General features: G+C 41.4%; 15 protein-coding genes across 20 annotated transcripts; 9 read left to right on the top strand and 6 right to left on the bottom strand.

Moving 5' to 3' along the window:
• The first annotated feature begins 212 nt into the window (after positions 1 to 212).
• LOC117261980 (Fanconi anemia core complex-associated protein 24-like) lies at positions 213 to 9,013 on the top strand. Its single transcript, XM_078168310.1, has 4 exons — positions 213 to 302; positions 7,644 to 7,829; positions 7,927 to 8,082; positions 8,470 to 9,013. The coding sequence occupies exons 1-4, from the start codon at positions 213 to 215 to the stop codon at positions 8,719 to 8,721; spliced, it is 684 nt and encodes a 227-aa protein (XP_078024436.1). The 3' UTR covers positions 8,722 to 9,013.
• Positions 9,014 to 9,225: 212 nt separating this feature from the next.
• Positions 9,226 to 13,970, bottom strand: LOC117262790 (E3 ubiquitin-protein ligase TRIM21-like). Its single transcript, XM_033635916.2, has 2 exons — positions 13,844 to 13,970; positions 9,226 to 11,595 (listed from the first exon to the last, which is right to left on the bottom strand). The coding sequence occupies exon 2, from the start codon at positions 11,584 to 11,586 to the stop codon at positions 10,165 to 10,167; it is 1,422 nt and encodes a 473-aa protein (XP_033491807.2). The 5' UTR covers positions 11,587 to 11,595; positions 13,844 to 13,970; the 3' UTR covers positions 9,226 to 10,164.
• A 3,284-nt stretch (positions 13,971 to 17,254) lies between these two features.
• LOC117262585 (E3 ubiquitin-protein ligase TRIM21-like) lies at positions 17,255 to 43,848 on the bottom strand. Of its 5 annotated transcripts, none has more exons than XM_078167646.1 (2): positions 43,646 to 43,848; positions 17,255 to 19,444 (listed from the first exon to the last, which is right to left on the bottom strand). In XM_078167646.1, the coding sequence occupies exon 2, from the start codon at positions 19,440 to 19,442 to the stop codon at positions 17,796 to 17,798; it is 1,647 nt and encodes a 548-aa protein (XP_078023772.1). In that variant the 5' UTR covers positions 19,443 to 19,444; positions 43,646 to 43,848; the 3' UTR covers positions 17,255 to 17,795. The 5 variants fall into 5 exon arrangements, with proteins under 5 accessions (XP_078023772.1, XP_078023771.1, XP_033491490.2 ...); XM_078167645.1 differs by having other exon boundaries at positions 17,255 to 19,451; XM_033635599.2 differs by lacking the exon at positions 43,646 to 43,848 and adding an exon at positions 19,669 to 19,829 and having other exon boundaries at positions 17,255 to 19,451.
• Positions 21,846 to 29,139, bottom strand: LOC117262655 (E3 ubiquitin-protein ligase TRIM21-like). The gene is made up of 2 exons (XM_033635712.2): positions 28,788 to 29,139; positions 21,846 to 25,104 (listed from the first exon to the last, which is right to left on the bottom strand). Exon 2 carries the CDS (start codon positions 25,093 to 25,095, stop codon positions 23,635 to 23,637), a length of 1,461 nt encoding a protein of 486 aa, XP_033491603.2. The 5' UTR covers positions 25,096 to 25,104; positions 28,788 to 29,139; the 3' UTR covers positions 21,846 to 23,634.
• Positions 29,837 to 33,442, bottom strand: LOC117261979 (uncharacterized). Its single transcript, XM_078167643.1, has 2 exons — positions 33,337 to 33,442; positions 29,837 to 33,126 (listed from the first exon to the last, which is right to left on the bottom strand). The coding sequence occupies exon 2, from the start codon at positions 33,091 to 33,093 to the stop codon at positions 32,410 to 32,412; it is 684 nt and encodes a 227-aa protein (XP_078023769.1). The 5' UTR covers positions 33,094 to 33,126; positions 33,337 to 33,442; the 3' UTR covers positions 29,837 to 32,409.
• A 1,107-nt stretch (positions 43,849 to 44,955) lies between the features above and the next one.
• On the top strand, positions 44,956 to 88,243 carry slc7a10b (solute carrier family 7 member 10b). Its single transcript, XM_033635985.2, has 11 exons — positions 44,956 to 45,470; positions 56,751 to 56,955; positions 58,625 to 58,776; positions 64,662 to 64,787; positions 64,873 to 65,026; positions 66,145 to 66,268; positions 68,348 to 68,451; positions 68,540 to 68,636; positions 81,356 to 81,505; positions 81,990 to 82,167; positions 84,259 to 88,243. Exons 1-11 carry the CDS (start codon positions 45,317 to 45,319, stop codon positions 84,387 to 84,389), a joined length of 1,575 nt encoding a protein of 524 aa, XP_033491876.1. The 5' UTR covers positions 44,956 to 45,316; the 3' UTR covers positions 84,390 to 88,243.
• Positions 71,579 to 74,188, top strand: LOC117262833 (nuclear factor 7, brain-like). Its single transcript, XM_033635986.2, has one exon. It carries the CDS (start codon positions 71,925 to 71,927, stop codon positions 73,320 to 73,322), a length of 1,398 nt encoding a protein of 465 aa, XP_033491877.2. The 5' UTR covers positions 71,579 to 71,924; the 3' UTR covers positions 73,323 to 74,188.
• LOC144463437 (nuclear factor 7, ovary-like) lies at positions 75,618 to 77,860 on the top strand. Its single transcript, XM_078167648.1, has one exon. The coding sequence runs from the start codon at positions 75,844 to 75,846 to the stop codon at positions 77,236 to 77,238; it is 1,395 nt and encodes a 464-aa protein (XP_078023774.1). The 5' UTR covers positions 75,618 to 75,843; the 3' UTR covers positions 77,239 to 77,860.
• On the top strand, positions 77,933 to 80,203 carry LOC144463438 (nuclear factor 7, brain-like). The gene has a single exon (XM_078167649.1). It carries the CDS (start codon positions 78,797 to 78,799, stop codon positions 80,186 to 80,188), a length of 1,392 nt encoding a protein of 463 aa, XP_078023775.1. The 5' UTR covers positions 77,933 to 78,796; the 3' UTR covers positions 80,189 to 80,203.
• A 5,958-nt stretch (positions 88,244 to 94,201) lies between the features above and the next one.
• Positions 94,202 to 112,542, top strand: dus2 (dihydrouridine synthase 2). The gene is made up of 16 exons (XM_033635579.2): positions 94,202 to 94,303; positions 95,759 to 95,895; positions 95,984 to 96,029; positions 97,505 to 97,596; positions 97,693 to 97,736; positions 99,342 to 99,402; positions 99,486 to 99,533; positions 100,535 to 100,600; positions 100,995 to 101,065; positions 101,306 to 101,392; positions 102,052 to 102,220; positions 103,970 to 104,091; positions 104,216 to 104,356; positions 105,613 to 105,700; positions 107,891 to 107,964; positions 108,090 to 112,542. Exons 2-16 carry the CDS (start codon positions 95,773 to 95,775, stop codon positions 108,355 to 108,357), a joined length of 1,500 nt encoding a protein of 499 aa, XP_033491470.1. The 5' UTR covers positions 94,202 to 94,303; positions 95,759 to 95,772; the 3' UTR covers positions 108,358 to 112,542.
• Positions 112,543 to 112,805: 263 nt separating this feature from the next.
• LOC117261590 (nuclear factor of activated T-cells, cytoplasmic 3-like) lies at positions 112,806 to 141,927 on the top strand. The gene is made up of 10 exons (XM_033633959.2): positions 112,806 to 113,190; positions 120,990 to 121,665; positions 122,252 to 122,650; positions 124,047 to 124,209; positions 127,425 to 127,624; positions 129,914 to 130,086; positions 130,392 to 130,532; positions 130,635 to 130,690; positions 137,443 to 138,199; positions 141,195 to 141,927. Exons 1-10 carry the CDS (start codon positions 113,118 to 113,120, stop codon positions 141,329 to 141,331), a joined length of 2,775 nt encoding a protein of 924 aa, XP_033489850.2. The 5' UTR covers positions 112,806 to 113,117; the 3' UTR covers positions 141,332 to 141,927.
• Positions 141,928 to 143,236: 1,309 nt separating this feature from the next.
• On the bottom strand, positions 143,237 to 146,047 carry pdcd2l (programmed cell death 2-like). Of its 2 annotated transcripts, none has more exons than XM_033634640.2 (2): positions 145,557 to 146,047; positions 143,237 to 144,474 (listed from the first exon to the last, which is right to left on the bottom strand). In XM_033634640.2, exons 1-2 carry the CDS (start codon positions 146,029 to 146,031, stop codon positions 143,870 to 143,872), a joined length of 1,080 nt encoding a protein of 359 aa, XP_033490531.1. In that variant the 5' UTR covers positions 146,032 to 146,047; the 3' UTR covers positions 143,237 to 143,869. The 2 variants fall into 2 exon arrangements, with proteins under 2 accessions (XP_033490531.1, XP_033490530.1); XM_033634639.2 differs by having other exon boundaries at positions 143,237 to 144,477.
• Positions 146,048 to 146,520: 473 nt separating this feature from the next.
• LOC117262907 (E3 ubiquitin-protein ligase AMFR-like) lies at positions 146,521 to 160,435 on the top strand. The gene is made up of 13 exons (XM_033636094.2): positions 146,521 to 147,180; positions 147,959 to 148,051; positions 148,427 to 148,591; positions 149,846 to 149,998; positions 150,658 to 150,698; positions 150,790 to 150,922; positions 153,107 to 153,240; positions 153,531 to 153,641; positions 154,165 to 154,364; positions 155,206 to 155,309; positions 155,409 to 155,546; positions 156,049 to 156,290; positions 158,941 to 160,435. Exons 1-13 carry the CDS (start codon positions 146,926 to 146,928, stop codon positions 159,089 to 159,091), a joined length of 1,920 nt encoding a protein of 639 aa, XP_033491985.2. The 5' UTR covers positions 146,521 to 146,925; the 3' UTR covers positions 159,092 to 160,435.
• Positions 160,436 to 200,652: 40,217 nt separating this feature from the next.
• immp2l (inner mitochondrial membrane peptidase subunit 2) lies at positions 200,653 to 458,281 on the bottom strand. The gene is made up of 6 exons (XM_033635297.2): positions 458,233 to 458,281; positions 432,818 to 432,955; positions 420,642 to 420,745; positions 232,521 to 232,586; positions 212,796 to 212,898; positions 200,653 to 201,965 (listed from the first exon to the last, which is right to left on the bottom strand). Exons 2-6 carry the CDS (start codon positions 432,950 to 432,952, stop codon positions 201,840 to 201,842), a joined length of 534 nt encoding a protein of 177 aa, XP_033491188.2. The 5' UTR covers positions 432,953 to 432,955; positions 458,233 to 458,281; the 3' UTR covers positions 200,653 to 201,839.
• On the top strand, positions 235,505 to 270,000 carry LOC117262377 (leucine-rich repeat neuronal protein 3). The gene is made up of 2 exons (XM_033635298.2): positions 235,505 to 235,953; positions 267,036 to 270,000. The coding sequence occupies exon 2, from the start codon at positions 267,400 to 267,402 to the stop codon at positions 269,500 to 269,502; it is 2,103 nt and encodes a 700-aa protein (XP_033491189.2). The 5' UTR covers positions 235,505 to 235,953; positions 267,036 to 267,399; the 3' UTR covers positions 269,503 to 270,000.
• Positions 458,282 to 479,289: the final 21,008 nt, after the last annotated feature.

Here is a 479,289-nt window from a genome sequence, read left to right on the forward strand (position 1 = left end):
GTTCATCAAATGCAGATGCTTTGTTCTGGCCCTCGGCATCTGATACAGACCCCAAAGGTCCCCTTTAGTGTCTTTATGGGATGCACCGGGCATTAAACTAACTCCATTGTAAAACCAAAAGTCAATTTTATGACCACTTAGGTATGGGCACATAAATACGCCAAGGGGTTTCTATCAGGCGTGACAAAGCATCAGCATTTGACAACCTGGGAATGAACACAGGTTGGCCAAGCAAGGAGTCACAGGTGGACCCAACAAAAGGAACACTACTGCACCTCTTCAGTGGGCTGCATACCCTGGAGGTAAACCCAGAAGCTAGAAACATTTTTGGCGCATGTGCCAGACGAGCAATTCTCATTGGAATAAATAGGTGCCAACTTGGTAGCCTGGAAATCCAGACCCAAATCTAGAAAGATTTAGGCTCTGGCTATGAGTAATGCAAATGGCCCAACTTGAGGGGCGGCACCAAGTATGCATTTGAAAATATCACTGCACGCAATTGGATAACACTACGACCAATCAGAACAATACACGGGGTGACGTATCCAGAGCGCCACCAGCAGAGCTAACTGGTAGATTAGACTCTTGCCGTATCCGGTTGGCAAAACAGCAAAAACGTCCTTCTTGCAAAGGAAAGATTCGAGCGCCGTCTTCTGTTCCTCTTTTAGAGAAAAAGCCAAGTCTAACTCGTTCATTGTAGCGGCCAGAGCCGTTTCAAACAACTGGTGTTCATCCGTAGCCATCTTGCAATGTTTACTGACGGACTTCATCGTCGCTGCGCTGTCGTCATCGGTTTAGCTCGCCTCTGGCCCGCCTATATCAGATACACGGATGTGACTGGTGCAGCTAAGCTCCAAGGGCATGGGTAATGAGCTTCATTACTGATTGCCAGAGTGACTCGCTGAGCAAATTCAAATTGTGCTCTCGCGAGAACTCTGGATTTCCAGGGTGCCAACTCGGGGTCTGGTGTCCAGATCTAAGAATATCCATGAAGGGGATTTGTTCTCTAAGTAGGGGCTTTCTTAGCTAATAAAAAACACAACAATTCTTAGTTTCAGCTGACTATACACTAATTAAAACATAGTCAGGAATATTGTATCATCATTTCTGCCAATGGATACACACTGCTGCTTTACAACAGAGGGAAGTTTGTCTTCAGATATTGCAATGTTGTATAATGTGCATGAATTATATAACACTTAAGTAGCAGATTTTGTAAATGGGACAATAACAGGTGACGTATTACAGAAAAAACAAAACAAATGCAGATGCTTTCTTACATTTTGAGGTATTGCAACTTTTACCTAAGTAAGACTTCTTCCAGCTCTGATGGATTTACCAGTTAAGCAAAAGACGCTAATTGGAAGAGACGTTAAAAAGCAAAGCAGGAAACAGGGGAAGCACAACTCTCTTGTAGAGGGTGAAATGTCTTTAAACCTGTCCAGCGTCCTCCGCTGGTGTATTAAAGCCTCAGACAGACTCTCATTGTCTGAAGGGTTCAGCTCGGTTCAAGCTGCCTCTTCCTGCCAGGATGCTTTACTGGCTGTTAAAAAGTCTCAGGCGAAAGTATAGAAGCAGTATAAACAAATGCTAAATGTAGGTGGCATTTCCTGTAAAGACCCTGTCCCCCTTTGGCCCTGCAGTCCAGTTGGATCTCTGATGAGCTGAGTGTGACTCAAAATGTTGCTGAGCTCTTAAAAAGTGACGTCTCTTTGTTACTGTTGATCGGTGGATTCCTGTCAAACCACAGATGTTTGGAGTTGAGCCAGAGAGACTCTGGAAATAATACCCAGAAGACACACCGTAAAGTCTCCAAGGAGAGAAAATAAATTAACATTGTTGGTTTGGGGGCAAAATTGCAAACAAAAAAGAGCGTAAGAGTAAGAGCGTCATTCAGTTTGTTTACCCAAAACTGAGAGCCTTGCCTTTTTCTTTAAATTAAGTGTTTATATAAGGAACAAAGACCATGATTGTCTCTCCTTGTCTATCTCAGTTTCACATCTGCTACCCCCCAAAACCCTTTGTAGAGCGACTATCCAAAAAGCAAAAATATAGTCGCCAAGAGGCTAAGTAGGGGAAAAAACTTGCCGGACGCGCTGGCATGTCAATAAATCTTCCATCCAAAGATGTTGCGTTTTACATATTTATTGCTGATAAAAACAAACAGTGAAACAACTTCCCAAAGTCTAAAAACAATTCCTTTTGCTAGTGTTGAGCGATCAAAAGCATCAAAGCAGGCAGCAAAAGTGAGACTTCCCCCCTCACCCTCTCAGTTCATTCATAAGAACCGCCCGGTGAAGAACAGCTGATTTTACTACTACCGCTGCTGACGTACCACCAACACCATGTGACACATCCTTGTAAGTGACCAAATATGGCATGCAAAGAAACTTAATACAAAATACTACAATAACAATAGCTGGCACCTACACCCTTTTTTCATTTCCTTTTGACTCACTCTTTAGAAGGGACCACAAGGAGAAGATGAAGCTCCAAGACGCCTCATCAAAGACAAGTTCCCCACCCTGAGCCTCATCTCAATGGGTTCTTCATCATGATCTTCTGGCTTCATGATCTCTATTCATGATTAATTGTACAAAATGCAAGTAAGTCAAGACCAGACCTGAGGGGCCTGTTTGGACGGTGCAAATTGAGAAGCTCAGTTATGTACTCTGGTGCCAGATCACTGAGAGCCTTGTCGGTAATTAAAACTACTTTAAAATGGATTCTAAAAGAGACTCAGAGCCAATGCAAGGAGGCCAAAATAGGTGTGATGTGTGAGGATCGTTTTGCTTTGGTCAAAAGTTGTTGCTGACTAAGTCATGTCCTTTTAAATGTATCATACTGCTGTAGCACCAGCTGAAGGCAAAATGTCAACAAATCTGCAGGATCGGCTGGAGCTGATATGAGTATGCAGCACCTAAATTTGGTTACAACTGTCCAAAGAATTACAGCAGAATATCGCACCATATTACACAACATCGGCCAAATTTGGTTTCGGTTGGAGAGATTTTTTAAAAGTAAACTGACCATTTTTTAAAAAACTTTTACTTACTTTTCCAACATGGCAACTTTTCTGGCATATCCCTCACAGTTTATCTAACTATGGTACTAGCTGACGGGCCTGAAGGGATTTTAATGGGCATCAGCTCGGATTTGATGTGACGTGAGAAGTTGCTTACTAAGCATTTATTCCTACAGTAATCTCCACTTCGGTCTTTCCGTGTGTATACACACATTATATGTACTGACACGCCACATACACACACTTCCTGAATCAGCTCATTTTTCAGTCCAGTGAACACACAAAACTATGCATGCATATACTTATATACGAGACTTACAAAAAGCACATACACAAAACAGCTGGTAGAACAATCATGGCTCTCTGGAGGCTAAAGCAGACCAGACCAGTGCACCAAACCTCCACACCATAATGTTAATCGTGTATTATAAGGTCAGAACTTGGTTTTAGGGTTATGGTTATAATAAATGTCCTTATAAACATTGTACTTTGAGAGATGAGGTTATAGAGAGAGTGAGACTGGCCGGAGAGAAGAAAAACAGAGAGGCAGCAACAGTTAGAAAATAAGTGACAGGAAGACCACAGGAGACATTGGTAATTATTTCGTGAGACAACAAAACATTAAACATGTAAAATAATAAATGAAATCTGTATTTTAGAGCTTAGTTTGAAAACAGATGAAATAATCTTGCTACTGTTGGAACCTGACGGACGTTGCACACCCAGGTCATGTGAGATTATTATGTCACACATGCGTCACTTAGCTGTCAGTTTACAGACGACAATGTACAGGAAGACACCAGTTTGTCTGTGAACTGAGAGGAATGCAACATTTTCAGGGGGAACAAAGACAATGCCTCGAACACATCCCACTCGCCCAAAAGTATTTAAACACATCTGATGCATCCTTTTTCTCTTCACATCCCACCCACCAAATCCCCTCTCGTCTCTTACATCTTTTTTTCTGCTCTTTTCTGCCTACAGGAACCAGTGGGGTCTCGATCCAAAACCAAGTCCACGAAGAGACAGCTCCCACACTCAGGGCGCATTCACACCAGGATAGTCCGGGGGACTCGCTTCGATTGGGCGGGGAATGCCGAAAAATTTCACACCTTCATTTGGTTCGGTTCACCTTCACACTGTACTTTTTAAAGCAGACCAAACCACCTGGACAACGTCACGCAGTTACAACAGCTGCTTGTTTGGGGGCGGTATTGCCCGAAACGAGCACTGACCAGGAAGAAAAAAAGCACGAGGAATGAAGAAAACCTGGCTCATCGATTGGCCAGGACTGAAAATGGAAATCCATTGTGGGTAGCCACAAGCAACTGCGATATATAGTCCTCTGACCATGTATCAATAAGCGCCTGCACCTTCTCACTACTCCACGTCTGCTCACGAGACATTTTCCAACTTTTTCTTTTTTTTTTTTTTTTTACCTCTGCTTCTCGCGGTTCATGCTGTTGGCTTTGTTTTTTTTTTCTACCCAAAATGCACTGCGCCCTACGTCACTTCCTATCTTTGGTTCACTTCCTCTCTTTGGTTCACTGGATAGTCCCTTTGCATTTCCAACTGTAAGCGAACCGCACCAGGGTTCACTTGCAAATGAACCGAGACCCAGAGTTTTCAAGCAGGCCAGGGTTCGCTCGTTTTGGAGTTTGAATGAGCGTTCACACCACTCCAAATGAACTGAACTATCCGTCGAACCGGACCAGGTTTCGTTTAAAGCGGACCAAATAACACCAGTGTGACTGCATCCTCACTCCCGGGATCCCTCCTGCATTCCTGCCTTCGACCAACACATCCATCATCACACTCAAGATGATGGATGATTGAGATCTTCCATCCCTTCATCCCTCATCCCTTCTTTCCTCACTCTTCATCCCTTGATCCTCATCCTGCCATCCCTAACCGTTCATCCATTCGTCCCTCGACCCGTCATCCCTCGACCCTTATCCCTTCTTCCGTCATCCCCAACCCTTTCCCTTATTCCTCTACCCTCATCCCTTCATCGTACATCCTATCATCCCTCAATCCTTATCCTTTCATTCTCTCAGCCCTCAATCCATCATCTGCAATAAACCATCCAAAATCTTTATCTCATCAGTGTGATCTTTGTTAGTGAAAGATATCCCTCTTTCACGGATCACTGAAAACTGATACTTCTCCTGGTGTTATTTTGACACCAGTATTTTCACAGTGTTCAGTGTTGGTGCAGAGAGAGGTGAAGCTGTCTTCTCATTAACGCTGTATCAGAGATTTGTTGTTATGAGTCAGTGCTTTGCTTTGAGACAGTAGTGAAGCAGCAGATTTAATTAGTACACAGGTTCAGATATAGGCTACAGTATGCTCTGCCTCAGTAGGGGAATCACATGAATCAGATCTGTGTCTGAACTTAGTGTTAAATTAGCAAATATTTCTAGGGTTTGTTTGATGCTTTCTTGGGTGGGTTTACCTCAGCCAACAATTCAGTGTGTCCCGGTGAGCTTCAAATTCCCCATAAGACTTTGTAAGCTGGTGTGGAGTGTTGATGGGTCAAAAAATCACCTGAGACCACTTGAATTGTCCTGACACAGCAAACCCTCCATGTGAAAGCATCTCAAACTATTTGCTACCAACATGTGACCCTTGTCTGATTGACATACTGTATACACATCAGGGCTAGTCCCTATACATACGTGGGACTGTCTCCGTGGCCACTGACGGGCTCACACTGGGTTTGACCTTAGGTTTGGCTTTCTTAACAACCTTCGGCTTCTTGCTGATGAGTTCGGGTTTCTTCAGGATTGTTTTGTATTTCGTTGCTACCTTAACGCTCCTGGTGGACCTCCTTGCTACAAAAATGCAAACCATTTAACGCATAGTAGAAAACAAATATCTTGTAGAACATGTCTTCAGACTTTGTGAATAAGTCATGTGAACAGAACAACAGGAAGAACCATTTTGCAAAAAACTTGCAAAAATCTTATTAAGGAATACTTCAACCCCTAAAACAGCCATTTGTATTTTAGCAAAATGTTTCACTCCTCCTTTAACATTGTTGGAAAGTTCTTCACTCACCACTAAAAGAGGAGTTGCAGCGAGCAGCACAAACCAGCTTTAAAACCTGAGACTGCATTAATGTATTAATGAGTGCATTAATGTAAATGCTGCTGAGCTGATGTTTTTGGCTGTGGATGTTCACATAGATAAATTCATAGTAACATGATTATTGCTTGCTGCCCTACACTTTAGTTACATGTTTGTAGTTGGCCAGACTAAGGTTTATAACTATCATTTATGGAGTACCTCATCTCTACTTACCGACCACTTCATTAGGTACACCTTGCCAGTACCAGGTTGGACCCCCTTTGCCTTCAGAACTGCCTTAATTCTTGGTGTCATGGATTCAACAAGGTGCTGGAAACATTCCTCAGAGATTTTGGTCCATATTGACATGATGACATCACACAGTGGCTGCACATCCATGATGAGAATCTCCCGTTCCACCACATCTCAAAGGTGCTCTATTGGACTGAGATCTGGTGACTGTGGAGGCCATTGGAGTACAGTGAACTCATTGTCATGTTTGAGATGATGTGAGCTTTGTGACATGGTGCGTTATCCTGCTGGAAGTAGCCATCAGAAGATGGGTACACTGTGGTCATAAAGGGATGGACACGGTCAGCAACAATACTCAGGTAGGCTGTGGTGTTTAAACCATGCTCAGTTGGTACTAAGAAAATCTCCCCCACACCATTACACCACCGGCAGCAGCCTGAACCATTGATACAAGGCAGGATGGATCCATGCTTTCATGTTGTTTACACCAAATTCTGACCCTACCATCTGAATGTGGCAGCAGAAATCCAGACTCATCAGACCAGGCAATGTTTTTCCAATCTTCTATTGTCCAGTTTTGGTGAGCCTGTGTGAAGTGTAGCCTCAGTTTCCTGTTGTTAGCTGACAGGAGTGGCACCTGGTGTGGTCTTCTGCTGCTGTAGCCCATCTGCTTCAAGGTTGGACATGTTGTTGCTTCAGAGATGGTCTTCTGCAGACCTTGGTTGGAACCAGTGCTTATTTGACTTCCTGTTGCCTTTCTATCATCTTGAACCAGTCTGGCCATTCTCCTCTGACCTCTGGCATCAACAAGGCATTTTGGCTCACTGGATATTTTCTCTTTTTGGGTCCATCCTCTGTAAACCCTACAGATGGTTGTGTGTGAAAATCCCAGTAAATACTCAGACCAGCCCGTCTGGCACCAACAACCATGCCACGTTCAAAGTCACTTAAATCACCTTTCTTCCACATTCTTATGCTCCGTTTGAACTTCAGTAGGTTGTCTCAACTATGTCTACATGCCTAAATGCATTGAGTTGCTGCCGTGTGATTGGCTGATTAGTTATTTGCGTTATGGAGAAGTTGAACAGGTGTACCTAATAAAGTGGCAGGTAAGTATTTCTTCAGTTGCACAATGCACTTTACATTATTTCATGTGTGCCTTATGTGCCCCGCAGTATATGATGTCTTTTATGTTTCTGTGCTCACTAAGAAAGGGTTATAAGTCTGTCAGATGCAAAATGCGTCCTGTTGCATAAGATTAAATAATGACATGCACTTGTCTTTGCTTAAAGAGTAGGAACTTCACAGCCTTGATATAAAGAATAAACAAGGTGCTGCAGGTGGAGGTGTGAAAATCCTCTTTGAGAATGAGCTCGGCGTGGCAGATTTCCACCTGCCCAACAAAAGCTGCATCCTCTACGTGTCTGAGTGTGACATCATAGCAGGAAACAGCTACAAGAGGAAACTGGTTCGCTACAGAAATGTGAGTTGAACAAATGAGACAATATACAAACCAGTTCTGCTAAAAGTTTTCCTGTGTTGTTCTGCCTGACATGAACTGTGTCCCTCCTGTTTTAAAGACCAGCAGCAGTTTCCAGGAGTTGGTGCTGGTGGAGAACACCAGACTCAGTGAGCAGTATTTCTCTGCTGTGCAGAAGTTTGTGGTGTTCGACCTCGGCTTGACTCTGCTGCCGGTCAGCGGGCAGACTGAGGCCTCGCAGCTCATCGCTCAGATCGTGAGTAACGAAGACAAAACAATAAACCTGTAATTCATGTGATGTCGTGATGCCAGTCCACGTGTGCCATGGGATTTTGTGATAACGACACATTATTATTGCAATAGTCAACTGGGCCTATACAAAAAGTTATGAATGCATTTTTATTGTATGTTGCACACACCCATTTCCTAATAAAGAGGCAAACTTTAATTTGTCTGGTTGTGCCCTCCAGTGGAACCATCCAGTAACACTCTTAGTATATAGGCAAGTGAATACTTTATATATGATGCAGCCAGTCAACTACGTGAACGTGTGGCTAAAAAGTAACAATATCTCCATCTCAAAAGGCAGAAAGCTCTTGTAGCACTACGCCTTGTTGTCTGATGCTGAGTTTTCAACCTCCAGGTTCACAGGGAGGGCAGAGAGAACCCCTTCAGGAGGAGGAGTTCGTCTCAGCTGTTGGACCCGCTGGTCCTGGCGCTGGTGCAGCATGTCCCCGGGGTCGGCAGGGTCAAAGCTATGGCCCTGCTGCAGCAATTCTCCAGCATCCAGCAGCTCTGCAACACCGCCCCCGCCGAGATGGTGCCCATCGTGGGTCAGGCTGCAGCTCAGCAAATCCACAGCTTCTTCCACAAACCCACCGCTGCCGGAACCTGACGGCTCGACTTCTGGGTCATTATTTAGACAGGAAGGTTTGGATTTAATGGTGATGCAGCAGCTCTTTGGCTCACATCATTAACTCTTCTGTACAAACTTTAAAATCAATATTTATTTACTGTTGTCTGACTGAGATATCTCAGTCTGGACCAAAGTGGAGGACCGACAGACAGACATTGCCGTTCACAGATTTGCTCTCTGGCTTTGCTGCTCAGTGTGACAAATTCTGTTTTGTTTTGTTTTGTTTTTTGCACTCTGCACTTTTGCATCCACAATAAACAAGTATCAGTCATTTGTAGCATCAGTTGTCCTTTTTTTACCTCTTAAATTCTTTCCTTAGTTTATCAGTAATTACGTTCATGCTTTAGTTTATGAGAAACCTCTCATTGTGCACCAAAAAAAAAAAAAAGAAATTCATCAGTTTTGTTTCTGACTTTCAAAATCAAAAGGTATTGCAGCTTGATCATAGTGATTTAGATGTCAAAGAATTACACATATACTGTATCTTTTTCATTTGTTTTATTCTGGAAAAATAGAAAATATATTTTTTTTCTCACCCACTGCTTCCCCGTGTGTAGTTACCCCTTTACCCCTGCTCGTACCCGTGGATGTATATATATAAATATTTTCCCGTTACACAGCTTTTTGCAGGTTAACCCAAACTGACATCCCTGATGTGAAAGAAAACCCCAACAATGAATACACCATATGTCACCATTAAATTAGAGCTGTATTCAATAGAAAATCTTGGTCGTCTGAAATTCTGCGTACTCTTCAATCAATTGATTGGTTGATCAGGAAAAAGATAAGTACGTTATCTCTTGGTTAACTAAATTGGCCACAGTGCACTCTACCTGGTAGATGAGTCCATCAAAGTGTTTTTTTCCTGTCACAGAGCTCAACATCAACACTCGCCCAGGGCAAGTAAACTTTGTGTACAGGCGAGTGGAATGCCACAGGACTGCTGAGAAAAATATGACATACTGGATACTACAGAAGTTAACTCTGGGGTTAATGATGTCATACAAACATTACTAAGGAGACTTACTATTTTTAGTCCAGTACGGTAGCCATCCTGCCACGCCAACAAGGGCTCCGGTGTGATTGCATCCCTTTCAGTAGCTTTATAATCCAGCCTTGAACTGGGTAAAATGCTGCACCTGTCATTGTCACCAGCCATCCAGCCACAGTGAAGAAGGAGCAGGAGAAAAACCATGAAGACCAACCATTCTGTGATGGTGCCTAACAACAACTGCCATTTCCAGCTGAGAAAGGAAACACACAGCATTAATTAAGTAACAACAGCGACTGTTCAACCAAAGAGACTTTGATCAGCAAAGAGCATATCGACCAACTGACCAGAACTTCACAGCCCTACAACAAAAATAGATTTATTACAAATGAAAGTGGATCTTTCTGTAGAAAATGAAATGGTTGTACTACTCAGTGATGGACAGCAGAGATGATCAGAGGGGCAGAGTTTTTACCACCATAATTAAGACTGGGGCGGAGGAATGGGTAGAGTTTCTCACTGAAGGAGCAGCCAGTAAAGGAGTAGATAAGAGCTGCAGAATCAACATCATAAAAGGAAACTAGACCCTCCTCATAATCCACAAACACTCCCACCTTCTTAGGCCGAGACTTCAGAGAGAGACTGACATCAGGGCCAGCACAAGCACAGTACTCATTTTCATTCCTCAAAGATATTGTCCAGTAACCTTTCTGAGGGCTCACTGTGATGTATCCTTTCCTTTTGATCGACTCTCTGGCCACTCCTAAAGTCCACTCAGTCTTCCCTTCAACCTGAACCTCAAAATAAAATCTTCCTGAAATGAAACTCTGCTTTGCTAGGACATTAACACAAGAATCAAATCTCTCTGGGTTGTCTGGGAGATTCACCTGTATATCACCATCATATACTTGTTTTTTATCATTAGACAGGACAAGAAAGGGATTTGCTGTATCAGGATCAAGTGTCACATCAACTGCATACTGCTGGACCCTCTTCAGCTCAGCTCCAGCAAGCAACTGATTCACAGCTCTCCTCAAAGTTCCCTTATATGAAGGTGGACAGACATTGATTTCTGTCCAGTCCTTGTGAGCGTTCAGGGACAAGAAGCTTTGGAGGAAGTGGAGGTGGTCATAAGAGTGTGAGGGCTGCTTCATTTCAGCACTTCTCTTCTTCAGTTCAGATATTTCCTGTTTCAACTCTTTGATGAAGCCTTCAGCCTGTTTCTCTGTCTTTGTATGCTTCCCTATGATCGTGTCCATGAGCTCGGCCTGGCTTTTCTCAACAGACTCCTTCAGAGCGGTGAAGACCTGAACACCATCTGCTATCTCACTGCCAGCGTCCTTCCAGCTGAGCTCCACTGAGCGTTTGATCTCCTTAATCTTGAGTCGTCTCTTCTGGATCATCTGCTGAATTTCCACCTCTGTCTTCCCCAGCACAACCTTTTTATGCACATATTCTTTCAGAGGAACAACACCATGTCTTTCCTTATCTAAAACCATCCTGAGCATGCAGACACTCATAAAACACACCACATAGAACAGGCACAACACCAAGGCCTTCAGTTTGGTTCCTGAGTAGACTTCACGGGGAACTTCTCCTGGTTTCTGTTGAGCTGACTGTCTGAACTGAGCAGCCATCTCAGAGATGAACGTGTTGATGTGCAGCTGAGGTCTGGTGTTAAAAACCCTTTTACAGTTAGGACACTGACTTGGGATGTTAATATCCCAGTGTTCAGTGATGCAGGATTTGCAGAAGTTGTGTCCACATGGTATGGTGACTGGATCAGTGAACACATCCAGACAGATGGAGCACAGGAACTGATGTTCAGTCAGCAGACAGCTGGCAGCAGCCATGTCTACACTCTGAGGACAAAAAGTGTGAGAAAACAAAACTGTAATCACGTATAATTTGATTACTTGCTTTGAAAAGGCTAAACATTTTTATGGGCAATACAAGAAACTGTCGTGAAATCTTTGCGTTTTGCTCTATAACATAAAAAACAGTTGGACACTTTGGACTACATGCTCAGTCAGACCTAAATAGAGTCCACTAGGAAAATAAGGTCTGTGACAAACACAAGCTTAAGACACTTTCACATTTTGTTCTACAACATAAAAACCATCAGTAAATATCCCACATTTTAACTTTGAAGCTTTTATGCATCTTAAAAAAGGCCATTGCTAACAAGTGGCTAAATGAGACTACAAAATGTCATCACACCGAACATGGCTTTAAGGTCTCGTTATGGTGATGACATCAGTTCATGCGATCATAGTGTAGGTTGTTTATAGCCTTACATTGGCTTTTCACCTCTGGCGACTGCATTAAAGGGATAGTGCACCCAAAAATGAAAATTCAGCCATTATCTACTCACCCTCATGCCGAGGGAGGCTCAGGTGAAGTTTTAGAGTCCTCACATCCCTTGCAGAGATCCCAGGGGAGAGGGGGTAGCAACACAACTCCACCTAATGGAGGCTGACGGCACCCCAGATTCAAACGTCCAAAAACACATAATTGAAACCACAAAATATCTCCATACTGCTCGTCCGTAGTGATCCAAGTGTCCTGAAGCCCCAACATAAAAAGTTGTTTGGAAAAATGTCATTTGAACTCTGTTTTTAGCCTCATTGTAGCCTGTAGCTCTGACTGCCTCTCTGGGCACCACGCTCACGTGTGTGCGCTTGCGCAAGACCGTGAGACATGGGCACCGCCTTCATGTGTGTTCACGTGCTTTCACTGGTCTCCCACGCAAGCGCACACACATGACTGCGGTGCCCAGAGAGGCAGTCAGAGCTACAGGCTACAATGAGGCTAAAAACAGAGTTCAAATGACATTTTTCTAAACAACTTTTTATGTCGGGGCTTCAGGACACTTGGATCACTACAGACGAGCAGTATGGAGATATTTTGTGGTTTCAATTATGTGTTTTTGGACGTTTGGATCTGGGGCACCGTCAGCCTGCATTCGGTGGAGTTGTGTTGCTACCCCCTCTCCCCTTGGATCTCCGCATGTGTTGTGAGGACCCTAAAACTTCACCTGAGCCTCCCTCAGCATATGGGTGAGTAGATAATGGCTGAATTTTCATTTTTGGGTGCACTATCCCTTTAATGCTTCAATAATCATGAAAGTGGTGTTTATTTGTGATTATCTCGCCAAACAAAATGTTTTGTTTGCCACTGACCTTAATTGCTGCAATAATCCAAAATCTGAAAAATCTCATAGGCTTTTAGACAAGGGATCCAGGGATACTAACTTCTGTGTGGGCCTGCAGGAAAACGTCATCCCTGTGGCACTCTATTGTGATAAGAATTTTTTTTACAGTTTGTATTATTTTCAATTATTACAATCAATGGATGCAAATCATGATATGATGCATTTTCACAGCCAATATAGACCTATTAATGTATCATTGCTGTTCTAAAGTGCTCTTTGTCAGAGCATAGGCTGATATAAAGTGAGAGTATAAATATCATATACTACAGTCTATGGGTCAGAGCCAGTCAGGATGAGTTAGACCATTTAGATCCATGACAATGAAACACCTGATTGTACAGACATTGATAAACAGGACTACATTACAGCTGAGGCAGATACCGCAGTAGTGTTAGCATTAGATGACAGAGAGATCACTGCATGCCCCGACAGCTTCAGTGTCAGATGAGGGAGAGCCAGGTGTGCCTCAACAGTTTGACAGCAGCTGCGACACTTTATATTTTGTAATGGTAAAAACCTTCCAAAGTTACTCAATACAATAATCTTTGTGAGGTGGGGCTGGGGGGTGCATCAAATCTGAATTTTAATTTACAAGGAAGAAACAGGAGGACAAAGGTTAGTAGATTAGCTTTAGCTGAAGCTAGCTGTGACTGCTTTCTGTCTAACTTGAACTAACCAGAGTTCAGTCACTGTGGTTTGGTTTTTACCTCTGTTTTGGTGTTCATGGCAGAATTTACAATTTGTTTTTATCAAAATGACACATTTCTATGTCAGATATTCTTCATATGGTAAAACAGATGTAAAAAAAAAAATAAGTAAATCAGATTCTGGTTTTAACTAAATGTTGTCCAAGTATCCCTTCAGTGCATCTTGTCTCTGTAGGACAGTGAACTCACCAGTATTTGTTGTTGGGAAAAACCTGTTGGATTAAGCTGAGAGAGAACCAGAGAGATTTGTCTTGAGTGCTGCTCTGCTGTCCTTCAGACTTTAAGTTTCATTTCAGGAAACGTGACGGTGCAGCTCTCCTCTTTCACTGTTGCTCCACCTCTCAGTGGAGCTCTGTGGGGGAGGTTTTATTGTCTCTGGCACTGGGAAGAAATTATGAAGAATATCAAAAGCACACAGATTATTGTCCAACAACAAAATAAAGTCTTCCCTTACAAGTCAGACATTTTAAAGATTACAAAACGCAAACAACAACAACAACAGCAACAAAGAGCAATGCTTCCCTCTTTGATGTAGTGGTAGGAAAGTAAAAAGCCTCTAGAAACAGAGATCTTGAAGTCTGTCATTCCTTCTGATTGGACCACAGCAGTAGATTAATGTGCCTCTCTGTGATGCTCCTCTTTTAAAAGTAGTTAAAGTTCAATACTTTACAATAGAAGTCTTCTTCAGCTGTAAAGTGTCTGATTTAGATGGAGTTTAAAACTGTAAAAAACAAACAAAAGTAGTCAGTCACATCATACAGACTACTTGTGCCAATCAGATTTAGATTTCGTAGTTCCCCTGTATTGGCATAATCTGCTTCAGCATCAGACTGTGTATTTATTAACAGCATGTCCTCATGTGGCCACAGGCTGCAGTTTGTTATACACTCCACTAGAGGGCGTCCTCAGATTTCACTTATTCTCTACACAGTAGGCGCAGTGGTTAAGTGTTGATATCAGCTGTTCAGACACAACTCAGACATTAAAGTTGGGGTAGGCAGTTTTAATTCCCCTTACCACAAAAATCCAGTGATTACCTTTCAGCATATCGAGAGAAAATAAGACTTCTGCTCCTCCTCTTGGCTCTGTTTTTAGGCTTTAGAAAATCTAGCCTTTGACGGGAGACTCAATCACAGGTCTTTTCAGAGAAATGGTGTTAGTAATACTGGCTGTTCTACAAATGGAAATGCATGTGCACGTCCCTTTGGCGAACCTGATTCAGTGGTGGAGAATACTGCAAAGAAAGTTGCTAATCCAGCATTGGCAACAACTGCCTACACTGCAATGCAACTCAGAAAAGGAAGACGGACTTAACAAGAACAGAGTCTGACAATAAACAAAATAAAATGTGTTAATATCTGTGAAGCATTTCAGAGATGAAGAGAAAATGTTGCTAATAGTTTAGCCTTCTGCTAACTGGAGCCAAAAGCTCACAGCTGCAGCTTCAAGTTCACATTTATGTAGCTAACATTAGCTAAGGCCTCAAATCACAGTGTTTCCTGACACCCTCCCACTGCAGACTGCTTCGCCAGAAGGAGAGTGGGCAGCAGCTCTGGAGACGGCACTTAAGTCAGGGGCCGCAGCAACCTGAATCCAGCCAGCCCAAATCCCAGCTCCACAGGACCTGACAACCCAAACTCGCCGCCAGATCAGCAAGCTTTCTGTTGCTGCTGTGACACAGGTTAGATTGGGTGCAGCCACTGGCCACGAGCCCACTGTGACATCTGGCACTGGTGGGTTGCTGTGATTAAATTCATTCCGCTACAGCCGCCAACTGAAGGTCTGTAGTTTTCTGATGACTGACCAGTCTTGAATCCAGGTAATGCAGTTATTAGAGTAAATTAGATAACATCAATCAGTGTGGTAAAATATGTGTGTTGTAGCAGTAAATAGAAAATGTGACACATCAAGGAAAATATTTTCAGAGCTATAAAAGTGTACTCAGTAAAATGCAGATCATCGTCAGTGAGCCGCCCAAGCTGATGGCAGCAACTCTAATTTCAGCAGATGCGCTGCAGCACATTTCAGGGACCTAAAATACACCCCTTGTCTATTTTTGATGGAGCCACAACATATTCCGCAGAGCAGATATTTCCTGTTAACAGGTGCTGTATGTGAAATATAAATACAATATGAAAATGAAGATTGAATGTATTTTTATTCATTAAAACACTGCCACAAATCTTTGATCCATGGATTCATAAGTGGACTTAGAACAGTATTAAAGGGATAGTGCACCCAAAAATGAAAATTCAGCCATTATCTATTCACCCATATGCCGACGGAGGCTCAGGTGAAGTTTTAGAGTCCTCACATCCCTTGTGGAGATCAGCGGGGGGAGCGGCTAGCACACCTAATGGCAGACGGCACCCCAGACTAACGTCTAAGAACACATAATTGAATCCACAAAGTATCTCCATACTGCTCATCTGTAGTGATCCAAGTGTGCTGCAGCCCCGACATAAAAAGTTGTTTCTAAAAACGTCATATGAACTCTGTTTTTAGCCTCACTGTAGCCTGTAGCTCTGACTGCTTCTCTGTGCTCCGTGCTCACGTGTGCGCGCTCAGGGTGATTGGTGATGCACGGTCTCTGAAGAGCAGCAGTCTTGTCAGTACTGATGTTCAGTAGTGCAGGCATCGCCAATTCCCAGTCTGAGCAGCAAAGACTTTCCTCATCCATTGGTATTGCTTTACATTTGAAACAACTACACCACCAGGTTTCCAGTGCTCGACTCCGGTAGTCTGCGGCTGGCTGAGGCTCATGAGCTGCGGCGGCTGTTTCGTCCAGTAGCCTGAGTTCCGTCCGTATACTCGGGCTCAAACAAATACGGCTCAACAAAGAAATGCTGTTCCTCCTCAATTTCAAAGTCTTCAGACATGTTGGGCTGTCCTTTGCTAAAATACTGTGGTGCAAATTATCTTTTAGCTCTGTGGTTACCGTTGTCTCCCCGTGCGGTGCACGTGTCACATGATGTAAACACAGGTGAGCAAAGCTCATGCTTTCGTTGGTCTCGCGCAAGCGCGCACACATGAGCGCGGAGCACAGAGAAGCAGTCAGAGCTACAGGCTACAAGGAGGCTAAAAACAGAGTTCATATGATGTTTTTCGAAACAACTTTTTATGTCCGGGCTTCAGGACACTGGGATCACTACAGATGAGCAGTATGGAGATACTTTGTGGATTCAATTTTGTGTTCTTGGACGTTAGTCTGGGGCGCCATCAGCCATTAGGTGTGCTAGCTGCTCCCCCCGCCGATCTCCGCAAGGGATCAGTCAATCAATTTTATTTATAAAGCCCAATATCACAAATCACAATTTGCCTCACAGGGCTTTACAGCATACAACATCCCTCTGTCCTTATGACCCTCGCAGCGGATAAGGAAAAACTCCCCCAAAAAAACCCCTTTAACGGGTAAAAAAAACGGTAGAATGGATGTGAGGACACTAAAACTTCACCAGGGCCTCCGTCGGCATATGGGTGAGTAGATAATGGCTGAACTTTCATTTTTGGATGCACTATCCCTTTAACTATGTCTGTAAGCTACAGAACAACAAAGTAGAAAATAACAATTGACACAATCAATACAGACAATAAAAAGAGACCATTTAACTTCATATTTAATTATGGGAGAAACACAAATCCATCCATCCATCCATCCATCCATCCATCCATCCAGACGTTCGAGCTCCTCACCCTATCTCTAAGGCTGAGCCACCCCACACAAACAAATGCAAATATCAAGGAAAAAATGACCAAATCAAAAATCCCAACACTCCCAGTGTGGTATGACTTGGTTTGTAGCAATATACCAGTTTTAAAGTATACCGTGATATAAAAGTCAACGGTTATCATACCATGTTCATTTGCTTATCTACGACATTGAAAACAAACAAACAAACAAACAAACAAACACACCACTAGACGTTGAATCTCACCTTATTTAAGTTATTTACAGCCCCTACCAGTCAGTAAGGAGCAACCACTATAAATCACTGAAACTCTTGAACATACATACAAATGTGCACACAAAATCTGAGGCTGATTGGTCCAGTAGTTTGCGAGATTAGCTGTGGACACACAGAAACACACACACCCTCAATCACTATACAATTACTGCTTAAAAGAAAGCTTATCTAGAAAATTACTCAGTGTGACTGAGAGGAGAGATGATCAGAGGGGCAGAGTTTTTACCATCATCATTAGGATATGGAGTGAAGAATGGGAAGAGTTTCTCAGTGAAGGAGCAGCCACTAAAGGAGTAGATAAGAGCTGCTGCATCAACGTCATAAAAGGAAACCAGACCCTCCTCATAATCCACAAACACCCCCACCTTCTCAGGCCGAGACTTCAGAGACAGACTGGCATCAGGGCCAGCGAGAGCATAGTACTCCTTTCCATCCCACAAACATATCGTCCAGTAACCATCCTGAGGAGTCAGTGGGATATCTCCTTTCCTGTTGATCGACTCTTTGGCCACTCCTAATACCCAGTAGGTCTTGCCTTTAACCTGAACCTCGAAGTAAAATCTTCCTGATGAGAAACTCTGCTTTGCTAAGACACAGACACAATTATCAAATCTCTCTGGATTGTTTGGGAGATTCTTCATTTCATCACCATGTTTAACTTGTTTTCCATCATCAGACAGGATGAGGTTGGGATGTGCTGTGTCAGGATCAAGTGTCACATCCACTGCAAACTGCTGGATCCTCTTCAGCTTGGCCTTAGCCAGCAGCTTATTCTTCTCTTTACTGAGTGTCTCCTCCAGCTGATTCACAGCTCTCCTCACAGTCCCCTCATATGAAGGTGGACAGATGTTAAATTCTGTCAGATCCTTAGCAGGTGGAGCAGCATTCAGGGATGTGAAGCTTTGGAGGAAGTGGAGGTGGTCTTCAGACTGTAACAGCTGCTCCACCTCAGTGCTCCTCTTCTTCAGCTCAGATATTTCCTGTTCCAGCTCTTTGATGAAGCCTTCAGCCTGTTTCTCTGTCTTTCTCTGCTTCTCTTTGATCGTGTCGATGAGTTCGGCCTGGCTTCTCTCAACAGACTCCTTCAGAGCGGTGAAGACCTGAACACCATCTGCTATCTCTCTGTCTGCACCTCTCTGACTGAGCTTCACTGAGCGTTTGATCTCCTCAATCTTCAGTTGTGTCTTCTGGATCATCTGCTGAATTTCGGCCTCTGTCTTCCCCAGCTCGAGTTTCTTTCCTTCACATTCTTCTTTCAGAGGAACAACATCATGTTTTTTGTGATCCAAAACAGTGCAGAGCATGCACACACACATGTGGTCATCCTTACAGAACAGCTCCAGCTGTTTATCATGCTCTCTACACATCCTGTCTTCCAGGTTCTCCACAGGGTCGATCAGCTGATGTCTTTTAAGGCCTGACATTGTCCGATGAGGCTCCAGGTGAGTCTCACAGTAGGAGACCAGACAAACCAGGCAGGACTTCAGCGCCTTCAGTTTGGTTCCAGTGCAGACGTCACAGGGAACTTCTCCTGGTTTGAAAACTTGTTGCTCTGAGCTGCTGCTGCTGGCTTTCTGTTGAGCTGACTGTCTGAACTGAGCAGCCATCTCAGAGATCAAAGTGTTGAGCTGCAGCTCAGGTTTTCGGTAGAAAAGCTTTTTACAGTTGGGACACTGATAGGGGATATTAATATCCCAGTGTTTAGTGATGCAGGTTTTACAGAAGTTGTGTCCACATGGTATGGTGACTGGGTCAGTGAACACATCCAGACAGACGGAGCACAGGAACTGATCTTCAGTCAGCAGACAGCTGGCAGCAGCCATGTCTACACTCTGAGGACAAAAGTAAAAGTGTGATAAAGCAAGACAGCAAAAACAAAGTTGCTAGGTTAACTGAAATATCAGGAAGTAATGTAAAATTATTTCATCATTAGTTCATTATTAGTTCTTTGAAAGCACAAAAACAATAGAACTTCCTGTCTGGGTCGAGCTGAAGTTTTGTGTTAATGTTGTTTGTTACAACACAGTAAATATTATCAGCTGTACTCACCGGTGTTTGGTAGAGATTGCGTTGTTGAGAGACCCTGGATTAAATGTGTCTTGTCTGGACTGCAGGTCTGCTGTCACTCAGATGAATGTTTAGTGTCATTTTAGGAATGTGTTATCTGAATACTTCCAGTGTTGCTCCTCCTCCTTCGGCTTTGCAGGTGAGTTTTTGTTACCTTTCAGGTTTGACTTCATTAGTGACATAGTTTTAGCACAAGCCTCCTTTTTTAAGTTTGATGTTTATTTTTTTTATATTGGAGTCAGTAGCATGCTCTAAACCAGGGGTGTCAAACAAACAGCCCGTGGGCCCACTAAAGGGTCCAATCTGGCCCACTAGATGACACCTGAGATTGATGCACTAATGAAGGCTGAGAGGTGTCAGGTTTAAACAGTGAGGAGATACTTAATGTAAAATGCTGCCTCAGAAGCTTTTCACCAGAACACAGCTCTCTGAAATATCACTGAGTTCTTCCTGCGGTTAGATTTAAACATACTGAACATTGTGCGAAATATTGTCAACCAGCAGCACCAGTACAAAAGAATCTGTTCAAGACTACCAGACGTGAGTGAATTACATTTAAAGTCAATGTAAAGATAAGATTAGATACGAATTCCTACCGGGTGGCCCGATGGACCCAATGGATGCAAATTAAGCGGGCAGCGCAATTTCATGTCATACGCTTATTCATTAGAGTTGAAAAATCTGAACTTCAGCAACCGATTTGCACTGTGATAGCCAATCAGCAATGAAGTCCTCTGGGAACGTATGATGCTGAGGACGTACCGATGGAAATTCATTCAGCGATTCTGCGATTCAGCAATTTCACAAGTTATTTGCGCAGATAAAGTGAGTCAACACACAAACTATTCTAGTGTTCACGCAACACGAAAATTCACATCACGTTTGGTCACATTGTGTTGGCATCGATACAGGCAATAGATGGCACCAGAGGGCGGAGTCAAAAGTTTCACACAACAACAAACAAGGTGACGGTGGAGGAGGTCATGATAATGCACCTTTAAACTGAGGCAGCGTTGTCGACGGTGGTGGTCTGTGGGGTCATTAAATATATTCTGACATGTGGATTCTCTCCACTAAATTATCAATTTGTTCTGTTCCCCCATTTCTAAGATTTCTTTGTCGTCTCCTATGGTCGTATCTCGCTTGAACTACACAACACTGCCTCCACGATCTCTCCACGATCTGTCTCCATGACAGAAGGCTCCATCTAGCTCCGTCTTTAACGTTGAGCATAAATGAGCCCTTAGTCCCATCTCTAGTCTTTACAGTTAGTAAGCAAGTCAACAACTGAAATGAGTCTGACACCCCTGATCTAAACAACAAAACAAAAGAGCTCAACCTGACATAGAAGAACGTACTGTATCTTGTTGGGAATAGAATGATTTTATGTGTTTTACTATAAGTTGTGTTTCACTATATAAGTTTTAGATGTGTGAACAATGAGAATACTGAGATGATTTCAGCTGATCTGAATGTGTTTGCTTTGCAGAAGTGGAGAAGTACAGGAGAGGAAGAGACATGAAGTCTGAGGAGCACATATCGCAATGCTTAGATAATTAGTTTCATATATGGTAAAAAGAATAGAAAGTGATGAACAGATAGTAAGGTACAGCACGTGTAGGGAGTTGTGTTGTTCTCTTGTCTTTCAAAACAGGAACCACGCCCCCACCGCCAGCGGGATGGAGTCAGATTAACACGAGGCAGGGGCGTGGTGTGGTGAAGGAGGAAGTGGAACTGCCAATGAGAAGAGGACAACGCCTTGCGTGCACAATGACACTCTGTTACGCTCAAATATACTGGGTCAGGGGAAGGACAGGAGGTCAGACTTCGTGAACTGACACACCTTTGTTGTTCGTCAGGGACGTGAAGTTGAGACCCAGAGCTCTGTAATTTTATTCTTTTACTGCTTAATAAACTACATTAACTGAGACCGAATATCTTCTCCTATTGCTTCATTAAAGAACACGCAGGACTGAGCTCACACATAGCACATTAGAGAGTAGGATGACTCTTAGTCCAACAATCTGTAGATCAGTGGATTAAAACACTCCCTTCACAGTCTCTCTTTAAACCCACAATAATCTCAACATCAGGTCAATGTCAAACTTTAGTTTTCACATCACATGTAACCCATGGAATGAGTGGCACAAAGACACAAATAGTATTTATGTGAAGCTTTATTTATATATTGCTTTTTAAAACACCCAGACATAAACAGAATGAATCAGTCATAAATCAAATAAAAATAAAATACAATATAGAGCACAGCACATTGACAGACAGAAAAAAATGAAAACAAAAACACAGCACATGAGGAAGCTCTATAGAACGGCTTAAAACAGTCCAAAGACTGGACTGGAGAGGATTGTTCCAGAGGGTTGGGTCTAAAACTGCAAATACAGGAACAACTGGTTTTGCAGCTGGAGCAGGGGATGGTTAAAAGATCTGCCCATCGCAGTGGTCCAGAAGTAGAGTTACTCAGTGGGGTTCCTGTATCTTTAGGGTTGTGGTTCTTATTGATTACAGGTTTTGTACAGAAAGCTGCAGTCAATTAACCTGTTGTTTGGGCCCCGATCATACAGACAGTGTTTTGCAGGTTGAAAAACACACTGACTCTACCCTTCCTGTGTGATCAATCTAAACTTTATTTATTCATTTATTTTCACAGTAATTGCTAGCTAGTAACTAAAATGTTGAGGCAGAGGGTACTTGCTGTAGCTCTGGTTGAGGGTGGGAGGCTATCAGCAAATAGTTTGTTTGGCACAGGGAAATGGAGATCTGTGGGGGTAGATAAAAAACAGGGTGGCTAACGGGGAGTACCACCAGTTGGTCCAGGAGCTTGACCTCCATGATGGATGTTTCAAGTACCGCACTTCGGAAGCTCTAGCGAAAGTTCAGTCAGGAAGACAATACTTTTCATGCTCAAGCTCTACGTTCTTTCTCACCCTGCCATTCACTCCTTGCATGCATGCTCACTTACTATCTCTGGGTGTCATTGTCTGGGTCTGTCAGTTGAGTCATCAGCTGATTCACAATCAACCAACAGCACAGCGACACACCTTCTCTGTCAGCCTATCATCTTGATGGCCGAAGCTATCATACAAGGTGCCCTCAGTTTTTAACACGCTCACACACCAATGGAACAGCCATCAGGAGCAATTTGGGGTTCAGTATCTTGCTCCAGGATACTCTGACACACAGCCGGGGACTAAACCGCTGTTTTTCTGATTAGTGGACGACCCGCTCTACCTTCTGAGCCAAGACCCTAAAAAGTTAGTGCTCCAGAGAAATCCAATATTCCCCTTAATACCTCCACAGTGTCTGATGAGGTGGACATGATAACCCTTAATACACATAACTTTATTCATCCCTACAACAGGAAATACTTTTTCCCTAACCTGATATGAAGTGTATGCTGCACATGTGAGCATTTTTGATGATGGCCTCCGTCCAGTCCTTTGGTCTTATCACATTTAACTATAGTTGTCTTTGTTTTCGTTGCCGGGCAGTGGCGGCTGGTTTTGAGCCATGACTCCTTCTATTCTGGCTCCCAATAACACAACAAGACTACATTTTTAGACTCCTATGTAGCCTACAGCCCGACTCGTGTTTTTCCTCCAGCTAATAAAATGACGCCTTTGTGACATCGGCCCGAAAAGGGTCTTTATGGACAGTATATACACCCGCCAAAGTGGTTAGAAAGAGTGACTCTGTTACACTGACCATTTCTACCTGCATTTGTTAGGTAATAATGTCAAGCCCTGGTTGAAGTAGTGAATGACAATGTAAAATATTAAAGAAAAACATTTACAGGAAAAAAGGAAAAAAACCCACATTGATCAGAATCTACAATAAAAGCAATGGATACACTTTATGTCAACAATAAATTAACATTAATTATATGGAATGATAGTGAATCTTGCTGAGGAAAAAATCTTTATGGTTGTTCTACTCAGTGTCATTGACAGGAGAGATGATCACAGGGGCAGAGTTCTTACCATCACTGGAAGCACCAGGACTGAAGAATGGATAAAGTTTCTCAGTGAAGCAGCAGCCGGTAAATGAGTAGATAAGAGCTGTAGCATCTACGTCATAAAAGGAAACCACACCCTCCTCATAGTCCACAAACACCCCCACCTTCTCAGGCCGAGACTTCAGAGAGAGATGGACATCAGGGTCAGCACGAGCTTTATACTCATTTACATTTCTTAAAGATATCGTCCAGTAACCTTTCTGAGGAATCTGTATGATTTTTCCCTTCCTCTTGATCGACTCTCTGGCCACTCCTAAATCCCAGTCAGTCTTTCCTTTAACCTGAACCTCAAAATAAAATCTCCCTGAAGAGAAACTCTGCTCTGCTAAGACACAAAAACAAATATCAAATCTCTCAGGATTGTTTGGGACATCTGTCCATTCATCATCATCATGTACTTGTTTTCCATCAACAGAAACAATGAGCCAGCTTTGTGCTGTATCAGGATCTAGTGTCACATCCACTGCATACTGCTGGACCCTCTTCAGCTCGGCAAAAAGCAGGTTAGTCATCTCCTCATTAAGTATCTCCTCCAGCTGATTCACAGCTCTCCTCACTGTCCCCTCAAATGAAGGTGGATGGTCACTGACTTCTGTCCAGTCCGTGGTGGGTGGAGTAATGTTAAGGGGAAGGGAGCTTTGGATGAGGTGGAGGTGGGCTTCAGAGTGTGAGAGCTGCTCCAACTCAGCGCTTCTCTTCTTCAGCTCAGAGATTTCCTGTTCCAGCTCTTTAATGAAGCCTTCAGCCTGTTCCTCTGTCTTTTTCTGCTTCTCTTTGATCGTGTTGATGAGCTTGTTCAGGCTTCTCTCAACAGACTCCTTCAGAGCGGTGAAGACCTGAACACCATCTGCTATCTCTCTGTCTGCACCTTCCTTACTGAGCTCTACTGAGCGTTTGATCTCCTCAATCTTCAGTTGTCTCGTCTGGATCATCTGCTGAGTTTCTGCCTTTGTCTTCTCCAGCTCTGCCTTCTTTCCTTCATATTCTTCTTTCAGAAGAACAACAACATATTTCTTGTGGTCTAAAACCATCCAGAGCACCAAGACAAACATCAGACACACCAGGAAGAACACCAAGGCCTTCAGTTTGGTTCCTGAGTAGACTTCACACGGAACTTCTTTTGGTTTCTGTTGAGCTGACTGTCTGTACCGAGCAGCCATCTCGGAAAACAAAGTGTTGACATGCAGCTCAGGTCTTGTGTTGAAAGCCTTATTACAATTCGGACACTGACTTGGGACCTTAATATCCCAGTGTTCAGTGATGCAGGTTTTACAGAAGTTGTGTCCACATGGTATGGTGACTGGATCAGTGAACACTTCCAGACAGATGGAGCACAGGAACTGATCTTCAGTCAGCAGACAGCTGGCAGCAGCCATGTCTACACTCTGAGGACAAAAAGTGTGAAAAAAACAAAACTGTAATCACATATCATTTGATTACTTGGTTTAAAAAAAAGGCGAAACATTTATAATTCAAATTTAATATTTCTTCATTTCTTACCATTTAATGTGATACATTTAGCCAGTATTTTTGCTTTGTAATTTGTCTTATTGAAACATCTGAGAGAGTAGAGCAAAACAATAATCCCCTTCTCCGTCCAAATACCTTTAGTGTCAGAGAGTCAACTTGAACAAAGAGGAGGAAGAGGAGGCACACACGGCCACAGCCCCCATGGCCACAGATGGACAAGACTTTCCTAGGATGTCTACATCTATGACCCCTGTCATCTTACTCCACCCTAATGCACAAATTTATTTGAATGGATGTCTTACAGCCAATCACAGTGTTCCACAACATCTAAAGTGGACTGCAGTAGAGCTAGGGCTGTGACGGTATGTATTTTTTCTCACAGCGGTGACAGAGAAACCCTGAAGCTGGCATTTCAGCACGTGCATTTAAAATAAACATTAATTCAAAAAACGAGAGTCCGTTTTAGTCGTTTTAGAAGAGGTCTGATACATGAACTACAGTGTGTTTACGTCCTGCGCGGAGGGATACACCGGTGAGCAACAGCTGCAGCTGGCTCTGGGACAGGTATGCTAGGTCACTCTGTAAAAGCAAACAAAGACACGACACGGACGATATTACTCACTCGACTGAAAGCTGTCCATCAGCTCCTGCAGGCCTGGGCGTTTTTTCCAGTTTAACTTAGTGATTGCTGCAAAGTTTTCACTCCTTGTGATGCACTCTCTGTGGCGGTTTATCTCCTGATGATATATCTCCCCAACGATGGTAGCACCGAATCCCATTCTGTGCAGCAAAATGATTCCACCTCCGTAGGAATATGTTAGCTAGCCCCGCAGCTATACCACCAGTCCTGCCCTGACCTCCGTCTCCCCTCAGCCCGTTGCTGCTCCACCGCTCCGAAGGATTCAGCCTCTCTTCTCGCCCGCTCAGCATCCAACACCTGGGAGTTCCTCATCTGTGTAATCCGGCTCAAACAGGTATGGCACTGGGTCTGTGTCCGCTACAAGAAACTCCTCAAAATCGCGTTGAAAGTCGTTGACTGCAGCTACTACAGTCTGGAGTAGGGCCGTAACGGTACATGTATTTGTGTCAAACCGTTCGGTACACGACTTTCAGTTCGGCACGACCCTGTACTGAATTATTGGGCGCAGGATATTATATTATTTTATTTTATTTTGTTTTATTTTAATTCCATTTTTGCGAGCCGAACCATTTAAAATATCTAGTTCCCCGACGGACATAATCGAGTGACGGACCAAGTCCCGTAAATCTCCGCTTTCACTTTGTGCAGCGCATTCTCGCATTTTGACAACATGGCAAGTGAGCCTGATGAACCTGAAGACCCACCCGCAAACCTTAAGTCCTCTGTTCGGGAACACTTTGGTTTCAGGGTAAAATACGAAGATGGAAATAAACAAGTTGACAAGACAAAAGCAGTGTGCCGACACTGCAGAACAGTGGTCGGGTATGTACTTGGAAACACGTCTAACATGCTAACGCATCTAAAGCGACACCACCCGAGTTTGAACGTTAACCGGCATAACTAGAAAAAGCAATCTGGTGCAAACTACGATATCGTTGTCGTTTAAAAAGAAAGAGCGTTTCCCTGACCATCGCGCTAAAGAAATAACCAACGCCATTGGAGCTGAGTAAAACTGTTTAAGCTGCACTTTAGATATAAGCATGTTTTGTTTACTGCACTTTAACAAAGTGGGAAAGCCAAGTAAGTTCCTAGTAAAACTGAATCTGAGCAGGCTTTAAAGCTGACCAGCTGCACTATACTTTTTATTTTAATTGAGTAAAACTGTTAAAGCAGAAATTTATATTTATATTTTTCACTTTTAGAATTCTATTTTCATTCAAACTGTGAAAAAGCAGGATTTTATATATATTTGTTTCATTCAAAAATTGTGTAAAAAGAGTTAACTGCTGTGGTGGTATGTTTTAATAAGGTTACCAATAAGTAAAAGATATTTAATAGTTGTCTATTTTTTTCATTACTGTACCGAAAAAAAACGACCCGTGACTTGTGTACTGAGGTACGTACCGAACCGAAATTTTTGTGTACCATTACACCCCTAGTCTGGAGATATCGCTAGGTTAAATAAACAGCTGAGTTTTGTTTACAAGCTACGTCTGTGCCTGCTCACCGGTGTATCCCTCCGCGGATCACAGCGCAGGACGTACTGACCCCAATGCTAACCGCTGAGACCCAGCCACTGGATGTACAGACACAAAAAGGATATCCATCATGTTGTCTCAATATGAAAATGATAGCAAAAGGGCATAACTCCTAAATTGTATTCTTTTAACATTTGGCTTGGGAACCAGATCCGCCACCATGATGAATCAGCTTTTTATTTTTTATTTTTTTTGTACGGTGATGACCTCTTCACCGCGGTAGGCATCACGTGACCGCGGTATTGCGGTGATGCGGTTTTTGTCACAGCCCTAAGTAGAGCCACACCCCATTTTGACAAACATGGCCATCAGTGAGGCAAGGAGACCCATTTTAATCTATTAGGGGCCGTACACATGCTGCGTTTTTTTGCCCCGCTTAAATTCATTATTTTTAATGTAAATGCGTGGCAAACACCAGAGCGACACCAGAGCAGTGCACACCTGAAGCCAAATTTGGTAATGTTACCTTTGTAAAATGTTGCTGTTGCTGAGGAAAGCTCTGCTAACCGCTAGGCTAATTTATACAATGTAAAATGCCATAGGTTTGTGCTAAAAACATTAGCATGTTGTATTTGTGGGGAAACTGTGTCCAGATAAAGACAAGTGTTCGTCTGTGAATGCTGCGAGTTATAGTGAAGCTGATTTGTGTACTTTTATTTGAGATTGTCGCTATAAAGCCAACTAGTGTTCTGGAGGTGTAACTGCAGAGTGACACATCATACAAGCATACATGTAACCACGGTAACACATATGCACATCAGTGAGGGTATTTTTCCTGTTTAAAAAGCTGTTAAAACTGCCACCATTACATTAATCTCTGTGTACTGTCTGTTCACTGAATGCATTAAAAAGTGTGACAGTGATCCCACAGTATCAAGCCCTGAATCATTACTGTACAAGACACCTTCTTCTCTTCCTGTCTCTGTTAGATATTATTCAGAACATGTGATTGTTTTGCAGTCTAATAATAGCCTCCTAATAATGCTCACAGTCAGTTATTACTCTATGAGCTCTTTGTGAAACCAGACAACATGAATATAAAAACTTTAGAGGCATCAAAGTGCTGCTGCATAAACTTCACTGAGTCACCAGAATTTGATTTTTCCTGATGATGCAGGATGACAAACACCAGAACTGTCCAATCAGCATGTTACCTGTCAGTCGTTATTATTTCATGTTTACTCATCTTGGTTCGTTTTAAGTGTGAACAGGAACAGAACCAAAACTAAAATACAACAGTGGATCATGTGATCCCTCTGCTGCGGACCAGATGAACTTAACTACAGGTGTGCGAGCAGCCTGGTCTCGGTAGGTTTTTGCAGACATAACTTATCATGACTTTTTTCTTTGTTATTGGTTCTGACATGAACTAAATCATGACCAAATGTTTAGGGAGTGCATTTTGTCTCAGTGTACTCACCTGTGTGTGTTTGTTGTTGTGGAGAAAAAACAGCTGGATTCAGTTGAATGTTTCTGTAGAGAGAAATACAGACATTCGTCGACTGCAGCGCTGCTTTCACTCAGTTTCAGTTTCGTTTCATGTGACGTTGCAGCTCTGCTCTTCACTGTAGCTCCTCCTCCTCCTCCCAGTGCACAAGAAGAAAACGTTTCACACTCCAATCAACGTGTGTTATAGTGAATAAAGTTTCACTGATCGCTGTTGTTTTAAACAGCCCACCTTTCTAAACTCAACAAAACGTCACATGATGCTGTCAAGATGTGGTTTACAATCCTGTGAGGAGCAAGAGATTGAGTTGGGTTGCACACCTGCTGCTCCTGTCACTGATGGTACTCTTGTGCGCATGTGCGTCACTGGTAGCAGGTAATTATTATCACCTGCGCACCTGTTTATCAGTTAACAGAGAGGAGACTCTTATTATGTGTTGACAGCTGCCCCTTGTGTCCAGCTCAGCTACAATACAACAGAGCATCTCATTAGATAGGCCTCTTTCTTTCTTTCTTTCTTTCTAAATAAATAAATAAATAAATAGATAACTAAATAAAAGGAATATGTTAGATAAATACAATGACATTCTCTACAACTGTCATTTCAGATACCCACATCGTCATCTTAGATAGTCAGAATAAACATCGTAGATATCTGCAATTGCATTCTTACTGGGAATAATTCCACTTTTAGATATCTACAATCCAGTTGTTCTAGTCATGGTTTAATTTTAGATATTAAAAAAATCCAGATATCCATAATGCAATTATGAATATCCAAAATATTATTTTTAATTTTGAGTAGTATAAATGTCATTTTGGATATCCACAATTAGCATTATGACAGGAAAATGCAAATGCACATATCTACAATTAAAATCATGACTAGTAACAATTGGATTATAAAATGTTCACTCCGACTATCTAAATCACATTGTGGATATCTGAAATGACAATAAATAAATAAATAAAATAATAATAAGGAGGATGATGGTGATGATCATAGAATAATAATGATAATAGTTATTATTATAATAAACTTTATTCATAGAGCACCTTTAATACAAGAAATGCAGCATACAAGTGTTTTACAATAAGGGCAGTATGAGCACTGAGTGCTTCACATGAAAACAGACATAATGGACATAAAACAGACAAACCAGGCATCTCAATATAAAAGGACATTTAAAACAGTTTAAAACATGGATGAACTGATTAATAAAATCATAGAGTTGTAAAACTATAGTTCATAAATGATTTTAAAAGAGTTGCAGCAGCGTGAAACATAAATTTAGTTCAGTTTAGTTTATTTGGTTTATAAGAGGACAGCGTGCAATGACATTAATCATTTAAGAGAAATCAAAAACATAGTTACACCAGATTAAGCAAAACAGTAATTTCCATCCGTAGTCCTAAACATAACAAGTAGACACAATAAATAGGAATAAAATTCAAGATGCAGTGCAGACTGCAGTTAATCCATGTGCCTGACATAACAGAAGCAGCTGCATAGAACAAAATACGTGCATGCATGATTAAAAAAATGTCAAAGTGTAGATATTTGAAAATGTAGTTTGTAGAAATTTAGTTTAAGTTTATGAACTCCTGTATTCATGTCGTTAGTTTCATTATCAGACTGTTGATCATGGGATTATGAGGCAGTGGGCCCCTGGGCAGAGATATGCAAAAGGCCCCACCATGTCTCCAACACAGGAGCATGGCACACAGACTTTATGGTTGTTTAGCCTCTTTCTTTGTTGTTTTTGTCTCTTTAGCCCCGTTTCCACCAAACACTTTCACTATAGTACCTTTGGAACCAACAGTAACCCTAAAGACCTAGACCCTTGCATTTCCACTGCAAACAGTGCTCTTAAATGTGTCGCTCACTGCTCCGTCCAGCACTCACTGTATTTCCTCATTACCGGTGACACAGTCTGCACCTCGTGCACAGGAATGACTCTCCGCCATGCTTTTTTTTTTCTCTGAGTGAGGATTAGAATACAGTATGTGCAGTTCACATAAACTGGCAAAAAATGATTTATATAAATGCTCATTACTAAAAGTGTGTGTCATATAAAAACTAAAGTGATGGTCAAAGCTGTCACGGTGAAATTTAAGGTGTGCTGATGGATTCACGTCATCAACTCATGCATTGAGTAACATTACAAGTAAACATTCCACCTTAAAAGTTGCCGGCAGTCGGCCCAGTGAATGAAGTTATTTTTTCTCAGACTCCAGCTGCTGTGAGAGGCAGCAAAACATCCTTTCATTTTACAGTTACAGTTTACTAATAAAACTCTCCACAGTATGAACAGTGGTTACGTGAGCTTCAAAACCAGCCACAACTCAGCCCTGAGCAGAGTCACTGTCCTCTACTGACCAATCAGACTGCAGTGTTCACAGCTCCACCTTTTAGTACCACATCTGTGTGCTAGGTACCCCAACAGAGGGGGGACCAAACACGGGGACGGTACAGAACGGTTCCATTGGTACCATCCACAGCTTTTCACTGTGGAAACAGAAAAAAAGCGTACTGAACTAAACTGAGCCGTACTGCTTAGTGGAAACGAGGCTTTTATAGTCATTATGATTCTTTACGTCTCTTTGTGGTCATTTTTGTGGGTGGACATTTTGTTTTACCTTTTGGGGTTGTCTTGCCCTTTTTTATTTTGTGTCTTTTTGCAGTTCCTTTGCATCTCTTTGTGGTCTTTTTGTGTCTCCTGGTAGGCCTGTTCAGTGACCTATCCGTGCTGGTGATAGTTATTTATGAAGGGCATGTGTCAAGCTGCAGTTTGTTATGAACTAGACCAGAGGGCTGGTGTAAATTTATCAAGTGGTAACCTACACAGCTGAAAAATGAAGCTGATGCAGAAGCAGAAAACTGCAGTTCCTCTAATGGCCACTTGAGGTTGACTCCAGAAGTGAGTCGATCCCCATAGACCCCCATGTTAAAATGCCCAACTTTACAGCAGAAATAAACATGTTTACAGCCTGGTACAAAAAACAGTTTTGGTCTCTATAGCTAATTTCAACATTCCTGAAACTGTACAGGAGGTGAATTTTTTATATAACTGACCCATTTACATTTTATTAAGGTTTAAAGTGGATGTTAAAATGGTTGTTCTATTCAGTGATGGACAGCAGAGATGATCAGAGGGGCAGCGTTTTTACCACCATAATTAAGACTGGGACGGAGGAATGGGTAGAGATGCTCACCGAAGGAGCAACTAGTAAAGGAGTAGATGAGAGTTGCAGAATAAACGTCATAAAAGGAGACCAGACCCTCCTCATAATCCACAAATACCCCCACCTTCTTAGGCCGAGATTTCAGAGAGAGACTGACATCAGGGCCAGCTTGAGCTTTATACTCATTTTCATTCCTCAAAGATATCGTCCAGTAACCTTTCTGAGGGCTCACTGTGATGTATCCTTTCCTTTTGATCGACTCTTTGGCCACTCCTAAAGTCCACTCAGTCTTCCCTTCAACCTGAACCTCGAAGTAAAATCTTCCTGACGAGAAACTCTGCTTTGCTAAAACATTAACACAAGAATCAAATCTCTTTGGGTTGTCTGGGAGAGTCACCTGTACACCACCATCATGTACTTGTTTTTTTATCATCAGACAGGATGAGGTTGGGATGTGCTGTGTCAGGGTCAAGTGTCACATTCACGGCATACTGCTGGACCCTCTTCAGCTCGGATCCAACAAGCAACTGATTCAGAGCTCTCCTCACAGTCCCCTCATATGATGGTGGACAGACATTGACTTCTGTCCAGTCTTTCACTGGTAGAGCAGTGCCCAGGGACAGAGGGTTTTGGAGGAGAAAGTGGTTCTCAGACTTTAAGAGCTGCTGCTGCACCTTAGCGCTTCTCTTCCGCAGCTCAAAGACTTCCTGTTCCAGCTCTTCGATGAAGCCTTCAGCCTGTTCCTCTGTCTTTCTCTGCTTCTCTTTGATTGTGTCCATGAGCTCGGCCTGGCTTCTCTCAACAGACTCCTTCAGAGCGGTGAAGACCTGAACACCATCTGCTGTCTCTCTGTCTGCATCTTCTTTACTGAGCTCCACTGAGTGTTTGATCTCCTCAATCTTCAGTTGTCTACTCTGGATCATCTGCTGAATTTCCACCTCTTGTTCTTTCAGACGACTAACTATCTTGTAGTCTACAACCAGCACAAGTATTAAACACATCAGAAACACCAAGCAGAAGATCAGAGCCTTCAGTGCGGGTCCTAAATTGATGTGAAGAGGAGCTTCTCCTTCTTGTTTTAACTGGGCAGCCATCTCAGAGATGAAACTTTTGACTTGAAGTGTGGACTAAAAAACAAGACAATTACAACATTCTTGATTAGTCATAAAGACATCATGTGATGTTAACTGGAACATCAGGAAGCCACTTTGAATCATTTATTTTGCCATTCCATTTAAAAGCATGACATAAAAACAATAAAACATCCTGTCTGAGTCGAGCTTAAGTTTTTTGTTGATGTTGGTTAAAACACAATAAATATTTTCGACTGTACTCACCGGTGTTTGCAGAGATTCAGCTGTGTTCTTATGAAAAGCCTTATTAAGTCAACTTTTCTTTCAGAGAAGCAGAGAATCTTGTCTCAGTGTTGCTCTGCCTCCTTCTGCTCTGTGAGGTTTTGTTGCTTTTCAGGTTTAACCTGATGAGTGACGTTCTTTTGCACAAGGTGAATCTAGTCTGGAGCAACACATTGAGTACTTTTAATGGCACAGTGTGGTTACTTGAATCTTTTTTTTAAACTTATTTCTATTGTCATTATACTGGAGAGGCTTTAACAGTCAAACAACAAAACAAGAGGTCAATTTAACACATGCACGTACTGCATCTGTTGATCGGTGGGCTAAAATACTCCTTGTCATATCTCTCTTCAAACCCACAACAATCTCAAAATTAATTCACTGTTAAACTTTATTTACCTTTTCACATCACATGTAACCCATTACTCTTTGGAGCCCTTGTAGCTTTCATGTTTTTGTTATTGACTTAAAAACTGACCCAGATTTCATACAGAAGACTGAAATGAATAAACTTGTTTAAATGCAGCCATCTGCTGTCAGACACACTTAAAATGTACAAAAACTGAAATGGCTTTAAAGAAAATTGAAATATATACAGCAGAGGGCTTCAGTTTCTGCCTCAAAAACAAAATTTAACCAAAGAAAACTCTCCTGTAAACCTTAAACTGCAGAATGTAAGACATATGATTTTTCCGAACATGCTCCATTGATTTTAAGATCCTTTTATTGGTTTGAAAAGCTCTTAATGGTCTTAGTCCTACCTATTTGTCAGATTTGCTTTTATTGTATGAACCCTCTAGAACCCTCAGGTCTTCTGTTAGAGGCCTTTTAACCATCCCCAATGTTAGAACAAAAACCCATGTTGAGGCTGCTGTCTACATTAAAACAGAGTGAACATGAAATAAACAATGAATCACCTCATTATTCATTCATTAATTCATTTTCTGTAACCGCTTATCCTGTGAGGGGTCATGGGGGGGCTGGAGCCTATCCCAGCTGACATTGGGTGAGAGGCAGGGTTCACCCTGGACAGGTCACCAGACTATCACAGGGCTGACACATAGAGACAGACAACCATTCACACTCACATTCACACCTACGGACAATTTAGAGTCACCAATTAACCTGCATGTGTTTGGACTGTGGGAGGAAGCTGGAGCACCTGGAGGAAACCCACGCTGACACGGGGAGAACATGCTAACTCTGCACAGAAGGGCTCCCCCACCCTGGGTTCGAACCAGGAACCCTCAAAATACTAACACATGAACATCAGTAGAGTCCAAATTGACACACCCAGAGAAAAAATGGTTAAATAATTTTTATTAAATCAGAGTCTTTAAATGTGCACATATTTGCCAGATGTCTCCAAAATTAACTACTGCAGTGCTGTCCATCATGCAGTCCTCCACGTTATCCACAGGAATTAACAAGAAACTAAAGGTAGACCCAAAGTATACCTGCTGCAGTAACAGTGGACTCACTTAACACTGCCATCTTGTGGCCAAAATTAGAAACAGTAGTTGTAACTCTTGCAGCCTCCATCAGACCTATTGAACATATCTCTTACCTAACAAAAACAATTCTTACACTTAAAGGTTCAGTGTGTAAAATTAAGGGGGGATTTGGTGACCTATTGTGGTAAGAACTGCAGATTGCAACCAGCTGAAAGTGCTTTTTGTTTAGCAGGTTTTAATTGAGAGCTAAATTTTCCACAGAGGTCTCTTCCTCTCCTGAATAAACAGACCAGGTGATTTAATCTGGTAAAAACACTGAATGAAGTGATTATGATATGATTTAATAGTCTTGAAGGCAGGTAATGCAGTTATACTTCAATTAGACTACAATGGATAATACAGATCAATGTGGTAAAATTGGTGTGTTATAAGTACTAAATAACATTGTGATGCATCAAAGAAATATTGACAAAAAATAGAAATTATCTGGAAAAAAAAACAATGTATCCACTTTACATCCCCAGTATATATACATTTATCACGTTAAATGTTAATGAATCTGTCAAAGGGTTGTTCTACTCAGTGTGACTGACAGGAGAGATGATCATCGGGGCATAGTTTTTATTCATAAATGGGAACGATTTGAAGACAAAATTACAAGGACTGAAGAATGGGTAGAGTTTCTCAGTGAAGCAGCAGCCAGTAAAGGAGTAGATGAGAGCTGCAGAATTAACGTCATAAAAGGAGACCAGACCCTCCTCATAATCCACAAACACTCCCACCTTCTCAGGCTGAGACTTCAGAGAGAGACTGACATCAGGGCCAGCTTGAGCGTAGTACTGAATCTCATTCAACAAAGATATCGTCCAGTAACCTTTCTGAGGACTCAGCATGATTTCTCCCTTCCTCTTGATCGACTCTCTGGCCACTCCTAAATCCCAGTCAGTCTTTCTTTTAACCTGAACCTCAAAGTAAAATCTTCCTGAGGAGAAACTCTGCTTTGCTAGGACATTAAAACAAGTATCAAATCTCTTAGGATTTTTTGGGGGACTCTTCAACACATCACCATGTTTAACTTGTTTCCCATCCTCAGACAAGATGAGATCTGGATGTGCTGTATCAGGATCAAGTGTCACATCCACTGCATACTGCTGGATCCTCTTCAGCTCAGCTTTAAACAGGTCTGTTATCACTTCATGAAGTGTCTCCTCCAGCTGATTCAGAGCTCTCCTCACTGTCCCCTTAAATGTAGTTGGTCGAACATTGACATCTGTCCAGTTCTTGGTGGGTGGAGCAGTGTTCCGGAGCGTGTAGCTTTGGAGGAAGTGGAGGTGGTCTTCAGAGTGTGAGAGCTGCTCCACCTCAGCGCTTCTCTTCTTCAGCTCAGAGATTTCCTGTTCCAGCTCTTTAATGAAGCCTTCAGCCTGTTTCTCTGTCTTTCTCTGCTTCTCTTTGATCGTGTCCATGAGCTCGGCCTGGCTTCTCTCAACAGACTCCTTCAGAGCGGTGAAGACCTGAACACCATCTGCTATCTCTCTGTCTGCATCTTCTTTACTGAGCTCCACTGAGTGTTTGATCTCCTCAATCTTCAGTTGTCTATTCTGGATCATCTGCTGAGTTTCAGCCTCTGTCTTCCCCAGCTCAGCCTTCTTTCCTTCATATTCTTCCTTCAGAGGAACAACATCATGTTTCTTGTGGGCTGAAACAGTGCAGAGCATGCAGACACACAACTGGTCGGTCTTACAGAACAGCTCCAGCTGTTTATTGTGCTTCGTACACATCCTGCCTTCCAGGTTCTCCAAAGGGTCAATGAGCTGATGTGTTTTCAGGCCTGACATCGTCAGATGAGGCTCCAGGTGAGTCTCACAGGGAACTTCTGGTTTGGAAACTTGTTGCTCTGAGCTGCTGCTGCTGGCTTTCTGTTGAGCTGACTGTCTGAACTGAGCAGCCATCTCAGAGATCAAAGTGTTGACCTGCAGCTCAGGTTTTGTGTTGAAAAGCTTTTTACAGTTGGGACACTGACACTGGACATTAATATCCCAGTGTTCTGTGATGCAGGTTTTACAGAAGTTGTGTCCACATGGTATGGTGACTGGATCAGTGAACACATCCAGACAAATGGAGCACAGAAACTGATCTTCAGTCAGCAGACAGCTGGCAGCAGCCATATCGACACTCTGAGGACAAAAAGTGTGAGAAAACAAAAATGTGATTACATATCTTTTGATCAATGGTTTCATAAAATTAAACTAAGATCAGTGGAGTGTATTCATTCTGTTGTTAAATTGCACCTGAGGGCCAAACTTACTGAGAAAATGGTGCAACACAAATATGAGCTGTGGCTGTCTATGAGTTTGCGGCTGCAATCTGCATGAGTTCAGCCCGTGATTGACTAAGACAGCTCATTATGTGGTCAAGGACTATGCTGTCTGTGAAAGACAGAGACCTCAGAAATGGAGTTCAGCAGTGGTATTTCTACGAGATCACCAGGCTCAGATTAATCATGTTAACATGAGGATTTTCATTCCAAAACACGTACTTTGGCAGTCAAGGCAAAATTTACTATTTCTCAAAATATTACTCAAAGTAGGACTAACACCTTGTAGATGTCTGCATTTGCAAAGCAGTCAAGTTGCACTTGCAGTTTACATCCATATCTGTGAAAACAAGGATGCTTCACTCACATCTTCAGCGCGGCAGCACAGAAGATCTACACAATCAGCACAGTTTCAAGATTAGAGTCAACAGTTCGGTGTCTGACCAAATGTCTCCCCTTCTGTTCCTGAGATAAGACGTTGAGTAATGGCCAGAAAAGAGTTATGATGTCACAGTGAAGTTGACCTTTGACCTTTTGGATATAAAATGTCATCACTTCATTGTTTTATCCTGTTAGACATTTGTGTGAAATATTGTCATATTTAGCGCATGAATTCTTGAGTTATGGCCAATGATGTTTTGTGAGGTCATAGTGACCTTGACCTTTGACCTTCAACCACCATATTCTAATCAGTTCATTTGACTTTGTGCCAAATTTGAGGAAATTCTCTCATAGCCTTCTTGAGATACTGTATCGCGTTCAAGAGAATGTGACAGATGCAAGGTCACAATGACCTTTGACTTTTGACCATAAAAATGTAATCAGTCAATCGCTGCAGTTAAAGGATTACAGAACAACAGCAATATGAGTTTTTTTGTCCTGTTGAATTTAAAATGTGAATCTACAAAGTAATCAGCATCTCAAGCTGTTAGATAGATGTAGTGGAGTAAAAAGTATGATATTTCCCTATTAAAAAGTAGTACGCCTCCAAAAACATAAATCTTAAAGTCTGGCAATCTGATTTTTTGTACTTTTGTATTTCAATAAATGTACTTTGTTAATTCCTGTCCCTGCCAATCTGTTCTGACTGACCATTTCAGTTTCTATCTGTTTCACACACTACAGTCTGTGATCCATCATAGTAAGTAACCCCTCTGCACTTCCCTTCTGCTCTTCAAAGTGTTGAGCACCTTTTCTCTGTCTCAAACGTTTCTCATGGATTATATCAGAAGGAGGAAAATAAGCAGCAGCAGTAGATTAACATGTGTCTCTGTGATTCTCCTTTTTAAGGGTAGCTAAAGTTCAATACTTTCCAACAAAAGTCTTCTTAAGTTAAAATTAAGTTTCTGATTTTAGAATAACCTCAAAAACTATAAAACACACACTAAAAAACTTGTCAATCACATCAGACTGAGCACCAGTCAGATTTAGATTTCGTAGTTCTCCTGTATTTGTGTAATCTGCTTCACCATCAGACTGATTTATTCAGAGCATGTCCTCATGTAGCCACAGGCTGCAGTTTGTTATGAACTCCACTAGAGGGCGACCTCAGATCTCACTTATTCTTGACACACTGGGAGCACTGGTTTTGTGCTCATATCAGCTGAACACAACACAACAACAACAACTCAAACCTGATCTGGTCATTAGAAACACCATCAGATATTTTTCAGCTTTGATATACAAAAGAAAAAACTTCATCAGACACAATTAACACTTAATTTTGCATTTGTTTATTTACAATGAGAAAAGAAAATGACTTTCGTCTGATTCATAAACTGCTCTTCAGTCATTTGAGCAACACTTCTTATACAGTCTATGATTATATGTCTATTGAACATGATTATGTCTTTTATTCATGATTACATTATTTTCTGATCATTTAATATTGTTGAAGGCAGATAATGTAGTTATTAGTATAAATCAGACTTCATTGGATAATATGTATTAATGTGGTAAAATTGGTGTGTTATAGTATCAAGTTACAACGTAGTACATCAAAGAAATATTAACAGATATGTAGGTAACATCTGAGAAAAAAAAGCATCCACCCTACATCCCGAGTATATATATATATATATATATATATATACACTCACTGGCCGCTTTATTAGGTACACCTTCTAGTACTGGGTTGGACCCCTTTTGCCTTCAGAACTGCCTTAATTCTTGGTGTCACAGATTCATCAAGGTGCTGGAAACATTCCTCAGAGACTTTGGTCCATATTGACATGATGACATCACACAGCTGCTGCAGATTTGTCGGCTGCACGTCCATGATGAGAATCTCCCGTTCCACCACATCCCAAAGGTGCTCTATTGGACTGAGATCTGGTGACTGTGGAGGCCATTGGAGTACAGTGAACTCATTGTCATGTTTGAGATGATGTGAGCTTTGTGACATGGTGTGTTATCCTGCTGGAAGTAGCCATCAGAAGATGGGTACACTGTGGTCATAAAGGGATGGACACGGTCAGCAACAATACAGCAGCAATGGCAGCAGAAATCCAGACTCATCAGACCAGGCAACGTTTTTCCAATCTTCTGTATAAAGTGGAGGAAGAATTTACATTTGTGACATTAAATGTTAGTGAATCTGTCTGTTGAAAATCAAATGGTTGTTCTACTCAGTGTGACTGACAGGAGAGATGATCATTGGGGCAGTGTTTTTATCCATATACTGGAAGAATGATCGGTAGATGACATAAGAAGGACAGAAAAGTGGGTAGAGTTTCTCAGTGAAGGAACAGCCAGTAAAAGCATGGATGAGAGCTGCAGAATCAACGTCATAAAAGGAGGCCACACCCTCCTCATAATCCACAAACACTCCCACCTTTTCAGGCTGAGACTTCAGAGAGAGAGTGACTTTAAAATCATCATCCTCAGCACAGTACACATTTTCAGTCCTCTTAGAAATCGTCCAGTAACCATTCTGTGATAACAGTGTGATCTCTCCCTTTCTGTTGACTGACTCTCTGGCCACTCCTAAAGTCCAGTGAATCTTCCCTTTAACCTGAACCTCATAGTAAAATCTTCCTGAGGAGAAACTCTGCTCTGCTAACACAGCAAAAAAAGAATCAAATCTCTCTGGATTGTCTGGGAGATCCTTCTTTATATAACCATGTTTAACTTGTTTTCCATCATCAGAAATGATGAGCCAGCCATGTGCTGTATCAGGATCAAGTGTCACATCCACTGCATACTGCTGGATCCTCTTCAGCTCAGCCTTAAACAGGTTCGTTATCTCTTCATTAAGTGTCTCCTCCAGCTGATTCACAGCTCTCCTCACTGTCCCCTTAAATGTAGTTGGACAGACATTGACTTCTGTCCAGTCCTTGGTGGGTGGAGCAGTGTTCAAGGACAAGAAGCTTCGGAGGAAGTGAAGGTGGTCTTCAGAGTGTGAGAGCTGCTCCACCTCAGCGCTTCTCTTCTTCAGCTCAGAGATTTCCTGTTCCAGTTCTTTAATGAAGCCTTCAGCCTGTTTCTCTGTCTTTCTCTGCTTCTCTTTGATCGTGTCCATGAGCTCGGCCTGGCTTCTCTCAACAGACTCCTTCAGAGCAGTGAAGACCTGAACACCATCTGCTATCTCTCTGTCTGCACCTCTCTGACTGAGATTCACTGAGCGTTTGATCTCCTCAATCTTCAGTTGTCTCTTCTGGATCATCTGCTGAATTTCGGATTCCAGCTCGAGTTTCTTTCCTTCATATCCTTCCTTCAGAGGAACAACATCATGTGTCTTGTGATCCAAAACAGTGCAGAGCATGCAGATGCACATGCGGTCATCCTTACAGAACATTTCCAGAAGTTTATCATGCTCTCTACACATCCTGTCTTCCAGGTTCTCCACAGGGTCGATCAGCTTATGTTTTTTCAGCCGTGACATTTTCAGATGAGGCTCCAGGTGAGTCTCACAGTAGGAGACCAGACACACCAGGCAGGACTTCAGTGCCCTCAGTTTGGTTCCAGTGCAGATGTCACAGAGACCTTCTGCTGGTTTGGAAACTTGTTGCTCTGAGCTGCTGCTGCTGGCTTTCTGTTGAGCTGACTGTCTGAACTGAGCAGCCATCTCAGAGATGAAAGCGTTGACATGAAGCTCTGGTCTTGTGTTGAAAAGCTTTTTACAGTTAGGACACTGACACGGGGCATTAACGTTCCAGTGTTCAGTAATGCAGGTTTTACAGAAGTTGTGTCCACATGGTATGGTGACTGGATCAGTGAACACATCCAGACAGATGGAGCACAGGAACTGATGTTCAGTCAGCAGACAGCTGGCAGCAGCCATATCGACACTCTGAGGACAAAAAGTGTGAGAAAACAAAACTATAATCACATATCTTTTTATTATTTACCTTTTTAAAAAGGCATAACATTTTAAGTGAAGTTAAGGCATTTATTACTACTTAATGTGATGTATTTAGCCAGTATTTGTCTTAACATCTTATCAGTGTTGTCTTCCTCAGAAAACTGTGGAAAACGTCCACACTCGGGACAACATGTTTGGCTCTCTAGTTAGCATGCTGCTCTTGCTCTTCCTTCTCTTCGCTGTGTTTATTGGCAGTGTAGGTGTTATGCCAATTAAAGCAATGAAAGCAAGTTGGCTTCTTTAATCTTATTATTAATAATAAATAATACCGTAAAAATTCAATTAAAAAATGCCCAGGCTCTTTTATTAGCCTGGTGTAGCTACACATTTTGACAAATGAAGGCCTGTCTAAATTAGAGGCCTGGTCCGGTTGCCAAGCAGTTCATTTTTATAGAAGCTGTTTGGATGTAACCAGATTGTTGACACTTAGCAGTTTAGATCGCACATACAAATATAAATGTTGAAACTTTGTCAATACGGAGATGCTACACATAGTTCAATCGGTTGATTTAATCTTATTAAAACCATGAGCACCAGAGAAGACCATAATTCATTCAGATTTACAGGCACAAAAAACTCCCTTCCTCTGAAGCTGTCATAAAGTCAGAATATGTGTCCATTCCTTGATAACCCATTAATTTATTTATATTTCTTTAGTCCACAAGGGTCCATCAATTAAAGGAATCATGTTTTTCATAAAATAATCCAAGTTATGAATATTATTTTATCAGGAGAAAGTGGTGTTGTATCGGGTATGTATGCCAGGTACGTATGCCAGGTGCCGTAAAACAAGTGTCATCACATAACACATACTTATGTGAAAGCCTAATCTTTATACAAGTAATATTCATACTGATTCAGATAAACAAATTATTTTGTAGTATTTCCCATCTTTGCTGAGCAACAGTTTTGTGTAAAAGGAATTAGAGGCCTGTCCCATATAGACACCTGTCCCAAATAAAGGCCTGTTGAGTTCAGTGCAAATAATAGCCCAGACTGCTAATAGAAGTTTTACGGTAATATTAATTTCCATATTCCCACACATCTATCAGCCCAATATATATCGTGCATCCCATTATGAAACAATAATAAACTCATGGGATGTCTTCAGGATTGTGGTGATAACATCCCAGGCTGCTTGTTGTTAATATCAGAATTTAAATCTGCAAATTCATCACTAAATTCAATTTCAAACCCCCCAAAACAAAATGTGATCCCTCCGTTACTGTTGCATCACACATTAAATAATAATACTCTTAGCTTGCTGCTTATAGTATTGTGATTATAGTGAACATATAGAGTCAGATTATCAGATGGACAAAGAGGAGGAAGAGGAGGTACAGAGAGCTTCAGAGAGCAGACAGTCAGACACATATGCAGAAGAAAAGATGGAGGCTGCTGCTCTGGACTGCAGGAAATTATATATAAAATGATTTCCCTCCACAACCGCCACGGCCACCGATGGACCTCAATTATCTCAGGATCTCAGGTTTTGACTTCATACCAGTTGTTGAAAGTAAATATGATCAGCTGTATTGATCCACAAAGACAAACAAAACTAGGCACAACCGCCCTCTCCCTCTCCCTCTGTCTGTCTCTCCCTCTTTTCCCTCTGGATTTCTGTCCATCTCATCATATTTTTTATCATTTCAACTCAGCTCCTCACAACTGACACACAAATGGGCCTTAATGTTCAATAATGAGCCATTTAGTACAATAACATGAACATTTAACTGTGTAAACTGTGATATAGCTGTACATAGATGTGCAACCCCACCCTGACTGATCCAAACTGTTAAACTGATTATAATTTAAGGATTCATACTGTAAACCTTACTTTGGCACTGTTTATATAACCTTTTATATTTAAGGCACTCTTCCCACTTAAGTTCACGCTATTGGCACAGCTGCACAGTAATTACCCTCGGTATAAGCAACGTTTTGTCTGATTTTATCTTAAAACATCAGTTTTATGCCTTCATGAGCTGTACAGGATGAAATCTGTTATACTGTGTATACTGGGCAATCTAACGGGAATCTCAGCTGGGCCGTTAGCTTTTAGCACGACACGTTTATCTGGTATTGTTGTTTTTAATTCTGTGTTTATATGAGCGAGGATTCACTTGATCGATTGTGTCTGTAGGTCAGTGAACTCACCAGTGTGCGTTGTTGAGAAAACCCTCTGGGTTCAGTTGAATGTTTCTTTGGAGAGATATAAAGAGACTTGTCTCGGCTGCAGCTCTGCTTTAGCTCAGAGGAACTTTAAGTTTCATTTCAGGAAATATGACGATGCAGCCCACTGCTGCTCCGCCTCTCAGTGCAGCTCTGAGCTCTGTGAGGGAGCTTTATTGTCTTTTACAGAAAAATCGTTCACATCGTTGAAATGACGAGTGAGTTTTAATTTTTTGTTTCTTCTTCCTGTTTCTACAGTGAAAGTATATGAATTGTAGTTCCAACTCATTGTTAATGAATATGTATATATATATATATTTGGCACCTTATTTTTCTGTTGTTTTTTAATATTTTAATATTTTTTATCTTTTTACATATTTTGCACCTCTCTGTCTGTTTTCCATTTTTTTAATATCTTAGTCTTAGTCTATATCTAAAAATATCTTAGTTTTCTAGGTTTTTAAAAATAAATAAATAAATAAATATTTTGCACCTTACTGTTATCAAATTTTTTTATATATCTTGCGCTTCATTGTCATCTATTTTTTTAATATTTTGCACCTTACTGTTATCTAGGGTTTTTTTTAAAAAAATTTATTTAGCACCTTACTTTTCTCGAGTTGTTCTTTAATATCTTAATATTTAGAACCTTACTGTTTTCTAGTTGTTGTTTTTTATTTATTTATTTATTTTTTACATATTTTGCACCTCTCTGTCTGTTTTTTATATCTTGCGACTTAGTGTTATCTATTTTTTATTTTAAATGTTATGCACCTTACTGTTGTTTAGGTGTTTTTTTTTTTATATTTTTGCATTTACTGTTATCTAGTTTTTAAAAAATATTTTGCACTTACTGTTATTTAGGGTTTTTTTTATATATATATATATATTGCACTTACTGTTATTTAGGTTTTTTTATATTTTGCACTTCACTGTTATGTGTTTCTAAAATATGTTTTGCACCTTAGTGTTATCTATTTTTTTTATATTTTGCACCTCGCTGTCATCTAGTTTTTAAATATATTTTTCACCTTACTGATACCTTGTTTTGCACCTTACTGTTACCTAGTTCTTTTAAATATTTTTTTTTTTATTATTTTACACTTTACTATTATCTATTTTTTCATATTTTGCACCTGTTAACTTTTTTCAAAAAATGTTTTTCACTTAACTATTATCTATATTTCAATATTTTTGCACCGTGCTATTCTCTATTTTTTGCAAATACAAATACAATTATTGTAGTATTATTTATAGTTTGTATTATTTATGTTTCTCATAAATTTGTGGTATCATTCGGACTTTGTTTGTTTGTTTGTTTGTTTGTTTGTTTTTCCACCACTGCTTTTGAGTTCCGCAGAAGAGTGTTTTCTCTGACTTCATCTAAAGGACTCTTCAAGGAGCTGAAACAGAAACACTCCACCTGGAGGAGGTAGCCTGACAGCAGCATCACGGTTCCTCCCGGTGTCCCTGAACGCCTCATGGTGAGTCCAGGGTATTTAACATTCTACCCTGGACAGCGGCAGGTTGTTGCGCAAGCGCAGCCCATTCAGTCTGCATGAATACGGAGCGAGGAGAGGACAGGAGCACTGGGAGTACTGGGACTGGGAGGACACAGTGGACTGGACGGACCGGACCGGACCCGGGCAGGCGGACATGGATGGACAGAACGGCAGCAGCAGCATCTGCTCCCGGCCGCACGGCACCGTGACGGACGGCAAGAAGAAGAAGGAGAAGAAGAAGAAAATCCCCGACAGAGTGACTCTGAAGAAGGAGATCGGGCTGCTGAGCGCCTGCACCATCATCATAGGTGAGGCAGGAAAACAAGAGAGCTGCTGCCACTTGGGATCAGCTCTGCTCTTTATTTTATCACTGCACAACTTTACAAAAACTACTCAGAGCCGTCTGACTGTGTTTCTGCAGGGCTGATACTTTACAAACAACTGTTAGAATAAAGCTGAAATCCTCTGTGGCCCCTGGACTGATGGGGCAGATCATAGTTTGGTAGCACTGGTCATAAGAAAATGAGGGACTCCATGTTTGTTTGCATGTGTGTTCACATCAAACTGAGTTGTAAGTGCTTACGTGGCTGAAATATATGAAGTGCAGGAACAGGCTGCTGGTCAGGCAGATGGACATTGTGTGCTGGAGCAGAAGGGACAGCAGGGAGCTTTAAACACACCTAAGCACAGTAAATACAGGAGCATCATCCAGGCTGGTTGGAGATGGGGATGGAGGTGGAGGTGGAGGGCCTGCAGGGAGTCAGGCTGCATGCAGAGGGCCGGCTGTTTCAGCATGAGCACTGGCTGCACCACTCTGCTCTGATGATCACTGCTAGTATGAATATTACCAGCTGGCCCTGCAGGAGGGTGATGCAGATATGTCAGCAGTGAGTCGGCTGTCTGGCGCTCAGCCACAAAACTCACTGTTTTACTCCAGATTTTTATAAATATGACTTAAAATACACAAACCAGGACTTCCATGTGTTCATGATGATAAAATCCTTCACAACAAAGGTCAGATGCTGGTTGAAAGCAAACTGGAGCTCAACCACTCTGAATGTGCTCAAACCTTTAAGGGGTGTGAGTGTAAGCGTTTTGGTGTACTGTGGTGTGTGTATTGTAGTGTGTGGATTGTGATTTATGTATTTTAATTCAATGTTTATAGTGCACTGTGGTTGTTAATGTATGATGTTTTAAAGTGTGTACTCTTAACAACATTTTAGGTCTACGTGTAAAAGCCCAGTGAGGGACAAGAGTTGAAAAGTAGCAACAGCTGTAAACTCTCTGTGCAACACATCAGTCCCGTACTCTGTACTGGATATTGGAACTATGTTTAATTGCATCATCCCTATAAAAAACAACAACAACAAAAAAACATTTAAGGTGAAAATTGTGAAGATTAAAAATTCAGATTTTGCTCAGGGCACCCAGAGGCTCCAGGTTCACTGGCCTTGTCGTAATAAAAACATGAAATGAAATGGAATAGAATAAAATAAACTTAAATAATATAAAATAAATTAAATTAAATTAAATTAAATTAATAAAATAAAATAAAATAAAAAATATAATAATAATAAAATATGATTTGAATGATTTTTATTTGTGTCATGCACACTTACATCTACAATGACATAGTAACAAAATAAAGTACATGTTATTTAACTACTCAGTCCAGAAACAGAATTCTCTGCCTGGCAAAAAAAAAAAATCAGCCACTAAAAAAGGTTCCCTTTCTGCAACAAAACTCACATTTTTCAGGATCGTCCAAGCAAAAGAAATCAACATAGACAGAAGTCATCAATTTTCACCTAAATGACACACCAAACAAGTTCTGTCCTCCTCTGTGGTGGTGTTAAACCCTCCAGTCTCTGATACTAATGATAACGTTCCTGAGTGCAACTGTGCACACAGGGATCTTATGCTTCACGTAAGGTTCCACACTGTAGTTATTCTTTATGAGACAATAAGTTCTATGATCTACATGATAAATTGTTCAAATTAAACAATGATTTTAACTCACTAACGCTCACTAACCCAGTGAAATATTTTTTTAGTGAGTCTCTGATCCGGCATCTTCACCAGTCTTCGGAGGTTCCCATCCCATATCTCAACTAATGGCCATACTGAAGTAAATGTATGGACACCCAGGGAGGATCGAATCGCTTTTTAATGCACCGTGTTACAACTTGTATGTTCTCAAAACCCCAAACACCAGAAGCATAGTCAACACCCAGTGCACACAGTGTGGAAGATCCACTCATTTTTGCCCTACAGAGCCCCCCGATAGTGTCTCACAAGGCCCTGGACTCCCAGTGGCCACTAAAGCCAAAGATACACGGTGTGTTAGTTAGTCAAATAGCTGATCAGCCAATAACATGGCAGCAATGAATCTAGGCATGTAGCCATGGTCAAGACGACCTGCTGAAGTTCGAACAGAGCATCAGAATGGGGAAGAAAGGTGATTTAAGTGACTTTGAACATGGCATGGTTGTTGGTGCCAGACGGGCTGGTCTGAGTGTTTACTGGGATTTTCACACACAACCATCTCTAGGGTTTACAGAGGATGGTCCCAAAAAGAGAAAATATCCAGTGAGCCAAAATGCCTTGTTGATGCCAGAGGTCAGAGGAGAATGGCCAGACTGGTTCAAGATGATAGAAAGGCAACAGGAAGTCAAATAAGCACTGGTTCCAACCAAGGTCTGCAGAAAACCATCTCTGAACCAACAACATGTCCAACCTTGAAGCAGATGGGCTACAGCAGCAGAAGACCACACCAGGTGCCACTCCTGTCAGCTAACAACAGGAAACTGAGGCTACAATTCACACAGGCTCACCAAAACTGGACAATAGAAGATTGGAAAAACGCTGCCTGGTCTGATGAGTCTGGATTTCTGCTGCCACATTCAGATGGTAGGGTCAGAATTTGGTGTAAACAACATGAAAGCATGGATCCATCCTGCCTTGTATCAACGGTTCAGGCTGCTGCTGCTGGTGTAATGGTGTGGGGGAGATTTTCTTAGTACCAACTGAGCATGGTTTAAACACCACAGCCTACCTGAGTATTGTTGCTGACCGTGTCCATCCCTTTATGACCACAGTGTACCCATCTTCTGATGGCTACTTCCAGCAGGATAACGCACCATGTCACAAAGCTCACATCATCTCAAACATGACAATGAGTTCACTGTACTCCAATGGCCTCCACAGTCACCAGATCTCAGTCCAATAGAGCACCTTTGAGATGTGGTGGAACGGGAGATTCTCATCATGGATGTGCAGCTGACAAATCTGCAGCAACTGTGTGATGTCATCATGTCAATATGGACCAAAGTCTCTGAGGAATGTTTCCAGCAATGTTTCTTTTTACTTTTGTTCCAAGCGGACGATATTCACCTCTGTTTTCCTCGCTGACAGATTATTTTCATGCCAACAGTTGCAGCAGAGTCTTCAGCAGAAAGCTGTGGGATGATCAGAGTGTTGTCAGTGAGAGCAGTGTTGTAAGTGGAGTTATTTGATTATGACATAATTGGATTTGCTGCACAGAAAGTTTTTTCATTCGATCTGATGGATATCTTGAGAGAGGGCTGAGATGGAGCTGCTGTACACACTGTGAATTTACTAGTTGTTTATAGACACAAAATTATTATTATTTTTTGATACCATGAGACGACGCGAGGATTCAGGGTGGAGCTGATGTGATGTATGGAAACAGCAACCGTAACTGTGAAGGCATCTAGCAGCGAGGACTGCAGATTGCAACCAGCTGAAACTTCCCCTGGTTAGGACTCCATCAGTTGTCATTGTTCAGGAGGTTTTTAACTGGAGCCGAATTACCCACAGAGGTCGCTTCCTCTCCAAAACAAACAGACCTGGTGATTTAAACCAGTAAAAACACTGAATAAAGCAGTTTCAGGTTATAAATCTGTGTTTTTCCAGTGGTGTTTGGCATGTCGCAGACAGGCCGCCAGCCAAGCATCTGCTAATATGTGCTCGCCTTTTTTCCTTAATTGCTTAAGATCCAGATGTTTAGAAGATTTTACTGGGAGCCAAATTATCTGCAGAGGTCTCTTCCTCTCCAAAACAATTGGACTGTGTGATTAAAACCAGCGAAAACATGAATGGCCCTATCTAGAGCCAGTGTTTAGTTCATCTATTCTCGACTACTGTAGAAATACGGTGGTGCAACATGGCGATCTCCATAGACAAGGACTTATGTAGATATAAACGACTCATTCTAAGGTAACAAAAGCACAACAATTCTTATTTTTAGGTGATTATACATTAAAGAAAACACATTTGTTAGATTGTATTCCATTTTTGCAAAGATATCCCCCTGAATTCAACACACTGGGCCTTTATGTTTGATTGGCCCGGACATCTGTGTCATTGACAGGTGCTGATGTATTAACCTGTTGGTAAATGACAGATGGTCTTTTATGTAACTGTTCAACACTTAAGTTCATATGAAGACTCCTCCAAAACAGTCTCAGCTGTGCATTGAGCTTAAAGGATAAGTATGACTTCCTGTCTATGTCTGTGACTGTTACACTATCATATCTGATCTCAGACAATAGTAAAAATAGTAGTAAGAAGTGGTAAAATAATTGGTGTAAAACAGAAATAGATACAAATATAAAGATGGGAATTTAAATATCAACAGAAAAAAACAACAGCAAAGAAAAGAAAACTAAAAAGACAACAGAAAAAAAACTTTGTACATTGAATATTGTTGTTTACATGGATAAATATGGATGTGACTATCAGGTAGCATCAGGCATGATCTTTAGTTTACCTGAGTAGCCTACGCCACAACCGGATTACAGGTGGAAAAGAATTTGCCCCTAGATCCTCTAAATGTGTATTTTATCTTCTCTAACTGTATAAATTGCATGAAATGTTTTAATATTATAAATGACTTCAGCCATTAAAATCACATTAATTGTCTGTCAATCAACAAATTGATTAATGAAGTAATTGTTTCAGCTGTTTAATCTATAACTGAGCATCGTATTTTATAAACTCAACATGTTTTGTAGAGAAGAATCTTAATTTGTACAGTAACTAGTAACTAAGACAGATAAATGTAGTGAAGTCAGTACAATTTGTACTGAAGCACATTACTTGGATGCACATAGTTACTTTCAACCTTTGTAACTAAAGCTGTAATATCTGTAAAAACACAAACACATATAGTTTGTTTTTAACAAACAAACAAACAGGAAGAAATGCTGCATCTGCTGGGGACTATTTTCAGTGGTGGATTCAGCCACATTTGGTGCTTTAGTGTAGTGGTGCCCAACTGGTGGGTCGCGGTCCAAAAGTGGGATGCAGGTCCATTCTGAATGGACCGCAAGTGACGTGTGTCAAGATTGTAAAAATACACTTTATTTTTGAAGTACAGTGAATTTACAGCACAGAACTTTTATTTTGAAGTGCAGTTTCCTGCTGTAGATTGTGTGAATAACAGACAGCTGCTTAACAGAGACAGTAAACTAGTTCCACGACATGGTGAAATGCACGTATGACGCTGAGTATATTAAACTGTGTGGACCTTGAGCTAATGACTAAGGAGAAATCTGGACCCCGAGGCTGGACCAGTTGGGAACCACTGGTCCACTGAGTATTTGTGGCTGCAGGATGGTGTATGTGGGACTGAGTCAAAATAGCGCGTGTGTTCAATGTAATGAACGATGTCACCCAGCGACACAGTGTGGCTCACTGAGGCTCAAAGTCCAGACTGATGGAAGTTGATCCAAATCTGGGATCTGTGAGTTTAGCCTCATAAACTGAATGTTGGATGGACAGAGGATAAACTGGATACTGGCTTCCTAGATGGTCGTGAGGATGTAGGAAGTGAAAGCTGTCTCTAATCCATTTAACAATTTTGTTTTCAGGGCCGAGTTGTTCAAAAGTAATCTGATTGAATTTCAGCTGCAGAGGGGGAAAAAAAAGCGTTTTAAAAACAGATCAGATCATGTAATCCAGTCCTAATTTTGATCTACATTAATCCTTCAGTTTGTGTTGTTCAAAACTTTTTTTTGTAGGATTGGGATACACTTGATCCAGAAAATCTGATCTCAATGGAAGGCTGGATTTAGGGTGGATTCCAGGAACAAAATGTGATAAAACTTTCAAATTGTTAAAATATATATACATTTATGTATATCGTGCAAAAAAAAGGATGTTGTCCCCATAAAAATAAATCCTGAAAATAGCTGTCAAAATAAAACAAAAATTAGTTAGTAATTAGTTATAATCTCGAAGATCTTTCTTGTTCTCTTTGGCGGCACCTATGGCGATGAGTGGTAAGTGCAGTGTATTTGTTGGCAAACTGCCTGTATAGTGATCTGATATGTAGATTTAGAGCGCTGGTTATCTGGATTTGGTAATGTTGAAAAGTTTGTATGTGGATCAATTTGATTCGATGCAATTTTGCTTTAAAAAAAAAAAGAACTCACTGATCCTGGACAGCAAAACATGGGACTTCCAAATCCAGATGATTTTGATCCAGATTCAAGTTTTTTGACATCTGGGCCCTGATGTGTAGTGATCATAAGAGACTGACAGGGCTGCTGGTGTAACTGTTGGGGTGGGTTATCCTCCAAATGCAGAGTTGGCTGATCGATCTCAAGAGCAAAGTGTTGTTTGATGAGACACTGAACCTCAAATTGGTCCCGATGGTCAGATGAGCGCCTTCCATGGTAGTTAGCTGAGATTGGTGTGTCACTGAGTGTGTGAATGAGAGGAAAAATGTAAAGCAGCAGGGGGACAGATGGCTGCAGGATCCTACTTAAAGGGACAGTTCACCCCATAATCAAAAACACATATTTTTCCTCTTACCTACAGTGCTGTTTATCTGTCTAGATAGTTTTGGTGTGAGTACCCGCGTGTTAGAGATATCAGCCGTAGAGATGGCTGCATTCTCTCCAATGTAATGGAACTAGATGGCACTCAGCTTGTTGTGCTCAAAGCACCAAAAAATACATTTGAAAAACTCAACAACAATGTCTCTTTCCAGAAATCTTGACCCGATTACTCTAGATAAGGCACAGACCTTGTTGTGAGCAAGCAACAACCTCCAAGGCTGACAAATGAAGCCAACACCAAAGTGCCACTGTAGTTCCTCTAATGGCCACATGAGGCTGACTCCAGTAGCAAGTCGATCCCCAAAGACTCTCATGTAAACATGTTTACAGCCTGATACAAATAACAGTTTTGGTCTCTATGGCTAATCTCAACATTTATGACAACTGTACGGAGGATGTGTTTTTATATAACTCACCTGTTTACGTTTTATTAAGGCTTAAAGTTACACATAATTACAGGCAGGGCTGTTTTAACTGACTGTGAGGCATCACTACAGCTCCACCCTCTCCTCCAAATACGGTCATTTGTGGCTCCAAAAACAACAAGATGGCAACAGCCAAAATGCCAACTTGAAGCTTCTCATCAAAAGTCCACAAAACAGTGGGTGATGTCACCGCAGCTAGCTAATATGCTTTTTCTTCTTTTGCACTATGAATGAATTGTATTTCATGTCTTCATCTGCTGGTGGGCCATCACAATAAGAGTAAGAGTATGATGTTAATTCCACTACAGAAGAGACTTGATGATCACTAAATTTAGAAATGTTGGTTTCAGTTATCGGTCGAATGAGTTGTTATGTACGCATGTTGTAAATCCAATATCATGCATCCCCTCAGTCTATGGTTGTGACTACAGCCGCCAACCGTACCACCGTGCAGATGGAAGCGTGCATCTCAGGCCCCCAGGAAGTGTGCAGGGCTTTGAAGCCAATTTTCGTAGTGACCAAACAGTGTAATTACCACGTCATGTGATGCCCTTCAGCCCAGAAAGACTTTTTCCGTAGACTTACATGAGGAACAAAAAGATGTCTGCAAATGAGTGGATACATTTTTTTAGCTTCAGAATCCCTGCAAAATGACTATCGAGATTTAATCCATTCAGTTCCGATGACAATTTAGGCATTTTATCCTCCATTCAAGTTAACCGATCCCTAAACCGCAAGTAGCTGGCTCAGTTGGTGGAAGTCTCGCGTGCGCCTCCTCTATGCACCACACAATGCGGAAGCAGTGCTGATCTTTTGGGTAATTTTATATGGGGCAGTTGAACCATTTTGGCTTCATGTGCCACTTTATAGAAATAAACAAGGCCCTGCCTCCAATGATGTATCCAGGTCTCTTTATCCATCCATGGTGCATCTACTGCTAGCTCACTAAGGGCCCCCCTTAGCCCTACCCCTACATTTGTGCATTCCCGTGAGGGGTAGTGGTGTCCCAATTCCTTTTTGTGTGTCGGGGTAGGGGGCACAACAAGGGGTAGTGGGTATGAAACTAGCCCTTCTGAGCGAGGGATTTCAGATGCTGACTTGCCAGCGAGGGGTAGACGTCGCCATGGCTACCACCGAGCAAGAGATGTGGGAAAAAGTTCATACATAGCCAACGTTACCCTCGTCAGGTTGCTTGTTAGCTAGCTAGCTAGCTAGCTCACACTATCTGGCGTCTGTCATCTGTCCTGTTCTGCAAAATTGTCGGATTTTTCACATTACGATAGCACGCCAGCTAGTATAAATATGCTGCCTCGTAATGTTAGCTGGTTAGCTAGCTATCTAGCTAGCAAAAGTCCCCTGTCGTCTGTCGTTCATCAAACGAATCATGATGAATAATGCAAACGCGATCAGTAGGATTAACTCAGATGGAGACTCCATTGTAGATGCCGGTTGGAAATGTAGATGGCTCGCAGCTTCCTGTTTAAAATAGTTAGGTATGCGTGAACGTAACCGACGCAGTGACGTAGTGAGTGGTGTCCCAATTCCTAGGGAAAGATTTCAACCCCTACCCCTCGTTGATTCATTTTGAGGGCCAAGGGGTAGTGGACAAGGGGGGGTATTGGGATTGGGCCTTAGTACCAGTGAGCTAGCTAACGTTACAGCTCAGCCGAGGAGGACACCAGTAATGTTCACATCTCTTACAGTCGGCATGAACCTCTCTTCCATGAGTAGATGCACGCTTCCTTCTGTGCAGTGATACAGTTGGTGGGTGTAGCTCGGTAAAACGAAAATAGCTCCTACATGAAATTACTCACGACAACGTCTGTGGATTATCTCGAGTAACAAGGTCATGATTTCTGGAAAGAGACATTGCTGTTGGGTTTTTCAAATATTTTTTTTTTGGTGTTTTGAGCACCACAGGCTGAGTGCCATCTCGTTCAATTATCCTGGAGAGAAGGCAGACATCTCTACAGCTGACTTCGACAACTCACACTAAAACAATCTAGATTTATAAATAGCACTACAGGTAAGAGGAGATATATGTATTTTTGATTTGGGGTGAACTGTCCCTTTAAAGGCTTTTTAGCACTTGCACGTCACAGTGACCCTTATGAGGTCTGACCCTGGTTTTTAGCCCAGGTTTTGGCTAACTGGACCTGAGCTCCCTCTCGGCCAAGCCGTTGTTTCTTGCTCAAGGCGGACATTTTTGTCAAAATCCTTCTCCAGAACAAGAGAAAGGTCCTGTGTGCAGAATGCTGAAGCACCTTTCCATTCAGAGTGAGTGAACAAGCTGGCTGCTCGACACACTGAACCAGGCTCAGCATCAAGAGTCATTTTGTACCTCTAGATTAAACTGAGCTGCAGTTTTTGTCGACATTCATCTCCACAGCATCAGTCTGTGTTTTTCCTTCCTGTGTGTCACTTTAAGGAAGCTGCAGGATTGGAGGGATGCAGAAGGTGAGTCGGTCACTTCCCACCTCTGCAGCCTGGAGTGGATAATTTATGTCTGGTTATGTAATGGATGTCTGTGCCACTTGGCTGCCTTCTGCCGTGCTACTGGTAGCGCTGTAGTCTGAATGTGTCGGATCTGCTGGTACTCTACACTGCATACTGAGGCTCTGGGCAGGAGGGATTGTCCCAGCCTGAGTGATGGCCTTTACCTCCTTCTCTAACTCACTCTGTTATAGAGCTCTTTGTGTTTTAATACCCTCTGTATAAACTCAGAGGGGGACAGTTTGGATCGTGTGACTGAGGTTGCTCAAGAGTCTCAACAGGGTCACTGGTGTTTTTAAGGTGCAGCAGCGGAAATGTTGGAGATGTGCTGTGCGGACATGCATATGTAAACATGTTCCCCATATATGTGAAAATATTTGCAGTGAATGTGCAAATTTAAGTTCATGGGCTGGATTAATGTTTATTTATCTACTTAAGCATTTTCTACATTTTCATCCCCATCTCTGTCATGTTGCATATTTATGCCAGAAAATTACACACAGAGGTGAGGCAAAGTCTGTGTTTAGCAAGTCAGAGGTAGTCGTCAAGTTTTGAAGTAGTTTTGCACCATTTAGGCTCATTTATACTCCCTTTATGTATGAACATTGTAGCATCTGTTTCAAATGTAAACATCACTGCCCTCATACTTTCATGCGTCCTCTATGATGGCATAGATACAGCCGATTTTAACCATAGAGTGCAGAGTCACAAGTTTCAAACTTCTTTTCAAAATCCTTTTCACTCCTTTCCACCACTATTTCATTTCTTTGTCATTTCCTGCAGTCATATCTCGCTAGCACTACGCTTCACTGCCTCTATAATCTCAGGTGGCACTGCTCCATGTCATCTGTATCTGTGAACCTTCAGAAAACATGCACAATTTAAGCAACAGTATCAAGCTAAGATGCTGTTAATGAGGAAGTACTTGTTTGAGGACATTGGGACTTGATCGTTTTATTATGACGGCATTTCATACAGGCCAATTTGGTGTGACGGACTGTTCCTACAGACTACAGTTGCAGCGATATATATTGGCTTCAAGGTATACTGTGATATAAAAGCGTACGCCTATCATACTATGTACATTTGCTTATCTACGATATTGAAAAAGAATGCAAGTGGACGGAGAATCTCCCCTTTATTTTAGTTATTTTCAAAGGGGAGACTTTTTGCACATACTTCCATTAACAAAATGGTTTCAAGTTTCAGTTATAGTAAGAAAACGTTTTTTTCAACCAACAATAACCTTTTTGTTTTCATTCTATTTTCAGTCATTCTAAGTTCTGTAATACCGTGACACCATGGATCTATGATATTTTCTGAGATGGCTATCGTATTGTGAAAATCTTATACCGTTGCACCTTACTACAGACAAAAGGGACATTCCTAGCTTGAAGTGTGGAGCAAGGAAAATTCATACGGAGTTACGCTGCTTTTTATACATTTTATGATTTGCAATTTTGTTTTTGCACAACAATTTTCAGGCATTGAAATGAGCAATTTTATACTTTGTTACACACTTGTGACTACTAAGAATAAATCCACTGTCTTTGTGTAAGGACAGATTTTTTTTCCAAAACTACTTAGTGTTCAAAGACAATGCTTAGTTTCTTTAATACTTGTCAGGTCCTACTGATCCCAAATAGCTGGGAGAAATTAAAAATGCATACCAAACAAAAGCTCTGGTTTCAGGATGGTCTTTTTCTTTCTATGTACATCGAGAGCAACAAAAAAATGAGTCAAATTCCTTGTATGTGCACACACCTGGCTCACAAAGCTGATTGATTCTTCCTCCTCTCCTCAGGGAACATCATCGGCTCCGGGATCTTCATCTCTCCAAAGGGAGTCCTGGAGCACTCGGGCTCAGTGGGTCTGGCATTGGTGGTTTGGGTACTGGGAGGCTGCATCGCTGCCTTGGGCTCCCTCTGCTACGCTGAACTGGGCGTCACCATCCCCAAATCTGGAGGAGACTACTCTTATGTCACGGAGATATTCGGTGGTCTGATGGGGTGAGTGAAGATACTCTGCTGCAGTGTAAAGTGGGGCGGTGTAGAGGACATAGAGTGTGTCAGTTTGGACGCTACTCAGGTCATTCACCCTGTTTTCTGTCTGCTCGATGAATGACGTTAACTCTCAGTTAGTAACCGTGCATTGTCGGAACATTTGAGTGCACTACAGAAGATAAAGTGTGACACTTTTCACCAGACATTTGTTGAAGACTTTGTTATACCGAACACACTATGTAGTGAAATGTAAAGTAGATGGTAATCGCGATCAGAGACAGTTCATGTAAATTGCCCACTGGTGTGCTTTTTATGACTTTGAAAATTGTTACATATACTGAAATTTTGTTTAACTTCAAAGTCCAGGAAGAACTGCTTTTTATGCCTCCACACCAGCGATAGTTGAGGCTGGAGGCTATTGCTGTTTTTGGGTTGTCGGTGCGTCTGTGGGTCCGTACTTCTGTCCCATCCTTGTGAACACCTTGAGGGAATTTCTTCAAATTTGGCACAAATGCCCATGTGAACGATGAACTGATTAGTTTTTGGTGGTCATAGTTCAAAGGGTCAAGGTCACTGTGACCTTGCCTGTCTTATTCTCATTAACGAGATATCTCAAGAAAACCCCAAGGGATGTTCTTTAAATTTATCAAACATTCACTTGGACTCAAGGATGAACTGATTGAATTTTGGTGGTCAAAGGTCAAGGTCACTGTCACCTTGCTTCTGTCTCATTCTCGTGAAGGCAATACCTCAAGAACAGCTTGAGGGAATTTCTAAAATTTGGCACAAAAGTCCATTTGGAATAAACTGATTAGAATTTTGTGTGTCAGAGGTCAAAGGTCAAGGTCAGTGTGACCTCACAAATTATGTTTTTGGCCATAACTCAAGAATTCATATGCTAATTAAGACAAAACTTCACACAAATGTCTAACAGGATAAAAATAATGAAGTGATGACATTCTGTATCCAAAAGGTCAAAGGTCAGCTTCACTGTGACATCACAATGTTCGGCATAAAACACTTTCCTGGCTGTTATTCAAGGTCATATCCCAGGAACAGAAGGGGAAATATTTGGTCAGATACTGAATTGGTGACTCTAATCTTGGGTGTCCACCTTGAAACTGTGCTGATTGTATAGATCTTCTGTGCTGCTGGGTGGAAGATGTTTTCACAGACATGAATATAAACTGTAACTGCAACTTCACTGGTCCGTGAAGGCATAAAACCTACTGGGGTAGCTTTTTGCCCATGGACCAATAACGTTTTTCTTATGCTGTATTAAGGCATCATAATTTATTTGGTGATTATATCTCACAATATGAATCTGAATCTTTCAAGTTATTAAATAAATGCAGTGCAGTAAAATAGAAATACTCAAGTGAAGTATAAGTACCTCAAAACTGTACTAGAACAAATGTATTTAGTTACTTTCTACCACTGCTTTTATACTACCCTCGGACAAAGCAATTCTAGCTACCTGGGTAAAAGTGGAAAACCCTTTAAAAGTATTTAAGAGAAGCAAATAACATCATAATGCTCCACTGAAAACAGGACACTACTATAAATATTATCACTTATAATCGTCGTAAATGTAACGTGTATTCATGTTTAATGCTGAATTATACAGCGTGCCGTACTTGGACACACCAGTCACTGAAGTCTTTCTCTTATTCAGGTTTCTGCTGTTGTGGAGCGCCGTCCTCATCATGTATCCGACCACGCTGGCCGTCATCGCCCTCACATTCTCCAGCTACGTCCTGCAGCCCGTCTTCCCAAATTGTGTTCCTCCATACATGGCAACACGGATGCTGTCCGCCACCTGTCTCTGTAAGTGACATCTGTACCATCTGCACTGTATTACCTATTTCTCATTTTAATGTTTTTCAGAAAGATATTTCAGTGCAGGGCGGCACAGTGGTGGAGTGGTTAGCATTGTTGCCCCACAGCAACGGGGTTCCTGGATGGGGGGGAGTTTGCATGTTCTCCCCGTGTCAGCGTGGGTTTTCTCTGGGTACTCCAGCTTCCTCCCACAGTCCAAAGACATGCAGGTTAATTGGTGACTCTAAATTGTCCGTAGGTGTGAATGTGAGTGTGAGTGGTTGTCTGTCTCTAGAGCCCCTTTTACACTGCCAGATTTTCCGTGAATGTTGGGCCGTTTTGCTGGCAAGCTGCGAGCATTTAGACACACAGAGCCGGATTGGCGAGTTGATCTGAGGCGCCCAGTTTTCTGCCTCGTAGGGTACACATATATGCGGAACCTTTTTAGTTTAAAAAGACTGAGGCGGCCTTCCGCAACAGGAAACAGCTGATAGCAGGAATTAGTGAGCAGCTAGTAGCAAGAGGGAAACACAAACCTGACAGACACTGTAAAGATGAGCAACTGGGGAGACAAGGAATTGCGCGCCCTCCTTGTCCTCGCAAACGAAGAGGCCATTAACCGTCAGATGACGGGGACGGTGAAGAACGGGCCGACTTATGAGAGAATCGCCGAAGGACTGACCAGCTGCGGCTTCCCTCCCACGTCACTGTTTACGTCACACACTGAGCTACACGTTTTGTTACTTGCTCACGCCCCCCATTGCCCTGAAAAAGGTGCATTCTGTATAAACAAAAGTGGGCAGGCGGCATTTTGCTGCACTCCCCGATTTTGTTTTTATACTGCCAATGTTGAAAAAAGACTGATTGGGCTTTCCTGCAAATTTGCACAATTCCTACTACAAGATCCACTATATAGTTTTTCTGTGGAAAAAAAGGTCAAGGTTGCAGGAGCGTTTATTGGTTCATGTGATGCAGTGCATTCTGGTAGTTGTGGGTTTTCTACCTCTTGAGAAAAAGTGAATGCCACAGCCTTCTTCTGTTTTCTCTGGTCATGTAGCACCAATGTCACAAGTATTGTATTTGCGTCTTCCTTCTAGAAAAACAGCCCAGCAGTGTAATGCTTCTTTAAATATAAATGCAATAATAGTATAAATAAGAAATAAAACAGGACTGTTAATGAGGAGACACTCATTCATCTTTCCTCTCTAATGCCGATCATAATCCAGCTCATCAATAAACTACGGGTCCATTCCTTTGTGTGTCAGAGGGGAAATGTCTCTTATGTAACTCCTTGCTGAAGGCTTTTAAAAACCTTTTTTAATGGCTGCAGTAAAAAATGCACAGCATCCCCCGAGGAGCGAGGAGGGGAGGGCTAGAAGATGGGATGAGGGAGAATGTTTGGTTTCTGTAGTTTGGAAAATAAAAGCTGGTTTTAGCTCATGAAGAAATCCAGAAACTGACAGGCCTGCTGTGTCTGCTTAGAGTTGGATGATAGCTGTTTGGGTTTAATGATCAATTAATGACCTTAGTAGGGCTGACCATGACTAAGAATTTTCTTATAGGCGTATAGACCAATAGTCATCATTTAGGGTCATTAGTCAACTAGTCACCTGCATGTTTACAATATTAATTCAATTATTAAATGATATATTTTGGTGGTTTGAGTTGAAGGTGTGAGAAAGAATAGTATCAGTAACATTGTTAACACTGTGCTACATTACAGAGAAATACAAAACCGTACTAATGAACCTTCATTAATATAGGCCTATATTTTATCTACAAGTGCACGTCACACACTGAGCGAGCCGCCTGTTAATGACGCTGTGGGCTAATGGGCATGTAGCTACTTCCATGTTTCAGATGATACGTCATGTTTGTAGTCGACCAATGAAGATGAGTTTACATATCACCTTGGGTTCGTCCTTCATCTTCTCAAAATGATCCCACACTTTGGATTTCCTGCCCGACATGTTATTAACTAGCCTGTGGAATAACCGCAGGTACCAGCCCTGGAAATTAGGGGCCGTACACATGCTGCGTCTTTAACCGCCTGGAATACATGAGGTCGGGCTCTGGGTGCTACTCTTGTGCCTTTATTGTGCCAGCTTTCAGGAGCACATTGGCGGTGGCAGGTTGCATATGTGGTTGTTAGGCAAAATGAACAAGCACCGTATAGCCTATTTACCTGAAATCCTGAGTTTAGAGCTGATCTTCTTCCAGGTGCTGTTTTTAAGTGTGTAGGCCTATCGTCTGTGGGACAGATGTAAAGCTCTGGGTAGCCCTGCACTAACATGATCAACTTTTACGTATTTATCAGACTGAATATTTACAGAAGAAGGGAAAGATATCTGTCGGCTGTGATTGGTTTGACTCAGGTCTAAGTGTCGACCGTGGCCACTTCCTGTGTCTGACCTTTCAAAGGTTTATTTTGACAAGTTGCAGCTCCCTTTTTTTTTGCGACTAAGCGACCAGAGAAATCTATCCAACTAATGACCTTTCTGGTCGACTAGCGTTTGGTCAACCATTAGAGGGCAGCCCTAGACCTCAGAAAGGTGTGACAGTCAGTGTTTCAGACTGCGGCTGCAACTAATGATAATTTTCATTTTAAATGAATCTGCTCTTTACTGTTGCGAATAAATGTTTTGTCGATAGAATGTGTGGAAATAGTAAAACATGCCTTGTGTAGTTTCTCAGAGCCCAGGATGATGTCTTCAGTGGTATGTTTTATTGGACCAACAGTCCAAAAATCCCAAACTACTCTTCTCATTATCATGCATGACAATGAAAAGCACCAGTCTCTTACATTTAAAGACACACTATGCAGGATTTCCCTTAAAAAACAATATATAGACTCACACTAAAGTAATCCCTGTCAATCATTATCGGCTCTGTATCTGCAGAAAACCTGCCCTCTGCCTGTATTTTCCTTTTTTATTTCTTATTTGGGTTTGTTCAGGATGCTTTTGGCTGTCAGCCTTTAGGTAGAGGTGTGTAGCCCCCAGCCAATAGCAGCGCGAGGTCGTGACTACTGTATAAAAACATAGTGACCAGGGGTCCATTTATAAAACAATACATAGGATCTATATTAAAAATGTATGGATGGATGAAAGCCAAAATTGGGGTGCACCAAAAAGTCTTAGACAATTTCTACAATCAGGCTCCACCTCACCATCTGCGTCACTAATTTCCTGTCTCCAAATGTTTGTAAGTGTAGGTCAAAGTGTCTCCATCAAGTCTGTTTTTGTAGATCACAGCTTTTGCGTGGAAAGTGACGTACGCCTCTTTCAGGCTTTGTTATGTGCTGACACAGTGTCTGTAAATGAGACCCCAGGATACACCGCTGTCTTCGCCAGTCTCTGTTCTGTGGATTTGAGCTGCAGGTCTGTGTGTCTGTTTGATAGAGGGCCACACATGTACACACAGAGCAGATAAGCAGGGTACAGGGTACAAAGTCTAGCAATGCAGCAGCTTCCTGCAGGTTGTGCAGAGGTGTTTATTTGTGCTTTAGAACTTAACCGCCGTGAAACAATCAAAAAATTTTTTTTTACATTTCTCATTCTCTTTTTTGTTCTGGTTAATGCTGCTCCATCTCCATTCACTCTCTAGTTCACTTTACCATCGCTGCTTTCTCACGGTGCATGCCCCACGGTGTGCGACTGCATGCAACCAGGAATTTGCTTCCATTCATTGCGTATTGGAAGCCCCTGATTTTCTGCACAAAGCACGCTGGGATACCTGCGATGCGGACCAAGGTAGTGGCGTGACGAGAGGGTGGGGCAATTTGAAAAATACAGACGGTGCTCACATCAAGACAGCCAATTCAGCTGCAGCCAGAAGCGACCAGCAGTGCAGGGCAGACGCGATTTTAGGCGAATAGGTTGCGGGGCTTCACCGTAAAGTTTCATTGGGCTGAGGAGGAGTGGCTAAGTCTGATATTGTGTTTACAAACAGTAAGCAATAAATCCTGCATAGCGTGCCTTTAAGAAGCATGACACCAGCAAATGCTTTTGCTTAAGAATAAAGAGCCCAGTCTTCAGAAGAACCACAAGAAAGTGTTCAACGCTGCTTTTCCTGTTGGGATAGTGACACAAAAAGCAGTTGTTTCTTACCGAGACATCGCTGTTTTTCCAGCCAAGACTCTGCCCCCAAAACTGGATATTTAAAGCCCAAACGTGATCTTTAACCCACCATAACTTAACCACAGTGTTTGCAAAACATAAACTTTCAACGCATCCACTACATAACGTGCAATCTGTAGTCTGCAGAAATGTACAATGACATCATTTTTCTCTGGCAACTGAGTTTACTAAAACCATTATTTGATGATCAGAATTGTTACCAACTAATTTTCAGTTCATTGACTCATCAGTTAATTGACAAATTGTTGCAGCTCCATTTCAGACACTATTCAATGATCCAACAAGCGCCTGACATATGCTGGTGCTTTGTACAAGATGTACAGTAGGATTTGAACAGATAGCAAAGGGCTCAAAGGTGACAGACTCTTCGTTGCATGTTAATATTTAGTGGAAGCTTTTAATATAAAAAGGAAAAAGTAGATGATTGCATTACCATCAGCAAAACCTGAAGTAACTGCAGATGTCGAGAGCATCCCGCTGAGTTTTAGGGGACGTGAAAGCAGCAGAGAGCTTCTTCACTCCTCAAAAATTTAAATGTTCCCATCAAAAATTGATCGTGTAAAAAAAAAGAAATGCTGCATGAGGACTTTAAGGACTGCCAGTGCGAGAAGTGGCAGGACAGGCCAAGCAGACTTCATTCAGGACCTCCGTGTTGCACAGCCCTGAGCTGACTTCACATTTGTGGACCTGTCAGTGCTGCCTAATTGCTTGGTGTCTTGCCTGAGAGTACCTGCACTGAACACCATTAATCCACACGGCCTCTTTGTCTTATCAATGAGTAAATAACGTCTGGCCTGAAATCCCGTCTGTGGGGTGAAACGGCGGGGCTTCAGCGTGTGATTCCTCGCCTCTGACGCCATCATTCACACTTGTTTTTGGAGCTGGATGCTGAAACGTGAGCTCTGCCCGGCCTCCTCGGAGTGGTGGGGGGCCACGTTTTGTTTGCTCTTCGCAACGGAAGTGGTTTGTTTTGTGGGGCTGACAGCTCGTCTTTGTGCCGGGAAGCGAGGCCACCATGAGAGAGAGCGGGGCAAAGCCGGTGACAATGATGGACGAGGTGAAACAATCATGCCCTCCCTCGCTCGCCCGTTTCCCACATTGCTGCCTCCCATGGCAACTGGCTGCTGCCGCCCACCGCCGGCAAGAGCACCAGCACCGCTTCGCCAGTGTGGTGACTGTACTGCTGCTGATGTATTTAAAGGAGCACTCTTCCAACTGTAGCGTGTCAAAGTCAATTTTCTTGTCCAGGCCAAGTTTTGGGTTGCTCTGCATGAACTTTGCAAGTATGATGACATAACCTTCATGATGTCATACTATTGTGATGTCATCAGGGTTACCTCAGCTTGCGCTTGGAGACAAACATAGTAATAAATAAACACAAATTTATAACAGAAAGCTCCAAACTGGAGGCATGGAGGTTGGAAGATGTTGGCGTTTACCGGAATCTAATGAGAAGGTGATGCTGAGTGGCATTATGGGAAATGTAGGATCTATGTAAAAGTGAATATCTTGCAAAATGCGAGAGCTTGAGGAATAGATACAGCCAGTATTTATGGCAACGCCCCAAAATTTCCCATCCTTTTACACAGAGGGAGAAAACCATGCTGAAGGGTTGCTGTGTGGCTTTCTGAATGTCAAATAAACTTAAAAATCCAGAATTAAACAATATGTTTTGAACCCGGGCCCAATCCAGACTGAAATAACTCAACGACTTTTTGATGGACTGTATTGGCTGTGTTCCTGTTCTCTGCTCAGTGCTGCTGACCTGGGTGAACTGCTCCAGTGTTCGTATGGCCACCAGGATCCAGGACGTCTTCACGGTGGGGAAGCTGATGGCCCTGGGCCTCATTATCGTGGTCGGCCTGGTCCAGATCTGCAATGGTAACATCCTCAGTGTTCAGGCTCAAGCTCCACTGTTCCTTGAAGTGAATAAAGAAACCACTCATATGTGTGATTTATGTTGCAGGGAACTACGAGGCGCTGACTCCCCAGGTGGCCTTCTCCCTCGACAGGACGCCGTCGGTGGGTCAGATCGCTCTGGCCTTCCTGCAGGCCTCCTTCGCCTTCAGTGGATGGAACTTCCTCAACTACGTCACGGAGGAAGTGGTTGAACCCAGACGGTGAATATTTAAGCTTCTCATCATCATCCAGTGCTGCAAATGTCCAGCTTTCATCTCAGCTTGTTTCTTTGTTTGCTTGTTCAGATTGTTGGCGACATTTTGGGCTTTTTCAGTGCCAGTTAAATCTAATTTTAAAGGAATAGTTTGACATGGTGGAAAATATGTTCAGTTGCTTATACCACTCTGATATCTGTTCATTAGTTAAATATTAATTTGGCACCAGCAGCTGGTTAACTTAGCTTTGCAAAAAGACTGGAAACAGAGCAACAGAGCTAGTCTGGTTCCTCCCATCAGCACCTCTGAAGCGCTCAGATTAACATGCTATATTGTGTTTCTTTGATTGGTACAAAAACAAAAGTATAAAATCATAATTTGACATTTTACGAGGCATTGTGTACAGGACTGTTTCCTGGCTTGTTTTAAAATGAATAGTCTTTTTTTACACCACATTCTTTGAGCAGATTAAACAAACTAATCACTGTCAAACTATTTTCTTTATATCTGTCTTTAGTTGTTACATCTACACTTTCTGCTGAGTGATGTTTTATGTTGTTAGAGCTCATAATTCTCAGTTTGGTACCAGATTTAAACTCAAATTATTTTGTTATAATTAACAAGCATCAAAATATGATAGTAGTAATCATGTGGTGCTGTGTTAGCACAACATAATCACTGAATGCCCATAATACTAAGCTTCGAATCTGAGACACCATCACTCTATTTTAGCAAATTTCCCTTGCCCCCTCAATTTTATTGAAAAAACGCCTTAAAACATTATTAAATGCATCTCAATTTTTCAGAGGATGAAACCCTGGAGTATTAACAATTCTTGTGTATTAACTCATTTGCATTTTCACCCCGGTGTACTTTTCACATTTATAACCAAGAGTTACAAAAGAGAACCAGGTGTACTGCTCATGACTTCCTGCAGCAGGAAATGTAATTAGTAATCAGAGAGATTTGTGTCAGCTGGTATTTTCCGCCCACACCGGCTGTGTGCTGCTGACACTTTCTCCTTTTTATGATTGTGTTAATCCAACTTTCATGCATGTTTGATTGCTTTATTTTTTTTTTGGTTTTGACTGTATCATCTGTGCATGGTGTGTGACCTTGGTCAGGAATCTACCTCGTGCCATCTACATCTCCATACCATTGGTGACCTTTGTGTACACGCTCACCAACATCGCCTACTTCTCCTCCATGTCGCCCGAAGAGCTGCTGTCATCCAATGCCGTGGCTGTAGTGAGTAACGTGGCTGAATGATGATCAGTGGCAACATGGTCACAATCATGATTTATCTTTGATGAATTTAGGTCAAAATGCAAAGTGAGCGAACAGAAGAAAATCTAAATCAAATCGATGTTAGGAGTGACCACCCTTTGCCTTCAAAGCAGCATCAATTCTTCTAGGTACACTTGCACAAAGTCAGGGATTTTGTAGGATCACATTCAGGTGTATGATTAACCAATTATACCAAACAGTTGCTAATGATCATCAGTTTCATATGTAGGTTGAAACACAGTCGTTCACTGAAACAGAAACAGCTGTGTAAGAGGCTTAAAACTGGGTGAAGAACAGCCAAACCCTGCTACCAAGGTGAGGTTGCGGAAGGCAGTTTCATGTCACAGGTGATACACCATGACACGACTGAGCACAGCAAGAAGACACAGGGAAGTTATACTGCATCAGCAGGGTCTCTCCCAGGCAAAGATTTCAAAGCAGACTGGGGTTTCAATGTGTGCTGTTCAAGCTCTTTTGAAGAAGCAGAAAGAAATGGGTACACGCAGTGGACAGCTAAAGAAACTTAGTGCAGCAGATTCTAAATCGGAAGATGTCCAGCAGTGCCATCAGCTCAGAACCAGCAGAAACCAAAACTCATCTACTGTCTGGAGAAGTCTGGCCAGAAGTGGTCTTCATGGAACAGCAATGTGCACATCTTCGCCAGGGAGGAAAGATGGTTTGAAAGAGGAGTAAGAGAAGCCATCTACGTCAAGCTGGAACGACCATCGTTAAACAGAGGGGGTGGCTTACGACACTACTTATCCCCCACCTACAATGCAGTCTTGGGATCCCTCCCCAGATGACTTCACACCCATTCACCCCTGGTCCCACCTGACCCTGACGACTCACATGGTGGCCAGGTGGGTCAACGACTAACACTGTGACCTTAACGACTCTGAAACTAAGAGCTCACGTGACCCCTACAACTCTGCAAGGGTTCCCACCCACACAGGGTTTATAGCCTGCAACTTCGTATGAGTCATTTAGAACTGAAGAAGCTTCTTGGATGAGAGGCGAAACGTCTTCAAGAAACGCAAGCAAGTCCAGTTGTCTACGATATTAGCACTTACGGTCTTCATGGAAGAATTGCTGCCAAAAAGTCATACCTCTGATGTGGAAACAAGGCCAAGCAACTCAACTATACATGAAAACACAGGAACTGGGGTGCAGAAAAATGGCAGCAGGTACTCTGGACTGATGAGTCAAAATTTGAAATATTTGTAGCAGAGGGCAGTTTGTTTGCCGAAGGCTGGAGAGAAGTACAATAATGAGTGTCTGCAGGCAACAGTGAAGCATAGTGGAGGTTCGTTGCAAGTTTGGGGCTACATTTCTGCAAATGGAGGATTAATTTGGTCAGGAGTAACGGTGTCCTGAATGCTGAGAAATAGAGGCAGATACTTATCCATCAGGCAGTACCGTCAGGGAGGCGTCTGATTTGCCCCACATTTATTCTGCAGCAGGACATAAACCCCAAACATACAGCCAATGTCATTAGGAACTATCTTCAGCGTAAAGAAGAACAAGGAGTCCTGTAAGTGATGGTCAACCACCACAGAGCCCTGATCTCAATGCCATCCTTTCTGGGATGACATGAAGAGACAGAAGGATTTGAGGCAGCCTACAGCCACAGAAGGTCTGTGGTTAGGTCTCCAAGATGTTTGGAACAACCTACCTGCCGAGTTCCTTCAGAAACCGAGTGCAAGTATACAGAGAAGAACTGATGCTGTTTCAAAGGCAAAGGGTGGTCACACCAAATATTGATTTGATGTAGATTTTTTCTCTGTTCGCTCACTTTGCTTTTTCTAAATTGATAAAAATAAACAATTACATTTTATATTTTTGAAAGTTTTCTTACTTTGCAGCATTTTCTCAGAGTTCAGTGTCTTGACACTTCATAGCCGTCCCTCAACACCAGTGTGGCTAAAAGCATGCAGTTTTAAAACTAGACACTCAACAGGAGAGAAAAACACGACCCGTCATGTTGCGATGTTAATCAGTCCTGTACACATCAGTGATTCTGCCTGTCATTCTGCCGTTCAGACATTCGGAGAGAAGCTGCTGGGAATGTTCTCCGTCATCATGCCGATCTCCGTGGCTCTGTCCACCTTCGGGGGAATCAACGGCTACCTGTTCACCTCCTCCAGGTGAGGCCTGCTGGTCCGCCTGCTCCTTTATGCTCCTACACTGCTTTGACATGGCTGCTGATTGGCCTCCTGATGTTTGTCCCTGCAGGTTGTGTTTCTCCGGAGCCAGAGAGGGTCACCTGCCCAGCCTGCTGGCCATGATTCATTATAAGAACTGCACACCCATCCCTGCCCTGCTGGTCTGCGTACGTACAACCTCACATCAATAATACACTGATCTCAGCTGTTTTGCTTCTGCTAGATGACGCATCTGTCTATTAACACTTTTTTTTTTATCTTGTCTCTCTTGTTCATGTACATAATGGTTGATTTGACTGTCACAAAGATATTTAAAAAAACGTACTAATAGAAATTTGGAGGACAGACTTGCTATTGGTGAAGAAAAAGTTGGTTTCATTTCCTCCTGACACCCTGCGTCCTCATATGAGTACATCACATTTTGGGTTTACTTGACCTTATACTTCATACTCAGGGGTGGAAGTAACGAATTACAAATACTGTAATTAAGTAGATTTTTTTGGGTACTTGTACTTTTATGAGTATTTTTTTCAAGTGTGTAATTTTACTCATACTTGAGTACAATTTACACCATGTAATCTATTTTGCTACTTTTAAAATCATAAGTCGCTACTGAGTATGCCCACAATTTGAATTAATATTCAAACCTTTCATCTGCATCTTTGTAGCCAATAAGGATGTCCGATCGCCACCGCGCCAATTAATCTATGACAGTCATTTAATACTCACAGGCCTACATTCAGCAGGCCTATATTTTGTGCTAGAGTGACGCTATGTTATATGAAATATTAACCATGAAAATTAACCATGTCATGTTAGCTTGTCGGTAAGGGGCGGTAAATAGTGCGCCAAATTCAGGCTAACGTTTAGCATGGACAACAGGGCACAAGCAAGGGGTCCCTTGTTCTCTTACTTCAAGATACCTGAAGGAAAATGTTTTCGTATGATAAGCGTTACCCCTTTACAGACACATCCACTTTACTCTAATCCCTTGCAGTTTTGTGCAAAACCCACGCGGTTATTTTGCGGTATTTATGTAATTTCGCTTATTCTATTTTATTATTCCTGCATATTGGGGTCCTTAAACAGTATTACAGTTGGATAAATTGGGGCTGACTGGAAAGCTGTGACTCTTGTGGAGTCAGTGAGCCCCATGTATTCATGTGTGTGACATGTGTTTACACTCTTGCCTCATAATAGGCATATCATTGCAGTAATTTCACTGTATAAGGTGAGCTGTTTTTGATATTTTATACAGGTGAATCGAATCGAATGCCTGCTATTGACGACGCAATAAAACATCAATCGGATAAAAGTAATTAATACTCTGAGTAGTTTCTGAGAAGAGTACTTTGTACTTTTACTTAAAGGGACAATAAGCGAAATCGTTTCACTGCTAGGTTTGCTGTTGTGCACTGCCTGTAGAGCAAAACAAAGTGTGTCATGAGCCACTCCTCCCTCTACCTCTGCTCTCCAACACCCCCCCCCCCACTCGCCTCGTCTGTGCCGGCGAGTACCGCAGCACCTCCACGGACTATCACATCCAGACGGTCCCGGTGTTTCTTCCACAGGCTCCGCTTCACTCATATACCTTCATATACCTGCTGCTTCTTCCCACATTAACCTGAATAACAAACCAGGACTCGGTGCTCCGGTTGGATCCAAACGGAGAGCCGCTAGCTGGGAAGCTAGCGGAGGCTAACTGGCTGTGTTAGCAGCTGAGTGAAGTGGAGCCTGAGGAGGAAGCACTGGTTAGCCCCCACTTTCACTGCAGGCAGATTCATTCACCACAGGGGCGAGGAAATAAAACCTGAACAGCCAGCTTAGTTTAGCAGTTAGCAATGTCTTTCACTCACTCTCGGTCTCTGCTGTGTTTAGCTTTATTTTAACTAGAATATTTAGATTCACATGAACGCGCAGCCGGACCGGCTTGTAAACAAGGGGCTGGAGATCAACACAGAGAGAGGGTGTGTGAGGTCATGCTATACTCCAGATGAAATTACACCTCTAGTTCTTCACATAGCAATTTTTTAATTCCTTCAATCTAGAAATGATGAATTTCGCTTATTGCGCCTTTAAGTATTTTTTAAACACCAGTACTTTTACTTGTAATTGAGCACAATTTAAGCAATATAACAGTACTTGTACTTGAGTACAAATATTCAGTACTCTTTCCACCTCTGTTCATACTACTGAGACCTGTTGTCCTCGTCCATGGACACTTTTTTGTGCCATCTAGTGGCAGTAAGACCACAATACACTAATCCATGTAAAAGATGGCAGCCATCTCTGCCAAGTCAGTCTGCAGCCGATCCCAACACAAAAGTGGACAAGGTCCAAAACCTGATCACATTTTATGGTTGAAACTTGTTTATTTATGATTAATAATGTTTGTAGTTTAATATGGCAACACATGTGAACAATTTTAGCAACAGTAACAAGCTAAGACACTGTTAATTTGGAAGTACTCGTTTGAAGACATTGGGACTTAATAACTGTTGACAGTGTTTTGTTTTTTATAGTTATATTGTCCTTCTGATCGTAAATAGCTAGGAGACATTAAAAATGCATTTTTCTTTGGTACTTTTGTGATATACACACATGCAGTGATGATTTCTGGGTAATATGTTTGTTGGTCTTATCCAATGTCAAGTCTGTGATTATTTGACGAGACGATAAGATTATACGGTTGCGAATTCAAGCACATAACCAGTAACTAGTGTTCACTAGGGCCCGTTCTAACGACCTCACTCCGCTGCGAGGACTCCTCTGTATGTTTGAATGGTCTGTGATGCTTTTAGGTCGTAGAGAGTCCTCTTTACAGATAGATTTTATTTAGTGTGAAGGGTTTGTTTTGTACATGGAGAACAAAACGCTGTACAGTGGTTATTGTTGTCATGGTCACAATTATTAACTTAGTTGTACCGGGTGTATATGGGGCCTGAGGTTTGGATTCATGATGTTCTTGGAGATGAAAATCTCAGGATTTCTTAGTTTGAAGAAAAAAGTGATTTTAGTTTGCATGCTGAGATTATTTGGTAGAATTTAATTTTGAATAATTTATTGTGTGAATGCAGTACATACATACAAAGACAGAAGTAGTGTACAGTACCTAATGAAGTTCCGCCCATCAGATGACTCACTTGAGAAAAACCAGGAAACAGGAAGGTATTCTGCCTCACTGAAACAGACACACACACACACACACACACACACACTGAAAGACGGACGATAAGATTTACCTTCAAACCAAAACAACCACTTCACTGAGAGAGGTCAGCTACAGGAGGGAATACTGGGAATACTGGAATATGACCACTTCAACCAGCTGCTGACTGCACACACTGAACCAGAGTTTTACAAGAAAACAAAGACTCAAAGTGAAAGTAACTTTCAGGGAACAGGGAGTGGCTGAGCTGTCTGCCTGTTGTGTGTCAGCTTCACTCAGAGACTAAATGGCTTCAAGATTAGAGGAAGATTTCTGCTGTTCTGTCTGTCAGGACATCTTTAAAGATCCTGTCATCCTGTCATGTAGCCACAGCTTCTGTACAGACTGTCTGCAGAGCTGGTGGAGAGAGAAACCAACACGGGAGTGTCCAGTTTGTAAGAGAAGACATTCACAGGAAAGACTACCTCCTAACTTGGTGTTAAAGAACCTTTGTGAGAGTTTCTTACAGGAGAGAGATCAGAGAGCTTCAGAGGCTCTCTGCAGTCTGCACTCTGAGAAACTCAAACTCTTCTGTCTGGACCATCAGCAGCCGGTGTGTCTCGTCTGCAGAGATTCAGATAAACACACCAACCACAGATTCAAACCCATCGATGAAGCTGCACGACAACACAAGGAGGAACTTCAGGAAACTCTGGAGCCCTTAAAGAAGAAGTTAAAGGATTTTGAACAGGTTAAAGTGAAGTTTGATCAAACAGCAGAACACATTCAGGTCCAGGCCCGACGCACAGAGAGGCAGATTAAGAAGCAGTTTAAGAAGCTTCACCAGTTTCTTGAGGAGGAAGAGGAGGCCAGGATGGCTGCACTGAGGGAGGAAGAGGAGCAGAAGAGTCAGATGATGAAGGAGAAGATGGAGGCTCTGAGCAGAGAGATAGCAGCTCTTTCAGACACAGTCAGAGCCACAGAGGACGAGCTGAGAGCTGAAGACGTCTCATTCCTGCTCAACTACAAGGCTGCAGTGGACAGAGTCCAGCAGCGCCCCCTGCTGGATGATCCACAGCTGCCCTCAGGAGCTCTGATAGACGAGGCCAAACACCTGGGCAACCTGACCTTCAACATCTGGAACAAGATGAAGGACGTGGTCTCCTACACTCCTGTGATTCTGGACCCAAACACTGCTCATCCAAGAGTTGTGTTGTCTGAAGATCTGACCAGTGTGAGACAAGGACAGAAACAGCAGCTTCCTGATAATCCAGAGAGGTTTGATGGTCACTACTGGTCTGTCCTGGGCTCTGAGGGCTTTAACTCAGGGACTCACAGCTGGGATGTCGAGGTTGGAGACAGTAAATTTTGGTCACTGGGTGTGTTAGCAGAGTCTGTCCAGAGGAAGGAACCCATACAGTCTGGATTATGGAGAATATGGTTCTGTGTAGGTGAATACAGAGCATTCTCCCCACCAGATCCAGTCACCGATCCCCTAGTGCAGAAGAAGCTCCAGAGGATCAGAGTGAATCTGGACTTTACGAGACAAAAGCTGTCGTTCTATGATCCTGATACTAACACACACATACACACCTTCACACACACTTTCACTGAGAGGATGTTTCCATTCATTGACAGTGTGGGTAAAGTCCCACTGAAGATTTTACCAGTGAAGGTCTCTGTGACTGTAGAACAACAGAAATAGATGGTGATGATGATGATGATGATGATGATGGACATGAATCAGTTCATGTTTATTTCAAGACAAACTGAATTTCCTTCACTGACACTTGGAGGAACATGTGACTTTGTTGTCTTGGTGATGTTGGTTGTCATGGTGATGAGGATGACATCTACTGTATAAAATCTAGCAACAATCAGTATCTTTTAAAATAATTTATTTAAGATTGTGTTTGTTCATGTCATTTTTTATGCCTCTGAACGATCCAATCAGAACGTTTATTGAGTTTCTAAAATACAATATCCTATCTGCTTTCTTTAAGCAAGATGGCTGCTGGGCACCAGGTGTATGCTGGGGTCTAAATGCAGTCTAAACTAATACGATTTCAATAAACAAGGCAAGTTACAAACAGATACTGTACCAGAAATTGTTGTAGTAATGAGCCTGTGAGTGTCAAGAACCGGTCTGGGGGTGGTGAAAGCTGCCTTTGGTACGGTGGGGACAAGGTGGCCGTGCTGAAGCGTTAACAAAACTTGAAGAGTAACACGGCTTTTAAAGGGGTTTACCAGAGATCAGCCAAGTCCCAAACTGATCAGATCTTTGAGCTCAACTTTCAAATGCTCCTTCAGGAGATACTGGCTGGAAAGGACTTTTTCATGTCGACTGATGAAGCAAACCAACCCTGAAGTCATTACAGCACAAGCAGGCTCACTGTCTGCAGGTGGGAGACTGAGGAGAGTCTGCCTATAAGCATAGTCCATCCTTTGTCTGTCCCTTGTACTTTGGAACATTAATGGTCGGACTAGTTTGAACTGTAAACTCAGAATGTGATTGCTGTAGACTTTAAACCCTGACATAATTTAAGTAATTAAAAGACATTTATCAAATGATGATCAGACTGATGTTCCAGGCTACTCCTGGTGTGGTAACAACAGAGAGTCACATGTAAGGCAAGGCAAGTTTATTTCAATCAGGAGAGACACGTTTTTATAGTAAAAGATATTACTAACATGTGCACATAAGAATGCAAAATGTGGAAATATCTTTGGCAATTAGACCCAGTAGAGATGGTTTGATTTAAGGAGGGTAATGAATCCATAGTCGAATAGGGAACCCCCCGGGGTCTAGACGCTGGTGGTGGTAGAAGTGGTGAAGATGCCATGAGAGGAAGATGGAGAAATGATGATCATCTGGATGAGTAGAAGAGTGAGCCTTTGTTGAGCTTGACCTGGACTCTGGATACGATGGCTGGAGGTGACCAGGGTGGAGGCGGGTGCGACAGTTCTGCCTAAAATGATGGCTGACAGCAGAGAAGAGAGAGCAGATTTAAAATTTTTCATTGGCTGAGAGATATCGTGGCAAAGTGTGATTGGATAACTAGAAGAGTGAACACCCATAGTCAGGTGATTAGAGGAAGCAGTGGGAGTGGGATGGAGAGAGTTATGAATGAATAAGCACAAGAAAGGTCTTCCTGATCGAACTTACACTGAGCTTAATTTCTATAGCACATTCCAGCAACAAAGCGATTCACAGTGCTCCACATAAAACATCAAAATCACCAAAACAAGGTGCAAAAAAAAAACACATTATAAAAGGACATTGATTAGAGAACTGGAGAATAGAAAATACAAAGTTAAAATCTACTAAGACAGGTATAAAATACAAGAATAGAAGTTACAGTTAAGTTAAAATCAATAAAAGTGTGAATAATAAAACATTACAGTGCACTGCAAGAAATGAATCCCACATTTTCTCTGCTGATATTCACAGGTCACATTTTGTGTCCTGTGTCCATCTGTAGTGCTATGACTCCCCCACAGGGGTCACTGAAGGTCATCTGGTCCTAAAACTGCACTTTTATTGGTGAAAGTCAACATGCATGTAATGTCATATTTCAATATTACTTTCAATTTATTTAAAGTGGCACTCAGTGATGACTTTGGAGGTTTTTGTTTTGCTCATGGAGAACAAAACGCTGTACAGTGGTTATTGGTGTCATGGTCACAGTTCTTGTCTCTGTTGTACCAGGTGTATATGGGGCCTGAGGTTCAGATTCATGATGTTCTTGGAGATGAAAAACTTTGCTCTTGAAGAAAAAAGTTATTTTAGTTTGCATGCTGAGATTATTTGATAGAATTTAATTTAGGATCATTCCTTGTGTGAATGCAGTACATACAGACAAAGACAAGTAGCGTACAGTACCTAATGAAGCTCCGCCCATCAGATGACTCACCTGAGACAAATCAGGCAACAGGTTGTGCCTCACTGAAACAGACACACACACACACACACACACACACACACACACTGAGAGACGGACGATAGGATTTACCTTCAGACCAAAACAACCACTTCACTGAGAGGGGTCAGCTACAGGAGGGAATACTGGGAATACTGGAATATGACCACTTCAACCAGCTGCTGACTGCACACACTGAACCAGAGTTTTACAAGAAAACAAAGACTCAAAGTGAAAGTAACTTTCAGGGAACAGGGAGTGACTGAGCTGTCTGCCTGCTGTGTGTCAGCTTCACTCAGAGACTAAATGGCTTCAAGATTAGAGGAAGATTTCTGCTGTTCTGTCTGTCAGGACATCTTTAAAGATCCTGTCATGCTGTCATGTAGCCACAGCTTCTGTAAAGACTGTCTGCAGAGCTGGTGGAGAGAGAAACAAACACGGGAGTGTCCAGTTTGTAAGAGAAGACATTCAAAGGAAATACTACCTCCTAACTTTGCTTTACAGAACCTTTGTGAGAGTTTCTTACAGGAGAGAGATCAGAGAGCTTCAGAGGCTCTCTGCAGTCTGCACTCTGAGAAACTCAAACTCTTCTGTCTGAACCATCAGCAGCCGGTGTGTGTCGTCTGCAGAGATTCAGATAAACACACCAACCACAGATTCAAACCCATCGATGAAGCTGCACGACAACACAGGAAGGAACTTCAGGAAACTCTGGAGCCCTTAAAGAAGAAGTTAAAGGATTTTGAACAGGTTAAAGTGAAGTGTGATCAAACAGCAGAACACATTCAGGTCCAGGCCCGACGCACAGAGAGGCAGATTAAGGAGCAGTTTAAGAAGCTTCACCAGTTTCTAGAGGAGGAAGAGGAGGCCAGGATGGCTGCACTGAGGGAGGAAGAGGAGCAGAAGAGTCAGATGATGAAGGAGAAGATGGAGGCTCTGAGCAGAGAGATAGCAGCTCTTTCAGACACAGTCAGAGCCACAGAGGACGAGCTGAGAGCTGAAGACGTCTCATTCCTGCTCAACTACAAGGCTGCAGTGGACAGAGTCCAGCAGCGCCCCCTGCTGGATGATCCACAGCTGCCCTCAGGAGCTCTGATAGACGAGGCCAAACACCTGGGCAACCTGACCTTCAACATCTGGAACAAGATGAAGGACGTGGTCTCCTACACTCCTGTGATTCTGGACCCAAACACTGCTCATCCAGGACTCATCCTGTCTGAAGATCTGACCAGTGTGAGACAAGGAGAGAGACAACAGCTTCCTGATAATCCAGAGAGGTTTGATGGTTACTACTGGTCTGTCCTGAGCTCCAAGGGCTTTAACTCAGGGACTCACAGCTGGGATGTCGAGGTTGGAGACAGTAAATTTTGGTCACTGGGTGTGTTAGCAGAGTCTGTCCAGAGGAAGGGATACACACAGTCTGGATTATGGACAATATGGTTCTATCATGGTGAATACAGAGCGTCCTCCCCGCCAGATCAACGAGCTCTCCCACTGAAGAAGAAGCTCCAGAGGATCAGAGTGAATCTGGACTTTACGAGACAAAAACTGTCGTTCTATGATCTTGATACTAACACACACATACACACCTTCACACACACTTTCACTGAGAGGCTGTTTCCATTCATTGTCAGTGTGAGTAAAGTCCCTCTGAAGATTTTACCAGTGAAGGTCTCTGTGACTGTAGAACAACAGAAATAGATGGTGATGATGATGATGATGATGATGGACATGAATCAGTTCATGTTTATTTCAAGACAAACTGAATTTCCTTCACTGACACTTGGAGGAACATGTGACTGTGTTGTCCTGATGATGTTGGTTGTCATGGTGATGAGGATGACATCTACTGTATAAAATGGTGCTCTGGCCTAAACAAAAGGAGGATATAGATGAAGTTGGAGACCTGGTCTCGCTGTAGAGCTTTAGTTCTGACTGTAAAACAAAGACACTTTAGTCTAAATTTGAATGTGATATTTGCGTGATGATATAATTTATGTTCCACACTACTGTTGACAAGTTTGTAATCACCTGCCACTAAAGCTTGATGTGGTCCAGTCAGATGAGTGCAAGGACTCAGGGGCGTAAATATAGACAGTGCAGGCAGGACGGTTGCACTGGGGCCCATGGGCTGAGGGGGCCCATGGAGAGTGTGGGACCTCCAAGAATATGTGGAGGCAGAAAATGAGCCCTTGCAAGTAATTCAGATTGCCACCTTAGAAATAAGCCTGTAATCAAAGAACTCACATTAATTTGTAGAATGGTGCCATTTATTATATATGCCAGGCAAACTCAATCCATCATGGTTTCCTTTTCTTTTTTTTGTTTTTCTTTCTTGATAGAATAGTCAGTAGCAATGTATACCAACATATGTTATAGAATATCTTCAACAGAAACTGTCAATAAAGAATTAAAAAAACTTTTCTTTGGTACTTTTGTATTATACACATATGCAGTAATGATTTCTGGGTAATAAGATTATACAGTATACGGCGAATTCAGGCACATAACCAGTAACTAGTGTTCACTAGGGCCCGTTGTAATGACCTCACTCCACTGCGAGGACTCCTCTGTATGTTTGAATGGTCTGTGATGCTTTTAGGTCGTAGAGAGTCCTCTTTACAGATAGATTTTATTTAGTGTGAAGGGTTTGTTTTGTACATGGAGAGCAAAACACTGTACAGTGGTTATTGTTGTCATGGTCACAGTTCTTGTCTCTGTTGTACCGGGTGTAAATGGGGCCTGAGGTTCAGACTCATGATGTTCTTGGAGATGAAAAACTTTGTTCTTGAAGAAAAAAGTGATTTCAAATTACATGCTGAGATTATTTGATAGAATTTAATTTAGGATCATTCCTTGTGTGAATGCAGTACATACAGACAAAGACAGAAGTAGTGTACAGTACCTAATGAAGCTCCGCCCATCAGATGACTCACCTGAGACAAATCAGGAAACAGGTTGTGCCTCACTGACACAGAGACACACACACACACACACACACACACACACACACACACACACTGAGAGACGGACGATAGGATTTACCTTCAGACCAAAACAACCACTTCCACTGAGAGAGGTCAGCTACAGGAGGGAATACTGGGAATACTGGAATATGACCACTTCAACCAGCTGCTGACTGCACACACTGAACCAGAGTTTTACAAGAAAACAAAGACTCAAGGTGAAAGTAACTTTCAGGGAACAGGGAGTGACTGAGCTGTCTGCCTGCTGTGTGTCAGCTTCACTCAGAGACTAAATGGCTTCAAGATTAGAGGAAGATTTCTGCTGTTCTGTCTGTCAGGACATCTTTAAAGATCCTGTCATGCTGTCATGTAGCCACAGCTTCTGTAAAGACTGTCTGCAGAGCTGGTGGAGAGAGAAACAAACACGGGAGTGTCCAGTTTGTAAGAGAAGACATTCAAAGGAAAAACTACCTCCTAACTTTGCTTTACAGAACCTTTGTGAGAGTTTCTTACAGGAGAGAGATCAGAGAGCTTCAGAGGCTCTCTGCAGTCTGCACTCTGAGAAACTCAAACTCTTCTGTCTGGACCATCAGCAGCCGGTGTGTGTCGTCTGCAGAGATTCAGATAAACACACCAACCACAGATTCAAACCCATCGATGAAGCTGCTCCACAACACAGGAAGGAACTTCAGGAAACTCTGGAGCCCTTAAAGAAGAAGTTAAAGGATTTTGAACAGGTTAAAGTGAAGTTTGATCAAACAGCAGAACACATTCAGGTCCAGGCCCGACGCACAGAGAGGCAGATTAAGGAGCAGTTTAAGAAGCTTCACCAGTTTCTAGAGGAGGAAGAGGAGGCCAGGATGGCTGCACTGAGGGAGGAAGAGGAGCAGAAGAGTCAGATGATGAAGGAGAAGATGGAGGCTCTGAGCAGAGAGATAGCAGCTCTTTCAGACACAGTCAGAGCCACAGAGGACGAGCTGAGAGCTGAAGACGTCTCATTCCTGCTCAACTACAAGGCTGCAGTGGACAGAGTCCAGCAGCGCCCCCTGCTGGATGATCCACAGCTGCCCTCAGGAGCTCTGATAGACGAGGCCAAACACCTGGGCAACCTGACCTTCAACATCTGGAACAAGATGAGGAACGTGGTCTCCTACACTCCTGTGATTCTGGACCCAAACACTGCTGGTACAAGACTCATCCTGTCTGAAGATCTGACCAGTGTGAGACAAGGAGAGAGACAACAGCTTCCTGATAATCCAGAGAGGTTTGATGGTCACTACTGGTCTGTCCTGGGCTCTGAGGGCTTTAACTCAGGGACTCACAGCTGGGATGTCGAGGTTGGAGACAGTACATACTGGTCACTGGGTGTGTTAGCAGAGTCTGTCCAGAGGAAGGGACCCATACAGTCTGAAGTATGGAGAATATGGTTCTCTGTAGGTGAATACTCAGCGTTCTTCCCATCAGATCCACCCACTGATCTCCAAGTGCAGAAGAAGTTGAAGAGGATCAGAGTGATTTTGGACCAGGAGAGAGGAAAGCTGTCGTTCTCTGATCCTGATAGGAACACACGCATACACACCTTCACACACCCTTTCACTGAGAGGCTGTTTCCATACTTCAACACTATGGATAAACTGAAGATTTTACCAGTGAAGATCTCTGTGACTGTAGAACAAAAGAAATAGAGGATGATGATGAACATTAATCAAGATGTCTTTGTCATGACAAGTTGACATTAAATTTGTTTGGGATGTCCTTATAATGACAACTTGACATTAATCACAGTGACATTACCAGAAGATGTCTTTGTCATAACAACTTGACATTAACAAGAAATTCACCTCTTTTTGTGTTTATGACAAGTTGACATAGTGATTACTATTGTTATGTCAAAGACATCTTCTGGTAATGTCATCCTGGTTAATGTCAAGTTGTCATTATAAGGACATCCCAAACAAATTTAATGTCAACTTGTCATGACAAAGACAACTTCTGGTAATGTCACTTTGATTAATGTCAAGTTGTCATAATCAAGACAACCCAAACAATGTCAACTTGTCATTACAAAAACCAAATGACACTTAATGACAGCAGTCATAAACGTTTATGACATGTACATAATGTTCATGACAAGTTCATGACAGTGTCATGTCATAGTTATGACAGTGTCATGTCACTCTCATGTAGATACCTTCAAGTAAAGCGTTACCAGTTTTCAGCAGCAGTGTATGTTGTTATTACCTCCGCCAAGGAGGTTATGTTTTCGCCAGCGTTTGTCTGTTTGTTTGCACAATAACTCAAAAAGTTATAAACAGATTTTGATGAAATTTTCAGGAAAGGTTGATAATGGGACAAGGAACAGATGATAATTTTGGTGGTGATCGGTTGAAGTGAAGTGGATAAAATAATAAAATGTCGGGAAATCCAAGCTGCTTGGTGGAGGTCTGCGCTCTCCGAGTGCTTTTCTAGTTTAAAAATGTTCCTTTTCCCCAAATATGCTTTAGTGTTTAACCTGTCATGTATTAAATATCCCACATTTCCTCTGCTGATATTCACGCGCCACATTTTGTGAGTGTGTCCTGTGTCCATCTGTAGTGCTATGATTCCCCCACAGGGGTCACTAAAGGTCATCTGGTCCTAAAACTGCACTTTTATTGTTGAAATTCAACATGCATGTAATCCCATATTTCAGTTATTTTCAATTTATTTTAAGTGGCACTCAGTGGTGACTTTGGAGGTTTTCCAGGTACAGCAAACTGGTAAGAAACCACAGGGTACACCTAGAACAGATTGGTGCAGATCCGTTCCCCTTTAGTATTCATTACATCATCCGGCCTTGCTGTGTTTTTCAGTGTGCCGCCACCATCGTCATCCTCTGCATCGGAGAGACACACAACCTGATCAACTACGTCTCCTTCATCAACTATCTGTCGTACGGCGTCACCATCGCAGGCCTGCTGTACTACCGCTGGAAGAAACCCAACCTGTACCGACCAATCAAGGTACCAGCACTCTTTATCCCATGTAACTAAGTACATTTACTCTAGTACTGTGCGAAAGTTACAAATCTGAGGTACTCATGTCACTTTCTACTTCTACCCGACTCCATCTCAGAGGGTAATATTGTACTTTTACTGCACTACATTCATCTGCTTCAGTTACTGGTTAGTTTACAAGTTGAAATTATGCACAAAGCATATGAAGAGTTGATAATACAAATAAAATATATACAAATAATCACCAGTCATCCATAATTTCGTGATTATATTTACATACTTTTCCTCAAATAATATTTTCAATGCAGGACTCTGACTTGAGTATTTTTACAGTGTGGTATTAATACTTTTACTTAAGTAACAGACCTGACTACTACTACCACCCCTGCTTTTATCTCACCATGTCACCACCACATGCACCTCATTACCATTATAGATTATTATAAATCCATGAATGATTGTAAACATAAACCTTGTGTGTTTCCTTCAGGTGAACCTGCTGGTTCCTGTGTGCTACCTGATGTTCTGGGCGCTGCTGCTGGGTTTCAGTCTTTACTCAGAGCCGGTGGTTTGCGGCGTGGGTTTAGTCATCATGCTCACCGGGGTACCTGTCTACTTCCTGGGCGTCCACTGGAAAGAAAAACCAAAGTGCATCTACAACTTCATCGGTGAGTTCCTTAAAGGAGGTCTGATTGGAGGTTTGGACTCTGTGATAGCCAGTGGTGGAAAGTAACTGAGTACATTTAGTCAAAGTACTGTACTTAAAGGGGAACACCACCTAAATTAAGAATTTTAATGTTATTTCCATGGCCTGGGAAAGTTAAATCAATATATGTGAACATGAGATCCTCTCTCTCAAAGCCAGAAACCAGAGAAGGAGATCTCTAACTTGTGATGTCACAAGTGTAAAGCCTGGAGCTGCTCCATCAACATTTAATGGGTGCCTGATTTTGTGGACTCACAGAATGTTGAGGGTTTTTTTTATACCCAAATGAGCTTTATTCTATTGAAGTGCTCTCGGTTCTGAAACAGAAAATGTACCCATATACTCAGAACACTCTCCTGCATGCTCTCAGTGTCATCTAGATCAGTGGTTCCTAACTGGTCCACCCCTGGGGTCCAGATCCCTCCTTAGTCATTAGTTCAAGGTCCACACAGTTTAATACATTCTGCATCATACTTGCTTTTTGTTATGTTGTTGAGCTAGTTTGCTTTCACTGTTAAGTGGCTGTCCAGCAGTCAGTCACTCAACAGCAGGAAATGGCACTTCAAAATAAAAGCTCTGTGCTGGAAATTCACTGTACTCTAATATGAAGTGTGTTTCTTACAAATTTGAGAATGGGCCTGTCACCCACTTTTGGAACACGACCCACCAGTTGGGAACCACTGCGCTAGAATATAGCAATAGATAGAATATAGCAACTGCAGACTTTATACCCTATGACATCACAAACTGAAGTTTTACCGCTCTGGTTTTTGGATTTGGGAGAGAGTGGCTCACTTTCACTGATACTTCTGCACTGTTTTAGACCAGAGGATAACATGTATACATTTTTAAAATCACCGTAGTTCCCCTTTAGGTATAATTTACTTGTATGTTACTTGAGTATTTCAATTTGATGGTACTTTATATGTCTACTCTTCTACATTATGGAGGCAAATATTGGCCGATAAATATATGTAAATATAGACCTATATTAATGCAGGTTCATTCGTACGTTTTTGTATTTCTCTGTAATGTAGCACAGTGTTAACAATGTTACTGATACTATTCTTTCTCACACCTTCAACTCAAACCATTGTGTTGCCCTGCCCAAAACATGTAATTTAATAATTAAATTGATATCATAAAAATGCGGGCAACTAGTCGACTAATGGCCCTAAATGATGACTATTGGTCGACTAGTACAAGGTATCTACATAAAGATGACATGACACTGTCATAACTATGACATGACACGGTCATGAACCTGTCATGAATATTATGTACACGTCATAAATGTTTATGACTGCTGTCATTGTCATTCGGTTTGTAATGACAAGTTGACATTGTTTGGGTTGTCCTGATTATGACAACTTGACATTAACCAGGATGACATTACCAGAAGATGTCTTTGTCATAACAACTTTATTACATTAACATGATATGCACCTCTTTTTGTGTTTATGACAAGTTGACATAATGATTGATACAAAGACATTTCCTGGTAATGTCATCCTGGTTAATGTCAAGTTGTCATAATAAGGACATCCCAAACAAATTTAATGTCAACTTGTCATGACAAAGACAACTTCTGGTAATGTCACTTTTATTAATGTCAAGTTGTCATAATCAAGACAACCCAAACAATGTCAACTTGTCATTACAAAAACCAAATGACACTTAATGACAGCAGTCATAAACGTTTATGACATGTACATAATGTTTATGACAAGTTCATGACTGTGTCATGTCATAGTTATGACAGTGTCATGTCACCCTTATGTTGATACCTTAAAGTAAATTGTTACTGAAAATCCTTAGTCAGTGGCAGCCCTAATTTTAAGATACCTTAAGGACCACAAGCTGAGTGCCATTTAGTTCTAGATATTGGAGAAAAGGCAGACATCTCTACAGCCGATATCTCCAACTCTCAAAAAACATGTGTTTTTTATTTTGGGATGAACTGTCCCTTTAAATAAAAGATATGAGTACTTCCTCCACCACTGGTTGTAGCTAATACATAATAATAATATATCTAACTCTTGTTTTCCTGCAGAGAGGGCGACATACGTGGGCCAGAGGTTGTGTTTCGTGGTCTTTCCTCAGATCGACCCCATTGAGACCCCCAACCCTTCAGAATGGACTGACCGCTCATCAGGCAGGAGCAGTTTGTCTGCCAATTCTTAAAACTTTTTTGTCCCTGAATATATGAAGATCTTTTGTTTTTGCCTCCTTGTTTTTATTCCGTCACTGTGTAAGTCCGGACACTTCTTCCAGGTTTGGGAACTTCCCGTCTGACCTTTGACCCTCTGAGACTCTGGTTTCCCTGCAGTCGAGTGGAAACACCCGCTCTTCTGCGCGGGCTTCTTGCACTTTTTATTTTCCTCTCTTTTCTACTAAGTCGTCAAGTTACAACAACCTAATGCCAACAGTGTCACGCTGTTGAAAATGACTTTTATTCCCCTTTTGGACCCATTTGTTCCTTTTTTTTCTGTAACATGACAGAACTCTGAGCGACTGGCGGCTCTTTCTTCTGAATGTTGCTGCTGTTATATCGTGCCTTAAGGCCTTTTCACACCAAGTCCCAAACAAATCATCAGTATTCTGAAAACAGTAAAACAAAATAATCTCAGAGAAGATCTGAAACTGAGTGAAACCTCAAACTACAACACGACAGCCTTCATGTATTGTTGTTGTTTATTCTTTTCAACTGCTGCGTAACTGTTTTTAGTGTCACAATTCCCACCTGATATACATATATCTGTGATTTCACTGGTCTCATATCCTGTTCCACTGGAAGAAGAGGTTGAGAGAATATTTTAGGCACTTAATCAGTAGAGATGATTCATCATAACATCGTCCTTAAAGGTAGCCGAAGAGAAAACCAGAACTTCGGGTCGCAGAGCGTCGTTCCTGTGGGCTACAGTAACACTAAACCCCTGCGCTTGCCTGAGAAGGACTAAATGCACAAACTCGCTATTTTTTAAATATTCCACAGAGAGAGACTCTCACTGCAGCCTGTTCTATTTTGTTCTAAAAATGTGGTTCCTGGTTCCTTTGTTTCAAAGCCAATAGGTTTTTTGAATGAGTTTTTGGTTAGATGCCTGAATTAAGGTCTGTATTTAACACAAGCTGGAGAGACTTTCAAGTTTTGTTCCACGACATAAAATACATCAGTAAATACCCCACAATGTTGAAGCTTCTATGTAAGTTAAAAAAGGAGGTTGATCATCGTCATGTCGACCATGGCTTTACAGCCATTATTATTGTGGTGGGGCCGTTAAGTCATGTGACTGTGGCGCGGTTTGTTTATAGCCTAATGCTAGCTTTTTACCTCCTGCAATTGCATTTAGGCTTTGAAAATCATAAAAGTGGCCTCAATTTGTCTTGCTGGACAAAATGTGCCAGTATCATAACCTTCTGTTTACCACAGAGCTTATTTGCTGTCAGTGTGTCCCATTCTTGTGAATGAGATATTTTAAGAACACCTGAGGGAATTTCTACAACTTTAGCACAAACATCCACTTGGATTCAACGATGAACAGATGACATTTTAGTGTCACAGGTTAAAGATTAAGGTCACTGTGACCTAGTTTGTGTCACTCTTGTGAAAGCAATATCTCAAAAACACCTGTAGGGATTTTTTTTTTTAAATTTGGCACAAATGTCCACTTGAACTCAAGGATGAAGTGATTACATTTTCATGGTCAAAAGTCAAAGGTCACTGTGACCTTGCGTTTGTCTCATTCTCATGAACGAGATATCTCAAGAAGGCCTTGCAGGAATTTTCTCAAATTTAACACAAACGTCCACTTGGACTCAACAATGAACTGAGTTTGGTGGTCGAAGGTCAAAGATCAAGGTCACTGTGACCCAGTTTGTGTCATTCTTGTGAATGCAGTATCTCAAAAACACATTGAGGGAGTTTTTTTTCTTTCTTTTTTTTACTTTGGCACAAACATCCCATTGAACTCAAGGATGAACTGGATAAAATTTGGTGGTCACTGGTCAAGGTCTGTGTGACCCCATTGGTCACATTCTCGTGAATGAACAATCACAAGAACACCTTCAGGGAATTTCTTTGAATTTGGCACAAACGTCCACTTGAACTCAAGGACAAACTGATTAGAACTTGGTGGCTGATAGAATACAATAATAAAGTGATGACATTTTATATCCAAAAGGTCAAAGGTCATCTACACTGTGACGTCATAATGTTCCTCAAAGCACTTTCATGACCATTAGTCAACGTCATATCTCAGGAACAGAAGGGGAGACATTTGGTCAGATACTGAATTGGTGACACTAATCTCGGGTGTCCACCTTGAAATTGTGTGTCTGTGCCACCGGGATGAAGATGTGTGTGAAACATCCATGTGTCTTTGTGGAAACATCCATGTTTGAAACACAGCCAACTGTCCTGGCTTCATTTGAGTCAGATGTAAACTGAACTTAGCTGGAGTCATTCAACCACGAGGCAGTAACTGTAGTTTTTAAAAAATGTATTTTCATGGAAATGTCAGACTTGGTGTGAAAAGACCTTTAATGGAAAAAATGTATATTCAGATGTTTATTAACTGATTCACTATATTAGATTTTAATATATTTTGTGAGTGCCTTTTGCTTTGTGTATTGAATTTGTTTATTTGAGAAGCACTTTGGTCTTCCACCGTCTGTCTCTTTGTCGTTCAGTCTGAACTCCTCTCATTTGTAAAACCGGATGGCGCTGGATTCATTTTGCACAAAGCACCATCACATCCCTGAGACTAAGGGCAAGCTCGAGTTTATTAATCTATCGTTAACATAGTAGTTGTGTTCACCTTACCCGCTGCTGCACTCACATCAGTCCACATGATTTACTGTAGCAATATTCACAAATCTCTGCAGCAAAGTCAGATTTTAAAATGTTGTGGCAGCTTCCATTATGTTAATTGAGTCATGATAATGAAACGTGACTGAAACAGTATTGACCCTTTTTACAAATATAATTCATCCTGTTCCACCTCTTCTTGGTAGGGAATTAATCACTGTGCTCAGGTTGGCTCTGTAAACAGCACAAAGCCAACTTTCAGTAACTCCTGACTCTGTGTGCTCACTTCTTATGTGATGATTTAATACGACACATAACAATGTGAAGTGATATATCTTTCTGTTTTTTGTTGTCAGACAAAAAAACTGTGATCTATCCTAAATTTAGCCAGTTAGCATCTTTAGACTCTCGATTAAATCATTATTTTCTGACTGAGCAGTTTTTTTACACATAAAAACAGAGAGCTGTTTGTTGTTTCAAACACCATAATGCAAAATATTATAATCAAAAGCAGAGTTTATTTTTGCACAAATATTCAAGCAGATAAAGCGGAAGTATTTTGGCAATATGTGTAAAAAGTGAAACAAGCTGTGTCCCAGTGCCACAAACAGTACTGTGTGCCACATGCACCATATACTAATCCCCATACACTGTTTTGCAGTCAGTATTCAAGAAACCATGCATGTTATATTAATAGTAATTCAGAGGTAGAAGAAGTACTCAGACATATTACTTAAAGGAATAGTTTGTTGTTGTTTTTTTAGCTATCTAAAAATATCAATATCAGTTTACCTGTGCACTATCTTGAGAGTATTTTCACTTCATAATCTTTCAATCAGCCAGCCCTTTCTTCCCAACACATTCTCACTCTGACCTCGTCACATATTGACGTTTGGTCGTAGACTTTCCACGTCCACATACGATGTGCAAGGCACCCTGGGTTTGTTGGTTGTTGACGTTCTGGGACACCGTGTCAAGTTCAGCCTGTTACATGTCTTCTTTCAAGATACACTTCCGTTTGTCAGTACAACATTACCAATTGACGATTTTTTCCTTCAACAGTTATTGCACATGGTTACGTTTAACCAACACACATAGTTGGGTTAAGGCAACAAAAGCATGTGGTTAGGTTTAGGAAAAAAGAACAGGGTTTGGCTTCAGAATCTTGTGGGACACGAACACCGCCTCTCTCAGGTGAAAGTCAGTGTTTGTTGGACCCATCCACCTCCCCTCCCACCCACCCCTCTTGCACTTTGGCCACCTTAACTTTTGTCCTTGTCCTACCACACTTCCCCCTGACACTGGCGGGTGCTGTGAAACTACAACAGCAACTGGCCGCATATCATGCAGACGTTAAAGGATGCCTTTTTACATTGGTTTCTTATGCAGCAAGCCACTGCCCAAGCGCCAGATTTCAACGACTTCGGAGTGAGACCAGACAGGGAAGCCGTTTACAGCCTCAGTTCCTGTCAAAGCCGCCAGACTCCATTGACAAAAACAGTAATTTTAGCTTGCTAAATATGTGAGCTGCTGTTCTACCACTGTCTCAGTCAGTTAGTTTGGTTGTGTTATTATGTGACTTTGGTGAATCTGAACTAAATGCCAAAGTTATACAATAACACAAACTAACAAACTAATGGAGGCAGCAGTAGAACAGCAGCTTCCATGTTTAGTGAGCTAAAATCACTGTCTGGTGGCTCTGACAGGAACTGAAGCCATCAACAGCTCCCCTGTCGGAAAGGGCTGTCTGACGCAAAGGTTAAGCAGTCAAGATAGTCTCAATGTAGCATACACTTAAACTGATGCTGATTGTTTTAGGTGGGACTTTTTTTTTAAATGGCTAAAATATGTTTCGCTGCTGACCCCATCGACAGCAGTGGATTGCTTAGCTTCTGTGTCAAACTCCCTTCTGCTTCTCCAAACTGAGGACATGCCGACTGACATCTACTGTATGTAATACACTGTCTGTGGATAAGTACCTCATACAACACTACTTCAAAAAATCTGAACTATCCCTTTAAGTAAAGCTACATAAATATCAGCATCAATATATACTCAAAGCACCAAAACTAAAAGTACTTATTATGCGTACTGTCCCATTTCACAATGATATGTATTATATATATATATATATATATATATATATATATATATATATATATATATATATATATATATATATATTATAATTATTAATAGTCATGACTTTAATGTTGTGGCTGGTAAGAGGGGAGCTCATTTTAATGACTTTACACTGTATGTAAATTAATTTGCAGCTGTGGTTAGTACCTTCATTTCCTTTGTGCATTGCATTTTGAGACAGTAGCAAACATCAACAGCGCACTAAAAACAAACATTTCTCAGTGTGCACTCTGATCATTCTAAGTACCCCTAATCTCTGTAGTACAGAACTGGGACACAGCTTTATTAATTCAATTCTGTGTGTTTAACTGTTTATATTTTACTGTGTATTCCTTCTGTATGTTTCACCTGCTTCTGTTTGAATGTAGATACCAGCTGACTCTGATAATATTTCTGTATTGTTATATTTAGTTTCAGTATTGAATTTACAGTAGACGTCCCTTTCCAACAGCTGCCATTTACTTACAGAGGAATTCCACTAATCTTTACAGATGATTTTAAGTATTGGGTTTTAACAAAGAAATAAGTTTGATGCATTCATGGGGCTCAAAAAATGTGTTTAAAACTATACAGAACAACTGTCTGTTGTCAGGGGTCGGTTGCACAAAACACCTTAAGTTAAGTTTTTCCTTAAAATCCATGTCAGGGCTTTCTTAAAATAAAATCAGTAGCACAAAACACATCTTTTCCTTCAGGTTTCCTTAAACTGTTCACTTAAGTATGTACGGTTTTCTTCTTATCTTGGTCTTATACTTAAGGAATCCCTTAAAGTTAGTGAAACCATTGCACAAAAGACTGTAGGTGTCACAAGTTTAAGCACAAGCAAACAAATGGTTGTCATGGAAACTGTAGTATTTTTTTCCAATGCAGCAAATGCCTTAACATTTTTAGTTAACTAAGGAAACCTTCTAAGGGAATCTGTGCAATACCCTTAAGTAAGTTCCTCAGTTTAGGAAAAATTAAGTCTTAAGTGTCACACTTGAGGAGAAAGGTGTTTTGTGCAACTGGCCCCAGAGACCTCTGCCAAACTCCATTCAGAAAAGTTACAGTTTAAGAGTTGCTTGCTTGTCGATTAGAAAACAGAACTGATGGAATTAATGTTTTTAAAAATCTTTTTGGCTCTGTTGTTTTTTCGGCACCCTTTTGATTTGTTAATTGCGATTCAATGTTAATCAAATCTTTGATGAGAAATGAAATCTGCAGCCTTTGACCAAGCATGCACTGTCCTATAGTTATCAGCAAAGCTCACAGAGTGGCTTCCCCAGTGGCTCATATTCTCACTCAGTCCTGTATTTGCTATTTGAGGATGTCTGCTCTCTCAGATAGCAGCAACGGACATCTTAAATGGCCTTATGCAAACTCATCTAACTTCACAGACTACAAAGAGGGATTTATTCTGTTGGTAAATAACATGTAAAAAGGTGAAATCCAGGAGAACCACAGCACAGGATGTGAGGCAGCTGTTGTCTTCACATACAGACACTTTTACACTGTAAATTATTTGTAAAGCATCAAGTGTTTACAATGGGGTCATTACACGGAGTGTTAACTTGGATGTACTTTAGAGCACTTTTTGTAAAAATGAGTAAAATAACTATAGCGGCACAATAAATGGAGAATGAACATGTGTACTGTTTTACTACATACAAATTTGACTGACTTGTACTTGCACTTGATTTTTTTCTTCCCGTGCTACTTTATATTTGTACTCCATTACATTTGTCTTACGCACAAAGAGCTTATAAAAGTTGATGTCTTATTTTAAATAAAACTCCCCAGTAGAGCTGTGAGACGATCAAACTTGACTATCAAAAGCAGGGGTGTCAAACATACGGCCCAGGGGCCAGAACTGGCCCGCCAAAGGGTCCAGTCTGGCCCACTGGATGACTTTGTGTTCCTCATAGTGATGTACTGGTGAAGGCTGAGAGGTGTCAGGCTTAAACAGTGAGGAGGTACTTCCTGTAAAATGCAGCCTCAGAAGCTTTTCACCAGAACACAGCTCTCTGAAACAACACTAAATACTTCCTGTGGTCAGATTTAATCATACTGAACATTGTGGAAAATATCATCAACCAGCAGCTTCAGTGCAAAAGAGTCTGTGTCAGACTATCAGACGCAAGTGAATTACATTTAAAGTCAATGTGATTGATTTCGTGTCATATGCTTATTCACAAGAGTTGAAAAATCTGAACTTCACTGACCTATTTGTGCTGCGATAACCAATCAGCAATGAGATCCTCCAGGGACATATGACATCGAGGATGTACCGGCAGAAGTTCAGTCATCGATTCAGCACTTTCACACACAAATGATGCGAGTTATTCGCACATATAAAGTGAGTCAGCACAAAATATTCTAGCGCATCATGTTGGCAAAGGGAAACCTTTGAGGGGGATGTTACATAAAGGTCATTATGTAATGGTTTTACTGGTCCGGCCCACTTGAGATCAGCGTGTGCTGATCTAAAATGAGTCTGACACCCCTGATCTACAGGATGTAAAAGTCATCTTACTATATAATGACTCCATGTGGGTGTGTGTGTGTGTCTGTTCCACGTTTTTCTCCTCACTGACTTGGTCAATCCATGTGAAATTTGGCACAGTGGTAGAGGGTCATGGGAGGATGTGAATGAAGCAATATTACATCAGTTGGCCAAAGGGGGGCGCTATAGCAACCGACTGAAATGTCAAACTTTGAATGGGCATATCTCATGCCCCGTATGTCGTAGAGACATGAAACTTTGCACAGAGATGCCTCTCCTCATGAGGAACACATTTGCCTCAGAACCCATAACTTCTGCTTATATAGATTTTCCACCATTATGAATTTTTTGAAAAACACTTCAAATGGATCTCTTCCCAGGAAGTTTGAGCGATCTGCATGAAACTGGGTGAACATAATCTAGGGACCAATATCTAAAGTTCCCTCTTGGCAAAAGTTGGAAAACTTACTAAAACTGAGCTTCTATAAGGCAATGAATATTGCGGAGGGCGTGGCTCATCACATAAAGGTGTATAACATCTCAAGGGTTTCACCTGTCACCACGCAACTTTGTAGGCATATGACCACACATAATCTGAGGGGACCCCTCCATTATTGACCCCATCAAACAAAATGGGGGCGCTAGAGAGCTAATTTCTTATCTAGGCCTAACCGCCATATCGATTTTTACTAAACTTGGTAGATATGTAGAACAGGACGCCTCAAGGTGACTGGAGAATTTTGTTTTTTTTTTATTTAAGATATTTTTTGGGGCATTTTTGCCTTTAATCGATTGGACAGCTTAAGTGTGAAGGGGGAGAGAGAGAGGGGGAATGACATGCAGCAAAGGGCCACAGGCTGGAGTTGAACCCGGGCCGCTGCGGCAACAGCCCTGTACATGGAGCGTCCGCTCTATCTACTAAGCCACCGACGCCCCAGTGACTGGAGAAATTTAACTCTAAAATATGCTGATGGAGGCTCAGGTGAAGTTTTAGAGTCCTCATATCACTTGCGGAGATCCAAGGGGAGAGGAGGTAGCGACACAACTCCACCTAATGGAGGCTGACGGCGCCCCAGATTCAAACGTCCAAAAACCCATAATTGAAACCACAAAATATCTCCACGCAACTGCACACAAGTGAGCTCACTGTACAGAGAGGCAGTTAGAGCTACAGGCTACAATGAGGCTAAAAACAGAGTTCAAATGACGTTTTTCCAAACAACTTTTTATGTCGGGGCTTCAGGACACTTGGATCATTACGGACGAGCAGTACGAGATATTTTGTTTGAATCTCAGGCACCATAAGCCTCCATTAGGTAGAGTTGTGCTGCTACCCCCTCTCTCCTTGGATCTCCGCAAGTGTTGTGAGGAGTCTAAAACTTCACCTGAGCCTCCATCGGCATATGGGTGAGTAGATAATGGCTGAATTTTCATATTTGGGTCCACTATCCCTTTTACTTATTACACCTACCCTTTTAACGTTCATTGTTTTTGCCAACTCATACACACAAATTTTACAGAGCAAAAAGAAACTGACTGAAGCTAAGTATATTTACAGTATAAAGGCCTATTGTCTGACCAAATATCCCAAACACACATTTCATGTACACTCTGGTGTTCATACTTCAGTTTTATATTTGTTAATCATCTTATGTTTTAATATTTTTTTAATCTATGATGTGTATCACACACTTTCATTTCTGTTTCTAACCCATTCTGTAAATTTACGTACTGAATCTTTGTTTCACATTTGTTCTGGAATTTACATTTGATGTCACATATTTGTGAGTTCCAAAACGATTTCCCTCTTGGTGATATTTTCTTTTCTTTTTTTTTTCTTTAGAAGAGAAACATTGTCTTATATGTTAATTAGTACATTCTGAATATATAATATATATCCCATTTATGAGTAACACAGGTTCTATTGTAAGTGTATCTATATGGTTCTTTATTAAGTGGCATAAACCTGTGGGCATGGCCTCAACCACGGATCTAAATTATCTCTAAGTCACAGAAGAAACTTTCACAGCTTAATAAATGTCCTGTACTATCAAATACATGAGTTACAAGTTTGTATGTAGTATTTTTTTAATTTAAATTTAACAAAACAATAACATATTACGCAATACATCAGAGCTGTTTCACACGTACAAAAAACAAAAAGTCAAAGAATAAATAAATTTACAAAATACATTTCCAAGATCTCAGATAAACCTTTAGATTAAATAAAAATTAAATAATAAATATCAAAATAAGTAAATAATAATAACGCATCACTAATTCAATATCGTTATGTCAACACATAAATGTATTTAACAATCTCTATAATCATTCATTTCATTAAATGTCAGGGAGTTCATAGTTATCTAAAAATTGTGTATTCTTTCTATTCTTAACCAGTGCTAGGGATTTATGAAGTGAATTAAATTCAACCAAAAAATGAGGAAAGGTTGGTTTAGAGGCTGAAAATGTTTGCTTATGAATACAAAACTTCCCCAATAAAATTAAAAATGAGTTTGTATGTAGTGCCGATCTATATAAGCAGGATCTACTACGTCACGATGACGTACAAGTCCAAACAGGAAGTTTAAACAGCACGCTTCATTCTTAGCCCACATGATCACACGTTACAGCTGCTGTCGTCAGTGTTACACATCGTAAATGCCGGTGAGTTTATTTAATGTAAAATATAACAGTATACAGAGAACCATTTGTATTAACACAAGCGCAGAAACCACATTAAAGCCTATTTTATGTGACGTTGTGTTGAAACCGTGTGCTAATGCAGCAGCTAGAATGTTAGCACTAGCATAGCTCTCATGGATGCGTTCCACCAGACTCCATTCAGGAAAGTCTCAGTTTAAAGGTTACTCGTTTTCCGGTTAGTTCACAGACCTGATAGAGATAAGGTTATATCTTTTTACAAATCATTATCACTCTGTTGTTATTTTGGCATACTTTTGATTCAGCAATTGCAATTGAATTAAAATAAACTCTTAATTGATTTGGCTCTTCCCGCTGGAGAAAGCCAGATTTCGACTATTGCGAAAATTAGGCCCATCTTGACCCGAAAAGATGCAGAAAAATTGGTCTACGCTTTTGTTACCTTTCGGCTGGATGACTGTAACGTTAACTCCCTATTATCAGGTAGCTCTAATAAGTCTTTAAAAACTCTCCAGCTAATTCTCTGCACTGGCTCCCTGTAAAATTCAAAGTTTAAAATCCTACTGTTAACTTATAAAGCTCTAAATGGTCAGGCTCCGTCATATCTTAGAGAGCTCATAGTGCCATATTATCCCACCAGAACACTGCGCTCTGAGAACGCAGGGTTACTCGTGGTGCCTAAAGTCTCCAAAAGTAGATCAGGAGCCAGAGCCTTCAGCTATCAGGCTCCTCTCCTGTGGAATCATCTTCCTGTTACGGTCCGGGAGGCAGACACCGTCTCCACATTTAAGACTAGACTTAAGACTTTCCTCTTTGATAAAGCTTATAGTTAGGGCTGGCTCAGGCTTGCCTTGTACCAGCCCCTAGTTAGGCTGACTTAGGCCTAGTATGTTGATCTGTTCCATACAACATCTATTGCACGTCTGTCCGTCCTGGAAGAGGGATCCCTCCTCAGTTGCTCTTCCTGAGGTTTCTACCATTTTTTTCCCCATTAAAGGTTTTTTTTGGGGAGTTTTTCCTTATCCGCTGTGAGGGTCCAAAGGACAGAGGGATGTCGTATGCTGTAAAGCCCTGTGAGGCAAATTGTGATTTCCCATATTGGGCTTTATAAATAAAATTGAAAATCGAATTGAATTAATTTGCCGACCTGTAGGAGTAGCTAGCACCTATTAAAAGTTAATATTATGTAATATACGTGTGGCATTGTGTGCTAATTGTTTGCCGAATTAAAGATTAAATGACACATATCTAGGTTTTACCGTTAGAGTCTCCCGTTGTCGTGTGTTTTATGTGCAGTTTGCCTCGAACTGAAACCGCATTAAATCAACTGGTTTCTAACTTGAGTTATAAACAAGGCTTATCGCGGCTAAATGAACCAAAGCAGTTGATAATTTGTAACTCAGTGATCACAGATAGAAGTGTCTGAGTGACTGTTGTCTCCTCTGTGTTGTTTGCAAGACGACTGAGCTGCCATGATGGCAGGAGGCCGGCTGAGCTTCAGTAAAATCACCGCCCTGGCTCCGATGGTCCGGGTGGGGACTCTGCCCATGAGGCTGCTGGCTCTGGACTACGGAGCTGATGTGGTTTACTGCGAGGTGAGGATGGAGGCTTTGGCAGGGAAATAAATCAGTATATGTTTATATGGGTGTTAATGTTTTGGTAACTCTGTTCTGTCTGTTTCAGGAGTTGATCGACATCAAAATGGCCCAGTGTCAGAGGGTGGTGAACGGTGAGAGTCTCCTTTATACCACAGTCTGATACCTGATCATCCACACTGACTGACACAAGACAGCTTTAGAAAAGTATTAGCATCAAGACATATTTAAAGTACCAAAAGTAAACGCAAGAAGCAAATCAGTCCATCACATGGCAGCAACTCAATGTATTCAGGCATGTAGACATGGTCAAGACAACTTGCTGAAGTTCAAATGGAGCATCAGAATGGGAAAGACAGGTGATTTTGTTGTTGGTGCCAGACGTGCAACACATCTCTAAGGTTTACAGAGGATGGTCCCAAAAACAGCCAAAATGCCTTGTTGATGCCAGAGGTCAGAGGAGAATGGCCAGACTGGTTCAAGATGATTGAGAGGCAACAGGAAGTCAAATAAGCACTGGTTCCAACCAAGGTCTGCAGAAGACCATCTCTGAAGCAACAACACCTTGTCCAACCTTGAAGCAGATGGGCTACAGCAGCAGAAGACCACACCAGGTGCCACTCCTGTCAGTTAACAACAGGAAACTGAGGCTACAATTCACACAGGCTCACCAAAACTGGACAATAGAAGATTGGAAAAACGTTGCCTGGTCTGATGAGTCTGGATGTCTGCTGCCACATTCAGATGGTAGGGTCAGAATTTGGTGTAAACAACATGAAAGCATGAATCCATTGTGCCTTGTATCAACGGTTCAGGCTGCTGCTGGTGGTGTAATGGTGTGGGGGAGATTTTCTTAGTACCAACTGAGCATGGTTTAAACACCACAGCCTACCTGAGTATTGTTGCTGACCGTGTCCATCCCTTTATGACCACAGTGTACCCATCTTCTGATGGCTACTTCCAGCAGGATAACGCACCATGTCACAAAGCTCACATCATCTCAAACATGACAATGAGTTCACTGTACTCCAATGGCCTCCACAGTCACCAGACCTCAGTCCAATAGAGCACCTTTGAGATGTGGTGGAACGGGAGATTCTCATCGTGGATGTGCAGCCGACAAATCTGCAGCAACTGTGTGATGTCATCATGTCAATATGAACCAAAATCTCTGAGGAATGTTTCCAGCACCTTGTTGAATCTATGACACCAAGAATTAAAAAAGGGTCCAACCCGGTACTGGAAAGGTGTACCTAATAAAGTGGCCAATGGGTGTATATCAATATACAAACATACACAAGACAAATTAACATTAAAATAAACAAATTAAATTCATGTAAAAAATGCAGAGACAAATAAAAAAGTTTCTTCTGCAGCTAGTAATCAGCAATGTCCAACTTCATCCCACCACATAGTCGACATAAAGCGAAGCAGCAGAGGACCAAAGCAATCATCTCCAAATTCAACTGTATTTTAACCCCCCTTGCTTTTTCTTTTTTTTTGCATTTTATAGTAGCATTATTGGAGGTAACCTGAGAACAACCACTGTTTCACTGTAACTGTTGTGCATGTGACAAACACTCGAAACATATCTTTTTGTGTTCTTCAGAGGTGCTGGAGACGGTGGATTTTGTCGCCCCAGATGATCGAGTGATGTTCAGGACCTGTGAGAGGGAGAAGGACAGAGTTGTCTTCCAGATGGTGAGACAGAAAGCAGAAATATTAACTGTCAGTTTGCAGCAGATTCACAGTCAGAGTTTTTTGTCTTCTTCTTTTGTCTTCTTCTTTTGTTTGTAGGGGACTGCTGACCCGGACAGAGCGCTGACAGTGGCCCGGCTCGTGTGAGTCCACAGCTCCTTCTCTGAACCTCAAACTGTTTTAATTCACAAGTTAAAGCTTCAAACACAACTTCAACATAGTGGCAGCTGTTGCTCCATCTCAGTTTAAAACATGCACAGAACAAAATGTGGAGTAATTTGCAATCAGGGAAATTCCCTGGAGGGTGATCCACACATTCATTTATTTGTGGCAGCTTCCATTAATAAAACATCTGCCGCCATGTTTTTATTTTCCCTTGTGGGAGCTGGACCGTTTCAGTAGGAGCGCTGCTGTAATAAATATACCATTTGGTTACCTATTGCTCCCCATCCTCTAAGCTCAGAGCGTACACTGGGCACAGATGGAGCAGCTGAATATCAGTTTGCAGCCTTCTCCCTCCTTTTTTGTCTACAAATACATCAAATTGTTGGGAGTCTGTGTCCCACCTCCATGCTACACGCTACATGCTACATGCTAATATGTCTAATATATTGTATGCTCTTTATCGTGAACTGTTTTTGCAGTTGGTATTCAAGAAATCGGTGCACTTAAGTGTTGTGTACAAAATAAAGTAGCTACAGCTGAATTCAACTTAAAGGTCCAGTGTGTAAGATTTAGGGGGCTTTAGTGGCACCTAGTGGTGAGGATCCCAGATTGCAACCAGCTGAAACTTCTCCTGCTTAGAATGGCTTCAGTGTTCATTGTTCAGGAGGTTTTTACTGGAAGCCAAATTATCCACTGGAGTCTCTTCCTCACCAGAACAAACAGACCAGGCGATTTAGGTCCCGTTTATATGATAACGATTTCAACTGAAAACGGTAAACTTTAGTTGCGTTTTGGCCGATCGTTAACACGACAGCGGCGTTTTGGGTGCCTGAAAATGCAACGTTTTGAAAACGGGTTCCAGAGTGCAATTTTTTGGAAACGGCACCATCTCTGTTGTCATGTAAACTTGCAATATGCAGTTCCTCTGAAAACGGAGACTTTTCGCACATGCGCATTACGGTTCCAGTTACTAGGCATGTGCGAGAAAGTCAACCATCACAACAACAATGGTGGACGCCCGAGCTCTGCTTGTGCTGCTCACCCTATTGAATTTATCAACGCTTCCCCATCATAGTGTAGATTTAATGTAGCAACTCCACCTTGTCGTCCATCCAGACAAACGTTCATGCGGTTGCCATTTTGTTTGTTTATACATCGGCACTCTGTAGAAAGAAGGGTAAGCGTCACACCGTCAATTACCGGTCTGGCATGTATACTACAGCATTTTTGGTCATTTTTGCGGATCCGTGTGCACATCGATTGTTATCAAAACGTTGTCGTCTAAACGCGAAACTTTTTTGAAAGTGAAAATGAGAAACGATTCTGTTTTCAGTGGATTGTTTTCGTGTAAACATGGCCTTAATCCAGTAAAAACACTGAATAAAGTAGTTTCACATTACGATATGAATATGAATATGTACTCACTTAGAAAAAAAAACACTAGAGTCTAGAGTCAAATACAGTAAAACCCCAGAGATACAAATTTTAAAAGAGGAGAAATATGACAAAAATGCACTCTTTAAAATACACTGAATAATCTGAAGTAGTGGATTTTGTTGACCCTGGCCTGTTTTGTCCTGCAGGGAGAAGGATGTGGCCGCTATCGATGTGAATATGGGCTGTCCAAAAGAATACTCCACTAAGGTGAGTGGCCTCTCAGTAACCAACCTTTGACCTCTGACCTCTTGCTGACCTCTGACCTCTTGCTGACCTCTGACCTCTTGCAGGGCGGGATGGGAGCTGCTCTTCTGTCAGATCCCGACAAGATTGAGGCGGTGAGTTCTTCAGCTGGACAACATGTCTCTGACAAACTGTATGTCTCTTAGCTTTAACGTCATTCAGCTGAGTGGACGGATGAACCTGCTCTGACACTGTCTGAGGGAGTGTAAATAAAACAATATACAAACAGTAAAGATCCCCAATATGTGCAAAAAACAGCTGTACACAGTGCCAGAAATGTAAACAGATTTTTAATTATCTGAAGAAAACTTTAAAGGGATAGTGCACCCAAAAATGAAAATTCAGCCATTATCTACTCACCCTCATGCCGAGGGAGGCTCAGGTGAAGTTTTAGAGTCCTCACAACACTTGCAGAGATCCAAGGGGAGAGGGGGTAGCAACACAACTCCACCTAATGGAGGCTGACGGCGCCCCAGTTTCAAACGTGCAAAAACACATAATTGAAACCACAAAATATCTCCATACTGCTCGTCCGTAGTGATCCAAGTGTCCTGAAGCCCCGACATAAAAAGTTGTTTGGAAAAACGTCATTTGAACTCTGTTTTTAGCCTCATTGTAGCCTGTAGCTCTGACTGCCTCTCTGTGCACCGCGCTCATGTGTGCGCACTTGCGCGCAAGACCAGCGAAAGCCAGTGAACACACATGAACGCGGTGCCCATGTCTCACAGTCTCACGCAAGTGCGCACACGCGAACGCGGTCCACAGAGAGGCAGTTAGAGCTACAGACTACAATGAGGCTTGTTGTTTTTCCAAACAACTTTTTATGTCGGGGCTTCAGGACACTTGGATCACTACGGACGAGCAGTATGGAGACAATTTGTGGATTCAATTATGTGTTTTTGGATGTTTGAATCTGGGGAGCCATCAGCCTCCATTAGGTGGAGTTGTGTTGCTACGCCCTCTCCCCTTGGATCTCCGCAAGGGATGTGAGGACTCTAAAACTTCACCTGAGCCTCCATCGGCATATGGGTGAGTAGATAATGGCTGAATATTCATTTTTGGGTGCACTATCCCTTTAATTATCTTTTGTCTGTAGATCCTCAAGAAGCTCGTCACAGGAGTTTCCATACCGGTCACGTGTAAAATCCGAATCCTTCCATCGGTAAGATGTGAAAATTTTATTATTATCAATTTATGATTATTTTCTGTTTCTGTTTTTTTCCCTTTGGTTTCCTAAATCAGATACTTTGAATATTTCTGTTCTGTTATATTGATGCTTTTCTTCTTTTCTTCAATTATATTTCTGTTAACAGAGATAAAAACAGTTTAATTCAGATAGCACACGTATTATTAATGTTTCAAACAAAGCAGAATGAAACAATTCACATTTCTGTTTAAGCCCCATCTACACATATACAAATGTTTTTGTAAACGAATATTTTCCCATAACTGTTGGTTATGTTTCTTGTTTTTTTACTATAACCTATCAGCTGTTTAAATTGTGGAAGTCTTGAAGTGCCCCCTGTAACATGTTTTGTGTAATTCACTGGTTCCAGTTGGAGGAGACGGTCAGTCTGGTCGAGAGGATCGAGAAGACGGGCGTCGCTGCTATTGCTGTTCACGGCAGGTAAACTGGTTGGAGATGATGTGATAACCACATTTGATGTATTTTAAATATTAGCTTCATATCGTTATGTGACATTTGGAATGAATGTACATACGTAGTTTTATGTATTTTTGTAACTGATGTGGCTCTTCATGCTCTCATGTTGTTCTTGTTCCTAGTTGGCCTGAGTGTTGCCTGCTTCTTTAATGTCGTACGATGTGTTCACTTGCAACACGTCCGTGTTTCTCTGCTGTTGTCCAGGTTCAAGGAGGAGCGTCCCCGTCACCCCATCCACTGTGATTACATTCAGGCTGTTGCTCAGGCTGTTTCCATCCCTGTTATTGCCAAGTAAGCCTCAACACATACTCATCCTTTTGTTGTAAGAGATAAAAACTGGTTCCAGTTTATTAAAAAATGCAAAAACCTCAACATGCAGAGACTTGAAAATAGTTTGGGACAGATAATCCAACACAGTAAAGAATTTATCATGTATTGTTTGTCTTGTCTTCATCTGGTTTTATTCCTGCAGGGACTGTTGTGAAGAGCCAACTAGATGACTATGACATGTCTATCAGGCCTGGGGGAGAGATCCCTCCTGTGTTGTTGTGGATGTTTTTTCCCCCCATTTTGCCATTAATGTTTTTTTTTCTTTAATGCAAACTGAAAAATCAAAGAGTAGTGTTTGTTTTGCGCAGGTTGCAAAGTCTTCTGAGGCATATTAGTGATTTTGGGGATGAAAACTGGAATCTGTAAAGTAAATAAAGCTGTCAGACAAATGTAGTGCAGTAAAAAGTACAACATTTACCTCTGAGATGGAGTGGAGTGAAAAGTACCTTGACTTTATACTTAAGTACAGTATTTGGGGAAATGCACTTAGTTACATTCCACAACTGTTTTATGATTTCAGGTCTCAGCAGCTTTGTTTCCTTGACACACTGAAATACAGATAGAAAATCTTGTTTGTTATTAAGTCATTAAATCCGTCATGTGTCCCGTCTGTCCTGCAGCGGAGGTTCTCTGGATCTGGTGAAGACTCACTCTGACATCGAGGAGTTCAGGAAGGCGACGGGCGCCTCGTCGGTCATGTTGGCTCGTGCCGCCATGTGGAACGCTTCAGTGTTCAGGAGTAAGGGACTACTTCCTGTGGAGACGGTCATGGAGGAGTACCTCAAATATGTGAGTTTCTGTATTGACAGAGATATTTTAGGATATACTCAGATATATTCCTCTGTGTCGACGACATCCATGGCCAGAGGCATTATTTTTTTCAGTTGTCGATCTGTCCATTTGTCCCATTCTTGTGAACACGATATCTCAAGAATGCTTTGAGGGAATTTTTCCAAATTTGGCACAAACGTCCACTTGGACTCAGTAGCCCCTTTTACACTGCCAGATTTTCGGTGAATGTTGGGCCGTTTTGCTGGCAAGCTGCGAGCGTTTAGACACACAGAGCCGGATTGGCGAGTTGATCCGACGTGCCCAATTTTCCGCCTCGTAGGGTACACATATTGGCGGAACCTTTTTGGTTTAAAAAGAACGAGGCACTCTTCGCCACGGGAGGGGCTGTTGATGACTTGTGGGAGGAGCTGTTGATGACGCCACACGTGTGAGCCACTGGCAGTGGACTAACAGGAAACAGCTGATAGCAGGAATGAGCAGCTAGTACTAGTAGCAAGAGGGAAACACAAACCTGACAGATGAGCAACTGGGGAGACAAGGAATTGCGCGCCCTCCTTGTCCTCGCAGTGAAGAACGGGCCGACTTACGAGAGAATCGCTGAAGGACTGACCAGCCACGGCTTCCCTCCCACGTCACTGTTTACGTCACACGCTGAGCTACACGTTTTGTTACTTGCTCACGCCCCCCATTGTCCCGAAAAAGGTGCATTCAGTATAACAAAAGTAGGCAGGCGGCATTTTGCTGCACTCCCCGATTTTGTTTTTATACTGCCAATGCTGAAAAAAGACTGATTGGGCTTTCCTGCTAATTTGCACAATTCCTATTTAAAAAGGGCTAGTGATGAACTGATTAGAATTTGGTGGTTGAAAGTCAAAGGTCAAGGTCACTGTGACCTCACAAAACATATTTTTTGCCAATAACATGAAATAGAACAGAGAACATAATAGAACACCTATGGTTGGTAAGATGGCGGCGCACATAGATGCAGTGGTTCAATGCTTTCCCTTTTAGGAGCCTCACATGGCTGTTTATGTGCTTAACATGTTACTCGTTCCGACGACATGCTGCTGGGCAAACAACTTCTACAACCAACATGATCTAGTAAAGACAGGATTACAGAGCGAGCAGTGTGTTACAGCTGCGTTCTTCCACTCTCACAAGATACTGACAGACATAGCCAGGACCCGAGGCTCAGGAATTCTTACACTAATTATGAATTTCACACAAATGTCTGATAGGATAAAATGATGAATTGATGAAATTCTGTATCCAAAGGTCAACTTCAGTGTGACATCATAACGTTTTCTAGCCATTATTCAAAGTTTTATCTCAGGAAGAGAAAAGGGGGGAGACATTTGGTCAGATACTGAACTGGTGACACTAATCTTGGGTGTCCACCTTCAAACATGCTGATTGTATAGATCCTCTGTGCTGCTGGGGGAAGATGAGCGTGAAGCATCAATGATTTCACAGACATGGATGTAAACTGTAACGGTATCTCGACTGATCCGTGGAGGCGTATAACCACGAGGCAGTAATTCCAGTTTGTTGCTGTGCAGATATTTTAGCTGAAGTACCAGGACAATAACAGTTGAAAATATTTCTGTAGTTATTTTTTGGTTGGAAGTTCCCATTTGAAACCTCTGACTTCCCTTCTACATTGTCCACTTCTCTGAAAAACCAGTGGAGAAACTGGGACACAGACCAACTATACATACTTGTTACTGGTTGTCTTGTGTTTCACAGGCGATCCGGTACGACAATCATGTCTTCAACACAAAGTACTGTCTGTGCCAGATGCTGAGAGATAAGGTGGAGTCTCCTCAGGGGAAGCAGTTGCATGCGTCTCAGACCAACGCAGAAATCAGGTACAGGACTTTTTCCTCTTTAATTTTAAACTCCTGCCTGTTATAAACCAGAGGTGACATGGCTGCCTGCTGGTGTCTGATGTCAGGTATCACTGATGTAACGTGACGTGGTGTTGTGTTGCAGCGAGGTGTACGGGCTGCAGGAGTTTTACCAGCAGACTGAGGAGCAGCTGCAGGCCAGGAGGGATGCCCCGCAGAGCAGCAGCCAGCCGGACCGACTTGTGATGGACGGAGACGTCGCCACCATGGCCGTCAAGTTTGAGCGGTCAGTTATTGTAGTCAACACGCTCCTTTAAAATAAAAGTAATTTAAAAAATAGGCCTCCGTTGAACATCTTGATATATGTAAGGTCTATGAAACTAAATGTATAAAACTAAAAGTGCTCTATGATAAAACTACACAAAACACAAGGAGAGTGAAATAATCAAAACTTCTAAAAATGTCACCAAAGTAAGAGATAAAATAAGGAAGACCAAAACTAAAATCAAGATAATTAATCAAAAATAAAAAAGATAGTAATAAAATGTACAGCTCAGATGAACTCAGGATATGTTTCCAACAGAAGGATGTTTTTAGGAGAGACTTAACCAAAGTCAGCGACTCAGAGAGACTTATATCCTCGGGCACCCCCCGGTGGCAAAAGCTCTGTCCCCTTTAGTCTTCAGTCTGGACTCTGAGACAAGCAGAAGACCTCTGCCCGAGGATGTCATGCCAGGCAGAGGTTCATAAGGGACTAACAGGTCTGAAATGTAATCTGGAGTCATGAAGAGCCTTTAAAATAATCAGTAAGATTTTAAAATCAATTCCAAAACAAACAGGGAGCCAATGTTAAGAGGCTAAAACTGGTGTGGTTTGATTGTGACAGGAATAAAGACTTGCTATAATCAGGAATCAACATTTTCTGTATCTGTAAAAGTTAAAACATATCTTATTTTAGTTTGTTTCTGAGGTGATAAAAACATGATTGAACAAGCTCAGTGTTCAAAACATAATTACTATGGAACATGATTTCTTGCATCAGCCTTTATGTGCTGCGACCAGTAGATGGCAGTATTTGTTTGGTGATATGCTGTGTGACCCAGTTACAAGGATTTCTGTTTTATTATAACTGAGCTGAAGAAAATTTAACATCATTTTTACATCACATAGACAGTCCTGTAGAGAACACAGCATGCTGAGTTCAGCTGTGGAGACTGTCTCATGTATGAATTCTGCTAATTAAACATATTTGTCATTCTCCTTTACACATCCAGCTCACGTAATATCAAGTCTTTCTTTGTTATATAGGCAACAGTAACAGTGGAGCAGTCATTCTCAGGCTCCTTGGAATAAAATATAATGCTGTGATAGTGTGATAAAATGCACATTTACATTTAGTATGTATATATCATGCTATTTTCACATTCATCTGAAAGTACAACTGAAGCTAGCAGGACTTCACAATATGTGATGAACATGTCACCCAGTGAATATTTGTGAAGGGTATTTTTCATTTTCTGATCTTTGTATGTGTGCTTTCAGGAGAGAGTATCCTCCTCAGATCACTCCCAAGATGTTCCTGCTGGAGTGGAGCCGCAAGGAGAAGCTGGAGCAGCCGCAGTATGAGACGGTGAGAAACTCAGAGTCATGAAAATCTGCTCTGAAACTGACACCGGTGTTTTACTAGAGCTGATACTGGGCTCTGCAGTCTGATAGAAGTTACTTTGGTTTGTAGATCTGATTGATTACTGCTCTGGTTGTCTGAAGCAAGAATTTAAAGGTGTACTCTGCAGGATTGTCAGACACTGTTTGTAAATGTGTTGCCAGCAAAAGTGAAAGTAAAAGCCAGCCCCAGGTTCACTCTTGTTTTGCATTCCACCTCGCTATATTTGCATTTTATCAGTACTGTGTCTCTTGGATGCCTGCCGGTTACGGCCTGGCACCAGATCACTACCTTAATATAAAGCTCGACCTCACCTGAGCACTGTGGGGGTACACGCCCATAAACGTCCCAAACGCAGAAAATAAGAAGAAACTAATAAAATCCAGGCAGAGGGCGGAGTCTCTGCAGATAAATACACCTCCACACACTGAGAGTGATTGTGAGGGATTACTGCTGTTTGAGTTATAACATTGTTTGTCAGGAAAATCTTGCATATTATATGGCGTTGTTGTGTTGCTCCAGTGTGTGATTTTAGACAGTATGCTGACATCACGGAACCAACAGAGGCATGACGGACGTGATATTTAAAGGGATAGTGCGCCCAAAAATGAAAATTCAGCCATTATCTACTCACCCATATGCTGATGGAGGCTCTGGTGAAGTTTTAGAGTCCTCTCAACACTTGCGGAGATCCGAGGGGGGAGTGGGTAGCAACACAACTCCACCTAATGGAGGCTGAAGGCGCCCCAGATTAAAACATCCAAAAACACATAATTGAAACCACAAAATATCTCCATACTGCTCGTCCGTAGTGATCCAAGTGTCCTGAAGCTCCGACATAAAAAATTGTTTGGAAAAACGTCATTTGAACTCTGTTTTTAGCCTCATTGTAGCCTGTTGCTCTGACTGCCTCTCTGTGCACTGTGCTCACGTCTGGTGAAGTTTTAGACTCTAAAACTTCACCAGAGCCTCCCTCGGCATGAGGGTGAGTAGATAATGGCTGAATTTTCATTTTTGGGTGCACTATCCCTTTAACACAACAGCATCAGCCTCTAGTGTGACATATACCATACATGTTGGCAGCGCTTTATAAACAACAACAATGGCATAACAATGATTTATGGTCCCTGTTATATGGCGGCTGGTCTTGTCCTCTGCGTGGAGAGTAAGGAGCTCCGTGAGTTAGCTGCTAACTGCTTCTTGCTGCTTTTTAAATCTCCTGGTGCTGGGTCGCACACATAACACATCGTCAAAATGTCACACCCATCCCATCCATGGTCCCTTCCTGCTGACTGTCCCTTTTAGACAGACATTGATTTGGTGCTGTTACTACCTCCGCTACCAGCTTAAAGGCAATACAGTGCTGCCCCCCCCCAATTCCACGATTGTACCTTTTATACAGAACATTGAGGCGGAATAACGGCCCAAAATTCCTGCCTTGAACAGGCAGTGTAAAAGGTGCTAAAGTCTGCCACGATATGATTTTGATCAGTAAATCAGTAAATCAGTAAATATCAGTAAATAATTGTCTTTTTCTCAGCTGCTTGACATTGTCTGCCTGGCGCTAAGCCGCTAGCATTGTTTGAATGTTTAGGAAATAGGTGTGCTTGGACAGGAATGATGACACAAATGTGCCGGGGGAATTTCAAAATAAGGGCGTATCTTAAAGATGACTATGAATTGTTTTTTTTTTTTTTTTTTTTCACTTTGTGTAGGTAATATTAAATTGTTAAATCGCAGTGTCGATTCAGATCGATCGTTCGTTACTCCCCTGGTACTATGAAACATGTTTGATATTTATGATTAATAATCAGAGAGACTCCGATCAAGTTGGTAACATTAGGATTATGTCTGTAAACTCACATGACAGGATCATTTGGACATGTTTTCTGTTCAGACCAGCCTCCAATTAAAAACAGGTTTGTCTGGAGAAGCGAGTCAGACCCAAAATCTGATCGATCCTCCAGTGTGGGGCCAGCGTTAGAGAACAACCTGGGTCTGTTTCAGTAAAGACAAAGACTTTACCTGATGGCATATTACAGTGGGACCACACGAGTTATATCTGGAAAGAAAAATGTCCCTTCAGGCTCTGCAGAGATCTGCAGTTTGACACACTGCCATCAGAGCTGTTGTGAACAGTGTGTGCTGTGTTTTCAGGTGCAGCGCTCTCGGGATCGAGCCTTTCAGTCGACTGTGACTGTAGCAGAGAAGAAATACAGATCTTCACTGTGGTCAGTACACAAACACACACACACACACATACACTCACAGAAACAACATGATATTACTGCAGAGTAACAGTGTTGTTAACCTGGGCTCAGAGGCCTCTCATGTTAAATTCTCTTGTCGTTTTCAGGGAGAAGTCGAAGAAATTTGCCGAACAAGCAGCCGCCATCGTCTGCCTGCGAGCTCTTGGAATACCAGAGGGTCGCATTAGTGAGGAAGACTCCGGCCTGGTCTGCAAGAGGAAGAGGGAGAGGAAGATGAATGGCACCACAGTGGAGGAAGGGAGCAAGAAGCGACATCTGGTGGATGGTATCCAACAGGAAACAGACAACTCAAAGACTGCTGCAGTGGCCAACGGTGACCATCACAAACCGGACACGCCTCCAGAACAACTGTAGAGTTCATGAACAGTTAAAAACAGGAGGACGAGAAGCTTCTGTGACCACTGACGGACGTTTGGGTGAACTGGAAAAAAAAATCAAGGGATTTTAAAAAGCAACTTTATTTGTTTATTTCTCTGCACCAAAAAGCTCCTCAGTTCATTTTTGACCTGCGTCGTCTTCGGTCCATACGTTTATGATAATCCTAAAAAATGAACTTTAGGTTTTTTTTGCTCTCAAACTCAAACAGCAGCTGCTGGACTGAATTTTCCATCCTTTAAGTGATCTTGTCCTCTGCCCACAGTGTAAGGAGCTCCTTGACATCATCGTTCTCTTAAATTGCGGACATATTCAGCCACTGTAATTCTTTGTCTGAGTTAGCTGCTAACTGCTACCACCTACTTTTAAGGGGCTGTACACATGCCACACATTTCCACCTGGAAAATGCGGAGTCAGGCACTGGGTGCTACTCTTGTGCCTACTCTTTCAGGGCTCAGAGGCAAGGTTTGTCTGACGTTGCTAAGCGACCATAACAAGCACCGTATCATAGGCTACTTACCTGAAATCCAGAGTGCTGAGCTGATCTTCTTCCAGGAGCTGTTTGTGTGTAGACAAATGTGAAGCTCTGGCAGCTTTGCACTAACATGATCAACTTCTCTGTATTTATCACGGACTGAAGAGAAAGATATCTGTCGGCTGTGATTGGTTGGTCCTCGTCACATGACATGCAGTGTGCACTGCTGCGTTCCAAAAGTTAAACTCTGTTTATCTCAGGGTGCACCACTGAAAAATAGCCACCATGGAACGTGTGTGCCACATGTCATGTGTCATGTGATGCTTAGCTCTAGTGTTTGAGCGCGCCTGCCGCACATCTACATTGAAAACAGTGAATTTGATGGCGCAAAAAACACGGCATGTATACGGCCCCTATTTCCCGCTCGTTGCACGTATAACATGTCAATAAAACATCACACCTGTGCCACCCATGATCCAGTCCTGCCGGCTGCCCCTTTTATACAGACATTGTTACGGGGCTGTTAATACATCAGCTGCTGGCTTACAGGCGAGACAACTCTGTCCCCCCATTCTGTGATCATACATTTTATACAGAATGGTGAGGCGGAATAATGGTGTTATGTTCCAGTTTGAACAGGCTGTGTGAAAGGGGCTCCTGTGACTCCTGTGACATGTTGACCAGTGTTACAAAGAATTTCTTCCTGCCTAAAACATAGGAACACGCCTGGTCTCAGAAAAATGTAATTATTATCACAATGTGTTTTCAGCGTGAATGTCTCAAAATAATGAGAAGCTTTTGAGACAGTTTCACATGAATGACTCGCAGGATCTAATATTTTTTCATCACATTGGCAGAAATGTTCAAACTGGGATCTGCCCAGTGCATATTACAGTCTTCCACTTGGTCTGATGGGAGAGACTCGGCATTTTAAGAATAAAAGCATTGTTGTTTTTTATCGCTGGTAACTGAGATGTGGATTTGCAGCCAGCAGGAGGCAGAGCTGAACCTTCACCCTTTCAGATATTTCAGAAATTAATTTTAGCCTTGGTGCCTTAAAAGAAGAACTTTTATTTTTAAATCCTGATTCTGGATGGACCTTAAACTCATCATGTGTTTCTTGATTTCATCCTTTAGTCTCTGCTGTACACGACTGATATCGTCTTAAGTTTAACTGGATTTGTCGTCAGTACGGTTCACTGAAGTAGAAAATATGGTGCCATAAATTTCAGTTTGTACCCACCTCTGGGTCTTATCTGTAAAAGCGTTCACTTGAAAAACCCTCCACCTCCTGCAGACACTGTTGGTTTCATGCTGTGTTATAATATCTGATAGTGTAGCTGCAGTCTGATGGAGTTAACGTCTTAACTCAGTATATTAAAACCACATGTAAGAGACAAACTGTTGCATTCAGGTGACGTGTTCCTTCATTCTGATGAACAAAACCAGCCTGAGCACAGCGATAAAATGATTACATGACAGGTATTTTAATAATAATTATTAATTAATATTAATTTTAATTTAATGCAGCCTTTGATCTGATGCAGTGGTGGAATATAATTAAGTACATTTTAAGTGCTGTACTTAAGTATACATTTGAGGTACTTGTACTTTATTTATTTTCTTTGCATGCCATATTATACTTGCCCACTAGAGGGAAATATTGTGCTTCATTACATTAATGTGACAGCTTTAATTTCTTTATAAATTATGATGTTACATACAAAACATCCAAAGAGTGTCTAAAATATTAATTAAAATACAAGTACAGCTGAAACAGTTAGTGCATTAATCAATTAGTTGACAGAAAAATGCTTTTCTTCTTCTTCTTCTTCTTCTTCTTCTTCGTAGTAGTAGTAGTAGTAGTAGTAGTAGTAGTAGTAGTAATCTAATAAAGTCATATACAATAGTGTCAGTCACAGTGGACATTTTATACTTTAAATACTTTAACTACATTTTATTAATTATAGTTACATACCTGTATGGAAGTAACATTTTAATGCAGTACTTTTATTTGTAACGGAGTATTTCTACAGTGTAGTATGAGTACTTTTACCCCAGTGAAGGATCCCAACCCTTCGTCCACCATCAGTCTTCCAATTAAAAAGTCTTCAAGTCCTGAACTGAACCTGAGAGACGGAGACACCCAGCTACTGACGTCATCACCGAGCTTGCTAATGGTGCTTTCAAGGACACTGGGAGATTTGATAATGGTTATGTATTTGAGCGCGCAGAAAACGACACAGGCTGTTAACGGGTATCAGATGCTTATATTCAATGTGTTTTTAAAGACCTTTTAAAAATGTTTCTTTTAACCAAATTGAAAGCAGATTTTTGAACAAATCTTGTTTTTTTTATTGAAGCATTGGAGGGAAGTATAGAGGTAAATAGACCAAGTGTATATATATGTGGTGCTGTGCAGAGGTATGTTTTATAATAATAATAATAATAAGAAGAAGAATATGGCTATTTGAGTGGCGTAGGTTAATCTACATTTTGCCCACAGGAAAATGCAAATATACAGTACAAAGACGTATTCATTGGGAGGTTTAAAGAAATGCTGAACTACAATATTCCAGTCATTGGTAGCAGTGTTGTAATTCTGCCTGTGTGGACATTTGTCATTTGTCCATCACTTTACTCAAAACTAAAAGGGAAAAAAGTTAAATGCCTGAGGAAAGTAATGTCTTTGTCACTATTATAGACCAAAAAGGGGGAAAAGGCAGAAAGTTTGCAGAAATGTGGACTTTGATGCAGAAGAGCTGGCCTCATTATGACAAAGCTACATAAATGAAATTACATAAAATATTTGTGGCATTTCAGATGGCACAAATCTAAATTTGGGACTATTAAATGACTTTTAAGGCCTAATATTTATAAAATTGGATTGAAGACACCTGGTAACAAAGCTGTACTGCAATGCTGTGACACTGAAACACAACTCATCAAGAAAACAATAAATGAATAAGTACAAAAACAGAAATAAATCTACCAGTTTCACTACCCATATCATGAAAACGTGAATTATCAAGAATTTAAAAATAGGACATTTGGGAGAGGAATTGAGAAATTGAAAATATTCGAAGAAAGCTTGGTTATAACATATATTAGGAATTTAAGTTTGACACTTCAAGTTCTTTATTCTTATCATACGCACAAGAATAACAGAAACAGTTGATGGTGATGAAGATCTTAGGGACTGTTCTTTACTTATCAGAGGAGGAGGTGGCTGGGGTGTGACTTCTGACAACTTGCCATAAATCAGTTATTACATTTTTAGAATGTATCCTTTGATATTTGAAAGTTAAAAGTTGAAGATGAAATTGTGGAGTTGAAACCACCCTCCCTGCGGATTTTCACTCTTGTCGTTCACGCTGGTTAGTTTGTGCAAACGGTTTATTTTTGGCCAAATATTAAATGTGACAAAGAATAAAGTGGTTTTGATAGAATATCACTATTTTAAGCTCTGACCTGGTATGTGTTTTTTGTCTGATGGATGCATTTGAAAATTAGAAAATCTAACAATAATTCGTGTTTTTACAGTTTTCTGATGATGATAAAATTGTAATTTTGGCAATTTTTAAAGTAAACATTGGTGGTAAAATACATAAAAATATAACCATTTGAATTAGTATGCCCCTCCCCTGTGCCAAAACAAATAATAAATAAATAACATATATATATATATATTTTTACCATACCTCCCTCTTTTTTGCACCACCCCCTTCCCCCCTAATAAGTAACGAACAGTCCCTTAAGTCTCCCTCCAACACTGCTCATTACACTTGTACAAGAATGTTAAGGTAAAGTGACAGTACATGCTCCGTGTCTGTTTTAAGGCCCAAATACACAAATTGCTGATTCATAATTCATAAACAATAGCAGTTTTTCTAAACTGTGTTCCTGGGTGGTTTCTACAGTTTCCAAACTCCGCTGTGAGTGTGTAGTTTACGGGGAGCCCATGAACGCAGCGCAGGGATCAACCTGCAGGAGAGTAAAACTCGCTGCAGCCGAACAGAAACACGAACACAACAAGTTTCCGCCATAATGGGACTTTCTGTCTTTACTACAGAGTGCAGAAGCGTTTTTACTGATCGTGTTGATGTCGGTTAACAACTTTTAGTCGACGTGTTTGTTGGCGCCGCAGTTTGAAACGGAGTTCTGCTTTTGGTCGGATGGAAGTGAGTGAGACAGGTCAGTTTTAAAAGACAGACAGGTCGGTTTAACGGCGGTTTAAGAGGACATTCAGCGTGTCTCCGGTTCAATGTCCACGGTAAACTGCGCCGAGGAGCTGGACTTCAGACTGATCTTTGAGGAGGACGGCAGACAAACGGCAGGTAACGTGTCATTTTGGCGACGTTAGTTAGCAATTTGTCAATTGAATGAAGCTAACGAGCACTAGCGGCAGTTACACCGGAAGTTAAGCGCTGCGGCCTTCAAAATAAAACACTCGACATGTCAAGAGCAGGAAACAAATTAGATCTACCAGTGGTGGAGGAACTATTCAAATCATTTACGTCATTAAAATATTAATACCACACTAAAAAAAACCTCTGTTACAAATAAACGTCCAGCATCGTAAATAATTAAGTAATGTTAAGTTAAAGTATTAAAGTAATAAAGTATTAACACAGCCAATGAAAGTCCAGCACTAAAAAGGTTAAATAATGTTTAATAGTTTGCAAGTATAAGTATTAAATGCCCTAATACGGCCCTCTGACTGTTATAGGGCTGCAACTGATGATTGTGTTCGATACTGATCAATCTGTAGATTGTTATCTTGATTAATTGAGAAACTTGGTTTTACTAACATAAAAAAAATAGTGACAAAGGTCTGTTACAACATCCTTGAGCCTAAAATGACTCCATCAAATGGTTTGTTTTGTTTTGATAATTGATGAATTGGTTTTGGTAATTTTTTAAGAAAAAAAAGTAAAAACTCTCTGAATCCAGCTTCTTGTATTTTCTTGTCTCTTTACTCCTATGTGAACGTAAACTAAACATCTCTGGGTCGTGCATAAAACAAGACACTTGAGGCCGTCGTCTTGGGCTTTGGGAAATGCTGATCAACATTTTTCACCATTGTCTGACATTTCATAAACCAACCAAACAACCAACCGATTAATTGAGAAAAGAATCCACATAGTCAACAATGAAAATAAACATTATTTGCAGTCCTTTGATTGTTTGGTCTTGAGAAAGGACGTCACAATGACCCAGAGCCCAAAATGACACCTTTATTCACAGCTTTTTTTTTGTCCAACCAACAGGCCAAAATTAAAACTGTGAAGTGTTTCTTTTTCTTTTACATGAAAAATGACTTAAATCCTCAAAGTGGTTGTCAATTAATTATCTGTCAATCAACCAATTGATTAATGGTAAGTCGTTGGAGCTGTACTTGTATGAACTGCTGGGGAGTAAAATTTCATGACTTCTATGTGTTATGTGTTTGGAAAAATCTTAATTTATAAAGTAACTAAAGCTGTCCAATAAATGTAGTGCAGTAAAAAACTCAGTATTTCTGTCTGAAGGGTAGTGGAATTAGTGTATGAAGTAGGAGGAAATGGAAATACTCAAGTAAAGTACAAGTACCTCCATTCAACTTATAACCTAATTTTACAGAGCACAAGTACTGAGACAACAAAATGCACTTTAGCGTCTAATCAGAGGGGCAGAAAACAGAAAACGTGACGATTAATACACAGAATAAATAGTAATGTATAGAATAAATAGTAAGGGTATATAAATATCGAAAATATAAACCGTAAGTAGGCAAAATATATTGTGCAGATCAGTACAGTTATGACAATAGTGAGAATGTGTGCAGAATAAACAGCTGTAAGCATGTTATTAGTAAGTGTTTACAGATCAGATGCATACAGTATAGACAGTGGTATAAATATAAATACACTACAGGTTAGATATACACAGTGTGGACAGTGGTATAAATATATATATGGGTATGTGAGTGCATTTATAGTGCAGCTAACTGTACAGTAGTGTAGCAGTGATGATCCAGCAGCCAGAGGCAGAGACAGTGCACCATCACATTTACACTTAAATAGAGGCATAGAGTAGGAATTAAAGAAGCAATTATAATGGCAGCAAGTCGTGTCGATCTACAAATGTAAGTATGTAGAAAATATTTAAAAGTTTACATTTTGTGAGTCACTAAGATGATATTGTTTACCTTCTTCTATAGTTAGAAATTACCAGTTATATTTAAAATTCCTAATTAATGGCATCAAACTGTTGTAGTTTCATAAACTATGAATATTTAGTTTATATATCAGGTGTATTTTTTTATGTGTCTGTGTGCCGGATTAGGACTGTAATTAATGTGATTAATTTTCTTCTGACTGACAATTTGATGAATCAGCTCATAGTTTCAGCTCCGTGCTGCATTATTTCCATAAAATCTGTTAAATAACACACTCACTTTTTGCTCCACATTGATCCCTGTAGTATGTTGTTGTTGGACACGCAGGATTTTACTTTGAAAGTTGTAACAGGAAGTTGTGTTGTCAGACTTTAGTGGATGTGACACATCCAGCTGTCTGCTGTTAAATTTAGGCGACTTTTTAAATGTAGACCAGAAGGTGCAGAAATCTGCCTCGTTTGAATCCACTGAAAGCTACAGAGACTCTTAACTGTGTATTGATCAGTGTTATTGATCAGTCTGCTTTAGTTTAATGTATTGATCAGAAGGCTGGTGGACAATTTGCTGTTATTATGTGGGATCAGCTAATCATATGCTGTCTGAACTCACAAAGGCAGTCACATTTAGGACTTAAGCTTTTATGTTTTAGGCAATTATATATTGTGATACAATGATATGAAGAATAACTTATTATTAATACTCACTATGGGTAGTTTTAAGTCTTTTAATGGCATGTTCTTGAGTAATTTGTATTTTACGCATACAAGAGAAATAGAGGAATATCACTTATAGAATAGGGGCAGGGCTGCTGCTAATGATAATTTATTTTTTGCAGATTATGTTTCCAGTTGATTGACAAATAATTTAATATACAAATGTCAGAGAATAGTGATAAGTTCACAGTCTCCCATCGCCCAGGGTGACATCTCCAAATGTGCTATTTTTCTCCAGCTGTCAGACCCAAACTTACAAATTCCCATCTGAGAAGTTGGAAATGATTTGTCGATAAATCAATTTGTTGGTCAATAATCGATTAATCATTTAGGTTATTTATCAGCAACAAACAACAAGAGTAAGTATTGGATACATTAAAATATTGACCTGACGATGAGGCTAGATGAAAAGTCAGCAGATCACAAACGTTATTACAGTTCATCCTGAGGGGTACATGAATGTCTGAACTAAATTTGATTTTGATCAGTAGCCTAATAGTTGTAGAGATAATGTGGTCTCGACCAAAATGGCTAAAAATGGCAAAAATTCTGACTTTCAGCTTTTTTATTCAGTAAAAATAGCTGCTTTTCTTTGCTTCTGTAGTTGAAATCAGCGTCTTTTCAGCATTTAAAAAGACTTACGTGATGAATATGTATAAATACGATAACAAAACAGGAGTTATTGTTTTGGTCCCCCCAACACCACAGACAGCATGGTCAACCACTGAGGACCACTCACGTCATACGTTTATACCCATGCCAGGAATCTTGGTGTCATTTTTGACTCTGCTCTCAAATTTGACAAACAAATCAACTCTGTGCTGAAAGGCTGTTATTTCCAACTACGAAACATTGCAAAACACAATCCATCATCTCTTACAATGACATGAAAACTGTCATTTCTTCAAGGCTGGACTATTGCAACTCTCTGTACCGGGGTGTCGGCCAGTGATCTTTGTCTCTCCTGCAGCGGGTGCAGAACGCTGCAGTGAGACTTCTCACTGGTAGCAGACAAAGAGACAGCATTACACCAATGCTAGCATCCCTGCACTGGCTACCTATTAAATACAGCATTGATTTTAAGATTCTTTTATTTGTTTTTAAAGCCATACATGGGCTGGGACACCAGTATATTGCTGAACTTGATCTGTCTGTAAATATGTTGCTCTGAGGGGCTGAATGACATGAAATCTGTTGGTCGTGCTCCAAAGCACCTACAACCCTACAACCCAGACATGAGTTAGCGTTTTAGCACCCCCAGATCCCTTTTCACCTTTTTTTCTACTGCATAAAATACATCAGTAAATAACCCTCTTGTGAATTTTGAAGCCTTTACATGTCTTAAAAAAGATGGTTGCCAACAAGTGGCTAAATGAGACTACAGAATGTCATCATGCTGAACGTGGCTTTACAGGCTTGTTGTGGTGTATTTGTTTATAACCTAATGTTAGCTTTTCAGTTCTGGTGATTGTATTCATGCTACAAAAATAAATTGGTGTTTATTTGTGAAGATTATTTTGCTGAACAAAACATGTATCATAAACTTTGTTTGCCTCAGAGATTATGTATGCAGTAATCTGAAATCCAAATGAAAACGTCATCCCTGCGGCACTCTATTGATAAAGTCTTAATAACATTGGACTAATTGAATCTGTATCAGCACTAAGAAGTGTGTTTGAAGCATCGTGCAACTGTCTTTTTAGTTTGTGGTGGTTAAATGCCTCATAACAGTATTTTACCCTGTTTGATAAACTGCTGAGTTTAGTGTCAGTGTGGTGATGAAGAACCTCTCTTTATGTCTAAACTTGAAGGCCATTTATCAACATTTTCTGACATTTTATAGCCAAAAAAATAATGAATAATTAATCCTGATAGTAATCATCAGATTAAACAGTAATGAAAATAAGGTTTGTTTTAGCCATGGATGAAGAACACAGACAGAAAACACTGATTTTAGGCTTTCTTTGTGCCGGTTTTGTCCACATGAAGCAGAGGTAAGATAAATATTTTGGCTGTTTAATGGAACCGTCAAATTGGGGTGCAACCAATGATTACTTTCATTATCCCTTTATCTGCCCATTAATGTTCTGATTTATGGGTTTGCTGATAAATTGCAATTAAACAGTGAAGCAATTTCCCAGAGCCCAAAGGTGACGTTTTTAAATAGTTTGTTTTATCTGACCAACAGTCCAAAAATCCAAAGCTGTTCAGTTTATTATCATTTATTATAAACTGAACACACTAAGAAACATCAAACCAGCAAATGTTTGGCTTTTTTGCTAAAAAAAATACTTTTATTTGATGATCAAAATAGTTGCCAGTTAATTTTCTATTGATCAACAAATCGAATAATCGACTAATCATTGCAGCTCTGCCTAAAATCCCTCCCAAATCCTGTGACATCAACCAGAAAATGAAAAAGATGGACTGCTGCAGCTGAAGAAATACTGAGGGAATCTGTAGGTGATGAAATAAAGACCCTTGTTATGAAGTTATGAAGAAAAAAAACATTTGGTAGATTGATTGATGGATGGATTAATTGGAGGATTGATGGATGGTAGATACAGCATAGTATCATGATATTTTTGTGTGGCAATATCGTATTGTCATACAGTGCCAAATATCTTTTTTTTTTATTATGTTAATTATTAAAATTACAACACAAATTCATTAATCGATTGTTTTTTTTTCAGTCCACAACCTACATTTTACTGCTGCTGTAAAAAATGGCTGAAGTGAGATGAACAGACTGAAAACTTTTTCTTATAAAATTCAACAGATTTTGACAACGTTTTCCTTTGGGGACAGAATTTACAATTTGAAAAGAAAAGGTAATTAAATTGCAATATATCACAATATATTTTATCGCAATATTCAGCATATCGCAACATATTTAAAATCGCAATTATATTGTATAGTGACTCAAGTATCGTGATAATATCGTATCGTGGATCCTCTGATGATTCCCACCGTTGATGAATGGATAGATAGCTGGATAGATGATGGGTGGATGATGGATGGTTGGATCAGTTGGTGGTTGTGTTTCAGGCTCTGTACAGACAGACATTGTGCTGCCCCGCCTGTCTGTCAGCAGGTTTTACTTCCTGGTTTTCTAACTGCTCCGTGGCACCCACCTGGCTGCGGGCATCATACCCCCCCTCTCTCTTTCTGCCCCTGTTGTTGCATCACGTCACAGTTATCTCTCCCCGGCACCCAGAGGGTTATTTGCAGAGAAGTGGAGCTATCTGTTGAAGCAGATCACAGTTGCCACTTTGACGCCTTCTTTGCATGTAGCCTGAGAGTGTTTGTTAGTGCGAGAAAGAGTGGTATTAATAGTAGGGTTGTGGTGAGGAGTGTGTGCAGCTGTGTGAATGAATTTACTGAAGTGTTGAACATAGTAAGTCCAGTGCCTGAACTATTGGCTGCAGCCGTGGTGTCACCGTACAGCTCACAGTATAAGTGCAGACCACTACAGTTTTAAATTACGTCGATAACAGGTGGAGTTAAGAGAATAAACATGGGAAGGAGTCTGCAACTAACATTATCATTATCAGTCAAGCTACAACTAAAGATTTTTGTCATTATTAACAGTCCAAGTTTAAAGATATTTAATGCACAGTGATATAAAACAAATAAAAGCAGTGAATTCACACATTTAAGAACCCAAACATATTAAGCATTTTGCTGATAATATCAAGTTATATTCTGTCAATATACTAATGAGAATAACACGTAATTTCTGTGCAAAATTTATTAACTTGATAATAAAAGTGCACAAACGCTGCAATTTTCATAGTCATCACACAATATAACTGCAGCATAAGAAGAAGAAGGTATAGTTTATTGATCCCCGAGGGAAAATTCACACATGCACATATATATGCATTAAATGAAAAAGATGTCAGTGCCAGGGCGCTGCCTTGGACAGGTCCCCTGAACAGTTGGGGGTTTGGTGCCTTGCTCAAGGGCACCTTGGCAGTGCCCAGGAGGCTGACTTGCACCTCTCCACCTACTAGTCCATGTTCCATATTTGAGCTGAGTCTAAGTTGGTAAAGTGGGTCGGCCATTAATCACAAGGTTGGTGGTTGGATCCCTGAGCTCTTCCCATCCGCCAAATGTTTGGCATCACAAGTTACCAGAGCCTGATGTGGTGCCTTAAAATGGCTTATATTTATTTAAAAACCCGAATAAATTCACTAACAGTGATGGGAAACAAAGAAAAGCACCAAGACCTTTTTTCAAGTCATTGTTTAATTTTCTACCTGTCTACAAGTTTTATACAAAAGAACCAAATTATTGAGACAGATCAGAAGGCAGAAACTGATGCAGCAGACGTTGGCCATATTTAACTAACTCTGTGAAAGACTATGAAGTCATTTGGTATCTTAAGTAGAGTTTGTTCACTGGTCCATCATTCCTATATTCTGACTTTTTCATAGCTTAATTTACCCTCATATTATGTAGTGCAATACTGCTTGGGCCGCCACATGTCCCACTTATTTCAGTAAAATGTTTCTAATTCAAGAGAAGTTTTTGAGATTTCATCTTTTTCTCTCTCTAAAAAATATCAACTTTTATCAATTTTTAATGTGAACATAAACCATACTTGTGTATTCATGTATGAATATGTGCATCTCACTCATGATTTGCTGAGCCTTTTCCAGAACTTTTTTAAGTCTTCCTCAAACATTCACTCATACTCCACAAGACACTCTGAGGATCTTTATTTTCCATATTGTCTGACTTCTCTTAATCAATATTCACTGAAATACAGAGGACCATCTCTTTGGAACAACTTTCTTCCATCTCTACAATCATCTACATAATCATTATTCAAAAAGCATCTGAGAAGGACTCTAACTTGCAAAGATTCTCAACAGTTTATTGATTTATTTGTAATTTGTTCATGTTTGTTGTTGTAAATTGCACATCAAAAAAATCATAAGCCATTTTTGTCTTCTGTCCTCTCCTGCACAGTGTTTTAACTTTTAATTTCTTTTTCCTGTATTTTCTATACATGTATGTGCAGATAGTCTAAACTAAACAATTGCCACACATTAGATATCTTGAATTTGCTGTGTGAAACCCTGCAATGTTGATTCAACAGTTTATGACCCTGCTGGTTGTATCCAAATGATGGATAAGTATTAAATGTCAGTTGCAGAACTGAGGCCGCTGTGACATGGCAGTAAAAAACAGCCGTGTTTGCAATGCAAATGATAACGTCTGATTTACATGTTGGGTCATCTCTTCCATCTCTCAGGTCCAGATCTCAATGTGAGGACGCCTCCCACCTCCACTCAGGCTCTGGCTGAGCAGCTCATCAACCAGGAGCTGCAAAGTCATCCTGCATGTTTCCCCTATCAGTATGTTGACTACCAACCCCAGGGGCACCAGTACCAGGCCCAGGGGAACCCCAGAACCTTTGACTGCCCGAGTATCCAGATCACCTCCATTGCTCCGAACAATCATGTGGAGCTGGGCAGTAGCCAGGAAGCTTTGGCGGTGGGCGGGGCAGAGGGGGGTTACCCTGAGCTGTCCTGGTCCAGAGGCCAACTCTACCTGCCTCTGGACCCCTGCTACCGGGACCCAGCGCTCTGCCCAAGCCCCTGCAGCAGCCTGTCCTCCAGGAGCTGGATATCTGACCTCTCCTCCTGCGAATCCTTCTCCCACATCTACGACGATGTAGACGGGGAGCTTCGCGATGCTGCCCGCCTCGCCCTGGGGTCCCCTCAGGGGTCACCTCTGGGGTCCCCAGGCTGTGGGGGAGGGGCCTTTGGCGTGGAGCTATGGCAACAACAATACCAACATCCCTCAGCCTTTAGTCCAGCGCTGTCTCCCCATCAGTCACCTCGCCAGTCACCCCGCCAGTCACCCTGCCCCTCCCCTCGCACCAGTGTCACAGAGGACAACTGGCTGAACCGCCGGCCCACCTCCAGGTACATGTCATCAGGGTTCACAGATGTCTCATTAGTAACATTATTTGTTTATTTAGAGAGTCTCATTGGGATCAAGATTTGTTTTTCAAGACCCTGTGGACCTTTTTCTCCCTGGGTTTTGCCTCTCAGGCTACCCACTGACATCATTGTGTTTGAACCTACGCCCATATGCACCCAGCATACAAAAACAACACACACAAAGCCAGACAGCCAACAAAAAGCTTTAAAATCTGATTAAATGAATCTAGTTTGAGGACACTGCAGCCTGAAAACCACTTCTACCATGCTTGGTGTGTACTGAATAGTTATTGGGTGATGTTTTTGTTGTTGTTGATACGACAGCAGAGCTTTAAAGAGTAATATCATGAGACAGTTATTCCTTCTCGTCAGTAAGGAAGTCTAGAGGGTTTTTTTTAAATTTGCCATTAGTTTAGACAAACAAACAGCTTTTTTAAATTTAAGACAAGAAACCTAGTTTCTTTTGTGTGTGTGTGTGTGTGTGGGGGGGGGGGGGGGGGGTCAAATGTATGAATCTTGATTCAACCCTGACACAATCCTTCAAATCCTGACCACACTTCTTTCTCAGGCCGTCATCCAGACCAACGTCCCCGTGCGGGAAGAGACGCCACTCCAGCGCTGACCCCCGCGCCCGCTCGCCCTCCCCTCACCACTCCCCCAGCCCCACGCCAGGTGCCTCTCCACGGGGCAGCGTTACAGATGAAACCTGGGTGGGAAGCCCCGCCACTGCCCTGGGGCCCCTCCTGATGTCTGGATACCAGGAGCTGGACGTCCCCTCCAAGACCAGGAGGACTTCGGGGACCCAGCTTGGCCTCCTGGCCGGTCAAGGAGACCCCGGGTTGGAGCAATTTTTGGATTCTCCTGGGGAGGAGGGACGTGAACAGGACGGTCTGGCTGATCTCTTCCTTCAGGTGCCCTCCCACTTCAGCTGGAACAAACCCAAACCTGGGAACCCTCCTCTGTTCAGGTGGGCACTATGATAATACAGGTGTTGCTACTTTTAAACGTGTTAGTTCTCTGAACATTAGGCAGCATTCCTTTGTGTACTTTTATCTTGTTTTTAATGAAGTAAACGCTTAAATGAGTCAGATAAGGAGGTTGACACCACTCTCATATCCACTGGTTAAGAGTTGGGCTACAGCCAGCAGTTGGTTAACTTAGCTTAGCACAAAGACCGGAAACGGGGAAACAGCTAGCCTGGCTCTGTCCGAAGTGGGCTTGTGCTGATTGGTGATAGGATCATATATATCTGTGATTGAAGGGATGATTGGCAAATACTTTTTCTTACGTCGATATTTAGATGATTTTTTTTGCGCCCTACTGTGCATTTAGAGATGTTTCTGGTGGAGCAGCATGTCGTCCTGCTGAGCTCCGTTAAAAAACATGAGTGACGGGTAAATTTTAATTACTCAATTACAAACCATTTTTTCATCTTGTTTCCATGGATCTGACACTCTTTTTTGCCTGCGCACCAAATTTTGTTCTGCGTCCGTAAGAGTATTTAACGCTATGGATTGTGATGTTAAAATTAAGATAATAATGTTAAACAGAACGTGGTGCTGTGATATTCTTGCACCAAGCACAGAAACACAGGCATTTAAAAGGGAGCCATTGTTTTAATATAGTAGATATTGCTAGTGAATAGATTGCTTTAATGTTTAGATATTTTCAATCAAATGTTCACACCCTTTTTTCCTTACACACATAATTTTAACTTCAATGTAACTCCCTCCTATTCCTGCCACGCCTTGGCGAGTCAACTGCCTATCAGTAATAGTGAGTAACCACGATTATAGGACATGAAAATAGAAACACTTGCCCAACCCATAGTCCAAAGTCACAGGTAACAAAATCCCCCTACCAGCACTTCTAAACCTCACTGAATAACAGATTTTATCTCGTTTGCTTAATTCGTATAAAAACAGAAGTGAAACGACAATTTACAGTTTTACTTCAGTTATGTGATGACTATTTCTTAGCTGCACTTGTTGCCTGGCAACTGCTTCCAGTCAAGAAAAAGTCCGGCAAATGATCTGCCGTGTTAATTAGTGAGTTTTACAGGTATTGGTAGCTGCATGTTTGATCTTTGGACAAAGTCTGGCTCTTTATGTTAAGCTAACAGGCTTTTACTGTACAGACATTAGATTGATCAAAGTCAAGCATATTTCCCACAGTGTCTTGCTTTCAACTTCCTCTGACTCGGATAATGTCTCATTTCCTATTTCAATCCTCAAAGTTTAGTAAATGGAAGCTTTTTTGGGATCCCTTGAACTCCCTTCAGAGATCCACCACTTAGAGGGATAGTGTAAGCTCTGGTGTCATGCAGTGATTGATCAGTGTGTGTCTGTTGTCTCTGCCTTCAGGACCTCGTCGCCCCCTCCTCTGGACTGGCCTCTGCCTAACCAGTTTGACCAGTGTGAGCTAAAAGTGGAGGTCCAGCCCAGGTCCTACCACAGGGCGCATTACGAGACGGAGGGCAGCAGAGGGTCCATTAAGGCAGCTACCACAGGACATCCTATCATCAACGTAAGTCCTTATTTCTTCTTCACACTTAATTTGTGCATGATTTAAAAGGATGTTTTGATCCTGCAAAAAGTTGCTTATGTAACTTACAAATAAATTCCATTTAATTCTGACTTCTGTGGTCAGGTCTCTGAGGGAGAGGTCTAAATATCAACGGAGCTTCCTGGGAAAATGATGGTAAACTCACAGGTCATTATTTGGGAAACACGTGACTTGTGACGTAAACGCAAACATTAAAGTGCAAGACATGATGTCAAGAAATGTTCTGATGGAGGCATTCATGGCAGCAGGACCATTAAAGGTCACATTTCAAGATATTGAATGCTTACACAAAGAATAAGCAATCCCTTAACCAAACCTTAAAGGGACAGTTCACCCCAAAATAATAAAAAAAAACAACAATTTTTTTTGTCTTACTGTGTAGGGCTGTTTATCAGTCTAGATAGCTTTGTTAGTATTGGAGATATCGGCTGTAGAGATGTCTGCCTTCTCTCCAGTATAACAGAACTAGATGACACTCAGTTTGTGGTGCTCAAAGAGCCAGAAAATACATTTGAAAAACTCAACAGCAATGTCTCTTTGCAGAAATCATGACCCAGTGACTCCAGATAATCCACAGACCTTGTTGTGAGCAGTCTGATGTAGAAACAATTTTCTTTCTACCGAACTACACTGGCCAACTGTATCAAGACGTAGAAGGAAGCGTGCATCTCCTACTAGCTCACCTAGCACCACTGAGCTAGCTAACGTTACAGCTTAGCCAAGAAAGACGTCAGTTATGTTTGCAAGACACATCCATGAGTAGATGCATGCTTCCTTCTGTGCGGTGATACGGTTTCTGGGTGTAGTTTGGTGCAAAGAAAATAGCTCCTACATGAAACAGCTCCCAATAACCACTGCGGATTATGTTGAGTAACTGGGTCATGCTTTCTGGAAAGAGACATTGCTGTTGAGTTTTTTAAATGCCTAGTGCCATCAAGTTTCATTATACTGGAGAGAAGGCAGACATCTCTACGGCTGGTATCAATTGATCGTTTTAAATTAATCATCAAGAAAATCTGCCAAACAGTCTCTGGTCCCAGCTCCTGCAATAGAAGGGTTTTCTACTTTCCTCTGTTTTATATTACTGTGAACTGAGTGTGTTTTTGGGTTTAGACAACCATTTACTGATCCACCAGTGGTGTATCAGAGAGCAGCTGAGGTTGTGTTTTGCTGGTGGATCCTGGCAGGCAGGCCGAGGCAAGTAAATCTCCATCAAGGCCTCGTATGTAACGGACACCAGCAGGGCTATTCTGGGTGTCACATTCTCAGGCTGCTGCCGAAGCCAGATGAGCTTCCTGCTGCAACATGTGTAAAAACTCACAGTAAGAGCTGCTGGGTCACACAGGAAACAGAAAATCATGCTCAAACCTTATTTTACACAGTGATAAAAAAAAAAAATCCTAGTGTAAGAATCAATTTTTCACACATTTTTATATTTATTTCTTTGTTTTGTGTCTTTTATTATTTATTTTTGTATGTTTAATTTATTTACTTTTCAATTTTAAAAACTTTCAAAAGCTACTTTAGTTTATTTTTAATTTTTATTTCATTTATTTACTTTTATTTGGTTCTTATTATTTATTATACAACAATATTTCTTGGTCTCAGCCATTTGCACTTCCAAGTCTGAGGCCATGGTTCTCTGCAGAAAAACGTTGGATTGTCCCCTCTGGGTTGGGAGAGAGTTACTGCCTCAAGTGAAGGAGTTGCAGTATCTCAGGGTCTTGTTCATGAGTGAGGGTAAAATGGAGTGTGAGATGGATCTGCGGTTTGGTGCGGTGTCTGCATCTATATGCTGCGCTGCACCGTCTAGGTGAAGAGGGAGCTGAGCTGGAAGGCGAATCTTTCGATTTACTGGTCCATCTACGTCCCAACTCTCACCTGTGGTCATGAGCTCTGGGTACTGACCTACAGAATGAGATTGCGGATACAAGCGGCTGAAATGAGTTTCCTCCGTGCGGTGGCTGGGCTCAGCCTGATAGGGTGATAGGGTGAGGAGCACAGACATCCAGAGGGAGCTCAGAGTAGAGCTGCTGCTTCTTTGCATCCAAAGGGGTCAGTTGAGGTGGTTTGGGCATCTAATAAGGATCCTCCTGGGTGCCTCCCAGGTGTTCTGGACACGTCCCACTGGTAGGAGGCCCCGGGGCAGACTCAGAACAAGCTGGAGAGATTACACATCTCATCTGGCCTAGGAACACCTCAGGGTCCCCCAAGAGGAGCTGGAAAGCGTTGCTGAGGAGAGGGGTGCTTTGCTTGGCCTGCTGCCCCCATGGCCCCAGATAAGCAGATGAAAATAAATGGATGGATTTATTGGTCTTATAAATTAGCTGGGGAGCTTTTTAAATAGGAAACGCAAATACATATTCTTTACATTTCTTGATGTAAATAAATCTTTGCCTATTAAGGATGCAGGCAACCCTGAGACAATAAGTCGTCTTTTTTATTTGTAGTTATTGCGTCATCATGAAACTAGTCAGAGGCAAAAGCACAAATCAACAGTGGTGTCAAAAATAAAAGTTCTGCCTTGTAATTATAGCATCACATGAGGCTAACCAGCATGGACTATTTAAAAGTACAGTGAGACATATTAGGAAATAGCTTATTTTCTTTCTTGTTTGTAAGGATTAATTACATGTGTGTGGTCAGTATGAAGCTGTTGTCAGGATGTGGTTAGCTTAGCCTTGCATAAAGATTGGAAACGGGACACAGCTAGTTTGTAAAAATAAAAACACCTAACACCTGTCAAGCTCATGAATTAACACTTTAAATCTCATTTGTTGAATTCATACAAAAACAATTAAATAGATCCAGCAAATCACTCCCTGTGAAACAACTAACATTTGTTTTTACATTTCTGTGTTCTGCTTCCAGTTTTAACGTTCAGACATGCTACCCACATTCTAGCTCTAGCTCCATACTTAGCACAGACATGACAATGATATTGAATCACGAATCAGGCCAGAATATGCTGCCAAACTTGCATCCACTTCACTCTGAGTTCAGTCAGAATTGGGCATCTGACATTTGAATTGTGTCACTCTTTCTGTAACTTTTTACACATGTGGACAGAATATGAACATACTCCATCCTTAGGTCTTAACAAGTCTAAGTGACATGACCGTTGAGTAGTTTAGGAGCTGTTCATCAAATGTGTATCGTTGTATTTTTGTCTTCAGTTGATTGGATACAGCGATCAGCCGCTCAGCCTGCAGCTGTTCATCGGCACCGCGGACGACCGCTACCTTCGCCCTCATTCCTTCTACCAGGTCCATCGAGTGACGGGGAAGACGGTTACCACCACCTGCCAGGAGAAAATTATTGGTGGCACAAAAGTCCTGGAGATCCCTCTTCTTCCAGAAAACAGCATGTCTGCCAGGTAACGGGGAAAAGCATAAGAACTAGATTTAGTGTCAGAGTTGACTTTTAAGACATTGAAATCTCTGATGTCTATTTCTGTCAGTGTTCTCCAACTCAAATAATGGTTTTAGTAACAGTAGCAGTATTAACAGAAGTAGCAGTAGTTGAGGTAGTGGCAAGAACAGAACTGAGCTTTTCTGACCGAAGCAGCTTTGAGCACATTTCAAAATTGCTCTTTATTGCCAAATCCTTGAAAAGAAAAGTTGTTTTAACAGTTGTTAGAGGAGATTAAACACAGTAACACTTTTTGAAAAGTTTTTAAGAATTACTGATTCTTAAAAGAAAGGGTCCACATAATGTTGAACTTTTCATTTAAATGCTACTGCTGTCTTTGCTCATGTTTGTTGCCTTGAGCCTTCAGAGCTGCTTCACATGCTTTAACTTGCCTGACAGGGACTTTGATAATGGGCAGGAAATTGTTGATGTTATTGATAATATTCAGTTGTGGGGTACCACAGGGCTTGATTCTTGGGCCAATCTGGTTTTCATCATAAATACTACCACAGACATCTTTTTTCATCTTTTTTTTCTACCTCAACAATATTTCCAGGCTGACTGAATAGTTTTCAGATTAAATTTATTTATATTTTCGATTGTTGTCATTCCACTTTGCTAAGGAATTAAAATAAACCCTGAGAAGCAGCCGTGAAGGTTAAAGGGCTAATGCTAAATGACATAAGTTGTAATTGTAGGGTAGTAGTGTCAGCAGCAGCAGTTGTAGTTGTAATCTCAATAAGGTTTTTGTGGTAGAAGTAACAGCAGTAGCAGCAGTAGTACTAATACAATCAGAATCTGATAGTAGTCCATTAGCGGTAGCATTAGTAATGTTGGTATTAGAACTAACAATACATAGTAGTGGTAATATTTTTAGATTTAGTTTCTGCAGAGTTCACGCCTATCCTTAAAAAGACTCAAGAATTCATTGAGTTCATTAATCTAAAATAAAGCTTTAATTGGTTTATTGGTTAAAATGTCTTAAATTTAAATTTAAATTTAAGTTTCAAAAAAAAAAGTTATGGGGTTTCTTATTAATCTTTTTTTCTGATGTTACTTTGTAAAATGTCAAAGTAATTTGTAACATCTTTCGTAACATTTTTTCGTAACATTCTTTTCCCATAGACCCCCATGTTAAAATGCCCAACGTTACAGCAAAAATTAACATCTTTCGTAACATCGTTTTTTTAAAAATAATTTACTACTCTACTCACTAAACCAATGGGTACCCCAAAGATGGGATTTTCCAAGCAGCGGATAAATTGTCTGGACGTAGAAGTTTAGTGAAAATCTATTTTAACACGTCACCTTAGGTTCTGGGAAATTTTACAGCATTTTTCACTATTTCCTGACATTTTAATGACAAAATGATTAATTGAGAAAATATCGGGGAGACTAATTGACAATGAAAATAAACATTAGTTGCAGCAAAGTGGCAACCCCCTTGGGCTGAAAAGTGATGCCAACACAGACGTTCCAAAAACTGCAGTTCTTTGAGCAGCCGCTTGAGGCCAGATCCAGAATCCAGTCAGTCCGCATAGACCCCCATGTTAAAATGCTCAACGTTACAGCAAAAATTAACAAGTTTACATGCTGGTACAAAAACAGTTTCTACAGCTAATTTCCCTCTTCGTGACAAATGTATGGGGGAACTCACCTGTTTACATTTTATGAAGAATTAAAGTCACGCATAATTAAGGGCAGGCCACTTTGAATGACAGGCTGTCTCGCTCCTCCACAACTCCAGCCTCTCACCCAAATATGGTCACTTCTGGCCCCAAAAAACCAACATGGCTATGATCAAAATGCCGGACTTAAGTCTTCAGAATGGGATTTAACAAACCGATAGTTGTTGTCATGGTAGCTATGTCCATTATTTTTTACAGTCTACGGTTGAAGCCATCTACCAAAAACTGGACGTTTTAACATACAGGCCAAGCTGACAACTGATGAGATTATTCCAGCCACCGTGAGACTGCTTATCTCCGCCGGTTCTGCGGTTCTTCCATGCAGCTTGTTTTTCCTGTTTGTTTTGTTTCATCGCTTGCACCATACATTTGCATTATCGCCCTTCGCAGTCAGCAGGAATGTGAGTCACCTCTGTATCCTTGTACACGTCAGTGCAGTACAAGATACAAACAAAAGATGGGCTCACTCATATAAACCTTCCTCTGCAACCCTGCTGGTGGTTTAACACTCTATATGACACCTTGAAAGTAGTAGATAAAGCATGATGTCTTTTTTTTCCCCACAGCATTGACTGTGCCGGCATTCTGAAGCTGCGAAACGCTGACATCGAGCTGAAGAAAGGAGAGATGGATATCGGGAGGAAGAACACGAGGGTGCGAGTTGTGTTCAGGGTCGCCGTCCCTCAGCCAGATGGTCGGATGCTGTGGCTGCAGACGACTTCTAATCCTGTAGAGTGTTGTGAGTTACCTGTAATAATAATATTACATTTAACAAAGAGCAAGAGACAGAAAGGTTTTCTTTTTTAATTCGAAACCAGATTCTAATCGAATAAGCAGAGGAGGAAATTCAGGGGATGTGAGGTTTTGCTTCATGCTTGTGCAAACTTTAGGCAAGCACAGATCATAATCAGTGAGGGGTTTTTTGTTTTTTTTTACAGCTGAGTTAACGTTTCTTCTGTCTCAGAGAATATGCTTCTGCTGTCATGTAACGAAGAAACCACAGATGCATTTAAATACCAAAACAAAAACTGTGTTGTTTTTTAGCCCAGCGCTCCGGCCAGGAGCTTCCTCAGGTGGAGAGCTTCAGTCCAGCCAGCTGTTCTGTGGACGGAGGAGAGAAGCTGCTCATCACTGGATCCAACATCAACTCACAGTCCAGGGTTGTTTTCATGGAGAAAGGGCCTGGTGAGATCAGTTCACTTCCATTCACTGCACATTAAATATGTTTACATGTGATTTTATTAAACGTCCTGCTGCCTGAATGACACAAGTGTTGTATCTCTTCAGATGGAAGATCACTGTGGGAAATTGACGGCAGAGTTGTGCCTGATAAAAGCAGTGGAGTAAGTGGAAAAAGTATTTTTAAAAACTCCATTAAAATGTGTTTAACACTTGAAGATACCAGTTTTTATTTTTTTGCATTTGACAATATCAACCAATTATCATTTAGTCATCACATGGAAATTATACAAAGTACAGCTTCTGTGAAATGCGATCCCATCAGCTGCTTTAACTTATGCACTGTGATCTTTTGCGTCTTCTGACAATGTTGGCTGCTGCTTCATAATTGGCCTTGTTTCCGGATGGTTCAGATAACCCATGGTTTGTGGTTATGGAATGATTATATGTCCACACATCCCCACCTCAACATGACAATCTGAAAAACCAAAATAAAATACTTAAAAAAAACAAACAAAAAACAAGACGATCCGCACGGTCGCTGTTCCTGAACACAGCAGTGCAGATTTCCACAGCAGGACCAGCCGACACACCAGTCCATATTCACCGTAAAACACACACCTCCTCTCCTGCTCTCACCACAGTCCTCTGCTCTGTCTGATCACAGCATAGCAAAAGAATCACTGGGTTGAGTGGTGCTGTCCGGGCTTTTAGCCAAGTTCCGGTGAATTAAACGATATTCAGTTCCTGTTGGAAACTGATGCAACACGAAGGAAGCCCAGTTTATTTCCAACGCCTGTTCAGTGGCTAGCAGGAAGCTAGTTCAGCTTGTGTCCATTCCTCTCCATCTTTTCCTAGATGTTTACTGATGTTAATAATTGAAAACATCAACCTGGCTAGCTAACTGGAAGTCAGCCAAAGGAAAGTTTACAGACTGTAGAGTTGATTTCCTCATCCTGATGTTGACCTGCAGCCACACGCCACCACTGTCCAAATCCAACCACAAAAAGCACCACCAGCACCTGCAAAAACAGACATAAGAGCCTAAATTTAGCATCAATTTGGCAGAGCTGACAGAGAGGCATGTGTGAGCGTCTGACTGAGAGTCGAAATGTCAAGAATAAAGTCCAAATGTTAAGAGTAAAGTTGAAACACTGACTCAAGAATAAAGATGAAATGTCAAGAATAAAGTCAGCTCCTTTGGTCAGATCTGGTCTGATCAGATTGTGTCTTGTGGTACAACATGTCCTCTCTATATTGCACACGTGTAGTTTGCACAAATGTAGCCATCTCTCCAAGGTTTGTGCGGTTTTCTCTTTCTGAACGAACACATCTGAAGTGCAATTTCAAAAAGGCATTTTTTGTAGAGGCAGCCATCTGCACTCAGCTGGCAGTTTAATTGTTCTCCTCCTGATTCATTTTTACTATTGGCTGGCACTGACACTGGAAGTTCGATTTTATTCTCAACATTTCAGCTTTATAAATTTATTCTTGTAATGCAAAATTAGAAAAAATAATTCTTCCTCTTCTTATTTTTTTCCTTATCTATGGCACTGATAATCTTCTGTAGTTCACATATAACATTAATATGATAATTAAGAAAAAAAAAAAAAAAAGTTTTTTTTGTGATTCCTGTGACAGAATTGTGATGTGGGGGATACATGACATATGAAGATAATAAAGTATCAAATTTGTCAGACATGAAATATATAACTCTAAAATGTAAAAGATAAATTTAAAAACATCATCATACATTTCTGTGGTTTAACAGGGAAGACAGGTTATGAGCAACACTTGTTCCCAGTCCTCTGGCTGCAGCATTTGTTACCAGACTGGGAGTAAATATAATTTGGCAAAAAAAAAATCTGAAATAATTACAGAACTGAAAAGGATTTTTTCCCCATAAATACTTTGACTTTAGTGCACTCTGTGCTTGTTTCGTCATCCCTCCCGATCTGTCCCACAGCAACAGGATACTGATGTTACAGTTACGTGTTCAACCAGCCAGCTAACATGTGAAAAACAAAAACCCAGAGTCTTTCTCCAGAGGAGGCAGGGGAAATAACAGTTACCATCATGTGTGTTTGTTCACAACATCCAAGTGTATGATCTAATTAAAGCCGTACCGTTATTTTGGTCGTGATACCACAGAGAGAAATATTTCCCTCAGGAGATGGTGGAGACCAAACAGCTTTAAGTTGAGATAGAGAGGTAAACTTATAACTGTTACACCTGGAGCGACATCAGGGAGAGTCACATAGTGTTTCCTAAGCCAGCTACATCACAGACACAAAACAGCTGTCAAGACTGGACACCTGTCAGTGGGTACGTTTACATGCACACTAATATACCCTATATGCTGAATATGACAGTGTTCTGAATTCGATTTGGGTCATGTAAACGTTTGGATTTTCTGAATTACTCTGACTGTAGTCCGTGCCACCTCTCCAATTTTTCCTTAAATTCTTAGATGTACTTGTGAGACCTCCACCTCCTCCTGTCCTCCTGCAGTTGTCACCATGGAGCGCTTGGCTTGAGCAATGTGTTTTTTGGTTCCATTTTTGTGCCAGACATTATTTCCTTTTAATTTTAGTTACTGTATGTTCCACTGCTGACACGGCATTTATAGCATCACAAATATTTTTCCGTTGCTGGGTTTTTGATTTTCCTATAACGCCAGCTCTAACTCTCCGGGAAAAAAAAATCACATGTTTACTTTTAAGTTGATTTAACAGGATGCTGATGTCACTTCTGCAGAAGTTCTGCTTCCTCTTACAGCCTTTTTTGGTGGCATCTTTAAAATTGTTGGGCATGTGCAAGAGTGTTTGCACAGCACCTGCCCTTTTAGATGTTCAGTGGGTGTTACTTATGCTTAAAAACAATCAGCCACATGCCTCTAATTTAGAATCCAGTCGGTTTCATCATCCACCACATCTGGGTAAGGGCAGATTTAGATGGTTAAGAACATTCGACATCATCAGCTCAACCAAAACAGGCAAAGGATATTTAAGTTTTCCATAGTAGCTATCGGCAGCTATCCCCAGTTTCCAAAGAGTATCAGTGTAAGTTCTTTGCAGTTACTATTTCCAGTAGTGGCAATGGCGGACAGTGGAACAACTGAAGTGGGAAACAAAAAGCAGTGATTGGTTGAAAGAAATACAAGCAGCCGGGGCGTTTTTTTTTCTCCAATCTTAAAGTGAGAGTCAGCCCAGCCAGACCTTTCTTTTCTTGAGAAAGGTCTGGTGAGCGAGACTACTTTTCTGATAAAGATTTGATGTTTTTTTTTTTTTTTTTTAAATTTTTACTTCAGGTCTCTCATACAACATTTAATAACTGGTATGTAACACACTATAATGTGGTTGTAAGGAGCTTTAAACACACTTGAATTGTTTATTAATGTGCAGTATTGGTCAGAAATGACTAACTTCTCCTATGAAGTCATTCATTATTAGGTCATACAGCAGCATACATTAATGGAATTACTTGTAATGGAGTATTCTTACACACCGTAAAACTTCATTTAATAGTCCGGGCTCTTATATCACTGAAATCTTTGGGCGTCGGTGGCTTAGTGGTAGAGCAGGCGCCCCATGTACAAAGCTGTTGCCGCAGCGACCCGGGTTCGACTCCAGCCCATGGCCCTTTGCTGCATGTCACTCCCTCTCTCTCCCCCCCTTTCACACTTGTCTGTCCTATCCATTAAAGGCTGAAAATGCCCCAAAAAATATCTTAAAAAACCCCAAACAAAAACAAACAAAAAAAAAAAAAACCACTGAAATCAACAGGCCTATATTTTAGACAGGCCTTTAACTCCTTTCACACAAAACTGTTGCTCAGCAAAGATGGGAAATAAAATCAAAAGTATTTATTTGAACCAGTATTAATATTACTTGTTTAAAATTTCATTCAGTTATTCATTCATTTCATTTGATCTAGTGCTGACAGACGGCACTCAGCATACTGACACAACACCACTTTCTCCTGTTAAACAATACTCACAACTTGAATTAATTTTATTGAAAAGCCCTTTTGATTATTTTGATCTGAGGATAATTATGGACCAAAGGAATATGAATAACTAACTGGGTAATTGAGGAATGGACACATGATTTGAGGTAGCCAGCAATCTTTTTTTTTTTCATCCAAAGAGCTTCTTTTAAAGAAATGAACTGCTTGGCAACGAGACCAGGCGTCTAGTTGAGACAGGTGTTAATTTGTCAAAATGTGTGGCCAAACCAGGCTAGTAAAAGGGACTTGGCTTTTGACTGAAGTTTCACAGTAGTTGTATTGGTACTTTTATAAGTAAAGGATGTGGATAGTTTTTTCACTGCTGCCACCAGGATGAAAAATGTTGCTCCAGGTCTACTCGATGTTTAATTAGGCAACTGTTTGCTCACATGTTTGCCCCAACAACAAGGGAACGACAGGTGTTGCGTCTTTATCAAATTATTGTGGAGTTCTTTTGCCCTCAAGTGGCCAAAAATTAATTATTGCAGCTTTAATGCAGCTTTGTTTACTTACACTTGTACTGTGTGTTATGTGTTATGTAATGAGCCAAGGGAGTCGAGGAGGCTCGCAGTGCACTCTGGATCAAACTTTCCCATTTTAAAGGGTCAACCTTGCAGAAATTCACTCTAGTTTTTGGTGCATTTAAACATCACTTAAGATGGTGACGAGGATTCCATTGAGAGGAAGTACAGAGAGGAAGTCAGTGAGAGCTTTTTGAAACCACAAAGAGTCTGGGTGTGTGGAGAGGAGGATGATTCAGGAGTCACCATGACATCATTGATTATAGTTCATTGGTAAAGGGTTTCCTTGGAAGAGAGTGAGACTCTTTGATTCTTTTTGTTTCATTTCCTTCAAAGTAATGGAAAAAGCTTTAATGTTACATTTTGTCCATGAATGTCTTGTTCTCCTTTTGTAATTGAGCAGATGTTGCAACACCACAAATTACACTTTTGTTTGTTTGTATGTTGAAATCAACACTTCTGGCTTCCTCAGAAACATTTTGCTGATGCATCTTCATTGTTGCATAGAATTGCAGTGGGGTGAGGGGTGTAGCCTGCTTTGGGTATCCGGTATGAATTTGTCATCAGCTTAAAAAGAGCATTGGTATTTAAAGTGTGTAGGATTTAGGGGGAGATATTGGCGAAAATGCAATATAATATACTACAATGTTTTCTTTAGTGTTTAATCACCTGGAAAATAAGAATTGTCGTGTTTTTGGTAACCTTAGCATGAGCTGCTTATATCAACATAGGGAGCGGGTCCTCATCTACAGAGATCGGCACGTTAATTTTTTGTTTATTTAACCCATATTTAACCAGGTATGTCTCTTTTCAGGGAAGACCTGGCCAAGACAGCAGCATACAAAAAAAGTTACAGCCAAACAACGCAGTTCATGTAGTTGTAACTCTTTTTGAAGGTTATTCCAAGTGAGAGGAGCAGAGCACATAACAGCTTTCTTTCCCAGCTCAGTCCGTGCACGAGGAACAGACAACAAAACTAAGTCTTGAGATCTCAGACAGCAGCTACAGTCAGATCTCTGTTCAGTCAAAGTACAAATGTACGAAGGAAGTTTACCAAGTATGGCTTCATAAATGAACAAATACCAAGACTGAGCCTACGATAGGTCAAAGATGGCCAACAAGCCCTGGAATAAAGTGCACAGTGCTGAGTGAGAGGTTTACAATTTGTAACAAATCCCAGTGCACTATGATATGAAATATCTAATGTGCAAACAATGTGCAGATGCTTTCATGTTCAACACATCACCATAATCCAGAACCAGTGAAAACATAGCAGCAACCAGTCTTTTTCTGGCCTCAAACAAGAAGCATGACTTGTTTCTGAAGTAAAACCCAAACTTCAGCCTCAGCTTTTTAAAAAGATTACCAAACTGAGGTTGATAACTGCCATGTTTCTACAGTAGCCCAGAATAGACTAACCAAACACGGACTCTAGATATGGCTATTCACTCAGCGAGCAGCATTTTATTCAGTGCTTTTACCGGTTTAGTCACCTCGTTTGTTTGTTTTGGAGAGGAAGAGACCTCTGTAGAGAATTTGGCTCCCGGTAAAAAACTCGTACCTTACCAAAACAGTATGCGCATTATGCAGTACACTGATGTATGTATTGTCTAGTTTATTTATTTTGAGATTTATTTAATAGTCACATTTATTTCATAGGCATATTTATTTATTTACTTAATACTGACTTAGATGGCATTCAATATTCCAGAAGTGCTGCAGTGTGTCTGTAACATGGTCTGCTAGGTTCTGCTTTTTTGCTTTGTTTTCTGTAGTATTTAATCTAGTGCAATCAGGACCACTTTAGTCAAAGAAAACTTAATTTCAATTTGCAGTATTATACTTGGCGATATGGCTCTGTTCTGGAGCCTCTCTGCCTTTCCAAGGCCTACGCAGAAACCTGAGGCGGAGAGCGCACTTCCCTGCCCTTCCATGCGCCTACATGGAAAGCCTAAGGCAGAGAGAGCAGTACAAAGACCCCGGGAACAGAGCAGCATCAATGACAAACAAATGCCATTGATAAGTCAGACACAGCTTGAAAAGGAGGAGCTGCGGTGGAGGTGGGTTGCAAAGCAGCTTGCAGAGGAAGCAGCAACAGTAGGCAGGCCAGAGCAGTTTAAATAGAGCGCCCTGAATGAGATTCAACAATTGGTTGCATAGAAAGGAATCATGTGATCTACCAGCTGACTCCCTTCCATCAGTTGATTGGGCTGTTTGAGATCAGCTGATGTAGCTGGGATGTAAGCTGAACTTGACATCGTGCCCTTCCTGAACTAATGCTGTGCTCATTAAGAAAAATCCTCTGAGGCATGTTGTGATTTGTGATATTTGGCTTTATAAATGAAATTAAATTGACTTCTGCATGCTCCTGTGTTTCTGTGTTTCAGTCCAGCATCGTGGTGGAGGTTCCTCCCTACGATAAGAAGACGACAGATCCAGTCCAAGTCCAGTTCTACGTCTCAAACGGGAAGAGAAAAAGAAGTCTAACACAGACCTTCACCTACCTGCCTGGAGTCAGACGTCACCTCCCTGCGGCTATAGTCAAACAGGAGCCCTGGGAGGCAGGACACATCTCCCACAATCCACCTGGCTTCCATCAGCTGCCCTCCCGTGACCGAGTGCTCGGCCCCGACATGGTTTACTACGATTCCTGCGACATCCCAGTGCATTGTGGTCCTCCTTCCCAGAGCGCGCCTCATCTTCATCACCCCCCTCCCTCGTCTGTCCCCCTTCAGACCTCCTTAATGTTTCCTCACTCCTCCTCCTTCCCTCCTCCGGCCTCCTCCTCCTCCTCCTCAGTCCCCCCTCAGACCTTGATTCCTCTTCAGACCTTCACCCTCCCTCCTCAGATCTCCTCCCTCCCTCCCCACTCTTCCTCAATCCCTCCTCAAATCTCCGCGCTGCCTCCCCAGGCCTCCTCGCTGCCCCTTCAGACCTACTCCATCCCCCCTCCCACCTCCTCCAGTGGACCTCAGAGGGAACACTCCCCATCTCTGACCACCAGAAGAGCCTTTGTGACCCCTGCTGACCCCCAGAAGGACTCTCTGCTCTCAAGGCCAGGAGAGACGCCGAGCATCAAGCAGGAGCCAGAGGACCAGCAGAATCTGGGATCCTTGGGCCTCCAGGAGATCACGTTGGATGACGGTATGAAGTATTCATTAACTAACAATCACTATATGCTTGAGAAGTGGCTCTGAAAAGTTTGTAGCCTGCTAGCAACCACCACCGATGATAACAGAAAGATGACACGCAGCCAGACGCTGATATCTGTAGCAAGCTTACGTAATATAAAGCTAATTTAAAACTGGTATTAATGGCAGAGTCTCTCGTTGTCTAAGTTAATCAAACAAACACACTGTAGGACAGTGAACAGGAAGCTACTGTGTGTGATAATTTTCCAATCAGATTTAAATGCACCATCTGCAAATGTAATACCCACAGCACATTTACGGTAAATTAAAAACAATGTATGACCATAATTTGCTTGATTTTATTTCAAGACCTTTTAAGTGACATTTAGAGAGCAGGACTTTTACCTCGACATCTAAAAAAATAAAAGTTTTCCACTAAATTTTACTTAGATTTGATGCTTAGTTGTAAACCTAACACACCCTGAACGCCATGTGAGATGGTTTTGTTCATCCATCTGTGACAAACTTTTACTAACACACATATAAAGAGAAATCAGACTTGTGACCTCTGTTCCTGAGCTTCAGATTCAGATCTCATATAATTCAAATGTTCCCTGTGTGTTCGCTGTTACTTTCTGCTGTGCAGCTGTGTGAGGTGTGTGTATGTGTCCGTCTGTCCACACTGGCTCTGTGATGTTGGTTATTTATATGTTGGGGCCCCTGTGTGTGTGTGAATACTGTGTTTCTCTCTGATCTGGGTTAATAATAGCTGTGTCTGCCTGTTGCTGCTCTGAATGATGCAGATGGGGGTTAAATTTGTTGCTGCGCCGCAGTTGGCGGATAGCAGCTGTCGTCAGCCACCCCCCCCCCCACCCCCCCACCACCACCACCACCCACCACCCACCCACCCTTCCCGCCTTTCAGCTTGACTTTGACCCCGGCAGCCTGATCTGATGCTGCTGGACAAATGGCATCACACACTGAGGCTGCTCAGATTGAAACACCTGTAAAACCACAGTAATGGTTATCACTGCTTGTGCTCGATAGTATGTCCGGATGCTTGATGCTGGAGGGGAGGGGAGCGGAGGCAGGACAGTGGCAGCTTCTGTAGAGGTTTATGTGGTGAGGGAGTTTGAATTGAATCTGAATGTATTTTCAGTCTGGATCCGTGCATGCAGATGAAGTTTTATGTAACGTGCAGCATGTTGTTGTGTTGGTTTTGCTTCATGAGCGTCAGGTTTCACAGCAGTGCTATGTATAGACTGAACGGAGCAGAGATGGAGCCATTTGCTGCCGTACAAACACACTCAGCAGAGCAGCTTTATTGCTGCTACTAGTAATAATACACTCACTCATTTCTCACCTGCACTGAGAGCCCGGCCTGCACAGCATGGCTCACAAACCAAAGTGCTGCTTTATGGTGTTGAATCGGTTTGTAGTAATTAGTGGATGAGTTAGTAATTACAAGAACGTGTTGCTAAAGTTAGTTTATCTCTTTTACACACAAACCTCTCGAGGTAAATTTAAAGCGTCATCACAGCTCGTCTGTAGTGAAGGACTACAGTAAATGAATGTTTAAAGCTACAGCTGCTCCCTCCTGTGGCTGAGCTGCAGAACAAACCCCAGTTTTCTTTCCATGCATCAGTTCACAGCATGTTGTTTAATATAATTTCTGATGGTGATCTGAGCAAAAAACATCTTTCATATTATTTTCTGTGGAATATGTGTGTTTACGACACGTGAGGATGAAACATGAACATCTAAATGATTTGTGGAGTAAAACACTCAAGTGAACAGTTGCTTATCAGTTACTTTGTTTTTTCCTAATTAAACATTCATTTTGTAAAATGTCAAGTGCTTCGCAAAGTTCCAGAATCCAAAATGATGACTTTTAAAGTGTTTGTTTAGTTTGACCAACATTAGTAAAACAATTTTTCCAGTATTTTCCCAACCATAAATTCTCATTTAAATGGTTTTTTAAACGCCTCCACACTGGTGAGAGTCGTGTCCGTCCGTCTGTCCCATTCCCATGAACGCAATATCTCAAGAACACCTGGAGGGAATTTGGCACAAACGTCCACATGAACTCAAGAATTAATTGATTAGATTTTGGTGGTCGAAGGTCAAAGGTCACTGTGACCTCACAAAACATGAAGGAACATCTGGATGTTTTTGGCCATAACTTCATTTAATTAATTTTAATTTAATTTATTTTTTTAACTTACTGAAACTTAAAGAATTCCTACACTAATTATGACAAAATTTCACACAGATGTGTAATAGGATGAAATGATGACATCAAAGGTCAACTTCACTGTGACATCATAATGTTTTTTCTTGCCATGATTCAGTGTTACATCTAGGAAGAGGAGACATTTGGTCAGATACTGAATTGGTGATAATAATCTTTGGTGTCCATCTTGAAACTGTGCTGATTGTATAGATCTTCTGTGTTTACGGGTTTAAGATGTGTGTGAAGCATCAATGTTTTCACAGACATGGATGTAAACTGTAACTGCAACATGAAAGGTTTGTGGAGGCATACAACTGCAAGGCAAGATATGCCACGGTGGTGCAGTGGTTAGCATCATCGTCTCACAACAAGAGGGGGGAGCCCCTCTGTGCAGTTTGCACCAGGTGCTCCAGCTTCCTCCCACAGTCCAAACACATGCAGGGTAACTGGTGACTCTAAATTGTCCGTAGGTGTGAATGTGAGTGTGAGTGGTTGTCTGTCTCTATGTGTCAGCCCTGTGATAGTCTGGTGACCTGTCCATATCTGGTCTGTTTGTTTTGGAGAGCTGAAGACCTCTGTGGAAAACTCAGCTCCTGATAAGAACATCCTGAAAAACAAACACTGAGGGAATACTAACCAGAAGAAGTTTTAGCTCCCTAACCCTGACACACTGTTCCTTTTAAAAAAATGTTAACAGATGTTGTACAAACTTGAAAAAAATCTTAACTGCTAAAGGTTATAAATAATTGTGTCTCTGTCTTTTCTGTTTTTGTAGTGAATGAGATCATCGACAGAGACATCGGCAGTCTGAGCAGTAGTGCCCAGCCCAACCAGTTTGACCAGTACCACCAGTATGACTGGGAGCACAAGTCCAGTGATGCTGCCTTACCGTTCTGCGGAGGCCCTCAGTAGTTGCACTGCTCCCTCAGGAGGTGACTGCAGCGCTTCTTTCTTTTGGGACAAAAACAAACCGACGGTCACGTTAGCACAAAGTGCACCAAGCTGACCTTCAAGTGCCTGAAAACCACTCAGCAGCCTCTGACGAGTCGGCGTGCTCGTCTCATCAGGGTACCACATCAGATTACTGTTTCCTCGTCTGTCTCAGGAATTTTAGTGCGGAGCCGGCTCGTACCTCGCTGACACACCAAAGATGTTTTTAGCTTCCCACAACCGAACTGTAGAATACGACAACAAAAGGGCTGTAATTCAACTTTTACATAATCAGAACAATCAGTGATGTCATCGCAGAAGCTGAAGAAAATCCTGTCATTATTTATTGGCTCATTAATTACGAAATCTATTTTTGATACTCTGGATCTGATCCAGTAAAAATAAGTCCTTCAGCTGATCATTTACATTTTTATAGCTTGGTTTTACTCTCTGTACGGTTTACATTTCCTTCTCTGAATAACGTTAATGCTGTTCAACCTGAACTGTTTTGGTGTGAAGCTTAAGACACTGAATTATAGAGATGTATCATAAGGTTGAAGTAAAAAGAAAAGAAAATACTGGCTGCTCTGTGTTTTGATAAATGTGATGAGTGTGGGTTTTAAAACACTTTATTCTGGGTCTCGATGCAGGATTTTAGAACCACAGTCTCCTCGTGTTCAGTACAGAAGCCGAGGACGGCGCGCTTACAATTATGTTTTTATATCTTCTTTTATCTCAAGATCACAGGGTAATTATTTTGTTAGAGAAAACAAAGTCGTGTCCTCTTATTAGGATACTTTAAATGTTTATCAGAGATCAGAAGTGTCCTGCCAGCATGCATAGATGCCGTCTAGACGACTGACAATGTCAGATCAAAGAGCACACATTATTATAATCAGTTATGAATCCTCCCTGAGCAAACTGGTGCAGTTTCTTTCAAAAACATGGGAGAAAAAGGGGAATGAGCAGCTTGGTAAGAAATATCCCACAAATTGAAAAAAAAATAATAGATTTAGAAAATTATTTTTAAAAAGCCAGGGAAAAAAAGCTGGGTAAAAAAAAAATATTTTTATAATTATCATTATTATATTTTTTTTAATTATGTTACAGAATTATTATAATTTAAGCTCTTTTCTGGGTCATATCCTTGTTTTTTAATTTTTGTTTTTTTCCTTAAACAAATTTTCTTGTTTTTGTTTATCTTTTCACTAATTTTTTTTTTTTTATGATTTTTTGGGGGGGGGGCAGGATGGACAGGACAGCCAAGTGTGAAAGGGGGGAGATAGAGGGGGGATGACATGCAGCAAAGGGCCACAGGCTGGACTCGAATCCGGGCCGCCGACACCCCATCTTTTCACTAATTTCTTGCTCATTTTTGGGGTCACTTCTTCTTGTATTGCTTATTGCTCTCTTCCCATGTTTTTGAAAGAAACCACAACAGTTTGGGGTCGGTTTCAAAGGGTTAATCACGATCACAATTTTTGCTTTCCACAGTTAAATGAACATTAACGACTGAGATACTGACGCTTCCTGAATTGCCAGCCTCCACTTTTGAAGAGCTGTGGATGTATTTAGGATTTATGAGAACAAATCATATGTGCATGATACTTGTGTGTGTGCTGCACAGCAACACAACTAACTTGTTCATCCACCTGAATCTGCAGTATGACGAATACATGAAGGCCAAGAGGAATAACGACACTAACGTTACCTCACTGAATCCCTGTCTTTGCCCAGCGTCACCTCAGACATCAGTGACAGCGACTTAATAATCAATATGATCATTATAAAGGTGGTGTTTGATTGTGGCCACAATCCTGCAGCGCTGCAGTGATTTTTAAGGCTGAAATCAAGTTTGATCCAATGACAAATGACACTTATTTTCAAGTCCTCCATATTTATTTTGTCATCTTCAGAGAATACAAGTCATTTTCTCATGAAAAGTGATCAGGATCTCGAGAAATAGACATAATTTAACCAGATATCTTCTGTAAACCAGCTTTGTTATCACAACAGAACAGCAGTGATGACCGCACATTTCCAACCTATCATGCAGCAGCACATTTAAGGCACTAGTGACTCTTGGTTCTCAGAGCAATAACATTTCATTACAGCGAGGTCAGAGGTCACAGCAGGTGATATCAGCTAGCTGCAGTAACAATATTAAAGGGTAAATCCACACTAAATCAGACAGGGGAAATGCAGCTGCTGCACAGCTCTACACAAGTTTTAAAGCCATGCTATAAACATTCAGTATGTGTTCGCCTTATAACTGCACCTCAGCTCTGTGTGGTGGCAAGAAGATGCCAATGTTCTATTTTACGTTAACTGTTGGGGCCTCTGACACACCATCAGCAGCTCTTTTTGATTTAAGTGTTTTCTTGCAGCAGGAAACACAGCAGCATCTGGCTGCAGACCACACAATCCAGTTGAAATCCTGTTTAAACTCATCTGTTCATTTTTTTAATACTTGTCTGATTTGATGAATGAATCACAGCAACTCATCTTGAACCTGTTCCGTCATTTAAAAAGCAGCTGGTCTGGGTCTGCCTGAACCAAGCAGAACTCCTCCACAGCTGATCCTGATCCTGCCGTCCAGCAGCTGTTTGTGCACGTATAAACCAGCACCGTCCCAAACTCCAGCTCTGCCTCAGCGCTGCCGCCCTCCCTCCGCAGCAGACTGACCAGAGCCGGCATCAGCTGCAGCTCAAACGTCCTGGATCCCCCACAGGAGCCGCACGCCGACACCACCTGTGCCATGTTGGCCGGCGGCTCAGTGATGAAGAGTGGTTTCCCGCTGCGGCAGTACCGCAGGATCTGCTGAGGACAGAGCGAGATCTTCTTCATGAACCTGGAGAAGACAGCATCTCCGTGTCTGGCACGTGTCTTCTCGTACTTCTCCTCCCCGCCGCCGCCCTCACTGTCCTCCAGCTCTCCTACAGCCACGCCCTCTCTCCTCTCATACTCCCTCAGCAGCTGCTGAGCGTGCCGCAGGTCGTCTTCCTCTCCACCAAGATCTGATTCCTCCTCCACACTGATGAAGAATGAGCGGAGGACAGGAACATCCTCCTGTGTCTCCCCAAGATTTAGATCCTGAAGCCGACTGCTGACGTCAATCTCACCGGCTGCTGCGCAAAAATATAAAGTAAAGTTTAAATTAAGAAAAGTTTCTCTGAAAGCTCTTAAAAATGAGTTTCTCTTCGGTTTTAGAAAAAAGCACGTATTAAACTCAGCTGGGTCCACGGGAGTGAAAAATCTTCAGCTGCACTTTCAGATATTTTAGAAACAGTGACATCTTGTGTTAATTAACAGTGCTTTCCATTAGGGCTGCACAGAATGCAAAAAATCATATCGCTATTATTTCTGACATATGATTTCAATTTGAGTAGCAATTTTATTAGGATACTTTTTGCATTTTATTTTCACTGAAAAAACAAAAATGATGATGCTGTAATATTTGCTGGGGGCTGTACCTGGAGATAGAGTTGTCTCAGTGTTTGTGTGAGCAGATCGACAATCAGTGTGTAAATGTGTAATCTGTAAATCTATAAATAGCAAAAAAATAAAAAAAATAAAAAAATCTGTAAACTCAAATAAAGTTTGCAAATATACAACAGATATGCAAATACACAAATAAATTCCACATACCTGTTAATACATTTAATTAGTTTACAAATAAATGAAAAACACTTCCTAACATTTAAAACATTTGATCAGATATTTGTGAATTCGTTTTTTATTTGTGAATCTCAATTTTATGCCTGCAGATTTGCATTTTTCGCAGTTTTTACAATTTCATTTCTGAAATTTGTTTGTGTATTTGTAGGTTTGATTTAAACAGACTGAACGCTGATTTACACAGATTGTATTTCTCCTCACAAAAAATAATACTGAGACAAATCTATCTCTGCAGCAGGTTAAAGAAAGTAATCGTTAGTTGCGGCCCTTAAATGTGGTGAAGTAAAAAGTACCGTATTTCCCTCTGAATAGTGGAGTAGAATAAAGTGGCAGAGAATGGAAATACTCAAGAGAGTACAAGTACATCAAAATTGTACTTAAGTGCAATACTTGCACATATGTGTTTACTAAAAATAATTATAATAACATTTATTGTGTTTCCCAGATGTAGGAAAACAATAACAATTGTTTGTAGCTGCTTGCTGACATTGTAATTTAATTTAGGTATATTTATATTGTTCAGCCCTACCGTGTGCTTCAGGAGCTGCTGCCTCCTCTTGAACCTGGCTGATCTTCTTCACACCTCCTCCCCATCCATCCTCCTCCTCCTCCATCCCCCAGTCATCAGCGGCGTCACACCAGTCAGTGGCCGACAGAGGAGCCTCCTGAGCCGGGACAGGCCGGCTGGCTGTCGCCGCCTCCTCCAGACACTGAGAGCGGAGCACCTTCCAACTGTCTGACCTGCCGCTGCACTCGGCACCTGGGCACGCGAACAGGTGGAGGTTTCTGTGGTAGGGTGAAGCCTCCAGGGGGCAGTACACCTGAACCACGTGTAATAACGGGGCTCCGCAGCGACTGCAGCGGGGAGACTGCCGGGAGATGACCGGGGACCAGTCCGGGTGACCCCCGACTTTGTTGGTCAGATAAGAGGACCGGTGTCTCTTAGAGTCGAGCTCCCCATCACACAGACCGATCAGAGTTACCTCCTGAGTGGCTGAAGACATCTCTCACATGTTGAAAACACCGACCGGAAGTGAATGTTGGGGTCTGGGGTCCGTCATCAAAACATTGCCGCCGGCCAGGTGGCAGTTTGAGTCATTAAATACATCGGTGTGAATAAAATTGAAGCAAGCAGTAAAATAGCAACTTCACATTTAATTATACACGCAATAAGACGGTAAAATGTGAATTTTATTCGTTAAATTCGTGACATCTAGACTGAGAAGAGTTCCTACCGGAACTTGAAATTCCGGTTAGTTAAAGTAACGGACAAAACAGCGATGTGATATCCGTTTATTAAGATTGTATTCACGAAATATAACAATTAAAATGTAATGCATCGATATTCATTACACTATTCAGCATTATATAAGAATAAACCTGCGTATAAATGCTCAAATATAATTAAAACATCTATTTTAAAAGCTTTCATTTTGTTTTCAGATTTATTTCGAAAAACAACGGAAACGGAAGTGTTCTGTTTTGTTGCTTCCGGTATTTAAATTTGAGTTGGTTGAGCTGGTCCGGTTTGACTGAGAGGCGCAATGCTAGCAGGACTAGCACTGTTTAACGTTTTTTAAAGCCACTCCAAAAGCCAAAAAGCATATGAAATGTTAAGATAGTCCCAACCGCGTTAAAAAACGAATAAAACTGCTCGTTAAATTCAAAATATATCTTGCTTACCAACTAACTAAAATGAGCTAACGTCTATGGATGCTAGGCTAGCTGGCTAACAAGCTAGCTAACGTTACTTCTCAAAGTAACGTTAGCGTTGAATGTCCACAGCTGAGTGAATGGAAACGAGGTCACAGCAGAATGTGAGAGCTGTGAATGAAGCGTGTTTGTCGTGTTATGTAACAGTATAAATCTCCGTGACCAGTGTTAGCTCGGCCACCATCATGCCTTTCTTGTTCCTGGAGCGGTTCCCCTGGCCCAGTTTACAGACGTACACGGCGCTGAGTGCTGCCCTGCTCGGGACCGTCCTGACCGTCTGCTCCCTCGAGTCCAGCCCGGAGAAGACCCACAGCCAGCCGGTCCACAGCTCCAGGGTCAGCCGCTACATCAGGGATGGTGTGCAGTACCTGAGTGCAGGGTATGGAGATGTGGCTGCAGATGTTCTGGTGCACCTGCTGACTGACAGTGTCTCTGTTTGGGTGAGTGCATTCACTAACAAGCAGAGTTTAGTCAATTACATTCACTCAAGTAGGTTTTTTACTTGATTATTCAGATTTTATGCAACTTAATACTCACTAATAAGATATTTAAATGGGACATCCTCCGTGGTCATCACTGAGCTAATGAGTTGTAATCCTTATTTTATTTGAACAACTTGTCATTTATTTTCCAGAACAGGCTACTCTGTGATGCCAAGGAGATGAGGAGCAAAACTTTTCTCATGTATAGACAAAAAATGTCTGTTGATATATTGTGTAAACTAAAATTACAAATTATTGTGTCATAAAGATCAGCCACAATGTGGAACCGTATGTGAAGTTAAATTTAAATGAATGACAAAGATCTCTATGTTCCCAGTTACACTCAGGAGCATTACCTTTAGCCTTAGTGACCAGTAGGTTTATTGCTGTTTCAGAGCAGGACAGACTACGAAGACATAAGGGATGTACTTTTCAGTAAAATGACCTCTTTAAATGTTGATTTCTTTGGGTTGGATGAGCATGAAATACTTGAATTATGTTATAGGAGGGGAACTTTTTTGTTATTTGTTTGCTGAGCCAGGAATAGAAGGCAAAGTATGTATCTGACCATAAAAATGCATCATCATAAAGCTGAAAACAGGACTGCAGCTCATTTTTTTCCCCTGATGGTATGCCCTCTTGCTTCTAATTATTTTAACCTGTTTCAGGTTTGATCATGTCATCGCTCTGAGCTCTCTTCAAGAGGTGACATATTATTCTGTCTTTATGTGTGCAGGTGATGGTCAACACAGCCTGCTGTGTCCTGCTGCTGATCGCTAAACTCATCCAGTGTGTCGTGTTCGGGCCGCTCCGCGTCAGTGAAAAACAGGTCAGTGCTTCTGTTTGTGCTGTTTGCTGTTAACTGCACATTAATATTACATTCAGCTCCAGATTTTTGTTGGATGACCTGGTCTGTGATTTGGCTTTGAAAGGGAGAAGCTGCTCAGTTTTGAGCTTGTAAATTAACCCAGATAGAAACTCTAAAGTCTGGTGAAATAGTAATCTGTAAGCAAAGAAATTAAAATGGAAATAAAAAGAAAATATCAACTAAATCTGTAAACAGTGCCTCCCAATTCATCTAAATTAAGTAAATATATGGTCAAATCCAAATAAAGGTTGCTGTAAAAAAAAAAGAGAGAGAGAGAAGTATTCAGAATGGGTCTTTTTTTAAAATCACAAACCTGCGTTTTGTTTTCTCCTGCAGCACTTGAAGGACAAGTTCTGGAACTTCGTCTTCTACAAGTTCATCTTTGTATTCGGCGTCCTGAACGTCCAGACGGTGGAGGAGGTGGTGATGTGGTGGCTCTGGTTTGCCATCCTGGTCTTCCTCCATCTCCTGGTTCAGCTCTGCAAGGACCGCTTTGAATATGTAATGCTCACTAAATCATACATGTCTCTTTCTCATGATCACAGTGTTTGTAATTTTAAATGATTGTCATGTAAAACATATTGAAAAAAAAAATCAAAATGTGCAGTTTTGTCAAGATTGTGATGTTCACACAGGAAGAAATAGAAGTCTCCATCAGAAACATGTCACCTTATTGATTTATGTACTTTACAAAGAAGAAGAACTACTTTATTAATTCCCTTGGATAAATTTAGTTGTTTCAATTTGTTGTAGTTTTACAAGTTTTTATATACCATATATATTCTATTGGTGGAGATAGCAGCTGTTTTCAAACTCTGTTTGACCATAAAGGTTGTAGTTCAAAAATATTACAAGCAGCGAGCCCCTGTAGCATCTCCTAAAATCTTCAGTGGTCAGTGATTAACCTGTTAATTAGAGTTGATTATGAGTCACTGCAGAGAAAACAAGGTACAGATGATATAGTTGTTCTTGGAGCCTTATCAGTTTTGGAGATAAAACTGTAAAGTTTGTCCTCACGGTGGCGCCAGAGGAAAGGTCATGACAAAATGAATTTTCGAAAGGAGGATAAATTTAAAGCTCAACAGTCAGTAAATCAAAAGTGCTCCTTCTGTTGGTGTGCAAATGGAAAATCTGTACCATGAATTAGTGAACCAAACTACAGTTATGATTTAAGCAGTGTTTAAGAGTGTTTGGTGGGTTTGCTGTAAGCATAGAAACAGATTTTTTTAAAGTCTTGTCACTGAGCCCAGTTGGTGTTGAGAGAACTAAATCAGTCGCTGTCCTGAAGAGTAAAGACAGCAGAATAGCATATAGGAGAGAAACAGAAATGCTAACACATCATATACAACTCAAACATAAGGTAAATTATGAATAAAAATTTAAAATCATAAAAATATTTAGGACTTAGCTCCTGAATTAATCTGCGCTCATGTCACCTTTTCCTCACAGAGTTTAGTCGTGTTTACACTGCTGAACTTTGTGCTTTTAACTTATGATTAATGTATATAAAATGTAGTTTGATTAACAAATTCATTAATGAAGTAGAACTGAACTAAAAAAAGAAAATATATTTTTCCAAATTAATGTAAACTGATTGTTAATATAGTCAGCAATAAATTGTGACAGTTACTTCGCAGTTAAGTTGTATAACACCAAAACAAACTGACTAACATGGTCGTCCATTAGTTAATCTTTCTGTGTGTGTGTGTGTGTGTGTGTGTGTGTGTGTGTGTGTGTGTGTGTGTGTGTGTCCAGCTGTCCTTCTCTCCGACCACTCACCTGTCCAGCCATGCGCGGGTGCTGCTGCTGTTGGTGGTGCTGCTGTTGTGCTGCGGTGGTCTGGCGACTCTCTGCAGCCGCCTGGCTCGTAGTCAAGGACACCACAACGCCGCGTTCATGGCTGCTGAGGTGAGAAACTCCCTGACACACCTTCGTCACAGGATATCTGCAGGTTTCCCCAAAACAAGCTGAGAATGTTTCACAGCAAATGAACCTGAATTTAAGACATTTGATGGAGGATGTTTCTTAAACCAGTCTGCAGATTTCTTAAATGAATTCAGGACATTCTGTATCCAGTTTTCTTTAACTTTTAATTTCCTGTCGGGCTTTTTTTCTTATGGTTTTCATTTTTGGATATTGGTGATAACTAGCATTAGGAGCAATATTTTTATTTTTTTAAATATATTTTTATTGTTATTTTAATTTTTAAAATTTCTGCTATTTTATTTTTTATTTCTCATTGTGTGTGTTTGTATATTGTCATTTATGTCTTTTTAAAATGTACTAAAGAAAGTGTAAAAATAAATGAATAAATTGATAAACTTTTATCAGATGCGTTCAATGAGAAGGCTTTATTTATTTATTTATTTATTTATTTTTTAACTCTTACATCTATAACATTCCAGGCTGCATTAGAGGATCTTAATTTAATTTCATTTAATCTGGACATTTGATTTTCATATATCTCATAGATTTACTTTTCATTTGTATACATAGTCTGATAGTTTTCAGTTGTTGCATTAATTTTGATGAATAAAGTTTAAGCTGACCTTTTGTCTGTGTTCCAGTGTATGTTGGTGACTGTCAGGACGACACACGTCATGTTTCGGTAAGTGAAATAAAGATTTTCACACTTCCTGTTTGCTCATCAGACTGTTTGTTTCATCTGATGTGCCTGATGTTGTTTTCCATACCTGCAGGTACTCCCTCCACCCGTGGGACGTGAACCAGGACAGCAGCAGGGAGAATAAGTCCTCCTACGTTTACTACACAGACCTGCTGATGGAGCTGCTGCTGCTGGGCCTCGACCTGCTGCATCACATCCACATGCTGGTCGGTGCGAGGGAACTTTATTTAAATCTTATTTTCTCATTATTCAGCTGGATGAGTTTTATCGTCAGGTCGGGTTCAGTTTTCTGTTCTGATCTTCTTTAGTGTGTTGTTACTTTAGGGGTGTATCTCATCTTTTATGTCAGACAGGCGAAGTTAACGGTTTTAATTTTTGGTCAGTCACACTCCCATGTTTTTAAAGGTTAACATTACACATTAGTCTGGTAGACAATCCCCCAATTACCAATAATGTCATCATTGATTATTCAGTTTTCTTTTTTTTTTTTTTAGTCTATTTCAGTTGTTTCTGACATAGATCTGAAGCACTGATGTACTGTTGTAGTTTATTATTTTAAGTAATATGAACTACTGAGGACAAAGTCCCTAAATACATGAAGAGAAGTGGTTCAGTCACAAGTTGTGTGTTTATCTGACAGTATTGTAAAATGTGTGAGCAGCAAAGTCACAGTGACTGCAGCAGAGAGCAGATAATTCTTTTTGTTTTTGCTTTTTTTTTTTTAAAACACTTCATTTGTAATTTTCCGAATATCCTATAAAACAATCATATTCTCTGTTTTACAAATAGCCATAGCAAAAACAATCCCAATAAGAGACAAAAACAAAGACAGACCAAACCGAAAATCAACCTGACAAACTTATCAAAGACAACTGACAGACAAAAAAAAAAAAAAAAAAACAACAACAAGTGCACCTAGTATTCCTTATTACAGGGTTCCACTTCCAAACCAGGTAAATTGTTCACATAAGTTATTAGAGGGTCCCAGGTTTTGTGGAATCTGTGGATGGAACCGTTGAGGGTACATCTGATCTTTTCCAGCTTTACATTCTGCATAACGTCCCTAATCCAGTGGTGGCGTGATGGAGGAGCAACAGCCTTCCATTTAAATAAAATCAAGCGTCTAGCTAACAAGGAGGAGAAGGCAATGACCCTCTGTAAATGAGCGGGGGGAACAGATCCCGTCGGTTCAGAAAACCAACCGAAAACAGCAACCAAGGGAGAAGGTGAAATGTTATAACCATATGCATTAGAGATGACTTCAAAAAAGGATGACCAGAAAGGGACAAGTTTCGGACAAGACCAGAACATATGATAGGAGGTAGCCAGGGTCTGTTTAGAGAGCAGATATTTCTAAAGGTGTCATTCTTATTCGCCAATAATGCTGCATATTTTTAAACATTTTTTCCACATTAGTAAAGCTGCTGCTGCCTCTCTTTTTTTTAAGTGCCAAATTATTTGGTAGTTTACAAAAATATAAGAAATGTAAAATGTATAAATGTACACATTTATTTTTTCTTATATTATATTTATATATACAAAATAACAGCAGCAATAAATAATATAAATAAGGTAAAATGTTTTTTTTAATTTAGTTAGATATAGACAGATAAATACTTATTTTTAATATATATTTTTTGATTATTTAATAAAATAAATTGACCCAGTTGATCACCTTCTTAATCAAGTCTCTATCCACACTATGACTCACTGCATAGAGACTGTGTCTCATGCAACAACACTTCAAACCAATGAGAAAAACTCCGAACTCAAACCGTTAAATGAGACTTAAACTACCTGTGAAATTAAAACATGAAGTCTTCTGGAAGGTCTCAGAGAGTTTCCAGCAGCAAGGCAGAGACTCAAACTAAGTCCTCAGATTTAAATGTACAAATATGGCAGAACTGAAAATAGTTCCAGACAGAAAACTGTTGAAATAAAAGTGAATTTATGTCGCCACAGAGCAGGTTTGGTTTTGGGTCTTATGGTAACAGTAACAGTGTCAGCAGTGTGCGGGTAACGATGCTTCACTGAGTTAATTAAGTTTTTTAATTAACCAACCAATTACAAAACTGAATTTAAGGGTCCGGTGTAGGAAATAGGGCATCTATTGGCAGAAATGGTATGCAATATTCATGACTGTGTTTTTATTAGTGAATACTCACCTGAAAATAAGAATCGTTATTAGAATGAACTGTTTATATCTACATATGGAGCAGGTCATGGTCTGGGGTGTGCAACATGTTGGAAAAGATTAGGTTGGTTGCAAATCTGCAAACCTCACAGCTGAAAATCACTGAACCCTGCACACTGGACCTTGAACATTTTGTTAACCAGAGTAATCTCTATCTGTCTCTGTCATGTGAATTCCTTCTCTGTGTCTCTCTCAGCTCTTCAGTAACATCTGGCTGTCCATGGCGAGTCTGGTGATCTTCATGCAGCTTCGTTTCCTCGTTCAGGAGGTTCAGAAGAGAATCCGCCGCCACCAGAACTACCTGCGAGTCCTCCGCAACATGGAGACCCAGTCAGTACTGCAGCGGTGTCACAGCATCAGACTATCAATGTGTCAGAGAATCACAGTCAGATTATTAGTGCTGGAGATGCATCGATCCAGCTGCTCACTCTGTACAGATTCTCATACTTCAGTTCAATACCAGTGCTCTCTTTTTCCCAAAATTTAAAATCCGTGAATGTGCTGTTGGAAAGAGGCCAGAGAATGCTACAGACATTGACAAAAAAAGAACCTGTATGTATGTGATTTTAAATCTGTCTATCATGTAAAAGAAGCACACTGTATGTTTCATTGTTTTCCAGGTTTCCTGTGGCGTCTGCAGATGAACTGGCAGCCAATAACGATGACTGTGCGATCTGCTGGGATGTGATGAGTTCAGCTCGGAAGCTTCCCTGCGGTCACCTCTTCCACAGGTCAGTACGAGCAGCAGTGGAGGAAGTACTCCAATCTTTTACTTTAGTTAATTTAGCAATAACACCATGTAGGTGTGTCTAGGTTGCACCTTAAGGTGTGTGTAAAATCACAAGTAGAAGTTCTGCATTCAAAACTTAACTAAAAGTGTTTGCTTGAAAATATATACTTAAGTATATCATTAATATATAAATACTGCAGGGTAGCTTGTGATTTCCCCGTGGGATTAATGTTTTCAAAAATATTGGTTTATCGATTCATATCAATTCTGAATAAGGGATGCGTACATCTAAATGTGCTACAGGGAAACATTATGATGACAAGTTTAAATAATGGAAAAAAATAAATGTACCTATGAGACATTATAGTAATGAGATACAGTAAATAACTGTTGAACATAATGATGAGATATAATGAAGGAAAATAATATTTATTTTCGTTCATGAATCACTGAGACGTGACATTTACTGACAGGTGAACGTTTTAATAAACACTGTTTAACGCTGAGTGTTCGTGTGTCCTCAGCTCGTGTCTGCGCTCCTGGCTCGAACAGGACACATCATGTCCGACATGCCGGATGTCTCTGAACATCGGTGAAGGAGCAGGAGGAGGACGTGTGGAGAGGGAAACCAGGGAGGCTGCCGCTGCTGACAACGTGGCTGCTGTTCCTGGAGCCGACGCTCGGCCGCACCTCAACCAGCTCAACCACTTCTTCCACTTCGATGGTGAGACAGTGAACGACACATCTAGTGACTTTTATCAGTTCCTCTTCTCGTCCATTGTCTTTTATATGGTCTGTAGTCAGACTAACAGCTCTGTGATGTTCTTAGAAAACAAAATTGTTAGATTGGTGAAAACAAATGCTCAACTTCCAGTATGACAGCATGTTAAAGGGATAGTTCAGTCCTCCACTAATTGAATCTATGACAGTAAAGGGAAATATTTGTACGGTAAATATGAAACTGAAGCCAGCAGATGATTAGCTTGGCATAAAGACTGATGGCAGTGGGAAACAGCTAGGGCAGCATGGCTCTGTCCCAAGTTAAAAAATAAACATACAACACTTGCAAAGCTCAGTAATGTATCCATATCTCATGTGTTTATTTTTCTGCGCACAAACAGAAATGCAAAAAATAACGTGGTTCTTACAGAGAGTTTCGTGTACACTGACATCTCTAACTTACAGATATGTGTGGCATTGATCTTCTCATCTAACGCTGAGCCAGAAAATGTTTTTGATGTCACTCAAAAGATAGTGAGTATCTGACTATCACTATCCTCATTCATATTTTAAGAGGCTACAAATTATATTTAGCCAGAAAATAAACCTTAAAAGCTGCAAATCAGAACAGAAGTACAGAGAGTTGTTGCATAGAGATGACACACCGTCTCATCTAGTTGCATTGGTGTGAAGTGGACATCCATATTTGAATCATTGTCGACTGTGATGACACATGAGTCTGGACAGACATGGATGGAAACTGTAAATGCAGCTTGGAGGAGGAACACAACCACGAGGCAGTAAGTTTAGTTTTTCTCTGACCTTTGACCTTGCTGTGTTCCCAGGTTCTCGCATTGCCAGCTGGTTGCCCAGTTTCTCAGTGGAAGTTATGGCCACCACCAACTTTCTGGGCATTGCCCCGGCCAACCCGTCGCAGATCAACACCATGGTGAGTTCACAGAGGACATGCTGGCATCTTGAGAATCTAATCTCTCCTGCTGAGAGTGGAACAGGTTACTGAGGTCAGGTGTGTCTGTCTGTGTCTCAGGCTCAGCAGATCCAGGAGATGTTTCCTCAGGTTCCTCTCCAGCTGATCCTGCAGGACCTTGAGATCACTCGATCCCTCGAGGTCACCACCGACAACATCCTGGAGGGACGAGTCCAGACCGCCGCTGACCCGCCACTGGTCAGTCTCACAGTCAAAGTCTCATTGAGTTCTTTATTCATCATATACGTAACAGCTACACTGCTCATTAATATATATGAAAAAGAAAAAGATCATGCACATGAAAACAAAATTAAATTCTAAACATAAAATAGTGCCAGTGAAAATAAAGGATAACACATAAACTAATTAAAATATGAAATAAAGTAAATTTGATTGTAATTGCAAAAATATTAAACTGTATCGTACGATGGCCCTGAGAGCTCAGTGCAAATTAAGAAACCACAAATCTATACAGAAACGTGCTGCAAGTAACATGTATTCGTTTATTTCTAAACGCTTTGCAGGTTTCCTTACATCGATGTTTTCTTAATTTGCAGTGGTTTGAGCTCTCAGGGCCACCGTAGCATTTACCTTGAAAAATCTTAAATAGTACAGCAGGGTGTTTAATTTTTAATATCGTACGTAAACCAGCCGCGTTTCCGCAAACAAACATGTTTGAAACAGTTTCCTCTCTCGTCAGGTCTTTGAGCAGCAGGTCATACAGGTGACTCCTCCACCTGAGGACGAGGCTGCAGCCAGCAGCGAGTCAGAGCAGGGCGGCGGTAATGAGACGGAGGAGGAAGATGAGGAGGAGAAGCAGATTTCTGTGGAGGAGAAGATGGATGATGATGATGACGTGGAGGTTCGGTTTTCTTCATCGGCGGAGCAGCGACAGAAGCTTCTGCTGCAGAGGAGGGAGGAGCTGCTGCAGCGAGCGCGCAGGTACCGAAGAGTCACCTTTACTGCTCCCTGAACATGAGAGGGGAGTGACTTCAACTTTCATAGTACTTCTGCACAGTATCTTGAATACAGATTTAAGTATTGGGACTTAAAAAACATTTCATCTTTTTTGATGAACATAATTTGCCTCGGACACAAAAAGAAATTCTAGCAAGGACTGATGATTTGTTAACGTAGTTTTAAACCTCTGAGGTGAATATGCTTCTGTCGCTCAGTCGGCTTTGAGGGTTAACATAGCGCTCCTCTCTGCACCAACAGCTCCTCTCGATTGCCATTTAGGAGTTTTCCAAGTTTTGTAACTTCGTCTCAGCTGCTAATTATCTCCAACACTGATGAATCTCTGAGCTGTGGCTTCATTAGTGAATCCACAGCGGTGACATTTTGTGTTTTAGCCCATTTACTACAAATCACCTGCAATTTGCATGCTGGGAGTTTTTTTTTTATATCAGGAGCAGTTGTTAGGTTTCTCTCCTTCCTAGCAGGCAGCTGTTGGCTTCAGTTCGTTGTTAAAATCCACTCACAGAGACTCTGCAGATAGATAATCCATCACAGTGAACATCCTGCTCAGTTCGATCTGACCATAGTTTTATGTTTGCAGGCAGTGTCATTAAATCTCACCTCAAAATCCATTTTTATAGATCTGCCTTCCTGCTTTTACCTTTTATTTCTTCTTATTTTATTCACTCTGTCGTCCCCTTTTTACGGTCTTACTTCTCTATTTGTCATAATATTATGTCAGTATATATTACATGTATATTAGTTTTATTTTCTTATGGACATTTTTATGGTTATCCATAAACCAACAATGTGTTTTATTTTCTTTACCCTCACCTGCCAAATTAAATTGTTATATTTTTATTACTATTACATGGTAAGAGTAAAATGGAGCGGATTGTTTTGCCTCGACACACAAAACTTTAATTCAGACGCCAAACATTGCCGTTAAAATCAAACCCAAATGACAGAGTGATGGTGGACGTAGGGCAAATTAAATCTGGATTTTTATGTTACTGAAAAGCAAACTGCCTGCCTGCTAAATCTTAAGTGATGGATTTTAAAGTTGTTCCATCTTTAAATATTTTTTAAAAACAATCTGTGCTTACAAGTAATTCAGCAGAAGATAGTAATCTCTGACAAAAAATAAAACTGAGATGATGGTCACTGTGTCTGGTAACGAATCAAGGAAGTTTCTAAATAAAGTTAATTTTCAGCTCAATATTTGAGCTTTGAAAATCATGAAACTTTATTCTATCAATCTATTATAGTTATTACATAGATTTATAGATTAATTAAATTGAAAAATATATCAGTAAGAACCAAAATGTGAAACCAGCTGCTGCCTGTGCATTAGGAAACTGTCAAATCTAAATTTCTGTTTAATGATTGGTCAGAACATACTGTAAAATCTGAAACAGCTTTATATTAGAAACTATTTTTAAATCATATTTTAGTAAGAAGCCTTTTCCTACATGCTCCTTTTTTAATTTGCTGTTGATACAAAATCCAGTGGTTCCCAACTGGTGGGTCGCGGTACAGAGCTTTTATTTTTATTTTGAATTGCTGTTTCCTGCTGTAGAGTGAGTGATTAACAAGTGACAGCCACTTAACAGAGACAGCAAACTAGCTCAACGACATGGTCAAACCCAAATGTGATGCTTAGTGTATCAAACTGAGTGGACCTTTAACCAATGACTGGACCCCGTGGCTGGACCAGTTGGAAACCACTGCATTAATCCATCAGTGCAACAGAGTCATGTTACACTCGCCACTCCTCTCAAATCAGTTTCTCTTCAGCAGTTAATCTAACTCCAGTCTGTTCAACGTTGCTGTTATTTTGATCAGTGTCAACACTTCCTGCACAGATGTTTCACATTAAAAGCCTTTCAGTGCCTCAAAGGCAACGACTGCATCCAAATGTTCGGACTTCACCACACTTGCGTCTCAGTACATACGACTGAAGTCCGCGAGGGCTCAGTCTGCAAGTCCAGAGGGTGGACATTTGGATTCAGCCAATAAAAGCTACCTTTCCTGGTCAGCTTTTAATTTAAAATGTCAGCCCTTACAGGATGTTGCGATAATAACAAATTCGACCAATCCCCCATGAATTCTGCGCGACTTTGAAATTTTGTCCAATCACTGCAACTCATCAGCAAATTTGACCAATCACGGTCGTTTCCCACATGTTTCACCATAATTTCCCCCGCATAACGTCCTCAGACTCACTGTCTTGTTTTTGGTTGCGACGACGCAGACGTGCGACACGAACCTCTCACATTTACCAACAAAAATTACTGCTAAAGACTGTTCAAGGCAATTCACTTATGTTCTACACGCAGAGGAGCAGCTGTAAATCAGGCTGCAACAATCTCAATGTGAAACCCTGGAGGCACTGAAATCTGTGCAGGACGTGTTAAGCTGTATTGGTGGTAGCTTCACAATGATCAGCAAAAAAGAGTAGAACAGACTGAATGAGAAGTATCTCTGATCGAAAGAGGGAGTGGTGAATATAAAATGACAAGCCACTTATTATTTAAAAATCTAAATTATGTGCAATTTTAAGTCAAAAGGTAAATACATGTAAATATAAAGCAGCTGATGGTCCTTTACCTGTAAACTTTACTTTCATCTGCAGGGACTATCTGACCAGGAACACCAGCTCCAACAACCCTGACTCCTCCCTTGTCAGCAATGCTTTGACCTCTGACCCCGTCACCCTGAGACGAGAAACATTAGCATCAGCAGCAGAACGGCGTCTGCAGAGACAGTCTGACTCCGCCCTCTGAGCCCAGACAGGAAATGAGGTAGTTTAACTGGTGAGGAAGTTTTTTATCGTCTGTGACTGCGTTTTTATACCTGAACTACAAGGAACTTTCATCAACTGGTGCGAGGACCCTACTGAAATGCAACGAATTATCATGTATGCAAATTAATCACATTTTTGAGGGACTAAAGATGCTCGAAAACTATACAGAAACAGCCAGTCGACTCACTGATGGTCTTTTTTGCTTATGTAACTCGTGTACAAGCATCAGTATTAAACTGAGACTGTTTCATAACCAGTTAAAAACCCCTTGTGCCTGATTCCCCCTCTGCTGATGCTAAGAGGTGATTACACTTTTATTAAATGACAACTTAGAATCCTCCAGGCTCTGTTTCCACAGCAAAAGCTGCATGTTTAATGAGCGAGGCTGCTGTTCAGACCATCCTCCAGTAAAGAAATTGATCTCTGAAGACAGGAAGCTGCACAGATTGGATCAGATCAGCATTAACTTCAAATCTGAGATTTTGAGATAAACTCCAAGTTCAATAACAACATCCTGCTTTATTTCCCTCTAAATTAATCTCTCTGCGTCCTCTAAGGTGGATCCATCCTAATATCCTAATGTTTCAAATCTGGACAGACTGATAACAATGTTATTGATCAGCTGATGTTCAACTTTCAACAAGGTTTTTTCAAAATTCCCTACAGGTGTTTGTGTTGATGTAAATGATGTTTAAAAGAAAAGTGCTGGGACTGATAGAAAATGTATTTTTGTGTTCTAAAATGTTACGCTGTTTAACTGTGTTTTGTTTTGTCACAGCAAAAATGTTCATGTTTTTTTTGTCATTTTCTTTAAAACAAAAAAAAAGACAAAACATGTTAAATTGTAAAAATATACAAGAGTCTTTTACACAGTTTCACATCACATACTGGAAATTAATATTCTCAATTAACAACAATGACAGTATTTGTTTATTTAAGAGGTTGACTTTTCCTTTAATCTTATTATTTAATTGTTAATTATATTTAATGCCTGGTTTTAAAACAACAAGTAGTATTTGATCATTTCAGATGACTCACGATGAATTAAGTGTAGAATTTGTCTTTCAATGGGGTATGTTAGTTTTAACATTTGAAATTGTATTATTTATTTTGTTAGAATAACTCTGCATGAAGATTTTGTGTCTTCTCAAATGTTCATACTGGTTGTAATGATCTGCACTTTGTTCCTGTTTACAGATTGTATATATACTTTTGCATTTTGTACAAGTATTTAAAATGAAAAAAGAAAAAAAGTTGCACTGTTTTACAGCTTGACTGTATGAGCTCATACCAATAAATTTGTATTCAAAGACAATAAAAAAAACTGCCTCCTCTTCTTTTAGGTGATTTTTAACATCTGTCATACAGTGACTATTATGTTATATTAAATGGGTTAGAGGGTTTTGGGACAGTTTCACGACATACTACTATACTATGACTTTTTTGCATTTTTTCAACATACTATACTATAACTTTTTTTTTGCAATTTTATGACCTACTATACTATGACTGTTTTTGGGTTTTTAATGACATACTATGCTATGACTTTTTTTTCATTTTTTCGACATACTATACTATGACCTTTTTTTGCATTTTTACAACATACTATATTACGACTTTTTTTTTGCATTTTACAACATACTATACTATGACTTTTTTTGCATTTTTACGACATACTATACTATGACTTTTTTTTGCATTTTTACGACATACAATGACTATTTTTTTGCATTTTTGCAACATACTATTCTATGACTTTTTTTGCATTTTTGCAACATACTATTCTATGACCTTTTTTTGCATTTTTACAACATACTATTCTATGACTTTTTTTTGCATTTTTACAACATACTATTCTATGACTTTTTTTTGCATTTTTTCGACATACTATGCTTTGACTTTGTTTTTGTATTTTACGACATACTATACTATGACCTTTTTTTGCATTTTTACGACATACAATACAATGACTATTTTTTTGCATTTTTACGACATACTATTCTATGACTTTTTTTTTGCATTTTTACAACATACTATACTTTGACCTTTTTTTTTTTTTTGCATTTTTAGGATATACTATACTCTGACTTCTTTTGCATTTTTACGACATACTATACTATGACTTTTTTTTTTGCATTTTTACGACATACAATACAATGACTATTTTTTTGCATTTTTGCAACATACTATTCTATGACTTTTTTTTGCATTTTTTCGACATACTATACTTTGACTTTGTTTTTGTATTTTACGACATACTATACTATGACTTTTTTTTTTTTCATTTTTACAACATACTATACTTTGACTTTTTTTGCATTTTTACGACATACTATACTATGACTTCTTTTTTGCATTTTTACGACATACAATACAATGACTATTTTTTTTGCATTTTTGCAACATACTATACTATGGGTTTTTTTTTTTTGCATTTTTTTGATATACTATACTCTGCCTTTTTTCTGCAAATTTACGACAAACCATACTATGACTTCTTTTTTGCATTTTTACGACATACTATACTTTGACTTTTTTTTACGACATACTGTACTATGACTTTTTGTTTTTTTGCAAATTTACAACATACTATAGTGACTTATCTTTTGCAATTTTACGACACTACACTATGACTTTATTTTTCCAATTTTATATTATAGTATACTATGACCTTCTTTGCAATTTTACAACATACTATATTAAATTTAATTGGCCGATTATAGCCATTAGAGAATAATCGTCAATCAGCCAAAAGTTGGCCGATTGACGCCGATGTTAACACTTATATTTTCATATTTTCATCACTAATAAAATGCAGGGAATATGATGTTTTACTTAGAAATGATGTTCTTGTGTTACTTCTTGCACTATAACCTACCTCTGTTAAATTGGCAATAATAAGAACTCTGAACATACATGTGAATGTCTTAATTCATATAGACTTTACATGATTATTTTATTTCCCAGAGGTTTACTGCCTTTTTGCACATCATATTTTTGATTTATTTTGTGCTCAAATTGTTCATATTCTGCTTGTTCCACACAATTTCTGATAATAAAAGTATTTGAAAATAGTAAAATGTTCTTCCTTCAATTCATATCTTTGTAACGAGTGTTTGAACTATATTTAAGTAATCAAAAGCAGGTATTTCTGGGTTTTTTAAATTGAAAAACATAAAAATTTAATCGGCCGGTATATCGGTTATCGGATTTTTTTATTCCATAATATCGGAATTGGCATCGGCCCCAAAAAATCCATATCGGTCGGGCCCTATACTATAGTATGACTTGTTTTTTACGACATACTACACTATGACTCTTCTTTGCATCTTATGACATGCTATACTATGACTTTTCTTTGCATTTTTTCGACAGACTATACTATGACTTTTTTTTTATTATCTAGACATAATACTATGACTTCTTTTTTAAAAATTCAGAGTATAGTATATTGTAATAAAATGTTTAGTATAGTATGTCATTAAGTGGAAAAAAAGTCATAGTTTGTAGTAAAAATTCACAGTATAGCATGTCAAAAACATGTCTTAAACAAACGTCATACAAAAACATGTCGTAAAACAAGTCATGGTATACTAAGTCGTAAAAATGTAAAAAGAAAAGTCATGAGACTAGACTTTTTATGGTATTTTCTGACACACTCAAGCATGACCATTTCAATGACAGTTTTAAGAAAATTTTAAGACACACTAAATAATGATTTCTCTTTAACGGCATTCAGTACTTAGTATTTTCTTTATTTCAAATTTCATGGCATACTATACTTTAACTTTTTTTTCACAAAATCTTTTTTTACATGCTACACTAGGATTTTATATGGCACTGTCATGAAAACTTTACTAAGACTTTTTAAATTCTTTTTGACAAACTATATCTTTTTTATGACATTTTTTAACTACATACGTCATCATGGCGTAAAATCTTTTAAGACATTATAGTATGACTTTTTATGGCTTTTTCATTGCATATTATACAATAACTTTTGTTACACCTTTTCTTTGGCATTCACTGTAACTTTTTGTTTTACGAACATTTCTTATATATACTATACTATGATTTATTTTTACTTTTTTGATTATTACATATTATACCGTGATTTTTTTTTAATGAAAATTTTATGACGTACTATACTATGACTTTTAAATACTTTTTTTTGTGATGTACTTAATTAGGGTTTTTAATGACATTTTTATGATACCCCGATTAATTTTCCAGAATAAACTCCAGCTGTGTGAACCAGCAGTTAATTAGCTGCAGCACTGATGACACTCTGAGTGGTGACCCCATTACTGGACCCACAGCAGAGGTTTGAAACTCTCCTCTACTGTCTGACCTGGAGCCCATACGCCAACACCCCACCCCTGGACACATCCTGCTCTGTCAGTTTGTAACATGAAGATTTATATCAGGCTAAAGGAGGGCTTACCTTAACTGTGTCCCTGGAAATATGTCCCATATTCAGCACGTCTCCCTGTGAGGCTGAGGAGGAGGAAAAACTCATTAAGACACAAACTATTAAACGTACTGCATATATGGACTTCAGGTAGATCTTTGTGAAGTTTTGTAGGTCATAACTTAACATCCCCAATGATGATCGTTAGATGTCATAATATAAAAAAATCATCTTTAGATTTTGTCCTTTTAATACTGTACTTCCAGTGGTGGGAGATAAGTACGTACATTTACTAAAGTATAGGTATTTGTACCTTACTAAGTTATTTCCTGTTTCTTCTACTTTATATTTCTACTTCACTACAACTTAGGAGATGTTTACTTTTACTCCACTAGGTTTCTTTTACCTACTTGTAACTTTACAGATTCAAATTAATTACTACAAAATATAACCAACATGGATCCTGTGAAGGCCGCGCTTACAGCCATACAATAAAAGGTTCAACAATAAATTCAGCTGAACCAGAAGTCAACCTGATTGAGATCATTCTTTTTCTTTCTTTACTTTTCTAAAGGGTTTGTTAACCAGCAGAGTAAAAAGTACCAATAGCACTGTGTAAAATGACTCCATTACTTAACATATATTTTTTAATTGTCACAGGGTTTTTTTCCAGATGTTTTACTCAAAGTGATCATATTGTTGATGATGAAGATAATGAGGGTGTTTGTTGTGATGCCCTGTAACTCCTGCAGCTCTACTCTCTTCACATAAAAACAATAAAAATATATTTCAGCCTTTAATGAGTCATCTTTGACATTTTTGTAGTTGCGTGATTTCCCCTTCTCCTTTTCATAAAGTTAACTAAAGTTTCATGTCACTTTTTTCCCCCGTCATTATGAAGTTGAATGCATGTCCTCCAGCCAGCAGGGGGCAGTCACACTTCACTGTTGTCCTCAGCTCATCATGTTTTCTGTTGAAACTTGCGGCTGAAATCATGATATTTATCTGCACGCAGATTTTTCACTGTCTGTCACACAGAGGCCTCTTTCAGATTACCATCGCTACAGGCAACTCAACATTATAATTTCTAATTACTGTCATTATTACAGACGCTTCAGGCGGAAAAAAAGTCTTTATCTTGTTCATGTGTGGTTCTCACATGGTCATAAACCACAGAGAAAGTCGAGGCTTCTATTCTGACTAACAGCGTGATTAATGGAACAGTGAATTAAGTCTTCAGAGGCTCCTGATGATGAAATGTTTGGTACAATAATGTTCCTTATATCAAAGATTTATCATCATGTAACACATTTAACAGACAGAAGCCATAGCTTTGTATATGTAACAGTGTAATCCTGGTTTCACATTAATGCATGAGTATTAATATTCTAATAACAGTATAACAGTCAAAGGGGGCATTTTCATACTTCTAAAACATTTTCCTGATTATATTTGCATACTTTTACTGGAGTAACATTTTCACTGCAGGACTTCTACTTGGAGCGGAGCATCTACAGAGTGGTATGAGTGCTTTTTCTTAAATAAAGGAGCCGAATACTTCCACTGCTGCTTATTTGGTACTTACAATTACATACATATACATTGGTTATTTTTGTATAACAAAGTAAAAAGGTAACAACATTGGTATTTTTTAGAAAAGTCTTTGGTAAAGGTTTGTCTATATGAGGAAGCTGTCTGTCTGTTTTCTCAATTTCAGTTGCACTTACACCAGTGTTTCCAGTTTTATTCACGTCTGTGTTCTAAAGGTTTTAATGAAGGGGCTTTATTTGTATATCATTCATACTACATTCATACTTCATTCATCATTTTTTTATTGGCTACTGACTGTATTTTCTGATTTATGGAGTGATAAAATGACATATCCAAACTTGGCTTTATTCAATGTTCAGATTGTTATTCTGGAAAGTTTTACAAAAAGTGCAAATTTAAATAAATAATGCCTCGTTTGCATATTTAAACATTAAGTGTCAGAAAACCTTTAATACACACAAAAATAAAAAATAATTGTCTCATGCAATCAACTGGCAAAGTTTCATAAGTCCCTTTTACACTGCCAGATTTTCCGTGAATGTTGGGCCGGTTTGCCGGCAAGCTGCGAGCATTTAGACACACAGAGCCGGATTGACGAGTTGATCCGAGGTGCCCAATTTTCCGCCTCGTAGGGTAGACATATTGGTGGAACCCTTTTAGTTTAAACATACCACGGGAGGGACTGTTGATGACTTGTGGGAGGAGCTGTTGATTACACCGCACACGTGACCCACTGGCGGTGGATAAACAGGAAACAGCTGATGGCAGGAATTAGCAGCTAGTGCAAGAGGGAAACACAAACCTGACAGACACTGTAAAGATGAGCAACTGGGGAGACAAGGAATTGCGCGCCCTCCTTGTCCTCGCAAATGAAGAGGCCATTAACCGTCAGATGATGGGGACGGTGAAGAACGGGCCGACTTACGAGAGAATCGCCGAAGGACTGACCAGCGGCGGCTTCCCTCCCACGTCACTGTTTACGTCACACACTGAGCTACATGTTTTGTTACTTGCTCACGCCCCCCATTGCCCTGAAAAAGGTGCATCAACAGTAGGTAAGCGGCGTTTTGCCGCACTCCCCGATTTTGTTTTTATACTGCCAATGCTGAAAGAAGACTGATTGGGCTTTCCTGCAAATTTGCACAATTCCTGTTTAAAAAGGGCTGTAGTGATATCTGTTAGAATTTAGGATTTTACCCTAGTAGGGTTTTTTTCTCTAAAATTTTTACAATACATATCTTTAAAGGCTGTTTATTTATTTATTTTTTTTTTTTTTTGAGCAAAAAACAATTCAGTAGCACTGACATAGACCAACATTTACAGCTTTATTCCTGTCTATATTCTGAAGGTTTTTAAATAGGGGTTTAATCATACATTATTCATAGCCGAAATTACAGCACATTTTATTCCTAAAAACATGCCAAAATTTTTAGTTGTTTTTTTAAATAGCTACCGACTGTATTTTCTAATTTATGGAGTGTAAAAACTTTTGGCTCTAATTTGACAACAAAGTGAAACAAGAATTTTGAACCTGATTTTATTCTAGTTCAGATTTTTGTTCTGGAAATGTATGAAAATTAGTGCATATTTAATTATAAAATGTCTCACTGCACATTTAAAACATAATTTCAGAAAACTTGTGATACAAAAAGATGTCTTTCATGGTGATATCTGTTAGTTAAAATGTTTACCTGTAGTTAACATCATTGTATGATGGTGTCAGTGTTTCAGGTCGTGGAAGACTTCAGGTTTGAGTTTTCCCATGCTCACCTACTTATGATGCTGAGTGGAACTTTACTGACCAGCGAGTCCAGATCTCTGCAGAGTTTATCAGACTCCAGGTAGTCAGCTTCAGAGGTAGAAAGGCCCCGATAAAGTGGAGACTCCTTGATCTGTGTTACTCAGAGAGATTAGAGGTTCAGTCATGTTGTCTTTGCCCTGGACTCAGTTGTTTCAGATGTGAAACGGTCCATATAAAACTCAGTTTGCTCTGTCGCCTCTCAGTCTGGGATTCTTGACTCACGCAGCAGCTTTTTAGGATTCAGCCTGACGCTGGGCAGCAAGGTTCAAAGTAAAGGCCTGCAAGTGTTTGAAGGGAATTAAATAAACTGAAGACATTTAGACAGAAAGTATTCTCTAAAGCAGTGCAGATGCACATTTGTGGAAGGATTTACTTTGAATAAATTTGCAATGTATTTCACACAGACTGTTTGTTTGCAGCAGTGAAAAATGGCCCAGTTCTTGGCATACTGTGTCTGAAAGTGGTTTCATAAAGTAAACTTTATCTTTAAGCTTAAATTAAATGTCTCAAAAGCTGAAAATATGCAGAAGCCTGCAGTGTAACTTCTGTGTTTCAGAGTTTGTGCTGCATTGAAAACTGTTTTAAAAGCAGCTTTTAAGTTTTAATGCACAGAATTCATCTCCACAGTGTCAAATGGTCAAAAGTCAAACTTTTAATGTTCTGCAGTCTTGCTGTGGTGTACTGCTCTACAGCTGACCTGTTGTTGTGTCTCGATATTGTCACTTATATTAACAACACTTACAGTTTACAGGGGAATATCTAGCAGGACAGAGAGATGATGGACTCATATATAGGAGTACTGTGTAAGATTTAGGGGGATTTGGTGGGATCCTGCAGTGAGGATTGCACACAGGTGAAACTTCCCTTGGTGTGAATTCCTTCAGTGTTTATTGTTCAGGAGGTTTTTAGTGGGAGCTGAATTTTCTACAGAGGTCTCTTCCTCCCTTAAACACACGGATAAAGCAATTAAAACCACTAAAACACTAAATAAACCAGTGTCACGTTAGAAATCTGTGTTTCTCCAATGCTGTTTGGCATGTCAAAGGCAGGCCTCTAGCTTAGCGCCTGCTGATAATGTAAGATTCAGACGTTCAGGAAGTTTTCAGCAGGAGCCGAATAATCCACAGAGGCCTCTTCCTCTCCAGAACAAACATACCCAGTGATTTGAACAGTTAAAAACATTCATAAAGAAATTTCACATTACAAATCAGTGTTTTTCCGACGCTGCATATGACAGATGGGCTTGTAACTACAGTGGCCAACACGAAAATGCGAATGTTCTGTCTGTCCTGACGAGCTCCATAAACAAGGATATATACATATATTCATTGATTATCACTAAAGAAACACACTTATTATACTCAACCAATAAAAGTCCCCACATCCTACTCTACTGAGTGCAGATGGCTGTATGCTTGATGTGATGCACCTGTTAGGGTGGGTGTGGCTCAAGCAGCTGAGGGGGAAGTGGGTGATGCAGAAGGGGGGAGGCATGTCAGATAATTTTTTTTATCTTATTTATTTTACAGCAGATTTTAAAAGAAATATGCCTTGTGGTCATGGGTGGGTTTGGAAGGCATGTTTTTTTTTTGTTTGTTTTTTTTTTAATTGCCAAAATTACAGGATTTATCACAGCCAGAAACTGTAAAAACAGAAATTATTGTTGGATTTTTACATTTCTGACGGTCCTTGGACACATCATGTTCGATGAACTCTTCCATCAGAAAAAAAACAACAACATCTGAGCTTAGAATAGTGATATTTTATCAAAATCAAAATCACTTAATTCTCCACCTCATTTAAAATTTGGCCAAAAATAAACCATGTGCACAAACTAACCAACATACACGACAAGAGTGAAAATCTAAGGGGCTTTTTTTCAACTCCAGGATTTCATCTTCAACTTTTAACTTTCAAACATCAAAGGGTACGTTTTAAAAATCTAATTACTAATTCATGGTAGAGCGAGGGTCATGCATTTTCTGCTAGTCCCTCCCAAGGAAAAATCTTCTAGGGAGGTGTAAATAAATAAATAAGTGAGGTCACAAACCAGCCAGATAATTATGATTAAAGAACAGCCCCTTACTGGAGCTGGATATCAACAGTGACAAAAAAGTACTTAAATATATTTCTATAAAAAGTATAAGCTGTAATACTACAGTGTAGAAATACTCTGTTACAAGTAAAAGTACAGAAGTATCAGCATCAAAATAAAGTAAAGTAAAAGTACTGATTACACATTAAGGCCCATTTTAGAAGAATATATATATATCATATCAGCAGCTGGTAAAGGTGGAGCTAATTTGAATTACTTTAAACTCCATTGGGTATTGTAGTTGATTTGAATTTTGTATTAAAAATCAGAATCTGCAAAGTAACTAAAGCTGTAAATTACACGTAGTGAAGTACAATATTTGTGGTAGAGTAGAAGTATTAAGTTGTATGAAATGGAAATACTCAAGTAAAGTACCTCAGAACTGTACTTGTAAGAACAGAACTTGAGTAAATATACTCAGCTACTCTCCATCACTGGTAGCAGGTTAGCTGTGCAGCATAGGTTTCCATGGTGATCTACCTGGTTACCATGGTAATCTGCCGTGATTACCATACCACAGCTGGATATCCCACTAATTTCTCTCTCATGGTTCAGACTGTAGAAGTGAAGGAGAAGCAGCCATGTTGGAAAAGTGACAACAAACAAAAGACATGTTTTCTTTCCTGACGTTATAATTCAGGGTTTTATTGCACAAACACTTCAGCACGACTTTCTGAGAGAAACTTTTTTTTTTCTTCTACAGAGTCTAGACTTCCTGTCTAACATGTCTGGTACACATTACATCAGCTTATGAAATTAAAACATCTCTGCAGTCCATGAAGGGCAGGATGATGCAGATCCTTCACCTTCCTTTAAAAAGACTGTATGATGAAACCATTGATCATCTCTTTACTGTAGAGAGTCAGATCAAAACACCGAGATCAAAACATTTTGGAGAAGAAGCTGGAGAGAGTGGAGCTACAAGATGAGACCAAAGACGAACAGAATGAAAGATTAAAGAAAAGAAATAATAATAATCAATAATTTAATATCAGCTGACTCATGTAGAGGAACGCTGTACCACTGATAGGTACTACTGAGAGGAGTGAAAATAGTAATATTTTCAGTAGTAATACTGCCATGCCTCAGTAGTTATAGCAGCAGTACTGAGAGTAGTGGTAGTATTTTAGTGGTAACTGTAGGCCTGAGTGTTAGAGTAGTAGTATTTTAAGTAGTATTTTCAGCAATAATACTAGTGTAGGCCTCCGTAGTAGTAGTAGTAGTAATTTTTCTTGTAGTAATACTAGTGTGGGCCTCAGTAGTAGTAGTGGTAGTAGTAGTAGTAGTTTTTCTAGTGACAGTACAAAGGTAGTAGAATTTTCAGTAGTAATACTACTGTAGGCCTCAGTAGATATATTAATGAGGGTAGGAGCATATTCAGTCATCGTCCACTAGTAATACTAGTGTAGACCACAGTAGCAAGCGTTAGGGATGTCCTGGTATCGGCACTCATCACGTTATTTTTACAAAATCGGAATCGGTAATAAAAGATCAGAGGAATCACAACAGCAAAAATGGCCAGGTTTTTCATCTATGTTGTTCATTGTTGCCTCCGCTACCCAGGAGTGTCCTGGGTTCGCCTAACTGAGTGCAGCTAATGAGCAATAAACGGACAGGAGTTGAGAGGTCCAGCGGCCACCGCTTCTCTCTTTATTCTGAGCAACACAGCTACACCTAACGGCGGAACCTCGCCTACCACAGCCCTACGGCAACTCTGGAGGGACAATTTGTTTACAATTCAGAATTTGTTTACATTTTGTGCTGCTGAAGCTTTTTGGATACTATTTAAATAAAAAACAAACCTTATGGGACAACTTGGATGAATTCTTTTTTTTTCTTTCTTAATGCTTTACAAAGTATTGGATCGGACTCGGTTTCAAAATAAAGGACTCGGTATCAGATCGGATGCAAAAAAAATGTGATTGGGACATCCCTAGAAATCTTAGTAAAGGTAGTAGTATCTTTATTAGTAATACTACCGTGCCTCAGTAGGCCTCAGTAGTAAAAGTAGTATTAGTATATTCAGTAGTAATACTACCATAGGCCTCATCAGTAATAAAAGTAGTATTTCCAGCAGTATTACCAGTGTAGGCCACAGTTGTAGTAGTAGTAGTAGTATTTCCAGTAGTAATGATAGTGTACGTCTTAGTAATAGTAGTAGTAGTATTTCCAGGCCTCAGTAGTAGAAGTAGTAGTTGTAGTATTTCCTGTAGTAATACGAGGGTAGGCCTCAGTAATAGTAGTATTTCCAGCAGTATTACTAGTGTCGGCCTCAGTAGTAGAAGTAGTAGTTGTAGTATTTCCTGTAGTAATACTAGGGTAGGCCTCAGTAATAGTAGTATTTCCAACAGTATTACTAGTGTAGGCCTCAGTTGTAGTAGTAGTAGTAGTATTTCCAGTAGTAATGATAGTGTACATCTTAGTAATAGTAGTAGTAGTATTTCCAGCAGTATTACTAGTGTAGGCCTCAGTAGTAGAAGTAGTAGTTGTAGTATTTCCTGTAGTAATACTAATGTAGGCCTCAGTAATAGTAGTATTTCCAGCAGTATTACCAGTGTAGGCCTCAGTTGTAGTAGTAGTAGTAGTATTTCCAGTAGTAATGATAGTGTACGTCTTAGTAATAGTAGTAGTAGTATTTCCAGCAGTATTACTAGTGTAGGCCTCAGTAGTAGAAGTAGTAGTTGTAGTATTTCCTGTAGTAATACTAGGGTAGGCCTCAGTAATAGTAGTATTTCCAGCAGTATTACTAGTGTAGGCCTCAGTTGTAGTAGTAGTAGTAGTATTTCCAGTAGTAATGATAGTGTACATCTTAGTAATAGTAGTAGTAGTATTTCCAGCAGTATTACTAGTGTAGGCCTCAGTAGTAGAAGTAGTAGTTGTAGTATTTCCTGTAGTAATACTAGGGTAGGCCTCAGTAATAGTAGTATTTCCAGCAGTATTACTAGTGTAGGCCTCAGTTGTAGTAGTAGTAGTAGTATTTCCAGTAGTAATGATAGTGTACATCTTAGTAATAGTAGTAGTAGTATTTCCAGCAGTATTACTAGTGTAGACCTCAGTAGTAGAAGTAGTAGTTGTAGTATTTCCTGTAGTAATACTAATGTAGGCCTCAGTAATAGTAGTATTTCCAGCAGTATTACTAGTGTAGGCCTCAGTAGTAGAAGTAGTAGTTGTAGTATTTCCTGTAGTAATACTAATGTAGGCCTCAGTAATAGTAGTATTTCCAGCAGTATTACTAGTGTAGGCCTCAGTAGTAGAAGTAGTAGTTGTAGTATTTCCTGTAGTAATACTAATGTAGGCCTCAGTAATAGTAGTATTTTCAGCAGTATTACTAGTGTAGGCCTCAGCAGTAGAAGTAGTAGTTGTAGTATTTCCTGTAGTAATACTAATGTAGGCCTCAGTAATAGTAGTATTTTCAGCAGTATTACTAGTGTAGGCCTCAGTTGTAGTAGTAGTAGTAGTATTTCCAGTAGTAATGATAGTGTACATCTTAGTAATAGTAGTAGTAGTATTTCCAGCAGTATTACTAGTGTAGACCTCAGTAGTAGAAGTAGTAGTTGTAGTATTTCCTGTAGTAATACTAATGTAGGCCTCAGTAATAGTAGTATTTCCAGCAGTATTACTAGTGTAGACCTCAGTAGTAGAAGTAGTAGTTGTAGTATTTCCTGTAGTAATACTAATGTAGGCCTCAGTAATAGTAGTATTTCCAGCAGTATTACTAGTGTAGGCCTCAGTAGTAGAAGTAGTAGTTGTAGTATTTCCTGTAGTAATACTAATGTAGGCCTCAGTAATAGTAGTATTTCCAGCAGTATTACTAGTGTAGGCCTCAGTAGTAGAAGTAGTAGTTGTAGTATTTCCTGTAGTAATACTAATGTAGGCCTCAGTAATAGTAGTATTTTCAGCAGTATTACTAGTGTAGGCCTCAGCAGTAGAAGTAGTAGTTGTAGTATTTCCTGTAGTAATACTAATGTAGGCCTCAGTAATAGTAGTATTTTCAGCAGTATTACTAGTGTAGGCCTCAGTTGTAGTAGTAATAGTAGTATTTCCAGTAGTAATGATAGTGTACGTCTTAGTAATAGTAGTTGTAGTATTTCCAGCAGTATTACTAGTGTAGGCCTCAGTAGTAGAAGTAGTAGTTGTAGTATTTCCTGTAGTAATACTAATGTAGGCCTCAGTAATAGTAGTATTTCCAGCAGTATTACTAGTGTAGGCCTCAGTTGTAGTAGTAGTAGTAGTATTTCCAGTAGTAATGATAGTGTATGTCTTAGTAATAGTAGTTGTAGTATTTCCAGCAGTATTACTAGTGTAGACCTCAGTAGTAGAAGTAGTAGTTGTAGTATTTCCTGTAGTAATACTAGGGTAGGCCTCAGTAATAGTAGTATTTCCAGTAGTAATACTAGTATACGCCTCAGTAGTAATAGAAGCAGTCTAGAGAATAGTGGTAGTAATAATTTCAGTAGTTACAGTAATGAAGGTATACGTATTTTAAGTAGTAATACTACTGAGTAGTCCTCAGTAGTAGTAATAGTAGTATATTCAGTGGGAATACAACTAGCCTTGGTAGTGATAACAGTAGTGAAAGTAGTTTTAGTCATAGTCAGCCACAATAGACTTAAGTAGTAGTAGTATATTTAATAGTAATATTTCTATAGGCTTTAGTAGTGATAATGGTAACAGATGTAGTAGTAGTAGTAGTAGTAGCGGTGAAAGTAGTATTTTAACATTTACAGTACCTCAGTAATAAATGTAATAGTCCTACCATAGACCCCAGTTGTAGTACTGTTAGTAGTGGTATCCTGTTTCAGCTGTGATAGTAGTAGTAGTGGTAATATTTTCAGTAGTACATCCTACTGTAGGCATCCGTAGTAATTGTAGTGAAAAAAGTAGTAGTATCGGTAGTAGTCGTAGTACTTTAAGTTGTGATAATTTCAATACTGCACTCCTCTTCAGTTGTGACTCAGCGTTACAGCAACTAACAACAGAAACCATTAAAACTTCACAGAACAGTCGGTGACAATGTGACACTTTTTTTCCGAGAGTATTCCTGTAAGCTTCAGTCCTGTGGTTTACAGTCCATAAAGTTTATACAGTAAAAATACTAAGACATCAGGAGGTCTCTGTGGTGAAACTGTCTGATGAAGTCTTCAGCTCATACTTTCTTACCGTTTAAATCTGTGACCCCGGCAGAGTGTGAGCCTGTTCTCAGCCTTCTGAGCTGCAGACTTTCTCCCATCTTAGTGGAAGCTCATCGCTCTGAGTGCCTTCTGTTCCATCAGAGTCTGTTTTGTCTTTTTTAAGGGTTGGAGGGCATCTCCTCCGTCAGATCAGCACCGTCAGTGTCTGCCTGAAGCTTAAAAATCCTGAAGAAATACTTCACATCTCTCCCTCCCTCTTCACTTCCTCTAATTAACCGTGGAGCACAGAGCATCAGAATCCAATCTACCCCTACCTTAAACCTGCAATAACTGGAAACACGCTGTGAACACAACATTAACATATCATCACCTTTTAAGCTGATATGTTGAACTTGTTATCAAACAGTTTTTATTTCCACATCCAGCAGCTGCAGAGCAACATGATGGTTCATTAGGAGTCCTCCATATGAATGTCAGTCCAATATTCTCTCTCTTTTAGCTCCATTTTTGGTCTCCACCATCTCCTGAGGGAAATATCTGTCTCTTTAGCTGCTAAAACGAGTGAACCAGAACAGTGAAGTTGTGGCCGAAAAGATGAACGATGATTTGAAACTCATTATAAAGCTTTGTAAAGCCCAGAACTTCAGATTCAACTGTTCACTTTCTGAAGGTTCATCTCTACCAGGGACACCACCGTTATGATACAAAATATTGATTAAAGTCACTTTCAAAGAACAAGAGTGAAAGTGGTGCTGGCAGCCTGTAGAGACTGTAGTGTTTACTGCAAGGGTTGGATGTAACAAACAACTTTTGTTAAAGCCTCACCAATAGACGATGCCAAAGAGAAGTTTCCCACACAGCACACCTGCTGGAATATGATTGGACGTCACTATTCAGTTGGTAGCCAAGCAAATGAACGAATGCCACTTCCTGGGATTCAACCTTACGCTACGTGGGATATAACAAGTCCTCATGACAGCGACCATCATGTTTGTTCTAAAGGCCTCATTATAATTATAACAATTTTCTTGACAAGAGTATAAAGTGCTTCAAAAACAAAACAGCATATTAAAAAGACGAACAACACACAGATTATAAAACACTAGGGGAATGAATAAAGTAAAGAAACATAAAATGGCAAGAGTGGGATGATAAACTTTTCTATGAAAGAAGGTTTTAACAATGTCTGTCAGGTCTCTTCATTATTGAATTGATGACATGTAGTCCAGGCATCTTCAAACAGAAGACCACAGTCCAGACCCTAACCAAGTGACAGTTCTACCTGGACTTGAGACCAATTTGTGATATATTAAATGAAGCTCAGCGGAAGTTCAATCAGGAAGACTTTCTTTGTGCTCAATCATTCACAGTTCTCTCCCTCCCACTGCTTCCTCTAATCAGCTGAACATGGGTGTTCACTCTGCTAGTTATCCAATCACACTTTGCCACAAATTTAAAATCTGCTCTCTTCTCTGCTGCTGTCAGTTGTCATTTTTGCCAGAATTGTCACGCCTCCTCCACCCCCTTCACCTGCAACCGTCATATCCAGAGTCCAGGACGAGCTCACCAAAGGCTCATTCCTCTACTCATTCGCACCTCTCCATCTTCCTCTCATCTCATCTTCACCACCTCTACCACCACCAGTGTCAAGACCCCAGGGAGGTCCCTTATTCAACTATGGATTCATCACCCTCCTTGTAAATACACCATCTCTATGGGGTCGTTAGCTCCTAGCTGCGTTGTTCATCATGTCACCTTGTTTGCTGGGAGTTCATTAGCCTATTTTGTTCTAGTTTTGTACTTTGGTGATCGTACATCATTGTTAGCTGTTGTCCAAAGGGCTCTAGTTAAGCTAACGTTAACTTCTGGAGCTTAGCTTCATTAACTTATCTGTAATGGCAGAGATAACAAAGGTTGGCAAACGTTATGCTGAATGATTCAGTGTAAATACTGTAGCACCAAACTAACGGAGAGACACTCTTGGTAACGATGGTAAAAAGGCCGTTATCCTTTTCTGATATTCTGAGCCAAAAACCTTAACTTCAGTGGCACTTTAACTTGTTGTCTTTGATGGTGACGGCAACCAGATGCGGTTCACAAGCGTACACTGTGACCTGTAAATTTTGGCTTGTAATTTAAGCTTTTCATCGACCTTCTCAACAATAAAATGATGAATATATCCCTCCAATGCGTAGTTTAGGCCCTTTTGGTTACTTCTCAATGACATGTGATCGTTATGTCCCCAAAAAACATCAATTGCCTCCTGCGAAATGTCGTGTACTGTGACACCTGCCATAGCGCCAGTCACTGAATGTTGATAGTTTGTCCGAGTGAGTGGAGGGGGGCGTGGCTTAGCCATAGATCAGTTTTGCTTTGGAAGAAACGTTAAGCCAATTACACTTATCTTTTTACTTGAGAAAGGAATAGAAGACTGCCCTAGAAGCCTTCATTTCCAGGAAGGACGTTTTTGCCATTTTGTCGACAGGATACGGCAAAAGCATAATATATCAGTTAGCCCCACTGTTCGGCAAAACAATGGGGCTTAGTGCAATGAATGCGTCATCTTGTTTTTTGCTCTGATTGGCTATTGTGCTATCCAGTTGTGTGCGGCGGCATTTAATATGCCTCAGTTAGTGCCGTCCCGTGGGTAGGAAGGGTGTATCGGTGAGGGCCAGACTCAAAATCTTTCTAGATTTGAGTCTGGATTTCCAGGCTACAGTTTTGCCACAATTTCCGCTGATAATGTCACCAAAAAAACACCCTCTTTTATTGTTTGTTGGTCTCGAATAACGATTTGCAGTTTGGCAGATGTTTTGCCTATCCCACACCACGAACCATCATATCCACCACCTGTTGACAAAGATATACTACCTCACTTTAGAGACATTGATATGATACGTATGAAACCCACAAATGTAAGTGTCCGTGATTTGCAGAAATGTACAATGTCAACATTTTCTTCTGGCAACTGGGTTGAGAAGCTTGACTCAACTGAGCCCATCAGAATGGTTGTTATCCGTGTGTAGCCATCTGCTACAGAGAACAACAGAGAGTCATGAGAGAGAGAGAGAGAGATGACAGTCTGAAGCAATTGACCTGCTAATTTCTGGCTACAGACTGTACTACACCTTGACCATGCTTAGATCGACTTACAGCTGTGAGTCATCTCACTCCCCTGTGAACATGATTAAAACCAAGTACCGATTCAGACTCATCAATGAGCCACTAGACATGTGCTTGAGAACAGCACTAACTCCTTTCAAGCCATGACTCAAACTACTGGCAGGGCAGTCACATTTTTCACTCTGGGAGAGTAAGCAGAAAAAATAAAAAAGGAAAGGGGTTGCTCTGCCCTGCCTGCACTCTTTCCTAAAAAAAGGCACTTGATAGCGAGGGAGTTCCAGTATCTCGGGGTCTTGTTCATGAATGAGGGTAGAATGGAGTGTGAGATGGATCGGCAGTTTGGTGTGGCGTCTGCAGTGATACAGGTGCTACGCCCGACCACTGTGGTGAAGAGAGAGCTGAGCCAGAGGGCGAAGCTTTTGATTTACTGGTCCATCTACGTACAGACCCCTGTGGTCATAAACTCTGGGTAGTGATCAAAAGGATGAGATCATGGACACAAATGGCCAAAATGAGTTTCCTCCGTGGGGTGGCTGGGCTCAGCCTTAGAGATAGGGTGAGGAGCTCGGACATCTGGAGAAAGCTCGGAGCAGAGCTGCTGCTCCTTCACGTCGAAAGGGGTCAATTGAGGTGGTTCGGGCATCTGGTCAGGATCCTCCTGAGTGCCTCCTGTTAGAGGTGTTCTGGGTATGTCCCACTGGTAGGAGGCCCGGGGCAGACCCAGAACACGCTGGAGGGATTATATATCTCATCTGGCCTGGGAACGCCTCGGGGTTCCCCAGGAGGAGCTGAAAAGCGTTGCTGGGGAGAGAGACGTCTGGGGTGCTTCACTTGGCCTGCTGCCCCCATGACCCAGCCCCGGGTAAACGGATGAAAATGGATGGATTGATGGAAGGCACTTGTTATTCATTTTACTTGAATTGTAGGCCTTAGGTTTGTTGTGCTGGGATGATTTTTTTAAATGGTGAAGATAACTTTTGTTTTCCATACAAGTACATCACAAGTTAAATGTGTCTTTATGTTAAGGTACTTTGAAAATATACCATAAATATAGCTTAAATTACATGGTAATGCACCTTGTTGATTTTATTTGATAGACGTAGATGTTATTTAGACATCATGAGTTTCAGATATTTGCTGGGAGGAAATTTCAGTAACTAGATGTCTTTAAAGTTTTACTGAATACCCCTCATGTAGTCTGTTTATAGTCATGTTAATAAAGGCTTTTCACTTATTTACAGCTTCAGATGGTTCTCAGTAGAATAAACATGAAGTTTTGGTGTTAAGAGGATAAGAGAATAAAGTGAAACAGCAGATGCAAAGTGAATGTTTGAGTGATTCTACACTCTGTCTTCATTTCCACCTGCAGCTTGTCTCTACACGCCGGCATCTCTGTGGCAGACGCCCTGAGGGAAACACAAACATGATATGAAACGTGTCAGCCAACACCACACAGCGCATTTGTTAATTACCCTATATAACCCTCCACAAATTGCCTGTTGTTGCCACTGGTGCTGGAGATAGCCCAGGTCGGAGTGATGTTCCCTCAGCAGGACAGGGAGAGGGGGGCGGCGTGTTGTATTACTGAACGTCTGAACGCTGAGCCGCTTATCAGCTCGACCACGCCATCAGTCTCTCAGCAGGACTTTGAGCTGCTGAATTGAGTTTTTTAATTGGTTCTGCTGCGTACCAGGAGCCTCTGCAGGAGCAGCCATGTTGGTTTTCTTCATTTTGAAAAACAGCCTGCTGGGGACTCGCCATGTTGATACTGTTGACACCCAGCTGAGAGGTTCGGTCTGTCAATAGTGGGGTCTGTTCAGCTGCCACAGGCTTGGTTTGGGGGCAGAGTAATAAAGGAGAGTGCTGTTGTGCAGTGACAGGCTGGCTGGGATTTATTATTAACTGGGGATTAATATTAATATTTCATTATAATATTTCAAATATTTCAATTATTATGCAGTGTTGAGAAAAAGATGCAGAGGTTAGGAGTAGCTCTATAGCTTAACACCCTCAGTGAATATTGTGTGTGCAGCCAAATCAATTTAAAACTTACTCCTTTTACTTTATACCTTGTAATGATAATATTACTGCTGCCACGACTACAACTTGTAGTACTTTGAATGATAACATTTCTTACAGGTTTGCACAAGTATCTGCCCAATCACCTGAAAAAAAGTTTGCATTGTACATTTCTGCAAACCACAAATACTTTATATTTTAACCTTTTATACATATCATATCATGTTTCTAAAGTGACGTATATGAGATGACTTTGACTTCAAAAAGTGGAGGGTATGGTGGATGGTGTGCCACCTATGCCAAATGCCTGCCAGGCTGCAGACCACTGTTCAAAACCAACAAACAACAAAACCAGTTGTGATTACGGGAGTCGTCGCTGTGTTTCCAGTGGCTCTTTAGGCTCCAAGCATATTTTGTAGAGACCCGTCACTGTGTTTCCTGCAAGAATAGAGCCAGGAAAAGGGGAGGTGTTTTTTTATTCACCAAGACATCGCTGAGTTTCCAGCCAGGACTGTACCCTTCAAATCAGATATTTTCACACAAGTATTTTCCTAATCATAACCAAGCGTTTTTTGTTCATGTGCCTAGCCACAGGTTAACCACAGCATTGTTGGTGGCAACCTTCCGGGCCGAAAATTAAGCCAACATCAAAGTGCCAAAACTGCAGTTCCTCTAATGGCCACTTGAGGCTGGCTCCGGAGGTGAGTCAATCCCCAACTTTACAGCAGAAATAAACATGTTTACAGCCTGGTACAAAAAACAGTTTTGGTCTAATTGCTAATCCCTTTACATTTTAAAGTATGTAGGCTTAAAGTTACACACATTTAAGGGCAGGACTACTTTGAGTGACAGGCTGTCTGCTGATAGTGTCCTTGGCTTTTCAATCAGATCCAACAGGCTTCAAAACATGAGTCCACAAACCAATGGTTGACGCCATGGTAGCGATGTCCACTATTTTTACAGTGTATAGTTTCAAAGTGTCCGTGACATAATAATGTGCAAACGTCACATATCCGGAGTTTGCAGGAATGTACGATGCAAACTTTTTTTCTGGTGGCTGGGTTGAAAGTTCAGCCCATTAACAACCAGTAACACTTTACAATTGTTTGTCAACCAGGCTGCCCCTTGAAAGTCAGATTCGAATTGTCACCCGGAGACCCCTCAGTCAACTGAGCAGTTTTCTTTTTGCTAGTCATTGCGCTGTGCAGTGTACTTACAGTACAAGGACGTTTTGGTTCCCGGGTTTCGCTGTGGAGTGAGCGCTCTTGACTTTCACACTACTCTTTGGTACAGTCAGCTGTGGATGTGATGCTTGGAAGTGCTGAATTTACAGCTCACAGGTACTTAATATGACACAATGTTTGGCCTTTGAGGAAAAATAGTGAGTGCTGCACTGGGTAAAGACTGGGCAAAGAGTCACTTGGAGATAAAAAACACTGACAGGCCAGCTCACTCAGTGTAAAGTCCACGGTACAGGCAGTCCAAAAATGCATCGGAGACTCTCTGACTGTAGTTAAAAATCCTTTATTAATTTTACTTTTTACTCCACTACATTTATTTGACTACTTTAGTTACTAGTTACCACCCATATTCTGATTAACTATACAAAATATAATTAACAGATTAATTATATCATTATATTACGACTTTATTGGTTATTTACAACATATACAGTACAGGCCAAAAGTTTGGACACACCTTCTCATTCAATGCGTTTTCTTTATTTTCATGACTATTTACATTGTAGATTCTCACTGAAGGCATCAAAACTATGAATGAACACATGTGGAGTTATGTACTTAACAAAAAAAGGTGAAATAACTGAAAACATGTTTTATATTCTAGTTTCTTCAAAATAGCCACCCTTTGCTCTGATTACTGCTTTGCACACTCTTGGCATTCTCTCCATGAGCTTCAAGAGGTAGTCACCTGAAATGGTTTCCACTTCACAGGTGTGCCTTATCAGGGTTAATTAGTGGAATTTCTTGCTTTATCAATGGGGTTGGGACCATCAGTTGTGTTGTGCAGAAGTCAGGTTAATACACAGCCGACAGCCCTATTGGACAACTGTTAAAATTCATATTATGGCAAGAACCAATCAGCTAACTAAAGAAAAACGAGTGGCCATCATTACTTTAAGAAATGAAGGTCAGTCAGTCCGGAAAATTGCAAAAACTTTAAATGTGTCCCCAAGTGGAGTCGCAAAAACCATCAAGCGCTACAACGAAACTGGCACACATGAGGACCGACCGAGGAAAGGAAGACCAAGAGTCACCTCTGCTTCTGAGGATAAGTTCATCCGAGTCACCAGCCTCAGAAATCGCAAGTTAACAGCAGCTCAGATCAGAGACCAGATGAATGCCACACAGAGTTCTAGCAGCAGACCCATCTCTAGAACAACTGTTAAGAGGAGACTGCGCCAATCAGGCCTTCATGGTCAAATAGCTGCTAGGAAACCACTGCTAAGGAGAGGCAACAAGCAGAAGAGATTTGTTTGGGCCAAGAAACACAAGGAATGGACATTAGACCAGTGGAAATCTGTGCTTTGGTCTGATGAGTCCAAATTTGAGATCTTTGGTTCCAACCGCCGTGTCTTTGTGAGACGCAGAAAAGGTGAACGGATGGATTCCACATGCCTGGTTCCCACTGTGAAGCATGGAGGAGGAGGTGTGATGGTGTGGGGGTGTTTTGCTGGTGACACTGTTGGGGATTTATTCAAAATTGAAGGCACACTGAACCAGCATGGCTACCACAGCATCCTGCAGCGACATGCCATCCCATCCGGTTTGCGTTTAGTTGGACGATCATTTATTTTTCAACAGGACAATGACCCCAAACACACCTCCAGGCTGTGTAAGGGCTATTTGACCAAGAAGGAGAGTGATGGAGTGCTGCGGCAGATGACCTGGCCTCCACAGTCACCGGACCTGAACCCAATCCAGATGGTTTGGGGTGAGCTGGACCGCAGAGTGAAGGCAAAGGGGCCAACAAGTAAACACCTCTGGGAACTCCTTCAAGACTGTTGGAAAACCATTTCAGGTGACTACCTCTTGAAGCTCATGGAGAGAATGCCAAGAGTGTGCAAAGCAGTAATCAGAGCAAAGGGTGGCTATTTTGAAGAAACTAGAATATAAAACATGTTTTCAGTTATTTCACCTTTTTTTGTTAAGTACATAACTCCACATGTGTTCATTCATAGTTTTGATGCCTTCAGTGAGAATCTACAATGTAAATAGTCATGAAAATAAAGAAAACGCATTGAATGAGAAGGTGTGTCCAAACTTTTGGCCTGTACTGTATATAAATAAACTACAACACGCTTCACCTTTACCAGCCGCAACATTAAAGTTATGTAAACATTAAAACATCAGTAAACCAGTAACATATTATTTATTACTCTGTAATTGGCCATTTTGCAAAATGAGTATTTTTAATTTTGGTACTTTAAGTACAATTTAATGCAAATACTTTTGTACTTTTGCTTCAGTAAAATTTTAATTGCAGGACTTTTACTTATAACAGTATTTCTGCAATGTGCTGCTGCTACTTTTACTTAAGCTTTTACTTAATCTGAGGACTTCCTCCACCACTGGAGTGTAAAAATTTCAGAGCTAATCCTGTGTAAATGCTCCGGCCCTGAGCCCTGTCTATCGAGCTGCTCCTTCCTTTACAGCCAATAAAATCCAACATCAAACTCATAAAATGAATTAAAACCAGTAAAACATGAGGGCAGAGGGAGCCACACCAAGACGGATCTCACCAGTAAAATCAGCAGGATAAATACATCTCATCGTGTAACAGTAAGTCAATAGAAATGAATTTTCAGATGAGGAGGATTCTGCTGGTCTCAGCTCCTCATGCAGGTCATGTCCCGGGGTCGTGACAGTAAAAGCTCGTTTTCAGCTTCTAACAAATCTTACAAAGTGCTGCCTATTATCGAACTCCTCTTTCATCTGCGCTGCTGCCTCTGCGACCTCCAGCTCTGCTCCCCTTCCTCATCCCTCTTCATCCTCTGAAGGGCTCAGCTGAGGGGCCCCGGGCTAAACTCTCAGACTTCCTATGTGTGTGTGTGTCCCACTTGTCAGATGATGGTAGATATCAGAATCCATAATGAAGACGGAGAATGCCTCCCAGAGGACGAGCTGGTTCAAGAGCCGCTGACCTGCATCTCTAAGCAGCAGCTCGGCTGCTGTCACCACACCTTCGAGTAATGATACTTCATGAATTGGTAATCTCTGAGGAGGCCGGGAACCCGAGGAAACTCTGAGGCCTCAGAACAAACAACACAGAGTCTCCTTCTGGCAGACGGACATCATGAGGTCCATCACTCCTGATAAATTACATTTACTGAGAACGTTTTTGCAAATAAATTTTTACTCATTTCAAGTGAACGGACTCTTCTTTCTGCTTCAGAGGCTTTTTCTAACAGCAAGAAATATCTTAACAACACTATTATTATTATGTTTGATTTTTTGTATATTTATGTTATCAAGATACTTAATAAATTAATCTATAAATCAGTTTATTCTTTGATTTTCTTGTATATTCAGCAATTTCCTTTGGGTTAAATTGACAGGACCCCAGGTGCAGGCTGTGCAAAGATGCTCCATAATTGCAGGGTGTAAGATGCAGGCAGGAAGAGCGTACATGGAACGCTGTAACCAAGTGGCTGGCATAGTGTACAGGAACATCTGCACTGAGTATGGGCTGAAAGTTCCAAGGTCACAATGGAGGACACCTCCTGAGGTGGTTGAGAATGACCAAGCTAAGATCCTGTGGGACCTCCAGATCCAGACTGACAAACAGGGGTTGGCTAACCAACTGGACATTGTGTTCATGGACAAACAACAGAAGAAGGCAGTGGTGATAGATGTAGCAATCCTGAGCGACAGTGACATCAGGAAGAGGGAACTCGATAAGCTCAAAAAATATCAAGGGCTCCTCCTCCAGCCCTTGATATTTCTGTAACCTATTTTGTATATGATAGGTCAGACTGTCTTTATCAGCCACGCTGTGCTCCATGGATGGTAAACAGGAAAAAGTGACTCTTTTCTCTCCATTTACTGTCATTATATAAAAACAAAGCTGGGCCCAAAATTACAGTAAAAGCTCCTAAACAAAAGGGAACAAAGCTGACTCAAAGGCTACAACATGGAGCCTTTTAACGGTTTAAAATATGCGACAGAACTCTTTTTTTTTCAGACAGCAGCACAGTGCTCTTTGTCTCCATTGGTTTAGGCTATGTGCTATTACTTTGTGAACTGCTTTTGCCATGCAGTGAGACTGAATGGAAACTGAAAAAGGGTTAAATTGACTCATGGCTAGTTTTGGAGGAGTCTTTGGTGTCCTCATTTACTAATTCACAACTGTCTGTTGGGATTTCTGACATTTATGAATCAGCATCATATCGTCACACAACTGTAATTTTCACTTCGGTAGAATACAATGCATTGCATCGTGGGATTGTTAGCAGAAAGTACTGCACAATAATGTCATAGAGCGGTTAAGTGGCAGGTGCTATTTTGGTCGCCGCTTCCGGAAGTCCCACTCATTTCTCCTATAGACAAAGTTAGGTGACTCACAGCTGGAGCACTCCTACGGCTTGAATCGGCATGACACTCGTGGTTGAATCATCTGTTTAAAATTTGAATAACTGTGTTGGAAAAAATCTGGCTGTCAAATAAAGGTTGAAAGTAACGGCTGTTCATAAAAACAGTGTTGAGAAAACTGACAATACATTATCTTAAGCCCATTCAGACCAAAGATTTGCAACGAGATGAGCTGAAACAGGAAACTACAGAAATGAGCCATTCTGCAATGTCTTAAAAGACGGTGTATCATCTCCATGCAACAACTCTCTGTGCCTCTGCTCTGTCTGCAGCTTTTCAGGCTTATTTTGTGGCTGAATATAATTTGTAGCTTCTTAAAACATGAATGAGGATAGTGATAGTGAGATACTGGCTACAGTTGCATTTGTAGTAGTGATTAAATTCTATGCTTGTAACCTTGCTAGTTCCCCTTCGCTAATTTCTTGCCATTGGCCACCAAATTGACCCTTCTAATAAATGGCCAATTTTGATTAGTTGGTTGATTAGCTAGCTGTTGTTGACCTGACGCTACATTATCTTAGCTAATGAATGAACACCAAAGTCATATTGGAGTGTAAGTAAAGCATGATTTCCTTAGCATTAATTCCCTTTAAAAAAACCCAATGAAGTCAAGTCAGTTTTATGAAGGTGTATGCTCTTTTATAAGTTAACACCAAAGGTAATGTTGAACAGGATTGAACCCAATTGATCCAATCAGCTTGCACGTTGACATGCTGGTGACATGACACCAGTTCAATGGCCTAGTGTCCACCCTGAGACTGGGAGGTTGTGGGTTCGAGCCCTGGCTTCCCTCAAGGGATGGGTCAAATGCGTAGAACAAATTTCAAACACTCAGGTGTGTGATAATCAGTGGAACTTAAACTTAACTTTTAACTACTTGGAGTTGCTGTTAGCTTAGCATTGCTAATTTTTATGTTAGCTTTGTGTCCTGTTAGCTGAGTTGGGAGAACCAGTTGATCCAGTCGACTCATAGAGCGTGGATACCCGACCTGAGTCCGACAAGACCAGATGGGACCTGTCAAGACCCAGCAGGACAAGATTTGAACAAATATTTGCAGATGATGTTCAGTGTTAGAATGACCATAGCGGCTGGATGATGCAGTAAGACAGCAGTCAAAAGGCAATTGTACGGTGCACCATATCATGGGTGTTTATTCACCAAACCAGAAAAAAGAAACACATACAGCGGTACAGGCATGGCAGCATTTACAGATGGGAGACCTGACCAGCATCAAGGACAGATGGAAACTGGCGCCTTTTATACCCTATCACTGGTGCACTTGATTGGATGCTCCCATTAACAGGTTTTTTTTAACAAAATATATTATCTCATGGCTAATCACCACAGACAATATAACAAGCATACAATTACCATAATATTTACCATGACTACTGTACTGCTATTTACCCCCCCAGAATAAACACAAACCCACTACAATAAATATACATACATACACCAACTACCAAACTCCCCTCTTCCTATCCCATCACTTAGTCTCTCCCGGAACCTTTAAGTTGGTGTTCGTACCCCCAGGGACTCTTTTGGCCGAACACCCTGGAGGAGACACAGGAAGGACAGGTAAGAATCTACACAAACAACTCAAACACAGGCCGCAACTTTAACACACCAATGACCACTTTCACATTGCAATATTAAAGCACATTTATGTTATGTCTGATGAACCAAAACTCAACAGCACTTAATTTTAACTGTTGTCTATCAGTTATGAACCTTGTAGGTACACACACAGTATTGTCTACTCTAACTCCCTCCCCTCCTCAGGTGAAGCAGATCATCCACAACCGCACCTGGCAGAAGACAACACCCGTCACCAATCACTACTCATCAATTTCACCATGGTTTGAAATGTTCATCCGCATCACATATTCAATAAAGCTCATGTGCAAATATGCAATGTGCAAACTGCTCTGTGCAAATCATGCTAATAAAGTGCAACTATCACCATGAAAGTGCCATGTGCCATTATTAAAGTGCCTAATTAAGTTGTTTGTTTAAAAGTGACATTCATACACAGACCCAGTTGTGCAATATTTACAAGGCCAAAGCCATCAGTCACTAGTAGCGAAGGGCTCTTTGTTACATTCAGGTTCAGGTCCAGTTCGGCCTAATTGACATGGTGCTCCGAGCTTTTTTTAGTTAACATTTAGCCCAGTGTTAAAATTAATAAAACTAATTGCCCTACTGTCTGTGTAGCCTTCTTGTTAATCAGCACTGGGGTTCGTTACAGCAACTCACAAATGCAACACAAAGGCTACTTAAAGGTTTACTTTGCAGGATTGTTGGTTCTTGTTTGGCACACTTGCCAGAGAAAGTGAATATAAAAGCCAACCCCAGAGTCGCTCTTGTTTAGTGTTTTGCCACGCTTTATTTGCATTAATTTGGGGCTGTGTCTTTTGGATGCCTGCTGCTTGTGGTCTGGCGTCTGGTTCTTACCAAGCAGTAATCTCCAGGGCTGAAAAATGAAGCCAACACAGATGTACCAACAACTGCTGTTCCTTAAATGGCTACTTGAGGCTGGCTCTGGGAGCCAGTCAATCCCCATAGACCCCCATGTTAAAATGCCCAACTTTACAGCAGAAATAAACATGTTTACAGCCTGGTACAAAAAACAGTTTTGGTCTCTATAGCTAATGTAACCCTTCTTGACAACTGTATGGGGGGTGAATTTTTATATAACTCACTTGTTTACATTTTGGGGCTTAAAACTGAAGCCGACACAACAGTGCCAAAAACTGCAGTTCCTCTAATGGCCACTTGAGGCTGGCTCCGGAAACCAGTCGATCCCCATATACCCCCATGTTAAAATTCCCAACATTACAGCAGAAATAAACATGTTCAGAGCCTGGTGCAAAAATGGTTTAGGTCTTTATACCTAATTTCAACATAATGACAACTGTACAGGGGGTGAATTTTTATATTACTCGTGTTTACATTTTTCTAAGGCTTAAAGTTATATGTAAGGGTGAGTTGCTTTGAGTGACAGGCTGTTTGCTGACAGTGTCCTTGACTTCTCAGTCAGATCTAGCCTCGTGTCACCAGGCTCTTCACATACGGGGAAGAGCCTAGTTTCTATTCACTCTGAATTTTGTCTGGATTCTGGTTCTGGTCTAGAGAGCGGATCCGGAATTCACCAAATTCACCAAAGTAAAAGTGTTCACCAAAGTAAAACTTCAAATTCTGGCGCATCATCGATTTACAATAAAAGAAAAAGGTTAACTTAATGGCTTGGGCTTTTCTTGTAAATGATATTCTTTAAATTAAAAAGTTTCACCGCATTTTTATTAGCTTGGTGCGCATCCATCAAATTCCGGATCCTGTCTCTCTCGCCCTGGTTCCTGTTCCTTACCAAAACGTCCACTAAACAGCCCCAGACTAGTCAGATCCACCCCTTGCTCTTCCACAGCTCCACCCTGGTCACTACTGGCTCCAAAAAACCAAACCAATGGCGATGGCTGAAATACTGAACTCGAGGCTTTAAAATGGGAGCCCACAAACCAATGGGAGACATCACGGTAGCTGGGCCCATTATTTTTACAGTCTATGGCTGCTACCTTTTTATGAATCCTTGACTTCACCTGAGCACTGTGCACACGCCCATAAACAAACAAAAAAAATCTGCAGAGTCGCACACTTCTAGTGGGTCATGAGTGATGATTGAGAGAGATTACATTCATATGAGGCTATATTTTGTGTTTTAGGAAAACCTTATATCTTCAAGCTTTTCTTTTCTTTCAGCTGACAATAACTGCGTCGGGTTCGGGTCGTTTCAGACATAAAAAAACAGAATGCTTGTCGTGTTCGATTACAACTCTCTGGACACAGGTTCGGACAGAAATATGCTGCACTCTAGTTCCTCGCGTCCTGTTGGCCATTTTACTGCATGTACTTCAGCTAGACCTTACATAACTCTTCAGGAAAGTTTAACAGTAGGCCTATACTTTAGAAACTGCTACTTGTTCCACTGGGCGAGCTGAGGTAGGCTAATCTCACTGATCGCAGACATGGAGACATCAGCATGAAAGAGTTTGTCAGATTACAGATATGCGTGAAAAATTGTAAGATTGCACATATACTGAAACGTCTCTTTCTATCAGCAATTTTGAGACATTTTATCCTCTAATTTTGAACTGAAATAGCCTGTCATTATTTCATCAAGACTGAAACCATGTTTAACAGAACAATATCTGATTAAATTAGTACTGGAAATAATGAAGATTAGGATTTTAAGTTTGGAAAGTCTAGAGCAACCTCAAAAAAATGTTAACAAGCATTAATGCTCTGGAGCCAGTGTATCATTAAAGTGCTTGGGTCCGTCTCTTATGCCATTAATCAACAACAGACGGGAGAGGTCAGTCACATTTTCCTGACTGTGTTGAGCAGAGGTCAAAATGACATCTCATTTAAGACGAGCACCCGAGGCACTCGTGTTTGAACCTCCCCACTGTGAGGGGAGATAAATGAGAGTAACCAGGCCTGGAAGAGGCTTTCTATTCCCCAGACAGTTTGCTCAAGGGCAACAGCCGCTCACCGACACCTTGAATGCGATCAGGACTGTTTCATGGTGAGAAGTAAGGAGGTGGAGAGGGCTGAATCATCGCAGGGAGCTAAAGCTGGAAACATCGCTGCCACCTGCAAATGTCAGGTGTCACATTCTGGGGACAAATATGGGAGATGCACACATTTATGTGCCAGTTATGATATATTTAATTACGAAGCTAAGATATGTATTTCATTATCTCCCTGCAATATTATATTATGGCTTACATCTTATGAAGGATGTGTAAGAAGACTTTATGTAATTAGAGGGGATTTATTCAAGGCGAGCGTTGCGCAGATATGGATCTCTGGCCCCTAATTCAACATGGATGGTAATACTGGCACTTTAATGTTATTACTAGAGGCTTTAAAGTCCAATAAGGGGCAATTTTTCCTCTCTTTCATTTGCTTTATCTAACCAGACGGTGACATCTGGAGATAATGAACTTTAATTTCTGTCACAGCCGGAGGGGGAAAAAAAGAAAAAAAAAAAAACTTTATCACAGAACATGTTTTAAATATTTTATTTTTCAACACCATTTTCAAATTATTCGAGAAGAGCTCATCAGTTGTTATCTCTCTAAACCAATATTTTTTTCATTGTTGAAGCATAATGTGCTGATCCGCTGGAGAGAAAAGAATTGGCCATGGTGCTGTCTGAGGAGCTCACAGGGATGAAACGTATCAAAGCAGCACGTATAGCAGCTTAGAAACTGCCGGAAGCTCACGGAGAGACAATGCAGCGCTCTAATCACTCTAATACACTCGGTTACATCATGCCTGACTGCTGCTGCTGGGTGTGGGAACCTTTCAACCTCCCCTTTAACTCAGCTGTGGCAAACAGCGCCCGTTTGGCTGTCCTCATCTATCATGACCCATGACCCCAAACTTAACAACCATCTGGAGTTTGTCTCAAAGCTTTTTCACTCCTCTGCTACCAAGAAAAACATGTTCAAAGTAGCCAATTATAAGTTGCTGCAGCTGAAGCCCATAGTGATATAAATCAGCGTTTTGTTTTTGAAATTCGAGTGTAATTCCATGTAAACTGAAGAGTTTAAAACTTGCTTTCTGCAGTGTGTTTCATTAGCAAATTCCTGCACATGGGGTAACCCCTAATGTCCACTGGACGTGTTGCAATCAGGATGAGCTACAGCTCTGTCACATGGAGTTTGTCGAAGTTTGTTTTTCGAGTGTGAGTCGGACTTACTGTGGCATCTTGTGGCCATTTGGGGAAAAAAAACAGCTAATAGTACAACTGCAGGTGTTTTCTGCTCTCTGCAGCGCTGGAATGTTGGCACAACCTTAAACATCTACAGTAGTAAAATGCAACATACACACATTCAGGCAGCATTGATATTAGTCCAAAAACATAATATATAATAGTAAAACACAGACTGGTAACATTCTACTGCACAATGACTTCTTTCTCTTTTGCTACTCTGAGTACATTTTATAGAAAATACTTAAATACTCGTACTTATTGTGAAGTATTTTCACAGTGTTGTTTTAGTACTTTTACTAAACTAAATCTGAATTCTTCTTTCTTTACTGCTATCTGCAGTAATGAGCCCATTATTGTTGCACAGTGATGCAAAGAAGTTGCTGCAGTCAAAGCCTTACTCAGACGAGCACCACAAAGGTAAGATTTATAATTTATATGACCTGTTTTCAGTATTTATTTATTTATTTGGTTTTGCAAGAGACTCAACTTGCTCTTCTATGGTTGTCCATCATAGTACATGGTACTTTTTTCTTGGTACCACCTCAGTCTAGGTTCTAAGCAAGCTGAGCCAATACTAGCAGGTGGAATTAAAAACACTGCAGACCACTGACTGGTCAGACCAATTCGTCACTTGTGCAACACGGGACCAAGCGGCAACCTCCGGGGCTAAAAACTAAAGCCATCAAAAAGCCAAAAACTGTAGTTCCACTAATGGCCACTTGAGGCTGACTCTGTGATCCCCCTGACTCTTGATCCCCATAGATCTCCATGTTAAAACTCCCAACTTTACAGCACAAATAAACATATAGCCTGGTACAAAACGGTTTTGATCTCTATAGATCTCTAATTTCAACATTCAAGACAACTGCACAGGGGTGAATTTTTATACAACTCAACCCTTTACATTTTATTAAGGCTTAAGTTATGCATAATTAAAGCTGACGTTGACGCTGATGCTGGGTGACGTTGCAGTAACTACATCCATAATTTTTTTCAGTCTATGCACAGAACATCCGGCACAAACCCACTGTTTTGAAAAAGCCATCAATGTCGTTAATTGTTCCAATCAGTCACCTCAGATTTTTAAAAATGTCAGCCTGTAAGAATACAGTGCACATTACATATACTGCACTGCACAACTGACAAAGGGCAGACTTACCAAAAAAGTCCATCCATGATAGAAAACCACAAAATGGACTGCCCTTGTATAGTGCCTTTCTGGTCTTGAGGCCACTCAAGGTGGTTTTACACTACGTCACATTCACCCATTCACACACATTCACACACTGGTGGCCAAGGCTACCATACAAGGTGCCTCCTGCTTATCAATAACCATTCACACACTCTCACACACCAATGGAACAGCCAGTGGAAGCAATTTGGGGTTCAGTATCTTGCCCTAGGATGCTTCAACATGTAGAGTGGAGGAGCTGAAGACTGAACCACCGATCCTCTGAGTGGTGGACAACCTGCTCAACAGCAGCCCCAGAACCACAATCAAATCTGTCTCAGCTAAAATGAAAAGGCTGCGCCCCTTATGACACCTTGTTGTGCTTCTGTTTGCGCATTTAATAAAGACTGACTTATTTGTCATTTAAAAAGCAAAACATACCTAGTAATTAGTTACAAAGCACTAAAATCAGGGTAAATTTGCAAAAACAATGAAGCATATTGTGTTGTTGGGCCACCCTGTAATCACTGCAGGGGAAATTCCTTCACCATCACAGCCCTCTTACTATCTACAGTGGGAAACACAATAGAAAACAGCTGGTGCCAAGGGTGAGTTGAGTCCAGTAGAGCCTTACCGTGCAGTGGAAATGTGGTATAAGTGGTTGGTTTTACAAATTTACATCTGGTTAACTGCCCCACCTCGGCGAGAGAGTGGTGCATAGCCGCTGCTCAGAGCTGTTCTGTAGGACCTAAAAGGACCGTCTCCCATGCAGTAGATGAGACATGAACTGGGCTAGTATCCAGGAGAAAGCATATATTTCAGTGATCTAAAGCATCAGTGGTAAACGTCAGGTTTTGGTATCTGTCTCAGAGGATCAAAGAATGAGGGCTTCTTAACAGAGCCGCCAATAAATCATACAGGGAGAAATGCATCAGGGATGAGAAAACACAGACTCCAGTTTCAACAACCACAGAGACCAGAACGACATAAAGCTCAGTCAGGTTGGAGCAGCTCTCACTTTTAACTACACCACTAAAACTTTCTGTTTGTTTTACTGTCTCACAAACTCACAGCTGAATCCTCCGTGTTTGCTCTCCTTCTCCGGGCATTGTTCGAAAGCACTCTTGGAAAAATGAGAACTCTTAAACTGAAGAGGAGAAAGACGAGGCAGGCTGAGGTAAAGAAGGTTTCATGAAGAAGTAAATTAAACTTTTTAAATAATTTCCAGTCAGGTTCTTCTAAACCTCCTGGAGGAAAAACAGTTACAGAACTTGAATTGTTAAGAGCTAAACAAAAACTTTGTGATAAGTTATTGTTCAAATCTTGTTGTGGAGGTTTTGGTAATTTAAGAGTCTACTGAAATCTGCTGCGTCAGCCTGAATAATAGGCTTTAATTAGTAAACAGTGGAAATCTCCTCTTTATTGTCGCTGATGGTTTGTTAAGTTGCTTTTGTTTTAAAGCATTTCGTAAGTGCTAAGCAATTATTGTTATCATTAAGAAGGTAATGACATAGCACTGCAATTAAAAAAAAAAAGTGGTGTAACCCGTCAGAACATGGAAAGGTCATCAGCAGCTCCCTCGCTGAGTTAATCTAATCCAGGCGTTTAAGCACATGCAGTGTGTTTGGCCTCACCCTGACACTGAACTAATGAGTCATTGCAAAGAGCTTCTCACCCGATAACAGACTCAGAGATGTGAAGAGTAAAGCCCTCTTTGACTGAAGTGTACACCAGAACCAGATGAATAATTAATTATACATTTATTTGCAAAGAAGAAACAACGTCAAAACACTGTTATGAAGGAAAAACAGCAGACCGTGTTGCTGCCTGTCACTGTAGCGCCTCTTGAACAGAGCTACACTTTGACAGTTGTTCATCTTTTCCACTGTGCTGGTAATCAGTACTGCATTACTTAGTGTTTCAGTAATGTGATTACCCTTTTTTTCAGTAACAAGGAATTACAATTTTAAATTTGGTAATTACATTACAACCCAGTTTCTTCTGATGCCTGGTCAGTAGCCCTCAGCATCAGATACCGATGCACTGATTCACCCATTAGCATCCGTATAAAGCCTTTTAGGGCCAGCGTCACAATGACTCCACTTTATTAGCCAGCAGCAAGACACAACTCTCCACCACAGGGCTGTAGGCTACATAGGAGTCTTAAAATGTGTTTGTCTTGTTGTGTTATTGGGAGCCAGAATAGAAGGAGTCATGGCTCAAAACCAGCCGCCACTGCCCGTCAACAAAAACAAAGACAACTGTAGTTAAATGTGATAAGACCAAAGAACTGAACAGAGGCCATCATCATCATGCTCACATGTGCAGCGCACACTTCATATCAGGTTAGGGAAAAAGTATTTCCTGTTGTAGGGATGGATAACGTTATGTGTATTAAGGGTTATCATGTCCACCTCATCAGAAACTGGGGAGGGATTAAGAGGACAAAATACGTGTTGTTTACCCGAGCCAAAAACATTGATTTCAATAGTGTGCATTTATACACCAAAACTGGCTCAGAAATCGAGAGAGTCACAGAGTACAAATATCCTGGCATCTGGCTAGATGAGGATTTCTCATTCAAATATCATACTAATGAACTTATTTTAAAGTTGCGAAAAAAATTGGCTTTCTGTACAGAAACAAATCTTGTTTCCCAGTGTTCTCAAGAAGAGTAATAATTGAAGCAGTGTTTATATCTGTTATGGATTATGGTGATATTATCTATAGACATGCTGCTGCCTCAACTTTGAAGCGTCTGGAATTGGTCTATCATTCAGCCCTTAGATTTATTACTGGTTTTAAATATGATACTCGCCACTGTGTTCTGTATGAAAAAGTTGGTTGGCCCTCTCTTGAGGAAAGGCGCAAGAGGCACTGGCTTTTATATATTTTCAAGGCCTTTCTAGGCAAATTACCACCGTATATTGCAAATTTGTTGGAGTGGAACTCAGGCACTTACATGACCCGTTCAGCTGAATTGCTGCTACTCAAAGTTCCTCGAGTCTGTACAAGTACTGGTAAGACTGCCTTTTGTTATGATGCCCCTAGCTCTTGGAACGCACTACAACACATCCTGAAATTAGACACACTCCCTTCACTCACAGAGTTTAGGACCTTAATCATAGATAATTGTGTTTCTAATTGTAATTGTTTCAGATGACTGTCTTTCTTGTTAAATGTATATTGTGTGTAATCACTGTCAATATTTTAATGGCTTGTCAACTCGACGGCATTGAAAATGAGGGTGACCTCAGTGTCTCTCGAGAATAAATAAAGGTTATACATACAGGAATATTGGATTTCTCTGGAATGCTAACTTTTTAGCACATTAGCTAACGTTAGCTTCAACAGCAAAACAAACTGAAGGAAACCGTTCAAGTGTCGTCCTCCTTTGTAAGATTGGCTTCCTGTGACATCATCCATCCACTGAGTGAGAGCATACGTGTCGGCCAGTCTGGTCCCGTTGGTCAGTGTTTACTTATTCAAGTAACACTCACAGTCCTAGAGAGTAAGTGACCTGACATGGTGCGTTCGTAAATTCAGTCTGACGCTCTACACTAAAATGAGTTAGCATCGATCTAGTTCCCTCGTCAAAAAAACCAGTGGGATTTTTCCACCAGATTTTGGAATATAGCAGAAAATAAGCTCTGTGGCAAATGAACATTTATGATACTTACATGTTTTGTTCAGCAAGATAATCCTCACAAATGACTATTGAAGCCTAAATGCTATCACCAGAGGTAAAAAGCTAACGTTAGGCTATAAAGAAACTACACCATGGATGTATTTTATGTCGTAGAACAAAATATGAAAGTCTCTTAAGCTTGTGTGAACCCCAGACCTTATTTCAGCAAAAAATCCACTCAAAAAAAAGAAAGAAACACTGACTTTGAGACAAGGAGACTGGATGTGCTAAAATGCAAACTCATTTCTGGGTTTTAGGACTCATTCTTTTGGCAAGGACATCAGTATTTGGAAGTGAAAATGTGTTGCAAATAAGCCTATAATAACTACTGCCAGAAACACTTTGTTACTCCACCTATAGTGCAGGGTGGGAGATGAAACTCCTGGTAACTCCAATGATGTTGTGTTCACATGTTGCGTCCTCTTATAGCTGGTTTGCTAACTTTGGTCAGCGGTTACCAGACATTGAGGTCGCAACTTGTGATGTACTGCTGCGTTAGGCCATTGACCTTGGCTAAGGATAAAGTTGCAGAACACCTGGCTTATTTTCTTGGCAAAGATACAGTAGTTCTTTCTTTGTCGTTGTTTGTTATGTGATTTAGTGTTTTCTTTATTGACCTTTGTGTCTTTTGTTTTTAACTGGTGCTCGGAGAAACGCACAAGAAGTCCAATGTACCTGTACTGTGATGTGCTTGTGCAAATGGCAATAAAACTCTATTGTATTCTATTCTAGTTGTTAATGATAAAACACTGACATTTCAGAGAATATGATAGGTTGTGTGTTAAATGTCCCTGTTATGTGTCACGTGTCAGGTTTGGGGCACAGGTGAAGCTGAGTTTGTTTCAGATGTGATTTATTATGAAATATTCATCTGCCTCAGACTGTGCAATGATATTTGTTGTGTTGCAGGATGTTATGGGAACTGTGAAGGAAGCAGTATCAGGAGGGTTGAGTCAGGTATGTCTGAAAGGTGCAGATACTGGCCATGCCTGATTCTCGTTTTAGTCCTGCCCTGAACCAAAGTAGAATGTATCCAATGAAAATTTGACACTGAGGTGTGTGGACAGAATAACAGCAATACTGTTTCTGGAGACATGCTGCTGTTGAATTTTTTATATTTCATTTTCAGTGCTGTGAGCTGCACAAACAAAAGCCAGTTCATCTGAATTGGTGGAAATGTCAAAGACAGATATCTCACAACCTGGAGAAATAAAACCCCAAACTACCTGCATGACCACAGGGTGATACAGGTGATCTGGAGCTTTAAAAGGATTTGAACCAGGTAACAACTGTAAACACTGTGAGGGGGGAAGTTTAACAAAAGGAGAGCTTCTTTCTGATTTCAAAGCACCAGCAGCACCAGCAGTACACAGTAAGTGGAGTAAACTTATATAGTGCCTTTGTACCTCAACGGACAAAGCACTTTACAATTGGCCTCCCATTCATCCAATAATGGCGGCGGAGCAGCCATACAAGGTGTTGGCCTGCCCATCGGGATCACCTTGGGGTTCGGTGTACAAGGACACTTTGACCTACGGACAGGAGGAGCGAGGGACTGAAACTTTGAAATCAAAATTAGAGACGCACCTTTTTCTCGTTAACTGTAAGCACCACTTATCAGAAACAAGTTAATTTTATTGTTGGATGGTGTGACTTGCTGCAATACTGAGAGAAATACATTTTAGTGTAATGTCGAAGAAGCTGATAAATACAGATACAGAAAAACTTTATTTATCCCCGAAGGGCAATTCAAACATGTGAGCTTACTGTGCTCCTGCATATTTTGCCCTCTGATATTATTTATTTTGGTCCTGTGTAGCTACCGTACATATGTTGCAAATGAACAGGAAGTGAAGCCTTCATTGTGAAATAATTGGTGGCGGAGCGACATAGTTGTTTTACCAGTTGTTCGTTGACGTTGCTACCGAGCCGACCAACGTTTAAAGCAGTCTCATGTTGCGGTTATTTATAGAAGTGAATTAAGACAGAGATGAAAACAATGCAGACTAATGATAGCCACTACACTAGCCTAAAGCCTCCTGTGAGATGTTAGCAATCTTATCAGCTTCGTGCAGCTACACTGTTTAACGTGGATCTACTTAGGTACAACATCAAATTTGATGCATGCAGACTATACGATGACAACGCCTACTGAATTGCTGGCTACAACATACATCCATCGACGTAAATACGCAAGAACAAAAGGTCATCAGCGTGCGTCATCCATCTACGCCTCTGCAGTGCTAGGAGAAACATGAAAATAAACATGAATGGAGCCCTTACAATGGTGGCATTTATGTGTGTCGCAAAAGTCTGAAGGAGAGTTGGAGGAGGAAAATGTTGATGCAGCTGTGGCCGGGGAAAAGCGTTCAACTTGGCATGCCAATTGTGCAACAAGAGCTGGAAGTGTATCCATTAGCATCTACTAGCATTTAGCACTGTTGTGCTAATATGTGCATCATTTCATGCTGCATTTCCATTGGTTGGTTAGTAGACGTAGGTCGTAACAGCAGTCACACAGCGTCAGAATTTTATCCCATGCTGTCTTTGATCGCAAGACTGAGACATAGGCCATCCTTGAACCTCTCACTGTGCAACGTAGGACCACCGTTTTAGAGCAATGAAAAAAGATATTGCCATGTTTCTTTCATATTGGTCATCTTTGGTCCGGGCCAGTCCATAATCTCACAGTGTAGTCCAGGCTTCAGGGTTACTTTTTAATATCCTCCTACCACGTTTTTAAAAAAGTTTTCATCTTTCCTTTGCTCTTACTTTTATCATGTCATTTTGTTTTAGTTTTGCCTTCTTACAACTAATGTTTTTATTGTATTACATCATGTTTTATTGTTTTACGTATCTTTTACTTCTTTAATCTTGTAAACCTGTGTTGAGGCTGATTATAACCCATCTGCTGCAACTGGATGTTGTGCTTTGACATCAGCAGGTTGATTCGTAGTCAGACAAGCATCAGGTTGATGCTGTTTCCCCCCGGGGCTTAGCAAAGGACCTTCGACCAGTGGAGGTTAATTTCTATAGCTCTCCTACACGCATCAGCCAAGTACAGTTTAATATCTATTACAGGGCTGGATGAAACACCTTCATCCTCGGGGCTCTGGGGCTCAGCTACTCACAGGCAAGGTAAAGGCCCAAAGTGCAATACTGACCCTGCACAGAGCTCCGATTAGCATAATTGCATTTCAAACTGGTCAAGATTGCGGTGCGAGAGGAGCAATCAAACAGTCAAATGAGCCATGGAGTAGTTAGAGACGGCTCCAAGATTTCATTAGGGATCCAGGAAAACCTGGTGCAGGGCAGTAATGGGGCAAACTGTTGTAATATGCATGACCACATGACACTGGTATGAGGATAAATTTCTCCCCCCCGATGATTGGTTTGATTCATTCTCCCAAAGACACACAAGCAGCGATCATCTCGTGTTGCTTTAGAGGTGTCTTCGGACTAATGGGGGGCAGGGAGGGCTGTCACTTTAATACTGACTTACGGGAGATGAAGCATCAGTAAAATGGCCGCATCAGCAATAAGACAATCAGAATGAGGTGGTTTGTCCTTGAGAATGAATGTCATATTGACATGTGGTTGAATATATGGTCCCATTATCTCTGGATTTATCGCTCTGACAGAAATAAAAAATCTCCTTTGTAAAGATTTAACGCACAGAGCGACACGGCGAGACAACAAATATCAGTCAGGTGATAAATTCGGCATTAAACCTCATTTAAAATCTCATTTCCACAGCAACTATACCATGAAATGTTATGATCTTCCTAACTGAGGAATCCATTGGTGACTTAACCCTTTCACCTGCTGACCAATCACAGAGCTCTAATCAGGGACGAGCGGAGAGTGTCACAGCAAGAGGTAGAGCGCAGGTAGAAAGAGAAAGCAACATGGCGGAGAAGCGGCCGAGACACGGTTCAGAAAGAAAAAGCCTGGACGTTCGGCTGAAGGTTTATTGGCAAAGAAGGAAAGTGACCGACGGAGAAGGCAGACAAGGATTTGTATTGGCGTCGCTTTTCCTCGGTGGAGAGCCCTGAAGGAAGAAATTGGGCTGAGGGCAGACACGGATGTTGCCTTGCTGCTGTTGGATAAGTAAGTGACTTGGTTTATAATTATATTATGAGTAGTATGAGTTGCTGTTACATGTACTGGACCTAGTACTTTATTATTTTCTTGGAAATGGTGCTATGAACGTAATGTAATGTTAGCAGCCTGGTGTTCGCCACGTTGTGTAGCGTTGTGTACACGGTGTGAAGCGAGTGTTACTCTGTGTACACGGTGTGTGGCGACTGGCGAGTGTTACTCTGTGTACGGTGTGTGGCGAGTGTTACTCTGTGTACATGGAAGTGCCGCCGGCTTATTAGTTGTAATAACGCATTATCCACTGGGAGGCGACAGAAGTTACGCACTATAGCTTTAACCTTATCGTTTCTATCCCAGTTAAATCGAAAAAAAAAATGCCTTTCAAATGCCAGGTAGTTAAAAGACGTCATGTTTCATTCAGAACTAGGAAAATCTCATTTAAAAAAGCAGAGTGACTAATTTTGCCCCTATTAAGATGGGTATGAGTAATTACTTTCCTTTAATATTGAAATTCCCCTGGCAGTCCTTCATTTTATTTTTTCATAATTTAAACGTATTGTAGCCTGTTGGGTCAGCGAGTTGGTTTCAGGCAGAAATCATTTTTGCTCTACAATAGGGTCTTCTTCCTGTATGCTGGGAACCTTTGGGAAATTCAATAAAGAGAATTAGATAAAAAACACAACAACAAAAAAACAAATTTGCAGCCGGACTCTGTGTCTGTTAACTGATGGAGGAAGCATGGGTCGGTATGCGGCTTTCTTCCTGTTAGTGTGCTGATCCTGCGCGTCTAAACAAGGCCATATCTCACCACGGCAACGCCGGTATCCTAGCAGCGGCAGCCGGCAGCGTTTGTTGGCACAGAAACAGAGCAGAAGCTTAGAGACACACACACAGAGTCAGAGTGATGAGTCTTTCCAGCTCTCGGTAAATAAGGTAAATGCAGGATGTAAAGAACCATGAGATGTGCAAACACAAGCTTTATAACCCAGGGTGGCTATTTGTCAGTCAGAGCTGACTAGTATAACAGGTCAGGTTTTAATTCACAACGCATAGACAACCATTTTGCTCTGCAGGGTGCAGTTTATTAACCTCAGACATAAACCATAAACCTTAAATGTCAGATTCAATTGGCACAGACATGCACATCACATTTGAGTGAATTAATTATGCAGATGTGAGCCCGCTGTTGTGCGCTGCCTCTGAGGGAGGGTTGAGTACACCTGCATTTAGCCCCACTTGTGCTTTCCAGGGTCCCATTACGCCGTGACACAGCTGTTAGTATCGCAGAATCAACAGCTACAATTGAGAGCTCCATTTGGCTGAATTTACCACAAGTGCTCCCTCGATTTGATTTATGCAAATCAGCAATGCGCCTCTTTAAAGACGGTGCTTTTCAGCTGTTTGAGAAGCGGGCAGGAGTCAGCTGGCTGTTTTGTCTTGTGTGGTTTCCCTCTAATTAAGACTTCAGATAACCTGGTTGATGTGGGTGACTAAATGCTTATTTCTCCTCTCAGAGCATTTTAATAAAGGAGGGAATATTCATAGGATCTGTGTGAACTCTCAGCAGCTCTCCGCTCAGAGGTGACAACACCAGCAACACAAACGAAAGCACAGTGAAAATAGATTTTTAGATAATGACACAGACACTGTCGTCTCCCATCCTACTGGAAAGTAATTGAATTCTGTTATCCTCAAGTGCACTCCAGAGGTCACAAGCATGAAGGCTGTGCTGACAGAAAACACATGAAAGAAGCTTTGCTATGGCAACGTCTGTAAAGGGAAATACCGCTCAATTTTTCAGTCTATATGCAGTTATAAAAAATGTTTTCACTGGACGGTGTATCAGAATCTATTAACATGCACCCAAAGGTGCAACATCAGCTGACTCGAGCTGCAGAAAACAAAGTTGTGAAGCTAAAGATGTGCGTTTGTGGGGTGACAGTCTTTCTTTAAGGAAGAATTGTTTATGTCTCTGGAAACGACTGGACTGTGGCAAAATTAACAAAACACAAAATCAATATACAGTCTAACAGTTTACATAACGACTCATGACTCACTCAGTGACTCAATAGGAGCATCTGTTTTCTCCTGTGTTTAACATTCTAGGAAAAATAGCAGATGATACAGTGTGAGGTTTGAATGCATTCGTACAGCTGTGAACAACTCTGTCTTTCCAAACATTAACGGACGCCTCGTTTCAGTTTAGATGATATTACCAGAGCTATAAAAATCTGTATTTGTGTGTCTTCACCCCTCCTCTTCCTCAGTGTCCAGCGGTCCTCGGTTTGGGGGCAGAGACGGCTTGATTCGCTGCCAACGATTTGGTGGCCAGATGATGTGGGAGGCGCGACCGTGAAGCAGCCCCACAGACACCTGGGAAAAAACAACAACGACTAAAAACATAACTCAAAGCAGAATTTCAGAGACGATGTACAATGAGGCATCTTGACATAAGAACATAACACAACATGGAGATGACTAACAGTGTGTCGACCATTATTTTCAGCCCAGTATCCCTCAGGCCCCGTGTCCACCAAAGCGTTATTTCCCAGCTGAAAACGCCAGCCGCTCCTCAGGAAACGCCAGGCTGGGAGCGCTTCAATGCGCTTTGGAGGCGCAGTGTTTTTTCAGCTGAGACGCTTTGGTTGCATCTGGTTGCTATGATACAGAATGTCTACAAAAGTAAAAATGTCAGCGCAAGGTAGAGTACTTGCTCTGGATGAAGGGGAGGCTGAAGCATGTAGGGAGAGAAGACGGAGCCACTCGTCTATGAGGGTTCATGAGAGCAAAGACATATTAATATTTATACAGTACATGAGCATATTTCTCTTCCATTGTTGTCGTTGTTGCTCCAGGGTATCTGCAGGTTTCAGTAAGTTAAATTTAAGACTTTTTAAGACATTTTTAATGCCACCTTGAATGGAATTTAAGACCGAAAAAACTATAAATATAAGCGATGGTTGGGGGATCCCGCTGTACTATAACCCGTGCTTAATTTGTAAAATTAGAAGTAGGGGAACACTTTTGGCCTCTGAGAGAGCAGAGCACTTTTTTAAGCGGCACCCGAGCCGCCTCACTGCGCAACTCCGAATGGAATGGTTGTGACATCTAGTGTTGTCATGGTACCAAAATTGGGACCCACGGTACGATACTAGTGAAAGTATCACGGCTCTGAGTAGTATCAGGACACCACAGCAAAAATGAGGCAGATGTGCCTTTTGTTTATAAAAAGATAAATCACTATAATTATAATTATACTAACAATCCGAGCCTATCTGTGTGAAAAAAAAGCACTTTTAGTGGACGTATTTTGACGTTGTTTGACGCTGTCTGAGTGCCCTATTATTTAATATAGCGCACACTCACCAGCTGCAGGCAGGTCAGCTCTAGCTTCATACTGGAGAAATGTCAAATATTGAACATCCTATCACTCATTTAGACAAAAGTAGATCGGAAAACAGGGCCCAGGTTGAAAAAAACATTAGTTCCCCTTTAAAGTTCTTTTAAAATTTTCATTATGGATGTTTACAAAAAGGACACTTTCACTATTGTTCTACAACAAACTGTTATACCAGTGAGTTTGTCACTAAAGTGTATTAAAGCAAATAAAAAATATGTCAGAGGAGAAAAATGTTTGTGCCAGACGTCTTTTCTAGTATTAGTTAAAGAGTCACATTGAGTATTGGGTCCTCAGAGTGGTTTTTAGTACATGTACTAACTTGTAACCTTATTAAATGAGTATTGTGTTTTAAAATGATTAGCCCATCTGCTCTTAATAATTTTATTGGAGCTACAAAAAAACCCAGAACTAAATATGAGGAAGAGCTTCGCTGTATGTGGAGAAAAGCTTATTTTGGGAGGATTTTAGACCGTTTGATTTACATTCATGCTCAGGTCCACAGTCTTGCAGACATCAACAGCAGAGATAATTAAAACTGGCAAGCTGACAGCTGAAGATCTGGTTGTCTGACATCTTCCTTGCTGCATCAATTAGAGCTGCTTTGCATAAGGTCGAACACACACACACGCCAGCAAATGTCAAATGCTTTTTAATGACGTCTGTTATCTCTTAAAAGCTGCCGTCTATATTAAAAATAACACCGTGCTGCGTTCATCTCCGTCTTCAGAGTAACCTTTAGACAGCCAGTGCGCTCCGGCTCATGAGCCGACACAAAGCCGGATGCAGACGGACCAGGACGCGTTTGATTTGACTTCTCGGGCGTCCGGAAGGCTGAGGAGGGGCTGAAGACTGAACGAGCCTCCACATCAACAACAACTGCAGGCCAAGATCTAGTTTAATAACATGAAGTAATGAAGCAGCTGATTAATATTCATCTGCTGCAGTTGAGGAGCAGGTCAGTGGGCTGTTATCTGCTCAGGCAGGCAGCGAGATATTAAAAAAATTAGTGAATCAAACTTAATTTATTATGCACATTTCAAAAACAACTGCTAACCTAGAAATGTGAAACCAGCTCAAGAACCAGATCTTAAAGCTGTGAGTGCTGACAGAGGATGTCTGGGTCAGCAGCAGTGGTGTAGTGGAGGGTATACGCAGGTATATCGGTTTATGACCGTTTACAGTATATCCACCTATCACCCCAAGATTCACTGGAATATATACAAGAGTATATCCGCCTCCTCCTTGGTAGCCAAACCATCTACCTAGTAGTACACCCACCTTATCAACTACCACTACACCACTGATCAACAGACATATATATCTTTCTAAATTTCTGCCACTGGAAGTTGCTGGCAGATCTGAATCAGCAGCCGTGCTTCCCATCTGAGATCGCCTCTACTAACCTCAGACCAGATCTCGTGCTTTGGTCCTCATCACTGCGCCTTGTCTACATCATTGAGCTCACTATGCCCTGGGAAGATGCTGTGGAGGAGGCCTACGAGTGCAAGAGCCTTAAGTACGCCGAGCTGGTAGCTGAGGCTGAGCAATGCGGCAGGAAAGCGAAGGTTTGCAAGTCAACTCACGCTGCTCAAAGAAATGGAATTCGAGGCCAAACCCAACGTCAGGCCATCAAAGCCCTCTCTGTCGCAACTGGACACGCAAGCCGGTGGCTGTGGGTTAAGAGGATAGGTTCAAGTGAGTAGAACACGCGAGGTGTTGCCAATGAGCCCTCTGGAGGTGTGATGTGCCTATCACCAGTAAAGGAGGGTACCTATCTGATGACCCCAATGACGACAGGGAGGACATGACTGGTTCCATTTGGTTTTGTTTGTATTATAAGTTCTTTTGTTTTGGCCACATTCACTCCCAGTTCACTTCCCTGACACCAGTCCTGAAAAACAGTGACCTGGCCATTCTCAGAACCCATCGGCTATATTCGGCGTCTGACTTCTGGCAGACAGCGATACAGCCTCCGGGGGCAGACCCCCAGTTTTTTGGCATTCCGGTTTGATGTGGGCGGAGGAGGTGAATTTCCGTTTCCGACTTCCGTTTATATATAAGTAAATACGCTGAACCATTGCGATGGATTCAGAGTTTGCAGTGACGCCAATTATGTTCCGCCTCGTTAGTTCACCACACGGACCATTTAACCTGGCAACAAATGCAGCCGTCTCAAACGTGATTGGTCAATATCACACGGACTACAAACAGCCTACAACCGGAAACCAGGGCTCTTCCGCTCTTCTTCCGGAGGCAAGATCTCTGGGGTTTACCTACAGACTCTACATTCACTGAATGTAGAGTATATAGAGACTAGACCTGGCTAAAGTTAGCCTCTTCAAACATGGCTTTATCCTTCAGTAGAAGACCAACCAGATCATCCAACCAGCCAGAGCCACATCACCCACATATTTAAACAGCTTGATGTTATTGCAGTGGGTCATTCCACATGAAGAATAATGGTGCATTCGTTTTGTACTTGGAGGTCAGAAGTCGGAAGTGGGAATGACGTCACCTCCGAGTTGACGACAGTTTTTGCATTCTAGTTGACAACGGTGGACAAGTCGGAAAAAAACATGGATGCCCGCAAGAAAGCCTTTGTTGCCCTAGACAGCTTCAAAACCATCATGCACTCCAACTGATGAACGCCGCAGATGAGGCTGACCTAATGTAAAACAAATAAGATAAAATTGCAATAAACAGTACTTTAGCAGAGTCTTTACTCACTATGTATGTGACCGGCAGCCATCTTGAATTCGTACGTCGGGGTTGATGCGGTTGCTCCGAGTTTCTGAGTTGGAAATCCGATCTCAGGGTGCGTTTGAGTTTAAACTTCCATAACTGGGAACTGGGAATTTCCGACCTCTGAATACAAAACGAACGCACCATATGACACGCTCACTGATGTCGTCACGGTTCGCACCTCAGATCAAAGAAAACCTGCTATTTTTTGGTTTCAGCTGAGGACTAACTTTTCAGGTTCTGAATTTTTAGTGGAAATGTTCTAAAATGTTCAATGTTAATTGCAGGAACTTGAACATAACCTGATCCAAGCTGATGAAAAAGGGAATATCAGTGGTTCCTGCTGTGGTTCAGCTATCGTTCAACTGCTTAGTCATCTTCTTTGGTTTGTTACTGTAAATCCCTCTGTAGCTTAACTTTTCCCTCTTCAGCTTTCTCTTACTAGTTCCTTGGTTAGTTTGTTTTTGGTGCATTGGTTATTTGGTTGCATTTCTGACCTTTTTTTTTTTTAACTTGTTGAGTTCCTTAGTTGATTCCTGAGTTCATAGTTCTTCTCTCTTCTTTCTCTCTTTGGTCCATTGGTTCCTTCCTTCCTGTGTTCATGTCCATATCAGGATGAGTGCAGAGCTCTTAGAGGCAGAAGTCTCAGCAGCTGGCTGACTTACTGGTATCGATCAACCCCCTCCATCAACCCCCTGCAGATGTACTGTGGTCATTTCATGCTTTGGGCTCAGTAAAAATCTTATTTATTGCACCTTTAAACATTTTAATAGGCCATACTTCCCACAGCATGAGATCGACTGACATGAAATCTTGTCTGCGTATTGCTTTCAGAGTTTTCCGCCATTTCACATATTTTTCAAAGTTTTGAATTTTTTGTCTCAACTACAAAAACTTAAAGAAAAGTAAAACTCCACATAGTCACGCTACATACTGTATGTAGAGATTGTGGGTGTTTGTTTTGAGCTATCTCTGATCGACCCATAGGCTGAGAGCATCATTTGTGGGAGCTGATGTGTCTCTGAGTGAAAAGACTGTGTGGTGGGTGGCAGCGAACACTGCAGGCTACATTCAAAAAGAATATATTATTCAAATGAGACCTCCTCGCTGGATGGGGGATATGTCCTGAATATACCCCATTGATTTAGCAGTTTTAGTCATGTTCCTCCTGGTATGAATATTTGGCAGTGACGTTAAACTGTCAGATGTGAGTGCGTAGTGTGACATGAGGTTTTTCTCCCATTAAAAGAAACACAGTGCTGTGGAGGCCCGGCGAGATGCTGCCACAGTTTCAGCCATTCAGCGAGAAAAAAGAGATTATGTGATTTTGTGAAGTGCGTGATGGTGATGTCTGTTAGGAGGGATGGAAGCTGACAGCCGCTCTTCAGCCCCACTGGGAAGTAAAGTCCAAAATACCGGGAGAGTGACAGAGACAGAGAGACATTTACACCACCTGTAAAAGTGTCTTATGATTTCTCTGCCAACATGTAGCACAATTAACATGTAGGCGTAAAATGGGGAAAATGTGGTCTCAGACACTTTAAAGGGGAACTAATGTTTTTTTCAACCTGGGCCCTATTTTCCGATCTACTTTTGTCTAAATGAGTGATAGGATGTTCAGTATTTGACATTTCTCCAGTACGAAGCTAGAGCTGACCTGCCTGCAGCCCGTGAGCGTGCGTTATATTAAATTATAGGGCACTCAGACAGCGTCGGATTGTTAGTATAATAATGTCCGAATTTTTACCATATTTTGACCAACTGGATCTGGATGAACCATTTGAATTTGATGACCGCCCGTATTTATTTGAACACAGAGTACACAGACGTACACGGTCGCAGAGCTCATTGAAACTGAAGAGCGGACGAGGAGAGAGAGGGAGCAGCAACAGGCAGAGGAACATGTCTGAATCCAGCTAAAGGTAAACACAGACGTTCATTTCTCCTTTCCGTTATGTTGTTGGATAATTATACTAACAATCTGAGCCTATCTGTGTGGAAAAAAAGCCACCAAATGTCCGTGTTTCGAAGTGACCCTTTTTTACGTATGGAAAGCGGATGTTTATTACTGAGACATTGCTGATTTTCCAGCGAGGATTGTGCCCTCAAGACCGTGCATTTTAAGCCCAAAAGGTTCTCTTCCTGACAATGATGGAGTGCTTTTTGTGCTTAAACCTAACTACATATACCAACATTTTACTGGTGACTACGTTGGGACGCCTGCACAAATGTGCTGGAGGTAGAAAGTAAAGCAGTTTATGCTTCATCCTTTAAAACTACTTGGTTATCAGTTACATTAAGCTGATTATTTATGAGTTCAACAAGTGCTTTACCTACGCACTGTGATAACTGTGTTAACGTGTGTGTTATTTTTCCAGTACATAAACAAAAATCTATTAACGCTGTTTATGTGTTGGTAATTTCAGCCTTTTTATTGTGAAAATTAATTAAATGTTATATTAGCTCAAGCTTTATTGACCTTCACTGAAGCTGAATGTTATTAAATAAATGTTACATGAGAACACAAAAGATAATTGTCTTCCTGTCTGGTGTAACTACAGGCTGCTGTTGCTGCCTTCACAGAGAAACGTCTCAGGAGGAAACTATAAATCCAGAGGAGCTCTGCTGAGCTGTTGGTCCGTGTGTTCTGGGTTTCAGATCTGAGGGGATTTCCTCTGAGCTCCTTGGCTAGATTCCTTTCAGCTGGAGATCGGGGCCTTCTGTCTGGCCTGTAATGTGCCGTCCATAACAAACAACACTTTTGCTGCTGAAAATTTCATACCGCTCAGCCCGAGAGGGTCGAACTACAAACAGCAAGCAGAGAGGAGGAGTCAGTGTGAGGATGTTAATACTCTGTCTGCATCAGAGAAACCTGAAGTGCAGCGTTAATGAAATCTTAATGTTTGGAGGTAAAGCTGTAGCATCTGTCAGGATGGACCAACAGCAGGGTTCAACGCTTAGGTTTTTTTTCACTTGCCCAGTCAGGCAAGTTGGTCAGAGATCTACTTGCCCGAAGTCAGTTTTTACTTGCCCTATAAAAATTGTTTAATTTAAGCGGCTATCAAATAACAAAGACTGCAGTTATTTTATGTTATGTAATCTTTATTTACACTGTATTTATTAATCAAAACAACATATGTCATGTATTGTAGATTAATTCCTACACAAATATGACAGTGTCAGGGCTTAAAGTGAAAAATTTGTCAATCATTCTCCATCTATAATTTTGCGCCCTACTTGAGCCATGCCCACCTCTATTTATTTTTCACCCCTCTCTCCAGTTCTGCTGTGTTAACACCGGGTTTAATATATTTTGCTTCCATCTCTCTGCCCTGCTCTACTCTACTTCAACGCTACTTAGCTCTCTCTCTACTCTACCAGTAGACTACCACATCCACCTGTTGCACAAAACGCACACAGCAGTGTTTCCCCTAGGATGGAGTTATAGCAGCGGAGGTGAAGCACACGCATGAAAAGTAATTTTCAAATGCGTGAAACTTTTTTGTATGCTTGCACAGCACAGCCTGCTGGGATGTTTCTGTGTATCTACTGGCACCAGAAGGGCTCTTTAGGACTAAGTACATACAGTACATGTGTGCACAGTAATGAGCAGGTGAAATGTCTGTCTAGCTTACATATGAGGTGTCTCAAGATTTAGGAACATACAATTTTATTGAATATAATAAAGTAAAAAGTCACTTGACATGCTGCTGTTTTGTGCTATGACCTATTTAAGTGTTGGAAGTTGTTATTTACGTGACAACGCCTGAATGCAACACAAGCTCAGCATGAGTGCCGCGCTGAGCTGCTGTGCGAGCAGCGTGTTTGTCTGTGCGTAACAGCAGTCTGTTGGTTATTTACACACTGTCCATTTCAATAACTTTGTCAGCTGACAAACTGCACCGGGCTCGGGGTCAGGTTTGGTCAGGAAAATGCGGCCCGAGCCGCTCTAGCGTGATCACCTGTGTGTGTGGCGGAACTCCGCCGTGCGCGATACAGAGAGCAGAGGACAATTGTTAACGTGTGACCATGTAGAGACAGAAATGACACGATGGCGTAACACCATAAATAGTATATTGTTATTTTATTATATGAAGCGTCTGTCGCGCAAAATAATATCAATGGGGGCTGTGGGCAGGACATTGTTACACAGCTGTGCCTGTGACTTCAGGCAGAGAGACCGCTGCATCAGAGCAGAAGAGCACGTTTTAAAATACATTTATTTTATCAATTAGTTATTAACTTTTACGATTTTTAGCAACTTGCCCGATCGGGCAAGTGAGGTGTTAGTTTACATGCCTGACCTTGAGTTTTACTTGCCCCGGGCAATTGGGCAATCCTTATTGTTGAGCCCTGAACAGAAACATCCTTATCTGTAAACACACTTGTCCTCTACACAGACTTCAACTGAAATACTTGAGTATTACTTAAGTATTTTTACTGTGGTACAGGTGCATTCACTGAAGAATCAGAATACTTCTTCCACTGCTGCATACAGTGAATAAGCTGTCATTTCAGTTTCCTTCCTTCTTTGCTCTAGTCTGAAGGAGATGCAGGTAAACCCAGCTCAACATCAGATTGGACAGATAAAACCCTGACCTATGACATAAAATGCACACACACACACACACACCATTTATCCATGGATTTTCACTAAGCTCCATGTTCTTTTTCCGCCTAAAAACATGGTTTTCCATCAGAGTTGAATGGAGCAGTTTAAGGGTGTACCGCCTGACAGTAGTTATTATTGACGTCTTGGTGTTAAAGCAACTGTTCGTCTGCTAACTGTATCACAGCGCAGCAGGAAGTGTGTATCTACTCATGGACAAAAAGCTTGTGCTCGTGACAGTGCAAGGTGCAAACATTAATGGTGTTCTCCCCCTCTGAGCTGTTAGCTAACTCAGTAGGTGAGCTAGCAGTACAGTAGATGCATGCTTCCTTCTGATATGGTTGGCGGGTGTAGTTCAGTAGAAAGACAATAGTTCCTACATGAAACTGCTCACAACAAGGTCCGTGGCTTATCTTGAGTAACTGGGTTATGATTTCTGGAATGAGACATTGAAGTTGAGCTTTTCAAATGTATTTTTTTGGCACTTTGAGCACCACAAGCTGAGTGCCATTATATCGGAGAGAAAGCAGACATCTCTGCGGCTGATATCTCCAACACTCTGCAACTCACACCAAAACTATCTAGTTTGATAAACAGCAGCACAGGTAGCTTAAAGTCCCTTTCCTGCTGCACAAAATATACACTAACACCCACAAACATCTGGCTTTTTCATGTAATGGAAAGGGTTACAATTAGCATTCATTCCTGGGTCAAATAACTAGCTACAATTGGCTTCCATCGGCAGCGTTGGATACACGACACTTGTGGATGCGCTAATTTTAGCCCTTTTGCTGGGGTGATGCAATGACACGCCACCACAAAATCCAATCTGTCTCCATTTAAACAGCACTAGAACATTGTTCCAAATTAGTTTGCAATGAGTTTGGCAAAGAGACTGAATAAGTAACATATGAAAGAGAAATAACCACTGTAACATTTTCACTGGCCTCCATGCTGCTTTCTGCTGTTTACTAACTAATGTTTCCTGGTACGTCCGTGACATCAAACAGGACACACCAGGAAAAAAAAAAACAAAAAAAAAAACCTCTCAGGCAATGGGAGCTTATCGCCCATTTTTAGCAGGTTTTCCAGTGTTTTAAAAACACACACCAGGGTTCCCATGGTCATGGAAAACCTGGAAAAGTCATGGAATTTCACAGTCTCATTTTCTAGGCCTGGAAAAGACATAGATATAGGAAAAGTAATAGTATTGTTGTTGTTGTGTGTGATGAAATTAATTGTTGCAGTAATCTTCTGGAGCGTTCCATGTCCGCTTTCACAGCTTTTGCCTACCTTATTATTTTGCAATTGTCTTTTACACTTGCACCTGGGAATGGATTTCTAATTAAATGCATTAAGAATAGTTCCATTTTCCCTCATGCATCAAAGTCAATGCCAGATTGATATACAGTGAGTGTTTGTATACCTGTGCACGTAGTTTGCAGTATTTGAAGTGAAGATGAACATAACCGGGCGGCACGGCGATGCTGTGGTTAGCATTGTTGCCTCACAGCAAGAGTGTTCATGGTTCGTACCCAGGGTGGGGGGCTAGAATCCCAGGGTGTACGGAGTTTGCATGTTCTCCCTGTGTCAGCGTGGGTTTTCTCCGGGTACTCCAGCTTCCTCCCACAGTCCAAAGACATGCAGGTTAATTGGTGACTCTAAATTGTCCGTAGGTGTGAACGTGAATGAGATCAGCCCTGTGATAGTCTGGCGACCTGTCCAGGGTGTATCCTGCCTCTTGCCCAGTGTCAGTTGGGATATGCTCCAGCCCCCCGCGACCCTCAACAGGATAAGCGGTTACGGAAAAATGAATGAACATAACCAACAATCGGAAGACTGGAAATGGTTGCTGATTAATTTTTATACAATAATAAACATTTGATGTAAAGTATACTGTACAGTTCTGTTTGTTTTATACGATGTGAATGGTTTGGGAAATTTTTTTTTTTTATGGGTCCTTTAAAAGTCATGGAAAAGTTTTGAAATTTTGTCCATGAAAATGTGTGGGAACCCTGACGTGCTCATTTTGTTGGGTATAGGGGGAAATACATATTTTTGATTTGGGGTGACTGTCTCTTTAAATATTTGCGAGACTTTGTTTATGCTGTCTTTGAAAACATGGCATTTTTGGACAAAATTACAAACTTTAAATCCCCAAAAAATAAACATAGTTTCATATAGTGAGATGTTTTTGAGACCATTACTTTGAGTCTCCACAAGGTCAGTCACTATGGTAACACTGTTGGATGTGGGGATGTGCTCACAGTTTAGTTGCAATGTCAAGTCACGATTATTTTATTATTTATTTTGTTGTGTAATTATGCAGCGGTTCTGTATCTGTGCTTCAGCCTCATGAGAGAAAAAAGTGATCAAACTGTTACATTTATGAAAACTTTGGGGATGCACTGTGTGGATAGTCTGAGAGGTGATCTGTGGGTTGAGTTCATACCGGTCCGAAGCTGTTGCTGTCCAGACTGTGGCCGTGATGATCCCCCTCGATCCAGAAGTGACCATCAGGGACTCGAACGTACCGGTTCTTGTAGCCCAGAGTCCTGATGAGAGGAGAAATAAAAAATAAGATTAGGTTTTTAATCAGGCCTCTGCAAGAAAAACTCCTGGAGGCAGTGAAATCTAATGATATTAAAGCAGCTGAGAGTTTTTGTTTAAAGATGCCTGATTTTGTTTTAGTGCCATTAGCGCACCCAAACACCAACATGTCCTCTCAGCTCACTGAGTGTTGACTTTCACAATATCAATAATGAGCTGGAAGACAATTTGGAGGAATCCTCGAGTCGTGTTGTCTTTAAAAACACATACAGACACTTTTATTTGTGTTTTAACGAGCAGCTCTGTGAGGCAGTAAGTGCTTACATCGGCTCGATGCTCACACAATCTTAACATGTTTAGCAGGTCTTATGCTTACCATCTGCGTCACAAACAAAGCGAGCTGATGCATTGATGTGGGCGTGTTTTATTGTTGAGAAAGCAGCTTTTAATATTAACAGTTTCTGCAAAACAAACAGAAACATAACAGTTAAAGGAAATGGTGAAGCTGAAGTGAGAAACAGATTCTGACTTGAATAATTGCTTCATTACGTCTGATAATATCAAGATTTGGGGGGAAAATTGCGGTTAAGGTCCTGGCTGATGGCGGATCAGATCTCTGGGACAATTATCTCTTTCATTTCATTATCGTTAATCGTCAGCCTCTAAATCATCCCTGAGGCGTCACTTCCCGCCGCCGCCTTATCGCTCAAACAAAGATCTGATCCGAGGACACATTCAGACTAATAAGGGTGGAGGTGGAGGGGGTGATAGTGGTGGTGTTCGTCTCATGCTGTAGCTGCTTCAATCAGGTCGTCATGTTTATGAGGAGAAGGTCCAACGCCCTTCATCATCCCTCCGGACTGTTATGGGCCTGTTCCAGCCCTGATTTATCATTTAGAGGGGGAACATTGTGAGTTATAGCTTCAGTGACTTTTTAAATGGAAATTTGTCTGTGATTCTTAATGCGTGTGTGAGTGTGTGAGTGTGTGTGTGTGTGCAGGTCGGTCCGGGAGGCCGGCTGACCGAAGAGGCCTTGGATACATAAATATTGATTCAGCCACAGCAGCTGAATTTACTGACTCACAAAAAAACAAGCTGGGACCTTTTTGCAGGAATAAAAAAAAGGTTACAGCCTATATGACACCAATTCTCTGCTACGTTTGAGAAAGAACAACTGTGAAATCTTTACAGAACCAAGGACGATTGACTTCACTGTATTTAGCCTTTTATTTAACCAGGTTTGGTCTGTAGAGATGGAGAGTCTGAGCAAAACAGCCGCAGGGAGAGAACCCTCCCTCGTACGGTCACATCATCAATCTGTGCTTTTTAAATTCATCTCAGCGTCTCATTTTTTTAGATGAACCTTTTCTCCATTAACTGCCTGGCATACTTGTACCTTAATTATGTGCCAGGACTCCTTTCAGTAAACTCCAGTGAGGTGACGATACCTCAACACTGAAATTAAGAGGAGGAACTGTGGATCGACCCCGGTCACTTCCTTCATCATTCTTTACTCGAATATCTGTGATGCCTCTGAGCAGAATTGAAGCGTTTCAATAAAACCTATTCGGTGCTTGGAGAAATCGCACGTCAGTGCTGCGTTACAGAATTTAAAACTGCAGTCAGTGGGCAAAGAAACAAAGAATTATGCCAGTCATTTCCTTGAATAATTTAATAATTTAATAATAATAATTTACCCCGATGATTTCTAAACAGATTTATGGGCATTAAATCTGGATGGACATCAGAGATAATGATATCATCAGGAAGTGGAAGTCACACTGAATGGTATCACTATGTTTGAAGTCTCTGTGTTAAGATCTGACTGACTCTTAGAAGGAGTGTGACTTTTGACTCAGATGCAGCTCACACATCTGCCTGAACAAAGACAGGCAGACAATCCATTTAACTGGTTTTACTTCACATTCAGTGTGGTTGAACTTTGACCTTTAACAGTGCTGGATGAAGGACTCAGATCTTTTACCTCAGTAAAAGCAGTAATACCACATTTTAAGAACACTCTGTTTCAAGTAAATGCCCTGCATTCAAAATCTAAATAGAAAAGTATTAACATCAAAATATAAAGTAACAAAAGTAAAAGTACTCATCATGCAGGATGGCCATTTTCAGAGTCGTCACTTTTCCAACAGCTTTTGTACAGCTCAACAAGGCTATTTTTTTAGTGACCTGTAGCTCTTTCAACAGCTTTTGTGTCATTGAACATGAGCATTTTTTGGTGACTCGTTGCCGCATTTCCAGTAGCTTTGTGCTGTTGAACATGGGTGCTTTTTAGTGATGTGTGATCACTTTTCCAGCAGCTTTTGTGCAGTTGAACATGGGTGTCTTTAAGCAACAAGTTGCTGCTTCTCCAGCAGCTTTTGTGCAGTTGAACTTAGTCACCTGTTGCTACTTTTACTGCAGTTTATGTGTTGTTGAACATGGCCGTTAATTAGCTATTTGTTGCTGCTTTTCCAGCAGCTTTTGTGCCACTGAACATGAGCATTTTTTGGAGACTCGTTGCCGCATTTCCAGCAGCTTTTGTGCAGTTAAACATGGGTGCTTTTTAGTAATGCATGATAACTTTTTCAGCAGCTTTTGTGCTGTTGAATGTGGTTTTTTTTAGCCACCTGTTGTCCATTTTGCAGCAGATTATGCGCAGGTGAACGTGGACGTCCTTTAGCAACAAGTCACCGATTTTCCAGCAGCTTTTGTGCCACTGAACATGGGTGCTTTTTAGTAATGCATGATCACTTATCCAGCAGTTTTTGTGCAGTTGAACATGGGTGTCTTTTAGCAACAAGTCACCACCTTTCCAGCAGCTTCTCTACTGTTGAATGTGGGTGTCTTTTAGCAACAAGTTGTTGCTGCTTTTCCAGCAGCTTTTATACCGATGAACATGGGTGCTTTTTAGTAATGCATGATCCCTTTTCCAGTAGCTTTTGTGCCATTGAACATGGGTGTCTTTAAGCAACAAGTTGCTGCTTTTCCAGCAGCTTTTGTGCAGTTGAACGTGTGTTTTTCATTCACGTGTTGTTGCTTTTACTGCAGCTTATGTGTTGTTGAATGTGGTCATTTATTATCTGTGTTGCTGCTTTTCCAGCAGCTTTTGTGCAGTTGCACGTGGATATCTTATAGCAACAAGTCACTGCTTTTCCAGCAGCTTTTGTGCCTTTGAACGTGAGCATTATTTTAGCCACCTGTTGTAGTTTTTCCAGCAGTTTTTGTGCAGTTGAACATGGGTGCCTTTTAGCAAAAAGTCACCACCTTTCCATCAGCTTCTCTGCTGTTGAATGTGGGTGTCTTTTAGCAACACGTTGTTGCTGCTTTTCCAGCAGCTTTTATCACGATGAACATGGGTGCTTTTTAGTAATGTGTGATCACGTTTCCAGCAGCTTTTGTGCTGTTAAATGTTGTTTTTTTAGCCACCTGTTGTCCCTTTTGCAGCAGCTTATGTGCAGTTAAACGTGAGTGTCCTTTAGCAACAAGTCACTGCTTTTCGAGCAGCTTTTATACTGTTGAACATGGGTGCTTTTTAGTAATGCGTGATCACTTTTAAGTAGCTTTTGTGCCATTGAACATGGCTGTCTTTAAGCAACAAGTTGCTACTTTTCCAGCAGCTTTTGTGCAGTTGAACGTGAGTGTTTATCAGTCACCTGTTGCTGCTGTTCCAGCAGCTTTTGTGCCGCTGAACATGGGTATTTAAGGTAACACATTATCTTTTCCTAACCATATTTAGGTGGTGGTTTTTGTTACATGTTAACCACAGTGTTATTAAAAATGTACATTTTCAACACATCCACTACATAACAATGTACAAATATAACATATCATCGGTTTGCAGAAATGACTGGGTTGGTTTTGAAATGTAGAGTACATTGGTTTGTGGGGAAGGGATTGAATTTGGGAGAGGAAACTTTTATCAACCTATGGGATGCCACAAGACTCAAAAGTGGTGACAGATTTGTTTGTAAGGAAAGAGTACAAACTGTCGTATAGAATAAATAGTGAAGAGTTACTGATTATTTTTTACTTTTAAAAACAACTGGGGTGATTCATCTGGAGTCCAGTCACTATTCTGTCTTGGATTTTGTTTTTATGAACACGTGTTTGAAAGTCTTCCAGTGAGTCCTCAAACTGACCTGAGCCGGACAGACAGCATTATTGTTACTGAGGGTTTAACCCAGAAATAGCAGACACATTCATCCATTCCTGGACACAGCAGACACACTCATACACACCGAAATAACAAGAGAACACATGGTGACACTGCGGATGCTTCAAAGAGCTTCCAGATGCTACAAATGGCTCATCACTGTCTGAACAATGTGTTTTAACTGAATCTGAAGACACACCCCATCCCCAACCCCTGAGAACACACACCTGCTTTAATCAGTGTTAATGGCAGCTGATGAATGTTGCAGAGGAGGTTGATAGGAGTTTAATGAGGCAGGCTCTACACACACTGGATTAAGACGGTTAAACCTGCTCTGACCTGTATGTGTGTATGTGTGAATGTGTGTGTGTGTGTGTGTGTGTGTGTTGACTGATTTATGCTCATAAAGTCTGCAGCTGGTCATTATGTATTTGGACTGAAGCTGTCAATTGCCAAACTTTTCCGTTTGTTTTCGGCTTGATTTTCCTGCTGACAGAGAGACGATGTGTCTTCAGTATCGCCTCTTACATCACCTGACAGTCATAGCTCAGTTTAATTGGATGGAAATATGTGGAATGAAACATTTACAGTTGACTGGATTTCATCATGCATAAAGTCCAGCGTAGCTCAGAGAGTTGATGTAAAGTATCAACACTACCAGGGTCAGAGGTTCACTTCTGTCTGGATTCACTTTTTCTAAAAATACAGAATGTACAATTATTATTTAATAAGTATTTAAATAATTAACTGATCATTTAAGTAATTTAATACGCAAAAAGACACTTGCTGGCTACAGGGGTTTTTTTTTGGTTTGTTTTCTATCACGGTAAACAGAGTATCTTTGGGTCAAACACAACAAGATGATGCCATTGCCTTGGACTCTTAGATCATGTTTCACTTCATTTTGGTGTTTTATTGGATTGAAAGATCAAAAGAATAATCAATCATAAAAAAAGGCATTTCTTTAACACTGGAAAGTCAAATTTTGCAAGTTCCTAGTTAAAATTTTTAACTAGAAGTCAGATTTCCGACTTGGAAAGTTGGAAGACCCTCACCAATGCCCACCTCAAAATCCAAGATGGCTACTCTGCACATCACCAGTAGTGAAAGCTGCAGTAATGTACTGTTTATTAGCACTTGTGTCTCATTAAAACAGTCGTACACACAGTCCTGTCCAACTTCTATCTGGGGACATATTGCTACAACGTTTGTATGCACAAAATACAGCAATAAGTGTTGTTATCAACTGATATCACTTACAATGGATAACCTGCTAAAACTGACATTATTTTGATTTTCATTTTTTTTTGCTTTTTGAGTACCCAGGGGTAAATCTGTTGTGCAGACGGGAAATTCAGCATTCCAAAACAAGACATCACAGTAATACAGAATTAAAGGACATTAAGGGCCCGTCCCAATGCCCCCCTTAGCCCTACCCCTACATTTGTGTGTTCCCGTGAGGGGTAGTGGTGTCCCAATTCGTTTTTGCGTGTCGGGGTAATAGGGGCATAACGAGGCGTAGTGGGTATGAAACTAGCCCTTTGGACTGAGGGATTTCAGATGCTGACTTGCCAGCGTGGGGTAGACGTCGCCATGGCTACCACCGAGCAAGAGACGGGGAAAAAAGTTCATACATAGCTAACATTACCGTCGTCAGGTTGCTTGTTAGCTAGCTAGCTCGCACTATCTGGCGTCTGTCATCTGTCCTGTTCTGCAAAATTGTCGGATTTTTCACATTACCATAACACGCCAGCTAGTATAACTATGCTGCCTCGTAATGTTAGCTCGTAGCTAGCTAGCAGAAGTCCCCTGTCATCTGTCATTCATTAAACAAAGCATGATGAATGCGGCAAACATGATCAGTAGGATTAACTCAAATGGAGACTCCATTGTAGATGCCGGTTGGAAATGTAGATGGCTCGCAGCTTCCTGTTTAAAATAGTTATGTATGTGTGAACGTAACCAACGCGGTGACGTTGTGAGTGGTGTCCCAATTCCTAGGGAAAGATTTCAACCCCTACCCCTCGTTGCTTCATTTTGAGGGTCAAGGGGTAGTGGGCAACGGCTAGGGGTAAGGCCAAGGGCTAAGGGGTATTGGGATTGGACCTAAAACTGTCAACTGTCAACCACCTAAATTTGCACTACCCTCACAATCTACTGTGGTAACAGTTCTCTTAGTAGTCCTGGGACTAGACTAAACAAAAGACATTAGGTTGCGAATGCGAGCATTTATGATGATCGCCTCTGTCAAGTCCTTTTCATCTTATTGCATTAACCATAGTTGTCTTGGTTCTGGTGTTGATGGGCAGTGGCGGCTGGTATGCAAAATATCTAAGTTTTGAGAGAGTCATGTTTTGCCTCCAGCTAACAAAATGGCGTCATCGTGACATCAGCCCTAAAAGGGTCTATTGGCTGTTTATACAAATGACCTATGTGGCTGTTTTTGGAGGAGGACAATGTTGAGTAAAAACAATTACAGCCACAGTATTCTGTTTCTCACTGGTCCTCCTGTGATTGAAATCCCTCCTGGTGCAACGTCCTTATATTTGAAAGCGAATCTTTGTTTTGTTTTTTGTTTTTTCATCAGCTCATTTTGAAATTTGACATCTACAAGATGCAAACATGCTCACACTAAGATATAAAGGGCTATCTGGGAACCAATATGAGGCCAGAGAAAATTAAAGCCACCAGGAAGCCAAGAGCTCATCAAATGTGCTGCTGTAATGTGAGCTACATCTGCTTGATGCTGTTCTGAGATTTTTGGCCTCTATCTGTTTACATTCCTACAAACCAAGCCATTAAAAGCATGCCGAATTATCTGTTAGCGGCTCCTGTTTGCAGTGTACTCACGGATGTACAGACAGTCATCACTGGAAACTTTGATACTGAAAGAAACTTAAAAACATGATGATACTGATGAAGGTCTGCAGCGTCTTTATTCTGTGATTTCTGAGCAGTTTTACAGACATTTACTGTGGCTGGACATCAGAGATAATGATATCCCCAGGAAGTGGAAGTTACACTAAATGATAACAATGTGTGTTTGACATCTCTGTGTTAAAATATGAGTTATGAATCCTTGAGGGAGTATGATTTTTGACTGAGATTCATCTCACACATATCATCGCCTCTTCAACTCTCCACACCCCTCTAGGGAGGCTTTTGTTTTTCTCTCCTGGCTTGCTGAATGTCCATTCTGTGCCAATCCATCAAGCAGATGTTGAGATATTTTTAAGGATAAGTGAAAACTTGCTGGTGGCGCTAGATTAAAACGTCTGAGGATCACCACATTCATTAGGATTCATCCTGTGGAGAGAGAATATCTGCACCAGTCCAATAGATTCCCATCAGACATTTCAGTCTGGAGCAAAGTGGTGGACTAAAACACCGAAACAGACTTCAGAAAAAGTTGTGAAACTTTCTGGAGATAAATCCAAAATCAGCTGACCATTTGCAGATGACATTGTAATGGGAGGATCACTAAATGAGGCAGTGTTATTAAAGCTGGCAGCAAATTCGCCATTCTGGCTGAGAGAAGACGCCAAATTCAATTTTAGTTGCCAGGTTTTGGCAATTTTGATAAAAGCCTCCACAAAATGTGAGGCCGTGTCTAATATGTGTTTACTGGTCTGAATTCAGATTAAGTTAATTTCCAAAATACCGATGAAGTCTTCTTTTCGCTTCTCTTTGTGTGAATGTGAGGATTTTAAACTTTCCTCCATTAGTTTGTGTTTGTGTCTGTGTTTAGAGTCGGAGTGACTTTTCGTGTCAGTGGTGGTTGCCTCCTGCTGGAAGGGGACCTGTATAATGGTTTAACAGACAAATAAACTTTATTTATGAGTCACCATTACTTCATTGCAGCTTCTTCCGCACCGCGCCACAGTTAACACTCCCACTTAGTTTCCTCCGGCCTGACAGCGACGACGGGAGATTTACGTGTGGTATGAGCCTCTCTGTTTGGAGATGAATCTGTAAAACAATCCTCCCTCTGTGGCTGACGGTTATGTGGCAGGCAGACGGTCTGGCCTGCGCGGCCGAATTAAAACCTGAGCTGTGATTTATGTCGGCCTGGCCTGTGTAAGACAACACAGGCTGACTGCCAGCGTCATCAGCGCCGCCTCCGCCAGGGAGCCCATCACAGGCCTGTTAATTATTCATCCCCTCCCCAGCCGGTGACCTGTAATTTGCACGGTGGCGCCCGACACAAACAGCTGCCGGGATGAATCACATGATGATGGCGTGTTATGATACTGTGAACACGCCTGTGCGGGTCTGATGCCCTGCCACTTCCTCTCAGCCTCCCCCGCGCTGCTGCAGGGTCCCACTGTGGAGATCTGATGTGTTTGCTGGTTCACTGGGTGGTGTGTGCTGTCTGTCACAACCGCTGTGTTCCCTCTGTGTGTCACTTATTGGGAAGATCTGTTTTGATGCCTCATGTCAAGCTGCATGCAAGATTATTAACATCTGCATGACTTGTCGCAAAGGACATCAGTATATTACCCTGAGAGACCTGAAGTGTACTTCATTATTCAAAGCTCCAGACATGTTTTAAAACAAATACGACATACTCTTCTCTGAATAACAGTTTGTGTCTGAGATGCTTTCTCCACACATCAAGAAAAACGTATAAAAGTACAAAAATTCAGAATCTATACGTGGACAAATATTGTCTGCTCGAATCAAGGTGTCTTGTTCTTCCCTGAAAAGTCTATTCTCAGTGTTTTGTTGACCTGGAGGCTTTAAGTTTCCATTTCACGCTGTTTAAGCTGTTCACTGAACCATGATTGGCTCCCAGAGAAGTTATGATGTCACAAGATCCTGCAGGTATGTCCAGGTGTCAAACTGAGACTCAAGATCAGCTCAGAAAAACTGTCCTCCTTCAGCAGACAAAGTGACAATAACCAAAACACAGTTCTGAGTGGAGAGAATCTTTGAAAACCATTATGTTTAACTTTGAAAGGCAGAGACCATATTTTTGGACATTAAAGCTGTGAGTGTGGGACTTCTACATGAGTTCACAAAATGCTGGCCAAGCCTATCATGACCAAGGAAAGCTCTCTGTATGTCTTAGGGCTCATTTATACTCCCTTTACGTACGAAAATGTATACGTCCGTTTCAAGCGATGTTACCGTCACTGCTCACATACCTCCATGCGTCCTTTACGTTGGCATGGATGTTAACCAATATATCCACCAGGAGGCAGCCCAGCGTCAAAAGTTTATGACAACAACAAACTCAAAAACAAACAATGCGACTGTGGAGGAGATATTGATAATGTACCTCTTGCATAAAAGACAAAAACAGAAACAGCGTTGTAGGAGGTGGTGGTCGGTGGGGCCGTTAAATACATTGCAATTGGTGGACGGAGAATTCTTTTCTCTAGTACTGCCGATGAGAGAAATTGAATTGTTATTTCTTCTTCGTGTCTCACTAGAGCTACGTATCGGGTAGTGACAGCAACACTGCCCCCACGGTTCCCGGTGGTACTGCTCTGTTTTGCCCGTATCTGTAAGCTTTATGGAAACATGCAGAAATACGGACGAAATAAACGCAGAGCACGGACAGAAGGCTCCGTCCGTATCCGGATCCGTATTTAATGCTGAGCATAAATGAGTCCTTAGAGTTTTGGTATCGGGTGTCTGTGGAGAATTTACTGTTTTCACAAACTGGACTTACGTGTTTTTACATCAACCAAACAGGGCTAAAGGGGGTTGAAAGGGGGCGCAGACCATAGTGATGGAGCAGCACCCTGTTCTGAGTCTAACAAACAACAAAACTGGTTGTTTTTTACCGAGACGTTACTGCATTTTCGGCAGCTTTTCAGCAGCCAAATGTGGTTGTTTTGTAGCGACCCATCCCTGTCTTTCCAGGGGGATAGTGCCACAAAAAGTGGATATTATTTTTACTGAGAAATCGCTGCGTTTTTAGTGGGAATGTGCCCCCAAAATTGTGTTTTTTTTTTGAGACACAACACGATCTTTTCCTAATCATAGCCAAGTGATTTTGATGCCTACGTCTAACCGCATCTTAACCACAACATTCTGGCATTCAATAACACAACAAGACGACATTTTAAAGGGATAGTGCACCAAAAATGAAAATTCAGCCATTATCTACTCACCCATATGCCGATGGAGACTCACATCCCTTGTGGAGATCCAAGGGGAGAGGAGGTAGCAACTCAACTCCACCTAATGAGCACACATTAGCTCGGTGCCCAGAGAGGCAGTCAGAGCTACAGGCTACAATGAGACTAAAAACAGAGTTCAAATGACGTTTTTCCAAACAACTTTTTATGTCGGGGCTTCAGGACACTTGGATCACTACGGACGAGCAGTATGGAGATATTTTGTGGTTTCCATTATGTGTTTTTGGATGTTTGAATCTGGGGCGCTGTCAGCCTCCATTAGGTGGAGTTGTGTTGCTACCTCCTCTCCCCTGGGATCTCCGCAAGTGTTGTGAGGACTCTAAAACTTCACCTGAGCCTCCCTAGGCATATGGGTGAGTAGATAATGGCTGAATTTTCATTTTTGGGTGCACTGTCCCTTTAAGACTCCTATGTTGCCTACAGCCCTGCAATGCCGAGTCCTGTTTTGCCTCCAGCTAATAAAATGACGTCATCATGATGCTGGCCCTAAAAGAATCTTTACCTACTCCCAAATTTGAGGAAACTCCCTCAAAAACCTTTGTGAAATATTGCATTTACGAGAATGAGATGGATGCAAGGTCACAGTGACCTTTGACCATCAAAGTCTAATCTGTTTATCAGACGTACAGTCAGACTTATGGACGTTTGGACAGACAAACTGACATACAGACAGACGTGTGCACAGATGTATGAACAGACGGAGCGACGGACGGATGGATAACCCGAAAATACAATGCCTCTGGCCACAGCTATCGCCTGTGCGGAAGAATAAAAATGTGTAAAATGATAAAGGGATTTTCAGCCTGAATAGATTTTCCCAACAGTAGGAGAAAGAATAGCTCGCTCTTCACACGGTGTCAGGAGTTAAACAACCTTCAAAAGGGTCAGAGAGGACCCTTGTGGTAGGTTCTGGGTGATGAGTCACTCTTTAAAAATAAATGAGAATAAGGTGTTAATGAAATCCAAGACTTCAGAGGGAATTTGACCTTGTCTTCTTTACAAGTACAACACAGAGCAAAGTCTGATGTAAACCGTACAGAAATGTGTTCAGAAACTTGTGACTGAACCTGTGACTAATAATCACATGACCTAGATTATATATGTAGTCAGCGCCTTCATCTGATTATATAATACCATGATAAGACAGAAACAATTCAGTCATCAGTCACAAGTTTAATTTTGCAGAGTTTGTGCCAAACTTTTGTGTTCAGATTAAAAGGTAAAAATGAGAGAGTCTGCTAGAATGCTAATTGGACAGAGAGACAGACCAGGGACACGATGGTCTGTGTAATGAATAAAACCTGTCCAACAATCAGACGGTGAGTTTGGAGAAGTTGCTGTATCAGAGCCAGCAGCCCGGCCCGCTCTGTTCTCCTGCTGCGTCTCATTATCTGAACTGTGGAGCTCATTTCCTCACGAGAACGCAGTGTAACAGGGCTGAGAGCAACTCCTGCCTCTTTCTGAAGGAAACACACACACACACACACACACACGGTCCCTGCTATATCCAGTGCACTCACACTAAGAATAAAAATAGCTTTCTGCAACCTAACCTTAATGTGTTCTTAATGCTTGTTCAAATGCAATTCAAGACCAATTTCAAGCAGACATTAAGCTTGAAAAGTTAAAATACTCCAGTGAAGTTGGCTTCAGAGCACTCACACTGATCTCACACAGGGGAAATAACAAAAAGGTTCATTTTAAGGAACACACTCAGCACTGAAGTACTATGTTGCAAGACCACTTATTATGAGAGTGCATTGCATTTACAAAAGAAAAATTTTAGACAGGCTACTTTATCTCATAATTATGAGAAAAGCTTAATAATCAGGTGTCGCTACAGGTTAAGACAGCGGGCAATGATGGAGCTATTACATTTAATTTGCTTTCAGTTCCTTCTCAGTATGAGACGCTGGAAATTTTTATGTTACTAAATGTGGATCTAATATTCGTATGTCACAATACAATCGACAGGAAAAATCTCGGCATTGTACATTTCTGCAAACCACAGATACATTTGCACATTATTTTGTAGTGAATATGTTGAAGGCTGTCAATATCACTGTGGTTAAACAAGTGGCAGCCTCCGGAGCTGAAAAATGAAGCCAACATAGACATGCCAAAAACTGCAGTTCCTCTAATGGCCACTTGAGGCTGACTCCAACAGTGAGTCAATCCCCATAGACCCCCATGTTAAACTGCCCAACTTTACAGCAGAAATAAACATGTTTACAGCCTGGTACAAAAAACAGTTTTCGTCTCTATGGCATTCATGACAACTGCACAGGGGGTGTATTTTTATATAACTCACCTGTTTCTTTTTTAATCAAATAAAGTAGATTACAACTGATGATTGACATATGACTGTTTTTGTAGTATTTTCTTTTGCAGGACCATTTTATTGACAAAGGGTATAACTCACCAGTTTCCTCACGATAACTAGGACTGTCATGAAAACCGATAATTCGGTACCAAGTCAATGGCAACACGCAAAAAGTACATCGGTACCTGTTTTTTTTCCGGTATCGTAAGTACTGGATACAACTTTGCCCTCAGCGGGCTGTGTCGATTCCTGTCGGAACTAATGGGGGCAGTATACGCGAGTCAGTCTGTGCCGAGGACAGAGGCGGCCTTTGGCATCAGGGGGCCCGTTTCAATACTTAATATGGGGCCCTACCACGTAAAACATAAACATAATTATGTTTGCCAGCTACGTGTCCTGCGTCCGTGACGCATTATAAGCTGAAAGAACGCAGTAAAGTCATCCATGCGTCCCAAGGACGCACATATTTTCCCATGTAAAACGATACATTGTGTCCAAGTGTTAAAATCATAACCAGGGCAAGAAACCGGGACTCAGCAGAAAAGGCGAGGATTCAGGTTGGTTTGCAACAAATAAGGATATGGATACTTTATTGTCCCTTACAATCCCCTCAAATTAAATTAGCAACAAAAATAATGAGCGCTCTGCGTTATTTTTGTCCAGTTGTGGTCAGAGCACTCTCTCCGTCAGAGAAACAGAAATAAAAGAGAAACAGCTTTCTACAGATTTGTTTTCAAAATTCAGCCAAAAAAATCAAAAATTCAAAATTCTCAACTTAAATTAACAACAAAAATAATGAGTGCTCCGCGTCATTTCAGCACCGTGGACAGCTCACTACCTGCATGAAAAGACAGAGACAGACGGAGGAAAAAAAGAAAGGTTTCGTTCTGCAAGGTGACAGACTATTGCAATTATCCTTTTCATGACGTCGTTCCAGTGTTTTTTCTCCAGCATTTGTATTTCTTGGTATGTTTTGTCAATGGCACTGTGCGTTCTTACGCGCGTCTCCAGCTCGCACCAGCTGTCCATGTTGGAACGGTGTGCATTTGATTTCTCATGATCCTGGAGTGTGAGAGTGAGTCGTTCCCACATTCTGAAACCCCCGTCAGTGAGACTGTGATTTCGCTTGCCAAATAGGGTACAGCAGAAACAGAAAACTGAATCTGATGATTTTGAATACACTAACCATGACCTGCGTATTTTTTCTCCATTTTTCATCCTTATGAAATATCTGTCATTAGTAAAACGGCGGCGTGTTTGGCTCTGTGGGAAGTTAAAGTCCTCTATCTGAACGGGACCTCTCCGAACAATATCGATCTGTTGGTCACTGGTAATATGCTCTGGCCAACATGCCGGGTCTGTCTCTGTGAATGGCAGTGGGACTTTCTCCCTGGCTGCAGTGCTGGTGGTGGCATCTCCCTCACCTGTCTCAGTTGTGGGACTATCATCATGTGGTGCTTCAAACGATAATGTTTGGTCATCATTATCACCAGCTGTTTCAGTAGAAAGGTCTTTATTTTCACCTTCTCCCGTATTTGTTGTTTGGCTGGCGTTATGTGAGTGGACGGCAGCCGCTGCTGTAGTCGGTGCAGCTGTTATAGATGCAGGACCAAAGAAAGAGGTCACTTTTGGAAGATTACTCACAGCTTTCCTTTTGATGTCTGCTAGTTTTCGCTTTTCAGCACCACTCTGGTATGTGCGTTTCATTTTGTAACGTTAGGGATGTTAGCCAGCTAGTTAGGTGATGGCGGGCAGTGATTTTTTATTGTGTCTTCCTTGCAGCATTTATTTTTTTTGTCAGTCAGTTGGGGGCCCCCTGGTGGCCGGGGCCCGTTTCAACTGAAACGGTTGAAACATAGGTATGGCCGCCTATGGCCAAGGACAAGCGCTGAAAAACATCGTCTTTGCTAGAAACAATGGCTTCTACAAGTGCTAGAGCTTAGATTGGGTCCAAAAAATCCGGTATCGAGAGTCGTATCGAGAATCGTGGAAATTCACTGTTAGTGGTATCAACTACTGAAATACTGGTGTCGTGACAAACCTACACAATACAATACTATATCGATTGTATGACAACCATACAGTATTTGCCGATATCACAAAGTCTGCCACTATACAAGTTTGATTCAAGGTGATTCAGGGGCCTGCGATTGATATGACACGGTACTATCTGCCCATTTAAAGGAGCTATATGTAAGAAATCTAAAGCAAATAGTCATAAAATCCTCCTAATATGTCACAGAGACTAAGGAATAATGTTCATATAACATACTGATCTCACCGACAACAATAGTACAGCCAGAATATTTGCATCTAAAAAATTTTTTTGCAGTCTGCAAATCATGTTTATGTTTTGAATTTGTGTTTTGGCCTGTTGCGCCACCCACTGCCGTCTACTAGTCACGCAGTCAGTAGAGTCTCAGCATCAGTTACAGTTACGACTGAGCTACAGCAGCACGGCAAAAGCAGCATTAGCAGTGTCCCGGTACATAGCATTAGCAGTCTCCTCAGCTGTATCCCGGCAGCAGCGTTAGCAGCAGAGAAGCTGGACTTGCTCAAACGGTCCGCTGGAAAACCGAAGGTCAAGGACGTGGCGACGTGGTCCTGCCACCGCAGCTGCCCGTGGGCAAACAAATCAGTCTCTAGCGTGCCGCTGTCCAGCAACCTCGAATCTGTAGGGGAGGGGGGGCGGACACGACTCGCGGCAGTATTTTGAGTGCAGTAACCGTTTTGGCCACATTCTTACATACAGCGCCTTGAACACAGTCTGTTACAGAAAATGCTGCCACCCTCTCTCTTTTCTGCTTTTGGCCATAAAAGATAAAAACAACACATGAATATAAGTGTGGTGAAATTTACTTTAAACTGACTCCACTATCACGGATACAACAGCACATGAGATAAGTTAACCTTCTGGAAGATATCTTCATTTTAACCCAAGCGATCATCTTCAGGTCTATCTGGCTTAAAGCCCCGAAAGCAAACTTCTCCCAACAGCCATAAAACAACAACATTATTTAACAAAAGTATCAAATTCAGCTCAGTAATAACTGTCAAGATTCATAGAAAAAACAGTTGTTTTTTGCTAGTCATCCATTATTAGCTTTAGCATGTTTACATGACATAAATTAGCCTAGCAGCTAGCGAACTTGTTTTCTCTACTCATAGCCTAAAAGATGACATGCACTGTTGTTATTTTTCTGACTCACCGTTGGTTAAAGTCACTACATCTCCCAACAGCACAGAACTGTTGAATTTCAGCCTACATGCACGTTTTTTCAGTCCAGCATCGTTGAAACAGCAGCTGATGTTGCTGTAGTGAGAAGTTAGCGGAGTGAGACGCCCGTCCAGGCAGGTAACGTGATGTTGTGTTTTATCTCGTAATGCCTTTGTTTACATACAGCATGTGTGCTGTTTGTTGACCTGTATTTTCTCCAAAATCCAAAATATTTCCACACTGATGATTTTTTTCCTGAATAAATAACGTTACCCTCATCTTCTTTCTCTTAGCCGCTTGCCATCTCACTGCGTCTGTTTGACTGTGACACAGACTTTCAAAATAAAAGCATGTCCTAAAGGTGATGATATGGATCGATGTTTTCACTTCACATCGATGACACTGGATGTTGATCATTTAGTCAATACTTCGATCCAGATGGATGGATCGTTAGACCCCTCGTAGTGACAGTGCTCACAGTTTCACTGAAACTGTTTAGCACGAGCATCGTCACTGCATCCTGGGCCTAGTGCCGCTCAAGAAAATTGGGATTGGCTTAAAGAAACACAAACAAGCCAATCCTCTAGCTGATGGTTTCACTTTCTTATTAAAGTCATATAGAGGCATCAGTATTAAAATGAGATTGTTTTAAAAGGAGTTATAAATCTTTGTACCTTCTTTAACAGTGTGTCAGATTTTTAGAGCAGCTCGATAGTATTAGGCCTCACAGTGTGACATCACCTCTCATTAGTGTCCCGTAAGAAGTGTTTGTTGTAATTCTGTCTGTGTTTCAGAGTCTGACTGCAGCCCAGTTGTTTCCAGTTTGAAGCTAATAAAAAGAAAACGAAATAAAAAAAAGAACATCAGCTCGACTTTGAGTTGAAACAACTGCCACAGCGCTCGCAGCAGTTTGACGTGTTGGTTTCATGGTGCGCTGCACCAAGAATCCTTTTTGTAATTTGTTCACCCACCTGGCAAACACAACACACGGTGGTGGCAGTGGTTGGTCACTTCAAATCTGCTTTTGTCATCAGTGGGAGCCTGTTTGTTCAGCCATGCAGAGGAACCGCAGTTATTAATGGGACAGAGTCACGCTTATTGTACACAACAACTGCTGAAAGTCACCTCAAAAACAAGAGAAACAACAGCTGAAGACAGTGAGCTGTGTGCAAAGATCTGCTCAGACCAGAACAGGCAGCAGCCGTGACTCCCACTGAGGTGTCCTGGAGGTTGGACGAGCTTACTGGATCACATAATTACTGTAGTCGTTATTTAAAAGAGTGCAGCACTGATCTTTGCTCTCCTATGACACAGTCAGACTCACAATGGACATTAAAAAGGATCAAAGTATAAAAGTGAATGCAACAGAACCCGAGAAAAGGGGTTCATATCACATACTACTCACTAGGTATGATGTAAAATTGAATCGTAGTTCATTCTGACCATGTAGTATGGGGATTTGTGTAAGTAAGAAATGCCTGGATGTAAAGTACATGAGTAAAAAGCCATGAGCCATGAGCTTCCTGGAAATAAACAACCGCCTTAAAAGTGATTAAAGGTTTTGTTTGTGACATTCAGAACATTAAAAAGCAGCAAACCACTATTTGTTAAATTAATCAAACCGAAAAATGGCCAAACCCAGGAGATATTGCAATAGTAATGTTTCATAGTTTTTAATGGTCCTAATAACCTTCTGAATCATATTTTAGTAGTATATATTTAGAAGTATACCTTCGTGGATTTAGTGGAACATGTTCTTTTTCAAGGTCAAAAGCAAAGTTTCTACATTTTACAGAGACATGGTCAGGGTGAAATAGTGTGAATATTGGAAGGTCTACTGTATGTACACCTGTCCAACACATTTGTTGGACAAAAAAAGATAAACATGACTTACATGGGTTTGCCTTATTCAAGGGCAAATATAACAATTTTTAATTTAATGAGAGTTCTTCTTTGAACACAGGCATATTTTCAAGATGGCTATCACTCATAAGGACTCATTCTCCATCCAACACATTGTTGGAAGGCCCACTCTCTTTATGGGCCCCAGTGCAACTACACTGTCTGCACTATCTATATTTACACCCCTGACTCTCAGTGTGTGGCAGTATCTGCAGAGACTCTGCCCTTGCCTGGATTTTCTTATTTTCTTCAGAATCAGAATGCCTTTATTGTCACTGTATTATTAACAAGCACAATGAAATTACATAGTCAGCACCTCCAAATCTGAGGCCATGACCCTCTGCTGGAAATCAGTGGATTGAAGAAAGTTACTGCCTCAAGTGAGCGAGTTCAAGTATCTCTGGGTCTTGTTCAGGAGTGAGGGTAGAATGAAGCGTGAGATGGATCGGTGGTTTGGTGCAGCCTCTGCAGTGATGCAGGCTTTGCACTGGACCGTCGTGGTGAAGAGGGAGCTGAGTCGGAAGGCGTAGCTTTCGATTTACTGGTCCATCTACGTCCCAACCCTCACCTATGGTCATGAGCTCTGGGTAGTGACCGAAAGAATGAGATCACGTATACAAGTGGTCGAAATGGGTTTCCTCTGTGGGGTGTCTGGGCTCAGCCTTAGAGATAGGGGGAGGAGCTCAGACATCTGGAGGGAGCTCGGAGTAGAGCCGCTGCTCCTTTGCATAGAAAGGGTTTCAGCCTCCTGGGCACCTCCTGTTAGAGGTGTTCCAGGCACATCCAACTGGTAGGAGGCAACGAGGTACAACAGGCAGAACGTGCTGGAGGGATTATATATCTCATCTGGCCTGGGAACACCTTGGGGTCCCCCAGGAGGAGCTGGAAAGCATCACTGGGGAGAGGGACGTCTAGAGTACTAGCCCAGCCCGCTGCCCCCGTGACCCAGCCCCGGATAAGTGGATGAAAATGGATGGACAACGAAAACCAGGAGTGCTTCTCCTGTAAGGTGCTGACAGCTAAAAACCACATCCTCCATACATTTAACCATGTAGTAATTATATCCATAAAAAAGATTCATCCAGTGTATTTGAAGTCGTTCAAAGACTGTATTGCTGTGGTGAAAAAGCTGTGTTGGAGTCTGTTTGTCCAGGTTTTGAATGACTTGTAGCACTTTCCAGAGGGCAGCAAGTCAAATAGATGCTATCTTGGGTAAGTACAGTCTACTTATGTTTGCTTGAGATGTTCCTGGGCACACTGTGCAGGAAAGGTCAAGACTTTATAAAAAGGTAGAGACCGTAAGCAGCACGCATTCAAGAAGAAGCTATGAAAATCCCCCAAAGAGAGGCGAAATATGACGAGCCGAAACGCCAGGTGGACAAAGCTTGCTCCAAAACAAGAGTGAATCTGGGGTTGCCATTCACTTTCACTGGTGATAACATCAATCAATCAATACATTGTTTACCTTTAAAACTGTAAACATCCCACCTGATATTGTGTAGGATGCTTCATTGTGTCTGTACAGTATTGTGTAAATATATAGTATAGTAAAGCTCCTCCATGTCCCTACCTTCAGTGAGTGTTCTGTGTCTGTGCAGGAACTAAGCAGTGATTTACTTTTGCCACCAGGTGATGCCAGTTAATCTGATTAGAAAGCAGCGTGATGGAGTGAACCTCTTGACTGCAAACTGATACGATTAGATGAGAGACAGCTGTGTTTTTTCTGACTAACAGGCTGCTGTTTCACATCAACCTCAGGATGCCTTTAGTTTATTACAATATAAAAGTGATATTAAAGACATCCATTCCTTTATCAGTGTTAGTCAGAGAGGCTCCGTCAGTCATTTGTTGCTGCAGGGGGAGGAGGAGGCGCTGCTTCCTACCTGATGAAGTCTCCCTCCAGGCCAATGACCCGCTTGATGATCTTCTGCTGGGGGTTCTTGGGGGACCTGAGGGAACAATAAAATATATAAGACAATAAGCATAAAAGCCAAACAGGAAAACACTGCCAAATAAAAATCATACAAGCGTGATGCAGTAAGCTGTGGGAATAGCTCTGTTCGGGGAGACAGTGTCTGTACATTCAGATGTAGTTTAAGATGTCTGTGCCAGATGAAAGATTGAAGGTTCAGATACTCGTCTATTGTCTGAGTTCATTTTTCACACTCTCATGTTGATGAAAGCTTCAGACTCATGTTGGACAAGCAGAAATGAAGGTTGTTTTTCTCAGGTTTGATCCTGAGCAGCATCAATTATCTCTGGATGACAATACAGTTGATAATATGCAAATTATCCATATGCTGTTACAGTATTTTGATCATGTTCTTATCACAACTTATTAAATACCGCCGATTAAGTCCCCTTTCCACCAAACACTTTCGGTATGGTATCTTTGAAACCAAAAGTAACCCTTCTGACATGGTACCTAGACCCAAGGCTTGTTTAATGTTTTCAGCGCAACGTTCTCACTGCTCTGCTCAGCATTTACAGTATTTCCTCATCATCAGTGACACAGATGGAAGTCTGCACCTCGTTTATCGTCCACAGAACGAGGCTGCATGCCGACATTTTCAGAACAAATTAAAACAGGCTGTAGTGAGAGTCTCTCTCCATGGGATATTTAAAAATAGCAGCTTTGTGCATTTAGTCCTTCTCAGGCAAGCTCAGGGGTTTAGTGTTGCTGTAGCCCACAGGAACGATGCTCAGCAACGCATTTTTTTTCTCAGAGTGAGGATTAGAATATATGCAGTTCCCATAATCTGGTTGAAATTAATATATATTTTTAAATGCTTGAAGATCCACTCATTACTAAAAGTCTGCGTCATCAATGAGAGACAATAAAAACTTAAGTAATGGTCAAAGTTGTCATATTGAAATTTAAGGTATGCCGGCAGTAGGCCCAGTGAATTAAATTATCTCTTGTCAGACTACAGCTGCTGCAAGAGGCAGCAAAACATCCTTTCACTTTATAGTTACAGTTTGCTAATGTATGCAAAACTCGGCTCAGTATGAACGTGGTTACATAAGTCTCAAAACCGACTGAATCATTTTATCCACATTCAAGTTAGCAGATACTTCTAAACCAGTAGTAGCCAGCTCGGCCTCCATAAGTTCCTACTGTGCCTGCTCTGTGGTCAGTAGAAGATTTAGGTAATTTTCTACTTGGAAGTCCACCTTTTTTTGACTTCACGCACCACTCAGCGATGCTTTATCCAGTTCTCTGTGGTACAGAGGAGGTGGATGGATGGATCAAACAAACACAGGACTTTGACCCAGGAGACCGCTGTCCTCGTCCCGTGTGTGTGAGGTCAACGTTGACTTATTTGACCCGAAACAGGTAAGTGTTGACTTATAATTATCTAACTTACATCATGTACATAATGTAAGTTAACTTACGTACGTTACTTACAATTACTAACTTGCAAATTTCCACTATGTGGGACAAATAAGGATTATCTTAAGTTACGTAATAAACATACTTATTTTAACCCAAACAAATATCTTTTCCTAAACCTAACCAAGAAGCTTTGGTGTCTAAACTGAACTTGACTGTGACTGTTTAACAATATGGAACACATCTTTAAAGCTGCCATCAGTCATAGGCTGTATGTTGTTTGGGCAGTCATTCGCAACTTCTGCCACCAGTAGGGGTGCTAACTTAGGGAACGCTCCTGTGGTATTAGGGCTAATTCATAGAATAGATACATCCATTTCAGATGTTGTAAACCTCATTGCCCTCATACTTCCACGTATCCTTCGTTCAGGCAAAGACACAGCCAATAGATGGCACTATAGGGCAGAGTCAAAAGTCTCACACAATGTTCCTTTTAACGGAGGCAATGTTGTAGACGGAGGTGGTCTGTGAGGTCATTAAATATGATGTTAAAACATGTGGATGGAGAATTCTTTTCACTATATTACCAATTTGTTTCGTTTAGCCATTTTCTAAATATCCTCGTCGCCTCCTAGGGTTGTATCTTGCTTGATCAACTTTACACTGCCCCCATGACCTCTGATGGTACCGCTTAGTTTCATCAGTATCTGTGAGCTTTCAGAAAACATGCACAAACACAGACAAAATGAACAATGCATGGAGAAAAGACTCCATGCGTGTCTGTAAACGTATCTAACGTTGAGCATAAATAAGCCCTTAGAACAGTGGTTCCCAACTGGTGGGTTGTGGTCCAAAGATACTTGGTGGTGGATGATGATACTTCAGGTAAGTGGTGGATCTGGTTGAATTATTCATTTTGGTCTATTTCAGATCTGGTCTTTTGGTTTTTAAAACTAATTCATGCATGTCAGGTTTGATCCGATCTGGACCATGAAGACCTGAACCTTCAGCATCTCAGAGTAAATGTCCTCCTCCGCTCCCTGGTGTCCTGCTAATTCCTGACTTCCTCAGTGACCCGCTGCCAGGAAGATGGACAAGACTTTATCTCTCTCCTGCTTCCTGTTTGTGCTTGTCTTCCTCCTCTTTGACCTGTTTCTCTGTGACTTCTGACTTTTTCTTCCTCATTTTCATCCTCTTCCTTCATGTCTTCCTCCTTCTTCCTCTTCTTTCATTCCTCCTTCTTTTCATCATCTTCTCATTTCTCCTTCTTTCCCTCTTATTTCTTCTGCCCCCACCCCCCCCCCACTCCACCACTCCTCCACTCCTCCACTCTCTCCTCGCCGTTGCCGTGGGGATACAGAGGATCATGACAGATTGACTGACAGCTTGCTAAGCCAATTGGCTTCACCTACAGCTGCAGAGCTGAACACTCATTGGCCGGTCTCTGGGGAACTGGAATGTATCAATGTGTGTTCTAGTGTGTGTGTGTGTGTGTGTGTGTGTGTGTGTGTGTGTGTGTAATAGAGTGATGGATGATCTCCTCTCCAACAGCAGAGGAGAGGAAGGATGGAGGAACGACAAACACAACCTATCATTCTCTTTCAGTGTCTCTCTCCCCCCTTTCCTTTTAATTCTGGATCTCTCTCTCCCTCTCTCTCTCTCTCTCTCACACACACACACACTGAGCCTCACTCTCTCTCCTCAGTCTCTCTCAGTGTCTCTCCCCCCCTCCTCTCTTTCTACATCTCTCTGTCGCTGTGGAGAGGAAAAGAGAGGAGACGTTGGTTCTTGGAGATACTCGAGGAAAACAGGAAAATAGCTGCTGCTGCTGGATGTTAACATGCAGCGCTGCATGCCTTAAACAAAACACACAGACACACACACACAGACACACACACACGCTCTTTGCTGCTGCAGCCATGCCAGGAATACCTGCTGAATATCTGCTGCTGCACGGGACGTGATGGATACCGCTTCTGCTGGTGAGTGTTTCATGGCTGTATGACTTGTTGTGTGTGTTGGTGTCTGTGTGTGTGTGTGTGTTGGCAGTGTGTGTGTGTGTGTGTGTGTGTGTGTTGGGAGGACTGCGGTAGTCCTTGAGCGCTGTGGCGGCTCAGCCTGCGGTTCTGACAGCTGAGGGGAATAAGAAAACAGGGCTGGGGGATTTTTTTGTCGCAGGTTTATGGATGCGTGCGAGGATGCTGCAGCTCCTCGCAGATAATCCTCATGTTGTTCTGAAAGCTGGAGTCTGCTTTTTTTCAATGTTCTGTCAGTTCAGCTGAGAGCAGATTGTGTTGGAGTCTCGTCGGTGTCAGTGTCACTCCACAGGTTCATCCCCTGAAGTCAGAGAAAGGCAGCAACAAGACTGGATGAAACACGGGGTGGGTTTTTTTTATTTGGAAGGGAGTGGGAGGTGTTTTTGTCTTTATCAGGCAAAGTCAAAGTGACGAGAGGCAGGAAAGATTCAGGGACATGTGACAAAAGGTCCTGAGCCCATCCGGGGAAGCACATTAACAAGCTACATGTCCCTCAGGAAATGGAGCCACCGGGATGCTTCCGGAGCGCTAATGAGGTGAAAGTGTCCGAGCTTTGTGAGAGCCGGCGAGGACAGACGGCGTATGCTGCTGTGTGACGAGCCGACATGAGTCAGGCGAGAGCTTATGTGTGGACGGGTGCAGTCAGAGTTTAGATGTGCAGGTCACAGGATGGGCTGCAGGGCGATCTGCTCTAACAGGAGGAAAGACACCACTGCCTGCCTAATTTACCAGAACCTCCGTCTCTCTCCTCCCTCCCTTCCTCCCTCTCTCCCTCCCTCCATCCACCCTCACCCCTGCTGTATTTAAGCTGCTCATAATTAACAGCAGTGCACTAAAGGCATCTTTCAGAGCACATATTGAAATTTCCACCCCGGCTAAACGGGGGTCAAGTAAGAGGGGTCGAAGCCTCCTGGAACAAACGCGGAGTTTTCTCACGTCAACATGCAGCAGCGTCACTCTTTAAAGACGCAGCCCTCTGCACGGCTCCACGAGTCATACGTCAGCATTCATCCTTCATTTCCATCACATGATGTCTCAGAGGGCTTCGCAGCACATTTGCTCTGATTAGGCCGCATGGGCAAAAAACACCGTTATTTCTCTTTAATTGACAATAACAGGAGGATTACTCCCAACGTGACTTATAGTGCTAATTAAATAATGACAGCAGGCCATTTCCTCTGGATGTTCACTCACACTGAATGAGAGGAGAACTGACAAACATGATGTCTCTCCTTCAACGGTCAGGTGATGTTATAAGCACGTAGCACAAACTGTTTTCATTACAAGAAGACATGAGGTGCCATTTAGGTGGAATAATTAGATAAAAGTGAGGTTAAGCTTTTAAAAACTCTGGATGTAACAAGTTTTCTCTCAGCCTCTGCAGCTTCAGTCTTTACCATAAACATTGTTTCTAACATATCTTTTGTCCTTTCCTGATGGAATAAAAGTTTTTCTTTTTATGCATATGGAATTTATTCACACTGTGAAACGTTAGCAGGAACTGAAAGCCTTTTCTTTCCAAGTCCAACCAGCAGTGGCAGAAAGTAACAAAGTACATTTACTCAAGAACTGCACTTGATTGTGTATAATATAATGTATGCTACTCTCTACTTCAACCCAGCCTGGTCTGACAGAAATATGTGAAAGAAACACAAAGTCTTAACATTGCATTTTGTGGTGGTCGGCACGAAATGTGTTAAAAATGGCATGCTAGCAAGAAAACAAAGCCGAGGCAAAGTCAATGAGGATCTCTTGTGGTGGTGGACGCACAAATTAAAGGTCCAGTGTGCAGAAATTAGAGGGATCTTTTCATAGAAATAGAATATGTTTTCTTTCGTGTATAATCACCTAAAAAAGAAAGATTGTTGTGTTTACGTCACCGCCATGTTTCTACAGTAGCTCGGAGCTGACAAACTAATCACTGGCTCTCGATAGGGACATCAGCCACTGTAGTTAGAAGCCCCTCTGTGACAAGCAGTGCTGGAAAAATCCTGATTTTGTCACATGAAACTGTTTTGATGAGTGTTTTTTACCAGTTTAAATTCTAGAGTTTGGTTTGGAGAGGAAAAGATCTCTGCGGATAACTCAGCTCCTGGTAAAAAAAAACCCAGAACATCTGGATCAGAAAAAAGTGAGCACATGGGCCAGTGCCTGCTACATCTATGCCAAAGGGCATAGATGTAGCAGGCACTGGGCCAGTGACCCGTCTGTGATGTGCCAAAGAGCATTGAAGAAACACTCGTTGGAACTGGAACCTGCTTTGTTCACGCAATTTTATTCATCTGGTCTGTTTGTTCTGGAGAGGGAGACACCTCTGTGGATAATTCGGCTTCCAGTAAAAACCTCCTGAACAATCAACACCAAAAGAAATTTTAACCAGGAGACATTTCAGTAAATTGCAACCTACAAACCTCACCAAGAGACGTCAAACAAACATGGACTTTCAACCAGGAGACCGCTGTTTGTGTCCTGTATGAAACCAAAAGTCAACAAAGTTCTTAAGTAGGTGTTTTAAGTAACTACGCAAAATCCACAAGTTATTGTCCCTTACTAACTTAAACCACAAGCTTTTCTTAAACCTAACCTAAACTGCAACAGTCTGTAGCAGACTTTGCATAAATTTGTTTTGTTTTTTTTATTTTTTTCCAAGATATTTTTTGGGGCATTTTTCTTTAATCCTTTAAGCCTTTAATCGATAGGACAGACAAGCATGAAAGGAGAGAGAGAGACGGAGTGACATGCAGCAAAGGGCCACCAGCTGGAGTCGAACCCGGGCCGCTGCGGCAACAGCCTTGTATATGGGGTGCTCGCTCTATCCACTCATCCACTGACGCCCCAACCGGCACGTAATTTTAACACGTCTTGCCCACCACCACATAATGGGTTGTTAAAAGTTTGCGTCAATTTGCCATATTTCTGTGAGACTGCGTTGCCATCACATTTTCACATGTACCAACACAACAGTACATGAAGCAGTGAAAAGTCCTGCAATACTGAAGCACAGCTCACATGTGAATGCATCAAAAATATAATAACACTGACAGGAGCCATTCTCATACTGAAACCAAGAAAAGCGAGTATTTTTTCTGATAATCTCAAAAAACCTTGTTCTTTTACTGAAGAAAAGTTTGAATGCATAACTTTTGCTTGTAATGGAGCATTGCTACCAGTGGTGTAGTGGAGGGTATACACAGGTATATGGGGTGTACCTGCCGCCTTTTCTCGCCATTTACATTAAAAACTATTAAAAACTATCAGCCAAAAAGCCATTGGCGTATACAAGACAGTATACACACACTTCCTCCTCAGTAACCTACCCATCTACCGAGTACTACACCCACCTCATCAACTACTGCTGCACCACTGACAACCAGCCCGTCCACCCTCAGATAACTCTGAATAAACCTGAAAATTATGTTAAGTTTTGCATTAATTTGAATATCTTCCATAATGCATTCATTCACCTCTCCTACAATAATTACATATATTCCATTTCAAACCCGTTGCATGTTCTAAATATATGCATGTTTTGTAGTTTCTCTACATGATGTTCTAAAGGCTGATTTCGAGAGTTTTCTCTCCTCTGCCAGTAACAAAGTCTGCTGGGAAAACAGTCAAACTCTTTTTTCATGTATGCATATATCGTTTTTTTCCTGGCCTAAAAATGTCACATTTAAGAACACAGAGTCTAAGATATATACCAGTATCCACCTTCTAAAAAGCGCTATGTGTAAATGTGTATAATAAAATGTAGACTGCAGATCAGGCCTTTGTATTCTCTTATATTAAAGTACATGACCTTTGTGTCCTGAAGCTTTGACTTCTAGACCAAACCTCTACTAACTCCCAAAGTCCGGATCATGTCACAGGTGCAAACTTGGCTTGTAATCTTTCCAGACTTTACTATAAAATGAAATATTTGCTGGAGGTTTATCCAAACATTTGTATGAGATTCATGATTTTTTTTTTTTTTTCCGAAACAGCAATATTTCCTCAGTTTCCTCGACGGATGCTTGAGGGAGAGCTTCTTGGAAAACAAATACAGTCTGTAATAAATGGTGATAGAAACTCATTTGTCACATAAATTATGATGTATGTGTGGGCACCCATCTCATTGTGGGAGTGCTCACAAATGGATTTCGACCTCCTAAACTATCTATCCTAAACTGTTTCTGCAGTCTGCAGCAACACCTCCACAAAAATCAACAAGTCTGCATCATGTGAGGATCCGAATATCAGCGAGTGCTTCAGGTCCTCAGACGTCAATATGACTAATGTTACATAATGCTCAATAACAGCTTGCAGTATTAAGCCACACTTATCAACTCAAGAGCTCCTCTCAGCATTTGTTGGGGTCATTTAAAAGGCCAGTGGCAGAAACAAAAACTCTGCGGTGCTGCAAGAAACAAGTAACACTAAAACAAGGTGAATACGTCAAAAATAAGACGACTATGTTTCCCTTTTGAGTTAGCTTCAGGAAGAACTTGAAAATATCAACTGGATTTGATTCCAGCCTCTTATTTAACAAACTTTTTGAGTTTTGTAGATTCGTTGAATATCAGTGTCCTTTTTCTGGCAGTAAGGTCAGCGGCGTAAGGGGGCCCTGGTGCATGCTATCGTGCACGTATCATCTTGTCACATGATTAAATAAAGACTTGACATTGGACAAGATTTAGTTATGTATTACTCACCAATCATCAAGTAAGAAATGATTTATTTGACTGAAAAGTTTTTCTAGTTTATGTAGAATAAACATAAAATTTTGTTTGAGATTGCTACTGACTATTTTACAAAAAGACCATAGCGGAGATAAGTTTTGCTTTTTTTGAGGACATATATAGCATATGTACAATTTTTAATTTAACTCAAGCTCTTTTTTGAACACTTTTTCAAGGTGGCAATCTGAATCACTTGCAAGAGCCAACTCTCTGCAGGCGCCCACACCACAGGCCCCAGTTCCACCACATTGCCTGCACGTTATATATTCACACCCTGACTAAAGTTGAAAATAGAGACTGAGCGGCACACGTCATAATCAGCACCAAAATATGCCACCAACAGCTGAAATGCTAAAAATGCTCTTAGCTAGCTACAAACATAGATATCAGCACGTCAAAGGATTATTTCAGCACCTGATGTCCACTAGAGAGGAGAAGGTACACTGACAAACTCAGTATTGTCAGCCTATGTCAGTGTCCTCTTCTCCTTACCTTACTTACCTTGGAGAAATTATCCCACTTAATGACCAGAAGAAGTATTTGATTGAATCACCAGATCATCATTTCAATTAACAAAGATCAAAACCAGGCATTACATAGCTCAGTTACCTTGCCTGTATCCACTTTTGTCTTTTTAAGAACTCTGGTTTTTGGTTCTGCAGCTTATAAAATCTTAGTTCTGGGTTTGTTACCCTGTTGGTAGTGCATCCTATCAAAGCACGTCAGCTTTTATGTATAATGCTAGCAGATATAAGTGATAACAAGGCACCTTCCTGCAAAGCAAAGCCAATGTGGAGCGATTAATTATTTTCCCGTCCAGTGTAGGCGGGACTTGATTGTGCTCTGTCTCTACAGCACCCCAACAATTGCACTATTTTATCCTCTTTTCTTGACCAAAACTACAGAGACCAGCTGTTTTAGGAGTTATTGATCCATCTTAAAAATTAAACTATATCTTTGAAAGTTGTTTTTAAAGATTTAAATCTTCTGAAAGAGCCAGTTGGCCTGGAGCTGAGAGCTTCAGAGAATTATCTATTATTTTATGTATTTAACAGGGAAAGTGCATAGCTACTTAGCTGCACCAGGGTTAGGTGTAAACTAATTTTCATCTGTTGTCCCTGGGCTGGAAACAGAGAATACTTTCCCTACTAAAAGACACTATTATACACAATTATGAAATAGAACATATTCATGACACAACAGTTTTCAGCACTAACAATAGCAAGACAACATCAAGTGATTGCAACAATAACAACAGCAATAAAACTGCAGCACTAAGACACCACATCAAGGACAATAAAACTACAACTACAACTATATACTAGTCCATACCCATTGGTAGCTTTGTCACCTTCTACCTATGCCAATCTTCAATGCCTATGTGCAATTTCACATAGATTGACCACGTCAGTGAGTAGAAAAACGTGGGACAGACAGAATGACTGACTGACAGAATGACACACTGACAGTTTCCGTGATTACATTTTAAGCATTTTTCTGTTGTTATAGCGCCACCCAGTTGCCAATTAGAGTTAAATTTCTCCAGTCACCTTGAGGCGTCCTGTTCTACATATCTACCAAGTTTAGTAAAAATCCATATGGCGGTTAGGCCTAGATAAGAAATGAGCTCTCTAGCGCCCCCATTTTGTTTGATGGGGTCAATAATGGAGGGGTCCCCTCAGATTATGTGTGGTCATATGCCTACAAAGTTGCGTGGTGATGGGTGAAACCCTTGAGATGTTATACACCTTTATGTGATGAGCCACACCCTCCGCAATATTCATTGCCTTATAGAAGCTCAGTTTTAGTAAGTTTTCCAACTTTTGCCAAGAGGGAACTTTAGATATTGGTCCCTAGATTATGTTCACCCAGTTTCATGCAGATCGCTCAAACTTCCTAGGAAGAGATCGATTTTAAGTGTTTTTCAAAAAATTCAAAATGGCGGAAAATCTATATAACCAGAAGTTATGGGTTCTCATGAGGAGAGGCATCTCTGTGCAAAGTTTCATGTCTCTACAACATACAGGGCATGAGATATGCCCATTCAAAGTTTGCAATTTCAATCGGTTGCTATAGCGCCCCCCTTTGGCCAATTGATGTAATATTGCTTCATTCACATTCTCCCATGACCCTCTACCACTGTGCCAAATTTCACATGGATTGACCAAGTCAGTGAGGAGAAAAACGTGGAACAGACACACAGACAGAGTTTTCGTCATTATATAGTAAGATTAGACTAAGTAGAAAGTACTGAAAGGTGAACACATTGTTTGTTTGGTCTTTTCATGACAGTGAGAAAAATATAGAATAACACCAGCCCTTTCCTTTAAGGCGGGGCCTATCAAAGTGCGACCCACTAGCCAATTGTGGCCCTCAGGAACATTCTGTGCGCCACCTGAACGTGACGTGAAATGCATGCATTAAATAATCTGCAGTCCATTTTAATACTGTCACTTTAAACAGCTCACATTAATACATCACGCGGCAACTGCGTCAAACTGCTAAACTGCAAACCCTCACACCTGTCTGTCAGCTTGGAAATGACAACTTCACTTGTGGTGCCTCACAAGTGTCGCAGGAATTACGTTCCCCCATCAACGCCAGTGCCGTTAGCTAATGTTAGCGATTTTGGTGGAGAATATGGCAGTTTAATGTTGACGTGAGATGGAAAAGATATTTGGTTTTATGTGTGCACTCTTCCTGTGCGGCCCTCAATCATATGCCGGCTGACTAAATTGGTACTCAGCCATCAAAGCCCTGCTTTAAGGTCTTTTCATTGGATTTCCAGGTACTGATGCGGTTATCTAAATTCTTTACTTGATCTTGCTGCTAAGATTAGTTGTTTTTTAAGTGCATCCTCTGGTCTTGACAAGCAGCAGCCAGAATAGAGCGACACATCAACACAGTCTGAAAATGAAAGGCAGCACCATCAGCTTTGTATCCAGCGACCTGTCAGAGTCGATATAAAAACCCATCTGCTGCTGCCTCCTACACACCCAACACACAGGTGACTGCAGCTATACACATGTACCGCCATAAACCAACAAACAGAGGTCACACTGTTAAACTGTGTGTGTTTACAGCATGTGCACTGTACAAGTGTGTGTGTGTGTGTGTGTGTGTGTGAGAGGGTAATTAACAGTAGACGGGCTGCTGATTAAAGAGAGAAGTGTGGCTCGTGGGAGTGGAGGCTAAGTGCGAATCCTAATGCTGGCGATGCTAACAAGGAGCGTGTGTGGTGGGAGAAGGAGGGGAGCAGGAGGAGGAGGAGGAGTAGGGGAGGAAGAGGAGGAGGGGAGGGAACAAACCCGTGCACTGGGGTCACATGGGACTGGTTTAATGGTAAATCAATGGCGGATGGAGGGAGGAGAGGAGGAGGGATTTAGTGCAGAAATGTTGATCTTATCTTGATGTTTTGGCGATATCGTCCTTTCAGTTTCATGCCAATAACACCGAGTGAAATCAATTAAAGAGGAGAGGGAGACAGAGCGGGTACACACTGTTCTGTCTTGACTCTCTGCTGCAAACTTGAGCTGATGATAATGATTCCAATCCATGGACCGATTCTAAATGAAATCATGTGGTTGTATTGATCCAAAGTGTGAAAATCTAATCCACATCCTCACTTTCATTTAACCTGCTGAAACATTTCTTGCTTGGTTTTCACTCCCTTTATCTAAAGACTAACTACATGTCATGTATTCAGTGACGGAAAGTAACAAACCACTTTTACTCAAGTGCAGATTTCAGTCATTTTACTTAGGTATTCCCATTTTCTGCTACTTTCTACTTCTACTCCACATCTCAGAGGGAAATATTGTACTTTTTAATGCACTATATTTATTTGACAGCTTTAGCTACTTTGGAGATTCAGATTAACAACACAAAATATAATCATCAAATACATTATGTTGTAATATTATAGATTAAGGTAAGACTTTATTGATCACAGGACACATTCATAAACTACCCAGCAGTATATAAAGTAATTAAAATGAGCTCCACCTTTACCAGCAGCAGCATGCATCAAAAAATTTTAATTGAATAATATTTTGAAAATGAGTACTTTTATTTTTGCTACTTTAGGAATTTTTTATGGTGTTGTACTTGTACTTCAGTAACATTTTTGATGCAGGACTTTCACGTGTAACAGTGTATTTCTACATTGTTGTATTATTACTGTTATTTCGTAAAAGCAGGGGCGTTGTAGTGGGACGAAAGTGGGACTGATTAACGAGGGCCCTTCAACAGTCTGGAATAAAAAGTTTGGTTTTGTTTGCAGTTTTTTTTTTTAACCTAAGTACTTAGTGCCTAGTGCCATAACTAAATGAAAATTGGCTGAATAAATCTGATGAGACATGGAACGTTGTTAAATCATAATAAAATGACTATAACTTCCACTGTATGGGAATGCCATATGCCAATTTTGCTTTTTTCTCACATCATGTAGCACAAATTTCAAAAGTACTTGCATCTTTCTGCTGCATAGACACCCCAGTTCTGTGAGAAAACCATCTGTCCAGCTGTGAAATACATCTTTAACACCATATTTTTATAGTTTAAATGTGATTTGAATAGTTCAGTAGTAACTACCCACAGAAACTGCTCATGCATAGGGCCCAGAATCTGGTGCAACACCCCTGTGTAACAGATTTGAGTACCTCCTTCCCCACTGCATATATTATTACACTTCTTTTCACCAAAATTAGCATTTGAGTGCTTTAAAATGTTTTTTTAATACAGGAAAACATGCTAAAATCAGGCTATAGACTCCTTAGGCTAGATTTTCACAGCTATGCAGCAGACGAGTATGCCCTTGTCTTTTTTGTGTCATGTTTGATGTCACAGACAAGCCGGCGAGGTTAATAAACAATAGAAAGTAGCATGGCGGCCAGTGAAAGTGTTACGGTGCTTATTTGTTTTTAATTATCTCTCACTTATTCAGTCTCTCTCTCAAACTCAGTCCAGATTCATTTGGAACAATGTTTGAGCGCTGCTTGGGCAAAGATGGACAGTGTTTCCTGGCAGCACTTCATCTCACCAGTGAAGGGGCTAAAATTAGCACGTTCACCTGAGCGTTGTATATCCATGGCAGCCGATCGGAGCCAGAGCTGATGAATACCAGTGACCACTGCGGAGCCATTTGACCTTGGTGTAAATGCTGATAACCTTTCCCATTGAATACAAAAGCCAGATGTTAACTGGCGTCAGTGGGGTCTCTGTGTGGCCAGAAAGGGGCTTCATTTTCAGGATGAGTTGAACTACTGAAAAATGCCCGAATGGGTGGCACTACACATGTTCTGTGAGAGTTCTTTCAATTTTATGCAAATACTTTCTTGCCTGGAGGACAGAATGAGTGTGTCAGGGATGTAAGATCCATGCTGATGAGACTTTGTAGGTTTTAGTTTTCATATTGTCGAAAAGGGGTCTTTGACATTTTGCAGTCCGAGGACCCATTAGCTGAAGGAGAATTGGAGCAGGGACCCCTTACTAAATATATCATATAAAATTGAGCTGCACTTTAGATATTTTTTTTTAATATTACTGGGTCTTTTCTCATTTGCCTGTAGCTGCTAAATCAGCAGCAGTTGTTGCATTGCTAGGTGTGTTAGCCTCACCCCCTGCACTTCTATTGGTGGTTTCTGAGGTGGACGGTGTGTCAGAGTCTCTTCCTCGAAAAGCAACAAAATGATCAACTGTGACTCACAAAAATGTCCGTACTCTTGAGCTAAGTGGCCAATATGTTTCAATAAAACGTAACTGTCAGCTAACTAGTTCACCTTGCTGTTATGGACAAGTGATGCACAGTGATTAGCATTAGCGAGCACACACGGTTGCACAAGGATTTATGGGTAACAGTAAGCCCATCCTAGCTCTTCAGGATATTGTGTATTTTCAGACACATTTTAATTTTTTAAAAAAAGAAAAAATCTGTATTTAAAACGTATATTATCAACTATATAATAATAGAATAATATCATTATTCTCACTGAGTTAATAGCTGAGATCTGGAAACATGGTAACAAAACCCACAAACTTATTTGGGAGAATAAACGAAGGCGGACAATATAACCATGACTCAGACTGCTGGATTCCTGTGAAGGGGACATAATCAGTGCCCTCCCTCTCAGTTTGACCTTCACAGAAAATGGTTCTGATTATCTGGATAAACTGGTCTGCCTGATCTAAGTGCTTATGATTGCTGCATTGTCAAACTTCTTGTAAATCGTGTTCTACAACTATTAATTTGGTGAGCGCAATGTAACCATGGTGATGGCCAAAACGACAAAGGTACAGCCTTAAATTGTAATAAACCAGAATTATCCTTTGAACATCTCCTCAATCTTGTATTAGGACTGCGTGCAGACCTGCTGCAGGTGCGTCATACTGAAAGGTCTCCAGATGAATAACAGAATAACAGTACTAGTTGTTAAGAACAGTTTCTGCCTCTGCTCAGTGCCAAAGAAGGAAAGTGTTTTTAACGCGGTACAAAGTGAAGATATGAGGTGAGGATGGATGGTTGTATAAAGTGCCAGAATTTAAAGGAGAAGTCCGGTATTTTGCACTTTGAGCCCCATTTCTGGGTTGTTCATGATGAAATAGAGTGGCTAAGACCAAAATTGTGACGATGGCTCCTTTTCGGAGAATTTGGCTTTCCCCTGCCTGGCTTAACACTGCTGCCTATGGCCATGTGTGAACCTGTCCTAAAACCAGCCTAAACATTTGTTTTCAAAGCCATGAAACTCACCGAGTGGTCAGTGGTGTTCGTTGATATTCTGACATAAAAATCGTAGCAAACTGTGGTTTCCATGATGATTTATTTGACATTTTGTCTAATCCATTGGTTTTCTATAGAAGCATCATTGTCCGTTGGTAGTAATCCGCCACTGGAAACGGAAAGGGGGTTGTTCATGACAAGGTTGTAGTCATTGTAGTCTTTTAGCTCAGCAAAAGTGCCGGCTCGACAGTGCTGTGTGCGCTGCTGGAGGAAGAACGAGAACGAACAAAAACGTTTCTTCTTCTTCTGCTTCTTTTCTGTGTCCCATTACATTGCAATGGTTTCCTGCAGCAGTGTTAAGCCAGGCAGGGGAAAGCCAAATTCTCCGAAAATGGGCAATCGTTACTATTTTGGTCTTAGCCACTCTATTTCATCATGAACAACCCAAAAATGGGGCTCAAAGTGCAAAATACCGGACTTCTCCTTTAAGGTTTATGTCCCAACTCCCACTGACAGTAAACATTAGTTTCTTTTACACATGAAGACGATAATTCGTTTATGTAGTTTAAGTTATGTGAACTTCAAACCAGACGTTACTCACTGAGGTGGCAGGTCAGAAATTATTTTGTTGTGTCACTTGGCTGCCAGACATTGTGACATTTCTATTGAAAGAAGCTTCAAAACAAAGATTAATTTCATTAACAACAACACCATTTCTTTTTAGATGAACATATTCACTATTTTGTCGATGTCTTAAGAAATAAAAACGACTTTCAAAACTTAAAATGACTCAAAGACTTTTTCTATTTTTAAGTCTTGGTCCTGGCTGTAAAGAATCCTAACTGGACAGAACAGCTCCCAGTTAAACCAGTCAACATTCCACTGAGCAGATGGACTGGAGACACAACAGATAACTTCCTGTCAGTAACATCTAATGTCTTTAACTTCTGAACCAGAAGAGACAAACAGCGATTTGATCTTCACAGAGAAGATCAAGAAAACAAAGACATCTGAGAACAAACAGCACAGATGGAAGCTAGAGCTCCCCAACCTGCTCAGACTGCATCCAGTCCCGCGATGACATGAGGACCTAATTATCAGTTTATTAAATGACGATCGTGTTATTATCACCTCTGGGCTTATTACAATCACAGCTGTCTTTGTGTCCTCATTGGAGAACACAGTAATGTGACCACACTACTGAAGGACTAAAATAGAAAACATAACAACACTTTGTTTTATATTTGGTGCATAATCACAAGTATTTTATTCACTTCACATTCTGTTCCTGGAAACATATTCTGAGCTGCTCTTATCGTCTGTCAGGTGTGTGTGTGCAGACCATCCCTGTCTCCCAGATATTACATTCATGTAGCATTAATTTGTTTTGGCAGTTACGCTGTGGTAAGGAATGTAATCACCTCCTGGATTATGTCACAGTTTCTTTGAGTGAATGCAGCGCTGCATGTTTGTACCACACAGGAGCTGAATTGAAAGTGGTTGTGATGGCTGGTGGGTGAACAAAGCACACGAGTTTGATACTACAGTCTGAGGTTCACCTCCTGCGCTTTGGATAACGTCAGGGAAAGGTCGTACTGTGTCAGTTAAATGTAATAAACGCATGGTGTGTGATGCTTTTACCACTTTCTGTTTTAAACCAAAACCCTGATCTTTCCCAAACCTTAACCATGTCCTGTGAGCTCCTGTACATGAACATTAAAAACTGAATCATGCTTCAGTTGCTTAAAGTTCGGATATTTTTGGCAATAAAACAAATTAAATATGTTGTCGGTGAAGTTTTTATAGAAAAATTCAGTATCAACATCAAGAGAATTAGTTGTATATAAACATGATTTTTAGGTCACTCAGTACATTTACATGCACGCAGTAGTGGAGCTAAGCTCATAGCTCGGCTAATCAGTCAAGTCGGACTTCTCGTCTTTTCTGAGTAAACATGCAGAAGAGAAAATTGTATTTCTGACCAAGTACGTCTGACTGGCACTGTGTCCTTTTGAACATAGTGCGTATTGAACTAGTTCTGGTTGACCTGAAGAGGAAACTAACGTGGAATGAAGATGGCGGAGCATGAATGTAGATTCCTCGTCTATCCAGTGGTGCATCTTCTGCTTCTCAGTCGCCATGGTGTTTGTTTGTTAGTTTTTCCGGGAGTTATTGCACTGCTATATCCACCTTATTTTTCACGGAAACACGGAGGCAAACCAGTCCAGCACTCTTACCACTGTGTAAATGGGAATCCCCTTGTTGTTTACCTTGCTGAGTTTAGCTATATATATGTATATATCACATTTTTCACGTCACTATATCACCGTTTAGACTAATCTGATGTTTGTAAAGTCTATAAACACAATGACTGAACAAACATTAGTATTTTCTCTGTGTGTAATTAATAACATGGTTATCGTAGATTAGCTGGGCTAACCGTTAGCTGTTAGCTGTTAGCCGTGTCTGTAATAACTCACTAAACTCACAAAGTGGCCCGTGAAAAAAATATTTTCTCCAGCGGATGTCTTAGTTACAACATGATTGAGCTAACTGGAGTAGTTTCATGTCATATCCGACAACGGGAGGCTTTTAACAGATGACGATCCTGATGTTAGCTTTGCTGCTGCTGTTAACGTTAGCTGTCCCTGTCAGCTGCAGCCACTGATGCTTTCTAGACATCGTGATTTTCCCAAACTGAATAAATACCACACATAGCAACACAAAACTGCTTTGCTAGCTCAATCATGTTGTAACGGCTGGATGGTTGATGCGTACATGCTGATTCAGGTGCTATCAGAACCGATCCGCGCATCACTATGGCTTAATAATCAACTCAGTCAATTAAAACAACCCGTCCTGTGTTAGGAGTGTATGTCGCTGACAGACACATATTTATTTTTCACAGTTGCGCACACGTGTGGCTGGCATGCAGAAGCACCGTCTGTGTGTGTGTCGAGGGTGCGAGCCGCAGCTTCAGCTGCTCAGGTAGAGAGGCTGTGTAGCCCGGTGTGTTTTTTCGCTGATTCGGTTTTGCAGGTTCTCTGCTGGTACACTGGAGACGGGGATCAAGCAGTTTGTCTCACTTGGGATAGACTGTGCTGTTTTGGTTCATAGTTTATGATTGACGTGCGATTTATTCGCGTTTAGGGGGAATAAATTTCCATTATAACGGAAACGTGGGCACAGTTATCTATACAAAATACACAGACTAACTAACTAACTAACTAACTAACTAACTGATTGACTAACATAAACAACTGAAAACTGAAAAAAAATAGCTTGCACCGTTAGCTCCGGTAAGGGAAAGCATGAGGGAAAGCGGCTGACCGGAAGTCACGCACAAAAAAATGGAAGTTGATCACTATTTACTTCCTTGTTTGAAAATAAGGTGGATACTGAACTGCTGCTACGTCATCTCCTTTTCTTCGGGTGAAAGCCCACGAAAGACAAAGTGGTGCATGTGCAGAACGCCGAGTCACACTCCAGTCGGACTAAGTGGATACATGCAGCAATAGTTTGATTTTCAATCGAATTATCTAAGTGTGTTAGTCGAGCTACGGATAGTCCAATTTCAGTCGAATTAAGTTGTTTACATGCATTTAAAAATCCGGTTTCAGTCGGACTAGGCCAGTAATCGATTTTCTGAAGCTGCATGTAAACGTACTGACTGTAGACTTTGTCTGCAACGATCTTGCCCACACCTTATCTAAGAGCAGTGACACTAAATATTAACCACAAAGAAAAAGTTGAATACTACTACTACTTACCTTGTAATGAGCAGGTGTTGTGTTGCAAGTGCAGATATTTGGAGGAAAACAACTAAAATACAGCGTAGCAGCATTCAAATAAAAGAGACCTGAAAAACTCTGAAGCAACAAAATTTTGAGTTCCTATCTCAGATAAACTGTTAAATAACTGTCAGCATCTTTAATGCTGCAACAAATGATACATCAAATCTAATTAAAGATATGCCACAGAGGCCACTGTGATACAAACACTGGTTGTCATGGACATTTTACTCATACTCTCCATGTGAAAATGTTTCTTTAATTACCAAAATTATTTCATTATACTGGTAAAAATTGGTTTAAAATTTTACGTTCTTTTGAAAATCTAAATTTGAGTTTTACTTTGTTAGTCATCTGTAGGTTAACACAGAATCAATGGTACACTGAAATGTGTTAGGTGAGAGAATGGGTTCACTCAACAATTCAAATACTAGTCACGATAACGATAATGTAAGACAAAGTGACAATAAGATGTAAGTTAAGACGGGATGACATCAGTACAATGAAATATAAACTATAGCACTATATACATATATAAAAATGAGGATTGCGTGTAATCTTTAAATTTGTACAAACATTTGGTGGTGAAATTTGTTGATTTGATTAAAGGCAACTGATCTGTGATAAATACTCAATGGCACCCTGATATCCCCAAATTTCAGCACACAGCTTAATTTCAAACCAGTGTCATATTTTGGACATTAAATAAACTAAATTGTAATATTTAATAAAAAATATCAAGGTGAGTTGCAGCTCAGATATTTATCAGTGTCAATTTAAAACTTGTTGCAGTGCCTAAAGTTTGTTTTTCCATCTCTAAATATGTCTGTTGTGTTATTCACATTATTTCTCCGATTCTCTGCTTCCTTGGTTCAGAAAATTCACCAAAAAATAGGGTCTTTAAACACATTTTGCTGTTAATCTCACAGCGTTTATACAAAGCTATTCTGCTCATTTTCAGGTTCATACATGTTCATATTATTGTTCAAAAACACTGTACTTTCCACACGCTGTCTGTACTGGAACACCCGTATGTACTCTGCTTTAGCACCTGTGTCTTTAAGAGTCTGTTCTGATTGGTCAGCATTTGCAGGTCTTTCATATCTGGGCATCTGTGCACGGTCACTGCAGCTGGGGAATGACTGTAACAGGGAATAGCGTCACTTTTTATCGTGAAAAATCGCCAATAAAAGCTGCTCAACTTAACCAGACATGGTCCGACAGGAGCATAACCTGAAATCAACATCAGCAACAAGACAACATCTTTCCCTGTTGTTAGCATGTTAGCATTGTATGTAATGCAATGTAAACACTTGCAGTAGCGTGCCTGGGGCGGATGACCATGTAAAGACATCCGTCACCAGCTTACGTTAGCCTGTCTCGTTGGAAACAGAGTATTCAGAGCGGTCTGAAGCCTGAGGGTTTTACTCATAGGGGTTAACTTTACATACGTTTCCCTCTTCATTTGAAACTCTGGCCACATTTAATATGAATATCTGACACTATAACATTATATATAATGACAGAAAATGAGGAGAAGCATCAGAAGTCTCCTTCAACTCTAAAGAGTGACTCGTGCATTAGATATGAGAGAACAGAAACACATCTCCACTGGTGCATGTTCATAATGAGTTCATACATAAGTACTTAGTTATGTGTATGCAGAGATGAAAACCATCTGCCTCCTGATAACTGAGCTTTGACGTCATCCGCCATCCAATTCAGTCTCATACTGAGACTCTTATGAAGTGCAGGTTTACTGTAGCTCTCAGCGGTGGCAGGCAGAGGAAATAATCCCCCTCTGCCGATGACTTTGTTCCTTCTTTATTTATTCTTTTAAATCAGCACTTCCTCTTTCTGCACAGCAGAGCTGGATGTTTGTCAGATTGGCAGCTACAAATGTTGGCAGCCTCAGAAGGCCCTGAGAGACAAGTGTTGGAATTTTGTGGAGCTAATTTCCTGGAAATAAGTTAATGTATGGAGGACCAAAGATGACTTATGTAGAAGTAAATTAATATAACAAACAAGCGCAGAGATTACAGATGTGTTTAAAACATCAATGCTGAGCTGCGTCCTCACACATGTATTTTATAAATATGAGGCTATTCTTTTATCTTTTAATCTTGTATGTTATACTTAAACCTTTATTTGCTCAATTTTTTTACATTGTAGATTCTCCTTTTTACTTGTGTTTTAAAAAAAATCTTTTTGTACATAGTAGTCGCATTGTTGGAGGGAGCCTGAGATCTAAGAGTTTCATTGCCAACAACTGCTTCTGTGTAGCCCCTTTTACACTGACAGATTTTCGGCGAATGTTGGGCTGTTTTGCCAGCAAGTTGCGAGCGTTTAGACACACAGAGCCAGATTGGCGAGTTGATCCGAGGTGCCCAATTTTCCGCCTTGTAGGGTAGACATATTGGCAGAACCCTTTTAGTTTAAACAGACCGAGGTGGCCTTCCGCAACGGGAGGGGCTGTTGAAGACTTGTGGGAGGAGCTGTTGATGACGCCCCACATGTGACCCACTGGCGGTGGATAAACAGGAAACAGCTGATAGCAGGAATTAGTGAGCAGCTAGTAGCAAGAGGGAAACACAAACCTGACAGACACTGTAAAGATGAGCAACTGGGGAAACAAGGAATTGCGCGCCCTCCTTGTCCTCGCAAACGAAGAGGCCATTAACCGTCAGATGATGGGGACGGTGAAGGACGGGCCGACTTATGAGAGAATCGCTGAAAGACTGACCAGCCGTGGCTTCCCTCCCACGTCACTGTTTACGTCACACACTGAGCTACACGTTTTGTTACTTGCTCACGTCCCCCATTGCCCCGAAAAAGGCGCATTCTGTATTTTGCCGCCGATTTTGTTTTTATACTGCCAACGCTGCAAGAAGACTGATTGGGCTTTCCTGAAAATTTGCACAATTCCTATCTAAAAAGGGCTTGTAACTGTTGTGTGTATGACAATAAATAAATAAGTGAATACATATAAGGGGTCTAATCAAACATACCCACAGAAACTTATATTATTATTATCAAATATTATCTCTAGTAGTGAAGGACATTTTCCCAATACTGTTACCAGTTACACTGGACCTATAACATTAAAAGATATTCATCAATGATGCTCAATATCTGTAAAGCACTTACTTTTGATCTTTGAAATTAGATCTTTCGATTGAATAATGTGGATGGATGACATGACAGTCCCCAAAAGTGAAGCCAAAACTTCTTGATCACCCTCCAATGGCTGGTTGGCTGCAGTATAGGTCATAAACTGTGGGAACCGGGTGGGACAAGAGCCGAATAAAACCTTCAAGCACACGTTAAATATGTTTTGTCTTGGTTGCTATGCAGCAAGCTAGCTAACCTTAAATTGTTACTGCTGATTTGTACATGTCAGTCCCACATTTGGACATATTTTCATGTGATGATAACAGACAACACCCAAAAGTCAAGCAGCAAAGTTGCTGCGCTTGTTAACACTTCTCTGATTTCAGTGCAGACTGGCAGGGGAGGAAGAATGGGATGCTAACATTAGCCCACAAAGCACCCCTAGTGGCCTGGTAATGAAGCGGTGTTCTTTAGTATATGACTTGTCTGATCGATTGATAGCGTAAAACTTAAGTTAAGAATGAACTGTTAGCGTCCTAACAACCACAAAATGCTGCCTGTAGCCCGCACAAAAGAAATCACAGCAGAAGACGACACACTTGCAATGTTCGGCAACACTCGTCAGGTCAAAACACCAGCACACTGATGACGTATCAGGGTCTTGACAGGTTGTCCTATTTCATAGGCCCCCTTCAACTCTAAAGAGTGCACTGACTCATGCATCAGATATCAGGGAACAAAAACACATCTCTGCTGGTGCATGTTCAAAATGAGTTCATACCTAAGTACTGAGCTATGTGTATGCAGAGATGAAAAGCACCTGCCTCCTGATAACTGAGCTTTGACGTCATCAAGGTTCTTATTCGGTCTCATACTGAGACTCTTATGAACTAGGAGCATGGGATGATGTTAGCCTACAGTACAGAGCACCACTAGCAGCCTGGTAATGAAGCAGTTTTCTTTTGTAGCTGATGACTTGTTTGATTGATAGATAGCATGAAACTTAAGTTGTGAATGAATTGTCCTGACTCGCTGCATCAAAACACCAGCATGCAGATGACGTATCAGGGTCTTGAAGGGGTGTCTCATTTCATAGAGGAAGTTTTGACTACTACCCGTTGTAACTTAGCTCAGAGGGCCAAGGTGGCGATCGAAAATGAGGGGTGGGAGTAAAAATAAGAAATGGGATTGGGCCTAAGTCTTGATAACATGCTTTACGTTTTACAAATTGGAAGGGTTTTTTATTCGATAAAAGTGGGCTGTGATGCGTGAAAATGAACTAAATGGGTTTTCTATTTCAAAAACAAAACAGTGGAGGTGGTGGGCACGTGATGTTGGCCTAACTGATGTCTAATATGTGTGTGCCGAAATGCTGTGTAACACCGGTAACAACAACTACTGCAAGACGTCGCATCTGTAGCTATAAATGTTTAAATACATTAATTACATGTTTGTTTTTTATCCTTTATTATCAGCTGCTGCCCTTCAAGATTAATAGAATTTAAACGCGTCACAGGCAGATGCTTTGTTTCCACGCTATGTCCACCATTGTTCGTGACGGACATGACTCATAACTCACACGACCACACGAGGAGTTTGTCAGGTAAACGCAGGTGGCTTTGTGAGGACAGTCTCACACCGACAGCAGAAACTAATTTGGACAAAGTGAGTCTCAGTTGGTGCAGACGCTCTTCTCTGTGATTCAGGCTGATAAAACGGATGGATTTTTACATCAAAATCTCGTCTAGAGCAGCTTTGATAGCGCTTTAGAAATAAATTGGATTGAAGTTGAGATCTGCTGCGTGAGATGTCCTTGAGAGGTAGAAAAATATGAGCTCATTTCATGATTATTTTTTCCTCCTCTGTTGCTGCTCTAAGGGAAAAAAACCAAGTTTCCTCCTGCCTGCAGGGAGGTCAGAGGTCAGATGGTGGGTGTTCGCTATGTTGCTGGTCTTTAAGGAGGTCAAAGGGTTGAAGGACAGCTGGCTGACTCAGCAGCTAATAAACATTAAAGAGTATCTATTGGTCATTACGCTGCCTGTCTGCAGAGAGAAGAGTTATTAACAAGAAATCTACACAGAACGGAAGGTCAGATACATCAGAGCCACAAACACAAGTGGTAATTATAGTCAAACTTTAAAGCCTGCAGCACAGACGGTTTAGATCCAAGCGTCTGAAAACACAGACAGTTATTTATCTGATTTATTGACTAATGTTTGGGATGTTTTCACAGCCGGTTTTAGTCAATAAATATGTCAGATCTTGTTTATTTGGTCCATTTACTTATTATTTATTCCTGTTTGACTGCACAAACAGACACTTACTTACTACATCCCTGATTCCACAAAAGTCGAGAGGCTGTGTAAAACGTATATAACAACAGAATACAATTATTTGCAAATCCTTTAAGTATATGTAGTATTATTTAGTATTCAACACGTCGACATATGTTTCATTAAATATATTCCCACTGCAGCTATTCACATGAAATTTTGACCAGACATTGGTATTAAATCAATAAAACTACACCTGACCCAAGTGTAAAAACTACTTTCTGATTTAAAGGGTGTTTATGTGCCAGACAGAGCCAAGAAAGAGTCTGACACATGGCCTCCTGTAAAACTGTGAAATTTAAGTTTTTACACTGTGAATTTTGTAAAGATTACCCACCATGGCAAGACATAAAAAATAAAGAAAAATACTCTGTTATGATGCACGACAGGTGTTCTCAAAGTTTTCCCGCTCAGTCAAAAGACAGATGCAACACTTTAGAAAGACGGCCCTGTCTCAAGTGTTTAATCAGGAACAAAAGCTTGTTTTCATCCTATTAAGTCCAGTTTATCCAGTAAATGACTAAAACACACTGGTATTTTATAATAAAAAAATTTCAGAGGATGATCGGCAACAAGAGCAACGTGAGCCTAGAATGATAAATTGTGGTCATTTTGTTGCAACAGACAATATCGCTCAAGATCAATGATGCATTCTGGTAGCCTGTACGGGCGGGAATCACTAGAGGCCCCATGATACGATATTATCACAATACTTCAGTCACGATACAATATTGCTGCAATATTAAAAACTCTTTTTTCAACTGTAAATTGTGTCCCAAAAGAAAATCTTTATCAACAAATATTTTATCTAATAAGATAAAAAGTTTTTAGTCTATTGAACTGGAAAAAGTAATTGATTTATTATTCTAGTTCGTACTTGTAATATTAATCATTTCTATGAATGTAAAAGCAGGATGTTACTGTTGTAGTTTGTTGAGGTGGAGCTCATTTGGAACTAGTGATTATTTTCATTATGGATTAATCTGCTGATTATTTTATCCAATTATCGATTGTTTGATTTATAAAAATAGTGAGAAATGTTTGTCACAATGAGCCAGAGCCCAAAGTCAGACATCTGATTTTATAAACTTGTCATGTATTTTGTGTGAACAAATCTTGTCCAGCTGTCAGATGAACATGGTGAGCATGTAATAAAAAGTACAATATTTACCCCTAAATTGTTGTGGAGTAAAAGTATACAGTGGCATAAGAAGAAAAGACTAGTACACAAGAAGACAAGTACTTCAAATTTGTCATCAGGACGGCAATCCAGGCACTCTGAAAAAATATAGAAAAAAACGAGAAAGGAAATAAAAAAGCCTTTATTGTAGTGGCTAGATCATTAAAAGAGCCAACATGTTGCAACCACTGCAGGTCTTTGTCAGGGCTTTCAGAATGGTTTTGAAATGATTTAGCCTCTACAATAAAGGCTTTTTAATATTTCCCTCCTCATTTTTTCAGTAATTTTTTTTTGGGAGTGTCTTGACTATCTTCTGTCAATTTTGTTGTTCTCCATGAGCACCTGACACAAGATTTTGATCCACGTTGGTATATACAGAGCAGCCAGTCGTCTCTCTTTTTCTACCTCAAATTTGTATTTAATTACAGTACTTGAGTAAATATACTTTCCAGCACTGATTTGATCCCGTAGAGGGACTATAGACTAAATCTCTGTGACGTTGCGCAAGCAACAACAATCACTTCCGGGTAGACAACTGGCACTTGATTACAAATGTGGAGATTCGCAAAATTGTCATTTTCAGCTATAACTATAAGGCTTAAATATAGTTAAACACGGTGGTGGTGACGTTTCTACTGTGCTAATTTTAAGTACTGTGTTGCTTTGCTATCATCTTTGACAAACAAAATCTACGAGCATGGGAGCTAAAGCCACCTAAAAAAAAATCAGTATCAGTATAAGTGTACACTACTTGAATATTTGCTCTGCTTCACCTTACGCACTAACCAATCAAGGCCGCAGTAGACCTGCAACTCAGCATTCTGCAAAGTTAAATTATTGTTTTTGTCAATGGAGTCTGGTGACTATGATATAACAGCTTCAACTGACTGTCACAAGAAGGCTCTCTGAGGGAAAGGTAAAGTGGTGAAAATGCTTTAAAAATAGTGTACACTTAAACTAATAGAGGATGCTTTGGTGGGTCTTTTTTAGGTGGCTAAAAACTTACCGTGTTTGATCTGCACCGATTTTATGCATGTGACGCAGGGATTTTCCACCCGGAAGTTAAGTAAATAAACATTGTGATTCGGCCTATTGCACATCATCCCTCCTGTGGTCATCTTTCTGTCAACACTATCTGTGCTCAATAAAGGTTTAAATGAAGCCATGAAGTTGACTATTGAAAGTTCTGGAAACTTTTACTTTTGTAAAACAGAGCATCTGTCACTACAGTACAACCAATAGTTGCTACATGTCCTCACTAACTAGTTTGAACTATCCTGCCTTTATGCCCGTTCTGTCGAATCCCAAAGCCTCTTGAACTGACAGCCTGTTGGTTTATTTTTAAAAACAACAGGGATGACATCACAATGAGGAAGTAATGACACCGTTTCATGGCCCCTTTAACAATCTGTCCGATTCCGGCTTCAAGGTGAAAGCTTTGAATTTCTAAAATGTAAAGTTTTCAGGACCTTAAGACTTTTATCATCTGCAGACGTTGGATGGCGTTCTTCGTATGTGACCCATCAGCTAAGAAATAAAAGCATGAAATGAGCCTAAAAGCTGAAGTCTCAACAGCTGTGTGGGGTGACAGCGGCAGGCTGTGTGGAGCTGTGTGTATCAGTGAGTGCTGAATAAAACATGGTAGAGTGGGACCACTTTATGAGACGTCTGCCACATTAGGACGGCGGCGCCCTGAGAGCTGCGGCCCGCGGCCTCTCTCTCTCTCTGCTGTATAAGAAATACATAAATATTTTACATTTGGGCGGCTTTAATCCATTCACAGAATGTCAATACTCAGCACTTAAAAAAAGTGCTCAGGCTGGCAGTCCTGCCGGGTTAAACAGAGCTGCTCTCTGCTCTGTATAATGCATTACTAAATACTTTTATCAACAACGGGAGATTCTGTGTGTGTGTGTGTGTGTTGGAGCTTCTCTCTAATACCACAGCCGAGATGACTGTTCCCTCAGCACAAACCAGTTCTTCTTAAGGGAAAGGTACCTTAAGGGAGGTACTCAGATCTTCAGTAAAAGTAGAAATACCACAGTGAGGAACACCGGGCTCATTCTAAAGTCGTCAAAATCTGGTGCTTGGGCTGTGACTTCTGGTGTCAGACACTGCCGAAAAAAGCCGTCGTTTCATGTCTGCATGAGTTTAACTGCGCCAAGCAGCATCAGGGGGAAGTGGAGGCAGCGAAAGTCTGAGTAGGGTGGGCAGCAGGCAAGATGGGTCCAACAACCACTGACTTTCACCAGGAGGCCGGTGTTTGCTTCCTATAAGATTGTAAAGCCAAACCCTGTTTTTTTCCCTAAACCCAACCAGGTAGTGCGTTTATTTTGAAAGAGACTGTATGCAAGCTGATCATTTCCTGTGCAAACACAAGTGTATTTTGAAAAAAGACAATGCATGTAATACGCTGAAGTTGACATGGCGTCCCAGAACCTCAACAACCAACACACCCAGGGTACCTTGCAGGTCATATCTGGACGTGGAAAGTCCATGACCAAACGTGGACATGTGACGAGGTCGGAGTGAGAATGTGTTGATTAGAAAAACTCTGTTACAAGTAAAAGTTTGCATTCAAAAAGTCACCTAAGTAAGAGTACCAAAGTATTAGCAGCCAAAAGTACGTTAAGTATAAAAATAAAATAACTCATCATGCAGAATGGCTCCTGTCACAGTGCCATGTTATTATAAAACATTACATTATTCTTTTTATCACTACAAATATACATAAGAACTTTCAAACTACAGTTGTTCTGATACTTGTATTGGAAATGCTCCACATACTGTCTAAAATGCTAAATGAGGAGCTATACACTGATCTGATAACACGTAATTTGTTAACAAACTTTAAAGTAGTTTCACACTGGGATAAAACAGCAGTTTTCCTGGAGATAAATTCTTCTTCGCCGCTGTAACAAGCAGCCTACACAGCAAGTTGCACTGTGCCGCCACTGGAATCTACTGTTTTAGAGCGGTGAAGAAGAATCAAAATCCAGTAGATAGGGTAACGTTAACAATTTGGCAATTTCTACGGTGTTCATTCTCTGCGTGTATTTGATCATATTTTACAGAGGGTTTAACCTGAGCCATGCTGTACAACAATGATAGCAATCATTTCACATCCATACAGGTTGTTAGTAGTGTCCAGCTGTGCCAGCCAAGATGTTGTGCTTTGCTTATGGTGCTCTGCTGTTTGCTGGTGTTATACATGAATGGATAATGTGCAAACTGTTATTCATAATCGTATCACATCGTATCCAATCTAATTCAATCGTATCATAATTTATTCATTTCTTTCTTTCTTTAATGTAACGGTATTGGTGCAGTACTGTCTATCAGCTGATATGCTCAAGTTCAGGTATCCGAATTTTTATGGGAAAGAAAAAATGATTTCGAAACATCTCTAATTTTAATGTTGTAGTTTGCACTCTCTGGGTAGACTCCATTGTATCAACATATCATGAATGTAAAAAAGTAACTGGTAACTACAGTTGTAACTACAGAGTACAGAAACTTAAAATGGAAATACTAAAGTAAAGAACTGTACAGGAATGCAAAAATTGTACTTTACTACATGTACTTGAGTGAATGTACTTCAATTCCACCACTGATGGTGCGTAAAGCAAAGCAATAATCATGCTTCAGATTGCATCAGATAGTAGTACATAAACGTACAACAACTAACTAAGTGATTACACGGTCGCAGACAAATTTCCGATGTCAGTATAAAATTGCAAGAGTTTTACCTCAGTTGGTGCACGCTGTGATCTCAATCGTTCGGTGTAAGGTGGTCATAAAACTCAGTCCGAGCTGACTTAAGTTAGTCTTTTTCACATCTTGACATTCAGAGAAAATCAAACATGTTCGCTATTATCATAAGTTTTTAGTCCTGGCTCATGCAAATAGTAAAGTTCGACGTCCATAACATTGTCAACAACCAATAGCTGTGCTCTCTTCAGCACCAAACAGGAAGCAGTAAACTGGGTAGACAATAAACATGGAGGGCACTCAGGAGAGGCACAAGACAGTCTTGGTTCTCTTAGACTGTGAAAAAGGAGGAGAAACTAGTGGAGTTGTGGAGTTAGAAAGAGTTGGTGTTTAATTTGTGAGTCTGATCCAACAATCAGTGCTTATTTTAGTGAGATATCTTATTCCCACAGTCTCCTCCCACTAAAAACGTGCAGCTAATAAACAGAGGCTGGCAGCAAATTAAGGCAACAAAATCCAAAATGTAAAGTTGTTATCAAATGCAGTTTATCCTTATGGATTATACTGATCCCCATTGATAAGAAAGCTGTTGACATGTGACACCTGTTATAAAGGGTTGCTAGAGTTTTATGTTTTTGTGGACATGTAAGGAATTGTTAATATGTCTTATTTCTAAAAGGGAGTTTGGTGTAATATTTTTCACCCGGGGCAGGATTGGAAATAGTCTCAAATGGAGTGTAAGTAGTTGGTGTGTGTATTTGCCGTCTGCACTCAGGTGATGTGACGTTTGGGGGGGAGAAACACTGGTGTCAGGAGGGCTGGTTCATAGAGTGTCCTCTGTGTTGAAGAGACAATGGTGGTAGGGAGTAGTGATCAGAGGGTGTAACGATAGGAGGGCAACAAGGTCCACAAGAGGAGGGAACGACATAAATGTATGTAATATTGATACAACTTGTTTAACTCTATAAAGGGTTAACTTTTAATTGTAGAGTTAAACCAACAATGACCCCAAAATGAAGGACAGGCCCTGAGTGTCACTGGTAGCTGCAGGAATGAAACAAGTTAAATTGAACCGCTTTCAACCGCCGCCTTCAGGACATATTGCTCCTCCTGCTGTTCTGCCTCCGAATCACTGCTGCCAATTACGTTACATTTGTCACTGCGGTCTGCAAGGAGATGCTGCTATCCTAAAATTTAGATCAGAATCTGGATCTCATTTACATGAAATTGCCTTTCGTGTTAAAAAACAACAACATTTAAAACCTGGAGAAGTGGGCCGAGAATCACCGCATTCGCCAACATGTACCCATAACTCCATATTCATGGCATCATGAAAGTCAGCCACCACTCTATCTCCATTTTATGCAACTGCATGTGTGTGTGTGGGTGCACGGAGGGGGGAATGAGGGAAGTCACAGCAGGCTCTTACTGTTAAGTAATAAGAGGGAAATGAGTGTGCGAGCATGGCGGAAATAAACAGGAGAAATTAAATTAGCGTACAGCAGCGTCTCCTGAGAGCACGCTTTCCAACCAAAAGAGAAAACATCCACTATTAAACACTCCATTTAACATTCAAGCCACGCTCGCTTCATTAGCATATAAGTTGTTTTTGTTGTTGCCTAAATACTGTACATAAACGTGTTGTTTCCATCTCTGTGGAGAAGCAATTACATAATAGTATAACGTTAGATCCAGACAGTGCGGCAGCTTCCTCCTCTCTGGGCGATGGACACAGATGCCTGCGAGGCTTTTAATGAGTTGCATAAGAGCAAAACAAAAACGACCAAGGAATGATTGCAGATGGAATGGAGCCATGTTAGGATGATAACACAGAACCGTCAAGGGGAAGAAAAGAAAAAACAACTATCCAATATCTCCTAATTATATATTGACTAAATGAAGAGTTGTGTGCTGTAACGGCAGATTAGTTTGTTCTAACGTTCTTGTCACGGAGCAGCTTGGATGCAACTGTGTGTGGTGTTTCACACAGATGGTTGTGGAGAGAGAGATGGAGAGGGAGACGTGTTGGAAGTGTTCATGACAAAAGAAAAACTTGTAATTCCCACATGAAAAACGCTCCAACACAAATCTTGCATTCAGTGTCGTAGAAGTTAGAGTGAAAAGGTTTTGAGTGAAACCACAATTTAAAACTTATGTGAGCACAATTTCCTGACGACAAGTCCTCCGAACTGATTGAAATTGACTCAAATGAGTCTTTTCTGAGCTGACACCTCAATCAACAAGATGTCTGTCAGTGCCTTTCAAAGCCATTACACACTAATGACCCTCTGATCTGCCACGTTAAAGGGTAACTTCATTTTTTTTCAACCTGGACCTTACTTTCCCATGTTTCTGTGTTTAAGTGACAAATGGAGACGACAATTATTAAAGTGGCCCAGTATTGAGCGAGTGCAAAACAGGCTGCACTTGGGACATAATGTTAATCTTTAATGTACATATTAAGTGTTTGTTTTGCCACTGACAGGCTCAGATTGTTACTGTAAGTGTCTGACAACAACATTATGGAAAGGGTCCATATAGAGTAAGATCCTTTTTGTCTATCAGGAAACAGCCACAAATTCACCATCACCAAACCCACCAAACTCCATTTAAATACACAGTAATTTTATCATCGTAAAACACACTTCATTCAAAGTCAACAGAAATAAAAAATAACCTCACAAAAACCACCGTGGTTTGCCTTTCCACTGTTCCAACAATCACTGGCTCTCATTTGACTGAAATAAACTCTTAATTCACCCAGTTAGATGTGAAAATATGCTGGTTCTATACACACTAAAATTACCCTTTATTTAAATGGAGTTTGGTGGGTTTGGCGATGGTGATTTTGAGGTTGCTTCTGGTGAAACAAAAAGGATCTCACTCTTGAACAAAAGGTCTATCTCTGTAGGGATCCTTCCCATAATGTTGTCAGACACTGAGAATAACAATCTGAGCCTGTCAGTGGCAAAAACAAACACTTTTAGTGGACATACATTGACGGAGGGAACATGTCCGGAGTGGTTCCACTGCAGTCTGTTTCGCTGCAGTACTGGGCTGATTAAAAAAATGTTCTCATTCGTCACTTAGAGTAAAAGAAATGGAAATAAGGTCCAGGTTGAAAAATACCTTTAAGGTTCTCTAGCTAAGCTACTCTTTAAGGTTTGGTTAGGTTCACAACAAACTTTAATTGGGTTTAGGGAATGACTGTTAACAGAAACCAACATTGATTGTCGACCTCTGAGGTTTTGCTGCACTTTAACAACCTCTACCTGTGCTCCTGACAAACAGATGTCCCTGTCAGCAAAAACAAACAACCCATTTTTGGTTGTTTTTGTTCAGAAGAGTTTCTCTGATCCTAAGATTTACTTTGGGGCTAACTACAGAATAATCACATAGAATTCAAATGTATTTAATATGTATTTAATTAGACTTAATGGGTTATATGGAGTATTTTTATATAAATAAAGGGCTTCATCAATTCAGCCACCATTGAGAGAAGGACCAGTACATCCAGTATTATTGGTGCATCTACAGCCTGATATATCCTCTTCTTCTGTGCCATAGAGCTCCACTGTTGTCCAAAATCTATTCAAACACATCACTGATGTGGCCCCGGTCCACTATTATTCTAAATACGACAATATTCTGAATTTGATGTGGGTCATATAAACAGCATCTGTTTGGATATTTAAAGTTAAACATTTTCCAATTGAAACATACGCTGGTAGTGTTCAGGTTTTAGGAGCATTCTTTGGACATGTTTATAGCCCATTTGAAATATGCATCTTAATTTGAGTTTTTACAGCAGTTTGCGACACACGGCCTCAAATCTGTTCACAGTCGGCTCTGTGCGTTGTCATGGATATGGTGTCCACAAGCCAACAGTTCGCAGGGCTGAGCAAAGAAAAGCTCACATTTCTGCTCAGAGAGACATACACACCTACTGTTAAACATCATAAAAGACTTGGCTGTCAGCAGGATTTTGGTTACACACAAATATCACAACACTGATCTTTTTAAGAAGATGGTTGAAGAAATGAAAGAGAGAGGCTGTGCTGTCCAAAAGTTCACTGACTGGAAACTTTGAAAAAATACTATTTTGATGCAAAACTGCACAAGTGCCTCCAGCCGTACTTTTTTTTTTATATATTTTTGACGTGATAAACCACATGTAAGGGCATGTAAATCGTAGAATGCACGGCTGCATGCAAACAGAAATAATTGATGGCATATTCATTGTCATCAGCCATGCAAACAGCTCACCAGAAACATTGTCTTTTTCATGTTAAGGGCAAAAACCATAATATTTTGTGCATGTAACTGTAGTCACTGCTGCACAGGGCAACATGTTCCTTCATTACTATGATCACACACACTGTAGTTTATTTTGACTCAATCCCACATACACCATCCTGCTGATGGAAATAGCAAAGTGCCAAATGTGTGGGATTTGTCAAGAAGACAAAATAAGAAAAATATATATTAGTAAAAGTACTGATAGGAAAATGTTGGGAAAAACTGTCATGAAGTACACTGACTTTAGTAAAAGTACTGTATGTGCAAACCTACCTACTTTGAGTAGGAGAGAGAGGGGGAATAAAGTGGGAGAGTAACTCTTTCAGTTTTGCAAACCCGTCCACACAGAGTGCCATAAACAAGCTAATATATGCATGAAGTGTCATAGCTCGTCCTCATCAGCAGCCGGCTGCTCCACACTTTACCGACAGCTTCATCTACTGTCGTACACTCGGCTGTGGCTTCTGCACTCAAGGTCACAAATTAATCAAAACATCAATATGTGCAGTCGACATAGGCAAAGCCCGCTGTAGACCTGTCACCTGTACCAACAACATTGATTCAGTACCTCATGAATTATGCAAAAAGCAGCCGAGAAGTCGCAGCACAGGACCGGCGGCGAGCTCGTTCCGCAGATATTTTTGGTGGATCTACGACTCCTCGAGGTTGTGTGTATCTACCGGCTGTAGCAAACTGTCGGCTTGTTGTTTTGCGTGGGTGATTTGATAAGTGTGCACAGGTGCATTGTTCACAACAGAGGAGAGATTCGGGGATGGTGGTGAAGCTCTGTTAATTACAGCGCGGGGGAAAGAATAGGGACATGCAGTGTTTTGCCTCTTGAATCAACAGACCTTTGAGCATCATCTCAGAGCTCCATCTTTTTTTACTGCTCTGACTGAAGCAAAGCAATCAAATACATCAGTACGTTATTTCGCCCTTCAGCTACACAAAAAGACTTGAAAGTACCATTTTTGGTTTCAAACCTGCCAGAGAATATACATAAGGTCAAGTTAATCATAACTTACAATTCCGATGGTGCGTGGAAAGCAATAAAACCAAATGAGGCTGAAAAGGCTTAATAAGTCTCAATATTCCTAAATGTCAATATGCCTTCATATTTCAACGACACGGTGTTATATTGGCCTTTTTTCTCTCCTGTCTCCCCAGATGGAAACTGACACCGGTGACAGCGACGGAGGATAATAATGATGGAAGGCAGAGTGATTCGTCCCCAGACGGAACCACAGCATTCTTCAACCGCCCCTCTGCTGCACAGCGCCGCTCCCTGAAGGATACATCGACCTTGACATATCACAGCGTGCATGACAACCTGGCACGGACCGAACTGAAAGGTTGCCTCTCTTTGCCAAGAGCTGGAAGACAACAGGGCCAAAGCTTCGGGGACCGGGCGTCAGCAGAAATCCACTCTGTCTTGCTGCAGTAACAAATGAGCTTTTATTTGTAAAGTTAACAGTGCTAACAGCTGACTCCATAAGGGCCAATTACAGGCTGAAGGGAATACGGGGCCAAGATGAAGGAGACAGCAGTTGTGGCTTGTTTGCTGGCTGAGCTGTCTCTGGCTGCCTTTGTTCTGGCCTCTGAGGGGGCCGCTCATTGCCCTGCATTGTGTCGATGTGAGATACGACCCTGGTTCTCACCCAGCTCTATTTACACAGAGGCTGCCACCGTGGACTGTAATGACTTGGGCCTCTCAGTGCTGCCGGAGAGACTCCCCTCAGAAACACAGGTACTGCTGCTGCAGACAAACAACATCGTTAATGTGGAGAAAACTTTGGATTACTTGGCCAACATCACTGAAATCGACTTGTCTCAGAATAACATTTCCTCTGTGAGCGATGTTTGTCTGGGGTCTCTGCCCCGGCTGCTGTCACTCCACATGGAGGAGAACTGGATTCAGGAGCTATCTGACAGCTGCCTCGCTTCTCTGCCCAACCTCCAGGAGTTCTACATCAACCACAACCTGATTTTCTCCATCAGCCCCGGAGCCTTTCAGGGCCTGAGCAGGCTGCTGAGGCTCCATCTCAATTCCAATCGACTGACAAGCGTAAACAGCCTGTGGTTCCAGCATCTGCCCAGCCTGGAGATATTGATGCTGGGAGAAAACCCCATCCTTGAGCTGTCAGACATGAACTTCAAACCCCTGGCAAACCTCCGCAGTCTCGTGCTTGCCAAGATGAATTTGACTGAAATGCCTGACAATGCTCTGGTTGGCCTTGAAAACTTGGAGAGCATCTCATTTTTTGACAACTTGTTCAGTCGAGTCCCCAGAGCAGCGCTGATGAGAGTCCAGAACTTGAAGTTTCTGGATTTGAATAAGAACCCCATTGAGAGGATCCAGAGAGGCGACTTCATGGACATGATGCATCTCAAGGAGCTCGGCATCAACAGCATGCCTGAGCTTGTGTCCATCGACAGTTTCGCCCTGAACAACCTGCCAGAACTGACAAAAATCGAGGCCACCAACAACCCCAAGCTGTCCTACATCCACCCCAGGGCGTTCCACAAGCTCCCGCGGCTGGAGACTCTAATGCTGAACAGCAACGCTCTGAGCGCGCTCCACCGCAGCACTGTGGAGTCCCTGCCCAACCTGCGAGAAGTCAGTCTGCACAGCAACCCCATCCGCTGCGACTGCGTCATCCGCTGGGTCAACATGAACAGGACCACTGTTCGGTTCATGGAGCCCGACTCCCTGTTCTGCGTGGAGCCTCCAGAGTACCAAGGCCAGCATGTGCGACAGGTGCATTTCAGGGAGATGACGGAGATCTGCCTTCCTCTGATCTCACCTGGGAGCCTCCCGGATCGGGTCGAGGTTGGTAAAGGGAGCTCTGTGTCGCTGCACTGCCGGGCGTTCGGAGAACCAGAGCCTGAGATCTTCTGGGTGACACCATCAGGTGACAGGGTCCTACCTGGGAGTGTGTCTGATAAGTACTACATGCACCCTGAGGGAACCTTTGACCTCTACGATGCCACAGAGGAGGAAGCAGGCTCGTACACCTGCATCGCCCACAACCTTGTCGGGGCAGACCTGAAGTCAGTGATGATTGTGGTGGACGGATACATTTCCCAGCATTTGAATCAACCTTTACATGTATATATCACATCGGTCCAGTCTCATTCTGTAAGGGTTTCCTGGGAGAGCACTGGTGGTTTGGTATCACAACTAAATTGGTCCATTTTAGCCGATGGCAGCAACCTCTTTGTGCCATTCACAGCCAGGCTTCCTGCTGATGTCAAAGAGTACCACATCAAACAGCTGAAGCCTTCCACTTGCTATCAGGTTTGTGTTGAGGTCACTGCAGCACAGCCTGGAGACAGCAAGGACTGTGTCAACGTGACCACGAAGGAGGCACCCGTCCTGCAGGGGAAAACTGAGAACTGGGACAGTCTGGTGATGGCTACCTGTGCTGTGTCTTTTATCGTGGTTGCCGTGGCTTGCTCCGTCATCTATACGTCCCTGTACAGCCAAGTGTTTTACAGGAAACTGATAGCAGATCCTGCTGAAACGCTGCTGATTCCCAGCACTCATTCCTCCTCCCCTTCTTTCCTGGAGTTTGGTGTGTCTGGGGTCAAGGTGACGGCCACTGTAATAGACTTACCGGACGACTCAATGTAAGGAACGTCCTTGTGTGTAAAAGCACTTTGGGATTAAGCGAAGATGAAGAGTGATGGACACTGGAAAATGTAATTTATGTGCCCTCTTTTCAAGACTTTTGACGGGACATTTTGCACTGGAACTCAGCTGGGCAGCATTGGAGGAAAATTCATACACATTTACATAAACGGCTAAAAGCAGAGACTATTTTGTATTTCAAACTTGTGTCATTATAACGAGCTTAATCAGGCAGATATCTTGACTATAATCTACATGGCTACTGGTCATTCATGCAGTGCAACCAGAGTAAAGCACAGCACAGGAATTATTCTGTCTTAAATACTTTGTTGAGACGGCTTTGATGTCTGCAAAAAGCATTTTCTTTGCTGTGTTACATTAAACGGTGCCAAGCGAAGATAGTTTATAACGGCAGAAGAAAAAAAAATTGTTAGTCTAGTGTATAATTAAACCGACTATAATGTAAACAATTTTATGAACAAATACATTTTTCATTAAACCTGTGTGGTGTCTTATAACTACAATCTTTCCTCGTTAAATTTGGACACACGGCATGTTTTTTAAAATATGTCTGTTGCCACAAAAACAAACTGTGGTCTTTGAAATGCAAAATACTAATTGGTATGGATGAGGCTCATAAATCTTGTTGTGTCCCTGTCCGAGTCGTACAGCAGCCGAAGTGTGAGGTCTGCTGTAGACAAACACAATTACAGCAGCTGCCCTTCAAGGCAGGCGCTCTAACACTGTTAGGGAAATGCATCGCAATCTCAAACTGTTTGTTTTTGTGTGTGTGTAGGCGTGTGTGTATGTACCTTAATGGGTGTGTGTGTAAAGAGCGAGGACATTGGCAAACCCATTGACTTTGAATTGCATTATATTCTCTTTCATTAAAAATCCAATATGGATTCCCAACACAAACCTCAGCGAGGTGATGAATCGGCGTCACGCGCAAACTGATGGGAGGCATTTATCAGCGGGACTCAGTCATAGATCAACCGAGTTTCAGCACCTTGGACAGGGCTTTTAGAGCGCAGCCATTTGTCACCGCCACAGGAGCTAAAATATGACCCATTAGAGGCAGGTAGTGAATAGGTCAGCAAGAACGTGGCGCCCAAGCCATCCTCTTCCCCGTGTGACCCTGGAGAGACACCACCGCCGTCGCAGGAACAGCTCAGCAACTATTGGGCTCGTTTGTTAAGCGCCTCGCATCGAGCCGTGAGGGTAGGGGGAAGGAGACAAATGGACCACAAAACCAGGACAAAGTAGTTTCAGTCCCAAACAGGACAGAGGACGACAGCCTCCCAGTGCAGATGTTACTGATGTGCTGAGCTCTCCTGTACGAGATAACCCGGCCCTGGGTTCATTAGAGAGTCTGCTGCTTCAGTACTGTATGGCGAGGAGTAGTCTGGGTCTTTAGGAGAGCAGCTGCATGAGAAAGGAAGGATTATATAAAGGAGATGACAGGTCGTTTTAGAGGCTTTTCATTTTCCTTTCCTTCCTCACCTGTGCGACTGGGTTCAACACCAGTTCACCCCCGCTGAGCGAATGATATGTCAACGTGTAATCCTCACAGCAAAACAAAATAAAAAGATCTCATTCCATTTTAAACTCTGTCAAAAAATAAAAATAAAAGCCAATACACAACTAAAAGGGAAAAAAAGAGGCTCCTCCAAGTGAGTAATTGCTCACTGCTGAGGGCGCACACACAATATGTTGTGGCAGATCCAGAGGGAATGTCTCGAACAGGAATAGTTTTCCACGCAGCTTCCAAACCAGCTGGCAGGTTAAATTAAATCCAAACAGCAAAATTGAAACCAGGACTCAGATCTGCCTTGTCAGGACTTCACACAAACCAATTACGCTAACAGCACAAATCTCACTCTAGCGCCCCCCTCAGGACTACAAAGGTCACTGTACACCAAAAGAACTACATGGGGAAATCAACAAAATGATAATTAATCTTCTCTTAGAGGTTTACTAGCAATGGGACTGATCCTGTAAAGTGTGTCCCAGGTAAAGGTCACAGGCTTATTAAAATCACAATGGTTAATTGTCTGAGAAACACGAATGAGCTCTGTAAATTCCACTGCAATCTGGCAATTAGATTATCTTAAATTGTCTTGGGTGGAAAGTTTTGTGGTGTGAAGGTGATGATGTTCTAAGAGGTCAGCATGTCATAGGAAATTTTATGATTAATCATCTGCGGATGGTGTTGGAGAGTGTACAGAAAAAAAGTAACAGTTCAATTGGTGACTCTAAATTGTCTGTAGGTGTGAATGTGAGTGTGAATGGTTGTCTGTCTCTATGTGTCAGCCCTGTGATAGTCTGGTGACCTGTCCAGGGTGAACCCTGCCTCTCACCCAGTGTCAGCTGGGATAGGCTCCAGCCCTCCTGTGACCCCCAACAGGATAAGTGGTTATGGAAAATGAATGAATGACTATGAGTGACCTTATTCTGTGACTATTACAATTAAATTGGTCGTATTCTGAATACAGCTACTACTTTTAAAAATAGATTATTGAATCAGATTAACTGAACGTGACACAAAATGTTAAATACTGGTCTGAATGTGTTTCTCATCCAAAGCTCAACTTAATGACAATCTGCACAGTCGACTGTCATGTTTGTTGTGTAAAAGTGAAGGTTTTGAAGTTACAGTAGAAGCAGAAATCATCATGATGTGATCATGAACATCCTCAGCAAATGAAATGGTGATCCAACTTGTGAGAAGAGCTTGAAACAGACAGAACAAGACGGGCACTCAGAGAGTTGAACACTCTGCTAAGGCCAAGAGTCCAGCCTTCTGTGATATGCAAATCAGCAAGTGCAACCACAACATATGTCCAGACATATTCCTAAATCTATTGGAAAGAGTGCTCCATAACAACTGCTTTCTGTATGAAATGTCACAGAAGATTACTGGTACCAGTGAATGTGGATTGTGATATGGAGTAATCGTATTTGTACAACAGGCTACATTTTGTCACTGATGAACTTTACTACCCTCTAATGGATTTTAAGATGTATGGCATTTATTCCTCCACGGACAAATGCCCTATCTCAAAATGTTAACTAAAGTGAAAAATAATTAGTGTGTCCGCGTTTCAAAAAAAATCAGGGCAGTTGTTTTTCTGTGATCCTGCTGACAAACAAACAAACTGGACTGAATATATTGCTTCTTTGGAGAAGGTAATAACAGGCAGAGCAACATCACCACTATCAGAAACTTAACAGCCGTACCAGTGGTTCTGTTAGGAAACCAAATTACATGATAGTGAAGGTATTTCAGTCTGAACCGAAGATGAGGACGAACCCACCAACAACTTGAGTATAACTTGAGTTACCGCCTCACAGTTGTACGCCTCCACAAACCAGTCAAGTTGATGTTTACATCCGTGTCTGTCCAGACTCACATGTGGCCATGACAGAAGACTATGCTTTAAATATGTACATAAAACATGGATGCGTCACACTCATCTTCAACCCGACAGCACAGAAGATCTACACAATCAGCACAGTTTCAAGATTAGTGTCACCAATTCAGTATCTGACCAAATGTCTCCCCTTCTGTTCCTGAGATATGACGTGGGATAAAGGCCAGAAAAGTGTTTGCAGAACATTATGATATGATTTCACATTGAGGCTGACCTTTGACCTTTTTGATATAAAAGGTCACCACTTCATCATATTCAGTTAGACATTTGTGTCAAATTTTGTCATAGTTAGGATATGAATTCTTATGTTATGGCCAAAAACGTGTTTTGTGAGGTCACAGTGACCTTTGACCACCAAACAATAATCAGTCCATCCTCAAGTCCAAGTGGACGTTGGTGCCACATTTAGGGAATTCCTTCAAACTGTTCTTGAGATATTGCGTTCATGGAAATGAAATGGATGCAAGGTCACAATCACCTTGACCTCTGACCAATAAAATCTAATCAGTTCATCACTGAGACTAAGTGGACATTTGTGCCAAACTTGAAGAGACTCCTCTTGGGCGTTCTTTAGATATCACAGGATTGACTGACAGACAACCTGAAAACAACACCTCTGGACATGGCTATTAGGGACACACCAATCCGAAATCTGGATCGAATATCGGCCCTGATATCATCAAAATAGATGGATCAGGTATCGGAAAATGCAACCTATACCTGTAGCGATCCTTGCCTTTTAAATCTATTGCGACACGTGCACGTCATACGTCATGGAGCAAAGGAGAGAATTTGCTGTGTGGAGCTATTTCACACTGAACACTCCAACTAGCCTGACGGCAGTTTGTAATGTCTGCAAAGTGAATGTTGCTAGGGGTGGTGGTAGTACCGCCAAGTATAATACTACCAATTTCATAAAGCATCTACAAAATCATCACCAAACGGAGCGTTAAGAGTTCCAGCAGTTGAGCAGGTCGAAAGGAGCAGGTGATAATACTACACAGCAGTTAACGTTAGCAGATGTGCTGCAAAGAAGAGAGAATTTCCCCAGCAATAGATCAAAAGCTGTGTAACATTCTGAGAAAGTTCTGGAGTACATTGTTTTCGATGGACAACCAATGACAGTTGTTGAAAACGTGGGCTTCCAGTGTTTTCTGGATCACCTGGAGCCACGGTACAATTTGCTGTCGCGCAAATATTTTTCTGGGACCGCACTGTCGGAAATGTACGAGAAAGTGAGCAAACACTTGTCTCAAGAGTTACAAGATGTAGATGTTGATTAATCTGTTTCATCTTGTTTCATTTTACCTTAGGAAAGAATTGTGTAATGCCTGATGTCTCTAGTCTTTTCTGTTCTACGTGTAAAGCTTTTTAGGTCAACCGTGGTATCGGATTGGTATTGGGTATTGGCTGATACTCAAAGCCACAGCATTGGGATCAGTATCGAAACTGAAAAAGCTGGATCGGTGCATCTCTAATGGCTATCACTGGCGCAGAGGTGTAATAAAGTTGTATCAACACCAGTGTTAAGAACAACACAACTTTTCAAAGACTGTAAATGATCAAAGTAACTTCCCAGCAGTTTCCTGATGGTTTGACATAAACCACAGGGTCACATGTGGAACCACAAGGTGGTCCAGCACCTTTTTCTTGTCATCTTCTTTGCCAGTACTTCGCATCTCTCATCGCTGTGACCAACCCAACAGACACCAAAATTAAAAACTCATTAATTTTGCAGATATTCTCACTTTTTTTTCCTGCAGGAAGTCGGTAATATCCCCACCGCACACCGCCATTCATCACGGAGCAACATGCAGTAAATGAGATGCTGCTAAACAGAATAGATGATGTTAATAAAGATTGTGTGTGTCATATTGTGGGTGTTTGTGTTGAATCATGGCGTCCTTCAGCAACAGCCAATCAGAGGTGGGCGTCGCTCCGCTGCAGACATGATTAACTCACTGATGATTTTCCTCACAGAAGCACGCCTGCTCGTTAACACCGAGAAGAGTTACGATCTACTCTGTGACTGAAAGATGATACATGTGGCGAGACTGAGAGAATTAAGCAGCCGTTTCTGACCATCACTCACAGGATGATTAGTCATTTCCCTCAACAGAGGAGGAACAGCACTGATTTATTTAAGGAAGGTAACTCAAGTACAGTTTGAGGTTCTGATGCTTCACCTGGGATTATATCCTTTTCCTCTCACTCATTTGAAAGGCAAGTAGTGTACTTGTACTCCACATCTGTCTTACTGCTGCAGTTACTGCTCACTGTGGGTACCACTGAAGAGACTGAGGTCATGTCGTCTGTATTTAGGGGACACGGTGGATATTTTTAGGTTGATTACCTGTTTATTTAGTCATTTAGGGCTGTTGGTGGGACATGAACTCATGACCTCAGTATTTTCTTGGCTGCAGCCCTTCATTCAGTATGAGCTAATAACTTAAAAATATTACTAAAATCTTTATTTTCCCTTCCCTGCTGTCCTTCCAGTCTTGTGCCCTGCCTTCCTCCTTACTATATTCCTCTTCCCTTGACCTTCTTCCTTTGTTTTCTTTGCCTTGTTCCTTCTTTCCTTATTCAGTCCCTCTCTGATTTTTGCGATCTTTTTGGGGAGTATTTTGCACCCTAAAATGCTGATGATTCGCTCCTAAAAATCGTAATGCATGTCGCGATATTTGTAGGCATTTGTTTTTGCAATTAAATTGCAGAAGCAGGTGAAAATAGCAAAACTAGTTGCATTTTTTGTGTGTACTTCATTAAAAATCAATGGCAACTTATTCCACACAGAATTAAGCAGCACTGCTCTGAGTTTGTGATTTATACTACACTTACATTACCACTAACTGTGCATGTTTGATGGTCCAGTGTGTAAGATTTGGTAGGATTTAGTGGCATTTTATGGTGATGACTGCAGATTGCAACCAGCTGAAACTCCTTGTTAGAAGTCCTTCAGTGTGTATTGTTCAGCAGGTTTTTACTGTGAGCTGAATTATCCACAGAGGTCTCTTCCTCTCAAAAACAAACAGAGCAGGTGATTTAAAATTTAAACTGGTAATTACACTGAATAAATCAGTTTCACGTTGAAATTCAGTGTTCCCTGACACTGTTTGGCATGTCAGAGGCAGGCTACGATCCTAGCACATCCTCATGAGTGCTCACATTTTTCTCTAATAACTTAAGATCAAGTCGTTCAAGAGGCTTTTACTGGGATCATGCGATTAGAACCAATAACAATACTAAATAAAGCAGTATCATAAAATAAAAAAATCAGTATTTTCCGATGCTCTCCTCACAGAGCAGCTTTTAACTGTGGTGGCTGATGCAAAAAAGCAGACGGCCCTATCTAGAGCCAGTGTTTGGTTTGTCTGTTCTGTGCTAAATCTTACACACTGGGTCTTTTATACAAGGTCCTGCACAGGTCCATTTTTGAAAACCCGCATTCACCCATACCCGTAAAGGTTAGTATCAGAACTGACCTATTAACCATCATTATGTCTAAGTCAAAGTCAGTTTGGTGACGAAATGTGCGGGATTGCTATGATCAGGGAATCCAGACTAACTCTTTAAAACACCAAAGTTGATCTTCTGGTTTTGTCAATTAAGAGAACATAGATAACAGCTCCAGTTCCCTGTCTACAAAGCCTGTCTGACTGCAAGGTAAAGAGGTGAAAAGATCCTCAATAAAGCTTACACTTAAAGTGATATTTATCTTTTTAGGTGGCTACATTGCGTTTTGTTGCTGCCCCCAATCACAGCAGTGCTGCTCCTCAAACTGGGGGCATGCTGACTGACATCAACTGCAAGTAATACACTGACTGTGGGTAAGCACCTCATACAAACCCCACTTCAAAAGATCCAAACTATCCCTTTAAGTAACAGATTTGAGTTCTTAAACCAATGAGAGTAATCCATTATCTAAATCCAGGCTGCAGACAGATATGGTTTGCAACTGAATGATGATATCTGTGCTTCATCCACCCATTCCTAAGCTCCACATATAACTTCATGTTTCATAAGTCACTCAGTTTCCTATCATGTCTGGCAGGGGAGTGATTGGTTCAGTGAACACGTGCAATTAAAAACATCCTAATTCAAAGTGACAGCTTCCATGCAGAGTTATGAAACGGCCCACCAAGATATACTGCGAGGAAGCAGTTTCACACATGCTGGAATATTTTCTACTATCAGTCGCTGCCTTTAAGGTCGTGAATTAATGAGCTGACTCAATAGGCTCTTTGTGGCAGCAGGATTCAGGCCCTGAGGTACTGGATCAGCTTTACCCGTCTACCAGCAATGTGAGAGGAGGAAGAGCCTCGTCGGCTACTCAATAGCGAAAAACGCCTCGCCTGCTGCAGAATCACTCTCTCGGAGATGCTGTGGTACGTTTGAGGGGTAAAACAAATGCGGTGCGTGTGAGGCAGCGACTGACTGCCTTTTGATTTGAGTCGATGTTGCAAGAGAGGAATATCAGGGACTCATCAAAGGCTGAAGAACAAGCACAAGTACAACAAAACCAGCAAAAACAAGCCCAGCCGTCGAGCTTAACGAGCTCTGACTGCACGTTTAGTCCCAGCAGAATCATATCTGTAGTCGTTATATGTGATTGCATTACTAGTGTTTGCCCGCCACTCTTCCTCCATTTCATTTTCTGCTAATAATCCATGAAAACAGCCTAACGATCCAAACTGAAGTGAACTAATACCTCTCATTACAACACTTCCACTTTTAAAATGTCCCATTTCTCTGCTACACGTTAGCGGGTAAAATAAACTCGGCGAAAGAGCAGAACTATTTTTCTCATGAATTATTACCCCATTACAAACATTTGGAATTTAGGCCAGGCCTGCGGCTCGCTGCTCGGGGTAAATAAAACTAGAAACGGCCTCACATTTATCTAGCTTTCCTCATGCAGAACCTCCTGGGCTTTAAGTAATTATTCTCGCACTCACCGGCCCATTAGGCTAAAACAACATGGCTGACTTTGGGTGATCTTGGAGTGCGGAGCTTTTTGAGCTTTTATTATTGTTTGATGATGAAGAGTCGCAGAAGGCGAGTGTTCACTTAACCTCTGCTGATAAACTGAAGCAGATCGCAGTCACTTACAAGACAAGGTTATTTCCAGGAGAGAGACGCAGGAACCATTCAGGCTGATTAATGACTTATTTTTTTGTTCTCTTCGGCTCTGTGGTGGCTGTTACTTTTTTAATCTTTTCCAGGAAACACTGACTCAGGACATTCTGTTTCACACTCGTACAGATACACAGAGTCACAGTGGAAGCTGCCAGATACAGTCAGTCCTCCACTGAGGGACACTGAGCAGCTGTAACACACTCCTGCAGATTCAGTGCTTTACTCAAGAGCACAACTCCCTATTTCTTTTACTGACCTCGATTTTTCTTAAAATTCAACTTGTGGTAGTTTCTTAAGGCTAGGTAGGCCCATGCTTTGAATTATTTCTCACAGTAGACTCAGACTGGCAATCTGGCAAATGCCAGAAGGGCCGGCCCATATTGGGACCCAAGGTCACTACCAAAAATGAGGGAAAAAACTGACCTGCCGCTGCAGCCCACTTGGTGCTCGATGATTAGGAGTCACACAGCTCCAAAAGTTTCAACAGGCTTCCTATCCTGCAGTGGTACAGACAGCTTTTGAGTTTAGTTTCTTGCCCAAGGATACTTTGACATGCGGACTGGAGGAGTTGGGGATCGAACTGCCAACCTTCAGATTAGTAGACGACCCGCACTTTCTCCTAAGCCATTGCCACCCACAACAAGGAATAAACAAGTATCAGACTGTGACACCTGACAGGTAGTTTATTTCACAGCAAAAACATCAAGCAGATAACGTTTTCTTGAAGAAAAAAAACAAAGTTCTTTGAAAAACGATGAAGCAAAATCTGAAAAGCCATACTAGGACCAGGCTGGTCTGGAGGTTTGAGTTTCCATGGTAACTTGAGTCAGAACTACGCTGAGAACAGGGTTATTGGCATTAATAGGCCACAGACGACCTGAAGTGCACACCTCCCAAATCTACGTGTCAAACGAGCTGGTTCGCCAAACCAATTGCCAGAAAGTTTGTTGGCATTTCTGCAAACCACAAATACATTACATTTGTATATTATTATGTAGTGGATACGTTAAAACTTTATGTTTCAACAATGCTCTGGTTAATGTGTGATTAGGTTTAGGGACAAAAAACACTTAGTTATGGTTGGAAAAAGGACATGTTTTGGCTGAAGATGCCCGCTATTGGGAACAAAATCAGTCCAAAGCTGTGAACACAGGAAAACAACCGCTTTTTGTGTCACATATCTCCAATCAAAAAACAGCATCAGGTCTCAACAAAACACCCATGTTTGGTGCCTAAAAAGCCGCTGGAAACACAACGATGACTCGCTGAAAAACAACCGGTTTTGTTGTTTGTTGGTCTTTAAAAGTGGACTGCAACTTGGAAGCCATTTTGCCAAGATCTCACACAGAAGATGGTGTGACACAACAGTCTAAACTCAGCTCACATTCTCTATTAGTGAGCGAAAAATCCAACGCTTGGTGTATTTTGCTTCACCAAGGATCAAAAAACGTCATCACCATGAACACTTGGCCGCCACAAGCCAGTTATCCCTGTGGTAACTTTTGTGACACCTCCTGCTTAAAACCCAAAATGTCAGAAGGATGGTACGATTGTAATGTACTCCTGGTTTGCAGAAAGGCACAATGCCAACGTTTCCCTCTGGTGACTGGGCTGGGTTCGCCCAACTTCCTGTCAGGATGCGAGTTCCAACAAAAAGAAAAACAACTCCTCATTATGCCTGAACTAAAACAGGCATAAAAGAAGCAACACAAATGTGTCCAAAGGACTCCTGCTAATGTGCAGCCTGAAGAAGGATGTTCTAGTTTTATCCAGTCAGCCTTTGGATCTCACACCTGGTTTAGACTCTGGGGGAATCAGAGCTCCACTGGATGCAAACACCAAACTGGAGTTTTGGGAGAGTCAGAGACTTTTCTGGACCACACCTGACTCTGACAGCAGCTTTCACACTTCAGTGACCTTTCATGGAAAACAGCCTCAGGTCAGAAAAATTCTTCTCCATAAAGAAATCGCCCTCAGAAACCTTCCGTGTCTCTGCCTGCATATGAAGTGACCACCCGCAGAGGTGCTGACCACAACTTTAAAAAAGTGAACTGAAAACTCCCGGCAGCGAGAGTTTTCAGCCTGAAATACCACAGAGAAGTCTGAACATTTGAGTTCATCTGGCCTTGCATCATTAACAGCGCAAGAGAAAATCCTGATGTGAGGAGGAAGAGTTCACAAACTGCAGCTAACGAGCTGCTTTCAGGCCTGTAGTTTACTACCTGTGGATTTGCCACGGCTCTCTGACCTCTCTGTGGCTCCTTTCATCTCTCAGGTTCCTCGTGGCTGCCGTCAATGGCATAGGGAGGGGTGTGGTCTCGCCCTGGGAGAGCGGGCTCACAATTCCCTCACCCTCCACCAAAGGCTGCTCTATGATTGTACATTCTGTAATGAATAATTTACCTTTTCCTAATCACCCAGTAAGCTGCTTCATTTAAACGTTGGCTTCCTCCTAGTGCAGTGATTAGAGCTGGGAGCCAAGGTGAGGGAGGAAGATTAGAGGAAAATTAGGACCGGGCTGTTGTGAGCGCTGCCGTCCTGCCGCACGGCGCTGCTCCGTTAGCTCTGCTCATTACTGCTCGGCCAAATGTCATCGCCGTGCACAGCAGGCGTCTGCTGAACAATTGGGGCCATTATCGGGACAAATAACTCCACTTTAAAGTTTCAACAGCAACTCGTCTTTTAGATCTTTAAAAAAATAAAGTCAAATAAAAAATGCGACGGCTCTAAGTGAGACAGAAAGCTCTTCCTTTGAGAATAATAGCTTCTTTTATAGATATATTTAGGTCTGAAGTAGAGCTTTTACAAGTGCATTCAGCTGTGGATGTTTCAGCGATGCAGGACCGTGTAAACACGCGTCTGGACATGAAAGCTTTTTAAAAGCACAGATCTGACTCAGACAATTTTCAGCAGGCCGACTGGCAGCACTTTCCTCAGCTGGTCCATCTCCACCGCAGCCTCCACACTGATGGCACTCAACCTGATGACATTCAGGCTCCAAGGAGAGTGCTTCACTCTAAATTATTCCTCAGTGGAGGGTTTATACTGGGAAGCTCCAGCCGACCAATGACAGGAGACGGTGGTTATAAATGAGTAACTGGCAGGTGGAAATGGCTGCAGCTGGCTGAGTGTGATGCAGGGCTGGAAGAGAGTCCTCAGGTGGACCAATGACTGTTTTTAAAGTGAGTCTGTGGGTTGTTTACATGAAAAGTGCCACAAATAGTGTTATAAAAGAAAAAAGAGGCAGAGAGACAAACTCAGCTTACTTTCTCACTTCTGCACAGCTCACCAGGGCTGCAGTAACATGTTAGGCTGCTTTCAGCCCTAGAGTCGTCTCCTTTGGTTTGAATCAGGGACTTATTTTGTTACAAAGTTGTATAACTGCCTAGAGTTGGTTCGTGTTCTCACGGCAGCATTTACAAGCGGACCAGATCAAATGCCTTGTGTGAGAAAGCTGCTCTTGATTGGTCAGAATTTCCATGTGGGAAAAATGCAAGATAAATGTGACACTTTCTAATGTCACAATGGAGGGACAACTACGCAGGTTGATTTTAGCGCTGCTCATCGTGGACTATATTGCTGTCATTGTTCATTTTAGTCAAACCATACAGTTTGAAAACGAGGCGCGGCTCCAACTAGAAAACAATGTTTTGATACATTGGATGTGCTGAATGTGCATATTAAGGCAGTACAGGAGGAGGCGCACATTAATAATCCTCCAGGACTGTAACATGCTCATGTTTAACCTAAACAATTTGTCATGTGACTGCAGTTGGTTCAGATCCAGGTAGGAACACCTTCTCACCACAAACCAACCGCACCAGAGTTCGTTCGTGCTTCCTAGCAAAGTGATCTCAGTAATTTAAACTGGTCTTTTATTGTTAGAGGAAAACACCAGAAGGAGTAAAGCGGTCCTGAGTTCAGAGCTCAGTGTTCACATCACCTGATTCCAGCTGTCGGCTATATTTTACTGTAAACCAAGTTAGCTGTTAGCTGCCTTCCCCAGTTAGTTAGTACAACTGTTAGCAGCTGTTAAGGGCAAATATTCACCAGTTGTCAAATGCTCAACAAAACAGTCCAGTTCCTCTATACGTACGAGTAACACGAAGCCAAAATTTGCTTTGCGTTCAGTGTGAACACACCATTACTCACCTGAGTAAAAAAAGCTTTTATAAAGGAACGCGTACTTTTCCTTTTCCTTTTCTTTTAAACTGTACTTCTACTCCATATTTACATATATTTTGAGCCAATAAAGGCGGCTCTAAATGTAGGAACTGAGCAAAGGGGGGCAGAAACTCTACTGCAGACACCATGTTACCAGCTGCTTGGAAGAGAAAAGAAGCACCACCTGTCTTTTAACCAAGATGTGATGATGACGGAGCAGAACAAGAGGCAGCCTCTGGCCACACTTTTAAAAATCTAAAAAAAAAAACAAAACAACCAACACGTACATGATGAAGTGCTGCTGTACCTCCCCCAAAGTTCTCTGCTTATAAAACTCTGCTTATATTAAAGCACATTTGTTACGGCTGCTGGCCTGTGTTGTTTTTCTCTGTGTCTCCTTCCCTTTTTTTTTTTCCCTCCAGGTCCCACCTCTCCCTCATTACTAGTGGTTGAGCACACCTGAAGCCACTTGTAATGGGGGAACCATAAAAGCAGGAAGACTGGCTGCGACCGGGGTCAGTGGACCGTGACAGCAGAGCTGTGTGTGGCGTGTGTTGTCAGGTAGAAGCATTTTTGCATTGAACGACCGGTGGCTACTCCTCTGGTGTGGACGGGAGGGTGTTGTTTTGCAGTTGCTGTTTTGTTGGCCAAAACTTTGCTTGTGTGTTATAGGCGGTCTGGCTACTCATTTGGAGCAGCTCGGTTTACGTTTGCATTATATTCTGTTTTTGTAAATAAATCATTAAGTTAATGCTGACCTGCTCTCCTCTCTCCTTCTTCTGAAAACACCCGGTAAACATTTTATATGTTACTCCCCTCATCCCCTGGGCTCAAACGGAGACGTAACAACATTGAAGACCAGCACGTACATTCTGTGCATGTATGAGAGGAAATAACTCTCCATACTAGCAGGCATCAGTAGTCTGTATTCGTCATTCAAAAAGGAAAAGCAGAAGACCAGCAGGATGGATTCAAGATGCCAGTTAACCATTTAACACATTAAAAACACAACCGGATATTGAAAGAGCAAATAATATTTACCATGAGGTGAACAATAACACAAACAATTACAAACTGTTTCTGCTATAGAGCTCAACAGCTAAAGAATAATCTTTGGCTCAAGTTCGGTTTGATCTCACACCCTCTTGACTTAAATGGTTTGTTTACTTTCCTCACTTCCATTTCTCTTCTCGTGCACTGAGCTGAACTGCCAATCAGAGTGATTTCATGTACTGACAGGCTCAACTGCTGATTCAACACACTGAATCAGCAGACAAGCAGCTGACAAGAGCTGACTGGGGCCAATGGTTCAGGACACACCGCAGAAACTAGAGTACAGACGCTCACCAGTACTCTTACCACCTCTACAGCTGACCAATCATTGCGTGAAGTGGGTGTGAATGTTGGATTATCGGTTTGGGAAACTACCAAACATTTGCTCTACTGTGCCTTCAGAGTGCTGCTGGACCCAGGTAATAAATAAACCACACTGTCATTACAAACTATATTCATCTCTTCCAACGAAATGCCTCAAAAATATCCTCCAGTCATTTTCAATCCCAGTTAAAAACTGTGCAGGCCACCACAGACACAAGATCCTCTGTAAACCAGCAGGATTCAACTTCTGCTCACTGAGATGCTGTAAATCTGGAACAACAAAGCCCATTAGCCTGAAAAAAAAAAGAAAATGACCTCCTAATTAATCAATCAGTGACTGGAAGCTTGAGTCCTGAGATGAGCATCCAAACAATGACTCCACTGTCACACTCCAAAAGATCAAACATCCCAACTATCCATTTATAGCCTCTGAAATCCCAATCTATTAGGTAAGAGTGCGGCTAAATATAGACACAAGTCAAAGTAGCCGTTTTCTTTGTGTGCACGCCATTCAAACAGAAGCGGCGTCTCTGAACATGAGTCATCCTGCAGCCTCAGCAGGAGGAGAGCGATATGAGACAGACCTCTACAGAGACGAAGCAGCCAGGGGAACGAGCTTCTCTGATAGTTGTATCAAACTGCAGGCGAAATCCATCCTTTATTGATTAAAAAAAAAAAATCTCCAGGAAGCAACGCTGAAAGCCCATTAATGCTGCTGTTTTGAATGCTTCTCTGTGAACAACCCAGAAGCCTCTGCTGCCTCGCCGCTTCACTACGAACACCAACAGGAACCTGGATGGGAAGCAGGTTTGGACTCATCGACACGCCCGAGGCTGATCTGAACAACTCAACAGAGTCAAAGTGACCAAACACACCAGAAAACAAATCCTTGGATGGATGAAAATCATCAGCAGTGGGGCGAAAGGACAAGAGGTTTGTCCTGAAGGTGGCGAGAGGAACTTAACCTTTTAACACCCAGTTATTATTATTTATGGCTTTAAAGGATAAATCAGGGTATTTCTGCTCTTATAGTTTTTACACACCAGGTTTTTTTTAATTTTTAATTTTCAATTTTTTCACTCCGTTGTCATTAACACACAGGTCCGAAATACACACACACATGCACAAACAGGACCTATACACGCACAAAGGGGAGATATGTCAGAATGAGGGGGCTGCCATGGACACGCGCCCCTCGGCAGTGAACTGGCACCTCTCCAGCCACCAGTCCATGATCCATATTTGGTCCGGATGGAGACTTGAACGGGCAACCCTCCGGTTCCCAACCCAAGTCCCTATGGACTGAGCTACTGCCGCCTTTTTGCTGCAGCGAAAAAGTGATAATTGTTTTTAGAACGAGGTTAAATTTTCCGAGCTTTTGAACAGCGGATAAATGCAACAACCAATTACATCACACCTTTACCATAAGGATGACAGAACAACATGGAAGCCAGGGGTGCAAATATAGACAGTGCAGGCAGTGTGGTTGCACAGGGGCCCATGGGATGCGTGTTGGCCAGAGAGCAGGCTCTTGTAACCCATCTATATTGCCACCTCAATCTTAAAAGAGGAACTTATTTTTAATTAAAAAACTGCGGTCAGCTGCTGCATATGCCGTCGTAAAGGCAAACCCATCTCCATCATGTTTTTTTTTTTGTTTTGGGAAAGAGTCAGTAACAACCCTTTCTACAATAAAATTACATGTTTACTTTAAATAAACTATAAAACAACAAATAAAGCATAAAAAAAATATTTAATTGATTGAACCCTTTCTTATTTTGTTTGTTATTTTTTACAGATTTGTGTTGAAGATTGCTGGGTGATATGTTGTCCAATGTCAAGTCGTAGGTAATTTAGATGTAAAATCTTTCCCGTTCTTACCTTTCACAATAAAAGCCCTACACGTATACACTGTGTAACTGTTTACCAGAGGGAACTCAAATTTACTCAGAGCATTTTCACTTATTCATTTTCCATATCCGCTTATCCTGTTTGGGGTCACGGACGAGAGCCTATCCCAGCTGACACTGGGCGAGAGGTGGGGTATAGAATAACTCAGGGCAGACACAATTTAACTGCATGCCTTTGGACCTGGGAGGAAGCTGGAGTACTAGGGTTGGGTCGGTATGAGAAAAAAAAAAAAAAAAAAACGGTCCGGTTTTTGTGAAAAACCACATCAAGTCGGTAATACCAGATTTTCGCCACTTGGGGGCGCAATTGATTCATTTAAAATAAAAAACGACCTTAGGACAACAGACTGACACGTTTTTTTCTTTTATTCCTTACAAATAAATTTTGCAGCTTACTCAATCAGTGCAACAATGGTTGCCTCCTTCGTCTGGCTCAAAGCCGAAGTGTTGCCATAGTGGCGCGTTCTTTGATTTCTTTTAGACTAAATTGTCTGCCATTATCGACTCCCCATCACTGTTAAACAAACTCCAGGCTACAGTAGAGGCCTCTGCGCATGCGCACTCGCACCCCCTAGCTCAGTACCCGCCCCACCCCCATCCCTCTCTCTCCTGCTCGCTGTGCACTTGGCAAAGAGGCAGACACGTAGGTGCTCACAGACTCGAGCGTAAGAATCACTCCTACTCCCCCAGATATTTAAGAGACCTCCAGAGGTGTCCTAAGTGGTTAGGAGTTGCCAGTAGAGGATGGCACTGAGGCGAGAGAGACGTGCGCGAACGTTCCGGCAGCGAAGGATGTCCTGGCTTTGTTTGATGACAAGCAGCTGATCAAACGGTATCGTTTGGACAAAGCGGGTATTATTATTGTCACAGAGTTAATATGGGACGTCATCTCATCAGTAACATCACGCAGCAGAGCTTTCATGGCAGAATTAAAGGTCATCACAATGCTTCGATATCTTGCCACTGGAAAAATGCAACAGTGTAACGCCGATTATTTGGGGCCATCACAACCGTCAATTAGCAGAATTGTTATGGAAACAATAATGGCCCTTACTGCTCCTCACCTCGTCATGCATTTCATTTACTTCCCAACTACACCGATGAGGGAGGAGATGGAAATGCGAGTGTCCTTAGCAACATCCATCCATCTAATAGTATCTCTTCTTCTCTCCAGTTTGGTTTTCTTTTTGATTCCATGTTGGTTTCAGCTTGGTGGACTGTGGCTGCAGTATATAGAGCCACTCAATTAACCGCACACAAGTTAGTTGCCTAATTAATGAATTGGAAAGACAAGGAAACATTTATTTTTGATTCACTGCCAATGCATATTATATGTTTTGTATTATTTGTAGATTATTGTCAAAATGTACACTCCCATTGTCCATTTAACTATTCACTGAGATATTTCTAAGATATTTATATATTCTTAGATAAGGGATTCCCTTCAGTGATTGGTCATTTCTATGGACTTGGAAGTGACGTCACCTAAAATTCCGTTTATGGCACATAGTACTGTCGTGATTCAGCTCTGAGACCGACACTTAAGATTCTGAAAGCAAAACAGAAAGGGGTATCAGCTTTGTCTTTAAGACAATGTGTTAAATGGGCAGATGATGCCGTCTCATATCAACACAGGTCCCTGGATCAAATCGAGTCGACATCATGTTTGTGCAGACTTTGCGATATCAGCAAATATCGTATCGTTGTCAAAAGACTATGATATCATATTGTGATCCAACAACTGATTTAGACCCCTACCAGTGAGTAACTAAATCTACCTCAATCTGATCTTTGTGGTCTCTGACACTCGCACATGTGAAAGGCAACAGTCAGCCAAGAAGAGACACCCTGAATGTCTGTCTACTGGTCCAGACCAGAGGACGCCTCGGTCGCAGCGTGCATGCTGTTCGATCTATCACCTTATGTAACTGCAGGCGGGAGTGATCAATGGGAGAGTCTGGACTGTGGTGAGTTCTGCCTGCTGGTTAAATGCTCCAGGGATCGATGACATAATGACTTGCCCGAGTTCATCTGCTCCAAGGTGTACTTTTGGAGGCCGAACAGTCATTTCCTCCCCTCCTATTGAGTGGAGCATACTGTAGCAGGAGACGACAGATAGTCTTTACACTTCCCCGACAGGCAATGCAAAGACAAAATAGATCCATCAATCTCCCCTTAACGCAGAGAGCCTGATGAGAAAACATTGGGCGGACATCGAGCTGGAATGTAACAGTTGCCGTCCTGCGGTGAAAATGACCCGAATTCATCACCGGACGAATCTACTCACAGAAAAACCCTGCAGCAAGCCGAGTCGGGCTGGGTTCCTATTGTCAATAAATGTTTAAAGCTAACGCTGTGAGGTTTTAGAAAAAGCTAATTTAAACCTATACAAAGTCCAGAAGAGGGTGATTTATCTTAGCACTGAGCTAGTGGAGCGTTCAGAGAGGGAAACAGCATCCAGAGAGCACACAGAGCTGTAAACGGAGCCGTTTGGCAGCATCTCTTCTTCTTGCTCATCAACGCAGGGATAAAACCTCCCACCTCACCAACTCCACCTCACTCAAATGCTTGTTTTGTTTTGTAATGAGATGAAAGATTAATCTTGTGGATTTAAATCTGATTCAGCAACTTCTCTGCATCTTTGATAAACAGTGTGAGTTGATTTTAGAGGAACAGAAACTCATCTTGGATGTTTGATGTTGTTTTTTAACAAACTGCAAATGTTTATCATTGTTTTATGGTTCATTTAAGGATCATAGCAGCCACTGAGGATGACAATTCGTTGTGATATGAAAGTTTTGCTGGTTAAAGTGTGACGTTAATGACATGTTGGTCTGAATCATTGGCCATTACATGTTCTTCTATCGTTTCACTACTGTTTCAAATCTTTAGGAATTGAGAAAAAAGTCAGTTAAATGCTGGTGATGTTCTTTATTTTTGTATTTCTGTGCCAGTATATTCCATAAATGAAGCCAATACTGAAGTGCCAAAAACTGCAGTTACTCTAACGGCCACTTGAGGCTGACTCCAAAAGTGAGTCAGACCCCATAGACTACCATGTTAAAATGCCCAACTTTACAGCAGAAATAAACATGTTAACAGGCTGGTACAAAAACGATTTTGGTGTCTATTGGGGCGGGGCAATTCATCAACATAACTGACATCATCAATTATGAAAATACGTCAATTTGCAAATCGCGTGTCGACGCGTTGCATTAAGTCCAGTGAATTAGGTTATTTTTTTCTCAGTCTATAGCTGCCGCAAGAGGCAACAAAACATCCTTTCATTTTATAGTGGAATCAAACAGCATCCTTCAACCACAACAGTCAGGTTTCAGACCGGGTCATAGCACTACCACAGCTACAGCACTTGTCATTAATAACATCATAAATGGCATGGACTCTCACCAGCACTGTGCAGCTCTCTTTATTGACTTGTCAAAAGCCTTTGACACTGTAGACCATAACATCCTGTTAAACAAACTCTCGTCCATCGGCCTTGATAGCCTCTCTCTCAACTGGTTCTCCAACTATCTCACCAGGAGAACGCAAGCAGTTTCTGCAGATGGAGCTAGATCAAACTCTCTCGTATTGCACAAGGGTGTTCCACAAGGGTCTCTCCTATTTTCTCTCTATGTCAATAATATTATTCCCCCCTCCCCAACCTGCAACGTCCATTATTATGCAGATGATACTATCTTATACAGCATTGCCCCCACTCTTTAATCAGCTGTTGATAACTTACAATCTGCCTTCAACCATTTCCAATTGTCTCTTATAGCACATAAACTTGTATTGAACTCTGGCAAAACCAAATGTATGTTGTTCACAAGGTCCAACGAAAATAACTCTTGTTTTAGCATCCACACATTACATGGTCAACTTATTGAAAGTGTCAACACTTACAAATACTTGGGCATTTGGCTGGACTCCAAGCTTTCCTTTCGTAATCACGTGGATCTCCTTATCAAGAAACTCAGGTCTAGAATTGTTTTTTTATATAGAAATAAGTCTTGTTTGTCATCACATAGTAAGAAGATTATTGCACATGCCTCTATAATGTCTGTTCTTGATTTCAGTGATGTAATATATATGCATGCTTCAGCCTCAACTCTGAAACCCCTAGATGCTATCTTTCATAGTGTCCTACGCTTTATCACCGGGGACCCATATTCAACACATCACTGCACTTTATATAGCAAGGTGGGCTGGTCATCTCTCACCGCCCGCAGAGAACAGCACTGTTTACTATTCATCTATAAAGCACTACTTGGAATGCTCCCTCCGTATTTAACTTCACTTTTAAATTTCCGCTCTACAGGTCTCCATACCCGCTCTCAGTCCCATATCAGACTCCACCTCCCTTACACAAATACAGAATTAGGAAAAACTGCCTTCTCCTTCTATGCCCCATACCGATGGAACAAATTACAGGACTCACTGAAAGTTGATAGATTCATCTCACTTGAGGCTTTCAAAACTCTACTTCACACCACAGTACTGGGTGCTCAGACTTGTTCTTGCTTCATTTAGTCTGTTTACTATTATGCCTTTATTTTTTATTACCTTGTCTTCATACCTGTGTATTTACCGTATTGTATTGCTGTTTTTTTTTTTGTTGTAATTTCTGTGTTTTGAGCTCTGTTTGCTACAGGGCATCCTTGAAAAAGAGAGCCCGCTCTCAATGGACCTACCCTGTTAAAATAAAGGTCCACTACTGACCAATCAGACTGCAGTGTTCACAGCTCCACCTTTAAGTACAAGATCTGTGTGCTAGGTACCCCAACAGAGGGGGGACCAAAAATGGGGACGGTACGGAACGTTTCCATTGGTACCATTCACAACTTTTCACAGTGGAAACTGAAAAAAGTGTACCGAACTGAACTGACCTGAACCGTTTTTTAAAAGGGGCAGAAGTGATTGGCTCAGATCAAAGACCAACAAGCCAATCATCAACACCAAGCCAAATGAAGTTGGCCGGGCTGCAGACCGTGATCTTTTTTTTTTTAAATTCCAAGAGGGATGTGTGAACCAGCCAATAATACTGTATAAAGCTGGACGTTTGCAGGTGTGCATGCGAGAGTGAGCATGATGAGAACCTGCAGCAGGTTCAACACAGTGTTGGTTTTGGTATCTTAAGGAGATTTGTTAACAATGAGAAAAATATAAAGGAAAAATATAAAGAAAGCGTAAATGTAAATTTAAAGAGAGAAATCTAAAGCTGGAGAAGTTTCAGAGTTGAGCAGGTGAAAGTTAGACTCTCTTGCTATTGTAAACGACATGAGTGGGATCTGTGAGTGATTATTTTTAAAGTCTAACCCCCGCTGACTGCTGTCAGGATCGCTGTCAGATTTCAGTCTCGGTGAATGGCAGACGGCCTCACACTGGACGAGCTCGACCGAACCCAGCTTGATGAAATCAAACATGTTTAAAACATGCTGGTTGAGAAGACAGTCTGCACTCTTAAACAGGAGAGCGGCTGCAGAAAGAGAGAAAAGCTACCTGTGAATTCAGGCCACCTCTGATTTTTGGACTTTCATTTAATGGATATGAATATTTTCAGTCTGCTCTGAAATGATTAAAGTTTAAAGCTGGGGTACGCAGTTTAATTTTGGCATCATTGGGCAAAAATCCCATAATTAGCTCTGAGCATATTACAATTCAAATGGACTGAGAGAGAGACTACACTTCTGCCCCTCCACTTGGCTCTGTTTTCAGGCTTTAGAAAATCTGGCCTGTGACTGGAGACTTTGGCCAAACACAGGTCACTTCAGAGAGTAGGCGTTCCTACTGGCTGTTCTACAAATGCAGATGCACATGCACGTCCCTTCAGTGAAAGCCTGATTTAATAACGGAGAATCCTGCAAAGAAATTTGCTTTTCTGGCACTGATAACAACTATCTACACTGCAAAGCAACCTAAAAAAGGAAGGCGGACTTTTCACAGTAAGAGTCTGAAACAAGGTCTGACAATAAGCAAAATATAACACGTCAATATCAGCAAAGTGTTTCAAAGGTGAAGAGAAAATGGTGCTTATACTTTACTACTAACTACTGCCTTCTGCTAACTGGAGCTAAAGGCTAACCACTGCAGCTTCAAGATCACCTTTATGTAGCTAACGTTAGCTAGGGCCTCGAATCATAGTGCTTCCTCCACCTCACTCTCTGTCGCTACAGGCCACCTTGCCGAGAGGAGAGCAGGCCAACAGACCCCCAGTCAGCAGCTGCAGCAACCCAAGTCCGCCCAGATCAAACTCAAACTCCAGGGGATCAGACAGCTCCGACTCTCTGCCAGATCAGAAAACTTTCTGTTGCTGCTGTTACACAACTTAGACCTGGCACTGCCACTGGCCACCAGCCTGCTGTGACATCCTGCACTGAGTGGTTTCAGCTAACCGAATTTGAGCCACTACAGCTGCTGACTAAGGTCTGTATCTTGCCCGTGGAGCTGTCCACAATGACGAGGAGGGAGGAGGAAGGACCGTGGGGTGGCTAGTAGCTAATTCTTGTCTCATTTCTCTGCTGATAAACAGCGCTCGTGAGAGAGGCAAGGAGTGAATGAGCTGTGTGCAACTGATGTCAAAGATGTCCTGGCCTACACATCATGTTCTACAGACTTCAGAAAACATCTCTGTTTGGCAACATAGTGGACTCCACAGGCAAGGACCCATTCCCAATGTAGATTTAAATGGCTCATTGTAAAGTAACAAAAACATTAAAAAATATATCTTCAGGTGATTATACACTGAAGAAAATACCTATTATATTATATTTAATTTCTGCCAATATATCCACCTCAGTCCTGCACACTGGGCCTTTAAGTTAGTTCATTATATTATACTGAATTTAATCTATAAATCAATGAATTCATTACTTAGTAATACGTTCACATCTGAGGCAAAATCTGCTCTGTGATGACAACATGTGCTTTGAACTCCAGTGGTTTAGTTGTTGCTATAGTAAAGGTCCAGCGCTCAGCCTGCCCTGGAGGACGTTGAGAGATGGACTGAAATATTAAGCGGGTCATATTAAAAGATGGAGCTAGTGTCGGGAGAGCAGGAGGGAGGAGATGAACCAATAAAGTGTGTGAAGGTAATAGAGAGGCGAGGGGGTCAAAGGGCACCCCGTCCCTCACAGGAGAGTAAAAACAAGGAGGAGATAAATCACCGCTGGCTGGAGGTCTGACACCAGCAGTCCCCTCCAGATGGCCACGTCCAACAGACCCCTCATCTTCAGAGACAGAGAGAAGACGCACGTTCATGACACAACCTTCAAGATCCGAAACAGCCCCGAAACTTGTGTGTTTGAAGCGAAAAAGGATTTTTAATCTGCACAACTTCCAGAAAGCAGCCCCCCGGGCGACCAGTAAGTAGGCTGCTGGGAGCGCAGCCAATTCTGCCAACAGCACACTTAAGTTTTGACATGCTAATGAAAGATTTATCCACATGACTTTACCATGTGTGCCGTTAATAATGCAGCAAATAATGCAGCTTATTAATAATGAACATGCTGTGCTTTCATTTTTCAGAGAATATAGATTTAAAGGTTACATAAGAAAAACATGAAACTTTCTTTTGCTGATCAAAGATGTTTAAAGGCTTAACCAGTAGTTTCTGTTTATGGCTATACCATTTACACTGTATGTTATAAATATATAAACTAATATGGGTTAAATATGAATGAGCAGGGATGTAAAATACTTCTCTCAGTTTCACTCGCCCTGCATATGTTGCATAAATGATCTTAATGGGGGTGACGTGCACCAGCTGGATCGGAAACTGGAGGCTTCACACATCACACTCTTTAATTACTTCTTAATCCAAATACTAAAGGCTTTGGTTAAAAATTATAAAGCTTATGTGCTTGATATGATCTGCAAGGCGACTTGCTTGGTCAGTTCTCTCCCACTGTGTTAACATGGAGCAAACAGCGGTGATCATCATCTGCGGGCCACATCGGCATGGATCGAGGGGAGCAGCCTGACTACTGAAATATGGACGAGAAGAAAAAAAAATGATGTGTGGAAACACATCGGCCCTTAGCTCGTAATACAGGTTTTAATATTAAAAAAATATATTTCTATTACAGTAGGAATTCAGGTTGTGAATCAGACTTGGGTAAAAAGTGCTGCTGTGGGTCGGGTTTGTGTTGGGCTTGGACAGAAACTGTGTGGATTCATGTAGTGTTGGGCCTCTTTTTTTGGGCCCAATCAGAGCTCTAGGTCCAGTGCATGAAGGTATGTAGATTGATGCACACAGTGCAGAACCAAATATCATCAGAAAACTTTTAGCCATATGCAGAGGTTAGCACCAAAAGCTGACTGGCTGAGAGTCAGTCACTCTATGACAAGCATCAATGAAATGGAGCCGGAAGACCCGCCTGCTGGTTGCTGGTCAGCTACAAGAGCAACAGAGACAGAGTTCTGTCTAAGACGAGGATGGTGTGTCTGCGTCGCTCAACTCTTGTAGAAACACATTCGACATGCCATCTCGCAGTCGACGGCATCACACAGACATGCCGATCACCGAGCAATGGAAAACCAACCACTTGGCACCAGACTGTTGTGGTGAGCCAGAAGGCAAGGCTTTCAATTTAACCCTCATGAGCTCTGGGTAGTGACCGAAAAAATGAGATCGAGGATACAAGCGGCCGAATTGAGTTTCTTCCATGGGGTGTCTGGGCTCAGCCTTAGAGATAGGGTAAGGAGCATGAAAACAGTTCACCAGAGGTGCATCATCTCCTTGAGGACTATGAATCTTTGCACCAAACTTCATGTACATCCAGTCATTAGTCGTTAAAATATTTCAGTCTCGGCTATAACGACAGAGCAACCAACCCACTGACAGCCAGCAGACACTGGTGGAGCTACAAAAGCCTCGGATTCATAAATATGGCTGCAGATAGACTGATTTGCTGGTTTCCACCTCTGCATGATTAATATTCTGTTCATCCCCATCAGCTCTATCTGCGTACAGTCGACTGCACGAGGAAATGAAAGAAAAGAGCGATCAATTATTGCCTGAGAGAGTGATTGGCAGGTGTGAGAGAAATGAAATCGATGTTATTAATACTATCGCGCAGAGAATAATGAACCCCAGCGCCTCCACCTCCACCTCCACCCTCCACCCCGGAACGTTGATATGTGCTGTCTGTCACGGAGCGCTGTGGGTGGTGTAACCTTTCGGTGGAGCAGGTATATGTGTGTATGCGGAGCGGAGAGATGTGAGCGTTGATTCTGATCACTGTCATTATCTCCAAGGCCATTAAAGTGCCCTTCAGAACATCAGATAACTGTAACAATTAACTCCTCTAATCGATAGTTCTGTGTGGAGACGGGCGGCCGAGCGAGCCGCTCCTCGCTGCAGGTCACTGAGGTGAAATCACAACAACACCAGCCTCCTGTCTGCAGGTCAGGATGTTTACAGTAGACAGAGGCATTTCTGCCTGATGTCAGAGGAGCAGAAAGAAATCAGGCCACTTGTCGACTCAATCAGAGCTGGGTTTTCAGTAGTTTTTGTATTTTAATCTGAGGACGTCTCTGCTGATTTTCATCATATCTCTTGTTCTTCTGTAAACCTGATGGTCCTGAAACACATTTTTCCTCTTGTTAATTTAGGAAACACTCAGCCTTGTGCAGGAAGCGATACACAGAATTTTTTTCCTTGTTTTTGTTTGTATCCACAATCTGTTCTTATGTTGGTGGTACCCATTAATCTCTGGGATTCACCAATGTTTTGTTATTTTTGCTCTTCTCTTAGGTTAGAGAACATTTTACGAGTAGTTGAGAGCACTCTCCCCCGCGGTAAGAGAAAAACATCTTGTGCTCACTGTCCACAAATTATTCGTTCAACACGAGGAAACACACATTTTAAATTTGAGGAACACTTTGAAAAATACAAGAATTTCATATAATCAAATTTAGATTATTTTATGTACTACATACAATACAATACTACTATATTTCAGTTCCTGTGTGTCCCCCTGCTGACCATTGGTGGACTGTAACTACGCACATTTACTCAAGTACTGTATTTAAGTAGAAATTTGAGGTACTTTTATTTTACTTGATTATTTTAATCTCATGCAACTTTACTCTTTGACTTCACTACAGTTAGTTTACAAATTATGATTTGTAAAGTACAAACCATATGACAATATACACAAGCAGCTGAAACTATTAGTTGATTAACTGGCAAACTGATTGGGGATTATTTTAATAATTGTTTGTTATTCTATATGCAAAACTATTTCATGGTTCCAGCTTCTCAAATATGCGGACTGCATTTGCTTTTCATTATTTTGATTTTATTAAGTTTATTAAAAACAAAAAAAATCTGAGTACTTTTATTTATGATCAAGTGGGATTCATCACTTAGCACATCTGGATAAGAGCGAATTTGGAGGGTTAAGAACATTACTGGAAAATATAAAAGATATTTAAGGATGAGGTTCAATGTGCGGAAAATAGTATGAATAGTTCTTCTTGGTAAAAATATAAACCTACAGTGATTGAGGCTTCTTCCAGACCTAAAGTCGTCTCCTTTGGTCTGAATCAGGGACTGATTTTGTCCCAAAGTTGTATAATTGCCTAGAGTTGGTTCGTGTTCTCACGGCAGCATTTACAAGCGGACCAGATCAAATGCCTTGTGTGAGAAAGCTGCTCTTGATTGGTCAGAATTTCCATGTGGGAAAAATCCAGGAAGTAAAGCAAACGTTGAAGAAGAGTACACTTGCAAGATAAATGTGACACTTTCTAATGTCACAATGGAGGGACAACTACGCAGGTTGATTTTAGCGCTGCTCAACGTGGACTATATTGCTGTCATTGTTCATTTTAGTCAAACCATACAGTTTGAGAATGAGGCGCGGCTCCAACTAGAAAACAATGTTTTGATGCATTGGATGCGCTGAATGTGCATATTAAGGCAGTACAGGAGGAGGTGCACATTAATAATCCTCCAGGACTGTAACATGCTCATGTTTAACCCATAGACTGTATAAAAATATGGACGTAGTCACCGTGACGTCACCCGTTTCTGAGGAGCGGGTTTGAAGCTCAAAGTAGGCGGCTCTGGCCGTCGCCATCTTGGCCGTGCCTGACTCCACTCAACTCCCGGTCAATAAAAAATAGGCAAAGAGGCAGGCTAAATGAAGCCTGGTTGCTTAAACACGCCCACTAACAAGCTATGCTACCGTGGCTAGCCCTGTGGTGTTGGCTGCTCCCACTCATGCTACCGAGAGAGGTCAGGTTCAATGATGTGCGAATTAGCTGAGATGACGACTAGCAGACAGCTAGCAGCTAGCCAGCAGCTAGTTAGCCACCCATGACTGCGCCACCTGTCACTCAAAGTGACCATGCCCTTAATTATGCGCAACTTTAAGCCTTAATAAAATTTAAACAGATGATGATAAAAAAAATTCACCCCCCGTACAGTTGTCATGAAATGGGAAATCAGCTATAGAGACCAAAACCGTTTTTTGTTCCAGACTGTAAATATGTTTATTTCTGCTGTAAATTTGAGCATTTTAACATGGGGGTCTATGGGGATTGACTCACTTCTGGAGTCAGCCTCAAGTGGCCATTAGAGGAACTGCAGTTTTTGGCACTTCCGCATTGGCTCCACTCATCATCCCTGGAGGTTGCCGCTTGGTTTAACCCAAAGAATGTGTCATGTGACTGCAGTTGGTTCAGATTCAGGTTGGAACAGGTTCTCACCACAAACGAACTGCACCAGAGTTTGTTTGTAACTGGACCGAGACCACCTCTTCAAGAAAGTCTCAGTCTGGTTGTTTTGGTGCACACCTGAGTGTGATTGCTGTGTTCACAAATGACCTTGACAGGGCAGGTGTGAAAGCACCCAGGAAAAAACTTCACTGTTTTCACTGTTTATGGCACTGTGTTTTTTTGTTTTTGTTTTAAATGTGTTCATTTTACATTCCAAATTTTTCAGCTTAGAGACCTGGAGATGTTTGGTAATGTGGTACCATAGTGCCCAGAAGTCATCTTCCCCTTACACTCACAGACCTGAGAGAAAAATCCTCAAAACTTTATCACTCTGTTAAAATCAGGTAACAGCGATTCCCTCCAGAGAGGAGCTGAATGTCTTTTTAAAGGTCTAATTGTAGAAACCCTCCTCTTCAGACCATCTGTCTCTGTCAGATGTCTGCCTCCAACTACTGCTCTGATGTTGCCATCAAACAGAACTGACTCATTTAAGGAGAAATTTCCCCTAAAACCAGTTAAACTGTTGGAGTCGACTACTGAGGACCAACTTTCTCGTCCTGGCTCTATTTAGCAGTCTGGGGTGTGTTTGTTGTTCCTGTGGAGAGCTGGCGAACGTGAACAATACATTTGTTACTTCCAGGTATTTTCTGCAGCACCAGTGGAGTTTGAAAACCTTTCAGTGATCTCAAACATTAACAGTAAATGTCAGTTTTTCCGTCAGATCCCGAGAATCAAAGAGGAAGGACTTCTTTCTAGAGCTGCCATTTTGTTCTGATGTGCACAGCGGGGAGAAATCCACCAGAGAAGAAGAACACAGAGAGCTGTTTCTACACCCACAGGGGCAGGAAATAGACCAGAATGCAATGCAGCTACAAGACAGGTTGTGTTTTGAATAAAGCAGGTCTCACACTATTTTGTCAACTGGGAAATCTCTGTGCTGTGGTTACGGCTCTCTCCAGCTGCACAGAAAATCAGAGCTGGAACAAGTTCACACCTCTGCACTTTGGGCCGTAGGAAGGCATTCTGGGAAACGCAGGACATCACACGGGAAAGTCAAAGCAGGATCAATCGGAGGGATGTGAATCCACGAAGAAGTAAAGCCTCGTGGAAAGTGTTGAACATCGCAGGCTAATGAGATCCAACATGAGAGGACATCAGAGGCTGGATTTTTCCTCCCGCATGTAGAGGGAAATTTATTTTGCGCTCAGTGAGACCTCGCCTCTTTCCCTCAAAAGAGCAAACAGACATGAAGCACGTTTCCTTTCATGTCCTGTCACAAGTTAGAAAACAGTTTTCATCAGACGGCGTACGGCTGCACTCGCTCCTCTTCCTCCCAGGGGTGACAGCATATTTATTCAGAGAGGCTCTTTACAGGCCGGCCTCTGCGCGCGACATGGCAGAGCTGTGAATTCGTAAATGGAAAACAGGCTCTAACTGTCAACCCCGGCGCCCAAAGGGGAGTCGGGCAGTTAGCCCGCTGCTCAGTTGGCCCACACTTTTCAGAAAACAAGAGGAGAGTGTGTAGATGGTAAAGATGGAGTCAGTGTGCTGTGAATCAGAGGACGTCTCCCGGGAGCTTCATTAGGAGATCTGCAGCCCACTTTAAGACCTTGTTTGAAGCAATCATAGAGAGCAGACGCAGATTCTGATCCCAGCGGGAAACAAGCTGTGCTTTTAGCTGTACAACCACATTCATCTTCAGTCCAATGAAAATGTCCCGCACTCAGCATCAGGAAATAGATGTGATGACACGGATACAACAAAGGTAATAAAAAATATTGAGCAGAGTGATAATAAACTGGACCCAGTCAATGAGAGCAATGCTGCAGTTTGTGGTCTGTAACCTTGTACACAATGAGTCATTCTGGTGTACCACAAGATGCATCAAGCAACCTGTCTGCTGGAAACTTTGCTTATATTCTGCTGATATGTTCTGTAAGAAATGTAACTGATGCCTTGATTATATTCACCAGCAACATTTTTCCTTGTGAAGTGTTACACATTTGTACCATACAGACATCACAGCGAGATGAACAGGGTGAAAGGTGAACGAACAATGTGCAGGACTTTAAAAATAAAGGATTTCTAGCCAGCCCAGTCACCAGAAGAAAATGTTGGCATTGCACATTTCTGCAAACCATAAATACATTACATTTGTAGGTTTCATATGTATCATATCAACGTTTCTAAAGCCCAGTTCGGACCAAAGATGTGTGACGAGATTGAAACAGGCAGCTACTTGCAATGCAACCTAAAAACCTGCTGGTTCACACCAATGCAACTAGATCAGATGAGATGGTGTATCATCTCTATGCAACAACTCTCTGTACTTCTGTTGTGATTTGCAGCTTTTCAGGTTTATTTTGTGGCTGAATATAATTTGTAGTTTCTTAAACTATGAGTGAGGATAGTGACAGTGAGATACTGGCTACAGCTGCATTTGTAGTGGTGACGAAACGGCAAAAAACAAACAAAATGAGCATTAGATGGACTGTGTTCATAATAAATATGCCACAGTAATATATATATAACCAGTGCCAATTAAACAGTCAATGAGAATGTGTGTGTGGGCGGGGCATAAGCATATACAGCGAGCAGCAGCAGTGACCCACCGTCTGACACCGGCACACCGTGAGGACGGAAACAGAGGGCTCGGCGGGGACAGAGCACTTGCTGCAGCAAGTGAACACAGCGTCTGCGGCCATTTTGACTTGACCAGCGGACTTCACTAAGCTCATTGGCTGTAGAAACATGTGACATGCTTTACGTTCTAAAACCAGCCGCTGGCAATTTGACCAGCTGAGTTGCAGATGACACCATCAGCCGGCTTGAGTCGAGCTCAGACCGGCCAGTTCACACCTCTGCAATGTTCTAAAACGGTTCCGTCTTGTCGCAAATCTTTGGTCTGAACTGGGCTTAAGGTGATGTAGCATATGGGCTGAGTTTATTATCAGGAGGTGGAAGGGACAGTGGAAGGTATTACACCTAGGCGACATGCCTGCCAAGCTGGAAAACACATTTTGAGTCCAACAGGCAACGATACTGGTTGTTTTTTAGTGAGTCATTGCTGTGTTTCCACCAAGGACAGTGCCACAAATAGAAGTTCCCTTTCGCACTTTTGGCTGTGCTGACTCAAACCATGCCGGGCTGATTTGTGTTTCCTTTGTCAGCTTTAACTGGCTGCGCCAAGCCACGCCCGACACCAAGCATCTCTGGAGGCGGGCCAATGTCCTGCCAGACTGCTGCCAAGCAAGTAGCGGTGACGTCTCACCAATTGCAGCCAAACCCTGACAACCCGAGACTCAGCTCATATCTGTCTGTGCAGGGGACCAGAGAGGAAGGCATCTGAAAAGTCCTTGTGTGTTTAACTCTCAGTATTTTTGTAGCTTCGAACTGAATCTCTGTGGTTTGGAGTTTATTTTCTTTCCTGCATCCTGTTTGTGTTTTAGATATCTGCTTTATTTTATTATTTCAAGTTCGCTTTCAGGACTCCTTGTTCTAATGTGGGGTAAAGGAGCCCCTCTGTACATGTACAGTGTTTGTATCTTCTCCCCGTGTCAGCGTGGGTTTTCTCCAGGTGCTCCAGCTTCCTCCCACAGTCCAAAGACATGCAGGTTAACTGGTGACTCTAAACTGTCCGCAGGCGTGAATGTGAGTGTGAATGGTTGTCTGTCTCTATGTGTCAGCCCTGTGATAGTCTGGTGACCTGTCCAGGGTGAACCCTGCCTCTCACCTAGTGTCAGCTGGGATAGGCTCCACCCCCCTGCGAAGCGTAACAGGATAAATGGTTATGAAAAATGTATGAATAAATGTTTGCTTTCAGCTGTATGAGCTGTAAGTTACAGCTGGGGAAAACTCAACATTTCCCTATTTTACTGCTTCTCAATAAAAGCTTTTACGTAACAACATAATGAGGGACTTTTATTGTGACAAATTTTTAGGAAATAAAAAGTGTTAATCACCAAAATTAGCCGAACATAGTTAGCAGCTTTACTTCAATACAAACAAGCCTAATAACACTGCAGCAGGAAGAGTAACAGCCACATTGACATATTTGATTAAGAGCTACAGACAACAGGCTCTTACTTCACCTCTACAGACAACTCATCTCCAACAGGTAAACCTCTTTTACCTGTCGTGCTGTGTGATGGAAAAACACTTGTAGCAAAATGACGGGGGACTTTTAGTCAGGGATCAGCCCGCTGGTTTTAAACGTCCGACACAAGATAAGCCGTCATCAGTTAAAGACACACCTTCAAGCAGGTAGCCCTGTTGAAATGGAGGCGCAAATCCCTGCCATGCTGGGCTGACGTGCCGGCCAGGTAAAACCAAACCAAACCAGGACATTAATGGCTTCTCCAGCTGTGACTGTTCCATTACAACTGAGTTTTTTAAACCAAAATGTGATCTTTTCCAAAAGACAACCAAGTGGTTTTTGTGCCTAAACCTCACATTAACCACAGCATAGTTTTCCACTACATACAGAAACATACAATGCCAACACTTCAGTGTTTTAAAAGGCTAGTTTGGATTCACCAAATTCACACAATGACAAAAACAACTAACAGATCGGGGCTGCGGTAGACCAGCAACTCCTGTGTTCAGCGAGGTAAAATTTCTGCTTTTATCAATGGGATGTGGCTTTAAAGAGAGAAGGTGTCAGTGTGTCACCTCTGTTTGCACCACATGGAGTGAATCTGTGTCCACTTGTGTCTTTCAGTTGACTTTGTATGCAGTCATGCAGACTAGGATTCACTTTGCATTTAGTCTGCGCACACTCTAAGACGTCAGTGTATAAAAGACCAGCTAAATCTTACAGTTTCAACATCACACGTTTGGTGGGATGAAGAAAAACAGAGTGAGATCTAGCGTGCTGAGCTGCAATGAATAAAAAGCAGCTGATGCCTACAACCAGGATCAGTTTGGGTCAAACTGCAACGCTTAGTGATCAAACTTTGAATCTGCTTTGTCTGAAACCAACATGTGTTGCTGGACCTTCTGACAGAAAACCGAATCTTCCAGAAAAATCTCTCAGGAATTCGTCTTTTCATTCTACCCTGGATTTCACAGAGAGTCTTCAGCGGGAATCCGTCAGCGGAGAGCTGATGGCGTCTGATGTCCTGATCAAAGAGTTCGGTGCTGATTCTGACCTCATGAGGGATGAAAGCATGGCAGGATTTGTCACTGCAGAGCCCATGCCTCCTGTTTGAACACCACAGTCTAATCTCCTCTGGAGCCGCTGGACCCTGATGAACACTCACACAACTTGATTTCCATTTTAATGAAATTATCCAGGATTTTAATATGCACATTCGTTTTTGTTTTTTTTATAAAGCATTTGCATCTTGTTTTGGCTCATGGTGAGCTGCAGGTGGTGACGATTTGGTGTGAAAACTGCCAGCTGGGTTGAAAAGAATATCACACATTAAAAGTGTGAAACAACAGTAATCTGAAATTAAAAATAACTGCAGTGGTTTTTTGGAAACACAGAGTCCAGCTGCTGAAACGTGACTGATAATCCAACAGGAGGAAACATTGGCAGGGTGTTATCATAAAGTCAGGTTTAAACTAAAAGAGGTTGTAAACGACTGACAGGAAACAGCTCAGACCTCCTGACCCCTGATGACCTCCAACACAGAGGTCACATGATCAGAGGAGCCTGAATCAATATCATTACACGGTCGTGACGGCTTATTGATCCGCAGCTGAGGCATTAAAGGACATTCATGCAGACAGAGGAAAGACACACAGGCTTCTTTAGGGAACTAACTAACTAAAAACCACCTCAATGTTCTAATTGGTGTTAATGGTTTACAATTTTGAATTCTGAACCAAGTGGGCAGACTAGTCATACTAGTCATGTCATTTATGCAGACATCAACCCAGTGTGTCAGTCAGTGGATATGGACAAAAATTAATATGTCAGCATTTTCAGGCTGAATGTCGATGCACGATATATATCTCTACAAAATGAGCTACAGGTTCAGCTCCACGTCAAAGCCACTTCACAGAGAGGTCATGAGCACTTTTATAAATCCAGACTGTTGTACAAAATAGTGCAAAGACAAATATTTTTTCCCTGTTTGAAGATATACAGCTGCACAACATGTAAATTTAAGGTTTAAAGGTTTACAGCACAGGACACAACACTATAGCATGAGTATAAAGGTGTCAAGTAGGTCTAAATCCATTGTGGTTTGAAACAATTATCTTTGTGGGTGGAGTTAAAAAGGCGTTTCCATCTATTGGAAATGAATCTAGTGCTGGAAAATGATTGAAATGGCTATTAATCTTATTCATGCACAGAGCATCGCACACTTTGTCGGTGTTATACGTCTTGAATATGAAACGTCTGTGCTGTCGCAACATCTTTTCAACACATCAGTCACCTGCATCCAGGCGCTGTCTCCATGTCACACATTAGACTCCCACTACCAAGGAGCACAGCGATGATGATCCACCTCACACACATACTAGCGAACAAACGGCTCTGTCTCTCACACATGCAGCACAGCGCTGGACTGCACATGTGCTACTGCTCTAATTTCATTCATCTCACAGACGTGCAACATATACACTGATGTCTCACTGTAGACTAATGAACAGACAGATTAAACAGAGGAGCAGCTCTGTGTCTCTCTGAGTGTTGATGGAGAACTCGTGAGTGTATGAGCGGAGCGGGGTGGAGCTGTGCATAGGATGTGAGAGAGGAGAGATGCACACTGGTATGCGTGATGTAACGCAACTTGACCCTATACTGATATAAACAGTGTTGTCTAAATTTGTATCTTGCTTGAAAATATATATATACTAGTTCATACTCATTGGTAGCTTTGTCACCTTCTACCTATGCCAGTCCTCAATGCCTATGTGCAGTTTCACATAGATTGACCACGTCAGTGAGTAGAAAAATGTGGGACAGACAGAATGACACACTGACAGAATGACACACTGACAGTTTCCGTGATTATGTACAGCATACCATACCATGACTTAGTCATACCAAAAATTAGGAAAAACCCAAACATTGGTCCACAGGGGGAGCCACAGCGATCGGTCGCATTTTAGCCATTTTTAAACATTTTTCTGTTGTTATAGCGCCACCCAGTTGCCAATTAGAGTTAAATTTCTCCAGTCACCTTGAGGCGTCCTGTTCTACATATCTACCAAGTTTAGTAAAAATCCATATGGCGGTTAGGCCTAGATAAAAAATTAGCTCTCTAGCGCCCCCATTTTGTTTGATGGGGTCAATAATGGAGGGGTCCCCTCAGATTATGTGTGGTCATATGCCTACAAAGTTGCGTGGTGATGGGTGAAACCCTTGAGATGTTATACACCTTTATGTGATGAGCCACGCCCTCCGCAATATTCATTGCCTTATAGAAGCTCAGTTTTAGTAAGTTTTCCAACTTTTGCCAAGAGGGAACTTTAGATATTGGTCCCTAGATTATGTTCACCCAGTTTCATGCAGATCGCTCAAACTTCCTAGGAAGAGATCAATTTTAAAGCCCCTACAAGGAAGCACTTCCACGGCTTCTTGGACTGAGTATAGAGCGGTGCCTCGCTTCTCTATTTTTCGGCACTCGCTGGACCCTGTCGACGCCTGGCTGGTACCTGTTGTCGGCCCGGATGAGATGTTCCAGCCCCGTGGCCCCTGCTCTCCTCATCCCTGCTTGTGCGGGGTGAATCTGTGCAACCTGCGGCCTCTGTGTGTGGCTCCCCGGACAGCTAACGCCGTGGACCCACCGGCTCCTTCCAGGATTGGGCTGGTAAATGCTAGATCGCTAGCGAACAAAACGTTTATCCTGAAGGATTTCCTGACTTCCCGAGGATTGGATTTTCTCTGTGTGAGAACGTGGCTGACTGTTGGTGAGTCCAGTGCTTTCATAGAACTTTTACCCAATGATTGCTGCTATTTTAACTCCCTGTGGACGTCGGGTCGAGGAGGAGGAATAGCGACTATTTATAAGAGTCACTATAAATGTAAGCAGCTAGGTAAGATGATGTGTGCCATCTGAGTGCCGTAAATCATTTTGTCCTGGAAGCAACCTGGGCTGGACCCGGAGACAGTTTCCTAAAGGTATGGATATACACTATAGAAATAGCTTATCTTCACATCGATAGTCTCATTTGCTGTTGTAGGTCACGCACAGACATCAGCAGAAATGAGAGACTTTTGCATATCCAGTTAAAAGTTCCTTGTAGCGGCTTTAATTGTTTTTCAAAAAATTCAAAATGGCGGAAAATCTATATAACCGGAAGTTATGGGTTCTTGAGGCAAATGTGTTCCTCGTGACTCTGTGCAAAGTTTCATGTCTCTACGACATACGGGGCATGAGATATGCCCATTCAAAGTTTGCAATTTCAATAGGTTGCTATAGTGCCCCCCTTTGGCCAATTGATGTAATATTGCTTCATTCACATCCTCCCATGACCCTCTACCACTGTGCCAAATTGTGGAACTACACAAAAACAAGGAGCATCACATACGCTACAAGCTAACGTTATCCCTGCAGTATTTAGGCAGCCACTCCCAACTGATTCAAACAGGACAAAAGAAATCACAGCGGCATGATGACTGGTAACATTACAATTATAGCCACGGATATAAAACCAGACTCAAAGGAAAACACAGACTTTACGAACAAGCTTCATGAAATTGGGCCCCGTTCCAATAGTCCTTCACACGCCCTTTTCTGACACACCGTAGTTCCTGCTTTTACAGAAAAACACAAAAGCCCAAATTGTGATTTTAGTTTAACAATGTTTAGAATAAAAAAATACAAGGACATTTCTCTGGCTTTTCAGGAACAGAATTGTTTCTATTGTTCGTATTTGTTTATGACTACGATTTCATTTTCATAAGGAGCTGTATTTGTCTTTATGCTGCTAAGAAGACAATCAGGTGAAGCGCCATCATTGTTCACAGACAAAAAACATCACACTTCTTGATGTTAGTATACATAAATTAAAAATGTCTACTTGTTTGCTATATTGAAAATGTACCTTTGTATCGAAACTGAACTGTGAATTTTGTGCTACACTGCTACAACCCTAAAATGTATTTACATGTGTTCTACAGTGGTTGCCAACTGGTCCAGCCACAGGGTCCAGATTGCTTACTGCCTATTGCGTCATACTTGTGTTTCACCATGATGTTGAGCTGGTTTATTGTCTCTGTCAAGTTGCTGTTCGTTAGTCGCTCACTCTACAGCAGGAAACGGCACTTCAAAATAAAAGCTCTGCACCAGAAATTCGTTTTACTTAAAAAAATTTTTTTTATTGTATTTCAAAAAGCGTTTTTTACAAACTGACACATTTACGAATCACCTGTGGTCCGTTCAGAATGGACCCGTAACCCGCCTTTGGACCACAATCCACCAGTTGGGAACCACTGATCTGTCACAATGCATCATATGTACAAGACCATCACGTTTTATGTGTAAAATCTTAATCTTTAAAATAACTAAAGCTGTCAAATAAAGGTGGTGGAGTAAAAGCACGGCACTTGTACAGTTTTGGAGTAAATCTCCTTGGTTACGTTTTACTGTACCACTGTGAGACGCTCTTATGAGACTGAAAACTGTAAAAAATGAATGTGTCCCTTCTTGGCGAAGTTTTTTTCCCCTAAAAAAGAGGACACAGGACTTCAAAGATCCATACTGCTGCAGCAAAATGATATGAATTTTAATTTGAGCTGGACTGAAAGAGGAAGCCTTCAGCGAGGAACTCTCAATGCCATTTAGGACAACTGTTGAGATAAAACACTTGATGAACACGACTTCAGGAGGAGACGAAGAAAAGGAGGAGGAGGAGGATGAAACGAAGAAGAGAAGCACGAGGAAGAAGGAAGAGGAGGCTTGGGGGAGGAGGAGGATGGAGAACAAGAGGAGGAAGAGGCGGCCCTGGCAGGATCAGAACCGCTCTGCTTCGTCTTCACCAATGATTTCTCTCTGGGTTTAATTACTGCTGAGTAAGTCCAGTTTTCCTATTGGATTTGTCCAAAACAAGGAGCTGTGTGAAAAACTCTTTCTGGAAATTAAAGGGTTGTTTTCAGGGGAGAACATGATGGAGGGGAAGTTACTGAAGATGAGGAGGCAAAAATAAAAACTCACTGAAGGGAGTTCGGGTCAGAACCAAACAGTAAAGAGCTTCCCCCCGCAGCCTCCACCCTCCAAATGCTTGACAATATTTCATTCAACTTTAATTTAATCCAAAGAAACAGAGCAGGAAGGCAGAGGGATTGATGGTGACAGGGACAGAGAGACATTTAGCTGAGCACAACAACAATACCAACGACAAAACAAAACTGTGACCTCAGAAAATACCACAGAATTGAAGCAGAAATCCATCAGCGTTCAGAGAACAGATGAAACTTTATTGATCCCTGTGGGGAAATTGGGTCTCTGCTGCAGAAAACAGCAACAGGGAAAAGTGATAAGAAAAATAGACGATAAAGAAGACTGGCGGAGTCAAACACTGACAATTACAACACTTCAACACGGAGGAGACATAAAAAAGAGGCAAAACAAGAGCGTAGAACAGACTGACAGGGAATAAAACATCACTGTCAAGTGAACAAACTGCAACTTGACTTCAAGTTTGTATTTCTGATCTCACTACATAATGTCAACAGCAAATTATCACATAAATGTTATTGATACAAGCTTTTAAACTGAAATTTGAATTATATGAATAAAATATAACGATGCTGCAGCTTTTCTGAATATTTTCCCATTTTCCCACAAGAGGATAAAACTGTTTTTGGACATGTTTGTGGAAACAGTGTTTTAGGCTCGTTTGACTAACAACTGTGAGACGGGTTGATAGAAGATACGCTGTCAACTTCCTTCATACTGTAAGTACTGCTAACAGTCATACAAAGTGTTTTTGTCCCTTTTTAACAAGGCTGTGTAACACGCTGTTCACTGTCAATACAGCATTCAGTGTTCAGGAGCATCTATGTGCTGTTAAAGGAGAAGTCCAGTATTTTGCACTTTGTTTATGATGAAATAGAGTGGCTAAGACCAAAATTTTGACGATTGCTCATTTTCGGAGAATTTGCCTGGCTTATCACTGCTGCCTATGGCCATGTGTGAACCTGTCCTAAACCACCCTAAACGTTTGTTTTCAAAGCCATGAAACTCACCGAGTGGTCAGTGGTGTTCGTTGATGTTCTGACATAAAAATCGTAGTCTGCGGCAAAGACTAGTGTTGCACGGTACACTGGTACCAACGTTAGACCACGGTACTAAAACACCACGGTACATATGATACCACAATGTTGGAGTACCGTAGTACCACGGTACCACTACTGTGGGATAAGTTCAAAGTCCAATCACAAGAGGATGAGCGTCTGTGTGCCGTCCAGTAACAGCGCGCGCTGGCCACCTGGCACTCAATATGCTGCTGCAGTGGTTTGTGTCCAATGACATTTCAGGTATTAGCTGAGCTATTGAGTATCTTTAAGCAGTGAAAGTTATTATTAATTTATTTTTACTTGTAGGCTAGATTTGTTTATATATGCTACAGTGAGTTGTTTTCCACAGAGCTTTATGGTGCAAGCATTTTACTCGCATTTGCAACTAAAAATAGTTTTGTGTGAGCAAAAGAAATCATTCAGGAGCACGCTGTGCGAGTACAGATTTCAACCAGCAGCAGAAACAAAAGGCGAATCCTGCCAGTTGTGGGTTGAACGGGGGTCACAGACAGGAATACGGCGGAGCACTATGGCCACCGCCGCAAGGTAACAGCTTACCGGCGACGGAGATGCATGGCTCCAGGTCCAATAATTTCCTCTTCTTGGTGTCATGACTGCCCAGAAGTACCTGGACAGCCAAGCCGTGGCGGCACACAGGTATGTGACGTGTCAGAGGAGAAACGAGCCGTTAACATTACTCTTTCTGGCAGGTAACGGCCCACAAACCTCACTGCACTTTAGGGGCTGTTCTTTACTTATGAAGGGACTGTCAAGGGAGGAGGGTGGCTGGTTGATTTTTATTTTATTTATTTATTTTATTTTGATCCCCCCTATGTTAATCACTTATTGATGCTGTTTTTGAAGTATGAATAAGTCAATAAGTAATTTATTCCGTTGAAATATCAGTGATGTATTATAGAAAAGTGATTTATCTTTTTATAAATGACAAAAGGCACATCTGCCTCATTTTCGCTGTGGTATCCTGATACTACTCAGAACCATGATATTTTCACTGGTATCGTACCGTGGGTCCCAATTCTGGTACCGTGACAACACTAGCAAAGACACAGCCTTTATACATCAGATGTCTGCCCTACCAGGCGAGGTAGTCAGAGTGCCAGACCTGAAGTTTTATAAAAAAGATCATGGTTTGGGATAAAATGAAAGCCCTGAAGGTCAGCTTGTGCTGTGCATGTGTTAAGTGTGTTAGTGGAGTCAGTTTAAAGTCAAGTTTACAGCACTTAAGCGGTTACAGTTTTACACTATTTGTGTGTTGTTTTTACCTTTTATGGCCAAAAGCAGAAATGAAAGGGATGGCAGCTTCTTCTGTAGTTAATTGTGTTAAATGGGCAGATGACATCATCTCATATTAATCCCAGGCCCCTAAATCGCATCAAATCAAAATCGTATCGTGGCAGACTGTGTAATATCAGCAAATATCGTATCTTTGTCCAAAGAATGGATATAATATTGTATAATGAAACCAGTGATTTACACCCCTACAAACAAACAGGGCAGACTGTCAATGGGTAACTCTGCAGTCCACCTTTAAGAAAAACAAATGACCAGAACATCAAAACTCGCAGCAACAAGTCTTCCCGTAACCTCTCAGCTCTCTGTCACATGAACTAAGTAATGGATGATGTTCAAATCACAGCGTGTCCAGCTGGTTAAATGTCTGTGTCTGCTGGCATTAAAGTGATATTATGAACTATTTTTAGTGCCTCTCCACACGGATAAAGCTCCGATCAGTCCCCATCAAACATTAAGAACACTAATCACTATCACTGCAGAAAAAACAAAAACACTTTTCTTCTTTTTGGTGGGGAAATGTTGACCAAATATGTACAGTCAAAGCAAACACCAAGGAGATTTACATCTACTGATTTCTTGGCAAAAGGAATCTTAATTAACGTATATTTTTCTTTCAGTTTTTACATTTTTGTTGGGGAAAACCTTTCATTTCCAGACTGTTTATCTCAAATCGTAGTTAAATTCAAAGTTAAATTCAAAATCTCATAGAAACATATGCTTGGATACATTAAAAAAATCTGTTAGGAGTGAGGAATAAAACAGAAAAATCTAACAATTAGCTAGATGAAAACAGTGTAAAAAAAAAACCCAGCCTGCAGCAAAGACCTGAAACATGCAACAAGAAACACACACACACACACACACACACACACACACACACACACACAGTACAGAGATGTGGGCAGCACAATAGAAGGAGCCTTGGACATCACCGTTGCCGTGGCAACTGCTCCCAACGAGAGAGTCCACACACCAAAACACATACACACTTCAAAAACACTCTCACCTACACACACACACACACACACACACACACACACACACCACAGTTTAACAACATGCACTCACTGATAATCACACTCACACAGGTTGTTGACCCATAATGCCTTGCTGCATCAGCGGCTAAGGGGAATTGGACGATCAGCATATTCAGTGTGTTTTCAGTGTCAGACTGTGGACGGATGTACTTCAGTGTTTCTGCTGCAGCTGATCAATAAAAATGACTCACTTCACGTCACTTTCACTCTCAAATAAACATGGACGTGATTGTTGAAGCTGACGGTGAATTTAGGGGAGAGATGATGCATCGACCCTCCGACTGACTGTCCGAGCAGATCTTTGGTTTCTGCCTGTTTTAAAATGACTAAATAAATTCATAGATCAGCTTCAGGTTCAGCTGTTGACCTTGAAGTGCTCCGACCTGCCTGAACTAGAAGTGTTAACGCGTCACATTGCTTCCTCTTCCAGCCGCTCCGACAGGGAAATCAATTGGCAAAAGAAAGAATATTGCAGAAAAAGCTAACACTAAGAGAGAACTTGATGCTGCAAGAGCCAAAACTCGGGTCAACACGGTCAACATCGGCTCTGCTTTTGAGCGACGGCGAAGACTGATGCAGCTTCATCCTGAGGTAAAAAGGGACGAGATGGTCGCAAAGTTTCTGCTGGACAGGTATTTTTAGTTTGCCTCTAATGTAACATAAGCTATAACGTTATATAAGACAACACAACATCCAGTTGCTAATGGCTAACGTTAGCCTACTGTAGCGTAGCCTGTGAAAAATTAACGTTATCTTCCTTGTGCGTTTCCACTTACTAGTAACGTTAACGCTACTATCTAACATTAGCACTGTAACCTTATTCTAAAACTCATCAGTCATCACTGACTCCGGTTGAGTTTTAAAACTCCGGGGTTGCGTTTGACTGTGCAGGACAGGTAACATTATGTTTAGTTGGCTTCTAATATAACATATATGTTACATATGTTATATGACAACACAGCATCCAGTTGCTAATGGCTAACGTTAGCAATCAGCAGCAGGTTTTCCTCCTCTTCTCTTCTACACTTGTCTTGGTGTGTTACACTCGCTCTCCTCTTCCGTGTTTCTAATGTTACCTTGCCAACGCCAACGTCTATCATGGACATAATGGAGGAGGAGGGAGTAGGCCTTTAGAGGAGGTGGAGTTGTCGATGTTCAAATTTTTTCTAAGTGCTGTGTGATACTCGTTACCTGGAGAGGTTGGGAAAAGATATACGTTTCTTCCCTGTTCCAAAACCAAAATCAAACCCTGAAAAGTGTAGGGTTAGCTAGCTAGCTACTGAAGATATAGCCTACTGAATGTATACACATGCTGCTTTTGCTTTTTAATGATTATAACAGTGAAACAAAGAGCGACCCTGCTGTACAGGAACCAGTAAAGGGAAGCAGGGAAACTTTGCTCATATTGAACCAGCTCTGTGTCATCACAGATGTACGCTGTTTGACGTCTCCCGGAGATCCCTGCCCATTCACAGGTGTCCAGAGGCGCATGGGGCGAAGCCAAACACCATTCATCTGCACACACTGCGATGCCACACAGCTGGTTCAATATCAGCAAAGTTTCCTTTTATATTCACTCCCCCAGTCCCAAATGGATCCCTTACAGACTCCTTGACTCAAGCCGTAAGCCCTTACAGACCTAGGACCAATTCCATTGGAAGTGGTGTCCCAATTCTCCGTCAGGTTAGCTCTTAACCTGATGGAGAATTGGAACACCACTTTTCCTCACGTGAACGCGCAAAACCAAGGGGAAGGGCCAAGTCAAGGGCTAAGGGGAAGAAATGGAATTAGTCCTAGGTCTGTGAGGGCTTAGGGCTTGAGTCAACGAGTCTGTAAGGGATCCAACTGGGGTTGGGGGACTGTCTTCTGTGGCGATCAGCAGTGATGTGGTGGTTCACTTTTACACTGTGATCTGTAGCCTATAGTTCGGCTTTAGCTTCTAACTATCTTTGTCTTTTTAACCTGTTGTTGCTGCTGAGTCAGTTTGACATCCTGGATATATCCTTCAAACACAGACTGTTGACCCCTCTGTCTGCTTCTCTCTCGAATCACTGTTTCAGTTTTACAAAAATATGATAATATTTCTTCAGGGAGTGCAGTTAGTTACAGTGTGGGCTCCATGCTTACTCCGACAGTTTGTCGGACCATCACAAAGGGGCGGGGCTTAGGGAAGTGTCAGTTAGGAACAGATCATCTTTTGGCTTAAAATATCAGTTTTTTGTGGCATTACCTTGGCTGGATAAACACAGAGACTGGTTGCTAAAAATAAACATTTGGTGCTTAACAAGCTGCTGGAAACACATCGAAGACTTGTTTGTTTATTGTATTTATTTCTCAGAGACAGTGCATATTAATAAACAATACTATAAATATGCTAGAATTAGCCAGGAGGCTTATTTTCGTCTGTAGTCCCTGGCCAGGCGTGAGTTTGTCGGACTAAAATTAAGAAACATATTTAAGAATAATAATTGTGACATAAAGCATATCAGTCACAAAGACAGACATAAGCTGGACACAAACATGAGCAGCAGTAAAAGCAGAAAATAATAGAGTTCATCAAAGCACAAACAAACAGCACAGAATATTTTAAATTACATTTAATTTCAGCTCTGTGGAAACAGACATAACCAAAGGCAGAAATGAGCAACGAGACAACAGTAGCACTAAGGTTAGTTGAGCAACAGGGTAATTCAGCAGCATATGAGTTGTGTTTTGACAAGACATTTACCAAATAATTAGTCATCATGATAAAGTGTCTCACCTTGGCATCACACCATCATCCAGCTCCAGATAACAAAGACAGCTCACACAACAGAAATGTGTATATGATACACATGTAAAATTAAAAAGTTATGTATTTATTCTGACGACTGGACTGGTTTACCTTTATCGTTAGGTAGCGACCTCTGGTGGCCACAGTTATTATGACTGAGCAACAGAGGAAGCCAGTTGACGTAGTGCAAAGATCAAGACAGTTCGCAAAGGGATGAAATCAGGGTGGATGGGTCAAACATACACAGGACTATGACCTGGGGGAGACTGCTGTTCATGTTCAGTGGATAACCTAAAGTACATCTCTGATATACTTGTACGTTATGAAGCATCCAGACCCCTCAAATCATCTGGAACAGGTTTACTCAGTGTTCCCAGGATCAAAACCAAACAAAGTCAAGCAGCCTTTAGTTTCTATGCTCCCCGTCTGTGGAACAAACTTCCAGAATATCTGAGGTCGGCTGAAACTGTCAACTCATTTAAATCAGGGCTTAAAACACTACTATTTACCGCAGCTTACCAGTGAACTAGATATGTAACTTATTGTTAGGATAATCTGTAGCTATTGTTTTTATATTTGTCTGCTGTTGCTTTTGCTTTATGTTTGCTTTTTAAATGCATTTTCTGCACTGATTTTAACTATTTATACTATTGCTTTTAGCTTTTGTTTTTAATGATCTATTGTTTTTAATGTATTTCTCTTGTAAAGCACATTGTATTGCCTTGTGTATGAATAGTGCTATATAAATAAAATTGCCTTGCCTAAAGTCAAGGTTGACGTATTTTAACTATGCAATGTAGTGTGTCACGTACTTTACTTTAAAAAAAAAAACTGAGAAAAGCACGCACATCCCAAAAAAACTAAGTACTGGGTGCCAGACAAAAAGAGTGAAATGAATAAAAGGAATAAAGTCTGCACACCAGAGATAGCTCCAAAAGCCAGTTTTTAATGAAGTATCACCACATGTGACGTTTTGGGTCACTGCCCTTCTTCAGACAAACAGGTGAACAAATCACACCTCCATATACATATACACACATCACATATCAACTGAGCAGTCATGTGATGAAAAGTAAATGTATAGAATTTGTTTAAAAAAGGTCAGTATAGAAAGGAACTAACCTTATACATTATATACATAGAAGAGTATATATATACTTTCGTTTCATATACACATTTTAAGAGTACAAAAATGTATAGAATTTTTTGGGTTATTATGTACACATTTAAAAAACAGAGTATATATATTTGTAGACATATGTACAGATAGATGACTAAAAATGACAAACATCGGGACGCACCTTCATACCGTCAAGTCAGAAAATAAGGTAATTGGAGGTACCTCAAGTACACTGAAAATGGCGATACTAGACTGTGAATAAAAGTTTGAAAAAAATGAAAAAACAGCATCATCGGAGACACGACTAAGCAAACAGAAATCTCACAGACATGGCACACGTCAATCAAGCAGACCATAACCCAGGAGAAGAATGTCTGCATAGACAGTTAACAATAACATGGCAAGTACAACAGAAGACACAACACACATCAATGCCACAGACGTGTGGAAACCAGCTGGAAAGCTTTACAGAAAAGACCTAATATCAAAGTGCGTGGACTGGTGGCTGGAGAGGTGCCAGTTCACCTCCTGGGCACTGCCGGGGTGCCCTTGAGCAAGGCACTGAACCCCCCAGCTGCTCGGGATGCCTGACCAAGGCAGCCCCCTCACTCTGATATCTCTCCACTTTGTGCATGTATAGGTCCTGTTTGTGCATGTGTGTGTATTTCGGACCTGTGTGTTAATGACAACAGAGTGAAAAAATTGAATTTCCCCTCAGGGGGATGAATAAAGTATATAAAATTTTTAAAAAATTAAAAAGAACTAACAGGGATACAATGGCAAAGGGAGTTTGTGCCTTAAAACTGTAGGGTTGGGACACCATTACTAGTGGTAAACACAGAATAAGCAGCGTTGTTCCACTAGTCCCCGGCAAGAAAACTATAAAGAAGAAATGGTCATAATGACAGTGACAGCATTTCAGGAGCTGACTTTGGTGTCAGCTCTATTAGAGTCAATGGGGTAGACACTGCAAATCACTTTTTTTTTTTTTTTTTTTTTTTATGATATTTTTTAGGGCATTTTTTTGCCTTTAATTGATAGGATAGTGAAGTGTGAAAGGAGTAGAGAGAGAGAGTGAGAGACATGCAGCAAAGGGCCACAGGCTGGAGTCGAACCCGGGCCGCTGCGGCAACAGCCTTGTACATGGGGCGCCTGCTCTACCACTAAGCCACCGACGCCCCGTGCAAATCACATTTTAACCCATCATATGGGTTTGTTGTCTTATCTTACTGATGAGAAAACACGGCTACAGACGTGCCTACAACAACAGGCATGATGTCAGACCCCTACCATAGCTCCAGCCTGGACTCAGTGTGGCTGTGAAGCTGGGCAGTGAGAGAGGATGGACAAGGGCAGTGAGAGAGGATGGACAAAGTCAGTGACTGTACGCAAACAGTGTGACTCACCGAGGTCATACTTGGTCCAGACAGACGGAGGAGTGCTATGAAGGAACCGTCTTACTAGTGGTGTTACTACCAGTAAACAGAATGAGCAGCTGAAAAAAAATTCCACCAGATAAAAGAAAAATTCATTATATGATGCTTGCTGAAATTTTTTAATGTAAATATGCATCTTTGTTTTTGTTTCTGAATTTTTAGTCAAATTTGAAACAACAAAGGTATGATGGGTTAAAGTGTGATTTGCAGTTTCGCTACAACACAGATGGGCTAGCTGAACTAGTTGTGAGCTAGTTAACACCGTAGTCAGGCCCTGTGTTGCCAGCTTTAAGTAATGTCCAACAGATTTTGTTTTGACCTCTCTCTGTTTGCTTTTTGCTGGTGAAATACTGGATACTTTTACCTCTTTGTGGCCTCCAAATATCCCTAAAATGAAAGAATTTGGGAAATAGAAATGATGCTTGAACTTACTGATGGTTTACAAGGAAACTTTTCCTCATTTTAAGGGGTAACAAGCCCAAAAGGTCAGGCACCACTGCTCTGGACCAAAGTGTTGGATTGCCAGGCTGACAGATGGCTGAATATAACATTTGCACACATTTTAAAATGTCTGCTAAGAATCTACATCATCTTGAATTATGTCAGTGGGAGAAGGTGCTACAGAGAGTTCAGGTGGGTCTGTGGTCGGTGCTGTTGCAGCTCCCTGCTCAGTAATGGATGAGGAGTGTCCAGTTCAGAGCAGCATGAACCTGCACAACGTCTCCCTGCATTCAAATGAGCTGCAGGTTAATGGAGAGGGAGCTCTGCCCCGGAGAGATGACGGCGCTACAGTAACGCTGCGGTGAATTTCTGTCCAATTAGAGCTGACTAATTGCCTCCTTAGACATGGAGCATCACTAACTGTTTCCAGTACTTGCAAACACTAATAAGAGCGAATGTGACAGGGCCATTACAGCTCAGATTTATATCCAACTATTACGATATGTGTGATGTGGGCTGGGAGGAAATAAAAACAGTCCTGCACAACTGGACTGCATGCTGAGCCGTTGCCATGACAGCAGAAGATAAATGGTGGGTATTATTAATGCACTATAAAGCCTAAAACCACAATAAATATGATGATGAATAACGGCTCTTAAACAAGCTAGGAGTCTTAATGAGCGTTATTATAGCAGAGAAAACAGCCCTCACACACACAGTCCCGACAAAGCTGCGGCGCTCTGTTAATCCTGGAATTATAATGAAGATATAAATGTCAAGTCGGATCTCTGTTGACTTTCAGCCGTTTGATGGGGATTCACAAGTCTGCGGTCAATAAACATCACGAGGGTTCAGTCAGGTCATCATCCTCATCATCCTCACAAACTTTATCGATCACTGCTTCTGTTTGTCAGCTCGAGGTTTAACTGTCCCTGTTAAAGCTGCCATATGGACTCACGGTTTGACTCCAGATCTGATGTTCAAGGTTGGTGCAAAAAAGGGACTAAAACACATTTCACTTTGTATTTATTATTCTGACCTCTATTCCATGTAAGACAGGACGGTGATCAGGAAGATGTGAAGGCCGTTTAGACTAGCAGTAAACTAAATCACATCATTTGATGGCTTCCATGTAAGACTGAGATCATTTTTATATACTGCATTTACACAGCGCTTTTATCCAAAGTGTTATATATACAGTACAGGCCAAAAGTTTGGACACACCTTCTCATTCAATGCGTTTTCTTTATTTTCATGACTATTTACATTGTAGATTTTCACTGAAGGCATCAAAACTATGAATGAACACATGTGGAGTTATGTACTTAACAAAAAAAGGTGAAATAACTGAAAACATGTTTTATATTCTAGTTTCTTCAAAATAGCCACCCTTTGCTCTGATTACTGCTTTGCACACTCTTGGCATTCTCTCCATGAGCTTCAAGAGGTAGTCACCTGAAATGGTTTCCACTTCACAGGTGTGCCTTATCAGGGTTAATTAGTGGAATTTCTTGCTTTATCAATGGGGTTGGGACCATCAGTTGTGTTGTGCAGAAGTCAGGTTAATACACAGCCGACAGCCCTATTGGACAACTGTTAAAATTCATATTATGGCAAGAGCCAATCAGCTAACTAAAGAAAAACGAGTGGCCATCATTACTTTAAGAAATGAAGGTCAGTCAGTCCGGAAAATTGCAAAAACTTTAAATGTGTCCCCAAGTGGAGTCGCAAAAACCATCAAGCGCTACAACGAAACTGGCACACATGAGGACCGACCCAGGAAAGGAAGACCAAGAGTCACCTCTGCTTCTGAGGATAAGTTCATCCGAGTCACCAGCCTCAGAAATCGCAAGTTAACAGCAGCTCAGATCAGAGACCAGATGAATGCCACACAGAGTTCTAGCAGCAGACCCATCTCTAGAACAACTGTTAAGAGGAGACTGCGCGAATCAGGCCTTCATGGTCAAATAGCTGCTAGGAAACCACTGCTAAGGAGAGGCAACAAGCAGAAGAGATTTGTTTGGGCCAAGAAACACAAGGAATGGACATTAGACCAGTGGAAATCTGTGCTTTGGTCTGATGAGTCCAAATTTGAGATCTTTGGTTCCGACTGCCGTGTCTTTGTGAGACGCAGAAAAGGTGAATGGATGGATTCCACATGCCTGGTTCCCACTGTGAAGCATGGAGGAGGAGGTGTGATGGTGTGGGGGTGTTTTGCTGGTGACACTGTTGGGGATTTATTCCAAATTGAAGGCACACTGAACCAGCATGGCTACCACAGCATCCTGCAGCGACATGCCATCCCAACAGGACAATGACCCCAAACACACCTCCAGGCTGTGTAAGGGCTATTTGACCAAGAAGGAGAGTGATGGAGTGCTGCGGCAGATGACCTGGCCTCCACAGTCACCGGACCTGAACCCAATCGAGATGGTTTGGGGTGAGCTGGACCGCAGAGTGAAGGCAAAGGGGCCAACAAGTGCTAAACACCTCTGGGAACTCCTTCAAGACTGTTGGAAAACCATTTCAGGTGACTACCTCTTGAAGCTCATGGAGAGAATGCCAAGAGTGTGCAAAGCAGTAATCAGAGCAAAGGGTGGCTATTTTGAAGAAACTAGAATATAAAACATGTTTTCAGTTATTTCACCTTTTTTTGTTAAGTACATAACTCCACATGTGTTCATTCATAGTTTTGGTGCCTTCAGTGAGAATCTACAATGTAAATAGTCATGAAAATAAAGAAAACGCATTGAATGAGAAGGTGTGTCCAAACTTTTGGCCTGTACTGTATATAAACACTGATGTCAGAGAGCTATGACGTAAGGTGTCTGTCTGACCGTCAGGAACAATCTGGGTGTTCAGCATTTTGCCGGAGGACCAGCAGACAATTTGAGGGGGGAAGAGGGGGACTGTCATCCCTCTTCCAAGACAAAATGTGTCTTGTCTTGTGAGTTGCGTTGCGTTGCATTGCGTTGCGTTGCGTTGCATTGTGTTGTGTTGCGTTGTGTCGCGTCCACAAGCAGCGCCACCAGAAGCTGTTAACCTGCCATCCTTCTTCATCCCCCGAGTCCGGATGAAGATGCTGTCTCATCCAGACTCAGGCCTACAACTAGTTATGAGAATAATAACATTTTGACAGGGCTTTTCTATTTTACCTGGGGCAGAATTTGTAACAATGGGTGTATGAAGAGAAATGGATACGGCCTTGGAGGCGGGGTCCCTGTTCATTCCTATGAATGTTGCTCAGTGCCACATGAAGCCAAAAAAGTCCAACTGCCACGTATAAAATCACAAAGATGATCAGCACTGCTTCTGCATCATTGGGCCCATAGCACAGGCGCACTAGAGACTACCTGGTTTTACTAGACTTTCTGAATGTTATCGGACGCCATGGATCAAATCCCGATCACGAAACAAGTCATTTTGTCATCACTTGACAGGCTAGGAAGCTGTAGTTACACTGTTTGGCCACGGCAAAAATTCATTTCAAGGCTGCACCTCCTGGGGGCTGGTTGTCACACTGTTTTATTGACCATGGAACTCAGTGCATTTCAATAAGCATTCCGACTCAAGTGAGTGAGATGCACACAAAAGAGATGAGATGAGAAACAACAGAGGGAGAAATTATGGAGTCAGGAAAAAGTTATTTTACATGGCATGGTGGACAGTGAAAACAGAGGTTTTAATCCAGAATGGACAGACTCACACATGTTCATTCTTCCTAAAGGACAGTTCAAAGCCAGCATGTCTCACCATATCTTCTGAGACTGTGGGGATTATGAAAAGCATAAGCATAAGTTAACATACCTAGTGATATCTGAACTGAGGGCACAGAAAAGAGAATATTTTATATCAATCAATCAATCAATTTATTTGTCCCATGAGATCTTACAAGGCAGAACCAGGCCCCCAGAAACTGCAGGCTTTGAAGCCAAATTTCATAGTGGCCAAACAGGGACACACGATTAAATCATTATATCCCCATTCAAGTTAGCGGAGTGCCATACCAGAAGTAGCAAGCTCAGACTGTGGAAGTCCCTAGTGTGATTGCTCTATAGGCCACACAGTGCAGAAGCAATGCCATCCCGGTAATTTTACACATTGCAGTGCAGCCGCATTGTAACTAGTGTCATTGTGTTTTATGTACAGGAAAACAAAGTAGAAAACAGTCAGCTTTAAAATATGCTTATTAAAAACAATTCCTCATTATAGTGACTAAAACTGATCTGAGCAGTTTTACATTTCCTTCAAAACCTTGTGTATGTATATAATTTTTAGGGTCCGGTACACAATTAGAAATTGCTTAGTTTGACTAGATGTAAAAATGGAAGGGTTTTTGTACTGAACAGGGACGAGATCAAGGCTGTGCAGAGACAAGTTTAACTTACAAACACTGAGGCAACCAAAGACAACGGAAAGTAGAAAAGTATCTAGTAAGATGTCACAGTGAAGTTGACTTTTGACCTTTTGGATATAAATTGTCATTATTTCATTATTTTATCCTATTAGACATTTGTGTAAAGTTTTGTCATAACTAGCATATAAATACTTGAGTTATGGCCAAAACCATATATTGTGAGGTCACACTAATCTTGACCTTTGACCTTCTACTACATGATTCTAAACAGTTTATTCTTCAGTCCAAGTGGACATTTGTTTCAAATTACAGCAATTCCCTCAAGGTGTTCTTGAGATATCATGTTCAAGAGAATAAAACAAATTCAAGGTCACTCTGACCTTGACCTTTGACCACTGAAATCCAATCAGTTTATTGTTAAGTCCAAGTGAACATTTGTGTCAGATTTAAAGAAATTCCCTCAAAGTATCCTTGAGATATTGCATTCACACAAATGAAACACACAGTGACCTTTGACCACCGAAATTAGTTAATTGCTGACTCCATATGAACATCTGTGCCAAATTTGACTAAAATGCCCATAGATATCAGATTCACGAGAATGAGACAGATGCAAGGACACAGTGACCTTGACCTTTGACATTTTGATTACCAAAAACTAGTCAGTTCATTGTTGAGTCCAAGTGAAATCTTAAGAAATTAAAGAAATTTCCTTCAAGCTGTTCTTGAGATATCGCGTTCACGAGAATAAGATGGATGCAAGGTCACAGTGACCTTGACCTTTGACCCTTGACCACCAAACTCTAAAGAGTTTATCCTCAGGTCCGAGTCAACATTTAACCCAAATTTTGTGAATTCCCCTGAAGGCATTCTTGAGATATCTTGTTAACAAGAATGAGACAGACAAGGTCATAGTGACATTGACCGTTGGCCTATGACAACCAAAAGCTAATCAGTTCATCGTTGAGTCCAGATGGACATTTGTGCCAAATTTGAAGAAATTCCCTTCAGGATTTCTTGAGATATTGTATTCACGTACAGGCAGACGGACAACGTGAAAACATAATACCTCTGGCCACGACTATCCCCAGCTAATGTTAGCTTAGAACGTTAGAACATTAGTTGCTGCTAGCATAAATCAGGTGAGCTATTGGCTGTTGAGTTACATAGGGGGTAATGTAGGCACCAAGTTTTGACGAGGAAGCAGAATGCATGGAATAAAACAATCACTGAGCAGTTTAACCTCAAACTAAGTGGCTCTATCACAAACTGTGACGTTCTTGACTTACAAAATTATCATATGTGTTATTCATGGCACAATTTAAACGCCATCAGAACATTATTTGTCTCTGGCTGTTAACTAGCATATACATTTCTCCTGAAATAAGGTCCCATGTGGGTCCACTGGAAGGACTCCGCCTCTCTGTATGAGGAGGACAACGTGCATGAGAAAGTCATCTCTTTGCATATCCCTACATAGTTACAAATACACCTGAATAATAGTGAGTGGGACGAAAAAGACTTAAGACGTCACACCAAACAAGATCAGCAAGATACTGCCTGATTTAGAAAATGAGTAAAGATGCCAAGTCATGGCAAGAACTGGCCTGATATTCATGCGGTGTGTGTGTGCAGCTCGATGGCACCAGAGAGCCTTCAGTTAGAGAGCTTCATGTGTGCTAAAGCTGTTTCTGTTTCTGCACCACTATTCTTAGCAAACTCTCTCAGAGTCTCTTTCACTTCCACATCAGAGATTTCAGGACAGATGCACTTACAAAAGCAGCATCAATGTGACAAGCAGCTGATCATCAGACTATTTTTAGAAGACCTCTGACTTGTATCCTGCTTCAGCAACAAACACAAGTTGATTAATTAACAGACGACGTGACGCATCCAGCAGCCATATGATGTGACAGGAAGACTCGGCTGTATCTCATTCCCAGATCCATAAATTCTTGGACACTTTATTTATTGGAATACTTCCACTGAAACCACTCCAAGTTACATATGAGACCATTCGCACTCAGGTCTGCACATCGTGTTTCTTTCATCCTGACTTCTGAGGCAAACACCATGCTCATTAACACATATGTGATGGCATGTTAATTTATGGGAAAAGGCATCCATGGAAGTCCTCTCCCGGTCACTGATCATCCTCGGGGGGAAGAGCCGCTCGGCAGCGAGGAGAGCTTCACACCAACAACAAAGTCACATCTGATGTTTAATGCAAAAGGCCACGATTTCAATGGCGACGTCCGACGCTTTCATTCCCTTCCCATCAGTCTGCGGTGTCAGCCACCAGCAGGCCGGACGGCTTCTGAGCAGCCTAATAAGAGTTCTGGAGAGTTTTAAAAGGGAATAGACTTTGACTATCACACATGGCCAATCCCAGGCCTCATTAGTACCGAAACAACTTCCAAGAAGAAGGAAAAAAAAAACCCACAAACAAAAATGTTTAATGTAAGAAAAACCGGCCTCATCTCCCGCAGGATCACATTTACAGTGAGCACACCTGACTTCAGGGAGAAGGTAAACAGGAAAGAAAGATGAGGATTAAGGTAGTTTTAGAGATGAAAGTCCACCATACAGCAAAGTCAACATTTACTGCTGCAACATCAAACTTTCAGCTGCTCTGCTCTGTTAAGACAGGAAGCTCAGCAGGCCTGAGAGTCACAGTGGGAGTAAAGAGGAAGGAGCAGAGGAAGGCTGAGCTGAACGATGGACAGACATTCAGTGTCTGGAGGAGAATGGTGATAAACAGGTCAGAGGAGCAGTGTCAATCTAACTAAAATGGAAGGAGTTTCTGAATGTCTGTCTGTCCTTTGATTTTGTCAACAACTGTTCATCAGTTTGACTCTACACTTGGCCGATGTGTTGCTGAGGTCCCAAGGAAGTGCAGTGTCAGCTGTGAGCTCTTGAGATCTATGGACATACCTACATACCTATTAAATCAGGGTCTTCCCTGGGTTTTTCGAGACCAAGGTGGCAAAGGCCTGTGGCAGGGGGCATCTTGACAGCTGTACTTTTAGATATGGTCCCCCCCTCTATTAAATATGAAAGGAGGCCCCCACATGCTTGAGCTTTACACTGCTGACTTGTATAATCAGAACAGACATGTCCTGTGATTTTCAGTCTTGATTATATTTACCCTTTACAGCAGGCACATCCTGACAGCTGAGAACATTACTGTCAGGTATTGTCCCCCCTCTATTAAATATGAAAGGAGGCTGAAAATCACAGGACATGTCTGTTCTGATGATAGAAGTCAGCAGTCCTGAAATGTGTGTTTTTCTTCTATAATACACATTCTACATCCGTCTTTCCACATATGGGCTTCCTTTGCCTTTCTAACGGGGCAGAGCTCCGTGGGAAACACTAGGAGAGACACAGCCCGAGGGGGAACCAGGATCTGACACAACACTGGAAGGAGAAGCAGGTCTGCGGAGCCGTGTGCTGGACGAAAAAACAAGCAAGTCGCAGCAAATGTGCGCCACTACGGCGTCCTTTTGGGTTGTGAGCACGCATTACGTGTCTACATTGAAAGCAATGGGTTTGTGCACACGAAAGACGCTACATCTGAATGCCCCCCCATGCACACACACACACGCTTTAACCAAAGCGGTGGCCAAAATCACCCAGACGGCCCGCCTTTGTCTTAGATAGGCAGGGAAAACCCAGAGGGGACCCCTATTTACTGTTACACCACCAAATGGCGTGCTGGGTACAGATCGCTCTCCGTAAGTCACTACAGTACATTCAAGAACAGATGAAGAAATAGACACCAGAGATATTAGAGATATTACAAACTCAATAGGTGGGCTTTGACTTCATCAAGGCCATAAAATGTTTGTACCTACATGACATAATCTAGCATTGCTAGCGGATGCAACTATATACTGGTGGCTGTGCTGCTCAGGACCCAAGGAACAACAGTGCTGAGTGTGAAGTCATTTGGATGAACAGTTCCTGAGAAACCTGCAAGCAGCAACACCAGAGCCCAAGCAAACAGCCCGTCCAGAGTAGCCATGTTTTGCTTTGGCTAGCTTGCTAATTCCACCATGCTTTTATGCTAACATCACAGTGGTTACAGAAAATGAGCTGAACAAATACTCATCTGATGATAGCAGTGTGCTTTCATATGTTGTGTTGTGTCGATGAAGCATTACGATGTCAAATTTTACCCATGTAGCAGCTGGCTAGTTAGCTTGCTAGCTACCTTGCTAATCCCACCATGCTATCCTGCGACACCAGTGTTAAATTTTGACAGCAATTTTAGATTTAGTCTTAGTCTTGAGTCAGAAATGCTGATTAATTTTAGTTACATTTTAGTCATGCTTATCCTTCATAGTCTGAGTCTAGTTTTAGTCCACAAAATTCAAAATGATTTAGTCACCAAAAATTCATGACATATCAGTCCACTTTTCACGTCCCGTCCGGGGCGTCCGGGGCGTCCGGGGGGGTTTTATAAACTGATGATAGTGTCCGGTTTTCCGTGTGTTTGTGTGTGTGTGTTAGAGTGCGGCACGGGCCACATATTTCTGTCCGAACCTGAACCAAGCCCGACATTATTTAATGACCAAAGCACTGAGTTTGTGTCACACAGTGGTTACAGGCTATTTAACAGGCCGTGGGTGCTCAGCGCAGAGGGAGACCTCCGTGTTTGAGACGGGAGCAGGAGGCGGGAGGTCCGACGCTTCTAGCGAGAGGAGAGGGAGAAATAAAACAAAATAAGATAAAATAGGAAAAACCTGTCTCCCTCTTTTATTTTATTTTCAGCGTTTAATCAAGGCGGAGGCGGGCGGCTGGAGGTCTGAGACTTCCAGCGAGGAGAGAGGTAGAAACAAACAGCCAGTGTGTGTCTGTGTGTGTTATGTTCAGGTGTTGTCACGTAAATAACAGTCCCAAAGCAATAAACAGGACAGACAATAGGATTTAATTTATTTTTACACTATATTTTCAGTGAAAGCTGACCGAATCCGACCCAAGCCCGAAGACAATTTATAGCTACATTTTTGACCAAACCCGGCCCGACCCGTCGGGTACCGTCAGGCTCGGATTGCCACACACTAGTGTGTGTATGTGTCCCCTATCTATTGGGGCCTATCTGAATTTCTGTCTTTGAGAGATATTATTTTGTTATATAACTGAATTTTCTATCCATACATATAAATTTTAAATATATTAAAATTATAAGGCATCTTTGAGTAAACTGCGAATATAATTTAAGTAGGCTATGTCGTGGCCGGCCGAGTGTCCTCTTTTTTGGAAATCAAAATATGGTCACCCTACCACAACTAGGATTTGTCCCCAGGTTCAGTGTAAACTCTGACTCATCCATCTCAAAGAGCAACGGCCAACAGGGACACACCAACACTTAAGTCATCAGTCACTCCAAACCAATGTTGAAACTTCAACAATCACTCACAACTGACACACTTTTGCTTCTTTTGATAGGGCTGGCCTCACATCGCCTCTGCGGTCCAGCCAGATGAAGAAAAGGCCTCTATGAGTCTCTCTGGAGGACTCATTATGCTTAAATTATTTCTATTAACACTGTAACTACTACCTCTGCTTCTGTTTCCACGATGTAGCGTGGTCTCTCCTGCTGCTGTCTCTACTGCTGCTATTGATCGGTACAACAGAAAATAATGCTTGTTGTTTTTAAAGTGCCTATAAAGTAGCCAGTAGAGAATATTATCAAGTGCGTTTCCTTGTTAAGTTCTTGTGGTGACATAACCACAACTATGGAAAAAAATGATGAATGAATGAATGTGTGTGTGTGTGTTTACATTGGGAGCTGCTGTTATTTAGTTGCAGTGCGGTCAAAGTGGATGGGCGGTCCGGTTAACTTCCCCATGGGGGGAGATTAGACTGAAGTGTTGCCCTGTGGATGTGAAGGAGAGGAGGCAAATACTTCATCTGCCCCTGCAGGAAACAACTCAGTCCAGATGCCTGAACAGCAGGGTCGGCTTCAACACCGCTCTTTAATACAGAGTGTGTGTTTGTGTTTCTGTGTGGGCGAGAATTACCCATCTAGTCATATTCGAGGAGCCGCAGAGTGCCGCTGACTCATAACGCACACAAAAGCAAAGAAAGAGACATATATACTGTACACATACGCAAAGACATGTTATGTCTCCATCTGAATGCTGCACAAATTTAGAGGGTAGTTCCTAAAAAGTTGGCAGAAGAAAATAAAACTCAGTGTGTGTTTATCCATCAGATGGAGCCGTGTGAATATTACATAACGTGACAGTAAGTCTGGTCCACGAGGATGTTTCATCACTGCTTCACACCTCAGATGGCAGTTATGGCATTTAAATGAATGAATCTGTTCTCCTCAGTCCACAGACAAATTCACAAACAATGGTTTATGGTTGCTGATAGCACCAAGAACTGGGCATCACCTGCAGTCGTTATCTGCCCCGTCTCAAGGTCTGATTGACATGAGATATTGCTCTAATCATAGTTACAGCACAAACATGCTCATGATGTTTTGCAGCTGAGTTTTTATTTGCCATTTTTTTGTTTGCTTTTTTAGTGTCTGTACTTATGTGTCAGCTCTATGCAGACCCTACACCGTAGCCTACACACATTGCCTACGCCATTGCAAGCATTTACTTGTGCAGTGGTGTGTCTGTGTTACACCTCCATAACACTAGTCAGCGGTGGGATTTCTGTGAAGTGCTGTAAAGTTTAGTTGATTCAAAACACACATTAAACATGTCTTAATAGCAACAGTTTCAAACACAAGTACACAAATCAGCTTCACTATAACTCACAGCATTCACAGACAAACACTTGTCTTTATCTGGACAATTTTCCCCACAAATACAACATGCTAATGTTATTAGCACAGGCCTATAGCATTTTACATTGTATAACTTAGCTTAGCGGCTAGCAGACTTTTCCTCTACTTATATGAAGCCAGCGACAACAGCAACATTTAACAAAGGTAAGGTTACAAATTTGGCTCCATTGCAGCTCACAAGGTTCACTGACAAAACAACTGTCGTATACTTAAAATGTTTCCCAAACAAATACAACATGCTAACGTTATTAATTCATATATCATATAAATTAGCCTAGCGACAAGTGGTGAATTTCTCTGCTCATATGAAGCCAAGAAAAATCAATCAGATAGAGGCCGGATGACGTCAGACGCCGATGACCACGCTTGACTGAGCGTCGAGCAGAATCAAACAAAACTCTTCAAAAACACTCAAAAATACCGCAGGAAAAAGACAAGTGGTAAAAGAAAACGTGTCAGCCTTTAAAGCACAGTTTATAAATTGTTCTCTAATATTCTAAACTCCAGGCTGTCTCAATATCTAGAGGCTGAAAACATTCTAGTGGAGGAGCAGAATGGATTTAGAAAACATAGATCCTGTCTAGATCATATTTACACCCTAAGTACTGTAATTAGAGCTAGAATTTCTGAGGGGAAGTCTACCTTTGTTTGTTTTATTGATTTCAGAAAAGCTTTTGATTGTGTTCACAGAGATTTGTTGGAGGTTAAACTTATTTCAGCTGGTGTAGATGGTATATTTTATAAAGCTGTTAAAGCTTTATACAAAAACCCAGTGGCATGTGTTCAGGTGAATGATATGAGGACAGGGTGGTTTCCCACTCCACTAGGAGTCAAACAGGGAGATGTTCTCTCTCCTACCCTCTTTTCTCTGTTTATAAATGATTTAGCCCAGCAAATTAAAAATGAAGATATTGGAGTGCAAATAGGTGATATGAATTCAAACATACTTTTGTATGCGGATGATATCATTATCCTGGCAGAGAGGGAGGAGGAGTTGCAGTCCCTGTTAGACATTGTTAACCATTGGTGCCAAAAGTGAAGAATGTCAGTTAATCAAGAAAAAACTCAAGTCATACATTTCAGAAAACGTGGAGTAAGTAGAAGCACCTTTAATTTTTATGTTGGAGTTAAGCCATTATCTTACACAAGGGCATACAAATACCTTGGCTTCACCCTGGATGAATACCTACTGTTTGAAGAAGGTATTAATACCCTTGTTGATACGTCAGGCAGAGCATTAGGTTCTATTATAAGTAAAATGAAGAATTGTAGAGATCTTGGCTATACTACCTTTTCAAAGCTCTATGATGTCTGTGTTTCTCCGATTCTTTTGTATGCAGCTGGAATATGGGGAGGGAAGGAGTTTTCCATGGTTAATGCTCTTCAAAACCGGGCTATTCGTTGTTTTTTATGTGTGCACAAATTTACACCTGTGTCGGCACTCCAAGGCGATATGGGTTGGGAACCCTGTTTAATTAAGCAGAAGGGGGAAATGCTGAGGCTCTGGAATCGTCTGTCTTCTATGCCAGAGGGTAGAATAGCTAAAAGAGTTTTTAACTGGGATAAAGCATATAACTATCCTTGGTGTAGTTAAATGAACGCTATCTTTAATGAAGCTGATCAACAACACATCTTCACAAATGGTCTGCAATGTAGTGTCAATTTTGTGAAGCTATTCCTTGAGTATAAAGAAAAATGGGCCAGTGACATCTGGTTTAAACCAAAACTCAGAACTTACTGTCAGTTGAAAAATGTTTATTGTCCAGAACCATATGTGACTTTACCCCCGGATAGATCCAGAAGATCTCTATGTGCCCAGTTGAGATTTGGGATTCTCCCTCTGACTATAGAAGTAGGAATGTTTAACTCTGTACCTGAGGAAAGGAGACTCTGTGTCGTGTGTAATTTAAATGTAATTGAGGATGAACTTCATTTTCTGTTTCATTGTCCACTATATGATGAAGCCAGGCAGCTTTTATTTCAGAAAATGCAGAATGTGAAGCCTGAGTTGTTTTGGACTGAGGATGAGGTTAAGTTGGAATGGTTTTTCAGAGAAGAAGTTTTACTATAGCTACCTTCATAAAAAGTGCCTGGAAATTAAGAAAGAATGAATTGTTTGTGTGAATTCTATTTGAAATGTATAATCTGCGTTGTTTGTTTTGTTTGTATTCTGCTGATTATGTTTGCTGGCTCTGATTATGAAATTTGTGTCTTGTAAGCCCTTATAGGCTGGGCACCTTCACTGGTGTATGACACATAAATAAATAATTGAAATAAATAAATAATAATTACTTTCTTCACAATTTATTGTGTCTTATCTGTGGAATAAAAATGAATAAAAGTTTTGTTTCCACTGAGGGAAATGGTTTCAGCTTACGAAAATATGCAGGAGGTCTGTATCATCGTGACGGTGCACGTCAGGCTACGGCGTAGGTTATGGCATAGGCTCCGCATCAGCATAGTGCCTGCGCAATAGTTACGGTGTCGTTGCAAATCACAAGTATAAATACCGCTAAAGGGCTCATTTATGCTCAACATTAGATACTTATATGGACATGGACGGAGCCTTCACTCCGTACTTTGCATTCATTATGTCTGTATTTGTGCACGTTTTCGTACAGCTTCCAATTACGGATAGTGCAGTACCACTGGAGATCATGGGGGCAGTGTAGCGTAATTGAAGCAACATACTTACATCCACAGGAGACGATGAAGACATTTAAAAAATGGCGGAACAAATCTGTGATATATTGAAAAGAATTCTCCATCCACATGTCACTGTCACCTCACAGACCACGTCTGTGTACAACACTCTGTCTTGTTGTGTGACACTTTTGACTTTGCCCTCTAGAGACTGTATCAATGCCATCGTAAAGGACACATGGAAGAATGATGGCAGTGACAAACATTTGAAAGGGATGTATACATTTTCATACATAAAGGGAGTATAACTGAGCCCTAACTGTCGATAAAGACCGGCCCTGCTGTACAGGAACCAGTGAAGGGAAACAGGGAAACATTGCCAATATTCAACCAGCTGTGTGACATTGCAGTGTGTGCAGATGAACAGTGTTTGGCTTCCCCCAGAGATCCCCACCTGTCAGCCTGCGGATTCCAGGTGCTGGCGGCGCTGGAGGAAGCCAGACACCGTTCATCTGCACACACTGCGATGTCACACAGCTGGTTCAATATCGGCAATGTTTCCCTTCAGTTTCACTGTCTTCTGACACAATCAGTAGGTGATGTTATGGCTCATCCTTACACTGATCTGTGAGGCTTTAGCTTTCATCTTTATGTTTGAAATCTGATTTTGCTGCTGAGTCAGTTTGACATTCAGGATATATCCTTCAAACACAGACTGTAGACCCCTCTGTCTGCTTCTGTCTAAGATTACTTTTTTGTTTTTCCAAAAGTATGATAATATTTCTTCAGGGAGTGCAGTTAGTTACAGTGTGGGCTCCATGCTTACTCTAACAGCTTGACAGACCATCCCAAAAGGGTGGGGCTTAGCGAAGGATCTTATTTGTGAAGGTTTATCTGGCGCCAAAGCTGCAGTCCTTTTGTAAATTCACCTGTGAGTGTGGTTGTTTTGTCTGCTGCCCCTTTTGATAATTCATATTTTTGTCTTTACTGTGGAGTAACAGGAAGGAAACACCAAGGTGCAGAGCTAAAGAAGAAGCAGCCATAACATCACACTCCATTTGAAAAAAAAATCTACTTTTATCACATCTAATTTTCCGACTCAGCCAAGAGGATTTTCTCTCCTTTCTTTCAGGTGTTTGCATCCAGGTTTTTAAAACTTTAATCACTACTTTAATCAAAGCTTTAATCACCCCTATTAGACTTTCCAAAATAGAGGACAGTTACCCCAACCTGCTGTATGTTGGCATGGTTGTTCTTTATTACATCTAATCTGAGAGTTCTCAGAGGTGAGAGTTTTTTGGTCAAAGTTAATTTTTCTCCTGCCAGGTCAGAAGATTCAAAGCAATGTGTTCATTATCTATTAACTGTCTTTTTACGAGCGGCTGACTGTCAGCCAAAAGGAGTGAAAAACATCTTTTTTTGGAGTGAGTAGACGGTAGGAAGACATATTAAGATACTATACTGCAGTAAAAGGACCAATAAAACTATATAGTGTGATCTAATCTGAGTTAAAGTCCTGCATTCAAACTTTAACTCCAGTAAAAGTACATACGTATCATCAGCAATATGTACTTAAAATATCTACAGTAGAAAACGGCCTCTTTCAGCTGTTTTTTTTTTTTTTTTTGGTTTGGTTTTTTTTACATCATTTTAATGTTGGACCTCACCACTTTGTGTTATATTGGTTAGTATAATTTATACTATTAGATTATATTTTTTAAACTCATATGTTTTGGATTAAGAATATTTCATATGCAAAGTACCAAGGTAAAACCATGAAATAAATGTAGTGGAGTAAGAAACCAAGTGTACATACAGAATTTATGAGATTAAAGTTGTAATTTTCTGTTGTTGTTTTTTTTTGTTTGTTTGTTTTTTCATCTGCAATGGCCCTAATACTCCCTTAAACTTTCCTGGTTAAATAATATATATTTATATAATTATATAAAAACATGTCAAACCCACTTTTTATTTAAAATACTGCATATGAAAAATCTGTCTTGGCCTAAAATACCAAGTGACCCCAGGAGAAGCCCTTGTTTATAGTAAATAACACAAAGAATAACTAGTTATGTGATATTTAAGGATATTATATGAAAAATTAATCAATCTTGGTTGCCCATTGACACCCAGTGATCAACACAACTGATTAATTTTGCCTAGAATATCTCAATCAAACTCACATCATATCACATGAAAAATACTAACTACATTTACAGAACATTAAAGAAACATGATATTTCAACCCAGTTACCACAATAACTGTTGGCATTGTGCGTTTCTGCTAACCACAGATATGTAACATTTGTAGCCTGCGTTAATACATAGTGCAGTGGTTTTCAAACTTTTTGTGCCCAAGGCACACCAAAGGACAAGCCAAAATCTCAAGGCACACCTGTATTTATATCTGTGCACAACAGCTTCTATAATGTGTGTTTTCACTCTTAACACGACATAAGACAATAAAAATAAGAAAAAACAAGACAGGTAGCTTTCATGATACTGTCTACTGACCAGTGGTAGGTCATCTTCACTGGTGCTTTGTTGTAATTTGCTCCGTACAATTAAACGATCCACTGTCCCGCTCACGGCTTTCTCCTTTTAAAAGTTATCATCCCTCACACTGGCTGCCAATCAAGGCTTTGATATGCCACACACTTGACGAGCAAATGGCAACCAATACATTCCTCGAGGTTGTTTTTTTTTTTTAATGAAATGAAATTAAATTAGATTTCTAGCTAGAGTTTGTCTCTTTGTTAGGAAATGGGCTCACACAACATACTGATACAGTCAATTAAGAATTCATTCATAACTTTTTGTGTAGGCCCAGTTAAATATTGCAGTAATAATCAGTCCCTCCTTGCAATAATTAACACAAATTCAATGACAATCCGCAATATTTGCAGGGGCTTGCAATTTTTCAAAAGTCCCGTGATTTTTCGGCGTTTTTCCACATTGTCCGGCAGATTGGAAGTCATTTGAAACGTCATCAGACACGTCATCAGATGCGCTAATAGCATTGCAGTATGGAGAAATGCTCTGTATTGACATAAGAATTTGCACTGTTTAAATGCATACAATATGTGTTGAATGTATTAAAATGTTATGTTTACAGAAGATGTAGCTTACATGTTGTTTAACAGTCAAATTTTCTGGTTTGAGATCTATAATATTTACTCAGGATTTTTTGCACCATTACTGGAGTCCATGTTTTGAAACTAATTAAATAAAACTAAAGAAGAGAACTATAAAAAAAAAAACATTTGCAGCTATTTTTGTAATATTCAGTATGATCATTATAGCAAGTGACTACATGACTTATTTTTTTAAAGGTAGTAATTTAAAAAAAAACAAACACTTTTTTTTCTCCTTTTGTTATTATCTGCAATTTTAGCCTGCAAAAAATCATAATTTTTTTTTTTTTTTGACAAAATTGGTTGCAAGTTTTTTTTTGCTGCAAGATCCTGGAGGGTCTGAATAATTTGTGGTTATCACAAAATCCAACGGCACACCTGGATTGGCATCATGGCACGCCATTTAAGAACCACTGATGTGGCGGATCCATTGAAATTTTTGCTTTTCTGTTTGAACACTGTGGTTAACATGGTTGTGTTTAGGCACAAAAACCACTTGGTTATGGTTTGGAGAAGGAAATGTGCTTTAAAATACCCGCTTTTTGTGCCACAATTGCTGCTGAAAATGCCCAAATGTCTCTCTTAAAAACAACCGGTTTTGTTGTTTGTTGGTCTCAACCAGTGACCTCATCAGGAGGTGGGGACAAAGTCAGCTCATAAACATGTAATCAGAACTACATTACTTTAGAAACACTGATATGATAGTTATGAGGTGTACAAATGCCAACATTTTCTCCTGGTGACTGGGCTGGATTTTTTCCTTTACTTCAGAGACGAACAAGAATTTAATCTTCACTCCTCCAACATGGCAGCCCATTTCTTGTGACCTCAGGCGACCTCTCTCCAGGGCGTCATCACAGCACAGAGGGGCAAAAAAACTCTGCATTGTTCCCGCCGCCCTCATGTGTTAATATCCCAACATGGCTAATGGGATGTTTTATCAGCACACAAGCTCTGATTCATGCCTTATAATGAGGGAGAGATCCTGGCAATAAATCGAGGGATAATTAAGTAATGGGACATGATTAGCAAGTAATGCACTGTCACTGTCATCCTGCTGCCCTCCTTTCACAGCTGGGACGTCATGAAGCAGATTAAGATGATCTCTAAACTAAGAATGAAAGAAAAAGAAAACAGCCTCTCTCCAGGCTTACAGTAAGCAGATTTAAAGGGGCCGGGGCCCCGACAGACGAGGGGCCGAGGGCAAACCACAGCCACCAAGGAGTCGGATTTATATTCAATATCAAGACAAATATGGGAGTTATTATCCACAAATTACAACATTTAAGATTTTCAGTTTACTCTGACAACAAGCCTCTGGAGGAATGTGGTTGGAGCAGACAGTTAGTGGTAATGCAGCGTCCACAAACCATTTATCTTCTATCCTCTGTCAGTGGCTTCTGATTTTTATTAAAATGGATAAATATGCAGGTCGTTTTGGAAATTTCTCCCAAAACTTTTGCTCATGATATGTCTTGCCAACACATTCTCAATCCAACCTCGTCAAATATAGATGTTTGGTCATGGACTGTCCACGTCCACATAAGACATGCAAGGTACCCTGGGTGCGTTGGTAGTTCTACCTGTTACATGCATTGTCTTCTTTCAAGATACACAGGAAATTTACATTGGTACAACTCTGCGAAGTGACTTTTTTTCCTTCAACAACAAACACACATGTTTGGATTTAGGAAAAAAGAACAAGGTTTGGCTTTAGACTCTTATGGGACGCAAACACTGCTCTCTTGGGTGAAAGTCGGTGTTCGTTGGACCCATCCACTTGCCCCACTCTGACTTTTGCCGCCTTAACTTTCATTCTTGTCCCGCCGTCTTTCCCTGATGCTGCCGGTCGCTACTTAACTATAATGGCAACCGGCCGTACATCGTGCCAACGTTAAAGGGCGCCTTTTTTCATTGGTTTCTGACGCCGCAAGTCACTGCCCAAGTGCCGTATTTCGATGCTTTACACCTGAATGCTCTACCTTGTGTTGAGTTTGATAGCTGCACATGTATATTTATAACCACCTTTTTAAGATAAGGATAAATGAAACAAACAAATCTATATTATGGCTTGAGTTTTCAGAGTTTGCTTCGGATCATTTATAGGATGACCTTGATGCTTAAGTGTTGCATTCCTACAGTAATTCATTTTTAACTCAAGAATGGCCCCTACACACGGCCCCTACACATTTTTTGTGCCCTAAAATCAATTGTTGTCAATGTGGATGTGCAAAAGGCACGCAGGATATGACCTATAGTGGAGCTACACTGTGAAACTTTTCACTGTAAATTTACAGTAATTTACTGCCAGCAGCTTTGACAGTAAAGTACTAAACGTTTTATAGTTTCTTACTGTATTTTAGAATTAAACTATATTACCAGAAATACTTCTGCAGTTCTTTACTGTATTTGTGTAAATTTACAAAACATTACCGGCCAGAGTTTGATCAGTAAATCACTGTATATTTACATGTTTATCTGATGTAAAATCTACAGTGTGTATCCTGAGAGCTTGGCTCCTCTTAATGAGACATCAGTTTCCCTGAAAACACGATTTGTGAAATATTGGGTCTCTAAAATACTGACAATATTTTTGCCATGTATTTCTGTATTTTTATCATCATGGATCCTGCGTAACATCAGGCTATTATTAATGTATGATTCATGCATGAAGGTGACTCATCACTCAATCACTTTAATGAAGATACCGGCATGCATGCTATTCCTGCCATCACTATTAAAGCATGGCAGCGCAACATCAAAAGCTTCACTCACTGTAACTCAAAGATCAGATTAAAACCAGCTTTCTTAGTCTCACTCATGTTTGCGCACCAAATCACCATCATTCAGTTCTCCATTTTGTGGTGAGAATACAGATACGTCATAAAGAAAACAAATATATTAAAACTATATTTTAATACACATTTAAAAAGATATTGGTGTAGATTCTCTTACAGTAAGCGCTATATCATAGAGACAGATGGTTCGAAAGAGGCATGAAAGAACCCATCTACCTCAAACTGCAACGGCCATCGTTAAACAGAGGAGGTGGCCTACGACAGGGGCTAAACAAGTCCCTGCCTCGGAGTAGGTACTCAGAACAGCCCTGAAAAACTCCTGGGTGGGGCTTGGGGTTTACTTGGTGCTGATTGGATATACTCAAGGCGGGATGTGACGTCAACAGAAAGCGACAAAATAGCCACCACTTTTAGAACTCAGCAGACGAGTCGCAGCTCGGCTCCATCCATGTTGATAATCATCTTTCTTATGTCTGCTTTCTTCTTCTTACTTCTGCTTCTTCTTTGTTGTTGTTCTTCTTTGTTTGTTTCTTTGCTGCGTTGCCCTGGTCAAAATGGTCGTGCAACGATTACATCACATCCAGAGCCTGGTAACTTTACAGGAACCTTCCTCCTACTCTGCCCTCTCAGTGGAGACACGGTGGTTGAGAGGGCCGAGCGAGAGGACATTCCTGTGAAGTTCCTGCCCCCCAAATAGTACCAGGAACTTCTTCAGTGGAAACGGGCCTTTTATCAGCCACCTAAAATGCGGTCTTGAGATCCTTCCCCAGACAGCTTAACACCCATTCACATCTTGACCCATCCAACCCTAACGACACTCATGATAGCCGGGTCGGTCAACAACTCACATGTGACCTCAACGACTCTGTAGGGTTCAAACAGACGGTACAAACAGAACCGTCCACACTTTCGTCACCCCTCTGTTAGGATACCTAGTTCTCTGATCCAGTACTAAAAGCTGGAGCTAGAAACACTGCAGTCTGTTGATTAGTCAATAGAGAACTATCATTCCTGCTCAGAGCTGGGTTGTACTTGTTTTGAAGGTTGTGTAACCACTGTTCATACCGTAGCAAGTTTTTCATACTTTAGTAAACTATAACTATAAAATGAAAGGATATCTTGCTGCCTCTTCACCATAACTGGTTAATAGTTGATAGCTGCAGATTGAGAGTAAATTCGAGCAGTAGGTCCCAACTGGTCCAGCCACGGGGTCCAGATTTCTCCTTTTCAAGGATCACAGAGTTGAATATATTTAGCATCATACTTGCATTTGGCCGTGTCATCAGTTCGCTGTGTCTTGGTGCAACCTGCCTCCGCGGCCTTCAAGTTGGCACAAGAGTAGCACCCAGCGCCTGACCTTGTGTTTTCCAGGCAGTAAAAGACGCAGCATGTGTCCCACCTCAAATTCAGTCTGGTCTGAGTCAGCATTGTTCAAAGGCCTAAATCTGAGACCTGAACGCAGCCTGCACTGATGTCTTCAGGACCAGATATGGCCAAACCTGACTAGTACTTCCTGTCCTATCTGCTTTTCCAAGCTCCTGCATCCTAAATTTGTGACTGCATGAACCACCTCATCATGAAAACATGCTGGTCTGCCCTTTAAGCAGATGAAACATGGAGCGCTGCGCTGGTTTGAACCCAGGTCTTGTGAAGGATGGGTGATCTCTTTGAATGGTAATTAAGTTCTCTGACATTTACTGACAGACAGGTATCAGGGAAAAAAGACACAAACTTTTTTGTTTTTTTCCCTCCGCCGTCCTCCTCACCTGCCCTCCTGCAGCCCTCCTGAGGAGAAACCTTTCCCACATCCTCCCCGTCCGTTCACATCAAAACAGTGCTTATCTGCCTCATCTGCCCGGACTGCTGCAAATAATGACTTCAAATTGCAAGAGCCAAGCATCAAATGTGGCGCATGCCTGACATGGCTGCATAGTAATACTCCTCTATCTATTCATTAGCCTGCCAATTACAGTGGGAGGCCTAATTTCACACACATTTAATGATGTTCCCCCGCAGCTGGAAGGTTCCCTGAGCTTTTAACACTGAGGAGTGGAATTTTAGGAATAAGGTTACATCAGATACAGATGGTATTTAAATCTGTGTTACATCACTTGCATCAGGTTGAAAGGAGGAAATAAAAATGAGCCGGCTACTTCCTGCTGTCCAGGCCACTGAGACGAGATGCGGGCTGATCAAACACACCCAGGCTTTAAACACCTTCAACAACTGAACTCATGTACATGACCAAACACTGAGGCTTTCTAGTAACAATCACTGCTGCAGCTTCGTCAATAAACAGAGGAATTAGAGCCGAGACAAACAACAGCTCAATACAGTGAGTACATCCACACCTGTCACTTTACATCAGATCATCAAACTAAATATCTGAGTCATTGTAAATACAGTAAATAGACTTCCAATACAAGTCTCCTGGCAACCTCCATCATGGAGGTAAGTCTGCATACCCTTAAACTAATACTTGGTTGAAGTACCTTTTGATTGTACTACAGCATTCAGTCTTTTTTGGTAGGAGTCTATCAGCATGCCACATATTGACTTCGCAATATTTGCCCACCCTTCCTGGCAAAAGTTCTCCAACTCTGTCAGACTGCGAGGACATCTCCTGTGCACACCCCTCAGGTCACCCCACAGGTTCTCAATTGGATTTAGGTCTGGGCTCTGGCTGGGCCATTCCAAAACTTTCATTTTCCTCTGATGAAGCCGTTCTTTTGTTGATTTGGATGTATGCTTAAGGTCATTGTTGTGCAGGGAGGTGACATTTCTCTTCATCTTCAGCTTTCTGGCAGACACCTGAGGGTTTTTGGACACAATTAGTCTCTATATACAGACTCTACATTCAGTGAATGTAGAGTCTGTAGGCAAACCCTGGAGATCTTGCCTCCGGAAGGAGAGCTGAAGAGCCCTGGTTTCCGGTTGTAGTCACTGCAAACTCTGAATCCATTGCAATGGTTCAGCATATTTACTTATATATAAACGGAAGTTGGAAGCGGAAATTCGCCTCCTCTGCCCAAATCAAACCGGAATGCCAAAAAATCTGGGGTCTGCCCCCAGAGGCTGTATCGCTGTCTGCCGGAAGTCAGACGCCGAATACAGCCAATGGGTTCAGAGAATGGGCCAGAATTGACTTGTATTTGGAACTGTTCATTGTCCCCTCCATCTTAACTAAAGCCCCAGTTCCAGATAAATAATATAAACCCGAAAGTATGATGCTGCCACCATCATGTTTCACCATGGGTATGGTGTTCTTTTGGTGATATGCAGTGTTTTTGAGCCTTTCTGAATTGTGGCCAAAATGTTTGACCTTGGTTTCATCAAACCATAACACATTTTCCTACAAGGCTTTTGAGAGATTTTGATGTATTGTTTTGCAAAATTTAGCTGGGCTTCGACATTTTTCTTTGTAAGAAAAGGCTTTTGTCTTGCGACCCTACCCAACAGTCCAAACGTGAAGATACAAGAGACTACTGTCACATGTAGTACACAACCAGTACTTGCAAGACATTCTCGCAGCTCCTTCAGTGTTGCTGCAGGCCTCTTGGCAGCCTCCCTGACCAGTTTTCATCTCGTCTTTTCATCCTTTTTGGAGGGACTTCCAGTTCTTGGTAACGTCACTGTTGTTCCATATTTTCTCCACTTGTTGATGACTGTCTTCACTGTGTCACCATGGAATTTTTTTGTACCCTTCTCCTGAATGATAACTTTCAACAATTAGATCCCGTTGATGCTTTATAAGCTCTTTGCGGACCTTTATGGCCTCTGCTGTAACATGTGACTAAGTAAATGTTGGGAAAATCCTAATAGGACAGGTGAACTTTATTTGGGGTTAATCAGAGTCACTGTAATTGTTGGCAGGTGTGTACTGACTATTTAACATGAGTTTGAATGTATTAGTTTAAGGGTGTGCACACTTATGTAACCAGGTTATTGTAAGTCTCCCCCCCCTTAAAGATTTGTTTGTTTTCAACTGAATTATACAGGTTATAAGTCACATTAAAGATGAAAAAAAATGAAATGATTTGTCTTGGTCTCATTTATTACATCACAAAAACCTGGCATTTTAACATGGATGTGCAGACTTTTTATATCCACTGTACTTCTATTTATAAAATCAAAACAGACAAAATCAAATACATCCTCAACTCTAAAAAATGAAAAACAACTCCTGACTGGTTTCAACTGTTCCATTGCCAAGAAGCAATGACCTCCAACATGGTGGCCAGTTCTGTTAAGTGAAAATAAGACGTTTATCTTAGAACTCTGTCTCACACACAAACCTCCAATGTGACTGCTGGAGGATGCATTGAATAAATAATCCCACACAAACCTTTTCAAGATGTAATATTGGGTTTGGTGAGCTCACATAAAATCAAAAAAAGAAACCACAGTACATACCATGACCACACTGAAGGAATAAAACAAGCACTGAAAGAAGATGATGATCAGTCAAACACTAAAGCTGTATGTGTAAATGGAGCCCCCCAAAAAAACAGTGTTCCATTGGGATGATATCAGGTCCATAAAACAGCTATGATGTGGAACATCACAGTGTCCTGTGGACAATAATAATAACTGATGTTTAGAAGTCAGAGGGGAACTCTTAGACATCAGCATGTTTCCAGGTGTTTCCAGGTGTTGAGGAGTAATACTGCATGTGATTAAAGTAGTATAAAGTCTAAAGTGTCTCCAGAGGGAGCTGTGGGATGTCTGACAAATGTCCTGAAGTGATGTCACTTGTTGGTTGAAGTTTTCAAAGAACTCATGGCAACGAAGGCCGACTGTTTCATTACCTCATGCCACATGTGTCTCAGCCAAAAAATTGCACCTGAACACACCACAAAGAGTACAGCTACACGTACGTTCTGCATCTGTGGTCTGTATTCATCATTCACAAAGGGAAACCTGACAACATTTGAGCCCATTGTGACTGTCACCTGCCGTGAACGTCACCTGCCAAAAAGATCTGCTGGCTTGTTTGCTTGTTCACCGAAGCAACCGCCACCACTGCAGCTCCGTCGGCTGCCATTTTCACAAGTTTGGTAGTCCCCCCCCCTTCAGCTACTTAGCCAAGATGGCGACCACTGAGGGTGAAAAGTGTCCAGCATTCCACACTCAACTTTTTGACCATTGTGAGCGCACCATCCATGCACTCACGGTGCACTGCATTTTGCCATAATCATTAGCGTAAACGTACTTATGCACTAAAAATAACAAGGAAACACGGAAGAACATGAATTGAGATACAACAGATCTCTCTGGTTCTGTTACATTGATTTCTATACTGTGTTCTCTGAGTCCGACAACTTTGAAAGAGTGCAGTGCTGAATCTGTGGAGAGCTCTTCTGGGAGGTGAACAGCCTCTGGATTAGTACGTTACACAACCTGGCTGCTGAAACGACTCAGCCCTCCATGAACTCAGTCAGATGCAGTTGTAAGCTCTTAAAAGAACTGCTAGGTTGACTGAAGCTTGATTCAATATTTCTTTTTTATTTTCAAGGTCAGAAATAAACCACCATGCTTATTTTGTTGTTAAGTTGTAAAGACTTTCAGCAAGCGATGATAATATACTAAACCTCTAAAACCTATTGAGTTCTGATACATTTTACAAAATATGATGTCAGTTTCGTGATGCTCCATGGTTACATGCACGTTCGACAGCTTTTACTAGCTGGTCCACAAAGCCTCTCTCTGGTCACGTATAAGTTAACATCAATAAGTCTAATATTATTTATATTTAAAAAGGAGCACTGCAGGCATATTAGCAACCTCCACAGCCTTGTGTTGCACATGAAAAGAGCACATGAAAACACAATTGGCCTTGGCTGGTGGAGGTCTCAACCTGAGTCCGACTTAAACAGTCCTCGTTTGTTTACAAACGCCCTACTGAGCAGATTTTTGAAGAAAGAGAAGACAACACTTCTGCCCAGGATTGTATCAGTGTCTGCAGCTCGCAGAAAAAGGTTTGTTCATTTTTGACCATCACTATTCTCCGCCTGTTGACTTTTGATTTTCCAGCCTGGTCTCGATCCCAGGGCGTCAAAAAACACATCTTGGTTGGTGGCCCTCTAACGTCAGATACAGATGCACAATGCCCCGTTTAGCGCCTGAATGAGACGAACTGGGCTTTTAATCAACTACAATGTAAACCAATCCACGTATTTATTAGACGGTCAGAGCAACAGTGGATAAAGAGTGAGAAAGTCCACTTAGGGTGGGTGGACCAACATCAACCAAGATATTTTCCCAACCCTAACTAAGTAGTCAAAACCGTACCCTGCCCAAGCAACAAAGTATGACTGGACGTGACAAGCAGGTGTCAGCCAGTCCACAGACAGGACTCGAGCTGCTGACTGGACTCTGGGATGAGAACACGTTGCGATTTCTGCAGTGACTCCTGCAGAAGTCCACCTCTACTTGTTTAGTTTTAGACACATTCATCTCTTACCTCATTGCAGGCTCCACACCGGCCCCACCGGGGAAGAAACTTCACTACTGTACGCTGTTAGAAATCAAACACACTGTTCTATTAAATCTCTGTATTCAGCAAATGTGTTTTTAAGTGCACATAGTGTTTTGGGTTGTTAGTTTTCGAGTGAGGAACACCCTTGTTTAGAATGTTTTCAGAGTGTATTCCTGTTAGAGAAACACAGCAAACAGGATCTAATGAGCTTCTCCAGAGACACACACACACACACATTCTTACACACAAACATTCATACACACACCTCCCACACAGAGCCAACACAAGGCCATAACATAAAACCACCGATATATAGTGCTATTCACTGGAGAGATGGGAGATGGAAAGAGTGGGGAAGATGGAGGGAGAGTGTGTGTGCATATGTGTGTGTGCATGTGTGTGTGTGTATGGGGGATGAATTAAAGCCTCTGGCTGCTCTGTTTGTCCTCTACGTGGCCCCATCCTTCATCAGCGGAGCAAAGCACGGACACTGAGGATTGGAGATATTTTAGAAGATAAATCGCTCCGATACAGAAAACTGACCCGCTTCTCGGTCTGTAAGAGTAGGCACTTACAGTGGCTTGTTACTATGACAACCAGGTCTGTTACCAACCTGCACCCACCTCTACAAGTGCAACTAACAGATTTATTTTACATACACTTTGGTCTCACTGCTGTAACGCTCAAATGTAAATCTGGTGATATTTTCTATTTTTCTTCTTGTCAACAAATCTCATGTTCAGAAAGCAGCAGTGAATGCATCCTCTAACAAGTACAGTGTGTGTCTACAGCCTGATTTATCCTCCTGCTGTGTGCCACAAAGCTGCAGTGTTGTAAAAAAACACATCAGTGAGCCACACCGTGTCACAGGGTGACATAACCATGAACACACACACACTAGTTTATTTTGACTCAGTCCCACATACACCATCCTGCTGACAGAGATCCTCACTAGAGGACCAAATGTGGATTAATCCGCTGCTGAAAAGAGTCCCCAACAAATGAAAGATTTCCACCTGCTTGTTTAATAATAAGACTAGGTCAAAATCTAGTATATTGCTGGACTATGTATGAAAGGCTACAGGGCTTTTGAAATGAGGACTTTTAATTTGAAACAGGAGGCAGTGGCATATAATAAGTCACGTTGTCTCCTTTGGTCTGAATCAGGGACTGATTTTATTACAAAGTTGTATAATTGCCTAGAGTTGGTTCGCGTTCTCACGGAAGCATTTACAAGCGGACCAGATCAAATGCCTTGTGTGAGAAAGCTGCTCTTGATTGGTCAGAATTTCCATGTGGGAAAAATCCAGGAAGTAAAGCAAACGTTGAAGAAGAGTACACTTGCAAGATAAATGTGACACTTTCTAATGTCACAATGGAGGGACAACTACGCAGGTTGATTTTAGCGCTGCTCATCGTGGACTATATTGCTGTCATTGTTCATTTTAGTCAAACTATACAGTTTGAAAACGAGGCGCGGCTCCAACTAGAAAACAATGTTTTGATGCATTGGATGTGCTGAATGTGCATATTAAGGCAGTACAGGAGGAGGTGCACATTAATAATCCTCCAGGACTGTAACATGCTCATGTTTAACCCAAACAATGTGTCATGTGACTGCAGTTGCTTCACATCCAGGTCGGAACACCTTCTCACCACAAACGAACCGCACCAGAGTTTGTTTGTAACCAGACCGAGACCACCTCTTCAAGAAGGTCTCAGTCTGGTTGTTTTGGTATACACCTGAGTGCGATTGTTTTGTTCACACCTGGGAGCTGTTTTCTCTAGAGCTGTACCCACTGATCATTTAACCCAACCCACCCCTCTTTAGCTCCAAAGTCCCCGGTCCTATTGGCGCCAATAGAGTGCCCCAGGAATGAGTCCTAAAATCTGGAAATGATACCCCACTTGGGAACTTTTAGGGATTGTGTTTTGTTTTGTTTTTAGCAGAAAAGTGGTGTCAGGACGTTGGGGAGCGCGTCATCCTAGCACTTCATTAAAAAAACTTTTTTTAGCTCACCATTTAGTTGGGAAATGCAAGTAGATTTAGGGGGAAAGCTTGTTGTTCCTCAGGAAATAGTCTGTACCAGGCAGAGGCCTGACTTAGTGTTGTGGTCAGCGAGTCAACGGATAGTTTATTTCATTGAGCTGACAGTTCCTTGGGAAGACTCAGTGGAAGAAGCCTATGAAAGAAAAAAGCTTAGATATGCAGACTTAGGAGCAGAAGCTGAGCAGCGAGGATGGAAAACTAGGATTTGTCCAGTGGAAGTGGGGTGTAGGGGATTCATAGCAAGATCAGCTGTCTGGCTCCTGGGAGAACTTGGAGTCCAGGGACAGAGTTTGAGGAAGACAGTGAGGGAAATGTCAGATGAAGCAATTAAATGTAGCCAGTGGATCTATAAGAGAAGAAATAATGTCAGTTGGGGGCCAGCAGGGGGAACTACTAAGCAGGGTACATAACTCCTTGAGATCAGGTGGAGAGATCCACTTCCTCTCAGGAGGAAATCCAGGAAGAGGAAGTATTTAAGTGTGGGAGTGGCCTATCTGATTCCATTTTGTTTGAGGCCAAGCAGCAAGGTGAGTGTGCTTGCTGATCCTGTTAGTTCATTTAGCTCCTTTAACTTTAGCTTCTATTGTAGTTATGCTATGTAGCGTGTGAAACAGAGTATGGTGTATGTGCGAGGAAAGGTAGTATCAGCCCTGTTTCTACCTGGAGCTCGCATGTACGGAGCCTGTGTTTGGTTGAAGGTGGCAGTGCTGTTTGGGCTGAGAAAGCCATGTGTAAGTAAGGTAAAGGAGGCTGTTGGGTTGGTGCGGGGAGCAGTGAGACCTGGCATTAGGGGAATGTCTCTGGGATGCCAGAGATCACTGTCTAGCCTCCTGGAGGTGTCGTGGGACCAACTAGACGAAACACTGGTGAAAGTAGGTTCCCACCTGATGACCCCAAAGACATGCTAGTTATCACTGCTCACTGGTTTGTATAGTTAAGCCTTGCCATATTAGCTTATCATAGGGCTTAGGTTATTCACTGAGTGTTGATCCTTTCTCTAGAGCACAAACTTCTTGTGTTTTATTTGAATTGTAATACAAGATCATTTATTACCAGTTGGTGCCATTGTTTCAAATGGCCAAGCTCACAGTATGTCTTCCACCAGCAGGAGCGTTTATTGGTCCAATGAGGCGCAGTGCATTCTGGTAATTGGAGGTTTTTCTGCCTCTTGAGCAACAGCAAATGCCACAACAGTTTTTTTCTCTATCCGTCTTTCTACTGCATAAACAGCCCAGTTTTGTGAAAAGACCCTCCTTCCAGCAGTGAAATATGTCTTTAAGATCCAAACATTAAGGAGGTTTTTAGCAGGAGCTGAATGATCCACAGAGATCTCTTCCTCTTCAGAACAAACAAAACTGGTGATTTAAACGGGTAGAAACACTGAATAAAGCAGATTCATGTAAAAAAAATAATCAGTGTTTTTCCGAAGCTCTCATTGCAGAGGGGCTGCTAACTGCGGTGACTGACGCAAAAATGCACATGGCCCTATCTATAGAATCTGTTCTTTCCTCCAATATTGTTGGTTGGTTTGGTAATCTGAGCCTTAAAAGATCGTCCGTTGTCCCATCTGCTATTGCTTTTCTTAAAAAGCGTTTATCATTAATGTCCATTATTTACCCCTGATAGTGTGTGATACTGGATACTGTGTGTTATGTATTTGTACTGTCTGTAGCTCAAATTGCCCCTCAGGGACATTGACGTTTTACCTTACCATACCTATCTAAAGCCAGTGCTTGGATTGCCTGTTTTGGGCTACTGTAGAAACATGTTAAATTAAAGGTGCGAACACACCAAACTGACATCAAATCAATCAATCAATCAATTTTATTTATAAAGCCCAATATCACAAATCACAATTTGCCTCACAGGGCTTTACAGCATACGACATCCCTCTGTCCTTATGACCCTTGCAGCAGATAAGGAAAAACTCCCCAAAAAAACCCTTTAACGGGGAAAAAAACACATCAAAGAACTAGAGGTGACGAAAGCCAACTGTTGCGTCGTCTACGTCGCCTCACGTCGCCCTGTGTCAGTTGCTTTTGAACACGCTACATGGCCAAGTAGCACGTACGTGAGAGTAGTACATTCTGACAGTCGAGGGGTTTCCTATCTGTGCAGCCGAGCACCGCAGCACCTCCACGGACTATTACATCCAGACGGTCTTGGTGTTTCCTCCCCAGGCTCCACTTCACTCAGCTGCCTGACAAACCCGCTGCTTCTTCCCACTTTAACCTGAATAACAAACCAGGGCTTGATGCTCCAGTTGGATCCAAACGGAGAGCCGGGGCTAGCTCAGAGACTAGTGGGAAGAAGCAGATTCACTCCCTACAGGGGCGAGAAAATAAAACCTGAACAGCCAATCAGAGTGATCTCTCTCACCGACAAGCTCCACCGCCGATTCAAATGCCAATGGTGCAGAACACATCACAAAAACTAGGCTGATAGACGCTCAGCAACAGCCCGACTTTGGTCGATGGCCGACCATTGGTTTGGTGTGTCAGGGCCTTAAACATGCAAACTGGGACCTGCTTCTTATGTTGATATAAATGGCTCACACTAAGGTAACAAAAACACATTATACACTAAAGAAAATATACTTATTATATAATATTCCATTTCTGCTAATATAGTCTTTTAAATCCTACACACTGGACCTTTAATTTTAACTTTTTTTTATTTATTCGTTCTTTCTTTTCTGCAGCCATTACATTACTGCTATAGGGCATATGTCGTAGGCAGGTACTGGCACTGCTTTTTGTATTTGTGTTCATAGTTTGCTGCATATTAACATTTTTAGATTTCCATATTGTAAAGATGTGAGACTGCGATATTGGCACATTTTGTCCTCAGTTTTGATGAGACTGTGTGTACGTTCGTTTAAATCTCCTCTATGTATTGCCTCTGTGCTCCCACACAGGCAATACGATATGAGATGGGAAAATCAAATAAAAATGTAGTACCAAAAGCAAACAAGCAAAAAAAAAAAAAGAAAGGTTTTCGTCTTCTCAACAGTAGGAGCCAGTGGACTGAGTGGGATGAGAGCTGCAGACGGGGTAGAGGACTCGGAAAGTGTTGAGAGACAAACTAACACATTGTTGGTTTTGGTCTTTTCATCTGGTTTGTTGCCAATAAGAAATGTCTAGAATAAGCAGCCTTGTTTTAAGTACCAGAGCACCAGAGTTGGTCCAGCAGGCAGCAGCACGCCACACAGCCTGCTGCCTGCTGGCTCAGCATGCAGCACAGGGACTAATAACATCTGGTTCTTGCTCCACTAAGCCCTGCCAGGGCCCTTTATCCACACCACCACCTCCTCCTCCTCCTCTGCCACCTCCTCCTCCTGCTCTCTGCTGGTTATTATCAGAAACCTACAAACCATCTTTCTCCTTGATCGCCGGCCGCTCCCATCTCCTGGTCTTTGTCTTGTTTAATTAAAACTGTGACAGGACACAGTGACAAAAAAGTGGAGCTGCAATTTATAACCGTGGCATATCTTCCTGACTGAGCCCTTGTTTCTAGCAGACCGAGCACTCAACATAATCAAAACTCTCTATGGGAGGGCGGCGGCAGTCTCAAAGATGGATGAGCCCATGTGACTGCAGCCTTCAGCCGGCTGTCAGAGGAAAACTATCTTCACCTGCCTCCTCCCCTCTGTTTCCTCTCACACAACCCAGACTGTGCAGGTGAGTGTCCATGCTTTGTACTATCACAAACTTCTTCTTCCAGTTGACAAAAACCTGAAACTGGTCGGCTGGAAAACTTTCACATCATTATGAGTTCTTCCCAGAAAAGATGGTGACTCGGCCTGCTGCGACAAACCGAGTGAGATGTCACCGCTCGCCTCCAGACACCAGGGCTTGGACATATTTTTGGACACAACAGTGTTCAGGGGAGATTTTCCTGAGAACATATTTTCTCCCAGCAGCCTGTATGGTCAGTCAAATGTGTGGAAATCCAAACAAACATGATTTGGGACGACCTGTTAACCCTGCCTGTGCTCTATAGCTCCACATCACTCAGTATCTGCTAAGCTGTGCCCACGACTGTGTGATCCAATCAATTCTGAAGGATTTCTTTTCAATCCCTTGTCACATATCCCATATCACAATCACATGTTCACCTTCACTGTGAAACAGCACAATACAGGATAGCAAAGCTCTGACTGCTTTGTTATACACTGAGGCGAATTTTGGTCGATTTACCCGTTATTTCAAGTTTTTCAGTTTAAAAACGAGATGCTCATATTTAACAAGAGCCAGTCTGATAGCAGCTGTGTGTATTATAACAAGTCTAGTCCACTGTTTTAAAGGTTCAGTGTGTAGGATTTAGGGGAATATATTAGCAGAAGTTTAATATAATAACAACTATGTTTTCATTAGTGTACAGTGAACTGAAACTAAGGATTGTTGTGTTTTTGTTACCTTAAAATGAGCCGTTTGTATCTACATATGTAGCGAGTCCTCTTCCGAGAGCCCCTTTTACACTGCCAGATTTTTGGTAAATGTTGGGCGTTTTGTTTAGACACACAGAGCCGGACTGGCGAGTTGATCCAACATGCCCAATTTTCCACCTCGTAGGGTAGACATATTGGCGGAACCTTTTTGATTTAAAAAGAACGAGGCGCCCTTCCGCCACGTGAGGGGCTGTTGAAGACTTGTGGGAGGAGTTGTTGATGACGCCGCACGTGTGACCCACTGGTGGTGGATAAACAGGAAACAGCTGATAGCAGGAATTAGCGAGCAGCTAGTAGCAAGAGGAAAACGCAAACCTGACAGACACTGTAAAGATGAGCAACTGGGGAGACAAGGAATTGCGCGCCCTCCTTGTCCTTGCAAACGAAGAGGCCATTAACCGTCAGATGACGGGGACGGTGAAGAACAGGCCGACTTATGAGAGAATTGCCAAAGGACTGACCAGCCACGGCTTCCCTCCCACGTCACTGTTTACGTCACACGCTGAGCTTCACGTTTTGTTGCTTGCTCACGCTCCCCATTGCCCCGAAAAAGGCACAATCTGCATAACAAAAGTAGGCAGGCGGCATTTTGCTGCACTCCCCGATTTTGTTTTTATACTGCCAATGTTGAAAAAAGACTGATTGGGCTTTCCTGCAAATTTGCACAATTCCTATTTAAAAAGGACTAAGGAGTCCACCGTGTTGTTCTACAGTAGCCCATAATGGACAAATCATACACTGTATCTAGGTAGGGCCATTTGTGTTTTCACATCAGCCACTATTCTCCCACAAGTTTGGGACACAGGAGTACTTGGCTTGACTTGGTTGCAATGTTGCAACATCACCGCAAGACAGCACTAAATCCTGCACACTGGACCAGACAGAGGCTGTGGCAAACAGCTGTTTGAGATTTTAGTCGTGTAAAACAGCCGCAAACCGGCAGGACTGTTTATCGTGTACATCCTTGTGCACTTGTGCGATACAATTAAAATGGGGATCCACTCGTAAAAACAGCTCCATGGTGCTACAAGCTGACGTCAGCTCATGATTGATTTGTTTATGTGGTCATCTGCTCCAGGCATTACATACACGGCTCCATGTAGCTACATGCTAACATCAGGGAAACGTGTAACTTGTTGATGTTGTTATTTTCTCCCAGATTTTGGATCATATCCTTACTGGAACATGTCCAGTTGTGTTTAGGAGCTTTTATTGGTGATTTTTCAAGGAAGAACATTTCCCTATACTGGGCTTTTTCAGGAGGGGGTCTTCATGAGACAGGTACTAAAACAGAGCATCTCAGACAGAGGGTGAATGCGGCACAGACAGTGTGAGGAAAAGAAAGTGTTTTTGAAATATAAAGCAGATAAACATGTTGTCGTAGAGACCGAAATACAAATATGAACCTGAAAATGAGCAGAATAGGTTCTCCTTAAACTACTTCCTGCTACAGGCTGTAGAATACACAGGCACTATGACAACACCAAGCATCTTGTTCTCACTTCACTGCTAGCTTGGTCACAAGTGGCATTAAACCATCCAGTGAGAGAAACAATAAGGTGATACACCATCCTAAGAACAAATAAAATAAATACTACATTGCCGCCTCACAGCAAGAGGGTTAGGGCTCATTTATACTCCCTTTACGTACGAAAATGTATACGTCCGTTTTTTAAACAATGTTACCGTCATTGCCCACACACTTCCATGTGCCCTTTACGTTGGCATGGATGTTAACCAATATATCTACCAGGAGGCAGCCCAGCATCAAAAGTTTATGACAACAACAAACTCAAAAACAAACAATGCGACTGTGGAGGAGATATTGATAATGTACCTCTTGCATAAAAGACAAAAACAGAAACAGCGTTGTAGGAGGCGGTGGTCGGTGAGGCCGTTAAATACATTGCAATTGGTGGACGGAGAATTCTTTTCTCTAGTACTGCTGATGAGAGAAATTGAATTGTTATTTCTTCTTCGTGTCTCACTAGAGCTACGTATCAGGTAGTGACAGCAACACTGCCCCCACGGTTCCCGGTGGTACTGCTCCATTTGGCCCGTATCTGTGAGCTTTATGGAAACATGCAGAAATACGGACGAAATGAACGCGGAGCATGGACAGAAGGCTCCGTCCATATCCGGGTCCGTATTTAACGTTGAGCATAAATGAGCCCTTACTGGTTCGAACCCAGGGTGGACAACAGTGAGCCCTTGTGTGCTGAGTTTGCATGTTCTCCCCGTGTCAGCGTGGGTTTTCTCCGGGTACTCCGGCTTCCTCCCACAGTCCAAAGACATGCAGCTTAATTGGCGATTTTAAAACTGGCTGTAGGTGTGAATGTGAGCATGAATGGATGTCTGTTTCTATGTGTCAGACCTGTGATAGGGTGTACCAGCTGGCATAGGCTCCAGCCCCCCTGCGACCCCCAACAGGATAAGTGGTTATGGAAAATGACTTAATGAATGAACATTTGATACACAATCAAGACCACATTATGTGTTTACAAGCTGTAACTAATTCTACTTGCCCACCAAAGCCATTAATCTTTTAGTCTATAGTATAATAATAAAAACTGCCCACTGCAACGTACCAGAGCTCTGTCTTACTAATGTCTTGTTTTGTGTGACCAAAAGTCAGAAACTCAAATATTCAGGTATTATTCATTCAGATATTCAGTCTACCATCATAACAGACTGATAGATTCAGAAAATATTTGCATTTTAGGAGCTGGAACATATTGTTTTCTTGGTATATTTGCTTGACTGTGAAGAGTAATGCACACCTTCAATTTCTTTCAGACAGGTGGTTCGAAGAAAATGTCCATAGGCAAGAGAGGAGAGAATTCCTGCACATTGTCCTATACCTGCATGAAAACTTTATCTCAGAAATACAATGTCTTGGTCCTTCATCAGATAAAGTGCATAACAATTATCTGCAGCCCAGTTGTCTGAAGAAAATATTGGCATTGTGTGTTTCTGCAAACTACAAATACATGGCATTTGTATGTTTCATACATATCATATCAACGTGTCTAAAGAAACTTACTACATAAACTGACTATGTCAACTGGAGGTAAAGGGGATGGTGGATGGTGTGACACCTAAGCAAGACGCCTGCTCAGCTGCAGGACTGTTCAAGACCTGTTCAACAAAACCGGCTGCGATTTAGCAAGTCATCACTGTGTTTCCAGCGGCTTTTTAGGCACCAAAAAGGTGTTTTTTTCCGACCCATTGCTGTGTTTCAACCGGGAATAATACAACAAAAAGTGTTTGCTTTTCTCTGAGACACTGCTGCATTTTCCAGCTGGGATTGTGCTACGAAAAGTTGATATTTTAAGCCCAAAAAAAAAAATGTTTCCGAACCATAACCAAAGTAGTTTTTGTGCCTAAACATAACCACATGTTAACCGCACCATTGGGGTTTTTTTTTTTTTTTGGGGGGGGGGGGAGTTTTTCCTTATCCGCTGTGAGGGTCTTAAGGACAGAGGGATGTCGTATGCTGTAAAGCCCTGTGAGGCAAATTGTGATTTGTGATATTGGGCTTTATAAATAAAATTGATTGATTGATTGATTGTTGAAAAGTTCCACAATATAATAAAGTACAAATGTAACATACCTGTGGTTTGCAGAAAAGTACAACACCAGCATTTATTCTGGTGATTAAGACTGGTAATTGAAAAAATAATAAATCAATGATAAAAATAGTTCGTCATAAATTTTCTGTCAATGGATGAAGAAATGAAACAAATAACTGTACGATTGAGCCGAACACTCGGATAGAAATGAGTGTCTGCTATAGATAATGTACTTTTTACAAGTACGAGTAATATACAAGAAAAATGTGTCATTATCTGTACCAGTGGCGACTGCTGGTCTGTCAAACAGGGGAACTCACTTGAAGTTTACATCATAAAATGTGTCATATTGTAGCGAGGCAGTAAGTCATAAAAGGAACATTTAATTAAAGCCGTTTTTCAACCACACTCATGCCACAGAACCACCTCTGTCAGAAGACTCCACTCGCCAATGCCGGTGTGTATTTCCAAAGCACTGTCAATCACAAAGGGGTTCAGCCTTTTAGACAATTCCTCCAATCATCATGCAGACACTGAGCGTCCTCTCACGGAAGCTGAGCCTCCCTGGAAGTGATGATTTTGTCGCATTTATCCAATGACCGTCTTGCTTTGCTGCATGAAAAAAACCTGCTCAGCGCTGTCTCATAGGTATGCTTGGAGGCTCCGCGTCCACCGTGCTGTCACGGGAACGTATGACAGGGAGGTCGCTTTGAAAACTGGTGATAACGTTTGAACATCATAGTCATGATGTTAAACGCATTCTAGCGCACGTTAAATGCAATGTAAATTCTTATTTTGATGTAAATCCAATAGTGCATATTTGACCATTTCTTCTATGAAATTTTAGGGGAAGTTCAGCCTCCCTTGTTGTCTCAGAGCAATCGCCCCTGATCTGTACTCGTGACAAGGGAAAATCTTTATTTTGGTAGCTGTATGTAATCTATTACTCTTGTTCTGTAAATACTTTTCTCACAGGTAATAAACGTTGCAACTTCTGATCAATTCATATAACTTTCATGCTTAAAATAAGAACTTCCCATTAGGCCCAACCCACTTTCTATTTAAACCACACCCCCTCCGGGCATAAACCCCGCCCATCCCAAGTACAGATACAGATAATGGTGTACACTCTCATCCCTAAATAATTGTTTTGGCTTTAGTGTATCGTGTAATTCAGTAATATGTTTATAAGGATGTAACTTAGCCATCATAAAATCGTGCTGGGAGCTGTTAGATCATACGTCCGTTGTGTACTGTCTGATTGTTGTAGAAGCTCCATGTATTGTTGTCGGTTTTTAATCGCCTACATTCAAAATAACAATAATACCACCTGGAGTCTCTTTCTCATTAACTTCATTAGTTAGTTGCTCTGAAATGTTCCTCTAATGTTAGCAATCATTATAAATATTATTTCTCCTCACTAACAAATATATCTAATGATCCTGAGAACACAAACCTGCTTCGGGCAGGATGTTGTCTTTGTGAAACCATTCATCAATATTATGGGTGAAGTTAACTGTGCTGGAGCACATCGTGTGCTCCTCAGCTGAAATTAAAGCCACTCTTCCTGGTATGATTCAGGTTTTAAGAGGCTTTGGGGAAACATCGATCCTTCCGTCACAGAGTTTACTACTTCAATAAAATTACAAGGAAAATGGACATTTACAACACAATATAAGTACGAGGACACACATGTATTCCTGCAGCTCCAATAAAGCGGAAGCAGCCTTGGCACAAATATACTGAGCAAATGTCTTGAAAATACAAAATCTAATATAATTCTACAATAAAAATGGAGTGAAGAAGTTTCTTTAAATGTTTTTTACAACTGTAAGCTGGAATGTCTGAATGTGATGTCACGTTTTTTTTAAAAGTACACATACATGCACACGGCGGATTTTACACGATTTCCTGTCAAAGTGAGAAATGGTTTGATGGAAGGATCAGAGGCGTGGACAGAGGCAAACATCTGACAGAGACAGATGGTCTTCAGAGGAAAGTTCCTACAACCAGACATTTAAAAAGGCATTACACTACCAACGGTGGTCTCACTTTCATACTGACTCCGTCTCTGGAGAGGCCTCCTCTCCCTGCTTATCGGTTTGTGACCGCTACAACAGCTGTGACAGATGATCTTGTGCCGGGCTGTTGGCGTTTCATCTCCACCGATACAACAGAGACCCTCACCACTTCTAACTCCTCCTGACCGCCGTCTGAAGCTTTCGGAAGAACACAGAAGATTTCCAAAAATCCCAGCAGAACGCCGAGGAGCAGAATCTGTCCTGACACAAAGCTTCCTGCTTCGGTTTGTAACTGCTGAACTAAACACGTGTGGTTCCCAAACTGTTTCCTAAACCTAAAAATACAACAACTAAAGTGATTAAGGCAAAAACTGAGGACGGCTGTGTGTAATAGCATCCATCATGTCAGGAACTTATTCATGTTGTACAGGCAGTGTGGGTTTTGGGACTGACCTTGTATTCGTAATCAAATTATCCAACACATTCTCACTCCCAACTCTTCAAACACCGACATTTGGCCAGTGCCCCTGCTCGTCAGACTTTGACACTTTATGCCAGGGTTAACACCACATGATATTTTTGTCTCATTAGGCAATTGTGGAGTCATAAAATCGTGCCGTGACATTGCTGACAGACATGACAGACTACACGTTGGTCCATGACCAATCAGCGCTGGTCGTCTTTCACAATGTGCATGATGTCATCTGGTTACTTTTGTCCTATCTTATCTTACTATAAAATGACGAAAACTGTGTCTGTTCCACGTTTTTCTCCTCACTGACTTGGTCAATCCATGTGAAATTTGGCACAGTGGTAGAGGGTCATGGGAGGATGTGAATGAAGCAATATTACATCAATTGGCCAAAGGGGGGCGCTATAGCAACCGATTGAAATTGTAACCTTTGAATGGGCATATCTCATGCCCCGTATGTCGTAGAGACATGAAACTTTGCACAGAGATGCCTCTCCTCATGAGGAACAAATTTGCCTCAAGAACCCATAACTTCCGGTTATATAGATTTTCCGCCATTTTGAATTTTTTTGAAAAACACTTCAAATGGATCTCTTCCTAGGAAGTTTGAGTGATCTGCATGAAACTGGGTGAACATAATCTAGGGACCAATATCTAAAGTTCCCTCTTGGCAAAAGTTGGAAAACTTTCACCCATCACCACGCAACTTTGTAGGCATATGACCACACATAATCTGAGGGGACGACCCCTCCATTATTGACCCCATCAAACAAAATGGGGGCGCTAGAGAGGTAATTTCTTATCTAGGCCCAACCGCTATATCGATTTTTACTAAACTTGGTAGATATGTAGAACAGGACGCCTCAAGGTGACTGGAGAAATTTAACTCTAATTGGCAACTGGGTGGCGCTATAACAACAGAAAAATGCTTCAAAATGGCTAATATGCGACCGATCGCTGTGGCTCCCCCTGTGGACCAATGTTTGTTTGTTTTTCTAATTTTTGGTATGACTAAGTCATGGTATGGTATGCTGTACTCAATGGGTATGGACTAGTTTTTATTATTACAGTCACTATGTCTGTTCATGTCCCAGCTGAAATGTTGTTGTAGTAAAGTAAAAAGTGCCACCAGGAGGCAGGAGCTTCATATAAAGTACTGTACACAAACATGCAAGTCACTGAATCTTCCACAACAAGTTCCTGCAAATGTTTCACAATAAACGCCTGTTAAGAAAATGAAGGGATACTCTCAACCAAATCTAAAATGGGCTTTTAATTTGAAACAGATAAAAGCAAGTGTTGAGTTTGAAATGATGGTGTGATGCGTTAACTTCAACAGGGCAAACAGGATCGGATAAAAAATGAAAAGAGAAAAATAAAACAGAAATGTAGTCTGTTTGAAATGAAGCTGGTGCCCTCTGCAGTTGTGGTGAGTAGAAGCACTGCTAATATTTTTTTTATTTTACTACTTTATATCCTTCATTATGAAGATAAAACGTTCTTTGCTAGCTTGATGCTAATGGACTCACCAGGTTGATAAAGTGCCTCGGCTGTTCCACACCGGCATTTTTCCTTCTTTACTCTGTGTGGTAACGTCCCTACAGGAAATACCTAAAAGGCTGGGCTGTTGTTGTCGTACAGTTTCCACAGCAGCAGATCACTCTGTGTTTCTTTTGGTCAAAGTGACGGCTGTTACGGGAGATTCATATGATGCACTTATCCTAACTTCTGTTAACAAATTATAATAAGATTAAAATGACATGACCTGATTTCTGACAGAAGACTAATAACAGCTCTGGACTGTCTCATTTAAACCAAACTTGCTCTCCCTGGTGCACCCAGCATCAAAATACCTCACAGACGGGAAGGGCAAATTTCAAGGTCAGAAAAAGCAAACTGTCGGAGTGCTGCTTATTTCACCAACACACAAATAAAGCTCCCAGTCTATTTGGAAAAGTGGGTTCAAATTAGCCTCATCATTTTAACAAAGAAAGAACAATAATAACAAGAGTTTCCAGATAATTACAACTATTTACAACTGCAGGACCCCTGTGAGGATGCCCCTGCTCACATGCTTTTGTGTAGTTTTGTTCTGGGGCCTGAAAAACACAGAAGACTTCCAAAAAGCCCAGCAGAGGGGCCGAGGAGGCCTGACCTGAAACCAGGAGGAAAACAGAGCATAAACAAAGCTTCCTGCTCCAGTTTTTAACTGCTAAACTAAAGCTCTGTGGGTGCCGATTGGTTGCCTAGCCCCGGTCAAAAACTGCAAAAAAAATAAAATAATAAAGGAACAGAGAGTCCCAAATCAAAAGACTGCTCACCAAAAAGGAGTGTTGTTCAGTCAGTCAGGGAGTGGGGGGCAAGCAGCTAAATTATAGAGTAGAATTCTATCGCAAGAAGCCAAAAAATATAAAGTCAGGCATTCAGCTTCCTGCAGAGAAGCCTTGACAGCAATCTGCGGCTGCAGTTTCCACTATCAAGATTCAGAGACGCCCTGCTGTCCGGCTCAGATGAGCTCCCCGTCGGAGCAGAAATAAGAATGGCATAAATCAGTCGCCCGGGAGCTCCAACATGCTTAAACATGAGCCCCGGCTGAATGCAACGCTCAGGAGGAGCAGCGCATGGCCGCTCAGCCGCAGCTCTATGAATAGCAATCCACGGACCATCTATCATAGCACGCAGGAAAAAAAGAAAGAGGATCCTGACATAGTGCATCTTTTAATGACTTCCTATCTCTCCAGTGGTTTCTGATTATGAGGGGGACGAGGTGATTACTAATGAGTTAGACAGATCTGTGTGAGTGTTAGCGAGGGCTGGTAAACAGGCAGCCCACCTCCGCACACGCTGACAGTAGTGACAGTGATATAAAGCCCACGCAACACTCCAGTTAATGAGGCCAACATGGACACCGGGACTTAGTCTCCGTCTAAAGCCGGGGCCTGTCACTGCAACGCTCAGACCAGGAGCAGGAACACACGCCGCGGTGTCCCGACACCAACGACTGTAGCTAGCAGGCAGCCACATAATGACCTGTCAGTGAGCCACCCGCACAGGAAGCAGATAAACAATAAAACAACACACTCCAATTCAAATGACCCGTTCACAGAGGGAGAAATGGGACCTTTTCCTCCACGACTGCTGCACTTTTCTGTCTGCATTTACATAACACCTGTTTAGAGATGATGATCCAAAATTGTTTTTTCTTCCTATTTTGGGGGCAATTTTCCTTCTCCAGGTAAATGATGTGACAGAAAGTTCTCCCAGCAGGGCTGAGGTGCACCTGACTTTTGCCAGCAGCCTCACCCAGAGTCATCGGTTGTAGGTTGTGACAGCAGATAGCAGCTAACAGCCTCCTTTAGTGGCTAATTGCCGTCATTACCTTCCCTGAGCGGAGGCCGGATCGACAGCCTGCAGGAGAGGAGGAGGCCGCGGTGCGTTGCTGATAAAACAACATGCATAATTGCCAACATAATGACAGTTGCTCAAATGCATCTGAATCGAAAAGGCCAAGGTCGTGACTCTGATGTCAGACAGCCTGGAGCAACGCCACCAATCACAACCTGCCCTCCACCATCGATCCCCGCCCCCGCACTCTGCCCAGCCTTCACTGAGACGCCATCCAGCTCAAAGCCTGTGTTTTATGCTGGTGCTTTCCATTGATTTGGGGAAAGTATCCAAAGATTTAATTACATGAGTAACACATAAACTGTCCTGTGCCAATAGTAGTTACAGGCTGGGAAAAATACAGCCGTGGCCTGTTAAAGTAATGGCCGGGGCTGGATTTGTGAGACAGGTGTGGAGTTTATGGGAGAAAAGATTTCGAGGCTTTTTTTTGTGCTGGTGCATTAGCTCCATTAGCACAGAGGAAAACAAGAACACCAGGCTGCTGACTTACAGCTGCAATTTGTCTGTTTAGGGAGTTGTCTTAATGCTGTGGTGTCTGTCTCTGTGTTTTCTAAGAGCATTTTAAGAGATATGAGCTTTAGAGAAGAAAACTGGTGTTATTTACACTTCATTTCAGCAGTTGTATGTCAACTTCCAGGTTACTATTCTTCCCAGTTTGCCACATTTCGCCCACCTGGTTCTTCAACCCACATCTCAGGTTGTTTTCAGCAGTTTAAAAAGGGTCTGGTGTTTTTCTCACTGACGGTTGTTTTTAGGCTGATTATCAATAAAAGAAATAAGAAATACAATAAAAACAAAAACAGTTACAGAGAATTTAAAGGCGAATAACCAACCTTCTGTAGCATTTAAGCAGGATTTATACTTGTGTGTCAGCTCTATGCAGAGCCTAAGCCATAGCCTACACACGTGGCCTACGCCGTTGTGTGCATTTATACTTGTGCGGTGGTGCGTCTGTGTCACTCTGCAGTTACACCTCCAAAACACTAGTGTGAAGCGCTGTAAAGTTGAGTTGATTCAAAACACACACACATTAAACATGACTTAATAGAGACAGTTTCAAACACAAGTACACAATTCAGCTTCACTATAACTTGTAGCATTTACAGACAAACATTTTCCCCACAAATACAACATGCTAATGTTATTAGCACAAGCCTATAGCATTTCACATTGTAGAAATTAGCCTAGCAGCTCATGAACTTTTCCTCTTCTCATATAAAGCCAGGGACAGCAGCAACATTCAGCAAAGGTAATGTTACAAAATTTGGCTCCATTACAACTCACAAGGTTCACTGACAAAACAACTGTATTATACTAAACACGTTTTCCAAACAAATATAACATGCTAACAACATTAGCACAAGCCTATGGCAATTTATATTGCATAAATTAGCCTAGCAACAAGTGGAGATTTCACTACTCTACGCTAGCCAGGACATAAAATGCTATTTTGTGGAGGCTTTATTGTCTTCACAATTTATTGTGTTTTTATCTGTGAAATTAAAGTGAATAAAAGTTTTGTTTCCACTAGGGCATTAACGACTTTGATTTTTTTCAGGTCGACTTATCTGTCGATAAAGTTGAAGTCGAGTCGACAAGTCATTTGATGACGTCATCACAATGACACTGCGGATGAAAGTGAAGTATCTCCACACATGTGATGTGTGTCTGAAGGCCCGAACATACTCAGGCGGAACGTAGGTGGAACGGACTCTGCGGAGGTCCGCGCAGACTCAAAGTGGACGTCCGCAAGCCCTGTGCACACAAAGCTCAGATTTTACAACCGCACGGACTCCGCATGTATTTTTCACATTGCAGGGATTTTTCACGGACATTTTTACAGGAAACTACAACGCGGAAGTGCACTCGACTATGAAAGCCTGAATGACTGCGGACATTCTTCGCAGAGTGCTCCGCTTATAGTATGCCCGAGTATGTTCACTTAGTCAAGGATAAAGTATCAGCGTAAGCCAGTCAGAGGCACCAATTGCATTCCATACACAACCACACAGAGAGAGAGAGAGAGAGAGGGAAAAAACACACGACTTGTCGACTCCTCCCCGGGGGTGTCGACTTGTGCCACTGATGTCGACACATCGACAAATCGACTTTTCTGTTAATGCCCTAGTTTCCACTGAGGGAAACGGCTTCAGCTTACAACGATAGACAGGATTTCTGCGCCGCCATGACATATCGTTACATTTATTGGGAGGTGCACGTCAGGCTACGGCATAGGGTACGACCTTCGGCTCACCAGACAAGAGAGAACATAATAAAAAGCAGACAAATCGTCAGTGAAACAAACATACAAGGTCATTACAAACAACGACTAACTCTGCCATGTCTCGTCTCATTGTCACTCAAAAAAAAAAAAACACATGAACGTTCAAGTAAACAAACACAGCGTGGCCGCTCTCTCCCCGCCCACATCTACTGAAATTTGATCTCCTTTACTGCTCTGGACTCAGCCTGTCTGACACTAGTGGTTCCATTAGTCCATAGGCCACATATGTTTAAATGAGGATGGTAGTTTGAATAAAAAAAAAAGGGATCTAATATTGTAGTTTATGCAGTGTGTCTGTTTTTGGCAGCGTTTAACGAATGCCTTTTTTCCCTTAACACTTGAACACCAAAAGCTAAATGTCTCAGCTTGACAGAAGACGAGTCCATGAGCAAGTGATACTACTGTGGTTAGTTCACGTGTCTGTAATAACAGCAGGAGATTAAAGCTATAAAGTTGAAAGAAATAGTTTAGAAGAAAACGATGAATATTATGAAATCAAGTTAGAATGACGTTAGTATGCTCGAGCGAGTACTTACAGACTAAATGTTGTTTAGATTATGCTCTTACTTATTTTCTGTCATATATATGATGTCACAGTGTCAGATGCTCTTATTTTTTTGGCCAAAGTCTCAAATAATGAGGTAAAGCATGTAAAAGTAATCTCTGTAAGCAAAACCTTCAAACCCTTCTGAAAACTCTGGTTCCAACGAGACGAGCTCACAACAGTTAATGAAGGATTTCTTGCTATCATGGTTCCCACGCCTTCTTACACGTCAAATTCAAGGAATTTTCAGGCCCAATTCCTTAAACTCTAAGGACCGAACACAGCATAGTTTGAGACATCGCTGAAGGTTTATGACTGTTTTCATAATGAGTGAAACTAGCAGGCTTTACAGGCACTCACAGACAACAATTAACAAAACAGAGAGGCTTGAATGCGTCAGCACTTGTCAGTTGTGCTGTGTAGGTGGTGGCAGGTGGCGAGTGAAACAACGACACAGCTGTGGGAGACACACATGCTGTCAACGTAATGTAGCCTGTTAACTAATGTTAAGAAAGAAAAAAATCAAAAGAACTTAAACTTCCATTCTGGCTTTAAATATGTTTGTAGTAGGTTTGCTTGGGTTCGGTTTGGGTTCGGCCCACTTGACATGCTGCTGTGTTGTGCTATGGCCTATTCAAGTGCTGGAATTTGTTATTTACATGAAAACGCCTGAACGCAACACAGGCTCCGCTCCACTGAGCATGTGTACGGTGCCCCCCTAATATAATGGTAGAATGGTAGAATCTGTGGGCGACAGGACAAGATTCTGGTATTGGTAGTGTTGAAGTATTGCATCTGTTTGTATTCTGAGTAGTATTAACCAATTGCGTTTGAACGCCAGGTGAACAGGTGAAACACATTACACAACTCAAATCCCATCTGCTGTCACTTGATGACAAGTTAGCTTTATATTAGTTGGGTTAAAATTTATCTGCATTCATATGCATAGAGATAAGCCAATGGGTTCCAAAATTTTATATTCATCTGCTCCAGGCATACTCCTGCAAGTGTTAACATTATGCAGCCTACACTGCTACATGTAGCTACATGCTTATATTGGAAAACATAACGGTGGTTCCAGATGTTGTAAACCTCTCCCCAATTCCGGATCCTATTCCTGCTGGAACACATTGGGTAATGAAGGTTTTGGTTCAGAAGCTTTTATTGGTGATTTTTCACAGTGTAGTGTTGCTATGATCTTGCAAGTACACTGCTACATGTAGCCACGTGCTAACATCAGGGAAACATGTAATATTAGTTGCTGATGTTGTTTTCGGATCATATTCCTGCTGGAACATGTTTGGTTGTGTTTAGAAGCTTCTATTGGTGATATTTTACAGAAGAAAGTGGCACTACTCTCCGTTACAGTCATTCCCTGGATGCAATGACAGTGCAGAGACGCAGAGATACAGAGGACACGGAGACACAGACCAATCAGAGCCAGCTGGACTTTTCTGTGAGAGGGTCTACATCGGACTGGCCGGAAATATTGACCTGCACTCCCAGAGGCTTTATCGTCATCAGATGATAGCCAGTGGGTTCTGAGATATCATACTCATCTGCTCCAGGCACACTACTGCCAGCGTTAACAGTAAGTAGCCTGCACTGCTACATGTAGCTACATGCTAATGTTGGGAAACAACATAAGCACAAACACAGACTTCCACGCAGGAGAGTGGTGTTTGTGTCCCGTATAATTATAAAGCCAAACCCGGTTCTTTTTTCCTAAACCCAAACATGTGCGTTAGTTGTTGAAGGAAAAAATGTCAATTTGTGGTGTTGTATTGACGTAGTGTGTTTATTTTGAAAGAGACTGTATGTAAACTGTACATTAGTGAAAACAGAAGTGTATTTTGAAGGACAATGCAAGTAACAGGCAGAACTTGACACGGCATCCCAGAACATCAACAACCTTGCGCGTTGTATCTAGACAAGGAAAGTCCATGACTGAACATCAATATGTGGCGAGGTTGGAGTGAGAATGTGTTGCCTGAGCAGCAGTAGACTACTACTACTAGAAAGTAGTAGACCTTGTTTTGCTCTGTTCAGCACTTACTGAACAGAGCAAAACAAGGTCTAAACAAAGGATGATGATTTTAACTATCAGCTAGAATCACACTCTAAAAATGATTAATGGGGTTAGTTAATAAAAATACAGACGTTTTTCAGCATAAAAAAAATTCTGTTTGTTTCTTTGTTTCTGTTACGTGTTTTAGTCAGTTGAAACTTATTTTAAAAAACTGACCACTAAATATTACCACAACCTCTGGCTACAGTGTGTTGGTTCAACTTAATTAAGATTTTTTTGGGCAAAGCTAATCATGCTGGTTGTACCAAAATAACTGGGTTTGTAAGATTGTAAAATACTGATAGGATTTACTCAATGAGGGTAGAGCGTGAACTACCTAAAAAGATATTCACACAGTGGATTAATTTTTAGAGTGCAGTGTCAGGCGATAAAAAAGAGCTTTGGGAAACCTGAGCAAACAATCTTGTGAAAAATAGAGAAAAGGCTCCAGCCGAGAGGATCCCTCCACTCCTCCCCCTTTCTCATTTAAATGATGGCTTTCAAGGTGCATCCACTTAACTGTATTACAAAACTGTTGTAAATTCTGCAACCTGCGCCTCTCATCTTGTTTTACATCCGTTTGAGTGAATTCTGCAGCACAGACTCAACGAGCAGCTGAAACAGATTCTCTCCAGAACTGAGTCTGACCTCCATAACTGGAAATTCACACCCACACCTACAGGTGAGCGGGGAAGCCGACTTGCCAGTCATTTTTCACCCAGGAGAAATCACACCAATTGCCATTTGGAGAATTAATTCAGTGACCTATGGTAATTTTAAGATTCATTTGCTCTGTGTTGGCTGTGCTTGAACTAGGAATGAGAGCAGCTCTCTTGTTCCTTCACTCATGCAAAATTCATTGTGGATAATTATCTCCGAGTCCCCCACCCAAAAAAGACAAAAAAGCAGCATCTAATGACTAAATCTTTCCATTTGGAACGTGATAATTAAGATCAAACATTTGATCAGGAGCCAAATTGAGCTTCTTTGGCTGAGCGGCACTGAGATAAATCTATCTACAGTAGCTGCACCGGAGAGGCGAGCTCACTCTGGCCTTTTTCTAAAACGCCTGCAGCGATTTTCTAATCTGGCTGCACTGACTTCTCTGTTCAAGGTCAACACTGCAATGGACTGAACTCAGGAAAAAAATAAAAGTGTCAGCTGAATGAAGTACTTCCCATGTCTATTCTGAGCTCTTATTGATGATGGAATAGGGGGTCTGAGGAGCTAAGGGAGATGTGTGACCGCGGGAATTAGCTTGTGTCCGTCCATCTGTCTGTAAAATGTTATTTTAGACATGTCCAACGACGCCCTTTAAAAATTTTCATGTTAAAATTACCCTAATTAGCCCGATGGGGGTGTTACAATCAAAGGTCAACATTTTCTAACACTGAAAGCCATTACCGCTACGTCACTGCATCCACAGAAGATTCCCGGATGATGCCTTCAGGCGCTTTGTTCTGCCATTTAAACACTTACTAAAGATGACATTTTAAAAGGATATGTCCAGTGATATTGTACGTTTGTTTATACTGGAACAAATCTGATGAAAAGACCAATATAGGCACCAATGAGGAGCTTAAAGATGAACAGAAATGATCCACAACACAAGTCTGTGGTTGTGTATCACCCTCTGAAACCTCTGAGTAGTTCTATGAATATTTGGAAAAGGTACAGTTATCGAGAAATCGTGATGTGTAAATAAAATTATAATTAATTAAAAGATTTATTTGTGACCATCATTTGTCGTCAGTATTTGTGACCATCATTTGTCGTCAATTTTTCCCATAAAGTTCATCTTTGGTGAACTCTGACACTCTGATAGCAAACAGTCCTGACAGAGCTGACCTTTGAGAGCCGGAGAGTCCCAAATCTTATTAGCTGTGTGTCACCATGTAGTTTCATATAATGCTTCCCTGACCAGAGCATAAACTGCTCCACAGCAGAGACATAGTTCACACACAGGAGTCCATGCTTCCAATACATCTTCAAACATATTACGTATTTTGAATGTTATCACTCAGTTAAAGCTACTCTTACCTTTTCTGCATTTCACACAGCACTTAGAAAAAGTTTGACCACCCACAACTCCCCCCTCCTCCATTACATCCTCATTACGTCTATGATAGACGTAGTCGTTGGCATGGTAACATTAGATACACAGAAGAGGAGGGTGAGTGTAATGTTACAAATGCAACCCCGGAGTTTTAAAACTCAACGGGAGTCAGTGATAACTGATGAGTTTTAGAATAAGGTTACAGTGCTAACGTTAGATGGTAGCGTTGATGTTACTAGTAAGTGGAAACGCACAAGGAAGATAATGTTAATGTTTCAGAGGCTACGCAACAGTTGGCTAACGTTAGCCATTAGCAACTGGATGCTGCGTTGTCATATATAACGTTATATGTTATATTAGTGGCAAACTAAAAATACCTGTCCAGCAGCAGAGATGTTACGTGAGCAGTTACGTCAGTCGGAGGCCTCCGTGTGTGGAAGACAGGACACTCGGCCAATCATTGCATTCGGAGTTTTCTTATAACCATATGAGAATAGTATAACTATGAGTTATACTATTCTCATAGTATAACTATGAGTTTGTATCTCTTGGGGAATTCACTTACATTTTAGTTTGCCATCAGCTTACTAATAGCATTTTAACCTAAACAAAGAAAAGCGTAAAAATTTCCAGAAAGCTAAGTGTCACTTTAAATGGGCATTATTAGTGGTTATCGGGGGGTTGGTGAGTTTCCTTTTTGTTTTAGTTTTCTTGCCTCTGTGTATTCAGTAATGACTTTGCAGAGAAGGCACGTAAAGTGTCCATGAATGCAGCCAACAGGTGCAAGTTGAGCAAAATGAAGTATAAAGTGCAGCAAACCCAAAGTTTATTGACCTCGTATGAGTCAATTTGTGGTGTCGTACTGTCGTAGATTGTGTATTTCAAAAGAGACTGTATGCAAACTGTTCATTTCTTGTGAAAAATTATGTGTATTTTGAAAACAGACAATGCATGTAACAGGCAGAACTTGACAAGGTGTCCCAGAACGTCAACAACCAACACACCCAAGGGTACCTGCACGTCATATCTAGACATGGAAAGTCCATGACCAAGGCCCAATCCCATTTCTACCCCTTAAATCTTCCACTTGGTATTGAGCGCCCTCGTTTGCGAGATAACCCTTGATGACGGAAGTGAGAAATATTAGGGTAGAGAGTCACGCGTAGTAGTGACGCAAGACACCGGTAGTCATTCAGGTTTGAAAATGCCGGCTCCAGTGCTTGTGTTGTGGCGTGTGCTATGTTTATTCTTCTCTGTCTGATGAATCAACAGAGAAGAAATGCTGAAAACAGGAGGCACCTACTACGTCTTCTAGTTCTGATCGATTTTCTTCGGGTAAGTCGATTTGTTTAAATATTTTGACGCTGTGTTCAACCGAGTTGCTGATGAGTTTATGCTAGTCCAACCATCTGTTGTTTGTATAGCCTACATACTGATCATACAGTGACAATATTGTTTTCCAAAACTTGCCGAAATTGCTGACTTCGCAAGGTGTTATGGGAAATTTCATCTTCCACTTCATTGAAAGTGTGGGTCAGGGCTCCCTTGGAATCTAGGGTAGGTTTTAAGTGATGGAAACCACTTCCACTACCTCATTCTGTTTTGGGACACCACTAGCCTAAACATGAATGCACACAACCAAGTGCTAGCAGCTGTGGATATTCTCATTTATCCAGGTCATAGTTATCTCAAGGCAACTGAATCGAACCCAACTGGACTTAGTTTTGTCTTAGAAGACGTTTCACCTCTTATCCAAGAGGCTTCATCAGTTCATGCTTGTCTGACTAGGCTGGAACTAGTCTGCCAAACTGGTGTGGAAAAACCCAGGTATTTAACCTCTGGGGAGGTCTTCACAAGGCAAATGATGTCATTGGTTCGTTAGTGCTCCAATGGTGTGTCAACGATGGTCGTTGAAACTCCTGCTGCAACGGTGGTCGTTGGAGTCGTGAGAGTCACATGAGGCCATTTGTGAACGACCATTGTTTTTAGAGGTTAAGCTGTTAAACCTCCTGGGCAAGGATGAAAGTGGGTATTTCTAGGGGAAGTGTGGGTATTGGGACAGGCCCCAGATGTCACCAAATTGCCTGAGCAGCAGTGGATATACAGCAGTTACGGAATATGACAAGATCTTAACAAAGGAAGATGATTTTAAGCTCTTTTGTGGCATTTTTCAAAAAAAAAAAAAAAAAGGGGCTTTGCGCCTCAGTGAGTCGAGAGCAGCAGCACCTTAAATCTACCAACTAGCAGCCAGACAATATGAATGAGCTGTTATTGTGAGTACTACTTCCACAGTCTAAACAACAGCCTCTATAAAAAGCTTTTATAATCAAAGGTAGATTAGATGCATATTGATGAGATAACAGCAACATATAATAATAGATAATAATAAAGCCAGCTGAAGTCTGTTAAGTCCAGCTTGACTTCATATTTTATACTTTAATTTCTTTCTAAATCTTGTGAATATTTAGTTACATTAACATGTCACAGATGTGAAACATTAGCATTGACGTAACCTAGCACAATCTGGGGTTGCATTTACACTGACAGCAGCTGGCAGTAACACTGAGCCTTCCTCACAAAGGCAGGTTGATTCATTTCAATGTGTTTTTTTATAGCTGCTGACCGGCTGAACCCATAGACATGATCTGATTTTCTGGGCTGTTCACGGGAGCTCGATAACTTCTGGTCGGCTCCAGGCAGCTTTCTGCCTCTCTTTGTTTCACCTGCTCAGCTGTGAAACTCACAATCCACATGAGTCTGTAAACCTGTTCCAAAATGTGCAATACATTACATTTTCTTTGTTCTACCTTTAAAGATTTCCACAAACCAAACACAGGAGGCTACAGCATCTAACTCAATTTCTGTTTCCATATAGCCAAGAGGCAAATATTATGGCTGGTGCAGCTGCTGAAGGTCAAGGCTGGATTAAGCCACTAGGGGGCCCCGGAGCAAAACTGAGCTGTGGATGGAGAATACAGCTTCTTATAAAAAAGGCTTTTTTTTCTCTTCTTATACTTTTTATTACTCATGGTTGTAGTCGTACAGGTACAAAAGCTGTTTAATGATGGTAAACTATGACCTGAAAGACATTTTCCTGCCTGCCCTGTCCTTGGCTGGATGCCAGAGATGGCCGAATATTTCAAAAACAGACTGAATAAACCAGATGTAATCAACCCTGACAGAGAGAAGGGCAGCGATCATCATTCCTCACACATCGGCTGCTATCACACATCCCCTGTACCGCCAGATATCTTAAATCCACTTGCCAATATGTTAGTTCCACAACAGCAATCGAGTCTCAAAGAGATGTGACGCAGGTAAACAGCCAGTGTATTGACAGTGGCGCCATGACGAGAACACACACGGGGGGTTTTATCAAGGAGAAGCATCTCTGAGTGAAAAAATAAAGCTCAACAGTCTCTGAGAGAGCGAGGCTTTCTGTCAAAACAACAGCTTCCTGATGACAGCAGTAACTTTTTATTACTATCAGTTTGCTTCTGAATTTCAGAAAAGGAGAAAAAATGTTTTTTTTAGTAAACAGGAAAACATCCCACGACTAATGATGGCGGCTGCACCGTTTGATGTCATCTGGGAGTCTGAGGAGAAAACTGGTTTCCATGGCGGTGGACGGTTACTCATTACCTCTGAGATTTACACACATGCACAAAGAAAGACACAAACAAGCAAACAAATATCTTTTTATAAAGTACAGTAAATGAACTCACACACGTGCCAAAATAGGGACAGCAGAGAGAGGAAGAGCTGCACGGTGATGCCTTGTTTATGTTTGATGCGGTGTCTGAGGCATGACAGTGTTTCTCTCAGGCTGTAGGACAAAGAAAGATTTCACTTTGCTGCAGCACCTCGGCTAAAACTACTCAAAAACTAGAATTACCGTCTCGCGATTGTATCCTCCACAGACCCGCGAAGTTGCAGTTACAGTTTACATCCACGTCTTTCCAGGCTCGTATGTAGCCATGACAGTTCACAATGCTTGAAATGTTGCTGGAAAGAAGCTGCATATTCTAAAACATGGATGCTTCACACACATCTTACCCTCAGCCGCACAGTTTCAAGATTAGAGTCACCAATTCAGTGTCTGACAAAATGTCTCCCTCCTGTGAGAATGGTCTCACTCCAAAGTCGTCAAAATCCGCTGCTTGGGCAGTGACTTGCAGCATCAGAAACCAATGAAAAAAAGCGTCCTTTAACGTCAGCATGATACACGGCTGGTTGCCATTGTAGTTTAATGGCGCCTGGGGGCGTCAGGGGGAAACGCGGTGGGACACGGACAAAAGTTAAGGCAGCCAAAGTCCGAGTAGAGCGGGTGGGAGAGGTGGTGGATGGGTACACCAACTTTGATCTCAGAGAACCGTGTTCGCGTCCCGTGAGATACTAAACCCTGTTCTTTTTTTCTAAACCTAACCATGTGTGTTTGTTGTTGAAGGAAAAAAAAGGTCAATGCACAATGCTGTACTGACGTAGTGCTTTTATTTTGAAAGAGACTGATGTAAACGTTAAATTTCCTGTGAAAACAGAAGTGTATTTTGAAAACAGACAATGCATGTAACAGGCTGAACTTGACACGGTGTCCCAGAATGTCACCAGCCAACACACCCAGGGTACCTTGGACATCGTATGTCAATTAGTATTGGCCAGAAAAGTGTTTAAGCAGAACATTGAGGTGTCAAGTTGACCTTTGACCTTTTGAATATAAAATGTCATCGCTTCATTATTTTATTGTATTAGACATTTGTGTGAAATTTATCATAATCAGTGTATGAATTCTTTAGTTTTGGCCGAAAACATTTTGTGGATGTCCGTGCCAAACTTGAGGAAACCCCTCAAGGCTGAAACCTGATGTCAAACGAACCCCGGGAACTTAAATATCAAATCTGACATTATCGGCTCTTTATCAGTGCTTTAACTAACATTTTGGTTTATAGTTTTTGCTTTTTTTCATCCTGCAGCCTCTCACCTGAGCTCTGTGCTGGGGCTGAACTCCTCCACATACACACACACACAAACACACACAGCCACATGACACAGAGTAAAGTCAGTGAACAGCGGAGAGGTCGCCATGGAGACAAAGTGAAGACAATCTAAAAATTACGAGTTGACGGCAGCTACACTCGTCACTGTTAGTTCAATTAAACCTTACAGAGAAAGAAGCCAATAATAAATCAACATGTGTTCAGCAAGCATGAACATGTAAACACACAGACAGCGATATTCAATATGCTCCGTCCACAGTCTCTCATCCACCGACACTAACTTTATGTCTGACACAAGGACAGCACGCTAATTTGGCTGATAGTGAATTGTTACTAATATGTTAAATGTTTTTAGCTTAGTTTGCTACTTATCTTTAAATTGGGCAGATTCTTTTAAACTTAGCTGCTGGCTGAGACAAACCAGCACGCAGTGAATCACATCAGCAGAGACGGAGCAGGACAGAGGACAGGAGGACAGAAGACAGGAGGACAGGAGGACAGAGGACAGGAGGACAGGAGGACAGAGGACAGGAGGAATAATGAATAAAAACTAAACTTCACTCATTATTTTTTTATTATTGTGATGTCAGGAATATTATTGCTATAGTGATGTTGATGTTGTAAAAATTACTGCTGCTGCTCTACAAACAAAAATTAGTTACATTTAAAATATTCAATAATCCTGTTCTGAATTTATTCGTTTTAAATTAATATATTTTCTAAAAAGCAATTATTTAGAAATGAAAAAGAACCAATAAGAATATTGATAAAGTACCGAATCGATAAGGAGTATCAATAAAAGTGGTAGTAACGATAAAATCTTAACGATACCCATCCCTACTGAAGGCCTTCTTGAGATATTACATTCATGAGAATGAGATGTAGGCAAGGCCATGGTGACCATGGCCTTTGACTACCAAAATCTAATCAGTTTGTCCCTGCATCCAAGTTGTGTTTGTGCCAAATTTGAGGATACTCCCTTGAGAATTGCCTCCATGAGAATGAGACAGAGGTGACCACACCGACCTTGACATTCAACCACCAAAATCAAATCAGTGTTGAGTCCACAAGGACGTTTTTCCCAAATTTCAGAAAGCTCCCTTAAGGCGTTTTTGAGAATGAGACAGACAACCTGAAAATATAACACCTCCGGCGAGGGCTGCCACCAGCACTGAGGTATAATAAAGCTTTAACTTAGAGTAACAGTAACGAGGAAACACAACATGAACATCTCATCACCTTCAAGTTGATGCAAGCAGCTGCTTATTTCCACATCCAGCAGCTCCAGATCAACATGATGATTCATTAGGAGTCTTTGTGTTTGTGTCACCTGATGAATGTCAGTCCAACATTGTCTCACTGTCAGCTCTGTTTTTGGACTCCACCATCTCCCGAGGGAAACATCTGTCCCTTTAGCTGCTAAATGCTCCACTTTGTTCACCAGCTAGTCTCTAACTGTGTGTGTCTGCTGTCTGCTGCTGAGCAGGTAGTGTCGCCTACAGTGGGCTGTCACAGCTTGTTTGCTGAAAACAGCTGGTGCTGTTTGATGCTCTGAATTCATTGTGCGATGTGTTACCTTTATTCTGTGGGCCATGTGAGCTTCTAAGGCCAAAATTAGGAATAAAGATTTTTGTTTTAAAAGTCCAGTGTGCAGGATTTAGGAGGATATACTGACAGATATGTAATATAATGAAAAAAGTATGTTTTCTTTAGTGTATAATCACTAGAAAATAAGAACTGTTGTGTTTTCTTCACCTTAGAATGGGACATTTATATCTACATAGGGAGCGGGTCCTTGTCTGCAGAGATTGTCATGTTGCACTGCCATGTAGGCCAGAAAGGACAAACCAAACACTGCTTTAGAAAGGGAAATTTGTGTTTTCACAACAGCCCCCATAGTTAGCAGCCTCTACGCACAGAGCTGAATAGCATTAAAAAAACCTCATTTTTAATATGAAACTGGTTTATTCTGTGTTTTTTACCAGTTTTAATCTCCTGGTCCATTTGTTCTGGAGAGGAAGAGATTCAGCTCCCAGTAAAAACCTCCTGAACAATGAACACTGAAGGAATTCTAACCAGGAGAAGTTTCAGCTGGTGGCAATCTACAATCCTTACTGCTAGATGCCACTAAATCTCACACATTGCACCTTCAAGAGTTCTGAAAGTTAAGACTCTTGAAATGTTTCCAAAGCAAATGTATGATACAGTGATATAATAAAAGGGACATTATTAGTTTAAATAGGAAGGAAGTGACATAGAGCGCAGTGCATTTTAGGTAGAAAAACAAAACAAAAATAAAGCCAGCAGGGCGAACCAGGAGAAGCAGAGGTAAAAAAAAAAAAAAAAGAAAGAAAAAAGTTGGAAAATGTCTTGTGGTCAGACGTGGAGAAGTGAGGAGGTGCAGGCACTTATTGATATATAGTCAGAGGACTACTGGATATATCGCAGTTGATGGTGGCTACCCACAAGGACAATGAAGTTTTTAAAGGGCATGGATTTTCGTTTTCGGTCCTGGCCAATCGATTTTCTTTTTCCTCATGCTTTTTTCTTCCTCGTCCATGGTCGTTTCGGGCAATATGCCCCAAATAAACAGGTGTTGTAACTGCGTGACATTGTCCAGGCGGTTTGGTCTGCTTTAAAAAGTGCAGTGTGAAAGTGAACCAACCCAAGGTGTACAATTTTTCGGCATTCCCTCCCCAATCCAACAGAGTCCCCCGGACTATCCTGGTGTGAATGCGCCCTAACCTGCTGCGTTTGGGTCGGTTCAATCGAACTCAAGTTAATTTACCCCCTAAGTGCGGTTCGTTTGGGCAGGTGTGAAGACAGCAATCACACAACCGGACCTAGACCACCTCTTCAAGAAGGTCTCGGTCTAGTTGTGTTACAAACGAACTCTGGTGCGGTTCGTTTTGTGGTGAGAACGTGTTCTGACCTGGATCTGAAGCAACTGCAGTCACATGACACATTGTTTGGGTTAAACATGAGCATGTTACAGTCCTGGAGGATTATTAATGTGCACCTCCTCCTGTACTGCCTTAATATGCACATTCAGCACATCCAATGCATCAAAACATTGTTTTCTAGTTGGAGCCGCGCCTCGTTTTCAAACTGTATGGTTTGACTAAAATGAACAATGACAGCAATATAGTCCACGATGAGCAGCGCTAAAATCAACCTGCGTAGTTGTCCCTCCATTGTGACATTAGAAAGTGTCACATTTATCTTGCAAGTGTACTCTTCTTCAACGTTTGCTTTACTTCCTGGATTTTTCCCACATGGAAATTCTGACCAATCAAGAGCAGCTTTCTCACACAAGGCATTTGATCTGGTTCGCTTGTAAATGCTGCCGTGAGAACACGAACCAACTCTAGGCAATTATACAACTTTGGAACAACATGAGTCCCTGATTCAGACCAAAGGAGACCACTCTAGGTTTGAAAGCACCATAATATTTGCTTAACATCACAAACTACAGCCTCAAAATGACCAGTTGGTTAAATAAACACTCTGAGCTCTGCCTGGCCTATAAATCACATCTCTCCTCTGAAGCTGCACCTCATCAAACTACATCACAGCTTTAAAAGTCATCTGTATAATTACATTTCTTTACTGAGCAGCACCAGTTCCACAGCAGTTTAATTTCACACCTTCCTACCTCAGCGTACCTTCACATCTTCTCTCATTACCCCGCTCTAACCACAGTGCGTATGGAAACCAGCGTATTTTGTGATCTTTTAAATGTTGCCATCTTTTATAAAATAAATAATATATTCTTCTTGCCTTCTACGTTTCTCCAGCTTTTATTCTTTTTTTTTTTTCTTTGGCCGTCCTCTGAGTTGGCGTTTGTTCTAACAGTTTCCAGCTTCTGTTTTTCTGCCAGATATTTTATAACTTCTGCCAAGAATGTTGTTGTTGTCGTTTGTTTGAGGTCCTGTTTGTTTGCTTGTTGTAACTCAGCAGGAGATCTGAAAACTTGTTAACAGACTTAAATGAAATAAGATGAAAAGTGAGAACAGGGGCCAAAGATCAAGTCAATACATTTTGGTGCAGATCCCAGATTTGGGTTTGTTAGAATATTCTTTGCTTTACATTTTTATTTTTTTCTCATGAACTACTGCAGATGGAATAAAGATGTAAACATCAATATTTTCTTATATTAAAATAACTCATGCCTACCATACACTGGAAGACTTTCAAAAAACTAAAGGCTCATATCTTCTCACATCTAAAGACTTTGCAAAGACCATGTATCTTGCAGGGTCACAATTTGCAAGACTGCAGCTGGTTTCCTTTTGAAATCATCCCCCATCCTTCTCCTGGAAATATACAAGAACAAAAACTTTGAACAAAGGAGCAGAATCAGATGCAGCTTTTGACCACAGCTGACCTTGCGTGTGTGTGCGCGCAGTAGTTTGTTCTGAAAAAACATCTAAAAAAGAAAAAGAGAAGACACTGCAGATGTGCTTTTCACTCCACAACACCACCAGTATCCTTTTCCACAGTCCAGGAGGGCCGAGACTCGTTCATGTTCTTGTGCCTCCCGGGAGTTCCCTCCATGGTTACTGTCAACTACGGCCTCGTCGACCAATAGTCATCATTTAGGGCCATTAGTCGACTAGTCGCCTGCATGTTTATGATATTAATCTAATAATTAAATGATATATTTTGGTGGTTTGAGTTGAAGGTGTGAGAAAGAATAGTATCAGTAACATTGTTAACACTGTGCTACATTACAGAGAAATACAAAACCGTACTAATGAACCTTCATTAATATAGGCCTATATTTTATCTACAAGTGCACGTCACACACTGAGCGAGCCGCCTGTTAATGACGCTGTGGGCTAATGGGCATGTAGCTACTTCCATGTTTCAGATGATACGTCATGTTTGTAGTCGACCAATGAAGATGAGTTTACATATCACCTTGGGTTCGTCCTTCACCTTCTCAAAATGATCCCACACTTTGGATTTCCTGCCCGACATGTTATTAACTAGCCTGTGGAATAACCGCAGGTACCAGCCCTGGAAATTACAAGACTCCTGTCTGACTGCTGAGCGTGGACACTTCCTGTGTCTGTCCTTTCAAATTAAAGTCACACATGGTCCAGTCAGATAGGTTTGGATTTATTTTGACAAGATGCAGCTCCTAATAGAGTTTCACTTTTTTTTTTGTTTTTCTTTTCTGCAACTAAGCGACCAATGAAATTTTTTTTTCTTTCACAGTTGACTAACAACAACTATGGGGGCAGCCCTATTGTCATCTCCGTTTGCTGCTTCCTGTTTGGTGCTGGAGAGAGCATGTCATTAAGATTCAGTATTTGAATGAACCAAGACTAAAAACGTTCTATAATACTGAGCATATCTGACTTTATATAAACATGAACATGAGAAAAAGACTGGATTAAAAGAATACTTCACCTGCAAAATGACCACTGATATATTGATTCCTCATCCCGTGTTGACTTTGTGAAGAAAACGTTTTCTGTCATGCCTCCACGGTGAACGGAGAATCCAAAAAAAGGCGAACATTCTTCATGAATTGACATAAACAGGGGTTACATTTAACGACAGTAAAACTAAATCAAAACATCTGTTCACAAACTCTCAAATAACTTGTGCAGTATAATCCAAGTCTCATTTATCCAGTCTTATGCTTCCCAAACACATGCATTGTCACGAAAATATTACAATATAAAACACGTACGCCTACGTGTAGCGCACCCTGAGCGTCCCTGAGCACATGCATGTGTATGAGCTCCTCTTGAGCAGAGTTCAAACGTACTGTATGCTTCTCGTCTGTGGGTGAGTCCGTTTGTATTGATATGTTTTAAAATGTACTGTTTTATTTAAAATACATGTGTTTGTGAAGCACTGAGCAAACAACTGGGCAAAGGTGACTTGGATTATACTGCACAAGTTGTGTGAGAGTTTGTCAACAGATGTTTTGATGTACTTTTGCTGCTGTCAAATGTGAACCCTGTTTACTTCAGTTTGTGAAGAATGTTCGCCCTTTTTGGATTCCCATGAATTCATCACAACATGAGGCGAGTGACTGATATGCAAACGGTCAATTATTCCTTTAACACAGCTTGATCTGAGTTTTATAACCACGTTACATGAAATCAGTGAGATGACGGGAGAGCGCCGCAACTCCAGCAACAATCTGACAATTTTATTCCAACACTGGACAATAGTCCGTGAGGGTGAAATCACTTGAAAAGTTGTTTGGTGCTGAATGTTTTCTAGAATGGAAGCAAAGACAAGCCGAAATAATTTGAATTTAAAGTGACATTGCCCATTTTTGGATCTTAAAGTGAACTGTCTAATTGATTTCTGTTCGCGTGCTGTCTTGTGGGCCTGCACGGCAGAGTGATACTGGCCAGAAAATAGTCCCAATTGATAGCAAGGTCTGACGTAATGCGGGGATGTTTTAAAATTATTGAAATAGTCTAACAAAACACATGCATACTTTTTTGTAGCTTAAAACATTTTGTTTACTTGTCCCCCTTTTATCTTCAGAGCTACTTTTTCTCCGGAAAGCTACGGGCCATTTCTCAGAGCAGGAGGCTCGTTGACAGTAGTGACACCGTCACATCAGAGCTACAGATGGTCAGCGTTTCACACAACTTCATGTCCAAAAACCTGAACTATCACTTTAAAGGTCCAGTGTGTAGGATTTAGGGGGATAAATTGGAGATGTTGTAACAATATAATCAGTATGTTTTATTTAGTGTTAAATCACCTGAAAATAAGAGTCGTGTTTCTGTGACCTTAGAATGAGCTGTTTATATCCACACAGGGAGGAGCGGGTTGGAGCAGGTCTTGCTTATGGAGATCGCCATGTTTCTACAGTTGCCCAGAACAGACAAATCAAACACAGGCTTTAGATAGGACCATTTGTGCCAACGTAGTTAGAGCCCATTGAGCAGCATCAGACAGCCACTGATTTCTAATGTGAAACTGCTTTATTCAGTGTTTTTACTGATTTAAATAACCAGATCCGTTGTCTAGAAGAGGATGAGACCTCTGAGGATAATTGTGCGCTCAGTAAAAACCTCCTTAATGTCTTGATCTTAAGTTATTAGAGGAAAAAGTTGAGCACGCAGTAAGCTGCCTGTCTCTGACGTGCCAAACAGCGTTGGAGAAACACTGATTTTTAACATGAAACCGCTTTATTAAGTGTTTTTACTCGTTTAAATCACCGGGTCTGTTTGTCAAGGAGAGGAAGAGACCTCTGTGGATAAATCGGCTCCCAGTAAAAACCTCCTGAATGATGAACACTGAAGGAATTCTAACCAGGAAAATTGTCAGCTATTTGAGATCTGCAATCCTCGTCACTAGACGCCACTAAATCCCCCCAAAATCGTGCACACTCAACCTTTAAAATTCTAATTGGATTTTTAAAAAAAGTAGAGACATCAAAATTAAATGAAAAACTAAAAATTTAAAGTCTGAACTTTTCTTTCTTGGATCACATCACTCACAGAACTGAACCTTCAGACCACTGAACAAACCACCAGGCTCTACTGATTTTCGTTGGCATATCTTTGGTCCCACAGTTGCCTCCATTTTGCTTCCCTGACTCTAAAAATTACTTTGGCAACTTTATTTCAAAAATTCCATATAAATAAAGTTGTTTGACTTATATTTTATGTCAAAATGTCAAGCAGTTGGAGCGACTCAGCATCCATCTGTGTTTGTCCTAGACCATGTTGCTGCTCCCGCAGACATTTGCTGTCAATAAAGATAAATGTTTCTGAGACCTCGCAGCTTCTGGCGGTGACATTACAAATCCTCCCTCCCGCCTCACTGCTGGGCTGTGTTAGTTGGGGTGTGGTCCTCACTAAGGTCCTCAGAGAGCTCGGCTCACTGGTGTGATGAACAGGCCTCAAAGCTGTCGGCGTGGAGCCTCCTTCTGTTATCTCTCATCTGAGCCGGACAGCGGGGAGTTTGGAGGCGATGCTCCGCTTAAACGATGAAATATGACCCGTAGCCTGCGGCTGGTCAACCCCCCCACAGCACAGCCCACCACTCCCTCGACAGCCCTGCTTTAAACATGACAAATGACAAAAGGCATACCAAGGGCAGCCCTGTGGTAACACGAGGACCCCGAGTACCAGCCGAGGAATTATCCCGCTAATCTCCAAGCGAAAGCAGCGTGCAGGCTTCAGCCAGCTGCGCATTTATATTCCACCTACGCTGTGAAACTTTAATGCAGCATCTGACTGGGATAACCCGCAGTTTGAAAACTTCTAGCATCAAACATTCTCCTCAGCCTGCATGCAGAGAGGGGGTGTAAACAGGAATAATCCATGTGAAGCAGATCAGGGCTTGTCATGTCGAATCTCACAGCCGTTGCCTGTAAGCTTCTTTCTTCTCGCTACACTCTTGGCGCAAACTGCCACTTCCACTCGCTCTCTCTCTGTGTTCTGTACCAGTTCTGTCAATCATGTCATCCTCATTGCATCCAGACAACCTGGCTTCCTATCACCCACCTCCTCCTCCTCCTCTCTGTAGTTTCACTAAGTTGCCGAGGCAACAAGCGGATGCTGCGCCATCCGTCATCTCTGCCTCTCCTCCGCTGGTGGCATCCAGACGTTTCCTGTGGCTGAAGTACAGGCGCACAGTCCTCACTGAATACAACTTGTAATTTAGATGATTCAGAACCTGACATTTCCATAGCAGATGGATGAGAGGAGGAAGAGCGTTTGCCTTAAACAGGGAAAACATATTGTTTAACGCTGCAGAACATCACTGTCACAGTCGCAGCTACTCTGTGAGTCTCTCCCTCCGAGGATGACGAGGCGTCCCAGCAGGATGATGATAACAGAACATTCATTCACTTCTGAGCTCGTGTTATCCGTCAAATCAAACGATAGTTTAATCTCTAAAAGCAGACAGCCTGTAATCTTTGTCTATTAAATCAAACTGTTGTGCTGGTGGATCTTCTACAGCTGCTCCAACTGTGCTGTTTGTTTTTCCGGCGAATCCCTGGAGGCGTCGGCGTCCTGGAGGCCTCTTGTTTGTCATCCATCAGCCTCCTGGAGGTGTGACTGGCATTACTACCTTCTCTCATTTGGAAGCCAATGATTTCCTGTTCCTGAGCCATTGATTTTCATTTGCATTGTTGATGGATGCCGTGTGCTGAGAAACACCAGATGCCCACGATGCAGCATCAGTTTCATGCCTAAACATCTCAGACGACTCTGACCAGTTTATGTTTGAAAGTCTGAGATTGTTTGTTCCAACCTAGCCACCAGAAAATAAATGTTGCCATTGTTTCTGCAAACCACAAATACATTACATTTCATATTAACATTTCTTAAGTGGCGTAATATATGTGCTGAATTTGTCATCTGGAGCTGGAGGGGATTGTGGATGGTGTTACACTGTGGCAAGACGCCTGCCAAGCTGTAGACCACTGTTTGAGACCAACAAACAACAAAACCTGTTGCTATTTCGTGAGTCATTGCTGAGTTTCCTGCTGCTTTCCAGGCATCAATTGCGGGTGTTTTATAGGTACCCATCACTTTTTTCAGCAGCCCTCAAATGTCGGTATTTTTTAGCGACCTATGGTTGTCTTTCTAGGAGCCTTTTAGCCCTCAAGTATGGGTATTTTTAGGGACCTGTCATTGTTTTTCCAGCAGCTTTTTAGCCCTTAAAGGGAAATTTCCGTTTATTTCAATCTGTCTCCTATCGTCCTAAATTTGTTTCAAGTGACTAGTGACATAGAAATAATAGTTAGCATGTTAGCCGTTAGCCTAGATACAGCCGGGGCGCACAGTAGCGTCAGACCTGTTAAAACGTAAGTGAACGGGCAACCTTCAAGTGCAAAGTTAGTCCACTAAACAAGCTTTTTCTCCACAAAGACCGCCTCATATCGTTAGGATAAATGTCAGAAAACATATAGAAAACGACATGTAAACGTGTTGTCTTACCTTACCGGTGTGCTGCCATGTTTGTTTACCATCTAGCTCTGCTTTCCAAAGCGTGGCCGAAATATTGCGAGAACAAGCAGCGATCTCATACCGTGCCTGAAATCTCGTGAGAACAAGCGGCAACAGCTGGAAGGCAGAACCGGACAGTAGCCTGAAAAGTTTATTCATTTATTTTATGAAAGATTTATAGAATAATGGCTGACTTTTTGCCAGACTTCGACTTTATGGAGGAGGAATTTGATTTTGCAGAGTTTGATGGCCGCCCTTATTTATTTGAACCAGAATACACTGACGAAGAGCTTCGTGAAACTGAAGAACGCAGGAGGAGAGAGAGAGAGGCGCAACAGGTAGAGGACGAGAGAGGAGGAATGGCTGCTGCAAGGCTGCGTAGCTCTGGAGATTGGTGGTGTACCTGTGAATGCTGTGCCCCAGTGCCCACAGAAGAGGAATGACTCTGTTGCAAGGAATGGGACCGGTTGCAGCCTTATTTTCAAGGTCTGGATGTGACCGAGGATGAGACACCTCCACCTGGAGTAGTATCCAGCTGGGCTTTATCTAGAGCTCGCGAGATTTCAGGCACGGCATGAGATTGCTGCTTGTTCTCGCGATATTTCAGCCGCGCTGTTTTTAATGATCTGTCTATTTTCTACCGACTTTAATGCTACCAAACTTGGGTGTTTTTGTGGACCTGTTGCTATTTTTCCCATGGCTTTTTGGCCCCCAAAACTGGGGCATTCTTTAATAATCCATGGCTGTTTCTCCAGTAGCTTTGTAACCCTCAAATGTTGGTATTTTTAGAGACCAGCCACGTTTTTTTCCAATGTTATTAGGCTCCAGATTTAGGTGTTTTATAGGGACCCATCACTGTTTCCCCATCACTTTGTAGCCCCCACACATGGGTGTTTTTATGGACATCTTGCTGTTTTTCCTGCTACTTTTTATCCCCCAAACTTGGATGTTTTTTAGTGACCCGTGGCTGTTTTTCCAGCAGCTTTTTGGCTCTCAAGTGTCATTGTTTTTTCAACAGCTTTTTAGCCCTTGAATGTGGGTTCCTTTTAGGGACCTATTGCTGTTTTTCCAGTAACTTTCTCATAGACCAAACTTGGGTGGTTTTAAGCGACCCACGGCTCTTTTCCAGCAAAGATAGTGCCATGAAGAGCAGCTGTTTTTTTTAACCATGGCATGGCTGGGGTTCCAGCTGAGACTGTGCCTTCAAAACCAGGCATTTTAAGCCAAAACATGAACTTCTCCCAACTATAACCAAGTGTTTTGTATGCCTAAAGCTAACCACACTATAACCACAGCTCTGTTAAAATTACTGCACATTTGGTGCTCTAGTGAGTATTTGTGTCAGCGGGACGGTGTGTGTGGGACTGAGTCATAATAGACTACAGTGTGTGTGTTCATGGTAATGAAGGAACATGTCACTCATTGACACAGTGTGGCTCACTGATGTGCCAGTACTTAGAGTACTCAATACTTGTAAGTTAGTGGGATACATTCATTGTTGTTTTTGGTCTTTTTACAACAAGAAAACTGTAGAAAATAAAAAGCTTTGTTATGTAAATTGTTGGCAGAGAAGCAGAATGCTGATTGAAGACAGAAGATGGGAACGTAGACATTGTCTTTTCCAAACTAGACAAATCACCAACACAGAAATAAACATGTCTCAAGCTTTTGGTACAGAAAAACAGAGACCGACAGTAACATACATCATGGCTGTCTGTAAAAAACCCCCAAGTCCTGAAGAATTAATCATCAATCTCAGTTTTTCCTCCTTAAATCTTTGTCAGGACGGACCACCAACACCACCTCCAGAAACACACAGCCCTGACAGTACGACGGCAAACTGGAGGTCCATTCATCACTCGCTTCACTGCAGACAAGCAGGTTAACATGAAGACTAAACTAGCCTTCCTGTTGGTCTGATGTCCTCCACCCGTCTACAACATGACCTGCTGTTACACTGTAGAGTCTAAATGTGACTGATGGTAACAGCAATTTCATAAATAAAGTACAATTGAGTCATCATGAGGAGCACTGTTCAGCCTCTGAAAACAGCTATATAATGTTCTTTGTGTTTGTGGATGATCTTTGTCAGGTCTGAAAAAATAACCCTGATGGTAAGTACAGACACCTCTGTGCATATGTTAGTGGTGTCACCATACTGGAATTTCTAACTATGATACAATAGCTTGAAAAATATGATTTTGGTTCCATTTTCAGGGAAAAACTGACGATGAGGGCATAAAAGTTTTATTTTTTATTTGATAACATATCAAGGCTATAACATGACAACAATGACCTTTCTCGTTTTGGTTAGTAGCAGAGAGCAGCAGCAGCAGGAAGGGGACCTCCTGCATCACAAAAGACCCCACTCACCCGGCACACAAACTCTTCGTCCCCCTCCCCTCATATCAGGCAGGAGGCTGCGGAGCATTAAAGGGATAGTGCACCCAAAAATGAAAATTCAGCCATTATCTACTCACCCATATGCTGAGGGAGGCTCAGGTGAAGTTTTAGAGTCCTCACATCCCTTGTGGAGATCCAAGGGGAGAGGGGATAGCAACACAACTCCACTTAATGGAGGCTGACGGCGCCCCAGATTCAAACGTCCAAAAACACATAATTGAAACCACAAAATATCTCCATACTGCTCGTCCGAAGTGATCCAAGTGTCCTGAAGCCCCGACATAAAGTTGTTTGGAAAAACGTCATTTGAACTCTGTTTTTAGCCTCATTGTAGCCTGTAGCTCTGACTGCCTCTCTGTACACATTTTTCCAAACAACTTTTTATGTCGGGGTTTCAGGACACTTGGATCACTACGGACGAGCAGTATGGAGATATTTTGTGGTTTTAATTATGGGTGATTTTGGATGTTTTAATCTGGGTCGCCATCAGCCTCCATTAGGTGGAGTTGTGTTGCTACCTTCTCTCCCCTTGGATCTCCACAAGGGATGTGAGGACTCTAAAACTTCACCTGAGCCTCCCTCGGCATGAGGGTGAGTAGATAATGGCTGAATTTTATTGGGTGCACTATCCCTTTAAGAGCAGGGCCACCCGACTGAGGAACAGCTTCTTCCCTGAAGCTGTTAGACTGGTGAACTCTGGTTACCTTTTATATTTGCCTTTTTTATATTTCTTACTTATCTTTTAATATTTCCTTCATATTTTTTTATTTATTGTATATATTTGTATTGTCTACAACGTTTACATGGGCTATACCGGGACCTGAGAATCGAAATTTCGTTCCACTGCATGTAAATGTGATGTAAATGACAATAAAAGATCCTTGAATCCTTGAACTATAGCAAGAAGAGAGAACGAGAAAGAGCAGCTGGGACCTGTGTATCGATACTGTGGATAAAGAGTTTCAAATATTTAGAATTAATACTTATACATAAATCGATATTTTACAACACTAGTGTGCACACCAAACATGACGTTCCAATGAATTAATAACTCTGCAAAGTTTTCACTAAAGTGTAAGTCAACGTGTGTTGGAGACAGTTGCATTAAGGCCAGTATACACTGTGTGATTTTGGGCTATCCCAGACAAAAGATGACCAACGTGAAATAAACGTAGCGATATCTTTTGTCGTGGCTCTAAAACAATGGACCTACATTGCACAGCGAGAGGTTCAAGGATGGCCGTTGTCACAGTCTTGTGATAAAAGACAGCCTGGGATACAATTCTGACTGTATCAGAAATTTGGGATGACCACGATCTCACTTAGTGACTGCTGTTACCACCTACATCTACCAACCAACCAATAGAAATGCAGCATGAAATGATTCACTGCCCCTAAACCCAGACAAACAGACAGATAGCAGCTCGCCATGGAGGGAAAACACGCTAAAAGAAATGTTTGGGATTCCAGCGAAGAGGAAAACCTTGTGAAGCCTCGCCTGTATGACGTGTCCTCCAGCTCTGACCATGGTCACCAAGAAGGACGAAGCTGGAAGGAAATAGAGGCAGAGTTGCAGCTGGCAGGTGAGACACCTAGCAGCTATCAAACACACACACAAACACACCGCAGTACACAGTGTCCACAAAACTCTAGGTTATTTAATAATGTGACCCTCTATGTTGTGCTTCAGAGTTGGGAAGTAATAAGCCATGCAGCATCCTTGTACACTCAGTATGGGAATTTATTGCATTGTACATTGTAGTCTGTGATTCAGCAGGTGCTATTATCGTACAGTCTAAGTCCATCAAACTTGATGTTGTACCCCTGTTTATTAGATCCATGTCGCACAGTGTAGCTGCACTGAACTTATAAAGTTACTGAAATCTAATCTAAAATCATCTAAAGTCTGTAGAGGGCTAGTTCAGGCAGCTCATGAAAAATTGTAAATCAATTAAAACATGACTCTGCAAACAATCCCCTCAGGACCTTCCATTCCTACCGCGTCCTCCCCGGGGCAGCGGTGGCGTCAGTCAGTACTGCGACGTGCTCCAGATAATTACAATACAAGTAGATGTTACAAAGGTGTCTGGGTTTAACATTCATAGTTTAGTATTCATGTTCTCATAAATAAAAAGGATGTTGTTTCAAAAATTCGAATGAATTTGTTGGCATCATTATGTTTATGTTGCAATATGAAACTCAAACTGGAAAGTATTTAATTCCCAGCCTGTCAGCAATTACACTTACATGAAAAACAGTCAAATCTAACTGAACATGCAAAAAACTTTACTTCATTTTTTTATTTCATTTTAAGTGTAGTTATGGCAGTATGTTGATATCTAACTGCAGATGGTTATTGTCTGACATATAGAAAACATGGTGACAATATGATCTTCAACATGTCCAGAAATGTGAATCCAACTTAAAAAGAGTCATGTATGTTTATATTTGAAACTCTGCAGGGATCACCCATGATTGTCCCAACATGCCCACCTATAACTTATGGTAATGTATTCCTTCTTACCAAAGTCAGACCCAAGAAATGTGTCCCAGCTGCAGCAGGCCAGACTGGCCACAAAAACACCAAAAGTGTGCTTGGCACCGCCCAACACACTGGGCAGGATGAACTTGACTGCCATCTGTGCCGCACTGCAGGGTTCATTAAAATACAGATCATCTGGCTTTGTAATATTTTGTCCAAAAAGTTTGTGTAAAAAAGAGCAGACTCAGCATTTCTCAGGGTAAGGTAATTTGGGCACCACAAACTTCAGCCATAAAAGTGCCATGAAGTTGAGTCAACACTTCCATAAAACATCCAACCATCCATTAGCTGCTTATCCTTGAGGGTCGCCAGGGGGATTGGAACTCAGCAGAATCTGGGCGAGAGGCGGGGGACGCCCTGGACAGGTCAGTCAATCACAGGGCCGACACATAGACACAGACAACCATTCACACTCACAGTCATACCTACAGGCTGTTTAGAGTCGCCGAGTGGGGCAATTAACACAACCTGACTGTCTTTGGTCTGTTAGAGGAAATTGACCTGATTGTTTACAACGTGGCAAAGTTTGATTTCAAATAGTCACTTTACTGCACAGGGGCGAAAATCCCATTTCATAGTTGGGGGGGACAATAAACAGTAAAATTTTAGAGAATAATTCCAGGGGGGACAAGGAAAAAAAGTTGTAGCCTGTCTTTTATACAGCATCTTTTACCGCAATTTGACGCTTTAGTCTTCTCTCTGTCTCTCCAACAGGCAGAGTGAATATCTATACTCATGAGAAATGGCTTAACAACTAAACATTTCCTGCAATTAAACTGGTAAACTGGTTTATAAACAGTGTGCTGTCAGATCTGCCGCTGCGCACCTCAAAACCGTGCGTAATAGTGGCGCGTAATGACCGCTCCTCGTCGGTTAAACTGCACGTCTTTGATGTTTGTCCCACTGACAGGTGGAGAGCCCACAGACAGGTACCCATTGCTCCGCCACTGACTGCTCTTGTCCTGTCCTCTCCTTCTTCTTTCTCTCCTGTCCTCTCTGACTATCACTAAACTCTGAGCTTAATCATTAGCTTTTAGCTTAGCAGCACTCGTAATTGAGTAGGCTTTTGAACAATGCAAGAGAAATGTTGCAGACAGTTTATATTATCAGCCTGGGCCTGGGGCTTGTTGTAACAGCAAATGGGATGTGTTGTAACTTGTGTAAGTTAAACTGTGTCTGTGTGAGTGAACATCTTGCGATGCGCAATGTGGACAGCGGTTCCAGCCACACGCTGCTGCTGCTGCCAAGCGGCCCCGCCCGTTGGAAAGAGTGTGGGATATACCACTACTAGGAATGGGAGGGGGGGACTAAATCTTTTAAGATTTAAATAGCACATTATTGTGCGATTATAATGAGCACCGCTTACATTGTGCTTTTAATAAATATTACTGCATTGTTCAAAAATTATTAATTGTGTCTCAAATGATTCTAAGGGGGGGTACAGCTTTACTGAAGGGGGAGTCATGTCCCCCCTATCCCCCCCCGGGATTTCCGCCCATGTTTCTGCACAAACCATGGATCTCCAAAAACATCAAGTTCTCATGAGCAAGACGTTCAGAGCAGCTTTGTGACGATGTACTTTACACAACAACCTGGTCTCACAGAAACGTGAAATAACCACAAGCTCTTTACACCACATTACATGGTGGTGGCATGTAATGACACGAAATAGCATGCCAGCACCATGTGCCAATGGAAGTCAATTTGGATCCTTTTTCGTGGTGGACACATGAATTCCCTGTTTTAACAAATTCCTGCAATGGGCAATAGTAGGAAGGAGGTCGAGGTGGTGGATGGGTCAAACAAACACCTAACTTTGACCCAGTAAACCACTGTTAGTGTCCCATGTGAAACTTAAGCCTCATTTCCACTAAGCAGTACGGTTCAGTTCAGTTCAGTACGCTTTTTTTCTGTTTCCACAGTGAAAAGTTGTGGATGGTACCAATGGAACCGTTCTGTACCGTCCCCATGTTTGGTCCCCCCTCTGTTGGGGTACCTAGCACACAGATCTGGTACTAAAAGGTGGAGCTGTGAACACTGCAGTCTGATTGGTCAGTAGAGGACGGTCACTCTGCTCAGGGCTGAGTTGTGGCTGGTTTTGAGGCTCATGTAACCACTGTTCATACTGTGGAGAGTTTTATTAGTAAACTGTAACTATAAAATGAAAGGATGTTTTGCTGCCTCTCACAGCAGCTGGAGTCTGAGAAAAAATAACTTCATTCACTGGGCCGACTGCCTGTGACTTTTAAGGTGGAAGGTTAACTTGTTTTATCACACAGCTCTATTAAATGCTGTATTCTGATTGGTCAGTCGCAGCATTCAGAGGTCTGATATTACTGTGTAATGACCATCGCTATGTAGCCCAGCATTGCTAGGGACGCTGCCCTGACAACAGTTACTTTTTTATCGGGCTAACTTAGCCATTACTGCTTCAAAATAATAATTTACAAGACACAAAGATGGAGTATTTTCATGATATTTCATGATTTTCATTTTCTCTTGATTCCCTGTAGCTATTGCAGCGCAGATTCAACCGTTGCCGGCAGTTTTTTTTCTCTCCTCCTGATTTAATTTATAAATCAATAAAAATCGTATAATTAATCAATATTCTGTCTCAAATTATTTATTCAACTGATAATTAGCCATGTAATAAGCGGGGTCGGAGTTCTATTCCCCTGCCGGGAGTTATTTTCCCAGTATTCACCGGCTCATTATACATTATCCCTTACATGTTACTCAATGCAGAGGTGAGGACATGAATCCATCAGCACACCTTAAATTTCACTGTGACAACTTTGACTATCACTTTAGTTTTTACATGACAGACGTTTAGTAATGAGTGGATCTTCAAGCACTCATATACATTAATTTCGAGCGGGTTATGTGAACGTCATATATTCTAATCCTCACTTGCAGAAAAAAAAGCATCAGAGTGTCGTTCCTGTGGGCTCCAGCAGCGCTAAACCCCTGGGCTTGCCTGAGAAGGACTAAATGCACAAATCTGCTTTTTTAAATATCCCATGGAGAGAGACTCTCACTGCAGCCTGTTCTATTTTGTTCTGAAAATGTGGGCGTGCAGCCTCGTTCTGTGGACGATAAACCAGGTGCAGAATGGACGGAGCAGTGAGTGACAACAACCCCGCCCACATTTAAGGGTACTGTTTGAGGTAGACATGCTAAATAGACCTAGGGTTTAGGTACCATTAGGTACCATAGTTACATCACGTTACATGATGAACTTACTTCACTTTACTACGTAACACACACAGTTATTTTATATGAAAACATGTTTTTTTTCTGAACCTAATCAAATAATTTTGGTGGCTAATGCGGTGTTCAGAGGTTGCCGTCATTTCAGAAAATCCAACAGCTTTTTAATTGCGTATTTAGTTTAGAAGAATAATTTTCTGAGCCCGTGAAAGAACAATTGATTTTTCAGTTTTTCTGGAAAAATAAATCACCAAATTTAGAGACTCATTGTTTTCCTGAATAATGGAGATATGTCACTTCATGATAAGGTTTGTCGCTATAATCAGGTGAATGATCAACAGCAGGCATGCTTCATTATTCTTCTTGTTATTGTTCACTTTCAATCCAAAATAACAGAAATACATCCTAGTTCCTGTTTTACTCTTTCATCAGTCCCTGCAGGAATATGTCATCTTTGTTCAATCAAAAGATTTAATGCAAATTCAACCAACAACATTTGGAGGATCTTTCAATTTTGCACAGTCAACTCAAGAGAAGTACCAAGTTGATCCTGAGCATCCATTGTATGATTCAGCCAAAAAACACATTAGGCACATTAGATTCAAAGGTCCAGTGTGTAGGATTTAGGGGGATATATTGACAGACATTGAAAATTATATAATTAGTATGTTTTCTGCTGTGTGTCTGAAAATAAGAATCTTGTCTTCTCATTTTGTTGTGGTTGAATTACATGTAAAGTTGATGTAAAGACATGATTAGACACAAATTGATGAACGGGAGGCGTGATTGGCACGATGCACGTGACACAAATGATGGGAAATACACGAATGAAGCAAATGAAGCAGTTAGCATGCTTATGCGTCGTATGCTTTTTTCGTGAGAGTTAAAAAAACTGAAATTCAGCTAACAATTCACACTGCGACAGCCAATCAGCACTGAGATCCTCCAGGGATATATGACGGCAAGGACGTACCAGCAGAAGTTCATTCATCGATGCAGCGATTTCACGCGCATATGACATGACTTATTCACGTGTATGAAGCAAGTCAACACAAAATATTTTAGCGTTCAAACTCACGCAAGTAACGCGACAGCTGGTAGCAGCGCGTTTGGTGTGAACACAACATTATAATGAGTTGTTTATATCTACATATGGAGCGGATCATTTGCTTATGGAGGTCACAGTATTGCACCGCCATGTATGTACAGAAGCCCAGAATGGACAAACCAAACACTGACCATAGACAGGGCCAGTAGTCAGAAGTCCCTCTGTGTCAAAATAACAGATTTTTTTCAACATGAAACTGCTTTCTTGTTTGTTTTGGAGAGGAAGTGACCTCTGTGGATAATTTGCCTACCTGTAAAAACATCCTGAACGTCTGGATCTTAAGTTTCAGAGAAAAAAAGTGAGCACACATCAGTAGGCGGTGGGCTAGCAGCTCCTGGTACGAACCTCCTGAACAATAAACACTGAAGAAATTCTATTTGAGCGAAGTTTCAGCTGGTTGCAATCTGCAATCCTGACTGCTGGATGGCACTAAATCCCCCTAAATCTTACACACTGGACCTTTAATGCAAATTCAACCAACAACATTTGGAACAACCCATTTTCACACCATTGCCTGGGTATGTCCTGAATTGATCTTGAGGATTTATTTCATGATTCAGCCACAAAAAAATGGCACATTAGGTTTAAATATATCAAACAATAAAAGTGTCATAAAGCTTAAGTTTGAGTAAGCAAATAAACATACAGTCATAACACAGTGCAGGAAAATGTTTTTTATGACTTTTTTCTTAAGGACATTTAAAGGGTGATATTGTGAACATCGGGGGCCATAAGCTGATTACAAAAAGTAATCACAGTCTTGTGCTTGGAAACTCTTTCAGCAGTCTGGACGGAAGAGCTGAGAGCCAACGTAGGAATATTAACTTAAATTTACTCAAAGTTTATGTCATCTTAATTTGTCATCATTACCTTGAAAATGAAGCATTGAGAGTTGTGATTTAATGGAGCAGTGTTACGCAGTGTATTGTATTGCAGTAAATTTGCTGCCTCTATAAAAACCATGTATTGATTTAGCTGTAAAACGACACTCAAAATCCCAATTCTGGGTTATAGAACTCAAGGACATAAAAAGAAACTCCTCAGCTAATTCTTCCTGATAGATCGCTGCTGGTCAGAGAGCATGATGACAAAATGAAAAGAAATATCAATCTGAGGGAAACTCTAAGACATTATTAAAAGTTTAAGAGCTGGGACTCTCAAGTCTTCAGTGCGTTGGCACTTTCTGTTTAATTCCCGACTCTGGTTTTAATGCCGCACTGCCACAGCAGCGATTAACATAACCGTGTTAAAACACTGGTGACACAAAGCCTGCTGGGAGCTCGGGGTCCAGAGGAAAGCCTCCCAGCAGCAGCAGAATTAGCCTGGATCAAAGCTCATTTCCAGCGCTGGGTTAAAGGATGTAGAGCAGCTGTGACTTCCAGCTCAGCTCCACACGTTGCATTTAAACCTGTTTACACATTCAGATTCTCTGATGCTGTCTGGTTTAATGTTTCCTTTTCACATGAGGAGAGCAAGCTGAGCGGTGACGGTCTGAAACTGCAGAATCAGGCTCAAAGGCATCTCAGTAGTGGCAGTGTTACACCTTTTAAACAAGGAGAAACAAGGACACATTCATATACAACTAATCTGGAAGGAAACGTTTGTAGTGAATGTATTTACAAACTGCCAAAGCAAAATGAACAGTATGCCGCATACCTGCATGTTCATTTTTAACGTATTGAAACTTGATCCCTAAACTCTGGCCTCGTCTTTCACCATCAATGTGATCACTTCATTCTTCCGTAACAGATTAACAGCCTAACCTGCCTGTCCTGCTCTCTCTTTCCCTGATTTGATTGGTTAAAAAATGTCACCATCACCTCTATGCTGCCTGACAGAGTCCATGTGGTCCAGTACTTGTATGCAGGTGAACCATCCAGCCTGTTGTCAAATACCAACACTTTGTCATGCCCCTCAACTTGTGATTTCAATGCCAAAGGCACCATTAAGCATGTCTATGAGACACGCCAGTCTTTCAGCTAACTCCAATGTAAATCCAGCTGTGGCAATAATGGACACTGACATCAACTGGTACAGCATAAAGACTGAGAAAGTCCACATAGGGCAGGAGGGGAGGTGGATGAGTCAAACAAAACTGGACATTCATCCAGGAGACAACAGTTCATGTCCAGTGTGAAACCAAAACTCATAATGTTATACAATTCATGGTTAGCGTGCACTGACCCTACGTACTTGGCGTATTTCCATAACGTTACGTTGTTGTTATTTCATCATTTTATACTATTAGACATTTGTGCAAAATACTGTTATAATTAGTGTATGAAATCTTGACTTATGACCAAAAACATAGTTCTATGAGGTCACAGTGACCTTTGACATTTAAATTCTAATCAGGTCACAGGTGAGTCCAAGTGGACATTTGTGCTGAATTTGAAGTAATTCTTTAAAATCGCTTTTATGAGAAGGAGACAAATGGAAGGTCACAATGAACTTTGACTACCAAATTCTATCAGTTAATTGTTGAGTCCAGGTGGACGTTTGTGCCAAATTTGAAGAAATTTCCTCAAGGTGTTCCTGAGTTATCATTTTATGAGAATGAGATGGACACAAGGTCACATTGACCTTGACCTTCAACCACCAAATTCTAATCAGTTCATTCTAAGTGGATGTTTTTGCCAAATTTGAGGAAATTCTCTGATGGCCTTTTTGAGATATTGCATTGACGAGAATTTCATGAACCAGGTCACAATGGCCTTGACCTTTGACATATGACCACCAAATTCCAATCAGTTCATTCCTGAGTCGAAGTGAACATTTTTGCCAAAATTGAAGGAATCTCCTCAAGGTGTTCTTGAGATATCGCTTTCACGAGAAAGGGACTGATAGACGTATGGACAGATGGACAATCCAAAAACATAATACCTCCAGCCACGGTTACCGCAAGTGCAGAGGCATAAAAATGTGTATATTTCCAAGACAACTCAACTAAATCAATTATTTTTTGGAGGGTTTTTTTGCAACCAAAGCCAAATGCTCTGTGGCGACGATGATTTCATTTAGTCTGGTTATGTCTAAACACATTATTAAAAACATCTTAAATTACGTTTATTTGTTCAACATGCATTTTTCTCTTTACCTGTGGAAACTTAGATTAAATTTTTTACCAGGAATACATAATACATTTTAAAAAGCCATATTGAAGTTTTTCTTCTATTCCCTTTTATATTAACAAAAATACTTTAAAACTCTGAGATGTTTACACTGCACACAGATTGTTGATCACATACAAGGAACATCTTACTACATGATACAAAAGTACCACTGACTACACTCTCTAAAGTGACGATAAAGTGAAATCAGTGCCTTTCTGTCACAGTGTCCAAAACATTACAACACCATAAAAGGTGATATTTACTGCAGGGCTGACTGTAGAAGTGTTTTTCTTATTGCGTCCAAAATAATTCATAAAACAAATCCAACTTTTTAATTCTTCACCAGAATGAAAGATGCCTGACAATGAAAGATGTGTGTATTCATGTCTGAACATATAAAACTGCCTCCTGATGGAGTGCAAAGAGCTTCTCTTCCCTTTTTTTCTCCACTTGCTGCCTTTAAGTGTGTCACTCCCTCTGGCGTTAGTTAACGTACAGCCTTCATCGTGCCCTCAATATGTCAACTGACTGACGGCGTTGGGAGGCAGGGATCCACCGCCGCTAAACGGACGGACGTGGAAATATTACGTGTGGAGGTAATTCCCAGCTCGCTCGTGGGAGGAGATATGTGTGAGAGGCAGACTGTCTGCTTTGATGTCGCGACGACGGAGAGGAAGGAGACGAATCCCCGAAAGAGGAGCAACAACCGCCGTGGTTGGACAACAACGCCAACACATCCTGTCACCCAGAATGCATCACAGCACAGAGGAGGAGAGGCAGAGAGACAGAAAGTAGACTAATGAGTTTACCTCCTGTTTTAAACTGTGAATTTTATAATTACTTCAATATTATGAATGTATAAATGTGAAACGTTAAATCTGTTTAATGTGGTTAGACGACACACACAGAACATAAAGAGTGATGAGTAGTAGACTGTTGAGTTTATTGTGCAGTTTTTTTAAGATGATTGTCATCTAGTAACAACTGATGCTGATGATTAGCAGGTATAATGTTTCCTATGTTTACAATTTTAGTTAAGCATGTTAGCATGTTAGTATTAGCTGCCTAGCCGAGGCTGATGTAAATGACATCAGTCCTGTGAGTATTTGGTTTGGCACATTGACCTGATGATGACAATAGATTAAAAGTCAAAGGATCCCCAAAGTTACAACAATTCATCCTGTGGGGAATGTGAATGCTGAGCCATATTCCATCACACTCCATCTGAATCAAAAATTTCACTTCAAACCAAAAATGTGAACCTCAAGATGGCGCTCAAGAAAAAGTCAGAGGATCACGAAAAGTCTGTAGGTTTTTTCCTGATATCCTGTTTTATCGCGAAGTCATCAAATACTGACATAATGTGATACTGACACTGGAGGCACCCGTAATCGTCTTTATGAGACGCTCCGGGCTTTAGCTAACCCTAATGTAAACCTATCCGTGGCAATACATGATGCCAAGAGCAACTGACTTAGTATAAAGAGCGAGAAAGTCCACGCAAGGTGGAAGGATGGGGTGGTTGATGGGTCAAACCAAACAAGACTTTCACTCAGGAGACCACTGTTTGTGTCCCAAAAGTCAACAGTGTTTTAACACAGCCATACACAATATAAATACGATCACCGCACACTGAAATCCCTCATGACATAGTTACATCATGCCCCGTTTAGTGCCTAAACCTAACCGTAACTGTTTCACAACAATAACCCCACGTGTCACAACGTGTTTCAGCCCGTGTTACACAGACATCATGCTATAGAGCCGCTACTAAGTCCCTTCCCTCATACCTCCTTTGCATATTTACACAGAACCAAACGACGACCATATCATGCTGCTTCAGTGTGTGCTTTTAAACAGCATCCTGGAAGCAAAAGAGGCATGATGGGCTTAACGTTTAACACGACAGCATCTGCATCTAATGTGACATATATGTGTCAGCAGTGCTTTATAAACAATAGCGATGGCATGACATGGCAATAACAATCATTTACAGTCCCTATTATGTGGCGGCTAATCTCGTTCTCTCCTTGGAGCTCCCGGACCTCATTGTTTCCACAGTTTGTGGACATTTTCGGCAGCTGTTCTTCTTCTCTAAGTTAGCTGCTAACTGCTACAAGCTACTTTTTAAATCTCCTGCAGTGGGTCGCACATGTAACGCATCTTCAAAATGTCATACCCATCCTGCTGATAATCCCATCGTGCTGCCTTTCCTAATACAGATATTGTTTCAGCGCTGTTACTACCATATGTGGCAGCTTAAAGGTGAGACAACTCTGTCCCCCCCATTCTGCGACCTTTATACAAAGCGTCAGTATTTGACAACTTGCCAGTGAAAATGGTTTGGGGGAACATGAATGTCTGTATTAATTTTCAAGGCAATCACCCAATAGATGTTTAGATACTTGAGTCTGGATACAGAGTTCAGCTGAAGCTAATACAAGGCTTCAACAGTCTAAGTTCAAATCAAGTCACTCATCCAGTGAAATATCTCAATATCTACTGGATGAATCAGTTTCATTCAAACATGCGTGGTTCCTGGAAGACCTTTTAACTTTTCCTTAAGCGCCACCAAGAGGTTTGTGGTTTTTAATGTAATGTCTTAAAAACTGGATTGTTCTGATAATTAGTTCAGACATTCATGCTCCCCTCAGGATCGAAGTTTTACAAGTCTCAAGCAAAAAGCAACCAAACCGAAATCAGTCAACTCTACATGGTGAAAAAGTACAGTATGTGTGTGTAAAACTGATATCATACTCAGGTGCCATGCTACCAGCCTAACCAGTAAACAGACCGGCACCTCTCCTTCCCAGTGGTGTCTGGACTGGGTGAGCTGCTGGAAGGCTGAGGAGTGTTTTTCCTTCTTTAAGACTGAAGCCTCTGTGGGCCCATCTAATTAGCGAGTCTTTAATACCAATTTAATGGAAATTAGTTTCAGACCCCCGCATGAATTCCATGTGTAGTCTTATAGATTAGGGACTCCCAGCTATTCTCTACCATCTGTGCCATAATTAGAGACTAAACTGAAAGACATAATAAACTCTAACTTGTTAATGTAAATATGACTTACAGCTGCTTGTCTACATTTAGCGTAAATTTATGTATCTCTGCATTCCACTTTATATTCCCATATATGATTGTTACATGCTGCAACTGATTTCATTTTCAGATGATAAATATTCTCATATATTCTCAGTTAATAACTGTCTCAATAAATCCGTCTGGTGTTATTATGCGCTCCCTAATAATCCTCTGATCCATACTTTCTTTTCCATAATTCCATTTCAACACGTTGGTAATTTCAGCTCTTACGTTTATTCCTGTTCTTGTTTAAATCTTTTTACTGCTCATTTCAAACCCGACCAGTGGAGCAGCAATTCTGACCTTTCAAAGTCTGAAATGTATTCGTTATTACAGAGCCTCCATCAGGTCAATTACTTAAGGAAGTGAAGTGTAAAAGCTCCAAGAAATAACTGCCAATTCATGTGTTAGTTAAGCTATAAAGACTGTCAGAAATGAGTTTTAGTTAAAGTGTTTATTGAAGTGTAAACACTTTAAGAATTTAATTTCAGTTGGGGCTGTAACAGCTCATGAATTAGTGCTGAACGGTCACGGTACAGGGGTCAAAGTTTGGTGCACACAGCCACATGCAGAACACTATGTACATTGATGCACATAATGTGGAACCAAAGCTTACAAGCGCAAGTTTTGCCTGAAAATTTTTAGCCATACGCCATTAGCAACAGGCACAGAGGTTAGCACAGTGAGCTGATTGGCTGTGAGTCAGTCACACTATGGAGAGCACAAATAAAAATGTAGAGCTGGAGGACCTACCTGCTGGTTTCAGGGTCAGCTACAACAGCACCGGAGAGAGTGGTGTAAAAAGGCCCAGACACACCAAACCGACTTTAAAGAACTAGCGACAATGGGAGCCCCCCTCTGCATTACCTCACGTCGCCTGTGTCTTGGCTAAAAAGTTGCACATGATCACATCACAGAGACAACAGCCAACCGCCAACAGACACGTACGTATGCACCTGCATGACAGGAAATAACTCTCCACACCAGCAGAGGGCGGTAGTCTGCATTCAAAAGGGAAACTGGAAAACTGCCTTGACACTAGTCAGCAGGTTAGCACATTAACAACACAATCAAATGTTCAAAGAACAGGGCACATTTACTGTACACCTCTGAATGATAACACAAACCATCAGGAACATTTCTGCTTGAGCTCAATGGCTAAAGAAAAATAATCTTATTTTATGTAACAAGCTTGTTTTAATCTCACTCCTTAACTTCAGCTCTTTGTTTACTTTCTTCACTTCGTTACTCTTCTGTGCTGCCATGTTACTCAACGTCAGGTGTGTTTATTTCGACAAACAAGATGGATTTTTTTTTTCCTCATTTTATATGGAAAATAGTTTAACTTAAGTTGTCAGTGGGAAAATTGCAACCTCAGTCCTCAACAGGAGGACTGTGTCTGTGTTTAAGTCATAAATGAAAAGAAATGTGCAATGATGCCATATCATTTTTTTATGCCAAAACATGACTCCTAAACCGAGATATGAAACAAACCGTATCTTCAGTGTACCGTTACACCTCTGGCGTCGGTTGAGGTGTAAGTGCAGAAAGGAGTTTGACATTTAGTAAAATATGAATATTTGCTTTCGTGCCCACGAGTGAAATGTGAAGGTCAAAACCACAGAGAGGGGCTTTTTGAACTTTGAACAGAGCAATGCTAGTTGTTTCCCTCTGCTTCTGTTCTTTATGCTAAGTTATACTAATCAATTCAAGGTTCTAGCTCCATATGTAGCATGCAGACAAAAGGAGTTGTATCGATCATCTCATCTTACTGTCAGCAAGAAAGCGAGTAAGTGTATTCCCCAAAAATGCCAGCCTTTCCTTTAAAGGAGTTAAAGTTTAAATTACTAAAAACTGTTCATAAGTCAGTACCGAACTAAAGAGAAACTTAAAAAAAAAGACTAATAAACAAAAAAATCAGTCATTTCAGCAAATGTCTCAGAACATTTCTTTACCTACATGGGACAAAAAGCCCTCTAGTGGCCATGGTAATTATGACGGGAGTAAAGGATGAAGTCAGGTGACATTATTAGATGGCTAAGTCAACAAAATATGGACTTTAACTTGGAAGGCCACTGTTTGTTCCAGTCAAAGAAGTTTGTTTTTTTTTAAACCATAATGACAAAGGTCTCCTAACCTTACAGGAGCAGTTGTTGCTACCCAAACCACAAAGTTTCTCTGACCTTATCAAACACTTTTTGTGCCTAAACCTGACCAAATCTTAACCTTTGCTTTGTCACATCATAAAAGGTATTTACTTTTAAAAAGCTTTTTTGGGGAGCTCAAACAAATGATGTTGTCCTGTGGATGGAGGACCCCGATCAGCAATCACGGGCAATTACAAATTACGTATTTTGGTGATAAAATTAGAGGACTTGTTGTGAAACAAGTGACTGTGAATGATGCTGATATTCAGAACTGAGACCTGCACGATTAAAACTATTAACCCCTTTATTACATATCATATCAACATTTCTAAAGTGATGTAGTATATCACCTGACTTTGTCATCTGGAGGTGGAAGGGATGGTGGATAGCGTGACACCTAGACGGGATGCCTGCCAAGCTGCAGACCACTGCAGATGTTAAAGACCAATAATCAACAAAATATGGGTGTTTCTTGGCAAGTCATCGCTGTGTTTCGTGCGGCTTTTAGGCACCAAACGAGGATGTTTTTAATGACCAGCCACTGTTTGTGCCACAAAAAGCAGTTGTTTTTGGACATTGTTTCGATTCCTGCCAGGATAGTAGGGGTGTAAATTACATGGCGGAAATGGTAACACAGACATCCAATGGGAATCTCCAAAAAAGGCGTACCTTAAAGATGGTAATATGTATCGATGTTTTCACTTTGCATCGATAGAGACATCGCTGTTTCCTGGCAAGATTGTGACACTGAAAACGGATATTTTTAGCAAAAAGATGATATTTTCCTAATTATAACCAGCTTGTTTTTTGCCTAAACCTAACCACATGTTAACCATGGTGTTGCTAAAACATAAGGAAACCTAAAGTTTAACATATCCACTACATTATCAAGTACAAATGTAACATATCTGTGCTTTGCATAAACATACAACATTTATTCCAGGGATTGGGTTGCTTAATTCCTACCTGAACAGTAAAACCAAGTCTTAACCTTCAAACAATTCTTTGAAGTAGTGAAGACCAGACAAAATGTCCTCACAATGCAGAAATGTCCTCAAAAGGATGGTCTGAAACTTTGTCCTCACAAAGATAGTAATACAGACACACGCACACATACACACACACACACTGTTAGAATCCCTTGTAGCGAGGAAGTCATTCAATCCGAATGTTCAGCTGGTAAACAACAGTGATAAGGTCCTTCTCCTCCCTCTGCTTTACTGTACTACACCTGATTATTTACTTGCTAATTAGCAATCAGGGAGGCCATAAATCTTAACTGCAAGAAGACGTGAATACTTCATTTCCTGCTCTGCTGAACAGGAATCTGACCAGATATAAATATATTAAACCGGCTGCCGAGCAGCTCGTTCCAGTCATTTCCTCGTTCGCCGTCTCTTTATGAAACACGTTGAAGGAGGCGGCCACCATCTGACGCATTACAGCAGATTAAACCATGTGAGAAAATATGACAAAATGTGTGAAGCTGTGTGATCATACTGTATGAAGGTGTGGTGAGCATGACTGCTGGAGGAAAGTCCTCTTAATTTGGTTCTTTTCACTTGATTTAAAGGCTCAAAGTGATGAAAACATAACATTATTTTTGCATTTAATCAATTATCTTCTGAATAAAAGACAATTTAAAAAACAAGGAACAAAAACAATTTCCCCCCGGGGATTAATAAAGTATTCTGAATATGAATCTGAATATAGTCTCAATTTGAACCTATTTTTAATGTCATTGCATTGCTATTTTAATGTCTTGGTCTGCTGTAAAGCATATGAAAGTCTGCTTCCAATGAAATGTTGTTTCCATGTTAAGATCAATCAGTTAAAGCCGATGCAACAATCAATAGTTGTCTATCAACAATGGATCACAAGATGGAGCTGTTCAGCATCTTTTAACTTTGCTGTTTTAATGCCCCTGACTTAACTCTTTGGTTCAGTCTCCCAGCTCTCATGAGCATATTTTCCAGCTGCTTTCAGTAAACAAGCTCTGATAAACCCACTGTGCTCTCCCTGCTCAGCAGACACAGACAGTTAGAAATTAGCTGGAGAACATAGTGGAGCATTTAGCATTTAAGAGACAAATATTTTCTCAGGCGTTTGAGACCAAATCCAGAGCTACAATGGAAATAAATACTGGACTATTATTCATGTGGTGGATGCAATCACAGCTCCCTGTGGATGATGATCTTGTGTCTGCTCAGTCTGTAAATGAGTCACCATTTGCTAAGGTGTCTTTTTAAGGTGATAACTCATGTTGTGGTGCCTCCAAATAACCAAAAAAAGGCTGGGGCATTAAACTATCTGAAGAATTTCAACCTACCCAAGTAATATTGGAATTGTTCATTTCTGCAAACCAAGAATTTGTCACATTTGTACGTTGTTATGTAGCAGATACATTAAAACTTTGTGTTAATTTATGTTTCAACAGCAGTGTGGTTAATGTGTGGTTACGTTTGGAAACAGATACACTTGATTAATGTCAGGGAAAGATCGTGTTTTTGGCCTGAAACACAACAAGATATCGTCTTAACTACGTCACTTTAGAAATACTGCTATGATAAGTGTGAAATATACAAATGTAAGGTATCTGTGGTTTCCATAAATGTACAATGCCAATATTTTCTTCAGGCAACTAGGCTGGCAGACCATTGCCCATCGCAAGAATCCTCTTTGGCGAACACCTACACCTTAGATGATGACTTTAGTGCTTAGGTCAAGGACTTGTCTTTTTAGTAACACTCAAGACCCCCAGGAAAGGCTAGAAATACAGAACCAGACGCAACTTTGTCAAGAAACAGTTATCTCATTGGAGACACTGTCAGATGATGAACCGTCGACAGAATGAGACTCCGCAATATGTTTGCCTTTCAAGATCACTGTGTCAGAGTCAGTCTTTTCCATCCTCCATGACTTCTCTAATGTAAAATTATACCATCTTCCCTCACAGAACTGCCATCATCACTACTCTTTTGCTTCAGCATGTTTATGGTTGGTCAATGTCCCCAAACACATAGTCGAGGGAAAATCTGACATGTTTTTCTCTGGTCATTTTGAGGCTTCACAAATGCTGTTGGTTGTCTCTCGCTGTGTTATTTCACAGGATGAAACTAGAAACAGCGAGGCGTAAGAGACTTGAACTGTGACTGTTTTCAGTCTGATGGTAGTTCGCTTTCAATTCAATTCAATTTCAGTCATTTCTGTATCAACATCTTCCTTATGTTATCAGATAACAGTGGTTACGTAAGGAGCAGATTTATTCTTGGAAAAACTTGGAATAAATGTTGGCAATGTACATTTCTGCAAACCACAGATATGTTACATTCATACATTATTATGCAGGGAATACATGTGGTCAACATGGTTAGCTTTAGGCACAAAAACCACTTAGATATGGTTAGGAAAAGACTATGTTTTGACTTTAAATACCTGTTTTTTGTGGCACAATCCTGGCTTCAAACGCAGCAAGGTCTTGGTAAAAAACAACCCCTTCCTGTGGCACTATCCTGGCTGACAACCAGCCAAGGGTTGCTAAAAATACCCATGTTTGGGGCTAAAAAGCAGCAGGAAACACAGCGATGACTCACTTAAAAACAACTGGTTTTGTTGGTTATTGGTCTCTAACAGTGGTCTGCTGCTTGGCAGGCATCTCGTCTACTTCTCATATCATCCACCATGCCCTCCAGCTCTAGATGACAAAGTCAGCTCATATAGTTTACCCTCCCTATACCCTTTAGAAACCTTGATATGACACACACGAAACATATAAATGTAACATAATTTTGTTTTGCAGAAACGTACAATGCCAACATTTTCTTCTGGCGACTGGGCTAAAGAGTTCACCACCTCCTTTAACAGAATGCAACTAAAACATTATTTGTTATTTCAGCTCCATACACTCAAAGAAACAGAACAAATAATAACTCCATTACATGCACTCTCTAAACCTACCGTTTCAAACACAGACACAGAGCTCATTTATTGCATTCCTTTCGCGTCGTCTCTTGTTATTCCTGCATTGTTGTTTCTTCACTCCTGTCATTTGCATCTCTGTTTGTTGTCTCGTTCAGGTTGAGATGTTTTTAGAAACCCCACGGGCTTTTTATGTTTCCTCACCTGAACAGTTTGTACTTCATTTCCTCCTCCTTTTGTTTTTTGTTTCCCCCTCCAGTGTGTTTTAGCGTTTGTGAAAAATCAACTTAAACAAAAAAAAAAAAAAAAAAAAACTAAACATAAGGTTTTGGCATCTGTTTTGTTCTCTGGAGACTTTGGAAAAGGAGGCATGTAGTTAAATGAGAGCGGAATAACAAGAGGACAGTGTCTGTAATGCACTGGAATGACACTTCTTATTAAAATTAATGTCACAGGGATGAAAACATGCTGACTGAACTCGGTCAGGGTGTCTCATATGGGAAGATTCTTAGCTCCTGAACCTTAAAGCTGTCTGAGCTGTGGCTGCTGAAGATTACAGAGGTGAGAATGAAACCTACAGCAGTCAAGCTTATACTTCCTCTAATGGCCATGTAATCACATTACATTCAAGTTTAAATGTTCCTCATGTTGCTGGTGAACACATGAATCTCTCATGAAGCCAAAGACAGAAGTTTGGTTCCGCTGTGTGAACCGCAACAAATCCACACAGCGGGTCGTCAGACATGAGGACGCTCAGCCTGAAATTTCATGACAAGATGAAGAAGCAAATCTTTTAGCACCACCAAGCTGATTAAAATTGGGAATGTTGAAGACAGTATTCATTCATTCTCTGTAACCAATGGTAAAGGGTTATGAGGGGGAGCCTTAAGCCTATCCCAGCTGACATTGGGTGAGAGGCGGGGTTCACCCTGGACAGGTCACCAGACTATCACAGGGCTGACACATAGAGACAGACAACCATTCACACTCACATTCTCACCTACGGACAATTTAGAGTCACCAATTAACCTGCATGTCTTTGGACTGTGGGAGGAAGCTGGAGCACCTGGAGGAAACCCACACTGACACGGGGAGAACATGCAAACTCCACACAGAAGGGCTCCCCCACCCTGGGTTCAAACTAGGAACCCTCTTGCTGTGAGGCGACACTACTAACCACTGCCCCGCCGTGCCACCCCCAGAAAAGATATTGCTTAGTGTGTGATATTACCCATTCAGAATACCAAAAACTGTTTTTACATATCAAGTTCAGGCAAAATTGAAAAAATAAAATTATTATTTGTAATACAAAGTCACAGCTGTGAGATTATCTTCATGATTGAAAGCATGATTTGTTCCCTCTGAACTATAATAATCGAAATTCTACCAGAATATTTGTTTTTTGGTTCATTCTAGACAGGTAATTATCTCACACTCATTACTTTGAATAAAAACAGTATTGGTTTATTGGTAGAAAAATAAATGGATTATAAAGCCAACATAAGCCTCTCTCACCACAGATTCGGCAAGTTTAAAACTGGACTCAGGTAAGATGGCTGCCATGCGGTTTCATCACAGAATGGCATTGAGTGTTTTATATCTATAATGTCACATTTATGTCCTCTGATACCTGCAGGGACTCAAACTTACAAATTGAGCTAATGTTTGAGACAGAAATGAATATTTTCAAAAAGAAAGACAAGGAAACACTATCAAGAAGAGTTAAGAGTCAAGAAGTGACGTTCATATGAGTAATTCCTACACAATGTTTACATTTGATTAATTAGATAGTCCTGAGGAAGATGGAAGAAGTTGTATAAAATTATCCAAACTCAATTACCTGAACAGTGTTGTCAGGATCATCTCTGCAATATAAGATTAAAGTTGCCTGCAGTGAGGATTAAACACACAACCTTCAGGCTATAGGAAAAGTTAATTACAAAAGGTCTAAGGCTTGCAGTGCTGAGATTTTACAATATTAGACACAGCAGCAGTAGCTGACTATGATAATATATAATACTAGTCCATACCATTGAGTGCACATAGACTGACGAAAAACGTGGGACAAACAGAATGACTGACTGACAGAATGACACACTGACAGTTTACGTGATTATGTACAGCATACCATACCATGACTTAGTCATACCAAAAATTAGAAAAAAACAAACCTTCAGCCACAGGGGGAGCCACAGCGATCGGTCGCATTTTAGCCATTTTGAAGCATTTTTCTGTTGTTATAGCGCCACCCAGTTGCCAATTAGAGTTAAATTTCTCCAGTCACCTTGAGGCGTCCTGTTCTACATATCTACCAAGTTTAGTAAAAATCCATATGCATAGATAAGAAATGAGCTCTCTAGCGCCCCCATTTTGTTTGATGGGGTCAATAATGGAGGGGTCCCCTCAGATTATGTGTGGTCATATGCCTACAAAGTTGTGTGGTGATGGGTGAAACCCTTGAGATGTTATACACCTTTATGTGATGAGCCACGCCCTCCGCAATATTCATTGCCTTATAGAAGCTCAGTTTTAGTAAGTTTTCCAACTTTTGCCAAGAGGGAACTTTAGATATTGGTCCCTAGATTATGTTCACCCAGTTTCATGCAGATTGCTCAAACTTCCTAGGAAGAGATCGATTTGAAGTGTTTTTCAAAAAATTCAAAATGGTGGAAAATCTATATAACCAGAAGTTATGGGTTCTTGAGGCAAATTTGTTCCTCATGAGGAGAGGCATCTCTGTGCAAAGTTTCATGTCTCTACGACATACGGGACATGAGATATGCCCATTCAAAGTTTGCAATTTCAATCGGTTGCTATAGCGCCCCCCTTTGGCCAATTGATGTAATATTGCTTCATTCACATCCTCCCATGACCCTCTACCACTGTGCCAAATTTCACATGGATTGACCAAGTCAGTGAGGAGAAAAACATGGAACAGACACACAGACACAGACAGAGTTTTCGTCATTATATAGTAAGATGTATACACACAGTTTAAAAACGACCTGCTCATTTTCAGGTTTGTACTTGTATTTGGAGTTCTACTAGAACATGTTTAGATGCCTTAATTGTCAAAATACGTTCCTTTCCTCATCCTGTCTGTGCTTAAACACGGCCATCTTTTTAAGCCCGCCTCCTTAAAAAGCCCAGTCTGCTCTGATTGGTCCGCGTTTTGGTCAGGTCTTCCATATCTTGGCATCTCTACACCATTGTTGCAGCTGGGGAGTTAGTGTAACAAGGAACAGCGGCACTTCCTACCGTTAAAAGTCACTGATAAAAGCTTTGAAACTCAACCGGACATATTCCAGCAGGAACATGAACTGAAATCAACATATTTCCTGACCTTAGCATGTAGCTACGTGTAGCAGTGTATGTGATGTTAACACTTCCAGTAGCGTGCCTGGAGCAGATAACCATGCAAAGAAATTCATCACGAGCTGATGTCAGTTTGTCTCGTTGGAAACAGAGTATTCAGAACAGTCTGAAGCCTGAGGGTTCTACTCACAGGGATTCATTTTACATACGTTTACCGCATTATTTAAAAGTTTGGCCATTTTTAATATGGACATCCAACATTGTATATATATGAAAGGAAATAAAGAGAGGAATAAAAGGTCCTTAGAATGTTTAAGATTGAGAGAGGGGAAGACAAAGAAGGAGCTTTGGTGACACATGGAAAGATCTCAGAAGTCAAAACAAAATGAAAACCAAATCTCCATAAAGTTAACTGTGATGTTCAGGGAAAACTGGACAAAGCAATGTGAAAGCTTGTCTTTCTTGTCTCTTTGGTTTAAAGGGTCAAACAGCAATTTATCTGACCGTTGGACCGATTATAGTTTAGATTATAGTTACTGAGTGGATTTGCCATCAACACAGTTTATGTCACCAGGTGGTCGCTTCCTCTGTGTCTCCTCAGGAGGATTCAAACCTGTAACCTTGGCAGCATTAGTGCCTTGCTGCACTCGCCATGCACAGTATCGGCATCCGTCCAACAAACAGCAAACAACAGCTCCCAGCTACAGATGCTCATCTGCTGTCAGAGAGATCCTCGACTCAAAGCAAACAGCGGCAGGACGCTGCCGCAGAAGAATGAAGCTTGGCGCTTTTGAAGGTTTCCATGGCTGCTGGGTTTTGCAATGAATATTCAACAACTGTGGAACTTCACCACAAACCCCCCACCACCCCCCACCACAACCATCCCCTGCTGATCCAAGATGGCTCTCATCAAACCCTTCGACATGAACAAAAACCAAGTGAGCCAGGAGCGGGGACTCTATTCATCTCTCCTGCAGCCGATTTATAAGCGACAAGGGACATTCTCTCCCCATCCCCAAGAAAATGATGTTTTGCAGAAATCAGTTCTGAGGCCGCTCAGAGGCAAATGGTTCTGTTCACAGCCGAACATAAAATCAATCAGGTTTGTAATGGTCTGCATTGAGAGCATGACAAACACCCATAGCAGTGCGGAGCTCTGGGTACAGTGTACCCGCTCAGAAATACAGGGACACAATCATTTTCCTTAGCCAGCACGCTGAAAATGAGAAGCGTTCTGTAAATAAGATATTACTCTGCGGACTGCCGTATTCCCTTGAACAATTTTCCTTTAAAATGAGTGCCAATTATAAGCAGGAGTCAGTCTCCCCTGCAGTGTAGCCGTATCACATTTGAAATTTAAATCCGAGGCGATATTCTTGGCAGATGATAGATGCGGCTTTATGAGGGATTTTAACAAAATCCCCGGCGAGGAGGAGAGTCGATACAGATCTGTTTCACGTGTGGAGGACTCGGCTATCTGTTGCTTTGAGGAAAAATATCCTCCTTCAAAGGGCTGCCAGGTAAACAGGTGGCGTTAAGATCGGAAGACAAACAGACGGGGGGGTGGGGAAGTGCAAGGAGCTGATAATGCCATGAGGACGGCGGGTTGAATCTAAATGTCACAGTGTTTCTGCGCTCACATGAACTTTACAGAACCAGTGTCTCCATTTCCCTTCTTCAGCTCTATATGCTTAGTGCCTGTCCAGCTGTGTGATGCTGCTCTGCTGGATCATTACCCTTCACCAGAGGACAGGGGGCTCTTCTAAATGTGAGCGTCTCAGTTTAGGTTAAATTACCGTTCAGAGCTGGTCCCCTCTTCTCTGCGCTTCCAGGAATAGTCGAACAGAAGCATCTCTTTTCCCACCGAAACAAAACAGGATGTCACTAACAGAGAGCGGCTGCCATCGAGGGGTAATTATGGAAGTGGGTTTGTTGTGCTGTCACCAGCCTGTGTACTCCACAGGCTGCGCAGCCAACACCTCAAATGGAAAAAAACTGACAGCATCGTCCTCGCGCTATCAAACAGCTCGGAACAGCAGTCAAATCTGTCAATTTCCTCATGTGAAATCTCACTTTTGCTGGTCTCCGAGCAGCCGGCGGGGCTGCGGCGTCGCTAGTTTGAACAGGTTGAATCAGTGTGTGTGACTTTCACAGAAACTGAGCGCTAATGGAACAGCAGACGTCTGAGAGCGAGGACGGACATCTGAGAGGCTTCAGGGCCACATTCAGACAGAAAAACTTGCAGTAAATCTCAGGCAAGGTTTGTCTAATGAGCGGTGACGGAGAGTCCGTGATGATGTTCTGCACCGTTTGACTGGACCACACTGACTCTACCTGCCTGTATCGCACTGTTTTCCCATTATGTTCAGTTCCCAGCTGGTGCTGGTTCAGGTGCACTCGTGTTAGTGACATAAAGTCTGCGGTATCAGCTCACTTCCAAAGGTCCCTGCTGCACAGGAATGTAATGTCATCTGTGCTATGTCACAGTCAGAGCAATGCAAGTGCTTTTGTAATGACAAAACACAAGAGCAACAAAACTGTTGAGTCCCACAGAGCACCTGTGCTTTAGCCTGAAGGCTCAGACATGCTTATAGCCACATGGGCAGGTGTGTAGCAGCTGTTTCAGATAAAACCCGCAAAGTAAATCGTTAGAAAAAGGTAAATAGATAGTTTTAAAAAGAGTGCAAAATGAAGAGCAGCGTATAATCTGACAGAGCAGCTAATCAGGATGCTAAAGACGACATCAGGTTATATACACTCAGAAAGTTTACTTTTTAACCTGGTGTCCTCTCACACTTGATTTTTTACTCTTTTACTTTAAGTCCTGCTATGATCAGAGAAATAATTGACCTTTTGCTAAGCCCCGCCCCTTTGTGATGGTCCAACAAGCTGTCCGAGTAAGCATGGAGCCCACACAGTAACTAATTGCACTCACTGAAGAAATATTATCATATTTTTGGAAAAAATGAAAGAGTGATTCCAGAGAGAAGCAGACAGAGGGGTCAACAGTCTGTGTTTGAAGGATATATCCAGGATGTCAAACTGACTCAGCAGCAACAACAGGTTAAAAAGACAAAGATAGTTAGAAGCTAAAGCCGAACTACAGGCTACAGATCACAGTGTAAAAGTGAACCACCACATCACTGCTGATCGCCACACAAGACAATGAATATAAAGGGAAAGTTTGCTGATATTGAACCAGCTGTGTGGCATCACAGTGTGTGTGTTTGGCCTTGCCCCAGTGTCGCTGCCATCATCTGGACCTCCACCGCTGGACGGGCAGGGATCTCCGGGGGAAGTCAAACGTTCATCTGCACACACTGCGATGACACACAGCTGGTTGAATATCAGCAAAGTTTCCCTGCTTCCCTTCACTGGTTCCTGTACAGCAGGGTTGGTCTTTGTTTCACTGTTATAATTATTAAAAAGCAAAAGCAGCATGTGTATACATTCAGTAGGCTATATCTTCGGTAGCTAGCTAGCTACGCTTTTCAGGGTCTGATTTTGGTTTTGGAACAGGGAAGAAACGTCTATCTTTTTCCAACCTCTCCAGGTAACGAGTATCATTAATACACGATGTGCCCCAGGCACAACATTTAGCTCCAAAACCAGCCTGAAAATTGAAAATGAAGGAAATCTGAAACGACTGCATTAGAGTCAATAGGCAAGGCAATTTTATTTATATAGCACCATTCATACACAAGGCAATTCAATGTGCTTTACAAGAGAAATACATTAAAATAGAACATTAAAGGAACAATAGATCATTAAAAACAAAAGCTAAAAGCAAGACAATAAATAGTTAAAAACAATGCAGAAAATGCATTTAAAAAGCAAACATAAAGGAAAAGCAACAGCAGACAAATATAAAAACAATAGCTACAGATTATCTTAACAATAAGTTATATATCTAGTTCACTGGTAAGCTGCAGTAAATAGTAATGTTTTAAACCCTGATTTAAATGAGCTGACAGTTTCAGCCGACTTCTGAAAGTTTGTTCCACAGGCGGGGAGCATAGAAACTAAAGGCTGCTTCACCTTGTTTGGTTTTGATCCTGGGAACACTGAGTAAACCTGTTCCAGATGATCTGAGGGGTCTGGGTGCTTCATAACGTACAAGTAAATCAGAGATGTATTTAGGCCCGAGACCATTTAGTGCTTTATAGACAAGTAACAAGATTTTAAAGTCTATCCTTTGACACACAGGAAGCCAGTTCAGTGATTTAAGCACTGGTGTAATGTGCTCCACTCTCTTGGTGTTGGTGAGGACTCTGGCAGCAGCGTTCTGGACGAGCTGCAGTTGTCTGATTGATTTTTTACTCAGGCCTGTGAAGACACCATTACAATAGTCCAGCCTGCTGAAAATGAAAGCATGAACAAGTTTTTCTGTATCTTGTTTAGACAGAAATTCTTTTATTTTTGCTATGTTTTTAAGGTGGTAGTAGGCTGATTTAGTAATTGTCTTAATGTGACTATTGAAATTTAGGTCTGAGTCCAGAACTACACCAAGATTTCTGGCTTGATTTGTAGGTTTTAGTGTCATGGCGTCAAGGTGAGCACTGACTATTGATCTTTGTTCTTTGGGGCCAAAAACAACTATCTCAGTTTTGTCTGTGTTTAGTTGTAGAAAATTCTGTCACATCCACGTATTGATTTCGTCAATGCACTTATTTAGCAGATGTAGGGGACTGTAGTCATCTGGTGACACTGTTATGTAAAGTTGTGTGTCATCTGCATAAGTATGGTAGGAGATGTTATGATATTCCATGATCTGAGCAAGAGGGAGCATATAGATGTTGAACAGAAGAGGCCCAAGAATGGACCCTTGAGGAACTCCACATGTAATTTTTGTTCTCACAGATTCATAATTGCCAAGTGACACAAAGAAATCCCTGTCTTGTAAATAAGATTTAAACCAATTTAGCACAGTGCCAGAAAGTCCCACAAACTTTTCTAGTCTGTCGCGCAGTATCTTATGGTCAACTGTGTCGAATGCAGCACTGAGGTCCAGTAATACCAGAACCGAAATCTTTGATGCATCACTGCTCAGATGAATGTCATTTAAAACTTTTACAAGTGCAGTCTCAGTGCTGTGATGTGCTCGAAATCCAGACTGAAAGGCATCAAAGGAACTGTTTTGCTCCAAGAAGGTGTTAAGTTGCTGAAAAACAACCTTTTCAATGATCTTTCCTAAAAATGGTAGGTTTGATATGGGCCTGTAGTTATTTATTACTGAGGCATCCAGATTAGGCTTTTTTAAAAGAGGTTTAATGACTGCAGTCTTCAGGGCCGTCGGAAAAAGGCCTGACTGAAGAGAACAGTTGACTATCTGTAGTATATCTGATGCTATGCAGTTAAAACATCTTTAACAAAGCTTGTAGGCAGACTGTCAAGGCAGCAGGTAGTGTACCTAAGGTTTCTAACTATGTCTGTCAAAGTAGCATAATTTAATGGGTGAAAAAGTGCCAAATTAACTGGAGTAGTCTTATGAGGCACAGGTGAAATAGCCACTGTGTTGGAGTTACAGACTGTCTGTCTTATCTTTAAAATCTTGTCTGTGAAAAAAGAAGCAAAGTCATTGCATGCCTTGGTGGATAGCAGTTCAGGAGGGACTGACGTTGATGGGTTTGTCAGTCTGTCAATAACAGTAAATAAAGTCCATGCATTGTTGTTATTTTTGTTGATAATCTCAGAGAAAAAGGACTGCTGCGCCCTTTTTAGCTCCAAGTTACAGATGTGCAGACTTTCCTTATAAATGAGTTTGGTTTTTTGCCACCTGCATTCTGCTTTTCTACATTCTCTTTTTTGAGCTTTTACCCGTGTGGCGTTCCTCCATGGTGGTTTTTTCTTACCAGAGACAACTTTGACCTTCATGGGGGCAATATTGTCCATAATATTCATAGCTTTAGAGCTGAAACTATGAACCAGATCATTGACAGAGACTGAGGGCAGAGCTGGTGTGGGTATAAAATCCTGGGTGAATAGTGTACAGGTGTTTTCGTTGATATAGCTTTTTCTGATTACCTCTGTTGTAATTTTACTGGTGTCAGCGGAGATGGCCATTTTAAAGAAAACACAGTAATGATCAGAAAAGGCAACATCAGTCACCACAACCTCAGAAATGTTGAGCCCTTTGGAGATAATTAGATCTAAAATATGTCCCTTATTGTGTGTTGGCTCTGTTACATGCTGGGAAAGTTCAAAGTTGTCCAGGATGTAGAAAAGTTCTTTCGCACTACCATCTTTGGGGTTATCAATATGAATATTAAAATCACCCACTATAACAACACAGTCAGAATCAATACAAACAACAGACAATAGTTCAGAAAAGTCATCAACAAAGTGTGCACTATATTTTGGGGGCCTGTAAATGGTTACTAATACTGCTTGACAGGAGGATCTCAATTGCAGTGCAACATATTCAGAAGACTCACGCATAACTGGAGTCAGATTAGATAGAGTAGCTGTGCGCTTCGAGTACACATTGTTTTTCCTGATGCTAGTCAAAACAGGAATAACAGACCTTGGAGATGACTCTGGCTGATACTTTTCAATTTCAAGATGTGTTTGACCATGCCACCAGCTATTTAAGATCGCTGGTATGTTTAAGGAAGCGGCATGGGGTCTGTCTCATCTCTGACAGGCACCTGAATCATGACATCTAGGGCTACTATTTAAGAGTTCATCAGTTTGACTGAGCTTTAGTGTGGCAGCTTTAACTAACTCCTTGATTGGTGAGCGTGGTGGAGGGGGGGAGGGTTGATGCTGGCTCCGTGGTGATTGTGGTGGTGGTGGTTGGCTCCTTAGTGGTTGTGGTGAAGGGCAGGAGGGGGGTTGTTGAATCCCTGACTGGGACAGGGACATCCTCTGAATGCCTTGGGTGATGTGGAGCAAAGGGTCAGGTGAAGGGGGAGAGATGCAGGCTGTCTCTCTCTGTGCCACGTACTTGTCCTTATCTGTCCATTCTTGTTTTGGTGTGGCATTCCAAGAGCATGATGTAGGTTGGCCCCCCGAGTAGTCTGCATCCAGTGATGTTCAGATGAATCCCATCACACTGTAAGCGATCCTTATAGTTCCAAAAGATGTTAAAATTGTCAAAAAACTTTATCCCATGAGTGAAGCATGCCGATGTCAGCCATGTATTCAGGGCAAGGAGTCTGGTAAAAGACTCGATTCCTTTCCCCAGGGTTGGAATGGGGCCAGAAATGAACACATTTTGTGACTGACAGTCACTCAGTTTCTCCAGGAGCAGGGAAAAGTCTTTTTTCAGGATCTCAGAGCCAGTTTTTCTTTGTAGAATGTCAAAAGAACCAGCATGGATGATAATCCTCATGTTACTTGGGTGTGCAGAGAGGATCACTGGCAACAGCTCGGTTAGCTCCCTGACAGACACTGTTAGATTTTCAGTCTTTGCCATTCTTACATGCTTGGTTATTGAGTCCCCGATCAGGATGGTATCTGGCTGATCAGGTGTGGTGTTAGCGATACTTCTCCTGGCCCTTGGCTTCTCAGGTGTGGAGTTAGCATAGTTTTTTCTGGCCCTGGGTCTAGCAGTGGTTTTGGGGCTATTGCTTGCATTTTGGATAGCCTTAATACCACAAGTGTGATTGGCCTCCCTGGGTTCAGTGTAGTTGGTATTGTCACACATTTCATTTGGAGCCAGTGCATCAAACCTGTTCTGTAGAGAGAGAATTCAAGTGGAGGGGTGAGCGTTGGGGCTCGCTTGACTGATTTCCTGCTGGATTTGCCTTTGCATCTAGTGACATCAGCCCAAGTCCTGGCTGGAGTTGATGCTTTTGGTCGAGCACCAGTCCTGTGCCAGTAGGAAGGGTCGTTAGGGAAGGCCAGTTTGGGAGCCTCTGCAGCTGATCCAGTGGTGTTAGGACATATCCATGGGATTGTGTCAGCCAAGTCAGCGATGGTATGCTCCACATTTGTTGTATTTCCATATATAAAAGTCTGTCCATCAGCACCTTGTATGTTAGCTGCCACAGAGTCAGTGAATTGCTCACTCTCACGAATTTGTTGTAGCATTTCATTCTTCTTTTGAAGCTGCCTTATCGTCTCGGTTAGTCACTCACACTCTGTGCAGCTCACAGATTTTGCCATCTTGTCCTTGTCCTAATCACAGGTTTCCAGTCACAGACACAGCAAAAGGCTTGCACTGTGCCTCAGCCCTGCTCACACAGTACTAAAGTGGTGAAGAAGTGGTGAAAATATGGCAGTAGTCCTCTGTATCTTTCACAAATTAAAGTCCCAATGCTTTATAAGTATCCAGGATCTACTTTCTGTAGCTTTTAGCAGGAAAAAACAAGTATATCCACAAAAGAATGTAAGCAAAGCGGAGCGCAAGCAGCACAGCGTCTGCACTGTAAGAAATCCGGAAGTAGCATCGATGCTACGTTATGATTGGCCAGTCTGCATCCGTGGCAGGATCGAGCAAAGGGTCAATTGTGTCTGCCTCCTGTTAATGACAGAATCCCATTGGATGTGTGTTGGTGAGGTCAGTGTATCAGGGTTTAAGTTCAGTTTAGCTGGGTTTGCACAGCCACTATCCCCTTTGGGAATGATGGCCCTACTCTGCATTAGTGGGTATTTTTGAAAATGGGCAGAGCATAAAAAAACAACATTTAACCCTAAAGCCGTGCAAAGAAGAGGAGAAAGATTTGGCCTGAAAGAAGCCTGGAAAAAAAAGCCGCTATCAAAAATCTCCTCAATATAGGTTAGTGGAGGACTAACTGTACATATGTGTAAACATGTTAAAAGTCCTGTCAGCATGATTAAAGCCAGCACTATTTTGGTCACATGAGTCATCGCACGAAATATCACCTCTTTTGTCACGCCTTCCAAAGGTAATAACATCGCACACGCTGACATCTCAAGTCAAAAACTCAGGTCTCACTGTCTACACGTCAACACTAGCTGGGTTTACATCCAAATGTAATGCGTAATTTCACATAATTTTCAAAAACATGCAATTTTTGTGCTTTTCCATTCACTATTCTTATGCAAATATTGGGAGTTTGTTAATTGAGTTAAGTAGTAGGATCCATTAATTTTCCAGTCTGGTGCCATTATACCACTGTGGAGGAAGAGCGCCAGAAAAAAATTAAAAGAAAGGAAAACAATGAATGGATAATAACGGAGAGACACTGGACAACTGAAATAGAGTGTTTTGAACAACTAATATTACAGCCCTGTGCTCTTTGAAGAGTTCTGCTATCAGCTGTGTGCAGACAGAAGCTGTTAAAAGCTTCCAAAGACGACAAAGGAAGTTTGCATTGTCCGATGCACAACATGGCTCTATGTCATTATTTATGACTGGCGTCAGTAGATCCATAAATATACGGATGATGCCCCTAGTGTCCAATGCAAGGAAGTGCATTTCTTTACAGATTGCTAAAAACCTGATAGAAACTACCTGTAGCCATGGGGGAGAGGCAATTTTTTTCCGTTTCTTGCCATCCAATTGTTTGGAATATGCCCTTGGAACATTACTGGGACAAAAACAGGACCTGCCAGGTATGTGGAATGATTTATGAAATATTCAACTAAATAGACGTATGAACAGATGAACAAGTCATAATGACAATCTGACTGTATATAATGTATGACCATATTTTAGCAGATTAACATTACTCATATTCACAATGTGTTAAAACTAGATAAGCAAGTTATTTTTAATCACACAAACTCACTTGACAATCAACACAGGCAACTGAATTGAAGGGAATAGCCTGTTAGCCAGTTAGCTGCCTGTTAGCTAAGCTAGCACACTGTCATATGGTCTCTCCAAAATCCACTGCAAAAGCTCAGTTTTTTTAACGTACACGAGGCAAATTCTAGACCGAAATATTACAGAGGGAAGGAGTTTCGCAAGCACATTGGCTATCGCAGACATTCTCATAGGAATGAATGGACTTATGGTTGCATCATCTCCATACACATATGTTAATGGAAACAAGACGTCATTCTCTGTTTCCATTGCACTTAGTCACATTTACATTTTATTGATACACCAACTCTTCCACCTCCCCCAAACAAAATAACATTTTTGGGTTATTTTAAGATTTATTCAGTCGCTTCCACTCAGGTTTTTAATGCACAAACTGAAAATATGCATAAATAGAGGTAGATGGCAATGCACCTACTGAAAACATTGTTTCTGAACAGCTTCACGTGGACAGAGTTTTACAAAAGATCTGTTGTCAGTGTGGACAAAAAGATAAAACACATTTTCAAATGTACCAATGTACATCCCTATTGAGTTCAACTGTTACTTAACTTGGCTGTAGTGGGGGAGATGCATCATGACTTATTATAAAGTTAGTGCTAAGGTTAATAAAAGTTAATATACAAAATGGGAGAGACTAGTGAGACTAAAACCACTGGGAGCTAGTTCCCTGTCACCGATGATGTGTCTTTACATTTATGGTGACAGTGACATACTCGGCAGGTACTGTGCTCATCAGCTCACCTTTATTTAGATCAGACGAGAGCCCATGTGTGATGTTCTGCTGTGTTCACTCGAGATGGAAATTAAAGTTGGCATTGTATCTTTTTCAGCAGTTGCATGAGCTTGTTAACAGGAATTGACACTGACATGTTTTTCTGTGCTTCATTATTTTCTTAAATTTCCTCTAGTTCTAGTTATTATTGTTGTCTATAAAACTCACAAAAAACAATGAGTTTTTAAAGCTCAATAGTATAGTCCTTTTTGATCCTGTAATGTGTCAAGGTATCCTGATACAATAGTTTAATAATAATAATAATAATACATTTTATTTGGAGGTGCCTTTCAAGTCACCCAAGGTCACCTTACAGAGCATAGAAGATAAAAGATTAATAAGACATCATTAAAACAAAACATCAACGTAAGAACAAGTGTAGTGCACAGTGTTCAGTTAGAGTGAATATGCCAGTTTGAACAGGTGGGTTTTGAGTTGGGATTTGAATGATGTGATGGAGTCAGACTGTCTTATGTGTAGGGGGAGGGAGTTCCAGAGTCTGGGTGCCGAGCAGCTGAAGGCTCGGGCACCCATGATACTGACGCCGGAATTCCATTGAATGCGTTTCCGTTGCAGAACAGCAGCGCTGGTTATCCGCTGTGTGCTTCGCCATCCATCAACACCCACTGGCTGCGTTTGCTGTGCGGAGCGGTGCAACTCCGCCGGAAGACATCTCGGTGCACCTCAGTGATTAATATCTCCTCATCCATGGTGTCAACGGGGTGAAATGACGTCTGAAAACCTCTGACCTGTTGACTTCAGGCCTGCCTCCGCCCATTATGTAGCTTTCAAGGTGTAGTGCAGGGAAATATGGTCCGCCGTGAACACCGTGTATTTCATTTTGAAAATGAACCGGATGTTTTATTTTGTTTCTGTGCACGACTTCCTGCCCCGCATGATCTGCTCTGTGCTTAATTGCTGCGTTGTGCTCCGGCGTCCGGCAAAAATAGAAGTCCTCCGTATCTGTTGCGGAGGGCTCCAGACCACCGCAGCTGTGATGGAGCCGGAACGCAGCACAGCCGGTGGAAGCTCACACATTGACTAGAATTGAATCCTGTCGGCTCCGCTGCTGTTCCGGAGCACAGATGCAACCAACACGCATCTGGTGGAATTTGGGGGTGAGGCGTGAGGTGGGGATGGTGAGGAGTTCAGCAGAGGTTGGGGGAGGGTGCGGGAGGGGGTGTATTCCTGAAGGAGGTCACAGAGGTAAGTGGGGGCTAGACTGTGGAGAACTTTGTAGGTGAGGAAGAGGTTTTTGTAGTGGATGCAGTGTATCGCAGTTTGTATGATATCCTGATATCCTACGAATCAGCACCATATGAATGATAATACATCCTTAACGTTAAGTTAAGGGAAGGACTCGGGGAAGGTTCTGGGTTTTGTGACCCATCCACCACCCCAGCCTAAATCCTAATTGTACGGCTTGGGACGGCTTCCTTCTTCATGCCAGTCAACGCATTGGTTACATGCCACAATCCAAAGTGTGGGATCATTTTGAGAAGGTGAAGGACGAACCCAAGGTGATATGTAAACTCATCTTCATTGGTCGACTACAAACATGACGTATCATCTGAAACATGGAAGTAGCTACATGCCCATTAGCCCACAGCGTCATTAACAGGCGGCTCGCTCAGTGTGTGACGTGCACTTGTAGATAAAATATAGGCCTATATTAATGAAGGTTCATTAATACGGTTTTGTATTTCTCTGTAATGTAGAACAGTGTTAACAATGTTACTGATACTATTCTTTCTCACACCTTCAACTCAAACCATTGTGTTGCCCCGCCCACAGTATATAAACTAATAATCATATCGTGAACATGCAGGCAACTAGTCGACTAATGGCGCTAAATGACGACGATTGGTCGGGGGCAGCCCTACTGCTTTCACACTTATTTTTAGTGTTGACCTCTGCACAATCTTTTCACTACGCTGGAAGTGGTGAAACAATTAGTACAAAACCACTAGAACCAGTAGAATTGTTTTACTTAGTTCACATAGCATGACATTATTTCTTTCTCTTCTCTATTGAGGTCTTTTACCACGAGAAGTGTCAAACTGTGCAACAATGTTCTGATTTTGGTCATTTTGTTCTTGAGTAAAACGTTGGGTTGAGATGCTGCAAATGAACGAAGTGTGAAACTAACCAGTTAAAGTGTCGCAGTTAGTGCTGATTTTACATTCAAACATCAGCTGGTGCAAGACACTGCTGTGGTTGAATCCCACTGAAATCAATTATATTTAGAGTTGTCACCATCCCTGCAGCGCACTCATCTCTGCTGACAGATGTCAAACATAACTTCACATATTTCTTAATATTCCACAATCTGATCAGCTGAAAGCTGAAACAAATCAACCAGCTCACGTGCAGTGGTGCCACTTGTCGTTAAGCATCCACACGTTTGATTAACAAAAGCAAGATGCCGTCAGAAGGTATAGAATACCAAAGCGTATGAGAACTTACCTTCCCTTTAATATCTGTATCTGGCCATGAGCTTGTGTCGTCACGTTGAATGTACTGAAATATCGCTGCCAGACCAACTGCTTAGTTTTGACAGTTTGACAGCAGAATTCTATCATTTCTGTGAATTACTCATCTCTCTGCAGCCGTGAAAGGCCAGATAAAGACCGCTCCTATTGTTTCCAGAGAAGTGAGCTTTCAAAGCAGTTGTCATTTCAAAAGAGCGAAATAACGATATAAAAATGTTCGACATTATTTCTGTTAAACTTTTCAAAATAATACCTCAGTGGGTTTTAATCAGACTGTCATCGTCTGATGTTCAGTATATTTTGTGCTCTCGCTTTTCAGGGAGTTGGGGACTCATTGTTTGTAGTGTGTTCTCCATGTTATGCTGTTTTTGCACTTTGTCCTCCAAAAGCAACAATATTTGCTTCAACTGTGGATTTTCATGAATAATGACAATAAGTTTTAAACCCATCTACAGTAGATAAGTAGGCTGAGACTCATGAGATGGAAAAAATGACTTCACTAAGACTACAAGATGGACAAAATGGGATGTATATTTGTTTAAATAATAAACATGGCTGCTGTTTTTTTCCATCACTGCTTAAAATGTCATTCACCTCACCTTTCAATGCTTTAACACTCACGAATAAACATACACAAATCATGGCAAGCTGTATAAGAACTTCCCGTCCATGTTGGTGATACAGATCTCATGGTGCTGGAAATTACTGCAGCTGTTGAAATAATAAAGTTTTCCAAATGAAATCTAAGTGTCAAAAAAGAACAACAAGTTTTAAAACTATTTCCGTTGTATTATGCAGGTTTACTGTGTTCTGTACATCCCAGCCCCTCCAGGATGTGGCGATGGTGCAATCACAACAATTAACGCAAATCCATCCAATCCCCATATATTCGGAGCAACCCTGTGATTTTCATCGTAGTCTCCTTCATGGTTCACTAAAGCCCTTTTACCACTGTACAAAAATATCCACTAACACCCATTAACATCAAGCTTTTGTATTCAGTGGGAAAAGTTACTATTGGCACAATTGTCAAATGACTGTAGCAGTCACCCGTATTTATCAGCTTCAAATGGCAGTTCAAATAAACACAAGAAGTTTGTGCGCTAGAGAAAGGATCAGCACTCAGTGAAAAACCTCCTAAGCCCTATGATAAGCTACTATTGCAAGGCTTAACTATTCACACCAGTGAGCAGTGATAACTAACATGTCTTTGGGGTCATCAGGTGGGAACCTCCTTTCACCATTGTTTCGTCTAGTTGGTCCCACGACACCTCCAGGAGGCTAGACAGTGATCTCTGGCATCCCAGAGACATTCCCCTAATGCCAGGTCTCACTGCTCCCCGCACCAACCCAACAATCTCCTTTACCTTACTTACACATGGCTTTCTCAGCCCAAACGGCACTGCCACCTTCAACCAAACCCAGGCTCCGTACATGCAAGCTCCAGGTAGTGACTGTGCCGATACTACCTTTCCTAGCACATTCACCATACTCTATCTCACACGCTACATAGCATAACTCCAATATAAGCTAAAGTTAAAGGAGATAGAGAAGATAAACTCACAGAATCAGCAAACACACTCACCTTGCAGCATGGTCTCAAAGTGATGGAAATATGACATCTGGGCGGATGCACCCATTTTATCACTTTTACTGGCGAAATGCGACGACACGCCACCACAAAATACTGTCTGTTTCCGCCCAAGCAGCGCTCGAACACTGATCGAAATTTAGTCGGCACAGAGTTTAAGAGAGAGACTGAATAAGTAACAGACATGAAAAGAGGTAACCACCATAACATCTTCATTGGCCTCCATGCTGCTTTACTGTTTACTAACCGGTTTTCCAGCTTGTCCATGACATCAAATGTTACACAAAAGTAAAAACAACAAAGGCATACTCAGCAACTACAGGGCAGTGTATGAGGCTCTCGTCTAATTCTAGCACCTAGTTTTAGCAGGTACCAGAAAATGCGCACTTGCGACCATTTCCCCCAGTAAACACAGCTTTGGACTTAAAAGGATTTCTGAAGCAAACCATTGTGTGAGTTTTACCCGCTGTGAGTCCTGTTTTAAAGTCATCAATAACTTCATGAGTTCATGTTGTGCTGTGTGTTTTATAAAGACACTGTTTTTCTTAACAAAGTACTCACATGATGGAGACGATGTCACCTCGTTGGACCTCGTAGTTCCTCACACTCCAACGGTTCAGCAGGACAACGTCACAATTCAACGCCCCATCTGGGTTCAGGGAAGGCTGCACACAAACACACACATAGAGAATAGAAATACAGTTTATATTTAAAGCACAGTCATAAACAAACATAAAACAGCCTCCTTCACTGTGTACAGGAGACATCCCACTCTCACCCACTATATAAACGCACACAGTACAAAGACACATGAGCTGGTGAGCAGCGGTGAGTCAGTGGAACGTGTAATAGAGCAGAACGAAACATTCTATATATAGTGTGGTCAAAAGGTCAACAACACACTCACACATACACGTTTAAGTAGGTCTGTTTGTCCGGACACATACAGATAAAAATCACCATGACAAAAGAGAAACCTGAAGTCTGTAACCACAGTGGCTCCCCCGTGAGGCTGTGATAATCATTACACACCAAGAAACAAAAAGATAAACTGGATGATGACAGATGAGAGCGGTTTCTCTTAGATCCTCATCACCTGTTAATGGAACATTTATCATCTGCATCGTGGTCAGTGTCAGGCACACATCTAGGGCTGGATATCGGTCTTCAAAGCCTTTAACGTATTGTTTATTGTTCATTTGGATGCCCGTCAGTTGTTACTAAGGCAACAGCTACTCTTCCTGGGGTCCATTTTTAGGTATCAACCAAAATAACCCAGTACAAAGTAGTACTAAAATGTCTGCAGTCAAGCGATACATGCAGTTGATCCTTTTTGCACCAGGGTCTGATCCCAGACCGTCCAAACCAGCAAACTTTCTGTTGCTGCCCACCTGGAGCTTCTCTTCTCTCGGCAATTGGTCAGTTCACAATCTGCCTGGTTAGCACGAGCTGCATCTAACATCCAATGACAAGCCGTGAACCAGCCCTATAAAAACTCACACCTCACTGAAACTACTTGACTGAGGTAATCTGACGTTATCTATGTGATCCTGACAGTTAGTCCTGTCACCATGTGTGTGCAGGCAGGTACTTCACTTAACTCTACGCCTCCAGTCATTTCAATGAGGTGTGGCAGCAGAGGGGATTTCGAAAACATGGTGGAAGGGGTAGATTTTGTAGAGTTTACCTTGTTGAGCTTCAGGCGAGTGCCACCTGGCTTTGGCCGATCAAACACTGATGGGAAAGCCATTGGGAGCAATTTGGGGTTCTTGCCCACGTATACTTTGACAGGGAGGAGCTGGGGATTGGACCACTGATCATCCGACTGGTGGACGACCCACTTTTCCTTTGAGCCACAGCCGCCCCTACCACAGATTTACATACAAACACTATACAGATATTCATAGTCCCCATTTTTAATCTTGACTCTTTTCCTGGATTTTAACGGGCATGTTGGAGCTCTGTGCACCATGATTTATTAAATTAATGCCCTCAGTCTTTCAGTCATTTTGGTGAATTTATTTAGTGATACTTTTAACTAAAATGCATTCATAGTCCAAACATTGTTAAAGAAGAAAAAAACCACTAACCAACCACAAATTAATGGGGGTACAAATTAAAGTTTTTCCCTTTTAGCCAAATGATGGTAGTTTTAAAGAGAGCTTGGCTGAATAAATGTTAATGTTTGTTAAATGGATTTTAAAGAAAATGAAATTCTGTTAATGGAACATTTCTCTTTAAAAAAATGTTTTAAATTCTGTAATGTAAGACACTATTTTATAATTACGCCACATGTAATTCTAATAACACTTCTCCTGCTCATCAGTTCATCTCAGCCCCTGAACATCAGTTACTGTCAGTCTCCTGTTTCCTTGTGAAGCCTCGGCTCCAACCTGGTGACTCATTTTTTACCATGAATTATCACACTGCCTTAACGAGGTCCCTCGTGGTTATTGTAGCAAAATTTATGTGCTGATTTATGGATGGTAAAATGCTGCACATGGCGCCTTTAGGGACAGTTTCTTCCAAAACAGACACAGAGTTTTAGAGTTAAACTACACGCAACCATGTGAAATAACAGCAAAAATAGAGTAAACCAACACCTCTGTATGATTTTACATGGTCGTATATCAGCTCTTTATTTGACCCTGCTCCAGCTGGACAGATTTTAATGTTATGGTGAATTTAACTTTTATATTTTGCGTATATGAACATTGTACCACGTATCCAGTTCTTTCCAAGCAGCTGGCAGAGCCTTGAAACAACCCTGTAATAGGAGATTCATGAGTGGTATATTTTCATTAAGGTTTTTGTCTCTGTAATCATCTTGTGCGCAGTGAGTTCTCTCTTTGTTGGTGCTTTCAAGGGCTTTTCATCATTTCAAATTTGAGAGTCAGCTGCTTTTGTATTATCAGTGTAACTGTTCATCACAGCTCCTCAGTATTACTTAATTTTGGTCACCAAACTCTCAAATATCAGAGTTCCCCTGAACATTGATGTAGTTAAATCAAACTATTGGCTTGAAGGATAAGAAATGGAGCTAATATATGTGCAGCTAATGTACATGTTGGACAATAACATACTGGTACAAGAAAATGTCAGAACACAATTGCCGCAGATTTATTTTAAAGTAATTTAGAAACAGTGAGTTTATTTAAATGTACAACATGTAAATTTTTGCTGCTCGAGGTCTCTCAATCAAAACAATGACAAAAGACAGAGCAATCCCATCACTGCAGTCAGTTTCTCCTGGTTAGAATTTCTTCAGTGTTCATTGCTCAGGAGGTTTTACCAGGTAGGAGGTCTCTCCCTCTCCAAAACAAACACACCAGGTGATTTAAACCGGTATAAAGACCGAACAAACAGTTTCACGTTAAAAATCAGTGTTTCTCTGATGCTGTTTGGCATGTTTCCAAGGGGCTAGCCCAGCTCCTGCTAATGTGAGCTCACCTTTTTTTCTCCGATAACTTAAGGTCCAGATATTCAAGAGGTTCATCCCGTGAGCCGAATCGTCCGCAGAGGACTCTTCCTCTCCAAAACAAAAAGACCCCGCGATTTAAGAAGGTGAGCAAAGCAATTTCACATTACAAATCTGTGTTTCTCCAACACTATTTGGCATGCTGAAGACAGGTTGTTCGCCTCACATCTGCTGATGTGTGCTTACCTGTTTTCTCTGATTACTTAAGATTCAGATGTTCACAACGTTTTAACGGGAGCCAAATAATCTGCAGAAGTCTCTTACTCTCCATCTGTCATCTGTCATCTGTCGGTATAACCCAAATCTGGGTTATACCGACACTCTCGTCACGGAGAGCTTTTTAACTACTGTGGTCAACATGAAAACACGAATGTTCCTATCTAGAGCCAATGTTTCGCCAATGACCCGCTCCCTATGTAGATATATACACGACTGTGCTCCTTGGTACCAATCAAACATTGTCAAATTTGCGGATGATACCACAGTGGTGGGTCTCATCTCCAGAAAAACTTTCTTCTGTACTTTTATTGGTTTAACTCACCTGGTCTGTTTGTTTTAGAGAGGAAGAGACCTCTGTGGATAATTCAGCTCCCAGTAAAATCCTCCTGAACAATGAACACTGAAGGAATTCAAGCCAGAAGAAGTTTCAGCTGGTTGCAATCTGCAAGATGCTATTAAATCCCCATTAATCTTACACCCTGGACCTTTAATGGAACTTTTCCAAAAATTACTGTTTATGTTATGCATGTGGATATTAGTCATCATGCTATCATTTGATTTTTTTTAATAAGCTTCGAAGATAAATGTCGGTACTGGAAAGTGTATCCATCAGTCTGGCTTTACTGTCTAGGATTTAAATTATTTGTTCAATACACTAAATCTGTAATAACCAGGCAAAAATGTGCAGAAACTTCAAAGTGAGAGCAGAAGTCTATTTTTACTTTTCCCCTCAGTTTTAGCACAGTGTTTGGTCCTCTCCCTCCTTTAGTGATAAAACACGAAATACAAATATTCACTGTTGCTGTGTTAAACAAAACTCTGAACGCCTTGTCCTCCATGACAGCTCAATCACACGCTTGTCTATGCTGCCCCCACTTCCTTCCCTCCTCAACTACAACAAAATCATTATTCCTACAACTCGGCTTGTGTCACTTCATGACGGAGGATCCACGCGTGACGAAGCCCACTCACATCGGCGAGCGTCACGACGGCCATTTCATTAAACAGGATGTGCGCAGGCCATTTCACGCCTGCTGGGATAATTGACAGAATATCTCTTATCTGTCAGCCCCAGAATAAATATCCATGTGAGTGCCGTCAGTCTGCGAGTTTATCAGTTAGAGCTGGATACTTCATCAGCCTCCCCTCGCAGTCATATTTCTCCATATTACATGCTGGATTGTTTGTAAAACTGCTGCCGTGGTGAGTCTGGATTTATAGGGAAATGTAAAAGTGTGACAGTTCGGCAGCAGATTGTCTGATCATTAATTTAGTTTTTATAGCGATGATGCAGGAGTTGGAAAAAACTTTGAGTGTTATTAGAGAAAAGTTTATGCAGAGAGTTCTCACAGAAACAATGACAGTATAAACCACTTATTCCAGCGCGCTGACCTCTGTAATGGTGAAATTAACCTTGTGTACCCTGCGTGACCCCGCTGTGGGTTCATCATTAAAAATGCAGACTGCAGAGACAAGCATTGTTTAAACCCAAGATACAAAATACAAAATAGGTTAAACTTTGGAAAATTTTTCACAAGTACATCATCTGTTTTTAATGTGATGGTGCAGACATAAACAGAGACACTGCATTTTTAATTCTGAGTGTTTTATCAGTGAAAGCATCAAGTCTGCAGCTTCTGTTAAGTGTTTAAAAAAGGCAGATAAGCAGCGATGAATTATTGATTTTATCAATATATATTTTTCAACAACACAAAAAAAGGAGAATGATTAATTAAAGACTATTAAATAAATACACTCAGAGATTATACAGTTCTTGTGTCAGATCAGGAGTTCATAAGCAACAAAAAAGAAAAGTCTTTTTGGTGAATTTAAGAAACTCAGCTGAGATCATCAGACATACTTGATCATGTATGCTTGTCTGTTTTTCTGTCATAAATTAAGAAGTCAAACGGTACATATTCATAACTTCCCGTTATTCGGGGAGCTTAGAAACACTGTTTCCATGACAACAACCCAAGCACTGCAAAAATGATGAGCGAAAGCACACACACGCTAACACACACACACACACACACACACACACACACACACACACACTAACACACACACACACACACACACACACACACACACACACACACACACACACACACAGAGTCCTCTGTCTCGCTGTGTATGTTTCTGTATTTCCAGTCTCTTGCTGCTCGGTGACGAAGCTGCTGTTAAAATGTCTAGAAACAATCAACTGTTCTGATTTCAGCTGCAGAATTATGTCACTGTGTTGTTTTACGTAGAAAGAGCAAGTCAGACTTAAAGGGAATACAATCCACCTTCCAGCACCTCTAAAGTTCACTAATTAACATGATATATCTTGTTTGTTTATTTTGTGCAAAAACCAAAGTGTGAGAACGACAACTATCTGTTTTGCAGCGTTTATGCACCAGACTATTTCTTGGCCAGGACCAGACGCTTCCTGGAGTCTCAGCTGGTTGCCGGGAAACTGGTCCCGACTCTGGTATGCATATTCCCTTCTCTCATCAGCACCAAAGCTCAGTATCTCGACCTTTCTTCCTCTCCTGGCCACACGCTGTACTTCTGAGGCTGTTCATGTTGCAACACCATCAGAGTCTAAAGCCATGCTGGAGGCTCAGTGAGGCTGTACTTCAGCTAAATGCTAACATCAACAGGCTAACATTCTCACTATAAGAATGCTTGTTTAGCAGGTATAATGTTCAGTTTGAACTATGTGACTGCTGCCTGTTGCCAGCGGACTACACTCCTACATCACCATTTTTTAAATCTATCAGGTGTATCGACAGGTCACTGTCAGGTGTATCATTGCAACATTTGAGTAGAGGAACATAACATGACTGACAGTCTGAGTTATGACAGATCAGGAGGGTTTCATTTTATCTAATACAATTACCCTGTCTTCATAGTCTAACCTGCAATATTTCTCTCCCATAGATTTGCACTGAATTAATTCGCAAAACTAAAGAACAAAGTGCCTTCTGTATCAGTTCAATACGGAACACGTCTTTTAGTTTCCAGAATTATTCCCTATTTTACAGAACAGTTGGTACCCCTAATCATGACACACACTTCATCACAATCCATCTAATAGCTGTTGAGATATTTCAATTACTAGATTTCAAGGTCGACACCAAAGATTAGTGTCACAAATTCAGTATCTGACCAATTGTCTGAGATATGGCATTGAATAATGACTAGAAAAGTATTTTTGCAATCATTATGATGTCACAGTGAAACTGACTTTTGACCTTCAACATTTGTGCAACATTTTGTCAAAATTTGCAAATGAATTCTTGAGTTATGGCAAAAAAAGAAAAGATTTTGTGAGGTCACAGTAACCTTTGATCACCAAATCCTACTCAGTTCCTTCTTGAGTCTAAGTGGATAATTGTGCCAAATTTGAAGGACTGAGACATCCCCTTCATGAGAATGAGATGGATGCAAGGTCACAGTGACCTTGACCTTTGACCACCAAAATCTAATTAGTTCATTGTTGAGTCCAAGTGAACATTTGTGACAAAATTGAAGGAATTATCTCAAGGTGTTCCTGAGTTATCATTTTATGAGAATGAGATAAACACAAGGTCACAGTGACCTTGACCTCCAACCACCAAATTCTAATCAGTTCATTCTTGAGTCTAAGTGGATGTTCATGTCAAATTTGAGGAAATTCCCTGATGGCCTTTTTAAGATATTGTGTTGACAATAATTACACGAACCAGGTCACAATGGCCTTGACCTTTGACATATGACCACCAAAATCTAATCAGTTCATTCGAAGTGAACATTTTTGCCAAAATTAAAGGAATTCGCTAAGGTGTTCTTGAGATATCATGTTCGTGTGACTGAGATGAACACAATGTCACGGTGACCTTGACATTCGACCACCAAATTCTAATCAGTTCATTGGTCTAAGTGGTAGCTTATGCCAAATTTGAGGATATTCCCTGAAGGCCATTTTGAGATATTGCAATGAATGAATGCAACCAGGACAGAGTGATCTTGATCTTTGACCTATGACCACCAATTCTAATCAGTTCATTTTTGAGTTCATTTTTGAGTCCAAGTGGACGTTTGAGCCAAATTTGAGGCCTTTTTGAGATATCACATTCATGAGAATAACACAAACCAGATCAAAGTGACCTTGACTTATAACCACCAAAATCTAATGAGTTTATCATCAAGTCTAAGAGGACATTTGTGCTAAATTTCAGGGGGATTCCCTCAAGATGTTCTTTAGATATTATGTTCACGAGACAGATAGACAGATGAAAGAACAACTCGAAAACAAAATGCCTCCAGCTACTGCCATCCACGGTAAAATTAAAAATGTCAACCCCACCATGGTGCCAAAGAAAAAAAAATTCAGGGGATCACTAAAGTACTGAGGATTCATCATTGGTTGGACAACATGGAGATTTGAACAAAATGTCATACCCATCCATCCTATATTTGTCCAGATATTTCTCAACCTAAGTGACAGTCCAACCACATGGCTAATCTTTTTTTTCTTTTAAAAAGCAGCACCAACACACAGGGCAGTTTCCTCCACCTCTTAGGACACCATCACTTTATCAGGAGCATCCACCAAAACACACTGATGATATAGTCAGACAACATGATGAACAACAGTAATTAGGGTCATACAATCTTTCACCCAGTGTACCATCAGACAGCAATATGGGAATATTTTGATGTCAAGCAAACAAGATAGCGACTCCCTGCTACCGCTGGGGTCATGGTGTCTTTAGATTTTAATAACAGCAACATGTTGTTCAGTCAAACAGAGATAAAAGAGCTCAGGTGCAACTTTTACAGCCTTTCTTCCAGAGATTTTTTTTTTCACTGTGGACGTGAATATCGTGTTTACTCATTTGTTTATGCATCAGAAAGACTAAATCACGGGGGATCAAAGCCATGGAAGTCATGGAAGAGTCTGTGTCTCTAACATGTTAGGGAGTCTAAACATCTCATTTAGTCAACCAGTTTCTAGAAACACAGTTTAATCATTTCAGTCATCATTTTTGGAAGACTTGATCTCAAACTCTTCTGAAGCTCTCGCAGAGGTCGGCTTCATGACCCGACATACGCAGCTACATGAATATACAACACGAACCAAAGAGCAACATGCAGTTTTAATATTCATGCTCATTAAAAATAGAGAGCAGATTGTTTTATGCATAATGCAACACACGTCGGGGATAATAAGCTGCACGACAGGAAACCAACTCGGTCAAAACCCAACAGGCACTTGTTGTGTTGTTTTTCTTGTTGCATCTCTGCCTCTCAATGAGACGAGTGCAGGTTGTTTACTGTGCGGATGAGAATAAAAGAGGCCATGCATGGAGTGTTTGAAGAGTCGATTCGTCTCCAACATGGCCACCTGTAACTACTCGTTATCACTTTTACAGGAGGATGATGACTTTGTGTGCCACAGTAAAGCAGAGAGGACATGGCTCGTTCGCCACATCTGGTACTAAAACTTTCTGTTGCTCTTGTTTCTGTATTTCTATAAGTGCTTTTTCACAACACCTCAAGTGGTCCGAAATTTGTGATTTTTCAGTTTGGCCTAAACCAAACTAACAGGTGTGAAACCTCTCAAAAAGCCAAATCTCACTCTACTGAAAAGAAGTGGTCTTTATCCAGATCAAACTGAACCATGGTTGGTTTGTTTTTTCTAGTGTGAAAAACACTTTTTGGGATGGTTCAAACTTTCAGACCAATTACAGGAAATTCTGACAGGCTGTCGAACCAGAAAAATGACACAATCAAAATGGATGATGATAACAGGATGTAGGTGATGACAATAAGACACAGGCGATAAGGACAGGACATAGGTGATGGCAAAAGGACATGGGCGATGATGACCGAATGTAGGTGATTATGACAGTACGTAGGCGATGATGACAAGACATGAGTGATGATAACAGGACGTAGACGATGACGACAGGATGTAGGCAATGATGACAGGACATGGGTGATGATGACAGGACATGGGTGATGATGACAGGATATCGGCGATGATGACAGGACATGGGTGATGATGACAGGATATCAGCAATGATGACAGGACATGGTTGATGATGACAGGACGTAGACTATGATGACAGAACACGGGTGATGATGACAGGACATGGGTGATGATGACAGGACGTAGACTATGACGACAGGATGTAGGCGATGATGACAGGACGTAGACTATGACGACAGGATGTAGGCGATGATGACAACATGGGAGATGATGACAGGATATTGGTGATGACAGGACATGGGTGATGATAACAGGACGTAGACGATAATGACAGAACGCGGGTGATGATGACAGGACATAGCTGTTGACAATAAGACGGAGTCGATAAGGACAGAACACTGGTGATGACAAAAGGATGTAGGCGACAATGACTGGACTTAGGTGATGACAACAGGATGTAGGTGATGATGACAGGACATGGGTGATGACAATAAGATATCGGTGATAAGGACAGGACTTAGAGTACTTTGATTAGTTTTTGCAGTAACGAGTAACCTAACGCATTAGTTTGCTGTTTGAGTAATCAAATACTTAAGTACATTTTCAAACAAGACATCAGTTACTTCCGTTACTTTTAGAACGCCGGTCCTTCAGCTCCGAAACAGCAACGGCTGTCATTTGGTTCTAATAACGGAGATAACGTTAAACCTATCAGTCTGAAAGAAGCCACGGAGCTTGTGGCTCGCTACGTGGTCGGAGAAGTGCTGCTGTTGTCTACGGTGGAGTCTAAATAGGTGGAGTAGGACTCGCTGACAGACATATTTCAGACTCAGGACTTGCATTATGCCTGGTACACGCTACACGCTGGTACTCACCAATTATCCCCGGTCGTCTTTCACAGCGTGTGTGATGTCATCAGGTTATTCTTGTCCTATTTTTATTACTTTCACTATTATTTGAGTCACTGTGTGTGTTCATGTGCCAGCCGACATGTTGTTGTAGTCACCTAAAAGCGTCAGCAGATGGCAGGAGCTACATTTGAAGTGCCATACGTAAACTGTCAAGCTACTCTATCTTCCACAGGAAGTTCTGACAAATGTTTCAGAATAAAAGCCTATTTAGAAAATGGAGGGATTCTCTAGCCGAGGTTATAAGGGGCTTTTAATTTGAAACAAGTGTTGAGTTTGAAATGACGGTGCGATATGTTAACTTTACAAAGACAACGGAGTGGATAAAAAGTAAATATATAAACACACAGAGGGATTAATAAATAATATAGTTTGTTTCAAATGAAGCTGGGAGCCTCTGCAGTTGTGAGTAAAAGCCCCGCCGCTATTTGTTAATGTTATTACTTTATGTCCGACCGTGAGGATGTACCATTGTTTGCTAGCTTGATGCTAATGACAGTAGCGTTAACTCAGTGGGTTGACAAAGTGCCTCTGCTGTTTCACACCATCATTTCCCCCTTTTACTCTGTGTGGTAACATCCCTAGAGGAAATATTAAAAACGCTGGGGTGTTGTTGTCATACAGTTGTCTATGGCAGCAGATCGTTGTGTGTTTCTACTGGTCAAAGTGACGGCTGTGATGGGAGAATTGGATCTCAGTGAAGGGCAAGTGGTCCATAACTTTAATTTTGGAGACAAAAAAATGTAGGCTTAGCACCCTGTGGTCCATTGGCCAATAGGAAATGTAGAATTTACTTTAAAAACTTTAAACTTTAAAAGTGCTTGAGTTACTTTTCTCAGGGAGTAACGTTGGAAGTACTTTTAAAGTAACTGAGTTACTTTACTCAGGGAGTAACGCAGTAAAGTAACTGGTTACTTTTTGAAAGGTAACGCAGTGACGTACTTTGATTACTTTTAAAGTAACCCTTACCCAACACTGGACAGGTCATAGGCGATGAGGACAGAACATGGGTGATGACAACAGGATGTAGGCAATGACGACAATGCATAGGCGATGATGACAGGACGTAGGCATGTCATGCAGACTTCTTTAGTAAGCTTGCATTATTGCAACATGAAACAAAATCAACCAAATCAAATGCAAGCATTGTAACAAACACAAGACCTTTTGTCAGACTTGTAAATGTGGAAAGACCCTTATATGCAGGGGGCGGCTGTGGCTCAGGAGGTAAAGGGGGTCGTCCACAAATAGTCAATTGGTCCTCTGGTCCACATGTCCAAGTATCCTTGGGCAAGATATCGAAACCCAAACTGTTCCCGATGGCTGTTCCATCAGTGTGTGAGTAGCAGTTGGCACCATGTGTGGTAGCCTCGCACCCCAATGTGTGAATGTGTGAATATGACTCTGCAGTGTTAAAAGTGCTTCGAGTGGTTGGAAGACAAAAAAGGTGCTAAACAAGTGAAAGTCCATTTACTACATAGCAGCCATTTGTTTTGAACATGTCAGCTGTTGTCCTCTCAACCTCTACAAGTCCTCCAAACTAAATGGCAAAACAGGGCAGTCTTAAAATTATCAATAAGAGCCTTTCTGACATTAGTATATAATACAAGGCTACACTAACCACACCAGGGTTCAACCAAGTGTTTCTGAATGTCATATGGTATTGATGTGATGGGTATTTTGTTAGTTGGGAGAGTTTTGAAGGTACATTTAAGATATTTCTGAAAGACTTTCCTGACAGTACAATCACAGAAACCTCTAAAGTGTTTCCTGTAGAATTTTGTCTTGTCAGGGTTACAAAGTCTGAGGCATCTTTTTTCTTATTGGTTACACGTATAACCCTAGATCAAAAATCTTTAGCTGCACACCCAGACAAGCCAGAGTAAGTGGCTTCCAGCACTGTGATGGTAAAAGATGAGCCACAAGCTCAAAAGCTGCCAGATTTCAGCTTTGAGATACAAAAGCAGCTTTTCAGCCTCCTCTCGCTGCCTCTTATTTCCCACAACTCGACATGTTGTCAGGATGCTGTAACCTCTGACCTCCTTGTTTTCAGGAGTTTGTAAAGTTAGAGATCTAGAAAGTGCAGCCTGCTCTGCTGTTGACCTCAGGGGCGTCTCTAAAGACAGGCAATCTGAGGCTCTCTGTCGGATGTGTTTTAACGTCTCACCTGCATCGACGCTCCCTCCACTCGCGCCACGTAGGCAAACCGATCGAGGACAGTGACAGTGACTGGAACGGCGACAAAGAACCCGCTAACGAACGCCCGCAGGTAGCGCTGCCCCGCTGACGCCTGCTGAGCCATTACCTGGATAGGAAAGAACAAAAAGAAGGAACACATCATCATCAGAGAACCGAGACGACACACAGGAAACTAAACAGCATTCAGGTTAGATTAGACTACGTTAGATAAAACTTTATTGATCTCTGTGGGGGGGAGCAGGTCGATGCAACAGCAGGAGAGTAATTGAAAAATACACAAAGAAACAGATCAGAACAAAGAGGACAATTAGAGCAAGAGATGGAACACCACATGTTAAGTGAAAGTGTATGTGTGGAATAAATGAGGTACAGTGACATGAATAATCACACAGCAGAAACACAAAATAAGAAAAACATGCGTAAAGTGCTTTCATGAAAATATGAGACCACACTAGGACTGAATGAACACTTGATTCTGAAGGTGACTTTGTATCGTTAATATTTTTAGTTTTGGGTTGGAGGTGCCAAATGAAATGACTGCCATCTGCTCCACAAAGCAATTCATGTTGGCGTCAAGGTTTTTCAGGCAATGCATTTCAGCATTTTCAACAATGCTTTGAAATACATTTCAGTTGTCGTCATTCACTGCAGCGAGCAACAGAAGTTATGTTAAAGACCGAGTACTAGTAGACAACACAGTTGAGTTTCAATTTTATCCAGCTTGAAAACACAGTGGAATAATGAACATTTGCTCCATTATCAACTGCCATACCTGTTCTAATGACTGGTGTGAGAAACAGATTGCTAATGAGGTGCGATATTCCAGCCTTCAAGCTTGCTTTGGACACTGTGCACGCTCCACATGACCACTGGACCTGAGGATCACCCATGGCTTAAGTGGATGATCATTAAGCGTTGAGAGTGCAAGACATAATTAACAGTGACGATGACGATGAGTATAAAATAAATGATTAAAAAAAAATCAAATAGCCTCCAAGTTTACTGCCAACATTATTCACCATGTCAGAAACTGGCTCAAAGGTGCAGCAACAACAACGCCATCGCCCCAATAGCTGCAAAGCACACTTAGTAACGAACTTAACGTTTTAATATCATTTCTTAATTCGTCAATCCACACAAAGCAGTTGGCTGTTGAAATGTGACTTCTGCATATCTTTCTTATTACACACAACACACATGCACTTATCATGGAGGGATAGCACAGGATTGGCCATATTACGGCACCCCAGGAGCAGTTTAGGGGCTCAGTGCTTTACTTAGGGGCACATCAGCAGTGCCCAGGGGGCAAACTGGCACCTCTTCATCTGCCAACCGATGATCCACACTTGGTCCGTACAGAGAACTTGAACCACCGACCCTCCAGTTCCCAAGGCAAGTCCCTATAGACTGAGCTACTGCCACCGCAGTAACCTCAAATATGGCCTATGCGAAAGACAAACTGTAATAACTGAATGTGAAGTATGCCTTGGGAAAGATGCTGTTTTCTTGAGTTTAAAGTGGTGACACAGAGATGACGGTGTGGTGATTGGCGACGAGATTACCTACTTCTGTGTAAACAACAATTTTTTGGTCACCGAATTCCATTTCTGAACTGAGGGTGGGCCTCGAGAGATTTATAATTTAATAACTGCTCGAATGTGCAACTGCTGACACCCCAAACAAGGTAAGTAAACATATCTGGAAATGTTAAAATTCCGTAGCTTTTGTAATCAACCTACTTGTGCTTGCACAGATCAAGGCCCTTTATCTCCTTTAATTTTGCGAAGTAGCGTTCCTATGCTTCCTCAATCAGCTTCTCTCAGTAGGGAATGTTTTTGTTTTCTGTCTCTGTTGAAGAAGCATGTCCTAAAGTATGGCTGTTACTACCGAGAATGCAATGTGCCATGTTGTCATTGTCTGTTCCCTATAAGATCATCATGCATGGCTGTCCTATGAGAAGGACAAATCTCTAAAAAGTCAACTCTTCATGGTGTCAGATCCAGCTGATCCAGGAGGGTTTCTCTATACATCAAGGAGCACTTCACCCTTTAGTACATCACAAACACCCAACATAAACACATCTGGAGGTACATACATGGTTTTCACTGGACAGGAAGTGGATGAAAAACTGCAAACTGAAGTCACTAAAGCTGTCAGACAAATGTAGTGCAGTAAAAAGTACAATATTTACCTCTGAGATGGACGTGAAGAAGAAAGCAGCATGAAATGGGAAATACTCAAGTAAAGTACAAGTACCTTGAATATGTACTACAAGTACAGTACTACATACATGAGTCTAACACATGTAAAGTCAGAGCTTAATCACAACATGAGCCTGATTGACTACGACATGCAGGAAGTGAGGCGTCACAAAAAGGAGTCCTCTTCCTGTCAGCTCCCACCGCAGGTTCGGTGATTGGACACTGGGAACACATCACACTGAGCCTGTTCTCCCCAGACAGAGTTTTTCATCCACTTTGCTTTTCACGGCGCGCTCCAGGAAGCCCAGACAGGCGTGAAATGACTGACCAGCCGGCAGCAGCAGCAGCAGCAGCAGCAGCCATGCACCGCTGCCTTCAGCAAACAGCTAACAGCCTCGTCTGGACGTCCAGTGTCCTCACTCTGGAGATCTGCTACAGCTATTACCTCCACATCACAAGACTTCAAATGAAACATCATCAAAAGCACAATGTACTCCCTCAACGCTTCCCCCGTCTGCAGTCGGAAAGGCGTCCATCACTGCAGCCGTGAAGCGTTTGAAGAGGGGAAAAATAGAAGCTAATCTGTATTTCACTTCCATGTAATGTGATGTCTCTACACAACGTGACTGACAATTACTGAACCGATCTAACGGAGTACAACAAAACATGCCAATATCAATATGAAAGACAAAGTTCAGTCTCAGCTGTTTTGCACTAAGGCATTTCTTTGGGGGCCAATGCAAAGAAGCACACATTTATTGTATTTACATGAAGTTTATGGTTTCCTTACCTGATTTCTTAAACTAAACAAACCCAGTGACCTGGTTTACACAATCAGAAAGAGACAGCAAATAGATCTCTTAGACCGGTAAAGACAAATCTGGGTTTGAGGCCGAAGAAAACAAGCAAATGGTATCATCTCACTTTTAAGGCTGCATTTAATGTTGTACAGTGTGACACTTTTCAGGTACTTTCACCAAGAAGTCTGTAAAGAGAGTCTTGGACAACCTGTTAAAGGTGCTGCATTACATCTGAAGATAGGTGACTGTTCAGTCTCAGTGGTCAGTTGGTAGCGTAGTGGATAGTGCTGGCGCCCCATGTACAGAGGCGATGCCTCGCTGCAGCGGTCGCAGGTTCGACTCTGGCTTGCAACCCTTTGCTGCATGTAAACCCCCACTCTCTCTCTCTCTCACCCCATTTCAGTCTGTCCTGTCCGTTAAAGGCAAAAATCCCCAAAAAATAATCTTTGAAAAATTATGTTGATCTACAAGTTAGTTCTGCTGCTCTTCAGTTTACTGCACTGAGTGTCTGCCCGCAGACTAGGAGGTCGTGGGTTCGATCCCCAGCCGGGTCATACCAAAGACTATAAAAATGTCCCATTGCCTCCCTGCTTGGCACTCAGCATCAGGGGTTGGAATTGGGGGGTTAGATCACCACATGATTCCCGAGCGCGGCACCGCTGCTGCTCACCGCTCCCTCAGGATGGGTCAAATGCGGAGAACAAATTTCAATCAGTGGGACTTTAACTTTTAACTTTAGGGAGCACTTCATCCCGGCACATTATGAAAAATTGCGCACTTTTTAATTACATGCAGCGCAGTGGCTTTGTTTCTATGACAACAGTATCTTGACACTAACATTAAAATGACCACCACCCTCACAATAATATCAGCACATCACTGGTATCTGCTGATATCGGCTGTAAAATGAACTATCACAATCGTCCAACATGCTTTTTCTTATTTTGTACAATGAATGAATATCACATACATTGGACAGTATTGTATTTCATGTCTCCATCTGCTGGTGGGCCATCACGATAAGAGTATGCCTGCATAATATGATGTCAACTTCACTACGGAAGAGACTTGATGATCACTGACATTGGTAGGGAAAAAAAACAGATATCAGTATCAGTTATCGGTCAAATTAGTTGTTACATATCTGCATATCGGATATCGTAAAACAGTATCGTGCATCCATAATTTTTATTGCCAATGAATGATCCCATGCTAACATTTCCTCTCGAATTCATCCAAGTCTGTCTTTAGTTATTGTTTTGATTGAGAAATGGCATAAATTACAAACTAATCACAGTCAAAATTTTTGTTTTGTCTTTTTATTCATTTTATATTGTCAGTTTAAACACTTACAAAATGTTTTAAACTGCGTTAGACATACCACTGACCACTAATAATATTTCTTTGTCTGTTTATTGTTTAATTTATTGACATCATGTTGATTACAATTGTTTGAATCTACCGCAGATTTGTTAAATGTTCTGCTGTTTGGCAAATGTTTCTTATTCTGACGATCAATAATAGTTTAATGTTTTATTCAACTTACACTCAGGGGTAAAAAGCAGTCTTTGTACTTCAAAGAAATATTGATTTGCCTTTTATAATGTGATTATCATCGGTATCAACTAATATGAGAATTGTTATTGTGATAACATTTTTAGCTGTATCGCCCAGCCCCACTGACCATGGCATAAGCGGCCATGTCAGCCATTAATTCCTGATAATGGACACCTCATCGGGCATTATCTCTTACTTATTCCAGTAAGGTTAGCCCCTGTGCCCTTGAGCAAGGCACAAAACCTGCAGCTGTTCAAGGGGAACCAGTCGATGGCTGTGCCACCAAGCACATACCAATGTCTAAAATTTAAACACTGTGGTTGTAGACATAACAGATAAACACGCACATGTGCAGTGAACACACACACACATACATTGACACACACACAGTGTTCCAGCCTCCTCAGACAAAGGAGTGTGTCCCCGGCCTCACTATACGTTACGTCCTATTAAACACAGTGATCTGGCTCCGCCGGGCTTTGTAAAACATCAGTTACCCACCATGTGCTGGAGGGAGGAAACTCCAGCGCCGGAGCAGAAAATCTATTCTAGCATAACAATCCATTCTGACATGAACATATTGCCATTACACTTCCATACAGCCCGCCGCATAATTCCCCCTCACAGAGAACAAGTGTATCATCAGAGGAAGCTCGATGTGGAGCTTCAAGGTTTCCGCTCAGTTTTACAGTTGAGTCGTTTCTGCGCCGACACCTCGGAGCCCCGCAGCGCTCACACACTAAAAACGACCTTGTTTCCTGTCGGCACATTTAAACGATGTGGCTGACACAGCAGGTCCCACATCAAAGTCACTGTGAAATGAAAAATGACTTTCTCACCTTGTTAGCTTAAATGTCCACATCATAACACGCTGCTTTTAACAGGAAGACGCCCCCAAACTACATCCTGCTTCTTGGGTTTTAATTAAAAATCCATCTTATCAATAATACAGGGCCATCACAGAGTTTTACTGCTGTCAGGTGGAAACTTGTATGTCCACAGCGTCAACTTCTGGGAGCCACAGTGAGACAGTTTACAGCAGCTTGAGGACAGAGTCACAACTAACAATTATTTCCATTCTCATTAGTAGAAATTGTGTCTTAAAGCCAGAAAAAAAGATATCCAAATTAGGATTATGTGACAAAAGCAGGTAAGTCCGAATAATTCTACAAGTTGGATCCGACAGATGTTTGCCATTTGTGCTTTTTCTAATCAGCCAATCGAGTTATTGACACATCAGTTTGGTAGAATTTTCTCATCGTACACGAAACAGACTGGTGTAATGCACACCTGGCAGACAGGTACGCAGGAAAATGAAATGATGCAACAGAAAGTAGTCACCTCGTGCACACTGTCTGCTCTTATTTTAATACAAGGTGTGACCCTCTGTCTGAAATGCTGTAGTTTCGATAAACAAAAGCTTTTCAACACTTGCATGTTTTAACTTCTCTTCATCTATTGAATATAAACTGTATTAAAGCAGCTGTTCTGTTTTTTGAATGAGCTTCTAGGCCTCGAGCCTCTTTCTGGGTCTTTCCCGTGGCAGCGGTTGACTGACTGAGAGGCAGCACTGTAAAGAGGCGAGCTGTCAGCTACTGTGGTGTGATACTGACTGACTGACAATGTCAGACTGTACATCCCACCAACTCTGACACAGGGCATACAAGGCCCATCCAACATGTTCTCATCCCAACTCATCAAATACCACTGCTTTCTCAGCAGTGGACCCGCACGTCAAAATATGACACACTAGGTGCCCTCCTGTGTCAGCTGTGGACATTCAGGTACATCAGTTTACGCTTGTTGCATGTACTGTCTTTTCAAAATGCACTTCTGTTTTAATGGGAAATATACAGATTCTGCTCATTACATGCATTAAGTCTTTTTCGAAATAAACTTACGATGAAGGTAACACTAGGGATGCACCGAATATTGTTTAGTTTTTCATTTTTTTTTGCAGATGAACCCCCTCCAGATTAGTGTTGTCACGGTACCAAAATTGGATCCCACTGTACAATACCAATGAAAATATTATGGTTCTGAGTAGTATCACAATACCACAGCGAAAATGAGGCAGATGTGCCTTTTGTCATTTATGAAAAGATAAATCACTTTTCTATAATACATCAATGATATTTCAATGGAATAAATTACTTATTGACTTATTCATACTTCAAAAACAGCATCAATAGAGATCGTTTCTCCTCTGACACGTCACATACCTGTGTTCGGCTGGCTCGGCTGTTCAGGTACTTCTGGGCAGTCAACACGCCAAGAAGAGGATATTATTGGAGCTGACTTCTCCTCACCGGTAAGCCGATGGCCGCCGTATTTGACAGGAATACATTACTGTCTGTGTCTGTGACCCCCGGTCAACCCACAATCGGTGGGATTCACCTTTCGTTTTTGCTGCTGGTTGAAATCTATAGGCTGCTCGCACAGCGTGCTGAATGATTTAAGCCTATTTTGCTCGCTCAAAACTATTTTTAGTCGCAAATGTGAGTGCGGTGACGGGCGGATCGCCACACTGCTGACATTTTAATCCGCCCGTCACGGCACGCTGTTTGATTGCGTTATCAAAACCACACCGTTATTATTCGGCCTTGCTTTTAACTTATTCCACCGAATACCGAATGTGTGTTTTTTGCAATATTCAGCCGAATATATTCGGTTACCGAATATTCGGTGCATCCCTAGGTAACACACTTCGTTTATGGGTTTATTTCCCAAGTATGTGGTTATGTTTAGAAAAAAAAATCATCTTTTGGCTTAAAATAAATTTGGTTGTTACTGACTTAATGTAACTTCATGTGTGGTATGTCACTAGCATAGCATGCTACATATACTGGAACACTACACTGTTACAAAATACCTCCACTGACTTTTTGTTTAACACGGCAACCGAACAGCGAACTCCCCCATTTGACAGTCCAGAGTTTGTTTGACCCATTAACCTCCCCTTCAGCCCGCAAATATGCAAATTCAGAATGTCCAGCCTTACACTCTGCATAATTGGCTAGTAATCGTTGCCTTTATTGATTGGATTGGTTAGTTTTAGGAAAGAGAAGTGGGATTGATTAGAGTTAGGCCTCATTTACACCGTAAGCAATGCATTCGCAAAGCGGTCCACAAGCATAGCTGCAGCACACATGTATTCACAACAAAACCAAACAGACGCATCGCACAGCGGCCGCTGCTGTCCCGTCAAAATACAAATCACACCTGAACAGTTGGTGGCGGTAGTGCACCGTGTTTGCAAATCTCCAATAAACCCCAAAGAAGTAAGTTTGGACCCAAAGCCCAGGGTGGACAGGTTCACGTGCCAGTGATTATTCCAACGCTTGGAGAATTAATATTTAGCACTACAAACGAGTAAGTAGTCTTTGTCTGCTTTGTATTACTACTAAACACAAGTTTGCGTGTGTTGTGACCTCTCTCGGCCACCGTAGATGTCGATTTCTTGTTGAATACAGTGACCATTTGCTCGTGACTCACGCAATCGGTGTGTCTTCTATTTTCGAGCTTGCTCGCGAAAGCAGTGCGACTCGAGCAGCACGTAGAACGGATGTGGTGTGAATGCTCTAACCTGTTAACATACTCGCCGAAATGAAAACGCGAGTAAACAGCGACTGGTCGCGAGCGCTACACGAACGCATCGCTTGCGGTGTAAATGAGGCCTTAGGGTAAGGATGTCAGGGTACACTAGAGTGAGGCAGGCCATTCCTTCGCTTTTCTTGGAAAGACTTTCTCGACCTTTATACTGCTAGCAGTGTTACAAACAGCCGCCACCCGGCACCCAGTGCCTCTGTGCGTTCCTGTCTCATGCAGAAGTCCACTGACAAAGCAGCAGTATTTGATAAGTTGGGTTGCTGCCGTCTTCATCAAAAACTGCCGGGGCTCGGTGCGTATCATACTGCTGCGAAGGGTGCCTCAGTGCTTCAGTGTCTGACGCCAAGATCACTGATAAAAAAGTGTTGTTTGACAAGTTGGGAGTGAGAACAGGCCGGTCCATCACACTGCTCAGTTTGTATTCCACTCAAAATGTCGGCATTGCTAATGCTGCAGTGCTAAAGCACTGATTCCCACAACACGTTACTTCTTTTTCATGTTATTTCAACACCTGCTGAGCCATCAGAAGCTTGTGCACTCTCCATGCTATGTTTGTCCAGCAATATATAAAGGGGGTGGGGGCCAGCGGTGGCCATGGGAATGGCCTGTTGCAAAAAGTGCACAACTTCCGATCACAGACTTACTCAAAATTTTGAGGAAATATTGGTCATAAGCCAAAAGACAGCTGATTAACTATGCTAACTTGTAAAACGTGGAAAAACGTCAATGCATGTGCAGCAATTGCAAATTCATACTTGTTGCTCTTCTTGCTCTGCTATGTCTTTTTTCGCTCTACGCTGCTATAATCTGCTGGAACAAATCAATCAATCATCCATCTATCAGTGTGAGTATTAGGACAGCATCATACCCGGTTCAGGTCCATCCACGTTCCTTTGTTCCCTGTCATTTCCCTCATCATTCTGTCATCTCTCTCCCCACTTTTCCTGTCATCCCTCGAAAGAAGGCATGAAGATGCTAAAAAAGAGAAACATCCTGCACAGCTGCATCATCATCAGTCTCAACTATGCTTGTTGCCCTTTTTGTTTGAAACGTTCTGTTGCCATTTTTCATGGATCTTGCAGTTTTTTTCAAACTCTGGCACAGAAAAATAATGCCTCCAATTTTAACTTCACTCTCTCTCTGATTGGTTCAGCTGTTTTCTACAACCGTCAATGAGATTAGTGAGCATCAAAAAATGAAGTACGAGGGTACTGAGCGCGTCATAATTTGCCATGTAGGACCACTGACCAAGCTTCGATATTTGATGAGTTGGGATGAGAAGGTGTTGCGCAAACATAATGTCTCAAGAAGTGGCAAAAAAATGATGAGGTCTAGACGGCAGACCTGAAGGAAAGAATGAAAAGAATGACAGTTAATAGAGGACCTGTGTGTTCAGTGGTCTGCCCGTGCATCTTCATGCAGGTTGTGGTACTACAGTCTCTGAATCAGCTGCCTGGCCCTCTGTGGCTTTGTTTATGACGTGGTGACAACTGCACTCCAGCACATTAAAGTGAGCTCCGCTGGGGGAACAGTCTTTATCAAGTCTGCAGAAAAGGCATTAATATTGTCGACATAGTGACAAACGAGTTAATGCAGCACATCTCTCTCTCTGCATTGGTATTCTCATGCCGGCACCCAATATGCAGAAGCAGCTCTGTAACAAGCTGTGGCAATAGACTAGACAGGTTATCATAAACAAACACTTATTGGGGGTTATTAGACTGCGACAGCCGCAGAAATAAGAGCTTCTGCTTTTATATCAGCATCATAAAAGAGGAGAGTGAAGTGAAAGAGCAGCGCTCCGTGTCGGCTCAGATGAGGAGGCCTCTTTATGTCTAAAAGCAGCTCCTCAAGAGATCTGTCAGGAGTTCAACAAACCCAATTCCACTAACCATTTCCAATTTATTCAGATGAGCCAGATACAGAAGGTATAAATATCAAATTCAGTGAGCGGAGAGCCCCGGAGCAGACCTCAGGTCAGCAAATCAGCCACTATCAAGCGGAGACATTGTGGTGTGCTTTTGCTCCGATTGCTAGAATTGAATTTCTGGGTCTCTGGGCTGGAGTCCATCTCAGCCGGTGACTAATGTTGGCGTTCCAAAGCTTTTCCAGACCGATAAATCCACAGGGGAGGATGCAGCAAGGCAGCGGGGATGCTGATTACAGCCGGCCGCTGCGAGATTTCCCCCAAACCAGCTCCACTTCTGCCTCGGCAGCAGTTCTAGACTTTGCAGGGGAAGCAGACGGGGAGCCGAATAAAAGCCCTGACCCACAAAGAAGTTTGATGGAGAGTTAAGAGAGTGAGAGCTGTGGCACAGGGGAAGAGGAGGGTGAGGAAGAAGGCAACTGACACTGCTCTGGTCAAGTTACTGTTTGACTAATTAGTTATAATTATGGTATATTTCATTTGAATGCAGCTGAGAGTGGTTTAAGGAGGTCAGTGTGAGAGAGGGGCCGTTTTATAACGGTGGAAAAACCTCGCTGTCTGGGTACATCTGTTTGTCTGTTTCATGTATTTCCTGTCAGATTTGTATGCTCTGCGTATAATAACAATAATGTCAGCTTGTTGATTTGACAACAAAGAAGTAATCTGATGTTCCTGAGGCGAGGACAGGAGCTCTGCTGATTACATCTGTAATATCTGACATATAACGAACCCCTCCCTCTGGTTCCAGGTTAATCTACATCTGCATCATTTCCCTGAAGCTGCAGAGACTCTTATGATGTGTTCAGGTGATGCAGGATAGTTGGTTGAGGAGATTGCCACGTTTACGAGTAGCATGCATTGCAGAGTTGATAGTGTGAGAGTTTAGTAGTATAAAGCAATGAGGATTAGAGATTGCAACCAGTTGAAACTTCTCCCGGTTAGAATTCCTTCAGTGTTCATTCACCGGGAGCCAAATTATCCACAGAAGTCTCTTCCTCTCCAAAACAAACAGGTCAGATGATTTAAACCGGTAAATAAAGCAGTTTCACGTTACAAATAAGTGTTTTCCTGAAAAAGCGAAAATGCAAAAATGCCAATAACCCTATCTAGAGCCAGGGTTTGGTTCATCCATTCTGGGCTACTGTACAGTGGTGCAACAAGGCAATCTCCGTGGACCACTCCCTATAATATAAATGCCTCATTTTAAGGTAACAAAAACATATTTAAAGGTGATTATACACTAAAGAAAAACACATGTTAAAGGGAAATTTTGGTTTATTAATAGTTAATATCTTAGCCGTTAGCCTAGATACAGCCGGGGCGCATAGAAGCGTCAGACCTGTTAAAACCTAAGTGAACAGGCATACTTCAAGTGCAAAGTTAGTCCATTAAACAAGCTTTTTTTTCCACAAAGACCGCCTCATATCATTAGGATAAATGTCAGAGAACATATAGAAAATGATATGTAAACGTGTTGTCTTACCTTACCGGTGTGCTGCCATGTTTGTTTACCATCTAGCTCTGCTTTCCAAAGCGCGGCCGAAATATCACGAGAACATGATGTCATACCGTGCCTGAAATCTCGTGAGAACAAGCAGCAACAGCTGGAGGGCAGAACCGGACAGTAGCCTGAAAAGTTCATTCATTTATTTTATGAAAGATTTATAGAATAATGGCTGACTTTTTGCCAGACTTCGACTTTGTGGAGGAGGAATTTGATTTTGCAGAGTTTGATGGCCGCCCTTATTTATTTGAGCCAGAATACACTGACGAAGAGCTTTGTGAAACTGAAGAACGGAGGAGGAGAGGGAGAGAGGCGCAACAGGTAGAGGACGAGAGAGGAGGAATGGCTGCTGCAAGGCTGCGTAGCTCTGGAGATTGGTGGTGTACCTGTGAATGCTGTGCCCCAGTGCCCACAGAAGAGGAATGCCTCTGTTGCAAGGAATGGGACCGAGGACGAGACACCACCTGGAGTAGTATCCAGCTGGGCTTTATCTAGAGCTCGCGAGATATATTTCGGCCGCGCTTTGGAAAGCAGAGCTAGATGGTAAACAAACATGGCAGCACACCGGTAAGGTAAGACAACACGTTTACATGTCGTTTTCTATATGTTCTCTGACATTTATCCTAACGACATGAGGCGGTCTGTGTGGAGAAAAAGCTTGTTTAGTGGACTAACTTTGCACTTGAAGGTTGCCCGTTCACTGCGTTGCGTTTTAACAGGTCTGACGCTACTATGTGCCCCGGCTGTAACTAGGCTAACGGCTAACACGCTAACTATTATTTCTATGTCACTAGTCACTTGAAACAAATTTAGGACGACAGGAGACAGGTTGAAATAAACCGAAATTTCCCTTTAATATTCTCTATGGTTGGGGTGACCTCTAACTTAATTGCTGGAGTATGTGCCCCATACAGGCTGAGTCCTCTGCAGTAGCTCGAGTTCAAATCTGGCCTATGGCCCTTTGCTGTGTGTCATCTCTCTCCATTTTCCTGTCTCTCTCCAGCTGCACTATATACAAGGCAAAAAGCCCTAAAAAACATCTTTAAAATAAAAATGAAACATTCTCCATATATGCAGTATGCCCTGCTCCCTGCCAATAACAAGTTATCAGACAGCCGACAGACTTCTCTCATCTATAAGAAGTTGTTTCTGAAATATATGGAAACCGTGCTTTGCCAGGAAAACTCAATACAACTCAAGGCATGTGTCAAAATTCTGACTTAAAAATTCAAAACTGTACATAAAATAGTCACGATAGACAATCAAAAATTCAAAATCATGATCATTGCTTTTTAATAATCTAAAAGTAATAAAAATAAATTTCATCTCAGTATTTATTTTTATTTTTCATGACTATTTCATCTTGATTCTTCTCTGTTCCCAGTGATAATGGGCTTACACAGAAAGAACACAATGAAAGGACAAATGCCAAATATCTCCCCACATGTCAGAAGCTGTAAACCAGCGAAAGAAATGAGCAGAGAGTCATCTCATGGTGGAAGTGTCCTTTAAAGTCGGGGACAGACGAGAAGCTGCGTTCGTGCTGTGGAGGATGTAAAAGGCCACAGCTCCAGGATGTTCGGTAAATGTCACAGTCTGACCGGCACCCAAAGTTCACCTCCACCTGCTTCAATAAGAAAAAGGTGGCCACTGAGGTGGACCTTCCCTCTTCATATCACTGAGACTTTTCCCGCAGATTACCCATAATTACCAGAAGGACAGTCCTCTGCAGAGCTTTCATCCAGATAAAAGTCGGCAGATCTTATTTGTCTCTCTGCTTTCAGATGGAAAGGCTCACCAGCATCACACAGACCAGAACTGACTTCCAAGATAAACAAGTCAACTCTGTGCTCTTTGTGTTTCTCTGCCCGCCGAACAACTGAGGCTCTAATTACAGAATCCCATTATCAATATGAAAGAGACGGGTTTTTTTCCATTAGAGGGCCCAGAGGCGGCAGCAGATTGATTTTTCCTGATGAGCGCTTCATTAAGGACGAGAGGCGTCTGCAGATGGAGATCTGACGGCTCAGTTGCCGGGCTCGAACGCACAGCACTGAATTAGAAATGGTACCGAGGAACACCCTCACCCAGAGTCCCATGGAGACTGCAGTGTTCTTTGTACCACATGATACAATGGTTTAGGAACAAACAACATACTGATGATTAAGCTATTCTTAGACCCTTACAAGTGTTGCTAAAAATGTAAAATTTGACCTCAGGGTGGTGTCAACCTAAAGAAATTTAAAGGGTTAATCCTCTGGAGAGCATGACTGTGCTCTGAAAATGTGACGGCAACATGCTGGTTTAATTATAAGATCTCTTGTGTACAGATACTTTGTCCTGAAGATGGTGCTAGAGGTCAGGGAGTGTCCAAAAACTGTAAAGGGTTCACCCTATGGGGAGCATGAATGCGCTCATTCAATGTCATGTTAACACTAACTTCTGTCTTCTGTAACTCCAGAGGTGGAGTGCTAAACTAAACTAAAATCTGTGAGCAGATCACTGTCTCTGCTTGGTGTTCCTACTTAGAAACTCAGTTTGGAAAAATCTCCGTAATTCGTCTGTATTTAAATTGCATGATTGTTACGCTTGCGTTTTTCGTTGCCGGTCTTGTTTCTTTGGTCATGTAGATGACTCAGTTGAATTATCTCATTCACATACAGCCCCAGACAACTCTGGTGTTAATCAGGTGTTGGGAGTAAGGCTGGGCGATATGGACAAAAAATCATATCTCTGTATTTTCAGGCTGAATCGCGATACAAAATATACATCTCATTATTTTCTACGAAATGGGCTACATGTACAGTTGCAAGTCAAAGACACATTTGAGATGTCACAAGCACTTTTAGAAAAACAGAAACAAAAGCCACCTTTCGTGGTGGTATGATATGCTGTCAGACAGCGTCAGTTTATAATATGGACAAACCTTTAGCAGTGTTACAATATACAGTGGGTAGATCAGACGGCACCTGTCGTGGCAGTATGGCACACCCCAGGCAGTGGTCGAATTGTTAATTTTTAACAAGGGGGATGCAATGTAGCTTTGATTTTTTTGCGTGCACACATGATCAAATATGACACCACAGATGTGCAAAATTAATCAAGATAAAGAAAAATGGCATGACCTATACCTGCTGCCTTAAAAAACACAAATAATGCAGTAGGGCTGTACCCAAATATTCGGATATTTGTTTCTATGGGTAGGTATTCGTTATGAAAATTTGGTATTTCATATGCGTTTTTTTATTTACTTATTTTTTTATTTTGTTTTTTACATATTTTTTTGGTGCTAAATGTAGTCTTTGTGTTGTTGGTAAATGTAGGCTATCAATAAAAATCAAAACTTTTAAATTGCATTGTTAAAAATGCGAAAATATAGTATAGCCTACCTGGCTGTGGATCAATGCCAAGTTTTACCACTTTATCTCTATTCCCTCTAACTTGTAGCTGTTTTTTTGTTATCTTTTGAATTTAATATGAATTATGGAACCGTTTTCGTCAACGTTTGTTTCCCCCGTTTTGTACAATAAATTATTGTTTAAAGTTTCAACAAGTTTCTTTTGGAGTGCGTGACACAAGTGTGTTTTGAAAACGACCGCGGACTGTCACCTGCTCAACGCATCAGTACCTTCAGATGCCATGACAGTAATAGCCAGTAATGTCAAAATATCATTTACAGACCGATTTAACAGACGATCACTGCTGCCCCACCCGCAGGTCCATTTGCGGGTCCCGCGGGTTACGGGTCGACCCGCGCATCACTACTCAGCTCAGTCTATAAGGCTGTACACAACAGTAAGGCTATAGACATTATATTCTATTCAGGCCGGCAGAACCAGCAGCGCATCGACTCTACAGTGCACGGCACTGCTGATTAACCATTTTATTGCAGCACAGAGTGTCTGCCAGCAACCAATTACTTGCAGAGGCTTCCTACAACTTGTTTCAACGGTTCCGATTTAATCAAATTAAACAGGATGACTAGCCAATGTGAAAATCCAAAGAAAGCATAGAATAATGTACTGAAGGAGACTGTTGTGCCATCACATTTTTTTGTGGTTTGAGAGCAAAGATCCGGTCGCCGCTGTGCAAAACTCCGCAATACAATTAGGTCCGAAAAACCCTCTCCTGTGAAGACCCTGCATGATCATCCATGCTGACCCCTGCTCTTTCTATTGTGGCAATAAAGATTAAACAAATGTGTGCAAAGCAATAGTGAGCACAAGTTCTTATTAAGGAGGAGTGGGGTTTTTTCTAGCATGAAAATAGCTAGCAAGCGATTTAACATAGGTAACAATAACATCAGTGTTCTTATTAACTAGCTTAACTTGATATATTGGCATCTATTAATTAGTCATCAATTAGCTAACATTATCTAGATGCAACAGCATTACTCAACTAACACTGGTTGTTTGGAACAAACTCTGCAAGGTTTTTTTGCTTCTTGCTGGCTGGTTTGCTGAACATAGTTAACACAGAGGTACTGCCCAGAGGCACACCTCTCGTCTGTGTGCGGTTGATAACAACATGACAGCGTGTGTCTGCCGCCTGGCACCCCTACTCATGGTGCGTTTAAAAACGGCTTGGAAAAACACGTTACCACATGTTAAAAATCAATTGAACGGTTTTAACGGCTGTAAAAAGTGCGGGGGACGGAGGGCACAGATACGGGAAGTGCGGGGGACATGTCCCGTGTCCCCCCTTCAAATTACGTCCGTGCCTGCACACACAGATTCTAGATTAACAAAGGGGATGTTTTTTGGTCAATTTTCTAACAAAGGGGATGGCTTCCCCCCTCATCCCCCCTCAATTCGACCACTGACCCCAGTACAGTGTCAGTTAGAAATACTGCTGGTAACGATGTAGTATACAGACTTGGAAAGCCTTACTGTAGTTCAAAGCAACAGTGACCAGAGCTTCCAAAACAGCGGAAGTCAATAAGTTTCAATGAGAGCCCAGCAACTTGGGCGACCTGGTCATCAGCTGTGCGTCTTGGGCGACCAAAGCGACCAGAGCGGGTCCGGAGGGGAGTTAAAACTCGTTTTACTTTATGGTAATGAGCTCTGATGCGGTTCGGCGACAACCAATTGGAATGCTGACGTGCTTCAACGAAGCGGGTCCCAGAAAACAAGCCATGTAACTTTTGTTCCTACAGCACACTTGTTCCGACAATGGATACCGTTTATTACTTGTGCTTGTGCCCACTCAGTCCTTTATAATGTGTCGCTGTTTGGTTACAGAGACCAAAATAAAAAGAATGAGGCTTGGGACGGCGTTGTGGAGATAGTTGGTTGGTCTGGTCAGTTTTAAAGTGTGTAATGTTAGTAATAGAGGAGAGAATTGCAGGCTAATGTTGTTTAATTATGACCTTTTTAGGTGTTCTATTTCTGTTTTCTGTTTTCACTGAACAAACATAACTTTCTTTTTTTTTTTAAAGATATTTTTTGGGGCATTTTTAGCCTTTAATGGATATGACAGACAAGTGTGAAAGGGGGAGAGAGAGAGGGAGTGGCGTCTTACTTGGTTTGGCTGTAATCTTTTGATGCCTTTTTTTTTCACAACTTCATACCACTATTGTTTTCACTATTTTAACTTGTACTCATACGTATTAGGTATGCAGGCGCAGGGACTGTGATGTGCCATATAGATGTTTGTGCTCATTTTCATTCTCCAGAACACTGCAAAATGTACTGTCCTATGTTTAGGAATTTACTTTGCACCTTTGTTGAAAAGTAAGCTGTATTAGCCGTGTGACCACTTTACAACAATATCAAACATGTCAAGCGTGACTGTGGAACCTGCCATCTTTTAAACTTCTTTCACTTGCTTTCCACCAGTATAAAAGGCAAAGACACAAACACCTACAGATTTTTTGTTTGTAATGTACAACAGGAAACTTGTCCTGATGGTGGAGCTAAAAGAAAAGGTCACTGAATACATCTGGATTAATCTCCTAGGGACCACGTACACCCACAACAGGTTTCATGCTAATAAAGTTGGTAATCTTCCAGAGTTTGAGCTCTGAACCAAAGTGTTGGACGGACGAACCACCTGATCCTTCTCCCCCGCCACTAATGGGGCCACAAACAGGCCTCTCAATGAGTGACATTTAGTCCGACTTTGCACAAGGTGCTTATATGAAATAAGTCATTCGCTGGATAATCTCTTTAACCTTATCAGCGAATATTTATTCATTCTCCAGACCGCCGAGCCTTGCCGTGCAATGCCGGCCATGACCGTGCTCGTTCAGCCAGAACTAAGGTGATTATTGGATGGGTGTCAGTGTTGACTGTAAGCCGGGAGGATCCAGGCCCACTGCTGGGGACACAAATGGGATTTGTCTCTCATGCAGAACATCAGACGTGGCTTTTTAGGCCACGGCAGCAGGGGAAGCATTACAGAAATCCCTGCTTCTGCCCACCTTGGAGACCTAATGGGCAGTTTGGGCCACCAGTGATGCAGTCATTAGCTCAGGCAGCCACTCAGGGACACAAACAGAGGCTGAAAGACACTTGACAGCACAAAAATCAAAGAGAAATAACCAGCCAATAACCACCACTGGGCATCGCTCTCCCATGACTGGTTCAGGATGTTGTTACACAGCAGGCACCAGATGTCAAAATGTAATTGTCACCAGACGTGATGGCAAAATCACAGCTGATTGCACAAAAAAAAAATTACTCTGAAGGAAGCAACAAACGACACGTCCCTCTGAGTATCTGTGATAAAACTGGGGCTTGTTGTTCTTCCTCACAAGAGGTTCAGATCTAAACTTTTTCTTCCAGAGCACTGCCTCTTCCTCCCTGCTGGGACTATTTAGCAGCCAAACATAGCAGAGCAGCATGATGCTTCACCACCATAACACACAGCAGCTCAGTTTAACACCAGATAACACATAACAGCACAGGGCTACTCACTGGCTCGAGTCCAGGTTTTATCTTTCACTCAGATATTGTGGATATTTGTAAACAAAAATGGCAGCAAGCTGGAAAATAGTCCCAACTTGGGAAACAGGTTAAAAGTCTTTTATCGTGAAGCCAGAACATTTTTCACACAGGACAGGTGGTAAAAACAAGTCTTTGAGGATTTTGGATATACACTCAGAACAGCAGTGAATGTTGTTAAATGACCCTGTGGACAAAATCTGCTCAGTTTATATACAGATAATTATAAGTTATTCACAGACAAGGACATTTAAAGTTGGTGGTAGTTTGTGACTCTGACTCGCTCTCATCTAACATCAGTCACCAGCAGTCCAGCACTACTGGACCAGACGTGACAGGTTTACAGAAACACTAGCAACATGTTGAAAAAGTCAAGCATCTGGAGTAGTTTAAGAATTTGCGAAAATGCACCAAAAAGTGCCAAATATGCCAAAGACAACCAGCATATAAATGTTACAAATGTTAGAAAATATTAAAGAGGCTCCTTCAAATTTCCAAAGTGACATCTTCAAATGTCTTATTTTGTCTGACCAATAGTTAAAAACCCAAAGTCATTCAGTTATAAATCAAAGAAAAGCACCAAACCCTCACATTTGAGAACCTGCAACCATCAAATGCATCTTTACCTAAAAAATGATTTATCTATTTTCAAAATGCAAATTTTCTGTTGACTGACTCATCAATGAATCGTTTCTTCTCCACTGTTAAGTGCTAATAATAGCTGTCAGACAGGCGAAATAAAAGGCTAAATAAAGTAAAGTAAAATGTGCTGTTTCCCTCCTTAATGTGGCAGAGTGGAAATTTACAAAAGCTTAAATAGAGATACTTGAGTTAAGCACCAGGGTCCCAAAACTCCACAGAAGCACTCTAGACTGAAATACTTTCAGTTGGAAGAAAATTTGCAGAAATGACTCCCAAAAAGTCAAGTGCCAGATGCAGCAAATAAAACTGGTATATCACAAATCTACAAAGATCTTAGCAAATCAATTGAAAACTGTCAGTAACAGCTCAGCTGCCTTAAAAAAGGCTAATGGCTAATATGCATGTGATCAGCACGCTAATTTAGTGGCTAATTGTCACATTATTTGAGGTTCTGATTAATGTCCTCGTCTGTCACCGACTAGGGGAGAGCGATATGGCTCTAAAATGATATCCTGATGTTTCAGGGAATTTTTGCGATAACGATATTCTTGACCATATGACAAATTAGTAAAATTTATTATAAATTTAAGAAAATAGAATCGCAACAAATAAGTGACATAGTTTTACAGTTGGTCTTTAAATATTCAGTAAAAACAAAAAACAAATCTCTTATTTCTTAGTTTGTGAACAACAACAGTAACTCAGAGTGAGATTCAGATTCTGTAATTTTACGATATAATGACGAAAACTCTGTCTGTGTGTGTTCCACGTTTTTCTCCTCACTGACTTGGTCAATCCATGTGAAATTTGGCACAGTGGTAGAGGGTCATGGGAGGATGTGAATGAAGCATTATTACATCAATTGGCCAAAGGGGGGCGCTATAGCAACCGATTGAAATTGCAAACTTTGAATGGGCATATCTCATGCCCCGTATGTCGTAGAGACATGAAACTTTGCACAGAGATGCCTCTCCTCATGAGGAACACATTTGCCTCAAGAACCCATAACTTCCGCTTATATAGATTTTCCGCCATTTTGAATTTTTTGAAAAACACTTAAAATCGATCTCTTCCTAGGAAGTTTGAGCGATCTGCATGAAACTGGGTGAACATAATCTAGGGACCAATATCTAAAGTTCCCTCTTGGCAAAAGTTGGAAAACTTACTAAAACTGAGCTTCTATAAGGCAATGAATATTGCGGAGGGCGTGGCTCATCACATAAAGGTGTATAACATCTCAAGGGTTTCACCCATCACCACGCAACTTTTTAGGCATATGACCACACATAATCTGAGGGGACCCCTCCATTATTGACCCCATCAAACAAAATGGGGGCGCTAGAGAGCTCATTTCTTATCTAGGCCTAACCGCCATATGGATTTTTACTAAACTTGGTAGATATGTAGAACAGGACGCCTCAAGGTGACTGGAGAAATTTAACTCTAATTGGCAACTGGGTGGCGCTATAACAACAGAGAAATGCTTAAAAATGGCTAAAATGCGACCGATCGCTGTGGCTCCCCCTGTGGACCAATGTTGTTGTTGTTTTCTAATTTTTGGTATGACTAAGTCATGGTATGGTATGCTGTACATAATCACGGAAACTGTCAGTGTGTCATTCTGTCTGTCCCACGTTTTTCTACTCACTGACGTGGTCAATCTATGTGAAACTGCACATAGGCATTGAGGACTGGCATAGGTAGAAGGTGACAAAGCTACCAATGGGTATGGACTAGTATTAATAGTTCAACAAAATAAAATCTACCACAAATTACACATTTAATAAGTTTCCAAATACAAAAAAATGTCCCCTGGGATCTCAATATATAAATCAGCAGCTGATTTCCTTCTCTGGACCACCTGGACCTTTATGCAAGTGAAAATGAGCGTAGTTGTCTGCAGTTATTTTTATTTATTTAACCTTTATTTAACAAGCAAAAGACAACACATAACAAAAATATAGAATAAACATGTACAGCTTTAAAACAGGCAATATAAAACACAAAATACTACAAAGAAAAGCCAAAAAGTATGTTAATATATACTAGAAATGAACCATCAAAATGCAAAAATGGCAACTACACATGACCACAAAGACCACCGTGACATTGGCATATAGAATATTGTGTACACACATCCTGCGACAGTGCTTTGAAACTTCAAAGGCGAACCAAACAGTTCAACTTTCAGTCCTTCTGCAGAATATTCCATATAAGAAGCTGCACACATAAATGCTTACTTGCCAAACTCTGTACATATCCGTGGTACAGCCAATAGAAACATGTTTTGTGAATGAAGAGCAGCCATTATTAATTATTTGCTTAATGCACACACATAAATATGCTGGAGGTAGGCCAAGAATAGCTTCGTAAACAACATGCCAATGAAAGAGTCTAAGAAACTGTAAAGAGAGCCAGCCAGCCCGATGCACACAGGATACAGTGATGAGTTAGGGGGTTTAAGTTGGTGATAAATTTCAATGCACCATGGTACACAGAGTCCAGAGCATGCAAACACTGGGTAGGTGCAATCATATATCATACATCCCTGTAATCAAGCACAGTTAAGACTGTGGCACAGACCAGTATTTTTTTTGGCTATATATTTAAAGGACATCACGTCTCTCTATGTACAAACCCATCATTTTGATGGGAGGAAACAGAAGAACCTGGAGGAAACCTATACAATAAGAACTCAGCTGACCCACAGGTTCAAACCCAGAACCTTTCTGCGGTGAGGCAGAAGTGTTGACCACTGCACCACCATGCCGCCCTCTATAGTGATAAAAAGCCATTTTCAAACATGGAGTTTATCACACTGCTGAAGTCACCTAACTGTTAAAGTAATGTTTGCGACTTTTACATTGTTTCTTACGGCTGTATTAATACATGACAGGACATCTACTGAACGAGACAATATCTCGCACCTGATGTGTGAGAGTTAAAATGTAAAATACATATTGCTCTCTCACAGGCTGCATTAGTGATCTGAGAGGGAAACTGTCAAAGCCTAATTCATGACCATCATGAGCCTGAGTAACACACATACTCATATTTTATTCTCTGTAACCTTGGGTGTTTTGAAAGGCGCCTTTTAAATAAAATGTTTTATTATTATTTTTATAACTTCAACCTTGCCAATCTCCTCATCCCGTACATTTTCTCATCAGATTCTTAATTTATAAGACTTTTGCAGGCGGCTTTACAAATTCAGGCAAGATGGAAATTTTGTCTCTTGTTTAATTCCTTTTCACACACCTGCTGCATTTAAAGTGTTTTGCTGATTATTTATTTATTCATACATGAATCAAAGATGAACAATGAAGCAGGGACTTTCTTTTGTCCCACAGGTCCTCATTAACTTCAGACTTGTGTTGAACGTGTTACAGAAATATCACTGAGTCCGACCTAAGAGGACTGATTATGTAAAAGTGACCAAGACGAAATATATATAGTCTCATATCTCGGTAACGATATATCTTCATATTGCCTGGACCTGCTCTGGTGTCATCATATAAACATAAAGAGGTGCATGTCTGAAAGAGGCGTAGTTTAAACAGGACAATACCCAGGCTCTTAGCATGGGTTTTAAAAATTAAAATAAATAAACAACAGCAGGTTTAAGACTATCTACTGACTGTTTTAGTGCATTTCTTTTGCACTTTTCTATTTGTCACGTATCCTTGTTTGTTTTCATGTTTGTATGATAAAAATAATAACGTCAGTCAGTTTCAGGAGTCCACGAGAAAGACATTATCTGATGCTCCCGAGAAGGAGGACGGCAGCTCTACTGATTACATCTGTAATATCTGACACTTAATCAAGTCTGCTGCTCAAACTGTCCCTCAGCTACATGACAGCATATTAACATTATTCACTATGGTGGGAATCATGTTCTATGTATTATATGATAATATGAAAAGCAATATGAAATTACAGATAAAATTATTAATATTGTAACTTAATAAAAGCTCCAAATTATCTTTATGATTAATCGATTAATTGTGTAGTCTGTGTAAAATGTCAGAAAATAGTAAAAATGACCCTTAAAATTTCCAAGTGACACATTCAAATGTCTTGTTTTGTCTGAGTAACGCTTCAAAAAATAAAGTTATTCAGTTTATGATAAAATAAAACAGAAAAAAGCAACAAATCTTCACATTTAAGAACCTGGAACCATCAAATACATTTTTGCTTCAAATTGATTGATCTATTATCAAAATGTGAATTTCTTTTTGACTGACTGACAGATTGATTAATTGTTTTAGCTCCACTGTGAAGTGGTAATAATGGCTGTCAGATAGGCTTGATAAAGTAAATTAAAATGTACTATGTTTCCCTCCCTAACGTGGCAGAGTGGAAGTTTAAAGAAGCATAAAATGGAGATACTTGAGTAAAGACTGAATTACTTTAAGTCAGAGGAAGAAGTACTCAGATCCTGTACTTAAATAAAAGCAGTACTACCATATTGCAGAAGTACAGTAGTAAAGTAAAAGTCCTGCATTCAAAAACTCACTTAAGTAGAAATGCAAAAGTATTTAAAGCACACGTAAAGTACTAAGAATAAAAGTATTCATTTTGCAGAATGGCCTGTGTCAGAAAAATGTATTGTATTAAGATAAAAAGAAATGACTGGTCAGCTCACTGATAGACAGACAGTACAAAAATGCATCAGAGGCACTCTGATTGATTGACAGATAAACCAACGTGTTTTAAGTAGAGAGTCTTCATCAGGGTATAAAATGCACTGGGAACAGATGTGCAATTGAATAAAAAAAAATCATGCAGAGGTCATGTGAAACAGATCACATTCCAGTGCATTTCATACCTTGAAAAAGACTCTCCAATCAAAATGTGTTGGTTTATCTGTGAATCAGTAACGCATTATTAACAACAGTCAGAGTGGCTCAGATGCATTTCTGGACCACCTGCTTGTACCATGGACTTCTACACTGAGTGAGCTGGCCCATCATTGTTTTCTATCCTGTGACATTTCACCCTATCCTTGAGGAGCACCTGTTTTTTAACAATTAACTACAGTGTTTAATTTTAATTTTATTTCATTTTTTTCATTTCATATACTTTATTATTCCCCAAGAGGGAAATTCAATCTCTAACCCAGTGCAGCACTCCCAATTGTTTCTTCAATTTATTATTATACAATTGCATTATGATTATTGATGTGCTAATCTCTTCATCACTTTAATGCTGGAGCTGGTAAAGGTTTAGTTAATTAACTATACACTGCTTGGTGGTTTAATTCTTTAATCATACATCATCAATTTTAAGGTGATTTATTTTCCTGATTAATATCAGCCTGTCTGAGTCACTGGCTTCGGCTCTGTTGAAGTCTCTCCTAGAGAAATACTGATATTGGAAAGCATGTCCCAACTTTATCTGAGCTGTATATTTTATTGCTGTCTTATTATTTTTATTTCACATTTATTATCTTGAATTCAGTTTTGGTCTTCCTTATGTTATATTTTCCTTTGGTGACATTTATGACATGTTATTTGTTTTAACTTTCTTATGTTTTAAATGTGTTTAGTTTCACTGTACAGCACTTTGTAACTGTGTTTCGAAAGGTGCTATATAAAGTAAGTTTATTAAAATTATCATTAGCATTATTATAATTATTATTACTATTAATCTGAATCTGCAAGGAAACTAATGTTGTCAAATAAATGTAGTGTAGTAGAAAGTACAATATCTCCCTCTTCAAAAGTACAAGAACCTCAAAAATGTACTGAAGTACTTGCGTAAAAGTACTCCGTTACTTTCCATCACTGCTGTCAGTCAGTCATTCATTGATTCACAGCAGCAGCAGCAACAAACTTTCCTCACAGACAGAACAGACTCCAACCAGTCACAGAAACACTCTGACATCTCCTCACTTCCACTTTAACAACATTTATCATCAGACAATCTGTTTTCCACCTTTAACCTGCGTGAACCCGCAGCTGTCAGTCACTGTGCTCCTGCACGCTGACCTGTCAGTGCTAGCAGCTAGCAGCTAGCAGCAGCAGCGGCTAACAACGGGTTAACTTTTAAAACAAACGTCGGTGATGGAACAAGATGTCGGTGACAGCGGAGCAGTGAAACATGCAGGACAGAGGCTGGAAGAGTCTTTAATGCCTTTAAAATCACGTCTTTACCTGAGAAACTAAAGCTAAAGCTACAGATGCTAACAGACACCTACCAGAAACGTGACGTCCGACTTCCTGTTGTTATTATACGTCACGTGTCGCCCCCGGGTCCTAAACTCTGCCCTTGTGTGCCTGAATACCATTTATCTGTCTCACTTATTCTGAACAATGATTCCTAAAAATAATAAATAAATTAAAATAAATAAAATTAAAACAAAATAATTTTTAACTGAACACTGTTCCTTAAAAAAAAATATAACGTAACACAACGTAAAATAAAATATTAAAGTAATGAAAAATAATGACATAAAATAAAATATTAGGAATAAAAATAAAATAAATAAAAAATGTTAAAAAGTACATTTAATTATAAACTAAAATAAATTTAAATTAAAACAAAATAATTTTCTGAACAGTGACTTTTTAAAAAATAAAAATAAAAAACATAACATAACAAAACAAAATAAAAAATAGAATAAAATATAAAAATGATTAATAAGGATTAAAATAATAAATTGAAATAAATTAAAACAATATAATTTTTAAAGAATGTACACCAAGTACAGTAATACCATTTTTGAGAAGCAATTTTCAATATTTTTTTGTAATTTTAGTATTGCACATTGCCTGGTCAATATTTTGCACATTCTTGCACAAAACGTTGCGGTTCTTTAATTTAAATTTTACTTTAAGACTAGTCTGACTATTGCATTACTTTTTTATACTATTTTTTAAAGATTATTTTTTGGGCATTTTTGCAGGCTGGAGTAGAGCCTGGGCTGCTGCAGCAAGGAAGAAGCCTTTGTACATGGGGCGCCTGCTCAATCCACTAATCCACTGACACCCCTTTTTTACAATATTTTTATTGTTATGCACCAAAACACTGATGCAGATTCCTCATGTGAGTAAATCTACTTGGCAATAAACCTGATTCTGATACAGAAAAGTCTTTCAAAATGAATTGCAATCGAAATATCCAAGGTAAAGGTTGTTAAATTTGAATATATGTTGAGTGTAAATATACTGGAATCAATACTTACTATGAATAAGTTTAATATTGTGTTTGGGCAAACTTGCCCAAACACATAAAAACAAGTCTTACACTTAAGGAATCATTCTTAGAAGCTTGAGGACTCTTCAGATTTCTGTGATCTTCTCTTCACAGCCTTTACATTTACATTTCAGCCATTTACACAGACAGTCAGGGATGCAGAGCTGTTAAGGAATACATGCAGTAGAGCACAGGCTGCTGTGGGGAATGAACGTGTGATCTCTCAGTTCCAGAGCAGATCAGCGTCTCCAGGCCTCCCTGCTGCTGGTCACACAGCGGGGACACTGCGGAAACAAGCTGTGGTTGAAGGAAACCAACAACACTTTTACTGAAAATACTAAATCAGTAGAGTCTGAGTACATAGATGAATGAATGAATGTGTATTTCTTTCATTTTATTCATTTCATTCCCAGTATATAAGTGGGTATGTTCACAAGTAATGTCATGTTTCTCATTGGGCACATTAGTACATAAGAATAAAACTGCCTACACTTCAGAAAATGACACTTTAAATCTGTTCTGCCCCTAAACTGTAAAACACAGTAAAATACAACCAATTTTCATCTGAACTGTGTCCGTGAACTTGTGTTGATGACACTGTTGATTCTACATAGGATAGGATACATTTCTTTACCTGTGAACATAAGAGAGAACATGAAGCGGCTGTGACTCAAAGGGTAGAGCAGGTTGTGTCCACTAATCAGAAGACTGATGGTTCAATCCCCTCCTCCTCTAGTCCACATGTTGAATTATCCTTGAGCAACATACTGATCCCTGAATTGCTCCTGATGGCTGCTCCATATGTGTGAGTGTGTTAAATACTGAGAAGCAGGTGGCACCCTGTATGGTATCTTCAGCCACAAGTATATGAATGTGTGTCTCATTGGGTAAATGTGTCTCACAAACAATACTTTGTTATTTCCTTCATTAAATGTGCAGATTAATTGTTCAAAGTCTGTTGATACTTTTCAGAAGAAAGGATAAAATAAGTATTTGTAGCAAAAAAAGGTTTAATTTAAGCATTTAATTATTACTTAAACACATACAGCAACAGTCTGTGAGACCCCATGAATGAGGAGGTAAAGTATCCTTTAAAAAAAAAGAGAAAACTCATCTTTTTCTCCATTATAAAAAAGTATTTAGTTGAAATTTTGGAAAGAAATAAAGTATTAGAGCTGTTGGAACACAGCTGAGCATAATAGGCTGAGGGACCTGTCAAACCAAGTGAACACACAACCAAAAGTACACTAAAGTCTGTCTTAACTCAGGTCATTGATGTTGTATACGACATCAAAGTATTCAGTTTGCTATTCTTAGGCTGTGTTCAAACAATTCACATGAGTGAATTACATGTAAAAATCAATGTGAAGACGCAATTAGACGTGACTTCCTGCCGGGCAGCGTAATGGACGCAATGCAAATGACGCAGCACGGTGATGTGGTGGTTAGCACTGTCGCCTCACAGCAAGAGGGTTCCCGGTTCGATCCCGGGTGTGGGAGCCCCTCTGTGTGGAGTTTGCATGTTCTCCCTGTGTCAGCGTGGGTTTCCTCCAGGTACTCCAGCTTCCTCCCACAGTCCAAACACATGCAGGTTAATTGGTGACTCTAAATTGTCCGTAGGTGTGAATGGTTGTCTGTCTCTATGTGTCAGCCCTGTGATAGTCTGGTGACCTGTCCAGGGTGAACCCCACCTCTCACCCAATGTCAGCTGGGATAGGCTCCAGCCCCCCTGTGACCCTCAAGAGGATGAAGCGGTTAGAAGATGGATGGATTTTTTCCCATTCACTTCAATACAGAAATGGATAAATTCACAAAAGGATTGTGTGTCTTTTGCGGCCACTTAACCTGCACAAGTAAGACAATAAGAAGCTGTGTAATTCTCAAAGCACCCGCAAAGGATGAAATGCCCCAACATGGGCTTAAATATAGGCAGTGCAGGCAGTGTGGTTGCACTGGGGCCAATGGGGTGGAGGGCCCGTGGAGAGAATTGTCAGAGGGCTCACTCTTTCTAGGCCCTTGTGAGTGATTCAACTTGCCGCCTTAGAAATACACCTAAATACAATACATGCCCTCAAGAATGCAAACTCCTCTCTATCAACGTTTCTTTATTTTCATTTGTGAAATACTCAGTAGCAATCTGTAACAAAATTATATTTTTACAGAAAATAGAAAAACTATAAATAAAATACAAAAAATTAAATTTAATGAATAATGTCTTATTTCATTTGATATTTTTTGTCATGTATAGATTTGCAGTGATAATTGGTAATATGTATATTGATGTTGTCTAACATCAAATCTGTATTTGTTCATGAAACAATACTATAAAATATACTGTGGTTGTTTTGATGCAGCATCACAGTCATGTTCACATGGATCAGCGCTAACAGTCACACACAGTTAGACTGAAATTATCACCTTCTTCAGAGAGTTGGTGGGAACTGAAGCACATCCGAAATTTTGAAATGTTTAAAGTCCTCGCCTGAAATTCTAAGGAATGCCTCTGCACCTCATCGTTCAGGACCTGCAGCTCACTGTGTTCCTTTGCGCTACATCAGTGTTCTGCCCTGATGTTCCTGGCACAAAGGCAACATTTATACTTAGACACTTGGATCATTGCAACCCCCCCCCCCCAAAAAAAAAAGGATAGATTGCACTTGATGGGCATGTTTTCGCTGTGGTATCATTAGAGCAATATCTTTCGTGAATCTGCCCTTAAGACTGCAGATAGCTGTTGCAAGTGATGTAACGGTGCTATCAGCAGCCGCAATACATTCTTTGTGGCTGTTAGGAGAAACTGCAGCTTCATACACTTTGACATTTACTCAATCAGTCATGGTGGTTTCTACTTGGTTTAAGAACCTGCAGAAGAAGAAACAGGAGGCTTTTCAAACCTTGTCAAGATACATAACGATAGGAAAAAAAACAACATCACATCGGTGTGAACGAACCCAGAGTGACTCAGTTTCTGTCCTTTCTGCTCCAAGGTCTCTGTGAAGCTTGTGTTTTATTAAACTGAGGAGTTTTCTATTCAGCAGCAGCGTCTCTGGGAGAGAACTGATTACACTTTAGAAAAACAGGAAAAGAGGTTTAAAAGACATCAACAGCTTTCACAAATGGATGCTGATGGACAACTGAACCGTCACCACTGCGGCTCACATCAAATACAGTAACAGTACAAACGGCTCCTGCCTGATAAAAGAGGAGCAGTAGTGGAACCAGAGATGAAGGAAAAGTACAGTTTTAAATGGGAACTCGTAGCAATCCGAGTGTTAGAGGAAGCGTAGCTCTTTTATGATAAGGAGCCTGGATTCTCCTTCAGGGCTTAATTAAAAGTGGAATGTAGACGCCATTATCAGACCGGCAGCCCGCGGTCCTCACACCACCGTTTTCACTCCGCTGTATTTGCTGAGAAACCATAAATGGGAGGTTATATAATATTACTGATGAGGAGCGGTTACAGGGCACATTTTGGTCGAACGCTGAATGAAGATACAATATGTAACACTAATAAAATTAATTTGTCTGGTGCCTTTTAGAGTGGACGTACAAAGAGATTACATGGAAAACAATTATGGGGTAAAAGCAAAATACAAAGAAAAAAGAAATACATAGAAATAGAATATTAATATACAATAGAGCAGTGATACTCAACTTGTGGCCCTTGGGCCAAATCTGGCCCCTAATAGGCTGCCGGGAGCCCCGGACCATTTTCTAATCCACAATACAAATAAACTGATTCACACTGGGAATTGCTTTTGTACCTTTAATATATATGAGTCGCCAGAATGCATAAAAAAGCATCACAATAGAGCTTGTTATCACAAAAAGTGCCACTGACAAATCCTCCTCACTCCACAACAGAGGTCCAGACTGAGCCCTTAATGTCCTCAAATCCTGCGTGCATTTGTAGGGCTGCTGCGCACCGGCCCCTGGCTCCCTGTCAATTGGCAAAGCAAGTTGAGTATCCCTGCAATAGAGTGTACAGAATACAGAAATATTATCAGTTTTGTAGCAACAAATTCAAATTCAAAGAACTTTAATTTTCCATTTAGAGCCACATTTGTACAGGTGGCACATAACAGCTAAAACCAGAGGTGGAGGAAGTATTCAGGTACTTTAATTAAGCAAAACTACTAATAGTACACAGTGAAACTACTCTGTTACAAGTTCCTGCGTCAAAAAAAAAAAATTAAATAAAAGTAGGCTGAAGTAAGTAGCTGATAGTAGTTAGCAGCTAACTCAAAGAAAAAGATCAGCGGCCAATAATGTCCACAAATTGGAAAAAATTGATGTTCAGGAGCTCCTTCACTCCGAGCAGAGGAGTGAGGAGGAGATCAGCTGCTACTGTATAGAACAAAGACAATAAATGATTTCCATGTTATACCATTGTTATACTATTGTTTATGAAGTGCTGCCAAACCTGTATGTTGTGTGTCACACAAGAGGCCGATGCTGCTGTGTTAGCATGTCATGCCTGTCACGCTTCTTTTGCTTCAGATGCCGGCATGCTGTCTAAAATCACACACTGGAGCGGAATCATGCAGCCATTGTTTCATTCTGTGTTAGAGGCGGCTTAGAGAAGGGACTTTGTAGTGGCCCTACAGCGCCATCTCTGTGTCAAAAGAGATTATGTGACACATAGCTGTAACACATTGTAACATGGGATATATGTTGTGAAGCGGTGACGATTATGTTTAGGCAACAAGATGTTTCACTGTCTTTTGGTTTCATACAGGAAATGAAGTGATCTCCTGGGTGAAAGTTGTTTTATTGGACTCATCCAGCTCCCCTCACACCTGCCCTATGCAGACTTTCTCTCTCTTTATACTACATCAGTCGCTCTCACTGTCAAATATTTCAGTGGATGGGTTTGCACTGGAGGTAAAAGAAAGCCTGGTGCATCTCATAAAGACGCTATAGGCAACCTGGTCTCACTCCGAAGTCATCCAAAACCGGCGCTTCGGATCGGACACCAACGAAAAAGCTGTCCTTTCATGTCAGCGTGATACGCAGCCGGTTGCAGTTATTGTTGAACGGCGCCTAGTGGCATCAGGGGGAAACGCAGTGAGACAACAACGAAGCTTAAGGTGGTGGAAGTCCAAGTAGGGCGGGCAGAAGGGGTGGTGGATGGGTCCAACCAATCCCATTTCATAGTTGGGGGGGACAATAAACAGTAAAATTTTAGAGAATAATTCCAGGGGGGGGGACAAGGAAAAAAAAGTTGTAGCCTGTCTTTTATACAGCATCTTTAATGGCAATTTGACGCTTTAATCTTCTCTCCATCTCTCCAACAGGCAGGCACAGGACCTTTCTTAGCACTGGCTGAGTCCACCTGCACATGTCCAGATTTAAAACAAAATGATTGAAATCAAATTAACATGTACTCATGCAATGAATAAAGTAATTATCAGGCAAAAATCTAAGTTTGTTTATCAGATTTCTCATAATCAGATAACTGCCTTTTTCCAGATGAAAGATATCAGATTATGCTATTTACATGCCCACTTGATGTCTCTCTCTCTCTCTCTCTCTCTCTCTCTCTCTCTCTCTCTCTCTCTCTCTTATTCTCCTTTGAAACCTCTCTTGTGGTGTTGAGCTGTCAGCATATTCGTTTTTTTTACCGGCAGTGAGATCATAACTTTAAAAAATGTTTGAAAGAAAAGTAACCAAAGAAAATGTGTAATACTGAATATTTCATTTGTTTACAAGATATTTTGAATTTTGAAACCTGTTTTATTGACCTGTTTGTAATAGATTACTTTTTTGGACTTTAAACATTTATCTCAGCAAGTTATTGATAACAAGAGAGTCAAGACTCAAGCCAGAAGCAGCCACATGTAGAAAAGTGGATATACAGTGAATGTCTATACTTATGAGAAATGGCTTAACAACTAAACATTTCCTGCAATTAAACTGGTAAACCGGTTTATAAACAGTGTGCTGTGAGATCTGCCGCTGCGCACCTCAAAACCGTGCGTAATAGTCGCGCGTAATGACCGCTCCTCGTCGGTTAAACTGCACGTCTTTGATGTTTGTCTCACTGACAGGTGGAGAGCCTACAGACAGGTACCCATTGCTCCGCCACTGACTGCTCTTGTCCTGTCCTCTCCCTCTTCTTTCTCTCCTGTCCTCTCTGACTATCACTAAACTCTGAGCTTAATCATTAGCTTTTAGCTTAGCAGCACTCGTAATTGAGTAGGCTTTTGAACAATGCAGGAGAAATGTTGCAGACAGTTTATATTATCAGCCTGGGCCTGGGGCTTGTTGTAACAGCAAATGGGATGTGTTGTAACTTGTGTAAGTTAAACTGTGTCTGTGTGAGTGTACACCTTACCCTGCGATGCGCGATGTGGGCAGCCGGGTCCACCCTAGCCCTGCCCGTTGGAAAGAGTGTGGGATATACCACTACTAGGAATGGGAGGGGGGGACTAAATCTTTTAAGATTTAAATAGCACATTATTGCGCGATAATTATGAGCACCGCTTACACTGTGCTTTCAATAATACTACTGCATTGTTCAAAAATCATTAATTGTGTCTCAAATTATTCTAGGGGGGGGACAGTTTTACTGGAGGGGGAGTCATGTCCCCCCGTGTCCCCCCTGGGATTTCCACCCCTAGGTCCAACAACAACTGACTTCCACCCAGGAGGCTGGTGTTCGTTTCAAGTTTGATTATAAAGCCAAACCCTCTTCTTTTTTCCTAAAAGACTGCATGCAACTGTACATTTCCTATAAAAACAGAAGTGTATTTTTAAAACACACAGTCCATGTAACACGCAGAACTTGACACGGTGTCCCAGAACGTCAACAACCAAAGCACCCAGGGTACCTTCCACATAGTATCTTACTGTGGAAAGTCCATGACCAACGTCAAAATGTGACAAGGTCAGCGTGAGAATGTGTTGCTGTAAAGTTGCCTCTGGCATCGATATCACATGCCAAGGGGCACAACAAAGCTTCAGGAACTGATGACCTGGGGATGAGAACAGGCTGAATGTTTTTACATGAAAAATGACTCCAACCATCAAAAGAATTTCCAGTTAATTTTCTGTCAGTCAACTCTTCCAGATGATTAATAGACGGATTGTTTCAGCTGTATTTCTCTAAGCTGTTGGGGAATTAAATTTAGAACAAGACATCATTTTTGTATGTGTTATGTGAAAAAATAATAATTTATAAATGCACCTGTCAGATAAATGTAGTGGAGTGAAAGTATAAAGATGCATAAAAAGGACATACTCAAGTCAAAAAAAGTACCTCAGATTTATACTTGAGTACAGAACTTGAGTAAACATACTCACAGCAGATGCTTTTCACCACTGGCTGAACCCAAACACACCACAGACAAATAAAGAAAAATACAGCAATTACAGAATATTACAGAAAATGAAAGATGATGAAAAATACAGCAGACAACATCAAATTAAATAAGGCTAAATAAAAGTAACAGAGGGGAATACAAAACCAAAATAAACAGTGTAATAATAACCTGACTATGATCACCTGACTGATGTGTACAATCTGTTTGTAATTACACTAATCCCACAGAGCTCGTCTTTAATGGTTTCAGCTGTTGGAGTTAATCAGCCACCACAGAGGACTGAAGGAACAAAAACTTTGACTGCTGAACACATTTTAGCTTCAGCAGCTGGAACCAATTAGACGCCTTTAAAAAGCCAATCAAAAACTGTCCTGTGGTATTACTTTACATATAAACGGCAGAGTGTACACGTTCTGCCGACATATGTACAGTCAGGTTATGGCTTCTGGCACTGAACCAGTGACTCAGTTTTATATTCTCATCATGTCAGGTTTGTTTGATCGAGTTTCCTGATTCACCAAACTCTCATAACTGGACATACTTAAATGACTGGTTTCAGCCTGATGAATGCCACCTGTTCATGAGTGCCTGCTCATGTGTGAGATTTGATCATTAGCATAATCAACGCCCCTGAAATTACCACATGAGGCCGCCTGTTTCGCTCCGTGTGAAGCCAAGGTTCATTCACAAAAATGTCATCAAAAGCCTCAAGACCAGCAGATTCAGCGTTCATCTTAGGAGACCTGAAACAATCAGAAAATATCTGTAATAATAGAGCTGACACATATGTGATCAGAGTGGTGCTGTGCTGTGCCAGAAATGAAGAGTGAATGCTGACATGGAGCCAGATGCCAAAAATGAGCTCTCAAAGCAAAGCAGTCCATGACTAAAATGAGAGGCGGTCAGAGGGACCTGACAGTCATGGAGATATTTTAGACAAGATAATATTAGCCCACAGTAGGTGCTGTTACACTGTCAGGTGTTATAAACTGTGGATGATACTGGACTGAGAGTACCACTAAAAAAAAATCACAAAATCTAAAAACCTAAAGTGACAGCTGTGATGATGTTAATGTGGTGAACGCACCATTAATTTTACATTCAGTTTGTTGTAGTGGTAGTTTTTATTTAATTTAATTTAAGTAGCACATTTAAACTCCAAATTCATTCAGATTAAGGAATTAGGTCAAGAGAGTCCGTCCACAGCAGGTCTGGTCCACGCTTGATTTTAGTTTGTACTTCAGAGAAAATTGAGAGTGCATTCTCTTGAATCACTCTTACGTTGTTTCTTAAGAGTGAATCTGTTCATACAAGTGCTCTTTACATGAGGCCTCTTGTTAGCAAGGGCCTTTCAAAATGGCTTTAATTGATGGTCATGACTCATAACTGTTTTCTGATTTGCCAACTGGATGGTTGAAGTCCGTTTAAGTTTCGTTAAAGAGGCAACAGATAGCATTTTTTCCTAAATATATCATTATGAAAATAATGTGGGTTGCACAGAGTAGTGGCCACAGTAAAATCAGACTATCAGCGTTTACATAGGTTACTTAGTAGCTTTGCAATCTTTGCAATAAGCTTCTGCCACCAGGGGTGAAATTTCGTGGAAAAAATCTGCTTTACGGCAGGAAACACGTCATGTATTGCGAAACTGGTCGGTCGGCCAATCAGGGACTGGAGCTGGTCCTTGTGAGGAGTTGGGCATGAGATAGTTGAGTCACGAGCACAATGGCAGACGGACAAAGTTTGGAGACAAGTGAAAAACGGCCTAGCAAAAGAAAAGGAGCTCCTCTGTGTGAGGAGGCAAAGAAGAGCAAAAAGGAGAGTGATAAAAGAAGAGGAAAAACAAGAGTAAACCTCAGTCAGGTGTTCAAGAGATGGAGGGAGCTCCGTGACCAAAGAGGCTTCAAAGCCCATGTCCAGCTAGCTTTCTTTCTAATGGATCAGTAAGTAACACGGCTAAATGTTAGCTAGACCAGAGACAACTGTACTGTACTGGCTGCTAGTTCATTCCTAGCTGGCCAGCATCGCAAATCGCCGCAACCAGGGACCTGGTAGCGAGTGTTGGTCGGCTGACATCCTGGTTGCCATTCTACTGCAGCCCTCGGACAGTGATATCCCCCTCCCTTCCTTCTGTTCTCTTCTCACGGAGGCAGCTATCGACGGACATCGCCCAGCTAAGTTACACCCAGCTAAGTGAACACTGGACTTTGTTTCCCATTCAATTTGTGCTCCAACCGGCCGCATCATTTCCATACGGTACCATTTATTCTAGAATGGGGACTGTTTACATGTGCATATTGGTATAATTCCACTGTGTCTACTGTTGTTTGAACTGATACTGTACATATTGGTATAATTTACTGTGAGTTGTTTGTACTGGTACTGTGCATTCTGCTATAATTATTTGCATTACTATTTGTTTTTTCTTCAGATAAATCTGATAATTGTTGCTCGGTCTCTTTACTCATTTATTTAGTAGAGTGTCCACACACCATCTCATTCTACATATACATAGAGGTATACTGGTGGCTTTACAGCCTACATTTTATTGATTATCTCTGATCCCCACGGTCAATTTGGTCATTGCAACAGTGTGACGCCAAGCTACAAAAACCCTAATCCTATCTGTTGCCTCTTTAAAATGCTCAAGTAAAGTACAAGCACCTCAACTATGTATCAAAGTCCAGTACTTGTGAAAATGTGCTTAGTTCCACTCCAGCAAGTCATATGAGACCTGCAGCCCAGTCCCAAGAATAAAATGTTGTACGTTTATGCAACCACGGATATGTTACATTTGTACCTTCCATACCTATGACATACTTTCAATTACATGTATATAAGCTGAGTTTTCTAATTAGAAGGAGGAGGGGATGGTCGTTGGTGTGACACCTTGCAGAGATGGTTGCCAAGCAGCAATGAGCAGCAGACCATCATTTGACACCAACAAAAGTGGGTACTTTTTTAGGTCAGAGAGGTCAGGACATTTGCAACCGTGTTTCTAGGGACAAAGGTGAGCATTTGTTTTCACAGAGGTCAGAGCATTTCTAGCCAAGTTTGTAGCGACAAAAGTGTGGTTTTTAACAAGAGGTCAGGACATTTGCAGCTGTGTTTTTAGCAACAAAAGCAGGTATTCTTTAAAGAGAGGCTGGGACAATTCTAGCTGCGTTTGTAGTGACAAAATGGGTGTTATTTTTACAACAGGCTGGGCATTTCCAGCGCATTTTTAGCGATAAAAGAGAGTATTTTTTACAAGAGTTCAGGACATTTGCAGCCTTGTTTCTAGGGATTAAAGCGAGTATTTTTTCTACAGAGTTCAGAGCATTTCTAGTGGTAAAACTTTGTGGTAAAACTGTTGAGATATAAGCTTTTTAATTAGAAAGACTCAAGAGTACACAGGAGGAGGTCGCGTACGTGACGTCATAGCTTTCGCTTGCTTCCTGCAGCTTGGCCTCCCCGCTGAAATTCCACTGTTTTATGATTGATTGATTTATGATTGAAGATGTCTGTGTGTTTTGTGCCAGGTTGCAGTCACTCCAAGCTGCAGGAAGCGAGCGAAAGCTATGACGTCACATACGCGACCGCCTCCTGTGTAGTTTTCTAATTACGTTTTTTTCAAAAGCTTATATCTCAACAGTTTTACCACAAAGTATGACTTTCTTGACCTTAAAATTTATGTTTTAAGTTCATTAACGACATATTTGGATTTCATGTCACAACTCAAACGGGACCAAAAGATAATATTTCTCTCCTCATTCACTGCCATTCATATTTTTTTCCAATCTAAGGTCCCATGAGCTCCACCGGAAGGGGCGTGACTTCAGCACTCTATAAGTACTTTTTACCAAGAGGTCAGGAAATTTGCAGCTGTGTTTCTAGCAACAAAGATGGGTATTTTTTTAACAGAGAGGTCAGGACATTTCCAGCCTTGTTTCTAGGGATAAAACTGAGTATTTTTCGTTTTTTTACAGAGTTCAGAACATTTCTAGCCATGTTTGTAGCAACCAAAGTCAGCATTTTTTACAGGGAGGTTGGAATATTTCTGGCTGTGTTTGTAGCATCAACAATAAGTACTTTTTACCAAGAGTTCAGGACATTTGCAGCTGTGTTTCTAGGGATAAAAGCAAGTACTTTTACAGAGAGGCTGGGACATTTCCAACTGTGTTTGTCATCACAGAACAGGTGTTATTGTTACAACAGACCGTGGCATTTCCAGCACATTTTTAGCAAAAAAGTGAGTATTCTTAACAAAAGGTCAGGACATTTCCAGCTGTGTTTGTAGCAACAAAACCAGGTACCTTAAGCAAGAGGTTAAGACATTTCCAGCCATATTTCTGGTGACAAAAGCAGATATTTGTTTAATAGAGAGGCCAGGACATTTCCAACGTTTTTTTTAACAACAAAAGCAGATATTTTTTACCATTTGGTCAGAACATTTCTATCTGATTTTGCTGCGACAAAAACAGGTACTTTTGAAACAGAAGGTTTCCAGTCTTGTTTGTAGTGACAAAAGCAGGTATTTCTAGCCATGTTTCTAATGACCAAACAGTGTATATAAAGCCATTCATGATGATTTCCGTGTTCCTAAACCCAACCACATGGTAACCACAGTGTTGTCACAACATGGCACTGAAAATTGAAACCTAAAGAAATGTAAAGTTTCAACAAACTAAACATAGAAAACATACAAATGTAGCATATCAGTGTTTGGAAGAAACGTTCATGCAACATTTTCTTCTGGCGACTGGGTTGGAGGACTGTCACACAGCTGCAGTGCAGTTTAGTGTAGTGTTTTTGTTATTTAGTATTATTTCAGTTTATTATAGTTAACTCTATTGTCAGTGTTGTACAGCTGCAGTGTGTGTGTGTGTGTGTCAGTGTGAGACTGACAGTGAGATAGAGAGCAGAAGAATAAGAGCCCTCTTGCCTGTTGGCTGACATTGACCCATGTGGGCGACTCTGCCCACATAATGACATCTTTTGAGGTTCCCCGGCTCTAAACAGGAGGAACACTATAGGTGCTGAGCCGGCAGTTGCTATGCAACAATTCATCGCCGGCAGCATCCAGGTTGGACCTGAGTGGAGAACAGCAGTCAGGCGGAGGAGGTGGTTTGAAAAAAGCCGGAGGTTCAGCTGCGTTTGTGCGGCTTCCTGGTAGGCGAGCTGTCAGTAGATTTGATTATTTGAAAGCTTAATGGGGGGAAGTGGGCCACTGCAGCAGCACAGTCAAGTACAGTACAGACATATCAAAGCAGAACAGGATGTACATACAGTGAAAACAGACAAAACTGGGTTAGATAAACAAATCAAACTGACACTAATTTGAAGTGTGTGGCTGAACAGGCTTGATGTGAGACAGCAGACGGTGGTTTCAGAGAGAAACACCAAGGGAAATCTGGAAACGTGGAGTTTAGAGTCTGTATACATACAATACTGACATGCTTCATAAGAGTTATTGTACATGTGATCATTCCTCTTGTTCATACTGTCAAGTTAATCTATTAGTTGTCCCGAGTGGGCTGTTTGTGCTGCAGCAAGCATGAAAACACACAGTAAACCACAAAACAGACAAAACAACATAGACACATAAAGCAGTTGACATAAAGACGTGGTCAGGATGGATTACACATATGTATGTTGAGAATTTATGACCACTTGGTGCTGCTCTGTAAGAAATTAGGCACAAAATCTGCAGAAAAATTACCTGTAAAGTTCGAATGATGCTAATACGATGCTTAAGCAGTCTGAGTTTGACAAATCACGTGGATATCTTTTTTAATGAAGTAAAATTCCCTGTATGTGTTTCCTTGCTGAGCCATGGTGAGGTGATACATCCATATGTGTGAATGAACACACACGACTTTCCCAAAGAAGCCTCCGGGGGCGAGATGCTGTTTAAATATGGAGATAGTGGAGCACATGCTCATGCAGTTTCTCCTCCTCAGTTATTTGCATGATTAGCGACAGAAATATTGTGTCAAGAAGCAGAGAGGGAAGTTCAAACTCTGCCTCCTGTCTCACCTCCGCACAGCTGGCCAATCACAACGTGAAGTGGGTGTGAATGTCAGCTTATGTCGGAAGTTGGAGGAATGATCAGACACAGGCCCCAAATCCAACATCTGAAAGGTGTGGGGGTTTCCGAAGCTATCCAACCACCCGACATGCGGCTCTGACGGAGTCTACTGGCAGCTAATCTCTTTAAATGCAGAAATGGGCATGAGAAAATGTAGGTGTTGTACATTTCTGCAAACCACAGACATTGGGTTGGCATGAGAGGACTGCATCAAGACAGACAGAAGAAAAGCCAGAATCTGTCCTTTAATGAAACAGAGTAACAGAAGTCGGTGTCTGCTGCTCTGAACTCATCAGACAGTAAATGTTCCTCATCAGCCTGTCTGATCACTGCCCCGCTGGACCTTTTTTCACTGGTGCTGCTCCCAAATCTCAGCCAATAACTTAGTGATAACAGTGTTAATCCAATCTGGTCTCCCACTGAAGTTGTCTAAAGCTGGTGCTTGGTCAGTGACTTGCAGCGTCAGACACCAACAACAAAACGATGACCTTTAAAGTCGGCATGATATGCTGCCAGTCACTGTTATAGTTTAATGGCGCCTGGTGGCATCAGGGGGAAACACGGCCGAACAAGACTGAATGGTAGAGCGTCAAAAGTTCTAAAGAGAGCAGTGTTCATGTCCTGTAGCTTTATAAAGCCAAACCCTGTTCTTTTTTCCTGACTCTATCCACATGCTTCTGTTGTTGAAGGAAAAAAACATCAATTTGCGGTGTTGTACCGACGTAATGCGTTTATTTTAAAAGATGGTAAAAAAAATTTGAAAGAAGACAATGCATGTAAAGGCCCTGACACACCACGTGGTGAGCTTGGTGAGCGTCTGTCGGCCTAGTTTTTGTGGTGTGTCCTGCACCGTCGGCACTTTGGCGTTGGCGGCTTTTCAGTCGATTGAGCATGTTGAATCAGCGACGGAGCTTGTCGATGAGAGAGATCACTCTGATTGGCTGTTCAGGTTTTATTTCCTCGCCCCTGTAGCGAGTGAATCTGCCTGTAGTGAAACCGGGGCTAACTGGTGCTTCCTCCTCAGGCTCCACTTCACTCAGCTGCCCACAGACCCGCTGCTTCTTCACACTTTAACCTGAATAACAAACTGGAGCTAGCTGGGAGCGGCCAGCGGAGCGTTAGCCTCAGCATGACCAGAGGGAAGCACAGCCAGTTAGCCTCTGCTAGCTTCCCAGCTAGCCCCGGCTCTCCGTTTGGATCCAACTGGCGCACAGAGCCCTGGTTTGTAATTCAGGTTAAAGTGTGAAGAAGCAGCAGGTTTATCGGGCAGCTGAGTGAAGTGGAGCCTGCGGAGGAAACACCGGGACCGTCTGGATGTAATAGTCCGTGGAGGTGCTGCGGTGCTCGGCTGCACAGATAGGAAACCCCTCGGCTGTCAGGATGTACCACTCTCTCACTCCGCTCTCTCTCACGCAGGCGCAGAACGTACGTGCTACTTGGCCGTCGGATGTAGTCTGTGTAGTGTGTTCACATGCAACTGACACAGGGTGACGTGAGGCTATGTGGACAACGCAACAGTTGGCTTTCGTCGCCGCTAGTTCTTTGATGTCGGTTTGGTGTGTCAGCACTTTAACAGGCAGAACTTGACGCGGTGTCCAAGAATGTCAACAACCAACACACTCAGGGTACCTTGCATGTTGTATTTGGACGTGGAAAATCCATGACCAAATGTTGATATGTGACGAGGTCGGACTAAGAATGGCTTGGTTAATCACCGTTCAGACTCGCTTGTCTGAATGATGCAGTTTTGCTACATGACAGAGTTGTGAAGAGGCAAAGAGTATGAGGTTGTCAACTCTCAGTTTTCTGGGCATTGTCCATTTTTTCCTTGCCAAAATTTGCATAACTTTGGAGAATTATTCTGACAAGATGTCATAACATTGTTAGTACCAATGGATGCCTTAATTTTTTTTAAATATTTTCCCAGATATTTGTCTGTTTCCTGTCTGCTCCTTTCATTGTTTTGTCATCGTTTTGTTCTCTCCGTACTCTGGCTTCTCCTTTAGTGGTCCCTAATTTTTGGTGAGGCATTCTGACTTTGTTAATCAGGCTGCAGTTTGCCTCACATGTTTACTTTAACAGTGTGTGTGACTTCTGCAGAGGGATGGGAGCATCAGATGGCACGCTGAAATATGATTTCATGATAAAAAATACATTTATTTATCATGTATCAACTTGTATTGTCTGTGATTTAAGTCAGTAAGTAAACTGTTGTACTTGATCCAATTTAAAGGTCAACCTTAGACCTTTTCATGAGCCCCCCCCTTTGGTCTTGGGGATCATCCGTAACCTTTGACCCCTGGGCCTGTGAAGAGGACCAGCTTCATGCTCGGAGATTACAAACTGTAAAAGGGGAAGTCCACAAATTTTACACATCAGCATCTGTCTCTAGGTGTTGTGGAGCTTTACTTCATATTCTTTAAATCCTTTAGTGTCTCCAGACGGAGCTGTATGAAGTCTGATTGATGTCCTCAAGTGATGTCACTTGAGTCAGCGTCGTCGGTTGAAGACTACAAGGTTGAAAAGTAAAAGAAATCTGGAGGTGTGGAGGGAGAAAATGTGAGCTCACCAGAACCCTGCAGTTCGCTGCTCATCTCTGCTGCAGAACACAGGCTTCAGCAATGGTTGGTGGTCCAGTTGCATTATGGGTTTTTCTGTGAAATAAAAGATGACATCTGAGTCTGCTGCATTGAATTTAATCTTTAGTCCAGTCCAAAATACAATCTTAAGTCAGTGTTGTACTCCTTTAGCAGAAAGGTTAAGTTAGATTGAAGATGATCTTCACTAGGCACTAACTCAAGTTGCATTATGGGAAACATAGGAGTGTTTTTGGAGCTAAAATCAGGATATCTCAGCAGTAAGAGACAGAGTCCATCTGTTTCGATTCCCAGAACTTGATGTTAGAGCAGCACAACATTGCTGAAGTGCTCCTTTAAAGATGTTTTGATGTGCATGGTAGTCATTATAGTTGAGTTTTCCCATATGTTTTCATCTTGGCCCCATTTTTTGCAATGTTTTCTGGCATAATGTGAACAACCCTGGCACTAGAGTTTAAAACTCCACATTAGGAAAGTCTCAGTGTGTCTCAGTGACTCTGAGATGCAGTAATAATATTCATAAAAACCTCATTTGGTTTCCTGTTTGGCAGAAAACCACCAAAGACACACACTGAGTCAGTTTCAGGTATTTTAACAACCTGAGTTTCAATGTGGACGTCACAACTCGAGCCAGACTCCCAAACGTGCTCCTGTTTCATATGAAAAATATGTACTCGCTGTAACACACAACTCTGTTTATGTGAGATGCTGTTGGAGCGAAAGCGTGGAAAAAAAATAATCTCTCCGCCTGTTTGAAGCTGAAAATTGATGTGGCTCATCTAGCTGTGGTCTAAATCAGAAATCCACATCATATCCTGGCTGCGTCTGTCTGCGGCTGCCTTCCCTCGCTTCTCTCCAGGGTTTAATTAGAGCCGCTGAGCTCTGTGTGAATAATGCAGCACCTGAACTCACCTGAGCGGACTGCTGGAGCAGAACGAACAACCGCAGGGAGGCCGAGAGAGCTGCGCCTCCAGAGAGACAGAGAGAAGGAATGGCTTCAGTGGATTTAAAGGTTTTCATGTCATTTTAATCTGCACACTAATGGAACAAAACACTGTATGTATTTCCTCTTTGATTTCTGAGGGATTAGATAAACATATGAAACTGTGTTTGCTGCCAGAAAAACAGATCTACTTTTCTTATCACAGTTTTAGCAAGAACACAAACCAAAGGCCTCATTTATACCTGTTATTATCATGCAGCTTGTTCCTGCATATCTTAGCTGGATAAGGACGTTAAAGGGATAGTTCAGATTTTTGGAAGTGGGGTTGTATAAGGTACTTTTCCATAGACAATATATTACATACAGTAGATTTCAGTCAACATGACCCTAGTTTGGAGAAGCAGGCATAGTTGGTTCATGTTCTCACGGCAGCATTTACAAGCGGACCAGATCAAATGCCTTGTGTGAGAAAGCTGCTCTTGATTGGTCAGAATTTCCATGTGGGAAAAATCCAGGAAGTAAAGCAAACGTTGAAGAAGAGTACACTTGCAAGATAAATGTGACACTTTCTAATGTCACAATGGAGGGACAACTACGCAGGTTGATTTTAGCGCTGCTCATCGTGGACTATATTGCTGTCATTGTTCATTTTAGTCAAACCATACAGTTTGAAAACGAGGCGCGGCTCCAACTAGAAAATAATGTTTTGATGCATTGGATGTGCTGAATGTGCATATTAAGGCAGTACAGGAGGAGGTGCACATTAATAATCCTCCAGGACTGTAACATGCTCATGTTTAACCCAGACAATGTGTCATGTGACAGCAGTTGGTTCAGATCCAGGTCGGAACATGTTCACCACAAACGAACCGCACCAGAGTTCGTTTGTAACCAGACTGAGACCACCTCTTCAAGAAGGTCTCTGTCTGGTTGTTTTGGTGCACACCTGAGTGTGATTGCTGTGTTCACACCTGCCCAAACGAACTGCACTTAGGGGGCAAATGAACTTGAGTTCGATTGAACCGAACCAAACAGGGCAGGTGTGAAAGCATCCTATATGTACTGCTGTAGATGGGGCAGCAACAAAACACACCTAAAAATAAATAACACTCCAAGTGTACGCTATATTTAGAATATTGTCACTGCTTTACCGTAACGTCAGACAGTGATTTCCAACAGGAAAATGAAGCCGTTCTATTGCTCTCCTCAAAGCCAGACTCCATTGAGAAAAGCAATGTTTTAACATTGCTAACCACAGGACCTGCTGCTCTGCCGCTGCTGTGATCAGTTAGTTTTGTTTGTGTCATTGTGTGACTTGAGGGTTTCTGAGCGTTAGTTTGGATTCAACAAAGTTACACAATAACTTAAACTAACTAACTGATCGAAGCAGTGGTAGACCAGCAGCTCCTGTGTTCAGCGAGCTAAAAATACTGTTTTTGTAAGTGGAGTCTGGCTTTGATGAGCGCATAGACTGGGAACTGAAGCTGTTGATGGCTCCTCCTTCAGAACGGGCTGTTTGATGGAAAGGTAAAGCTCTCAAGAGAGCATTTCACCGATATAGATTAAACTGATAGTGATTTTTTAAGGCAGTTAAAATGCTCTTTGATGTTAACCCTGTCTACAGATTGCTTAACTCCTGTGTTGGACTCCAACCTGCTTCTCCATTGACTATAGATACGTACCTCATACAACTATTCCTTTTAAGTTTAAATCTGGCGATGTATCTATGATTTTTTATTAGTTAACAGTCACATTTTGTATGTTCATTTTACAAATAATTAAATATTGTAAATATTGTGTCATTACTTTGGTCTATTTATTAATTGGTTTTTATATTACTGTTATTAACAGTGTATGTGCATCATTTCTCTGTTTTTGTCTCTTATTTTTATTTATTTATTTATTTATTACAAATTATTTCTTTATACAGTGATGGAAGAAGTACAAGCAGACGTACCTAATTGCAAAAACAGAAGAAGAAGAAGAAGTCTGACTGACTGCAGGAGGAAGAAGAATGGGCTGTTTGTGCCACCTAGTGTTCATGTACTGGAACATATTAATGTTGCTCGGACAAACCTCAATGGTTGTGCATAAACAAAATCCCTGAATCGAATCTGGATTACCATCTGTGCAGAATGGACAAATGTCCAAAGGAAGCCAAAAAACTCAGACTGACTGTGTTTCAATAAGTTGTACATGTCATGTACAACTTATTGACACAAGTTTAAAAAATGCTGGGCTGAACTTTAACCAACTTGTGTTGTTTCTGTAGCAGCACTGGGTTACCTTGACCCAGCATGCTGGGTTGATTGCACAAGCCAGTATGCTGGGTCACAGTAACCCAGTGCTTGGAAGCTGAGTAGATAACCCAAGGGAGTTACGTTGTGTCTTTTATTTTGTTTTTTCTAATATAGCTAGATGTAGTGAACTGTAAACACATTTTATTAAGTGGGGGCATTTTACACAGGGCCTTTATGGCCAGGTTCTGAGCACAGAGAGCAAATGAGTGCTGTGGTGATTAATCTTAATTCAGCATTAAAGCCCTGTGCAAAATAAACACATTAAGTAGAATCAGTCACAGCCCTTTTTGGACAAAAAAAAGTGCAAAAGTTCTCCTGTAATTCAGCTATTCATTTTGTATCTCTTTTTCTAAGATCAGTATTGATTTGGTACGTGAAAATTAATGACAAATCAATTGTTCTTTTTTCATTAAATAAGTTGTTTATTGGATTTAACAAAATATATATTTAAACTATTACTGCAAAAACAACAACAAAAACATGTAAGGTACAGTATACAACATTAGAGGCATGATCTTAATACCAACGACTAGGGCGGGGCAATACATTAAATACTTTTCCAAGGTTCAAAATAAATTATTAGAAATGTTACAAGTATTGACATACTTAAAGAACTTCCATAAATATGTTGCGATCAATAAATGAAAGCCAGTAGACTTCCGACACCTCCATCCCCTCAAGAAATGTCATATAACATCCCCATATCTTATCAAAAGTAGAATATTTACTCTTAATCATTAAGTTAAGTTTGGGAGGGTGTGACAGTCCAGTAAACCAGGCTTGAAATCTTGATCTGATAGTAGATTTCCAGAATTTGGCTGTAG

The sequence above is a fragment of the Epinephelus lanceolatus genome, chromosome 5 (assembly GCF_041903045.1).
Source record: "Epinephelus lanceolatus isolate andai-2023 chromosome 5, ASM4190304v1, whole genome shotgun sequence".
Lineage (NCBI taxonomy): Eukaryota > Metazoa > Chordata > Actinopteri > Perciformes > Serranidae > Epinephelus > Epinephelus lanceolatus.

Coding starts and splice junctions, on each gene's coding strand:
- LOC117262655 (XM_033635712.2), bottom strand. CDS start 25,095: ATGGCTGCTGCCAGCTGTCTGCTGACTGAAGATCAGTTCCTGTGCTCC.
- LOC117262585 (XM_078167644.1), bottom strand. CDS start 41,407: ATGGCTGCTGCCAGCTGTCTGCTGACTGAACATCAGTTCCTGTGCTCC.
- LOC144463437 (XM_078167648.1), top strand. CDS start 75,844: ATGGCTTCAAGATTAGAGGAAGATTTCTGCTGTTCTGTCTGTCAGGAC.
- slc7a10b (XM_033635985.2), top strand. CDS start 45,317: ATGGATGGACAGAACGGCAGCAGCAGCATCTGCTCCCGGCCGCACGGC. Junction 65,027..66,144: donor GAAGTGGTTGAACCCAGACG/GTGAATATTTAA, acceptor GACCTTGGTCAG/GAATCTACCTCGTGCCATCT. Junction 68,637..81,355: donor TCCCTGCCCTGCTGGTCTGC/GTACGTACAACC, acceptor TGTGTTTTTCAG/TGTGCCGCCACCATCGTCAT.
- LOC144463438 (XM_078167649.1), top strand. CDS start 78,797: ATGGCTTCAAGATTAGAGGAAGATTTCTGCTGTTCTGTCTGTCAGGAC.
- LOC117262833 (XM_033635986.2), top strand. CDS start 71,925: ATGGCTTCAAGATTAGAGGAAGATTTCTGCTGTTCTGTCTGTCAGGAC.
- LOC117261590 (XM_033633959.2), top strand. CDS start 113,118: ATGTCCACGGTAAACTGCGCCGAGGAGCTGGACTTCAGACTGATCTTT. Junction 113,191..120,989: donor GGACGGCAGACAAACGGCAG/GTAACGTGTCAT, acceptor TCCATCTCTCAG/GTCCAGATCTCAATGTGAGG. Junction 124,210..127,424: donor CAGGACATCCTATCATCAAC/GTAAGTCCTTAT, acceptor TTTTGTCTTCAG/TTGATTGGATACAGCGATCA.
- LOC117261980 (XM_078168310.1), top strand. CDS start 213: ATGAACACAGGTTGGCCAAGCAAGGAGTCACAGGTGGACCCAACAAAA. Junction 303..7,643: donor GTGGGCTGCATACCCTGGAG/GTAAACCCAGAA, acceptor CTTAAAGAGTAG/GAACTTCACAGCCTTGATAT. Junction 7,830..7,926: donor AACTGGTTCGCTACAGAAAT/GTGAGTTGAACA, acceptor CCTGTTTTAAAG/ACCAGCAGCAGTTTCCAGGA.
- LOC117261979 (XM_078167643.1), bottom strand. CDS start 33,093: ATGGCTGCCCAGTTAAAACAAGAAGGAGAAGCTCCTCTTCACATCAAT.
- pdcd2l (XM_033634639.2), bottom strand. CDS start 146,031: ATGTCTTCAGCCACTCAGGAGGTAACTCTGATCGGTCTGTGTGATGGG. Junction 144,478..145,556: donor AGCAGCTCCTGAAGCACACG/GTAGGGCTGAAC, acceptor ATTTTTGCGCAG/CAGCCGGTGAGATTGACGTC.
- immp2l (XM_033635297.2), bottom strand. CDS start 432,952: ATGGCTCAGCAGGCGTCAGCGGGGCAGCGCTACCTGCGGGCGTTCGTT. Junction 232,587..420,641: donor GGTGACATCGTCTCCATCAT/GTGAGTACTTTG, acceptor TTGTTCCCTCAG/GTCCCCCAAGAACCCCCAGC. Junction 201,966..212,795: donor ACAGCAACAGCTTCGGACCG/GTATGAACTCAA, acceptor GTTTTTTCCCAG/GTGTCTGTGGGGCTGCTTCA.
- dus2 (XM_033635579.2), top strand. CDS start 95,773: ATGATGGCAGGAGGCCGGCTGAGCTTCAGTAAAATCACCGCCCTGGCT. Junction 104,357..105,612: donor ATGGCCGTCAAGTTTGAGCG/GTCAGTTATTGT, acceptor GTGTGCTTTCAG/GAGAGAGTATCCTCCTCAGA. Junction 107,965..108,089: donor AAATACAGATCTTCACTGTG/GTCAGTACACAA, acceptor TGTCGTTTTCAG/GGAGAAGTCGAAGAAATTTG.
- LOC117262377 (XM_033635298.2), top strand. CDS start 267,400: ATGAAGGAGACAGCAGTTGTGGCTTGTTTGCTGGCTGAGCTGTCTCTG.
- LOC117262790 (XM_033635916.2), bottom strand. CDS start 11,586: ATGGCTGCTGCCAGCTGTCTGCTGACTGAACATCAGTTCCTGTGCTCC.
- LOC117262907 (XM_033636094.2), top strand. CDS start 146,926: ATGCCTTTCTTGTTCCTGGAGCGGTTCCCCTGGCCCAGTTTACAGACG. Junction 147,181..147,958: donor CTGACAGTGTCTCTGTTTGG/GTGAGTGCATTC, acceptor TTATGTGTGCAG/GTGATGGTCAACACAGCCTG. Junction 154,365..155,205: donor CCACTTCTTCCACTTCGATG/GTGAGACAGTGA, acceptor CTGTGTTCCCAG/GTTCTCGCATTGCCAGCTGG.